The sequence below is a fragment of the Macrotis lagotis genome, chromosome 1 (genome assembly GCF_037893015.1).
Source record: "Macrotis lagotis isolate mMagLag1 chromosome 1, bilby.v1.9.chrom.fasta, whole genome shotgun sequence".
Classification (NCBI taxonomy): domain Eukaryota; kingdom Metazoa; phylum Chordata; class Mammalia; order Peramelemorphia; family Peramelidae; genus Macrotis; species Macrotis lagotis.
The window spans coordinates 22,837,604-23,335,217 of NC_133658.1; the positions used below are offsets into that span (position 1 = coordinate 22,837,604).

At 43.0% G+C, this 497,614-nt stretch overlaps 2 protein-coding genes and 1 long non-coding RNA gene across 27 annotated transcripts; 1 reads left to right on the forward strand and 2 right to left on the reverse strand.

Moving 5' to 3' along the window:
* Positions 1–35,163: 35,163 nt before the first annotated feature.
* DYSF (dysferlin) lies at positions 35,164–291,226 on the reverse strand. Of its 19 annotated transcripts, none has more exons than XM_074195764.1 (58): positions 291,086–291,226; positions 257,177–257,232; positions 255,616–255,707; positions 223,697–223,802; positions 214,349–214,463; positions 210,744–210,836; positions 210,231–210,439; positions 206,516–206,644; positions 203,855–203,917; positions 203,339–203,389; positions 201,228–201,258; positions 200,411–200,526; positions 198,699–198,825; positions 196,755–196,858; positions 191,468–191,536; positions 191,119–191,162; positions 186,136–186,218; positions 175,579–175,620; positions 172,968–173,083; positions 171,198–171,311; positions 168,797–168,974; positions 166,837–166,961; positions 164,867–164,973; positions 159,069–159,267; positions 155,734–155,889; positions 148,869–149,000; positions 148,570–148,736; positions 148,061–148,175; positions 147,524–147,629; positions 146,750–146,892; positions 143,516–143,689; positions 127,114–127,207; positions 126,487–126,564; positions 116,859–117,040; positions 116,061–116,201; positions 115,646–115,675; positions 114,710–114,739; positions 105,928–105,969; positions 102,569–102,670; positions 102,313–102,474; positions 101,596–101,761; positions 100,584–100,660; positions 78,928–78,990; positions 69,971–70,069; positions 68,850–68,978; positions 68,172–68,327; positions 66,715–66,806; positions 65,409–65,579; positions 65,083–65,225; positions 64,050–64,189; positions 61,901–61,989; positions 61,491–61,586; positions 59,123–59,264; positions 46,205–46,304; positions 42,494–42,672; positions 40,132–40,241; positions 39,345–39,492; positions 35,165–37,115 (listed from the first exon to the last, which is right to left on the reverse strand). In XM_074195764.1, the coding sequence occupies exons 1-58, from the start codon at positions 291,171–291,173 to the stop codon at positions 37,077–37,079; spliced, it is 6,450 nt and encodes a 2,149-aa protein (XP_074051865.1). In that variant the 5' UTR covers positions 291,174–291,226; the 3' UTR covers positions 35,165–37,076. The 19 variants fall into 19 exon arrangements, with proteins under 19 accessions (XP_074051919.1, XP_074051911.1, XP_074051865.1 ...); XM_074195754.1 differs by lacking the exon at positions 291,086–291,226 and adding an exon at positions 270,705–270,826; XM_074195818.1 differs by lacking the exon at positions 210,744–210,836 and having other exon boundaries at positions 35,164–37,115.
* Positions 290,462–297,932, forward strand: LOC141494578 (uncharacterized). The gene is made up of 3 exons (XR_012470489.1): positions 290,462–291,180; positions 292,642–292,758; positions 295,685–297,932. It is a non-coding gene; the product is annotated as an uncharacterized LOC141494578 (long non-coding RNA).
* An 18,178-nt stretch (positions 297,933–316,110) lies between these two features.
* ZNF638 (zinc finger protein 638) lies at positions 316,111–462,798 on the reverse strand. Of its 7 annotated transcripts, none has more exons than XM_074195917.1 (29): positions 462,733–462,798; positions 381,907–383,422; positions 378,152–378,213; positions 375,813–375,851; positions 372,505–372,806; positions 371,410–371,678; positions 364,506–364,652; positions 361,996–362,130; positions 358,264–358,316; positions 357,098–357,147; positions 354,226–354,297; positions 353,364–353,450; positions 353,202–353,261; positions 353,007–353,102; positions 352,453–352,493; positions 351,768–351,899; positions 348,812–348,940; positions 347,731–347,772; positions 347,157–347,297; positions 345,747–345,872; positions 341,056–341,093; positions 335,498–336,773; positions 334,793–334,858; positions 330,506–331,478; positions 330,031–330,102; positions 327,927–328,028; positions 326,054–326,122; positions 324,943–325,061; positions 316,112–322,321 (listed from the first exon to the last, which is right to left on the reverse strand). In XM_074195917.1, exons 2-29 carry the CDS (start codon positions 383,218–383,220, stop codon positions 322,259–322,261), a joined length of 6,075 nt encoding a protein of 2,024 aa, XP_074052018.1. In that variant the 5' UTR covers positions 383,221–383,422; positions 462,733–462,798; the 3' UTR covers positions 316,112–322,258. The 7 variants fall into 7 exon arrangements, with proteins under 7 accessions (XP_074052014.1, XP_074052012.1, XP_074052018.1 ...); XM_074195916.1 differs by lacking the exon at positions 462,733–462,798 and adding an exon at positions 454,010–454,077; XM_074195914.1 differs by lacking the exon at positions 462,733–462,798 and adding an exon at positions 399,047–399,119.
* Between the last annotated feature and the right edge of the window lie 34,816 nt (positions 462,799–497,614).

Sequence of the window (497,614 nt, forward strand, 5' to 3'; positions counted from 1 at the left end):
CCCTGCTCCAGAACCTTCATTGATTTCCTATCACTATAGAATAAATTCTTAAATTCTCAGTTGTACTAATAGAGAACCATCAAGGTCTCCAGATCAGGGTCATAATGCTATCAGAGAGGAATGTTCCAATATTAGTGTGAGGGAATGGGAAGGAGACTGGAGGCAGGAAGTTATTTCAAAGAATGGCTGAAGTTGACAATTGACTATATTTGGGGAAGGAGGTTGAGCATGCAGTCAGATGTAAGCTTGGATAGTTGAGAAAACGGTGGTGCCATTGACAGAAATTGAGAACACAAACAAGTAGTCAGATGGAAGCTTGGTGGTGCCATTGACAGATAAAGGGGAACATGGAAGAGATGTTTTCTTTGGAGTCAGTGTGGCCTGGACAATAGAAGTCTTCAGTTTTGAACATGAAATGCAGGTGGAAAATCTAGGGAGAGATGACCTGGAGGCAGTTGGAACTGCTCAGCTGTATTTCAGGAGAGGTCAGAGACGACCTTTGAGAATTATTCACAAAGAGGTCTTGTCTGTAGCTGTAGAAGTAGAGGAGATTGCCAAAGAAAAGAACAGAGAAATAAGGCAGAACCTTGGAAAACCTCATACCTCCCAGAGGCAAAAGGAAACAGAGCCAGAAGCCAAGGCAGAAGAGAGGAAGTGGTCAGAGAGGTAGGAGTAGAACAAAGAACGAGCCAGGGTCAAACAAATGAAACCTACGAAGAGCACTGTGGTGTTAAATGCTACAGAAAAGTAACCTTATATAAAGGTTGGGGAAAAAATGTGTTGGTCCACAGAAGGGCAACTGGAGTGAAAAAAGGTTTTGAATTCATGCCATATGTGGGCAGGATCCTTTCTGGGGTTATATCTTGAATTGGTTGATCATCCAGGTCCTAAGCTGGGGATCATTAGGTCTAGGAATAAACCTGAAGGGCTATATTTCATGAGTTCCCCGCCTGTCCAATTTGCTTTCTATTGATATATCAGCCAGACTTCAATTAACTTTTAGAAAAGGGTTCTTACTGAGACAGTATAGTAGTAACAGTGAGTGCAACCCTCTTCCCACCCACACCTCCATCATGCAGACTTTCTCACGTGTACACCCAAGTCCATTTGAGAGAGTGGGTTTAAATGTAGAGTACAATGGTAACGAGGTACACATGGAAAGGATAGTCTTCAGAATGTCTTTCAAGTCCTGGTTACAGGAGGTCCTTTTTAAGGCCATTCTCTATTGGGTGGTAAGGGAAGAGAAGGGAAGGGGAGAAGAGAAAGGGAGGGGAAAGGAGGGGAAATATAAGGGAAGGGGAAGAAAGAGGGAGAGGAAAGGAGATAGAATGAGACAGAAAGGAGAGAGAGAGAGAGAGAGAGAGAGAGAGAGAGAGAGAGAGAGAGAGAGAGAGAGAGAGAGAGAGAGAGAGAGAGAGAGAGAGAGAGAGAGAGTTTTCCCTACTTCCAAGAGTGATTCCTCAGGGACTTGGCTTCAATTTTCAAACTGCAATTCTCTGAACTGGAGATCTTCCATCATCTCATTGATCTCACCTCTGGGCTGTATTTTTATACAAACTCCCAGGCGTTTATCTGAATCTTTCCACCAATCGTTTGAAATTCTCTTTCTCCAGAGATCAAAGCACTGGGCATACAAGAAGTAAACTCAACCCCGATTTCAAAGAGCTCACAGTCTAATGGAGGAGATAACATGCAAGTATTTAGGTGTAAACAATATTTAAAATATAAATGGGAAATAATCTCAGAGAGGAAGAAGGGGAAAACAGTCCTTCCAGTTCAGTTGAATTCAATAAACAATGATGATGAGGAGGAGGAGGAGGATAATGATGATGATGGTGAATATGAGCTCATAGGAATAGAGATTTTGAGTAGCATAGGACCACAGAGGTCTTCTGGGCCATACTTATTATTACTATCTTTTTTTTTAATAAAACAAGTATTTCATTCAAAGGAATTACATTATTCTTTAAATGAAAAGATCAAAACTAAAATTCAAACTCAACAAAACATGGTGAGTGAACTCTGTTCCCTTCCTTTTCCACCCCACAGTGCCTTGCTCTGTTGTCTTTGGCAGACTCCCTGGCTTATCTCCAGGAGAGCACCAAGTTCAAAGATCATAAAAATTATCTGACAGGTGGATGGGGCCCTGCCTGTGGCCATCAATTGCCTGGGATTAGGATCAGGGAGGCTACCATGCTCCAGTGGAAAAGGGAATGAGGATTAATGCAGTTACATCTTTCCTCCAAAATAATAGGTCAGGATGGGCATTAGAGTCAGAAAGGAAAACTCCAAGAATGTGGAGAGGGTAGCTTCAATCACAAGGTCTTGGTTTTGCCTTTTGAAAATTTAGAAGAAGAGAGAGGAGAAATTAAAGTAGAAGTGGAGGTGAGAAAATGAATATCAAAAAGCCTTAAGACCACCTTTTTGTCTAGATCACTACCCACCATGCACAGTTAGTCCTGCTTGGGATGAGTGAGGCTCAGGGGTCTATTAGGACCCTGGTGAGCTGTTAGAGAAATATTGTAATAACAGAAATCCCAAGACTGCAAATCTAGACTGAGGGTGGAGACCAACAATTCCAGTGCCCGGACTCCTTTAGATAATATTCAGTATCCTGGATTTTTTTTCATGGGGAAATTGTAGAATCTCAGCAAAGGAATTTGAGAGTCCAATGGAGAAAATGGAGGATCAGGGAACTGGAGGCTCTGCCTTCAGAGGTCCCAGCCTCCCTTTTGACCCTCTACTCAAAAAGAGAAAAAAATTCCCTTAAATCAAATGCTGTTAACTGCGCATCCACGAGGTCTGTGGGTAGATTTCAAGAAGACTATGAACATGAATGGTTAAAAAACATGAGTCTTTGTTTTCACTAACTTCAGTTTCTTCAATTATTAAAAACAATTATTCTGAGGTTGAGTCTATAAGCTTCAACTAACTGTCAAATTATGCACCAAAGGGGTAAACAACCCCCACCCTAGATCATAGGTCTCTGGACCAGAGTCATCCAGTCAGTAAACAAACATTTATGAAATACCTATTACCAGCATTAAGTCCTGATTATATAAAAACAAAAAGGAAACCACCCCTGCCTTCAAGGAGGCTCCATTCTAATATGGGGGTAGGGGTTGGGGAGGGGGAATCAACAAGTAAACAGCCAGGCCTCCAACTGCTAAGCCATGGTGACCAAGAGCCATTTTAACACTCAGTCCCCCACACCCTCAGAACATCTTGGCAAATACAATAAGAACCTAGGAATTCTTAGTGGTGACTTGGGTCTCCATTAACCAGCCATCGTGAGACCTCGGGAAGGCTCAATCCTGCAGGTTTGCTGACCTTGCAAAGCCTAAGTGCTAATAATTACAGTTCTTCTCCCATGCTGATTGGAGGCTTGCAGTGGACATATTTCTTTTCATCTTTCCAAGATCTTATGCTGTCCAGACAAACCCTTCTGGCTGTGCTGATAGTTCTCAACATAAGCCAAAGCAGCGGTTCCCAAAGTGGGTTAGATGGAGCCCAGAATTCTAGAAAATAGAAGGAAATGTGGATGCTGTCTTCTTAAAAACTAAATATGAAATTATGCATGTAGCAGAAATATGTATTATGTGGGGCAATTTGTTGGTATGAAAAAAAGCTGATTTTCTTCAAATTTGCTCCAAAATCTCCCAACCCCTACTTCTATCTCCACTCTAGGATCAACATTTTTGGAATCTGCCAGTATAGTTCAAACTTCTAAAGTATTTTGTGGCCAGTCATTTCAAAAATGCCAAACCTACACAATCACACACAAACATACACATACAGTGTCCCAAAAATCTTGATGCAATTATAAGCTATTCAAAGCCTATGAGGTATGTCTACACATATGTATGATAGAATAATAGATAATAAGGAAAGATCATGGCATAGATAGACTATTGTAGTCAGAAAAGCAAAGATTCCAATTCCACTTGCAGCACTTAGTAGATATTTCTGTTCATTCTTTGTTTTCTTGAAGAGAACAAATGACATCAAATGTGAAATCTTGACTCCTATGTGACTATGGCAGTTCCACAAAGCCATCAGTCTCATTCTCTCTCCCAGAGTCACTGAAGCCCAGTGGCAGGAGACACTATTAGTGATGGCCTGCGATGTGCTAAATGACCTTGAAGTCTGATATCTGACCAAGCTCTATGTATTCCATAGTGCCTACTCCAGCCCCTTCAATGATGTTGGAACATCTGTTCATTCTACATGGATAAGGCATTACATCCTTGGGGTAGACATCATGCTAACTCACCAATGGGTTTGAAATCCCTCTGCTGAGATGGTCTTTACCATGGTGTAGGCACTGCCCATGCAGCAACTTCTTGGAGCCAAAGGTTGATGATCAGCAACCCTGACCAGTCAGAGGTGCTGGTCCTTCTGGACAACCCCCATAGAGCCCATGTAAGCACCACTTGTTCTGTTTTTAGCTTACATTTTCCTAGTTCTTTATATATTGTCATCCACCCAATTAGATTGGGAGTTTTCCAAGGGCAGGAACTGTTTTTATCTTTCTTTGGACCCCCAACAGTGTTTGTCACACAGCCGGTGCTTAATAAATGTACATTGACTGACTTTGCTAATCCTCAGTAAGGATCTCTCAATTGGCTAATCAAAGGTTCCAAGAATGAAGAGGTCACACAGCTCAATCTACATTTGGCCAGCTCCAATTATTCTAAAGTTTTCCTGACTTTGAGCCCAAATCTGGTTCTTGGAAGGTTATGCACGTTGCTTCTTCCGCTAACTGTGTGACCTTGGGCAAGCCACTTCACCCTCTTTGTCTCAGTTTCCTCATTTGTAAAATGAGCTAGAGAAGGAAATGGCAAAGTTCTCCAGTATCTTTGCCAAGATAACCCCAAATGGGGTCACAAAGAGTCAGAAACAGATGGAAACAACTGAATGACAAAAACAAAATGATAGAGCAAGTCCAGAAGGTTCTAAGTGGAACCTAAAAGGGAATGAAATAGGGACTGATCTGGATGTTTTCCTTAAAAATGAAGGTTTGGGGCAAAACCAGTCAATCAAAAGAGAGGGCCATGGGGGTAGAGCTATTTCCCATGTGAGAAGTCCAAAAATGGAGTGAATTTCCAGGCATTGCAGAGAAAGTTCTGGAGAGGAATAAAGCAATTAGTGAGTGTTTGCCTAATTAAACTATGATTAAGCACCTATTAAGGGTCAGGCTAAGGATTGGGCACACAAATACAAACAAAAGAGACAGTCTCTACTTTCTAAAGAGAAATCAATTGTTGAAGGGGAGCTAGAATCCAAGGGGGTAGGAGAGAGGACATAACTTTTAGAAATTTGGTTCTTAGGAAGACAAATTATAAACTCCCATCTGGAGTTTGAGAAGCAGATAAAAGGATGGCTGGAGTTCAGGCAGCCCAGTTTGGGGATGGCCAGGAAGTGACTTGGAAACCATTCTGGGCAAAGGTAGGTACAAATGTCCCTCTGAGACCTATGGGTTCATCTTTTCAAAGAGTCCATGAGGCAAATCTGGTCTGATCTATTCTTGATGAAGCCATATGGTCTGTAATGTAGCTCCTTGGTGCCATGATCCTAAGAACTGAATGAATATATGACAAGCCATGAAGATAACTAGGTGAAGAATGTGATTGGAATTTTGTGGAGGGCATCAGAGAAGACTTCTTCCTGAGGGAGGGCATTCCAAGGTAAAGTTAGAGTGTGAGGGAATTAATCAATGAGAACTTAATAATAAGCCTTTTATGCATCAATAATGGCCAAGTAGGTCGTGGAGGTATTGAGGAGGGATGGTTTGGCAGAGGTATAACTTAAGGACTAATTCCAAGACCCCAAGATTAATTTAGGTGACAATAACCTTGAGCATATTAAAAAATATTTGTTGACTGACCAGAAATTTAGGGCATTTATGGCCAGTTCTTGAGTGGGGGATTTGCCATGATGGATTCTGGGTATCTATGAAGGGTAATCTGGGTAAGAAGTGGAGAGGACCAAAGAAGTGGGGAGGACCAAGGCAAAGAAACCAGCAGGAGGCAACCCAGTCTAGGGGGAGTCACTGGAAGTGAACCAGAAAGGAAATGTTGTCATACTCCTTGAAGTCCACCAATGGAAACACCATTAACTTGGGTTGGGGTGTTTGGCCTTGTCTAGGGAAGGGCGGGACCACTGGAGGTCTGAAGGACACAATCCTGATGGCCTCTCTTCAAAGATTCTGCTGTTGTAATCAAGAGGAAAAGACCAGAGATGGAAAAAGGACTGGTGGGAATAATTGGAAACATCCTTAAGATGGGGTGGGGCCAACAAAAATTGGAGGTGGGGGAAGGGAGGGAAAGAAAATTTAACTCCCCAGAAATCATAATAAAGAACATTAACATGGAGGCAGCTAGGTGTTGCAATGGATAGAGTGCCACACCTGAAGTCAGGAAGACTACAGATAGGAAACCTGAGCTTGAGAGACTTGCTAGGAGTCACATCTAAGTCAAATTTGAACTCAGTTCCTCTGAATTCAGGATACAGCATTCCACCCTCCTCTGATCCCCAAAGTCAAAAAAAGCCCAGCTTCCTGTGGGCCGTGTCACACATCCTGGCTGCTCCAGCCCCAGAGCCCTGGTCTGACGACTCCCAGGCCTGGTTTCTGACCAGGTCTGGTTACAGCTCAGTAACAGAGAGTTCTGGAACAAGGAATGCATTCTTGTTTCTGGGGAAGTTTGACAAAGAACATGGGCTCAGGACGGGAAAGGCTTCATGCTTGAAAAGGAGCAAGGAAGGATCAACAACAAATCTGAATCTCTGAGGCTCTTTGAACAGGGCTGGTAGAGAAGGGAAATTCTTTGACTCTTCCATAGATTTAACAAAAGGAAATTCTTATGTTGTTGCTGTTCAATCACGCCCCACTCTTTGTGACCCCATCTGGAGTTCTCTTGGCAAAGATCCTGGAGCCATTTCCTTCTCCAGCTCATTTGACAGATGAGGAAACCGAGGCACACAAAGTAAAATGACTTGCCCAAGGTCACACAGCTAATAAGTGTCTGAGGCCAGATTTGAACTTGGGTCTTCAGTGTCCAATGCCAGTACTCTTTCCACTGCACCAGAACTGGGTTGGTTTATAAGTGCTCTTGGGGGAAAAAACTTCACAATGAGAAAGAATGCAGAAGCCATAATGTGGGAATCTTAGGAAAGGTTGGTAGAGGCAGGAAGACTGCATCAATCTGCCTCCGTTCTTCTGCCCTGTGACACTGCTACATCCATCCAGTCCCCATGGCCTGGCAGGTACCATCCACAACCTCATCAAGTCGAGTTTTAGGACTGGAAGGGGCCTTATCAACACTATGTCAAATGGAGAGTCATTATGAGCAGTTTGTTTCAATGCAAGCATTCCAGTCTTTAAAATAAGGAGAGTTGGACTGGATGGAGGAGGACTTCAGGACTTTGAGGACTCTAGAACTGAGATGGTCGAGTGGGCAGAGCACTGAACTGAGTCTCAGAGCTGGGATTCATATAATGATTCTAATACTTTCTACCTCTGTGAACTTGGGCAAATTCCCTAATCTCTGGGGGACTCAGTTCCTCATTTGTAAAATGATGGAGACAGGGGTTGTTTAGACTATGGATTCTTGGAGTCCATGAATCAAAGAGTTCATGGATAAATTTCAGAAGATTCATGAACTTGGATTAGCATTTATTTCAATTTATTTCAGTGATTGGGCATGTCACCTCAACAGTGGGGAGTCTGAAAGTGAAAGGTCTTTTGAGTTGGGGGTTCTGAGCTAGAGTAGTACTAATATGATTAGTGCCACCGGGCCGCATGAGGAGGGACAAACCAGACCAGGTCTGTGCCAGTAATTGAGAGGACTGGACTCAGAAAGGATAAATAAACATCTATGCTGGAGACTGAGTCTCAAAAAACAAACCCAAGCCATTCTGAGAAGAGGTCCACAGGCTTCCACAGATGGCCAAGAATCCTGGACACCCAAGATGAAAACCCTCTGGTTTAAATGGCCTGAGAGATCCTTCAAGCCTCAATTCTATGATCCCTATGAGGCTGAACTCTGGATGGGAACCCCAGCATTTTCTTCAAGTATTTGAAGATCTAGAATCCTACCTGCACCTTCAATACTGTCTAGCCCAACCTCTTCATTTTACAGTTGGAGAAACTGAAGTCCCTAGAGGTATGGAGAGCTTGTGGTCAGAATCAGGATCCATGGGATAAAATTTGCCATGTCCAATGTGGGCTTGAGGTCAGAACATCTTCCCAACTTTGACAGTCAACCTTACCTAGGACTTAAGATCTGGGAGGTGCGTCTTCACTAGATATCTTCAAGCAAAGGGGAGATGATCACCTGTGGGTATGTTACAGAGGAGATTCCTGGAAAGTTATAGGTTGGTTTAGGTGGGCTCTCCATTTTCTTTTTTAAGGGAAGCTAAAAATGGATCAGTGGTTTGAAGTTAATGGCACAAGCCCCCATCAAGAGGCTCCAAAAAGCCTCCCTATGAGGGGTTTCTGCCCCAAGATCTCATTGGGGAAAAATGAAATGTGCTCAATGATCTCTCAGAATTCTCCCTCCTCCCCACCTTGGAAGGGACCTGTGGAATCTCTAGCATGGCCTAGCAAATGTGTGTGTATGGAGAAGGGCGGGAATGGATGGAGGGGCCCATTTCCCCTGCAGAGCAGGGTCTTTTCCCTGCTCTCATCTCCCTAGAACCAGAGGGGCCCCCAACACCCAATCATCCACCCAGCAGGGCTTCCGGCCCCTGACGCCCGCCGCCAGAGAACACAGCTGGTCTGACTAGCAGTTTTATGGAAGGGGTTGGGCTCTGGTGCCCCAGCTTTAAACACTTGATGTCTTCCAGGTGTGGGGTGGAGGGGGCCTGGAACCCAGGCAGCAGCTGGTTGGGGCAGGTGTCAGCAGCAGCTGTGGCTAGCAGGCTGGAAACCATTCTGAGCTGCTAATGAACTTGGGCCCTAATTAAAGCAGAGAGAGGGCAGAAGAGGCATGGAAAGGCAAGGGACTCTCCTATCTGGACCCTGGGGATTTGAAGACAATGGGTTTTTTGGGGGGAAGGTGGGTCTCTGAGGAGTAGTTATTGTAGCTTACTGGGGTAAAAGGGAAGGGCGAGAGGTGGTTTCCTGGACACTTAGAACCATGGTCTAGTCCAAAGACACAAGAGAAAAAGACCAAGGAGTGGAAACAAAAAATAAAAATAATAGTAAAGAATGGCCCAGAGGGGCATTGTACCCCTGCTCTGTCTCATACTAGTGGATTTAAAATCAACTCCAAAAGATCCTTGTGGGATGGCACAATGCTTGTTGCTGGGGCTTCCTGGATCTGATGAGAAGGGCCCTTCTAATCTGGTTCAATGGAAAGAGACTTGGTGTCAAAGAAGCTGGGCTCAAATCTCACCTCTGCTTCCACTCGTTTGACTTGGGGCAAGTCAGCTGACTTCTCTCAGACTCAATTTCCTCATCTTTAAAATGAGGGAGGGGTTGGAAGAAATGCCCTCGAAACACCATTCCAGCTCTAAAATCTAAATCTGATTTCTCAGGCCACAGGGATCTGGTCCAGAAATTGACCCTGGCTGTAACAGATGGATAAAGCATCACCCATGATAAGATGCTTATCAACTTATAGATGACATAGAAGTGGGAGAGACAACTAACACAGGAAATGATGGCATCAGGATCAAAAGAGATATCGGCAGGCTAGAGCTTGGGTTCCGTTGAGCGAGATGAAACCCAGTAGGGTCAAATGTAAAGGAGAGAGAAAAAAATCAGTATCCCAAGAATTAGATAGAGGAGGCGTGGATAAACTATAGCTGTTCTGGAAAAGCCCTGAAGGCTTTAGTGGACTGCCAGGGCAATCTGAGTCAGGAGAGTGATTCTAGGACCGAGGAAGAAGAGCCTCTGTGCAAAGGAGCATCCAGTCCAGTAGGGTGGTGAGAAAGACATCGAATCCTGCCTCAGGTAGCCTCGGATCTGACAGAAAGGACAGTCTCTGTTCTTACAATGAAGGCCAGTACTTGGATCAGCGGGTGATGAGCAAGTAAGTAGAGTCAATCTTGCCCTTCGCCTAGAAACAGGAATGGTCACTAGCCATGAGTCGAGGCGCTTGTGATGATGGGAAGGAATAATGCCAGAAAGGTGCAGACGCTGCCCTATCCCAGTGAAGCTACCCCGAAAACTTCCTGGCCTCAGACTGAGTGCCAGAGACTGCCTGGTTCCCTTCACCATCTCCCTTAGCACTAAAACAAGGGGAAGAGCAGATGCGGATGCTCTGGACATATAGTCTCCACCAGTAGAAGTACTGAAAAGCGACAGAGATGGGGAGCTCATCTAAGTCAGGGCCGGGCATTGAGCAGGACCAAGAGAAGTGGACAAGTGGCCAATCTGGGAAGGAGAAAGGAGCTGGGAGTCAGATGATCCGAGTGTGAAGCTCACCTCTGCCTACCTATATGGCCTTGGGCCAGTCTTTTCTCTGGTTAAATGAGGAGGGTTGAGCTAGATGATTTCCCAGACCACAGGTCTGGCCCATAATTAACCCTGGACTGCAACAAATTGGATAAAGCATCACCCATGATAAGATGCCTATCAAATTTGCAGACGACACAGAAGTGGGAGGGACAACTAATATGGGAAATGGTAACTTCAGGATCAAAAGGCATCTCCACAGGCTGGAGCATTGGGCTCAACTGTGTGAGAGCAGTGGGGTCAAATGTGAAGGAGAGCAAAACATCAATGTTGCAAATATTAGATGAAGAAGGTGTGGATAAACAATATTCTGAAAAGGATCTGAGGGTCTTAGTAGACTGCAAGCTCAATCTGCATCAGAGTTGAAATGGCAGTCAAAAATGCTATTGAGATCATGGGCTGTATTAAGGGAGGCATAGAAGGGGATCCTCTCCCTGTCCTCTGTCTTTGTCACACCCCGCAATCATCACAATACTTAAGATTTCCATTTTAAGGTTGTGAAGACTTTTACAAACCTTATCCTACTTAATACTCACAACCTTGGAAGGTGGCTGCTACTATTGGCCCTATTTTACAGATGAGGAAACTGAGAAGGCATAAGTAAAGTGACTTTCCCAGGATCACTTTTCCAGGACATTGATAAGCCAGAGAATGTTCAAAAAAGGACAGCCAGATTGATGAAGCACATGATTGAAGGAACTTCAAATGATTATCCTGGAGGAGGGAAGACAAAAGGTAGGGAATGAACCCCGAGTGTCTGTGAGGAGAAGAGATTATTCTTGGTCTCAGAAGGCAGAACCAATGATGGGTGGAAATTACTGATTTAGGCTGAATACCAGAAAAATCTTGTTATCTAAAAATGGAATAGCCTACAATAAGAGGTGATGAGCTCCCCATCCTTAAAGACATTCCAACAAGTTCAATGACCACTTATCAGGAAACTGATATTAAAACTGATATGCCTCTCAGGTATGTTCTGGACCAGATGACCCATGGAGTCTCTGACAATTCACAAATTCTATGATCTTATGGAGAGGCAAGGGGGAGACAAGGAAAAAGGAAAGGACCTCAGGATATTCTCCTGGAGTCCTTTCAAGTTGATTTCAGACCATTCATGCTTTACTTTTCCACCTAGTCAGTCAGCTTGGAGTTCACTGAATTGTACCATCCTCTAGCCCATATCTCTATGCTTTTTCTTTTCTTCTTTTTAATTTTTACAAAGCAGTGGGGTTAAGTGACTTGGCCAAGGTCACATAGCTAGGTAAATATTAAGTGTCTGAGGTCAGATTTGAACCCAAATCCTCCTGACTCCAGGGTTGGTGTTCTATCTGCTATACCACCCAACTGCCCCTATAATTTTTCCACAAGATATTTTATCAATTTTGCTGATAACCTTTAAATTATCTCTCTGATTCAGAGTTCAACACAGTGTCAGCCTCTGTTTATTGACTGACTCATCTCTCAGTTTAAAAACCCTATCAGATAGGAAAATGAGGTTAGACCTGGTGAAGCTTTATCGGCTCTTGAGGTTCACCATTTCTTCCACTTTTTGTCCTCCCTCACCACCACCATCTCTTCCCTTCTGTCCCCCACTCTCATCTATCTCCAATCATTTGCCGAGACATATCTCCACATAGAGCTCCCAAATGGGCCCTTCTCTCCACTTCCACAGTCACCAAACCTAGTTCAGATGTATCCCCTGGAGTATTTCTAATTGATCTCTTGGTCTCATTCTCTCCTCCCTCTCCAGGCTATCCTCCACACAATTTCCGTATTAATGTTAAAGGAAAAATATTTGCTATCAAACAGGCACCAATCATATTTCCCCAATATTAAAAAGTCTGGACAAATATTTCTCCTTCAACATTAATAGTCCTAAGACAAAGGTCTGACCCTGCCATTTCCTGCTCAAGAATATTCAGTGGCTTCCTATTGCCTCTAGGACAAAATATCTACCTCTTTTTTCAAACCCTTCCAGATCTCTTTTCTAGACTTATTTCCCATTATTCCCATTCCACATTCCAGCCAAGTTGGTCTTGCTGGTCCATTTCCTGTCCATTCAAATGTTCAGTAGAATGCTTGTGGGTTGAGGCTGTATCCACAAGTCTGAAGGGCTCTCCCTCCCCACCCTAGCTCCCTTCAGATCTCAGTATAGAGATGGTCTTCTTCCCAAGCCTCTTCTTGATTTTATAATGCAAAGGAGGGTGGATTTGGACTCTGAAAACTTAAATCAGAATTCTGGGTCTGCTCAGATACCCCGAGGACCTTAAGGAAATTGTGTCAACTTTTAGGACTCAGTTTCTTCATCTATGAAATGAACTTGAAAATACCTTCCAATTCTAAATAAATGCAGTGATGGAATCATCTTCCATTTATTTCTCTGTTTACAGGCTGTATCCTCCTAATAGAATGTAAGTTCCATGAGGGCAGAGGCTGATTATTTGTGTGTGCGTGTGTGTGTGTGTGTGTGTGTGTGTGTGTGTGTATGTATCCCCAGTTACCAGCATAACATCTTACATATAGTTATACACGCTTGCTGAATTGAATTGACGCACATGATTAAACATGGATAGATGTTTAACATAGTTATACATGTATAACCTATATTAAATTGTTTTCTTTTGGGGGAAAGGGAAAGGTGGAGGGAGAAACTTAAAACCTTACCCAAAAAATCATGTGATCCAGAGTAGAATCATTGGATTTTAAATATGAAAGAATTTTAGAGATCTTTTACTCTATTCTTTCATTTCATAGATGTGGAAGCTGACTCTCAGAGAAAAAGGCAAATAAATGACTTGCTGACTTTCACACAGCAAACTGTTGACAGGGCCAGGTCTCCCAATCCTTCCCTTGCTGCGTTCACACTGACCCTATGACTCTCTCCATCTGGACCATCTGAGCCTGTAGAAGATTATTCATACTATGCAGCTAGAGGAGAAATTCCCAGACTGGTGCAAGATGGACCAGAGCAAACGAATTTGCCAAGAATATTTTTATTAATTAAGAATGAAAGTCGGAGGTTCAAAGACGACCCGATACCTTCATATGATCATAAATGATTCTGACTAGAGATCTGGTGGATAACTGACTGGGCAGCTTCCCAGAAAGCAAAGTCTTTGGGTTCTCTAGAGCTGCATTGTCCAAAAAGCCCCTGTAAATGTGCCATGCTGATAACTAGATTGTGTTGGCGTTCTACCTGGCTGGGGCACTATGATAGGTGAGGAATGGCCAGCCATTACCGGAAGTTCTGTTTCCTATTGATCAGGTCATGAGGGGAAATGGTTCTAGAAAAGGCGGTGAGAAGGACACCTTTACACAAGACTCCTCTCGCTGTAAACATCATGTGCAAGTCTCGTCATCATGCACAGGACAACATGGTCTTCTTCAAACACAAAGAACAACTGACGACCTGACCTTCCTCTGATCGCATCCCTAACTTCCTTCCAAGCACGGCTCACGGTGAGTCCTCCTTCCTTCTAAAAATTACTTTGTCTAATTTTGTATTTTTTTTACTTCAGACATGCTGTATTTCCCTAGCTCTGATATTTAATAACTGTAGGACTCTGGGAAGTCCCTTCACCTCTGTTTGCCTCAGTGTTCTCATCTGTAAAATGGGAATAATAAAAGCTACCAGAATTGTCATGAAGCTCAAATGAGATGAAATTTGTAAAGCCCTTAGCATAGTGCCTGTTGCTTTTGTTTGTTTTTCAGTCATGTCTAACTCTGCAATACCATTTGAGGCTTCTTGACAAAGATACTGAAGTGGTTTACCATTCTCTTCTCTAGCTGATTTTACAGCTGAGGAAACTGAGGCAAACAGGGTGAATGATTTGCCCAGGGTCACACAGTTTCTTTAGTGGCTGAATTTTGAACTCAGGACTTCCTGACTACAGACCTGACTCTCTATCCAACACCACTTCGATGCCTGTAGTGGGTGCTTAATAATTGCTTATCCCCACCCCCCATAGATTATCAGTTCCTTCAGGGCAAGGTTGTTGTTGCCTCTGTTTCTCTGCACCACCAGAACCTAGCACAAGGTTGTTTGTAATTGAATTAAACTGAATTGAAATGAACTAAACTGAAGCCAGTCCCATCCAGGCCCTTTGGTTCCCTGTGAATCTCAGAGCTAGGGAAGCATCCTGAGGCCCTCTCCCACAGGGGTGCCAACTGAGATGCATTTTCAGAGACAGTCAAAATTTTAGCTTCAGAATGTTTTGGTGAAAAGCCTTTGGGGTCAAAAACCTTAGATTCAAATCCATTTACTACCTTACTATCTGTATGAATGTGGGAAAATCACTTAACTCTCTGGGCCTCAGTTTCCCCATCTATAATATGAGGAACTTGGCTGAATGCCATCTCAAAATCTTTTAGCCTCTCTGGCCTGATTTTTCAGTTCCTCTCAACCCTAACTGGTAGATATTATGCCCCCCCGCCCCGATTGTGCTGTGAAGAGAAAATCCCCCCACCCCATTCTTACCTGGTCTGAGTCGTTCCTACTTCCTCTTTGGCCTTTGCTCTTCTCCTTGGACACATAACAACCCCTCCTACCTGTCCCTCCCTTCTCCCTCTTCCATCCCCCCATTCCCTGCCCATCTGCTCCCAATAACACATACTCAGATCTCCTAGACATGCCTTTTCCTCCCCCCACCATGGCTGGGGAGCCTGGTTTAGGTGAGACACCCCCCCCATCTCAATCTCTACTGTGGAGTGTTAACAAGGCCCATGTTCTCACCCCAGCTGTGGGCCAACCCTCATTCTTGTCTCCCCTTCAACATTTTTTTCTTTTTTCTTCAAGTAACCCAATTTCCCCCAGCAGCTTGGGGTGGGGGGTGGGAAGGCAGGTGGGGAAAGTGATTTTTCCCCCAGAACTGAAGGTAATGGGGAAAAGGAGGGAAGGTTTTTATACTTTGAAGGAGGTGGAGGGAGGGGAGTAAAAGGTGAGACCCAGGACCAAGCAGCCCCGGGTGGGAGGGAAGCTTCCTCCTGAGGTGTGAAGGGAAATGAATACTACAGCTGGAATGGAAGAAAACTCAGGTCTTAGGGTAGACCACCATCCCCACCCCCCAGTGAAGAGATCAAGGCCAGAAGGAGGAGGGGAAAAGAGAAAGAGGGGAGGGCAGAGACTGAACCCTTCAACCAGCTCAACATCAAGGCTCTCTGGTCTGGGAGATTTCTTTGTGAATCTGATTACAACCCACTACATAAAAGTCTACAACATCTTCAGGCCTGAGACAGTTGATGGGAGGGAGAGGCAAGAAAAAGAAAAGACATAGTCCCTGCCCTGCAGGATGGGCACAATCAAACTGAAGAGAAAGGACCCCTGCAAGAGCATTGGATTTAATAGGAAACTTGCATTCAAATCCCACCCCAACTCTATTTATTATTTGTAGGACCTTAGGTCAAATCACTGCACAAATTCTTTGGGTCCCAGTCTTACTATATCTATAAGTGAATGGATTGGATTGATGATTTCAAAGGGCTCTTCTGGGTCTGGATGCTAAAATATACCCTAAATTTGGGCCTTGTTGGGTGACCCTTAAATCCTCTGGTTTTCAAATAATGTCTAAATTATATAATCTGGTAAAATATGGTTTATTATTCCTTTTCTTTCTCTACATATAACATATAACATAGAAGTTGTTTGTTAACATTACATTTATGCTACATATGTATGTATGTATGCATATATATTTACAGACTTGCTCCATCAGAATGAAAGCTCACCAGGAGTAAGGATTACTTCATTCTTTGTATTTGCATTGCCAGCACCTAGGACAGTGCCTGGTACATTAGCAAGTATTTAATAAATATTTGATGATTGATTGATTAGTTGGTTGCAGAGGGGAAATTGTATATACTATTAGATTTAGTTGATATCTTGATTAGTTTTGCTTAATTGCTTCTTTGCCTTTCTCTCCCTTTCTATCCTTTTGTCCCTCTCCCTTCCTCTCTTCCTCCCTTTTTTCTTTCCTCTCCTTCCCCTCCCCCTTCCTTCTTCCTCTCTTTCACTCTTTCTCTTTTCCTCTTTCTCTCTCTGTCTCTTCTTCTATCTCTTTTCTGTCTCTTCTTCATCTTCCCTCCCTTTTCTTTTCTCCCCCTTCCTCTCCTCCCTCCCTTCTTTCTTTGTTTTCCTTTCTCTCTCTCCTTCTCTCTTTCCTATTACTACTTCTTTTCTCTCTCCCTCTGTGAGTCTCTCTTCCCAACCCCAATATAGTATTTCTGTGTGACCCTAGACAATTTATGTAATTTCTCAATGCTCTAAGCAATTCTGAGATGCTGCTTTAAAGAGTGGGTGCTGACCTGGTTACAGAGCTTACCCTTTGGAAAGGGAAAGAGAGGAGAGATATCATTTAAAATGAAGATGATTTAAAAACAGAAAGATCAATGAAAGAAAACCCAAAAAGGACATCCAGGGATACAAAAAAGAGTTCTACCCTAAACTAAAACAAGAACTCTTCTTGCCCTGGCTGTGCCACTAATGATCCCTGGGCCCTTGAGGAATCCCATTCCTACTCTTAGCTTCCATTTTCTTCTCCATGAAATGGAAGGGTTTCAGTCGGGTAATATCTAAGGTCCTTCCCTGACTCTGTGATTCTGATAGGAGAATGATACCCGGTAAGAGTATGTAAGTCAGCAAGCATTTATTAAACACTTGGGAATATCAGTCACTGTGCAAAATTCGAAGAGTACAAATAGATGCAAAAAAAAGACAGGCCTGACTTCAGGGAGCTTACATTCTAATGGGAAAAGACCCATTAGAAGGGCAGAGTTGGGGGGTGCAGCTAGGTGGATAGAGCACTGGCCCTGGATTTGAGTTCAAATACAGCCTCCACACTTAATAATTACTTAGCTGTGTGACCTTAGGTAATTCACCTAACCCCATTGCCTTGCAAAAAAAAATTTTTAAAGAATCAGAGGGGACCGCTAAGTGGTGCAATGGATAGAGCACTAGCCCTGGAGTCAGGAGAACCTGAGTTCAAATCTGGCCTCAGACAATAATGACCTAGCTGTGTGGCCTTGGGCAAGCCACTTAACCTCATTGCCTTGCAAAAACCTGGAAAAAAAGGAGCAGAGAAAGAAGAAAGGTATGTGCAATGAATCAAGGAGAGAGCCTCAGGAGAATGATGGTTAGACTGGACACTAATCAAAAGAGTAAATCGTGGATGGGAAGAGGGAGACTCAGGGTCAGAGAAATCTTCCAGAGTGATAAATGTAGCAGAAGCGTGCTGTTGATAACATCTGAACCTATGAATATATGTGTATTGTGTGTGTATATGTGTATGTGTGTGTGAGCTCTCAAGCCTTGTCGAATCTCATTGTATCCTCACAACAACCCTATGATTAGATCCAAGAGGTGTTAGTTTATCCCTCTTTTACAGACAGAGAAACCAAGGCTCAGAGAGGTTAAAGCACTTGCCCATAACTCCTTGGGGCAGTCCTTCCTGACTCCAACCCCACATCTTTCCCCTTTGTCAACCACTGCTGAGTGATGTGGCCCTGGTGCTAGAAGGCAGTAAATGAGAGGGACTTCACACTGGATAATGAACAATAGAGGGAAGTCCTTCTAGAAGAGGCACAGCTTGAGTCTAAACTGGAAGGATGAGTAGAAAGATAGGAATGAAGAGAGGGTGTTAGGAGGGATAGTGCTGAAGGACCTCTTACACCAGCCTAATACTAGCCCTGCTACAGGCTGGGTAACTAAGGATGACCCTGACTTAACCAAAAATTGCCCTTGATCTCCAGTCTAGAGTGGCAGGAGGATGCAATGGACCAAAGCTCAAATCTCAGCTCTACGTTTAATAGAAGAATACCATTGGTCATGGTGCCTAAACTCTCTTGGTCTCAGTTTCCCTATCTGCAAAATAAGGGAATTGAGCTACATAGTCTCTGAACACCCTTCCAGTTCTAAAATTATGGTTCTCTGAGCAATTCCCAACCCTGGTCCCAGACTGACCCTTAATTCCAGACTCCCAGCCCACCCCCTAACCCTGGTTCCAGACTGGTCCATAACCCCAGCCCCAAATAGACAACATTCCCCACACACACCTTCCTAGTTCCTCTTCTTCCTTTTTCACCCTTTTTTAGCCTTCTCCTTTTGGGTCCTCAAATCTGATGGGATGGCTCCACCTACTGCCATCACTGGGAGAATTCTTAGCCTTCCTAATTAATCCTTCCCACCAGAATCCCCCACTCCACCCACTGCACATCAACTGGAAAGGATTAAACCAACCCCAACATTGCCAGCACCCCCCCCAAATCCAGGGACACACCCTCAGAGTTGTTTGAGTGGATTCGGATTGTGACCTTGAGCTGTTTTTTTTCCAGCTTAATAGTCTGCATTGTTCCTAGGATCAGATTTGTGTTCCTTATACCCTTTGCCCTGATAAATGCTGTACCCCAAGCTCAGCCTTCCATCCCCAGCTCCCTTCTTTTGCACCAGTGGGCCCCTCGTGTCTGGAACACCCTCCCTCTTCCCTTCAGAAGTCTTAGCTTTCCTCATAGCCCAGTTTAGGGACCACCTCCCACATCAGATCTTTCCTGTCTCTCTCCATCTCCCCCCCCCCAATTTAATAATAGATTGGCATATACTCTATGTATGGCCTCTGAGTCAATAAGATCTGAGCTCAGGTCAAACCTCTGAGTAAGTTCCTTCCCCTCACATTGGCCCTAAGTCACTCTCCAAAACCCAATTTTTCCAAGTATGGATGGAGGACATTCCCTCCCCTGATGAATTCACAGATCTGGAAATAAATTCCTGGTATGTACTTAACACGGGTTCCTGTTGCATCCTCCCAGTAGAATAGAAGAGCTTGGCACTGGAAACGATATTTGTTGATTGAAAGACTGAGACAAAGACTGCTTAGTTTTTGTCTTTGCATTCCAGGGCCTGCCTGGCACAGTGCCCTGGAGGTGGAAAGAACTTTTACAAATATTTTTGAAATGAGCTGAAATGACCATAGAGGAGGTCAATTTATGACTGAAATGGAGGCCACCGTGTCCACCCCCATCATTTTACAGGTGAGGAAACTGAGGCCTGGTGTTTGAATTTTTTGCTCATGGGGTGACTTAGAGGGCAGGGAGCAAGGTTAGGATTTGAACCATATTCAGCACTCTATCCAATTGGACTAAATTGAGTTGGATTAGATTGGATTAACTCAAATTAAGTCAAGCCAAATCAAATCAAATCTTTAAAACAAAGACCAATACAAAACAGAATCTGCTTAACTAGTAAGGGGTGTTGTTCAGACAGTCAGTCTGAACATGAAATTCCAGACAAAGAACTCCAAAATCTCTACGGGCTGGAGAAGACAGGAAGACGTCATGAAGGTGATGCTTGAACTAAGTATAGACAGGTAAGGGGAAGAGCAATAAGGGGGAGGAAGGGGCCACGGTATTTGGAAGGAGGTCACTAAGGAGACCAGTCTCCCTAGAGGTCCTTGAGCTCAAGAGATCAGAAGAATATGCCCCCTCCCCAACCCACTCTCCCTCCTTCCAATCTGTGCCCCCCCAGCCCCAGCAGCCTTCAGCGAGAGGTAGGCCTTGAGAAGAAGGGTGCTGAGATCCTTCTACCCCACCACCGATGCTGACTGCCACTGTGGGTTCTGGGACAGCAATACCTTGACCCCTCCCCATTGACCAGCCCTGATTCAACCAATATAGACCAGTGTGAATGTCCCCATGCATAGCAGATACCACAGGACACACGAATGGAAAAAGGAGGTAGAATTCATAGCCAGTTAAGGCCCAGGGCAGTGAGAAGAGGGAGGCCCTCCCATGGATATGGCCAAAGATCCAGGATTCCACCTAGGTTTTCCTAATTCAATTTTGTTTTTCAATTCAAACCTTCTACTAGAATGTGCCCCAGATACACTGGGAGCTTAATAAATACTAATACTTCCTAGCTGATTAAGAAGAGATTTCTATCTGAACTGGGACCACTTCATCCTGTGACTCAGATGGAGAGAAGTGAAGCCTGGAGAAATCCGATGAATGTGCCAGGGTCATACTGGCAGGGAAGGAAAGATCTCCTATTGAACCCAGGCCCTCTGATGGTGCAATACAGCATAATGGTCATTTGTTATTCATTAACACTTATCACTACTGAATGCTGGCTTCTACCAGAGAGGCCAGAAAAAGCTTCATGGAGGAAGAGACAGTCCTGTAGTCACACAGAGGTCATCTCAGAATTGGGATTCAAACTCATGTCATAGCACTTATCAAGGCATATTTGTTGGATGAACTCCCTGGTATGAGGGTGAACAGGACTTGAAGGAACAGCTTTAATTACACAAATATGCACACACACACACACACACACACACACACACACACTCATTCACACACAAACCTACTTGGTAGGAATTCTAGCCTGAGGCAGGGGGCTGCTGGTGGTGGCCCCTGGAAAGGATGAGGGCTGGGTTTGGGTGCTTCCCCACCAGTCAAAGCCTTGTCATTGTTCCCTCCAACGGCTGAAGCATCCATGGGAGCAGACGGGGTTCCCCCTACATAACAGGAAGTCTTTGAATGGAAAAAATAATAATTCAAAAGAAAATTCCCAGGACCTCCCCACCACAAGAGCCTTGGGACTCTGGGGAAGGGGTGGAGGGACAGGACACAGCTAGGGATGGGAGCCCTTTGCAAACATTGGTCTGGGTCAGCTGGCTAGCCTCCAGGCCCAAGCCAGACCAAGGGGAGGAGGGACAGAGGGACTCCCAAGGTCCTTGTGGCTCAGGACCCCAATCCAAGCCCACTTGAAATGAAGAGTCAGGAGAGCCACAGGAACAAACTTAGTTAAGGAAGGGCTTCAAGGCCTGCAGTAAGAGGTATAGTCCAGATGCAGAAGGGGTGATGGAGAGCTCCATCTCAACCTTCTCTCCCAGCCACTGGCCCAATTACCGTCTTAGCCTTGAACACAAATGAACAATCCAACACCTAGAAACTATCAAAACCCCTCATTATACACATAAGGAAATTGAGTTCAGAGAAGGGATAAAGAGTTGTCCAAAGTCACAAAGAGACTTGAACCCAAGTACCATGACTCCCTAGGCCAGAGCAGGGTGAATGGACTGGTACCACCACAGTAATCTCAGATAAGACTCAAAATTCAATAAATCTGGGAACTTTTTAGAGATGAATTAAATATTCAACCAAATATAGCAGGCAAATGATGTTATAAACATCTAAATGGCCCTAGGCAGAAAAAAAGTTTCCCCACCCCTTCCCTAGGCCATTGGTCTTCGCTGTAATCCCCTGCCACCTCCCCATCCTTGCCCTTCTTTCAAGTGTTCTCCACCAGAACTTGGGCGGTGCATTAATGGTGGAACTTGAGGCAACGTGACAGGCCTGTGTTGGAGAAGGACCATGGTGAAATGGAGAAAAGATTTGATTTGGAGTCCTTAGTTTCGTGGCCCCTTCCCCCTGGGTCTCCAGGATCTCATCATCCCAGGGGCCAGATGGACCAATGTATCACCTCCTTCATGAGGTCTCCCCTCCAGCTGCTGCTTGGAGACCACCACTGAGGAAGAATTCATCACCTCTCCACTCTGGAACAGCTCTCACTATCAGACAGTTTGCTCTGAAATAAGTCCTATCGGGCATCTCCCCAGTGCTTCCAATTTGAAGAGGTTGAACTTCAATCACCATGACCCATCTGAGACTTTTCTTCTCCCCAATGCCCACACGGCCCAGACTCAGCCTCCTCACCATGCCGACTGCCCTCCCCTCAAAGCTCCCCATGGTCTTCTTACAATAGGACACACAGAAATGGGTTATGACCCGATATGATCTGATGAAGGCAACAGGCTCATTTGTGACTTGGGTCTGATGGGCTCAGTTTGGGTTATTTGTTGACTTAGAATCTTTCACTTCCTTTCTTGGCATCTTGAGCTATGTCTCCCCCCACATAAGACCAGGGACTGGGCCTCTAGCCCACCCACCCCCAATAAGACCAGGGACTGACTCCCTGATGGCAGGGATTGGATAGTCTCTCATCATTCCCTTAGAAGGGAGACTTGAAGTTGGGAAAGAGAGAAAAAAGGGTCTGAAATCAAAGAAAGAAAATTATTTTTACTAAGGAGGAGGAGGGGGTAATCCTAGGCCCGGGGGTACTGAGAAGTTAGAAGAGGTAAGGAGAGGCCAGGACGATGTACCCAAAACCAGTGGCTTCTCAGGGGTGGCCGAGGCCCAGGGAAGTTATGAGCGTCCAGGGAAGAATTGAGGTGTCCCCTCTGCAAACACTGAGGCATTCATGGGCTCCAGCTCTTGCCAGTGGTGGGGCAGGCTCTGGCGGTCTATGTCTTACTGTAGTAGAGTATTGGCAGGGCCTCAAGTGGGAGAAAGTTGAGGCTGTGGTGAGGGCCGCTGTGGAAAAGTCTATTTTTACCGGGTCAGCGGCAGCCTCTCATGAATCATCGGGGCCAATGAAGGGGCTGTTGGTGAGGGGTCTGAGACTTGGGATTCTGGGATAGGGGTCATTCTATCCAGGCCCCTGTCTCCACATATGTCCCTCCCCAGAAGGGACCCACCCCCAAGATCAGGGTCAAACCCCACCCTCATTCTTTTCCCTTCTGTCTCCCCAGAGAGGCCATGACAAAACTCTCCCATCCTTCCAACCGTGCTTGGTACTCCCCTGGGCAGGGCCCTGGAGGGGCTATGGAGTCCTTCTCTTGGGTTCTGAAGAGAATTCCAGTCCTTCAGGAGGTGCGGCACATTCTGGGCTTTCCTGATTTTCACCATCTAGGACTTCCCAGAGTCTAACTTTCATATCTCAGAACTCCTGTCATGAGGTCGAGTCGGGCTGCTAAAAATCCTGGCCAGATCCCTGGCCACTGACCCCACCCATCGACTGATCCTCATTGAAGACTCAGAGACAGCAAGTTTGGGGACAGATCAGAGCAGGACTATGTGCTAAGTGTCTCATCTGAGCCTCACAACAGCCCCTGATGGAAAGCGCTGTTGTTATCTCTCTTTGACAGTTAAGGAAACTGAGGCAAATAGACATGAAATGACTTGCCCAGAATCATGTCTGAGGATGAATTTGAACTCAGGTCTTCCAGACTCCTCCATGTACCAGATGCTACCTTTTAGCAGACAAGACAACATTACCTAGTACAGTGACTGGCACAAAGTAAGCAATTAGTGAATAAATAACTTAACAAATCTAGAAGGGCCCAGAGGGTCTTAACCTGGGGTCCCTGTCCTTTAAAATGATTTTAATAACAGTATTTCAGTATAAATTGGCTTCCTTTGGAATCCTCTATTTTGAACTTGAATATTTGGTCACGAAAAGTTAAGAACCCCTGTTCTAGGTGACATTTCTCCTTTCAGGATCACAGACTGAGAGCTGGGAGGGAGCACAGATACCATCTGCTCCAACCCCCTTATTTAACAAATAAAGAACTAACTTGGTCACCAGGACATGCCCAAAGTCAGAGTCCAAATTTGAACCCAGATCCTCTGGTCTCAAATTGCAGGATTTGACTTCACTCTTCTGGCTGGGGTGGTGGGGGGAGGAGGGAAGTCTTCCAAGTTCTCCTGACCCACCACATAAGTGGTACCAAAGTGAGAGTTCAAATTTGAACCCAGATCCTCTGGTCCCAAATAACAGGATCTTTTGACTTCACTCTTCTGGCTAAGGGGGAGAGGAAAGCCTTCCAAGGTCTCCTGACCCACCACATAGGGAGTCCCAATTTCACCCTAGAAGTAAACCCTCCTCCCCTTCCCCTACTCCCAAGCTTTCAGGTCTACTGTCTCCCCAGCCATGGGGTACTCATTACCACTGAAGGTTTCTGCATTATAAACCCCATAAAGTGCTAATCGGAACAATTTTGTGGCTTCTCCTGTCTAATGAGAACTCCAAAGCTGATGAGGGGTCTCCCAGCCACAACTCCCCCCCACTCTCAGGCTCTGTCTCTGAAGTCTTGAATGCTCCTGGCCACCTGCCAGACGTGTGGGAAAGAAAGAAAAATAGACCCTGCAACCCAAGCAGTTAAGGTTTCCTTGGAACACCTTCCCATTCAGAAAACCTGCCAGCCCTGGGGGACCCAGCCCTAGTCTCTTCTACCCAAGTTCCAGGGCTCAGTCCCCTAAGGAAGACAGGAAGGGGGAGGGGACACTCAGTCTGTGTCCTCAGGGAACCCCCAGCTCTAACAGGGGAAGCAGAGAGCCCCCATCTTATGGGGCCTCAGGACTGGGGCCTTCTAAATCCACCCCCTAGTATTCCTGTCTTCAGGCAGACAGATCCAAAGTGGAACCAAGCTTTATTTCCTACTGCTTCTCAGACTTCTTTTTCCCTCTCTTCTTCCCCTATCCCTTACCCCCAGTCCCTTAGGGCCTTGCCTATTTTTTTTTAATAGGAAACTTCCCTACTGAGGAAGCTCCCTCTGTCTGGAGGGGTTGGACCCTGTGGACTTGCCCCAGATCACACAGCCAGGGTCGGAGACAGACCTTGAACCCAGGTCTTCCAGGCTTCGGGGTCAGCTCCCCAAAGACTGAGGAGAGGGAGGGGAGGGGACAAGCAGAAGCAAGGGGCCAGGGATAGATGATGAAGAAGAGGTCATCAAGCAAAGAGGTCACCCTCGAGGAGATGGCAGGTCAACAGCCTTATATAGCGCAGAGAGCTCAGGAAGGATGAGGGGTGAAAACCTTTTGGAGATACCAAGAAGAGCATAAAAGTAACCCTAAGGATGAGGATCTCCAGCATCATGGCAGGAGGATGGGAGAACCATCTTGGAGCAGTTGGGCTGTGTCTGGGAAGAGGGAAGGGAGAGGTCTAAGTCTCTCTCCTCTGGCTCTGGCCTTTCTCCTGGCGGGCCCTCAGGACCCAACAGAAGTCAAGGCTGCCCCCCTCCCCCCATCACAAATGTCACCTAAACTCTAAGGAATTTCAGAGGAAATAAGGACCAACAATAAGGTTCAGTCAGGGGGAGGGGGAAGAGGTGCCCCCCAGCATCCCCCTTACTCATCCAGGGGCCTGTCTGGCCAACTGCTCAGGGAGGAAGAGGGTGACTGGAGCCCAGGGGCTGCAGACAAATGAGTTTTGCACGTTGAGTTAATGAGGGTCAGGTGAGAACTGGAGAAAGAGGAGGAGGAGGGGAGGGAGGAAGGGGGAAGGGCATCAAAGGCCTGGGAACAGCCAGGACAAGCCCACGCTCACAGTCACAGCCACACTCCTACTCACACCCACAGAGGTAGACAGTCCTTCACATGATCAATCATACAAACTGATATTCATACAGAGGAATACCTCCTGGCACCTACATATGACACACATGTAAATGGAATTGTCATACATGGACCAGCACATAGGACCACAGAGACGTCCATTCCTGCATTCTGATAGGTGTATATGGAAGGATTGATCCTCATGAACAAACATGAGTGGCCCTCACGCAGATACCCATTTTTACAGACATACATACTTGTGGGTGTACATGGAGGCAGAAGTATGATACAAATAATAATAATGTTTGTCCTTCAGTGTTGAAGAAGACCACAACATCAGGAAGATGATGCCATAGTAAGCATGTGAATTGGATTTGATGGAGAGGGGCTGTGCTGAGTCACCAACCTCTCTTTCTCCTCCAGAGACCCTCCAGGGGTCCAGTGACTAGATATGAATAAGGATGATGGGAGATAGCCCTTGATGTGAGGCAATCAGGGTTAAGTGACTTGCCCAAGGTCACACAGCTAGTAAGAGTCAAGTATCTGAAGCTGGGTTCGAATTCCCCACTGCATGCCCATGCAAGGGCTGATTTCACTTTCCTCACACCTCCATGCCCTCTTTTCCAGTTCTTTTCTTATTGGTATCTTTGCCTCTAGACTCACAGTGGATCCTTCTCACCACTTCCAGAATAATCTACCTGCTCCCCCTGGACAGGCAGCATGGTAAAGGAAAGGACCAGACTTGAAGCCAGGGAGCCCTGGGTTCAGGTCCTGCCTCTGACTTTTACAAGGACACTGTATGACTTTGGGTATCTCTCCTGATCTCTTAAATCATGTGAGTGGGCCAGAGTGAGGCCTCTGAGATCCCTTCTGCCTGGAAGACTGTGGTCCTGCGATCCCTCCTGCCCCGAGAGCATCACCCTCCTGCTCAGTCATTTAGCTTCACATTCCTTAAGCTCCAGTTATGATCCAAGCATCAGCAAATATCCAATAAAGGCCTTGCCTGCAAGGAGCCTCCATTTTTCAGAGTGGATTTTATGCTAGAGAAAGGAATTCTGGGTGACTTCTGACCAACAGACTCGGTTGGGAGAGCAGATCTCAAAGAATTCAGAGGAAAAGGACAGGAAGGATCCCATGGGTTAAAATTTTATAGGGGAAGTCAGTCTAGGAGGCAAGAGAAACCATTAATAATTCAATTTGGAGGGCACAGAGAATCCATTCCAATGATGGTGAAAAAAAAAGAAAAGAGACCAATGTGGATGTACAAGATGCCCCCCTACACACACAGTCACACAGTTTAACAATACACATATATGCATTATAATATAGTCTATTAAATATTATATGCTATATAAACAATCATTTAATATAATGTATTATATATTTTATAATATATAAACAATTTTTTAATATAACATATATAAAATATACATTTTAAACTATTAAAACTTAAATGTGATGTGTGTGTGTGTGTGTGTGTGTGTGTGTGTGTGTGTGTGTGTGTGTGTAGGAGGGGAGGTTGTTATATCTAAGGAAGATCAGGTTGACAAGGACAACCCGGGCCAATCCAAAGGGTAGAACTTTGTTTTGAAGCAATAAGGGAGAAAAGAGGACAGCTAAAAAGAAACAGGACCCCTGCCTTGATGAATGAAGCCTCCTCAAAGGCAGGAACTCTCATTTTTTTGTCCTTCTTCCTAGAACGGTTCAGGGTAAACAGCAGGCACTTAATCATTTCTGATGGTTTGATTGACTGGATGAGGATGAGTGATTGCTAAGAGAAGGTAAACATACTTCTGTTTATGCTGCCAAAGACAGCATGCTTTGGATTGGAAACCCAGGATAAAAATGGCTAATAGGAGTAGAGACCCAAGGAAAGAGCCAGGCGGCTCTTAGAAATTCAGATGCCCTGGCCTGGGGGAGCTGAAGGAGTTGGCAAATGGGATGGCCAAGGGCTTGTTAGCAATCTCTGAAAGGCTGTGAGAAAGGAGGAAAATGCCAAAGGATTGGAGAAGGGCAAGTGTTGACCCATTTTCTGAAAAAGAAAGACAATGGTGTCTGCATAGCATCAGACAATGAATTTGACTTGGATACTTAATAAAATTCAAGACTACATGAAAAAAATGAAGGATTGTTGTAAAAATGTATCTGAATGAGAATCCCTCTGTGACCAACCAACATGTGGGTATAGATCAATCAATCAGTGAGTATTATTAAAAACTTACTGTCACCAGAGTGAGATGATCTCTGTTCTTGAGAAGCTAATGGTTTAGGGATTGAGGAGATTAGATTCATAATAATAATATTTGTCCTACATTTTGAAGAAGACCAAGGCATCAGGGGGGTGATGCCATGACAAGCACGTAAGTTAGATGTTGGGGGGGGGGGGCTGTGCTAAATCATTATGCTAAGTCACTTTCTCCTCCAGAGCCATCAGAGTCCAGCAGTCAAATGGGGATCAAGATGACTGGAGATGGCCCTGGATGGGAGGCAGTTAAGTGACTTGCCCAGGGTCATATGGTTATTGAGTGGCAACTGTATGAGGTTGGATTTGAACTCAGGTCCTTCTGACTCCAAGGTCAGAACCTAGCTACACCTGGAGAGTAGAGTCACAATGTACCCAGCAATTCCCCAGACCTCTAAACATGGAAGCAACATGCAGGGGTGACAAGTGAGGGAAAGAATCCTTAATGGGAACAGCCCAGCTTCTCCACAAGTTGGGGGGCCTGTTAATTATTTTCCCCCATTTCCCACCCCTTCTTAGTCCATTAGCACTTTTGATAATCTCCCCAAACTTTGTCTTGCTATCTCCAGTGAAGAATCTCCTATCTCCACTTTCATGGAGGAGGACAGAGTTGGGTTGGAAGGGCCAGTACAGTACCTAGTGTTTAGCCCTGCCTCCCTCTTAGCCATTGTCCTTCCTTCCCCAATGGGCTCAGGTTACTACAGATTCCAGTTCCCCAGGAGACTCATTGGAATCATTTCTTTTGAAGGCTTGATAGGATTAGGTCCACAAAGACAGCTGACTATTCTCTTTATGGGGAGGTTTGGCATATTCAGGAGTTGTTTGAAAGAGGAGTGAGGAATAAAATGAAGCAGAGGAGAGAAGAAACTGGAAAAGGAGGGGAGAGAGACAGAGACAAAGACAGACAGAGACCCAATGAAACAGAGAGAGACAGAGAGACAGAGAGAGACAGAAAAGCAGAGATGGGGGAAGAGAGAGAGAGAGAGAGAGAGAGAGAGAGAGAGAGAGAGAGAGAGAGAGAGAGAGAAAATGTGTGAGAGGGAGAGAGAAAGAGAGACAGAGAGAGAATGAGAGAATGTGGGACAGGGAGAGAGAAAGAGAGAGACAGAGATAGAGAGACAACAGAGAGAGAGAGAGAGAGAGAGAGAGAGAGAGAGAGAGAGAGAGAGGCATAGACTAAAGGAGGCAAAAGGAGATTCCCAATAGATCATCCCTCAGGGAAAGTGTCTCTAAGCCTCCCTAATGGAAAAGATGAATCTAGCCCCTGGGATAGGCAAACAAACACAAGGCCAGCTCTCAGGATCCCGTGGTCTAATGGGTTGTTTCCTTGAGTCTGAGGCTCAGATGACCTTGACCTTCAGCCCACAATAAGTTGCCCAGCTTAGGTTACAAGGCCAAATGTGATTTGGGTTTCCCCAACTGGACTTGGGACAAGGGAAGAGGTGACTGCAGCAGCTGGTTCTCTCCTTCCAACAGAATTCTGAGTGGGAGGATGGAATATCTGTGTTTGTCTCCTCAACCAGTTGCCATCCCCCAGGCCTGAAGCTAAAGGTTTGGGGAGAGGAGGGGGCCAGAGGGAGGAGCGAGACTGATGGGAAAGACTCGATGTTGCCTGATGGGAATGATTAGGAAGCCGAGGAAATTCTCGAGCCTGAGTGTGGTTCTCTCTCTCTTGCCGGCTCTCTTTGTCTCTCTATCTCTGTCGCCATCTCTCCCTCTCTGTTCTCAATCCATGCATTTCTGTTTTTGTGTCTGTCTGGTGTGTGTGTGTGTGTGTGTGTGTGTGTGTGTGTGTGTGTGTGTGTGTGCTTTCTTAGTAACAAAATAGAGGCACCTAAATGAAAAAGCAGAGGCAGACTACAAAACCCACCAGAGGCCAAACCTCTGGGGCCAGAGCTCCTGGAAAGTCAGGGAAGGGTAGATGACTAATGAAGAAAGTGCTTAGCGAAAAAAAATATGATAACAACCCAAAGGAAGCCCCCAATTTTATGGGGAGATCCATCCCCACACCCTTAATATCAAAAATTGAGAAAGGAAGGAAGGAAACAGGGAAAGAGTGAAGAAAGGAAAGAAGGAAGGAAGGAAGGAAGGAAGGAAGGAAGGAAGGAAGGAAGGGATGGAGGGAGGGAAAGAGGGAGGAAAGAATTAAACAGGCATTTATTAAATGCCTAATGGTTAATTGAAAAATAAAATGAATGACAGTTTTAAAGTTCCATGACTTCTCAGGGCCTGGACAATTCTGTAAGACTCTAGTCTATATGATCAGTCTTCAGGATCAGTCTCAGGTGGATGTTGTGAGGCTCATGAGAATCTACATATGACACAGATGTATTACACACACACACACACACACACACACACACACAGACATGAAGGGCAGGTTAGAGGGCCACCTTGGAACCAGAAAAGCCTGAGGTTCATCCTGGACAAACCATTGATGTTTCTGCCCTAGGGAACACTCCAAGATGATCCATGATGTGGGGTTGACCCACTCTTGGTGGAGAGAGTTTCCTCCCCTGGAAGTTCCTTGTCCATCCAAACCACAAGTCCAGAGCCTAGGCATTTGTATTATAGAAGTTCCAGCTATGATTTGTATTCTTATTAATTTTAACAGTGCCAAAGGAAGCACGAAAGGCCTTGGGGGGGCAGGGGGAGTTAGTCCAGAAGAACCCTCAACTCCTTTTCCACATATGACCAATGTTCTCAGACTTGTCACCCTGGCCCAGCCCCATTTGCTCTTCCCCTGGAAATCCCATAATCCCACATTTATGAAACACGTGCAGAGAGGAGGGGGGGATGTTGGGGGTGCTACCTTTACTGAGTTGAAGTAAAAGAAGGCAGAGTCAGGATGGTATCCAGAAGGCACAAGAAGGAAGGCGGTCTTGGAGGAGACGCTAAGGTTGCCCCTAGGCCTCTAGGTCTGAGCTGAACTTCTCTACTAGACAGAGGAGGAGAGGTGGACTTGCAAAAGGATCTCAAAGGAACATTACAGCTTGTTCACTGAGGGTGACTGCAATTCGAATCCTACATGAAAGGGGAGGAGAGCTTAGATAGATCATTTCATGAATTATTTTTTAAAGTAGCAATGAGAGCAGGGTCTTGCATACAGAAGGTGCTTAATAAATGTGAATTCAATTGCCCTGAAATAAACCTCCCCAGTCTGTTGGATTTGTGAGCAGAGAACCTGGCCATCCTTTGGCCTTTGATGCTCTGTGGGACCTTGGGCAGCTCACACCCAGTCCCCAGCCCCAGTCTGTTCATCTGTAAAATGAAAGTGTGGGCTCAGATGATTTGTAAGATCTCTTCCAGCTATAAATCTAAAAAGGCAGCAAGGAAGCCCATTCTTGCTCCTCAACCTTTCCTAGAGAGACAGAGAGAGAGAAGAGAGAAAGAGGGAGGGAAGGAGAGAGAGAGAGAGAGAGAGAGAGAGAGAGAGAGAGAGAGAGAGAGAGAGAGAGAGAGAGAGAGAGAGAGAGAGAGAGGCAGAGGCAGAGAAAGACAGAGGCAGAGAGAAAATGAGACAGAAACAGAGGCAGAGGCAGAGACAAAGAGACAGAGACAGAGACAGTTGATAGAAACAGAAGAGAGACAGAAAATATCTAAGATTTTGCTGTTTTGTAACATGTTTCTTGCTTTTGGTTTTCTTAGCATTTATTTGTAGAGGACTTTTGCACAATAAGGTGAAAAAAGTCCTAAGTTAGGGCCAAAGAAAGGACTTGGTTTCTTTTATTGTGACCCTGGGCAATTGAAAGAAGAGGAGAAAAGTGAGCAGAAGGGAGAAGGAGAAAGGACGGAGCAGAGAAGGAAAAAAATACGGAATAGGAGAAGAGGAAAAAAAGAAAGGAGAGAATGAAGAAAGAAGTCTATAAAGAAAGACGCCAGTATTCAGTGCTCTTTAGCTCGCTTTTCAATGTCCCTTCCTAGCATTCCTATCTTCTTCTTTCCTCCTTCCCTTCCTTCCTTTCTCTCTCCTCCTTCCTTCCTTCCTCCTTCCTTCCTTCCTTCCTTCTTTCCTTCCTTCCTCTCTCCTCCTTCATTCCCTTCTTCATCCCCCCTTTTCCCCACAGTATAGCCATTCTCCTCAAGGTTCCCCCACCAGGTCTATTCCCATCAGAAAATGCCCTTTGTTCTGAAAAATAATGATAATAAACATCCCCATGGGACTTTAAGATTTGCAAAGTACTTTTGATATATTCTCTCATTTGTTCCTTATGCCAACTTTCTGAATTAGGGAGGTGCTAACATTAGTCTCATTTAAAGGAAAAGTAAACTGAGGCAGGTGACTCAACCAGGTTCCTCTAGCTGGTGAATGGCTGTGGCAGAATTCTAACCCAGACTTCCCTGACCCTCTGACTCTTCACCTTCTGCTCAGGAGTAACTTCTGCTCATGCTGAGTTCAGTTCCATCTTGAAAGCAGCTTACTTTCAGAAAAGATGTGAAGTATGTCCCTGCAGCCCCCAGTTTTGTAACTCCAAAGAACGATGGTGTAATAATGGTGGAATTCCAAGCCCTAGGATAGGCTGAAATTTTAAGAGAAAAGTAGAATAAGGGACTAGGTAGAAGATGAAGCCCCAAAGATCCACCGGGAACAGCCTGTACTAAGTTCATTTCTATTTATTGGGGGTTTTATTGTTTTGCTTTTTTTTTAGTTTTTGCAAGGCAATGGGGTTAAGTGGCTTGCCCAAGGCCACACAGCTAGGTCATTATTAAGTGTCTGAGGCTGGATTTGAACTCAGGTCCTCCTGACTCCAGGGCCAGTGCTCTATCCACTGAGCCACCTAGCAGCCCCTATTTCTATTTATTGTTAATGGGTGTGTGTTGTTTCTCCCTTTTGACTGGCAGTGGAAAGTTGAATTTGCAGCAGTAGGGGCAGACAGCAGCACTGAGCCAGCCTCACTCTTCTAAACTAGTCCTGATGTCCAAGATTAGGAGGGTACTCTGTGGCCATGAAGTGGTGTGATATGTGGGGGAAGAAGCCATGAATCTGGACTCAAAGGAATAAGATGTTCACTACCTGGGTGACCTTGTACTAGTCATCTCCTTGGGCCTCAGTTTCTATTTCTGTAACATAAGGGGTTTAGACCAGATGGCCTTAAGTTGTCTACTTTTGATAGGGTTAGAATCCATGGTCTTCAGCTTAGAGACCCTCCTCCAAATCTCTCCCATTCGTCTCAAGGCCTATCATTCTCCCCCTCTCGTTTCCCACTTTAGGGACAAGCCAGGCCATCTGGCAACAATTCCCTGAGCTCCCCTGCTCAGCATTTCTGTTTAGCTACAGCAGCCCTGGAGTCCTTCCTTCAACCCTCCCTGCCAAGCCCACCCCTCCATTTGGGTCTTTGATCCCATGGGCCACTCCTTCCCTTCCCCACCTCCTCTGGGTATTCATTCCCCTGTCAATCACTCTTCTCTCTCTCCTGCATCTTCAATCTGTCCCTTTGCACTGGTTCCTTCCCTTGTACCTACAGACCTGCTCAGATTTTAAATCTACCCTTAAAAAGACTTTCTTATATCCTTCTGTCTGTCCTTTAGCAACACTTTTAGTACATTAAGCTGTAGACCTGGAAACAGAAGACCCAAATTCAAATCCCTCCTCAGACTAGCTGTATGACCTTGAGCCATCACTTTGCCTGCCTCAGTTTTCTCCTCTGTAAAATGAAGATAACAGTTGTATCCTAAATGCAGCTGTCCCCTAAAGGGTCAGTACAGAATCACTGCAGCCGGAATAATGCTTAGCTCACAGTAGGCAACTCATAAATACTTGATCATACATTTAGAACTGGGAGGGACATTAGACAAAGTCTAAGTCAATCTTTTCATTTACAGATGAGGAAACTAAGGCTTAGAGATATGAAGGAATTTGTCCAGGGTCACATAGCCAGTAAATGATAGAGGCAATTTTCAACTCAGCTCTTTCTGGCTCTAAGACCAGTGCTCCTATCCACTATGCTGCCTTAAGAGCAGGGACTCTTGTACTGGGGAATGAAAAATGGGGAAAAAAAACTATTTTTTTGTATAATTGATTTCCTTTGTATTCATGTATTTAAAAACATTATTCTGAAAAGGGGTCTATGGCTTTCACCATATTGCGAAAAGGGTTCAGAATACAGAAAAGGTTGAGAGCCCTTGCTCCAGAGCCATATATGGCAACCACATGAGTTTATTTATTATTCGTCAAAAAAGGGGTTATAGAGAAACCCCAGTGTACCTGGGGTAAAAAAAAGTAGATTTCAATTCAATTCAATTTGGGCTCTGAGACCCCTAATCTACAAATGGGGAAGATACCTAGAGTCCCATCAGCTTTGCCTCCTGTGAAGTGCTGTTAGTCCTACCTCTGTACTGTGGTTCACAGTCTTCCCTCCCTAGTTCCGCCTTCCCTACACTTGCCTAAAGCTAGTCATTCCTCCAAGTCCACTTCTAGGGTGACCTCCTCCCAGCAGCCTTTCATGATGCCTTTGTGCTTGGCCCTTACTCCTTCCTCAAATTGTCTCCTGTAGATACATAAACTAAGCCCCAGAGCTCTTTGGTATGGAACTTTGTCCTCAGTGATAGAAATCAATGGCCTAGGTCTGTATGAGCAATGGGGAGAGATGTGGGGGAGAAAAGAGATCTTCCATCTCTTCAGGTTCTTCTGGCTTCCAACTTCAAGAAAGATTTTCAATGTCAACCTCTCCTCAAGGAAGGAAGAGACAGACTTTGCAAAGAAGCAAACACAAGAGGAGCCAGAAGACTTCATCATGACCCTATCCAGAGAGAGAGAGAGAGAGAAAAGAGAGAGAGAGAGAGAGAGAGAGAGAGAGAGAGAGAGAGAGAGAGAGAGAGAGAGAGAGATTGCTAGGGATATATTCTCTTATATATGCTTTCTCTGATTTGTTATTCTTTTTTTCTTGGATAAATGTATTTCTTTGCAATTTGCTGTGTTCATCTTATAACCCATATTTGGTGGGAAGGGAGCTAAGCCTTGAATTTATATTCAAGCTTGGTATCCTCCTTTTCCCATTAAGAAATAGAGATCAGGAGTTTCACTTAAACCTTAGTTACTTGCCCAGACAATGATATTTAAGGAAGCAGATAGACATAATTCTAGCCTATACCTCCTTTCCCTAGAAGAGCAGAGTGGTCTCTGGCTCCAAGGTTTTTCCTCCCCTCCTGGCAGGAATTAGTGTCCTTTAAAAAAAGGGTGGGGGCGTTGGGGAAAAGACTTTTCTGAACCAGATACAACACCCCACAGTATCCATATTGTTACCTCAGGAGAATAAGAGTTCTTGAAGGGAGAGGCTATTTTTTTTCTTAGCTATATAACCCTCAGCACCCAGCACCCAGTCTTCCCTAGAACAACTTTAATCCCTGTTTTTGGAATAGAATAGAATCCGAAATTAGACTCCAAAGAAACCTTGGAGCCATTATTGCTGCCCTTCCCCCAGTAAGCCAAAAAACATTTCTGTCATCCAAAAGTCTTTTATTAAGCATCTCCTTTTGTTCAGTGCTGTAGACAGAGGCAGAGAGATCCTGCCCAGAGCGTTGCTGTCTGGGACTAAAAACCCAATGTCTGGTTCAGACACAAGGACGCCCATGGGTCACAGAATTGTGGTCAATTTGAAGAATTGGAAGGAGCCTCAAGAAGAGAGGGCACCAAGGGTCACACCTGTTCTACAAGGTCCCCTGGAAGCCAGTCTAATCAAGACCAAGGGGATTCCAAGGGCTGAAGATGGAGTGAGACCCCTTCCCCTCAATTGGTTTCCATGCCAGCTTAGTTTCTTACTCCAAAATTTTCCTTCTCTTTTTTTATCAGAAAATCAAATCCACAAGGCTTTACTCAAGCCCAATATGCTAAACAAATTTCCAATCATGTATACAGATCCATACACACATATACGCTATCACAGAAGAATAGACTTTGGCCAAGTAGTCCTCGGGGAGTGACTGACCAGGGAAGCCAAGATGTTCTCCAGCTAAGAAAGATATCAGATGCCCAGTCCAAGCCCAGGGGTATAGAGGATGGGATGATGCATGGGGAGGTGAAAGGAAGGAGTAAAGGAAGTAAAATGAGAAGGAAAAACAGGAACAAGAAGATAGAGAAAAGGGGGGAAGAGATAAATGGAGGATAGGATGAAAGAAAAGGAAAGGGAGGAAGAGGGGAGAAAAGCTCCTTGAGATTAAGGATGGTTTAATTCTTTGCTGTCTCCAGGTCTCAGTAGAGTGCCTACCATATGGTAGGTGCTTAAGGAGAAATACTTCTTGAATTGACAGTATCTGGCTGACAGATTCATCATAGGTACTTCATGAATGTGTGACTGGCCATTTGTCTTATATCTAACTGGGGAGGGGGGTTGAGCTGAATCCCCTCTGAAATCCTTTCCAACTCTGATGCCCTATGATTCTGGGAAGGCAAGAAATGAATAGAGAAATGATGGTGTAGGGGGAGAAGGAAAGAAACCAGGGAATCCCATTCAATTTAACAATCAGAAAAGTAATTGATGACAAGGGAGGAAAAATTGAAGAGAGATCTTGAGAGAGGAGGTAAGGATAGAGATGAAGAGAATGTGGGAGAAGGGGCTTCTTCCTCACCTTTGGTTTGGGTTGCATAGCCACTGGAGACCCTTCCAATTTAAGAGATCCTGGGATTGCAAAAGCAATAAAAAGGCAAAGAGGGGAAAGAGAGGATGGCCAGGTAGTCCCAGAGGCAGAGTACGAAGGAGAAAAGAAGGAACCAAAGCCTGGATCTTGACAACCTCTCAAGAAGGTCATATCTTCCTCCCCATCCCCACCCTCCTGCACTTTTACTCTGTTTTAAAAGAATGGAGGACCTAATCTACCACCATCCCCATCCTGGTAGGTTTGGCACATGCTCCAGAAAACATCGTGGTAGGCCAAACATACATACACAGACACATCTCCAAACACACACACACACACACACACACACACACACACCCCTAGATAAGCCTCCTTGGCCACTTAAACTCCATTTTGTTCTATGACCCAAGGGGGAGTCCTTGAGATGTCAGGAGAGAGAACCCCTGCAGTGCATAGGGAGTCACCACCACCACCACTTCCTGTCTGCTTGTTCATCAAGCCTGAGGTAGCTCCCACTCCCTGGATGAGCCAGGGTTAGGCTTTGGCATCAGAGGGCTGGACAGTGGTTAAGAGAAACTTGGGGACTCAGGATTCTGCATCTCCTGAGGGCATCTCCAGAGGCAAGTGGGCCACCCATTAGCTGAATGGTTTCACCAACTTCATGGCAGCATAATTCTGGAAGGAGAGAAAGAGAAGGGCAAGAAAGAGGGAGAAGTGGTCAGTGAGCCTCATTTATAGTTGGAACCCATGCCACTCTGGATGCAGGTATCAAATGAAAGGTTTGGACTAGATGTCTCTGAGATTCCTTCCATAGCCAGAACTAGGTCCCTAAAGCAGAATCTATGGGAAAGTTGTCTTCTAGAGGGTTGTGGAAGCAACCAGATTTGGGTTTGAAGGTGTTCCCCAACCAAGGCAAGGAAGGAGAAGGAATGACCTTGCTAGTGTCATCCTGGACATGGGGAATCTTCATTTCAGAACATTATTTACCCCTACCTTACATTAGCCTCATAGGGGTATCAGGTTTAGAGCTGGCATGGGCCATTTTTATAGATGAACAAAACTGATGAACACAACTAATGTCTGAGGCAGGATTTGAACTCAGGTACTTCTTCCAAGTCGAACACTCCACCTGGATGTCATTTTACAAGAACTGTGCCCTCTGTCTAAGGTTCCAAATCTGCCACCCCTAGTATCACTTTCATCCCTGTTTCTCCCCTAAAGAGGAGCAATCCTGGTCCCCAGTTCTTCCCTGTTCCCCTCCGCCTCATCATCAGCTAATCCATGTTTCCACTTCCAAAATGGGGTCAAAATCCTCTTCCTCCAGGATGTCTTCCTCCATCGGGTCTACAATATTTGGCACTTACAGCATACATCTCAATCTCTATTTAATTATATTTTCATATTTCTGATTCTTAGATCCTTTTTAAAAGATATCTTGAGTCTTCCATGGTAGGCCAATAGCTCCCCAGCACAGAGACTGTCTCCCCATCACAGCAAGTTTCCTAGGGTCAGGGACCTCTTTTTCCCCTCATCCCATGGGTCCCCAATACTCTGTCTCCCCCCCCAACTCAGATTGCTCAGAATGGGAGACAATTCAGAAACAACCTACTCCCTCCCTGAGAATTGGAAAGGAAAAGGCTGTCCATCCAGTTCCATCCCTGGAAACCCAGTATGGGCTCAGCTTCAAAGGCTGGGGGAGAAGGGGGGAGGTCGAGGGGAGAGAAGGGAGGGCAGATGGCTTCCTGGAGAGGAACCTCACTGTCCTGGGGCCAGCCCCAGAGAAGGCAATCACAGCCGCTAATGCCCTTGATTAGGCCATGCCTGCCAGCCTGGCGAGGCTCCCTGCTCCAACCCTCCTGCCCCCACCCCAGTACTCGGGGGCCTCTAATTGGGACAGGATGTTCTCTGAGCTTGTCCCGGGGAAAGCCAGCTCTGGAATCAAACCCGTCCTGTAGCTCCTTGGCCAAGTCTCCCCCCCCCCCCCACCGCCATGGTCCCTTCCCAAGGCTGGGGTTGGGGGGGGGGGTGAATGATGAGTGGAATCCAACCAGACTGCCTGGAGCTGTCGATTTTCCCCAGCTCTGTTCCCTTCAGAGTGAGGTTTCCCAACTGGGTCAGGGCCCAGGCTGACTGGAGCCAGGAAGGGAAGAGGCTGAAGGGGAAAGGGGTAAAATCCCCTGAACCCAAGGGTTGGGTTCAAATCCTGCTCTGCCAACAACCTGCTGCGGCAAGACTGCTCTCCATCAAGACCCTTACCCTCTCTGGGTCCCAGTGGATAAACCAGTATAGTGAGGGGTCTGAACTCTGATCCCAAAAGCTGATTTCAACTCTGAGATTTCCATGTCCCAAGGAGCTACAGGCCTTCTTCCTTCCCAGAGCATAAGCAGCTTCCATAGGGCACCCCAGGGTGCCCAGCACCACTATCTTATCCAGATTAAGACCATCTGAGCCCATCTCTCCTCCTGGATCAGTAACTGTTTAAGACACTTTCCTTTTCCTAAGGTTGGTGTCATTTTCAGTTCTCCCCATGGAACCAAAGGCACACCAGGGGCTCCCTGATGGAGGGCAGGGGCTGTGCCTTTCCCCTTACCCACAAGAGACTCCCTTTCCCAATCTAAGCAGAGGCTCCCAGGGGGCAGGGGCTGTGTCTCCTCCATCAGACCCGCAGGTCTTAAAAGGCATGGGCTTTGATTTCCCTAGCCTATTTCTCCTTTAACTCCCCCTACCACCCCACCCCAGCATACTCTACCAGCTCAGCGCTCCTTCTTTCCCCTCCCCCCTCCCCAGTCAGCTCAGAATGAAAGATTTGCAATGGTTCATGTCCATATTCCCTCCCCCCCTCCCTGTGAAGGCCCCTCCCTTGACTTCCCTGTTTCACACCCTCCCCTCCACCAGGTTCCTTACCGGGAAGGCATAAATGAAGATTCCAAGGAAGAGGAGCAGGATGAAGAGGATGATGAAGATGATGATGAAGCACCTGAACCTTCGCCAGACAATGAATCGCATTGTCTTATATGGGGATGTGAACCAGAGGAAGGAAGTGTCTGGCCGCCTGTAGCACAGGGGAAAGATCAGGGCAAAGGGGTGAGTCAAGCAGCTGCCCCTAAGGGAGCAAAGGACTGGGGCCAAAGTGGAGGGGGGGAGTAATGTGGATAGGGAAACAAGAGGCAGCAGGGCTGAGTACCAGAAACAGAGGAGCTTTGCAAATGAGGAAACTGAGGTGTTCTATGAAGATAAAAAAATGTAATCCCCAATTATCTCTTTCACATGTTGTCCCCTCCTATTAGATGGTGAGCTTCCTGAGGGCAGGGACCATTTTTGCCTCTCCCCCAACACTTAGTTGGGGCTTGACCCATAAACAAGGGATTAATAAATGCTTGTTGGCTGGCTCTCAGTAGAGACAGTGGACTACCATGACAAGTGATAGATTTGGAATCAAAGGACCTGAGAGCAAATTCTGCTTCTGATGCTTACTACCTACATGATCTTGGCAAGTCCCTTCCCCTTTCTGGGGCTCAGTTTCTAGTTTCTAGTTTCCTCAGTTTCTAGACTGTGTCCACTGCCCAGTTTCCTCTGGGCCTAGCCTGGTTTCTCTTAGGACCCTGACCTTCTGCTAATTCCTCCCCTGCCCTCAAGCACCCCCAAAATGAACACAAAGGAGCTGAGGTTTCAATGCAGATGAGTCCCCTACTTTGGTTCTTCAAGTTTGGGGTTCATGTTGGGTTCATCACGGCCCAATCCAGCAGGCCGTTCTTCATGTTCTGACTCAGGAACAATTTCCAATGTCATTTCCAGCTTGCCCTATAGAGAAAGAGAGAGTCTGATTAGGGCTGAGGAGTTATCTGTTGGACCTCACATGGAGAGAGTAGCGGGGTGAGTTTACCAGAGGAAAAATGAGGAGGGATTAGCCCGGAAGCAGAATAATCATGTGAAAAGAGCCTGGTCTGAGAATCAGAAAAACCTGGTTTGGAGGTCTCACTTCTGCCAGTGACTGGCTGAGAGACCCTCAGGAGAGGGCCTAATAATCTAATAATCTATGAGTCATTATGACTTTTCCAAGAGAGCTAAGTTGCCTCGTTGAGCAGAAAGGGCCTTTTAACTATTGAATGTTGGAGTTGGAGGAGACCTTAGAACACAAAACATCCAAACCAGAAACCATGGCAGAACAAAGAATATGGAAGATAGAAAGAACTTCAAAAACATGTCAGAACTGGATAAACTCTGGGCCCTACTGTGGACTTCAAAGTCAGAGTCAGAAAGGATCTTAGAACATAACAAACTGCCAGAGTCCTGGAAAGAGACCATTGAGACCTTATATAGGATGACAGAGCAGAACCTGCAAGAGCCACTCAGGTCACCCACTCTATCTTCCTCATTTTTCAGAGAAGAGGCACAGTAAAGTTAAGGGGTATCAAAATATTTTAGCAGCAGGACTTGAACTCTGGTCCTATGACTCCAATTGTAGTAGCCTCCTCACCGTATGACACTTGGCTTAAGTCCATTTCAGCATAGTTAAAAGAAATAGAGATTCTGGGACACTAATACAATGTTGGTGGAGCTGTGAACTCATCCAATCTTTCTGGAGAGCAATTTGGAATTATGTCCAAAGTACAACAAAAATGTGCATCCCCTTTACCCTGAAGAGATGATGAAAAAGGCTAAAGACATCACTTGTACAAAAATATTCATAGCATGTTTGTGGTGGCAAAGAATTGGAAATTAAGTGAATGTCCTTCAGTTGGGGAATGGCTTAACAAACTGCGGTATATGTATGTCATGGAACACTATTGTTCTAGTAGAAGCCAGGAGGGATGGGAATTCAGGGGAGCCTGGAGGGATTTGCATGAACTGATGCTGAGTGAGATAAGCAGAACCAGAAGAACACTGTACAGCAACATGGGGGTGATGATCAACCTGGATGGACTTGCTCATTCCATCAGTGCAGCATTCAGGGACAATTTTGGGCTGTCTACAATGGAGAATACCATCTGCATCCAAATAACAAAGACCAAAGACTATTACCTTCAATTTAGGGAAAAAAAGTTAGCTTATTATGTAATTTTGCTATTTCTTATACTTTATTCTTCTTTCTTAAGGATATTATTTCTCTCTCATCATATTCAACTTAGATCAATATATACCATGGAAACAATATAAAGACTAATAGACTGCCTTCTGTGGGGGGTGAGGGGAGGAAAGCAAGAATGGGGGAAATAGGGGCGGCTAGGTGACGTAGTGGATAAAGCACCAGCCTTGGAGTCAGGAGAACCTGGGTTCAAATCCGGTCTCAGATACTTAATAATTACCTAGCTGTGTGGCCTTGGGCAAGCTATTTAACCCCATTTGCCTTGCAAAAACCTAAAAAAAAGAATGGGGGAAATATTGTAAAACTCAAAATAAATAAAATCTTTCTAAAAAAAAGAATAGAGATTCATCACCTACTATGTGATGTGCAAAAACAAACAACAAAATAAAAATCAACGGTCCTTGTTCACAAGGAATTTCCATTCCACTTGTAATTGAAGAAAAAAAAGACTGGTAGTAGCTTGATAAGTTCCTTCAGATTGGGGAGCCAATTCCATCTGCCCTATTGCTTGGCACACATACATAATCAATACACAATAATAAAATACAAATAAATAATCAATGTTTACTGAACTACACAGTGCCTGTGGGCTTCTCACCTTGAAACATCCCTCAGCCCTTGCAGCCCCTGCTTCTACTGGTAAGGTTTTTTGGTCCATTTTAAGAAGAGGCCCAGACTGGGTACACCCCCTCTCTACCTTACCTACCTTTTCAGCTCCCTTTTATGTGTTGGGGAAAGAGAAATAAAATCTAAGTTGGGTTTTTTCCCCCTTATGTTCTTCTCTCTAGCACTTGGTACATAATAAGAACTAAATAAAAGCTTGCTGACACACCACCTGACTAATATGGGTACTGGAACTCTCCATCCCTGGGCAGATGGACGGCCAGAATGGAGGCACTGTTGGTGCTCATGGGCACTTCCCCCAGTGTCACCACTGCCAACCCAGAGAAAGGCAGAGAAAACTCACCGCAAGGGTCCTTTTCTCTCCTAGCTCGGCTGTGCAGGGCCACCAGCCTTTGACTGATTTCTGTTCAAAAAGAGACACAAAGCGTTCTGGATGGAAGATGTCATCCAGCTGATCCAGGGAGCACTTCTCAGCGGTCTTGGCTGGTTTGGGCATCCGGTGAAGATCCAACTGAAGTGAACCTGAAGTGGATATAAGGTTCATTAGTCCAGAGATTCCCTAGGGTGCAGGGATACAGTGGGACATTGGTTAAGGGAAAGAAGGAAGGAAGGAAGGAAGGAAGGAAGGAAGGAAGGAAGGAAGGAAGAGGGGAAGGAAGGAAGGAAGGAAGGAAGGAAGGAAGGAAGGAAGGAAGGAAGGAAGGAAGGAAGGAAGGGGAGAGGAGGGAAGGAGGGGAGAGGAGGGAAGGAAGGAGAGGAAGGAAGGGAGGGAAGGGGAACAAAAAAGACAGATGATGAAAGAGAAGTGCCAGGCACTATGCTAAGCACTTTATAGATACTAAATCATTTGAACCTCAGAGGTAAGTGCTATGATTATAACCACAGGAAATAGGAATTATTATGTAGTATATTAAATGTATAATACAAATAATATAATATTTTATGTGAATTCTATAATACAATATAATTGTTTCTTGGAAAACAATTTTTAGAACAATTTGTTTCTGATAAAGCTCTCATTTCTCAAATATTTAGAGAACTATATACAGAGGCTCAAATATATAAGAATACAAGTCATTCCCCAACTGATAAATGGTCAAACTATATGAACAGGCAATTCTCAGATGAAGAAATCAAAACTATCTATAGTTACATTAAAAAAAATGCTCTAAATCACTACTGATTAGTGAAATGCAAATTAAAACAACTCTGAGGTTCCACTTCATACCTATCAGATTGGATAACATGATGGAAAAGGGAAATGACAAATTCTGGAGGGGATCTGGATAAATAGGATCATTGATCCAGGATATTGATCCAATCAGTCTGAAGAGAAATTTGAAATTCTGTTCGAAGGTCTATAAAATTATGCACATATACACTTTGAATCAGTAATACCAGTAGTAGTTTTGTATCCCAAGGACATTAAATAAAAGGGAGAAAGATCTATTTGAATAAAAATATTTTTAGAATCTCTTTTTTTGTGGCAAAGAATTGGAAATTGAGAGGATGTCCATCAATTAGGGAATGACTAAAGAAATTGTATCTTATGAATGTGATAGAATACTCATAATATGAGAATTTAAAAACAGGATAGTTAATAAATAAACCTGGGAAGACATATAAACTGATGCAAAGTGAAGTGAGGAGAACATTGTACATACTGACAGCAATATTGTAACAACAATCAACTATGGAAGACTTAGCTATTCTAAACAATACAATGATTCGAGACAATTCTGAAAGACTCATGATGAAAAATGCCATCTCCTTCCAGATAGAGAAGTGATGGACTCTGAATGAAGATTGGAGTATATTTCACTTTCCTTTTTTCTTGCTTCACCCACCCACCCAATATGGCTAATGTGGAAATTGGTTTTATATGACTTCATATGTATAATGGGTGTCATATTTCTTGCCTTCTCAATGGGTGAGGGAGGGAATGAAGGGAGAGAGAAAATGTGGAACAAATATTGAAAAGGAAAGAAAAGGAAGCAGAGCAATGTTGCTTGATAACAGAGTAAGTGGAGGATAGCAAGAAATGAAAAAACTGAAAAGATAGGAAAGGACCAGGTTATATTGTAGGAGTGGGAGGCTGGTGATCAGGCTTTGATACTGGGAGGTGGCAGTGGAAACAAAGAGGGGCAGATGGATACTACAAATATCACAACAACAGAGATGATGGACTGGGGAGGGATAACGGTGTTGAGAACAAAAGGATAAGCAATGATAACTCTAAACTTTCAAACAAAGGTAGATGAATATATGGTTGTACCACTAAAAAAAGAGGGGAAATCAGAATAAAGGTCTATGTGGAAAGATTTGTCAGGTTTAGCTCAGTTTTAGATCCAAGAACAACTATTTAGAGATAGATACACAGATAGAAGTTTTTTATAAAAGCAAACATTCAGTTTTACAGATAGAAAAACTGAGGCAGAGAACAACAAATGATTTGCCCAAAGTTGCACAAGTGAAAAAGCCAAGTCACTGGACTCCAGACCCAGGGTTCCTCACATAGTCTCCTATGCAGAGGGTGAAGTGCCAGCATGGCAGCCAGGTAGAGACAGAGACATCTAGAGGCAGCTGGAGATTGGGGTCTGGAGCATAGGAGAGAGGTCAGGAATTAGGAGGCATCCTCATGGAGGTGAGATTGGTTGAAACCATGAGAGAGAATGGACTTACCCAGAGAAGGAAGGAGGAAAAGTAGCCTGTTCTTCAGAAGCTGGGCATTGGAAGGGAGAAGGGAAATGGAAGGGGAGTGAATTGGCTGGGTGGAACAGTGGGTAGAGCACCAAACCAAGAGTCAGGAAGATTTGAGTTCAAATCTGGCAAAAAGACAATCTACTAGTTGTGTGACCCTGTGCAATTTGCCCCTTATATTCAGGTTTCCAGCCCCATCTCTCAAAGGTCACCAGTGACTTTCTCATTGCCAAATCCACTTCTCCCAATGTGAGTTTCCGTAATCTGTAAAATGGAGATAACAAAAATACCCACCTCCCAAGACAGTGGCAAGGATAAAATGAGATATTTGTAAAGTGTTTTACAAACCTTAAAATGCAATATAAAAGACAGTTTTGTTATGATCATTATCACATCTAGGCAAGAATGTCAAAGGAAGAGGATTTGGGTTTGGGTTTGGTTTTGACCAGGAGGAGGACTAGTGGTTGAAGGTACAGAAAAGGGAGGTGCAGAAGGTGCAGAGGAGAAGGAAACTAACCCTCAATTTGGGAAGGACTCTTTGTTGGAACATTTAGAGTTATCATTGATTATCCTTTTTTCTCAACACTTTTACCCCTCCCCAGTTAAACCCATCACTGCCTAGCTCCATCATCTCTGTTGCTGTGATAGTTGTAGTATCCATCTGCCTCTCTTTGTTTCCACTGCCACCTCCCAAGGTCAAAGAATATCCAGAGTCATTGGATGGTGGTGGGTCTGGACCACATGAGGATGGATTGAAGAGAGAGAGAGAGCATTCTAAACCTAGAGAATGGAAAGCTTGGGGGAATATCACACCATCCCTCAAGTATGTGAAGGGTTATGTTAAGAAAAGATGCTCTGCTTGCCTCCTGAGATCAGGACCAAGAGCAAATAAGGGGGAGGCAGGGAGTGGCAAAGAGGAAAAAATATTGACTTGATGGCAGGAAAACAATCAGACCTCATCCTAAGTAGAATGGGCAGTAGGCTTCCCTTCACTGGGGGACTTCAAATCATGGCTGGGCATCTTGGGGTGAGAACACTTCCTTTGGTTGGGTTAGAAGAGATGGCAGCTGAGAAATTCAACATGTGAAATTCTGTGATTCTATGAATTCTGGGCAGGAGAAAGTATGGGACTCTGGTCTAATTTTCCAAACATACTTTCCCCTATTAGATTGTAAGTTCCTTGAGGGCAGGGACTGTCTTTATTTTTTTTTCATTTGGCTCCCCAGTTTCTATACTGGGTAGGCACTTAATAAATGGTCATTGAAATGAACTGAATTACTTGATATGACTCTATCGCTCCCCCCTTTGATTCCCTCATGCTTGCAGGACATTTCTTATGAAAAATCCCACTTACCCAAATAATCATCAAAGGAGAACTTGTCATTATCCCAGATCTGGAATATGACATTGGCAGGGATCTTGCTTTCCGTCTTGTCCAGATTCCAAAAGCGTTCCTATAACCCAGGTCAGGGAGGGCAAAAAGGAGAGAGTCAGACCACAGTATAGGATTTCCCCTGGACAGGAGAGCCAGGTGAAGGGGAGAGGTCCCCAGTATCATTGGGAGAGAGAGAGAGAGAAAGAGAGAAAGCAAGTAGTTTGACAACCAAGAAAAGGAAGATGGTACCAGCATGGAGGCAATTGGTTATGCACAGGCTCCAAGATAGTGGAGGAGCCAAGTCCTGGGAAGACAGGGGACAGGGGCTGCTAAGTAACAAGTGAGGTTTAGCTAGAGAGTAAGGCAGCATTATTGCAGGTGACAGAGACAGTGGGGACACCAGGGCAGGCAGCATAGAATGAGGTTTGATCCCCCCCCCCTTCTCTGGAAGGAGATAAATGGAAGTCAAATTCCAGAACACCCTCAACGGATGCCACTGAGTAACCCCTAACACTGGCCATAAGCTGATGCATTAACAACTTACTTTCTACACTATCTTTACCCACCAATCATCCAGCAAGTATTAAGCACCTACTGTATGGCATTGTACTAAATGATGAAGACTTGTGAAACACTTCTCATACTCATGTGATTTTATCTTCACAATAGACCTTGGAGGCTGGTGGACTTCAATGGGCTGTGATCTCATTCATGCGGTCACTCAGTGCCAGGGTGCAGATCACAACCCATCCTTTCCTTCTCAGCCAGCATGAAGCTTATCTAGAGACTCACTCAAACTTTGCATGGGATAATAACCCATGCTGAGGGCCGTGGTACAATATTACTGGCATCATTAATCCCGTTTTAGGATATGGGACCTGAGGCTCAACTATGTGTCCAGGGTCAGCCATGTGTCAGAGGGAGGACTTGAACCAGGGAGTTCTTTCCTTCATTAGACTGTCTTTCAGTTTAGCAACAGACTGACCCCTGAACCCTGGCTGATCCATGACCTTGGCTCCAGACTGATTTCCAACAAAGAACGAATCCCTAGCCCTGGCCACAGAGTGAACGCACTCAGACAGCTCCCTGGGACTTGCATCTGACCATCCCCTTCTCTCTCTCTCTCCGCTGCCCCCCATGCCCAGCTCTCTCCCCTGCCTGGGCCTCAGGCTGGTCGGGGCTCCCTCCCGCAGGTGGTTCCCCTCTCCGGCGGGTTTTATGGCTAGCTCAGGCCAGTCTGCGCTCTAGCCCCCAGGGCTAGTTTTATGGGGCCAGTAATGAACCAGGAGCTCAAACAGTTCCTGATGGGAGCAGCTGGGATGGGGGGACCCCGCCGAGGGGAATGTGCCCCCGCTTGCCCCGAGCCTGGCGCTTCGCTCATTACCTCTCCCATCCAGAGGCCTTTTACTAGCTGTTTATTGGATGTGTGGTGCTGGCAGACATGCAGCTTGGGCCGAGGCAGAGTCTGGACCCAGTGGGTGTGCTGGGCCCCAGGCTGGGGGGCTGGGGGGGACTGCTGGCCGAGGAGGAGGGGCTGCACTTTCAAAGCAAGCTCCTAATGCTTTGCCACCGCTTCCAGTCTTGGCTAACTGGCCTCCGTGGGACTTGAGTTCATCAGGTGCCTTGTTCTGCCCTCATGAGGCCACATCTGGAGAAGGGCGTTCAGGTTGGGGCACCTCCCTTGAGGAAGGCCCTGGCTAAGCTGGAAACGCTCCAGAGCAGAGCAGCCAGGCTGCGGAGGAGCCTCGCATCTCTGCCAAATAAGATTAGTTGGAGGCATAAGGAGAAAACTCGAGTCTTCAAGTGGGTATTGGACGCCCCCCCCCCCCCGAGTTCTGCCCCTGGCCCCGCTTCTCTCTATTATTTCACTTGGTGATTTCATGAGCCCCCATGGATTCAATTATCACCTCCATGCTGCTGATGCTCAGGTCTGCCGGTCGAGCCCTGACCTCTCTCCCAGCCTCTACTCTCACATTTTCAGCCGCTTATTGAACTGAACGTCCGCTAGGCGCGTTCAACAAAGCTGTCCCCCCTAAATCTCCCCCGAGGCCCCTACTACGGCCGAGGGAGCCGCCTTTCTCCCCATCCCTCAGGCTCCCCACCGGGAGTCCGCGGGACGCCTCACGCCCCCCCCCCCCGCCAAGACCCGTCAATCACAGCTCGGCCACGCCTCTTGCAGATTTCACCCCCTCCTCAATTTCAGCCCTGGCCCCCCGCCACCGCTGCCCCCCAGCGCCTCATGCCCACGTGACGGCCCCAGCTAGCTGGTCCGCCTCGAGGCCCCCCACTCCAGCCCACTCTCTATTCCATCATCAAACTGGTCTTTGAAAAGGAGGTCTGACTTTCTCTCTCCCCTGCCCCTCTACCTTTCTATCTGTTTCTTTCTGTCTCTGTCTCTCACACATTACTGCCCCAGCTAGCTGGTCCGCCTCAAGTCTCCCCACTCCAGCCCACTCTCTATTCCATCATCAAACTGGTCTTTGTAAAGGAAGTCTGATTTTCTCTCTCTCCCCTGCCCCTCTTTCTATCTCTGTTTCTTTCTGTCTGTCTCTGTCTCTGTCTCTGTCTCTGTCTCTGTCTCTCTCTCTCTCTCTCTCTCTCACACACACACACACACACACACACACACACACACACACACACACACCATTCAGTCACCATCTAGTGCCTCTCTATTGCCTCCAGGATCAAATATAACTTTCTCTGTCTGGCTTTTATAGCCTTTCATAACCTGGCCTCCTTCTACCTTTCAAGTCTTCCCTCTTCCTTTCATCACATACTCTCTGATCTAGGGACACTGGCCTCCTGGCTCTTTCTCAGAAAAACACCACATCTCTCAACTCTCAGCTCCAGCCATTTTCCCTGGCTGTCCCTCCTGACTAACACACACACACCCTCCTCTTCCTCTCCTCTTCCTATCTGCCTTGACTTTCTTCGAGTCTTACCTAAAGTCTCACCTCCTTTTCCTGTCCTCCTTAATCTTACTCCCTTCCCTTTGTTGATTTCACCAGCATGCCCCAAACCAAACTTAATATCTTTTCTCCAAAACAGCTCGTCTTCCAGATAGCCCCATTTTGGTCAGTTATATTACCATTCTCCCAGCATCTAGGTTTAAAACGTTGGTTCATTCTCATCACCTACATCTAATACATTACTAGATCCTGTTGATTTTTTTTAAAGTTTGAGAAAATAAATCCTTGTAATTCAATGTTTTTTAAAAATGAAGTTTCATTGTTATCTTCTGTTATGATACATTCATTTTTGGAAATACCACCCCCATTCAAAATGAACAATTCCTTGGAGCATAAAATTAACATTTTTCTGATATATTCTCACTTATGCTGCTGGATTCATTATGGATTCTCTGGAATCTGTCTTCTTTCTTTTCTCAACATCAGTTTCAAGAAATTTCCTTCCCTCTTTCTTTTTGTTTTGCTGGGATTTTTTTTTTGGCAAGGCGATGGGTGAAGTGATTTGCCTAAGGTCACACAGTTAAATAATTACTAAGTATCTGAGCTCACATTTGAACTTAGGTCCTCCTGACTCCAGGGCCAGTGCTCTATGCACTGTACCACCTAACTACCCCTCCCTCTTTCTATAAATTCCTCATCTTCCTCATTTATTTTTGGTCAGGGTCTGCAGGACCTCCAGTGGGGGAACTCTTTTTTCTAATATAGATAAATTCCTCCTCAGCAACATAAAATCCTAGAGAACTGCCTCGAGCAGTCCCAGCTTCACACAACCAGGATGGGTCAGGGCCAGGTCCTCCTGACCCCAGGCCCAGTTTCTATCCATTTCACCATCCTGTCTCTCATTTCTTAGAGCACCAAGATATTCCATGACATTCCTCCCTAACAGTTTGTTAATCAGTTGGTCACTTTATCACTGCAAAAGCACCACTAGGAATGTAGTGCCCCTTGTATAGCTAAGGAAGTTGAGAGTCATAGCATTTGTTGTAATGGTTTTCACAGGTTCTTGAGCCCAGTTGGTGACAGAGCTGAGACTGAGGCTTCCTACGCCAGAGCTCTTCCTCTGACACCTTTTCTCACTCTTGGTCATTCTGAATGTCCCCAGGACTTTCTGCGGCTGGATCTCGGAGGACTGGAGTCACTTGGGAGCTGTTAACAGCTGTGGGCAGGGTTGCGGCCTTGGTCCTCACCCAGGCCCCCAGCCTGGCTCTCCTGGAGTAGGCTCTCAGCTGGCTATGTCCTCTGGCCCTCCTTCCCACTGAGAAATTCTCTGCGGTCAGAGCCAGGACTTGGTTTTAGAGAAACACAGCCTGGGCCAGGTCACAGCGGCCAATGGCCTGAGGGGCTGCTGGGGCGGCAGAAAGGAGCAGAGAGGGGAAGGTCCCTCTCTCCTTTCTAGAGTCTAGTCAGCTCGGATAGGCAGGAGGGGAAAAATAAACAACCAAGCACACTAATACACTGTTGGTGGAACTGTGACCTGGCCCAACCATTCTGGGAAACAACTTGGCATTATGCAAGGAAAATGACTAAACTGTTCATACCCTTTGACCCAGCACTGCATTACTGAGTATGTGCTCCAAGGAGGCAAAGACAGAAAGAAGGGTCCCATAGATTCCAAAGACTCCAAGCAGCCTTTTGTGAAGAAAGAAGGGGGGGGGGAGGAGAGGGGAAGGAAGGAAGGAAGGAAGGAAGGAAGGAAGGAAGGAAGGAAGGAAGGAAGGAAGGAAGGAAGGAAGGAAGGAAGGAAGGAAAGAAGGGAGGGAGGGAGGGAAGGAGGGAGGAAGGAAGGAAGGAAGGAAGGAAGGAAGGAAGGAAGGAAGGAAGGAAGGAAGGAAGGAAGGAAGGAAGGAAGGAAGGAAAAATGTCTGAATACATGATGATCTCACTCTACAGAGAATCTCATAACATGTTTTATAAGTAAAACTTAATTATCATCTGTATCCGGAGTGGTCCAGTATCTTGTTCCAGTGTAAGCCCATATCTCCTTCATGCTCATGTCTTTACCAACTGTACCCCTGCTCCACCTCCAGGCAGAACTCTGATCAAAGGGTCCTTAGACTTAGCTCTTACCTTACCCAAAACCTCTGGGAATTGGTCAAACTATGGATAAGAAGCAAGAGGAAATCCCAAAGAGGTCACCAACTCCATTCTGCCCAGTTCACCCAGTGCCCCATACCTCAGTGGTAGCTAAAACCCATCTTATGAATCAGCAAAGGCAAACCCTGATAATAATCTCAGCCAAACCCTGATGCTTGATTCTATCATTCCTTCATCCTAGCCCATCCTTCACCTACCCATTTCAGTTTTTTAATTATTAGATTTTAAATCTTAAGTGGAAGTTGCCTTTTTCCCCCTAAATCTTTCTCTCCACTTCAAGCACCTAGTACCATGTCTTACACATGATAGGTTCTCAATATATGTTTATCAAATATATATGTTTATATATGCACATCTGGCAAACTGAGGACTATACTTCTGCTCTGGTTGAAGGCTGTGTTCATCTTTTGAAATAATATTGCTGTCCATCATTAGTCATTATGAATGGGAAGGACAATGAATGTCTCAATGTTCTGCCTCTGAAGCAGTCCACGCCTTATACTGACTTTGGCTCAGTGGTGGTCACACCATAGCAATAATGACATATAAACTAACAGATGGTCATCCCTAATCATCAGATCATAGAAGACTCTATTTTAATGAACCTTTATATGTCTTAGGTTATTTCCGTGCCCTTAGTGAAGGAAGATGTACCTCAAGAGTCCAATTTCAAATATATCCACAAAATCCACATAATAGGACATTCAACCAATACAATAGTGTTCATTAAGCATAACAGGTGTTGTGCTAAAAGCTAGGAAACAGACACAAAATAGCAGGTGGTTCTGACCAAGAGCTTACAATAACGGCACAGATGAGTTTATAAATGACAACGAGAGAGAGAGAGAGAGAGAGAGAGAGAGAGAGAGAGAGAGAGAGACCAAGATGATCAGCCTTGAAGAAATCTAAGGACCCTAAGAGTTGGAGGTGGGGTGGGATGTACATTCCAGGAATGCAGGGTACCCTGTGCAAAGACATGGAGATGGGAGATGCCAGGCTTTCAAGACTAAACTGAGAGCAGCTGTATTTATCCTATAGGCAACTAGGAGGTTCTTAAGAGAGGGAATGGTATCATGGTCAGACCCAAAATTCAGTAAGGTAATTTTGATAACTATGGGGAAGATGGGTTAAAGAGAAGAGATAAAGCAGGGAAGACAATTCAGATGGTTTCCACACTCTGGGAAAGCTGCAAGGAAGGACTGAATTAGGGTGGGAGCTGATGAATGGAAAGGATAAATGGGAGGCAGCGTGATTCAGTGGATACAGCTCTCACTTTTTAATCAGGTTCAGATCCTGCTTCAGTTGTCTATATTACCTGTGAGACCTTGGGCCCTAGTTTTCTCATATAAGAGATTATGGAGGTTGACCAAGATTAATCAATCCATAAGTATGTATTTAAGTGCCTACTGTATACCAAGCATTGAACTACACACTGGGGATATAAAGGGAAGAATAATTCCTGCGCCTAAGGTGCTTCTACTCTAACGGGGAGAACATATGTGTGTGTGTTTGTGTGTGTGTGTGTGTGTGTGTAATCTCTATGTTTAATATAGGCATATGTAATATATGTGTCCATATGTGAATAGAAACCATACACAATAAATGTGGAGTAGAGAGAAGGTGACATTAAGGGGTTGGCACTTAGAGCTGAGGGTCTCAGTGGACCCCTTACAATTCTAGATTGATGGTCCTCTGATAAATGCAAATGTTTAGTAAGGGGATAAGGATTAGATCTATTATAATTTTGCTGATGTAGGGAACTCTTGGAAGAAGAAACTCAATCCATCAACACAGGTTGTCACTTTCTCTGTAGTCTAGAGCCTAGAGAACTGAGAAGGTCAATGATTTGTTCAGGATCACAAAACCAGGAGGTGACAAAGGTGGGACTTGCCCGCCAAGGTCAGTTCCCTATCTAAACATTGTAGAGCAATATCCATATGATGAGCTATGAGAGTTTAGGGTCGGGGGAGAGTTGAGGAGGATTGGGAATCTTTGGAAACCAAAAGTTACCCCTGAATTCTGTCTCCCAAGTCAGTCATGCCCATGTGAATCAATCCGTTCATCTCTGTTATCTTGCTGTGTTTGACTATCTCAAACATGGTCAGGAAGAATTGGGATTCAGCCCCTATAAGCAAGGGAGCCTTAAAATGACTGCAGCATCCCCCAGGGAATTAGAGTCCCTTGGGAGTAGAGGGCAGACAGTTCTACTCTCTGCATCAGTTTTAGACAGCCAGTGGAGGCACCTCAGAGAGAGAGAGAGAGAAAGGAAAGAGAAGCCACAAGCTTCAGTCAAGAAAGGTCTTGGTCTGGGAGAGGCAAAGTGTTGGATGGAGGTGCTGCCAAAAACAGAGAGGCCCAGAGGACATAATTAACCCTGGTCCTCACATCCCAAATGGTAGCTCAGGACAAGGTGAAAAGATGTGGGGATGAGGAAAGTGCCCCGTGCAACCCACACATGGGAGAGAGACAAACAAATATATTTTGAAAGGCAGACCTTATAACAAGGCATGCTAATTGCTACTTGGGAAGGGGTTTTTTTTGTTGTTTCTTTCAATCTGCCTTCTACTTGAGGTATTTCCCAGTTTAAAAGTAGAAAAGTCCTCAACTTTGGTTGTAGTAGCTAAAAAAATCTTTTAAAATAAGAAACACACAAAAAACCCTCTTAGGTTGCAATCAGACGTCTTGTTGAAGCTCTGCTTTTCCATATATATTTGTTTATCTTTCTGCCATCTCTGGCCTACACACCAGGCCCTTTCTGTGGTTTTTGGCCACAGTTTTTCACCTTGTACTCGGCTATTTGGAATTTAAAGGATGGGGGTAATTGGTTCCTGGAGGCCTCTCTGAGGCGCTGTGTTCTGACCTGGTCAGGAAGCCACACCTGCCAGAAGGTGGATTCTGTGACCTCTCTCCCCTCTGGAGCTGTTGGCAACTCCTGAAAGGGCAGACAGATGGGGGTCTCAGCTCTCTTCCCTGGGGTACCCTTAATATCACCTTCTAATTCAGAGACAGAAATATCCTAGTCTTGCAAAATTGAAATGCATTCCAAATTCAGAGTCAGAGTCCCACATTGGACACTTACTAATGGGGTGACTTGGGTAAGTCACTTCACAGAATCATAGAATTGGAGAGTCTTTGTCCCTAGAGCCATCGCTACCATTGTTATTTCTCATCCTTATTACCAATGGTAATGGTCGCCCAACTTCTCCTCAAAGACCTCCAGACACAGAAGACTTCCCATCATCCTTCAAGGCAAACCATTCTCCTTTGAGATAGTGCTCATTCTCAGGATGTTTCATCCTAAAGGAGTGTCTTTGTGGCCTCTACCCAAACAGAGTACCCCATCTCCAACCCCTCTTGGATAGGCTAGCCCTTTAGACCCTTCTTGATAATTCTCATGTTCTCCCTGACTCTTTTCTTCTCGAGTCTAGGTGGAGGAGGGAAGCACAGACTTGAGGCATTCGTGAAAAAGAACACCAGATCCCAACAAGGGTAGTTCCCTATCTAAAAATTGTAGAGCCAGGGGCAGCTAGGTGGCATAGTGGATAAAGCATTGGCCCTGGAGTCAGGAGTACCTGGGTTCAAATCCAGTCTCAGACATTTAATAATTACCTAGCTGTGTGGCCTTGGGTGAGCCACTTAACCCCATTTGCCTTGCAAAAATCTAAATAAAAAGAGCTCTAAAGATTGTAGAGCTATATCCATATAATGAACTATGAGAGTTCAGGGTCAAGGAGGGGCAGAGAAACAGTGTGTGGACATCCCCAGGATGTCCCCAGGATGTTGGGGAATTCTTTGCTCCAAATCTGGAATGATAGCTGTAAAAAGAAGGTCTAATATTGAAACTCCCTCCACTGCACTAGATCAGCAATGATTCTGTAGACCGTAGTCTTAGAGAGGCTAAGTTACCTGACCAGGATCACAAAATTCAATATATGTCCCAAATATGTATTGGAACCCCAACTTAAGATTTCTTGATTCTGAGATTTCCATCCACAATGCCATCATTTCTTCTCCAAGTGAGAGGCAGTTAGGGAATCCAATGGATAGAGTCCAATCCAGATTTAGAATCTGCCAACTCTGTGAGACCCTGGAAAAGTCACTTAACTACTCTTTGCCTCAGTTTCCTCATCTGTAAAACGGGAATGATAATAGTGCCTACCTCCTCCCAGAGGTATAATGAGGATCCAATTAGATCATATTTGTAAAGTGATTTGCAATACCTTGAAGAGTTATGAGTACTAGCTATTAATAACAGTAAGGATTGATGATGCCAGTGTTGACAGAGGCAGATTTATAATCCTGTTCTTATACTAAATATTTTAAGGTTTGAAAAGCACTTAGCATTCATTATAATAAGGGTTTACTGAATGAATAAATTCTACTTTTTTCTTTCAACAACCCTAGGAGTTGAGCACTGTAAAATGTTATTATTCCCATTTTACAGATGAAGAGCCTGAGGTCTGAGGAGAAGCCTCATACAACTAGCAAAACCTACTGCATAGACCCAACTCTCTTTTTTTTCTGCCTTCTTTTGGGCTACCATGATGGTTTTCCCCACACATGCTGTCCCTATATGGCTCCCTGAATTCTCATGTCCACATCTGTTTCCCATCTGTCCATTTTCATACTTGTCATAGCAGGGCAATTATGTAGCTAATGGCTTTAGAATTAATCAACCCATTGACATTAAAGACTGAGGTTCCCATTAAAGCAGCAATTCAAAACTCCCAATTAGTTGCATTGATTCAAACTCAGACAAATATAATTAAAACCAGGATATGAGGTGGGGGTGGAGTGCAGGGAGGGTGACTTTGAGATTGGGATGGAAAAATTAGTGACTGTAATGATGGCAATAGTGATGGTGGGAATGGTGATCACATGATGAATGTGGTCATGGAGATGAATGCCACAATGGTAGCAATGATTATAGGGATAATGATAATGATGATGATGAAAGTAATAGTGATGGTGGGAATGGTGATGATGATGATGATGATGATGAATGTGGTATATGAGGATGAGAATAACAATGTCTATAGGGAAATGGTAATGATGATGGTGGTAACAGAGAAGATAGGAATGGTGGTGATAGTGATGAATATGGTCATGGGGATGAAGATTACAATAGTAGCGATGGCTATAGGTATAATGGCAATGATGATGATGATGATGATGATGATAGAGATGGTGGGTCATGAGGATAAGGTCAAACAAAGCAGCAATGGTTATAGGGATGAAAATGATGATGGCAATAGCTAAAGTGGAAATGTTTATGCTGTTATGAATGGGGATGAGGGTGGTCTTGGTTTCAAAGATGAAAGTGATCGTTAGGATAGGGGTAATAAAGGGTAATAAAGATAGCAATGACCATAGATGTACTGAAAACATGGATGACAATAGTGATGGTGGTGGTCCTGACTGTGGTGATAGTAATCACAGAATTTTCTGGAACTTGCTCTTCACTTAGCCCTGATTCTATCCTTGGTCTCAGATTTGGAAGGACCCTCCAAGGTTATCTAGTTCAAACCACACTTGAAAATAAAGCCTCACTATGACACACCTGACAAAAGTGTCTCCTCCACTCTCTCCTTGAATACCTGCCACAAAAGGGGAACCCCATAGTCTTCCATTCCACTTTGGGATAGCTCTAATTTTTAGAATGGTGTGTTTTGCTGACATGGAACCTGTGGAGCCAAGCAGGCCAAGATTGATCCCTTTCCCACAATACACTCCTTCAAACACCTAATCATATCAATCAATAGCATTTAAGAAACATCTATTATGTGCCAGGAATTGGATATATGAAGACAAATGAAGCAGTCCTGATCTCAAAGGGCTTCCATTCTATCGGAGGAGACAACACATATGAACATAAGTATTAAAAAAATATGGACAAAGGTAATTGGGGAGGGGACAAATAGCACCTTGGGGGTGGAGTGGTTGGCATGGAAACTCAAGGGCTTCACACTCTGAAAACTCAGTCAAAACTCAGCCAAACCTTCAATCTGCCCCAGCTCCCAATCCTGGCAGTCCAATGACATATTTACAGAGCTTTACCTCTTGGGACCTCAGAGCAGGGGTTTGTACTTACCCTTTTATTTTTCGGGTCTTGGACCCCTCTGACAGTCCATTAATGATCATGGACACCTTTCCAGAGTAATGTTTTTAAATGCATAAAGTACATACGATTACAAAGGAAACCAAGTAAAAACTAATAACGATTTTTAAATTAAAAGCAAAGGAAACCAAATAGATTGGAAATAGAATACTCCAAATATTTTTCCCATTCAAGTTGTGAGCCCTCTGAAATTTCTCCAGGAGTTCCAGGGTTCCTCTCCAGAGACTTCGTCACTGGGGAAGTGCAAGGAATTCCGCCCCAGCTTCCTCCCTTTCATATGGTTTACCTCTTCTGATCATACCTCAGGAAGGTCACCCATGTATATGTAACACATTCCTCCACACATTACCTTCCTGGTCAAGAGAAGCCTCTAAAGAACCTGAAATCACTCTTACAAATAACAATAGCAAAAGGTAACTTTTATAAAAGTTTGCAAAGCATTTAACAATGGATCTCATGTCATAAAAAAAGGATCTCGTTTGATCCTCACAATTCTAGGAGAGAGATGCTGTCCATAGCCCCATTTTATAATAAGGAAACTGAGACTATGAGGTGATAGGTGACTCCCCAAGGGTCACATAGCTAGTGAATCTCTGAGGCTAGATTTGAACTCAGGAATCTCTGATTCTGAATATGTCACTGAATCTACCATACTATGCTTCTTCCCAACCTGATCTTTATATGAAACATTCTCAAAACCTTTTAACATCCCAGTCACCCTCCTCTGGAAGTCCTCTATATTTAAAATAGTGAGTTTGAATTCCACCCCGGATACTTACTAGCTGTATGCAAGTCACTTGGCCTACTGGGGCCTCAGTTTCCTCATCTGTAAAATGAACATTTTAGACCTAATGTCCTCTATGGTCCCTTTCAGTCCCTATGAGCCTTCCTAAGTTGTGGCACCAGTAACAATGAGGACTTGTTTTTATATGTAGCTGTCAGGGTTTGCATTATCTCACTGTTAAAAAAAAATCCTACAAATGGTCTGACCCAGGAAGTGTACAATGGGACCATCAGGACATTTTCTGTTGTAGTTCAGTGATTGATTTTTCTGTTGTGGCTGACTCATTTGGGGTTTTCTTGGCAAAGATACCAGAGTGGTTTGCCATTTTTTTCCATTTCATCTTACAGATGAGGAAACTGAGGCAAATAGGGTAAAATGACTTCCCCAGGGTGTTAACAAGTGTCTGAGGCTGGATTTGAACTTAGGAAGAGAAGTCTTCTTGCCTCCAGGTCCACATTTTATGTATTATTGTATCAGCTAGTTGCCCAGAGACATAAGGCTTCTCTTAATATGGTCTAAATTCACATGAGCTTTTCTTACTGCTGACTCATACTGAGCTTGTGGTCCATTAAAACCTCCAGATCTCTTTCAGGAAATCTGCTATCACCCCTATGTTGTCTTTGTGACATTGATTTTTTTTAAACTTAAATATATGACTTTACACTATTCCTAATAAATGTCATCTTACGATTCATTTGATGAATGTTCTCATGATGCCAAAAACTTTCTCTGAAGCAAGGGTTCATACCCTTCCCCTGAAACGAGGGACCTCTGGGAGGACAGACTGTGCTGTCCCCATTAAATGGAGGCTCCTCAGAGGCATTGGTCTACCACTTTTAATCTGGTCCTGAGACCCTATTGATACAGATACAGAAGGATGCTGATGCCAACAGATCCCCACATTGGCAGACTACAGGGACTGCTCTCACCTTCTTGGCAATCATGCAAACTTGCTCAGCAGGCATGTAGTCGAAGGGGAAGATGAATCGCCAGTTAAAGTTGCCCTCTCCTCCCAGAGAACGATAGTGAACATCCGTCTTTTGTTTGTGCTCCTCAAAGCCAAGCATCCAACTAAGGAGAGATAAGAAAAACCATCATTTTTTATGAGAGAAATATTCCTTATATCCTGAAGGGATGGGAAAGCAAGAAGGAGAGATGGAGGATAACCACTGCCCCTGCTATCACAAAGACATCACCTTAGTGGTGATAAGGGATCCCCATCATCCATCCAATGGTACACTACAGTCCTGGACAAGGAGCAATGAATGTGGACCTGGAGGACCTACGTTTGAATTCCAAGTCTACCATTTTACCTTCTTACTTTGGGCAACTTTTTAACATCTCTGAGCCTTAGTTTAACTCTATGTAAAATGAGAAGGGACATTAAAGAACCTATGTGCTAGCCACTGGGGAATATGATGACAGAAATGAAAGGGTGCCTGCCCTCGGGGAACTTCCGATCTTTTAAGATACTTTTCTTCTAGGTTAAAACCAACTTGTTGAGTTTGGTTTTCTAAGCAGCCACCACTCCACCTCAGAGTATCTCATCCATGCAGTCTATATTTCTCCATTTTATTCCCCAAGGACAGCGGAAATAATTGGGGATGGGGTTTCCAAAGGAGCTGGATTTAGGGTCAGACATAAATATTTAGTACTTTTAGTACTTTTGTAGCCCAGATTAAGTCATTTAACACCTCTGAAGTGCCTAAAATGAGGTGGTGGGCCCTCCTGCTTCTAATTCTAGCCTTGGGGCTGTTTTCTTCTGTAAAATAATGTTGTTGGAATAGATATCCAAAAATCTCTTTCAGTTCTGATATTTTATGTTCTGTCTTAATATTTTGTATTCTAAGGTCCTTCCTAGCTGTATCATTCCCTGTTCTAAGGACCCTCCCAGCTCTGACATTCCCTGTTTCAAGGACCCTCCCAGCTCTGACATTCCCTGTCCAAGGATCCTCCCAGCTCTGACATTCCCTGTTTTGAGGACTCTCCCAAATATGACATTTTGTATTTTTTGTTCTAACATTCCACATTTCAAGGTTCTGTCTAGTTTATACCTTCTAAATTCTAAATTCCAAAGTCCTTCCCTTCTCTGAAATTCTAAGTTCTCTACTTCAACATCTGTTCTGCCTTTCTATATTCTAAGTTCCCCACCCGCTCAGGCCTTTTGTTCTCTGTGTCCTAACCTTCTGAGTTCTAAGCATCTTTCCAGCTCTAGATTCTATAATCTTGTATTTTATAAACCCTGCAGGGGAGGCCATGGATGAAGCAAAGCTCCCTTTGAAGAGTCCATCCCTCGTCTACAACCATTTCAAACTTCGCGTTAATATGGGATTTCTTGTGGGAGATGGCCTTGAATGGGGCTACACTAGCTGGGTTGGTCCCCAGAGGGTAGACTCACTGAATGCTTTGAACTGAACTACACAGTCCAGTTGGGGAAGGGGGGCTCATGGAGGACAAAGCTGGCCTCTGGTGAGGGAGGGGGCTCTTGAAGGGGAAGAGTTCTCTCCTGGCCACTGGCATAACATGTCGTAAATGTAAAAGCTGCTAACAGGAAGGAGGGAGCTGCTAGAATTCTCAATTTCTTTAATTTCCTGAGCTCTTTAAAATAAAACTACTTACCTGAGACTGCTGCCCTCCTTCCCTGTGAGAGGGAAACTGAGAACTTACAGAGGAAGACATGATTAGAGCTCCCTAGGAGTTGGGTTTGTGTCTCTTCCACCAACAAAGGATGGGGGCTGGGATCTTCCCCATTAGACCAGGGGCTCCCCAAGGAAAAGGAGCTGGGGGACTTCCCCACCAGACCAGGGGCTTCCTGAGGGCAGGGGACTCCCCTCCCTCATCACATTAGGAATTCCCTAAGGTCAGGGGCCATGTCTGCCCCTCACAGACAGAGGTCCGGATTTTCATTCATTCTAGTTGAGATTTTAATGCATTATTTTCAAGTGACAACTGCCCACAAATTATCTTATTTCAATCTTCTCTATGCATTTCACAGCTCCTAGATTCATGAAACACAAGAGTTGGACAGGACTGAGAAATAATCCAGTCCCACTGGACATGATGCAGATAAGGAAAGGGGTCCAGAGAAGGCAGGGCTGGTCTCCCCACCTCAGGACCTCTCTTCCAGTCTCACCTCAGTGTCTCCCACATTAGAGTGGGTTTGACACAGAAAATGATTTTGCTGCTTTTGTACAGTGCCTTGCATACAGTAACCACTTTATAAATGTTCATCCATGATGATGATGATGATGATGATGATGAAGGGAGTCACCATGTGACCACTGAGGCAGTTCCTACCCTTTCACATAGATGTCACTCATCTTCTCCCCGGTGATGCTGAGGTCATCCAAGATAACATCTTTGGTGTTCCAAATAATGCATCGCAGTAGAAACCTGGTGAGAAAAGGAAGATGCAGATTAACCCAGGGTCCTTGCAGAGGGATTTCAAATGGCCATGGGGGGCCCAAAGTCCACAGAAACCAGGTCCTGGGTCTCACACCTCCTCAGGAGCTCAATTTTTTCATAGAAGAATGCCCCACCCCCAAAGACCAGCCCCCTCAGTCTATCCATGGCAGTGATCTCTTACCATAGCCCTAGATTCACCTCTACTTCCTCCCAACCTTAAGATAATCCCTTCTGACTCCTAAACTCAAACAAAAAAAGCATTGGACAGACCACCCTCTACCCAACAGAGAACAGAAAGTCACCTCTTGGCTTTGCGAGGGGTAATTTTAAATGGCGGTCCAGGTGCTCCAAGGGCCTTTGGAAATAGGTCAATCCACATTTGTATCTTTCCCTGTAGAGAGAGTTGACCCAATAAAACACAGAATGCCTCAGCAGCCCCTTCCCATATGTTGCCTCAGCTCCTGCTCTCTGCTCCCTCTAGATTCCAAGGCAGCAAAATCTAAACCACCCTGTCCCTGGAATTCCCATTGATTCTTACATACATACCCCACTCTCCTCCAACACAAAGACAAATTCTCTAATAACAAAGGGCAGTTCAAGCAAAGAAAGAAAAAGAATCATCCCTGGAAGTAGTAACTCCCCATCACAAGGCATCCTGTATTGAGACAAGGGCCACAGGAAGCTGCTCAAAATAACATTTTAAGACAAATAATTCCCTGGGATAAAGTCCAGTCAAAATCAGAACTCAAGATAAAAGGCCCCATGGGAGCAGAAGCCCCAGGCTACAATCAGGTCATTTCTGAGGAGCTCACTTGTTGGGGAAAGAGTGGAGACAGACCTACCTGGGGTATTAAGTTCAGTTATTTCTACCTGATGGAGCAAAGAAATCTGTTTAAGTAACCTAGGGCAAAATGCTCATCTTCTCATTCTAGTTATATAGAGGATGATTTCTACCTCCATTTATTCCCCTCACTCCTACTGGTCCTGCCTTGGCTATTTAATTCACTGGTTTGAGTTTAAGTTTGATCTATCATGAGGTCAAACCATAGGTTTAAATTTTACCTAGGACCAATTAGTTTCATTGTCATAGCCCCTAATTCCAACTCAAAACCAGTCCCTGAATTATGAACATAGACTGAAACCCAACTCAGTCTTGGTCAGTTAGAGACAATAACATGGTGCCTTACCCATGGGAGATATTCAATTAAAAAGTCATCAAAAGAATGGCAGAACAGTCTAAATGAAGATAGAACCCATGGTACTGGCCTTGGCCTCTGCTCTAAGGCAATGAGATTGATAGAAATGTCTGAGAAAGTATGATTCAAGAGATGTTTAATGGACAGAAGCCTTTCCTGATCCTTCCAACTGCAGGTGGTCTCTCCCAAATTACCTTGCATTTAGTAGCTTTTCTAGGATCTATCCACAGATCCCAAAGGGGTCCTTGGACCCCAAGCTAAGAACCACTAGTCTAAGTCTTAAAGATCAAAGAGCCCCTTCCAGTTATCAACCCTGAGGTCAATGGATTATGTTGGTCCTGTTTTTCTCTTGTCATAATTTTTAGCAGATGTGGTCTCTCCATGTTTTCTTTGCATTTTCAATCTCTAACTATACTCTAAGCTCCCTGAGGCAGGCACTATTCTCTTACAGAGCCTGTGGCAAAGGGCTGAACACACTTGAAGATGAGTAGGGATATATAAGACCATGTCAAGATGTTTAGGCTTTTGTATTCCAGGATGGAGACTGAGATCTGTTTTTAAACTTCATGGGGTGACAATCTTTAGATTTCAGCCACTTCACAGAAAAGATGAAGCCTAGAGAGGGTCAAGGTCTGAAACTTGCCCCAGGGTCACCAGGTAAGTAATTAACAGAGTAGATTTGTGACCCAAACCCTTAATACTGAGACCAGCCCCTAGTCTCTTTACCTCCACTGATCCTGGAAGATGACCATGCCCAAAGATTGGCTTCCTTTGCCCAATGGAGAACTCTTTGCATCTCTCACTTCGCTGGTTATGACATCTTGCCAGCCCCAGGCCTTCACACCATCCCTGATCCTCATCATCCCCTACTTGAGCATCCTCCTCCCCGTAACCTCTGTTTTTAATATAATTTTATCCCCCTACAGAATGTAAACTCTTTTTATTTTTGTCTTTGTACCCACAATGATTAGAAGTGACTTATAAACAATTTATTGTTTATGATTTATTTCCTCAAAAGAGAATTAGGAAGGACTGGGAGAAAGTTATATCCCAAAGTTATATCCCTCGTGTGTCACTAAGAGGAGGTTCAGAGTGTCTGAAGCCTGCTGGGCCCCATAAAGTTGGCATAGGAGAGAGAGGGACTTCCTCAGGTCAACTCCCAGGAGACACAGTTAGCCTTCTCTGCTGTGTTCTTTTGGCAGAGAGTCGAATGGTCTGGGTTTTGGTGACTGTGGGAGTAGATGATTGGACCTACCTGCTCAATGTCTGGCTGCAGAGGGCTGTAGAGGGACCGGCTCTCCACGTGTTCAGGAACTAGGGCCTGTTGCCTCAGGACAGCCAGCGCCAGCCGCTCCTCCACTGGGCCCAGGTGAGGATTTTTGCCATTCTCTGAACCTAAAAAGAAGACCAAAGAACCCCAAGCTGGGGTTAGCAAGGACCAGAGCCAGTTTAGACACTAGATGAGCACCCTGGCTCAGTCCAGATTACTGACGGTTCTACTTGGGTACTTCCTGAGAACCCGAGTCTTCCCTACCCCTAGACTGACCCAATGCCAGAAACTCCACCAGCAGAGCTATGCTCACTGGGATTAAACACTGATCTTTAAAGGCTCCATCTGAGTACAAGTACTCTTCTAGCTTTGTTCACCTACCAGAATGCTTCCCTTCCCCTTCACAGTTTCATCCTTCAAGGCCTCCTCCATGGAGCCCTCCCAGCACAGAACTTTGCACCTGGCAAACACCTGAGACATCATCCCAGTCAAGCCCCTCCTTTTTTCAGATGATACAACTAAAGCCCAGAAAAAGGAAAGGAGTCCTTCATTCAAAGGGCAGCTAGGTGGTGCAGTGGATAGAGGAGAAAGACTCAGCTTTCTGAGTTCAAGTCTGGCCTCAGACACTAGTGTGACCCTGGACAAGTCACTTCACCTTCTTTGCCTCAATTTCCTCATCTATAAAATGAGCTGGAAAATGAAATGGCAAACAACTCCAGTATCACTGACCAAAAAGTCCCAAATGGGGTCACAAAAATACCAGACACAACTGGAGTGACTCATCAACATTCTTTCATGATCACAGCTAGTTAGTGGCAAAGACAAGATTTGAACTCTGATCTCTTGCTCCCAGCCAGGCTCTTTCTACTCCAGTACAAAATCAGTAGAGTCATCTAATACAACTCCTCTATACCCACAGGATTATGAGTTAAGTCATGAAGTACTGGGAGATGATGCCAAAGAATGAGGCTCTCAGTAATGACTTAAGGACCTGGGGCTGAAACTGAGGTGAGCTCACCAATATCTTCAAGGGTGACCTCTGTGTCCTGGAACACCACCCGGTCTTGGTGGTACACAGGGGCTTTGGCCTTGTTCTGCTGGCAGAATGAATGCAGGAGCTGAGTTGGACGGAGCTGGTCTCTCCATTGATTCGGTCCCGAACTAAGACCCAAGAAGAAGTTACATGAAGACAGAGCAATGGGGCAGACTGCACACATGTCTGTATAGACATTCCCATCTTCACCCCCTTGTGTGTGGGTGTATGTGTAGACTCAACCCATAATACCTTTAATGTTGACAGGACCCATGGAGAAGCTGTGGGTCATAGCAGCCCTATGCACTTACATGCAGTAGGTCTGGGGGAGACCACATCGTGCACCAAATTTGGACAGGAATCGGTTCTCCAGGTCAATGACTGTCTCCCCAATCTTCTCATCCTTAGAGAGAAGATCATAATCATATAGCATGATCTTGAGGTCCTTCTCCAGTGGCAGGGTACAGGTCAGTTCATACATCCTGCAGGGAAGCGAGTCAATTAGAAAAGGGTTGAACAAGATGGTGCCTTCCTCATCAGCCCATAGGAATGAAGGAATTTCTCCCTCTGCTGAAGGTCTTAAGCACTTACTGACTGAACCACACATTCTAAGATTGAATTAGCCTCTTCTCCAGATTTTGGTAGGCCTGTTAATGCTCTAAATTGGCTTGGTACTCCCTAAGAGCAAGGACCAAGTCCTCTCCATTGTGGCCTTGCCAATGGCTAAGCAGAGGCAGTCAGTTATGGTTTAATAAGTGAATAAATGAATGTATGAATGACCAAATGAATGAAGAAATACAAAAAGAAATAGATGAATCAATTGATGGGTGAGATGAATGAATGGGTCGATGGATGGGCAGATGATGGGTGGATGGATGGATGGATAGACAGAGGGATAAATAAGGACAGAAGCTATCTCCTCCATCCAGGTAGGTGAATGAATGAATGACCAGTCTTCTATTCTGTTTTGGGAAAAGACATGGCTATGGTCTGCTGATGAGTAGAAAAAAGAGAAGCATGAGAAGACCTTGCTCTTAGCAGAACTGTAACTAGGCAAAGGCAACCAGAGTTTTGTTTCCACAATGCTCAGATTTAGAGATCAGCAGCAGCACTTGGACCCAACAATATAGAAGGGACCATGCTTAAGAACACACACACACACACACACACACACACACACACACACACACACACACACCTGAATTTGCCTTGAACAGTTAACCTGAAGGCCCATGTTCTATGGCTTTGCTCAACATAAAATTAGCCAGACCATGAGTCTGGTTCTTAGTGCCCCCACTCTGTCTCCTCTCTGGGAAAACCCCACCCCCCACCCCACTACCCGCACCTTAACTCTATCTCCAACTCCTGGGCATGAGAAGACTTAACAATTCAATAGAATTCAAGGAGCAATGATTAAAGATGTGCAAAATGTTATGCTAGGAGATACAGTAAGAAAATGGAGATGAAAATAGAGGCACACCAATGGTATCTCCCTGGCCTCCCCCATCTCAGCTCTTCCTGCATCCCTGCCTCCAGCCTGGTCCCCATGTGAAGTCGTTGCCACTGCCTTCCACACTCCCAGTTCATCCTTCGTGGAGCCAGGTACTTTTCACTTACTTTCCAAATACAGGTTCCAGAGTACAGGGGATGTAGTTGTCCTGGTCATTCACGGATTTTTTCCCCACAGAAATCTTGATGTAGGGGTCACACTAGGAGACAGAACAGATAAAAGCAGCCATGATAGATTATCCAACACATCATGAAAATTCCTATTAGGTAATGTGGTGACAGGGAGAGAGTGCTGACTCTGAAGTCACAGGGTCTGGATTCAAATTCTACCTCTGGGCAAGTCACTGAATCTCTCGTGGCCTCCATTTCCATCACTATAAAATGAGAAGTTTGGACTGGTGGGCTTCCAAGCTCCCTCTGTCTTTATCCTCTCCTGCCTTTCTTTATTTTCATTATCACCTTCATCATCATAGCATTATCTCTATCTCTGAACTCCCTTCTGGATTCTTTCCTCTATTTCCCCAGTCTGTCTATAAGCTATAACTGAGGTCAGACTGGGATAGGAGATGTGGGAGGTAGGAAAGGCAGGTTATACTTTCATACAAAATTTGAATTTTTTTTTATAGATTTTTGTAAGGCAATGGGGTCTGAGTCTGGATTTGAACACAGGTACTCCAACTCCAGGGCTGGTGCTCTATCCACTGCGCCACCTAGCCACCCCCAAAATTTGGATATTACACAGAACTCTAGGTGTGAATAAATCCTTGTTGATTGACTGGTATACACTGGTCTTGACCCCAGATCCATGTGGATTATAAAGGGACTTACCAGCTGCATAGACAATAAGACATATCCCTTATTAATATTAATGATAAAAATAATAGCTAAAATTTATAGAATACCTTAGTTTGCAACTCACATTATCTCATCTGATCCACACAACAACCATGAGGAGTAAATACTATTATTATCCCCTCTTTACATATGGGGAAACTGAGGCTGAGAAAGGCTAAGTGACAAGGCCCACTGCTAGCAAGTATACAAAGCAGAATTTTTTACTCAGATCTTCCTGACCCCAGGTCCAATGGTCTGTCCACTATACAGTCGCCTCATCAAGGTCAAACTTCTCAGATGACCATTTCTTAATAACAACTAATTTTAATGTCTGTAAAAACAGAAAGATGGGGCGACTCAGTTACTCCCTTGGGGTCACACAGTTCCTAAATGTTCCTAACAGAATTTGAGACCAGGTCTAGGCTGACCACATGTCCTGTCTCAGCCTATTCCCTACTCATGCTGCTAATTTATACTGTTCACATCAGAAAAATTATCTCTATTCTCCTCAACTTATGCATGCGTTCCAGCCCTGCTCAAAGACCACCTCCTCCAGGAAGCTTACACCGATGGGTGTCACCTTCCTCTGACCTCTTACTTTGTCCTGTATTGAGGGACTCTTGGCTCCTAATTAGACTACGGGCTCCTCAGAGGTCAAGAAGGATCCAAATCCCATTGCCCCTTGACTCGAGGTCCTAGTTTTGAAGGGGACATGGGAGCTGTGATGATACCTTTCCATTGGGGTCCTTGGGCTGCAGGCCAAAGGCTCGAATGATATAAACACGAATGAGACACTCCTGGGGCCCCTGGGCAGGCAGCTGGTGAAACTGCCTTGGAGGCAAGGGGACAGCTGGGTCATCTGGAAGGGGATAGATTTTGAACAGTCCCTGCAAAAAGAGTGGGGTTCCCATTAATACATCAGCATCCTCCCTGTCATCCTGTTTGCCAACACCTCTGCTCTCACCATCCATACCACTGAAGTCACCATTTTGGGCAACATCAGCAAAACTTCCTGACCATTAGAACCAGCCAGTTGATCATTTCCCTCTCATTTTAGGCCATCAAGAAGGGGCTGGATGATTATCTGGCCAGGGGTGTTGATCTCTAGAAGTAATGTAGAGGTTCCTTTAAGATTGTGGGATATTCTATAACTCTTACAGCCCTCACCATGGGAAGTGCTCCCACCAACCCCATTCCCATTCCTATCACTATTACCAGAATGGGCGCCATCCCCACCATCATCATGGTCTTCATCCTCATTACCAACACTACCACAGTCACTGACATCTATTTGGTGTGTATATTCTTCTCCTTGAGATCAGAGATCCCAATAATATCCAACCCTTGATCCCCCCAAAATACCAACTGAAGAATTCTAGGTACCAAAGTGCCCATGAAGGTCTAGTTACCTTGAACTCCCCAATTACAGAAGGGTCTTCCATCTCCTCCTGGGTCTTCCCCCGGTATAGTTTGAAGGTGTTGCAAAAGTCAGACAGACCCTCAAAGCCCTCCACATTCTCCAACTCAGTATCATATACCTGCCAAACAGGGTAAGGATACCAAAAGAGACAAAAGAAGGAAGAATAGGTAAAAGGAAAGAAGGAGGAAAGGAAGAAAAGAATGGAAGGAGAAGGAAGGAAGCCAAAAGGGAAAAAGAACCAAGTAGGGTTATTCAAAAGCAAGGTGCCAAAATAGGAAGGAGAAAGGGGGAGAATGGAAGAAAGAAAAGAAAGGAGGGTAAAGAGAGAGAGAGAGAGGAAGAGATAAGATCAGAGAATATAAGGAGGAAAGAGAAGAAAAAGTTTGAGAGATAAAGGGGAAAATGAGAGAAAGAAGAGGGAGAAGAGGCAGTTGAAGGAAACAGGGCAGAGTGTTTATTCCATGTGATTGGGAAATAGAGTGTATTGTGTAAGGAGCTATTCAAATTATCTAACATATGATGACATTAAATGAATACCAGGCTCAGGATAACTTTGATAGGGCTTTGGGACCTGGGGAGACTATAGTTGGAGGTTTGGGGAGTGTCTAAGGAAGCCTATCTCTATATGCTTTCTGTATGAAGTGCTGCCCATTTCTTAAGGTCCCACTCCACCTCCTCCAAGAAGTCTTTCAGGATTATCCCTACCTACTGATTTATGCTCAGTGTAAGGCAAAACTTCCTGACCATTAGAGCCAACCACAGGAAAGTTGCCCTCTCATATTAGGCCTTCAAGAAGAGTCTAGATGATCACACGGCCAAGGGTGCAAGTCTCTAGATGTGCTGTGGAGGTTCCTTTAAGATCTTGGGATATTCTGTAACTCTTACAGGTCAAACTCTATAATCTTTTTTCATTGTTCTAACCCTAATTATGTTGTGACAGTGTGGAATTCCCCTTCTCTGACTTGACTAAAATATTCCCATAGCAGGGACCATGTCTCTTCCTCCATCCTCTTATCCTCCCTACAAGGTTGTACCCCAGACTGAACTTGGGGAATCCTCAGTGACTTAAAAAGACCCACAGTGGTAAGGTGGCACAAAAAATATACTCACCTGCAGAGTGTCAAATCCTTTCTCCAGGTAGGATCTACATTTTTCATTCTCTCCTATAGATGCATAGAATTTGCTCCACCAATCGATGAACTCCTCCTCCTGAACAGGGGACCAGGTTTTTTTTGGGGGGGGAGGGGGATGGGGAGAGAAAAAGATGATTCAGAAAAAAGAACATGTCAAGCTGAGCTTTCAGTCCTTCACTGAGAAAGACCATGAACCTAGAAAACTCACCCCCTCCAAGAAGCCCTCCCTGATAACAACTGCTTCCATCGACATATGGCTTTATCAGCTCCAGAATCCTAATAAGGGACAGGCTCAACCACATGGCTTCTTGACCATATCTACCCCCATCTCAAACAGTCCACTCTCCTAGACATTCCACTTTCGTTCAGCACCACATTCTATTCAGGCAACACCAAGCTATATTTCATGGCGTCATATTGGCTGTACTCATAGATCAATGTAGAGCCTCAAGAAAAATGCATGTCTTAACTCTGAGACAGATTAGCAATTCCAAAATTAATAATTATAGCTAGTATTTCTATGGGACCTACTAAGTTCCTTAAAAGAACATCTCATTTGATCCCCACAACAACCCTGTGAGATAAATGCTATTAGCCTCATTTTACAGATGAGAATGGAATCAAACAGAGGTTGGGGGCCAATGGCCTGGCCCATAGTAGGGTATTTAATAAATTCTAGATCATTGATTAACTACCTGGACATTCCAGGATTTTCTTCTAGGTGGATCCTCAGCATTCCCACATTCAAAGGTAAGGAGTGGAAGCCACCAGGTGGACCAGTGAGCCCCACAAAAGAAGAAGTACTTGGGATGGTCCCGGAGAAGGACACAGGGGAGGCTAGTCTACAGGGAGCACCTTTATCTGCCTCACTCACCAGAAGAGTCTTCTGCAGCACCAAAGAAATGACAAGAGACTTAAGCAATTAGGTTTGGAGCTGGGGTCTATGGCCAACCTGCCCCCAAGGTTACAAAGCAACAGAGGATGGCCGCTCTGGGGTCGAGTCATGCACCAAACCACATGCAGAGAGGGACACATTAGTGCATGCAGACAGAAACACAAATGTACAGAAAATGCATGGAGAAATCTGAAGTACATATTCCCTTCACAGAGCCTCATTTGCTAGGAATACATATATTACATATGCAAATTCTATATTTACATGTATAGATAGAAACCCAAATAGACAAACACTTAGAAATGTAAATTTATGTGTATGTTCACATAAATGTATACACACAATATTAATGTGTGTACATGCATTTACATGAGAATATGTAAATACACAAATAATGGTCCACATGAAGATCATTACATGTGCAGACATACATTACTAACATAAACACATCCCAACACAGAAACATACACATATTTCCTTTCCTCAAAGAATATTGGCCAAGTAACTGTGTCCACTATGTACAGATAAAATAGAGATATACACACATATAGAAAGGCAGACCAACATAGGCCCATAACTGGACCCTCCTTTGATTCTCCAAAGATCTGTCTAGTCATTCCCCGCCCCCGCCATCAGAGATGGTCAACTCTTTTTTTTTTATTTATTTAAGGCCATGGGGTCAAGTGACTTGCCCGAGGTCAACACAGCCAGGTAATTATTAGGTGTCTGAGGCTGGATTTGAACTCAGGTCCTCCTGATTCCAGGGCCGGTGCTCTATCCACTGCGCCACCTAGTTGCCCTGATGATCACCTCTTGACCCACAGTAGTTCCCAACTTTGGAACAACACATCATTGCAGGGGACCATCTTATTGAATGATCCAGGCTAAATCATGGGCAGGTATACCTTTTGTTAAATTGTGCCTTGAACATATGTATAAATATTTCAAAAATTATGTAGCTGTGGTTTAGCTCCCCCCAACAGAATGCCAACTCCTTGAGAGTGGGATCTGCTTTTTCTCTCTTTTCTCACATCCCCCATGCCTTGGACAGTGAAATTTGTTGAATTCAATATGTATGGAATCAAACTGAACCCTTTTAAAGCTCTATCACAGGATTTTACAATTTTAGAATAATAGGATAGTAGATTTGAAGTTGGTAGAATTCAATCCACTAATCCAACCCATTATTCCTTGTGAGACCACTTCACTTTCCTGAACCTTCCATCCCATCCTCCTCCCTCTTTTCTCTTCTCTCTTTCTGCCTCTCTTCTCCCCATCCACCATATTTGGCAGATATACTTAATATTTTAAGGCCAAGAAAGTGGAGTGATTGTCCAAGATCACCCAGAGAGCGGGATTTGAACCCAGTGGCTAGTGCCTCCTCCACTGTGCTACAAATGCTAATAATGCAACCATCACCTAGGGGTCTTCAACATCCTTTGATATTAAACAGGGATTTTCAGTCATGAAAACGTTGGGCATGACTGTTCAAGGTTCATCCCAAGCCCAAGTTTGTTTTTCCACTGGCTGTTGGCACAGACCCTTCATCCTCCTGGAAGTCTCTGTTGACATTATCACTCTCTCTGTTTACCTTCGCTCCATCCTCCATCCAGCAGAAGCTGGGAAGAAGAGGCAGTCAAGCCAAAAAACTTGGTTACCACCAACAGCTCCAAAGAAAGGTGGCAAAAGAGTGGAGAGAGAAAACTGGAGCTTGAACATCTGAGGACTTTTTTGGCTTATTTTGGGGGGATTAGTGGATATGAGGCTGGAGAACCCAGAATGGGGGAGGGAGGGAAAGAGATGAGCTTGTTGGAAAGGGGGTGGGAGAGAAGAGGCAAAACCAAAGGATAAGCCCCTGAAAATCAGGTTCAGCATCCTGAGAAATGCAAAGCCCTTCCAACCCCTCCTTATAAACAAAGGTAAGAGCTGGCTTCAAATACTGTGGTGGAGAACCAAGATAATATTTGTGCCCTTTAATAAATGCTTACTGAGTGACTACATTATCTCAGAGGCCAGAATTTAAGGAAAATCAGAGGTAGATTTTTGACTTGAGATGAATGTAACCCCAGGCCCAAAGAGTCCCTCACCAGTGAGCTTGGGGACTGGGGTTACATAAGCAAAATTTGCTTCCAAAGTGCAACGAACCATCTCCCACATTAAAATGTAAGTTTACAAAGGGTAAGGAATATCTTTCAACTCTATTTCTCTCCCCACCTCTTAGACAGTGTCCAGAGTATTATGGGAGCTAAATATAGTGTCCATATTTTGATGGATTAGATGGGGTGGGGGGAAAGAGTCTTCCTTCCTGGAGACCATCAGGTAGAGCCTGGATGATCAGAATACTAGGGCTATTGTAACTAGAACTATTTGGGAATATGATTTGGAGTTGATGCTCCTTGAAATCCCTTTCGACTTTGAGCTGCCACAATCCTTATCCTTTGAGAAAGATCAAAAGGACGAAATTAATTGAGGCGATTAGATGAAGATTTAGTCGTAATCCTCAAGTTAAGAATCAAAGCCGAAAGAAACTAATTTCACATTTTTGTTCACGTAACAGGGTAAGGACAGAAGCATATTCTATCTATCAAAAAGACTTCGATGGATGAGGACCCCACACAATGGCAAGGAATTTTGTTTATGGGTAAAAGCACCAACTGCTTTTCAGTGACTCAGAGGCTCCCATGTCAAGGATTCTCTTTCTCTAACTCAGAGGTCTTTATTTGGTGACCCTACCTGATTTCCTGTATGGAGCAAAAGGGGTCAAACTTGCATTGCTTTACAATGACCCTACTACTGTAACTTTCAAAGAACCACAGATTTGGAGCAGGATTCAAATCCCTCCGTTTGCCCACGAGTGAAAGTGATTTGCCCAAGGGAACAAAAAGAGTTAAGTGGAATGTGAACCCAGTTCCACTGACACCCAATTCAAAGGTCTCAACTCTCCCCCTTTTCCAAAAGAGACAGTTTCCTACAACTGCCATGATTTGCAAATGTGAGGGAGCTGCCATTCCAGTCTCCTTTTAGGTATTTGTTGCCCCCCAAAAAAGAAACCCAGCCTCAATTTGCCTTCTCTGCAGCTAATGCATTCCATGTTCCATTCCTTCACATGCTTAAAGGACAGTTGTCGTGCCCAGCCCTGGGGCAGCTGGCTGCCAAGAACCCTCCTTTTCTCTTTGGGAGTCAATGCTCTGTGACTTTGTGACCTTTTCTTGAGAATGATGCTAAAAATCTCAACAGCCCCCAGTGCCTTGCCTTTGGGATGAATATTTGTTGTCTAGTGACCTGATGATGTTCAGGGTCACTTCGAGCCCCTTAAAGACTTGATTCTTTTTTTCAGTTTTTGCAAGGCAATGGGGCTTAAGTGATTTGCCCAAGATCATACAGCTAGGTGATTGCTAAGTGTCTGAGATCAGATTTGAACTCAATCCTCCTGACTCCAGGGCCGGTGCTCTATCCACTGTGCCTTCAAGCTGCCCCTAAAGACTTGAATTTTGAAAAAGAGAGCATGTTCTGCTTCTGGAATGGATCAGTGGGCCAAGCGTGGAGGCAGAGGGAGGGACAGGATGACCCTGTCTGGGCCCTTCTCTTTTCAAGGAGGCAAGGATGGGGAAATGGGGGTGAGGAGTTCAGGCCAACTTCTCCCCATCAGGGTCTGGGGCTCCTGCCAGGCGACAGTCTCACCCTAAGCCATCCCCCCCCCTGCAGGGTGGGCCCCCCCAGGAGACCACAAGAATGTTGGGGGGGAGGGGAAGGCGCCCAGGGCCTGTTCTGGCCTCCAACAACAGGGATCCAATATCGACATCCACTCCAGTCCCTCGGAACAGGAGAGCCGGGAAAGTATGCGCCCAAATAACTTACAGGCTCCGGCTCGGATTCCCTTCGCTGCCCTCCTGCCCGCCTCCACTTGTCATCTGATGGAGGATTTGGATTTGCCACGGCTGACTCACCGAGCCCCAGGCCAGATTACAAGCCATGATAGGCAGAGGGGGCACTCGAAGCGGGCCAAGGCCCCAAGCCCAAGCCCAAGCCCAGCATCCTTGGAAAAGCCAGCTTGGCCACTTTCAAGCCTGCAGGCAAAGTCTGCCAGGGGCCTGCTTTAAAGAACAGAGAAGCATCATTGGGTCCTTTGTCCGGGAGATGCCAATGCGTGAACATTGGGCAAACCTTGGGGTCAGCAAGGCCTGGGTTCAAATTCTACCACCCCCTTTTCCCGACTTCACCTCTCAGTGCCCCCAAGTGATTCTCAAGGCTCTAAATTACTGCTGAGTTGTTGATATGCATCATTGGAAGGAATGTCCACGCTGGGGCTCACTTTCACTGATGCAATCACAAGTCTAGACGAAAAAGTGCCATCGGGGGCTGCAAAGATGATGGAAGATACTTGGTTCTCCTCAATACAGCATCTCATCTTTGGAGGTGACACTAGAAAGTCACATGTCCCTTTTTTCAGTTGTTTGACTGGCCTCCCCCTACCACTCAGATGTCAGACTGGGTCTTGTCTGCATTATCATTCATTTCAAATGAGTTGGTTCTGAATGAATGATATTTGGGTGTCAACACTGTTGTTGCTGTTTTAGTCATTTCCCACTCTTCGTGCCCCCCCTTGGGGGTTTCTTGGCAGAGATACTAGAATGGGCTTGCCATTTCCTTCTCCAGCTCATTTTACAGATGAGGAAACTGAGGCAAGCAGAAGAAAGTGACTTGCCCAAGGTCACCCAACTAGTGTCTAAGACTGGATTTGAACTCAGGAAGAGGAGTCTTCCTAACTCTAAGCCCAAGCTTCTGTTCACTTAGTATTGATGCTGATTGACCTGATTAAACCCAAATTTGGCAAAGGACCTTGTAGAAAAAATTATTTTTATCCACCACCCCCAGAAAAGACTGTGAGACATGAAGCACTGAGATATACACAATCGGAGGATTTGGACTTGCAGGGAGGGAGATGTGGGTTCAGATCCTGCTTCTAGCATTTATTGCTTTTGGATAAGCTACTTATATGTCTGGGTTTTGGTTTGGGGTGGGGCTGACCTTTAAGCTCTAAATTTATGATTCTTGAGATTGATCACAGCTGTGCCAACAGGCGTCCTTACAATGAAGGCTCAAACAAAAACAGGAGGGTAGAGATGTTTGCCCTCTCTAGGAAGTCCTCCCTGATTGACTCTGCCCATTCTCCATCCCCCATCGGCACCCCCTCTTCCAGACCTTTTGTTATCATTGCTGTGTCTCTAGGGGTCCCATTCTTGTCCAGTGTGCCTACTCTGTCAGGTCAGGGATCTCCTGGAAAGCAGAAACTCCAACAAACAGGCAGCACCCCTAGTCCCTAGATACAACCTACTTTGCTTAACTTTGGGAACTGGTTTTTGTACGAGACTTTGGGTGAGTCATTATAGGAAAATCACCCAATCAACAAGTTTTTATCAACCATCTGCTGTGGGCCAGACCTAGGGCACAGAGGTACAAAGAACCAAATAATTCCTTCCGTGGGAAATCTTATATTTTGGGGGGGGGTGTACAGGCATAAGTATTTTTTTTAGGTTTTTGCAAGGCAAATGGGGTTAAGTGGCCACACAGCTAGATAATTATTGTGTCTGAGGTCAAATTTGAACTCAGGGACTCCTGACTCCAGGGCCGGTGCTCTATCCACTGCGCCACCTAGCTGCCCCATAAGTATATATTTTTTAAAATCAAATGTAAGCCCCCTGAGGGCAGGGACCGGTTTTATTTTGATTTCCTCAAAAACCCTTTGCTTCTTAAGCCCAGGTGCACAGATCAGTCAATCACCTTACAGCCCTGGTTGCCACCACTCTGACCCATGGGAGATCTGACCCAGAATAGGGTGTGACTGATTCTGACTCTGATGCTAGTCTTATTCCCTCTGAGGGAGGGGAGGAAGAGGGAAGGAGCTAGGGGGCTGGGAAGTGGGGAGTGGGAAAGGAAGAGAAGATATGAATGGAGAAGATATGCTTGCTTATGTCAAAAGTGCCCCCCCATCTCTCCACACCCCAAACGTGACTCCTTCTCAAGCCATAGTGTCTCCTAGCTGACTATAGTTGACTCAAAACTGGGGCAGAGATGCGTGGCTGGTGAGGGCTGTGGGAAGGCTGGAGAGGTTGGCTCTGGACAAAAGCCCCAAGAACTGTCTCTTCTGAGAAATCCTTCCAGATCTGCAGCTGCCTCTGGGGCCTAAGGCATTCACGGACCCATCAATCCCCTGCTGGTCCTAATTAATATGCTTCCATGGAGGAAAGTTTGGCTTCAGAAAACCACACTCTCAGATCCCTGTACTGACTCCCTGGTCAGGGGACAACTCCAGGTAAGTCATAGACTTCAGCTCTAGAGCTGAAAGGGAGTTGGGAAGCCATGAGACCTTCCTTTGACACATAAGGAAAGCCCAGAGAGAGGAAGCAATTGCCCTAGGTCACCCAGCTGGTAAGGAACAAATCTGAGCAAATCAAGTGTTCTTTCCACTGAACTGTGTGGTTTTATGTTCCCAGACTTTGTCTACTGATTCTTCATCTCTAAAATGAGGTTAAGGGATAGTTACGGGACCCAAGGGATAGAATCCTGGCTTGGGGTCCAAATCTGGTTTCAAATATGTACTAGCTGTGTGATCTGGGACAAGACACTTAATCCTCATTGTCTCCAAAAAAGATATGGAGATGAGCACTACCTATGGTTCCTAGGAGCCTTACAAGGAACGTATTCTATGAAGAGGAAAGAACTATAAAGATAGGAACTATATATGATCATCACCTTTATTACTATTCATTAAGTATATGATAATTGTATCATTTATTTTAGTATTATATAATTTTGTCCCTTATTATAAATTTCAATTTTAAGTTATCTATCTTGTCTCTCTACCAGATTGGGGGATGCTCAAGAGAAGAGAACCTACCTAGCCCATCTCACTGGGAGCTCTCCAAGGGCTGGGATCCTGTCCCCCTCTCTAAGGTCCTGACTACTCTGGGATTGATAAGGGCCTAAAACTGGACTCAGGATTGATCAAAGTAGAATTTGTCAAAAGGCATTCTCCCCAACCCCTAAGTATCCCACTGAAGATATCCATCCACCATGGAAGAAAGGCTGCTGGAGTCAAGGAGGGTGAATAGCTGAAGATGAGGAAGGTTGGTAGTCCTTGTCCCTTCCTCCTCCTCCTCCCTTCCATGTCAACTCCATTGCCAGTGAGGTGATCTCAGATTCTAAAAGGCCTGAATTAACCTTCTGGGTCCAACCTGGGTGACTCACAGATTGTAAGAGTTGGAAAGGACATTGGGGTCATCCAATCCAATATCCTCCTCCCTTGATGGAATCATGGAATTTGAGGGTTAGAAAGTCCAAATCTCTCAATTCACAGATGTTAATGCAACTTTTTCAAGACCATTCAGGTAGGGAGTATCAAAGATATGATTAGAACCCAGGGCCCCTGCCTCCTGAGTCAGTGTTCTCCTCACTGTACTGTGTATCTCCCTCTACTTCCAAGTCTCAACTTCCTCATTTGTAAAATTTTGTTAATGACATTCTCAGGTCCATTCTCACAAGGTTGTTGCAAAGGAATTATTAATAAATTAGTATATTAGTAGAATGAAACTCCTCAAGACCAAGGACTGTTTCATTTTTTTGTCTTGGTATAGCATTCATTCCAGTGTCTGACTAGGACCTTAACAATTGCTTGATGAATGATTAGATTATAGATTGAAATCTATAAGACTCTAAATAAACATGCTACTATTATCATTATCTGCATCCTGCCCATCCCAGCTCTCAAGGTCTGATTCCAACTGGGTCCCTAGGACTCACCAGTGGTAAGAGCTCTAGGTCTACAGACTCATTGTGATACCCTTCTGTGCAAAGTAGCAAGCACCTCAGAGAAAAACCCCAGAGCATCTCTCAAATGTGCTGAAGACTGACTGCCATTTTGGGGCTCATCCATATTGTGAACCCTTCTTATTGCACAGATAATTGAGAGTTGATATTGGATCTCAAAGAGCATACATCCCCACTCTCCCCCCACCAAAAAAAGGGTTAACAATACCTACATGGACACCAGATGAAGAAGACGTCAAGTTAATGGGGGCTGAGCCAATCATACCATCTGCAAGCTACAAATTAAACAGGTAAGTTAGAATGGAGTTAGAAAGACCAGCCCTGGGGACCAGAGCAATCTTGGAGGAAGCAGGAGTCATTCTCTCTTCCCACTCCCTCCCCAACCCCAACAGGCATCCTCTGGGTCCACCATGTTAGTCTCTACCACTCTCTACCCACAGAATCCATGCTCATTCCCATGCTCAGGCATCCAGTTGGATCCATGGATGTCATGACCTAGACAGAAATTAGTTTCATTAGAATAGAACAAAACAGAACAGAACAGAATAGAACGGAATGGAACGGAACGGAACAGAACAGAATAGAACAGAATAGAACAGAACAGAATAGAATAGAATAGAATAGAATAGAATAGAATAGAATAGAATAGAATAGAATAGAATAGAATAGAATAGAATAGAATAGAATAGAATAGAATAGAACAGAATAAAACAAACAGAATAGAACTGAACAGAACAGAACAGAATGGAATAGAATAGAATACATTCCTCATAGAATCAGGAATTGTTTTGAACTGCCTTTCTACTCCTGGGACTTAGCTAGTGCCAGTCATGTCATTTAAAATGTCACTTAGCTGGTTGATTGACTTAAGGAAGGAAGATATGATCATTTATTCAGCACCAGGCCAGAGCCCATTTTATAAATATGATCTCATTTGACCCTCATAACAATCTTGTGGGGTTCTTATTATATCCCCTTTTTATAGATGAAGAAACTGAGGTAGACAGAGGTTAAGTGACCTACTCCAAGTCATACAATTAGTACGTATTTAAGACCAGATTTGAACTTAGGTCTTCCTGACTTCAGGTCCAGCCACCCTATCTCTAAAGTTAAGAAGGTCTTAGTTCATTGCTTTATTAATTGATTCATATCAATAGAAAAATACTTAGCACACATAATAAAATAGATTGCTTTTATCAAAAGCATTTAAATTTGCAAAATACTTTATAAATGTAATTTTATTTCATTCTTATCACAACCCTCTGAGGTTTTTTAGATGTTTTATAGATGAAGAAATTGAGGCAGACCCTGGGTTAAATGACTTCTCTAGGGTCCCATAGCAAGTAAGTGTCTGAGGCAAGATTTGAACTCAGGTCTTCTGATTAAAAAGGGCCCAGCACCCTATCCACCTCCAATACCCCTCAGCTATGTTCACAGGACCATAGATCTAGAGCTGAGACCTCAGAGAGCCCCTAGACTCCACCCCCTCATTTTACAAATGAGGAAACAGAGGCCCAGGAGCTGATGTAGGTTCTCAGAGCTATAAAGACTCTGAGGAGGTATGTGAGCTTGGGTTTCTGTTGACTCTAAGGTTCTTCCTATCCAACAGTGAAAAGAATCCTATATCTTGATCTGAGTCAAGACAAAAACACTACCAGGGTTAGGAAGATGATCCTCTCACTGGTAAGCAGCTTCCCACTGTAGATACTGGGTCCAGGGGGCCAGCCCCACTTCTTCCTGAATAGAATGTTCTGGAGTAGAGAATGACTTGGAAAGAAAAGACTCCCTCAATATGGAAAGCAAAGGATCCATGGGCCAGGGATTTGGAGTTAGAATCCTGAAAAGAGCCAAGGGATGACGCTTCTCCCCAAACACTGGGATCAGGTACCCTCCTGGGAAATGGAAGGAGGGAGGGGAAAATGAGTCTCATGTTATTCTTCTTTCTCTGTCAGGGAGTGATGCAGAAGGTCCAGGGATGGGAGGGAACACCCACTGCTGAGTTCAGGCAGGGAAGAGAAGTAGAGAAATGCAGACTGGCAAAGTTGGATAAGACTTAGTCCCCTAGTGCCCCCCTCCACCCCACTCATTTTACAGAGGAAGAAACTGAGACTCAGAAGAAGTGAAAGAATGTGTTTTTATAAGTGAAGCAATTAGATAACTGAATTAGAGCTGGAAGACCTTAGAGATGGTATAAAGTAAACCGTTTGGGGGGGAGTCTGTATCTCTTTGTCAATCTAGGGAAGCCCAGTGACCCTTCTCAGAAGCATGGTTTTAATTGAATCAACTGAAATGCATAGGAGTACAAAGGAAATCCATCATATTGAAATACAATCATCAACACAAGTTTGGGGATTGCTTAAGAGCCTCAGATCTAATCCAATCTTCTCATTTCATCAGTTCCAGAGAGACCACATGGCTAGCTCAGCATCATAGAGTTAACAAACAGAAATGCTCAGATGAATCAATCAGGCAGATTTGGGGAGGGCTGGGGGTCAGTCCCTTGCCTGTGAGGACCCTGAGAAGAAATGTTGGATGGTCGAATGAGCATGAGTTTGGGAATCAGGAAACTTGGATGCCAAACCCAAACCTAGTACTGACTGACCTTAGGAAAATCACCTAAGCTCTCCCAACATCTCTAAAATAAAGGAGGCAATTAAGTTCATATGGAAAAGAGCATTGAATTTGAAGATGAACTGGGTTCAGAATCTGCTCCTGATGCCTCCTCCCCTGGATGACCTTAGGCAAGTCATCAATCTCCCTGAATCTCAGTTTCCTGACTTGTAAAATGAGAAAATGGGACCAGACTAGATGGTCTTGGAGGCAGCTTCTCCTCTAGATCTGGAATCCTGTCATTCAAATCTAGGCTCTGCCCCTCATTGCCTTGTGTATTTGGCCGAGTCCCAGAATCTCCCTTTTCTGTTAGTGAGGGTGATTAAAGGGGAAGTGTCCTCTCAAACCTCAGAGTCCTGCCTAATAAGAAGAGAAGTGAAGGAGATCATAATCCTGATTGACACTTGTCTATCCCTTGAGGTTTGGGAAGGGTTTTACATACAACTACTACAAAACCCATTTTACAGATGAACAAGCTGAGGTTTAAAAAATATTAAGTGATTTAACATCTTAAAATCTTAATTTTTCCCAGAGTTCCACAACCAGGTGGAACAATGAATAAATCATTGATTCTGAAATTGGAGAAATCTGAATCCAAATCTCAGATACTATTTGATCCCAGACAAATAACTGAACCTCAGTTTCTTCATCTGTAAAATGGAGATGATAATAACCCCTCCTTCCCAAGACTGTCGTGAGATCAAATGAGGGAATATTTGTCTTGCCATCATGATTATTAAGCCTCTGAGTAAGGACATGAGCTTAGATCTGCCACATCAACTCCTACCAACTGTTACTTCCAACTCCAAAACCTATAAAAAGATTTTGTGGATCAAAAGGTCTCCTAGAATCTCAGCTCTAGAACTGGGAATGTCTTAAGAGGCCAGTTAACCTCTCACTTTACAGATGGGGATCCTGAGGCCAGGATATAAAATGCCCCTAGTCACAAAGTTAGTGAGGGTCCCATGGGGCATCAGCCAGGGTTGGATGAGCTCACAGTCCTGGAGAGATTGACTGGTCAGGGTGTCTGATCCCTTCCAGCAGTGACCACAGAGTCAGGGCGGCCCAGCCAGCTCCACCCTGCCCCTCCCACTCCTCTTAGGCAGAATTTTGGCCCAATTTTCTTTTTTAAGGAAGGTCAGAGACAGAAGGAGAAGGTCACCGGGAAAATAGAGAGGAAGGAAAGAAATAGAACTAAACACAGGGCTGACCAAGGTCCAATTCAACTTCCGAAATTACACGTTCCTGTTTGGGATTCAGGAAGGGACTGAATGTTGTGAGGCTTGGGGAAGAGCTGGCTCAGGCAGGAGCTGTCCAGAGAGGGAATCATCTCACCCTGGCAGGGACCTGAGGGACCAGCCGGGCCCACCCCAACTGTCAAGTCTGTCACTTCTCTGTCAAGTCATTCACTAGAATGGAAACTCCACGAGGACAGCCCCAGCCAGAGTCTGCAGACGGCTACCATCAGGTCCTATCTTCTCCCACCTTCCAGATAGCACTGAACAAACGAGGGGTGGAGAAGCCTTGATACCTATTTTTTTTTTAGCGAGGCAATGGGATTAAGTGACTTGCCCAAGGTCACACAGCTAAGTAAGTATTAAGTGTCTGAGGTCAGATTTGAACTCAGGTCCTCCTGACTCCAAGGTCAGTGCTCTATCCACCACCTAGCTGCCCCCTAGATGCCTAATTCTTCATTAAGATGGGAGTGGATTAGGGTGAGAGTCATCTCCTACCAACCCCAGCCTCCCCAGTCCTTCCTCGGCTGAGAAGCAGTGGAGTCTGGGGAAATAAGCTCTGCCAGCCTCCCTCCCCAGCCCTTTTGGGCTGCTTCTTCCCTCCTGGCTTCTCAGAGACTGTACAAACCCTTCTTGAGGCAGTTGGGTCCAGCTCCCGTCTGGGCGTGTGGAGGGGATCTGGTGGCGCCAGCGGGGACAGGGGCGCGGCCAGCACGGGAACCGTCTGCCCACCACATCTAACCGGGCCTCTGGTCGGGATGCTGAGGGGAGGGCCCTTGCCAGGAGCCCCACCCCAGGCCTTCAGGGCTTGTACTAATAGACCTTAATGAGGAGCAGGCCTGGGGCAGGAGGAAGGAGAGGGAAGGGAAAGGGGGGTCACCCAGGCCTCCTAAGGAACACCCCACTGCCTTTCCCCTACTGTCACTGGGGAGACCGCCCGGGGTTCAGAAAGTTCCAAGGACAAAGAAAGAGAGACCACATCAAGAAAGGGTTTGAACTCTGTATGAGTGTGCACATCTGGCTGCGTTTCTATGGGTGTGTGTCTGTATACATTTTATTTGACATTTCTCCATCAAGACAAAGGATCACAGTTCTCAAACTGCAAGGGACTTCAGAAGCCACCATGAGTCCAACCTCTTCTTTTGATATATGGGGAAACTGAGGCTCAGAGATTAAATGGTTTGCCTGAGATCATACACTGGCTAGAACTAGATCTAGATGAAGCCATAGTCTGACTCCTCATTTACCAGATGAACAATCTGTAGCCCAGCAAGGAATGATTTGGCCAAGGTCACATAGGTCATGTCAAAGGTGGGATTTGAACCCAGGTCCAGGCTAATGTTTGTCCTTCATTCTCAAAGACGACTGACATCAGGGAGGTGATACCATATCAAACACGTGAACTGGAGTGGGGGGCGCGGTGCTCTGCTGAGTCCCCAGCCTCACTTTCTCCTTCAGAGCATCTGGGTCCAGTGGCCAGATATAGATCCAGATGACTGGAGATGATCCTGGATGTGAGGCGATCAGGGTGAAGTGATTTGCCCAAGGTCACACAGTTAGTGACAAGAAAGAGTGAGGGATATCCAACACTGAAATTCCCACTGAGGAACACAGATTCTGAAGCGCATTCTCGTTCTCTCTCATTCTCTCTCTCTCTCTCTCTCTCTCTCTCTCTCTCTCTCTCTCTCTCTCTCTCTCTCTCTCTCTCTCTCTCTCTCTGTCTGTCTGTCTCTGTCTCTCTGTCTCTGTCTCTCTATGTCTCTCTCTGTCTCTGTCTCTCTCTGTCTCTGTCTTTCTCTGACTCTGTCTCTGTCTCTGTCTCTCTGTGTCTCTGTCTCTCTCTGACTCTCTGTCTCTCTGTCTCTCTGTCTCTCTGTCTATGTCTCTCTCTCTGTCTTTCTCTGACTCTGTCTCTGTCTCTCTCTGTGTCTGTCTGTCTGTCTGTCTGTCTGTCTCTCTCTCTCTCTCCCTTCTCTCTCTTGTCTCTCTCTCTCTCCCCCCTCCAAAATACTAACACCAGCTACATTCCCTTTTGGGAACCATCACTCTCCCATTCTCCCTTCCTTCAGGAGTTTCCAATCTTATACAGATATATTGAAGACAGAGGAGAAACAAGCAAAACAAAAGACAGAGGAAACCCTGAAGTCTAGCTAAATTACCAATCTCCCTCATCAAGAATTTTCTATTAAAGAAATACGCATAAAACTTTGAATCCCTTTCTATAGATTCTAACGACACCTACAGGTCCTTGGTACAATGTGAATTGATGGAGCTCACCCATGAAGATCCAATGAAATAAGAAAAATGTTATAAATATTGTGTTGTGTTATAAATATTAAAATTCATGTTTACAACTGGCCATTGACAATTACCACAACAAACCCTAAGTTCTTTCAGAAAAGATCCATCCAAAATACAAATAAACCTAAATTAGCATTATTGAACAAAGTTCAACGAGGAATTGATTTTCCCAAAGCATGCTGGCATTGGACATCATTTAGGAAATTAGATGGATAATGTTGACATTATTCCCCTAAATGAGATGGCATAGCCTCTGATTTGACTACACGCCAATATTAAGAATACAGAGGATTAAAGATGGACCAAGACTCCATCTCCCTGATCTAGAAATATTCTCTGGTCCTCAATTCAAACCAAAATGCTTTCTGGAGAGAACTCCAGAGGGCAGATGGAATGGTGGGCCTGAAACACAGGCAGAGCTCAGAGCAATCATTTAAGATTCTGCCCAGTGACTTTGATGGATCCTCAGATGGCATGAACTCAAGGTCCTTCACCATCCTAGCAGACATCCTCTAGAGTCTCTTAGACACTTTGCAGTGCTTGGTTCCTAGAACTGAACACAGACAGCAGATGAGGTCTGTCCAGCCCAGAATCAAAGGGACTATGGCGTTCTTGGTTCATAAGACCATCCTCCTGGAGGTTAGACCTCTCTTAGTGTACAGCTCAAACTCATGTCTGCTTTTGGGTGGCTCTGTCACACCCCTGAGAGATTATTCCATTCTTTGTATTGTATTCCAGACCTAAAGCCATGTCTGGTCCATAGAAAGCACTTTTAAAAATACTTGCTGGGGAGGGGGGCAGCTAGTGGTGCAGTGGATAGAGCAACTAACCCTGGAGTCAGGAGGACCTGAGTTCAAATCCATCCTCGGATACTTGATACAGGCTAGCTGTGTGACCTTGGACAAGTCACTTCACCCCATTACCTCACCCCCAAAAAACCTTGCTAATTGATCAGTTTGTTGAGCTTGCAAACCCACTAAAACCCAATGAGCTTTTAAACAGTTACTTAATGTCTCTCTCCATTTTGTGAGATTGAATTCTCAAAACTCAACTTTACATTTTTCCTTGTAAATCCTATCTTCTTCAATTTAGCTCAAGGCACTCCTGTCAAGGAGATTCTGCCTTTATTATTTAGCTTTTCCAGTTCCATATCATCTGAAAATTTAATAATCTTTGCCTTATTCTAATTCATTGTCGGGGACTGCTAGGTGGCGCAGTTGATAGAGCACCGGCCTTGAAGTCAGGAGGACTTGAGTTCAAATCCAGCCTCAGACACTTAATTACCTAGCTGTGTGGCCTTGGGTAAGCCACTTAACCCCGTTTGCCTTGCAAAAACCTAAAAAAAACAAACCCAAACTAATTCATTGTCAACAATCTTTAAAAGTTTCTTTTTTGACTGATGTGGAAACTGATGTCTGAAAGTGAATCAACTTGCTCTATGTCACCCAGGGAGTAAAGGACAGGGTCCGAATTTGAACCCAAGTCCAGGGGCAGACATACTTTTGAACCTTGGAGATGACATTCACATCTCTAAGGACTTGGCACCATTTCTCTCTCCTTTCATTTATGTGTTTATCCCAACCTAGGAACCTTCTCCATAGCTGACTTTGTCACTCTGCATTAAGCTTTCTCCAGCTATTCAAGCCCATAATATCTCCTTGATGGTTGAGCTTCATTATTTCTGGCTATTTCATGAAACACCTAGATTGGGAAATGCTTCAAGATAATCAATATGCCCTTCCCTTGTTGCCCTCAGCACAGATTGTACACAGGTACCAAATAAGTCCTTATTTGGCTGGTTGATAGATTCAGAATAGGATTAAAGGCTCTATCAGTCATTCATATCTTAAAATACCTGGTCAGCATCCAAAAAGATCTCAACAGGAGAAATGCCACATCTGGCATGTTCCTGAGAGAAAGAATCTGATGATAGAGATGTGGTTGATGGTAGTAATTATGGGTATGGAGATGGGGTGATAATAGCAGGGGGGATGAAGATAATGATAGCAGTAGCAATGGTGGTGATAGCATTGATGGTCATGACAACAGCAATAGTGGTTATAGTGATGACGGTGATGGCAATAGTGATGGCAGTGATGGCAACAGTGGGGATTAATAATCATAGAGTGGGTTCTCGATTATTTTCAATTGAATGATAGAAATAGTGGTGAATATGTTGTCATTACAAGCCACTCTAAACACTGCTTCGTGTTGAGATGGAAATAGGGCCTGCATCTATGAGTTCACTAGTAAGGGGAGCTCCCAGGTGAGGACACTCCCTCTACTAATGTAGGTTGGCATAATATAGTCTTAGAGAATTGCATAAACTTAGCACTGCGAGGTTAAGATCATTCAGGATCACACAGCCAGTATAAACTCAGAAAACAGAAGTGAACACACAGATCTTCTGGGCTTTGGGTCTGGCTTTCTATCCATACTTCAAAATCAAATGAAACATAGTCCCTCCCTCAAGGAGTCTACTGCTACAATAGAATAAGTTACATCCATATAGACATATAGATATAGACACACTTGGATATAGAGTGTGTCTCGAAAACCTTAGTGCCTTAGTAGCCTAAAACTGCACTGTAAGACTTAGGGCACATACTGGATGCAAGCTAATTGGAGAAAGAAGTGAGTACTGACACCCAGAATGGTCAAGGAAGGCTTCCCAAGGAGGTAGCACCTTATCCAGGATAATACAAGTAAAGTTGTGAAGGGAATTTATTCTACATGATGGACATTATAGGATGGAGGTAGTCATGGTGATCATGGTAAGAATGAGGCTGTAGATTCATAATGATAGGAGGGTCTCACGAAGGGGGAATTTTTAGCTGAATTGACAATTTGGGTGATGATGTTTTTGATAGAGATGGGGACGATGACGAAGACATGCTAGCAATAACATGGTGAAGACCACAATGGTACAAAAAAGGGTGCCATCTATTCCTCCCTGGGGCCCTGGAGACAATCATTATGCCCTATGTATCGTGTTCAAGGTCATGAGCCAGAAACACATCTGCCCCTCTTTTAATCACAAATCAATCCCCTCTATATTAGCAAAATGATACCATACTCCCCCTACATGGGCAACCAGAGTGGGTGTGAGTGAGAGGAAAGGAAAATGAATGCTGTCATCACGGTTCCTGCCTCCTTCTCCACCATATGTTGTCATGAAGTGGGGCAGGGAGGCCAGGGGAATTGAGATGCACATATCCCCACCCACCCCTTCCCCATGGGCCAAAAACCTCACCCCAGGTCTAGGTTTCCAGCTTCTTTTGGCCCAGTCTTTTTGGCTCAGAGGTTTGGAAAAGGAGCAAAATGACCTGGCTGAGCTTCCTCAGTGGCCCTGCGTCAGAAAGAACAGCGACATGAAGGGAAGTCAGGGAGGAGAAGGGACAAGCTGGAGAGGCTAGACAGGCCGGAGTAACCCACACCCTACATAATCCTAGGATTGTCAGCTTGTAGAGCTGGAAGGCTCCTTGCTCATATAGTTCACCCTCCTCATCTTACACAGGAGGAAGCTGAGGCCCTCAAGAAGGGGAATGATTTGCCCCAAATCACATATGTAGTAAAGACTAGAACTGAGACAGATCATTCCTCCCCTGCATCAAATCCACAATCCATGAATGAATGGATGAATGGATGAATGAATGAATGAATTTACTAAGCACTTGTGTGTGCCAAACTCTATGCTAAGTGGTGGGGATAGCTATATAAAAAGTACCCTTAAGAAGCTTACAGTGAGGGAAATAACTAATATAGAGGAGTAGAGACCAAGAAAGGAGAATTGGCTTGGGAAATCACAAAGATGGTGGGTGGGTGAAATAATGAGAATGGGTTTTTTCCCACAGAGATAATGGCTGTTTTGATTTGATTACAGATTGGTCCCTTCTTCCAAACTGTCATGGATTCCACTAATTTCCCAGACACCAACACTAACAGTCAACAACTTGGCACAGGTCATCTCACACTAGATTATTAACAGTGGTTGAAGTCCCTGACTCAAGTCTCTCCCTACCCCAGGTCATCCCTCACTCAGCTGCCAAGGTGATTTTCCCAAGTATAGGTCTGATCATGTCACGCATATATACAAACACACCCTACTCAATAACTCCAGTGGCTCCCTATTACCCCCAAGATCAAATATGCAATCCTAGCTGGCTTTTGAAGACCTTCATAACCTGACATGGTGTCAGAGATACAGAACCAAGGAGTTTGGCTCTTCAGGAAGAGTCGTAAGTGAGTTTGTTTAAAGGATACAGCCAGGCTGAGAATGGTCAGAAGACCCTTTCTGACTAGAAGGAGGAAACTAAAGAAATATCCCGACCCTTCCTCCAGTCTCTGTCCAAAGAGGAGAGAATCCATTCAAGGCTCCACTTTTCTGATGTCTGGTTGATCCAGCTCATCTCCCATCAAACCAGAGTTCATAAACTCTTAAGTCTCCCTCAACACAGTCATGACCCATCAGTCAGCAAGGATGTATTAAATGTTTCCCGTGTGCCAGACACTGGATTAGGCCCTTAACCTTACAGTAGCTCGAACTCACAATCCCATTCAGTAACTATCCATTGTGGTCAAGCAGCCTGAGAAGACTCAAAATTGTCAAACAATCATTTCATCCGGAAAAGGCTGGTATTCCCCAGAAGAATGAGGTGTGGAAAGTGAGAAGGGGGATATTCAGGACCCCTGAATCAGGGAAAACTAGCGGCTGGGCAAATCAAATATTATAATCCTAGGATCTCTCTGTCTCAAAGCTGGAATAGCAATAGCAATAGTTAACATTTAGAAAATGCTTTAAGGATTCCAAAGTGTTTTACTTATGTGATCTCATATAATTTCATTTTACAGATTAGGAAACTGAGGTAGCTGGTAAGTGTCCCAGACAACATTTGAGTTCTGGTCTTCCTGACTTCACTTCCATAACCTTGCCCACTGAGCCTCTTAGCTGCTTATATTTTAGACTGAAAAACTCCTTTCTCCTCCTTCCACTGCCCTCTCAGCTTTCCATTGTGGAAGGGAGGCCCAGTCTGGGTCTGCCAGCCAGTCAGGAGTTCCAGGCTACCCCAGTGGCAATTAAGGAAAGGAACTGCCACTCCCTACACCCAACCCACTCCCCAGGGTGGGAGGTTGGGTTACTTGTGTCAGAAAAAGGTGGAGACAGGAATTGGAGAAGTTCCCAGGGTCCTCTGGGTCCTGACCCTTTGTCTCCAATGATGCTTGGTTACCTAGAGCCAGAAGGACCCAAAATAGCCCTGCCAGAGGCTGGGTCCTGGGGATATTTTCAGGGTGATGCATACAGAGAGCGAATCCTACTGGACAAAGAGCATACACCAGTCCAGAGGCCCAGACTGGGGAGGCTGGGATCTTAGCTTTTCATCTAGAAGGGCCAGCCAGTCCAACACCTTCATTTTAAAGATGTAAAAAAAACTAAGGCAGAGGAAGAAGAAAAGATGATTTAGGAATCTGAAAAATTGGGATAAAAATTCCCAGATGCTTCAGGTGAAAATTATAATAAAAACTCACCTTTATAAAGCCCTTTAGAGTTCACAAAGCTCTTTTATAGGCTATTCTGGTGGAGCCTCGGACAGAAGGTATTTTACTCCCATTTGCAGATGAGTAAACTGAGTCATATGACCATAGTAAGGGACAGAGATAGGATGCCCTGACATGGTCGAAATCTCTTAGGCAATGGCCAATCTGAACAGCTGCCCTGTCGTAGGTCTATACCTCATGTCACTTCTTCTGCCCACTCTATTGACTGAAGCATCAACAGTCTGAAATTCCCAAGGAGCATCCCAGTCACGGGGCAGAGAGAGACCAGTGTCTCAGGCAAGGACCAAAACAATGCATCCCTCTGCTCAGCAGCAAAAGTGGGGCCAGCAAACAGCTGGACACCGAGGCACAAGACAGCCGGAGCATCTGGGGAACAGTTCAGTGTGGGGAGTCACCCCATATGGCTGGAATGTAGGGCGTGGGAAGGAGAGTGATGGGAAATAAAGCTGGGTCGTTAGGCAGGAGCCAGATCGTGGAAGGACCTAAATAGCAGGGCAGGGGATTTCTATTTTATTCTCCATCGGTGCCTCTGGAAGATTGGTTTTGGCAGCTGAGTGGAGGATGAACTGGAAAGATTGGAGGCAGGGAGACCAATTAGGAGACTGCAGTGGTCCAGGAGGGAGGCTGATGAGGGCCTGGACCAGGAGGATGGCTATGTGTGTGGAAAGAAGGGGGCAGATGGAAGAGGGGCTGGGGAAGGAGAACTGGAAGGACTTGGCAGTACCTTGAATACTGGAGGAGGGGAACCTCCTGGCCAAAGGCCTTCCCATCTGCCACTCCAATACCCTTAGAGCATTTTATTTAGAGGCAAGAAACAGCCCCTACTAATCTCCGTTGACACAGGACCAGCCACCAGAGACCCATCATTCTGTACTTTAGTTAATTAAAATCTGGAAAATCCCATCCAACCATCATTTGAACTGGCTAACTCTGAGGCCCACTGAACCTACTAGTTCTCCCTATCTGAGATTCCCCTACCCTTTTGTCTGTGGTGGAGACAAAAGTTGGCTTTCTCTCTTCCTTGCCCAGCTTCATCCTCTCTACCAAGTCCCCATCCTCCTCTGTCCTCTCCTTCCCCTAAAAAAAAACTGGAAACCTTTCCATCCCCAGGATGCTCTCTTCCTAGAGCTCTTTCCATCTTCTGGGGCTCACAGAAAGCTAACTCCCCCCCCCAGAAGAGATCCCCACCTGGGTACCCTCTTTTCCCCTGCTCTGATTCTGAGACACCCAAGAAGTCAGGTACTCCTTGCTCCTCCTTCTAAAACCCTCCCATTTCAGAAGAATGCCTCACCATTCTCTCTGAGCTCTAAAATCTTTGGACCACCCCACCTGTCCTGCAGGGGAAACCTCCTAGAGATGGGTCTTGTCAGTCCTTATTAGAGCAGTAGGAGAAACTGCTTCACTTGTCTGTTTGTACCTTCATTATGTACCATAATGCTTGGCATGCACTTAATAAATGGTTTTTAAATAGTTCAGTCATTTATTCCTTCAAAATTCACTCCATCTGTAGACATTACCCAAATACTTCTTGCTGGCAATGTCCAGTTCATTCTCCCCACCGGTCTTTTCTGCTCCCACTCCCTCTCTCTGTCTCTCTCAATCTGTCTCTCTCTCTGTCTATATCTCTGTCTCTACCTTCTCAATCTCTGACTCTTTGTCTCTCTGTTTTGTGTCTCCTTCTGTCTCCCTATCTCTCTGCCTCTGCACTCTCTTCTGTCTTTCTGTATACACACACACACACACACACACACACACACACACACATTCTTTTCACACCTCCCCATCCCCCTCAGCAACTTCACATAAGTTTTGGTCCCCCCTTCTAATGGCCTGGTCTCCCAGAGCATCAACACCCCACACCTGGTATCTCTGTTCTTGTTACTTCAAGACAAGCAAGGGTCAAGGAGGGATGGTATGATCCTAGAAGAAAGAAGACCACACTTGAAGTCTCAGGTCCTGAGTTTGAATCCTTCTTCTGCTATTTACTATCTGAATGACTTATGATGAATCACTTAAGCTCTCTGAGCTTTTATGAACTCCTCTGTAAAATAAATGGGATGAATTCAAGAGAATTCACCTATGTGTATATGCACACACACACACACATACACACACACACTTAACACAATATTTGGAAATGATAGGTACTTAATAATAAATGTTACTTGACTTGCAAGCCAAACCCTAGGAAAGATAGTTCCTCTGATGGAGTTAATCTTCTCTTGTATGGTCACAATCTGTATACAGATAGAAGCAAATTCAAAGTAATCTGAAGAGAAAAATATGTGCATATTGGAAAGAACCAAAGATGCTTTATGGTCTGGAAAAGAAGAAATCTAATTGGTGGATATGAGAAGAAAGTGTATTCTGGGCAAAGGGCAGTTTGTACAACTATCCAGAGGTGGGAGATGAAATAGCACCTTTAAGAACTAAGATCTCTGGGGCAGCTAGCTGGCAAAGTGGATGGAGCACCAGCCCTAGAGTCAGAAGGAGATGAGTTCAAATTCATCCTCAGACATTAAACAATTACTCAGCTGTGTGACCTTGGGCAAGTCACTTAACCCTACTGCCTTGCAAAAATCAAAAAAAAAAGAACTAAGATCTCTTTTATCTCTAAAGATACAATACCATGCTTAACCTACACGAGTCTATTTAATATCTCCCATCTGCACATCTGTGCTATAAGAAGCTGAAAAAGGCTCTGACTCGGTATCCCCCATTTTTCCAGCCACACCACACTCCACCAGTTTAGGCAAGCATCAAACAAATCTGAGCTAGTATGACCAAATTAGTACAGTCAGTGAGCCTGGTCCCTGACAACAGGGAAATGAATCTGTTACAAGCATTCACACACGTCCCAGCAGATGTAGACAGGACAGATAGAAAACCCAAGCATGTGCTTGCAGCACAAGTTAGGCCCATTACAAATGAATTGCCACCAGAGGTGTCTGCCAAACAGGCTTGGAAAGAGGAAGTACAAAAGTCTAGGGAATTAAAGAATCTGGAGAAAACTATCTGAGACAGGGATCTACACCACTGCTGCCCCACCCTGAAGGAAACCAGCCTGGTCCTTAAGAACCAGCGACAGAATCTCTAATATTTTATTTTTTCCTCAAGGATATGATTTTTTCTCAACACATTCAATTTTGATCCATGTATAGCATGGAAACAATGTAAAGAATATCAGACCGCCTTCTGTGGGGAAGGGGAATAGGGAAGGGGGGGACTGTAAAATTCAAAACCTTACAAAAAATGATAGGTAGAAACTACTATTGTATATAATTGGAAAACAAAACATTTATATATAAAAAATTAAAAATTAAAAAAAAGACCCAACAGCAGCACATCCCTTGCCCTGGTGATCTGACTCTAAGACATTTGTCTCCACTTGGGTGATGTCAAGTCAACAATTATTAAGGCAGGCCGAGCAGATTCTCTGGTTTCGCCATTGAGATGCTTACAGGTCTGGATAAGGTGTCATCTCAGGACTGGGATTGCAAATTGTATTGTTCATGTCTTCTACAAGAACCCCTTCTCAATTCTTCATCATCTTAGTGCCTTGCCTCTGAGATTATCTCCAGTTTATCCTGTTTTGGTACATCATCATTTGGAGAAGTTGTCTTCCTCATTAGTCTATGAATTTCTTGAGAGCAGAGAGAGTTTGGATTTCTTGGGGTGGGAAGAGTGGCCTTCTTTTGTATCACCAGAACATAGTATATAGCCTGGATCATAAAGGTTTGTGGACTTGGACCCATAGCAAGCTAAGCAGGCTCTTGTCAGACACTTGGGGTTCAGAGACGAATTCTGTTTCCCCTCCAACACACCAGGGAGAGGTCAGAAGCTTCCCCTTATCTTTTCAAAGTTCCCATCTAGCCCCACAAGTCTCCCAGAGTCGACCCCAATTAGAGTGTGACAATGGCTTAACCCCAAAGGGTTAAAATCCTGCTCCCCTCCCCTCCTAGGCCAGGCTCCCTCCGCACAGCGTTCTTGCTTTGCCACAACAGACAAGTAGAATACACTACCCAAATCCAAGTTTCCAAAAGAAAACGGGGGGAGAGCCCAGAGAATATTGTTGATGGGCCCTCAACTCTTCCTCTGCCGAACCAAATCCTGCCCATTCTTCAAGGCTGGTGGTCCAACTCCTCCAAGAAGCCTTCCCAGACTTCCCCAGACCAAGGACTTCCTCTCTCTCTCTCTCTCTCTCTCTCTCTCTCTCTCTCTCGCTCTCTCTCTCGCTCTCTCTCTCGCTCTCTCTCTCGCTCTCTCTCCTTGTCTTTGTCTCTATCTCTCTCTGCCTCTGTTTCTCTTCTCTCTGTGTCTGTCTCTCTGTTTCTCTTTGTCTCTGTCTCTCTTGCCTCTCTCATTGTCTGTCTCTCTATGTTCACTATCTCTTGGTCTTTCTCTGTCTCTGTCACTCTCCTGAATTATGGTTTTCTCCACAATCTCACACTTTATCATAGACTTGAATATGGGAGGATCTCAGGCATCTAAACCAGTCTCATTTTAACAGATGAAGAAATTGAGGCCCAGGAAGAGAAAGTGTTTTTCTGAGGGTCTCAGTAAGAGGGAGAGCTGACATTGGAACCTAGATCCTCTGACTCCACTGTGTCATCTAGGGGCTGTGACCAGAACCCCCTGCACTCTGCCTTGGAGCTGGTGCCAGAGCCCATAGTACAGGGGAGGGTGACTGAGGCAGACAGATTGTTTGGTGCCTTGGAAGCTGGACCAGATGGACTCACTCTGGAAGCTTCTGTACTTCTGGAAACATTTTCCTACGGGGGGGGGGGGGGGGGGAACCCTTCCTCAAGTTTCACCTCTAACCCAATTCCCCTTCTATAAACTAAGGGGATTGACTTGGATGACACCTGGAGTGCCTTCCACTCTGAAATGCTATCCAGAAGTCTTTCTTCTGCCCCATGTTTCTGTCATGACCAGCCATGATTCCAGAGACCCAATGATGATGCAGGCCATCTCCCACCTTCCAGCTGAGAGGGGATGAACTAAAGATGGAGGAGACACCCATTTGCCAACATGGCCATTGTGGGAACATGTTTACTTGACTATTTATAGCTGTTACAGACATTTTAAATTTTTCTTTCTTTCAATAGGGAGAGAGGAAGTGAGACAAAAGGCTAATACACCCAGGGCCCATTGTTGTGTGTATAATGAATCCCCAGAGCAGTTAGATGGAGCAGCCCTAGGTCTGGAGTTAGGAAGACTCATCTTCCTGAGTTCAAATCTGGCCCCAGACACCTACTAGCTATGTGATCCTGGGCAAGTCACTTCATCCTGTTTGCCTCATATGTAAAATGATCTGGAGAAGGAAATGGCAAACCACTGCAGTATTTTAGCCAAGAAAACAGTTGGACATGTCTGAAAAATGATTAAACAACAACCATGAATCCCCATGAAGTAGTCACATCATTCGAATCTGCATTATTCAAAATTTAAATAGTCAGTGGTTCCAGCCCAATGGAAATAGGCAATGAAAATTTAAATAATGTGACGTCTCAAGAATCCCTTGTTTGTACTAATCAAGACCTCATTGTTTGTTAATTGAAAAAATAAATCAAAAAGTTTATTAAATTAGTCTGGATTGAGATGTAGGAGACCTGAGCTGTGGATCTGTCCCGGACTCCCCTACATTGCCAGCTCTTACAATGAGGGAGCTCAACCCCAACTACTTCCTGGGTCTATAACTAAGATAAGGTGTTTGAATGTGTTTTGTGATGCTTGTCCTTTGTTTGCAAAGAAGACTATGACATCAAGGAGTGATGCTATGGGAAGCGTGTGGATTGGATTTGAATGAGGAGGACTAGGGATGCTGTGTGAAGAACCCAGCCTCATTTTCTACTTCAGAGCCATCTGGGTCCAGTGGCCGATATGGATCAGGATGGCTGGAGATGGCCCTGGATTTGAGGCAGTCAGGATAAGTGACTTGCCCAAGGTCATACAGCTAGCACATGTCTGAGGTCAGATTTGAACTCAGGTCCTCCTGACTTCAGGACTAGTTCCCTGCTCAATGTGCCATCTAAGCTATATGTTTTGTATACTGAGAGGAACAATAGTGGCAGAATCTGAGGCCTTGGGACTGAAGGAGTAGGGGACATCTAGGGAGTGGTCCATCAATGCCCATTTTCTCTGCCTATGTGAAAGGTCATACCTTCCAAAGAGAATTGGGTTAAAGGTGAAACTTGAGGAGGGGTTCCCCCCCCGGGGTAGGAAAATGTTTCCAGAAGTATAGAAGCATCCAGGGTGAGTCTGTCTGGCCCATCCTCCAAGGCACCAAACAATCTGTCTGCCTCAGTCACCCTCCCCTGTAATATGGGCTCTGGCACCAGCTCCAAGGCAGAGTGCAGGGGGGTTCTGGTCACAGCCCCACCCTCCTCATCCCAGACACACATCAACCCCCTCAGTGCTTTGTAAGCCTGGGGATGTTGGGGTAGGAGGTAGATCTGGGTAACAGATGGGAACCCAGACCCTGGGGGAGGGAAGTGGAGGTCTGGATTAAGCACGGATTTGGAGTCTCTTTCCAACTAACAAGAATCAGGGGAGGAGGAACAAGGAGATCAGAGAAAAGAAGAGGGCTGGGCAGGGACCAAGGAAGAGACAGAAATCATGTGCTGTGTGAGTGTGAGTTTAAAAATATGAAAGTGTGTGTGTGTGTGTGTGTGTGTGTGTGTGTGTAATTTCGAGGTATAGCATTGAACAGGATGACAGAATATCCAGGTACCAGCCCCAAGTCTGCCACTGACCTACTGGTGGCAGGGAAGCTACTAACTGCTCACAGATTTTTTTTTTCATCCATGAAATGGGGATAAGACCACCTGGGCTGCTTCCTTCTGAAAGGCACTGAGAAAAACAAACAGCTGTGGGATTGAAAAGTTCTTGGGTAAACTGAGTCAGGATAGTGTGAAATGGTTGTCCAGAAAAGAAAGAATGGCTTAAGAGAACCGAACCTCAGGGGGATAGAACATGTCAGACCTGGCCCACCTCGGACCACTCCTAGCTATGTGATCCTGGGGCAGTCACTTAAGTTCTCTCAGGTTCAGATCAGGTTCAGGAGACCCTACATCCATGAACAGAAAGGGGGTGAAGAGTTCCAGGTCAGTATGATGTGAGCCTCCCTCCAGTCCATGGGTTCCTCCATGGCCACCTGACTGAACCATGGCCTAGAGCCTGGAGGCTGGTAGAGAGAACACCCCTGCTACAGTGGACAGAAGACCCAACTTGAAGTCAGGAAGGCCAAAAATAGATGAGAGATAGATAGATAGATAGATAGATAGATAGATAGATAGATAGATAGATAGATAGATAGATGATAGATTAGATAGAGCTAGAGATATATAGATATATCAAATCAAATCAAACCCAAACTTATTAGGCAATGACAACCCCTGTGAGCTTTTTTCTCATCTACAAAATGAAAATGACAGCAACTTCAACCTCACTGGTTCTCTGGGAGGGGCCACGATGACATAATGCCCGGGAAGTGCTCTAGGAGCCTTAAAACAAAACCCTAACCTCAGAATTTTGAACCCACTTCTCTAAGTACACATGCCTCCCTTGGTGGAATGGCAGCTTCCTGCAGCCATGGATTGTGTTCCTCAAGAGCAAAGACTGAATCCTCAGAATTTAATACAGGCCTGTATTTTATAAATATTTTATAAATAAATATTTTATAAATATATATTTATAATTGTCTGCTGACTGAGTAGGACTAGCACATTAATTGTTTATTAATTAATTTAAGGATTGACAGATTCCATATCCACCAGGTCCAACTCTCATCCTCAGGAGGCACCATGATGGACTTGTGGTCAAATGAGCTTGAGCCCTAGTCTGTCACTTCCTAGTTCAAGAGCCGGCATGTCACTTCTTCCCTCAATTGTAAAGGGAGCATGATAATGATGATAGTGATAAAAACCAGGCTATTCTAAAGCTCAATTGAAATACTGTAGGCCCAGAGCTTTGCAAACTATAGGGATGGGCTTGGGACTGGATATGTGTCCCCAATGGTTCCATTTGACACTGTTGGCCATGCCCTCTTCCCAAATGTCCTCTTCTGGTTTGCCTCCTCCATCTCTAACTCCTCCTTCACAGTTATCATCCACATCACTCCCTCCCCAAAGTTCTTTCCCAGCTCTCTTCTCCCTACACTCTGTCTAGGTAACTTCACCAGCTCCCTCCCATGGGTTAATTATTCTATATATCTCTCTTGACCTTTAATTTGGGAGCACAAATTGCCTCTAAGACATTTCAAACTGGATGTCCCAAAGACAACCTCAATTCAACATGCCTAAAACAGAATTTTTCTTTTCCCCAAAGTCTTCCCTCATCCAAACTTCCCTATTCCCATTAAAGACATTACTATCCTTCCAAGGTTCAAAATCTCAGCATGATTCTGGACTTCTCATTCTCACCTGAAATAACAATAACAAATGGAGTTTATTTCACAGATAAGGAAACTGAGACAAACAGGGTGAAATGACTTGCCCAGGGTCACACAGATAGTAAGCATCTGAGGCCAGATTTGAATTCAGGAAGATGAGTCTTCCTGACTCCAAGTCCAGTTTCCTGTGCATTCTGACACCACTAGCTTTCCTACATCTCCAACCAGTTGCCAAAAGCTTCTTGTTTGGACCTTCACATCTCTTACCCCTTCTCTGTACTCACACAGCCACCATCACAGTTCAGCTCCTCCTGCCTAGCTCATTGCCACCACTTCCGAACTGGTTTTTCACTTCTCTACACCAGTTCATCCAAAACTCAGCTATGTTTCCTTAAGTTCCTCCTTCCATGTGGTTCCTCCATTCAACCAACTCCAGTGGCTACCTATAGCTTTTGGAAAAAAATACAACTCTTCTGTTGGGCCTTTCAAGTTCTCCAAAGCCTGGCCACCATCTTCCCTCCCAGATTCACTGAATGTTACTCTCCTTCCCATATCCTTGGCCTTTCTTACTCACAATGCCACATTTCCCTTTGAACTGGCTATTTCCTGAGCCTAGAATGCTCTCACTCTTTATCTCAGCCTTAGAGAATTCCTCTCTTTCCTGAAGAGTCCCCATCTTCTGCTTAAGCCTTTTCCTGATCCTCCCAAGCGATAGTGTCCTCTATCTTCAAATTACCTTGTAGCTAATGATTTTGTATATATATAAACTTCAGAATTATACACATTTTCTGATGCATTTTCCGTCTCCCCCATTAGGAAGCAAGTCATTGTGAGGTGAGATTATTTCATCCTTTGTGTTTGCTTTAGTAGTTACTTAATATCGATTAACCGTTTTCCTTGGTAACAACGGGCACCAGTTTTTGATATGGACAGCTCTCTATCCACCATGGCATGATGTCTCTCATTTACAAATTATAAAAAAAGTAAGCCATCGGAGTTATTCTTCTCCTGTAGACCCGCCTCCCCTTCCCTTGGGCTTGTTCTGTTCTTCCAGAAGTCTTGGGCTTGGCAGCCTCCACAGACATGGCTGTTTGACATTTGAAGCTCGGTTTCAGGCAGGCCCAGTGTGGGTTGGGGGAGAGAAGAAGGGATCTGGAGGACCCCTGAGGCCTCTCTGGTGGGTTGTGTGCCAGAGGACAGGAGCCCAGGCCAATCCTTCTCTCCTGGAGCTGTTCCCAAGGCCCAATTAAGTCACGTCTGGGACCAAACTGGGCATCCTCTCTAATTTCCCCAAGGGAGGTTCCAGAGAAGGGAGGGGATGAGAATACACCAAACCCCTTTGTTTCACCTTGTTCCTTTTCCCTGACTCCTAGGGCTGATCATGGAGGTGGAAACCCCGATCTGACTCCCATGGGAGGCCAGTTGCCCTGAGGACAAGAATGCAACTTTGCCCATCTAGGGTTGGGCCTGTGATCCCCAACAGAATGGGGGTAACTTGTGGGCAGCAACTGTCTTTCCTTATAAGACTGAAAATAGACAGAGACCATATGTCCTCCATCAAATTAGGAACACTGGAATTGTATCTATAAGACACCCAGGGACCTTCAGATAATTTTTAAAAATGAATATTTTGCTAAAATATTTTTGCTAAATATTTTGCTAAAATACTTTGTTAAAAAAAAAAAAACTTTCGTGACAGTGAGGAAAAAGGCAAAGGAGAAGGATGGGGAGTCCAATCCAGCCCCTGGACACAACTCCTCTACTCAAACCCTACCTGGACAGGGATAAGAGGCTCTTTGTCATCGATGTCGATCAGCACTTCATCTCGGGGAGTCAAGATGCTAACATCATCTGCAGGGAGAGGAGAAAGACAGCCATCAGATGGGCCGCCAGCAGGTACCATCCCCCCTGAAGACCAGAGCTGGAGGACTCAAGAACCAGCATCAAACCAGAGACTTGGGGGCTCTGCAGGTAAAACTTAAGGATGCTCTCACACTCCTATTATGCCTCTGTTCAACACATGTTTCTTTCCTTCTCTTTTCTCTCTTTTTCCATTTTCCTCTCTCCCCATCTGGATTTTGGTGTCTCTCATCTGATCTCTCTGACTCTGTCTCTCCTATCTCTGTCTCTTATCCCATCTATACTTTCTTTATCTCTTGTTTCTCTTTCTCTTTTCTTTCTCTTGATTCCCTCCTCCTCTACTACTTTGTCTTTCCTTACCTCTTCTTTATCTCACTCCCATCCTCTTTCCTTCTCTTTTTATTATCCCTATCTTCTTTCTCTTTCTGTCTTTCCCTCTCTTTTTTTCTTATTTTCACTTTTTCTCCCACAATCTCTCCATCCTTCTCCCCTTCTTTTCTCCTTCTCTGTTGCCTTTCTGCTCTTGTTCTCAATCACTCAGCAAACCTTTCTTCCCAGGGGCTCATGGATGCTGATACATAGCAGGAAGAAAAGGGGCCTTTTCTGAGTTTGCATCTTATCTTTGTATTAGATTACAAGTTCCCAGCATTATATTTCACCTTCATACTCACGGCCCTGGTGCCCTGCAAGTTAGGTATGTGATAGATTGGATTATAATGTTTGTGAAAGAAGAAATGCTCTCCACCCTCAAGGAGCTTACAGTCTAAGAAATAATGTGCAAGTTAGGGGAGCCCTATTGAGACTGTGGGCTAACAAGAAGATGGGGTTAATAAGGCTATCATCTCACTTCTCCACTGCCCAAGATGCTCCCACTCTTTCCCTCAGTCCTCCATGGCCTCCCAGACCAGGACCCCATCTCTCCATACCAGAGCCCATCTCGGGAGAGGGATTCTCAGGTGAGTATGGATCACACAGAAACTGCTCCAATGAATGGATTGTACACTGGCCCACCACAGGCCGCCGTCCAAACTGGCGGTTGTCAATGACCTTGATGATGATGGGTGGGCAGTATAGCTCCTCCCGAGGTAGCCGCTATCAAGGGGTGAGAGAGAGAGACAGAGGGGGTGATCACTGAATATTCTCCTAGAAGCTCTTCTCAGGAGGGCCCCAAGTCTTCTTCTTTGGAATGAACCTACATAGAGATCTATTTGGAGACCCCATTGGGTCCAAGACTTTGAGTGTGAGGGAAGGTGGAACAGAACCTGCTGCTTGCAGGCTTACACTTTCCTTATAATAATGATAAGAACTTTAACATAATATTATCTCCTTTGAAACAATGAACAACACTATCCCTGTTTCACAAAGGAGATTTAGAAAGAGCAAATGATTTCCCTCAGGTCTCAGAGCTAGGATCTGCTCAAAAAAGGATTTGAACTCAGGTCTTCTTGATCCTAGTCCAGAGAATTATCCACTTCCCAAATTTCCAAATGAGAAAAATTGAAGCCAGGGATTCAGTGACTTCTCCAAGGTCACACAGAAAGTCAGAAATAAGGCTGGAGACTCAAAAGTCAGCCTCCTGATGCCCAGATATCTAAAAGTGTCCCACTCATGGATCCTAGGGGAGGAAGGATGGGGTTTCTCACCACATCCATGAAGAGAGTGCTGATGTCAAAGTTGGGGTTCTTCCTAATGTTCTTGATGACACAGGACTGCACAACCTGGTCCCCACACTCTACTACCAAGCTTGGGGACGTGATGTTCGACAACTGGTAGCTCTTTAGATTCCGAAGGCCCCAGGCCAGGATCTGTAAGGGCAGGGGTGGACAAGAGCCATGGGAGAGGACCTGGGGCTTGGGCCTCCCCACCACCCTTGCACTTGCCTTCCAAACCCCAACTCACCTCAATGGCTGTCCGCTGAAGAACTGGTTTGATGCCTTGGGGGACCATGTAAACATTGGTCTCTCTCTGGGGAGGAGGGTATGGCAGGTCTGTGTCTCCAGTCTACAGAGAGGGAGAGAAGGGGGAGACAGAGAGATAAAGAGCAGAGAGACAGAAATAAAGACAGAGACAAAGAGAGCAATGGAGAGACAGAGAAGAGAGACAGAAATAGAGAGGGAAACCAAGATAGAGAGAAAGAGAGAGATTTTCACATGTAACATAATAATTGAAAGACCTAAAAAAAAAAGTCATCACTGAACAGCAGCTAATATACCCAACCCTCCCTCTGCTGCCTCTCCACCCCCAGCCTATCTCCCACCTTCCAGAGGCTGAGAATTTGGACCTAAGCCTCAGCCTTATGACCCCAGCACTTAGAGGAAGCTACTAAATCAAGGGGTTGATTTGGAATGAGAAGGGCAGAAAACAATGGAAGTGAGCAAATAGGGCAGATAGAACACTATAAATTCAATTAATCAAACCCAAAGCATTTATTAAGTACCTGCTGTGTGCCAAACACTATCCTAAGCATTGGAGACATGAAGGTAAAAAGAGCCCCTGCCCTCAATGACTCCCCTTCTACTTTAGATATCAGTATATAAATAATTAGGTCCCTTCAAAAATAGATAAAAGATAGAAAAAAGGAAATATGAGAGAGGAGGGCATTAGAGTTGGGTTGGGACTTGAATTGAGTCCTGAAGAAAGTCAAAGAAGTTGTGAAAAGAAAGAAAAGAGTATTTCAGAATGGGGTGGAGGGGGGTACAGCCAGGGCAAAAGCCTGGCATTGGGAGATGGAGGGTGGCATGTAAGAATCAGCAGAAAGATCAGTCTAGCCAGATGCATGGAGTCCATGAAGGCAAGTAAAAGACACTGGGAAGGGCTTTAAATGACTGGGAAGATGATTCTTGAAATACTGTTGGGAAAGTATGAAAGTCCCATAGTTCAAGGCTATCTCTATCTGGATGTCCTCAATTGCTTGCATGCCACCTCCCCCACTAGAATGGGAACTCCTTGAGGGTGGACTCCTTTTCTGCTTCAATGTCTGGCTCAAAGTAGGCACTTAACAAACATTTATTGATTGATTTTATTGATTGGTCAATAACAAAGTTCCCCGCACGTAGTAGGAGGTTAATAAATGCTGGTTGATGGAGACATTTTATATTGTAAAATAAGTCTTCTTCCCATCATAAATACAGAGGTCATCTTCTAATCCAACCCCCTCAGGTTACAAATAAAGAAACCGAGACTCAGAGTGTTCAAAGTAAAACTAACAAGTGGTGGAAAAAACCATTAATTAACCAATTCATAATTATTCCTGTACCAGGAAGGCTGATAGGTGGTGCTATAGAGGATAAAGCACTGGGCCTAAAGTCAGGAAGACTCATTTTCATGAGTTCAAATGAGCCCTCAGATCTTGGGCATGTCACTTTACCCTGTTTGCCTCAGTTTCCTCATCTGTAAAATGAGCTGGAGGAGGAAATGGCGAACCACTCCAGTATCTCTGCCAAGAAAACCCCAAACGGGGTCATGAAGAGTCGAACACACTAAAAAATAACTGAACAACAACCACCAGTGTGTAAGGTACTGTACTAAGCTCAACTCGCATTTGAACTCAGATCCTCTGGCTCCAGGAGCATAAGGTCTCCCAATGAATACTATTTCTCCACCTCCTGCTCCAAAAATATAAGCACTGGATGTGGAAAAATGAAAACTGATGGCAAAGGACAGAACTGGGACCAGAGAGGACTGAAGTCAAGAATACTTTTAGTAATACACTATACTGGATGATGTGTCCATTCCAAATTGTCTCTTTTCAAATTCCCTGGGACCTAGAATGGGAAGGGATTCTTGTCCCCACTGGACAGATGGGGAAACTGAGTCTAGGGGAAGTGATCTACTCTCTCCCTCTTGAAATCACTTTGTTTTGATTTGACTTTCTGGTTTTGGTTTTGGTTTTTCAGGGGAGGGGGAGTTGGTCTTATTTCAACGGTGAAAAACCTGTCCAATAAGGCAAAAAAGCTACTCATTTATAACAAATTCTCCTGGTTGTTTGTGATTCTCGTCCAGAATCTTACTTTGCATGTGTGGGCACTCCCCTTAGAATGCCGGCGGCTCAAGGGCAAGAATGACTGCATTTGTGACTCCACTGGCTAGCCTAGGGTCTGGCTCGTGTTTGAGTCGCTGACTTCTGTTTATTGAACTGATCCGAAGGTTTAGTCACAGAAGACCGGTTGAGGGCACTGAGTGGTTAAATGACTTAACGGGGTCAGTTGGGATCTGGAGCCAGCCAGAGGTCAAAATGGACAGTCAGGCTGGGAGTCAGGAAGACTTACTGCTTCAGACACGGCTGCATGACCCTGGGCAACTGCTGTCTGCCTTAGCTTCCTCATTTGTAAAGTAGAGGGCTAACAATGACGGCTGCTTCCTAGGGTTGTTAGGAGACGGTTGCTGTTGTTCAGCCAGGGCCGACTCTTTCTTGGCAAAGACACCAGAGTGCATGGCCATCTCCTTTTCCAGCTCATTTTGCAGATGAGGAAATTGAGGCAAATGGGGTGAAGTGACTTGCCCAGGGTCACACAGCTAGGAAGTGTCTGGGACCAGATTTGAACTCAGGGAGAGTTTTCTTGACTTCAGGCTACTGTACATGGCTGCCCAGGTTGTGAGGATTAAATGAGATTGTATTTGTAGAATTCTGAACACAAGGTGCTACATAAATGCTTCCCCCCAACTCTAAGACCATCTCTCTAAACGCACCAGGCTGCCCTTCTAACTGTATTTATTTGTATATATTTTGCTTAATTGAAGTGTATAATCCCCCATGGGGACTATTTCTGTACCCCAGTCCTGGCTGGGGTTCTCTCCAGGGTTCTAACTCTTTGCCCATGGGAAAAAACAAAAGGACAGGAAGCAGCTGCCCCCTAAGCTGCTCCAGTGAACCAGGGAGTCCCACGTACCAGCTTCTTTCCCACAATCTCCCATGAAACTTCCAGAGAAATCACAATCAGACAGGACTTGGTGAATTCGCCCATTTCCCAGCCACCAGAGTTCTCTCTGGGTCCCTACTCTTATTGGCATCCAGTCTGGTGCCCATATCCATCCTCTTCCACATCCCAGCATCCCTCCCTTGGGGTCCCCTGGGGACTGTTACCCCATCAGCTCAGGAGCAGCAGGGTCCCTTGAGAGAGGAAGCCCCCCTCCCCAAGCACTTTTAAAATCTGCTCCACTTTATAGAAATTCAATGGGTACCCAATGTCTCCGAAATCACAAGTGTGGGCTGGGGGGGGGGGGCAGGGAGGTAGAAGAGGGTGAAGGAGAGAAAATACCGTTTGGATGAGGCCCTGGAGGAAGAAGGCAGGTGCACACAGCTGTGGAGAACCAGGCCCAGAGAGGAAGGAGGGCAGGAGAGAACAAGCAAAGAAGGAGGTTAGAAAAAGCCCAGGGCCCACCGGCATCACTCCCAGGGACCCAGAGGCTTCTGGGAAACTCCCCCGTTTCTCTTGAATGTTTCAGAGACCTTCTTTTCCTGATTCTTCCTCTGCAAAGATGAGTGTTGGACTGGATGGTCCAGAGGAGGCATTTCCTTATTTCTCACAGCTGATGAAATTAGGTGACTTGGCTCAGGTCACACAGCTAGTCCATCTTTGAGGTAGACTCAGATCCCAACCCTCCCTGGCTTTGAGGTCATCTCTCAACCCACTTGTCTACACCCAAGCTTTTAGTATTTTTTGACCTGAATTGAATTTGCTCTTTACAACATCCTCTCTGGCCTTCCTGACCCAAGTCCTTCTCCTTCCACCTGGCCAGACTCACCTGTAATTCAGACCACTTTTACATCCTCTGCTCATATGGTGGCTCCCAATTGTCCTCTCCATCAAGTCCAAATCCCTCTGCCCATGCTTCATTGCCCTCCACAACCTGGTTACTTTAACTCTACAAGAGTCTGTTCCAGCCAAACCCATCCCTTCACCATCCTCTATCACTCTACCCTCTGGCCGGCTGGCCCCAATAGTGCTACTACCCACTATCTGATACCAACAGATCCTGATACATCCCTCAGGTTGAGCTACAAGAACTTATTATGCACCGATTATTTTTACATCTCTGCAAACTAGAGATAAAATGAGGTCATTGTTTTGTCCTTCATTTCTGAAGAAAACCACAACATCAGGGAGGTAAGGCCACGACAAACACTTGAATTGGATTTGGGGGGGGGGTGGCTGTGCTAAGTCACCAGTCTCACTTTCCCTTCCAGAGTCATCTGGGTCCAGTGGCCAGATATGGATCAGGATGACTGAGATGGTCCTGGATGCCCAGCAATCAGGGTGAGGTGACTTGTCCAAGGTCACACAGCTAGTAAGAGTCAAGCATCTGAGATGGATTCAAACTCCCATCCTCCTGACTCCAAGGCCACATCCTGAGTTCAAATCCAACCTCAGACACTTGATACTTATTAGCTATGTGACCTTGGGTAAGTCACTTAACTTCATCGCCTTGCAAAAACCAAAAAATCCATAAGATTAGACAAGGAGATACATAGTCAATGTACCTAGAGTGAGGCCCAAAGAACAATTTCATAGAGATAAAAAGGAAAAACTGAAGTTTCTCAAGGAGTTTATATTCCACTGAGGGAAAACATGAAATAAAAGAGCAGTGAGGAAGGGAAAGAAGGAATAAAAATTAGGGGGATTAGGAAAATCTTTCCATTGTAGAAGTTGGAATTTGAAGGATGCCAAAGATTCTGAAGGACATGGATAAGGAAGAAATGGACAGCCAGCATCCAGGTCTGTAGATTCAAAGGCAAAAAGGAAGCCCCAGTTTGGGAAGCAGAAAGTTTGTCTGGAACTGAGACTCCACAAAGGGCAGAGATGCCCACAGTCTCAGGTGGGCACCAGACAGGGAAGATCTGAACGGCCAAATTAAAGTATCTAGATTTTATCACAGGGGCACTTGGGAGCCACTGAAGATTTTCTAAATAAGTAGGAAGAAGCAAATCGCTTCAGGATTCTTTGCCAAGAAAACCCCAGATGGGGTCACAAAATGTTGGATATGACAGAAAATGATTTAACAACAAAAAGTACACTGGTCAGACATGCAGGGAGTTGTTTCAAGAGTATTATAGAGAATCAATTGGTCAACAGAGAGAGAGACAGAGACAGAGACAGAGAGAGAGACAGAGACAGAGACAGAGACAGAGAGAGAGACAGAGACAGAGACAGAGACAGAGACAGAGACAGAGACAGAGACAGAGACAGAGACAGAGAGAGACAGAGAGACTAGTTTAGCCGTAGACAGTCAAGAAGAGATGGGGGTTGGAACCAGGGTCACAGCGTTGTGAATAGAGAGGAGGCGGCATCTCCACCTGGATGACCTCCTGCCAGCATTTCACCAATGTGATATCCAATAACTGACTCATCATCTTCCCTCACCCCAACTTCTATAAATGGCACAACCATTCTTTCCCTCATTCAGGTTCAAAATTTTGAAATCATCTTTACTTTTTTTCCCTATGACCTATGGAGTAAGAGTTGATTTTGGCTTTCAAGGCCCTCCTCAGCAGAGTATCGGCTCCACTGTCCTACATTTTTTTTCCAGGCAATGGGGTTAAGTGGCTTGCCCAAGGCCACACAGCTAGGTCATTATTATGTGTCTGAGGCTGGATTTGAACCCAGGTCCTCCTGACTCCAGGGCCGGTGCTCCTGTCCTACATTCAGGCTGCTCCTCTTGATATTTTCTATGTTCCAGCCAAATCCCCCAATCTCCATTCTCACCCACTTTAGGGCCTTTGCTCCCACTCTTCCCCAAGCCTGCATCTGTGATGGCATCCACCCCCAGTTCACCCCCAACAGCTCCCTGAGGGCAGAGACTGGACTGGTCTCCTTTCTAAGCTTCCCTTTGCCTGGCACAGTTCCTTATATAAAGCAGATACTTCTTAAGGTTTGCCAAATTGAATTGTCTTCCCCATTGACCGTGAGATCTGAGATTCCACAAGAGCAAAGACTTTCTCCACCAAACCAGGGTTGACTTGAGGGTAGGGCCCATGTCTCCCCCATCAGAGTCAGGGGTCCCTGAAAGTCAGGTCAGTCAACAAATACCTACTCTGGGTTGGGTGCTGTGCTGACGAATGGGGAGCAAAGAAAAGCTAATTCCTGCCCACAAGAAGTTCACAGGCTAATGAGGAGACAACATGGAAACCACCATGAACATTAGACCAGGGGCCACCTGCTACCTCCAGTCCCAGATCAGAGGATCCCTGATGTCCAGGTCTCCACTAAAGCAGACATCATGTCTACACTATTACTCTGGGGGGACCCTTATGCTCTTGGTCCCCCTCTTTTGTCCCTATGTCTAACCACAGCTCTGCTCACATCAATGGGGGCTGGCCAGACCCAGTGAGTGGGGAAGGAGGTAACCACTGCCTAGTTACTCAGTCCTGGTCCTGGTCCCAGTTCCAGTCCTGAAAACGGGGGACCTAGGCTGGACTTTAAAGGATGGGGGCTAGAAAGAACACCCAGAGACACCAATCTCTGTGTGCCTTGGCCCAGAATGATTTCCTAATCGTGGAAATTGTTCAAAGATGGCATGGGGCATCTTCTAAGAAAATGCCTTCCCCAACATGGAAGGACCCCAAGTAGTCAGATAGCTACTTGTTATAGGTGACGCGATGGAAAGAGGGTTAGGGAGACCTGAGTTTGAATCTTTATCAGTCTCTTATTAGTGTGTGATTTTGAGCAAGTCACTTCATCTGTTTGTCTCAGTTTCCTTCTCTGTAAAAATGGAGAAAATAACAGAACCAATGTCACAGAGTTGTGAAGATCAACAAATAGTTTAGAATTCTAAAGAACTCTAAGAATAATAGTTAGCGTTCATTTGTCAGGCCCTAAAGGTTTGCAAAAGGTCTCCCTAGCCCTCTTTCCACTGCCTCACCTATGACAAGTAGCCATCTGACTGCTTGAGGTCCTTCCATGTTGGGGAAGGCAGTCTCTTGAACCATCCTTGAACGAAATTTCCACAATTAGGAAATCATTCTGGGTCAAGACACACAGAGGTTGGTGTCTCTGGGTGTTCTTTCTAGCCCCCATCCTTTATCTCTCTATACAAAGATATGTTTACAGATATGATCTTAGTTTATCCTTACATCAAAGCAAGGAAGCCCATCTAAACAACAGAGCTAGGAGACCTCCACTCTTTGTCCCCTTGATGTTCAGCCTTACAAACTAGTTACCTTGTATAAATCATTGTGCATACCTTAAAAACTATATAAATGCTAGTGATTTGTAGTACATTACAGAGGATTTCTACTCAGCTAGAGGTAGGAAGACCCTTCTAAGCCCAATGAGCAGGACTTATCTGGCCATCTCCAGGGACCTGTTGACCATCCCGGTCCTGCTTCCCGCCCTCCCTGGGCTGCCTCTTCCAACAGGGCAAGCTCTCAGTTCAGAAACAATGTGGGATGTTGCCTGGTCCATAGATCTTGGATCAGAAATGGTGGGGGAGGGGGCTAGGTGGCACAGTAGATAGAGCACCAGCCCTGGAGTCAGGAGGACCTGAATTCAAATCCGGCCTCAGACACTTCATAATTGCCTAGCTGTGTGGCCTTGGGCAAGTCACTTAACCCCATTGTCTTGCAAAAACTAAAAAAAAAAAGAAAGAAATGGTATGGGAGTATTAATTGGTCCATAAGACAAGTTCTCAGACCAGAAACTAGGGGCTGTGTTGGTCAGTGTAAATTTAATATTCAACAATGATGCTGAAAGAGTGGGTTGTAAATAGGGATGATACACTTTTCAATTTAATCTTTTTTTGTTTTTGTTTTTGTTTGAAAATTTAATCTTAATTATCACTATTTTCCCATCACTTTTTTAAGTTGACAATCCACAAAATAACAAATGAATCCCCGATTTGCAGTGTGCCAATTTCTGAAGTACAGATGCTCACGATGAACGTTTAACAATCAGTTCCCAGGGTTCTACAGCCAGAAGGTATCTCCGAGGTCGTTTAGTCCTGTATCCTTATTTCATAAATGAGAAAACTGAGGCAGAGGGAGGGGAGCTGACTCCGGGTTCTTCTAATTCTCTTGTTTGTATATGAAGAATCTCTGAGATTAAGTGACTTCCCTGAGATCACACAAATAGCTTAGAGGAAACAAGATTTGAATTCAAATAAGAGTCAGGAAGACTCATCCCCATGAGTTCAAATTGAGCCTCAGACATGTGCTAGCTGTATGACCTTGGACAAGTCGCTTCACCCCATTTGCCTCAGTTTACTCATCTGTAAAATGAGCTAGAGAAGGAGATGGCAGTATCTTTGCCAAGAAAATCTCAAATGGGGTCATGAAGAGTCAGACAAGACTGTAAAACAACTGAACACCAACTTCTAATTGCAACTTGTCGGGTGCCCCAGGCTGCCTCGGAACAAGCCAGATGGCCAGGAGACTCTCCCTTCTGAGGGAGCCCCCAACGGTGACCACCACCACAGTGGGCAGGACCTAATCTGAACCACAGAGTCTGGAGACCTCTATTGTCTGTCCCCATCATGCTCTGAGAGCTCATTAGGAATAACATGTTGCTCTAATTACACTTCCCAGCAAAAACAATGTTTTTTAAATTAAAGCCAGGGTTGGGGGCAGGGGAGTGGGGGGGCTGGGACCCAGGGAGATTTTAGCAACTTATAAAATAAATTGCCCGACTTTCTTGTGGAATTGTGGGGGGAACAGGTAGAGCAGCCCCTGGCAAATTTCCTGAAAGTCAAGGTCCTTTCCCACTTCTCACTTGGGGAGACAATTCCCCAGTGGACCTTTGCCAGCATCTGGACCACCTCCCCCTTCCTCCCCCATCTTGGCAGGCAGAGGGAGAAGTAGAGACACGCCAGGGGGATTCTGTCCCTTTTGGTGGAACCCAAGGGGACTGGATGCTGCTCTGCCCCGTCACCCTCACTATCAGGAGATGGACCCAGGAGGCCAGACCTCAGTTAAGGCCACCTGGTTGCATACACTCTCCTTCCTCCCTGCCCCAGGACACAGTCACCTCCTTTTCCAAGCCCTGGGATGAGAGCTAGGGGCCTCTTTCTCCACCACACTTTAGTCCCCTTCCCAGAACACACAGAGGCCTCAGGAAACCCCAAATTGAAGCTTTTTGGAGTTTCTTCCCTCTGGTCATGGTGCCCTGCTTTTGTTTCTTGAACAAAGAGGAGACAGGAGAAGAAAGAGTAGAGAAAAGAGGGGAAGTGAGCCAGAAAAGAAACAGAAGGCAAGAATAAGAACTCTTTCATGTTACAAAATTAAAGGGGCCTTCCAGGTCAGCTATGGTCCCTTCTGGGGACAGTGGGAAAGGTAGCCAAGTTTTCAGTTCGAGAGACTGGGTTCTGAGTTCAAATTCTGATACCTATGGGATCTTGGGTGAGTCACAATCTCTCTAGACCTCAGGCTCATTCATAGGATCATATTTCTAGAGTTAAAAGGAACCTTAGAGGTCATCATATTCAATATTTTTAATTTCCAGATGAGGAAACAGACACAAAGAAGAGAATCTGAAGGGGCAGCTAGGTGACGCAGTGGATGGAGCACTGGCCCTGGAGTCAGGAGGACCTGAGTTCACATCTGGACTCAGATACTTAATAATTACCTAGCTGTGTGGCCTTGGGCAAGCCACTTAACCCCATTTCCTTGCAAAAAAATAAAAATAAAAAAATTTTAAAAAAGAAGGGAATCTGAAAAGTAGATCATAAGAGTTTCCAAGCTGGGAGAGACCTTAAAAGTCATCTAATGGATTTAACAGATGAGGAAACTGAGGCTCAGAGACACTCCTTTTCTCTCCTGGATTCCCCAAGGTCAGTCAGATGAATAGCAAAGTCAGAACTTGAATCAACTCCTCTGATAGCAAATTCAAAGTTTGATTTTTTTGTAATTGTTTTTTTCTTTGTATCTTACACTGAGGGAGGGCTTACATTTCATGGATGGCACAATGGCTAGAGAGCAGTAGACTTGGAGTCAAGGAGATTCATCTTCATGGGCTCAAATCTGGTCTCATACATCTTGTGACTCTGGTCAAGTCACATCACCCCTGTTTGCCTCAGTTTCTTCATCTGTCAAATGAGGTGGATAAGTAAATGGCAAAGCTCTCCAATATATGTGCCAAGAAAACCCCAAATGGAGTCACAGAGAGTCAGACTGAAACAGCTCAACAATAAAAAACATGTCATGAATGGGGGCAGGGTGACCTGTGTGAAGTTGTGAAATAGAATACATGAAAGGGAAGAAGATGAAATAAAGCCGGAAAGGCAGGAGGAAATCAGATCTAGGCCCAAATGCCAGGTGAGAGCTTGTCTTCTGTCCTTGAGGCACTGAGCAACACGACCCAGTCAGAGTTGTGCCTTAGGAAGGGCTATTTTGTCATTTGGCTGGAGGCTGGCTTGGAGAGAGCGGAGGTGACAGCCCATCAGAGACTGCCAAGGACCCAGAAATGATATAATACAGACCGACCAGGGGCTCCCCCAAGGGCAGGAAACATGTCTCCCCCCAAGTCAGTTTCTCCCCCAAACATTCAGCATCAGGGTCTGTCCGGAAAGATCTCTAGAGGCTGCTTAGATCCTCTCCAACCCCACTGGAAGTAAGTTTTCTGAAGGCAGAGATTCTTGCCTTTCTTTGGATTACAGAACTTGGCACAGTGGCTGGTATCATTTAGAATTTAATAAATATTTATTGATTGAATGAATTAAATGTTGGTTAAATAATGATTATACTCCCTTTTTAAAGGTATATAGTGAATTCATTCCTTCTGGATAATAAAGGTTATCCCCAAGACTGGACTATCCAAGACTATAGCAATTCAGTGTCAGAAAGGACCTCAAGTACTACTTAATCCAAGCATCTCCCTTAAAACACCCCCACCAGAGGCTTGATTGAATCTCTTTGATTAAAAACCACTTGGATTAAAGACCGCCAGTGAACGAAAATTGTCTTCCATGGTGTCCCAATCCACTTGGAAGTTTCTCCTTTTGCCAAACCTAAATCCTTGCAACCTCCACCTAATACTCCTAGTTCTTCCCTCTGGGGATTAGCAGAATCAATCTAACCCTTTCCCCCATGACAGCCCCTCAAATACTTGAAGACAGCCATTAGGTCTCACCTCTCAAGTCTTTTCTTCTCCAGTTCCTTAAATGGTTCTCCTAAGGCATGAGAGTCAAGGACCTGAACCAACCTATTTGCCCTTCTCTGAACACTCCATTTTTCAATTTCTTTCCTAAAACATGGTGCCCCAAACTGAACACAATACCCTTAGTATCTGCAGATCATGCATCACCAGATACCTTTTGGCTAATATCTCAAACTCAGCACATCCAAACCTGAACTCATTAGTTTCCCCCCAAACAACCCTCTCTTCTTTTCAACTTTCCTATTATTTTCCAGGCCTCCCAGTCACCCAGAATCACAGCCTCAGGATCATCCTCATCACCTCCCTTGCTTTGCTCCCACATTTCAATCTGTTAGCAAATCTCGCTGTTTCACCACATCAATCATACATGTCCCCTTCTCCACATTCACACACACACAGCCATCACTCTAGTTCAGACCTTCATCTCCTCACTCCCAGGTTATTATAATGGCCTTATGATTGGTCTCCTTGCCTCCAAGCTCTCCTTGGTCCAGTCCATCCTCTGTTCAGCCCATAGTAATACAGTTAATATATAGACCTGTTCACTGGTGGAAAAGATGACTTTTCCTTTCACCTTTCACCCCAAATTCTAAATATCTTTCCAATTCCAAACACCCAACACCCTGCTCCCTGCTCTCTCTCCTTATGCCCAATACCTTCCAGCTCTTCTCCACATCCTCCTCATCCCTGGCCAGAAGAGAATCATCCACACCTCCTCCAGATGCTGTTCCTACCTCTGAACTTGGGAAAGTGGGAGCCCCACAATTTGGCTGCTTATGTCGCTCTGCAGTGTTTTCTAATTGCATATGTGAACCTCTGTTATATGAGTCGCTTGAGGTTAGGGGCTTTAACTGCCCCTTTCCTCGTGTCTCCAATGATACAGAGCCCAGGGAGAAGTGCTGTACCCAACCCCTCCCAACGAGGCAGGCAGCTTACCCAGAGCAGATCAACTCACCTCATCCACAACGCCAGGTAGCTCATTTGACTGGATCACATGGATTGGTTTATTCCATTAAAGCCATTTGATTTTTAGGAAGGGGAGAAAGAGGGAATCAAGACAAAATAAATTCCCCATTAATAATCATTTATATGCATGGATCATCTTACTTCATAATGAGCTTTATACACATGATTTCATCTGAATCTTATAACAACCCATTGAGGTAGGATAAGAAGTGCCTCAGATAGATGAGAAAGCAGGTTCAGAGTGATTTGCCTGGGCTTACTCAGTTGGCAAGTACGAAAGACAGGCTTACAATCCAAGTCTTCCAGGTTTCATGTCCAAGTCACCAAATGGAACTATGCTGCCTATTGGCTGGCATCTCTGATGTCTCCCTGGAGAGAATGCAAACTATCTAGGGAGGACAGGAACCCTTTCCTTTTGTTAACATTCTAAGCATTCAGTAAATATCTCTATTTTTCATTGACTGATTACCTAATGGGAATTCTATCCCTTCACAGACCCACAATCTAGATAACCTAGATGTCAGAAATTAGCTCTCCTAAATTGAATAAAAGAAGGAAGTTCCTGATCATAAGAAGAAGGGGACCTTGGCAAAGGCTTCCAAGGCTAAGAGATGTGGGTGAGTAGTATCACACTCCTGCTTTCTGTTCCCTGGATTGGCTGTAACTATCACCCTCTAAGTATTCTATTTAAACAGCAGCCTTGGTACATAAGATTATGGAAGTGCTGATAGAAAAGGAACAATTGAGCATTAGCTAGGAAGAAACTCTACAAAGGATATGTATGTGTAAGGATTTTTTTAAATGGATTTGGAAGATCATTTCAATTTACCTCCCTGGGTCTCAATTTTCTTGTCTGAAAAATAGTGACAACAGTATTCATAGTACCCATTGCAAAGGCATAGTATGGAAGAAGTATAAGGCCTACCTCAAAACCAGGGATGTGATGGATCGCCGGCTGTGAGGAAAAAGAGGAACGTCATTCTTCCCATTTCGTAGATAGGATTTATAAGATACTTCTCCCAATTTCCCCCCCTTCAGTGAAACCTTTCCTCCAACCTCCCCATAAACATCCTTTCTATTGGTCACTTATCTGACTCTCTTCAAAATACTACTGAAATATTCTTTCTAGAAACCTTCCCTGATGAGGTCTACCCAGCTGACATATGGATCTCCTTTCCCAAATGAGAAGAAGCAACCATGGCCTGAGCTATCCTTGGCTACTCCAGGGCCCCTAGGGACAGACCCAGTCAACTTGGCTGGAGGGAAAGGAGCCCAGCATACAACATCTAAGACAGGATCTCTTCTCCTGCTCTGCCGCTCCCCCATGGCCAATATCCCACCTTCTCCCTTTGGATGAGTTCAAAGGCTGCAAGCAACTCCCCAGCACGCCGGCCTCCCCTTGAAATTGGGAACCAGGTCAGTCTGGGTGCCTGCTGCAGACTGGGTCGGCAGATGCAACGCCCGAGGTACTCATCAGCACCCTAGGAGAAACACAAAGGAATCCAGTTTCACAAACTATGCTCTGAGTTACTGAAAAACCATCTCCCTTCTCTCAGCACCAAGGTGAGGGACTATGGGGGCAGAATGTTACGTACATTGTCAAATACTGTCATTGGATGAGCTGCTTTTTAACTATTTTTCTTTATTATGGGGAGGGTTCATTTCCAGGTAGGAGTGGGGTTTGGTAAGAAGTATATACAGCAGCTAGGTGGCACAATGGATAGAGCCCTGGCCCTGGAGTCAGGAGGGCCTGAGTGCAAATCTGATCTCAGACACTTAATTGCCTCACTGTGTGACCTTGGGCAAGTTACTTAACCCTTTGCCTTAAATAAATAAAAATTTTTAAAAAGAAGATATATATATATATATACAGAAATGAGAAATATAATCTTATCTTCACAATAACAACCCTGGGAGTAGATGTTACCATACCCCCATTTTATAAATAAGGAAACTGAGGCTGAGAGGTAAAGTGATAGGTCTCAAATCAGAGGCAGAATTTAAAATCCTCCTGACTCTAAGTCCAGTATCCTAACCACTGCCCCAGACTGCCTCCTTCCTACTACTTCTTCATGTTGCTCTGGGTTTGGGCCTAGACATTTGGGTGAAGTGGAGGAACCAGAGGAAATTAGACTCACATAGGTATCATGATCATACAACTCCACCACAATACTGGGAGGGTTCTCTGAGACGGTCTTGGGGTCCCCAAAGATCTCGATCTCGTAGAAGATGAGCGTCTGGTCCCAGGTGGGATTCAGTGTGTTCTTAACCACCACTGTCTTCTGGCTTTGGTGGAGGAAGGAGACGATGGCGTATGGGTCTGGATCAGGCAGGTGAGGGAGAAGAACAGGACAAAATAGTTAGAAGGCAGATCTCTGGTCACAGTGGAAATGAGTCAACCCAAAGGCTAGGACTCACTGAAGAGAACCTGGTCTTTAGTCTCAGGACCTGCCAATCATCTCTGCAAATGAAAGGACTCGAGGAAATCAGAATTAGGGAAAGGATTCAGATGCTGGTCCTTGGAAGTAGTTGCTATGATACAGACCCAGAAAAGGGAAAAGATATCTGCCATGCTAGACCTGACCAGGAACAGCTCGGACATTTCCTAACACAAATAATACTCGCTAGCATTTATATTGTGCTCTAATATTTGCAAAGCATTTCACAAATATTATCTCTTTTGATCCTCACAACAACCTGAGAGGTAGGTGGTGCAATTTCCCCCATTTTACAGATGAGGAAACCGAGGCAGACAAAAATGGATTGGGTTGTCCAGAGTCATACAGCTAATGAGTGTCTGAGGCAGGATTTGAACTCAGGTGCTCCAGAGAAACAAAGAAACAATGGGAACCCTTCTCCCCTCAGCTCACACAACTCTCCAGTTCCCTTGTCTATATGAACTCCCCCATTAGCATGTAAGCTCCACGAGGACAGACGTTTTTGCTAATATTTATATCTCAGTGTTTAGCACAATATCTGGTAAAATGTGAATACATAATAAATGTTTTGTCTAGCCATAATAATAATCCTTTGCATTAATGCGGGGTTTAAGGTCCACACAACAAAGAATGGAACTAAGATGGCAGAATAAAGGCAAGGACTCACTTGAGCTTTCCCCACTTAAGAACTTAAAAGAAACACCTCAAAATGAATTCTAGGGCAGTAGAACTTACAGAAGGAAGGGGTGAAACAATTTTCCAACCCAATACAATTCATAAGGTCATCTGTCTCAGCACAGCACAGCATAGGTTTCTTCTGACAAGCCAGAAGTAGGGTTTGGGGGTGACTGAATCGGGGTGGAAACTTCCAGAGTTCTCAGCCCATAGAAGGGAAGGGGGCTGGACAACTGATCAGAAGGAGATTTCAAGGGACTCTGCTGGCACTGGGAGCAGAACTCTGTTGTATTGCTCATTCACAGTTCTGGATTACATTGTCAGGGGTCCCGGGTCACAGTTCCAGGGTGGAAAAGAGTGTGTGGGGTCATGCACAGACCAGAACACTTCTCCTTAGATCATACCACCTTGGAAGGACTGAAAACTTACAGACCCCCAGAATTAGGTCTGAAAAACATCAACAGAAAAAAACTGAAGCTTGGCATAATACCCCCTTCATCTCAGAAGAAGAGCTCGACTTTAAAATAAAGGTCAAGAAATGGGATATAAGAATGAGCAAATAATATCAGGGGCAGGAAAGATCAAAATATAAATTCAGAAGGAGATAACAGTGCCCCAAAAGCTATATCCAAAGCCTCAGAAAAGTGACCAGTTCTTGGACCTCAAAAAAAAATTCCTAGAACTCAAAAAGGATTTTTAAGATCAAATAAGAGAGATAGAGGAAAATTGGTAAAAAAAAAAAAAAAAATGAGAGTCATGTAAGATAATCATGGAAACAGAGTCAACAGTTTGGTAAAGGAAGCAGAAAAAATACAGAAGAAAATAACACCTTAAAAAACAGAATAGATCAAATTGTAAAAGAGGCAAAATAATTCACTGAAGAACACCTTATAAAAATTGAATTGGCCAAATGGAAAAGGAGATACATTGGGTTACTGGAGAAAATTATTCCTTAAAAATCAGAATTAGACAAACGGAAACTAATGATTCCATAAGACATCAAGAAACAATAAAACAAAATCATGAAAAAATAGAGGTAACTGAATCAAATTTATAATATAAATCAATTGATAAATGGTCAAAGGATATGAGCTTAGTTTTATGAAAAATGTTTTAAATCACTATTGATTAGAGAAATATAAATTAAAACCATTTTAAGAAATGCAAATTAAACAGCAATCTCATACTTTATCAGATTGGCTAAAAATGACAAAAAAAGGAAAATGACAAATGTGGGAGAGGATGTGGAAAAGTAGAGATATAAATATATTGTTGGTAGAACTGTGAACCAATATAATCTTTCTGGAGAACAATTTGAACTATGCCCAAAGGGCTATAAAACTGTACATACTCTTTGACCCAGTAATACCACTAAGTCTGTATGTCAAAGAAATTGAAAAAAAAGTAAAAGGACATACATGTACAAAAATATTTATAGAAGTTCTTTTGTGATGGCAAAGAATTGGAAATTGGGGGGATGCCCATCAATTGGGTAACAGTTAAACGAATTGTGATATATGATTGTGATGGAATGCTACTGTGCTAGAAGAAATGATAAGCAGGATAATTTCAGGGGAAAAAAAACACAGAAAAACTTCACATGAACTGATGCAAAGTGAAGTGAGCAGAACCAAGAGAACATTGTAGATGATAGCAGCAGCACTGTACAATGATCAAAGGTGGGTGACTTAGCTATTCATACCAATACAGTGAACCAAATTAATTCTGAATGACATGATGAAAAATACTCTCCATCTCCGGGGGCAGAACCAAAAGAGGATGGATGCAGATGGAAGCGTTCTTTTTGGGGTTTTGGTGGGATTTTGGGGGTTCTTTTTAGGGTTTTTTTTCCCTTTTTTTGCAAGGCAATGGTTAAGTAACTTGCCCAAGGCCACACAGCTACGTAATTATTAAATGTCTGAGACTGGATTTGAACTCAGGTCCTCCTGACTCCAGGGCCGGTGTTGTATCCACTGAGCCACCTAGCTGCCCCCCAAAAAAATTCTTTTTAAAAAAAACTATTTTTCTCTGGGTTTTTTGGTCTTTTTTTCTTTCACAACATGACTAATATGGAGATGTGTTTTGCATGACTATACATCTATAACGTAGATAAAATTACCTGCTTTGTCAATGAGGGAAAGAAGGAAAAGAAACTGGAGCCCAAAATTTAAAAAACAAATGTTAAAAAATGTTACATGAAATTGGAAAAAATAAAATAATTTTTAATGGGTTCACAAAACAGTAACAACTCATTGAACCGTCAGCAATCTGAGAGGGAAGTGCTATTATTAGCCTCATTTTGTTGAGGAGGAAACCGAGAGAGTGAAAGACTTGCTTCAGGTCATACAACTGGCAAGCGGTAGAGGCAGGATTTGAACTCAGACCTTCTTGACCCTCACATCGCGGCTCTGCCCATTCTGTGCCCTAGTTGCCTAGCAAGGGTCTTAACTTTCTGTTCATTCAGCAGCGGATTCGGAAGCTGAAGGCGGTCAGGGGATCATTTAATGGGGAAAGGCAGGATCGATTGTATCCAGGGCCAGACCAAGATCAGCTCCCCACACACACAAAACACATGTACACAACACCTATAGACACACAGGCACACATACACACCTGTAAGCACACGTGCATGCCTGCACACTCAGACACACCCTCATACACATACTCACACACACACAATATCTGTATATACACACATGCAGGCCCACCCACTCCTGCACTCACAATACACACACACACACACATTCACACACACACCATATATAGCATACATACACAACACATACACACACACACACACCTGGATGCACACACACACACAAACACATATACAACTCCACCCCACCCCATATACACCCACGCACCCCCATACACCCCACCCCCACCCTCATAAACCCCGCACCCCCATATACCTCCGCACCTCATACACCCACGCACCCCCATACACCCCCGCACCCACACACACCCCCGCACCCCCACACGCCCCCCGCACCCCCACACACCCCCACACACCCCCCGCACCCACACACACCCCCCGCACCCACACACACCCCCCGCACCCACACACACACCCCGCACCCCCACACACCCCCCGCACCCCCACACGCCCCCCGCACCCCCACACGCCCCCCGCACCCCCACACACCCCCGCACCCCCACACGCCCCCCGCACCCACACACACACACCCGCACCCCCACACACACCCCCGCACCCCCACACACACACCCGCACCCACACACACACCCCCGCACCCCCACACACACCCCCACACACCCCCGCAGCCCCGCACCCACACACACACCCCCGCACCCCCACACACCCCCGCACCCCCACACACCCCCAGCACCCCCACACACACCCCCGCACTCCCACACACCCCGCACCCCCACACACCCCCGCACCCCCACACGCCCCCCGCACCCCCATACACCCCAGCACCCTCATACACCCCACCCCACAACCCCATACACCCACACCCCCATACACCTCCGCAACCCCATACACCCCACTCCGCACTCCCACACACCCCCGCACCCCGCACCCCCACACACACCCCCGGGCCCCCACACACCCCCGCACCCCCACACACCCCCGCACCCCCCACACACCCCCGCACCCCCCCACACCCCCGCACCCCCGCAGCCCCGCACACACACCCCCGGGCCCCCACACACACCCCCGCAGCCCCGCACCCCCACACCCCCCCGCACCCCCGCACCCCCGGCCCCTCCTCCCCCCGCAGCGGGGGCATCAGGAGCCGGCCGGCCCCCCTCCGGCCCCCGGGTCCCCCCGCGGCGTCTGTCCGCCTAGCGGAGGCCGGTCTGGCCGTGATATCATCAGCTGGGGGGCAGGAGCCGCTCGGGCTCAATGGAGCCTCAGTCTGGCGGCGGCCTCCCCTCCAAAAAGCCCCTTTTGTTCCGCCCCCCAACTTCCCGATGCTTTATTTTTATAAGCCGGAGGCCCCCGGGCCGCCAGCCTTGCAACAAAGATCACAATCGGCCATTGTAGCCGCGGCCCCCCCACTCCGCGCCCCCCACTCCCCTCGCGCACCCCCTCCCCCGGGCCGACACACGCACGTGGCCTCACCCCCGCCCCCAGGGAGGGGGCACCGCGCAGCACACCCCCCCAGACCCGCCAGCACAACAAAGGCATTGTGGCCTCCAGACACTGTGGGGAGAGACCCAGCAAAGAGCCTCCCCCCAGGAGGGCAACTGAGGCCGAGGGGTGCACGTCGCCCCAGAGGGGTCACATGGGGACCAGGGGGTCTCCCAGCCTCATTCCATCAGGAGACAGAGAAGCCCCTACTATGTGCTAGCCCTCTCCTGGCAGAGTGGGTGACATAGGTCACATGTGACTGGGTCCATTGGGCCAGCTGCCCCCCATTGATGCCTCCAAACCTAGGTTCCCTGACTCCCCCAAATTCGACAAAAATGTGAGGGGGGACTTTAGTTCTTTCTAAAAAGGGGAGAAGGGAGAAAAGGGAGAAAGCGGCCAGGCTGGAGTCTTCCCTGGCTCCCCCTCTGCTGCCCCCTGCCCTAGACTGCTACCCAGAACCACCCTGAGGGACGTGGGGTCCTCCCTGAGCCGGCCCCTCCTCTGAGGCAGATCCACAGCTTGTCCATCACGTCGAGTCTGAAAGTGGTGACCCAGGTCAGTATGGGATAGAAGCAGTCCTGGACCCCAACCCCAGCCCTCTACCCACCGAGCCTCAGAGGCATTCCTCCAATCAGCTGCTGGCCTACAGGCTTGCCAGAGTCACCTTCACTTAGGGAATCTCACTCAGGTAGACTGGTTGGCAAAACCTCGCTCCAGAGGGCAGAAATGGGCATTATGGGGAGACAACTTTCAATCCCACGCTGAGGACTATGTGGATGTGTTGTGGGCAGCCTTGAGAGGGAGTGAGCTCCCCATCCCTAGCAGAATTCAAGATACTCTTCCTGTACAGATAGAATCAGGTCTGTCTTGGAGGCGTCAAAGGCCACGAGGCTCCCCAAATGTGACCTGAACCAGATGAAAATGCCATTCCCATAGGAATTTAATATGTTGACATATTAATAAAAGAAAAATAGAAGTCCATCTGTGGCCCGGGGCATTCTCATGTTCGATTTAGTGGCCCCCATTTCTACTTGAGTTGGCCATCCCTGATCCAGATGCCCTCCAAGGACATTTCCAAATGGAACATTTCCGGAAGTCCTACTTCACAGGCTCAGGGTCCGAGGCTCTGTCAAATGTGCCTCTTCTCTTCTAAGGTCCCACAGAAATGCCTACTCTAGGACCATCCAATCCATCTCCCTAATTTTACCTCAGAGTAAACTGAGGCTTCAGCAAGTCATGGGACTCAGTTAAGATCTTCATTTGTTTGCTTATTTTCCTTCCCTCCTTACTTCTAAGGTCCCAAAGAGATTTCACAACACTCTTTGAGGTAAGCCAAATAAATCATCATTGGTTTTCCCCAAGACAGATGGGAAAATGGAAGCTCACAGAGGTTGGGGGACTTGTCCAAGGTCATGGGACATATGAGGAAGGTTGGGACAAACCCCTTCTGCTACATCCCATCCCTTAGGCTTCTGGTTCAAGTTTGGAAGGGAAAGAAGGGTGACATTCCTTTCTTTTAAACTAAGCTAATTAAGGACCCAATCAATCAATGACTCACGCCTAGGGAAGGTGTGATTTAGGAGGTTGGGGCGCAGGGGGAGAATCTGTTCCATTTAGGTTGTTTTTTTGCCCTGCTCTTGAAGAAGACGCTGTCCAACCTGGGGGGGGGGGGTGTGCTATCAGGCCACAGGAAGGTCAAAACATTTGAGTTTTTCCTGAGTCAAATTTCATAGGTCAGTGTTGTTGATTTGTCTGAAATGAAACTCCTTAGCACCCCCCCACACACTTCAGGGGCTGAGTACTCCCTCACAGGAGACATAGCCTCACCCCTAGAATGAAGATGCCCTCCCCACTAAGATGAAAAAGCTCTGATCTGAAACTTTGGATCCATCAGAAAAATCTCCCCCAGCCCTCCCTGCTCACTGGCACAGCCACCCCAGCCCCAGTATGTTAGGGGTTTTTTGAGGGGGTGACTGGGGAACAGCCCTGATTTAGTGTTTGGGAGTGAAAATAAACACTGGAGCTTTTATGGGTTTGCCCACACTGGCCCCGGCTTTCCTTTCCAGCGGCTACTCAATCAATTCTTTCATTCACACCCGACAGGGAGCCCCGAGGAAGTTTGCCTGGCAAAGCCCCCAAAAGTTCCCAGAGTGTTTATCTGGAGGGGAGGCCGGGGAGGGCAAAGGGTGCAGAATGGAAAGTGTGACATTTCCTCTGATTCCCACCACATCACACCTCCCACTTCTGAACTCTAGGGCCAGACAGATCTAGGTCAATCACTCTTCCATGTGTCACTCATGTCCACAGTCCCTCCCCACCCCCAGGCTTCTCTTCAGGCTTCCTTCCCTCTATGCTCCTATGGTATGTAGCTGATGTCCTTCCCATGCTGGTCATCCTTTATAGGATACTGCCCAGCTTCCCAATACCCTCCCTGAAATGGGTCACACTCCACCACTGTGGTCTGACCAGGGCAGAGGTCATGTTGACCTCCAGAGGAGCCTCTTTCAGGTCTGGAAGCTATGACCTAGTCTCAAATACACAGCAAGCAGCACGGGACTAGAGGACGGGGGAGTTAGTTGTGCCTGGCCCAGAGGCCCAGGTCCCTCTTTCCAACTCTCTCAGCTTCTCCCTGGCTCCCCAAGGAGTCAGCCTTTGCTGCCCATGGCAATCCCTGCTGGGCCTCCCCAACCATCAAATTGAAGTCACTGGGAGCCTATAGGGGATTGAGGGAACCGGCTGCCTTGTCCACTTTGTCCAGGTCTAGCCAGGACTCTTCTCACCCTGCTTCTGCTTCTCCAGAGTTCTGAAGACTAAGCTGGGGCCCAACTTTTCCATATGTCTCACAACTGTGAGCCCTGGCTCCTCTACTCTTTTGAATGAACACACACACACACACACACACACACACACACACACACCACCCTGGTGACGGCTCATAAATCTCCAAATGGGCCCAGGGTGCTGGAGAGCGTGCTCAGGGCCAAGACAGCAGAGGGCTAATGGGATCATCAGTCACAGTCTGACAGTTCCCGGGCTGATGAAATATGGCTCAGCACAGGGGCAGGGGAGAGAGGGCAGGCGGGCAAGAGCCAGCAGCTCCCAGGAACTTCCTCCAACTGGGACAAAACTTTCTCTGGGCCCCCCACCCTGGGGTCCTGAAGGTTGTGCCACTGGACCAACAGCCCCTTCCCTCATTTTCCCTTCTGTGCTCCAGCCCAGTCCCTACCAAAGATGCCAACTCTCTGAGTTAGTCGCAAGACAAGATCTCACATGAGTCCAACTGGCTGTTCCCCGTCTCATCTCCCCTTCTCTTCTCCTGCTTGTGACAAAGCCCCCCCCCTATTCTCAATCCATACTTCACCCAAACCCCAACAACTCCTCTTAGAAGTCTGAAGGAATAAAAGACTAAGTGGATGGAGAGAAAGATGGAGGAAGGGGTAGATGGAGAGAGGGATGGAGATAGAAAGGGATGGATGGAAGGAAGGGAGGAAGGAGGAATAGTAGGAAGGATGGAGGGATGGAAGGAGGGATAGAAGGAAGGATGGAGGGAGAGAAAGAGGGAAGAAGGGATAGATGGAAGGAGGGAGGGAAAGATACAGGAAAGGGATGAATGGAGGGAAGTAGGAATGAATGGACAGAGGAATGGATAGAGGGATGGAGGGAGGGATGGAGGGATGGAGGGAGGGATGGAGGGATGAATGAAGGGAGGGACAGAGGAAGGGATGAAGAGAAGGATAAAGGAATGAGGGATGGATGGATGAAGGGAAAGCTGGAAGGAGGAATGGAGGGAAGGATGAATAGATGGTTGATAGACTCACTCTGTAGTGAATTCAACTGGCCTTCCTTATCTGATTGTACCTGTCACCTGTATTACTGACCCATACTGCTTGCATGTGTCCCACATATTCATTCATTTATCCTATGCCTACTCTGTCCAAGACTCTCAGTGCCTGTGACTCCATGTGTCTTATTTATCCATCCATTCATTCACTTATTTAATTAGCATTGACCAAGTAGCTACTATTCCAAGGCACTGACCTATGCCCTGTAATCTATTTGCTTGCTGGTAAATAAAAAAGCAAGGCAATCCTTGCCCTACATAATAGCCATTAGCAAACATGAATATAACACGAACATAGCATGTTTTCAGCTTTGCGAATTCATAATCCTAACAACAACCCTGAGAAATAGGGGCTGCCGTTATCCAACTCCATATTCCACAAGTCCAAATATCCTAGGATGAGGTTACTCTGTTTGAAACTGGGGGTGAGCGCATGACCTCCAGAAAGAAACAAATATTCACAAGTGCCAAACTTTTGGACCACAAGTAATCCTAAAAATTAGGCCAAGACCTGAAAAAAATTAGGTTAGATTGAAAAGAAACATATATCTTGTTTCCTTCCCTCATAAAAAGCAAATTCCCCAGGACCTCTCTTAGAGAAAGAGGTCCAGCATATTAGATCTCTTTATCATTTGACCTCCAAGAAGACATCTCCCAGAAGGATTTCGCTTCCCAGAGTCCCCGTTCCTTCATCCCCTCAGCCTACATGTACATACCAGAAAAGCTGTCCTTGTCCATGGCAGGCAGGTCTCGTGCCTGATACATGTAACAGCGGAGATGATAACGATTCCCATCTTAATAGAAGAGGAAAGAGAGGGAAGTTAGGATAAGTCCCTGGGTATGGCTATTGGACTCAGGTTCAGAGGGTTTGGGAAGTGAGAGGGAGACTCAGGTGGGACTTGGGTGCCCCTTCCAAATCTCTAATACTCTAGGGTTCTCTTGATAGAGGGAGGAGATGCCATGGCTGGCTGGAGTAAAAAGAAAGACTCTTTGAGTCTTATAAAGAGATTGTTATACATAAATATACCCTATCCCAAAGATTCATAGACACATGCATCCACAGATGGACCACACAGATACATAAAGACACAAATATTAGACATAGAGACACAGTCATCCACATCCACATGCAGATACTCCAACAAATGGACAAAGACATGTTCATCCAAATAGACAAAGACGCATAGATACATTCATAATCATCCCCTTACATTACAGCGACACAAAAACTCAGGGTACATCCCTCCACTCCAAGGATAGACTGATACACAGACCCAAGGGACCCCATCCCAGCACCTCTCGGCCCTTCCCCTTCAATGTGCACGCGGCCCGAGGTCACTCACAGTCAAAGATGCAGGAAATCGTTGGTCTGTTGACACCAAAACTCAAGGTGGATACTGACTTGGAATCTTCACTCTTGTCATCCACCACACCACCCTATGGGGGAGGGAGGCAAGAGGGGAGGAGATGAGATATGCTGAGCCCTCCGGGAAATAGACCAACTGCTTTTGGGGATTCCAATCCAAAAATAGACCACTGTCCCAGAAGAATCCCCAAAACTCAGTCAGAAGGGATCTCAGAGACCACCTTGTTCAATCCACACCTGAACAAGAATCCCCCTCTGTAACATCCCTAAAAAGTGACCACCTAGCTTCTACTTGAAGACTTCCATCCAGTACAACCCCAACATTTTATAGAAGATAAAACAAGACCAAGGCAAGTTAAATGACTTAGCCAAGGTCATACAGCAAGAAAGTGTCCAAGCCAAGACTTGAGCCCAAATCACTAAAGTGATCTTGGGTTGCCTTAAGAGAAAGATGGCTTTCAAGGATGGGAAGCTGGCAGTCCTATGGTCCTCTGATTTCCCTAGACCTCCTCTGGAGATGTGATCAGAATTGGAGACCACAGTTTCAAGTGGACATTAATAAGTTGAAAAGTGTTCAGAGAAGGGAAAAGTGTTCCTAGAATGATAAAGGGCCTTGAATACATTTCATATGAGGATCCATTCGAAAAACTAGGGTTGCTTATCAGGGAGAAGAAAAAAATGGCAGAGGGAGGGGAGGCAGTGGGAGGAAACAGTAGCTGGATTGAATTATTGGAATGGACTTGTCTTTTGAAAGAGGGTCAGATTTGTTCTCTTGGTCCCAGAAGGCAGTCATGTAGACCTAAGATCAGGAAAATCTTCCTAACAATGATAGCTGTCTGATAGGGAAATAGGTTACTTCCAGAGGTGATGAGCATCTGCTCCTTGGAGATCATTCAACAGAAGGTGGAGGACCACTTGTCAGGTGGATTAGAATAGATGCTGCTGAGGTCCTCCCACCTTCTGAAGTCTGTGTTTCAGTTTCCTAACCCCATGTCCTTCATATTCTTCTCCAATTACTCTGGGTCCACAGGGAAAAAAACCAAAACCACAGAATCTGAATGGATATTATGTTCACATTTTCAAAAATTTTCATATTCTTTTCCTTCCTATTTCATGTTTTTTTCTTTTCCCTTAGTTCTAATTCCTCATATACAAAATGACTAATATGTAAACATGTGAAATACAAATGTACATGTTCAATGTTCACTAGACTGTTCTCTGCTGTGGGAAGGGGGGAAGGAAGGGTGAAAGAAAATTGTGTAACTTTTTAAATATGCAATTAGATGAATGTTGAAAAACTTCCATAATGTCATTGAAATAACAAAATAAAATACCAACCAAATTATTCTGGGTCCCATCCTACTCTAACCTCTGACTATGGCCTTTTTGTTGTGTTGATCCCCTGCTCACTGTTACCTATAGCAAAAAGAAAATTCATTGGCCCTGCATCAAAGCCTCTCCCCACAACACAATTCAGTACCAGTCTCCTTTCCAGATTCTTCTTCATGCCCACCTTCACATACACTCCTCAATTCAGGCACCTCATGAACAGTTTTATTCCCACCTCTAGACTTTTGCTTTTGAATGGACCTTCTTTTCTGCCTACCCAACACCTTATTCATCTTTCCAGATCCAACCTAAGTCCCATTTACAAGAATTCTTCTCTTACCAATCCAATTAAGAGGATTTTCTCTCTTTCCTCTGCCTTCCAATCATTTTCACCTGAACCACACAACTCACGATGACCTGGGACTGATCCCTAATGCTTCATGGAGTCTCATTGCTCCAAATGTGAAATTTCCCAAGGATTGGAGATAAAAATCACTTCTCCTTTCCTCTCTTTCACAGGTCCAAGCATACAATAGGTACTCAATAAAGATTTGTTATATTGATACAGATAATCAACTTCAACTAAGAAGGAGCTCTTGGTCTGGTGGAATCTATCCAGAAAGTTTAATGGGGGGTGGGGGAGACAAAAGTTGCCTCAAAGCTTTCATCTGTATTGGGGACAGCGTAGATCTATCTTCAGGGAGTCCCTGTTCTGATAAGGGAGACAAAGAACCTTCCCTCAGGTTTAATGTGGGAGAGTCAACTCTTCCTTTAGGGAGCTTCTGGTCTGATGGGAAAGACTACATGGAGCCCTGGTCCAAAGTTACCTTCTGCCCACAATGAACTCACTCTGACCTGGCTGGGTCCCAGCTCAGGAGTCGGAAAGTCAGAGAAGGTTATTCTGGAAGAGATCTTGGAGATGATGTCGTCCAACACCCTCCTTATCCCAAGAAGGAATCGGAGATCCAGGCCTTGGAAGCAAAGTCCAGGGTCTCAGCCCAAGGCTCTTCCTCCTTCCTGAGAAAGGGACCTCCAGAGGTGACCATCTTGACACACATCTCATCGCACAGGGCTCCATTCAATGAAGAGTCTGACAGCATTGCTCCCCATTTTTTTGGAAGGAGGGGGAGCCAGTCCCACCCTAGGCCAGCCAGGGCTATGTTGGAGGCCGCCCGGCCCCACCAACATCCCGATGGGAGCACTAAATCTGTCAGACTAATTACCTCCGGAGCACGCCAGGTCAACCCAAGCCAACTCTCCCTGGCCGGGCCCGGCCCAGCCTCTTCTCCATTCCCTACTGTGGTCCTGGTGTGTGGGCTGCCTCTGTCTAAGTAGAGAATGGAGGAGATGGTGGGGGCAGGGATTCAGTCAATGCTGCCAGGCTCCCTGAGGCCTAGGAGAGATGGAGCATCCAATCTGGTGGGGGGTGGGATACTGAGGTCCTCACCAACCTGCCCCCCTCCTATACTAGGCCCAGGTAGATGGTCAGACTCAAGAGGTGCCAGAGAGAAACAGCTAGAGGTGGGAGGCAGAGGAGGGTCCAAGAGGAAGAAAGAGGGAGAGACTGAGGACAAAAGGCATAATGGGAAGCTTGAGTGTGACTTGTTCATCACTAAGGAGTAACAGGGAGGAGAGAGAGGATGCATCTGGCTAGCGGGACCCAAGCGAATGTAGGAGGGAAGGGGAAGAGTGACAGTTTGGACCCCTCCCCCCAATACCATCCCTATATTTCCACATTTTCTATGAAGGGGATTCCAAGCCATTGGGGGGAGTGGGAAGCTAGAAGGTGCCTGCTCTGTGCTCCAAACCCAGCCTTCCAGAACTCACATTTGGAAAGACGTCCTAGGTACTGTCCACCCACCCATGTGCTTTCCCTATTCCCACATCCCAATGGTTTTTGTCCTGTCTCTCTCCAGAGTATCTTCTGGTTCCCTCTCTATGCCAGATCAATAGGTCTTCTGGAGGTAGGGTCGGTTTTCCACTTTGTCACTGTATGTTCAGCTACCTGGACTAGATAGATGCTGAATAGATGGATTCAGATGATTAGAATAGAGTGGCTTTGTTTCAAAATAATAATGAAGCTAAATTCTGAAGAGATGCTTTGGGAGGGTCTGGGGGGCCCTACCTATCTCTCTCCCTCTATCCTTATCATTGGCTACTCAGTTCCTTTCTCCTGTTCCTTTCCAGGTTAAGAAGAGCAAGCCAAAGCGGGTGGCTAGGTGACGCAGTGGATAAAGCACAGGCCTTGGAGTCAGGAGTACCTGGGTTCAAATCCAGTCTCAGACACTTAATAATGACCTAGCTATGTGGCCTTGGGCAAGCCACTTAACCCCATTTTCCTTGCAAAAACCTAAAAAAAAAAGAAGAGCAAGCCAGGAGCAGCTAGGTAGTGAGCAGAGAGAGCACTGACCCTAAGTTCCAATTCAGTTTCAGACACTTAATAATGACCTAACTGGGTGACCTTGGGCAAGTCACTTAACCCCATTGCCTTGCAAAAAATGTTTAATATTCAAAAGAAAGAAAACTATGATGAAGAAGAGCAAGCCAGCATCACCACTCACTCAGCCTTAGGAAACTTGTGTCTCCTTCCATTTGGTTCAAATTTTCCCCAAGGAGCCAAAGAAGTGTATAAGTGTATCATTTTAACAGGACTCTTCTTGCAAGATTATCCTGAGTCTGGGGTTAGGAGTCTCCCAGTTCTTATCGAGATGAATTGGGGACTGAGTATTAACGGGGACAGTGTAGAGTTAAGAGAGGAACAATAGGTGGTGGTGATAAGTTTAAAGCTTATATTCTATACTATAGTATATAGAATAGATTCTATAGAATACTATAGAAAATTTAATTAAAGATAACTTAGGGCTTGGGACAGGAGGATGGGGGAAGATGGTCATCATCCATATAAGTCAGTTTATGTTACAGAATTTCCCTTTAGAAATCTGGAACACTAATACATTGTTGGTGGAGCTGTACACTAATCCAACCTTTCTGGAGAGCCATTTGGAATTATGCCCAAAGGGCAACAAAAATGTATATACCCTTTGATCCGGCAATACCACTCCTGGGTCTATACCCTGAAGAGATGATGAAAAAAGGGTAAAAACATCACTTGTACAAAAATACTCATAGCAGCCCTGTTTGTGGTGGCAAAGAATTGGAAATTAAGTGAAAGTTCATCAATTGGGGAATGGCTTGACAAATTGCAGTATATGTGTGTCATGGAACACTATTGTTCTATTAGAAACCAGGAGGGACGGGAATTCAGGGAAGCTTGGAAGGTTTTGCATGAACTGATCTGGAGCAAGATGAGCAGAACCAGAAGAACATCATACACCCTAATGTGGACTTGCTCATTCCATCACTGCAACAATCAGGCACAATTTTGGGCTGTCTGCGATAGAGAATACCATCTGTATCTAGAGAAAGAATTGTGGAGTTTGAACAAAAACCAAAGACCTTTAATTTTAAAACAAGCCATAATCTTATTATGTAATTTTGCTATCTTATATTTTTACCTTTATTTCCTTTATTTCCCTTTCCTTATTTCCTTTGTTTTTTTTCCTCTCTCAACACATTCAGCTTAGATCAATGTATTGCATGGACTGCCTTCTGTGGGGGGAGGGGAGCAAGATTAGGGGGAAAAATGTAAACTTCAAAATAAATAAATTTAAAAAATTAATTTCCCCTTACAAAATCTGAACTTCAAACTTATGGTATTTTCAGACTGGTATTAGATGGAAGATAGGAAGAAATGCCTTTTCCCTTGTTGTCAGAGGACTGTGGCTGTTCTGCTTTTAGGAACATAGCTCCACCTGCCCCTCTACCCCATCCCCTCCTTATTCTTGAATAAGAATAATAGCTTCAAAAAGCTATTCTGGGTGGTCCCTTCCAAAGGAAACATACACGTGCATGGACACATATAGAGAAATAAAAGATAAACATTTGTAGATAGATAGATAGATATAGATAGACAAATAGATATAGATATAGAAAGATAGATAGATAGATAGATAGATAGATAGATAGATAGATAGATAGATATAGATAAATAGAAATAGATATAGAAAGATAGATACATAAATACATAGATAGATAGATGATAGATACAGATACATAGATAGATACATAGTTACATAGACACATAGATATAGATATAGATAGATATAGATAGAAAGATAGTTGGATAGATAGACGATAGAAAGATATATAGATAGACAGATAGATAGATAAATAGATATAGATATAGAAAGATACATACATACATACATACATAGAGATAGATAGATATAGATATAGAAAGATAGATACATAGATAGATAGATAGATAGATAGATACAGATACATAGATAGATAGATACATAGATATATAGACACATAGATACATAGATACATATAGATATAGATAGAAAGATAGATGGATAGATAGATAGGTGATAGAAAGATAGATATACAGACAGACAGACCGATAGATAGATAGATAGATAGATAGATAGATAGATAGATAGATAGATGATAGATGATAGATAGACAGACAAAAATCTACAGAGGTACTGTGGCTTAGGAAGCCACTCTCAGCATCAGAAAGTCCTGGGTTCAAGGAAGGAACTGATGGAACAAGCATACATTCTTTGGAACCCTGGACAATTCATAAAACCTCTCAGTGTCTTAAAGAACTGCACTGGTCTCAGATAGAACTGCATTGGGAGAGGGGTTTTTTCCCTGCCAGCCTAGACTCTCCATGAAAACATGAAATGGATCTCTATCAGAGTGCACTAAGCTGAGGTGGGCTGAGTCTACCTGTCCCTAGCAGGGTTTTAGTTCTCTTGCCTTCTCAGTGGTTGCCCAATTTGGGCAGAGATTTATGGCTGTGAGGGTATTTGCCCCCAGATGTTCATGAGAGTGGCTTACAGGTATTAGAATGTAAACCCCCTTAAGAGTAAAGATCAGGGAGCAGCTAGGTGGCACAGTGGATAGAGCACCAGCCCTGGAATCAGGAGGACCTGAGTTCAAATCAGACCTCAGACACGTAATAATTGCCTAGCTGAGTGGCCTTGGCCAAGTCACTTAACCTCATTGCCTTGCAAAAACTTAAAAATAATAAAAGAGTAAAGATCATCCTGTTTTTGTATCCCTGACCTCTGGCACAATGCCTGGTACCCAAAAAGGGGAATGAATAAGTGAATTAATTGATTAATTGATTAATAGGAAAAATGCCCCAGAGTCTGCTTCAGTCATTTTCGCTGAGGAGATCATCTCTTCACAGTGGCACCTTTAGGTGAAGGGTAATATTGCAATACAGCTTTAAGGACCAAAGCAAATAATATGGGGGCAGCTCGGTGGCTCAGTGGATAGAGCACCAGCCCTAGAGTCAAGAGGACCTGAGTTCTAAACCAGCCTCAGATACTTAATAATAACCTAGCTGTGTGACCTTGGGCAAGTCATTTAACCCCATTGCCTTGCAAAAACAAAAAAAAAGTAAATAATATGGACAAAAATGGAGGGGAATCTAGATTCTTATAGTCAGAAAGAGCAGGATATGTGCAGGTGAGCAGCATGCAGTAACCATCAATCAATCAATAAACATTTATAAAGCCCCTACTAAATGCTAACCTCTGTAAATATTTATGGAAAAACCTCAAGAAGTTGCAAAAATGCTCAGCGCTCTATAAAACCAAAGCAAGCCCTCATCATCATCATCATCTTAACTCTGTCCTCATCAAAGGTTTTCAACTGAATCTATTGTAAGAGACATATCCTGTGTAATTCAAGAAATGTGCATTGCAAAGTATTTATTATGAGCAAGACCACCAAGTGATTCTGGTAGAAAGCTAGAGATAACAACTGGGGAACATCGTTTGACTTCCCCCCACTAGAATAGGGCTACCCTTAGGGACACAGGAGGCCCAGCTCGCATCCTCAGATCCAGGACTCAGTCCAGAATTGAGTCTATGAACTGGGCTAGAAAGAAGTTGGGGATTCAAAGAGATTCACGCCTCCACTCATTCATTCACCAGGCTTTTCCTTCCTCCTGGCCATCCCCTTCCCACCTGAGACACCTGAAGCACCTGTCTCCTGGCTCCCTTGTAAGTATCTCTGCTTCAGGAGGGGCTCTACATTCCCTTCACACATGCCCCAAATGACTCTCGGACTTCTCCCTCCTCAGAGTCCTTCATTTCCAAGCTCCCCTTTCTATGCTGTTCGCTCTTCTTAGAATGTAAGCATTCTAGGGGCAACCACTGCCTAGTTTGTTTGTTTCTGTGGCACTTAGTATGGACCATTGACACATGGTCTTGAGGCACACTGGACTCTCTAGAGAAGTCTTTCCTTCGTAACCAGTGGGTGAACCCTTGGCAGCAATGTCCTACAAAGAGATTCTGATCAGAGTAAGAGGTAGTTAAGATGACCTGGGAGTCTTTGTGGACACAGAAATGTGGAAGAGCCTGGGGTCCCAGTGGTCTCTGGGGAGGGGGGACTCTCTTAACCCAAGGGAGATCTTTTTAGACACACTGGCTTTCCTTTTCAGAAATGAAATAAAAAAAGCCAGCCCTCCATTTTGCCAGAGCAGACCCAGTAGGAGCTGCCTCAGTGTGTGCTCCAGAGTCTGTTTCTGGACTGAGGCCTCTGGATACTATCCTTCACCCCTCCCCAACCATGGCCACAACCACAAATTTTCCTCCCTGCTCCCTGCTAAGCCTGTGGTAGAGAATGATGTCAGGGGCAGGGAAGGAGAATTGGAATGTGGGACCCTAGCCCAAGAGGACCAAAAACAGGCATGAGGGCCACAGTCCTAGAGATCAGTGTGTAGATATGTGTAGATCTACATCTATGAATATGTATATACACAAAGACATATATATTTAGGTATGTAGATGTTGTAGCATTTAGGTGGTGCATCAGTCTTGGAGTCAGGAAGACCTGAGTTCAAATTCAACCTGAGATATTTATTAACTGTGGGACTCTGGGCAAGTCACAACCCCATTTGCTTTAGTTTCCTCAGAGAAAATAAAAGCACCTAACTCCCAGGGCTGCTGTGTGGATTAAATAAGATGATAATTATTAAGCACATAGTCCAGGGAGGGACATATAACAAGCTATATAAATGTTAGCTAAATGTCAATAATGTTGAGGGTGTAGCCATATGTGTCTGCCCTCTACCCCAGATGCCCACATTCTATCCTCATCCTACATTCCTGCTAAAAGTATGGATTAGACCCCTGGACAGAGGATAACCCAGAGGGAGGAAGGAAACGTGGCTTCCATCTTGGGAGGAAAAACAGTCCTTGCTCTCTGGAATTCTTTACTCAAATGGGAGACACACAGTTCATGCCATCAGAGAACCTCTGATCTGGTGGGGGAAAACCCAGCCCCTGCCCTCAGGAAGGCTATGATCTGATGGACCCCATAGTCTCTCACCTCCTAGTCTTTCCACTATACTATCTGGTAGCATAAGAGGAAAAAGGAAAGACAACATTAAAGATCCAAGCAAAAGGAGAACCACATATAATTAGGGTTTCCAGAAGCACAAGAGACATTCCCATGGCCAAGGAAAGGACTGGAGTGTGATATCCAAGGGAAGATCCTATCTCTGGGACAGGGTTCCAAAAGGAACCAAGGAGGCAATGGACAAAAAGAAGGGAAGAGGAGAGATCTCAGTTTCCAATATGATTTGGGAGGGAGGCCCTTCCCTGCACCCCAGTAAGGATCTATGTTTCCAGAAGCCTTGGTGACCCATACAAATCAGAGCTTCTTCAACAGTCTTGCTCTTCTGCCAGGCCCCCTACCCACCTGTGAACACAGGCTGATGGACTGAACTGAGGTCTTGATAGTGGGAAGCCAAAAGCAAAAATTCAACCCATGAAAAAGGGAGGACAGGCAAAGGATACAAACAGGAAGTTTACAGAAGAAACCAAAGCTATCAACAGTCACATAAAAAATGCTCAATTGACCTGAGTTCAAATCTGACCTGACACTTGAGGTCACTCTGTGACCTTGGGCAAGTCACTTAACCACACTGCCTTGCAAAAAACAAAAAAAAATGCTCAATCACTATTGATTAGAGAAATGAAAATTAAAACAACTCTAAGGTATCACCTCACAGCTAGCAGATAGGTTAAAATGACAAAAAAGAAAAATGACAAATGTTGGAGGGGATTTGGAAAAACTGGGATATTAATGCATTGTTGGAGTTGTGAACTGATCCAACCATCCTGGTGAGCCATTTGGAACTATGTCCAAAGGGCTATAAAACTGTGCAGACCTTTGATCTAGTAAAATCTCAATTAGATATGCATTCCAAAGAGCTCAAAGAAGAGGCAAAGGATCTATTGTGCAAAAATATCTATAAACATTGTTTTTGGGGTAGCAAAGAATTGGAAATTGAGGAGATGCCCTTCCACTGGAGAATGGCCGGACAAGTTCCAGTATATGATTTTGATGGAATATCATTGTGCTATAAGAAGTGATGAGTAGGATACTTGCAGAAAAACCTGGAAAGATTTGCACAAACCGATGTCAAGTGAAATGAGCAGAACCAGAATGTATTGTATACAGCAACACCAACATTGTACAATGATTAGCTGTGGAAAGTCTTAGCTATTCTCAGCAATACAAGGATCCAAAACAATTCTGAAGGAGTAATGATGAAAAATGTTGTTTATCTCCAAAGAAAGGACTGAGAAACTTTGAGTGTCAAATACAGGAGTCTTTTTTTACATTTTTTGCAACATGGCTAATTAGACATGACTGTCTAATGGGTATCATATTTGCTTGCCTTCTCAATAGGTGGAGAAGGGGCTAGAGAGAAGGGAAACATTGGGAAATCAAAAAATTGTTGAGTGAATGCTTAAAAACAAGTTTTTAGGGGCGGCTAGGTGGCACAGTGGATAAAGCACCGGTCTTGGAGTCAGGAGTACCTGGGTTCAAATCCGGCCTCAGACACTTAATAATGACCTAGCTGTGTGGCCTTGGGCAAGCCACTTAACCCCATTTGCCTTGCAAAAAGCTAAAAACAAACAAACAAGAATAAAAACAAGTTTTTAAAGAAATGAGCCTATATAACCTCAGAGCAGCTGCTAAGACGACACAGTTTGAAGGAGGATCAGGGGAGCCTAGATTCAAAGAGCTGGAAGGAAACCTAGCCCAACCCCCCTCCTTTTTACAGATGAAGAAACTGAGGCCCAGAGATCAGAATTCACCTCCCAAAAATAAATGAATAAAAAAATTTACAGATACAAATATGCATTCTCACATTCTCTCACATTCTCCATTCTCACAAGCACACAATTCATGCTTAGTAATTGTACACACAGAAATTTCTCAATAAACACACTCCATGCACATACATACATGCCCCTCACACACAAATGGACACACATATTTCCCATAAACCTTTATGAACAGGCAGTGGCACATGTGTACACACACACACACACACACACATACTTCCTTCACCCAAACTTAGGACAGTCCCAAGTGTTCATGCTCTGGCTCCAAGTCCAGGCCTTGCTTGGGGATGTTAGCAGATGCTCTGAGGCTCAATCATCTCCCTCCAATTCCAACAGTGACCCCTGAACAGATGCCTCTTTAATTTTTTTCTCTCTTTGTAACTAGTTCTCCTCTGGCTCAGCCTGAGGCCTCCACCTCCTGGGCAGGTCTAATGCAATCTCCCTGGGAGAAGAGAAGCCTTAAGGACTGAGTGACCCAGAGCTCTGCCTCCCTCCTGGCCTCAGTCCTTAGCACCTCCTCATAGCCCCAACACAATCAACTCTGACTTTACTTGGGCCCTGCCCCAGAAGGAAGCATGAATGTCCTTTTAAAAGAAGCAAGAAAAAGTCTCACAAGGCTACTTTGGAGTATGTGTGATTCCCAGAGCTATATTCATCCATTTTCCTACCCAGAGCAAGTAGCCTCAATTCAGATGTGGTTTGGGAGGGGGTAGTAAACCTGATCGTGAAAGGTTTTCACCTTGGCAGGGAGATGGGGGAAGGGGGCAGAGGCAAGGCAGACTTCCAAAGGACATAATTGCTTCTTCCATCATGTCTTTAGTCCCAGAAATCACGTACTCGATTGATTAGCAGACTAGGGGCTTTAGAACCAAAGTCTCCCCAAAGTCAAGGGTCATAGCTTTTCCGAGGCAGAGCAGATCATCTTCCTCCAGTGAGGGCCACTTACAAGCCAGGTGACCCTGGACAAGTCACTTCCCTTGCAGAATGAGCATTTGGGCCTGATTGGACTACTTCAGCTCTTGGCCTAGGGTCCCTATAACATCTACTCTAGGGCTTCCTGGAGATGATTGAGGATGGAGAGGAGAGAGCTGGTTTTCCTCAAGCGACTTGGCTCAATTATATCCTCTGTTCCATTCAGCAAGACTCTGATCCTAAGTGGGCAGAAGGCCCAGGAGAAGGACAGGGGTGTTGCCCAGGACTCTGGCTCGGGCTTCCCCATAAATGCTCCTGAGAACACAGGTTCCCCACCATCACCTCCCCTTCTCTCTTTGCCCAAGCCCTTAGTGCCTCAAGAAGCTATTCTGAGACGTCCCTCCCAGTCAAATGGGCCAAGAAATGAGGATGGACTCTGGAAAAATCCAAGGGCATGGGAGTTGGCCGGAGCCAAAGAAGCCAGTCTCATTCCGTGAGCTCATCCAATGCAGTCACTTGCTTTGACTTTCCCAGGGAGCCCTGAATGTCAACCAGAGGGGCGGTTGGGTGGGAGCTGGAGGGAGAGGAGGGGTGTGGGGAAGGGGAGGAGGAGACGGGAGGCAATTTACTATAATAGAGGCTTTGTGCTCCACTCCTGGGTTCTTTGGGAATGCCAGGAAGATTATGAAACCCGGTGTCTTTGGGAACGCCAGGATATTAGCTGGAAAAAGAATAATACTCAAATAAAATAATGCTCGGGATGGAGACTGCAGACGATTACCGTTGGCCCAAGGCCGGGAGCCAAGGCCTCCTGCTCTGTGAAGGGAGCCAGTAGGGTGGGGATGGATGGGAGGGGGGAGAGGTTGAGGCGGCCTGTACTAATTACCAGACAGGGGCTGCCTTCCAAGGCGCTGTCTTCACAAGGGGACAGGAAGAGCCAGCCCCAAAACTCTGCTCAAACACTGAGAGAGAACTACATGCTGGGGGGGGGACAAGTCACAAAGGGCCAGGGGGGCACCAAGAGGCCAAATCTGTCTGGGACCAAAGCCACTGGCCAGTGTCCCCCATCAGACCAGGGACACGGGAACCCTAGGGAAAGGCAAGTGAGGGATGCTTATCACTAGGGATCAGCTAGGGATGAGAAGCAGCGGCGGTGAGCCCGAGTCACAACTGCAGAAAAAAGAAAAGAGGTCGAATCGCTCCCCCCGAACCCCAAACAGACAAGACTGTACGCACCTCTCTGTGAGTGCGCTGTCTGAGACACGTCCCAGGCCTCGACTCCTCATTGAGGAGGGAGTGAAGGATCAACAAGAACAAATCAAGGGACAGCTAGGTGGCACAATGGATAGAACACAGCCCTAGAGTCAGAAGGACCTGAGTTCAAATTTGACCTCAGACACTTGATATCACCTGTGTGACCTTAGGCAATTCACTTAACCCCATTGCCTTGCAAAAACCAAAACCAAATCAAGAACCCCCTTCTTTCCATCCCTATGATCCCCAGCTGAGTTCAGATCCTCAGCAGCTCTCATCTGAATTTTCCCAAAAGATTGTTTCCTCACTGTTCTCCCTACTTCCAGTCTCAACACTTCCTACGCCACCCAAGCTATCCTCAAGTGCTGGGCCTGCAATCGATATGATCTGAGTTCAAATCCACCTCAGACACTTACCAGCTGTGGGATCTGGGCAAGTAACTTTACTCAGTTTCCTCAACTGTAAAATGAGCTGGAGAAGGAAATGGCAAACCACTCCAGTATCTTTGCCAAGAAAACCCCAAATGGGGTCGTGAAGAGTAGGCTATAATTGAACAATATGGCCATAAACTCCTCAGCCAAGCTTTGAAGGACCTCCACAGTCTAACTCACACCTAATTTCCAGATTGATTCCCCACCACCAACCCTTTACCCACTTCATGCCCCAGACCAACTGGCCTGTTTACCCAACACCACCCAGTCCTAAAGAGTCGTGTGAATTTACACAGATCAGGGGCAGCTAGGTGGCACAGTGGATAGAGCACTGACCCTGGAGTCAGGAGGACCTGAGTTTAAATTTGACCTCAGACACATGATAATTGCCTAACTGTGTGACCTTGGGCAAGTCACTTAACCCCATTGCCTTAAATAATTTTAAAAAATACAAAACAAAAAGATTTACACAGATCATCAGCTATTTACTACCTCTGTCACCTTGGGTAAATCATTGAATCTCTCTGCACCTCATTTTCCCCAAATACAAATTAAGTAGGTTGAACCATACAACCTCTTAGGTCCCTCCCAAACTGACATCCATATCACCTAACCTGAGACTCAGTTTCCTCATCTGTAAAATGAGAAGTTTGAAAAGATAGTGTCCTAAGCCCCTTTCACTCTAGATCCATGATTCTAAAGAAAGAAGCATTATTGTGCCTCAGTTTCCTTTATCTGTAAAATAAGAAAGTCAGACAAGAGGGTGTTGGATCTTCCAGGTCTAAAATTATGATCCAATATCTGTACCTTGACTCTGAGCAAGTTACTGACCCTCATTCAGCCTCAATTTCCTTATCTGCAAAATGAGAATGATTACAGGTTGTGGCGAGGCCTAAGTGACAAAACAGGCAATGTGCCTCAGAAATGTTCAAGTGTAGCTTTTGGTTTTCCCATTGACTGTGAGCTCCTCAAGGATGGGAACCTTGGTCTTTCTTTGTATCCTCAGTCCTTGGCACAGATAGTATCTAGCCCACATTAGGGGCTTAAAAATGTTTATGGACTAATGGACTGAGTGATGAATATCAGTAAATATGAGCTTGTGGAATGACATTTGTTTAATGGTAGGGCCAAAGGCTGCAAGCCTTTCTTAAGGCCAATACAAAAATAATTTTGTCTTTGTGTGTGTGTGTGTGTGTGTGTGTGTGTGTGTGTGTGTGTGTGTGTTTTCAGATTCTGATACATTAGTCAAACTTTGGATATATTAGCCAGATTGCAGACATTAACCAAAAAGTTTACTAATCAAACTTAATTACCCAGAAAATTTAGAGAATTGTGGGTAGGAGTGAGGAATAGGATGTAGGGTTAATTGATGCTTACCCAGAAGACATTTCAATTTTAACCTTGCTGAAAATCTTACTGAAACCTCTCCCCATATCAAGCTTCCTTGACTGAATAAGTCTAATCTAATGGACCTTCCTTGAGTTTTTGAGTCTCAGAAGATGGAGGAGGGATGGTGGTTGGAGTAACCATAGTAATTCTGGATAACTTATCTGTACAATTCATAACTTCATAGACAGTCAGAGTTGGGAGGGTCAGAGCTAGGAGGAGTCCTGGACCATGGAATGTCAGAGCTGGGAGGGCATCATATCTAATTACTTCAGATGACAAAAGAGAAATTGAGGTATGGAGCTGGAAAGTGACTGCACAAGATCTCAAGAAATAGTAGCAGAGAGAAGACTTGAACCCAGAGCTTATGATTCAACCTCAATAAACATTTGAGGAAACCAAGGTGCAGGAAGAGTCAATGTTTTTCCCAAGGTCACAAACACAGCAAATCAACTTCATTGATTCCGAGTTCAAAAAGCTTTTCACTAAACCACAAAGTCCCTGACCCTTTTTCAATCCCAACATTTGGAGATCAAAATACTCCAACCCTCTCTAGAGCTGAAGTTGTTTTGGGTTTTTTTTTTTTTTTTAGGTTTTTGCAAGGCAATGGAGTTAAGTGGCTTGCCCAAGGCCACACAGCTAGGTCATTATTAAGTGTCTGAGGTCGGATTTGAACTCAGGTCCTCCTGACTCCAGGGCCTGTACTCTATCCACTGCGCCACCTAGCTGCCCCTAGAGCTGAAGTTTGGAAGGCTTTGGTAACTAGCTTGAAGTCACAGACCAAGTTTATGGAGAAACCAGGGTGAAAAAACCAATCTCAGAAAACCCATTTTACAGATCTTTCCACTTTCTGTGCCTCTGGGAAGTTTCTTCACTGTCCTTATTTGTGACTGGGTTCCATGGACAATTTGCACTTTTGCCTTAAATTGGAACACAAGGAGAAGCTCCGGGAATTGAATACTCCTGTGACAATTGAACCCACTGAGCCCTGTAACTGCCAGACTGGGCAAAATTGGAAAATCTAACCTTTAAAAAATTTAAATTTTAAAAATGATTCAAATCCCATCGGTGTAACCTTTGACTTCACCTCAGATCCTCAGTTTCCCCATCTGTAAATGAACTAGATGACCTCGGAGGTGCCTTTCAGCTCTCCTAACCCATGTTCTATAGTCTAATTCTCCTTATGCTTCTCAGGGCTGATATTCCACCTTCTAAGGTCCCTGCTAACTCTAATGTACTGTGCTCTAATGTCCCTGCCAATGCTGCTTCTGTTTTCATTTCCCAAGAGGTAAGAGCAAAATCAGAGGGTTCAAATTCCATATCCTTGCTACTGTATGAATAGGGACAAGTCCTTTACCCTGAGACTCAGTTTCCACATCTGTAAAATAGTGATAAGAAAAGTCACTTCGTAGGGTTGTTATTTTACAGACTTTAAAGTCTACCCAAATGGATGTCAGTTATAATAATCAATAATGGGATTCCCACCTCTGATCCTCATTTTTCTCCTCTAGAAACGACTAGATGGTCATTAATTTAGATGGTGCCTCAACTGGATTAGATTGTGGATAGGGCACTGGGCCTGGAGTCAGGAGACCCTAAGTTCAAATATGACCTCTGATACCATCTGTGTGACCCTAGGAAAGTCCTTTACCCTGTTTGTGTCTGTTTCTTCATCTGTAAAAATATGAGCTGGAGAAGGAAATGGCAAAAACTCCAGTATTTTTGACAAAAAAAAAAAAAAACCCAAATGGGGGTCATGAAGCATTGGACACAACCACACTTTCTCCCTACAGCATGGAGCTGTCCTCTGGCCATCCACCTCACCTTGGAACTATCCACCTACCAAGGCTCCTTCCAGGGCAAAGACAGCCGCAGCTCCAGTCCTCTCCAGGGGCTCCATGCGACGGCGCCATCGACGCCGGCGGAAGGCATCTGTCTTTCGATACTCCAGATGGAACTTCCAGCCAAAGAGAGAAGCATATTCCCATCCCTCACCCTCCGACTCTGCCTTTCTGTGCTGTGGGGGATGGAAGGAAGAAGAAAGAAGGAAGTAAAACATCTGTGAAATGGGTGCAATACAATCTGATCGCTCAGGTATTCACCTATTCTCTTCCACTATCATGGTCTTCTTCCAGAAGGAAAAGATAAAGAGCAATAACAGCCATAGTGCCCTTACTAGGACCAGATATAAATGACCTTGAACCCTTTTCCTGGCTCCAACTTACTTTTTCAACATGATTATATATCACTCCACTCTATGGTCCAGTCAAACTAGCTTTCTTGATGTTTTCACTCATAATACGCCATCTCCCATCTCTATGTCTTTGCCCAAGGCTGTACCCTCTATCTCCTCACCCATAGAATCCATTGCTTCCTTAAAGACTTAACTCCAAGGATACCTTGGAGATATTTTCTGATTTCCCCCTGGTGAATAGTAGACCTGGGTTCAAGTCTTCCCTCTGACACATCCTGCTCCAATTAACTCTCTACAGCTCTAAGCTGCAAGAAGGTGTCAACCCATATTGGAAAGAGAGTTTCCTTATCCAGGAGGGACAGAACAGTAGGCAAAGAGGAGGAGGAGGAGGAGGAGATGAAGATGAAGAAAAAAATTAGAGCAAAGTGGAAACAAGACAACTTAAGAGTCAGAGAATATGGGTTCTAAATTTGGCTCTTTGATCTTGGACAAGTCATTTAACTTCTCCAAGCCTTACTTTTCTCCTTTGTAAAATGAGGCTATCTGTACTACTTCCCTCACAGGACAAATGCTTATTCAGTCTTGAAAGGTTTAAACATCTGGAGTCATTATAATGATGCTCTCGGGCCTCCTGTGGCCCTGCCCCACACCCCTTTTCCTAATCTCCCACCCTCCCAATTCCAGGTCCTGTGGAGACATCAAAAGGGGTGAGAGTCACAGCACATGCCCATCTCACTCCTATGTCCACTGCCATGACCTTCACAGAAGGAAGGTCCAGAACAGAAGAAGACCCGGCACCCCACAATCAGGGAACAAGCACTTATTATATTCCTACTGTGTACTAGAGAGAGGTTTTGTGCTGTAACAGACAGAGTTCTGGTACCAAAGCCAGGGAGCCCTGGATCTGAATCACATATCCTGGGAGTATAGTCCTGAATAGGTCATGAGCCTTTTCCATGCATACTCTGGAGGGCTCTTGGAAATGATAAATTGCAGAGAAGGTTCTGACCTGCCTTGGTAGACAGAATTCTTCACTGGAAGCTTCCCTACATTATTTAAAACCAGAGTCTGGCTCTCTTTGTCTCTCTGTCTCTCTGTCTCTGTCTGTCTCTGTCTGTCTCTCTGTCTCTGTGTGTCTTTTTCTCTGCTTCTCTGTCTCTCTGTCTCTGTCTCTGTCTCTCTGTCTCTGTCTCTCTGTCTCTCTGTCTGTCTCTGTCTCTGTCTCTCTGTCTCTGTCTCTGTCTCTCTGTCTCTGTCTCTCTGTCTCTCTGTCTGTCTCTGTCTCTGTCTCTCTGTCTCTCTGTCTCTGTCTGTCTCTGTCTCTGTCTCTCTGTCTCTCTCAGTCTCAATATCTCTTTGTCTCTCTCGGTCTCTCTGTCTTTCTCTCTCTGTCTCTCTGTCTCTGTCTCTCTGCTCTCTCTCACCCACATATCTATAAATATAGATATGCATGCACATCCATATGCATATATGCTAGGTAAACCCTGACCTCAGGGAGTTTACACTCTAGTGAAGAGCTGCTCTATCTTCACAGGTAAGTAACCAAGGGATAGAAAAGAAATACACAGTGACAAGGGGTAGAGGAAACACCCACTAAGGAAGAGGTCCTGGGTCCAGAAAGGGAGAGAGTCCCAGGGGCCCTGTTTTCTAAGCCTTTATCCAGGGAAGAAGGAGCAGCACTGTCTCCAAGTCCTGAATACTGATGCATCCGCAGTCTGACTTCTGGGACTCCCAGCCTGGTGGGGTTTTCCTGGGTCTTCCCAGCACCAGTTCCAGCCCCAGGAACATTTGGTCCCAGTGGCTGCTGGGGTGAGGAGGGGCAAAGTGTCTGACTGGAGGCTGGCCTAGCTTTAATCTGGCCCTTGGCCAAGCCCTGAGAGGAGGATTGGAGGCCTGGTCTGGCCAGCCTCCGCCTCTGCCTCCCTGTATGCCCCCCTCAAGGAAGGAAGTTAGAGCCTGGAGAACCCAGACGCTCTATGTGAAAAGTGTCTCCTCAAACCTGCCCTCTCTAACTTGTGGTTGTCATGTCCAACTCTGTGTGACGCCATTCAGAATTTTGGGGGCAAAGCTACTGAAGTAGTTTGCCATTTCCTTTTTCAGGTATTTTTACAGATGAGGAAAGTGAAGCAAACAGAGTGAAGTGATTTGCCCAGGGCCACCTACCCAGTGTATCTGAGTTAGTGAGTCATGATTAAGTGTCTGAAGCTGGATTTGAACTCCACTGCATCACCCAGCTATCCTTCCCAACCACCTTGGATATAGCCTCACTTTTGTACCTATTATCTCCCCTATAGAGTGCAAGCATCTTAGGGCAGGTACTTGGGTCAGTCCATTATCTATGTTGGATCTGTCTATGATCTGTCTCATTTATTGATCCAACTGTCTAGCACCTATCATCTATTGATCCATTTATATATGATCCATTTTACATGTCTCATTTATTGATCTTTATCTATGTACAATCTATGATCTATCCACTATTTATTTCTCATCTCTCACTTAATGATCCATTTATCTATCATCTATTTATCATCCATTACCTATGTATGATCTATAATCTATTATATATCTCTCTCATTATAGTATATGCCACCTCTAATTTATCTATCATCTATTTATCCATCATCTATTCAATTATTCATCCATTTATCAATCTATCCTTTATTTATCCATTCATTATTCATCTATCTTTCTACCCAATTATCTATCTCTGATCTATCTCTCTTTCTCTCAATAACCATAGACTCTCTGAGGAGTATAGATCCTCAAAACACAGGAAGTTCATTCCCTTCTCTTTCTCTCACCCTGTGATCAATATGAGAAAACTGGATTTGACATGATCTTTCCAAGTCTGCCAACCCCAGGCCCCCCCCTTTGACTCACCTTTATCAGTGCCTCCATCTGACTGATGTCTCTCCTTCGAAGACGTACCCAGCGACGCCGGCGGCTGGTGTGATACATCTTCTCGGCTGGAACCCAGTGCTTTGGCTTACGGTCAGGAGGAATGGTGAGGCCGTATTCCCAGCCTGGGAGAGACCAGCACCAGGTGACTTACCATTTCTCTCAGTAGGGTTTTTTTATTTATTTCATTTCAAGCAATAGGGTTAAGTGACTTGCCCAAGGTCACACAGCGACGCAGTTATTAAGTGTCTGAGGCCAGATTTGAACTCAGGTCCTCCTGACTCCAGGGCCAGTGTTCTATCCACTGCCCCACCTTGCTGCTCCTACAGTAGGGTTTCTCACTACCCCAGTGTATGGGGGGAAGAGGGTCACTGTGGACCTTCCCCAGGGAGGAGAAAAGCTTTAGACTTTGGATCTCCTGATCTGGTCATCCTTGTGGGTAGGGATTGTTCCATTTTTTCCATTGCATCCTCAGCACCCAGGCTTCCATTAGGTGCTTAATAAATGCTTGCTTAAGTGAGCTGGGTTTCCAATGGCTTGCCAGGGTTTCAGCACCTTAATCAGCACCGTCATCCAAGGTTGAAGAGACTGGTCTGCTCACCCCCAAAAGCCAATGGTGTTGGTATTTTCCCATGCAGTGAAGCCAAAGAGTTCAGTCAGAACAGGACTGTCTCCTGCAGGCAGGAAGGGATCCTATCCTCCAGGCAATTAGACCCACTCCACCCCTTGCCATCCCTAACCATCAGACCATCCTACCTAGTTCATCAACAGCTCTGTTGAGATCTGTGGACCATTCTTCATCTTCCCACTTCCACCCCACAGGACAGACGATGTCATCCTTGGGAAGCACCTTCTCTCCATTCTAAGGGAAAGAATTGTGGGAGATAGAGATAGCAAAAGAGGAGAATGAGAAGGAAGAGAAAGAGGGAAATGAGTAGGACAAAGATGGGGAAAAGAAAGAAAAGAACAGGTAAGAGAAAGACATGGGAGAGGGAAAGGGAGAGATAGGAAGAAGAGAAATGGATGAAGATGGAGGAGGAAGACAAAGACAGAGGTGGAGAGAGAAGGAAGGAGAATGGGGAAAGAGAAACAGAAAGGAAGAAAAAATAGACAGTTAAGCAACAGTGATAGAAACATGCCCAAAGCCACAAAGAGCCAAGCCCCAGACTGTGTGACTAAGCTAGTGTCTCAGCCTCTCTGTGCCCCAAACCACCCCCTCTCTAACCTGTATGAGAACAAGGACATAGCCCCAGTCCCAGACTTTGCCTCTCCATCCCCAGGGCCCTTCCTCACCACATCTGTGTAGTTATCACTCATATAAATCCACTGTCCTCCAGGCAGTCGTGTCTGATTCTCAAATACCTCCTCCACAAAGCTCAGGTGACCAGCATCCACATCATGGAGCAGCCTGGGCCACGAAAAGGGGGTTGGTCAGAAGAGTGGTTAGAGTCTCCTTCTAGAGCTGCTTATTTGAGAAAAGTTCTAGTCCCCTCCCACAAGGAGTCTGCCCACGGGTCACTGGGATGCCAGGGTTCAGATGGGCATGGCCCCTGACAGACAGAGGGTGAGGCAAAGACAGAAAGAGAAGACAAAATGAGAGGAGACAGAGGAGAAAGAGGGAAGGGAAGAGAAGAGAGGAGAGAAGAGGAGAGGCAGATAGAGAAGAGAGAGTATAGAGAAAGACAAAGATAGACAGGGAAGAGGGAGGGAGAGATGGTGAGATCATACATGCTGATCAGAACCCCTGCTGTCATTCAACAATCCCTACCCAGCCTGCCAGCCTGACCCAAGCCCAGACTCACGTTTTCTCAGGACTCACAAACCAGTCCCCAGCCCAGTCCCAGCCAGCAGATGGACGGAAGCTGTCCTTGGGCAGTTTGATCTTGCTGGTGACATCTGAGAACTTAGGGTAGGTGAGTCCTACAGTCCCCCAGGTCCCCATCAAGGCCAGCTTTGTCTGGTTCTCATACTAGATGAGAGGGAAGAAAAGAGGGGAACTGAGTCTAAAAGGGGAGAGGATCTATAGTCCAGGACTGTGACCCAGCCTGGAAAGGAATGGAGAGGGAGAGAGAGAGGAAGAAGAGGAAGGGCAGTTACTTACGGTCTCAGCAAAGACAGAGAGCTTCCCCTCAGCAAATTTGTTGAGTTCCTTCTCATCCACTGAAAGACCCAACCAGAGCTGGACCCGGATCTGGGCTGGCATCTTGGAGCCCTTTACTCCCTCCATCGGGTACTAAACACCAAAGAGGAAGGCAAATAAACTGAGGACCCCTTCCTTCATCTCTCAGCCCTCAAGCAAGATGGACCCTCATCTCCCCTTGATCTTAAAGATGGTCCTGGCTACAGATTTATCCACTGATCAAAAATCTAATGACTCACTTGAATCCTTCACACCATCCCATTTCACTATGTGGCCCTTGGTGAAGACACGGAACCATTGGCCATTCCAAAACCTAGCAATCAATGATCATTTATCAAGTGGCTCCCACGTGCTGGGTTGTGGATCCAAAGATGAAAGGGTAATGGTTCCTGCCTGGAGGACCTTACTTTCAACTTGGATGAGAGAGGATCAACAGAAGGGAAATGGCCCGGTGTCATTTCTAGACCCAACCATCTATGTGTTATCCAGCAAACCACATCCTCTCTCTGGTCCCTCATTTAACCAAAATGTATAAAAGAGAACCAGGACTTGGTGGAAAGGGCACTGGGTTTGACAATAGAAAACCTGGGTTCGAATTCTGACTCTTGTACTTGTTGCCTCTGTGACTTTGGATAAGTCATTTAAGCTTGACAGGAATCAGTTTTTTCATCTGTGAAATGGGAAAGCTATACGAGATCAGCTGTAGATCTATCACCTAGCTTTTCTGCTCGGAGATCTCCAAGCAGGAGGTGCTCGCCCAAAGTCAAGGCAGCCCACTGTGGGGGCCGTGTGTCCAGAGGAGGGAAAGAAGGAAGGGCTAACTTTCAAGGACAGAAAATTTCCCCTGACATCTAGCCCAAACCTACCCCTCTCCGCACCTAGATAGAGAAATCTGATAGAGAAAGGGTGACCCCTCTCCCCATGGGTCTGAGAATGACGGACCTTTTATATATCAGATCTGAGAAATGGAAAAATGTTTAGAAAAGAATAAAATGCTATGGTCGTATGAATATTAGTATTGTTATTAATCCAATCCATCATTAAATGCCTACTGTGTGCAAATAAACGATGATGATGTTAATAATGGTGGGGATAATAATAATGTAGCATTAACTATCTGGAGCAGCTAGGAGAGAGCCCTGGGCCTGGAGTTAGAGGGACAACTCTTCCTGAGTTCAAATCTAGCCTTAGCCATTTAGTAGTTGGGCAAGTCACATAACCCTGTTTGCTTCAGTTTCCTCATCTTTCAAAATAAGCTGGGGAAGGAAATAGTGAACATCTCCTGGATTTCTTCCTAGAAAATCCCAAATGGATGGGGTAGCTAGGTGGCACACTGGATAGAGTACCACCCTGGAGTCAGGAAGACCTGAGTTCAAATCCAGCCTCAGATACTTAATACTTAGCTGTGTGACCTTAGTCAAGTCACCTAACCCCACTGTCTTGCAAAAAAAAAAGAGAAAATCCTAAATGGAGTCATGGAAGAGGACAATGACTGAAGACTACTGAACAATTTTAATAATTATATTTATAATTATAGCATTATTTATTAATTATAATTCATTTTAAATATATATTCTTATATAATCATCTAAATATATTATAATTTTAATTATTTGTAATTAGTTAAATTACATTATTCACTATATATTTATTCATTATAAAGATATAATAACAATGTAGTTCTGTAAACATTACAAAGTGATTTATAAATGGTATCTCATTTGATCCTCATGCCAACTCTGGTGGGGGGGAGATACTATTATTCCCATTTTGCAGATGAAGAAACTGAGGCAGTCAGAAGTCAAGTGATTTGCCCAGGGTTTCACAGCTAGCACCTAGCTAGTAAAATCCCTCAAGGAAAGTACATTCTATGGAATGGAGGCACACAGGCACTGGTCAATAAATATTTATTATGTGTCTACTCAGACACTGCTAAGTGCTGAGGATGGTAGTGGGTGTCCTTCATTCTCAAAAAAGACCAAATGACATCACTGTGTCTGGATCAAGGTTCAGCGTGTCCAACTGTGTCTGGTGGACCAAGACGAGCTGGGAATGCTCTTCTCCAGGTCAGGCACAAATAGTACATGGGAGCAACTGAGTCTTCTAAATTTGCACCTCTCGCATTTCTTTTGAGCCACAGAACACTCACAGAGTACAGTGCCATCTTTGATGTGGGTACGCCATGCTGGGCAGACCTGTGCTAGTATCTCCTACAGCTCATGATTGATTCCAAAGATCTTCAGAGAGACCTTGAGAGTGTCTTTGTTGATCCTGTTCTCAGTGCCGATGATACAAATATGATGAAAAGAAAGCCAATCCTTCCCTTCAGAAGCTAACAGTCTACTGGGGGAGGGGGGTCCACACACAAAAGGATAGAGGTGGGGAGGGAAGGTTCCCAGCTCCCGGAGCAGGTGGAGAAGTCAATGAAGCTGCAAAGGGATGCAGCCTTGGGAAATGAGGAGATGGGTGCAGTCTCCCCCTCTCAAATGTGAGCTCCTGCTTCTGTTTCTTCATTGCATTTTGGCACTTGGTAAGTAGTTAATAAAGGTCATGGGCTTGATGGCTGAACCTTCTCAAAATTAATTTATGATACTATTTTTTTTAGGCTTTGGCAAGGCAATGGGGTTAAGTGACTTGCCCAAGGCCACACAACTAGGTCATTATTAAGTGTCTGAGACTGGATTTGAGCTCAGGTACTCCTGACTCCAGGGCCGGTGCTCTGCCCACTGTGCCACCTGGCCACCCCGATAATACTATTTTAATGGAACCATTTGAGATTTCTTAGGCTACTTTAGGGGAGACAAATGATTAAGGAACCACTGACCAAAAGTCCATCCCATTCCCTAGACTGTCCCCATCCCTGCAGCCATTCTGCTTTCACTTAAGAGGAAGGAGAGATGGATAATCCATTCATTTTTAAGAAAAATGGTGCAAGAGAGGGTCAGTAGCTTGGAGTGCTTTAGTAAATTGCTTTCTCTCCCTGTGGGCCTGAGTGTGATCTCGGTCCCTTGACTGGCCACTGTTCCCAAGTCTTCAGTGGCTCTTGACCCTAACCATCAGAAGCTCTGAGGACCAAAGCAAGAGCATAATGCTCTAGGCAGAGTCCAGAGCCACCTCCAGGAAGATGAGACGTTTAGTCCCTAATACCAGTGTGGTTTAGCAGGCAGAGGTTCTGATTGCATATCCCAGTTCTGATGATCTATGTGACTTCATTAATCTGTGCCTCAGTTTCCCCAGTTAACAAGATGGGCCAGGAAATCTCTTAAGACTCCCTGCTCAAAGTCTTATGATTCTGTGACTTCAGTGAAAATTAGTTTATTGGAAACTTTCTTCCTAGGACACCTAAGTAAGAAAAAAATTTAGGATCAGGGCTCAGAGTAGGGGACCCATTGTTACCAGGCAATAAATATCAAGTGCTTCCTGCCTACTGGGGAATATAAAATGGTCCCTGCCCTCAGGGAGCTCATAATCTAATGGGTGAGACAATATATAAAAAGTCAGGAAAGAAAACAAACTTCTCTAGCCTTACACTTTGCAATGTGTTTATTCATTTATTATTCATAATCTCTTAGTAGCCACTCACTACCTATGTGACCTTGGACAAATCCCTAACCTGGAGGGAGGGGGCTCCTTAGTTAAGAGAGGCAGTGTGGCATAATGGTAAGAGCCAGGTCAGAGGCCCCAAGTTCAAATCTCTCTTCTTCCCTTTAATACCTGAGTGAATTGTGGGTAAAGCCTTAACCTGCTGGGCTCTAGTTTTAGACCTGCCAAGAAGGGGTGTGCCAACCTACTTCCTCATGACCTCACCTGGTAACTTCCCAACCAAAGTACCTTGGTCCCACTCCCCCCATTAGCATGTAAACTTCTTGAGGGCAGAAGCTTTTGTATTTCCATCACTACAGTGTTGGCCATTAGCAGGTGCTTAATAATTTTTGTTTTCATTCATTCATTCATTCATTCATTCATTCATTCATTCATGAGAGGTCTGAGTTCGAATGACCTTGGAGATCCTAGATGGCTATAGATTTGTTCTTAAATGTTATTCCCATAAGTCTAAGAGCTGAAAATTTTACATCATGATCTGATTTAATTTGCAAAATGACCCTATGAAGAGGCTAAGCAAGAGGGAAACTGAGGCATATTGCCCCCAAAGTGGCAGCTAGTAAGTGATGGAGTCAGATCTCGAACCCAGGTCTTCACCCCCACCCCATCCCAGGTCTCTTTCTTCATACCCTACCCTCATCCACCCCCCGTCAGCCTGAATAACACTTGCTTTCGCCTCATCAAGGAAGGGAGAGGCCGCTGGCCCCAGATGTTGCCCGCACCCCCCACACCACAAACCTCTGACTATGGAAATATCCCCCCATCACTCATTCTCTCACTCATCACTCAGCTGTGTCCTCTCCCTCCTCCCCCCTCCTGCCTTCTCTGCCCCCCCCAAATTGAGACAGCTGGAATTCCCACCCACCACTGGGCTCCCTGGGGCCTGCCCCCCCAGCCAGCCCGCTCTCCCCAAAATAGCTCTGACAATTGGAGAAATGTCTACTTTGGGGTTCTGCTCTCTGGGCCGCGGATCATTTTTTCCGACCTCGGCTGAAGTGGAGAAACACCAATGTTTTTTTGGTCTGTGCTCCCGGCCAACATTTTTTCTCCGTTTACTCAGGACACTCTGGAGAAGCTCATGAACTGAGTGGGGAAGACTCGAAGGAACAATTTTCTCTCTATTTTTTTTCTCACACTTGGAGCCAGGGTAAATTTTCAGCTTAGATTTCCCTGACGCTGTGGGGTCTGGGGGTCAGAGCCATAGCCTGGGTCCCTGCCATCAGGATTCACTTCAGAATCCCCTTCCCCAAATGAAAGGCACCTTAGAACATTTAGTCCAACCTCCACCTCCCATTTGACAAAGGAGGAAACTGAGGCCCAGAGAAGGAAAGGGCTCATGCCACTTATAACCAAAAAAAAGGACAAAGTCAGAATTGGAATCTAGAACCTCTGATGCCAAATGGATCAGAACCATAGCCTGGGTCTCCATCATCAAGATTCACATCAGAATCCCCTTCCCCAAGTGAAAGAGATCTTAGAACATTTGATCCAACCTCCCCCTGCCACTTGACAAAGGAGGAAACTGAGGCCCAGAGAAGGGAAGGGCTCATGCCAGTTCCAACAAAAAAAAAGGAAAAAAGCCAGAATTTGATCTAGAACATCATATACCAAACTGGGGGGGGGGGAACTCTTCCTGCTCCATGATGCTGGCTCTGACTAACCCCCAGTCTGCTTTTTGGGGAAGGCAGTGAGGTCCAGAAACAAACGCTGACTCTAGAATCCAGAGATCCACAAGCCGGTCCCACCCTTCTGAGCTGGGGGAGACTCTAGGCAGGTCCTTGCATCTCCAGGGAACCTGGTTTTTTCCCTTCATGGAATGAGGGGCTCCTTCCAGCTGTTCCTCTTATAAGGAAGTCCCCCAAGACAGCTCCTCTCCCTTCTTCCCCTCCCGTCCCCCTACAAGAGCCCGGGGATTCTGGTGTCGAAGGCCCAGCCAACAGACCAGCACCATGTCCTGACCACACGCTCCTGGGGCCAAACTGGCCTCTGATTTTTCTCCAAATTAATGAGGTATGGGCGGCCCATAGAGAGTGTCGGCTCCAAGGCAGCTGACCCCAGCCCTGAGCACCTGCTCCCCTGCTAAGTGGCCATGCAGACCCCTCCCCAAGAGGGGTAGAAGGATATAGCCACGCACTAGAAACCCTGAGCTGAAGAGGATGGGAGCCCAGGGCTAGACACTCCTGAAGGAGAGGTCTCTTCTCAGACCACGCAGCCCTCTTTTTCCCATAGTGGAGGACTTTGGGGAGGGACCCACACCCAAGCCAGAAAAGGTCTGGAGAAACCCCAGAAGGCAGAGCCTGGTGGACACCAGGGATGAGGTCTGGTCCAGCCCTGCAGTCTCAAAGATGGTACCAGGAAGGACCCCCTGTGATCAGGAGACACCCTCAAAGAGCCCCCCAGAAGGAAATAAGTAGTCCCTCCCCTGAGTGGGACCATTAAAAAAACTGGCTTTGGAGTCAAAGGTCCTGAATTCAAATTCTGACGCTGAATCTTTCTATTTTTGTGACCTTGGACAACTTCCTTGCCTGAAGAAATTGGACTCCATGACCTCTAAGGTTTCTTTCTTATAGGTACAAAGTCTAGGATTCCTTCTCTGGGCCTTGGTTTCCCCAGATGTTACCAGGATTTGGACTCCACCATCTCCAAGGTTTTTTCCATCTACAGTCCCATACATAAATAGAAGCCCCAGATACAACAACACATGAGATGCTTGGGAGTCAGGGGACCTGAGTTCAAATCCTGGCCAGGCTGCTCACCGCCTTGTGACTTGGGGCACATCTGTAAAACGAGCCTGTTGGATCTGATGACCTTGGGGGTCGCTTCCAGCTCTAACTCTAGGATCTCCCAACAAGGCTCCAAATCTTAGACCTGTTCTTTATTAGCTGTGGGATCTTGTCCAATCATCACTCTCCTTGCCTCAGTTTACTCTGTAAAAGAGGGGGCAGGATTAGATGAGATGACCCCCTAACTCTATATCTAAAAGGTCACAGGAGCTTATTGTCCATTGGACCACATCTCAGCTCCTCGACTTTGGGGTGCTTTGTGGGGGGGTAAGGGAGGAGGAGGCTGTTTGCAGTGGGTTCTCCCTTATTCCTTGGGTTTCTGTTTTCTCCCCAGGCCCGTGGACTTCCAACAGGCCAGGAGGAGAGACGGGTTCTCAAGTCAAGGGAAGCCAGGGGAGTGCTAAGCCACCGAGGACCCCCAGGGGGATAGAAAGACTTACTTTCAAAAATACTGTCTGTAGTTTCCCACAGTTCTTGCCACAGCAGTTGGCCCCAGTCCTGGAGAAGAGGATCTCGTGGGCTGGCATGCGGTGGTAAGCCACGCGCTTGTCCCCTTGTAGCATCCAAATCACCACGTCGGGCAGGCTGTTCTGAGGCTGGGGGGATGGGGGGAGGAAGAACAATGGACCCCAAGGTGAGGGCTGCGGACGGGGTACCCTTCCATCCCTCCCCAGCCAGGTCCCCACAGCCCATCAGATCACAGCCCAAACACCAGCCCAGACATCCTTGGCAGTCAGCCTCCCGCGGTCCGCCACGCCAAATCCCAACCATCCTGCAAGGTCTGGTTCAAATCCCACCTTCTCCAGGAAGCCTTTCCCATGGAGCTCATCACACCCTCCTCCCCCCCAAAGTCTAGACCACAGTCTGGTCCCAGATCTGCCCTGCCTCCATTGTCCTTTCATGGCATTTCTGAGACTGGAAGGGCCTCGAGGGCAGGAGTTGGGTCTTGAACACCTCCATTTGAGGAAGGGTACGAGACCCACATTAAAGACTTGGAAGACATCCCATTGATTCCTGTTGGCCAATGAAGGCTGAATTAGAAGCAGTGGATTGGAAGGGATGGGGGGAGGCAACGATTAGGCTCTATCATAGGAAAAGAAAACTCTTGGAGGAACAGGTAATAATGATGATGATGATGATGATGATGATGATGCCAATAAAAACTAACATTTACATAGCCTGTTTTGTACCAGGTACTAACTAGACTGGGATTTGCAAATATTAACTCATTATTCCTCACAACAATCTTGGGAGGTAGGTACCCTTATTATCCCCATTTTATAGATGGGGAAACTGAGGCAAGCAGTTTAAATGACTTGCCCAAGAAACATCTGAGGCTGGATGGGAACTCATGTCTTCCTGACTCCAGGCCCATCCCCTCTATCCTTGACTGCACATGAACTCTCCTCTAAAACTCTGTATTCCAAACAAACTGGAATTTGGGGGATCTTGGGGAATTTGAGGAATTTGGAGAATCTGACCATTCCCTCTAGATGCCATCCCATCTCCCACCCCCATGACTTGGTAAAGGTAGTTTCTCATGCCTGGGACACCCTAATTCATAGAACCCCAAGCTTCCTTCAAAGCATAACAAAGATCCTTCCTTCTACAGGAGGTGGATCAGGGGGATGGACCCCTCTTTCTGGATCCCTCTAGCCATAAGTGCTCTCCCTGAAATTATTTCTCTATATACTTATATTAATTATGTATGAGAGAAGCTGGTTATCAGACTCACAACCTGAGCCAGATTGAGATGTAATTGGGAAATGTTTAACTAAATAAATAAAAGCACAACATAGATAGCATTCAATTGTGGTTTTCTAGGTCAATCTGGCAGTCCTAGAATGTATAGCCAGGTGGCCTTGATACCAAGGAAGGCCCGCATTCAAATCCTGCCTCTGATACACATTGATGGCATCATCCTGGCCAAGTCACCTAATTGCTTGCCAAGAAGGTACTGATTGGCCCTGGCAGAGGAAGGTCCTGGCATGGGCTTACCTGTGAAATCACAGACCCAGGCAAAGGAAAAATTAGTTTGCATGTACTTAGTTCTGTCCATATAGCCCCTCCCCCAGTCAAATGGAAACTCCTTGAAGGCAAGGACTCTTTGACTTTTTGTCTGCGCATTCCCAGTCCCCATCACGGTATTTGGCATACAGATAGCACTCAATAAATGCTTATTGGTCCAGGGTTCATTAAGGTTCAAATTGTACCCCAGAATAAATCTATTCTCTAGTAGAGAGTCAGGGGAAATTCTGGAACCAGGATGAGGGGTCCATTTATGGCCAAGATCAGGGGTGTCTGACTTTTAGGAGAACGAGGATATGCATTTATATACATATATTGTATATAGTGCCTACTATGTGCCAGCACTTTTCAAAATAAATATTGCTTCATTTAATCCTCAAAAAAACCCCGAGGCACGATTCCCATTTTATATTTAAGGAAACTGAGTCAAGAAAAGGCTGGGTTTTTTTAGTGACTTGCCCCAGGTCACCGAGCTAGGTGGGGGGAAGAGGGTATCAGTTTGTGGTCACAGAAGAGTTTTCCTCTGTCTAACTATGTGGCCCAGACAGAGACTAAAGCCATAACCTTGGCCTCATTAGAAGCAGGCTCTAACCACTGAGCTAACAAGCTGCAGGCTTGAGCTCCTTTTCACAGGGAAGAGGTCCAAAGTTAGCTTTAGAGGATGAATGTTTCTGGATGCCTTCCTTCTGCTTTGGAATTCTCTCTACTTCCAACCCTCCCCAGTCTTTGGGAGAGCTAACTCCTCCGGAAATTCTTCTCCCCAGCCTTCCCCTTCCCTTTATCCTCCAACTCTCTACCTCAGCATGGACTGTAATAAATCAACAGCTTCTACCGCCACCACTAGCCCCCAGCCCACCAACCTCCCTGCGTGGGGTCTCTAGCCTCCCTCCAAAGGGAGGATCCAACTCTTCCCCTGGTCCCATCCACCTCGAGGGATATCGTGGGCAGTTCTGGTGCCTGACCCTTCGGGGAGGGCTTCAAGCTCTGGGCCTCAGTTTCCTCACCCACAAAATGAATGGGGCTTGGACTAACTGCTGCAATTCCCCTGCAGCTCTCATTCAGTGGTCCTCTAATCCCAGGACGTCCATGGGGCATTCTGGCTCCATTTCAGTCCTAGGATAGTAGATTCATGTTTACTCAGCAAGTCTGATCTAATTAGGCGTCATTTTAGAAATCCGAGATTTCTTCACCCTGCAACTGCTCCTCTCTTCCATCAATTCTCAGTCCGTAAAGCCAATAAATAGGCACCACGAGGATGATGCAGCATTTAGAGATTACCAAAAAAGAACTAACTCCTTCCCTCAGAGAGCTTCTGTTCCCTTGTGACTATCCAGCCCCTCTAAGGGCCAGTGTCCCAGAGAGGGATGGAAGAGTGGATGTTGGGTTAGCCGGGAACCTAGAAAGCCTTTAACACGTCAGCAGAGACTGCCAAGTAGCTACCACCTAACCTTCTCATAGCTTTATTAATTTTTGAATTTGAAAATATTGCCTTGGGAGATGCCAGCATTATGGGACCATTGGTACCAGGGAGGTTCGCTCTCATCCTTAGTTTAGGGACTGGAAGCTTAGGGCCCAAAAGGAGAGGGGTCTGACCAAGTAACTCCAAGAAGCAGAGTTGAGATAGAAAGGACCTCAAAGGAAATCTAGATCCCGAACCCCCAACCCTCATTATAGGAAGAGGCAGAATTGGGTCATCTTCCAGTTCCGACATCGATTGAGGGCCTCGAGGCTCCCGACCCTACCCTACCTCATCGGCCAGGGCCCGCAGTCGCAGGAGCCAGTCTTCCGCCTGTTCCAGGGCAGCGGTCAGATCCTCACCGGCGCTGGCATGCTTCAGCTCCAGAGCGGCGTGCATGATCTGGGTCAGGTTGTTGGTTCGAAGTCGGTACAAGTAATGGTCCAGATGTGTGGCCGAAGGTTTCTCCCTAACATCCACCAGAGGCTGGCTGTCCATGGAAGGAGAGACAACAGACACACGTGGGATGCCAGGAATAAACCTGTGTCCTCCCTCGCTCAGCAAAGAGGTGGTGGATTACAGGAGCAGAATGAGTCGGATGGGATGCAGTCGGGAAATGACAGCAATGTCTTTAAAAAGTATTAATAAAATACTTATTTTGTACAAGGTTTTACAAAGTGCTTTCTCAATCAAAACAGTGGTAAGTCATGTAGTATTATTATCCCCATTTACAGTTGAGGAAACTGAGTCTCAGGAAGTCATTCAGTATTAATATTCCCATTTACAGTTCAGGAAACTGAGGCTCAGGAAGTCATAAAGTATTAATATTCTCATTTACAGTTCAGGAAACTGAGGCTCAAGAAGTCATAAAGTATTAATATTCTCATTTACAGATGAGGAAACTGAGTCTCAAGAAGTCATATAGTAATAATAATACTCCCATTTACAGATGAGGAAACTGAGTCTCAGGACCCTGAAGGGAGACTCTCAGTGACATGGCCAGTGGGTGGCAAGGTTGGAGTCTGAACTTCCATCTCTTAACCCCTAGTCCAGTTGTCTTTCCCCCACACCCCACCAAGAGGCCTTTGTGGTAGGGCAATGAACCCAAACCAGGAATAGGTGGGTTCAAATCACACATGGTGGTGTGACCCTGGACAGGTCGCTTCAACCCCATCTATAAAATGAGGATAAAAATTACAGATAGGATTTATAGATTTGTATTCCTAAGACTGAGCACAAGTCTCAGCATATGGTGGGTGATGAATAATTGTTTACTGATTAGTCAATACTTACTATATATGCTCTCTACTTAGCACTTTACAAATATTATCCCATTGGAACTTCCCAATAATCTAGGGATCATTATCTCCATTTGACAGTTGAAGAACCTGGGCAAAAAGCGGTCTGTTGACTTGCCCAGGGTCATACAGCCAGTAAGTGTCCAAGACCAGATTTGAACCCTCAACCTAAGTGAGCAAAGGGCTGGTCATGGGGTAGTCAAGCACCTACCTATAAATGAAAGTCTAGGTGGTGCAGTGAAGAAAACATTGGCCCTGGAATCAGAAGGACCTGAGTTCAAATTCAACCTCAGACACATACTACTTACTTAGCTGAGGGACCTTGGGCAAGTCACTTAACCCCATTGCCTTGCAAAAAAATAAATGAATGAATGAATAAATAAAAGAAAGTCTAGTTCGACACTGAATTGATGGGAGTCCTGATAAGCCGCAGCAGTCAGACTGGGAAGATTGATGGCCAAAGAGAGCTTCGTATTGACCCCCTGCTGCCCAATGTACCCCTCTGGTCATCGCTCTGACCCCAAGCATCCTCAGGAGGAACCAGAAACAAAGATCTCACAAAGTGCATTAGAGGGGTGACTCCAATGGAGTGTTGATAACTAAACTCCCCAAACAGACCAGGGAACTCCCTGAAAGGGAGATGGAGAGGTATTTGTCCCCTGTTAGAATAAAGGTTCTCTCTCTGGGAGGGGCACCCCAAGTCTGAGGCCTAGCCTTGCCCCCCAAGTCCTCTGATCCAGTAGCCTTGCCCAGGGGGTTCCCTTCCAGATGAAGGGGGGTCCAAATGACTCAGATCCCCACAGACTGGGGAGTTCACCCACCCACTCCTCCTGAGCATCTCCAGAAGAAAGCCAAGGGAAGTTGGCACGCAAAGGGAAGAAAGGGACGGCCTGCCCCCACGCCCCCAGCCCGAGTTCGGCCCAGCCATCCCCAGTGACCGGCCAGCCAGCCAGCCGCCCACCCTGTCCCGTCCTGCCCGCCCTTCCCCTCCTGCAGCAGAGGCAGCAGCAGCGGCAGCCCTGTCTGGGCTCCCTGCTCCCGGCTCCACGCTGATTTATTTCTCTGCCAATCTCCCCAAGCTATGCAGAAGCAATTACCGCCCGAGCGGCACCAGCGCCTGCCCGCCCGCCCGCCAGATACGCTGCCTTGGCAGCCTTCAGCCTCACGACATTTTTCCTGTTATTTTTTTTAATTGAATTTTGAAGGGGGGTGGGCAGGGAGGGGGAACCAAGCGCCAGCTCCATCTGAGGGAAACCTAAGCCCCGGGGCCTGGTTCAGGTCACGTAGCACAGCCCAGCCTGGCCAAGAGGAAGCTCTGCTGCTTGCAGGGGAGGGTTGAGGGGGGCTGGAGGTGGGGGGCCTCTCCATCGTCCTGTCTCGGCAGTTGGGGGTCCTTCCCAGAAGGGGCAAAACAGGAACCCGGGACTGGCTAGCCCCGGCCTGCCAGTTGGGGAGCAGGCCCCAAGCCCTGGACTGAGAAGGCCGCTGTGCTGATTTATGGCTCCAGCTAGGGGACAGCGGCTGGGGGCGGCTGGGAGACCCGCCACAGGAGGGAGGTTTGCAGGGAGGCCACGAGCCCAGCCAAGGCTCTCTGAGTGAATACCTGGCATCACCCCAGTCTGAGAAGAAACCTGGGCCCCTCCTGATCAGCAGGAACACTCCAGGGGGGTGGGGGGTGGGGAGGGCCAGGACAGTCAACACTCAGTTATCCACCCAGGAAGATGGGGGGGCAGATACTGCCAAAGGGAACGGCGGCCCCCAAAATGTTCTGTCTGGCTTTGGAAATGGGGACAGGGATTATACAAAGGATGTGAAGACACCTCAAAACGATCCCAGGAAGAAATCTGGGCCAAAGCCACAGAGTTCTCTACCTCTACCTCTCAAAATGAGCCAATACAACAAGCATATGAGTGAGGAGACCCAGCCCCTGGTTTCAGGCACCCCTTAATAAGGAGACAAAAGCCCCTCCTAGCAGCCTGGTCTGATGAGAGACAATGACCCTGCTGTGAGGGAGACCCTGGTCTGTTGGGGAGACATAGGCCCCTGTCCTTGGGGCAGCCTGGTCTGATGGGGAAACTCAAGCTCTGTCCTGGAGGTGTCACTGGTCTGATGGGGAGCCACAGGCCCTGGGGTGTCACTAATCTCATGGGAGGACCCAGGCCCTGTCCTTGGGGTGTCACTGGTCTGATGGGAAGACCCCAGGCCCTGTCCTTGGGATGTCACTAATTTTGTGGGACCTACAGAAATACAGAAAGTATTTTTCCCTTAACTCTTTAGAGTTTCTGTTTCTGTGTCGTTTCTTCCTACCCATGCAGGGTCCTCGTGGCAGGCAGAGTGCAGGAGGCATAGATGGGGGGCAGGCAGGTCATAACCTCTCTGTTAACTAGGGAGATAGTCTCAGGAAGCTCAGAGAGGCCAAGTCACCTGCCTGGGGTCACTCAGCTAGTGTCTGTAGCGATGGAACAAGGAATTGTTGTGGGGTGGGAATGAGGAACTCTTGCAGAAGAAGAGGGGGAGCCAACTGCACCCAAACCCCAAAATGCCACATCACAGACAGAAGAGGCTGTTTTAAAGAGAGGGGAAACAAGCCTCAGAGAGGCTGTGACTCACAGAGGAAGGCGACTTCAGCTCAGTGAAATGCTGGTTGAGTTGAAATGGAGCCCAAGTCCTAAGCTCCCAGAACTGAGAACTGGATGGATGAGAGGCAGGGTAGCATAACAGATAGAGTGCCAGACACAAGTTCGAATCCCGCCCCATGGGCTTACTGGCTGTGAAACCCAGGGCAAGTCATTTAAGTTTCATTTGAGCCCTCTCTTCTTACAGTAGTGGAAACAAAGCAAAGATCCAGGTGTCCAAACTCCCTATTCATTTCCCACCAACCTCTGCTTCTCCGGACTTTTTCATCATGGTCCCCTGGGTCTCTTCTGCCTCCCCCTCCCCACTTTTCAGCTGCCCTTTTAGGGGTTGTCTCCTAAAGAATGTAAGGTACCTGAGGACAGGAGCTGTCTTTCTTTTTTCCTGTATTTGTTTCCTCAGAACTTATCATAGTGACTGGCACACAGTAGGAGCTTCATAAATGCTTACTGATGGACAACAACCAGATTGTTGACATTAAACCTCCATCAAGGAAAGATGGAAGGAAGCACCCCAGGCCCGAATGAATGCAGCTCCTCATCCCATCCATCAGTCAATCAACAAACATTTCTTAAATGGCTTAACATCATTTCATACATATCCTGGGCACTGATGATGATGATGATGGTTGTCCTTCATTCTCGAAGAAGATCAGGACATCAGGGAGGTGATGCCATGACAAGCACCTGAATTAGATTTGAGGGGGGAGCGGTGCTAAGCCCCCAGCCTCATTTTCTCCTCCACAGACAGTCATCCTGACCAGGGATGGCCCTGGATGGGAGGCAATCAAGGTCAAGTGACTTGCTCAAGGTCACACAGCTAGTTAGTGTGAAGTGTCTGAGGCTGGATTTGAACTCAGGTCTTCCTGACTCCAGGGCCCATACCCTATCCACTATAGCATAATAATGTCAGCACCTTGAGGACAGGGTCTACTTAGGTGTTTTTATCTTTATAACTGAATAAGGTGATGTGATGATGTGTCACTAGACACAGAGACAGAACCTGGAGCCCCTGCCCATCCAGAGCAGCAGCTGAGAAGTGGGGGGGGGGGCATCAACAAAGGGAACATTTTCCCGGAGGAGATTGTCAGCTTCCTGAGGGCAGGGATGGCTTGCCCTCAAAGCCCTATCATGTGTAAGCATTTCAGAAGAGACAGATCTGTGGATCTGCGTGTGTCTTAGGGCATTGACTGTAGGATCTTCCAGGGTGTCCCAAGGCTGGCGTCTTCTGCTCCAGGACGCCTCCCCAGAAGTGCTTAAGATAATCAGGGGCCCAGTTTCCAGTCCCATCCCTGCCTGTTGCTAATTCTCCTTCTAAAAAAATAACAGTTCCCTCAATAAATCTTCCTTGAATCAGCAAATGAACGAATAAGTGAGAAGAACATGCTTTGAAGCATTTGTCGGACCATATATTTTCATGGATCGTTCTGGGCCAGGGTCTCTTTCCATCCTGTTCTGCCTCCTCAGAGGGTGGGGGAGATGATTAGGGACCTGACACACACACACACACACACACACACACACACACACACACACACACACACACACACACACTGGGGGGGCTCCTCCAGGAGCCCATGGACCCAGTGGATAGAACCATGGGCTGGGCATCAGAAAGTTCGAATCCTACCTCCGGCCCATAAAGGTCATCACCGGTCATCCCATTCTCCCTTATCATCTCAGCCCTACCAAATCAGACTCTTGAGCCCTAATCTAATTGGATTTTGCTGACACTGGACTCACTTCCCCCCCTTCACTCAATTCAACAGGCAAAACCCCTACCTGTCAAGTTGCTTTCCTCGGAGGTATCTTGGGAGGGGAAGTGGAGATCAAGGCTAGAGATCATGGGGGACAAGGAGTGGCTATGAGCTTCTTCTGGAGATCCCATCAGGGGTCCGGAATGAGAGACACAATGCTGCCCATTCAGGTGGGCCCCAGGACAGACTCAGCCCAACAGCAGCAGCGGCAGCCAGGAGATTTATGATCTGCTCTAAGTATCACCTTTGCAACTTCGTGCTTTGGCTCGGAAACCTCTGAAGGCAGTGGGCAGCCAGCCTAGCCAGCACCCCCTTCCCTCCCACTGAGGGCAGACTGAGCATCAGGGATGATGGAGGAGTTGGGGTCGGGAAGGGAGAAGAGGTGAGAAAAGAATAAATACCTGCAGTCAGAGATGAGGTTGTCGATCACCTGAGCCACCAGATTATCCAGGTCTTCCACAGGAAACTGAGCCTTGAGAGCCACATGGACCTGATTCAGGCCAGATTCCTAGAAGACCACCCAAAGAAGGGCAAAGAGACAGATCAAGGGAGTGACCATAGGAGGAGAGACCTGGAAGCCCCTTCCTTCTACCCACCCCAATCCTATTTCTCTGCCTTCACCCAAGCACAACCCAGTTCCTCTTTTGTTTGGACCCTTTTTTATAAGTCTTCCATTAGATGGTGAGCTCCCTGAGGGTAGGGATCACATTTTTGCCTTCTTTTGAATTATTAGTACTTGGTGAATAGTAAGTATTTAATAAATGAATAACTAATAATTGATTAATAATTAAAATTCAGAATTGTTTATTGACTGATTTATGAATAAATTCTACTTTAATAAAACAGAAGACTCCTATACCCCCCAAAAAAAGTCAAAATCCAAAAAAAGGCCTCCAGTGCATTTCTATTTTCAAACTACTTTTTGTAGTAAGAGAGAGCCAGAAGCCAAATAGCTACCTGGAGAATGACTAAATATATTGGGGCACATGAAGGTAGCAGAATATTGTGGCATGTTAGTTCATTTTACCAAACTGATTTGTTTTCTCTACATTACTCATCCTTATGAGGGTGGCTCTCTGGGAGAGGGCAAGGAGAAATGTTCAGAATGTAAAAACAAAAGATAATAAACCATTTTGAAAAGAAAAGAAAGATCCACATCCAGATGTAGAAAAAAACTAAACAAAACTACAGAATCTGAATGAACGCTATGTTAGCTTTTTTAATTTCACTTTATTCATATCCCATGGTTTTCTTGCTTTCCCCTTAATCCTAATTCCTTACACAGAAAATGACTAATATGTAAACATGCTAAGCACAAATGTACAATGATCCCCAGACTATTCTCCGCTGGGGGGTGGGGGGGAATGGGAAGGGAGGATGGAAGAAAATTGTGTAACTTATAAATATGCATGCAGATTGTTAGAAAAACTTTCATAACAAACATGCAATTGGAAAAATAAAATATCAATTTTTTAAAAAGAAAGAAGGCAGACTGACTAAAGCACTACTGTCTCCCTCTCCCCTGCCCCAGTCAAGAAATTTCAATGGCTTCCTATTGCTTATTTTAGAATTAAGGTCCATCTCCCTTTGCCTGGCATTCAAGGCTCTTCAGAATTTGATCCCAACCATTGCTACCAATCAACTGATGATTCTTCCAATATTTCCAGGTTCTTTGGCCTCTCTCTCTTAAGACCCTCTCTCCTTGGCTTCTCTGACCATCCTCCCAGTTCAATGATCCTCCCTTGTGGCTCTCCTCCCAAATTCTAAATGTAGGCAATTCTTCCCAATGGCATCGGCCCTCCTCTCCTTCCTCTCTATATTCTTGCTCTTGGCGATCTCATCTATTCCCAGGTTTATCACTGATCTCACCCCCTCATTGTATGGGGTAGGAAACCAAGGTTCAAAGAGGCTAATGACTGAGCTTAAATACGCTTCTTAGGCACTTCTCCCCATTATCCATAGTTTGGGGGCCAAGGAGAATAAGACTAATCCTCTCTCCCCTAAGAGATGCCCCTAACAATCAGGGCATCTAAGTGGATAGAGCACCGGCCCTGGAGTCAGGAGGACCAAGTTCAAATACAGTCTCAGACATTTAATACTTACTTAGCTAAGTGACCTTGGGCAAGTCACTTAACCCCCAAAATTATTAATAATAATCACAGTAATAACTTGCATTTCTACGTATTTTAAGATCTGTAAAAGTATCGTATCATTTTATCTTCACAACTTCTCTGGGAGGTTGGGTAGCTATCATTACCATTTGCTCCATCCACTAAGAAATCTAGCTGCCTCTCTGAGTCTTCTCTTCTCAGTCCTGCACAGATAGGAAGGGCAGGGGGTTTGGGGAGGCCGGGCCGTAGTCGCTGCTCACCAGTTGGTCCGCGATGCTCAGCAGCTGGTTCTGCGTGTCCGTCCGGTGGCTGATATCCTCCCAGTATGAGGACAGCACCACCACAGGCTTCACGTTGCCCCAAGGCAAATAGTAGTAATGACATCCTGGAAGGAAGAGAGGAGGAAGGGAAGGAAGGAGGCTGAACTGTGCATGCAGAGTGGAGGAAAGAAGGGTACCACACAACCAAATTCTGGGGTAGGAGAGAGGTGTCCTTTTTGACATTCCTCACCTCCAGTGAGGTCATCAGTGATCATCAGTAACCAAAGGAAGCTCCTTTACCTAGGCTTATTCTTCTGTTAGCCGCCCAATGGACCACTTATTTAACTGGAGGCTGCGCTGTCCATATTAGGGTTTCTTAGCCCATCAAAAGAATTGGCATACCAAAAAATGTTGGCCTTGGCAACAAGGGAGCAACATGAGCATAATCCATCCCTTGCCAGCCTTGACGGATGCCACAGATGTGGCCCAGGGCAACCTCCCTGGTGGTTTGGGCCAAGTGCCTGAGTCAACAATGGCCAGCTGGTTGAAAGTGCTCGAAGAACGGCTGCCCAGCTGTGCCCTCAACCCCAGCTGCAGGCTCCTGCTCACCCTGGTCAGGGAGGAATAGCAAAGGGAATTGGGGAAGGGGAGAGGACAGGACCCCATCTGGGAAAGTCCCTTGGCTTCAACTGGTGGGGACACGCCTGGGTCCTATCACCAAGGGGGAGAAAAACAATGGGATCCTATTAAAAATGAAACAGGGTAAGGATGGAGAGAAGAGGAGAGATTGGGTCAGGGGGCTGCAAAATGAAGGAACTGATGGATGATATTCACCATGACAGCTGCAATAGTAGCAACTGAGCTCTATAGAGCACTTTGAAGGGGCAGGGCCCTGGGTGTCCTGGGGTACCCCATCTCTCCTGGGCTCATGAGAGCAGGTGGTTAAATTTTCCTGATATTGATTTATTGCTCAGCTAATTGTCTAAACTTAAAGTGATGTAGAAAATGGTAATAATCCAACTTAAAATTTAATACTTGAATTTTCAGAAAATGGTTATTAAACATTTATCAGCATGCATTGCAAGTCAAAGGCCTTGGGGTCAAGAGGACCCATGTTGAAAAAATAAAATAAAATATCAACAAAAATTTTTTTAAAAGAAGACCCCAGTTCAGGTCCTGCCTCAGACCTACACTTGGCTGTGTGACTTTGGTCAGTCACTGAACCCTTCAGTGTCCTGGGTCATTTTCTAAGACTACAAGAGGAAGGGGGCAAGAAGGAGAGAGAGAGAGAGAGAGAGGAAAGGACAGAGAGGGAGGGAGAAAGGAGAAGAAAAGAGGGAGGGAGAGGGAAAAGGAGAAGGAGGAAGAGAGGGAGAGAAGGAAAGGAGAAGAAAAGGGAGGAGGAAGAGAAGGAAAAGCAGGCGAGGATGGAGGAAGAGTGAGAAAGAGAGTCAGTGGGAAAGGAGAAGGAGGGAGAGGCAGAGGGAAAACTCAAAAAGAACTGAACCCCTCTTAGCTTTGGGTTTCCCCGGTGGCTCTCTTGTCCTTCCTGTTCCCATCACATCTTGCTCTCCAAAGCCATAATTAGGGCAGACCACTCCAAGGTGCCAAATTTAGACACTGGAAGTTCATGTCAGTTCAATGAGTCTTTATTAAGCATGCTATTCTATGCTAAGACCTATGGATACAAAAAAAAAAAGGCAACAGATGCTCCTGCCATCAAGGTGTTTCCAATCCAATGAAGCCCTCTCGCAGAAGAAACAACAGAGCTGAGCTCCTGGTTAGCCAAAAGAAGTTAAAAAAGGAAATTCCAAATGGCCCCTCCCTCCTACACATGTCAAGTGGGCCCCCAGGACCTGCTCTCCCTCTTCCACCTCTGAGGGCCCAATGCTCCAGTTTGGGGGGGGGGGTCTCTTTCCTGCTAGGTTGCCCCATCACAAAGGCTGCCACCAGCCCTTACCATCAAAGACAGCTCGACTGTACTGGGTAGTTGAGGCCAGCGGGAGGCAGGTCATGTCAAATTTGTTCCCATAATTTCCAATGCTGACCTCAAACTGTATGGCATCATCAACATCCTGAAGCATGGTGGCCGAGTAGAAGGTGGCGAACAGGGAGTATTTCCGCCTTCTGAGATACTTCTGAGAGTAGGAAAGAGAGGTTGGGATGAGGATGCTTGACCCCAAACAAAATACCCGGCCTTCCTGGGCCTCAGTTTCCTCCTCTGTAAGGGGGGAGAGACTAGAAGAGCCCTAGGTTCTGAACTTAAAGTTGAAAGGGACCTCAGAGGACAACCAGGCCAGTTCGATCATTTTACTGAGAAGGAACCAGGTCCTGAGAGATGGTGACTTGCCCAAGGATGAGTGATGAGATTTAAATCCAAATTCTCTGCCTTGGATTCTTTCCTACTTTCACCCAGCACCCAAAGCAGAGCCTTCAACAGATCTGGACAGGCCCTTAAAGCCCATCAAGTTTGGCATTTCAATGACTGAAATGATGGGGATAGGGTCTGTATTCATTGGCATTGAGAAGTCCTTACCAAATACAAGTCATCCTCTTTTCTAAAATGTTAGGTCTTAAGAGACGTGTCCAAGGGCCCTGAGAGGTGAGGGGACTTGTCTGAACTCACATGGGTATCTAGATTTGAACCCAGTTCTTCCTGATTGCATTTTAAATCCTGTGTTGTTTGTCTGAAGACTAGTTTAGCTAAGTTCTGAAAACACTTATCACCAGTCAGTCACCAGGCTAATTCTTTCAGCCTTATCATTTTCTGAGACCATGGTCCAACTCTTAAGGGAGGGAGGTCTGCAGATGTGAGATGGAAGAATGGAAGCCCTAGAGGGTAGGAGTGGTTTCATTTCTGTCTTTGAATCCCCTGACCTAGCACAGCCCCTAACATTTATCAGGTTCTTACTAAACGTTCGTTAAATTGAATTGAATCTAAGCTTCCAGAAGACAAGGGATTGATCTGATTCACTCGTACACTGATATTCCAAGATTCAATGCCCCAGAAATGAAGATGGAAATCTCATTATTGAAAATTTGTCATGAGTTACCAAGAAGGAAAAATAATCCCTTTGCAGGCAGCATGGTGATGGAGGATGATCCGTTGTTGTCCCTACTTTCCACCTTTGGTGGGAGCGTCAGAGTGTATGCACTTTGGGCATAATCCTCCAAGAACTCAGTGGGCACTGCCATCCATAGTAGGACCATGGAGCATCTGCCCCTGATCATTTAAGAGAGGTTGGAGCACAGATCCTAAGCACACTGAAGCTACTCAGCAAAACCATATTGGCCATTATAATATTGCAATAACTACAGTGTGGTGTAGACTAGGTATGATACCAAGAATGTGGGTGAGGTTCCAGCCCTACCTCTGACTAGTTAGTTAGGGATCCCTTTGCCTCTCAGGGTTCCCCTTCAATATCTCTCTACTGGGAGAGAAAATCCCCACATTGCAGGTTCTCTGTACAAATTCAATCACAGGTCTAAGATGGTGATGTCAATGAAGATCATGATGATGACAATGATCAAGTTAGCGTGAGAATCATGAAGACCTGGGTTCAAGGCCAATGTCCACAAATACTGTGTAACTAGACATGTCTCTTAATCTCTGAATGCTCCAGGAAAATCTCTGACCCTAAATTCTAGACAAGAGCTGACTTGAATTAGCTGAAGGAACTTCCATTTTGGCATTCCCTATGCCAAATGAATAGTAGGTTTCTTTCACCCCCCAAAAAAAAAAACAGAATTATATTATTCTTATGTGACTTTAACATTCCTTGGGGCAGCTAGGTGGCATAGTGGATAAAGCACTGGTTCTGGAGTCAGGAGGACCTGAGTTCAAATTTTACCTTAGACAGGTGACCTTGGGCAAGTCACTTAACCCCATTGCCTTAAATTTAAAAAAAGCATTTCTCATATTTTTGCATCATTTTCCATTTTTCAAGATGCTTTAATTATCTCACTCAATCACCACAATGAGGCCAAGGAGATAGATAGGGTAGGGACTTTCATCCCCATTGGAGATGACAAGATTCAGAAGCCTAAAGTTGGCAGTGTCTTTAGAGGTCAACAGGTCAAACCTCTCCACTTGACAGATGAGAATGATAGGTCTAGAGAGATGAAGTCACTTCTCCAGTCACACAGGTAGTAAGCACCCAAGTCAGAATTTGAACCCAGAACCTCAGACTCTGGTGCCAATATTTCATTTAACAATACTAGCTAGGTAAGTAAATTGATGCCTAAAGAAACTCATACAGACTGATCTAGAAAGTGAACAGTGACTCTGGCCAAGGCCCCTTCCTCCTCCCTATGCTGGAAGGAGCCCCAACAGATCCCTCTTCCAGCACCATTACTGATACCTCCACCCGGAGGATGTCATCTGCGTGAATGTTGTCCACCCGCTGCTCTGTGTGTTCCACCAGCTTTGTCTCCAGGGACACCAGCAGCCGGCCACGATAGGACACACCTTCTCCCTGGGGAGGAGGAAACCGTATAATTTGTTCACTATTTAAAAAGTACAGAGAAGAAACTGGACTCATGGGATGCTGGAGGCACTAAGCTTAGAGGGCTTTTACATCATGGAAGTGAGGACATACTCATAGTTGAACATTTTTATATAGAAAATGAGAGAAACTAAAGACAAGGGAGAGGAATAAAGTCAATGAGGACAATGAGAGCCCATGGGCTCTAAGGACTAAGATACGGAGGGAGAAAGAGTTCCTTGGCCCAATTACCCTCCCCCCCCATGATTGCTATGTCTGTGTTCCAATTGACAACCAAGACTGGTTAATGTCCAGAGTGAATTAAGAACAATTAGCAAATTGGAGAAGTTATATAACCTCCTCTGCAACATGAGAGGGTCAGGCCATGTGGTCCTGGAGGTCCTTCTATATTTGTAACCCTATGATGTCCCTGTTTCTGAAGGTTAGTCATTGAAGAAGGGGCTCCTACCTAGGTCACAGCCATTAGCTAAAGATTTATGAAATATATTTGCATTTCTCAAGCCTTGCATCATACTTTTTTTAGGAGACCCAGACCCACACAAATATCCTCTCATGTGTCCACCATTTTGATAGATAGAAATCTTCACTTAAGGACTTAATCCTGCTAATTCTTCTTAGGGGCAAAGAAGAAAACCACCCCCTATCTAGGTTCCCTCTTGGCTACTCTATAGACGACTCATCCACTTTTCCGTATTTTGATAGTCAGGCATTATTTGTTGAGAGGAATAAGTTGGGGGATTTTAGGCTAAGGAATTAAAACCCAACTAAACCAAAGATAATATAGTGGAAAAGGAGGAGCAGCAGCCTTAGGGGAAGGGAAGGGGAGGGAAACAAGGAACTAGCTAGTGTGCACATCATGACTTAGACACTCAACTCAAACACTCTGAGACACTGAGCTCTGGGGTCCTTAGGGTTTCAGCCAGAGCAATAATCTGGATATTTAGAGAACAACTATGTCCTGAACATACAGGGAGGCGGGGGGGGGGGGGGGGGGGGGCAGGGACACCTATGGCTTAAGTCAGAAGAAGGATCAGGAGTAAACTAGGAAGGTAAGTCAGATTCCTCGGGGAGTCTAGGAAAGCCAGACTTTGGTCACAAAAGGACTGGATCCTGGGGTCCGATAGAGAGTCAGACCTAGGGGTCCCAGGAATCGATCTGTACATAGCCACCCCAATAGTATGACAGCACTTTGCACATAGGAAGCATTTATTGATTATTGAGTAAACCTGTATCACCCTACACCAGGAGGGAATAAGACTTAGGATTCTCAAAATGAACTATGTGGGAGGCCATTGCTAGTGATGGTTCAATATGTGAAGCATGAAACAGGAAGCAGCTGAGGGCAGGAGAATGACATCTGTCCCTGTCACCATGACTCCAGGAAGAAGTCATCTTCGGTCTCTTTTGTATCTTCCATGCTTGGTCCAATGGCTGGTAGGTGTTTAATAAATATTTATTGATCAATTGGTGGAAGAAGTCCGTCATAGCCAGGAATCAATGGATATATCCTAGAAGGTCAATTCATCTGTTCCCCCCCCTTGAATAGCACTGTCAGGAGCCCCTAAGACAGATCACCCCCACTACTTCTCCATATTTGACCCCACCTGGTAGCAGCCACAGCCTCACCTTGCCTAGGTTGAGTTCCTCATAAGGGTCAGGAAAACCAGTGAATTCCCTGGGGCTTCCGTAAAGATTCACATAGCAGGGTCCAAAGGTGGGGAGGAAACCCAGTCCATCATCAACTAGGAAACCACAGGAGAGAATCAGTTATAGGGGGTAGTGAGGAGAGCGACATAAAAGCCTGAATTTTTGCCAGGCTCCCATCACTGTCCAGCTTGGGGAACCTCATAGTCAATAATACTTACCCACAGACATTCCTAACTTGACTCTTAATTCCCAACCCTGATTCTTAGTTGCCAATCCCCATCCTTGGCCCTGAGCCCCTCACCTTCATCCTTGAATTTCAATCTCTAGCTTTAATTATTTTGTTCTAACCCCAGACCCCATCTGCTCCCTAAGGCTAAATTTCAAATGTTCCTTGAATCCTATATTAGTTATGGGACCGAGATTCTTCATGTTGCATCCCATCAAGGCTGCTTTGCCCCATGCACCCCATGCATGCCTCTCCATCCAAGACTTAGGTGTTGAACAATGGTCAAATCTAATTATGCCAGTTTCAGGCATTTAGTCCAGGTCCATCCCCAGGAGGACAATCTATGGGACTACATGGATAGGGGCCTACATAAAGACTGCTTCCTTCTCCTAGGGAAAAGGACCACAGGAGAAATGAAGGTACTCCCTAACCCTCAGGGTCATGGCCTCTTGCCCTTGAGTGAAAAGTGAGGAACAAAGACAAAGCTGTGTAACCTCACCATCAGTTCCATTCACTGGATACCATTCAGCAAGTTTTCAGTTTAGAAATAAAGTTGGAGCAAGGTTTAAAGATAAAGTAAAGATTAGGAACAGATATTCTTCTATATTATCTGATTGGCATTAATGCCAAAATTTTTCAACTAACATACTTTCAACTTTTTAATTCATTCATTTTCCAGCCTGGGGCTTTAGCTACAACATTCTAGAAGATTCTAGATTGTTATGAGAACAATCATAAGGGAAAAGCACTATTTATATCCCATAATTTATATTATCTGCCTCAAAGATAAAGAAGAATAGTAATTGGGACATCCCAGTGTAGATAAGGTTAAATGATGACTTCTCAAGGAAGATCTAAAGAAAATCTAACTATAGACCAGAAAGATTTCTGGTGAAAGTTGAAAACGTGATCTTCAGTGGTAAACAAGTTATTTTTTGTGCTATTATTATTATTATAACTTGCTGTTGCTGAGGAGGAAGCTGGCAGTGAAGGTTATAGTGATAGGAATCCTAGTCTCCAGATACCAAGAGTCGTGATGTTCTTTTAATAGGAAGAATCGGAAGGCAAAGGTCAGCTTTTGGGCAGGGCTAAGGAACTGTTGCTGAGTAGAGATTGATTTCATCCTGAGATCTAGAACCACAGTTGCCCTAACAAACCAAGAGCTCCCTAAATATTGAGACCAGGTCTACTCTCTCAGACCAGAGGTCTATTTAAGGGTGAATACTTTGCCACCAACTAATGGACAGAGGAAGAGGGAGGAGGACCTGAAGCAGCATGGGACACTATGTTTGAGTAAGACTTTTTTTCTCTGACCAGGAAACAGTTTGAGTCTGCTGACTTCCTTCGGCTCAACCTGAGATAGGTCTCTCCTGGTCTTCCAGAAGGGAATAACAACTGAGGCCCTGAAAAAGTCATTGTCAGAGGATATAGCTCAGCACTGTTGGCCATGACTGTGGAGTGAAAGATAAAGCTAAAGATGGGCATTGGGAGAGAGGTCCATAACCTCAGGAAGGAACTCAGTCCATGAAGATTGGTCAGAGCATTGTGGAGGCAGCCAGAGAGGGCCTAACTCATGGAAATTAATGTAACCCTTTACAAATATGAGCAGATCTCCATTCCCCAAGGATTAGTCACTTGGCTGCAAATTTGTAAATCCTACCCTATCTTCTCCTGCTCTCTCATTGCCCAGAGGCTATTCCAGCTCTCCCAGCCAGCCACTATGGTTGGTGACTGTGGGTTCAAGGGTGGAAAACTCATTTAATATTCATCTAGCCCCCCAAACCTCAGGAAACCAAATTCACCAAGGGAGATGAAAATTGGAGTCACCATAATAGATTGCAAGTGATTGGGGATTAGACACTGGGCCCCAGAGAAACAATTCTCACTTCCTTTCCTACTCTGAACCCAAGAGGATATTCCAGTAAATTGTAAGCAACTTGAGGGTCCAGAATTGGTTCACTTTGTCACTTTATTGCATTTGCCTCTGCCTCCAGTGTGTTGTGCGGTACCAATTGGACCAATGAACTGGATCTGCTACAGCCCCCTAACTAGAAAAAAAAAGAGGAAATGGAAGAAGAGAAGAGAACTGTTCTGCTAAAAGCAATTTCTACTTATTAATATACTTCTCTTCCCCATTGGAATGTTAACTCCCTGGGTGTAGGGATTTTTAACTATTGTATTTGTAGCCATACTCGGTACATGACCCAGAGTTGGCACTTAATAGATGTCCATGGTCCCTCTTTCTCTCTCAGTCCATCCCAGACTCAAAAGAATGCCACCCAGTATACCACCTGACCCTGAATCCCAAAGGAACCCCAGCCCAGGAACCCCTCCCTCCTCCCCATCAGGAGTCAAGCAACGTACGGTCGGAGGCACGGTAAGGGTTGGCCACACCGGGCGGCTCCTCTGAAGTGTAAAGAAATGGAGAAGAGGGTTAGCGTGGTCATGGAGGAGGCTGTCATCAGCGGGCAGGTTACATGGATGCATGCTTAGACAGACAGGCAGGTGGACGGGTGGACGGGTGGATGGATGGATCAATGGATAAACAGATGGACAGTCAGACAGAGGAGTAGGCCAATTTATCCATGGCTCCTTGAGCCTGTCAAAGACAACCCCACATTCCATTCCATACCCCAGCCCATGACTCCAGCACCTGCTCATTCTACTTAGACCAGATTCTTACAGCATCAGTCTGTCATACAGTAACTACTTAATAACTACTTTCGCCATCTCCACCCAATTGACCTTTCCACCACTGAGCAGCACAGTAATGAGTAAGGGGGTCTCTCAGGAAAGAAGCGCCTCTAAGGAGAGGAAATCTAAATTTGCCTTCCCTAAGCCTTAGGGTTTAGCCATACAGTTTTTCTGCCCATGTCCCTGGTTGGGTCTAAGGTTAAAAAATGAGTTTTCCAGTTGTCTGGAAAAGTTAAGTCTATGAGCCCGTGAACCTAAGAGATTTATTTCCCCATTGGGAGTTGCTTGAAACAGAGAACTCGTAACCCAGGTGTAGATGCCAGTACTGAACAGTAATAGCACAGAGGGGCTATGTTACATGCATGTTACATATATGGACCTACAAGAACCTGTGCAACTGAATATATTAGTTACACAGGTTCTTGTAGGTCAATCTGTATATATCTTGGGGCAAGGGTACACCCAGGTGGAACATTCTGTGTGTCTGAGTATGGTTCAGTCTGACTGCTTCTTCCTGTGGGGCATTCTCTAGCAAGGTGTGCCTAAGGTTCTATCTGTATTCACATGTGTGTGTGGCATATAATTGAGTGAATGCATACATGTCTATGGGTGGGTACCCATATTCACACAATAGCCCATATAATAAGACCAGGGTATCCAATGCCCCTTGCTAGTCAGTCAAGTGTGGCATTAATAAGAAGTCAGAACAATCCTAATAATAGCAGCAGCAGCATTTATATGGACTTTTAAGATCTCCAAAGACTTTATCAATATTCTCTTATTTGATCCTCACAATACCCCCAGGAGGTAGGGGTTAGCAACATCATCGTCATCGAACAGTTGAGGAAACAAAGGTGAAATGACTGCATAGCCTGTGACTGGATTTGAACTTGTATCGTCCTCATTCCAGACCTGCCACTCTCAGTACTGGGTGTAGTGTCTTTGAACCATGGATCACAGCACCTTTAGGTTCTAAAGATGGAAAGAACAATACCCCCATGAAAACAGAAACACCAAAGAGAGGGGTTTTACAAGGAGTTGCTGCCATCATCTGAAAATAATATTCAATCATACTGTAGGAAATCCTAATTATAATCCTAAATAATCAAATTATAATTAGAAATCATCCTTTTCCTTAGGATGACCCAGTAGAATGGAAGTTCCCTGAGGGCAGGACTTGTTGTTTTTGCTTCCTCAAACCAAGACCACTCCTTCCTACCTGTGTGACCTTGAATAAGTCACTTATTTTCTGTGACCAAATGAGACAGGACAATCTCTGAGATCCCCTTTGGCTAAGTCATTCTCCTTTCTTGAGACCTCAGTTTCCTCCCCGTGTCAAAGGAAGGAGCTGAGTCTCAAGACCTCTGAGATCCATTCCCATATTCTATGAAGCTGACTAGAAAGATTTGGGTAATTCCAGTTGCTTCCCAGCCGGAATGGACCTAGACATTGGCAATGAAACCTCTGGATGCCAAAGTTTAGCCTTTAGTTAGGACAGAGACCTGGACCTTTCTCCTGAACAGCAAGAAGGGGGCACATTAATCTGCATTATCCAGGTGATTTCTCTGGAACATTCCAACTTCTTCCCTCCCTATCTTCCTTTAAATCTCACCTTTTGGAGGCAGCTAGGTGGTGCAATGGATAGAGCACCGGTCCTGAAGTCAGGGGAACCTGAGTTCAAATCTGACCTCAGACACTTAATAATTACTTAGCTGTGTGGCCTTGGGCAAGCCACTTAACCCCATTACCTTAAATAAAAATGAAAAAAATCTCACCTTTTCCAAGAAGCCTTCTCCAGCCCCTACTTCCAAGGTCTTCCCTCTATTCATTCTTTCCTATTGATCCTGGCTCTACACAGCTGTTCACCCGTTTGTCTCCTCAGTTCCAGTGTAAGCCCCCTGAGGGAAGGGGTTGCCTTTAACCTCTTTTTTGTACCCCTCAAACTTAGCATAGTACTTAGTTAATACACAGTAAGCTTTTGGTAAATATTCATGGATTAAATGAAGGAAAATAATTTTAGTGACCCTGAAGAGAGAAAGCATTTTTTGACCAAATATTCCAGACCTTCCAGACCATTTTCCTGACTTCCACCCTACCCCACACTCCTTTGTTTGGCATGGTTTGTGGTGAAGAGATCTGGTTCAAGTTCCAATTCTGACTCACTAGCCTCTCTTAGTCCAGGTGAGTCAAGTCTTGGGGTCTCAGTTTCCTCAGTCATAAAATAGAGATAATTACTTGCATGTATCATGTAACTATTATGGAGTTTATACTTTTTAAATCCTATAGAAGGGAGAGTGATAATTATTATTTCCATCACTAGAGATGAAGAAGGAAAAAGGCAACACCGCCATGATGAGGGAGGCATGTTCATGTTCATCTCAATCCCAACAGGGCCAGATCCATGTCTGTATCCCCAGCAACACTTCCAGTCTATAGGACCGCAGAACTAGGGAGTGGGGGTCTTGGAGGTCACCTAATTCATCTTTCTTCTTTTAGGCAAACAGAAATTGCCTAGAAAGGAAAGTTAACTTAAAGTCGAAAGTGACAGAAGTCCAGGATTCAAACCCAGATTCTCTTCTCTTCACTATACCATGCAGATCATCTAGTTCTACCTCTTCCCCTTCATTTCATAGCAGAATGATGAGGGCTAAAGAGATTAGGCAACTTGCCCAAGGCCACAAAAGAGCCAGAATTCAAACCCAGCTCCTAGGACTGTCATTTCTATGGCTTTTCCACATCTCAAAGGCAAGGAGAGTTGGAAGTAAACAAAGATAGTGAAGTCCAGAAGTTATAACTTCTGTGCTCTGGACCCTTCCAGAAGTCAGTCCAGTAAGACCTGGGGATCCCTCATGAATGCATAAAATAAAATCCACAGGATTACCAAGGAAACCTAATTCTATGGAAATACAGTTACAAAAATACTGGAAAACAAGTTCAAAGCCCCCTGGGCTGGTCCAAGCATCTCATTTCACAAATGAGGAAAATGAGGTTTCTAAAGGTTAAGAGTCTTCCCTGAGGTCTCTAGGCTGGGATTCAGGCTAGACTTTCCAGCCAATGCTCTCCATGTAGAAGCCTAGTCTTTATTTTAGAAACGTGTCCCAGGGCAGCTCTCACCAGTGCATTTACGCACGTTTATTGCTCATTAACTGGGCAGGGATGCTGCCCAAGGAAGGCAAGGATGGTTCAAGGTAGAGGCTGCTGCTCACGTCAAGAAATGAGAAGCTATGACGAAGCAACTTGGAAATGAGGGTCATGAGTCACTCGGAAAATAGAATTCACTTTACCCAACGTTACGTTCATTCTCCTCCCAATCTGGCTCACTCAAGACTGTGATAGCTCTGAGAAAAAGAGGGCAAGGAGTCGGAGACTCAGGGTCTGGAAAAGTCACTTCCCTTCCCTGGGCCTCAGTTTCCTCTTTTGTTGTCAAATGATACCCCATTCAGGGGTTCTTAACTTGGTGTCCCAGAATTTGGTCTTTTTTTAAAATTTGATGCTTGAATTTCTACATAATTGGCTTCTTTGTAATCCTATTTAGTGTATACATTGGAAAACATGATTCTGAGGATGCAAAGGCTTCAGAGACCCCTAAGGGGTCCATAGCCCCCCAAAAAAGTTAAGAACACCTTAATGCTTCACACCTGGGTGTCCTGAAATAATTCCTGTGTTCTCATTGCATTTATTGTTTCTTGTCTTTATTTTATATTTGTTATTGGTAGATGGTGACAAAAGTCCTTCACCCAAGACAGATCAGTAACTGTCCCCCCAATAGGTTTAGTAGTCTCTGGCAAGGAGAGGTTCAGTGACTGGCCTGGGGTGGGGAGGGAGAGGGAGAGGGAGAGAGAGAGAGAGAGAGAGAGAGAGAGAGAGAGAGAGAGAGGATGTATGTGGCTGTTAGCATGTAGATGTATGTATCTCTGAGTCAGCATTGTATGAGTGAGGATGTGGGTCTATATGTGCATGTGTTTGTGTGTGTGTGTGTGTGTGTGTGTGTGTGTGTGTGTATGTGTGTCAGAGATGGAGACTGAAGCCAGGTCTGATTCCAAGGTACAGAAGGGTCTGGAACTGAGACCCCATTGCTCTGGGTGAGGAATGACCCCATACCAATGTACATGGGCATCTGCTCTGCTCTGCAACTCAAACCCTCAGAGAATTAATTAGGAGGTTAAGGGACTTAATGAAGGTCAAACAGCCAGAAGATGTTGGACCCAGAGCATGAACTGCGTCTGCTTGGCTCTAAGGCCAACTCTCTACCCACTGCACCACACTGTCTTTAGCATATAGTAAGAAGCTTCATACATGGATGTTTCGATGTCAAATGTCGAACCAAACTGAATTGCATTGACTTTGTCCAACCTACCTCCCAAGACCGCTAGGTTCCAGTGAGATAACAAATGGAAAGTGCTTTGAAAAGGATGTTGTTAGAGATGGGGAGAGGATCAGGTCAAGACCCTCGCTCACACGCAAGCTGCTCTGGGTTAGTCAAGCAGGAGACAGCCGGCGGGGCAGATCATGCAAGAACAGTCACCAGTATACTTAAAGGAATTAGTTGGAAAAGAGAAGTTCCAAAACATGATGGTTAAGAAGGAAGCCAGCCCAGGTCTCCATCACAGCTACCGTACCTGAGGAGGTAAAAAACAAAAGAAAAGAAAGTCTTTTTAGAGATGGTGTCATTATATCCTGAAAAACCTTCATCCTTCTCCTCCTCCTCTTCCTTTACTTCCTCCTCTTCCTCCTCCCCTTCCCCAGAAAGCTGCCCAGATTGATCCTGACAACAAGGCCAGTTCCCTTACCCCAACAGGTCACATCACAGACATAGTTGTGAGATTCCTGCAACTCCTTCCCCTGCCTGCACCCCCATAAATGCCCCTATCCTTGAGCTGCATGTAGTACAAACACTAAATCCAAGGGGTCCTAGACCCAGAGTTGGAAGGGACCTCAGAAACCCCTGAGTCTTCATTTTACAGAAGAGGAAACTGAGACCCCTGGGAGTTGACATGGTTTATCCAAGGTCAACAGCCTAGGCATAGCTCTGGAGATGGCAGAGCCCTCAAATCTAACCATCTCATTTTACTGAAGAGGAAACAGACCAAGTGAGGCTGGCTGCCCAGAATCCCTCAGGGACTAAGCATCAGGAAAGTGGATGGGGGAGACCCCAGGATCTCAGATATTATAACCTCTGTTCTGACCTTTGAACCTCATGCCTCCAAAACTCTCCCCCGCTCTCATCTAATGACATAACTCCATCTGTCTGTCTGTCTGTCTGCTCATGTCCTGCAATGGGGTGGGAGAAGGAGGTCCCATCATACTTCCTATGCCCTTCCTCCTGCTTCCTTATCTAGAAGACCTCCAGGCCTAGCTCTGTTCCCACCTACATCCTTCTTGAAGCCTCCCCTGATCATGCCAGCCCCCCAAAGAACTCTCCCTACTCTGGTCTCCTTCATTTCAGAGAGACTTTGCCATTCACTTGGCCATTACATATTGCTAGTTCCCATATTGTGCATATCTTAGCTCCCTCCCTTCCTCCTCCCTGCTTCCCCTTCCCTATCACTTCGACTGGAAACTTATGGAGGACAAGGCCCATTTTCATATTTTTTCTTCATTTCCTTTATTTCCTTTACAATAAGCATGATAGGTTCTCAGAAAATGCATAGAGTTGACCATGACAATGGCCAGCCATTTACATTGGTAGGGGGAGATTCTTCACCCAAGAACTCCTTAGACCAAGGGAATCCCCATGGATTTCCTCAAGAGCAGTGTTCCCACTCTCACTGAGAAAAAGTCCCAAGGTCTACTGGGCATCTCTAGGACACAACCACTCCCCTGCTCCAATGATGGGGATCCATACACAATCCTGGCCAAAGGAACCAAGAAGATGATGCTACGGATGTGAAGCCATGGGCAAGAAACTAAGGACTTCAAGGTCATGGTGGTGTTTTAATCCAAGTTACCACTGGAGGGGACTTTGGAAGAGAAAAGATAACATTGAGATGAGACCAGGTGGTTAAGAAGGTGGGATCTGAGCCAGAATCTAGATTTATAGACAACAACTTGGAATAAAGTATGAACGGCTGTGGGACCAGGGATGGGATCTGCCCAATGAGGCCTGGTAAAAATATATTCTTGCTTGGAGTTCTGTAAATCTGGTCAGTAAGGCTTCAAAGCAAAAGGGGAGGAGAAGGAGAAAACTACCTGCATATATCTACCAGGCTTGCCAGCACATAGTTACAACAGAGGAAGAAAAACAGCAGGAGAGATGCCCAGTAACTCAAAGGGAAGAACAACCAAGGAACAGGCAGCTATAAAAATCCACAGACCAGATAGCAACACACCAACAAGATATCCCAACAGAGGAAGGCAAAGTCAACCTCATAAATATTGTGGAGACTTGGTGGGCTGGGACTCAAGAATGAAATGCAGCTGTGGGAGAAAATGCTGTATTTAAAATGAAGAGGAGAGCGAGGCATGGTGATGCCCGCCTGGAATCCCAGCTACCGGGAGCTGACGCTGATGGAAAATATGAGCTCAGGAGTTTTGAGCTGGGGTGGGCTGAGCCTATCAGGTGGCCACACTGAATCTGGCACAAATATGATGAGGAGGGGGCAAGTAGGCTGCCTAAGGAGGGCCAAACCAGCCCTGGTCAGAAATGGAGTAGGCCAAACCTCCTGTGCCAAGCAGTAGTGGGATTGGACCCATTAGTGACCCCTGAATTTTCAGCTAGTTCAAAATAGGGAGGAAGGAAGGAAGGAAGGAAGGAAGGAAGGAAGGAAGGAAGGAAGGAAGGAAGGAAGGAAGGAAGGAAGGAAGGAAGGAAGGAAGGAAGGAAGGAAGGGAGGGAGGGACAGGCATATCAAACAGTTTAAGAGAGGTGGAGTAGCAAAGAGGTTGGGGGTGAAGAAGTGAGACCCCACATGCTTAGGTGAGCTCCAAGCTGGAAACCTCTCTGCTAGCCCATCAGCTTGCAGGAATGGGGTCCTGAGCTCAGGAATTCAGGTTAGTGGCTAAAGGTCCAAGAATCATGATTTCTAGGGGTTTTTTCCTATTCCCCCAGAAATAGGTATAACCCTGGGGTGGGAAAGCTGGCCTCCAGGTCAAGAACAATTCTCAGCAAGAAGAAAGCAAGTGGAAGTCGGGGTGAGGGGGAGAGGAGTGGGGGGAAGCAGGAGCTGCTGTTGCTTTGAGAGAAGCATCAGTAATTGTTAGTGAGAAGGAAACAGATTCAGCCTTAAGCTCCCACCGAATTATTACAAACAGACCAGGCCAGGCTGGTCAGTGGTTAGAACTTGGTGCTAATGAGGCCAAGGTCACAGGCTTGAATGCCATCTGGAGGCTGTTCCCTAGCCACAGTCTCACCCTGAAGCCTGGCCACAGCAGAGACTTGGGCCTAACACTCCCCCTCAGCCTGTCCACACACTGACCACTGATCTCACCAACTGTCTCTTTCTGTGGATGGATGGCCTCCCTGCAGCCCCATCTTCTGCGGCCCAGGTGGGGCAGGGGACGACGTCAGAGATATCCTATTCTCATTGGATTTCAGGGTTGCTGATGGCAGGGCTATGGGAATCTTCAAGTCTTTCTTTTACCAAGCCACATCTGAGAAGCATCCCCCACCCCACCCCCACCCCTGCTGCCCATTCCCTCCCCTTCCCCCTCACTTCCCCATAAAGTGCCAGGACAGGGCAGCCAGCAGATCACACCCAATAAAAAGCTCTAATCAGTCCCAGTCTCCCTCCCAACACACAAGAGAAAACACAATTTACAAAGAGGATGCAAGCTCCCCAGACCCAGAGTTTTGAGACGGAAAAGACCTAAACCCTTCCTTCTGGGTTTCTGCCTTGAGAATCCTTCAGGCTTAAACCATTCTTTCCCTACCCCCCCCCAATACCTCCCCATGGAGAACCAAGGATCAGGGGGATAATGCAAGGAAAGAAAGCAAAGGGGAGTCGATCCAAGATTGCCCCTCACCCCATACCTTCAAGACCCCATCAAGATTTATCTCATCATAAAACTGACAATTTCTCAAAGAAAATCTACCCACCCATCCGTCCTTTCATCCATCCATCCTCCCATCCATCCATCCATCCATCCATCCTCTTTCTGCGCATTAACCACCAAAGAGACATAACTCCCAAGAATAACTAATTACATCCTGAATTTTTCCTCTTCCTAGCTTGCCCTCTCCCTGCCAGCAGGGAATTCAGACTCATTAGGCTATCAGCCCGAGCCAGACAGAATAAAAAACCGGGAGGGAAAATTCATATAATTCCAACACCCAGGAAGGTCAAACAGAAATGAAGTCTGGATTATCCACATGGGGAGAAAACTGGATTTCCTCTGGTTAATTTAGCATGGTTCTAGATGAACAGACTTTGTTTACTTATGTGCAGGTCATTAAAACATCAGAGTGACTTTCCGGAAAACCAATTAATCTTTCAACTCGATCTTTCAAAGGAACAGCGGTGGCATCTAAGAAAAGCAATCTATTGTCTTAAGAACAGCAGTTGGAGGTGGGTGGACCCAAACAAGCCTTAGCAACCAGACGTCTGGGGAATAAAAATTTAAGAGACAGAGGTGTAGTCATTCCTGGTTCCAAAAGTCTCTAGACTGGGGGCAAACAGTCAGATAATAACCATAATAATAAAAAAATAGCAGCAACTAAAATAATGTATCTTAGAGAGGTTTGCAGATAGTTAAACATAGAGATAGATTTTCTAATTTGATTCTTCAGATTATTAGCCCCATTATTCTTATTAGCCCCACTAGAGAAGGAAATGGCAGACCATTTCAATCTTTGCCAAGAAAACCCCAAAGACAATATTAATGCCCAATGGTCTTGGGGTGGCAAAGAGTAGGATGTGACTGAACAATAGCGACTATATCCCCACTTTACGGACAAGGAACTTGGAGCCCAGAAAGACTAAGTGATTTTCCTGGGGTCACACAGCTGGGCTCTGAAGAAAAATTTAAACTTAGATCTTTCTGACTCTAAGTTCCCCACTTTATCTGCCATGACTACCCTGGTTTGAATTTCTTAGGAAAGTGATAGGCTAATGCCCAATCAGTCCAGTTTGGGAAACAATGACTAATGGGAAAAACCAAAATCCTATGACCTAAGAGCTTCAGAAAAGTTTGGGATCATTGGTGTTTCATTGGGAATCAGGGAATTTGAGACCAAGTCCTTCACTTTAGAGAGGACATAAAGTCTCATAGTTGTGAGCTGATCAGTCACCTCTGACTCCCATGTCCATGGATCTTTCCATTGTACTAGTCAGGAGACAATAGCCATGGCAAACAGATCCAATGAGAAGGACCTGGCAAAGGGTCTTGGAGAACACAGACAGGACTTGATTAGAGAGTTCGGAACCCAAGAGCTTCTGATAAGAGAAATGTTATACAAGTCATCAGTTTCCCAAGTACCCGGCTTGCTCTGGGGGTGGCTCATCTCCTATCTCCATCTTCTAGGAGCTGGGTGAGGGAAGGGGCTTGGGAGTTTGGGCTTGGGAACTTGAATTGGTTCCCTTCTGGTTTCTCAACAGCCAGAGATGCTAATATTCCCAGAGAACCTTGACAGGCACACCATCTAGTGGCAAAAACACACCCATCACAGGTGCAATGAGTTGGGAACTAAAGAAATGCTAACAGCTGTAGGGATGTTATCTAAGGCAACCATCCTTAGCCACAAAAAGGGACAGCAATGTGGGTCCCACCAGAGTGGGGTTATCTGCAGTCCTGGAAACTAGGTGCACCTTCTTGATCTCATTTAAACTTTTTTTTGCATTTCTAGGCAGCCTCTCTTCATGGGAAGATCATTTTCTAAGACAAATCATGGCAAGAAAGTTTAAAGATCACAGTACTAGAGCTAGAAGAGATTTCTAGCACAATCTCCTCATTTTACAGAGAAGGAAACTGAGACCCCAGGAAGCGGAAGTAAGTTACTTGCTCAAAATCACACCGATAATAAGCATCAGAGATAGGAGTTTTGATCCAGATTTCCCAACACCATACCATTAATACTGCCCCCCCAGCCCTCAGCAAGTATCTGGAACACAGTAGGCACTTAATAAATGCTCATTGATTGCCTGGGGTTTTCTGAAATGTCTCATAATAGAAGGGCAAAGGGCCTGAGAGCTCACTCTGAAGTGGTTTTCCCTCACAGAAATAGCAAGGGCACCCACCCATGGGCAGCTGAGAGAGAAGAAAGAATGAGAAGGTAGAGAAGGAAGGACTCACCTTCTATTTCTCCTCCGGGAGCAGAGATTTTCGACATACACAGGTAAGAGGTGCCCACGATGTCATTATGAGTGAGACGATCCCTAGAATGAGGTCCCCAAAAAGTCTTTAGTTCTAGGAATGGGGAGAGGGAGGGGCTCCCACCCTGTCCACTCTATGGGCTACGGAAATGAACTAGCATTTAAATGGGGCTTTAATTATGTTGTCTCATTTGATCCTGCCATGATTGTGCCCAGTTTTACAGATGAGGAAACTGAGGCAAACAAAATCTAATAGACCAGTGTCATTTCCATTGTGCTGTAGTATTCCTAAGATTGCCTGGCAAATAGCAGGCACTAAATAAATGTTTGTTCATTGATTGATTGATTAGTTGATTCCAAGGACCTGAAAAACTAAGTTAAGGAATTTGCTTTTGATCCCAGAGGCAATAGGGAGCCAGTGAAGGTCTAAGCAGGTGAGTGGTATGGACACACTTATGCCTTCTGACCTTTCCTCTCTAAAGACTTTGATAATTCTATTGTTTACAAATTTAGCACTCCATCCAAATGGGCGGTCCCCAAGGGTGGTATCTTTGTCTCTTTTTTATTCTGAACCCTAAGAACTAAGCAGACCTTCTTTAAATTGAATACCTCTCCCTGCTCCCATGTGTGTGTGTTTGTGTGTGTGTGTGTGTGTGTGTGTGTGTGTGTGTGTGTCTCACTCCCTCCTTCCATCTGTCTACCTCCTTGTCTCTTTCTGATAGAGTGCTAGGTCTAGAGTCAGGGAGAGCTGGGATCAAATCTAGTTTCAGCAATTACTAGTTGTGTGACCTTGGACAAGCCATCTCTGTTTGCCTCAGTTTCCTCATCTGAAAATATAGATCATAATCATATCTACTTTATAAGGTTGTTGTGAGAATCGAATGGAATAATATTTGTAAATGCTTAACGTAGCATGCTGCTTACAGTATGTGTTTAATAATTGTTCCTTTCCCTGCACACAGTAGGTGCTTAATAACAGTTCCTTTCCCAGAATACAGTAGTTGCTTAATAACTGTTCCTTTCCCGGAACACTGTAGTTGCTTAATAATATTTCCATTCCTGGAATACAGGAGGTGCTTAATAACAGTTCCTTTCTGGTACACAATAGGTGCTTAAAAACTGTTCCTTTCCCAGCACACAACAGGGGCTTAACAATGGTTCCTTGCCTGGTATACAGTAGGTGCTTAATAGCTGCCCCCGCCATTCCCTGCCTCATTTGGGTGTGTTTCTTTCCACCTCTGTGTCTTGGTCTCTGGGTGTCTCCATCTCCCCATCCCTCTCTTCCTCCTCCCCAGTCTTCCTCCCACCTCCCTCCTTGGTTGAGTTTTAAAAAGCTTCCCAGTCCAGGCTCCAGAATGGGGGAAATGAGGCCAGAGAACAGAAGGGAATTCTTCCCCCCCAGCCTTGATCCCCAACTTTTCCCCAACTGGTTCCCAGGCCAGATCAGCAGATTACCTAGCTCCCCCTTGCCCCGTCCCCCAAAGTATTTCAAAACCCATCATCCCCCAGCCCAAGGGCCTGGGCCCTAACCGACAACCAACTCTCCTCGGGCAAGCCGGAGGCTTTCAGGAGAATTGGATTTCTGGGTTGAACTGGGCCAGGAGGAGGAGAAAGTCGAAAGAAAACCAAGAAACTGGAAAATTGACCCCCTGGAAGACAGTGTGTTTCCAGGAGCCAGGTCACCCTGAGTTTATCTCAGTGTGCTGGGAAGAAAGCACCCTGTGGCTTTGGGAGGGGAGCTTGCAGAGCCAGTCAACTTCTTGGCCAAGACATGGCTTTGAGGGTTTGGGGGGTTTTTTTTGGAAAATGCCAAAGATCTCAAAATAGATTCACAATAAAAATGACTCCCAGACCTGACCAGAAACCCACAGCTACGGGCCCGTAATGTCTCAGGGTTTTGCTATATGCTGAACACACACTCTCAGTCCACACACACACACATACACACACACACACACACACACACACACACACACACACATATCCAGAGACATTCGATCACACGACTCACCCCACAGACCCAACCTGGAGACTCAACACATGCAGCATCTACAAACATACCTAAATATACCCACGACCAAGAGATTGGCAACGTCTGTGGTAGACACACAAAGACACAGACCGGAGAAACACAATGCATACAATGGAGCCATGTCTAAAAAACTCAGCCCAGAGACATTCATGTGAACAACAAGCATCCATACTCAACCAGGGGCCTGCACACAGCATACAACCCCTGCCCACAAACATGGTCCAAGATACACGTAGTCACACAACTCATAGATATACACAACACGATACAACCAGTTCAGGGAAAGGTGATGCTTGGAGAGGTCCACACAAACACACTTCACCCAACTCATATAGTCCAAAGACCCACACCACACACACACACACACACACACACACACACACACAAACTTGTACAAAGACATTCATGCACCAATCCAGAAGCACATACCATACCCAGATATGGACACAAAGTCAACAAGCATACCTGCCTCTCCATACCCCAAAACTCAGAAACCCCAAACTGTTCACACTTATACAAAAAGCATACAACTCAACACCCCCAAGTACAAACAATTAGCTGCAATGAAAAGATGTCTCCAGCCCCAGAGCTCCCATCTCCTCCAAACCACTTCCCAATGGCACATACCAGTGGTCGGGCCCCAGAACACTCTCCCCCACCATTGAACTCCCTCCCATTTTCATTTTGATTTTCTCTTAAGACTCCCACAAGCTGTTTTCTTTATTCCTGTGAACCTGGCCCAAGTTTGAGCAGCTCTGTGGTGAGCCGGAATCTTTTTTTTCTTCCCTCCTAACCTTGTCCTTCTTGTTAGGAGGCCCTGTGACCCAAGCCCTAGGGAAACCAGGGGAGTCCCCATCAGTGAGGCTATTCAGGGACACCCAAGGGATGCTTCTAACTCCACCTGGGATGATAGGAATGTGGCCTACCCCAGGGGCAAGGGGCCAGAAATGAGGACCTCTAGAAGTCCCCTCCAGTCCAAGGGGAATTCTTCTGATTCCTAAAACTCTACTTTAAACATGCCTTTCCCAGCTGCAAAACCTTTGTAGAGCAGCCAAGCCAACCTCTTTGCTGTCCCCCTACAAACGACATTCCATCCCCGACCCATAAGCCTCTGCACAAGCCATTCCTGGAATGCCCTCCCTCCTCCTCCCCTTGCTCCCTTCATGGTTCAGCTCAAGGGCCACCTCATACATCTAGCATTAGCTGTGCTTTCCTTACCCCGGTAGGGGTTGTTTGGTTTTGCCTTTGTATTCTCAGGGGCTAGCATGGTGCCTTGGCTCTTAGTAGGTGCTTATTAAAGGCTAATAGACTCACACTGAATGGAACACATCCTGCAAGTGGTGACCCAGATTCCGCTGTCCATTCTACATTGGGATGGCTTCTTTGGTTCTCCATCTTTCATCACCTCCTTCTCAATCTCAATAATTTTGACAAGAGCTGCTTCATCTCACCCACACCCTACCTTCATTCCCAATTTTATTTCCCCTTTCCCCCCAATACGTCTTTCTCTCTCTTCCAGCCAGAAGGCTCTCCTTCCTCATATTCATTCCCACCTCTGCACCTTTGCTCCAGTCGGGGTCCCCCATCTATCATGCCCTCTCCTTTCCTCTTGCCTGTCTAAATCCTACCCACACTTCCTTGTACTAGAGTCATCCAAGTCTCTAATGGCCTTTAACAGCTGCACCCTTCAGCTAAACACTAAGAATCACCAAATTCAAAGTTGTATGACCTTCAGAGACCATCAAACCCAATCTAGCCTTGATTAAGAATCTCATCTATACTAACCCTGACCAATGGTCATCTAGCCTTTGTTGGAAAGCCATTTGGTATTGTCGACTTTTGTGTTTGTAAGGGTGCTATGAATGTGCTTTTCATCCCAAGGTAGCCTTTAATTTGCTAAGGGGAAGGAGGAACCATGCTTCTGTGTGAAAAAGACATGATATGATGGCTAGAGGACTGGACTTGGAGCCAGGAGGACCTGAATTCAAATCATTCAATCAGCATTTACAAAGGCTCAACCATGTACCATACACTCTGCTAGGGGCAGGGGACACAAAGACAAAAGTGAAATAGCTGTTGCCCTCAAGGAATTTCCATTCTTCTCAGGCAAGTTCAATCTTTACATTTATAAACATATACAAAATAAATATAAAGTGGTTTGGGCAGCTGGGTGGGGGTAGGGGGATCTGGGAAGACTTCATGGAAGAGGTGCACTTGAGTTGAAGTTTTAAGGAAACTAAAATTATCAAGAGATGGAGAAGAGGAGAAAGTACATACCCAAGCATAAGTGAATGCCTGTGCAAAGGCCTGGAGAAGGGATCATAGATGTAGGAAGGGCCCTCAGAGGTCATACTCACTTCAGATATGAGGAAATCCAGAGATGCCCAAATTCTCTTCCCACTGTACCACACTCTATCCCTAGGTAATTTTTTATATTTAGTAGCAATGTCACCATGGGCAAGGTCCTTAATCTCTCTTGAAATTTAATTTCCCCATCTGTAACATGGGTATATGACCCTTGTGGTACCTACATCACAGGGTCGTGGAGGATCCAGTGAAGATCCATAATCTTTAAAAGATAGAAACATCACTTGTCAAGATGCACAATGAGAGACATTTTGGATACAGTCAATATGGGAATTGATTTTGCTTCGTGATACATATTTTTAACAAAAATTTTTTTCTTTTTCTTTTAAAATGAAAGTGGGTGGGAGGGAGAAAAATAAATGCTATTTAATTTTTAAATAAAATTAAATGAAAAAAATAGATGAGCATCCCTTGTCAGTACCAGGCACAGCTTCTGGATCACAGTAGGCATTTAATTAAAATTTGAATTGAATTGAGTAGACATTAAAAGATGCTTTTAAAATTCCATCATCCCTGGAAGCTTCCAGATCTAAAAACTCTACAGTTCCAAGACAGAATACTCACCAGTCCATGACCCGAATCCTCATCTTGTCACACATTGAGGGAAACTGAAGAAAAAAGAGAGACGCATTGAGCAAATGGGGAAAGCAGGAGTGTGGAGCACTGGGGAGCCTGGGTCTAGGGAAGGAACTGGTTAACTCAGTCAGTCAATGACTTAGACCTTCTGAGATTAAACTACCTGAATGGGGTGAGAGTAGGGGCTGGCCAAGGGATTCAGGCTGGGAGAGGGAGGGTGAAGGTGGGACCAAGCAGTTCCAGAATTCTCTATCACTAAAGCCTGGTGGGGACTGAGTAAATGAGTAGAGTAAGAAAATAGAAGCCCTCCCCCTTCCCACAAAACCCCCTTCCTTACTATGGCTGGCAGAGTGATACTTTGGTTCCACTGAGGATGGGCTGTCTTCTCCAAAATCTTACTGCAGAGCTAGAAAAATCAAATGCACAGGAATAGTCATGGTAGTGCAATCATAAAATATTGAACCGAATGGAGCCCTGCCAGCCTTCATGTACCACTAAAATCTCATCTTTTCCCAGAAGCCTTTCCCAATTCCACTGAATTCTCTTCATTATCTCCTCATTATGCAGTCTAGTGCTTTGTTTGCATGTTTTTTACCTTATTAGATTGGGAGCTCCTGAGGGTAGGGACTGGCTTTTGCCTTTCTCATAATCTCTAGCACTTAGCCCAGGGCCTGTTTGGTATTACCCAGGAGAGAGAGGGTTAGAGTAAGATTTTGACCCTGTATCTTTTGACTCAAAGACAGCTCTCTTCAGGATGGTAATGCATCTGGCCTCAAGACCTTGGAAAATAGTGCTTTGGGTCCTTCCCTTGCCCTCCCCCCAATGTCAAGTGGACACCCAGCCTTCACCTCCAGGGATGAAAAAACCAAAAGCTTCAGCATAGACCACTCCACAATGGACTGCTCTACTGTTGGCATGATCCTACTGACCCCTGCCCATACTCTACTATAGCCATTGTCCATCCTCTGTCCCCTGGAACCAAGCAGAATGGAGAGAACCAAGCAGCTTCTCTTCCACAGCTGTGCTTCATCCATAGCTCTTCTACTCCACCGCCCCCCTTCTCTTCATCAAGAGAGTAAAACCATCCCCCTCCCACATTCAAGGGCACTAGGCCTTCCCAGGTCTCCCCTCTACCCTGAATCACACTTAACACCTCTCCTTGCCCCACCCACTTTCACCTAGCTGGCATTACACACCATTTCATGATCTGAGGGGAGTAGAGGAGGGTGGGTGTCTTGTTTAGGAAACCAAGAGGCACACTAGATATAGCTTTGGGCTTGGAGTCAAGACCTGTGTTCAAATCCTCCCTCAGTCACTCTCTATGGGCAAGTCACATTATATCTCTTTGTCTCACTTTCTTTATCTGTAAAATGGGATGAATCATGGGATCTGCTTCCCAGGCTTGTTATGAGGCTCAAGTGAGATACTTGGGAAACTCTTTGCAGATCTTAAATCACTAATAACTTCTATTAAGTGCCTGGGTCACAGCATCCGTCTCAGAGTGGGGATCCCTGAGGGCCAAGGCTATCCAAGGGCACAGCCCATCAGGGTCTCAGTCTGTGACGACCTGTGACAGTTCCCCACTAGAGGCTCCCTGAGTGGAGTCTCCATCCCTAGGTCTGAGGATTAAGGCTTTATAAGGAGAGGCTGGGAGGGACCTCGCCTGAGCCAGAGTAGAGGACTCCGGAGTCTCTCCAAAGGAGTTTCAGCCTCCCTGGCAGGGAGATTCCCAACTGGGAGCAATGAATCCCTGATGGCCCTGCTCATGAGGGAACATGGGCCAGCCCCTGTGAGGAGGACGATGTGGGACTTTAAAGGGGGGATTCCCTGGTGCCCCTCTCCCCTTGGGGGTCTCTTTGCGAACTTCTGTTGGCTTCTTTCTCCTCCCCCCTAACTAGAGCAGCGCTAGGCAGGAGGAGGCTGTACAGCTCTTCCTAGGCTGGCCTCTCCTGATCTAGGCCGGGCTCTCTCTGCTCAGACTGTCTTTGTCCAGGCTGTTCCTTAGACAGCAGCACCACGAAGTGTGCAGACGGGGAACTGCGGAGAGGGCCGGGGCCTCCTCCTAGAGTCAGTGCAGAAGCGGGGAGAGTCAAGGAGGGCGGGGAGGGGGCTGACCCAGCCCCAACACCGACAGGGGTGTCTGCAGCGCACCCCGCCCAGAGCCGGGTCACCTGCAGGCAGCTGGGCAGCACGCACACTGCCTCCCACACCACACACACACACACACACACATACACACACACAAAACACTCATGCATCTTCATACAACACACATATACTCACACATTACACACATACATGCACACACAACAAACACACTCACCTAGGCACACACATTCACATGCAACATTCTCACTTACACTCACTCCCACAACACACACAACCCTCACTCCCACAGCATTCACACACACATACACAAACCCATACAATGCACACACACTCACACAGCACACTCATACAACACATCTGCACTCACAACATATGCATACCCAACATTCACACTCACATTCACTCTCACAACAATCACACACACTCACACATACTCATACAACACATACACACTCCCACAACATTCACACACAACACACACACTCACTCATGACACACATCTGCATTCCCACAACACACAAACCCTCACTCCCACAGCATCCACACACACATAGACAAACCCATACAATGCACACACACTCACACAGCACACACTCACTCATACAACACATCTGCACTCACAACATATGCACACCCAACATTCACACTCACATTCACTCTCACAACAATCACACACACATTCACACACACTACTCACTCATATGACACATACACACTCCCACAACATTCACACACACACTCACACACTCACTCATAACACACATCTGCACTCCCACAACACACACACAACCCTCACTCCCACAGCATTCACATACTCCCACAACATTCACACACACTCACACACATCACTCATGACACACATCTGCACTCCCACAACACACACACAACCCTCACTCCCACAGCATTCACACACACACCCATAAAACACACATACTGACACAACACACATACACCTATACAACACATACACACACACCCATACAGCCCACACACGGACATACACACACCCACACAACACACACACTCCCACATTCACACGCACTCACACAACACATACACACACACTAACACAAACACTGCCACCCCCTCCCCTACAGATGGAGGGCACCCCCTTACAAAGAGGGACCAAGGCAGGCAGGGACAGAGCCTGGGAGGTGGATGGGCAGAGTGGGCAGAGAGCCAGGCTGGGAGGGGTAGGGCTGGAGTCGCAGTCTCGCCTCCCCCAGCCCCGGCCCCCCCAGCTCCAGCCTGGCTCCCCGCAGGTGAGCTTCCTGCAATAAGATCTGGGCGGCCGGGGCGTCTGCATTCAGCCACAGGATGGGGCAGCCACTGCCCCCCTGCGCACGGGCAGGGGCCCCTGCCTTCCTCCCCAGACGTGAGCCTGGCAGGCAAAAATCTGGAGGGAGGGAGATGGGGGCCGCTTGGGAGAGAGCCGGGAGACCAAAGAGCAGGGCTTTCCTTCACAGGTGAGGCCGCCAAGGTTGAGGGGGAAGAGGAAGGGGGTGGCATCTGCCCAAAGTCACCCAGCCGGTGAGCCCCCCCCAAGCATCATGTCTCCCATCCACAAGCAGCTGCAGAGAGTTTGGGAGGGGCAGTGTTAGACTCGGGGTCAACCTGGTGTAGCAGCCCCCAGGCTGGCCTTGGAATCAAGGAGCCCCCCACCACAGAAGGCTTTGTGTCAATGGCAAATCAATTCTGAGCCTCAGTTTCCTCATTTAGAAAATGGGGAGAATAAGCCCCTCCCGGCGTCGTCGGGAACCTCCTGTAAATGAGGTCATCTGCAGAAAATTCTGCCAGCCCGCTCTGGAGGACTGTACTCACATCGACAATGATTAGGGCTGGCAAGATGTGGGCTATAGGGGCAGCGTACACCCTGCAGCTGCAGCGTCTGTGACTACCAGGGCCTTGCTGAGCTGGGGGCAGGGAGGGGCCAGCCCGGGGAGCCCAGGTTCAAATCCTCCACCTTGGACACGTCACTCCCCTCTCCTCGCCCCGGCCAGCTCAGTCAGACCCGATCTGTGCCAAGGGCTCATCTGTCAACTTGAGCCTCCGCTTCCTTCCCTGAAGCCTCTGAGAGTCCTTCTAGATCTAGGAACCTGGGCCTCGGGGTCTCCTTCTGGCCAGTGAGACTGGCGCTTCCTACTCAGAGAAGCAGGAAGACAAACAGCAACATTGGAAAAAATGTTTGTCTCCAGTGATACCGTCTCCAGTGATGCCTTCTCCAGACCCGCCGTCCGGAGAGACGGGCATTGCTGAAAGCACAGACCTGACTGAGTCTCTCCCCCCCTCCAGAAGCTTCAGAGACTCCCTGGTGTCTCCAAACACAGTGGCCTATTTGTGGCATTGAGTCTTCACAGCCTGGCTCCGTGGTCAGTTCAGAAGTTTATAGAACTCGTCCCCTCCACACACACACACACGCACACACACACACACACACACACACACACACATACACACACACACATATACACACACACACATACACACACACACACACACACACACACACACACACACACACACACACACACACCCCTCTCCCACATTCCAGCCAAAGCGGCCTCTCACTATGTGAAATCGCTATCCATAACCCAGCACTTTAAGGCGAGCCATTCACAGGTTACCTTGATTCTCACAACAATCCTTCCATTATCATTCTCATTTTATAAAGGGAAGTTAGTGACTTGTTCAGGGTCACAGAGCTAAGAAACACCCAAGGTAGGATTTGAACTCAGGTCTTCCTGACTCTATCCACTGAACCTCCTAGAGGCTTCCCATCTCCCACTTCTCTGCCTTTGCCCAATTGTCCTCCACACATGGAACCCTCTCCCTCCTCATGTCCATCTCTTTGAATGTCAGCCCGCCTCTGCTCAGAGCTCGGCTTGGAGCCACTCCAAGAGACACCCCTCCCCCATCCAAAAAACTTCCTATTGATTTTATACATAGGTCATATTTACTTATATCTGTACATGCTCTCCTCGCTCTCCCTCCCCTCCATGGTATATGAGCTTCCTAAAGACTGAAACATCACACTTTGGTCTGGGGAGCCTCAGAACTTAGCTCTCTGGAGCCTAACAAGCCATATTTGTCCACTGGACAAATTGAGTTGTTGACAGGTCTGTCTGTCTCTGGATGCCTCTCTCTCTGTGTCTGTGTCTGTCTCTGTCTCTGTCTCTCTCCCTCTCCCTCTCTCTCTCTCTCTCTCTCTCTCTGTCTCTCTCTCTGTGTCTCTCTGTGTCTCTGTCTCTGTCTCTGTCTCTCTCTCTCTCTCTCTCTGTCTCTCTCTCTCTCTCTCTCTCTCTCTCTCTCTCTCTCTCTCTCCCCCCCCCCATTCTCTCTATCTCATCTCTCTGTTTCTGGGCCCCTGTGCATGTGTCTCTGTCTCTGTCTCTGTCTCTCCCACCCCAACCCTGGCTATATCCCACAGTGTTTAGGATGCAGAAACCCCAGACCAAGGCCACCATTCAGCCGGGACACCCCAGACCTTGCCCCTATCCCAAGAGGTGCCTCCTCACCATCCTTCCTGCAAAGCTGACTTCCACAAAGGGGTCAACCAGGTTCTTCTTGTTGCTTTCAAAGCCAAATATCTGTTTCACGTTGTCCATCACAGCATCATCCACTGGACGGGAAAGAGAAGGCTGGGATCGGTCCAGGTTCTAAATCACCCCCCATAAAGTTCTTCCTTCTTGACCCTCCCCTACCCCTCCTCCCACACCCAGGGAAATGGAAGTTCTCAGAATCTTCCTAATTAGCATCTTTTTTTTTTAGGTTTTTGCAAGGCAGATGGGGTTAAGTGGCTTGCCCAAGGCCACACAGCTAGGTAATTATTAAGTGTCTGAGGCCAGATTTGAACCCAGGTACTCCTGACTCCAAGGCTGGTGCTTTATCCACTACACCACCTAGCCGCCCCCTTTAGCATCATTTTTATCATACTGTGCTTTCACTCTATAGTAGAGGAGGAAAAAGCAGCTCAACTATGCACACAGGCCCTACACTTGGGGGCTCCATTTTGAAATGGATGGATGCACGAATGGAGAAAGGGATGAATAAATGGACAAAATGATGGATAGATGGATGAAGAAAGAATGGATGAATGAAAGAATGAATGAATGGATAGATAAATGGATAGATGAAAGAATGAATGAATAAATGGAAGAATGGATGAATAGACGAATGTATAAATGAAAGAATGTACAGATAAACTAATTAAAGTTCAAGGAATGACTATATGGCAGAGGGACAATGTGGACTTGTGAATGCTTTTGTTTTTTTGGCAAGGCAATGGGATTAAGAGACTTGTCCAAGGTTACACAGCTTGGTAAGTATTAATCACCTGAGGCCACATTTAAACTCAGGTCCTGCTGACTCCAGGGCTGGCACTCTATTCACTGTACCAACTAGCTGCCCCAAGCCTTGATACCAGAAGACTTGAGTTTAAGGCCTGTCCCACACCTATGGGTTGTGTGACCCTGGACAAGTCACAGTCCCTTGGACTCTCAGCAACAACCTGACCTACATTGATAAAGGAAGTTTTCTCAGCTGTTCCAGTCACCATCCCTATCCCATACTGGGATGGATGTAAAGTGAGGCAGGGCTGGGGCCACTCACATTACTTTCCAGGGTGCTCACAGCCCTGGAGGAGAATCTAGCTCATTCTTTGACCCCCTCAGCACCCCAAACTCTGACTCAGACTTTTGGGTTCCATCTTTTTGCCTCTGCAGTGGCCGCTGATTCTAAACCAAACAGGAAGAAGCCAAGTGCCATTGGCCTCCTGGCCTGGCCTGTTGTAGCTGTGAGCAGGTCAGGCCAGCTCCTGGTGGGTCCCCGGGGGAGCAAGCTCCCCAAAAGGCACTGAAAACTTGGGAGCATCCTTTACCCAATGGCTCCCTTTATTGTCTGCCAGCAGTGGCGCCTATGTGGATGCCAGAGTTTCCAAACCATCTATGGGACACCTAACAATAAAAATAGGAATATAACAACAGAGCTGCATCTGCCATTTCCTCATCTTAGGGAACTCCCAGATGAGAAAACTCCTTCCATCAATGCAGCTCAGAGTCTGGACTAGAGCACATGGAGGTTAAATGACTTGGCCAGGGTCTCACAGCTAATAGGCACCAGAGGCAGCACCAGAAGCCTGGTTGTTTTAGTTTTGAAATGAAACACAAACATAATCTCTTTGACTAATGACCACCATCAGGCAGAAATCCTCCCTTAAACAATGGGCTTTATGAACAGGAGCTGAAGGAATCTGGCCACCCCCATAGCACCCAAACATTGGCCATCATCTCACCGGAATTTCTAAAAGAACGACGCCATGGCTGCCCCCATTGAGAGGTTCCAAAAAAAGAGACAAGACATATCACAGGCCCGGCCTTCAGGGGGCCACTGGCAAACCAATGGCTTGTCTTCTGAAGCCCCTTCCCATCAGGCCAGACTCCCAAAAGGCTCCCAGGACTCACTCTGGGGCAGATCCTCAGCCCGGAAGATCTTCAGACAAAAATGAGCCCCACGTAAGGCCACGCCGGTGGGACGAAGGAGATTTCCCTCAATGTCTTCCTTGTCTTCTAGAGCCTCTTTCTTTTCCAGCTGTGAAGTCAAGCAAACACCGGACCCCAAATTAACAGTGGGGTTACAGGGGGCTCCCAAACAATCATGAGTTTGATGCAGAATGGTGGTGGCCAGTTGTTTTTTATTTTGTTTTGTTTTTAAAACTTTTAGAACTTTTAAAACTTTAAAACTTTAAAAACAAAAGGTCTGAAGGGAGACAGAATACTGAGGCTAGGAGCCCCAGCCTGGGGGACAAGAGACTTCTGTTCTAGTCCTCCCCTTAACTGGCTTGAAGCTATGCAAGTCACACTCACTCTGGATCTTCGTTTCCTGACCCGTCCAACCTGGATGATCATCTCTGCCCGGCTCACTTCACGGGTATTAGTGGGAGGATTAAATCATTGGACAGAGGGGAAAGGCTATCAGGAGAGGGGAGAGTCATCAAAGTACATTAGTGATAGCTTGTGTTTTCTTAAAGCCCTTCAAGGTTTACAAAGCTAAGAGAGAGAGAGAGACAGAGAGACAGAGACAGAGACAGAGAGAGACAGAGACAGAGAGAGAGGAGAGAGAGAGACAGAGAGACAGAGAGAGGAGAGAGAGAGACAGAGAGACAGAGACAGAGACAGAGAGACAGAGAGAGACAGAGACAGAGACAGAGACAGACAGAGAGAGAAAGGAGGTGATAGGGAGACAGACAAAACAGAAGAGGTGATAGAGGAGGTGTAGATAGACACATACATACATACATAGAAGATAGATAATGTGATAGAGTAGATAGATGGATGTGATAGATGCTATAAATAGATAATATGATAAATAGACAGAGGAGGTGATAGAGAGAGGGAGGCAATAGATAGAGGAGGTGAGAAATGATGATAGGTAGGTAGACAGACAGAGAAAGGAGGTGATAGACACACAGAGACAGACAGACAGACAGACAGACAGAGACAGACAGATAGATAGATAGATAGATAGATAGATAGATAGATAGATAGATAGATAGATAGATAGATAGATGGTAGGTAGATAAGTAGATGGGTAGTTGTTAGGTAGATAAGTAGATGGACAGAGAGAGAGTGAGAGAGAGAGAGAGAGAGAGAGAGAGAGAGAGAGAGAGAGAGAGAGAGAGAGAGAGAGAGAGAGAGAGATGGTTAGGCAGATGATGGATGGACGGAATCTCAGCAACCACTATGGGAAGTCAGGAACTGAGACAGATGGAGTTAGGTGACTTGCCAGCTCATAAGTACTAGAGGTTAAATTGGAACTTGGGCTCATTTAGCAAACAAGAGAGTCGCTAGGAGTCTTCCAGGGCCACCCAAAGACAACCCGGATGGATCACATATCCTCTGATGGGGCCTGGGGCATCTCAGCTCACAGGGATCATAATGAACAGAAGCAGACGGGCTGTCACAGAAATTAGGTTTGCTCTGTTTGGGCCTAGAGGGTGAAACCAGGAACAAGAGGCCAGACTTGGAGTTGAGGTCAGAAAAAGGGGTCACCCTCCCTCCCCCCGACTCAGTTTCCTCCTCAATGAAGCAGAGCCGCTACCCCCAAGGATGATGCAAGGCTACAAACATGATGCCACGTAGGAAATCCCCATGTGCCCCAGAAGGCCAGTACTCACAGGGGCTTCATCTCCTGGACCCAGGACCAAAAGACTGACTTTTAAGTAACCCCTGGCCCCAGCCGAGAAGTCATCAGGGTCGGAAAGGAGCAGCCACTTCCTGAGATGGGCATGTCCTAGAAGAGAGGGAGCCATTCGGGACACCCTCCTTACCTGTGCCTAAGAAAGCCTAAAACTATGGGTGCCTGAGAATCATGCCCCACTACTCTGCTCATAACCCCCAAGCCTGGGTGAGGTTCAGAACAGCTGGGATAGATAGATGGCCCCCAGCGGGTCCCATAAGCCTGGCCTCTGCTACTGGGCAGGTTCTGGGTTCTAGCAGGAGGTCACAGAAGTGGCCTCTAAATTTTACCAACCAGTCAACACCCTCAGAAGGTTTCGGGGGGCAAGAGGTACTCCCCAAAGTTAATCCAGGTTAGAGAGACCAACTGGATTGGGAAGAGGATCCCACAGAGGTCACTGAGGAGTATTTGGAGGACTGGGGACCCTCCCTGCCCTATGACAGCACCTCAACCTCCCCTAAACTACACCCAGGGACTCTATCAAAACTGGGATTCTTGATGGAGAAGCCTGGGATGGAAAGACTCTAGGGGCCGCTATTTCTACATGTGGAGGTATCCATACTGATTAATCAGTGGATGGATCTCTCCCTCATCAGTCTGTAACTCTGAACCCCAAGATAAATCCTTCTATGCTGAATTTGGAAGCCCCCAGAGAAGAGAGTGAGTGATCAATGGAAATCAGAAATGTGGGTCCTCAAGCTTTGCCCAGCACCCCCAATTTGGGAGATAGCCAGGAGGATGGCCCCACAACTCACTGGGTTCTGCGTAAACTGATCCGATGTCCATCTGGAATTCAAAAGAAGAAAATAATGAATAATTAACCCCCCCAGCCTGGTTCTAGAAGCAAAGGGTAAGTGGCCAAAACATGATTAAAATTCCATTTTAAAGAATATCTGAGGAATAAGTTCATTTTGAAAAACAGAATTTTTCAAGGAAATGGAAATTAGTGTTTACTCTATTGACAGAAATAAAATGATATATAATATTTATATGGCACTCCAATATTTATATATCCTCACAGACTGCATATCTAAACATATATGTATAATGTCTCTGGGTGGTACACATGTGTGCATGTGTGTTTTATATTATCTATGTGTGCTATAAGTTATATTATCCATATACTATTATACTATACATATTATAGAGACTATATGCATGTGTTCACATATATATGGTTTTCTTTATTTTAGGAGAGGTTGAAACTGTGACTTCAGCAGCAACTGAAACAGAGATGAATAGTATCACCTGAGACCTGAGTTCGAATTCTATCTCAGGCACTTACTAGCTTTGTGACCCTAGGAAAATCACTTAATTTCTCTGTGCTTCAGTCACTTCATTTGTAAAATGATGGGTGTGGACTCCAAGGCCTTTAAGAGACCCCCCAGCTCTAAATCCATAATTCAATAAACACCCTCCACCAATGCAAATGAGTGATTCATCTGCAGAGTTACTTAGGCTCCCTTAGAGGTTCAGTGACTTGCCCAGGGTCACACAGCCAGTAGGCGTCATGGCTGGGCTACATATATTCCCCATTTTCCAGATGAACAAAGGCAGATTTGCCCTTAATGATAAAGCTGGTATCCGAGGGGGAATTCACATTCAGGTCTTCCTGACTGCCATTTTCTCATCTATAATTTGGGAAGGTAGACTAAGTAACTTCTGAGGTCCTCCCTCTCCAGACCAATACTCTAAGCATGAGGGCAGGAATCTTCACCTGGGGGCTGAGAATGTGTGTTCTTAACGCTTTCGTAACTGGATTTCACTATTAGCAATTTGTATTATAATCTTATCTATTTATTTTCTGCATTCAAAAATATAATTCAGGGGAGTGATCTACAGGCTTCACCAGACTGCCTAAGAGTCAGAACCCCCCAAAATGTTTAAAATTGTTTGAATTGTTTATATTGTCCCCCATAAAATAAAAGTGTTTTGTTTGACTGTTGATGAGAAATGAAAATCTTTCATCTCTTTTTTGATGAATTAGCAGTCTTAAGGACTCCATTTTTAAATTACCCAACCATATGGGGGAATAGGGAATAGAAAGTTCTCATAGTCAGAAAGAACCTGAGTTCAAGTCTCACCTCTGATATATATTCATTTTGTGACCTTAGATAAGTCACTGAACCTTTTTTAAGACTATAAACTAAAGCAAAGGGGGCCAGGCATTAATGAACTCAGTGGGTGCCCCCTTTACCAATGGAAACACAGGTTCCATCTGAAACAGAGGAACACAATCCATCCGTCAAGTCTCCATTATCTAGATTTCCATTCGTGGGCTCCATTACACACTCAAAGATCCACCTGAGTATAATTCATTTTGGTTCTTAACCAAAGTATGTTTTCAGCCCCAGGACAGTCCCCCTCCCTCGGCTCTCCCTTACCCCTCTCCCCACAAACATGCATTTAGACCCCTATCCTATGGCTGTGCTGGAGCCAGCTCCAACCGCTCAGGAGAGCCAGTAGTGAAATGTTCCGTGTGAGTGCCGACACCTCAAAAGTCAGCAAATGCTATCACTAAGGGCTCCATCTGTTGTTTTGTGGATTGTCTAGACTTCAGAAAGTGATGAAGAAAATGCTAATAAGGCAAGATTAAGTGTAAAGGGGTGTTGTGTTTTTTCTTGGAGAACTGGTTGTTAAATATTTACCAGCAAACTCTTGCCTTTATCTTCAACCTCCAAGAATAGGACCTCAGGAAATCCAGTCATGAGTGTGTGTTTGTGTGTTTGTGTGTCCAGGTGTGTGCACAAACACTCACACATGTTTATCAGATTATTTTACAAAGTCAAACAAAAATGATTTGGGGATTATCCACACTCCCCCAATGGACAATTGAGAGATGGTGATAAGCAAAGCTCAAAATTACCCGAAACTCCCCAATAAGAGCATCAGTCCTGAGTGAACGGGAATCAACTACCTGAAGGAAAGAAAAAAATTAAAACACTTAAAACTGGCTACTAACCAACTTGTATGGGTGAAGTTGATATTTGGAGCCTAAATATAAGGCTCCACATCCATCCCAAGAACATTTCACCTTATTAGTTCTGCGCTGGTGAGAGCTTTTTGAGTCCTGGTCTTAAAAGGGTAACTGTCCCTCTCAGGTTTATGACATTTGTAAATCTGATAGCCACCCCCACACACACGCCACCCCCCATGCAACAAAATGGTCTCTGTCTCTGTCTCTCTGTCTGTGTCTCTGTGTTTCCATCTTTCTTTGTCTCTATCTCTGTCTCTCTGTCTCTCTGTCTGTCTGTCTGTCTCTCTCTCTCTCTCTCTCTCTCTCTCTCTCTCTCTCTCTATATATATATATATATATATATATATATATATATATATATATATATATATATATATCCCTCCCTCCTTCCCTCCTTCCACTTACTGTGATAAAGATGGGCTCATCAAACAGATCCACTGGAGAGTCAAAAACATTGAAGAACAGGGTCTGTCAACACATCAAGGAAGAACCAATCACTATTCAAAGTCAGACATTGGAAGGTAAGGGGTTGGGGGAGGGGAACAAGAAACCCTAGATCATTCATATTCTTTGACCAGTCTCCCCATTAGTCTTTTAGTCATTCTGATACAAAGGCAAATTACACAAAACATGTCCTCAAATCAACTTTGCAATTCACTATGTGAAAAATTAGTTAAGAATTAAGACAAATTTAGTTGGGTCGGAGGGGAAACTAGCTGGTTCTGGATGCAAAAGGAGCCATCATGTCAAAAGTGTACACCCTGTAAATCTCAGCACCCCGCAGCCAAGCCTTGATCACCCTGCCCTAGTTTCAGCTCTGCCTTGAGAGGTTTTTAAAAGGGAGGAAAGACTCACCTAGACCAAAATATTTCTTAGAAGTATTGAAAAATGGGAACTTGGAGAAGCATGCTAACTAACTTCAGGCATTTGAAGGGTGGTCACACAGAAGAGGAAGATAAATTAGTCTAATTCTGTTTGATTCCAAAGAGAGGAACTAGGAGCAATGGGCCTAACTTACAAAGAAGCAGATTTAAATTTGATGCCAATTTTTAAAAAATTATTGCCTCAAAGTGGGAAGAGGGCCATTTTGGGTATCAGGTGGAGACCCTGTGGAGGTCTTCAGGAATAAACAGATGATCTCTTGTTGGGGACAGTGGGAAAGGAATTTCTGGTCAGTGGTAGACTGAGGTCCCCACTGACCCTATATTTCTAAAATTCTATGTTTCATCCATTCTATCTGCCCCACCATGGGAGAAAGATGAAATAATTCAAGCATGTCAACAGAAGGAAATATCACTGCACTGAAAAGAAGAGGAAGCCTCATAAAAGTTTTCCAGTGATGAGTGACCATAATGTAGAGGTGACCCTGGGCTACTAGTCCTGCCATCAAGGAGCTCACAGTCACAGGAAGACAAGACTTTAGTGTTTTAGATCTGGAAGGATCCTCAGAGGATTGGGTCTTAGAAACTACAGGTCTCATCAATCAATCAATCAATTTGGAAGTATTTGTCTAATCTCTACAATGTGTTAGGCACTTTAAAAACAAAGAGAAAGGAAACAAGGACATATATCATTATATATGTCTGAACATATATATAGATAAATATGTAGATAGATAGATAGATATGTCTGAACTTATCTTTTTTTCCTGAACAGGTGCTAAATAAATACAAGAGAATTTGGAAGGATGGAGGGTAGATGGGGGTAGAAAAGTAAGTAATTAGCCCGTAATTAAGCAGGATAAAGTTTGTCTTACAACAAACTTTCTTTTTGAGATACTTCTAATAACCTGTCATATGCTCCCTCCTTAGCCAGGCAAACCATGCCCTCTCCTCCATCTACAAAAATTCCTTCAAAAATGATGGTATGGGCAGCTAGATGACACAGTGGCTAGAGTGGATAGGCCCTGAAGTCAGAAGGACCTGAGTTCAAATCTGGCCTCAGACACTTAATAATTACCTAGTTGTGTGACCTTGGGCAAATCATTTAACCACATTGTCTTGCCAAAAAAAATTGATGGCAGATTCCCCAAAAAAATTCCTCCTGTTTTCCCAATCTCTGAATCTGACCTCCCTACTCTGGGTCTTCTCAGAGATCTTTTGTATTGATGTTGTATTCTATTCTATAAGGAGATATCCAAGGGAGAAGAGAGCCAGACTTCAAAACTGAGCCCCAGACCATATCTTTAAGGCAGTCACTGCTCATATCTAACAATGTCCCCCCTTTACTTCACCAGTCTGGACTCCCCATGCCTCCCTGGGGCTCTCTTGGCTCAGGTATGGGTACAGAGTTTTTCTTCCTCTAAGTTTATTCAAGACCAAGGCTGGCTTTTCAGAAGGGGATGTCCTAGCAATCAGTGAGAACAGATCAACTGTCCCATATCCCACCATGGGATGTTGGATGACCATTTTATCCAACCCCCATTTTACAGATGAAGAAACTGAGGCTTAAGAGGTAACACACAACTTGTAAGTGCTAGGTGTGCCTGACTCAAATACCTGTACTCTCTTCTAATGCTATAGTGTGGTATGGAAGGCACCCCAGATTCTCAAATGTTACGCCAAGGAAGTGTGGCCCTGGTAATCCCACAAGCTAGAAGGGCCCTGTGTAAATGAGCATCTACCACATGAGGACCAGCTGTTCAGGGCTTCCTAGGAGATGAGATAAAGGCACACTCTCTTCAACAGGGATTGGCCATTAGGTGATGGGGCTTTTTATTTATTTGTTTATTATTACTTTTCTCATGAAGACTCCATGCAGAGTCATGGAAAGGGTGTTAGATTTGGACTCTAGGGATCTGAAGACTTGGATGCAGTCTTGCTATCTCTGTACCTCTAACTGTCACATATTCAGGACCACCATTGCTGAAGAGGGTCCCTATGAACCACTAGAAATTCTGTTATGAAGGAACTCAGGTTTACCAACGAAGCTCAACAATTATGATAAGAAATGACTCCAACTCTGGAGAGAAAAGTCCCAGCACATAAAGACAAAGAGCAATTGGTCAAGTTTCTCCCATGGTCACCATGAGATTTTAAGAGAAGAGTCCCACACTGTGTCTCTTACCTCATCAAAGACTGGACTGTTGCCTTTGCGGATTCTCGTCCTCTTGGTCTGGCCTGAAGCTGTGACTTTGACCACTGGCCGGATGTTCACCCCCGGTAACTGGCGCCCCTCTATCACCTGGACCCTGATCTGCAGGTAGAGAGGTACAGGGAGCAGGAAGACATCCCCAAGATGGGAGAGGGGAAACAGGAAGGAAGGAAAAGACACATTCAAGAACCAATTCCCTTAAGGCCAAAGCATGAATGATCCAAAAGGTCATTAAAAGAAGAATTAGGAATGAAATAATCAACAACATATCCCTTTCTCCAAGGTCACTCATATTTTCAAAATTCAGTTGCTCTGTATAAGTGATGGGACCAGGTTGCCAACCATAGGGACCATCCAAAACAGTAAAGGAAAGAATACTGATCAAGCTTGTGGTCTTGTGGCATCTGATCCATGGGACAAACATCATTATGCCCATGGTTGGGCCTTAATTCTTTAGTTAGAGTAGCTCCAAATACCATAATATGGTTGTGTCACCTTCCATGAAAGTAGACAATAAATGTGATATTCCCCAGCAAAAAGCTGCTATATTAAATGTTAAATATTAAATATTGAAAATTGTGATTTCAAAAATGCCTTTGTTTCCAGATTTGGGGTAAGAAGAAAAAATTTTGCAAGTGTTTTAAGGGCTGGCAATATTTATATATTTTAATCAATAATAATTATATTTTTTAAATACAAAATCAATAAATAACTTGGGTCTTTTCCTCGCAGAAATTTTATAAGCCTCCTAGTTATATTATGATCTCTCCCTCGATTAGTCAAAGAATCATAAAATGTCAGCCATGGAAAGAAATGTTTAAATCATGTCATCCTATTCCTCTCTTCCCTAGCCCACCTCAAGTTAAAGAGGAGGAAATCAAGATTCAAAAAAGTGATATGGCAGAGTACAGAAAGGAGGGGCATTTTGTTTGCGTATTGCAGTTTTTCAGTAACGTGAGGGATTCTTAGTTTTACATAATGATTTGTCAGCAATGTGCTTTGTAAGCACATTGGTGAAAATAACACAGCTGTGGTTGGGTAAGGGGATGAATATGTAGATAAATTTATCAGGTGAGACAAAATAAGAGTTTTATGATGAACAGATGGAATAATAGATTGATATGAATGGGAAGAGACAGGTGAGCTAGGTAGACAAACAGATAGTAAGTTCACCAGGCTCACTTTCTCCTCTAGAACCATCTGGGTCCAGTGGCCAGATATGAATCAGGACAAATGGAGATGACCCTGGATGGGAAGCAATCAGGGTTAAGTGACTTGCCCAAGGTCACACAGTTAGTAAGTAGCAAGTGACTGAGGTTGGATTTGAATTCCAATCCTCCTGAATCCAAGATCAGTGATCTACTGTGCCACCTAGCTGCAATAGATAGATAGATAGACAAACAGACAGACAGATAGATGGACAGATAGACAGACAGATGGACTGATGGATAGATAGATAGATAGATAGATAGATAGATAGATAGATAGATAGATAGATAGATAGATACATAGATAGATAGATGGATAGATTAGATAGATAGATAGATAGATAGATAGATAGATAGATAGATAGATAGATAGATAGATATGGCTAGGTAGAGAGTTATAGATATAGAAAGATATATATAGGTGGATGGATACAGATAAGTAATAAAGATAGATGGATGATAAATATAGACAGATGGATAAAAAGAGATCAATAGATATAGATAAATGAGTGAAAAGGGATAAGTGGATAGATAAAGGATGATAGAAAGATGGATAGATGGATGAATAAATATTTGGATAGCTATATGAAGAGACTGACCGAAGTATAAAAGAGGGACGGCTAGGTGGCGCAGTGTATAGAGGAGCACTGGCCCTGCAGTCAGGAGGACCTGAGTTCAAATCCGGCCTCAGACACTTAATAATTCCCTAGCTGTGTGGCCTTGGGCAAGCCACTTAACCCCACTGGCCTTGCAAAAAAAAACCCTAAAAAAATATGAAAGAGATAGATAAATAGACATCAAATCATGGGTCTCATATTTAGACATGGAAGAGAATTTAAATAATACCTTGGCCACTCCCTTCATTTTACAGTTGAGAAAATGGACTGGAGAAGCCAGTGTTCTATGCACTACATCACTTAGCTGCATCTCATTTATCCTGATGTTGATGTCCTTTCTACTATCTATCATTTTCTATTCATCCATCTCTCTTTATATCTATTTGTCAGTCTATCTGTCCCTACCTTCTTCTTCACCCATCTATTTTTTTATTTTTTCATTCTATTTATATATATATGTATATATGTATATCCATCAGTCTATATATCTACCTATCTATCCATCTTTCTATCTGTCCATCCATCTATTTACTTATTCAACTTCCATAGAGTGAAAAGATACTTAGTAATGATAAATAGACTTGGATGGATTGATGGATGGATGGATGGATGGATGGATGGATGGATGGATGGATGGATGGATGGATGGATGGATGGGTGGATGGATGGATGGATGAATACAGGATTCTACCAGGTGGGCATCCAGCCTTAACTGCATGCAGCCCTGCAGGGATGGAGAACTCATTGCTTCCTGAGGCACTCAGACCTACATTTAGGTATCTTTGCTCCTCTTTCCCTTTGCATGGATCATTTATAACACAAGATTGGACATCTCTCCCCTTCACCACTGTCTTTTGGCCCCTTGGAATCCCTTAATCCCTTCAGGACTGATCTTATAAGTCTCTTCCCTTTCTGATGACTCTTGCTCGAATCCCCCCCTCCCCCACCAATGACTTGATCCATATATATGTGTGTGTGTGTGTGTGTGTGTGTGTGTGTGTGTGTGTGTGTGGAGAAATATATAGATATATATGTTTCTTATCTTTTAGAACAGAGACTGTTTTCAGGTTTGTCTTTTTATGTCCAGTGCCCCCCACAGAGTCTGGCACACATTAGGATCACAATAAATGCTAATTGATTTAAACTGAATGGATTTGAAGAAGAGGCTCTGGGTCCATATCCCAGTTCTGACCCCTATGTGTGTTGAACAAATCATGTAAATCTCTTTGGACACCTCAGGGTCCTCATTTATAAAATGAAGGTGCTGGACTCAAGGACCTCTTGAATTCTGCCCAGTTCTGATCTATGATCTGACCTCCTGGAAATTCATCACTTAACCTCTCTGAGACTCAATTTCCTCATCTGCAAAATGGAATCTTCTTCCCAGGATTGTAAGGATTTAGTGAACTTACATATGAAAATTGCTTGGTAGACCTCACTTAAAGCATTAGTTAAATATTAGCTACGGGGATGGAAGGATAAGCCACAGACTGAAACCTTTGGGCAGAGACTCCGCAGAACAATCATGCCACTCTGGAACTCCATCCTCCAAAGAGCAGGTTGGATCTCATCCCAGAGTTTGGGTTACTGACCAGCTAAAATATTCGATTATTAAGACCTAAGGGCTACGTCATTGACCAAAAAATAGCATGTTTAATGCGGTTTTCCACATTGTGACATATATGTCTAACTTTTACAATTTAATAAAGACCTTTCCTTGTCTCAGGAATGCCTTAGGTCTGTGTGTGCTGGGAGTATAAGCAGCTGTTGTTTGGTCATGAAAAATAAAAAAACAGAAAGAGAAAGGGACTGAGGAAGGAAGTCAGATTGGCAGGCAGATAGACAGAAGCCCCATTCGGTCACCTGGAAGTCCTGGGGTTTGTCAGACAAGAGCTTCTTGGTGGTGCCTCTCTTTCTTTTGACCCCTGGATGATGTGGTGGTGGTGGGTGAAGGGGAAACTTCTTCGGGGCCGCTGGTCCCCCAGGCCCTGGAGGAGCCCCCTTGTCCTGAGATGCTTCCGTCTCATCTCCGGTGAGACCCTGCTCTTCCATGTCCTCCTCTCCCCCTGTGTCTGCCCAGCCACCAACAGGGAGAGAGGGAGACTGTGAGAGTTCATTAGGACACTTCCTGGGTGCCCCCACACATCTCACCCCCTGCCACCCCCTGTCCTATAGCAACTCGAGAACCAAGAATGATGAAGAGAACAGCAGCTGGTCTCAGTAGGAACTTGAGAGAAACCAGGTCGGTTAGCGAAGAGGTTGAAGAGTGAGGATGGCCCGAGCCCCCCCAGAGCTGCCAAATGAAGGTGAGTGAAGAGTTACATGGGGAAGAGAAGGTGGTGGGAAGGAGGGACAGGGCCCCCACTCCTCTCTCACCCATTGGGGTTGGCCACTTCTTCCCCGAGTATCTGGTGTCCACGGTGCTTTCACTCAGTAGGGACCATGTCTCCTCGTGGCTCGGCCCCATACCTAGCATAGGGCAGGGCGCAGACCCCCAGAAAGTAGGTGAAGACCTCAGCTGACAGACCCAGCCTTCCCACTCCTCTTAACCAGCCTCCCTCACTGGTCACTTCTCTCCTGGCCTCCTTCCAAATCTGCCTGCCAGGTGGCCCCTCTAGGAAGCTTCCCGATGACATCCTCAGCCTCAGTTTCTTCCCACAATAGCTTAATAAATGGGGATTCCTCCATAAAAGTCTATGAAGTCCCTCAAGTACTCAACTGGGATCATTCCACTTCTCCTTCCTTCCACCTAGCTAAAGATCCTGCCAAATGCCCCCTCTTCCATAGAGCCTTCCTCATCTCGACCTCCTACCTTTTCTGACTTCCTTTGAGGCCCAGGAAAAAAATCTTCCTTCTAGAGAAAGCCTTTTTTGAACCCCCTTAATTCTAGTGCCTTCCTTCTGTGACTATCTCCAGTTTCTATCCACTACATCACTTTTTTTCATCTCATAAACATCATCTCATTTTTCCTGCTGCTGATGCCCTTTCTACTATCATCTTCTATTCATCTATCACTCTTTATATCTATTTGTCGATCTATCTCTATATCTACCTACCCACTCGTTCATTCATCTATCTATCTATCTCTCCATCCATCTATCCATCTATCTAGCCATTAGTCCATACATGTACCTATCCATGCTATCCACTGATCTACCTTCCATAGAGGGAAAAGTTCAAGATTTAGATGGACAGTCAGATAATGATACATAGACATGGATGGATGGATCTTCCAGAGGAAGTCTTTTTCTTAACCTCTTAATTCTAGTGCCTTCCCTCCATGACTATCTCCAATTTATCCTGGGTCTATCTTTTTTGGTCCATTGTCTTCCCTCATTGGACTGTAAGCTGCCTGAGGACAAGAACTGTCTTTCACCATTCTCTGTGACCCCAGCACTTAACAGAGCCCCTGGCCCATGGGAAATATTTAATAAATACTTAGTGAAGTTGGATTTTCTGAGGCTGAGTTCAAAGGACATTTCCTCTCTGAAGCCTTCCTGGATCCCTCTCCCCAAGCTGAAAATGAGTAGCATTTGGCCTGGACCTGTCATATGTGTAGCATCTTCTAATTTTTGATGAAAGGCAGAGTGACAAAGTGTGGCCAAATTTGAACTCACGTCTTCTGACTTCAGTTCCAGCACTTTTATCCACTGTACCACAGAGCTGCTCTAACAAAACTGAACACTAATTATACTGACCCAAGTCTGGCCCTGAAAAAGATATGAGAAAATGAGCCTTCCTCTCTTCTTTTGCTGAGGTGGGGGACTAGGAGTGTGGAATACTACAGATATGTCGATCTGGTTTGAAGCATCTGTTCTCTTTGCCTAGCTGCTCTTTTTCTCTTATTTTGTATATTTTTATTATAAGGGATAACTGATTGATAGGGAGGGGTTAGAGGGATGTCCTGAGATTACACTCTGCTAAGCACTTTACAAATATTATCTCATTTGATGTTCACAATAAACTTGGGAGGAGGAACTGGTATTCTATTTTACAGTTGAGAAAACTGAGGCAGACAAAGGTGAAGTGACTTGATCAGGGTCACCCAGCAGGTAAGTGTCTTAGGCTGGATTTGAACTCAGGTCTTCCTGACTCTGGGTTCAGAGCTCTAGCCACACAACCATGAGTTGAATGGGAATCAAAAGGATGTATGTAGGAACAGCTAGGTGACCCAATGGATAGAGCACCAGCCCTAGAGTCAGGAGGATCTGAGCTCAAATTAGATGTCAGGCACCTAATAATGACCTAGCTGTGTGACCTTCGGCAACTCACTTAACACCATTGCCTCACAAGAAAAAAAAAAAAGATGAATATTAGAATATTGCCTCTGCCCCATTAGTTGTGTGATCTTGAGTAACTTAATCTCTCTACCTCTGTTTCTCCATCTAGAAAATGGAGAAAGTAATGACACGGATCTCTCAGGGCTGTTGGGAGGACCAAAGGCTATCATGAATGAAAGGAGTTTTGCAGCCTGGGAAGGGTCAGGTCTAGAAAGGGTGTCTTCCCTCTGCGATCAGGAAGAAGAAAGAGCTCAGTTTCTACCATCTTGGTGCCTTCCATTCCCCCTTGGAGCAGGGCCCAAGGGGAAAGTCACTGGGGTTATAGAGTAACTACTGGGGCTCAAGACCTTGTCTGGCCAACAATGAGCCCTGGGGCCTCCAGCAGGACCACAACTACCACAACTTTTTCATGTGTCCATCTGGTGAGAGTGGGCATCCACTACTTTGTCTAAATGGAGTGAATGAATGAAAGGCTTCTCCAAGGTTCTTAAAAGAGATGGCCCCTTAGGGATGGGGCTATCAGTGATCTCATAGGCTGAGTTACTCTTTGGTTTGATTTATTTTCCCATCCAGACCCATGATTTCATCAGCCTAGGGACCCTCTGGTATGGAGACTCCCTCCACTAATGCAAATCAACCAGAATTTTCTGCCTTAGAGAGCTTTCTCAGGCAATGAGACACTTAGGGACTTGGATGAGACTTGAACTCAGGACTTCCAGTCTATTCTGCTGCCTTTCCACATACCAGCTCAGGAGTATAAAATCACAGGAGCTTTATGGGTCATCTACTCCAACTCCCTCCCTTAGGACCCCTCTCCAACTCCCCTCTCAGATGGGCATCCAGTCTCTGCTGGAGGAACTCCAGTAACAGGAGCTCACTAGCTCCATTGAACCCACCATCAGCACCTTCCAAGGATCAGCCCATTTCACAGAGGAGGAACTTAAGGCAGGTGGAGTAATTTGCCCAGGATCGCATGGCAAGGAATTACAAGAGTGGGGATCTGGGCCCAGGTCCTCCTGATGCCAGTCCAATATTCTCTCCATGAGACCACCCTCTGGTGGGGTTGGGGCTCCAAACTGACCAAATGAGGAGTTTTAAATGATTGTATGGATGTCTGGCAAACCTTAATGCATTAAAGGATCATGATATGATGATACTTAACCTGAGTAGATAATAGATGCTTGCTAGCCAGCCCATTGAATGATTTACAATGGAATGTGATACAGTTTATGAGAGGCAGCCTAGACTAGTGGTTAGAGACTTGGGTGTAGTGTCTGGAAGCCCTTAATTCAAATCCTTCCTCAGAACCTAGGCTAGGTATTCAAGACGAAACTCTCAGGGCCTCCAGTGGCTCTCTAAGATGACAAATGATGCCCATCAGCCCATCTGCCCATCCGTGGAAGGAATTTCTACCCCAGTAGTTTTCCCCAAACTAATGAAACTGTGAGTCTTGAACAATATTAATCAATAACCCCCGTCCACCATCTCAACCCCAATTCTTCCATTCAGACCATTGCGAGAGAGAGCCATGGAGATGTTTTTCTGAGGCGACTGATGGGTTCCCAGGTGCTTTTGCCACCAAGTCTGGCACTGGTCTGTTTTGTGCCCACCCTGGGAGTCCCCGGTGGGAACTCCCCCCCATCCTGGGTTGTCTGGGGTATCACCAATTTACTAAACAGGAGGGGAGAGAGAGATTCTTACCAGCCCCCGTGTCCATCTCTGTCAAGGAAGGAGAGGTGTCCAATGGTGCAGGAGGAGGAAACAGGGGAGCAGCCCCAGGAGGAGGAGTATAGGATGCCTGCAGGACCAGAGATGCCTACAAGAGAGAGGACAAGGAACAGAGGTTACCATGACAACCAAGGAGCCTGTGATGTTGCCAGCCCAAGAGAGAGGCTGTGATGAGGCCAGGGGGAACAGTTAGCCTCCCTAGGGCAATGTTGGACCCCAACCCTGTCCCCAACTCACTTCAGAAATATGAGGGAGTCAAAACATTACAGCTCAAGTAATGGGAGGGACTTCAGAGATTATCTAGTCTAACCCCACCATTTTACAGATGAGGAAACTGAGACCAAAGAGGTTAAGTGGTTTGCCCAAGATCAAAAAGTGTCAAAGGTGTAATCTGAGCTCAGATTCTAAACACCAGGGGGTACTATAGTACCCCCCACAACCTTCCTGTGACTGTTTCTTTTCCTTATCTGGACTCCTTTTACTTCCTATAGTTATTCTTTAATGGAAAAAGTAAGATAACATAGAATTCAGTCTTCTTCCAGGCCGAAGGGCTGATCCCAGATCTCTGCGTATGCTAAGTGTTTAATAAATGATTGTATTCAATTCAAATAAAAAAACCGATTTGGATCCACTAATAGCCTCACAACAACCTTGTACAAAGTGTCAAGATTACAAATACAATATAATTCCATCTAATGAGCACTTATTAAGCACCCACTGAAAGCCATCATTATACAAGGTGCCAAGGTTGCAAACATGGTAGAACGTTATCAATGAGCAACCATTGTATGCCAACCATTATATAGGTGCCAAGGTTACAAATTCAGTAGAATTCCATCCAATGAACATTGATTAAGCACCCACTACATGCCAGCCATGTGCCAAGGTAACCCATTCAGTAGAATTCTATCCAATCCAATAGGCATTAATTGAGCACCTGCTATGTGCTGAGCACTGTACAAGGGGGTGTGTCTAGTATACAATTGTTTTTTTAAGAGAGCCAGTGGTTAAATACCACAGGACACAAAAACAAATGCTATTAAATGTGAGGAGAGAAAGAGAGCAGTAAGACCAAGGGGACCAGGGCAGGCTTCCCATTGAAGGTGGCGCAGCCTTGAATTAAGAAACGTATCCTAAGAAAAGAAGGAAAGAAGGCGGGGGGCTTTCCATGCCTGAAAGACAGAGGAATCGTGAATCTGGAGGCGCATGCTTGGAGGGCAGTGAAACCAATTCAGTCTGAGACAGAATGCAAAGAGGGCAGAGGCAAAGGAGGAGAGAGATGAACATTCTCATATGGGGGGGGGGGCAGACCCTGCCTTTCAATTAATCAGTGTGAAGGCCCCATGCATATAAGGGCAGAAACAATAAGTTTGCCCTTCTCTCCTTCTTTGATGAGGTCAGAAGGGGACAACTGTTTTCATCTGTACCTGTTGGGATCATAACCCCTTCCTTCCCAAAAGTCTAGCTTCAAACTGCTCAAACAGTTTTGGAACACCCTACATTTTCCCTTCTCCCTTTCTCTTCTCATAAGGCCAGTGGAGATTTAAAAAAGAGAAGGACAAGGAAGCCATTCAACCAATCAACACCCCCCATATTGGAACACATTTTTATTTTAAAGTTTATGTCATGGTATCACAAAATATTAGAATTAGGGTGAAGTAACTTAGAAATCATCTGCTGAGGGTTCTAGACTGTCCTTGTGGTCTATTATCCTGAACTCTGAATCCATGGTCCTTTTCTTCAGAAGAATGTTTTTAAATTTGTAAAATAAAATACATAAGATTATAAAGGAAACCGAGTATATTGAATATGGCTGTATAGAATGGCTACCACCTTGAAGGCAGGTGAAGATTCTTTCTTGACTAAGTGGTCATCATTTAGCAATGACTAGCCTAAAGTCACTTATGAAAAGACTTATTTTTTAGAAGCTTTTGGACCCTAGATTAGGAACCTTGCTATTCTAGTCGAATCCCTTTGTTTTTACAGAGGAGGAAACTGAGGCCCAGAGGGCATGCCCAAGGTCACCTAGCTGTCTCAGAATCACAGTTTCATAGATGGCGGGCTCCTCATGGACCATGTCATCCTTCTGGCCCTGCCCTTGTTGTCTGGGTGATGCTTCCCCCTCAGAGCCTCATCTGAAAAATGATCCAGGTAATCCCCAACGCCCCTCCCATCTTTAAATCCTACGATCAATTGAAATCCTGGAAGTCTGGGAAGTAAGAAATTGGAGAGGAGGAATGAGGGAGGTCAGCAAGAGGTTCATTTGCTGCTACTATAAAAAGCCCCACTAGATGTCACCCGTTGACCATCCAGTCAAGCACCCAACACCAAACTCAATTATTTCTAGATCGGTTGAAAGACAAATTATTGGTGAAATGATGCAGATTCCACAGGGAAGTCGATGGAAATGAAATGGGTCAGAGAGAATACAAGACACCAGAAATATTCTCAAAAATGAAGGAGGAAAAAAGATCACAAGAGGTGATGGGATAGTAGGGAAAGTCCCGGTGTGGAACCAGAACCCTATGTTCAACAGTTAGTCAACATTTATTAAACTCTTATTGTTTTATCAGGTATATTCTGCCTGTGTTACTTTGGGCAAGTCATTCTCCCTCTATGGGCCTCGGTTTCTTCATCTGTAAAATTGAGGGGTTGAATTGGATGGCCTCTAAAGTCCCTTCCAGTCCTAGATTTCCCATACACGATGGACATTCCAGATGCTCAGACCTCTACCCCAGCCCTCTGAAGCCTGGACATAGCAAGGTAGATCTGGGAGTCAAAGATAGTGTGAGGTACATTGAGAAAGAAGATCTGGGTTTGATCCACACCTCAAATACATATTAGCAGTGTAATCCTGGGCAAGGTTTGCCCAGCCTCAGTTTCCTAATGTGTATAAGGATGGAGTTGATTGCCATTTATTCAGCCAAGACACCCCATGACCCTTTAAATAAGTAATAAAATGCCCAATCAATGAGAGACTTCAGACTGAGTATGAGAAGTCTTTCCAAGGAGAGTGATGTTACGCAAGAATCATGCCTGTAGGAGCCCAAGAAACTTGATTGTACCCCTGGGGTTGTGTTTAAATGCCCAAAGCTAGTGAAAACTGGAAGAATTTCAGAAACAGGGAAAAAAGATCCAGAGAACATCATATTTCTCATCATTCTATGGGTGTCCTATAGAGGTGTCCCTTGATTATTCCACAATTGAAACTGCAACAGGAACCAAGGATAGGCTGAATGAAATCATTCGCTATATTTAGGGGGAATTTATTGAACACCCCATGAATCCAGGTAAAGAACATCTAGCCCCCAGCAGCTGTGTTACTCTTTCATCAGATGTTCTGTTGAGCTCACTTTCCCTCGGACTCTGTCTGTACTTGTGGGGAAGAGTGCCACAGACCTTTGTGGGGTGGGGGAGTTGCACCAATTGCTCTTACCAAATCCCCGTCCTAAAAGTTCCTTAGGGTCAGGTGATAAAAGTTTCTCAACTGATCATCTTTGGGAGAGAAGCACACCAGTGGGGGCTCAAGACATTAAAGAATCACTCTTGACACCCCAGAATCCTGAGGAGGGGAAGCATAGACAAATTCTAGGGGACTTCACTCATCCGTAGGAGTAGAAATTGAAAAAGGGATCCTCAGAATTCTGAGAGATTCCATGAGCTATATCTATATCTGTAAAATCAGCAGAATGACGATACCTACTTCAATGAAATAGCAAGCATTTTGCAATTTTCAAAGCACTCTGATTGTCCATTGTTTTCTTTCTTGCCCCCCCACAAAGACTATGCCTGCAGAGGGCCAACGCTGGTGGACCCTACCAAGTTAGAGATGTGGAAAGATTGCTGGATTAGGATTCTCCTTTCTGGCTTCAGTTTTCTCTTCTGTAAAATGGGAGAAATCCCAGAGGATCCTTCCTGTCCCAAATAGACTGAAGACAAGGGGACCAAATGCTCCCCTGGATTGATGGGGCCATTCATTTTATGCTTCCTTTGTTTGTAATTGTTATCATCTTCTTTGTGATCATCATAATTCTTTCATTCATAAATATTTATGTATTCATCCATTCTAAGCTTTTTCCTTTTTTCCTCCAGAGGACCTGGCTCAAATCTAACCTCTGAAATTTACTGACTGTGTGACTCTGGACAAGATGCTTAGTCTGTCTGACCTCGTTCTCCTCCTCTCCAGACCCTCTCCCTTAGGGAGCTCATCAGAGCCCCTTGGGTTCATATCCCTCTGTTGATGCTACTAGCTTCATGATCATGGACAAGTCACCAGTGGTGACTCCCCCTTCCGAAGGGGTGGTCCCATGTTCCTGTGACTGTCAAAGACTCGGTCTTCTATAAAACAAAGATGGAAATGGCTCCTGGAGTTTCTTCCATGCCTGAATCTATGATATATCCCAACCCCAATTATTCTTCAGAGCTCCCCAAGCACCAAGACCAACCTACTCAGTCAGAGCAGGGGAGGGGGAAAAAAGGCATAGTTCCCTGCCTAGCCTGGTGGCCTGAACTTAGATGATCTCGGAAAATGGAGGCAGCTTCTGTTCCAGTTCCCCAAAACTTGAAATTCCCCTTTTCTGCCCCAGATATTCTGAAACCCTCATTCCCTTCATTAAAAGGTCACAAGGTTACAGTGAAAGATTCCATTATGAAATTAAGGGAAGAAACAAATTGAAAGCAAAATAAATGAGGGAACCTGGACCAGTTTGTGATAAAGGAGATACATGACTTTGAGAACTGAGTCTCCGAGTTGACAGGAATCTTGGAACCATTCAAATGTGCAGTCTCTTCTGGAACCCCGAAGGGAGGGAGAACCCACTAGGCAGCCCCCAAGGTGGCCCATCCATCAGAATGATGGATGTTTTCTCTGATGATGAGTTTTTATCCACTGTGGTATTTCTTGCCTTTATTGAAAAGGGAAGGGAGGGTATGGAGGGAGATGAGGAATATGGAACTGAACATTAACATTAAAAAAATAGCACTAAATGTTGATAATTAGGTCTAATTTGATAACCAGTCCTGGGTATTGTGATGGAGGAGGTTGTTAAGGGTTTTCTAGAATGGAAAACAAAAGCACTAGTGGAGACAGTGACTTGTCCAGGAGATTAGAGTGAGAGTCTAGAAAGAGTGACATGGGTAGGCCGGTGCTGAGGGAATGTGAGTCAATGTAAGCAGCCAGTGAGTATCCCTGGGTAGAGTCTCACATGATACTAGGGTTCCAGAAAGTAAAGAAAGAGAAAATGAAGGCAGTCCCGAGTCAAGCATTCTTATTGTAGGAGTCCCTGGCTAGGAGCCTTGGGTCCTAGGGTCCTCCCCAAGGAGTGATCATCACAATGGGGTAAGTGATCCTTGAGCCCCGGGAGAGGTTGCAGCCTCCGAGTCACTCCATGTGGAAGAAGAGCCTTCAGAGGGAAGGGGAAGGAGAGGAAAGATGACCCAAGTAGACCTCGAGCATCAAAGTTGGAATGTAAATGGCTAGGTGCCCCAAACTGGGTCTTCTCCTTCATCCCTGTGAAGGAACTGGTTTTTGCTATCGCAGGATAATGCCTGACTATCCCTCACTGTAAGTCTCCCATCAGTTGTCAAATCTCCTTTCTATCTTCCTAACATTAGAGTCGGACAGGACTGGGATGACTGAACAGCAACAGCAAAATCCCGATGCATGGATGGATGGCTTTGCCGCACCTGTGACCTTGGGATTCGTTCCTCAATTATAAAATCAGGGTTTTGAATCGGGTGAGTTTCCTTCTAGCCCTAAAGCTAGGATCTTGTGACCTAGAGAGAGTCTGTCTTTGTGTCCTTGCATCAATGCATCTCTAAGTCAGTAAAATGTGGGTTTAGAGCTTGTGAGGTTTCTTCTGTCCCTTAAGTCCCATGAGTCTTTTATCCGTGGGCAATCCCGCTGCCATCCTAGCCAGCCTTCTGCCATCCACATTCTGGCCCTGGCTCTCCATGCTGGGACATCCACCCCCCCATCCTCCTTGAGGAACTTTCCCCACCCAGGGGGCTGCCCTCTCCCTGGAAGACTGGCTGCTCTGCCTCTTTCCATTCTGGACCGTGCCCAGTCCCACCTTCAAGGGGAAAGTCTAAACTGAAGGCAGAAGAGGAAGCAAGAGGCAGACTTCTGTCTACATGGGCTGGGCACAAGAGGAGAAAGGGGGAAGTGAATGCTAGGAAATACCCCCCCAGTTCTCATGTTAGTACTTTCTCTCTGCACAAAGGTCTTTCTTAGTCCACTATCCCAGAAGCCTTCTTACTTCTCCCTCACCCCCATGCAGAGGGAATTACAGGGAAACCAAGAAGGGCAAAGAGAAGGAATGGGCAGTCAATAGAGTTGAGTTCCAATTCTGCCAGCCCCTCTCTCTGGGACAGTTTCTTCCTCTGTAAACTGGGAGCATTGAACTAGGTCGCTTCTGAGATGCCTCTGAGAGTCCCTGCCACCACTCCCCCTCCCATCTCTTGTCAGGGTGCTTGAAATTCCCCCTTTAGCTCTTCAGGCCCCTGAGTTTACCCCTGGTCTCTCCAAGTCCTTCTTTCCAGGGCAACCTCTCCCAAGAAAGAAAATACGCTCACAGAACCTTAGCAGAAACTTTCCTCAAGTTCCAGAAGGCCACATCTGACCCAGGCCTCCTGACTTTTCTCATCTCCCACAATAAATTCATTTCAGAGAGCATACATTTTATAAAAAATAGATTATAAGGTGGCACAGTGGATAGAGCACCTGTACTGCAGTCAGGAGGAGCTGAGTTCAAATCCGACCTCAGACATTTAATAATTACTTAATTGTGTGGCCTTGGGTAACTCACTTAACCCCTCTGCCTTACAAAAACCAAAAAGAAAAATTATAGAGGGGCAGCTAGGTGGCACAGGGGAGTCAGAAGGACCTGAATTCAAATGTAGCCTTGGATATAAGTTGTGTGACCCTGGACAAGTCACTTAACCCCCAACTGTCTCAAAAAAAAAATAGATTATAGATTGATCTTAAAGGGACCTTAAAGAAGTGAGCGGGCTTGACTGAAGGCATCCAGGCAATTGAAGCAGGGTCCTTTGAGATTCCAGAGCCAAGGTTTTCTCCATATGAACCATGCTGCCTTTGTGGACAAAGCTCTCCTTCAATGACCAGACTTTCTAACCTGGGAGCCGTCAGCTGTTGCCTTTAGAGCTGAGGGCAGAAAGCCAGGCATCTACCCAACAAGGGACCCCACCCACCACCACCACTAGCTCACTAAAATAACAGTGTGCCAAAAAGGAAAATTTTTTGGATGGGGGGGGGTAAATAGAATTGGATAAATTTAGGGAAGGGGCCAGCTCCAGAACTCCTGGGAAAGCCAAGGGGAGGAAGGGAAGGGAGAGCTGCGTGTTCTCCCAGGGACAAGATGCTCGGGAAAGAGTCCTTTTAATAGAATCCTTCCCTCTGGGTCAGGGGTGGGGGAGTTGGGGGGCCAGATGACTCACAGTTCCCTAAGTCAGAAGGGTGGTAGTGAATCGGATATGGAGGAAGGACAAAGCTAAACCTGGGAGCCGGCCAGGATGAGAACCGGGAGATGCCGATGAAAGGAACAAAACTGGGGAACGGTGGGCTCCCTGGGGAAATTCTCATTCCCTAGAAGGAATTCTTCCCCCCCCCCCCCCAGATCCCTCAACTGGTATATGTTTTGTACATGGCTATGAGTATCTACTTCATCTCCCCCAATAGAATGGAAGCACCTTGAAGGCAAGGTTGTTGCCCTTTGCTCTTTGTCTCTCCAGCCCCTTGATCAGCGTTTGCCCTATGGTGGATACGTAATAACAGCTTATTGACTGGCTGATTGATGGATCAATTGGCTTAAGGAGCTGCAGGACCAGAAAACAAAGAAAGAAGATGATGACCCTGTGATCCACTGAAATAATGTCTATTAGTAAGCCTCCAAACACTCTAGAAATGGCATGTGGTGCTATTAGAGGTCTTTGGGGAAGGGGAGCAGGCCTCCCTGAAGTCCTCAGACACCCCTTGGCTGGGAGACCCCATTTCCCAACCCTAATTCCAACCTTTACCTCTCAAGACCCTGACCATCTCTCCAGGACTAGAAACAGCAAGGCTCTGCTCACCTGTATTGGTGGAGGGAATTTCCTCACCAGGGATTTCTCTCTATGGGTGAAATCACAGATTCAGACCCCTGCCCTTTCCCCAAAAATCATTATACGTATTGTTGTAATAGAAAAGAAATAAGGCCTAGAGGCTGGAGAGCTGACTTTGACCACTTACTGATGAAATGATCTACAGTGTGTTAGTAAGCTAGTTAGGCAGCTGGGGGAGGCCAGTGGATCCAGAATGCGGAAGCCCTGAGTTCAAATCCAGCCTCAGACACTTCTTAGCTGTATGCCTCAGTTTCTTCATCTGTCAAATGGAAATAACAGCACCTATGTCTCCGTATTATCATGAGTATCGAATGCAACAATGCTTATAAAGCTCTTTGCAGACCTTAGCATTTTCTAAATGTTCCTTATTATTAGTGTATAAAAGGGACAATCTGGACTAACAGAGAGATGGTCTCGAAGCTAGGACGGAGCTATGGATAAACGTGTATTAAGTGCCTAATATACACAAAAAAAGAGGCAAACAAGCCCTCAGAAAGGTCACAATTTCCAGAGGAATCTCCTCAGAGATTGGAGGCACAAGAACAGCCCCTTCCCCAGATGGATGTGAGATCCTGGGGAAGTCTCTTTTCTCCTCTCTGAGACAATTGTGACAGATCACCTTGCTTCAGCAGATTCCTCACTCAGGAGCTACCTGAACCAGTGGAATCAGAGGTGCCACAAGACCCCATCATGATGATGACTGGCCTGGGAGCCAGGAGAGCTGGGCTCAGCCCTTGTTCTCTGGATGACCTCAGGGATGGATCTGGAAGCTCCAAGGCCTCGTGGGCTCTCCACTTTTCCATGCATCCAAGTCCAGGTTACTCCTGTCTCCTCAGTCCCAATCTCTCTAACAAACAGCTATGCCTGGCAAGGATGGACTTTAACTGCTGAATTTCTTGGGGAATTTAGGGGAGAGAGTGTCAGCATTCTCAGATTTGGAGCTTAGTGGTCATCTTGTCCAACATTTTACAGATGAGGGAACTGAGGCCTGGAAAGGGAAAATGACTTATTCAAAGTCACACCTATAAAAAGTGGCAACACTAGATTTTTAATGCAGATTCTCTCGTTTCCTTCTCCATCTCTCCCTCTACCCCCCCCAAGTTCACTCTTGTGACTGGGTTCTATGAGATGATCCTGGTTGAGGCTTTCCAACTGTCCATTGATAAAAGATACTCTTATTGATGATAACAGTCAGGCACTTACTCCTGTCGGCTGCTTCTTGGTGTCCAGAAGTGGGGCATTGAAGCTGGCAGCCAAACTCGGCGTGGCGAGAACATCCCGGAGAGGGACTCGAGCCTCCCCCAGGAACCTGAGAGAAGACACAGAGGCAGGCAAGGTGAGAGGAGGAGGAGGAAGGGAACTCGGAGGAAGTAAGAGTTGCGTATATTCAAACTGATGACCCATACCTCCTCCCCTTAGGAAGTTGCTATTCTTCCCATTCCCCCAGGAAGCCCCCCATCACCCCCAACCAAGCAGAATGAAGGACCCAATAAAAAGCCATCCCAGGAAGTCATTCAATCAATGAGCATTTATTAATTAAGGGCTTGGATTAAGCCTGGCACTATGCTAATCATTAATTTAAAAATGAAATCATCCTGTCCTCAAGAAGCTTTCATTCTATGGTAGTAACAGGTACAGCAAAAAAAACCAAGTGAGACTCTGAAAAACCAAAAGCTGTCCAGGGGCAGTGGACAAGTCCCCCAAGAAGATACTTGACTTTTTTTAATTTTTTATTTATTTAAAGCATTGGGGTTAAGTGACTTGCCCATGGTCACACAGCTAAGCAATTTTTAAGTGTCTGAGGTCAGATTTGAACTCAGGTCCTTCTGACTCCAGGACCAGTACTCTATCTACTGTCCTGCCCTTACACTTGACTTCTTAACCTCAGGTAGTCTACCCAGTAATATCCCCCAGGAAGACACGATGATAAATCAGTTCACTAATGATAAAATTAAAAAGAAACTCAAAGGAATTTTTTCAGCCTGGGAAAGAATGGAACACAACCAAACCACCACTGAGACGGAGGAGAAAATGATTTCTCATGTCTTCTTAGCTATGTCCAGTCATAGAAAACTGATGTCTATCCCCGCCTGAGATAGGAAGAGGCTAGGAGTCCCTAATCTTAGGCACTGGCTGGCTAAACCCCAATTCAGACTAGAGTTTAGACTGACCTCCAACTCCTTCCCCAAGAGGACTCATCTGACCTCTGACTAGAGGTCCCCAACCCCTCTCTAAGACCGGCTATTATCTCAGGCCTATCCCTAGCCACTAATAGGTCACTAATTCCTAGCCTTCAACATAGACACTAACCCATGCTTCAACTGGTCCCTTACCCTGTCCACAGACTGACCATTGCCCAACCAAGAACTTAGCCCTAATGGTCACTAAGCCAACTCAAGCTGACCCCCTAATCCCCCTGCAGATCCAGTGAAGAACAGCAAAGACTAAGATGACTGAGGCAATGGAAAGAAGAGAAGAGAGAGATGGGGAGTGAAGGACGAGGGTTAGTTTGTTTGACTAAGATAAGACAAGATTTCTACAAACATTGGAAGGAATAGGATGGAGAAGAGGGCTCATCCTTGTCTTTTGGAATTCCAGGGGCATGTCTTGGAGTCTGAAGGATAGAGAGATCTCAGTTGAACAGATAGAGATCCTTTCAATGTCCTGGTAGGACCGGTTACAGAAACCTTTTCCAATGACTGGCTCATTTGATCCTCACCCTAGAAATGCAGGGTTTGTTTCATTCAGCCCCTGCACAAAAGAAGAGGGAACTGGAACTCACAGCTGGAAAATGACATGCTTCCCATTATCACCAAGAGGAGCAGAGCCCCCTCAAATGAGTGATTCATGATCACCCTGGCCGAATGGCAGAACCTCAAAACTGGAAGAAGCCTCAGCAGGTAACTGGTCCAATGAGAATCCTCTCTACAAAAATAACTGACATGTAAAATTGGCCTCTGGCTGTTCCTAGAACAAAACATTCTAGTGGCAGATTCCAGCATCTTCTCTGGCTGTCTCCCCCTCCTCTCTGCCTCCCAGCTTCCCCCATTTCAAATCATGGCTGAAATCCCCCCTTCTCCAGGAAGTCTTTCCCTTTCCCTCCTAACACCAGGGCCTTCCCTCTAGGGATAATCCCCAATTTCTCCTGAATGGATCCTTGCTAATACATAGCTATTTGCATACTGTTTCCCCCATTAGACTAAAAGTGTTGAGGCTTGTTTTTTGTTTTGTTTTGCCTTTTTATTTTGGCCAATATTAGGCAGAAAATTTAGTAAATGTTTTCTGGCTGACTTCTAAATGGTCTTTGCTCAAGGACCATAAGTGAGGCAGAACCCATCTCTCCCCAAGGTAGAGCCTTCCATTCATTTGGGGGAGAAACGTCAATTTGCTTCTTTGTCACATCCACCCATTTTCTCCTGGTTCTTCTATCTGGGACAAGACAAGTCTGACTTCTTCGATGAGACAGCCCTATTGTAATACCTGGAGACAACGGAGGCTTCTCTTGGCTAAATATTTCCTGTTCTCCTAAGCATTTGTAAAGTGACATATAATTAAGTGTGGTAAGCATGGGGGGATGGAGAGACACAAAGGAAATGCTCCTTAGTCTCATGGAGCTTAAGTTCTAGTCCACCATTTCTGCCAAGAAAAACCCAAATGGCATCACAAAGAGTCAGATGTGACTGAAAAATGACTGAACAAATATATACATATATATATATATATATATATACATACATATACATATACATATAAATATACAAAATAAATATAAGGTGATGCTACCTCAAAGAGCATTAGCTTTCCTGGCTGTCATTTCACATTATTTTCTCAAATCTCACCCAAGACTTATTGCCTGTGTAGCCTTGGGTAAATCACTTCACCTTTGTAGGCCTTGGCTTCCTGACCTGCAAAACGATAGCAACTGGACTAGACGAACGTTGATGTCCCTTCCATCTCTAGATCTATAATCCTATGAGTTTGCAGTCCTCTGAGATCACCAGATCTTTTTTTTCTGGCAAATTTGCATCCTGAAATAGGTCTTTAAAATCTAGTTTGAGTTCCTGCCTTTCTTCCAGTTAGTTCGCCTAGTCAACCTCACCGTCTTCCATGCTCTTTAGCCATAAGGCAAAAACCCAACCCAGAGATGCAGAAGGGATGTCCCAGCATGCTGCTTCCTAAGACAATCACATACAATCTAGTCAGCGGCAGGGAGGGGATCTGAATCCAGACCTTCTGTCCCCCAAACCCCATCACCCTTCCACTACCTTCTGCCTCTAACAAAAGAGAGCTGTCCAAAGTAGCTAGAGCAGAACCTTCAAATGAAATAATGATGGTTCATATTAAAGTTAAGTTAAATAAATAAATAACGAATAATGATAACACTAGTCACCGTAGCAGCTCACACTGATGGAACAGCTAAAGGCTGGCAAAGTGTTGGACAGACACTATCTCATTTGGTTCTTACAAAAACCTAGTGAGATAAGTGATGAAAATGAGTTTCAGAGTAATTAAGGGATAGATCATCCAGTCTATCCCACTACCAGAAAGTGAGCTAAATGGTCTCTTTAGGTAGTGAATTCTCTGTTGTGGTCTGGGCAATATCTATTATGATCCCAGACAATGGACTGGACGATTTTTCCCTAAAAGGTATGGAAACTCTCCCAGAGACTTGACTGATCTGGGATGGAGATGGGGGAATTAAAGACTTTGATTAAGTTTCCTAGACACCTAAGATATAAACAGATCAGTTTAGTTGCTGGTGCCCTTCCAATTCCTTGGATCCCCCACTGCCCTTTGTATCACCACATCCAACACACCTTTCAACCAAACAATCCATCAACCCAACTAGGGCTTAATAAGCACCCGGTAGGGGCCAAATCTCCCCCAAGACTAGATGCAATCATAATGACAAGTGATGACAATGACAATAGTGCTCTCCCAAGTTCTCCCTTTGACAGAATCCTAGGCAAGCCATCATCCAGGCTCTGGCTCTAAATGAGGGGGAACCCAGAATTTGGAACAGTCCGCTCATTTCAATACAGTGCAGCTCTATTAGGAAGTTTCTCCTTCAGACATTGATCTGAAATCTGCCCCTCTACAGCATTGATCCATTGCAAAAAAAAAAAAAAAAGTGAGGTGGGACAGAGAATACAGAGAACTGAATGGGAGTCAGGAAAATCTGAGTTCAAATCCTTTCTCAGCCTGGCTGGGGGACCTTAGGCAAGTCACTTAATCTCTCAACCTCAGTTCCCCCTTGGTAAATTTTGGAAATAATGATGGCAGCTCTCTACCAGGGTTATTATGAAAATCAAACAAAATGCCTTTTGTAAAGTGCCATATAGATGTTAATAGCTATCATCACCATCATCATCGCTGTGGTTATTATTATTATTACTATTTCTCATAGGAAAGATCCTCCAGATGGTTCCTCTGTTGTCTCTGCCTCTGACACAGCTTCCTCTGACTCAGAAGAGCAGAAGCATGGCCTCTCCAAGCTAAGAGAGATTGCAGCAGACCCTTGTCTGACCCACACCTGAATAAAGATGTTTCCCACCCATTCTAGCTAAAGCAACTATCACCTCAAACCCTCTAAAGGAGGGGCAGCTGGATAGAGCACCGGCCCTGGAGTCAGGAGTTTAAATCCGGCCCCAGACACTTAATGATAGCTGTGTATGACCATGGGCAAATCACTTAACTGTATTGCCTTAAAAAAAAAAAAGAGAGGGAGATCAAGTCTCTTTAAAAAAAGCTCCCAAGGGCATGCTCAGGACCCAGGGGGCTGTGGGACACAAGGTTTTGAATCCACCCTTTAAATGGTGCTGACAGCATTGGAAAGGAGAAGTGAACTGAGGGCTGAATCTGGAAGCAGAGAGCTTCAAGTCTGTGCCTCAGTTTCCCCACTATTGTTACTGATGGTGATGGGGTGTTGTAGACATTGGCCTCTTGGGTCTATGAATTGAGGGGAAACATCCCTCCTTTAGAGCTGAGCAAAACAATGCAAGGAGGTGGTCCAGGAGGTAGCAAGTGCCCCATAAGAAGGGATTCTCAGCAAAGCCTGGATACCTGGATAACCTGTAAGGCCCTTCCACCAAGTCAGGCAGCCCCTTCCCAATAAGACTGAGAGCAGCCCATAGGGATCTGGGCCACCAGGAGCAGGGCTGCTTCCCCACTGTCCTGGGTGGGAACTTTCTGAAGATGGACAGAAGGAATTTTGAGTCTGGTCCAGATTGGGCCAAGCAGCCACGGGGGCCCCATCCAGCCTGGCCCCTGGGACTTCTGTGTACCGGGGGAGAATTCCCGGAAGAAGGAGGGTGGGAGGGGACAATGGCCGGAAGCTTGGAAAGGAAGCAGCAGTCGCTGCCACAGCCAGTCAGCCTTGACAGCCAGCTTGGGCCCACCGAGGGCTATCTCAGAGCAAGGAGAGGGGTCTGAGCTGGCCCCGGGGAGCTGGGTATTGACTAATTGCTATTTCCTCCATTTGTTAAGGTCCTCTCTGCCAACTAAGGGCAATGCCCCCAGAAGACACGCTTTCTACGCCGCTGGCTTGCCAGAGCCTTGCTCCTTCCGGGAGCCTCTCTGCTTCCTGTTCCTAGAACAGACCATCCATCACTGGCCCGATTAGGCCCACTCTATGGCCTTCCTCTCCCTCCCACTTCTTCATCCCTTGGGACCCTTTGAAAAATGAAGGAACTGGATTTCTGGAAGAGATGAGGTCCCATGCCTAGGCACCGTGGCTCTCACTCAGACAACAAAACAAAATGGAATCCAACTGTCACCAGTCTTTATTAAGTGCTAAGTGAGCAGCCATCCTCTTCCTCCAAATCCTAAACCCCCGACTCCTTCAGCTGATCTTGTATAGGTGAAGGAGAAGCCCATAGTCTAGAATGGGCTCCCCTCTACTCAATGACGGACACTGACCAACTGGTCAGTAAATGTGAAGTGCCCTCTGTGTACCAAGCCTTGGAGAGATAAAGAAAGATAAAAAAACAATCTCTGTTTTCACAGAACTCACAGGATAAGAGGAGTTACAGACAGGAAATAACCCCACAGAGAGAGAAGGCGAAGGAAGATTGAGAAAAGCTGCCCATAGAAGGTGGGATTTGAAGGAAGCCGGGAGCAGAGATAAGGAGGAAGGTCATGGAGTTGGGGGAGGGGAGATGACCAGAGTCTGAGATGGAGGGTCCAGTCACTGGATGGGGAAAGGGGGTTCAAGGGGTGAGGTGGCTTGTGAAGGATTTTGTATCCCAACCAGATGATTTTTTCACTTGATCCTGGAAGGAGAAGGAGCCCCCTCACATCCTTCAACTACACCCTCAGACTTGTGCTACAGGAGATTAATTTGGCAGCCAAGGGGACTGGAGAGAGAGGGGCTTGTGACGAGGAGACAGATTGGCTGGTTATTGCTCTAAACCCAGGCTTGAGATGATGTGGAATCTGTCACACGAGGGGTGCCAGACTGGCATTGGTATCAGAAGAAAGGAGAGATGGCATAAAGGTCGGTCAGTCAGTAGTCCATACCCATTCATTCGGCTCCAACTCTGCTCCAAACAAGGAGTGGCTCCCCTGACCCATTCTGGAAGACGACTTCTTGAGTGGTTGAACCCACCACTCATCAGCACTTCCAGGCAAAATGAGGCATCAGAGGAGGGCTTGGCCAGAGTCACACAGCTAGGAAGCACCCAAGGAAGGATTTGAACTCAGTCTTCCTGCCCCCAAGCTAGCACTACCTAAACTATTTGTCCGTTATGATGAACAAATGCATAAAACATTGGAATTGAAGAAGACCCTAGAAAGGTGGCTAGGTGGCACAGAGGATAGAGCACCAGCCCTGGAGTCAGGAGGATCTGAATTCAAATCCACTCTCAGACACATAATAATTTCTTAGTTGTATGACCTTGAACAAGTCACTTAACACCACTGCCTTGCAAAAAAACCAACTGAAAAAAAAAGGTTGGTAGAAAAGGACCTTAGAGATGCTAAGTCATTAAGGGGTAGTGTGGTGCAATGGCTAAGACTCTGGACTGGTAAGGAGGAAGAACAGGGTGAGACCCCTCCTCAGACTAGTTCTGGGACACTGAGAGAGTGATTTCACCTCCCTGGGCCTCCGTTTCCTCATCTTTAAAATTAGAAGGTTGCCCCCAAATTGCTTAGCACACTGTAGGGACTCAGTAAGGGCTTATTCATGGGTTGATACTACAAATGGGAAAACTGTGGTCCAGAGAAATGAGCTGACCAAGATCACTGAGGAAGGCAGATTAGAGGCAGGATACACCTCCCCTCCCCCCCCCCAGGAGATCACTGAGCAGGGACTAGAAAGGTGTTCATTAAAAAAATAAAGAATGGGGCAGCTAGGTGGTGCAGTGGATAGAGCACCTGCCCTGGAGTCAGGAGGACCTGAGTTCAAATCTGGCCTCAGATACTTAATAATCACCTAGCTGTGTGGCCTTGGGCAAGCCACTTAACCCCAATGCCTTAAATAAATATTTTTTTTTAAAGTTAAAGAACATGCCCTTTGGGAAGTACCTGAAATCAGCCAGATGTACCCCTTGTTTTTGCAAAAAAATGAAATTGAGTTCGGGGAGATTTGCCCATCATCACTCAGAATTCGAACCCAGGCCTTCTGAATCCCAAGCTAGGCTCTCTCCATCACACCACATTCCCCCCTGTCCCTGGTCCCTTCCCCCACACAGGAAAGAGAAAACGAACAAAAGCCCCCAGCAGCTTTCTCACATTCTGAGAATGCCGAGCATCTCTCTTGGCTCCTAGGCTCTGAATAAGTTGGAATTTGAGGAGGAAGGAAGGGAGGAGGAGGGGATGGCTATCTCAGGGACTCCCAGAGCAGGGCTTAGTGTGGGAGGGCAGGGTGGGGCAAAACACCACACTGAACGGACTATAAGGGAACATTTCTTCCTCAGAAAATAAAAAGGGCTCCCAATTCCCCCAGGAGGTTGGGGGGGGGCAGCTATTTCTGGAGAGCCAGCCTCTTAGAGAGAGGTTCATGGATCCCCAAGGATCGGGGCTCTGGGATTCAGTACGGTCCATAGTCAGGGACCTGGGTTCCAAATCTCCAGCACAGTCTTGTCCAAGCTGCTTAGCATCTCTGGGATGTAGTTGCCCTGCAAAATGAGACAGGTGACCCTGAAGTCCCTTCTGACCCTGAATCTATGATCTTAGAAGAGAAGAAATCAGCAAATTTCGTTTCTAAATCTCCCTGTACAGCTAGAAGGGAACCTGGAGCCATCAAGTCCAACCCACTCCCGTCATACAGATAAGAAAATGGACATGGATTAAGAGACATGGCCAGGAGGCAGAATTTGAACCCAGAGCTTTCTAATTCCTAATTGCTACTCCTCAGAATTTCTTTTTTCTCTCCATGTCATTTCAAGTAGAAAACTGCATTATTGTAGGTGACAAAGTTTCCCTTCCAGAATGCCTACCCCACCCACCGGCAGAGACCTGGGTTCAAATCCCAGCTTTGCCACAAGGTTATTATGGGATGTCAGACAAATAATCCCCCTCTCCAGACCAGCTAAAATGGGAGGGCTGCAGTAGATGACCTCTAAGACAGCCTCCAGTTCTGACTTTTCTTGAATTTGTTCTTTACCTTTCAAGTACTAACATCACCCACAAATAACTCTTGGGAATTCCACAAACCCTGCCTCCCCCTTAGCATTGCAGACCACCTTAAAAGCTGGGGGGAAGGGAGAGGCAAGCTGGCAGGAAGGAGGCCTGTGATAAATAAAACTAGTAAGGGAGCTCTCGCCTCCAGATTTCCATCGCTTTTAGAGAACTAGGGTGTAAGATCTAGGAAGTGACCTAAGGCAATCATCAATCAACATTAATTATGCACTTACTAAATCTGAGATGCTATGATTGGTGATGGAGACACAACTACAAAAGTGGGGGCAGCTAGGTGGCACAGTGGATAGAGCACCAGCCTAGAGTCAGGAGGACCTGAGTTCAAATCCAGCCTCGGACACTTAATAATGACCTAGGTGTGGCCTTGGGCAAGTCACTGAACCCCCATTGCCTTGCAAAAACCAAAAGAAAACTACAGAAGTGAGACACTCCTTTAATTCAGTCAATCATCAATCAACATTAATTATGCACTTACTAGATCCAAGGCTCTATGTTTAGTAATGGAGATAAAGCTACAAAAGTGAGATGTTCCTTTAGCTCAAAGGGAGTCTACTCTACTGGAGTCCATAAGGATTAAACTAGGGTCTTTTTTTAAGACTATCAAGAGTGCCCACTGGTGGATCTTGCTCTACCAAGAGTTGGCACTCTCTATGACCCAGTTGGTAACTTAGGACTTGAACCCAGATCTCCCTGATTCCCAGGCCAGCTCCCTATTCACCATACCTATAAACTGCTTCTCAGCAGGCTAGATAATAATAGCATATTTAAGTATTATGTCAAAAAATCTGGGAAAGCGTTTCCTTCCCTTTATATAAGAGGTCATTTCTGGTCATCATTTTGAGGGCAATCTGCTAGGTCTGCCAATCTTAAGTAGAGGCTGGGTGAATGAAGGTCCTGGCTAATGAGAGCCCAGCCCTTAGGAGCTGGTGGGGTCCCCCAGTCTGCCAGGCATTCCCATATGGATTTCAGAAATATATGTATTTTTTCATATCCAATTTCCAGTTGGTAAAAAATAATCTTCATTGATTGATTACTGAGACACAACTAGTTAGATATATAAGAGACTCCCAATGGGGGGGGGGGAACCCTAATCTCTTTCCCTGGTTGTGTTCCTGTGAGGAGGTAATAACTGATGTAAGCCTCTGGGGGCCGGGGGAGAGAGAGACAGAAAGACAGACCCAGAGGTAGAAAGCCAGCAGTTGGCTTGCCCCACCCAGGTCAACAGGAAACTGTGACATGATGAATTTAGAAATTGTTTTTCTTGATTAAAATACAATTGATAAATATATTTGGAATGCTTTAAAAAAAAACACATGAAGTCAGGAATACATCACTAAGCTGTTCCTTCTGTCCCTGTTCTATCAATTCTATCTTGCTCTAAGATAAAGGAGTATTTGGCAACAGCTGTGATTTTATGAGCTTTAAAATTGTTCCAAGGATATGAGTACATTTGCCAGCAGCTGAGACTGGTGAGGGGCCAGCAACCTGTTTGTTTAAGAGTAAGTCAGACTGGGTTAAAAAAATGAAATAGTCGGTCATATAAAAAATGCTCTAAATCAATATTGATTAAAGAAATGTAAATGAAAACAATTCGGTACCTCATACCTACCAGATTGGCTAATATGACAGAAAAAGAAAATGATAAATGTTGGAGAGGAAGTGGGAAAACTTGAATACTAATCCATTTAGTTGGTGGAGTTGTGAACTGACCCAACCATTCTGGACAGCAGTTTGGAACTATGTCCAAAGGGCAATTAAACTGTGCAAACCCTTTGATTCAGCAATACCGCTGCAAGGTCTGTGTTGCTAAAGGGTCGAAAATAGAAAAGGAAAAATAACTTATTTGTAAAAAAAAATTATAATATCTCTTTTGTGGTGCATAAGAATTGGAAACTGAGGGAATGTCTGTCAGTTGGGGAATGACTGAACAAGCTGTGGCACATGATTATAATGGAGGAGAAGAGAAGAGGAGAGGAGATATGAAAGAAGAAAAGAAGAGAAGAGAGAAGGAAGAAAGGGGGGAGAGGAGAGGGAAGAATAGAGGGGAGAAGGGAAGAGAGGAGGAAAGAAAAAGAAAAAGGAGGAGAAAGGAAAGGAGAATAGAAGAGAAGGGAGGGGAAAAGAAGGGAGAAGAGGAGAGAAGAAGGGAGAGGGGAGAAGAGGCTAGGCAAGAGGGGATAAGGGAAGAGAGAGGAGAAGACAAGAGACCAAGAACCTTGGGGTACATCCATAATTAGGGGATGGAATTTAGATGATGAAGTCAGAACCAGATTGCAAAGGATTGAAGAATGAGCAAGAGAAAAAAAAGTGAATGCAAAGAGAAAATATCAAAAGTCTTTTCTAGGACCAGGGAAGAGAGACATAGGATGAAAGCTTAAGGGGGTGATCGTGTTAAGTGGAGGAGGCTAAGAGATCTGGCCATATTTGTTGGCAGCAGGAAATAAACCAATTAATAGGGAAACAGTGAAGATTAGAGACAGAGAGGATAATTCTATGGGCAATCCACCTAAAGGAGAGGGAATGGAACTAAAGTAAAGAAGTCAGGACTAGGTGAGAAGGACTATTTTTTCTTCAGAAGTTGGGGTAAAAGCGCTTCCCATCAGTCTCCATCATGGAACACATTGAAGACCCAAGATTGGCTCTTTATACTTGTTACCTTATACTAATTTCCTGCTTCTCAGTTTATGTGAGTCTCTTGTCCCCCAATCAAACTGTAGACTACTTGAAGATATATTAGATGCATTAAAAAAAAAAAGAGAGAGTAAGCGGCATAAGGTCCAGAGATGGGAATCTGTGCCAGTCTGCCAAGCCCAGTGAGAAGCAGCCTATTTGATCCAAGGGAGAGCAGCTCATCCATCAACTCTATTGTCCATGAAAATGAACTTGAGAGAGTGAACCCACCGCCAGTGAGAATGTTTGAACGTACTCTCTTGAGAGCCAGAGCATGGGGAAAGCGTGTGCCCCCAGCTCAAGTGGATGTATTTATACTTCTGCTTAATTGTAATAACTTCTATAACCTACAGGACCTACTCTCCATGGCTTTTCAGTAAATATTCCTTTGTAAAAGATAATTAATATTAATTAATTAGGGGCAGCTGGGTCCTAGATTCAGGAGGACCTGAGTCCAAATCCAGGCTCAGACACTTACTAATTGCCTAGCTGTGTGACCTTGGGCAAGTCACTTAGCCCACTGCCTTAAAATATACAATTTTTTTGAAATTATTAAATGATACAGGGAGTTAATCATGGCAATTGATATTAGGGAAAATGCCCTGGAATGGGGGCTGGGGTCAATAGTAGAAAAGGATACCTCACGGCCCCTCAGAAGTATCCCGAGAACACTGAGCAGTAGTCATCTGTGTCAATACAAATGGGGGTTGGAATCAGCGCCTTCAAAGATTTGAAAGGTTGCACTTTCCAGTGTTCATGTGTCATGAACTCAAGGTCCTTTCCAACCTGGGCACCATTCACTAAAATACTCTCCATGTTATTAAAGCCTCTCCAAAATATGAAACCAAGAAATGAATACAGTATTCCAAATTGTTAAGTTTTCAGTTTCTATAGTACCATAATGCAAAGAACTTTCCCATTCCCCACCTGTGAAGTAAGCCACGTGAATATTATTAGACACATTTTATAGATTTGGAAATTGAGGCTGAGAAGTGAAATAATTCATCTAAAGTCACAGAGGTAGTAAATGTGGCTCTATCCCTGTAGTCTTCAAGAGAAGTCAATACAGCCATTTGGGGTTGTTGCTTATTCTTTTGTACCTCTAAGTTGAGTTACCTCCCAACACTGAGATTTTGTCATTCTCTGGAGTTGCAAAGAGGCAAGTTCAGGTCTTGACATGGGCGGTGGGAGTCAGGGAAGAGATCTCCTAAGAGTTACAATTCTCCCAAAATGGAGGAGACTTTCTCAGGAGGGGATGAATCCTCCTTCGTTGAATATCTTCAAGCAGAAAGTGAGAGAGTTGGGGATGTTGTGGAGGGGAAAGCTTGGAGGACATGTCTCTGAGATCTCTTCCAACTAGGAGACCATGATTCAATAAAAGTGTTAAGCAACCAGGGCTGGACTTGGAGATAATGGGAGCAGAAGTCATTCCCTCAGAGAACTAGCCCAGGCTCACTGCCAAAAGCCCATTCTCCAGGCTGAGACCCAAGGGTGACTTTTAAGTTTTCTGCTTTGGCCCAGAGGCAGGACAAAACTTCCAAAAATGTTTAGAACCCCAAAGATTTCCTTTATTGCATGCAGTATATAGTATCCTTGAAAATCCTTGAAAATGAAAATACTACTCAAGCTTCCGAAAATGTTAGAAACAATAGGGCAGAGACCCTTTCTTGTAGTGGGGAGAAAGGGAGGGAAACTGACCCACAGATTCTGAAAGGCCAGAGATTTGAGCCAATGCTTCCTATATTTCAGAAGTAGAAACCATTTTTTCCCAAATTTCAATGACAGAAAACATTCACTGACCTCTGATTTATTGATCAGTAATTTCAAGGTATATTTCTGCATGTCTATAGATAAATACTGGTTAAACTGAAAAATAAAAACAATTTTTAAAAGATCCTCACTTCCAAGACATCAACCATATCACTCCCTTACTCAATAAACTCCATTGGCTCCCTATTGCCTTGAATACCCATTTGACTTTCAAAGCCTTTCTACTTTTTCTAGTCTTCTTAGATCTCACTCCCACCACATATTCTAAATCCCATGGGACTGGCCTCTTTACTGTTCCAGGAACAAGACAATCTCTGCTCTGGGGGTTTTCTCTGGGCATCCTTCATCCCTAACATGCTCTTCCTCAAGGCTCAGATCCTCTGACTGCCTTCCCAGGTTTCCTTTGAATTACAACGTACAGGAAACCTTTCTCAATCCCTTTTAATTCTTTTTTGGGGGGGGTGGTTTTTTTTGCAAGGCAGTGGGGTTAAGTGGCTTGCCCAAGGCCACACACCTAGGTAATTATTAAGTGTCTGAGGCCAGACTTGAACTCAGGGACTCCTGACACCAGGGCCAGTGCTCTATCTACTGTGCCACCTAGCCGCCCTTAATTCTTTATTTTATTTTATTTTAATTAATTAACTAATTTCCTATCTATAGATCGTTTGTACACATTTTCTGATTGTCCTCCCCCATTGGATTGTGAGTTCTTTGAGGACGAGGACTAATTTTTGTCTCTTTTTTTTTATTCCCTAGCTTAGTAGGCACTTAATATTTACTCCAGATTAGAAGGAATACAGAGGAAATAACAGAGCTTATTAAATCTGAAAGGGGAAGATCTAAAGTAATTGAAAACTTTCATTTATCTAAACTCCAAAAAAGTCTACCCAACAGCAAAATAGATAATAAAAACGTGACCTGTCAAATAATTTTGGAGAGAAAATGAGCACAAAAATGATATTTCTCCAGTTTATTAAATAATTATTAGTGATTTGTTTAATAAATGTCACTGACTCTTATTTACTCATTGAGTAATTAGTTCAAATTGCCAATCCAGTTCATGAAATATTAATTATTTAATAATCTGGAGAAATGTCATTTTTATGAGTAATTACCCATGTTTCTCCATAACTAAATATTTAAATTACTAAATATGTAAAATTTTATTAACAAATGAAATTAACCAAAAGCTTTCTTATTTTATTACTATTCAAAATATTTTGTCTATCCAAAAGTATACAGCCAGGATCACTTTCAACTCTCAATGTAAAATGAACTGAAATCTCAGTCTCATACCACTCAGTCCATTCCTGCTATTGAAAAAGTATTTTAAGAATCTTCTTCATATCTCTCCTGATATCACATCCAGGACCATCTCGAGTCATCCTGATTTATGTCTGGCCACTGGACCCAGATGGCTCTGGGAGAGAAAGTGAGGCTGATGACTTAGCACAGTATCCCCTCCCTCAAATCCAATTCATGTGCTTGTCTCGGTATCACTTTCTTGATGTCATGGTCCTCTTAGAGAATGAAGGACAAACATCATCTCTCCTTAAGAGGAGTTAAATTTAATCTTTTAGGAAATAAGCTAAATTAGTCCTTTCCATTCATCCTCTCTACAGTCATTATAAAAAGTCTTTCATCAAGTAAATGTCCTTCAATTGGAGAATGGCTTAGGAAACTGTGGTATATGTATGTCATGGAACACTATTGTTCTATTAGAAACCAGGAGGGATGGGAATTCAGGGAAGCCTGGAGGAATTTGCATGAACTGATGCTGAGTGAGATGAGCAGAACCAGAAAAACACTGTACACCCTAACAGCAACATGGGGGTGATGTTCAACCTTGATGGACTTGCTCGTTCCATCAGTGCAACAATCAGGGACAGTTTGGAGCTGTCTGCAATGGAGAATACCATCTGTAACCAGAGAAACAACTGTGGAGTTTGAACAAAGACCAAGGACTATTCCCTTTAATTTAGGAAAAAAAACTGATATCTTATTGTCTGATCCTGTTAATCTCTTATACTTTATGTTTCTCTCTCATCACACTCAATTTGGATCAATGTACAACATGGAAGCAATGTAAAGACTGACAAATTGCTTTCTGGGGGTGGGGGAGGGAAGTAAAATGGGGGGGGGATTGTAAAACTCAAAATAAATAAAATTTTAATAAAAAAAGAAGTCTTTCCAAAATATATTATACTTTCCAATTCCTCACAAACTCTTTGGAGAATTTTCTTTATAAGGTTTCTTTATAACTTATCACTTATAATATTTCCGTGAAAGAAAAAGTTTAACACCACCCTTTTCCTTTCTTCTCCACTGATTCTGTACAGATCTTCATATATAAAGATAAAAGATACCCTTTCCTGACTTGATAGAGAAAAGCAGATCATTATAACACCTTTCTCCATTGTACTGAAACCACTAGTATGAATTCCTTTTTTTTCAACCTAGGCTAAGAGACAAAAATGGGCTCTATAGTCTCTGTGAGTTAGACATTTGAAGCAACGGCTATATATGCTTATGTATACAAAGTAGTCACTGCTTTTACCACTCAAATAAAAAATTTCTATAAATGCAAGAAAACAATACATTGACTATAAGGCAAGAGCCCATGCCAAAAAGTCCCAGGGCTTTAGAGTGCAATTTAATGACTGGATAATAAAGCCAAGTCCACTAAGTACACTAGAGCATTGGCCAGCCACGTGAAAAACTATTCAATTATATTTAAGCCATGGAAAGAACACTAGGACTGAGAGAAGACCTGAGTTCAAATCTTCACCTCAGCCACTTATTAGCTGTGTGACCCCTGGACAAGACACTTAGCTTCTATCTACCTCAGTTTCCTCTTCTGTAAAATGATGATTATAATGGCACCAACTCCCCAGGGCTGTTGTGAAGATCAAATAGCAATGCATATAAATCTTAAAGTGCTAAATAAATACAAGCTATTAGTATCTTTATTATTAGGCATTGAGCAGAGTATGGTTTCCAAGTCAAAGGAGGAATTATATCAACTTATTATAGAAACTACTTGATATACAAGCTTAGTATAGACCTCCTGAAGCAACTTGAGGCTATGACTTGATGGACTTAGAATAAGGAAGACCTGAGTTCAAATTTCACCTCAAACACTCACAAGCTACAAAACTAAGGGAAAGTCACTTAATCTCTCTTGTCTCAGTGCTATTATATGATAGAAGCTACTATTATATATATAACATATATTATATATTATACATAATATATATTACTATTATATGATAGAAACTACATCATAGGGTTGCTGCAAGGATATACTGAGTTAATATATCTAAAAGCTCTTCACCAACCTTAAATTATTATATAAATATCAGTTATTAACAACTATGGCATCAAGTTACATATCTCCACTGAAAACAGTTTTTTTCATTTCATAGAAACTTCCCCTAATGCATCAAAAAGGTCATTTGGAATCAATAAGTGAAAAATTCTTAATGTATGCTAAGGAACATTAGTCTAGGGACTCAGAGAATGAATCAGAAGGTCAAATGTGTTCAACTATACAAAGGCAATGTTTGCAGATGCTTTGGTCTTCTGGAGAAAAGACATATCAAATATAAAGCTTTTAAGGAGAAAACTGAGTGGCTTTGTCAAGAGATTTCTTGGCAACCTGAAGTTGAAGCTCAATGGAAAGAATACACTTATAGCTATTAATACATAGGCAATGCCATTCTTAACAGATACTTCTGGAAGAGAAAATGAATGACAGATTGAGAAGGTTTAAAACAAACCAAAAAAAAGATGCTTACAATGATAACAAAACACAGGTCCCACTCTAGCAACAGAAATATTAAAGCCTCATTCCCAAAAAAGGAAAAACATCCTTAGAGTCTTAGAGCATTTGGCAAACGGTTAAATACTTATAGAACTGTTTCTAAAATAAAGATGCCACTTTATCACAAAGTAAAGGCAAAGGATGATAATAGATATAAACTCAGTGAACTTATTGCCTGTAACCCAAGAGATTTAGAACTTAGGAAATAACTTGATCCATGAGTGGACTCCAAAGGCCCTCCATGAGTGACAGCCACATAAACTCAACCAATAAAAGGTGGACAAAGAGGCAACAAATCAATGAGCCATGGAGATATGCTTACAGAAACAGGAATTTCTGATAGTGCTGATAGACCAACTCATAGTTAACAAAAATAAAAAATTATAGGGGTGGCTAAGTGACACAGTGGATAGAGCATGGGCCCTGGAGTTAGGAGTACCTGAGTTCAAATCTGGTCTCAGACACTTAATAATTATCTAGCTGTGTGACCTTGGGCAAGTCACTTAACCCCATTGCCTTGCAGGAAAAACAAAAAACAAAAAAAATTATAGAAAAGTTATCCCTAAGTCACCCAGGCTGGCCATCTCTTCATTTCTCATCAGAATGTACTCTAGACTTCCCCGTCATGTCCTGTACTGGATACCTCCTCTAACTTTTATGAATATCTAACTCTACTAGAGAGAACACTTATGTAGTACAATGGACATAACACCAGGTCTGGAGTCAAGAAGACATCTTTCCTGAATTCAAATCCAGGCTCAGACACTTACTGTGAGACCCTCAGCAAGTCACTTCACCCGCTTTGCCTCAGTTTCCCATCTGTAAAATGAGTCAGAGAAGGAAATGGCAAACCATGCCAGTATCTCTGCCAAGGAAAATCCCAAATGGGGTCACAAAGAGTCAGACATGGCTGAAAAGAACTGAACAACAACAACCCCATTCAAATGTAAGCTCCTTGAGGGCAGGGCCTTTTTTTCTGATTGTATTTGAATCCTCAGGACTTATCATAGTGCCTAGAAAATAGAAAGCACTTAATAAATGTTTGTTGACTGATTGATCTGGATTGATGAATTTATGCAAATTATTCATAGAAGTAGTAAAAATCATTGCCAAAAAATATAACACCTATCAAATTCCTAGAAAGGTAGAATCTCGTGCCCTGGACCCTAGGCCAGAAAGACTTAGCTATCCTTCGTATAGAGACTCCAAAAAATCCGTTAGAATAAAACAAAGGTTTTGGAGGCAGAGCAACAGAGAAGACGAAACTGTGGTCCATAATTGTCAGACCATAACACTGATGCATAAAACTTTAAGAAACAGATTTCTAATAAATGTTACCTCCCCAAATCATCATTCCCTCTGAACCATATGGGATGAAAAGCTTCCAAAATAGAGAAGTCTAACAAAAGAAATCGAAACATCACGGGAACAGGATTAAAAATATAGATAGTGACCTGTTTCAGGACTGTTTTAACTGAGCTTCATCAAATAAAGGGGAAGAATGAGAACAGGAAAAATAATAAAAGTAATAAGCTCTCATTTCTGGAGCTTTCTGTTTGCCAAAGCCCTTTACTGAAGGCAGGTGGTATATGTTCCCCATTTGACAGATGGGCAAACTGAGGCAAAGTGACTTGCCCAAGGTAACACAACTAGTCAGTGTCTGAACTGGTACAGCCCTCAGCTCCCCTGGCTTTGATTCCAGTACTATTTGGACAATGCTGGGCTGTCTTCTGTCCACACCCACATAGGCAGAACAGGAGTAGGCTGGGGTCTCCCTAACCCCAGATAACGCACAAATACTGGCCTTGAACCATAGCAGCCCAACTGGGAATCAGAAGCCGGAGAGTCAAGCTCTGTCTCTTCCTGGCTCTGAACCCTAAGATCTTTTGAGGGTCACCCTTAATGACAACTGGTCCAACCACTTCAATGAACAAATGGGTAAACAGGATCAGAGAGGGGAAGAGGCTTAGCTTCTTCCAATCAAGAAAGATCTTTGAGACACTCCAGGGCAAGTGGCTCATTTTACCTAGGAGGAAAATGAGAGGTCATGAATCTTGTCCAAGGTCATACAGTGGGGCTGGGGCCAGAATGCCAGACTTCTCAGTTCAAGTCCACTACACCACCATCTCCCTTCCATTCCCTAAGGATTTCACCTCATAGTCCAAGGAGGGAAGAAACTCCCAGAAGACAGCGGGGCTCTGCCTGGGGAAACTGAGGCAGGCAGCATAAGAAGTTGCCTGTTGGGAGGGTGCATCCTCCTGCCCCTCAAATCTCTCCCACAGTGACTTTTAATTTTCTCTCAGTTTAGAGTTTTATTTCTTTTAGTTGAAAGCATTGATGTGGTACAATGTTGATTCTCCAGGAGGGGTCACATATACTGAAGCAAGTTGGCAAGACACCAAAGGCAGAGGGTACCTGGGTACCCTTTCTTGCACAGACCTCATATAACAAACACCTTGGTTGACCCTTTCAAATGAACTTAGCCATCAGTGAGGTGGTGCAGCAGATAGAGCACCCAGTCTGGAGCCAAGACTCATCTTCCTAAGATCAAATCTGTCCTCAGACATTCACTAACTGTATGATCCTGAGCAAGGCACTTCACCCAGGTTACCTCAGTTTCCTCATTTGTAAAATGAGCTGGAGAAGGAAATGGTCAAATCACTCCAGGATCTCTGCCAAGAAAACCCCAAATGGGATCATCAAGAGTTAAACTTAGCAACAACAATGACTCAAGCAAGGAATGTTGTAAACTATGTCTTATCTAAACTTGGCATCTCCCCCATATAGCACATAGCTCACATTTAGTGAGTTTTCAGAGCAGGCAGCAAATAAAGATACTTAAGGGATCAGAAAGGGGTGATGGGGCCTAAAAGGTCACCCATTCAGAGAGAGAGAGAGAGAGACAGACAGACAGACAGACAGACAGACAGACCCTTTGGAGTCAGAAGAACCAAGTTTGGATCCTAGATCTGCCAATGCTACCTGGGTCTCCTTTGGGGTTTTGGGGGGGCAGTAAACTGAAGAGCTCCGAAGTCCCTCTCAGTTCTCATTCTATGCCCAATGTCCCACTGAAGGAAGGGGTCCAGTTAAGACTAAGTGTGACTGGGGGTTGGATTAGGATGGGGGCTACAACCAACTCATTCAGGATGCTTCTCACCATTCAGAGAATGAGAGAAAGAAGGCAGCCAGGTCTCTGACTCCAGAGCCTAGTGAGGCTTTCTCTCTGAAAACAAATTCTCAGCTATTGTTTACTGGCCTGTAAAGTCTGTGCTGAGCCCCAGGGGCCCCAGGCCCATTTACAGAAACAAACTATGCTCAGTTGTGTGTGTGTGTGTGTGTGCACGTGCACATGTCTGTGTGTGTATGTTGGTGGGTGGGTGTGTGTGTGGGGGGGGGAGAAAGTCAAAACCCAAAGGAAGAATGTGAATGAAGACTGGAAAGAGACCAAGACACCACGTGGTCTGAGACACTAACCAGGGCAGTGTGGCTTAGTGGAAACCCCCTGACCTGAGGTTCTCCTGAAGCCCAAATTCCCACTCCCACCTTCCTTCTCATCCCATGTTCTCAGACCCCTCCCAGCTCTGTCGTTCCATGTTCTAAGGTCCTCCGAGCTCTGACATTCGATATTCTATATTTAAAAAGGAGAAATATCATTCTGCTCATCACTTTCCCCTTCTGCTTTTATTCTCATCTCACCCCCATCACTCCCTTAAAGACAGCCCATGGGGGCGACTAGGTGGCACAGTGGATAAAGCACCGGCCCTGGAGTCAGGAGTACCTGGGTTCAAATCCGGTCTCAGACACTTAATAATGACCTAGCTGTGTGGCCTTGGGCAAGCCACTTAACCCCATTTGCCTTGCAAAAACCTAAAAAAAAAAAAGACTTAGCCCAAAGACTTCCCTAGAGAAGGTTGAAGTTCCTTAATAATCAGGTGTTGGGAGCCAGCTCTAAGAGGCTGCCTACCCCCAAGGACAGTATCAATAAATTGGGGTGGCCCCCCATTCTCCATACTTTCTAATCCTTCCCACATACCCCAGACTGATTAAGCTTCTACCCAGTCATCTCTTGCTTCCATGTGACCTGGATGGTTTTATTCAGATTCCTTAGTCTGGCATTCAAGACCCCCATGACTACTCCCCTACATATACTCCTTCTTCACTGCTCTGCTGGCCATCCCCACAATGTGCCTCCTATCTTCCTTCCCCTTGACATTTCCTTACTGGAATGCCCTTTCAAGCCTCTCTTCTCTGAATAGTTAAATCCTCCCCAGTCTCCAAGGCCAGCTCAAATCTCTTTTCTCCAGGATGTCTCCCTGGCCAGGATAGCCCATACAAAGCTTGTCAATCTTCAGACTCTTTTTGCAGGCTGTACTCAAAATCTTTGCTTCATCTGCCCTTTTTATATTATTCTTGAATTGTTCCCTGAGTGTGCTTCATTTTCTCAATTCTAAGCTTCCTAAGCAAATAAAAATTTATTTTTTCTCTTTCCTCCTCTCCCTCTGCTAAACAAATACACAGAGTCAAACAAAACAAACTCCTGCATTGGCCATATCTAAGAAAAATATGTTTATTCTTCCCTAGAATCCCTCTCTTCTCTGTCAAAAGGTGAATAACTGGTCCTCTGGATGGACTATTGCATTGTTAAGTCTTTCCAAGGTCTTCTTTACAAGGTAGTTGTCATTGTGTAAATTATTCTCCTGATCCTGCTCTCATCACTTTGCATCAATTAATTTTTGTCTTCCCGGGTTTCTTGAAATTATCCCCTTCATCATTTCTTACAGCACAATAGTATCCATCACATTTATCTATCATAACTTGTTTAGCTGTTTGCCATTGCATGAGGAGCCCCTTAGTTTCCAGTTCTTTGACATTGCCAAGAGAGCTCCTAGAAATATTTTTCTATATGTGGGGTCTTTTCCTCTTTCTTTTCTCTCTTTGGGATATAGACTTAGTCACAATAGTGCTGCCACAAAGAGAAGGCACAAGTTTTTTTAATTAATTTTTATTAAAGAGATTGAGTTTTACAATTTACCCCCCCCCCCCATCTTACTTCCCTCCCCCTACTCCCCCACGGAATGCAATCTGTCAGTCTTTACTTTGTTTGAAGGCACAAGTTTTTCCTAGCTAGCTGGGAAAGAGTTTCTTCTGAGTAAGATGTCAAACCAGAATCTAATACTTCCCACTCTCTGGATCCAACAGCAAAAAACCTAATTGTTACTCCAGATGACAGTCCTTCAGATATATGAAGACATTGATCATCTTAATAATAATAAAATCAAATAACATCTGGCATTTATATAGCTAGTGCCTTAAGGATTGTAATGCAATTTGTAAATATTATCTTATCCTCACGACAACATGGGAGGCAGGGTTTTATCATTATCCCCATTTCAAAGTATTTTACATTCACATTCACATAATGATTTCATTATTCCCATTTCACAGAGGCCAAGTGACTCACCCAGGGTCACACAACTAATTATCCAAGGCTGGATCTGAACTCCCATCTTCTTGATTCCAAGTCCAGTGTTCTCTTTGCTAAGCCTAGCATCATTTCCCAAAGCCATCCTCATATTACAGAATCCCAAGGGCCATCACCGTCTTGGTTGCCCTCTTCTTTTTCTGTCTATCTGTCTATGTCTGTCTGTCTGTCTGTCTGTCTGTCTCTGTCTCTCTCTCTCTCTCACACACAGATCATGGCAAGACCTCCTTTGTTCTGAACACAATCTACAGTAGCATTAGCTTTCTTGATCACCACATTACCCTCAGATTTTGTTGTTGGTATTTCTATAAAACAGAGAGATTTTTAACTTTCCCTGACTAATTTATAGTGACAAAATCAGACACCTTAGTATCAACAGTTCCGCAACACTCCACAATGATTTTTGGGAAAGAAAGAAAGAAAGAAAGAAAGAAAGAGAAGAGAGAGAGAGAGAGAAAGAAAGAAAGAAAGAAAGAAAGAAAGAAAGAAAGGAAAGAAAGGAAGGAAGGAAGGAAGGAAGGAAGGAAGGAAGGAAGGAAGGAAGGAAGGAAGGAAGGAAAGGAAAGAAGGAAGGAAGGAAGGAAGGAAGGAAGGAAGGAAGGAAAAAAGAAAGAAAGAAAGAAAGAAAGAAAGAAAGGAAAGAAAGAAAGAAAGAAAGAAAGAAAGAAAGAAAGAAAGAAAGAAAGAAAAGGAAAAAGCAAAGCAAAGCAAAGTGATAGATGCCCATCAAGTAGAGAAGGACTGAGCAAGCTGAGATATATGATTATGATGGAATGTTGTTGTTATTGTTTAGTTGTATCTGATTGGGGGGGGGGGTTCAGGCAAAGATACTAGAGTATCTGTCATTTCTTTCTCTCATTTTAACTGAGGAAGCTGAAGTGAACAGTGTCTGAGATCAGATTTGAACTCAGGAAGACAGATCTGACTCATTATTCTATCCACTGCCCCACCCAACTGCCACCTAGGCAAGACAAACTGGGACCCCTTGATAAACACTTGCTGAATGAATGCCCCTATGTTCTGAGAGTAGGGGTCCCCGTTTCACACTGTGTCTCCTCTCTCTTAATGGATTGATCAAAATAATTCCAGGATCAGGCGTTGAAGTGAAAAAGAGAGATGGGAAGTGTTGGAAGGAATTGCTAAAGGAGATAGCTTTATCAGGGTTATAGAGAGCAGACAAAGAAAGTTACTTTATCCAGAATGGGATCAGTGGGACTTGAGACTGGGGTACTGATAATGGAGAGAGAGCTTAAGGATGGAAACACCAGTCAAACAAAAATCCTGAGAAAGTAGAGATCTTGGGAAATGCAGCAGTTAAGTGGTGGAAGTATAGAAACAAATGGAACTTTTCTTAAAATCATAAGTAGTATCTATCAAAAGCCATCAGCTAGCATTATTCGCAATAATAAGATCAAGGGTGAAATAAGAATGCCCATTATCATTACTATTATTCAATATTGTACCAGGAAAGTGAGTTATAACAATGAAACAAAACAAAGAAATTAAAGGAATAAAAGGAAGTAACAAGGAAATAGAATTATCATGTTTTACAAATAATAATGATGGTATACTTGGAGAATCCTAGAGATTCACCTAAAAAACTACTTGAAACATGAACAATTTTAGCAAAGGTGCAGGACATAAAATAAACACATAAATCATCAGCATTTCTATGTTATCAACAAAACCTAGCAGAAAGAGAAATTTCATTTAAAATAACTGAAGACAATATAAAATATTTGGGAATCCACATGGACAAGAATTATATGAATACAATTACAAAACAGTTTTCACGCAGAGAACTAAACAGATTGAAAAATATTAATTGTTCATGGATAGACCAAGTCAATAAATAAAAATTACAATACTACCTAAATTAATTTATTTATTTGGTATCATACCAATCAAACTACCAAAGAATTATTTTATAGAGTTAGAAAAAAAGTTACAACAACAAGATCTGGAGGAACAAAAGGTCAAGAAGGTCAAGAGAATTATAAAGGGGGGGGGGAGCCAACCTAGTAGTAACATATCTCAAACTGTACTATAAAGGGATCATCACTGAAACAATCTGGTACTGGATAAGAAATAAAAGTTTGATCAGTGGAATAGACCAGACACTCAAAAGACAGAAGTAAATGACCACAGTAATCTAAAATGACCAAAGATCCAAGTTTTGAGGATAAAAATTCATTATTAAATAAAAACTACCAGGAAAATTGGAAAGCAGTCTGACAGAATTTAGGCATACACCAACATCTCACATGATATACCAAAGCAAAATGGTGTTATAAGCAAATAGGGGAGCATAGAAAAATTCACCATTAGATTTATAAAGAAAGAAAGACTTCATGATCAAATGGGAAATAAAGAGGATCATGGGTGGTAAAATGGATAGTTTTTAATTACATTAAATTAAGTTTTTTGCACAAACAAAATCAATGCAGTCAAAATTAAAAAGAAGTCAAGAAAATGGGGTGGGGGTAGGAAGGGGAGATTTCACAGCAAGTTTCACTGATAAAGGTCAAATATGTAGGGAACTGGGTCAAATTTATCAAAATAAGAGCCATTCCCCTAATCAATAAATAGTCCAGGGATATGAACAGAGAATTTTCAGAAGAAATCAAAGTTATCAAAAGTTATGAAAAAATGCTCTTAGTCACTAATAATTAGAGAAATGCACATTAAAACAACTCTGAGGTACTTACTTTACTTCTTTCAGATTGCTTAACATAACACAAAAGGATGTAGAAAAGTAGGGATTGTTGGAATAAACTGTTGGAAGAGTTGTGAACTGGTTCAACCATTCTCAAGAACAATTTGGAACTATGCATAGCCTTGATCCAGTATTATCACTATTAGGACTATGTCCCAAAGAGTTTAAAGAAAAAGGAAAGGGGACCACATGTACAAAAATATTTATAGCAGCTCTTTTTGTGGTGACAGAGAATTGTAAACTGAAGGGCTGCCTATCAATTGGGGAACAACTGAACAAGTTGTATTTATGAATGTGATGGAATACTATGGTGCTAAAAAAATGACAAGGTGAATGATTTTAGAAAAATGTGGAAATCTTATATAAACAAATAAAAAATAAGGTCAGGAATATATTGTACATAATTAACAGCTATATTGGATTGATGATCAACTGTGAAACACTTTGCCACCCAGAGCAATACAATGTTCCAAGATAATTCCTAAGGACCCAGGATGAAAAATGCTATCCACCTCCAGAGAAAGAACCCATGGCCTCAATGTAGATTGAAGCATATTTTCTTTCACATTCTTCATTTTTATTGGGTTTTGGTTTTTCATGATTTCATATATACAATGAGTATATAATTGCTTTGTCTTCTCAATGGATAGGGGAAGAATTCAGGATCCAAGGGGCACTCAGTGCACCTTCTCCACTAATCCATCCCTACTACCCCCAATCATTATCGTTGTCTTCCTCCTGAAATTATCTGGCATTCACTTATGTGGATAAACATTGCTATTCACAATAGAATATATGTTCTTTGAAGAGTAGAGGTCACTTCATTTTTCTTTTAACATTCGTCTTATTTTTATGTTTGTATGTTGTCTATTAGAATAGAAGTGCATTTAAAGAAAGGATTTTTTTTCAATGTTTTGTCCTCAGAATCTGGTCCAAATTGGTGTTTAATTAATCTTTGTTCATTACTAAAATGAAAATATGTTGAACAAGACTATATGTGTATAACATATATCAGATTGTTCCCTACCATGGGGAATGAGGAGGGAAAGTAGGGTATAGAAAAATGTGGAACTCAAAAGCTTGCTACGGGATGAATATTAAAAACTACCTTTGTGTGTAATTGGAAAAATAAAATAATTTCCAAAAAAAGGAATTAAATGGAATACTAAAATAACAACAATAGTGAGGCTAAGGTCATTTTGGCAGATTATTTTCATGCATCAGTTCCAAATATGGGATTTAGAAGGAAGGAAAGAAGCATTCATTAACTGTCTGCTGTGATGGGTTTTAAGGCAAGCCCAGAAGGCAAACTGAGGTTGGGCCACAATTTTGCCAAGGGCTGACTTTGACACCACTTGCTGTGATGACTTTGACCTGTAAAGCCAGAGAAACTTCCAACAGTGACCACTGCCCAGACAGTTTAGTGTGAAAGAAAGAAAAGCAGATTTGGGAACCAAGCTCTGCCACCATTCCTCACTTGTCCTGTGACCTTGAGCAAGTCACTTCCCCTGATTATGACTCCTCCTTCCTCAACTGTTAAGTAGGGACAAGGCTGCTTGGATCACACAAACTCAGATTTAAAGCTGGAAGATACCTTAGCCGGTATCCAAGTCCAAGAAACTGAAGGTTGGGTGCGATAAGTGACTAGTCCAGGGTCACATAGCTGAATGGGTATCTGAAGAGGGATTCGAATCCAGATCATCCTGACTACAAGTCTAGTAAGCCAACCATCTCCCACTCTGCCTCTCTTCTCCCCTCCTAGGGATGGTCTAAGAACAGCATGACCAGAATTAAATCTTATTATTCATCCCAGGCCTGGGAACAGGGTGAATAAAGGAGGATGGATGGCAACAGGTGGCTTCACCCTTTGTAAAATACAGGACAGATAGGATTTCAACAGGCAGAGAACTGAGGCTGGGAAGGGAAGCAAGATTTGGGGAGGACAAGATTCAGAGGCAAGAAAGGGAAAAATGGCAAACAGCAAATATATTTGAGAGGGAGCCTAGAGGGTGTAAACTGGAATTCAACCAATATCCAAGATCACAAATTTCAAAGAGGCTGATTGAGATGTAATGGGAGGTGTGGCCAATGAAGAACCAGTCCCTAAAACATGTTCAGATTCATCTTCCTTTCTTTACCTTCCTTCCTTCATTTAGCTTCCTTCTGGATGTAGTTAATCAGAGTAGTCGATCAATCAGCAAGCCTTGAACACTTGCTCATGCTAAACGCTGTACTAAGCACTACAAATAAGAAAGTAGTCAACTGTCCCTTATTAAACAGCTTGAATGTTCCAGGCTCTGTTATAATTGCTGGGAAAAGAGAGAAAAGTCAGTAACTCTGTGAGCTCAATAAACCTAGATTTTGCTTAGGAGAGCACATCTAAGATAAAGATGCATAGATGGAAAATAGGGGACAATTAAGAGCAATTGAAGGACCTCCTGGAAGAGGTGATGATTGAGGTAAATCTTAAAGGAAGCCAAAGATTACAAAATAAGAGGTTGGAAGAGAAAGAATTCTAGCTAGTCCAAAGCCAAGAAGATGGGAGACAATGTGAGAAAAGCAAGAAACAGACAAGGTTTGTCTATAATTTGATTACATTAAATTTAAAAAGTTTTGCACAAATAAAACAAATGCAGTCAAAATCAAAAGGAAAGCAAAAGATGGGGTGGGGTGAAGGTGGGAATTCATAGTTTATCAAATAAAGGTCTCCTATTTAAAATACATCAAAAATGTCAAATTCATAAGGATATGAGTCATTCTCCAACTGATAAATGGTCAAAGAATATGAACAGACATCTTCAGATGAAGAAATCAGAACAATTTATAGTAATATAAAAATGCTCTAAATCATTCTTGATTAGAGAAATACAGATTAAAACAATCTTGATATATTATGGACACCTACCAGAATGGCTAAAATAATCAAAAAGGCAGAGTGACAAATGTTGGAGGGGATATGGGAAAACTGGGATGCTAATTCATTAATGGTAAAATTGAAAACTGATCTAATCAAGCTAGAATTATGCCCAAAGCGTTATTAAACTACCTATACTCTTGGACCCAATGATACCACTACGCGGTCTGTTTCCAAAGAGGATTAGGGAATTAGGAAAAGAACTTATATCTTCTAAAATGTTTTTAGCAGGGGTTAGCTAGGTGGTGCTGTGAATAGAGCTCCAGCCATGGAATTAGAACCTGAGTTCAAATCCAGCCTCAGATACTTAATAATTACCTAGCTGTGTGACTTTGGGCAGGCCACTTAACCCCATTGCCTTGCAAAAATAGATAGTAGATAGACAGATAAAAAAATATTTATAGCAGCTCTCTTTTTGGAGATAAAGCATTGGAAATTGAGGGGATGCCTATCCACTGGAGAATGACTGAACAAGCTGTAGTATATGACTGTGATGGAATACTACTGTACTATAAGAAATAATGAACTCAATGATTTTAAAAAACATTAGAAAGACTTACATGAACTAATAAAGGGGGAAATAAACAGAAACAAGAGAATGCTGGTGACTTTGAGTGAATAAATTATTTTATCTATTGTAAATTCTCAAATTAATTATAATGGACACATGAAGAAAGACACTATTTGAAACCAGAGAAAGAACTGGTAAGATATATAAAATAATTATGTGTCTATAGAGATGGAGATGGAGAGAGAGAGAGAGAGAGAGAGATACACATTGATGCACTTATTTGTGACTAATGGTAGCCTTCTCTGGGAGGGGAAGGGAAAGGAAGGGAAAAAAGGAAAAAAATTAAAATTGACATGATAATTCTATTGTTTATTTGAAAGGAATAGTAAGGAGGACATAATAGATTTGCAATTTTAGTATACATTCATCTTTTTTATTGTTCTGTGTTATGGAAATGTTTGTTTCACTCTATAAATTAAAAATAAAATAATTTTTAAAAAAGAGATTGGAAAGGTGAGAAGAGGCCAGGTGCTGAAGATCTTTGATACCAAAGATAATAGGGAGCCAATGAAATTCAACGGGCATGGTGGTGACATAATCAAATCTACACTTTAAGAAAATCACTTTAGGGGCGGCTAGGTGGCACAGCGGAGAGAGCACTAGCCCTGGAGTCAGGAGTACCTGAGTTCAAATCCAGCCTCAGACACTTAATAATTACATACCTGTGTGGTCTTGGGCAAGCCACTTAACACCATTTACCTTGCAAAAACATACATGCATACATACATACATACATAAGTAAGTAAATAAGTAAATAAATAAATGAATGAATGAATAAGTAAATAAATTAATGAATAAATAAATGAATGAATAATTAAATAGATAAATAAATAAAAATCACTTTAAAACAAATAAATAAAAATATTTTTAAAATAAAAATTTTTAAATGTTTTAAAAAGAATACTGGTGATGGTTCAGAGAAGAACAGATGAGAAAATAAAGGAAACACATCTTATAAAATAATAAAAGAGAAAGAAATTCACTTTGGCATCTGAGTAAAACATGGTTCACACTGGGAAAAGACAGAAAGAATAATGACCAATGCAGACAGCACCACAGTGGTCCAGGTAATTACTAACAGTTTGAATTAGGAATGCTGTCTGTATAAATGGAGGGAAGGAGAAAAATATGAGAGATGATACCGAGAAATATATTACAAGATTTGGCAACCAACCCAATTAGAGTCAGAATAGAGGAAGAGAGAGACATTAAAGGTGACTTTAAAGTTTTGAACCCGGGGAACCAGAAGATTAGTGGTGCCCTTAACAGTAATCAGAAAGTTCAGTAAAAAGGGAAATTTGGAAAGAAAGATAATGAGTCCTGCTTTGAAATCATGGAATTTGTAATGCCTACCTAGCCATAGAGTTAGAAATATCCAGTTGGTGGTACAAGACTCTCCCTCTCCATACATACATACATACACACACACACACACACAGTATGTATGTGTGTGTGTAAATCATCTGCTCAGACAGAAATGGGATAAATGAACCCATGGGAGCTGGTGAGATCTCCAAGGGAAAGCAAATGAAAGAGAAAAGAGAAGAGGGTCCAGGTCAGAACCTTGGGGAAACATTCACAGTCAAAAGGTAGGATTTGATGATCCAGCCAAAGAGCATCAGTAGGGGAGCTTAGACAACAAAGAGAACCAAGAGAGAAAAGTCATGAAAACCTAGAGAGAAGAGAGCAAGGAGGAGAGAGCGGTCACCAGATGGACAGTGGTGGAAGACAGGTGGTTGAACAAAGCATTTAATAAGCATCTTAGCATCTTACTGCTCTAAGTGCTTAGTGCTAGGGCTACAAGTGAGTGAAATCAAAACAGCCCCTACCCTCAAGGAGCATCCATCCTAAGGGGAGATAACCACATATAGAGATGTGCTGGGAGGAAGAGGATCAAGAAGTGGTCTTTAGGTTTGGCCAAAATTAGACAGGGGCAGCTAGGTGGCACAGTGGATAGACCACTGGTCCTAGAGCCAGGAGGACCTGAGTTCAAAACCAACCTCAGACACTTAATAATTAACAACCTGTGTAACCTTGGACAAGTCACTTAACCTCATTGTCTTGCAAAAAAAAATAAAAAGACATCAATTTTAACTTTGGAGAAAGGCGTTTTAGTCAAGCAATAATGGTTAGAGTTAGACAACAGAAGGTTTTAGAAGAAAGTACCAGGACAGGTGGAGTAGTAATTATTATTAGTAGTAGTAGTATTAGTATTAGTATTATTACTACTACTACTAGCTTTTATTTAAATAGTTCTTTAAGGTTTTCAAAGCATTGTTTAGACATTAATTTACTCACAACCAGTGTTGGCAGCAGTCAAGGCTGATGAGGAGTCAACATCACAAGGGAACAATCTGCTTGACCCTATCCAGTAGTGGATTGCCTTGTTAGGGGACACATTGCATCCTGGATATAACCCACTGAGCTAGGGAGACCCTCACCCCATAGTCAACGTAACAATAACTCCCAGAAGGGAGAAAAGTTCTCTGAGAGCAGAAGACTGAAGCTGCTCCCCAGCAATATATACTCCCTATGGGTATGCTTCAGTTCTTTCAGTTTTTTCCCAAGAGAAAATGCACCCTGATATGGGGGTGACAGGGAGGATGCTTTTGTGCTTTGTCCTTGTTGGATTTTCCTAAGAAATATATAAGACTCACTTGTGGCAGCTAGAGGGTGCAGTGGATAAAACACCACCCCTGGAATCAAATCCTGAGTTCAAATCAGACACTTAATAATTACTTAGCTATGTGACCTTTGGCAAGTCATTTAAGCCCATTAAAAAAATACCTAAGACTGAACTTCAGAAAATTTCAAGGATCTATGATATCCCCATGCAGAAATCCCTAGTACACATACCCCATGCATGCAGAACAAAGCCTTGGTTAAATCTGACTTCATTAAATTATAGGGAGTGGGCTCTAAGGCATGACAAATAATACCAGAAAATCACAGAATATGAAAATTTGAAGAAAGCTCAGGGACCTCCTTGTCTCAATCCCTCATCTTACAGATGAAGTAACCAAGGCTCAAAAAAGTTAATCCTCCACCCCCACTCCCACCTCCTATGTCCTGTCCTCCCAGGATGATGTTTTGTGTTGGACAAAGGAACTGCTCGGGAGATGAACTGAGTAAGCTATTTACCCTCCGGAACTTTAGTTTCCTCAACTGCAAAATGATGATAATCATAGCCCTTCCCTCAAATAAAATAATAATTAATATTATAACTAGCAAAGTGATTATATGTCTATTCTCCAATAATCCCATGATGCTGGTTAGTATTCTGACAAGGTATAAAAGGAAAGCTGATTTTTTCATGACTACATTTGAATAATTAATATCAAAGAGCTTGCCTTCTAAGGAGGGAAGGAGGGAGGGAATTTGGAACTCAAAGATATGTTTAAAAAGAATGCTAATCATTGTTTTTACATATGGTAGAGAAAATAAGATAAAAACATGTTTTCAAAAGAGAATAATAGGAAAATTCTTTTTAAAAGGCTGAACTCCCAAGGCAGGTAGCAATCTTTGGTTGTTTCTCACCTGTTTCTTCCAACTGTCTCATGATCTTTTACCACCACATGCAGCTCAGAGCTATGGTCCAAGGGGATCCCTTTCAAATCCCATTCAAATCCCTGGAAGGAGAGAAAGGGCAGCATCAGCAGGAGAACCCGGGGCCCTGGCAGCCGCAGCCCAGTGGAGAGGGCAGAGAGAACAGGAAGGGCCAGGCTCTTGCCCCATCACTGCCCCATCCTCCACCTTAGGGGCCAGCAATCAGCACCTGGGAGAGAGGCCACCAGAAGAAGCCAGGCTGGCTGAGAATGCCAGGAAACCTGAGAAATGCCAGTGTCTCTGAGGGATCCAAGTCAATTAGCAGTTTTCCTTTCTGTGAAATGGATGTTTATCTTTCTCTTCTTGATACCCTCTAGGGACCATCTCCCACATCAGACCAGAGCTCCTTGAAGAAAAGTACCATGTATCCCTCATCTGACCAGAGGGTCCCAGAGAACAGAGACTGAACTAGAGAGGCTCTTTCAAGGCAGGAGCTGAGCCACCCTCTTTAGGTTAAGAGCCTCCCAAACTTCCCAAATGTAAATTAATGGACTAGATGAGCTCAGAGCCCCTTTTGGTCTGATTTTTTCTCCATCAGTGTCCCCTGGGGTTAGACTCATGGAGGAAACAGGACTGAAATCTAGGAAGCAAACTTGATAAAGGAGTCTAAGGCCACCAAGCACTGTGGGTAGGGGTGAGAGAAGGAATCCAGACTGAGAGTTGAATGGGCCGGGGTCGATCAGGAGATGAGTTTGATTAGCATCTTAAAGAAGGTGGTGGAAGGATAGGATTTAAGGGAGGAAGAGTTCCAGGACCAGCCCCTAATCCCTTGATTAGTGAATCCCTAATTGTTAGAGGCAGTTCCAAAGTGACATTCAGATATCAGTGAGTGGACTCCTAAATATTTTTTCTCAAAAAAGGGGTGTTGGTAAGGTCTTAGATCTCAAGTTGGAAGAATTCTCAGATATCATCTCATCCAAACCCTTCAAAAAGTGACTTGTCCGGGCAGCTAGGTGGCACAGTGAATAGAGCACTGGCCTTGGAGCCAGGAGTACCTGGGTTCAAATCCGACCTCAGACCCTTGATAATTACCTAGCTGTGTGGCCTTGGGCAAGCCACTTAACCCCATTGCCTTGAAAAATCAAAAAAAAAAAAAAAATGACTTGTCCTGAGTCTGTTGGTTGGTTCATGCCCTTCATTACCCAAGAAGACTAAAATGACATCACTGTGTTTGAGACAAATGACAGTGTGTCCCACTGTGGCTGGTCAGACCAATAAGAGTTCTGTCCTGAGTCACAGAGGTAGTAAATGACTATAGTAGGGTTTTAACCTAGGATTTTCTGACTCCAAGGCCAGTATTCTCTCCACTCTGCCATAAAAAGGCTCCCTTATATTACATAGGATTTCATAAATCCTTAGTATCCCTGGGAAGTCCAGTTCATATGGGGATCTGCATGGGTCATGTCCTTTTCCCTCTTCTAAAATGTCATTTAAAAATCTGCCTCCTCCAGGAAGCCTCCTGGGATTCCAGGCTCCCTGAACAGCTCCTCACCTCATTCCAAACAGGATTCACATTGTTCTTGATGACCTTGGTTCTTTTCTTCACCCCTGGAGAAGAAAGGAAGAGTGTGTCAGATTCCACTCAGTCATAGCCCAAGAGGAAGAAATGATGAAATGCCCTCCCCATGAAAAAGAATTGCCCAAAACCAAGAGGTCTGAAAATATTTCTCACAGTTCACCATTGAGAAGTCACATTAGAATGGTGTATCAAGTGTGTATTAACCTACTGTGTTTTGGAGATACAAAGACAATATCAAATAGTCCTGTCCTTGAGGAGCTTCCATTCTACTGTGAGAAAGGGAACAATCTAACTCTTCTGACTTACAAGATGGAGACCAAATTTCCAGACCTAGTATTTGAGGCTTTGCATCAGTTTGGTCCCCAGTTTCTCCATTTGGTCTCCAACCTTGACTCCAGGGCCGGTGATCTATCCGCTGCATCACCTAGCCACCCCCCACCCCACTTTATTCTTTAATTAAGAATATTTTCATGTCTCTCTCCATTCATCTATGTCTATCCCAGTCACCAAAATTCATTCCCTTCAGGGTGCCCTCCTAATCTACAACTTTTTTCAGGTCCTTTGAGAATTGTTGAGCTGTTCTGATCATTTTATGTGTGGTTCGTCTCCCTGCCGCACTCTCATTCCCCAAGAACAAGGACTCTACTGGTCTAGGTGCCAAAGAGTTACAACAGTGAATGGCAAGGTTGGACAATAGCTCGTCATTTCTGGTGACGTAGGAAGGGATATAACCTTCTGTGTTCCTTGTAGCTCTTCATGGTCCCCATCACCGGGTCTCTGGTCCTCCATAGCCTCACACACATAGACAAATGGGAGAAAGATTGGGAAAGCTTTTCAAGCCTCCTTCTTGATCAGTTGTACATCAACTTGGGCCCAGTCTTAGGTTCAAATAATGTCCTTTAGAAAGGGGCCAGAGGGGGCAGCTAGGTGGAAGTGGATCGAACACCAGCCCTGGAGTCAAGAGCTCAAATGCGGCCTCAGACACTTAATGATTCCCTAGCTGTGTGGCCTCGGGCAAGCCACTTAACCCCATTGCCTAGCAAAAAAAAAGGGGGGGCCAGAGTTTCTGTGACACCCAAAGAGGCCTGAAGGATTACACCATCCTATTACCCCTTAACATATAGGCAACAGGGTAACTCAATCATGTCATCAAGCATGTTAGCTAACCCTCCCAACGCTAAGCCATCTGCCCATTTCAGAAACATGTCATCTATACCATTATCCAAAGAATCAAAAACAAAGTTGTCCAAAACAGTCCAAGTCAAGTCAAGAAGCAGCTACAGGGTATGTTGGGGACAAAGAAAAAGGCAAGAAGCAATCCCTGCTGTCAAGGAACTCAAGTATAACGGGAAAGACAACAAGCAAACAGCTGTGTACAAACAAGATATATTGGAGATTATCTCAGAGCGAAACCAGTAAGATTAAGAATTTGTTGTTTAGGGGCAACTAGGTGGCGTAGTGGATAAAGCACCGGCCTTGGAGTCAGGAGTACCTGGGTTCAAATCTGGTCTCAGACACTTAATAAGTACCTAGCTGTGTGCCCTTGGGCAAGTCACTTAACCCCATTTGCCTTGCAAAAAAAAAGCCTAAAAAAAAGAATTTGTTGTTCAGTCATATCCAACTCTTTGTGACTCCTTTTGGGGCTTTCTTGACATTGATATTGAAGTGATTCATCATTTCCTTCTCCTGCTCACTTAACAAATGAGGAAACTGAGGCAGACATGGTGGGTTAAGTGACTTGTCTGGATCACACAGCTAGTGCTTTTGAGCTCAGGAAGATGAATCTTCCTAACTCCAGGTCCTGGTCTCTGTAATCTATGATACCACCTTAACTGTCCCTAAGGAGAATTAGGAAAGATTTTTTTCAGAAGGTAGCATTTCAGTTGGGATTTAAAGGAAATTAATTGATAGAGAGAGAGAGAGAGAGAGAGAGAGAGAGAGAGAGAGAGAGAGAGAGAGAGAGAATTTCAGACATGGGGTACAGTTAGCAAAAATACCTCCAGTTAGTGATGAGTGCCTTGGTCAAGGAACTGTGAGGAGGCCAGTGTCACAGGATCACAAAATAACAAGACTGGAAAGGGTGGAGGTGACTAAGTTATAAAGGAATTTCAAAATCCAGCAGAAGATTTTTTTTAGTCAATCCTGGGGGTGATAGGGAGGCATTGTAGTTTACAGAGTGAGTCAGATATAACCTGACTTGTCATTTGGGAAATCAACTTGCTAGCTGGGTGGAAGATGGCCTGGGGTGGAGAGAGACTTGGGACAGGCAGTCTCCCACAAGCTATGACCATGGTCCAGGTGTGAGTTTGTGAGGGTGGAAGTGGTGTCAGAGGAGAAGAGGGGGCTTACACAAATATGTGGTAATGGGAGACTCCATGGGACTTAACCAACTGGATCTAGGAAGTGAGAAATCATGATAAGCACTCAGAACCACAAAATGCTCCTTTCCAAGAAGCCTTAGATGGTGAAGATGAAGCCAAGGTCATCAATGGGATGTGAAAAGTCATCATGGAATGTCACTGAGGTCAGAGGACAAGGGAAAGGAAGGGAACCATGTCAGCCAAGAGGGTTGAGTGGTTCTTCCTGTCCAGCTGGCCAAGAAATAGAGATGGTTATCTGAAAGCAGTGTGTTGAATGAATTCCCACCCAAGGCAACTTCATTTCCCATCACTGAAGAATCACAAAAAGGACAAGGCCTTGCTAAGGGTAGATTGACAGGAAAGATCTCCTCACATTCTACTTAATTTAACTGGAACCCTAATCCTTAGGTAGATTAAATACCATGTAGGCAAGACACTCACTCACCTTACATATCCAATCAGTTGCTAAATCTCCTCAACATCCCTTCTTTCTATGTCCAGAACCACAACCCTAGAAAAGACCCTCATCACCTCTCACCTGGCCCATCAAAACAGCTTCCTCATTGGCCTCGCTGCTTCCAGACTATCCCCTCTCCCATTCTTCACAAAGCTGCCAAACTGATTTTCTTAAAATGAAGAGTTGATGATGTCATTCCTCAACTCAATAAATCCCACTGATCCCCATAGCATGGATATCAACTCCCCCTAGCAATTATAGCTCTTCCCAATATGGCCCCCGAGTGGATCTCCAGTCTTATACATCCATCACTCCCCCACCACAGTCCCCACTTCCATCCTCCCACCTTTGTATGGTCAATCTCTCATCCTTGAAAAGCTCCCAATTCTCACCTCTACCTCATAGTCCTTGGTTTCCTTCAAGAATCTGTGAAAATGGGACCTCCTCAAACAGGGTCTTTCTCTGGCTCCTCCCCACCCACCAACTACTAGGACCAGAACCACGAAGGCTACATCTTGAACGTATCCCACGGATTTGGATGACGTCTCCACCATTAATTAGACTGTGATCCCCTGGAGGCAAGGACTAACCCCAGGGCTTAGTACAGCATCCTTGACCATGATGGGGGAAGGCAGCTAAGCAAGGAGGCAGCCTGGTGATGTGGAAGGAGAAGAATTTGGAGTCAATGGACCCCAGGCCAATTCTCTTACTCACTTTGTGACCTTAATCAAGTATCTTAGGTCCTCAGTTTCCCCATCTTTAAAATGAGGGTAAAGGACTCCTAAGTTTTGTCCCTCTGTAAAACCGTGTGATCTCATGACTGATGGCTGCAAGCAAATATTACAAGGTGTCATATGGTTTAATCAATTATTCAGAAACTTTCTGAGGATGTAGGCCCTGAATGAGAGGTGGGTCTGTGTCCCTTTGCTAAATAGTATACTGCAAAGATCATTGTGAGCTGAGCAGTCTTTGGGGAAGGTTTCTTGATAGAGGTGGGTTTTGAGGGGATCATTTGGACAAATGGAGAGGAGGAAGGGTATTTTGGAAGTGGGAGGCATACTTGATCCACTGATGTACCTTCTTCTTCAAAAAAAATGCAGATCCAACTCTATCCATGCTTCTAATGAGGCCAAAACCCTCCATCTCTCAAGGCAGATCATTCCGTTTTGGGATTAGCTCTAAATTCCCTAATATGGGCAACCAAGCGGCCCAGTACATAGAGTTCTGGACCTGGAGTCAGGAAGACTCCTCTTCCTGAATTCAAATCCAGCCTTAGATATTTACTGACTGTGAGAACCCGGACAAGTCATTCAAACGTGTTTGCCTCAGTTTCCTCATCTGTAAAATGAGCTGGAGAAGAAAATGGCCAACCACTCCAGTATCTTTGCCAAGAATACTGCAGCTGGGGTCACAGAGCAGAGAGCTGAACAACAACAAATGCCCTATTAGAGTTCTGCTAAAGTGCAGAGGAATGTCTCCAAAAGCTTACTACCCCTTCACAGGGGAGGTGTTCAGCTGGAGTCTGCGTGACAGTTTGTCATGTATTTGTGAAGACTAGTCTTGAAAAGTAAGGCTTGGGTTAGAGAAGGCAATTAAGCCTTTAAAATTCTGCCCTTCTGACCATTGTTTGACTGAAGCAGAAATTCTCTCTCTCTTTTTTGTCTGAGGCATTGTGATTTGTTCAAGGTCACACAGCTACCAAGTATCTGAGACTGAATTTGAATAGACCAGAAATTCTTAACCTGGCATCTGTGAACTTGTTTTTTAAAAATATTTTGGGGGGCAGCTAGGTGGTGTAGTGGATAAAGCACCGGCCTTGGAGTCAGGAGGACCTGGGTTCAGATCCAGTCTCAGACACTTAATAATTATCTAGCTGTGTGGCCTTGGGAAAGCTGCTTAACCCCATTTGCCTTGCAAAAAAAAAACCCTAAAAAAAAATTTAAAAAATATATATTTTTTATAATTGCAGTGCAATAGAATTGACTTCCTTGGTAATCCTATATATTTTATTTTATTTTGTGCATTCTTTTATGCATTCTTTTGAGATGTGACCCATAGGTTTCATTAGACTGACTGCCAGAGGGTTCCAGGACACAAAAGACTGTAAGTCCTCTGAGAGCAAGGATGATTTCCTTTCTGTCTTGTATTCTCTTTTGGTATCCTCAATAGTACCTGATGTGGAGTCTACTGATGGATCTTAGGTCATTCTCATTCGGTCCATTCCCCTTTCCATGGGGATGCCCACTCAACACTTTAGGGACCCTCCTCTAGCTCTTCCCTAGATCCAAACAGAGAGGTTGGCATATCATCAATCAATAAACATTTGTTCAGTGCCTACTAAGGCCAGGCCCTGGGTTCAGTTCTTGGGGGGAGGGGGGAATACAAAAGGAGGAAAAAGCAGTCCCTGTCCTCAAGGAGTTTACAGTCTAAGGAGGGAGGCAATGTGCAAGCAAATCTAAACAAAGGAAGATGCATTTAGGAAAAATAGAAAATAACTGAAAGAGGAAAGATGCTGAAATGGAGAGGGACTGGAAGCTTCCTGAAGGAGGCGGGATTTTAGTTAGAACCCAAAGAAAGCCAGAGAGGTCCATGGTTGGAGCAGAGGGTGGGGAGAGCATTTGAGACAGGGGGACAGCCAAAGAGAAAGCCGGAGCTGAGCAATAGAGGCTCTTGGTGGAATAGGCAGGAGGCAGGCATCATGGGAACAGAAAGGTTGGAGCAGGGAGGAAAGGTAGGAGGGGGCCAGGTTAGTATGGGCCGTGACTCCTAAGCAGACTATTTTGTATTTACTCCTGGAGAGGGAACATTGACCTAGCTTGTATAATTAAATGACTGCTGTCAGCCATAATGAAATCTTTAACTTTTTGTTTCAGATTCAAGGGCAGGAGCCTGGAGTCTCAGGACCTCTCCTCAGAAGACTGTATCTAAGTATATAAAATAAAATACATAGGATTATAAAGATAACCTATTATAGTGAAACAGTCACCAAGATGTTTCTCTAAAAAGTCACAGATTCCAGTTAAGATTCTCTGCTATGATAAATGAATGGATGATGAATGAATGAATAATGAATGAATGAAAAAACAACAGACTGCCTCAAAATCTCATTGACCATCCCCACTCAGGCAGCCCAGAAGAGTGGATCAGACCAAAGAAACATTACAGGAAGACCCTCCTCCCCAGCTCTTACAGGCTATTTTGGGAAGCAGCGCATGAAATTCCATCCAGGGAATGCCGAACGGCCAGCCACATACCAACAGGTTGGCAGGCTTCATGTAAGAGAGCAGGGCAGGTGTGGGGGATGGGAGAGGGGAGGCTCTGGAGGAGACTGAGTACAGGGGAGCAGGAAGCCTGGACGTGGGGGAGCCTGGACACTAGGGAGTCTGGACATGGGGGAGTCTGGATACAGGGAGCTTGGACCTGGGGGAGTCAGGACACTAGAGAGCCTGGACACAGAGGAATCTGGACATAGGGGAGCCTGGATGTAGCAAAGTCTAGACACTGGGGAGCCTGGCTTTTTAATTTTGGGGTGGATTTATTAGTAAATCCCTAATTAAACTTCCTCTGTTGCTTTTGCCTCTTACATGGATTTCATCTTCCAGGACATTTCTGTGACCATATATAGTCACTGCTTGCAGCTGTGGTGGGAGAGGAGAGGAAAGCCAATCTCCTCTCTCTTATTTATTTTTTTAAACAAAGTTTGACTCATGACTATTGTTCTCTTTCTTCATTTTGATGGTTTCTTCCTCTTCCCCTTCTCTTCTCCTGAGAACCCATCCCCCCATTCCCAGCCTTCGTCATAAATCATCAGAGAGTGGAGACAGGGGAGAGACAGACAGACAAGACAGACAGAGACAGAAACCAAGGCAGAGAGGGAGGAAAGAGAAAGAGACGATAAAAGACGGAAAATGAGGCAGAGACAGAAGGAGAAAGAGAAAGACATTCAGACTAAGACAGAAACTGAGATAGAAAGGGAAAGAAAAAGAAAGATGGCAATTGAGACAGTGCAAAAGACAGAGACACAGAGACAGGCCCACACAGACAGAGAGGGGGATTCAGGAGTGCCAGGGAAGGTCTAGAGAAGAAGGATCACTCAATCACTTCTTAAAAAGAGTCTTCCCTGCTATATAGTGCCATCAGTGCTATGAAGACAGCAGGTGCTTAATAAATGCTAGGTGGCCTAAACAGTGGTTGCCATTCTTTGCCTGGCCTGCCACCTCGCTACCTCCATCCCTGCCTGCTGAGATTCTAAACCAGCCTTCAAAGCCCAGTTCAAATATGCCCTTCCACTACTACCCTGATTCTCTCCCCCAGAAAATGAAAAGAGGTCTCCTTCCGGGGATCCCGTACAGCTTGGCTGTTTCTCATTCTCTTCCGCACACCAGAGTTTTCCATTTAATTGAACAAACTTTTATTACCACCTGCTGCGGGGAAAGCACAGCGTTGTCTTCCAGAGTCTGAAGACAAAACAGTCTTTGGTTACCTTTCAGGAGCTCACTGGGAGAGGGAACCCAGATAATGGCATATAAGATATAATCAGAGGAATCTGAGTAGGGGGGAGCACGGCAGCTGGGAGATCGGGAAGCCCCCTGAGGAGGAGGCTCTTCAACTGAGTCTGGGGAGGCATAGAGATGCCAAGAGGAAGAGGGAGGCCTAGAAGAAAGGAGTGAGAGGGGATTGCTCGGTGCTTCCAAAATACAATTTCTTGGGACAGTCGGGAAGTACAGTGATAGAGCACCAGCCCTGGAGTCAGAAGACCTGAATTCAAATCCAACTTCAGATACTGTGTGACAGTGGGTAAGTCATTTAACCCCACTGCCTTATAAAAACAAAACAAAAAAATACAACTTATCTTTCCCTACCCTTAAACATATCTCTCCAGGGCATCGCCAACCACTCTCCTTCTGGTCACCTCAACACCATCCTCACTCACCTCTCTTTAACTCAACATGGTCAGTGAGATGCTACATCCCATCAAATTGACTCCAGAACCTTCTCTCAAAGCATGACACCTCCCCCCACTCAGAGAGCTGCCTCACCTGGACCTTGGCCCTCTCCATCCAATCTCTCCCCCTCCACCCCATCTCCATACAGCTGCCAAAGTGATTTCCTCAAAAGCACATCCCTACCCATGTCACTCCCTTGGAATAAGATGCAAAATCTTCCTTTCTCATTTCAAGTCCTCCCCAACCAGGTTCTGACCCACCTAGAAGACATTTCCTCCTCCATCTCTTAGAATCCTTCAACGGTCTGCTAAAGGGCCCTCTTCTCCATGAGGCCTTTCTTGATTCCAGAAACTCAAGAGCCTTTCCCCACCCCAAAAATCTGGGAGTGCATGTGTGTATGTGTGTGTCTCTCTGCCTCTCTCTGCTTCTTTCTCTCTCTCTTTGTCTCTGTCTCGGTCTCTCTATTCATCTCTCTCTGGTTCTCTCCTCCACATCTCTGTCTCTATCTCTATATCTCTCCATATTTCTCTCTGTGGCTGCCTTTCTGTATCTCTGTCTCTTTGTCTCTCCACATTTCTGTCTCCACACACACACACACACACACACACACACACACACACACACACACACAGAGACCTCTGTAGAATGTGAGCTTCTTGCAAGAAGGGATGGCTCTATTTTTGTCTTGCATCCCTAGTACCTAACCCAGTAGGTGTTAATCAATGTTTATTCATTGATTAACCCCTAATTCTGTACCCCTTTCTAGAAATTAATCTCCACAAGGGCCAAGATTGAGATGAATTCACAGGATCACCAGCTCAAAACTTGAGAAAAAAGAAATGAATTAGTTCAGAAATCCTTTAACAGGAAGTCCACGAAATGTTTTATTATGTTGGCAACAATTCTTTGGTCATTGATTTACTTTGTATTCCCTATACATTTTATTTTGTGCATTTAAAAACATACTTCTGAGAAGCAATTCACAAGTCTCACTAGACTGTCAAAGGGTCTTACACAAAAATGGTTAAGTCAAAAAAAACCACAGAACCTAAATGAACATATATGTTCACTTTTTTAAATTTCTGTTTTTCCTTCCTATCCCATGATTTCCTTTCTTTTCTCTTAATCCTAATTCCTCACACCCAAAATGACTAATATGTAAACATGTTAAACATAAATGTATATGCACAAGTGCTGAGGGGTGGGGAGTGGGAAGGGAGGGTGGAAAAAATTGTATAACTTATAAATACGCAAGTGGATGAATGTTGAAAAACTTTCATAACATGTAATTAGAAAAATAAAATAAAATATCAATCCAAAATGGTTAAGAACTCTTAGACTAATTCAACCTCTTAATTTTATAGAGAAAAGGAAAGTGACTTGACCAAGGTCATAACGGATTATTAGCGGAGCTGGAATTTAAATGAAACTTTTTCATATTCCCAGATCCCTCAAAGCCCATTATAGTACTTCATGTATGAAAATATGTTTAGTAATGTTAAAATGCATTGAAAATGAATGAGATAAAAGTTCTTTCAAGGAGGAGGAAAAAAAGTGATTTCTTATGTAGCCTGAATCCTTCCTATCCAGTGTCTTCTCTCCTGAGGGGAGAGGGAAGATAATTCCCAAGTCCCCCTTGCAACAATGGGATATAGATTTGAGGACTCTGATGAAGCCGGGACCCAGCCTCAAATATAAATCATCTGAGGTTGGGTAAGCCTGGGTGAAATTGGAGAGGCTGATCACCAGGAACGCAGTGAGAGGAATTTTTAAGGCCATAGTAATTCCCAATGATCATCGACCAAATTACAGAATCCCTCCTCTCTGGACTTCCTCTACCAAACCTCGGTACCCCACCCCACGCCTTTCAGCTTCCTTATTAGAATGTAAATGACAGTTGTATTCTCCCTGCTTGGCATAAAACAAGTGGAATAATAAATATTAGTTCACAGACTAAAGCAATTACAGATCCTTGAAGTATTGAACTGATCTGAAGCATAGTGACCCAATCTTAAATGAGTTTTTTTAGATTTTCCTTCTCAATTCTACCTTCCATTCTCAGAATCATTGAATGGGAAAGGATCTGAGGGGTCACTAAGTCCAAGCAGAGCCTTTACAACATCCCAGAATGTGGCCAGGAAGATCTTGGGGAGGTGGGAGATGGGACTGACTCTCAAAGCATCATGGGATCATAAGTCTAGACTTCCAAGGGACCTTAGGGGTCATTTGTCCAATATTGGTAGTGAAGCAGATAGGAAGCTGGACCTGAAATCAGGAAGTTTCATCTTTATGGGTTTAAATCTTACTTCTTACTAACTTTTATTTTCTTACTAATCAATTCTTACACTTATTAGCTGTATGACCCTGGGCAAATCACTTCACTCTGTTTGCCTCAGTTTCTTCATCTGTAAAGCAGCTGGAGAAGGGCATGACAAACCACTCTAGTAACTCTGCCAGGAAAACTCCCAAATGGGATCACAAAGAGTTGAACATGACCAAACTGATTGAAGTCCAACATTACAAATGGAACAATCCCACAGGAGTTAAATTCAAGGGTGCGAGTTTGAACCAAGCTTGAGAGAATCAACCATTAAATTCAATGTGATCTTTTACACCACAAAAATCTACAAACACTAGAAACTGGGGCACAATTTATTATTTTATTGATTGTCTAACTTTAGAAAGTGATGGAGATAATGTTTATAATGAAGATTAAACTTTAAAGTGTGTCCTCTATGCATTTGTCCCAAAGAGTCCATTAATAAACATTTACCAGCACACATAGCCTTGTTCAATGTAAACCCCAGGTAGCAAGTGACAAAAACATTCGATCTGTCTTCCTGAATCCACTCTATCCATGAGGTCATGAGAACCCTGTACAAATAAGGAAACTGAGGATGTTATTTACCCACAAAGAGTTAAAGACAACCAGAGAGTATGATGAATCTGTATGGTTATATGTCTCTCTGCCCGCTCACCAAGCTTGTGCCCCAATGTGGCATGGGAAGGGGAAGGTTGGCTTTGAAGATGCTTCGTGTCTATCACCACTCATTCCCACAGAATATGGGTAAAAAAAGGCAGTGTGGTATAATGAGGGCACTGATGTGGAAATTTAAAATCGCTATCCCTACTACTAAACTAAGTCCTTAAGATCTAGAGTTCTTAACCTGGAGTTTTATTTAATGCAGGGGTCTTAACTTGGGGGAAGATGTCTTTTTTTCCTTTCTTTCCCTTGAATTTCTATTCCAAGGGGTCAGTGGATAGATTTCATGAAATGCCTGAACTTGGATGAGAAATGTGTGTGTGTGTGTGTGTGTGTGTGTATAAGTCTGTGTATGTAAGGATATGTGTAAATATTCATATATGTATCTCTTTCCATCACCTGTGCCACAGGGCCTGGCAGATAAGGGGGGCTTCATAAATGCTGACTGCTGTAATTCATTTCCTTTGTCAGTCCATCAATAAGCATTTTGTTGTTGCTGTTGTTACTCAGTCACCGCCAACTCTCTGTGGCCCTATTTGAGATTTTCTTGGCAAAGTCACTGGAGTGGTTTGCCATTTCCTTCTCCAGCTCATTTTACAGATGAGGAAACTGAGGCAAACAGGATAAAGAGACTCACACAGTTAGGAAGTGTCTGAGACCATTTGTGAATTCATGAAGAGAAATCTTCCTGAGTCCAAGCCCAACACTCTATCCCTTGTTGCCACCTCACTGACAATCAATGCCCAGGCATTTGTTAATGGAAATTATAAGCCAGGGACAATGCTAAACAATGAACATACAAAGAAAAACAAAAGAGAGACCCTGCCCTTGAGGGAGCAGACAACACACAAACAATTTGGTGCCAGCAGGCTAAATATAGGATAAATAGGAAATAATTAACAGAGGGAAGGCACTAGAATTAGGAGGGGGTGGGAAAAGCTTCCTGTAGAAGAAGGAAGTTTATTTGGAACTTGAAGGAAGCCCAGAGACACTTGGATGGATTGTATTTGATTCATTTCAAACATTATCATGGAAAGGATTCTCCAGACTCCACCAGCTGGCCAAGGATTCATGGTCAAGAGTCTCAGCCTTGATGCCCAGGTCCCATCTGCCAGAGGTCCCCTAGTAGGCCATTCTTCCCGGAACTTTCCATTGGTTCCCAACAAGTAAACAACAAAGTTCTCTGATTGCCCTTCGAGACCTCGATAATTTAGTGCATTCTCTCTTTCTAGTCTCATCTACTTCATTCTATTTTATTTAATCAGACTTATGATTTCATGGAGGAAAATTCCTCCAACAAGGCAGAGCTGAGACTTTCTCCATAATTTACAGACTTAAAGAATGATTAGAACCCAGAAAAGTTAAGTGACCTACTGGGGATCACAGTCTAGATTCATCTATCAGGGGTGGGACTCAAACCCACATCTTCCTGGTGTCAAGGCTCCTTCCCAAGCCAAGCAGTCTCCACCCTCACTCACCTCCAGCCCAGGAAGACTGCTCACAGGCCCACTTCCTGCCTTCCTGTGTTTGCTCAAGCTGCTCCTTATATCTGGATCAGATTCTCTCCTTCTCCCCCTACCCCTTACTTCCCTTCAGAGATCACTCCCTGCCTCCCAAGGCTTCCAGTGGTCTATCGCCAAAGATGTGCTAGTAAATGTTTAACAACCAGCTTAACAACTCAAAAAAACTGCATGATTAAAATTTTCTCCATCACTTTCATAATTCTAATCAAACTGTCCTTTAAGTTTCCCACTTTTCTGAAGAATAAATGCTCCCACTAAAAATTTAACTATGGGTTCATACAAGATATGGCTCCAAAAGCCTTGACTGAATTAGTGGTCTTGCCCACATCCTACGTCACAGAGTATTGCTTCCTCCTCTTTCATTCACTTATTCTATGATGTTTTTATTGTAATTACTTTGTAGAGGTCATATTGCCACCATCACTGACAACTAAACTGCAAAAGGGAAGGAATAATGCGTCACCTATATCTCATGGCTCACCCAGAACTTAGCAGACTCTCCATGAACACCAGGTGTTTAACAAACGGTTATTGAACCAAAGAGAATTAAAAAGAATTCATTCAGGGGCTCCTACTGTAATCACACCAGAGCAACAGTCTCCCCCCCCTGGGTTTGGTTCTAGCAGGTCCTCTCCCTAAATCTCAGTTTCCTTCCAGGTAAAACTGAGGGGATGGAACTAGAGCAGGGATTCTTAACACTTTGGAGGTCATAGTCTGGTGAGGCCCATGAGCCCTTTCTCAAAGGAATGCTTTGCAATGAATAGAATTCAATGACAAGAGCTTTTTGAAAAACCTGAGGATTTCGTTTAAATCGAGGCCTCTAGATTAAGAACACCTGGTCCATAGGCTGGGCTGCCGCTAAGGGGGTGGCAGAAGCTGGGCAGTTTGGAGAGGGCGGGACCGCAGCTGTCACCTAGCCCCTCCAGGCTCCCATGGGCCCCCTGCCCCATGCCCAGGATCCCTGGGGGTAATGAGGTCTCCAGGTTAGGAATGCCCACCCGGGGCGGGCTCCGCAGTCTCTCTGGCCACACCGGATCCGGCTCCCCGCTCCCAGCCGGGACACTCTCTATTCGGGGATGTCTTCCACCTGTGTGCGACCCGGTGTGTGGAGACCCCTGCTCCCAGCTCCGACCTCCTGGGCTCTCCTCCAGCTGTCCCTCCCCGCTCCTCGTAGGGGCCCCGTTCGGGCGCCCTGGGTCCCCTGGGGTCCGATCGGGCGCCCCGGCTCTCACCTCGGAAAGTCAGGCTGGCCACGGGGTCGCTGTGCCGGTCCTTCCTGTCCACACTGGGGAGGTTGATGGCCCGCTGCAGGAGGCAGCAGAGCATGGCTCCGGGGTGCGGGGGGCTCGGCGGGGTGCGGGGACCCCGGAGAGTCCGGGGCGCGAGCGGGCTCTGGCTGACCCAAGTCGGGAGGCCGGGGGGGAGCCGGGCCAGCTGGAGCCGGGGCGGGCGGAGCTGGCGGGGCGGACAGCCGGCGGCCACCCGGGGCCAGTCGGAGACGGCTTTGCCCGGCGGCCGCGCCTGCCAGGGAGGAGGACACCGGACACCCTCGGGGCGGGGTCCTGACGGGACCCGGGGGGCGGAGTCCGAGGCGCTTCGCCTCCCCGGACCAGCGGTACCACCTCCCGGCGCGCCCCTTGGGCTGCCGAGACCCGCGGGGGGCCGTGGGGGGCCAGTCCTCCCCCAGGAGCTCACGGCCTTAAGGGGGGCAAGGGCGAACCGCACACTGGAGGGGGCCGTCACTGGAATAGCGGGGAGCGGGGAGCCGAGAAGGGCAGGGAAAAGCCGGGAGAGGAAGAGGGAAGAGCAGGGCAGCCCAGTAGGAACCTCAAACGGCGCCTGCTCCAGCCCCTCGTACTTTTCAGATAAGGAAACTGAGGCCAGCGTCAAAGGAGAGGCAGATGCGCCGAATCGGAGCCCTGCTCCTCTGACTGGATCCAGGGCTCTCCTGCTGCTGCCTTGGAGCAGAGCTGGGCTCGACTGTCGGCCTTTGGCACCAGCCCTGTGCGTCCCTAAACAAGTCATTGACCTCTCTAGGCCTCAGTTTTCTCTACCGAACATAATCTCGTGGCACAGTGCTCCAGCGACGCTTCTCTGCTATATGTCCGTACAGTACTTTGCAAAACTTAAAATACTGTCTCCCCTTGCCAGAAGTCCCCCAAAGCATCAAACAATACCAACGAAGGAGGATAGAGCGTGTCCCATAGATTCTGGCCACAGGTCTTGCCCAGGAGGTGAGGTTACTGGAGCCAGATGTCTACCGGTTCCCATTTTGGCAGCCCTCTGCCTTCAGTGCTACAAAGACCACTGTCTCTATGTAGCAAATGAGGAAAAGGAGATTCAGACGAATTAAATAGCCAAGGTCACACAGAGCAGAGGAAGATTGAAACCCACTTCTCTTGAATCCAAATGTAGTTCCCCTTCCCAGTCTACCTTTCTCCCGCTCACCTTCTGAATTCTCATATCCCTCAGAGAAGGACCACCCGATCTGGTATTTAACCATATTCTGCCCCGTCTATCTCACTAAGGTGATTCCCAGAGCAGGGTCCTCTAGGACCCAGCTCACAGATAGAGGAAGGATTTTTCATTTTTCGCTTTTCCTGAATTGTTGCTCCCCTTACCAAGGCAGAACGCAAACCTTATATATCTTAGGATGCCATCATCAGATCCCTGGGCGATTTAGAATGAGCTGAGTCAGAGAAATTAAGTTACTGGCCCAGGATCAAAAGCCCCTAAGTTTAGGAGGCAGGATTGAAACCCAGGGATCCAGACCTCTGTTCACTGCCCTAAAATGGCCTCTTACCTTAGCATCAGAGAGTAACAAGGCTTGGGGGAAGTGGAGTCAGGCTGGCTCCCAGCTCAGCCTCCCTGCACAGTGAGTGATGGACAAATGATCTGAATTTACAGCATAGTAAGACCAACCATAGCTTGCCCTCCTCTGTCAGAGTCTTTGAAAACACAGGAAACCCTCCATAATAGAACATCAAGGCAAGAGACCATCAAAAAATAAGGATTAGAAGAGACCAAACTCCAAATTCCTTGGTGAGTCTGTTCTTTGTAACTCTGAATTCATTTTTAAATAGCAACAGGATGGTTTGACAGGCCCCAGATAAACTCTAAAACCTATTTTATTTACCTTCCTCCTGGGTTGTTGTAACAGATCTCCCCAGCTCCCATCTCTCCCTCTTCAATCCATTCTCTAGAGAGTAACACAGAAGGCAAGATCATCTTGATGGGGGCACAGGGATGAGCATAAGAAGGCAATCTATTACAACCCTCTGTTTCAAGTGGGAAAACAAAGGTCTGGAGAGGACTTGCCCAAGGTGAGCAAGGTAGAAGATGGCAAAGTCAGGATTCTAAACCAGTTCCTCTGTGTGCTTTTCACTGCATGTTACTCCCCTGCTCAAAGCTTTCTATGGCTCCCTATCACCTTTAGGTTAAAATGCAAATTGTTCAGCCATATTCAAAGATCTTTGCAATCTGGTTTGAACTTTTGTTTCTTTGTTTGTTTTGATTTTGTAATGCAATGGGGTTAAGTGACTTGCCCAAGGTCACACAACTAGGTAATTATTAAGTGTCTGAGGCCGGATTTGAACTCAGGTCCTCCTGACTCCAGGGTCACTGCTCTATTCACTGCCACCTCAACCTTTATTTCACCTTACTCCCTCTCATACCCTCTCTGGTTCTTCTTCCTCCTCGAATTTGTCTAAGTCCTCCCCCATGCCTGGAATGCACTGCCTCAACTTTTCTTCTTTTTACCATCTTTACTCTGATCTCTCAGAGTCTTCTAATGCCCCATTCCATCCTTGTCATTGATTTGTCCCTCTGATACTTTTGACCTGTGTGACTTTAAGGAGGTCACTTCACCACTTCTATGGGTCTCAGTTTTCTCATCTGTAAAATGAGATCATCTCTGAGGTTCCCCTTAGACCAACGATCCTCAAGTTCCTTTGTATTTATATCCTATGCTCCATTCTCCAGTAGAATTAAGTCCTTTACAGGCAGGGACTGACCAGAGGGAAAGACTAGATACGGCAATAGTAAGAAGATAAGATTAGCCAAACTCTAAATTTTTTCAAAATTAAGATGGAAACTGAGTATTACCACTAATAATAGCTAATATTTATATAACATGTTATGGTTTTAAAAACTCAGTACCAGTAATATCTTGTTGATCTTCACAAAGACAAGAGATCTGAATTATTATCCTCATTTTATAGATGAGGAAACCCAGGCTGAGAAATGTAAAGTGTCTGCCTAGGATCACATCCTCCATTGACGGAGGAAGGATTTCCTCAGGAAGGTCGTCCTGAGCTCATTTTAAATGAGCCTCAAAGAGATCAGGAGACTAGCCCAGGGTCATACAGTTCTCAGATTCCAGAGCCAGTGACCCTTCCATTGTCCCACACTGCCTCCTAATGGCAGGGTTTGGATTCACTTGTGGCATTCACCAGTTGGTATCTGTCTCTGGATGTGAGGAAGCATCAACAACAACCCTTAGAAAAGTGAAGTCCAGGGGCAGCTAGGTGGCACAGTGGATAGAGCACCGGCCCTGGAGTCAGGAGGACCTGGGTTCAAATCTGACCTCAGACACTTAATAATTACCTAGCTGTGTGACCTTGGGCAAGCCACTTAACCCCATTGCCTTGCAAAAACCTTAAAAAAAAAAGTGAAGTCTGGACAATCACACTTGCAGAAAGGTAATTCCAGGGATCTTAGCAGTCATCTATTCCAAACCATACCAGAATGAGAATTTCCATTAGAATGCCAGTGAAAACAGTCACCTAACTAGTCATTGCTCAGATACCTCCATTGGGGGGGGGCGGGGCGTGATCTCTCAAAGCAGCACCAATCTGAGAACAGCTCTTGTTACTTTTTTTTCCCTGATATAAAAGCTAAATCTACTCCTCTGCCTAACACATTAATACACTTTTGGTGGAGTTGTGAATTATTCCAGTCATTCTGGAATCATTGGAATCATTTGGAATCATTGAAAGCAATTGATTAAAAGCATCTATTCCCCTTGGTCCCACCACATGGGATATATACTTCAAGATACCAAAGACAGAAATTTCCCATATACACCGAAGCGTTCAAAACAGCATTTTATTATGGCAAAAAAGATGAAATCAAAGCAGAGCCCAGCATATAGCAAAAGACTAGACAAACTAGAATACATAAACATAATAGAATATTAGCTTCCCCTAAGAAGAAATAAAAATGAAGAATCTAGAGATTCACTAGAAAGGACATGCTTAATAACCATGTATTTAGAAAGAAGTTATTGAGAGGATACACATCAAGAAAGGAAAGAGAGATTTAACCATATAATTTTCTAAATTGCCATTCCTGGATGAGAGTTTGAAAGGAAGAGATGCTTGAGATGTGTATATTCTGGCCTTCCTACACAGCTCTCATTAGTTTCAAGAAAGATGTAAGACATAGAGGGAAACAAAACTAGATTTCCATGCTGAGAAAGGGGTGCTCCAAGATTTCCTCCAAGATAATATTGAATTCAACTCACAAAGCCCCTCTGAAAGAAACAACAATGTAAAAGAGATCCATCTAACCTAGTCTATTGGAAAAACAAAGTGGATGAAAAATAAATATTGCTCAAATGATGACAGACAAATAAGACACCTAACCAATTCAGTGAATTGATCTTGGACAAGTACCACTGATAAAAATAGTAAACTAGGGCCAAAATTGAGTAGTAGGTCAAACTTCAGAAAAGTTAGAAAATTGTTCAGTACTTTCAATGAACCTAAATTACATACTACCCAAAGGGCCTACTCATTAACAACAAAATTCGCCCAGTGATGATGTCACCCAGTCAGTATCATGGCAAAAAATGGGGTCAGAATAAATAGAAGACTGTTGCATACTAAGACATATCTTCTTTTAAAAAAAAATATTTTGTTTTGAAACAGCACACATCTCTTCTACAAATTCATGAGTAGAACTAGAAATCTTTTCACATGGTTGGGGCTGGCAGATACTATGCTACGGAGGACAAACGACAGGTACAATTGAGCCATAGGAGGTGTTGGATGGTTGCCCAGAGAAACACCTTTATTCATGTATGCAATGAAAGGAGGGAGTGGCCATGGAAACTGGAGTAGAAGCCCAGCAAGGGACAACCTTGAAGTTCTGAGATGGTGGTCTCTGGACTATCAGGAACAAACACCAGATTTCAGTGTCCTGGCACAAAACACTGGCTATCTTTCCTAGTTACATCTGAGATGACATTGAGTTATTTATATCGAAGTCCAGAATGACCCAGGACCTATCAAAGGAGTTTGACTGTTGCCGAGGTTTCGGCATTTTATTGGATGAAGAACCTAGAGGGTTGTCCAGCTTGGGCCAGACGGCAAATATTGAGTAATGGGTCAATTCTAGGGTAGAAGAGGAGGAGAAAGAGAATGGGCTAATTATCTTCTGGAAATTGCAAAGCCAAGAAACAAAGGGCCCTATTTGTACTAGCAATATTCTATTAGTGTGCTATACAGAAGTGAAAGTTGAAATACAGCTGCCTTTGAAACATTAGAAATGGGAGGAGTCAAGATTTCTTGATTTTTAACTCTTTGTTATATGGTGGAGAATGCAATGACCCAAGTTTTAGGGATTTTGTGTAGCTATTTTCTGATACTTCTAAGGATCTGTAAGTTTTCCTTTCTTTCAAGATGGTCTGCTCTAAAGAGGGATGTGTTTACTACTGTCCTGATCTGCATCCTTGTCTGGGAGTGAGCCCAAGCCCTCTTTTCTATCCCTGAACTGCGACAAGGGTCCCCACTCCACTCTGGCACTAAGCTCTGGTGTACTAGTGTTTCTCCTTGCCCTGCGCAGCCCCTGGATCTGAGTATGAGCTAAGCATACTGACCACTTGTTCAACCTTGTTACAGTCTTCGGCCTGAGAGCTCCAGAAGCAGCTGATGAAAATGATAATGATCATTTAGTGGCTCCCAGGGCCTGCTCCTGGTTTCCCAGGGCTAGACCTCTTTTGTCTTACCTGTCTTCCCTACTGGACCCAGATGCAATAGACCTTTCCTAATTGTCTCTGGCTGGAAAGTGATTTCACTCTATCCTTTTGTGGGTTCTGTTGCTTCCGGAATCATTTTATGACAATATTTAAAGATCTTCAGAGGGGTTTGGGGGAGAGCTCAGGGATGAGAGAGGAAGGGAAAGGGAGAGGTAGAATGGGGTAAATTATCTGCTATAAAAGAGGCAAGAAAAAGCTTTTACAGTGGAGGGGAAGAAGTCGGAGGTGAAGGGGAGAGGGAATAACATACACTCTCAATTGGGTACAGCAATGTCTCAACCTACAGGAAAGTAGAAGGGGGAAGGAGATGGGGAGCAGTAAAAGAAAGGAGGGTATAGGGGTGGCTAGGTGGCGTAGTGGATAAAGCACCGGCCTTGGAGTCAGGAGTACCTGGGTTCAAATCCGGTCTCAGACAATAATTACCTAGCTGTGTGGCCTTGGGCAAGCCACTTAACCCCGTTTACCTTGCAAAAACCTAAGGGGAAAAAAAAGGAGGGTAGACTAGGGAAGGAGTAGTCAGAAGCAAAACACTTTTGAGGAACAGTGAAAGGACAGAGAGAAAATGGAATAAATGGGGTGGGGGGAATGGGATGGAGGGAAATTCAGTTAGCAATAGTAGCTTAAAAAATTTTGAAGCAAGTTTCTCATTTCTCAAACACATAGAGAACTAAATCAAATTTATAAAAATAAGAGCCATTCCTCAACTGATAAATAAGCAAAAGATAGAAACCATTTTCAGATGAAGTAATCAAAGCTATCCACAGCCATATGAAAAAATGCTCTAATTCACTATTGATTCTGAGGTACTACCTCATACCAATTAAACTGAATAGTAGCACAGAAAAGGACAATTGATGTAGGGGATGTGGAGAAAATGAGATATTATTGCATTGCTGGTGGAATTGTGAACTGATTCAACCATTCTATGGAGCAATTTGGAACTATGCCCAAAGGGCTATATCCTTTGATATCTATGTCTGTATCCCAAAAAAAGATTTTAAAAAAATTAAAAGGGCCTATATGGACACCAATATTTATAGCAATTCCTTTCAGGTGGCAAAAAATTAGGAATTTGGGGGTGTGCCCCTCAATTGGAGTACAGTTGAACAAATTGTAGTATGTGATTATGATGGATTATTGTGCTGAAAGAAATGAGAGTGTTCTCAGAAAAAACTTGGAAACACTGATGCAAAGTGAAATGTACTGTGTACCAAGGAACAGCAATATTATAAGATGATCAACTGTGAATAACTTAACTTTTTTTTTCTTTTTTTTTTGCAAGGCAGTGGAGTTAAGTGACTTGCCCAAGGTCACACAGGCAATTACGTGTCTGAGGCTAGATTTGAACTCAGTTCCTCCTGACTCCAGGACCAGTGCTCTATCCACTGTGCCACCTAGCTGCCCCATGACTTAGCTATTCTCAGCAATACAATGATCCAAGACAACTCTGAAGGACTTATGATAAAAAAAAATGCTATGCATGCCCAGAAAAAGAACTGATGGTGCCTAAATACAGATTGAGGCATATTTTTTTGCTTTCCTTATTTTTCCTTAAAGTTTTTTTGGGGGGAGGGGTTTATGACTTTTTTTTGACAACATGACTATTATGGAAATGTTTTGCATGTCTACACATACAGAATGTATATCAAATTGCTTGCCTTTTCAATGAGGAGGTGGGATGGAGAAAGAAGGAATAGAATTTGAAACTCAAGTTTTAAAAATTAATGATAAAAATTGTTTTATATAGATAACAGGAAAAATAAAATACTAAATAAATTTTTTAAAACAGAAAAATTAGAAATGAAGATCACACAGTGGCCTAACAGAGGCAAGTGATGGGTGGGAACTGTACATGACACAGAACCAATGATCATAAATACAGAAAAGTTTAGAAAGACTGATGAACTGATGCAAGGTGAAAGAACAAAGCAATATTGACAATGACTACAACCTTGTAAAAGGGAAGAGCTACAAAACAACTAAAACTAAATGTGATGAAATTATAATGACCAAACTTGACCCCAAAGATAGAAGGAGACACCTCCTTTATATGAGGTCAGGGAACATGGCTGTGGAGGGCCACAATTAATGTCAGATTTTTTTTTTTATAAGTTGGTTTGTTTATCTGAACTCTTTGGTTTTTTTTAATATAATGACAGGCCCCAGATAAACTGTCTGATAATAGGTGGGGGTAGGATGAAGGGACTATTTCAGAAAGAAATTCTTGTCATGTAAAAAACAAAAGATATCAATAAAATTGATTTTAAAACTACATATGTATATATCCATATAACTGTGTATATGATTGAGATATAAATATCTGTGTTTGTGTATAGATATGTATGTATATGCATGTATGAATGCCAATGAGGAACTTTGAAGACTAGGAATAAAATAAGTTATCACTCAATTTTATGACAGGAAGAGAAGATAGGCTTGTCACATGGTAAAAAAAAAGAAGGAATAATAATAGTTATCATTTATACATTGCCTGGCATTTGCCAGAATTTATTTTCTCATTTGATCCTTATGACAATTCTGAGAGGCATTATTATTCTTATTCTACAAATGAGAAAACTGAGGCAGACAAAGGTCAACTACTCACCTTAGTTCACAGTTATTAACTGAGGTCAAATATAAATTCAAATCATCCTCCTCCTGACTCTAGGTCCCCCCCCAAGTTGGGCCAATAAAAAATAGACTGTCAGTGGTTCATAGTTTTCTGATGTCATTGAGTCATTTCATTAATGTTTGGTCCTTCATAATGCTATTTGGGGTTTATTTGACAAAGATACTGGAGTGGCTCACCACTTCCTTCTCCAGCTCATTTTACAGATGAGGAAACTGAGGCAAACTGGGTGAAGTGACTCACCCAAGGTCACACAACTATTAGTGTTGCACATAGTGCTTAATAATGATAATCTGTTCATAGTTCTGGAAAAGGACCATGTCATTAGGGTGGTACTGCCATGACATGAATGTGGATTGGATTTGAATAAGGGGGCTTGTGCTTAGCCACCAGTCTCACCTTCTCCTCTGGAGCCATCTGACCTCATATGGATCAGGATGACTAGCAATGGTCCTGAATATGAGGCAATCAGGGTTATGTGACTTGTCCAAGGTCACGCAGCTAGTATCTGAGGTTGAATTTGAGCACAGGTCTCCTGACTCCAGGACTGGTGCTCTATCCACTGCACCACCTAGCTGCCCTCCACATATGAATAATCACAAAGTAAATGCCCAATGTCCAGCATTAAAATAGTTATATCTACAAATTAAAATTAATATTAAAAAGTGGCCTTTGATACACCCATTACATTCTAGGGGTTTCCCACCTTGACTTCCCTAACTAATCAATCCTAGCTCCCTATGAAGGATTCTGTTCCCCAGGCAGATGGAGGTCAACAGGTAGGAAGGGAGAATAAAAGAAAGGAACTTTCTATTCTACTGCCACACCCCCCAGGTGACTTCTGCACAGATTGTCTTTCCTTCCCTGCCCTACTTTGGAATAGAGTCCTCTCTCATAGCTCCTGTCTCCAAGGCAAGCACCGAACAGGATTAGCCATAAGAACCATCGGATTTCCACTATCTCCTTTGCTGGCTTTTCCCCTTGGACCCTAAAGGAAGGAGAACAGAGACTGGTATTCCATGGTGATGATGATGTTGTCCTTCATCTGAAAGAAAATCATGTCAGGGAGCTGAAGCCATAACAAGTGAATTGGATTTGAGTGAGAGGGTGCTATGCAAAGTCCCCAGCCTCACTTTCTCCTCCAGAGTCATCTGGGTCCAGTGGCCAGAGATGGATCAGGACAACTAAAGATGGCCCTGGATTCAAAGCAATTGAGTTAAGTGACTTGCCCAAGGTCACACAGCTAGTAAGAGTCTGAGGCTGAATTTGAACTCAGGTCCTCCTGACTTCAGGGCTGGCGCTCTTACCCCCTGTGCTAACCTAGCTGCTATTCCATTTGTGGGCAGTGGTAGACTAAAGTAGACATCAGGTTCCCTTTGACAGTCTATGACTTGCATATCAGGTTTCTATATTCCTGCTGTTTCCTTCCGACAGACTATAAGCAGCCAGTAATTCAGATTTATTGCATGCTCAGAGTTCTAATAAATGCTGGTGCATTTGAGGTGAAATTGAACCCCTATCTTCTCCCTTCATGACCAGTCCCTTCACCTGAGATTCTCTACCTTCTTGGTGTCTTGGACCCCATGGGCAATCTGGTGAATAAGCTTGTGGATCCTCTTGCAAAATCAAATGTATACAACAGTACATGGAGGAATTCCAAGGAGACTAGTGATTTTGAAATAAAGATGCAATCTTTCCTATCCAAATTAACAACCCCCCTGAAAATCTCTCCGTGGACTCTTTGGGAGTCCAGGTTAGGAACCCCTGCATTACATCACCCTGCCTATTTTTGGAAATGATGGAAAGGGCCTGGGGGAGGGACCTTACCAACAAGGGCCCTCTATTTTTGTTAGGGTTGGGATTCTGGGGTCCCAGGTTAAAACAGGGTGACCCCTGCTGGTGTTTGAACCAAAAACAAGCCCATCTGTAACCACAAGGGCCCCATGTTTTTCTTTCCTTTCTCTCCAACCCAATTCCACCAGAGGGTGAGGAGATCTCAGTTTTCATTTGAGACCAAGTTTTCTGATCCCAAAGAAAGAACAGAATCCTAAAATAGCCAGGGGTGGTGCCAGTCATTCAAGTAAAGTTTTAGGTGGTGCGGTGGGGGTAGGCCTGGGGCAGGAAAACAGGTGGGGCTAGTCTAAATCCACTCTCCTCTCTCAGGGAGCAGCTGTAGTCCTTCCTAGGATGAAGTCATTTGAATGGAAATGAAGCTCACTTAGCCAGCTGGCCTTTGTGTAATTAAAACGTCTAAAGTACCATGCTTATTTTGTTAACATAATTACAGTTTTCTTAAAGAAAAAAGAGAAGAGTGTATCAACCTCTTGTTTTATTTTAAATGCAGTTATTATGATGTTTCATGACTGGGATTGGTCTTTGTCAATCTACTTTGGCCAGACCCAAAGATGGTGGTATCTCACCATCACACACCACTGTTCTCCTTCCAAATTCATGAGTGCTGAAATGATCTTTTATTTCTGTTTTCCACTAGGGTTTAATGTCCATAACTCTGTTCTCATTCTCAGGAATCACCTCATCCACTAGCTACACTCCCCTTCTTTCCTTATTTTGACCCTTTCATGAACTAGCTCTACACTGTTCCCTTCTCTTCAAGCCCTTGTCTCTTTGTTCTCTTGCCCATCATGCTGTGGCAAACTCCAAATCTGGATTACTCCCACCATCCATCTCTTTCTAGTCTTAATTCAGTCTATGACCCCAGATCTGTCCAAATTCACCTCCTTTCTGCTCCTACATCTCTACAATCCATCTCTGATCGCTCTGCTCCCACACTGGCCATTCCCATGCCTGGAAGGCTCTCCCATCTCACAGAGTCCCTCTCTTCCTTCAAGATGCAGTTCATACACAACCTTCCTTATGAAGCCTTTCCTGATCCCCCCTACAGCTGGTGTCCTCCCTCCCTTATCCACCTTCCATTAACTTTGTTTTTTATTCTGTATTAATTTCTAAATATGCATCTCCTCCCATAGAATGTACTCCCCTTAACGGTAAGGACTTTGATTTTTGTCTTTTAATTTACTCCAGTGTCTGATACACAGTAGAAATCTCAATATTTAATTAATAAATACTTGATTTATTGATGGGTTTCTTCAGAAATCTCCCACCTCTAGCCACCCTCCTCCAGTCTCAATTCTCATACCTGCTCCAGAGTGCCAGGGTCTTAAATTCTAATCTCAGTCTCTCTCAACATCAAGTCCCAGGATAAGTGGTGAAGTTAGTAAAGTAAATTTAGCACTGCCCTCTTCCCTGTCTATTATGTTCTTTCTCTCTCCCCAGCTTGAACCCCCTTCTGCATTACCCACATGTGTGTTCTCCTGTTAGTTACCAATTTCCTAAAGCGGCCCAGCTAAAAATCAGGACTTCTCTAATCATCTTTAGTCAGAAGTAACAATAATAACGATAATAATAATTCACATTTATGCACTGGGATTATAGAATTCCAACTGGAAGGGATCTCAAAATTCATCTAGTCAAATCCCTTGTTTTGTTGTTATTCAGTCATTTCAGTCATGTCTGACTCTTTGTGATCCCATTTGGGGTTTTCTTGGCAAAGATACTATTTGCTGTTTCCTTCTCCAGTTCATTAGACAGATGAGGGAAACTGAGGCAAAGAAGGTAAAATTACTTACCCAGGGTCACACAGCTAGGAAGTGTCAGAGCTGGATTTGAGTTCTTTCTGACTATAATTCCAACATTTTAACCACTGTATTTGGTATTTGAATAAAAGGAGTAATATAATAAGTTCATCTTCTCTGAAAGCGTCCTTAGCACAAATCTAATTGCCTATAGGACAGTAGGAACAATATGGACTTTATTCCATTCTTCTGACTTTGATCTCCTCTGTGAGGTCTCTATATTTTGAAAGCTTTTCATCCCATATAGATAGGGGTAGTGAGTATTTGGAATAGTGATATCTATTAAAAAATGCTCTTAAATGGGGCAGGTGGTGCAGTAGATAGAGCACCGGCCCTGGAGTCAGGAGGACCTGAGTTCAAATCCAACCTCAGACACTTAATAATTACCTAGCTGTGTGGTCTTGGGCAAGCCACTTAATCCTATTGCCTTGCAAAAAAAAAAAAAAAAAACCTAAAAAAATGGAGGATGGGAAGGAGGATGCTGGGAGGTCTTCCTAGAAGAGGTAACACCCTGAGCTCAAGGGTCTTGAGGTTTTGCCTAACTTTTAACTGAATTCCCTCTTGTAGTGGAAGAGTCGATTATAAGGAGTAAATGTATAAAGCTTTTTTTTCTTTTGCAAATCTATAGGGATTGGATTTTTGAAAATCACCTAACAAACTGTGAAATTCAAAATGTTGAATTTTGAAAATCACCTGATGAATCCAGAGAATGAGAAGGGAGAAGCCTGCAGGGATTGGAAAGAATCAGAAAAGGAAAGGTGAGTTTAGTCATTAGGTTGAGGCAGGACCAACCAAACAGCTTCTCTTGCATAGTGAACAGAAACTCAAGGGCAAATTTCTAATCTAGAGAATGTGACTCTCCAATGTGACCACTGGAAGACCCAATTTGAGCCTAGAACAAGAGGTGAAAGGCACGGAAGATTAAAGGCATTCCAGAAAAGATGAAGGTTCAAGGAAGGAGGTCAACAGATAGGATGCGACCTTAGAGTCCACAACCCCTCCAGTTTGCAGAAGAAGAAACTGAGACTCCTAGAGGTTCAGCTATCTGGCCTCTAGGCTCTGACCTTCTCTATTAATACTCCACAGAGTTGCCAAAATAATCTTTCTAAAACTCCAGGCGTTTTCTCCAATCATCCCCCAGGTCTGGAATCCTCTCCCATCTTCACTCCAACTAATGACCTCCTTGATTTCCTTTAGGACCCAACTAAAATTCCACATCCATAGGAAGCTTGCCCCAACCTCTCAATTCCAGTGCCTTCCCTTTGTTAATTGTTTGATATTTATCCTGTATAGGCTTGCTTTGTATCTATTTATTTGCATTAGATTATAACTTCCTTGAGGGTAGGGAACACTCTTTTTTGCTTCTTTTGACATCTAGATGACCCAGTGGGTTGAGCACCAGCCATGAAGTCCAGAGGACCTGAGTTCAAATTTGACCTCAGACACTTAATACTTTCTAACTGTGACCTTGGGTAAGTCATTCACCCTGACTGACTCACATCCAGGGTCATCTCCAGTTGTCCTGATTCATATTGGGCCACTGGACCCAGATGGCTCCGGAGGAGAAAGTGAGATTGGAAACAGCACAGTCCCACCACCTCACTCAAATTCAATTCATTTACTTGTCATGGCATCACCTCCCTGATGTCATGGTCTTCTTCAAGAAGGAAGGACAAGGGTGGCTAGGTGGTGCAGTGGATAGAGCACCGGCCCTGGAGTCAGGAGTACCTGAGTTCAAATCCAGCCTCAGACACTTAATAATGACCTAGCTATGTGGCCTTGGGCAAGCCACTTAACCTTATTGCCTTGCGAAAACTAAAAAAACTAAAAACTAAAAAAAAGAAGAAAGGATAAGGGAGGCTAGGTAGCACAGTGGATACAGCACCAGTCCTGGAGTCAGGAGGACCTGAGTTCAAATTGGGCCTCAGACATTTAATAATGACCTAGCTGTGTGGCCTTGGGCAAGCCATTTAACCTCATTGCCTTGAAAAAATAAAAATAAAAAAAAAAGAAGGAAGGATAAACAGTATTCCCAGTACTTAACATATAATGTTTGTCCTTCCATTTCTCCCCTATGCATTTTAGCACTTCCAGCCTGCAATCTACCTCACTCTGATGCCTTATTAGTCCTTTTTATATGTTCTCCTCCCCAGAGAAATTACCTTTGTTAGGGAAGAACACTTAAGGGATGGAATCTATCATTCACTGAAATACTAGGGTGAAAAGAACTTGTACAACTGCAGGAATCAATCAAAGCCAATGTATGAGAGAGACTTGGTCAGTCGGGCCCTAAGGAATTACTCTAAAAGCTAGATGCTGTTACATATTTAAACAGATACAGAATAGCACACAATGTGGGAGGGGGAGGGGGAAGGGAGAGACAGACAGAGACAAAGAGACTGAAGGAATATATATCACATTAAAATAAGACACAAAGTACATTTTAATTTGATTTGAGACATGCAGGAATGTTATGGGTCACAAGTCATGTGCTTAATACTTCAATTCTGGAAAGAAAAGGTAGGACTGACCAATGATAAGGAAGGGAAATATGGAGAAGGATCATGGGCTCTACAGGCAACTCAGAGCAGAAGATCTGACCTGAGGCAAGTCCTAAGAAAAAGTCCACTCTTTCTTCAATTTCCCTTCTTGGTGTCTTTCTATCCACGGATCACGACATTATAATCTGCTGTTTCTTTACCCAAATATTTCCAGTAAACTGAATTTTGCCTCAACCCCAAAGGGGGCAGGAATTAACTAGATTAATCTATCTATCTATCTATCTATCTATCTATCTATCTATCTATCTATATCTAGGTTGCACAGTGGATAGAACCCTGGTCTTAGAGTCAGGAGGATGGGAGTTCCAGACACTTGCCACTTACTAGCTGTGTGACCTTGGGCAAGTCACTTCACCCTGATTGCCTCATATCCAGGGCCATCTCCAGTCATCCTGATTCATATCTGGCCACTGGACCCAGATGACTCTGGAGGAGAAAGTGAGGCTGGTGACTTAGCACAGCCCCCCTACACTCAAATCCAATTCATGTCTTGTCATGGCATCATGTCCCTGATGTCATGGTCTTCTTAAAGAATGAATGATAAGCATTATCTATCTATCTATCTATCTATCTATCTATCTATCTATCTATCTATCCCATTCTAAAATTAGAGTGCATAACCTATGCCTAAATGTTAGGAATTTCTTAAATGGGGTTCAGAATGATTGTGACTACATTCATAATTGTTTATCTAAAATAGGCAATGCCAAAGATGGAGAGACAAGTGGACCTTAAGCACCATTCTATTTCCCCTAAAATGAAGAACAAACAACATCACCCTTCCCTTAGATTATTACAAGTCTCTTAATTGTTCTCCCAACCCTAAACCCCTCCCCTCACTTCAGTCCTTTCCCCATGTTTTTCTTAAATTGACATCTAGCCATCTCTGTACCCTATTCGATAAACTCCAGTGGCTTTCTATTACTTCTAGAAGTAAATATAAATTCCCGTTTAGCTTCCATGGCCTGGCTCTAACCTATCTGTCCAATCTCACTGTCTTTGACTTTGTGATTTAGCCAAGCTGGACTCCTCTCTGTTCTTCTCTGTTCTCCTATCTCCAAGACTCTCTCTTCACCTTTTCCTCACAGAATCCCTCTCTTTGAAGAGTTCTAGAAACTTGAAAAGATGAAAGTAAAGACTACACTCCTTTTAGGTATGGGGGACAGTCTGTCCCCAAAAGGATTGTCATGTACCAGGAACTATGAGTTAGCCAGTTTAACTGGCCCTTAGAGTGTGGGTGGAAGGGGGGAGGGACTGTAATATGAGATCACACTGGAAAGATGGGTCAGAGTTAGATTTTTGAAGGGCTTTCCAAACAGAAGAGTTTATATTTGATCCTGGGCCAGGGGAAGAGGGAGGAAGGGAGGCACTGGATTTGTTAGGGTGGGTGAGGGAGGTGATACAGCCAGACCCACAATCTGTGAAAATCATTTTGGCCACTGATCAGAGATGGATTGGAGTTGGGGTGGGGGGGGGGGAAGAGATAAGGCCAGGACATAGATGAGCAAGTCTTTGAGAAGCAATGAGGGCCCCACTGTGAGTAGAAAAGATATGGTGAATTTAGTTGTAAGATGTAGCAAATGTGGAAACAAGATATAAGAAGAGAGGGATATGGGGTGGCTAGGTGGCATAGTGGATAAAGCACCGGCCTTGGAGTCAGGAGTACCTGGGTTCAAATCCAGTCTCAGACACTTAATAATTACCTAGCTGTGTGGCCTTGGGCAAGCCACTTAACCCCCATTGCCTTGCAAAAACCTAAAGAGAGAGAGAGAGAGAGAGAGAGAGAAATGAGTGACTTTAAGAGAACTCAACTTTCTCCTAACTAAATTAAGGACCAAAAAGGGTTTGTTCATAGCTCAGAGGATAGGAGGTGGGGGAGGGAGAGTAGAGTCAGAAAATATTGAGAAGTTGGTTAGGCATGGGGTTGGTGGCTGGGGGTGGGGGGCTCCCTAGTGAGGAACTGGGTCAGGGAGAAAAAGATTTTACAGGACAGACTGTTAATTCCAATGGAATCTAGGAAAGGGAGAAAAATAAGGAGTTAGTTAGGGAGGGCTTGCTAGAAATGTTATCCATTGACCAGAGTTTGCGAGGGCCAAAGCTTTCTGGGTAATTATTCACCAGACTGGTATCTAGAGAAAGGGAAGCCAGTCATGGAATCCCAATTTTGAGAATGGGTCAAGATGACTAATCCTGGAAATGAAATGTGATCAGACAGGGCATGGAGGGGAAGAGGACCCAATGGACAGCTGAAAGAGAGATCAACAAATGATCAGCAATTAGCTAAATGAATAAATTAGTAAGGGACAGTCTAAAGGAAAGGCAGTGTAGCACAGTAGAGAGAATACTAGACTTGGAGACAAAGAGATCTGAGTTCAAATCCCATATCAGAGATGCACTAGCTGCATGACTGTGGGTGAATACCTCAGTTTCCACATTGCTAAAAATAAAGTGAATGAATTTAAGGTCTTTTAAGTCATTCCCAGGTCTAAGTCTACAAAGCTATGAGACTATGATCCCCAGCTTTAGGAAGCTCCTTAGACTTTGATTCCCACTCTCTGTAACTCATCATTCCACTGGGGAAGTCAACTCTGGGAGAAGATCATCTATAGATGGCCTGTATGAATAGATAGAGGAAAGAAGGAGCAGAGAACAGTATGCCATGTTGTCATAAGAGAAGACCACTCTGGAAGACCCCTTATTCAGATGAACTGTTTGGCCAATCCTAATCCAAGAGGGCAGAGGATGAAACTTCTTTTTGGTCGAGAGGAGGGACTGTAGCTGTTGAATGACCATTCATTGTCAAAATGGTGACTGTGTTGCATTTCCTTAACTGTTTCCCATGTTGAAAGGAAGGATTTAGTGGGGGGGGGGGGTAGATGGGGAAATGATTATTACAATGTAAAAAGAAAGGACAACAGTAGAGTCCTGGCACCTCCCTACAAAAAGATCAGGCCACAGCTATGAAATGGACAGGCTTAAAGGCATGAATTAATGACTCAAGTCTTATATAGAACTTTAAGGCTTACCAAGGACTTTCTCCAGAGGTAGACCATTGAAGGTGAGGAAATTGAAGCCCAGACACGTTCAGCAATTTTCCCATGGTCACAAGCTATGAATATCAAAGATAAACTGAGGCTCACACCCCAGACCTGCCCTACTCCATACATTATCATATGGCACCTCTGACCATGATGAATAAAGCTATAAGCATCAAGAATGGTTGGGAAAGGTGTAACTAGATGGTAAAGTGGATAAAGCACTGGTTTTTGGAGTCAGGAGAACCTGAATTCAAATTCAGCATCATAGTCTTAGTAGCTGTGTGACCCTGGACAAGTCACTTAATTCCAATTAAATTTAAAAAGAAAAGATTGAAGGGAGAGGGGAACAGAGAAAAAAATAAGATAGGGTTAATCTGGGAAAGTTTGCTACAGAAATCAGCCATCTCTTAGTTTGTATATTTTTAGGAACGTAGAGGGGGAACCATGTTCTTATCTGACATTGCCACAGTATGGAGATAGTCTCCCCAATCAGACCAGGGGCTCCCTGAACATGGAGGGACTGATGGGTGTCAGACAAGGAGATCCTTAAGAGCAGCCCCTATGTATCCATTAGATGGCTGGTCCCCTCCACCAACCCTTGGCAAATTCAGACTGGTGAATGGGGTTGAATGAGGCAGCAACATCAGGCTGGATATGAATGTCTCTGGAGTGGAGATGCATACATAAGATGGAGGGAAGGGAGGGGCTCATTCAGGATGAGATAGTCTAGGAAAGTAAACAGCTTTGAGCAATCATGAGGCAGGAGGGCAAGAGGGAAAAAATACCCCCCCCCAATCTTTGTTTAGGGGTTGAGTCAGGGGTCCTGGAGCAGATCAAAACTCATGGGAGCAAGCAGCTCTCTCTTTTCTCTAGTTGGGACCAAATGGGGCAGGGATAGGGACGGGGGAGGGGGTGATTTTTCCATCATCCCCTTCTCTCTGGCCAGGATCAGTGATTTCTCTCTTCCTCTCCCATGCTGAAGGGAAATTCCTAGCATTATCTGCCACTGGCTTCCTCCCCTCCTCCGCAGGACACATCTGGAGACCCCTGAGACCTTGGCAAAGTCAGTTTGCCAAGACAAAGGTCGCGGCTGCTTCCATCAGTGTGCATCAGCTAGAAGCCAGACTCAGCGTCCCACCTGACTGCCCTTGCCTGGGCCCTGGTTGGGTGGGCATGTTTCTGTGGTGGTCTGGAAGTGCCTGTTTCTGGGCAGCCTTCACAGCAATGGAGATCAAGGAGCACGATCACGGCCCCTGAGCTCCAGAGTAGGCAGAGGCTTGGGTTTCTGGGAACGCATCAATGCATGCTTGTGATCCAGGATCAAAAGATTCCCGGGGCAAGGGAGCAGGCAGAGCAGAGGACCCAGCCCCTGCCCCCGACCCTAGCCAAGGCGAGCAATCTTGTTGGAGCCAACGGGAGTCCAGCTTGACTTCCCGACCCTCTTTTAAATGAATTAGGAAAGTGAAAGTGAGCATCCATCAGACTATTCCCGTCCCCAGATTCCCCTGCGGACTCCGGCGTGGTGGGCGTGGCCCTGACTCAGCTCCGGGAGAGAAGCAGGCAGGGGGAGGGGAGAGGGGAGCCCTAGGACCCCACCGAGCCTCCAGGTCTCTCCCGAAATGCTGTTGTCAGGCTACTGAGGCAGCGTGGTCCTCAGCATGGCCAGAGCTCCTGAGGGGGTCGGCCGGTTCAGCCTCTCCCTGAAATGTCCTGCGCCTCCTCGTGCAGGTCAGGGATAAGGCTCCCGGGGACACAGGCTTGGTAGGGAGACGGGGGACCCCCCAATAGAGCGGGAGACATGTGGGCCCCGCCTTCAGGGAGACTTCCCCGGACTTCCCTGACGGTGCCTCCGAACCGGCTCTGCGCAGGGGTGCAGCCCTGGCCATGGGGGGGGGGGGTCTCCACCTAGGTCGGCACCCACCGCCCCGAGTGTGGGAAGCAGAAATGAGTCACCCAGTCTGGCCCAGGAAGGCAGATAAGGCAGGGAGAGCAGGCTGGAACTGGGGTGGGGGATGGGGCGGTTATAAATAACCCCAGGGGCAGGACGGTGAAGGGGGGGGCGGGCTTCAGCGTGGGGCAGGCTCGGTCCGCGAGCATCCCAGGAGGACCCCCACTTCCGGCAGCTCAGAGGGGGACCCTGGGACCCCAGTCTGGTCTGCCTGCCCCCCGCGCCCTGAGGCTCACAAAGGAGCAGTGCAGAGTCCCTGGGTCCGCCCCCCAAGCTCCGCGTAGAGCCCCGGGACCTCAGTCTGCTCAGAGCGGAGCCCTGGGGCTCCAGGCTGACCCGGCCCCGCTCCTCGAGGCTCGGAGCCGAGTCCTCCAGGCTGGCCCAGAGCCGGGTCCTCCAGGCTGGCCCGAACTCCCACTCTCCAGAACACTCCTCCGGGGGTCCCTGGTTCCTCCCTCCCCGGGCCTCAGTCTCCCCGTGTCTATTCGTATCTATCCGGCCCTCTTCTTTTTTTGGGGGGGGGGTCGGTCTCTTTCTCGGAGTCTGATGAACTCTTGGTGCCTTTCCCTTTATGACTCTGCGTCTGAGACTCGGAGTTCAAATCCCGCCCGCATCACTCCTCGCTGGGTGACCTTGGGCAACTCCCTGGATTTCTGGGGGAGGCCCGGTTTCCCCCGGGCAGTGCCAGGGCTAGGGCCGAGTGCGGCCCGGCCGCTGCCCCTCGCGCTGCCCGCCGGCCTCCTACCTTGGAACACCACCGAGCAGTAGGCATCGCTGACGTCGTTGTCCCCGGTGCGGGTGTTTTCCGCGTAGAGGATGAAGACCCTCAGCATGCTGCAGGTAGGAGGCGGCGGGAGACCCCTTCCCCCAGGCCGAGCAGCGCCCCCAGGCCCCCCGCTGCCTCTCGGGCGCTCCTCCCGCAGGTCCGCACCCGACTGGCCGCTCCTCCCCAGAAGCCGGCTCCTTTTAAGGGCCGGCCGGGCAGGGGGGCGCCCTGAGTCAGCAGGGAGCCGCTCGGCCTCCTGGCCTGGCCGCCGGTCCCGGGCCGGGCAGCGGGAACTGGGCAGCGGGGGCCGGGCAGCGGGGGCCGGGCAGCGGGGGCCGGGCAGCGGGGCCGGCGCCCTGCACCTGTGGCCAGGCGGCGGCCGCAGAGGAGGAAGGCGGCGCCTGCAGCGGGGCGATGCCCTGGGAGGCGACTCGAGTGGTCCGAGTCCCTGGACCGAGGTCCGGTTGCCTGCCGGGGAGGAGCCCAGGGACTCTGCTGGCCTCCTGGGGAAAGAAAGGGAGGAGGAAAGAGCAAGGAAAGAGAGTTTGGGGGACAGCGGGGAAGGGCAAAGTCTTTACTTTTTAATAAAGAAAAACCTTGGCTTTGCTGAAATCATTATCTTCTCCACACTGCAAGTGATCGGGGTTTTGTCCCATCTAATCGAGGGGAACATTCCTTCTTAAGAGTTAATATTCCTAGTCAAGTCCTCTCAGGGTTAAACATCATGAAAACAAAGACCATTACTCTTAGACTATTCTTAGAAGAAAGCCAGGCCCCCTCCTGACTCTATTAGCGGGGAAACAGTGGACTATTCCAGAGAGATCTCGAATTTTTAATTTGTCACCTATTTGATGATAAAACTCTCTTAACTGGGAGACCATGTTCCCATGAGAAAAACTTTGCGTTCCAAGGAAGCTCCTAAGCCTCCTCTTGTTTGATGATATGGAGACTGTTCCTAGACCTTGTGTTCCAAGGCAAGTGACATGACTTCAATAAGAGTTGCAATCCTGAAGGTTATTCTCACCATCTGGATGGTGAGGTCATATTTTATGAAAACTTTTCATTCTTTTCTTTGTTGCTAGGGTAGATTTTCACAAGTAGAATGTAACTTTGAAGACTAACCAGTGAGTCACAGAGAGGGACCATAGGGAGGAGGAGGGGATCGCAGTTAGGCCAAATAATCTTGCTTGACTGTCAAATCGAGGCAGCTCCTTGATCTCCACCACCTCTGTGAGACTTGGAGTGTGCCCTTTTCCTCCAGAAAAGCCAAATAATTTTTTTTTTCTGCTCAGAGGATTCTCTATATTTTTTTAAGTGGATTTGTATCCCACACATATGGGAAGCTCCTCTTCTGGTGCCCACCCAGAGTGTCTGCTCTTCTTCACTCCGAAGGGACCAGGACAGATAAGGAAGGGGAAGGAGGGATCTATCTAGGTTTCACTCCAACAGGGAAGGCAGTGACCCAGGAGGGCTGGCCTGAGTAGTTCTGGAATCTAAACTCCGACTGGATTTTTACATAGCTTATCCTTGTTCAGGCCAATCAACCAGCATTTATTAAGTGCCTGCTGTGTACCAAGCCCTGAAGCTACAAAGAGAGGCAAAAAGACTGCCTCTACCTTTGAGGAGCTTACAGTCTAATGGGGAAATAAAATGTAAGCATCGTTGTATGTAATATATGTATAGTACATGTATGTAATATATGTAGAGTATATGCATAAATATGGTTATATAAACACAAATCTAGCAATGTGTAAGCATAAATATTAATATGTGCATAACATGCATCAATAGAATTGTGGTCTACATTCACAAATATAAGTAGTGTCTGCATAAGTATAAATATATGAATAGTATTGCATCAATATATGTTTATATAAACATCAATATAATACATGCAAAAGGATAAATCACATTTACATAATAATATTCATAAATGTATAAACCACAAATTTATATACATCATAAATGTGAATATATTCATGAATATTACTAAAATATAGTACATGTATATGTATAAATATTAATATAGAATACGAATAAATATAAATAGGGTTATATAAACATCAATATAATACATGCAAAAGAATAAATCATATTTGTAGTATATTATATTTATAAATGCATAAACCATAAGTTTATATACATCATACATATGAACATATTTGTGAATATTACCAAAAATATGGTACATGTATATATAAATATTACATATACTATTTGTATTGAATTGTACAATTGTACAATACATTGTATTCAATTTTAACATTTGTATAGAATATGCATAAATATAAATAGGGTTATATAAACATCAATATAATACATGCAAAAGAATAAATCATATTTGTAGTATATTATATTTATAAATGCATAAACCATAAGTTTATATACATCATAAATATGAACATATTTGTGAATATTACCAAAAATATGGTACATGTATATATAAATATTACATATACTATTTGTATTGAATTGTACAACACATTGTATTCAATTTTAACATTTGCATAGAATATGCAGAAAGATAAATAGGGTTATCTAAACATCAATAATAATAACAATAACAACAGCAATAATAATCATTAATAATAGCATTTGTCCGTTTTTGAAGAAGTCCAGGACATCAGGGAAGTGATGTTTGACAAGCACCTGAACTGGATGTGAAGGAGAGGGTTGTGCTAAGTCAAGCCTCACTTTCTCCTCCAGAGCCATCTGGGTCCAGATGGCCAGATGTGGATGGGAGGCAATCAGGGTTAAATAACTTGCCCAAGGTTATACAGCTAGTGTCAAAGGTTGGATTCAAACTCCTGTCCTCCTGCTTCCAAGGCCAGTGCTCTATCCACTGTGCCACCTATAGAGCACATGCATAAATATAGAGTTATGTAAACATAAATATAAATATAGCACATCCATAAGTATAAATATTAATATATAGCATATGCATAAATGTAAATGTACTTCTATAAATATAAATATATCACAAATATAAGTAGAGCAGGATGCATACGTATAAATATGTGTGTAGTGTATGCATGAATATATGTTTTTATAAACATATAATACATGCAAAAGTTTACATTTAAATAGGTATCATATGTGGATGAATATATTTATAAGTCATAATTATGAATATGCTCTGAATATAGCCATAAATATAATACATGGGTATGTGTTAATAGAAATATATGTATAACATATGCATAAACAAAATAGGGTTATATAAACATAACTATAAATGTTAATATATGGATAGCACATGCATAAATATAAATAGGGTTATATGAACATAAGTATAGATATTAATATATGGATGACATATGCATAAATATAAATAGGGTTATATGAACATAAGTACAAATATTAATATATGGATAGCATATGCGCAAATATAAATAAGGTTATATAAACATAAATATGTTCACAATTATAAGGAGAGTGCAGAAGTTTAAATATGTAGAGTGTATGCATGAATATATGTTTATATCAACATAAATATAGTGCACACATAAGTATAAATATAAATAGGTGCAGTATATGTAAATATATTTATATAAAGCATAAATATGAACATATTCATGAATATAAATATAAACATAGTACTATGTATAAATATAAATATATTCATAGTGTGTGCATAAATATCAATTGGGTTATATAAATATAAATACATATATTTACAAATATAATAGATGTATAAGTGTGTATAGAAATGTCTATGGTATATGTATAAATATAAATATATTTGTAAATATAGTAGATACATAAACATAAATATTAAAATATATATTCATAAATATAGTAGATGTATAAGTACAAATATAAATATGTATAGTTTCTATGAATACAAATGCATATTCATGAATATAAATGTAGTAATATATAAGTATAAACATATATAGTGCATGCATAGCTATAGATCTTTATATAAACATAAACATGAATACATATTCAGAAATCTATAGCAGATGTAGAAGTATAAATATATTTACAGTATATTAATAAAATAAATATGTTTATATAAACAAATGTATATTCAAAATATAGTGCATGTATAAGTATAATTAAAAATATATGGATAGTATATGGATAAATATGGATGTCTATAAATATGGTAAAGACATAAGGATATATATAAGTATATGCTTAAATAGAAATAGATTTATATAAACAAATAAATATTCATACTATAAACATAAATATGGCAATGCATAAGTATAAATATATGTATAATAGATGCATAAATATATTGCATATGCATAAATAGATTATAAGACTAAATATCATAATATGATATTTAATAAATATGATAATCTATTAATAGCTATATAATATATACATATATCATGTGTATATAATATACATAGAATATATGCATGCAAATAATCTGCATATGATGTGTATAAACATCTGTGATAAATTAAAGACACTTAACAGAGGAAGGCAATTGTTATTTGAAGTTGCCCTGGGACAGAGTTGAGGTGGAGGGTTTTGATGACTTAGCTAGAGATGGCTTGGAATGATCGATTTCATAAGACTGTTCTAGACTATATTATTCACATTAATATTTTTTTTGACAAGGTGCAAGGCTACATGGATGGGAACTGTAAACTCCAGGCAAGGTAACAACACATTGGGAAACTGAATTCCACTCTGGATTGAAGGGTCTTGCTGCTAACTTCTTGGAAATGGACAGCACACACCCTCCGGCACATCTGCTTTAATTGGCTCTTTCTTAAGAACTGAAGCAAAAACCCACACTGGAAAGAGGGGATCATGGTTCTGCATGGCCTGCCTCCCTCCCTTCACCACTGTCCATCCACTTTTGTACTAGATGTGCATTGCATCATATATACATTAGATCACATTAAATGGCTCTATGTATCTCCCCAGCTAGAAGGGGAGCCCCTTGGGACAAGGCCTGATCCACAATATCCCCAGCGCTTGCAGTGTCTGGTAGAGAGTTGATGGACTCCTAAAAAGGAAATGAAAATGGAGAGGGGTTCTAGAGAACAATGCCTGGGACAGGTGGCTGGCCTAACCCAGAAAACCATGTCACCTGTATTTACACACTCTGAAAAAACTTAGCACAGAAGCCTCAGTGTATCCTAAGCATTTCACCCACTCATGCTAATGCAGGAGGGTCCCCTGAAGGAAGTGACTGTTGACAAAGGGGGATGTTTCTGTCTTATCAATAGAACAAATAACCTAGTCCTTCATTCTAGAACTGTGCAGCATCTTGTCCTTACCTGGGGTCTGTGAACTTGCTTTTTAAAAATATTTTTGTAATTCTCATTTAATCTGACTCATTTCCTTTGGTATTTTACACATTTAAAAATATCATCCTGAATATGATTTTTTCTCTCAACACATTCAATTTTGATCAATGTATAGCATGAAAACAATGTAAAGATTATCAGACGGCCTTCTGAGACAGGGGGAGGGAAGCAAAATTGGGAGAAAAATGGTAAAATTCAAAAAAATAAAAAAATCATCCTAAAAGAGGATATATCATTACACACACACACACACACACAAATTGATTATTCTCTATAGATCTAGCTTGCAAATAAAATAAAAAAAATTTCCTGGGTGGAGTTTTAGAAGAAATCTTCAATGAAGTAGCTCTTATTCATTTGAGGAGGGGGCAGTAAGGGGAAGATGAAAGGCAAAAAGCAAGACTAATTCACAAGTTGAACTGGAAGATAGTTTAAATCACAGTTATTCATTCATTAAACAAGCATTTAATAAGACTTTCAGACATGGCCAACCCTTTTTGTTATATAGGAGGATTCTGAGGTGCAGAAAGGAGAATTAATGCTACCAGAGCTCAGACTCAAACCAGATGTCTTCTTATATCCTCATCTGTTTCCTCTAGGAAAGACCAAGAGACTCCCACAGCAGCCATCTCCAACAGTCCCATTTCCTATAAATCAGGCCCTGGGTGGTGGTGATGGTGGTAGTAGTAGTAGTAGTAGTAGTAGTAGTAGTAGTAGTAGTAGTAGTAGCAGTAATAGTGGTGGTGGTGATATTAGTAATGGTAGGGGTGGTGGTAACAGTAGTAATGGTGGTAATAGTAATTGTAGTAGTAGTAGTAATAATGGTAGTGATAATAGTGGTGGTAGTAGTAGTACTGGTAGTAGCAGTGGTGGTGGTGGTAGTAGTGGTGGTGGTAATAATAGCAGTACTTTTTTTTAGGGTTTTTTGCAAGGCAATGGGATTAAGTGGCTTGCCCAAGGCCACACAGCTAGGTCATTATTAAATGTCTGAGGCCGGATTTGAACTCACGTACTCCTGACTCCAGGGCTGGTGCTTTATCCACTGCGCCACCTAGCCGCCCCTATAGTAGTACTGTTGGTAGTATTAGTAATAGTAGTAGTAGTGGTGGTGGTAGTAGTAGTAGTTAGTAGTAGTAGTAGTAGTAGTAGTAGTAGTAGTAGTAGTAGTGATGGTAGTGACAGTAATAGTCTGTTGTTAGCATGTAAGCTCCTTGAGGGCAGGAAGAGGTCCATTTCCTCTCTATATTCCAGTACTTAGCATATGAACCCTTAACACAAATGACTTGCTTGATGGTTGCTCTATTTTTTTAAACATAAAAGATTTATTGATGACTCTTTTTTTTTTAACACCAGAGAGGCCTCCTAATGTCAACTCATCTCAGAACTGAGCCCTATTTTATAACCATGAGAAAGCCCCAGTGGCCATCCCAAAGCTGTGATAGTTCCCTAGGGGAGGGTCCTATCTGGATCAGAGAAAAACTCTGACTGTAAACTAAGTTTAATTCTTACTTTCAATTCCATAGAATAAAATGAACCTCTTCAAGAAAGAGTCTGTTCTAATTATGTAGTCCTCCAAGTTGTCTGAAAGCACCAAAGTTCCTTCGAATATTAAACATGAATGTTTGCAGACTGGTCTTGGTGCTACAATATTGTTTCTGGTTCGTTTAGCTGTTTTTCCATTTGTTCAGTAAACTCCTTCCTAGAACAATCAAATCCCAGCACTTGTGTGACTTAAAAGCTTTCTTGTAGAGAGATCTCTTTGCAGGATTCAGTTGCTAAACACCTTGGCTCAACAGGACCTGGCTCCCTCCATCCCTCCAGCTATATTTAGTGGTTCTGGTTATTTATGGATGGTGCCAAATGACACTAAGTAGACTTCCCCATCTCACCCCTCCCCACCTTCCAAGCATCAGGCCATTCAGATCAGAAAGAAGACCCAAACAGTGGAGGAAAATTCCAAGTACCAAGGTCCACTCACTTCTGGGTCTGTAGTTAAAAGGTGGATTTTTAAGGATTTAATAATCAAAGGAAGATCAGAATCAATCAAGTCTTTCTTTAGCACTTACTATGTACCTACTTTGTCAAGGGCAAGGTCTACAAGGGCATGCAATCAGATTATCTTCTATTGGGGGAAGACTATACCTAAATAGAAACTGGCAGAGGTGGGAGAGAAGGAGGTGGAGGGGGCAAGTCTGCTGCTGAGGAAATGAAGTTCAGAATTTGAGTTCAGGGAGGGATGGCTAGAAAAATGTCCTATTGTCTCCATCCAAAAGCCAACCAGCTTTAGGAGTTAAGTGATCTCTCCTTGGACATCTTCAACCGGGGTGAACCTGTTAGGTGTGTTATCATGAAAATTCCTCTTGGCTATGGATTGGACTAGATGGTTGCTAAGATCCTTTATTACTCTCAAATTCTCTGAGTTCTGAGAAAATAGATAAAGATTGCATAGATGTCAAAGATGATCACCAAAAATGAGTTTTATAGCTCTAATGGGGCCCAAGACAGACTTGAGGCATAGATTAGACTGCTTGTCGGGGGACTTTGATGATGATATAATTAGTACTTTACTATAGAGAAATGGGTTATCTCAGGAAGTAGCCTGCTACCTCTTACAAGTTGTCTCCGAGTGAAAAGACCACCCAAAGGGGATAACAGAGAGGCGACTTCTGAAATTCCGTCCAATTAGAAGTTGGTGGAAAGGCTTAGACATGCAACTTGCATTTTGCTGTTTTCTCTGCCACAGAGACAAGCCCAAGAATTCCTTATACCAATTTGTCGTTGTTTTTCAGTTGTATCCAACTCTTCATAACCCCATTTGAAAATTGTTTGTACTGTAGTTCTCTGATTTTTCAATCTAAAAAGGAAATGAGGTTAGTCAGGCACAGTCTGTTCTTAATGAAGCCATGTTAGTTTTGAGTGATCACTGCTTCCTTTTCTATACAGCTGCAACCCATCCTTTTAAAAATAACAATGTGTCCTTAATTTTGTCAGGAATCGAAATCAAGCCAACTTGATTGATCAGGGCAACATCTGCCCTCTTCCAATTTAACAATTATATTTGCCAGTTCTTAAGTATCTAATACTCAAGGATATAATGCAGCTGAGCCCTGATAAACTGAGCTCATTGAGACCAGTCAGATTCTGGTTTTCTTGGTAGAGATGCTGGAATGGCTTGTCATTTCCTTCTCCAGTTTACTTTACAGAGGAAGAAACTGAGGCAAAGTTAAGTGACTTACCCATATTCACACAGCTAGCAAGTGTCTGAGGTCAGATTTGATCTCAGGAATATGAGTTCCTAACTCAGCGGTGTATCCATTGAGTCCCCTAGCCACCCAATTGGACTATATCAATATGGATTGGAGATATCTGTCTTGAAAAAGAGAATAAATAGATGGATACAGATAGATCTGGATTGAGATAGCTATACAGACAGACAGACACAGATAGATAGATAGATCTGGATAGAGAGAGATGAAGAGATAGATAAAATTGGTATAAGAAATCCTTGGGAGAAGAAACTCTTTCTAATAATGTAGGTCAACCCTTTTTCTTCCACTTAGTCTTAAAGAGTTGTCTCCAGCATTGAGAAGTTGAGGTATGTCCAGAGTCCCACAGCTAATTGTGCCAGAGGAAGGCCTTGCCCTGAGCCTTCCTAGCTAAGATTACAGCTCTCTATCCCATGTTGCTTCTCATGGGCTCAAGAGGACAGAACAGAAATGATTAAAAGAGAGATGACGTTGAAGATAAGGGAGATGGTGAGAGCATCTGGCTGGTGTCAATGAGCTCAGGTTATCAGGGCACAGCTGCATTATATCCTTGAGTATTAGATACTTAAGAACTGGCAAATATAATTGTTAAATTGGAAGAGGGCAGATGTTGCCCTGATCAATCAAGTTGGCTTGATTTCGATTCCTGACAAAATTAAGGACACATTATTATTTTTAAAAGGATAGGTTAGGTGGCTAGGTGGTACAGTGGATAGAGCACTGGCCCTGGAATCAGGAGTACCTGAGTTCAAATCCAGCCTCAGACACTTAATAATGACCTAGCTGTGTGGCCTTGGGCAAGCCACTTAACCCCATTGCCTAGCCAAAACAAAACAAAACAAAAAAGGATGGGTTGTAGACACATGGAAAAGGAAGCAGTGATCACTCAAAACTAACATGGCTTCATTAAGAACAGAACTGTGCCTGACTAACCTCATTTCTTTTTTAGACTGAAAAATCAGCGAAATGCAGCACAAACAGTATTCTTAGGTTTCAGGGAGGCCTTTGACAAAAGTATTTCAGGTATTTCTTCAGTTAAGATGGAGAGGCACAGGTTAGATGAGAGCAGTGGAGAATGGAGACTGCTGAATTTGGACTTGGGAGAGACTGATTTTGAATCTAACCTCTAACACTAGTTGACTGACTAACTTAGCCACTTAACCCCTCGCTATCTGCCTCAGTTTCTTCTTCTGTGAAATGGGAATAGTAATAGTTATTGCCTACCTCACTGGGCGACTTCAGGATTGAATGAGAAATATTCACTTAAATGGCCTCCTGGTTCATCCAACCTAGGATTCTAAAAGGACCTAAACAACTATAATGTTATTATAGAAACCCCAAAACAAAAACCCTTCTGCTCCAATATTTTATCTATGTTATGTATCTCAAAAAATAGTATTTCTCTATTTCACAAGTAGGAAAAGTATAATGAATCTGCTTTGGCTTGAGAATGATCAGGTGCCGACCCTCCTGATACATAATACCTCTTGGGGTTAAGCTCCTTTGGAAAGCATTTGGTCACTAAAGTGCCTCTGCACAATTCCTAGAAGACTGGTTTTGCAGGATAGATTCATGCAAGACAGAAGCTGTTTTCTTTACTCCAGGTTTAACTGATGACAGGGTAGAAACTCAAAACAGAATTGGAATCCCAAAATCCTTCCCCTGCCCCAGTCATCTTGTTTTAAATGAAGATGGTGGCCATATATGAAATTCTGTACTGTTGGCTGTCTCTACTGGAGTGAGGAATAGTGGGGTTTGGGAATGGGATTAGAGACATCATGATAAGGTTAAAAAAGAAAAAAGTGATTTTACAAAGAAAGAAAGACTCCATTGCATATCAATCCCTATTAATTATTTTTAAATTTTTCTTTTTTCTTATTATGACATTAAATAAAAAATAAAAACTCATAACAGAACTGGAAGGGACTTTAAAGACCATCAAGTTTGCCCCCCCCTTTATTTCTGAGTTTTGGAAAATGAGACCCAACCAGTTGCCCAGACTGACAAAAGGTAGTAAAGTGTCCGAGCTAAGATTTTATAGGACTCCAATTCCACAGCTAGGGAATGTAAAGTTATACTATACTGCCAGCATTTCAAAAGATAAAGACCAAGAGAGTATATGAATATTTTTCATTTCTATTATATACAAATGTTGTATATAGCCTTCCTGTTCCATTCCTGGCATTTTTCCTGGGGTTGTCAGGCAGCAAACACCATATTGACTGTTCCTCACCCTTTCTGAAGCCACACTGGCTCTCAGGGAGGTGACCATCTTCCCGGTGAAGGATCAGTCTATTGAGGACTCGGGCAAGAATCTTACCAGAAATGAATAAAAGAGAAACATCCCTGTGATTACCTCAGGACCATCTATTCCCTTTATCTTTAGAGAGATGATCAATGGAGGCATCCTTGAATTCTTGGGGATAACCTCTTCATGCAAAAAACTTGGAAAATTTCAGTCAATTTTTGGATGACCAGTGAACCCCACCACCACCACCTTGTAGATGTCAGCTGGAATAGAATCAACACCAGGAGCTTTACCACTTGAAAGGAGCCTAATGACATTCAAAACCTCTTCTTCAGTTGAAACCTCAGCTAGGGGCCTATTGACTTTAGCTTGAGGTCAATGACTTCTTCATTGACTGATGATGGTCTGTTAAGAACATTATGGAAGTATTTTAGTTCATTTCTTTAGGACATGCTGACTTCTTTTCTCTCTGCCTGTGAAACCTGGCCAGTCTACCAGCACCATGTCAGGAAACTGAATCGCTTCCACTTAAATTGTCTTAGAAAGATACTGAAGATCACCTGGCAGGAGAAGATACCAGACACTGAGGTCCTTTCTGGAGCTAAACTACCTAGCATTCCAACATTACTACAGAGAGTTCAACTACAATGGGCTGGACACATTGTTAGAATGCCGAATGTACACTTGCCAAAAAAGGCTATTTTATGGAGAGCTCACACAGGGCAAACACTCACAAGTGGATCAAAAGAAGAAATAACAAAACCCCCCCTGAAGGTCTCATTGAAGAACTTTAGAAATGATTGTATAGCTTGGGAGACACTGGCACAGGACTGACCAGCATGGCGGGCCCTCATCAGTGAGAGGACTGCACTCTATGAGAAGGGAAGAATTGAAGCAACTCAAAGGAAATATGACATCAGAGTACCCACCCCAGGTGTTCACATGGACTATTTGTGCCCACCCTGTGGTAGAGCTTTCCGAGCTCAAACTGGTCCGATCAACCACTCGGACACACTGTTATTTGTTTCAAACATAGTGATATCATTTTGGTCTTCAATAATGAAGGCTGAGAACCATCAATAATTGTTTTTAAGGAGACATTAAATTTAACATAATAGTAGCAACTGTGCCTCTTCTATAACTGCTTCTGTGTGGGGTTTTTTTCCTTCTGTGTATTCTTTGAGTGCTTAATTAATGTCTTCTTTTCCTTTTCTTTTTTAGGCATTTTGCTATCACAATCCATCCTAAAATACCTACATTTTGTGGTACCTGTAAACTATCTGCAAAATTCTAGGACAGATCAATACAGGGATGTTTGTGGATATCTAGAAAAGGAGCCAGTGGTCACAAAAAACCAGGTGGACTTCATCAAGAACCAATAGGAACAGGGACTATGGGAAGATAGGTACACTAAAACACTGTTGATGGAACAATGAAGTGGCTCATCCATTCTGGATATTAAATTGGAGAAAGGCTAGCAAAGTAACTAAGCACCCACAGACCCCACTCTTGGACACATGACCCAAGGATGTCAATGGTAGAGGGAAAAAAAGGTCCAAATTATCATGGTATCTCTTTTGTTTTCAGTTAATGCTACTATCAAGTGGTCTTTAATTGGGAAACAATTATAAAAAACTGGTACATGAATGCAATGAAAGAAGATAGAGAAAATCATGGAACCATTCCAAATTAATCTTACACACACTTTCAATTAGACCCTCACTTTCTATTAGGCAATCCCACCATATCCTCACTCTCTCACCCTCCACAGTGTACCCTACCACTCGTATCCCTCTTCCCCCTCCTCATCCATCTTTCCTAGTTCTTCTCCTACCTCTCTGACTGCATCTTCTCAGTCTTCATTGCTGAAGCCTCTTCCAGATTATACCCTCTAACTATAGGCATCCTTCAGTTTTGTCCTGGACCTTCTTCTCTTCTCTCGTTATACTACTCTTGGTGATCTCATCAACTCCCATGGATTTAATGACCATTTCTATGCTGATAATTCTCAAATCTCTTTCTGCTGACCTCCATCTTGTATCTTCTGCTTCCTTTCAGACATTTTGAACTGGACGTTCAGTAGACATCTCAAATTCAGTGTGTCAAAGAGGAATTCATTGCCTTTCTCCCTTAACCTTTTTTCCTTCCACTTTTCTTTTGCCTTTAGAGGACAACACTATCCACCAAGTCTCTCATTCTGGATTCCTCATTATCTCTCATCTCACCATGTCCAATCTTTTACCAAGGACTATAGATCTCACCTTTGCTAAATGTCTCTCAAATATGCCCCCTTCTCTCCTCAGATCCTGCCCCACTTCTGGTACAAACCCTCTTCACCTCACACCTGGATTGTTGCAAAACTTCAGGGAGGGAGGACTCTGCCTGCCTCAAGTCTCTTCCCACTCCAATCCATTCTCCATTCAGCCATTAAAGTGATTTTCCTAAAGTACATTTCTGATCACAACACCGCCCCCTACTCAACTAAAATCATTCTTTCTCCAGTAAGCCTATCCCAACCCCTCTAGTTCCATTGCCTTTCCTCTGTTATTTCCTATTTATCCTGTGCATACTTTGTCTACATTTGTTTGCATGTCATCCTCTCAATCAGATTAACTCCTTGAGAGTAGGGCCTGTCTTTTGCTTCTTTTCGTATCACTAGAGATTATCATAGTAGATGACACTCGTTGTTGAGTCATTTTCCAGTTATATCCAACTCTTCCTGACCCCACTTGGGATTTTCTTGGCAGAGATCCTGGCATGGTTTGCCATTTCCTTCTCCAGTTCATTTTACAAATGAGGAAACTGAGGGAAACAGGGTGAAGGGACTTCCCCAAGGTCACACAGCTGGTCTTCCTGTTTCCAGGCCCAGTACTTTATCCACTGGGCTTAATAAATGTTGATTGATTGATTGAAATGTTCTTTCAGGACAATACTCTCCCCTGGTTCTTCTCCTACTTATCTAATCACTTCTTTTGCTGAGTGTTGGATGGACAGTTTGTGATAACATGAGCTTTTATACTTTTGAGAATTAATATTGTTTTTAGAAACCTTTAGAACTGATTATATTTTAATATTACTTTTATTTATTTTGTAATAAGGTTGCTTATATTTTCTATCTACTTGTTTTAGACTTTGAATAATCACATCTAAAGATGGTAAAGGTTTGTTGGCCCTGGAGTAAGTCTGCCTTAATGGTTTTTCTTAGATGACCATTTTTCCTTCTTGAAAATCCTTAAAAATTCCTTTTGAGCTCTTCTAAGAGGTCTTTTTGGATTTGAGACTAATATATAGACCCTTTTGAGGCTTCATGTGTAGGCATTTTTGTTGAGTCCCTTTCCAGACTCGATTATCCTTTCCCAAGTGAATGTTGAAGGGGACGAACACAAGAGAGACAAGTTCTCCCTGTACTCCAAGATCTCCATTTATTTACCAAAATACAAGTGTTTAAATATCCTCCCCAGTCCCTGGTCCACTCCCACTCCTGTGGCACTTAGTAAAACAACTGCTCTGGTGCTCAAGGACACCAGGTGATGAAGATTTACAGTACTCCCACACATAACAGTCCCTTTTTGTCTTTTTGTTTGAAGTGAAATTCTTTAATTCCATTAGATAATGGATACCACATAAATTGTAAACCAAAAAACCAACATTCCCAAATTCCTTGAAATACATTTTATCCCAATTATATTTTCCTTCTTAACACACACAAATTCTCAAGACTTGTTACAAAGCTTAGGTGACTAAATTATTCTCAGATAGTTTCTTTTTTTCTTTAAACACAAGGTAGAGGCCTTTTCCCCCTCCCTCTTTTCAAAGCCTCCTGAATGCATGAAATTTACCCCATTTTGGATTGCATTCCCAGGCAACCTGACTCTGTGGAAATGCACCCAGCTGTGGAGGCCAGGGGGGCAGTTCCCTGAGGTATCTCACCCCCCAGCCCCACCCCCTGCCCTTTGTGGAAAGTCTACATTTAGTAAACCTGAAAGTCTCAATTAACATAAGTTGAATACATCTGTCAATCAATATTAGATTAACAAAACCTTAGCTCACAACTGAGATCATTTCACAAACTTGAGAGATGTAAAAATGTCCTATTGATGATTAAATACACATATACACACACAACACACCAAAATATTAGCCATAAGCACAGGTTTCATTCAAAAGAAAATCTTAATTTCCCAATCCCAGAAAAAGGTCTTCTTCCCCTTTTTTCTTAACTAATTGACCAGGAAGTTTCCTAATAAATAGCCTAAGAAAAACATAGTCATTGCCCAACACCGCCCCAAAAAAAAACCAGGAAGAAGGCATTAGGGTCCTTTGATTTCTAAAATAAGTTTTTGGAGGGGTCTTGTCCCTGTAGTGAAGCCTGCATCCCATCTGAGACATAAGCTTGAGTTTCAAAGTTCCAAAAAGGAAGACTTCCCTTCTCTCCCCACTCCCTCTGCTGAAGATGGGGGCAGCAGAGAATGAGACAGAGCATTTGAAATTACTTGAGTTGTTGACCAGTACAATTTGGAGGTGTTGCATTTTCTGAACAGTAGCCAACACCATCACAAACTGTCCAACAGCATGTGACATTTTTGCTCTCAACACAGGAAATGCAGTTAGTGTGTGCTTCACGGCTTTCTGGTGCTGGAGCAAGAGTTGTGTTATGCTTGGTTGTAGGCTGGAGAGTGGAATTTGTTATGGCTTCTGAAGTGGAATTCGACGTAGGCGTCAGGGTCTGCAGCACTGATGAAAAGTCTGACTGTAGGTTTAGGGGTTTAGTTTGCACTTAGCACAGTCAGACTGGCAGCAGCAGCCAAAAGGAACAGCAAGCAGGTCCCCTGCATCGTGTTCATGATGCTGGTACAGACTGTTGCTGAGGAAGAAGCTCTGTCCCCTGTGGTGCTGCCTGGGAGACTCTACTTCCCACTGGTTCCTCAATGCTGAATACTTATGTTTCTTCTTTTGCTTTCCTTCACATCTCCTTGTTCCAATTTCCTTAAAATCAGCCCCCTGGTAACAATCAAAACCTGTTACCACTTCCGAAGTCTTTTGCTTTGGAATGTCCCCTGGATGTTGCTTGTATCTGCTGGTCCTTATCCCAGAGTCCACTCAGATAGCTCCACCTTCACGTCCCTGTTTGGGTGCCATTATGTTGAGTCCCTTTCCAGACTGGATTATTCTTTCCCCAGGCGAATGTTGAAGGGAAGGGAGACAAGAGAGACAAGTTCTCCCTCTACTCCAAGATCTCCAAGATCTCCATTTGTTTACCAAAATACAAGTGCTTAAATATCCTCCCCAGTCCCTGGTCCACTCCCACTCCTGTGGCACTTAGTAAAACAACTGCTCTGGTGCTCAAGGACACCAGGTGATGAAGATTTACAGTACTCCCACACACAACAGTCCCTAACACATTTTGTCACTGCTTTCCTCTTTTGAGATGACTTTTTTGGTCCCTATCAGAATAGTACCTTTTTTTATATTTATCATTTCTTCTTTTTTTTTTTTTTGCTTGTTTTGATAGTTGAGCTCTGTTCCTGGGGCAAAGAGGACACAGTCCCAAGCTTTTTGTGCTGGCACTGGGGGTCTGGGCCTTGGCTCACTGTTTGTCTATGACATTTTAGATGCTAAATGCTATCCCTGTGGTAGAATAGCCCAGGCAACAAGGTGCTGCAATGGATAGAGCACTGGCCTTGGAGTCAGGAGGATGAGAGTTTGAATCCAGCCTCAAACACCTGACAACTTACTAACTGTATGACACTGAGCAAGTCACTTCACCCTGATTGCCTCACATCCAGGATTATCTCCAATTCTCCTGATTCATATCTGGTCACTGAACCCAGATGGCTCTGAAGGGGGAAGTGAGGCTGGGGACGCAGCACAGCCCCTCCCTGCCCCACTCAAATTCAGTTCATGTGCTTGTCATAGCATCACCTCCCTGATGTCATGATCTTTTTTGAAACTGAATGAATGAAACATTTTTTAAGTGCTTAATATGGGTTGAACACTGTATTAAGGATACCCATAGAAAAACAAATCAGTCCCTTCCCACAAGGAGCTACTATTGTAAAGAATTCAGATGGAAGTACCATGATCCTTAAGGGACAGCGGCCGAACAGGGATGCTTTTTCTTTAGTGACATTTCAGATGTTAAATCCTTTGATGATGGCAAGAACTTTGATGGTGAGGACTTCCTTTTTTTTAGTTTTTAAAGATGTGGTCAGAGCACCTGACAGAATACATATCAGTCTCACTGCAATCTTGACAGTGTTGAAAGCTCAAAAGAATGGAGTTAAGGGTTAAGGTAATGGGGTTAAATAACTTGCCCAAGGTCACACAGCTAGGTAATTAAGTGTCTGAGGTCACAATTGAACTCAGGTCCTCCTGACTCCAGGGCCAGTGCTCTATCTACTGTGCCACCTCTATCCACTGCTCCATTCTCCCCTCTTTCTCTCTCCTCTGTTTCTCTTTGTCTCTTACAGATGAATATAAATTCATCCACATTCTTTGCTTCTTTACTCTCCCCCACTCACTTTGCAGTCCTTATAATTTAGATCTGAGGTATATATTCTTCCTCAAAATTTTAAGGATATAGATGTATTCATTGTTTAAAAGTCTCTTATTGTCTTTTTCCTTTGGCATTTTTAATCATTCCCTTCTCTTAGGTCAGAAATTCTGTGTGTTTGTGTGTGTATGTGTGTGTGTGTGTGTGCGTGTGATGGACCTCTTTTGCAATCTGATGTTATTTTAAAATGCATCAACTATGGAGGACTACAAAGAAAAAAAGGTGGTGAAATAAGACAGGAAATACCTACTCTTTACAATTTTCCCACAAACCAGGTAGAGTAGTAGGAATAAATAAAAGTCCAGGTAAAGTATTTGTCATCCTAAAACAACTTGAGAGAACTTTAGGGAAGACCCAACTTGCTGGGTTCAGGTTTGGCTAGATTGAAGTGCAAAGCACCTCCAAGCAGATTCCTTGGACTTTAAAAACAAGCCCTGTGGACAGCTGTATTAGGAGGTACCTAGATTCTTATTCTTCCTTTTCTTTTAAATACCTCCTTAAATAACTAAATCCTCAATTATAGTTGGTTTCCTTTAGGATTAATCCCTCCCCTAATCTACCCTCTATTTTATTCCCCTTCTTTCCCCCTTTATCTATCTCCCTATTAAGTGAAATGTATTTTTATATCCAGTTCTGATGTATATAGTCTTCCTTCCTTGACCAGATAGGTGAGGTTCAAATGGCATTTTGCTCAACATTCCTCCCTATATTCATTTTTTTGTCCAAATCATAGAATTTCCAATTTTTTCTTCCATTTCATCTATAATGGTCTATAAATTCTTCCAGTTCCCTTGCACTCAAGGTCATCTAGGTTCCCTGTCTTATTAGTAGACTCCCTCTATGACTCCTTAATGATAGCATTCTGGAGAGAAATATGCAACATGCCCCTCCCCCTCCATTAGAATGTTAACAGTTTATTGTTTAGTGCCTTATGACTGCTCATATTTATCTTTTTCTATTTATCTTTTTTAATTTAATTTTTAAAATTTTTTTCTATTTATCTTTTTTATTTAATATTTATTCTCATTTTGTACAATTAATGTTATTTTTACATTAGTAAAATATTCTTGTTTAAGGGTAAATGAGATACTCCCTCCCCCAAAAAATATAGACTTGCTTCAGCGATAAAGGGGAAAGAAAAAAAATTAAAATAAAAAAAATAATAGTAATAATTGTAGGTATGGCCAGGTGGCGCAATGGACGGAGCACCAGCCCTGGAGCCACGAGCACCCGAGCCCACATCTGGCCCCGTACACCCAACTATCACCCAGCCGTGTGATATGCAAGCCACCAGAACCCCACTGCCCTGCAGAAACCAAAAGAAAAAGAAAAAAAAGACCCGAAATAAAATAAAATAGTAATAATAGTAGGGGTGGCTGGGTGGTGGACAGAGCATTGGCCCTTGAGCCAGGAGCACCCGGGTCCAAATCTGGCCTCAGACACCCAAGGATCACCCTGCTATGTGGCCCCAGGCAGGCCACTGAGCCCCATTTGCCCTGCACCCCCCCCAAAAAAATAATAATGTTAAAAAAAATGTGCTTCAGTCTTCGTTCTAACACCAACAACTCTGTCGTGCATGGATCACATTCTTTATGATTAATCCATGGCAAAAGTTACTTCCATATTTTTCCAACGTTGCCATTGATGATCGCAACTCCCTCCTTTGGTATTTCTCCTCTACCATGTACTATATTTTCTCTCTCCTTTCACTCTGACTCTGCTGCAGGGTCGCTGAGTGGTGCAGCAGACAGATCCCTGGCCCTGGGACCAAGAAGCCCTGAGTCCCCATACCACCCCTTAGGCCCAGCATCCACCTGGCCCTGTGGTCCTGGACAGGCCATCCAATCCCAGCCCCTTGCAAGAAGTAAAAAAGAAAATGTGTTATATCCCTCCACTCTACCCCCATGGTCTATCCTCTCCTCCATCACTCACATCCCTCCCTTCCCCGTCGCCCCCTCTCCTTACTCCGAATGCCTGTACCCCATTGAGTATATATGCTGTTTCCTCTCCTAGCCACCTCTGATGAGAGTGAAGTTTCCCTCATTCCCCCTTGCCTTCCCCCCTTACATATCATTGCAATAGCTCATTATAATAAAGAAAAGTCTTATTATATGAAATATCTTGGCCTACTCCCCCTCTCCTTTTTCTTTCTCCCATTACATTTCCCTTTTATTCTATTAACTCCATTTTTACACCATATTTTATCTTTGAATTCAGCTTTCTCCTGTGCTTCAACTATAAAAGCTCCCTGTACCTGCTCTATTAACTGAGATGGTTCATATGAATATTATCCGTATCATTTTTCTATACATACAGTTCATCCTCATTAAGTCCTTCATATTTCCCCCCTCTCCTCCAATCTCCATGCTTCACCTGAGTCCTGTATCTGAAGATCAAACCTTCTGTTCAGCTCTGGCCATTCCAAAAGGAACCTTTGAAATTCCCCTGGTTCATTGAAAGTCCATCTTTTCCCCTGGAAGAGGACATTCAGCCTTGCTGGGTAGTTCATTCTTGGCTGCATTCTAAGCTCTTTTGCCTTCCGGTATATTGTATTCCAAGCCCTACGAGCTTCCAATGTAGTTGCTGCTAAGTCCTGTGTGATCCTGACTGTAGTTCCACGGTATTTGTGTCCTTCTGGCTGCTTGTAATATTTTCTCCTTGACTTGGGAGTTCTGGAACTTGGCTATGATATTCCTAGGGGTTGGTTTTTGGGGATCTCTTTCTCGGGGGGGATCGGTGGATTCTCTCCATTTCTATTTTGCCCTCTGCTTCTAGGATATCAGGGCAATTTTCCTGTAGTAATTCTTTGAAAATGATGTCAAGGCTCTTTTCCTGATCATGACTTTCAGGTATTCCAATAATTTTCAAATTATCTTTCCTAAGTCTGTTTTCCATATCAGTTGTTTTTTCAATGAGATATTTCACATTTTCTTCTAATTTTTCATTTTTGGGGGTTTGAAGTATTGATTCCTAATTTCTGGCAAATTCATCAATCTCCCTGAATTCTGTTCTTTGTCTGAAGGATTTGTTCTCCTCAGAGTTTTCTTATCTCTTTTTCCATCTGGCCAGTTCTGCTTTTTAAAGCATTCTTCTCCTCCATAACTTTTTGAACTGTTTTATCCATTTGACCTAAGCTGGTTTTTAGCATGCTATTTTCTTCAGCATTTTTTTGGATTTCCTTGACTAAGCTGCTGACTTCATTTTCATGTTTTTCCTGCATCTCTCTCATTTCTTTCCCCAGTTTTTCTTCTAACTCCCTCATTTGATTTTCAAAGTCTTTTTAAATCTCTATCATAGCCTGAGCCCAATTTCTGCTTTTCTTGGAGTCTTTAGATGCAGGAGCTTGTGCTTCCTCATCTCCCGACTGAGTATTTTGATCCTTCTTGGGCTCATTTGCAAAATATTTCTCAATTGTGTTCCTCTTTTTTCTCTGCTTGCTCCTTTTTCCCAGCCTGTGCCTGTTTTGGGGTGCTTCCTGATCTTTTGGGACACTCCCACAAGGGTCTCAGTGTGTGAGGCTCTGTCCTCCCTCCTGGTCTGCCACGGGGCTGAGGTGGGGGGGCCCTGGTGTTCTATGGGGGGGACCTAGACTGCGATCAGGATCTGAATGTGGTCAGAGCCCCAGAGTCCTGTTCCAGAGGCAGAGGACAGAGCTCTGCAGTCTCTTTTCACTCCCTCCCTCAGCTCCATGGGCTCATGCCCTGGGGGCTCCTGCTTACCAGCTCCACCTGCTTCTGTTCCTGGATCAGGGCTGCAGAAAGACCACATTGCTTGCTGTGTGCCCCGAGGGCTGGGCTCCATGTGCTCGCTCTGGCAGAGGTCCCCCGCTGTTCCCCCACTTTGTGCCCGGTGCTCCCCGGGGTGCAGCTCAGGAGACTCCCCCGCTGCTGTGAGCCACGGCTCCCAGTGCCCTGGGGCTGCCTCCGGGAGGCTGAAGTTCTTTCCCTCTGGCCACCCCTCTGGCAGGCCGCCTCTCCGATCCCGGGGAGCAGAGCCCTTCTGCTCTTTTCCCGGTTACCTTGAGTAGGAGAACTGCCTCACTGGGTCCCTCTGTGGGTTCTGTCTCTCGAAAGTTTAGTTAGAGTCCTTAGCTTATGAGTTTTATCAGAGAGCCTAAGACTAGATCCTTTATTGTCGCCATCTTGGCTCCGTCCCCCTTTTGTATTTATCTTTTGTGTTATCTGTTTGTGTTTCAGTTACATTGAAGCTTTTTTCATTAGAAAGTTTCCTCTCCTTCCATCCCCATTAGCATTATATTCAGTTTTTATTGGTAAGCTATTCTAGGATGTAAGCCTTTTACCTTTTGGGGTATCATGTTTCAAGCTCTGTTTAAAGTGGTGACTATCTTTTGTGATCCTGACTATGGTTACTCAATCCTTTCTAGATGTTAGTTTTCTTTGACCCAGAATCTCTGGATTTTGCCTATAATGTCTCTGAGTTTTCATTTTGGGATCACTTATCAGTGAAATCTTTCGATTTGCACTTTCTCCTACCGTTCTTGGAGATGAGGGCAGTCTTTGTTTTTTGAGTTCTGGAAATATGATGTCCAGGTTCTCTTTGGTTTGGACTTTCAAGCAGTCCAATAATCCTTATCTTTCATTTATCATTTTTTCCCAGGTCAGTTGTTTTTGCTCTATATTTTCAAATTTTTGTTAGCCTTTGCCTTCAATATTTCATGTCATTCATGGAATCACTGACTTCTAATTGATCTATTTTAATTTTCACTTTGTTGCTTGTAAAGTATTTTATACCTTACCTTGTAGCTGCTAATTCTATTTCCAATTCTTTTTCTACCCATAACTCATTTCTTGTTTTTTCCTTCAGTATTGTCATTTCACTTATGTAAAAACATTTAAACTTTTTTTAAAAAAACACATTGGGGGGAGGGCAAGAGCCAAGATGGCGACAGGAAAGGATCCTCTCTTAGGTGCTCTCTCTCTGATATTTCCAAACTTATAAAATAAGGACTCTAACTGAATTTTTGAGAGACAGAACCCACAAAGGGATCCAGCAAGGCAATTCTCCAACCCAAGGTAACCTGGAAAACAGTGGAAAGGCTCTGCTCCACAGGGTTAGAGAGGCGGCCCACCAGAGCAAAGGAATTTCAAGTTCCTGGAGACAGTCCCAGGGCGCTGGGAGTCGGGTTCATGGCAGCAGGGGCAGTTTCCTGACCTACACCCCAGGGAGCACCGGGCACAACTTGGAAGATCAGCAGGGGTCCTCTGCCAGAGGGAGCATGTGAAGCCCAGCCCTCAGGGCACTTAGTGAGCAGCATGGCTGAGGGGGTCCAGATCCAGGAAATGGAAGCAGGTGGAGCCTAGCCTAGCAAGCAGGAGCCCCCAGGTGTGAGTGCTGAGCCTAGGTAGGAGAGTGGAGAGAGACTGCTGAGGTCTGTCTTCTGTCCCTGTCACAGGACTCTGGGGCTCTGACCACATTCAGATCCTGATCGCAGTCTAGGCGCCCCTTAGCACAGCAGGCCCCCCCCCCCCCCAGCCCTGTGGCAGAGGAGTGCACATGTGGTCATTCACAGACCAGGAGGGAAGACAGAGCCTCACACAGAGATCCTTGTGGGGGGGGCGTGTCCCCAAAATACTCAAAAGCTCAGGAAGCTCCCCAAAACCAGGCACAGGCTGGAGAAATGAGTAAGCAGAGAAAAAACAGGAACACCATTGAGAAATATTTTGTCTATGATCCCAAGGAGGAATGAAATACTCAATCTGAAGATAAGGAAGTACAAGCTTCTGCATCTAAAGACTCCAAGAAAAACAGAAATTGGGCTCAGGCTATGACAGAGCTCAAAAAAGACGTTGAAAATCAAGTGAGAGGGGCGGCTAGGTGGCGTAATGGATAGAGCACCAGCCCTGGAGTCAGGAGTACCTGAGTTCAAATATGACCTCAGACACTTAATAATTACCTAGCTGTATGGCCTTGGGCAAGCAAGCCACTTAAACCCACTTGCCTTGCAAAAACTTTAAAAAAAAAAAAAAAAGAAAATCAAGTGAGGAAGATAGAAGAAAAATTGTGAAAAGAAATGAGCGCGATGCAGGAAACACTTGAAAAAGAAGTCAGCTGCTTAGTCAAAAAATGCTGAAGAAAATAACATGTTAAAAACCAGCATTGGTCAAATGGAAAAAACAGTTCAAAGTTATTGAGAAGATGCTTTAAAAAGCAGAATTGGCCAGATGGAAAAGGAGATAACGTCCTCTGAGGAAAACAAATCCTTCAGATGTAGAATAGAGCTAAAGGAAGCTAATGACTTTATGAGAAATCAAGACACAATACTTCAAAACTAAAAGAATGAAAAATTAGAAGAAAATGTGAAACATCGCATTGAAAAAATAACTGATATGGAAAACAGATTTAGGAAAGATAATTTAAAAATTAATGGGATACCTGAAAGTCATGATCAGGAAAAGAGCCTTGACATCATTTTCAAAGAATTACTACAGGAAAATTGCCCTGATATCCAAAATAGAAATTGAGAGAATCCACCAATCTCCCCGAGAAAGAGATCCAAAAAAAAAAAAAAGCCAACCCCCAGGAATATTATAGCCAAGTTCCAGAACTCCCAAGTCAAAGAGAAAATATTACAAGCAGCCAGAAGGACACAGTTCAAATATCGTGGAGCTGCAGTCAGGATCACACAGGACTTAGCAGCAACTACATTAAAGGCTCATAGGGCTTGGAATATAATATTCCAGAAGGCAAATGAGCTCGGAATGCAACCGAGAATCAACTACCCAGCAAAACTGAATGTCCTCTTCCAGGGAAAAAGATGGACTTTCAATGACATGGGAATTTCAAATGTTCCTGTTGGAATGGCCAGAGCTGAACAGAAAGTTTGATCTTCAAATACAGGACTCAGGTGAAGCATAGAGTAGAGGAGAAGGGGAAAACATGAAGGACTTAATGATGATGAACTACATATATTCCTGCTTAGAAAAATGATACTGATAATACTCATATTTAATATATATTAACCTCATTTAATAAAGCAGGTAGGAGCTTTTATAGATAAAGCACAGGAGAGAGCTAAATTTGAAGATATAATATACAGTGTAAAAATGGAGTCAATGGCTAAAGGGGAAATGTAATGGGAGAAAAAGGAGAGGAGGAGTAGGCTAAGATATTTCATGTTTATCTTTATTACAATGAGCTATTGCAATGATATGGAAGGGGAAGGCAAGGGGGAATGAGGGAATCTTTGCTCTCATCAGAGGTGGCTAGGAGAGGAAACAGCATATATATATATATATATATATATATATATATATATATATATTATATACACACACACACACTCAATGGGGCATAGGCATTTAGAGTAAGGAGGGGGCAGGGGGAAGGGGGGATGTGAGTGATGGAGGAGAGGATGGACTGTGGGGGCAGAATGGTCAGATATAACAGATTTTCTTCTACTTTTTTTTAAAGGTTTTTGCAAGGCAATGGAGTTAAGTGGTGTGCCCAAGGCCACAAAGCTGGGTAATAATATTAAGTGTCTGAGGCCGGATTTGAACCCAGGTACTCCTGACTCCAGGGCCAGTGCTTTATCCCCTTTTTTTACTTCTTGCAAGGGATTGGGATTGGATGGCCTGTCCGAGACCACAGGACTGGGTGGATGCTGGGCCTAAGGGGTGGTATGTGGGCTCTGGGTCTCTTGGCCCCAGGGCTGGGGATCTGTGTGCTGTGCCACTCAGCTACCCTACAGCACATTTAAGGACAGAGTGGAAGAAGAGAGAAGATATAGTATATGGTAGTGGGGAAGTACAAATAGAGGGAGTTGCTATCAGTAATGGCAATGTTGGGAAAATATTTAAATAGCTTTTGTGATGGACTTATCATAAAAAATGTGATCCACCTGAGACAGAGCTGGAGGTGTTGGAACACAGACTGAAGCACATTATTTTATTTTGGGTCTTTTTTTGTTTTTGCAGGGTAATGGGGTTGGGGTGGCTTGCCCAGGGTCACACAGTTGGGTGATTGTTGGTTGTCTGTGATGAGATTTGCGCTCAGGTGCTCCTGGCTCCAGGGCCAGTGCTCTGGCCACTGTGTCACCTGGCTGCACCTATTAATTATTTTTAATTTTTTAGCTCTCATGTGGATCTATGTTTTGGGGGGAGGGGTATTATGTTTACACCTAAACAAGTATGTATAAAAAATCATTTGTACAAAAAGAATATATTTTTTTAAATGCTTAATTTTTTTTTTAGGTTTTTGGCAAGGCAAATGGAGTTAAATGGCTTGCCCAAGGCCACACAGCTAGGAAATTATTACACAGCTAGGAAATTAAGTGTCTGAGACTGGATTTGAACCCAGGTACTCCTGACTCCAAGCCGGTGCTTTATCCACTATGCCACCTAGCCGCCCCACTAAATGCTTAATTTCTTTTAGGAATTCTAATTGAACTAGTTTTCTTGGAGTCTTTGCTTGTGGATATTTTAGAGTAATTCTCTTCTGGGTTTGTGTCTTGGGTTGTCATTTTCATAAGTTATTGGTTCATTCTTGCAGATTACTTCCTAACTTCAGAATTTATGTTCAGGCCAGGATCTAGTCACTTCTAAAGGGAAAGGGCTGAGCTTGGCCCTCTTTGCTCTTGCTGCTTTCTTGGAGTAGAGAATGTAGTCTTATTGCAAGAGGGCAAAGACAATAGAGAGACCTGCAAGCATTCAGCACTCCCAAGTGTTTTGATTCACAGTAGTCTTGATTGCTACACTTCTGTAGCGAGTTCCAAAAGTTCCGGAGGTGTTTGGATCTGTACAACACACCCCATGGGTTCCTCCCTGGCTGGAGTTCCCTTAGACTGGATATGGCTCCTAGTTTACCAGCTGAAAAAGTGTTATTGGTTCAGAGAACTGCAGGCTCCACTTCCATGTTAGAACCTGGGCCACTTTACTCATTTTTCCTGTTTTTCTTTCCAGGATATCTTTATGTTGCAGGCAGACTCCGTCCCACACTGTTACTACTCTGATGATCATCCTGTGTATATGTAGTTGTTGGCATGTTCTTCTCCCATCAGATGGGTGCTTCGGGAGCAGGGACTATTTTTCCATTTCTTTCTATCCTTAGAATTTAGTAGTGCTTGAGAAATTGTAGGCCCTTAGTAAATACTTAGGAATTTTCTCACTTTTGCTATGTGAATTTTTTTCTTTTTAATGAAATTAGCTAATGGATCAGAAAAAAAAAGTTCCTAGTTTTATTAATGGGAAAATATGCATACCCTTTTTTATTCCCACTCAATACTCAACAAAAGTCTTTCACTACTTTCCTAAAATTCTGTTCATTCTCATCTATTTGGTTAAATTTTTGGTTAAATTTATCTAGTTCTAAAAAGGGTACGTTTCCCCCTCTAGAAATTTTAATTGATCTTGTGACTGATCTTTTGAGCTGTATTTTGGTGTTATTTCTCTCTTCCAGGTTTTTGTCTTGAGCAACCCCGACACCAAAATTTCTTTAAAGCTTTAGAAGAACTTATGAAAAACAAAAAACCTTTTAAAATTCCATGAAAATGTTAGAAGATATTTTACTCCTTGCCATCATCCTCCCTGCTCCCTCCCCCCAAAATGGCATCTCCTTGACACTGGGAATGAGTCCACAGAACAAAGTGAGGATTTATCTCAGCCTACTTCCATACATAACCATCACCCTCCCTTCTGGACTCCTCTCACCTTGCTCCATCCCAAACAACTTCTTTCATAATCAAATGAGTTTTAATTATTTCCCCATTTTCATAAACATTTCATAATTTTTTTACAATTTTTATACCAGTATAACCAAAAGGTAAGACAGCAGGTGAGGGAATGGACAGTGGATTATGTTTAAAACTTAAAAATGGATTTTGAGGAAAAGAGGCCATTGCAGAGAAACAAAAAAAGCAATGATAACACATCTTCATGGAAATTTCAAAGTTCTTAATAAGAAAATATTATGAAAAGTCAGCTTCAGAAATCAAAAGTTGAATACACCTTAATTCATCAGAGAAATGTTGCTGTATAAAGGAATTCTGTGAGTACCTGGTATAGGCTTGTGATCCAGAAGAGCATTCTACCAGTTTTCCTCTTCGACCTCTAACAGGTTTTTAAAAAACTCACTTTGTCTGCAAAAATCTGCATAGAATTCAACTCATTTACAACTTTATTTTCCTAAAGTACATCTCACTCCTAAAGTACATCTAACTTTATTTTGCAAATACCCAATTTTAGCTGTGGGGAAGTCACATATGATTTGTACCTTTCTTCATCTGTCTGCAAAGGTTGCCTCAGAGGCTCATGGTACCAGAGTTCCATTTATGGTATACAGCCATTGAATCTTGGTGGAGCTCAACATGTAATTGATAACCAATGAATTTCTCCTGAAATTCCACCACATTGATAAAATCCTAGTAGCCTTTGATTTTGACCCATCTACAACCCTTCTTAATGAAAAGTCAAAATTCAGATCTTAAAGGTAACAGAATTCACCTTCACTGTTGGGCAAGGCAAGGCAGTATTGGCTCTTACCTCCAGCATGTGCAGGTAAGCAAATACCCCTAAGGCAGGGGCTGGGAATGTCTGGCCTACAGGACATAAAAGGCCTGTAAAATCATTTGGTCTGGCACTACCACAGAAACTAGAGGAAGAACTCAAAATTCAATACATCTAAGAGTTTTTGAGGGGTGAATTAATTAAAAGTATGACCAAATATAGCAGGCTAATTTTTGAGTTGATAATTTTATATGACTCATGAATGATGCTATAAATATCCAAATGGCCCTTGGCAGAATAAAAGATTCCCTACCTGTCTTAAGGAAAGGGCAGACCTGCTGCTTCACGGTGACCTATAAGAATTTCCCTTTTAGTTAGAGATATAATTCCTTCCTAATATCTTCTAGTAATTTCCAAGGGCTGAGAAAAAGATTTTCACATTGGCTGGTGACAAATTCAATCAAGTCACTGAGGTTTTTCTCCATTTGCTAAGGAGGTGGACTTCATTAAGTCTGAGGCATAATCCAAACAAGAGAATTAAAATGGTTCAGAGTGCTGGGCCTAGAGTCAGGAAGACCCAACTGACCTCATGTCAGTAGCTGTGTGATCTTGTGCAAGTCATTTAACTGTTAGCCTCAGTTTCCTCAGCTGTAAAATAAGATAGCTAAGGAAATGACAAGCCATTCCATTATCTTTGCCAAGAAAATCCCAAAAGGGTCATGAACAGTCGGCTATGACTGAACAATAACATAATTCAATGTTAGCCATTTTTATTTGCAATAGAACCTGGGCCACTTTGTTTATTCATTTTTCCTACTTTTCTTTCCAGGATGTCTTTGTGTTCCAGGTAGATTCTACCTCACACACTACCTGTTACTACTAACTCAGACTTGTATGGTTGTTCTAGTCTCTATTAACAATTTTCCTACTGCTGGGGGCAGCATGATCCTACTCTCTGGGAGATCTGGCATCGAGATCACCTCTCTTGGATTGAGTGACATTAAGGCCCTTGTGTCCAGGAACAGAAACCTTGCTATAGGATTCGGGATTCAAGTAACCACACTGAGGACACAGAATGGAGGGACTGAGCTGCAGCTCCAAGGCTGATGAGGCTTTAGTGGTCTATGGAGGTTGCACTGCTTCCCCCACCTTGACTGTTGGCTTCCTCCTGCATAATGCCTCTTCTAGGCTTCCAGTCTTTTCACAGTTCCAGCGACCATTGTGGGTCAGTCTAATTACCTAATCCTATTAATCTAGACTCTTAATGACAATCTTTAGAATGCTCAAGCCTGATATCTCAAAGGGTCACTTTAGAATATATTCTTTAAATGCATAGAAGAGAACTGATGGAAAGTCAGAAGGAAAAACAAACAGGATAGCCTTGAAAGTTACAGGTTGAATTTATTATGCACTTAAAGGAAAAACAAGCAGTTATAAATTTGTCATTTCAAGTACAAGCCTCATTTCCTGCTCTCTTTTATGTGGAAATGTTCAGTCTAAGAAGCATTAAGTTCAGAATTTTTTAAAAAACCAACCAAAAAACAGGACATCTCTGACCTAGACAGGCTTACCTTCCTACTTATTTTAACTTTTGTCATAGTCTTCCAAGTCCATTGCACTTCCTTTGAAGAATAAACTCAAAACAATTCTCCTCTCTCCTTTCTAGTCTACATCATACTCTAGGATCCAGAAACACCGGCTTCTTTTTACATAACATCTCCTGACCCCAGGTGTTTGAAGTTCTCATTCTCTTCTCCATGGCTTTCTTCAAACCCCAGTTAAAATCCTGCTTTTTGTCAATTCCTCTTAATTTGAACTGCTGCCTTGCACACAGTTGACAGTAATGCAGTGGCTAGGCCTTCCCAGTCAAGCTGCTCTCAACTCTCCTTTTTCTTTAACACTTGTTACACAGACAACCTCAATTCATTCCATAGCCATCTTTACACAGAACGTGTGAAGTCCTGAAGATAGGGCAGAAAGAAGCCCTAGATGCTTCCTGAAGTGATGGTTACTACTTCTGGGGCAAATATTGCTGTGATCTGCAAAGCAATACAGGGGAAACCCTCTAAAAGCTAATATTCTATTTAAAGAGATGACTGGCTAAGCTGATGGACATCCTGCAACTAGCTTCCCAACTCAAAACAGTCACACTTCAAAGGAGGATGTAAAAATGCAATTAAATGATTTCCAAGGTCTCATCAATTTTACAATATAAGTATAAACATAGTATTTGAGAACAGAATAATTCAATTTTATCCTGAAAACCTAAGTCATCAGGAAAAAACTAGATTGAGCTCAATATACTATAAGTCAGGAAAATATGGAATACATTTTACAAATAACTACTCCCATTATTTAAAAAAAAATTAAAAAGGACATTTAAATCAAGGAAAATTATGGGTGTGAATAGCTCACTCCCTGTTGGATAAATGTGCCATTATTATATTTTTATCTAAAAATTTCATACCTACCAAGTATGATTACTTTGGTACCCATCAAAAGCAACACCATAAGTAGATTAGTGATCAGTTGATTCTCCTATGCTCCCTTTCCCCCCAAATGATAACAAGCATTGACTTGCTAGTCTGGGTGTCATATAACTGGGCCTTAGCAAAAAAATATAACAGATATTCTTAGAAACCAAGAAAAATCCAAATTGACTTCTTGACAAAAAAAATGTATGTTTTAATAAAATAAATTTCCATTTTGAGAGAACTACTTAAAATGTAGGTCTCTGAAATTCTGAGTTGATCAAAGGTTAACGGTTAAGGTTTAATAAAGAAAATAAATGTTCACTTCATCCTCACACAAAACACCCTGCTACTACAAAAACAAGTGAAGCTAGAGTGGTGGACAATGTCACATACCAGTTATGACAGATACTCAGGTGACTATAATCCTCAGTCTAACCCAAGAAAAAAATTTTTGACACTACATATCCTAAGAAATGGATAAAATACAGTCATCTTCAGAAAACAGGACACTAACTGTCACCACAACGACTCACAAGATTGTCAGTCAAAATTCTTTTAAGACACAGCACTCACAGAAAGATCCTTAGCAATAAACAACAAACACAGTAGGTGCTGTTAAATATACAGTAGCAACATTTATTTCAACACTTGTATGTAAAAGATGTTTCTCCAGGCCAGATGATTTGATATAAAAATCAAACCCATCATACTGCCCCCCCACCCCCCACCCCCAACAGTCCTTTCTACATCAAGTGCAATCAGAAATTTGTACAACATGAATATCTGCTTCTGAAACAAAGTTACAAATTAAGTGATAACAAAATACATAAAATCAACTGGACCCTAAAGAAATTCTTAATGAATTCTTCTCCTGATCACCTGGAGCTTTTCTCTTCAGCCTCTTTCCGCTCTTTTTCTTTCTGCCTGGCCATGAATTTCTGTTAAAAATAATATGTAAGAAAAAAATTTCATTAGAATTTCCCCCCCTCCTTTGGTATCCATAAAAAGATAAATACTTAATTAAGCTTATACTAGCATCTTACACCATATTCCACAATACAATGTGTATGTGAACTAAATTATAACATATCCTATGTCATTCCTCAGTAAATAAGTAGTCAAAGGATATAAACAGTTCTCTGAAGTTACAAACTATTAACAACTACACAAAAGAATGCTCCCAATCACTAATAAGATAAATTAAAATCAAAATGATACACCAGAACCCCAAAGTTTCATCTTACATCCCTGCAAGTTGGCAAAGATAGGAATAGCTCATTTTGGCAGGATTTGGGGAAGATAAATATATTATTAGTTGCTGGTGAAACAGGGAATTAGTATAACTATTTAGAAAGCAATTACTTATGCAAAGAAAGTCCCTTTAATGTCTATACCCTAATGACTCAAGAAATAATATCAGTCAGAAACAAGTTCAGCTATATACACCAAAATACAAACAGCAGCACTTTTTTGCTGTTCTTTAGTTTTTTGTTTTCTTTTTTTAAATTTTAGAACATTTTTATTTAAAGTTTTGAATTTCAAATTCTATCTCTCTCCCCAAGAAGGTAAGCAAAAAAGTCCTTTAGGATTTTCTCAGATCATTGTATTGCTGAGAATAGCTAAGTCATTTACAGTTCCTCAATGAATGTTACTGTATATAACATTCTCCTGAATCAGGTCATTTAAGTCTTTCCAGGTTTTTCTGAAATCATCCTGTTGGTCATTTCTTATAGCACAATAAAATTCCATTACAATTATATACCAACATTTGTTTAGGCATTCCCAAATTGATAGGTATATTCCCCTGCCCCCCCCCAAATTTTATATTTTTAGTTATCATGAAAAGAGCCTATCAAAGAACAGGAAACAAAGTGGATGTCAAATGATCAAGGAATGGTTAAACAAACTGTGGTACATGAAAGTAAAGGAAAATTTATCTTTTTTTGCTGCAAGAAACAACAATAATCATATATCTCAAAAAGCAAATGTTGCAAAATTGTAAAAAATAAGCATGGTTACAAATAAGAGATAGGAGAAGATACTTCCACCCCATGCATTTTAAAAAATGAGGTCTGCGCAAAGTATGGTTTGTTACTATGTTTATGTAGTTCCTGTGTGCATGTATGTTATAATTTCTATAATAATTTTAAACAGAATCTTTCCCTTACTGCTGGATTTTACAGTCAAAATATAGAAACCCTAATGATTTATACAGGTTTATCTCATATCCTACAATTTTGTTGATAGTTTTCAATTAGTTTACTTTCTTGGAATCTCTAAATAAACCATCATATTATCAGCAAACAGTGAAGTTTTATTTCCTTTTTTGGCTTGTGTTCATTCTAATAACTTTTTGTGTGTGTGTTACTGCTATAAGAGCTCTAGTCCTATAACTGAACAATAATGGTGATTATGAACATCCTGGCTTTTACTCCTGAATTTACTGGGGAAAGTACCTAAATTTATCACCGTAACAGAGAATGCAGATGATTGCTTTTAGAAAAATTTGTTCTTACTGCTTATTAAAACATTGCCAATTGTGTTGATGGTTTCCTAATACTGAACCAGTCCTGGATTCCTAGTATAGAGCTGAGTAATACAATATAACTTTTGGAATATGCAACTATAGTCTCCTTGCCAATTAAAATTTTTCTAATTATTAGTTGATAATTTTCTAGTCTGATTTTCTCAGGTATCAAAGTATCAGATTTCAGGTATCAAGACCATTATTTGTATCTTATTAGGAATTTGGTAGTACATTCTTCCTATTATTTTTTCCAAACAGTGTATGTTATATTTGCTTTTTAAATGTTTAACCAAATAAATGCATTTGTAAATTCTTTAGTCTTAGGTTTTTCTCCTTTGATGATCATTTATGTTTTTTTCAATTTCTTCTTGAAAGACTTCATTATTTGATCTGGACATTTTACAACTTCATAAATATTCATCCATTTTCATTTATGCTGCCAGTTTTATTGGCAGCAATCATCTGAAATAGTTCCAAATAATTTCTTTTATTTCTTCTTCACAGGTTGTGTTTTTATAAATTAAGAATGTCCTGATTTTATAAAAGCAAGGTCAAAGATAAAGTGCTGTATTAATTGTCTTAAGGACACCAAAAAGGGAGGGTACCCAATACACAAGCAGGCTTTGGATGAGGTATATAAAAGGACATGTTTTGGAAAATACAGGGAATTACAAAAACCAAGAATATAAGTGAAATCCTCACTAAAATAGCAGTAAGAGTGTGTGACAAATAGTCAGATTTAGTGATCGAGACCCTGGAGTCATCTAGTCCATTTTCCACAGGGCCCAGAGAGATTAAGTGATTCAACCAAAATGATATACTCAGTAAAGCAGCAGATTTGAATGCTGTGATTTCTCAGGTTGGGGCTCTTGTCATTATTCCATATTGCTCTACGAAAGAGCCCTTGAATTAAACAGAAACTAAAGGGGAAGCACAAACCATAAGGCTTTAAAACTAAGAGACAACCTCAAAAAGGGAGAAGGGGGGGTGTTCAAAGCAGACTCAACATTGGGTAAGTCAGAAGGCTACTACCTCTGTGTTCTGCTTGTGCCGTGCACTCTTGCAATGATTTGCCATCGTTTTCTGATCAGAGTAGAAGAGGGAACAAATAGGACAGAAGAAACCAGCCTTCGGTATAAGGAAATCTAAATCTGGAAGACAAGATATGAAAGATAATGAATATACGCATGCAGATATGTACACTCATGTGTTATATACACTGCCATTTGAAAATAAACTAGCATTATTTGAAATTGTGAGATATTCAAGAACCTTAAAGGGAGACAAAACATGTGGGCACTCATCAATCCCAAGAAAATGATAGGGCTGAAACTTTTCCTAACTCAACCAACACCCCACCCCTTCTGTTCTTTTAAAATTCAACGTAGTGTGAGGACATCACCTTGCTTGAAGATGCAGCAGTTCACAAGCAAGGCTGGATTTGTTACCTATTATTTCCAAGGCTTAGCCCTATGAGTTCTTGATACTGACCATTAGGCCAGGAGAAAAGATACCATGAGGCGCCACACCAAAGATAAATCTAGCCTCAGTCTCCTTCTTACCCCCCCAAAGCAAGAGAAAAGCATTCAGATGAAAAGTCCCCCCAAATAGCTCAATGTCAAGAGAGAAAGAAAACTAGTAACAACACATTTATATTCAGGGCAATTCTTGAATTTTGGATCTTGAAGCAACAACCTCAATTCATCTCCTCAATTTTCTATCCAGAATACACTTGTGGCTGAAAATGTGCATGCATATGATGAGAAAATTCCTGTGATCTATGTCCCTTAGAACATAATAGCAGATGACTTTGGCCTCAGGACTCACAAGGTACTCTCTTAAGTGAGGCCAAGAACTTTTGCGTCATCAATTACTTGTATATGTGCCATGTCCTTATCGTCACTGCAAACAAGCTTCATCAAGGACTTAACAAAATATTGTTGGACCAGTCTGGACTAGACTGATTTAGACTAAGCCACCCTCACAATTCCCCCACTACAATGTATCTTAACAAATGGTCACAATCAAATCTAGAGCTGGAAGGGACTCCTGAGACAATTTTGTTTAAGCCCCTCCTTTTACAGGTAAAAAAAAGTAAAGAGCAGGGACCTAAGGCAGCAATAAAACAAGTCTAATTACTTGCCTAATGAAGAGTCTTCATCTTTCTTTCTCTTTTTCTCTGGTTCTGCATCTTCTGACCCAGATTCTTCAACTAAAATCACAGTTTAGTTTTAAAAAACAATGAACTCGCCCAACAAATTTACAGGCTAGTATTTTTCCAATCTCTCAAACAGTCCTATCCCCTACTTTAAGATCAAAATGACCCCCCCCCCAAATTTATCTTAACAAATGATTCACAGAATCAAGTCTAAAGCTGGAAGGGACCCAAGATAGCCAGAGACTATCTGTTACAAGTCCCTCCTTTTAAAGGTAACCTAGGCTAGTAATAGAGCAATCATTCAAACACCAGAAGACAATTATATATATGCACTCCCAGTTTTCTCTTCTTTTAGTTAAACAAGGCAGGACACTGTCAGAACTCAAGCACCCCAGGCACTCTCCTCTAGATGATCTCCAACTTATCAATGTCCTTCCCACAACACTACATGTGGTCAGCCAGAGCACTGAGAAAAGTGCCACATCCTTGTTTTTCCTTCTTCACTGTTGCCTAACTATGGGCTGACCATGTGATTCTTCCGCCCTATTGCTGTAAAAACTTTGTTTTGGTAACTGTTTTAAGGTATCTTAAATTTAGTGCAGTGCTCTAGTTTATTAATCTTTTCTCAGTCCTCTCAGTCCTTACTATCACCTAGTGTGCTGGGGTTTTGTCATCAACAAATCGGATCATGATGTCATATATCCTTTTAACAATTTAATCGGTAAGACAAATCACATATGACCCTGTGATGCCTGGAGCATTCATTTAGCAGACCTTTTCCCCAAGAACATCAATTCTTTAATTTAGACTACTGAGTTTAGTTATTTAACCAGTTTCAAATCCACCTAAACTGTACTATTGTCTACTATCAGTTCTGGAAATGTCCAAATAGCTATTGCTCCCTAAAAGCACTGTTTCTTCTAAATAGCTATGCTTTTTGAATCAACTTCATATGTTTCACACCTTTTAACAACAGTGAGTATGATATATACTAAAAACTCCCAAGAACAGGAAGTCAATGCTGGACACTATGCAGATGTAGGCCCTTTTCCCATCCCCTCATTTCATGTATCTGAAATTTAAGGCCTGGAGTGATGAGGTAATGTTTTCAAGGTCAAAGGTGACATCTCATAAGATTACCCTATAGTGTTATCTTCCTCTGCTTATCTATGCCTTTCAATTCCAGTTAAGATACGTACTCTGAGGGCAGGGTCATGACATAATCAGACTACACAGGCTTATTATTCAGTGTATCAGTGCTTTTGTAGAAGGACTGTAGAAGGACTTTGGTCAATTTAGGGAGTTCTGCATATGAGCAGTTTTGCAAGAAATGATTAAATAACTACTTGTGGTTTTTCCTACTGGTCTGTTTTTTTTTTACTTTTCTCCTCTCTCAAATCCATTTTTAATTTCTACTGTTGGTTAAATATAAAAAGATCTTCTGAGCTGATTTCTTTTCTAATGGGTCAGTTGCCTAATCTAAGTTGTATGACTAGGCTTAGCTTGAAGGGGGGAAACATTGGGCCCAAGGGAAACCCTGTCTTCTCTAGTAGTTGAAGCACTGTCACATGGAAGGTTTGTTGATTGGTTCCATAAGAAAGGAAGAGGAACAAGAGAAAGTCAAGAGAAGCACCCATGGTAGTTTTGCTCTTAATAAACTGAACACTCAATTAGGAGAAGGACCTGTTCTGGAAAGGTATGTCTCCCTCCCTGCCATCACTGAAAACCTTCAACTATAGGCCTAACTTGTTCAGAATGTTAGTGAAGCAATTCCAATTCAAATGTGGCTCCCTTCTGACTCTGATTCCCCCATAGAAATATTGGATACTGGATCTTTACTTTCTATTAGATATTTTACCTAGATTCATAGAGGCTTCTTCTAATTTCGGTGGTTCTGATGTATCAAAATTCTCTGATGATGGCATTTTCTTGGTTCTACTTCTCTTAGTTGAAGTTTTGGCTTTAAAGAGAAGTGAAAAGATTAATAATTCAATGTTGTAGTAGCAATTCCTGAATTGTCAAAAGGAAGAGAGATCTTATTTGTATTATGTATTTTTCCATTATGTTTCAGAAACCCATAGTGGAAAATTTTCTTTTTTCTCTCCCATACATACACAAAGTGGTAATGGGAATCTGTGGAGAGCAGGGGAAACCCTGAATTAGAGAGGACAGCACTCAGGAAAAGAAAGCTTCAAATAAAAAAAAATCCTGATCCTGAAGGTGAGTTCAACATGAGGAGAAAAAGCAAAAACAAAAAAGGAGACTCTTAAGAGATGCCTTAGATGCCTCCGAGGTAACAGAGGGGCTTCTGGTTTACAAATTAAAGAATACTGTGCCATTGGTGCAGCCATTGTGTGGATCCACAGTCATAAACATATTATGCTCATCTATTATGAGGGTTATTTTTTATTTTTCTTCCTGTTTAATTTTAATGCCACAGTTTTTGCCAATGTGTTGTTAAAATATTGTTGACTTCCCTCAAACTTGAAATCGTTTTGATATTCTGAACTGAATTAAATTAATTGAATTAATTTTAATGCCAACATTCAAACATATTATACTCATCTATTAGGAGGGTCATTTTTTTTTTTATTTTTCCTCTTGTTAAATTTTAATGCCAAGAAAGTGGGAGACAGAAGAAAGCAGAAATACTATGAGGGATGCGAAAACCCAAGAAAGTCATAGGTAACTTCTTTAATTACACAGGAAGGCAGCTTTGAAAGTAACACGAGTTTCACCATATACTTTAAAATGCAAATAGTATAAGTTTTAGCTTGTCAGATAACTTGCTTTCTCAATGGAAGGTTTATGGGGGGAGAGAGAAGGGAGATAATTCAGAACTCAATATTTAAAAACTGAATGCTGAAACTTGTTTTTGCATGTAATGGGAAAAATAAAGTAAGATTTTAAAATATCTATAAAAAAGCAGTATGAAATGATTTTTTAAAAAGAGTAAGTATAGGAAAAGAAAGAATAAAGGGTGAGAATCAAATACCAGAACCAGGGGGTGGCTAGGTGGCGCAGTGGATAGAACACTGGCCTTGGAATCAGGAGTACCTGAGTTCAAATCTGGCCTCAGACACTTAATAATAATTACCTAGCTGTGTGGCCTTGGGCGAGCTACTTAACCACATTTGCCTTGCAAAAATAAAAAACAAAACCAAAAACAAAACCCCAACAAGCTAAAAAAAAAATACCAGAACCAGTGGGAAAAATAAATTGGTGCTAGTTTGTCATGGGCTCGGAAAACAAAGCAGTTCCAGGTCATTTTGCCTCAAAAACATTTGAAGCAGAGATTTAACATGACAGAGCCTTTGCACAAGGAAGAATTTTCTAAGAGTGGTAGGGACTTCCACTGGTGGGGACACTGGAAGAAGAATGGGAGTACATAGACCCCTGAAATGCCCAGGTGCTTCTCAGAGACAGTTTTGGAGTAGACAGCAGACAGAAAAGGCAGCTAACCAAGCTCCATTATGGCCTGATAATTACAGTGCTTCCAAATTAACAAAGCATTTTATATACATTATCACATTATATAATGAAATTTGAGAGGTTATGGTAATAGAAAACAAACTAAAAATACATTAAATTCACCCAGTACCAGGGAGCCAAAGACAAAAGAGGAAAAATATCTTTACTTCCATTTCCAGGAAGATCATACATAGATATGTGAGCAGAACAAGAAGTGAACATTAAGTCCCAGACAGGAGTAGTCAAGTCAGCTTTGTGGAGAAAGCTTGAGGACCTGGAAATGTCCATCCACCAAGGGCTAGCATCCTGTGGGTAGGAGATCTAGGGACTAACCTAGAACCTCAGTTGTACTAGGGCTATGCTGCCCTGATATATCTACTGATAGCTACTTGTTCTTTGTCCTTTGAACCTATTTCGATGAACAGGGAAAGGAGACTGAAGAGATCTCTCATCTCAAAAGGGAAGCTGCTTATTTTTGATCTAGCTCCTACCTGAGTATTCTTGCTTGCTCTCTGGCTTCATCCCCTTTTCTTGAGGTGAAGCAACTTGGGACATGCTTTGCTCTGAAATTAAGCAAAGTGTATCTTTAATATATTTAATCAGGCCATGCAATAAAACCCATGGTTCTGAGCTCTTATTAGCACATGGCCAACTACTATTCAAATAGTTTTGCCAACATTATTTTTAAAATATCACTGACTTCCCTCAAACTCAAAATCATTTTGATATTATTGAAGATCTCTTCTCCCTAAGACAAGGGTGATTAACAAGAGACTACAATGTATAAAAGGGACACAAAATTTCCAATTCATAGGCAAAGTGGTAGAAAAAACTTTTAGGAGATTCACTTTAGATAATTTTGAAAGCAGAAAAAGTCAAGTCAACAAAAACTTATTCAATATAGCATGACAAAATTTTGACTTTTATAAATGAACAATAGAGAAGCGCACATTATTTAGTTCCTACCTGCTAGATGTCGTTCAGTCGTAGTTTTGGGGTCTTTTTCAATAACCTCCTCATTAATCTGACTCATTTGGTACAAAGCTTTAGACTTCTCCTGTTTGGTAACTATGGTTTTCTTCTTAATGCCTCCTGTTCGAGCCACAGGGCAAGCGTCTTTTCTAGCTGTCTCAACTTTTGAGTCATTTTCTCCCTCTTCCTCTTCTCCAACCTCATCAACAGTAACAAAATTAAGCTCTTCTTTAAGATTGTTAAAGTCTGCCAAAGATTCTTCATCTTCTTCTGTCACTTCATCTAAAGTCACTAAATGGACATCACTGCTGTCATCTTGTATTTCATCTACTGTAACTAAAGTAGTTGGGTCTTCAGGCACCTGAGAAGAGATAAAGCCAATGGACTCCCCTACAGCATTTTCTTCTTCCTTGGGATTTATAGCAGCAAAATTGATATCTGCTGACTCATTTAAAGGTAGCTCTTCTACTTCTCCAATTTCATCCACAGTTACTAGGGGTTCCCTCTTCAGAAGATCCCGTTCTTCATCCACCGACAAAATAGTGACATCTTTAGGTTCTCCATGGGAAGTGCAATCATCTGGTTCAATTATCTCATCTAAAGTAAGAAGGGAATTTGCATTTTTAACCATTTCTTCCACATTTAGGTCCTCTTCATCATTAACTTCATCTACAGTGACCAGAGCTTTAGTTTCTAAGTTAGACTCTATGGTCAGGTGAGCAGCTGCATCTTCTTCTTCACCAATTTCATCCAATGTAACAAAAGATAACTCACTCTCAGCAACACAAGGCACTGAGCTTTTCCCCTTCCTTCTTTTTAAGTTAACCTCAGAGGAAGAAAAATTCTTGCTCAGTTCTTTCTTTTTCCCTTTTGGTGCATTCTGCTTGGCTTGAGAAGGATCTACCTCTTCTATAACTTCATCCACGGTAACAAACTCATCCAAATTAAAGGGAAAAAGTTCTTCCTCCTGAAAAAGTTTAAGTATGAGATTATAAACAACTAGTAATTCAGTTGGTTGAGATACATTTGCCTCTAATAATGATAAACAGCTAACATTAATGTAGTGCTATGAATAGCCCATTTCATTTGATCCCAATATTAAATAACATGTGCTTCTATTTATATAATTTCAATAGTTTCAACATTAATAACTTTTGAGGAGTTAAAAGCTATCAGGGGATTGACAAAACAAGCTAACTACAGTTTATATTCTCCTGATAAAGCATGTATAACAGCAGTCTTATTCCATGGTTATCAACCTAAAGAGCTTTCCTATATGATGAAAGGAATCTCATAAAAACCTCTGATTGAAACAAAAAGCTGTTCAAAAGAAGTCATCAATTATTTGATGCAGTCATAAAACTGCAAGCCACATCCTACAGGATATAACAGCTATTTATTTTAAAAAACATCACCCAAAGATGCTTCAAGATGCTTTTTAAGATCTGTATTAACATAAACCACTTCCAAAATATTACATGATATCCAAATAATCTTTGAATTAATAGATTTTGTATGTTTGAATTTAATTTGAATCTAATGTTCTGAAAGATAAAATGACAAAAGATTTGACTCTTATACGAGATATTGCCTGCATTTTACATTCATTACATTTACATTACTTAATTTAGAATTCAAGTAGCCCTGGTAAATGTATGAAAGGCAACTGTGGGAGGCATAATATGATACAGAAACAAATGGGGGAGCCGAATATGGACACAGAATGCTACTTATGCTGTCCTACACTGTTGTTGGAGTTTTGCTCAAATTCTGGTTAGCAGGTTGTATTCAGTGGAGATAGGAAGCAAGATTCTGATGTTAAAAACAAAAACAAGAAATCCACAACACTTAAGGAGTTAACTGGAAAGACATTCTTGCATGGCCTCAATGTTATCACTTTACTGATAGCCTAAATACAGGATAATTTGAGATAATTAACAGAAGGAAAAGGAGGGTGGCTGATTACATTAAATGATAACTGAGTTGAGTCTTGTTAATGAGTTCGAGGATGTGTAGGTGAGAAGAGTGACAAGGAGAACAGCTCACTACAGCCCACTGTAGCTAGACACACCAGAGCAAAATGAAAAGTTGTTGGGAGTCATATGATGAAGTGCTTTAAATAAAAGGCTAGTAAGGAAAAAAAAAAATCAGAAAAATACACCTCTTCCCTCCCTTCCTCTAAAAGAATTGAGGGGTGTGTGTGTGAGAAAAGAACAACTATTCAATCTTTGTTACTAGGGATATCTACACTGGTCAGGGGATGAGAAAGGGATATATCTAGAAATGAAAATAAAAGTAAATAAGGAAAATGTTTTAAAGAACAATGAAGTACACTTTTTAATGAAAGGATCCCTAATTGTTTTCTTTGTAAAGATCAGGGGAAAACAAAGACAGATTGAGGAATGTGTCCTGGAGGAGATAAAAAGTCAGAGCTTTTAAAGGAAGTTTCAGGAATAGTCCTACATTAACAATATTATTTGGGGAGCTGTGTAAAGGAGGGAACTGGAGGAGAGGAGAACAGACTTTCAATTAAAGAAAATAAATTTCACTAAGAGGGACTCCCTTGAATAATTCGAACATTTAACACCAGCACTCAATTTTGTCTTGTCTCTCCCCTGGGGTGGTACAATCTGTCTCCTCATCCCACAGCTTTAGGACTGACCAGATCTGGTACAATGTAAAGAGAGGTAACATGATATAAGGAAGACATTTCAAGTTAGGGGACCACATATTCTCAATCCCAATCTGACATTAACTAGTTATATATTAACCATTCATTTCTCCCAATCTTTGTGAGTTTGATTAAATTTCTAATTCAAACTAAGCAACTTCTCTGCATTTGCAGAGTAGAGGTCTTACTGAAAAGGAAAAACAAAACCAACTAATTTACATTAAAAACAATAGTAACAACAAAATAAAGATAGTGTTAACTAAGTTAAACTTTTCCATCTCAAACAAAACCCCAAAACTTTTAGTTAGCACCTAATTTTAGATAGGATGGAAATACAAAATATCTCCCCACAATTAAACCAACGTAATATTTTGTCCTTAAAAGAAAAACTAAAACGAAAGAAATCAGGCATAGGAAAATATGCTTAAAACGATTGAAACAGAATCTAAAAAAGGTACATGAAAAAAAAAAAAAGAATTATTCTACGAAATTAAAATCCCACTACAGTATTATTGATTTTTTTTTAAGGTAGTGCCTTTGGCACAGGATTACCTTTTTGTCTACAGAGATCCCTGAGTCTTGTCTTACCGTTTTCCCTCTTGCAGCTTTAACAGTGAGCAGGTTCTTCTGCCCACCCTGAATAATGGCATTTCTTTGAAATAAAGTAGGTAGGAGTGGGTACTGTGGTGCAGACTGTACACCAGCTACCTCAAACTGCTAATGAGAAGACCAAGGCTGATGGATCTTGAACTCAGGAGTCCTAAGCTACCACATCATCTAAGTTGATCAGCTGTCTGCACTAAGTCTGGCATCAATAGGATAAGCCACCAGAAAAATGGACTTGTCTATATGAGGAGCAAAAAATTCCAGTTAAGAAACAGAATATAGGGCTGCTAGGTGGCACAGTGGATAAAGCACCTGCCCTGGAGTAAGGAGTACCTGGGTTCAAATCGCATCTCAGACACTTAATAATTTCTTAACTGTGTGGCCTTGGGCAAGCCACTTAACCCCATTTGCCTTGCAAAAACCTAAAACAAACAAAAAACCACCAGAATATACTAAAGTTCCCATACTGATCACAATGGGGTTTGTATGAGCCCTATATTTCCAGAAGTGGCAGAGTAAGGAAGATCCAGGATTTGTTTCACTTAATTTTTAACAGAAACTTTTTTTTAAGTTTTTACAAGGCAATGGGGTTAAATGGCTTGCCCAAGGCCACACAGCTAGGTAATGATTAAGTGTCTGTGGCTAGATTTGAACTCAATACTCCTGACTCCAGGGCTGGTGCTCTATCCACCCCTAACAGAAACTTTTAAAAAGATAAATCAGAAATTAGCTCAATTAAATTGTCTACACCTTCCTAGAGCTACAGTATTCATCTTATCATGTGTCATAGTCTAAGTCTGGTTAATAGGTCATTTAAAATTCACAATTCTTTCCTCTAGTCCCAGAAGGGTCCAATATAAGAACTCTAAGCTAATAAAAACAAATATTGATTTTGATCCAGTTCTTCTGCTTATTCATCATCCATTCAATTTTTCCCCCACACAGTTTTTCACATAGAATCCTCCCAAGGAGGGACAGGGTGAGAGGGAAGAGTCAGTCCTTACCTCTCTAGGTTTGGCAGTTTTACCAGAGCTGCCTTTAGGGTTCTTAGTGTTCTGCCCAGCAGAAGTCTGAAAGATTAGACAAGGGATGAAGGAACACAGGACACACAATCAGGTAGTCAGTCTTCTTTCAAGAGTCAAAACAACACATCAAGTGCAAGTAGCATGGTCATGGTAGACTCAATTAATAGTTTGAATACTTAATATATATATAAAACTAAGCCATCAATTACTTAATATTATAGGCAAAGTCTCTGAAACAAAGTCATCATTAATATCAGATTAAAGATCTCTTCTCCCTGAAACCAATCCCTGTGTAGGATGATCAGTGATTTGATAAAAAAAAGAAAGCTACAATTCACAAAAGACAAAAACTTCCCCCCATCAAGAGGCAGATTGGCAGAAATAACATTTAGGAGATTCACTGCATAGAATTTTTTAAAAAAGAAAATGTCCTCCCTGACAGAACAGAGCCTTTTTCATCTAACACTTTTCAAACCTGTTACTCAAAATGATGTACCGAAGCTGTTAGCAACGCAAATGAACAAATTACCTGGTGTGCTGACAGTCCCAGGTTGCTTTTGGCCTAATACCAGTCATTCTGAAGGACAGGGAGTGGGAGCTCAGGGAAGGGGATGTGAAAGCACATTTATACCCTCTGCTCCATGGCTGGAGCAGCACCGAGCCGGCCTTCCTGCCTTTTCTCACCTTATTGCCGCTGTCATCCCGTTTCATGGTGGAAGGTCTAGTCTCTGATTCTTGAGACTGTTTTGCTAGAGCCCTGTAATCCTTGTCTTGTGGAGCTGAGGTCCGCCCACTGCCTCCTCTGGCTCCGCCGCCGGGGGAAGCTTTCGATTTGCTGCTTTCACCCAGGGTGGACCTGGCAACGGCAGGTCGAAAGGAACCCATGTCTTTGGCCACAAGTTTCTTCTCTGAACTAGCTTGGCTTTTGGACAACAGTTTGGAGCATGTCCTCTGATCTTCAGTTTTCCCCTCATTTTTCTGACTGGTCACTTTTGCCTTGAGTGTGTTTGGGGTAGAAGCCCCAGGCTTAGAGCTCACTTTGCTGGAGGAGGCATTTGACACCACCTGAACACTGGTTTTACTCGTTTCATCGGGCTTACTAGCTTGGCCCACTCCTTTACAAGCATGTTCCTTGGTCACAGTGTTGTCTGCCGTTTTCTCTCTTGTTAGCAAGAAAATCTTTTCTGACTTCTCCAGACCCAAGGCCACCTCAGCTATGTGTTTGTCAGGCGCCTTGTCTGGTCCAGTTTCCAGCGCAGCTTTCGGCTCATTTCTAGTGTCCTTGAATTCAAGCACCTTGTCCTCCTTTTCCTCCGGGGTACATTTATCACAAATCTCCTGCTTGCTTACTGTTAACTTCTCATTTCCAGAAGCTCCTTGTCTTGCGACCATGGGAGAAACAGGAGGTACCCCTTCTGAAGAGGTTTCAAGTATTTCCATATCTACTGCTGCTTCTCCACCAGACCCTGAAAGGGCATTTCCAGCCTTCTGCACACAGTGGGCATCTTCGGTCTCGGGAAGAGACTCTTCCCTCTTTTGTTTACTGTCTTTTTCTTCTGTACACGGCCCACAGGAGGGCCCTGGCTCTAGTTCAGCTTTAGCTCTGACTAGCTCTTTCTTCTCCAGATCAGCCATATTGTCCTGAGAAGTAAATAGCGAATTCTCTGTTCCATCCTGCGTGAATTCAGTGTTGGCTGGGGCAGAGGGATCGACAGGATTCCTCAGCTCTGCCTCCTCCACCTGTACTTCCACCTCCAGCTTGTCAGGAGCCAAGTCAGAGTCACACACTGCTCCTCCTTCAGGTTTTCCCCTTGAAGTGTTTCCCTGCAAGGTAGTAGGCTCCGTTGGGAAGATGGGATTTGAGATGGTCTCTTCCTTGATTTCACTAGGCTTAACTGAGGAACTATCAGCTGCTGTTTGCACCTCACTTTCATCAACTGGATTGTTTTTCAAGTCAGGGCTAAAGGTATTTAAAAACAAAAAACACAAACAAAAAACAAACAAAAATCAAACTATGATGAGAATTCAACCATTATACATAACCCTCTTGACGCCAATGGTTAAGATTTCCTGATGCATTAGTAATTAGCATTGGGAAATCTAGCCAATCAGCGTTAAAATGGTTAAAAAATATTTGAGGCAAATCAGTGAACAATTTAATTTTAAAAAAGAAATCCTCTTTAGAATGGAAATCTTCCTTATAATCAAGGGAATTACTCGTACAAGTTAAGACTGATCTGCTCCTTATTTCTGTTTATTTAACAAGGGCAGTGGTTATTTTTTTTCCAAGAACAAGTTGGCCTCTGATTTTAGGAGGTTGGTCACGTGCATACAGGTACGCGCATAAAACATTGCCCACCCCCATCAAGAACATTTCAATTTATTCTAGAGCCTATTTCCCTCAAAGTGGCGACCTAAAGCTCTAGTTCTCAAGCAACTTTGCATAGCAAATGTGTCATTTGACTAGACCACATCTAAAAAAGGACAACTGGAAACTTCGGGAATGGGAAAAGTGGCACATAACAAAATACCCCTTCAACCCCAAACGTTACCACCCTTCTTTTGGGTTGGGAGGTGATCTTATTGGCCATGAAGTTGCCTTCAGTTTCCAAGGTTGTGAAGAGAAAGATTTTTTTCTTTTTGTTTGTTTGCTTGTTTTGTTTTTAAAGAATACTTCCAAGAACACTTCCGCTGGAAGTCAAGTTTCCCTAATAAAGATGTTCTAAAGAGAATTCAAGACAGAAGAAAATTTATGAAGTATCAGATGACTGTAATGTGAGAATAGCACAATTACTGAAGGAAGAGTCTTCAGTCAAATATAGGAAGAAAAATGGAAGACAAATCCTTTAAAATGCTACAAACCAATTCTGTTCCTTTTTGGGTCAACATTTAGTGTCTATTTTGCCAACTCTTCTTGAGACAAGAGACTCAATGAACCATCTTTTTCATTAATATTCAAAGATCACTGCTTATCTTTTATACCCAACATGCTATTAAAAATGAAATGACATGGATACACGCACCATTAAAGCAACAAGCTGGGGGAAGGAATGCTCCAAAACAGGAGTCAGATGGGCATGAATGTTGAGCAGAAAGGAATATTCCTATTTGTGTTTTAAGAGATGAAAGGATTGACGATATCTCATGCTTTTCAGAGAAGAATTTTTGAGCTTTCCATAGCTCAGGTAACAAACTATCTTTCCCTAAATGCTCCTCAGATAATGGAAGCTATTATCCAACGCTAAATAGGATCATCCTCCAAAAAAGGTTAAAGTATCATTAAAAAGCAACGGCTTATTGCAACCTGTGAGTTCAGCTGTTGGAACTGGTCACTGTCATCTTCTCCCTAAAAGAGGTAGATTCAGGCTTCAAAAAGAAAAGAGAGAACAAATCTTTTATACAGCAGTGACAATTCAAAAAAAATTTCCATTCTTCTGAAAAGTTGTCATGACAAACTAAAGTTCTGGAAACAATTCCATGGTGCAAGTAGCATTGTGTTTCTGTGTGAAATCGTCTTTCACTACTTGGAAGAACAATTCAGCCCTCACCAACTCTTGGCAGTGAAGACATCGGCTCCAACTTGGCAGGACTGTCTAAATGAATTGATACACCAATAAAAATAAAAATTAGGACAAATCCAAGAAAAAACCCTAGTCTGAAAAATACCTTTCCAAATACACGTTCGTCTTCAAATTGTAAGAATCCTTTCAGTCCTGGGTGGGCCATTCCTAGTCCTCATTGACTGCTCTACATGTGAGCCTAAGGAACTTATCAAAAAGAGTCTGGGTCACTGGGTCAGAAAGGCAATGAAAAATTGTTTCCTGATCCCAAGATTTGCCTTTATTTTTCATCTCCTTTACATTGGAAGTTTTCGTTAAGAAAAGCTGTCATCTTCAAAACATTGTGTATACACCTTAACAAAGTTTAAGTTCTAGATTTTCAAAAGTTTTCTATGAATACTGCTTTACTATAAAAGCCGAAATGGCCTTATCTTTTCCATCTTTGTTCTTAAATGCTGGGCTCCAAAGGTGCAAGTTTTTCTTCACAAAAATCAACTGTTTCCAACAATCTGGGGCAGCTTTGGTGTTTTAGAAGCAGCTTCTTTATTGATCCCAAAGTATCTCAAAGTTGATTTGAAATGGAAATGAACCCCCCCCCCCCGCCCCACTCCTCCATATCGATCCAGTTTAACAATCTTCAAGGTAGAAGAAAACCCAATTAAGCATCAAGAGCTCAGGTGGAAAAAAGCCACGACCCCAATTTGGAAGCACACTAGTAGAGTCCAGCAAGGTGCACCGAGAAGGACCCTGCTTACAGCAGCTCCATCAGAGTAATAAGGAAGACCGCCATCACCACCCCCCTGGCTGTGTCCAGCTGCTCAGAAACCAGGGCTTCACTTTCTCCTCATATGAATTCCCTTAAGAGCATGTGCCTGTGAAGAGCCTACAGCAGAGTAAATGGGGACCTTGAGGTGCTTTTTTCAACTCAGATCTAAACTCTGAGATTTCAGTCAGCTCTGAAGGGTCCCCAGAATATATCATTAAGAAATTTTCAAGACTTGATCTTCCAACCTGTTTGGGAGTTTCAACCACAGACTGTTAAGAAAACATATTTTCAGAAGAACTTGCCTGTTATTGAGTGGTAAAAAGTGGTGAAATTTTCTTTCTTCAGTTTGCAGCTATGTAACACTCAAACAGACCACATTCATACAGGTCCCCCGAGTCAAAAGCAAAGAAACTGCCAGTATTTCTTCAAGGTTATTTCACCCCACCCAAAGCAAATTCAGTCCAGAGAAGTCACATCACATCCTCTGGCTCCCTTCTCCCATTCCTCAGCTTGGAAAACTCCACTGGGAAGGGGAAGCGAGCAGGCTGGAACTAATGCAGGAAGAATTTCCATAAAGTAAGCTTTTTTAATTTACTTGTAAAGTGATTTCTAAAGCAGTTATTAGATGGGGGAATGGGGAAAGGATCGAGGTGGAGGGGAAAGCAATCTAAGAGGCTGAGAAGAAAAATCATTCTAAATCCATGTTGGTAGCTTAGGCAGAAATGGGCAAAGAAGAAATACATTCACTTGTTTACAAGTCACAGACCAAATGTGGACAAAACAATCGTAACCGTGGGCCCCTGAATTTCCTTTGACGCTTACGTTCTCTTCTGTCAAGTTTGCTATTTCCAGTCATGCAAAGATGCCAATGGTATTACTACTTTGGCAAGTCTGAGAGCTTTACAAGAACGTGTGACCTATATAATCTGTCCTGAGGGAATAAATTCAAGTACTACTGGGCAGATTTAAGTTTTCAACCTATTTTCATGTCATTCATTTCCCCTACTTCTAAACTAATGGTTAAATATTTTGTTTTCTACAACATAAGAACTAAGAGCCCATATACTTTTCAGGACTCCTTAGAGTACACAGTGGAGAATAAGGAATATTCAAAAGGAGTATGTCTCATCTCAAAACATGTATGACATTAAAGAAAAATTTAAATATGAATTATCTAAATACCCTGGAAGGAGAAGCAAATATACAATAGACTAAGTCATAAACACCCAAGAATATGCTTCCTACTGTATAAATGTAAAACATCTTAAAATATTTTCTCTGGTTTTTCACTAATTCTACTTACAAAATATAGGCAGAAAAACTTCCAAAATTACACAAAGGTCTCCCCCCAATAAGGAAAAGAAGGATTTCAAAACAACTGTTTTAAAACGAGTCATTAGTGCTAAGATTTTATGTTCTCCTTTGTCTTTTGGATAATCAGATAAAGAATGGAAAAAAATCTGGACACTTATTTTTTCCAGTCAATGTCAACAAAATGTAGATAAAAGTAAGGTTATTAATATATTTAATTTAAAAAAGAGGTGGTGCTGATGTTTAAAGCATCAAAAAACATACAGATTGGCTTATTGGTTACGTTATTCAAAAGCAATTTAACAGCATATAATTTTAACTAGATTTGAATATTCAATTTAACTAGATTTGAATATTCAATTAAAGCACATCTATGCATTTATACATTCATGCATTTTCTTAAAATGAATGTACCCATCAATTATCTTCTGAAAAAAAGAATACATTTATTGGACAAACAAAAAAAGAAAAGAAAACCACAGCAAACTCACAAATCAAAGCTTACAGGCATTTTAGGTTACATATACAAACACAAAGCCTTTACTTTAAAAGGCACATGTAAATGTATTTGAATGTTACCAAATCTTAAGACAACTAAAACATACCTCTCTTTTCCTGGTTCTGGGTCTCTCTCCGTTTGAACCTGAAATATAATTTCATTCATTTAATTTGAAAGATCCTCTATGATATTTCTTATGGCCCAGACAATTTTGCTATGCAGTCTTAAGTTAAAATAAATGCTTTCAGTATTTTAAAAACCACAACTAAAATATAATACTCTAAATAGCAAATAGCAAAAAAAAAAAATCAAGTTATAACTATACCTTAAATATAAAGGCATATCAAAAGATCTCCTATTCTTACTGTAACTTAATATATTGCATATCAATTATCAAAGAAATCTACAACAGAGGTTATTAATCTGGGATCCATGAATATTTTGATAATGGTATATGCTTGGGGACCTATCCCAAGACATTGCCTGCATACCTTTTCCTGGTCTTAGGACGGCATGGACCATTCCTTGGGGACTCTATCCTCGGGGTGAAGGGGAATGCTATAAAAACAATCTTTGATATCTATTATCTTTATGACAAAGCCCAAAGGTATAAAGGCAGGAGAAGGAAGAACCCGTCTGTAGCGGGCCCACAGGGATCATTCTTTTATTCACCGCCCGTAAGTCAATAAGCATTCTCCAAGTGCCAGCTTTATTTTGTATCACAAATACAGGAGAATTATATGGGCTGGTGGTAGACTCAATTCTGTGTTGTAGCAATAATTCCTTAACTCTATCTTTTAATGTGGCTCAATTCTGTGTCGTAGCAATAATTCCTTAACTCTATCTTTTAATGCGGCGTGCTTCTCTGTAGAAAGGGGCCACTGTTCCACAGCCCCAGGGGTTTGTTGTCAGGTGTTGGGGTGGTAAGATACAATTGTAACTGATGTAACAAATCCCTACCCCACAGGGCAGAGCCCAGTCCTGTAATTTGTAAGGGACAGATAAAGCCACTTTGTCAGGTACACAGCAGTGCCACCAGGTGCCAGTAGTTGGGTGTGGACAAGTACAGGGGAGTATCCTGTAGCACTCACTACTAATTGGGGGAATGTGGTCAGAACTACCTCTAGGGAGGCAGTACTCCAGGGGGTGATCCTTAATGAATCTTCTTCCTTTCCCTGCTCAGCAACTGTTAGAATAGTTTTGACTAGATCCCTTTGTTTTGTAACTCCCTCTGACAGGGCTCCTGCAACCCTTTCCGGGTCTGGCCCCAAGGGCATCTCTGAAACTACTGTAATCTGATAGGCTCTGATGTTGGGGCCCCCATGAGGAAGCCCCCCCCTTCCCGTTTTCCCGGAACCAGTGTTTTCTTAAATCTACAGAATTTTTCCACATGCCCAATTTTTTTCCATAGCAATAATAGCAGGTGGGCTGCTTACTGCCCCTTTTTTGACCTGCAAAATGTCCTTTTCCACAATTGAAACAAGCGCCCTTTCTTTGTTTGAGGCCTTCACTAATCCCCTGGGCAATTGCCATGGCTTGATGTTCTCTACTTTTTTGGGGGGCCTCTAGGAGGCACTCAATTATGTCGTTTAGTGAGGGATTGGTGCCCAGACCAGCCAAGAGTTGTTGGTACTCAGGGTGGAGGACCTCTTTCACCAACTGCGGAGTAATCAGTTTGACACCAGTTGCCTGTCCTAAAATGTGCATGACTGTTTCTTGTACCCTGCTAATCATCTCAAAAGCCTCATCAGGGTTGGTGATACCCCTCTCCTCTCCGTACTGTTCCGCCTCTCTTTACAAGGGTAGTAAAAGTGACTGCTTGTCCTGGGGTGAGCACTGCACCCACAACCTCTTGCCAATCGTATGGGATCCAAGCCACGCAGCAGTGGTGTTCGTTAATAAATGCTTCACATATGGCGAAGAGGGGCCGTACTTGGCAACAGCTTCCTTGAGCTCTTCCAATACTTTAAAAGGGACTGGCTCATGACAGCGGCTGTCACCCTGGCCATCATCAAAAACAGGACAAAGAGTTGGAGTAATACCCCAATCTTCCCAATCTACAATCTCCCCAATCTACAATCTCCCCTCCTTCAGCAGCTGCTTTAAGACTGCGTGCTCTAAGACTTTCTGGAGCAGGGCCCCTGGAAGAGCCCAAAGGGAAACTGGCTGGGCTTTTCAGAGCCAAGGCGGACAGAGGCCGAGAACTCTTCCTCATGCTCTCTGACCATGGGCGTGGCGTATAAGCAATTCCTCCTTTCTCAGCCTGGATTCGGACTTCCTCCTTATCCCTCCCCTCAGCCCTCTATGTGGCTACTTCCTCCTTCTTCCCTGGCGCCACATTTCGTGTTTTTCTTATAACTTTCTCTAAGTTCTGCCCAAGGGTAAATCGGAGGAGGAGGAGGAGGGAGACCACAATTTTCATCCTCAAAAGATTCTCTTAAGGATTCTCCTACTTGTGTGCCAATTGTTTCTCTCCTACAGGAACAGGAAGCCCCCTGTAACATTGAATTTATGAGAGAATAAAAGGAGACGTCCTGGTCAGGTAAGATTCCAGGACATGTCTCATCAAAAGAAGCCATCTGCTGCCCAACCACCTCCCAATTTTCTTTCCTAATCCCTCAAAGTTCTAACCACAGAGACCTCCTATATTTTATTTACAAATTCGCAGCACTGCTTAATATGTGGCTTAAATTGGTGCCACTTGCCTAATTTATATAACTGATAAGCTAGAACTGCCTTTTCTTCGGGTCTAATCGGGAAAACCGTGCCCCTGCCCCATTTCTTCGTCTCAGATTAATCTCAAATTAATCTGAGGCTGTCCAGCTCTTCCCCCTATTAAGGGAGGCCAGGGGGAAATTCTCTTGGTCCCTGTTTGGGCGCCAAGTGCTCCAGGACCTATCCTGAGCCTGGATATGTACCTTTTCCCAATCTTCAGGGACCCTCCTTGGGGACAGAGGGCAATAACTGGACAGAGCACCTGGTTGCAGTCTAACAAGCAGGTCTTTATTGCTTACATTTCATTTGCAGCGAATATGGCCCTGCTGCGGGTCGCTGCTTGCTACATCTCGAAACCCCTATTTCCTTCCGCCAGTGTCCCTCTTATATACACTCCCTAAGTCCTCCTACTGCGCGGGCCAGCCCCTTGCGGAGCCAATCCTGTTTAAGGTGCAGCCTAGATACAGAGTCCACCCTCAGGACTCCAGGTGGGATTAGACCCTTAAGCTCCTCCCTTATGGGCGGAGCCTTTCCTGTTAACAGGGCATTCCCAGTGCCCAAGTGGGCAGGTTTGCACCCCCAGGTGTCTCCTAACCCAGAGGGCCAAGGTCCAGAGCTGGGTCCCTGACAATGGTATACTAATAGTATTCATTACCTTTGTAAACCTCTGTATTTTATTCTATGCATTCAAAAACATGACTTTGAGAAGAGATCCAGACTTCACTTGTTTGCCAAAAGGTTGCCAAAACACAGGAAAAGGTTTTAAAATGTCTGATATAGAACAACCTCACATTAAACTTTTGAACTTAAAAGTATCACTGCTTAAAAATACAAAAATTACTGCCAGCATCTTCACTGTAGGAATGATTAGGACAGGATGGAAAATAGTCGAATGGGGATGCTGGGAACAAGGGAAGGATTGACTTCACCAAAGACAGAGTTTATTACAAAAGACACAAAGGCAAATTAGGTCATTAACCTGAAGTTATCTCAATTAATTTGGCATTTCAAGGTGGGGGAACCAGATCCAGAGGCTTCCACCTGCCTGCCCACCCACCTTAACAGAGCAGCTGTGGTTATCTAGCAGAGGCAAAACTTGAACCCAGGTTTTTCTGGTCCCAAAGCTAGCTCTTTATCCAATAATACCAGAGTATTTTATGTATCCTTATTTTAAAGAGCAAATACTAAAAACATCAAAATGAAATTGATTAAATGGTACCAACATCTCTATAAAATAATTAAAAAGTGCCCAGACTTTAAAAGGGACTACAAGGGGACAGTTATAATTCAGTTATTAAAAACTTCACCTCCATTCTTTCTCCCCAAAGTCTTCTAAATAACAGAAAAGTATGGGACAGAAAATATTACTTGGGTTTTACTTATTTATCAAATGCTAAACCAGGACCTTTTAAATTAAAAGTCTACCTGTGAACTTTCCCATAAACACATTTATCTTCCAGATATCTGACCCTTACCATCTTCTGAAAGCAAAACTTTTAAAAGTTAATTTTTGGATTAACGCTTAATACACAGCTCTTTCTAAATTGTCTCACAAAGAAACTATTAATGATTCTTTTCAGAAAGTCAAGTGACCCAAAGCCATTTGAATCACTAAGATTTATCAGATTGCAGGCCCTATGAGGGAAAAAACAGGGCTTTAAATAATCAAGCTCTGAGGAATTGAATCTGAAAAATTAAATAGCACATCAGATCAATTTTGCTCTCTAGGGTCACCATGTGGGAAGATCCAGATTTTAAGTGGTCTAGAATTTTAAGGAAAAAAACCAACACGGTAATAAGACGGTAGAGGCAGGGGGTTGTGACTACAAACAAGACACTGTCTGATGCAGCTGATTAGTTGGTTATGAGGAACTGCTTTTATTACTCTTAATTTTGATATATGGAAGGTTCACTGGCATTAAAAAAAAAGCAAGATAAGGTTTAATTTAAGACACAAGGAAATAGTCCAAATTTCCTTTTAACATAGAGCTGATGGTTCACAAACATCAACAACAGAAGGATGTTGGTTCTTAACTCTTCTCAATCCAAGTTCAAGAACTATCCTCCAAACATCTGTCTTACCTCAGATGGTTCTGTCTTCGGTGATAATGAACAGGTCAACACATTTTCACCCAGGTTAAAAGGATTTTGTTTTAAGAAGCTGTGCATTTTCTGAGCCGTTTCAGGACTATCTAATTGAAGAATTACCTTTGGAAATGGGAGGGAGGGGAAAAAAGGGAAAATGTCATTTCCACCCCATGTTTGAAAACTTCCTGGTAGAATTTTTGTTCTGCCCTTTAGATATAATTTTTTTGTGTGTGTTTTGTGTTTTGCTAAAAATGGACTTAACTTTACATTATATTTTCAAAGTTTAAAAAAAACCATGAATAAGTGAAGTCACAGAACAAAATGAGATCATTGAACACTAGATTTGCTCCTAATAAAATAATGGTATTACCAAACTATTTACAACCCCTTCTTGCCCCAAAGTCCTATTCAACTTAATTTATCTTTGTTTGATATGGCTATTAGCTTTCCACTGATTATAGCATCTAAATTTCATAAAACAGAATAAGATATAGAGGGTAGGGCATCTGTAAACAGATGTTGATAATTAATATACTATTTAATCAAAGAAGTAGACTTGGATGACAAGAAAAAGTAAAATAAGCAAAGTTAGTAATTAAGAGAGAATCTAACAGTGGGAGGTGAACTGGGTTCCACTCTCTCCAAGGTTACCTTCCAGGGAGGCTAGATGGTACAGGGGACAGAGCACTGGCCCTGGAGTCAGGAGTACTTGAGTTCAAATCCGGCCTCAAACTCTTAATAATTACCTAGCTGTGTGGCCTTGGGGAAGTCACTTAACCCCATTCCCTTGCAAAAACAACAAAAACAACAACAACAACAACAAAAACAAGGCTGCCTTCCAGGGAATAGGTATTTCATTCTTTCTCCTTCTATCAACAGTCTTACAAAACAAAATCATCCCTATTTCCAGGGAAACTTATGCCTGAATGGGGGAAATAGTTGAACATAAAATAGAATAAATAACAAATGTTTTCAAAATACTGCACTACACAAAGTAGTTGGGAGGGATAGAACTAGCATTTGACAACCCCATGTCCTCTGGGGAAAGGAGGGAAGACATTGGAGTGTGGCAGAGGTGAGGGATGGTGTGTGTGTTTGGCGCGGGGCCAAGTTGTACTGGCTCTAGGAACGCCACACAGGGCTTTGTGTTGGAACTAAGAGGCAGGAGGAACCCTGGTCAGTACTAGAAATATGCAGATGGTGGGCTGGAGCTGTGACTAGGAGCAGAAGGATGTAGAACAAATTCTGTGAGGTGTGAGAGAAGGAATTAAGTAGAGAGGAATAAAAAGGAGTGGTCTGTAACAGAACCAGGCAGCATACAGCATAAAACAGTCTTACAAAACACAGGGCCTGGTACTCTATTCATCCTATTCAGATCTTAAAATTTTAAAAAGAAATATTTACCTTGTTTCTATTATTTATGAACACATAGCGATCCACTTTTCCAAACTGAAGTCCAACACAAACTACCTCCTGCTCAGTGTAGCCATCATCTGGTAAGTTACCAAGATGCACAAACTGATAGTGGATTCTATCTAGATTGGCCTGTGTAGATACATAGATGTTAATTGTAAAAGAACACATTGCAAAAACTGAATGCACATTAAGTTCCCAAGAACAAACCCTCTCCCTGAGTAGAAAAATAATTACCCTACCACTGTCTAAGTTCTCATGTTTAAAACAGAAAAAAAATCAATGAAATGCTACAAGCTTCATGTAAAACTTAACCTCAACTATTAAGAATCATCAGTAACTCTCAAAAGATGTAGTCATGGTATTGACTCAACTTTAATACTTAATATGTGGTCCAATCATGAAGATTTCATGAAGAATTAATCTATTTCTTCTATTTTCTATAACTAAAAAAGTTCAGTGATCTCTAGAAAATGTGTCCCAGATTTTGTAAGACAAATGAAAATAGCAGTTTTCTGATCTATTAAACAAATATGGGAATTAATAAATTAAAAACAAAACTCACCTCAAGAGAAGATTCTTTAATCAAAGATGTGAATATAGCTTCCTAAAAAATAAAAGTTGAAAAGTTAAAGGTATATTTCTCTAATATTTAGCCCATGAATTTTTAAGACAGGCACCTCTATTCCCCACAAAATTCCTTATCCAATAGTCACAGAAAATAGTTGGAAAAGATTTCAGAATTCACAGTACTCCTCACCCTGTTTTACAAATGAGGAAACTGATGCCCATAAAAGTTAAGTGACTTGCCCAAGGTCACACAACAACTTGGCAGAGTAGAGATCAGAACCCAAGTTTTGAGTTATTAGCCCCACTGATCTTTCCCCTAAACCAAAGACGTTGTCTTTCATTTATTTTTTTTTACCTGGTCAACAATAATACTTGTTGAATATAACTCCCTGATTTTCAAATTTGGTCTTACTCTACCTATCCAACCTTAGTTTCCATCACTCTTCTATTACACGTAGTGGGAAATAAGGTTGGATAGGTAGGGGGAGACTAGATTGTGGAGGACCTTGAAAGTCAGGCAGAGAAGTCTGAACGTGATTCAGAAGAAAGCCACCACAGGTTCTTTAGGAGGGACACAAGGAAAGACGACAGTCAATCCGGCAGAGAGGTGCAAGACGACTAAAGTGGAGGCAGAGAGATCAGCTAAAGATCTAGGTGTTAAGGTAATGAGGACAGTGGGAAGGCAAAGGCAGCAAGTCACACTGACATTTCAAAGGAAGAAATCAAGAGGGTATAATGATATTAGCTATAAAGGAAAAGAATCAGTAATAACTGCATATTTCTTAGTCTGAAAAGACATGTAGAGCAGTATATCCAAGATAAATTGGGAATTCTGTATTGTACATGCCCAGAAAAGCACTGGAAATCAAAGTCAAATGAAAAACTAATGAAAATTTGATAAGTATAATTAAAAAATATTCACCACCACCACCCCCCCTCACTAACTAGGGAAATCATTGTTTTTGGCATCTTTAGAACCTACCTATTTTTATTTAAGGATTAATGGTTCTATGATCATTAAAAGACAACGTTTTCCTGATATTCAAACTCAAAACCAATTCCAGTCAATGTTTTACCTCATCCTTTAGGTTAATATTTTCAGGAGCCATATTTATTGAAAGCTGATTTCCATCCATAGACATTGGGAAGCAGGTATAAAATTTCACCATAGAGTCTGCAGACTTCCTATTTATTTCCATGTATGCCTTTCAAAATAGAAATTACAAGACAAATAAAAATTAGATTTTATTAGATTTTATTAGATTTTATCATTTTAAAAAAACAGCATGAGATGTTAGCAATGTTTTCCTCTATAAAATATTAACCACAAGGTGGGATTTATTGCTTGTGGCAGTTCAAGACCATATAGGTTTAATCTCTCTTCTGCTCCCAGTTGCCCCCAGCAACCCCCATCCCTTAACCCACTGGGGTCTTATCAATCTGCTAGATTGCACAAGCAACAGTATTTATAGGCTCCATGGATATATTTTAAGGAAAAGTTGTGCAAAAGAAAATTTCATTTGAAAAACACCATGAGATGTATATAAACCTTGCAATGCACATTTTTAAACTATGCTGAACACACTATAAGGCAACCTCCAGCTACTTTTATGACAAACCTGTAGCTCTTCCTGGATCCCTTCAGTCACCCCAGTATCTCTGCTAAGACCATCACCTTCTCTATGAATCCCTTGACCTACAGCAGCAGTTTATCAAATTCCATGAACCTTCCCAAACTCATTAAAATACTACTGGATTTACTCTAGTTACAATAAATAACCTTTACTTTAGTTATTCCATCCAACCAGGTACTTAAACTTATGTCTTAGGGAAAAGGCACTTTATCTGTCCTAAAGGGCAAAACCCCTAAGTTTATATAAAACCATTTAATAACTAGAAGAATACCACCCTAAATGCCATAGGATTCCCCTCCCCTTAATACAGCCTGTGATTTGAGGAATTGCTGATAAGGAAAAATTCTCCCCAAGGCAGATTGGCCCCATGGCCAGGCACTGCCTGAGGCAAGATTTGTGCCGTGGTGGCCCTGACTCCACTTGGCCATACCAGCTCTCAAATGAATGCAGTGACTTCTTTAGAATGGCTGCTTAAGATTACTAACTGAATTTTCAAGTGAAGAGTAGGCTGTTACCTTCCTTTCAGCCAACCTAATGTTTGAAGGGGACCATTTCTGATCTCAGGCTTCAAAAGTAGAATCGTGGAAAATGACCCACTTGAGTTATTCACTATCTTAAATTCTCAAGAAGAAATTGTACTCAGTGGACTCTGAAGAAAACACATCCTCCTCCCCCACCATAAACTGCAGCCTGACATGATAAATGAACAATGCCATCTGTACAACACATTAAATTCTGAACTTTTACCACATGGTTTGTCTTAGGGGTGGGAGGGCCCAGCACCCCAGGTCTCCTGACCAGGCTGGGAAGTGCAAGGGGCCAATTCCCGACTGAGAGGAGCCCTGACCCTGGCCAGGGTAGCCTGCAGTCTCCTCCAACCTCAAGAAGCCCCTGGGGTTGGTGCTAGATTCAAGGGAGGACATTCAGTAGGCTTAACGTTCATGGCAACTCAGGAAGACCAAGGACTCTAGCTTCCCTAAACAAATCTAACAATAACCAACCTTTTGAAATGAGAAACAAAAAACAGCTTGCTCTTTTCAGAAGCAGGAGATAGGGTTAGGTTTTAAGTTAAGAAGCCCCAGATTCAAACCCTACATGTGACGACACTGGATGATTCTGGGTCTGTTAATTAATCTTTATACATTTTTAAGCAATTAACTGGACTGTGCACAGATCCTTCATGTATTCATTTTTTCTTCAACCTACATTAAAAGGAATATAAGACCTAATCTCAGCTTCTTTAAGGGTGCATAAAAAACAAAACTGTGGTAAATCAGAACTGGTTAAAAAAATGAATACAGAGAAATCCTACAGATATAAAACAGAAAAGCTGGAAGGTGTTCCAACTTCTGGGATTATCACAATTTGTACCATCTCCAATCCCAGTCTACTGATGCAGATTACAATCTTCCTACAATTCCTTGCTGGCGAAAAAACACAAACCTCAAAAGAAGCAGAACTATAAGAATTTACACAATGACTATAATCATGTGATAATCACTTTTAATTTTTCTCCAATAGATATAAATGTACAGAGAGGTGATGATTTAGGCTTTACAGGAAAACTATTTGTATTATTTTCCTGTTTTAGCACACTATGTTTCCAATTATTTTATTTTTTTAATTGAGTTTGCATGAAGTTTTGTCACAAGTGAGCAAAAAAACTGATTCCAATGGCTGCATTTGGCATTCTATGACCCCCCCCCCCCCATAATTTCAAATCTTCAGTAATTTGCCTGGATTCACAAGAGGAAAGAGTAAGCCAGTGCGAAGAACAACTACCTAAATTAATGGAAGTTTTAAATATGGCCTGTAATATTATGTGGATGTACAAATATATCTTCTACTAATTCTCATCACCTACTTCATTATTGTTATAGTAATGATAAAACAAGACCTAAAAAAAACTTTACAGGGCAAGGAATATCTTTATTTTTCTTTTTGAAACCTCACATCTTTGCATTCAACAAACTGCAGAAGTAATACTTTGTTCTGTTACGCAAGCATTTTTATGTATATTAGCACAGACATTAAAAAATGATTGTCAGTATTTACTAAGACCAAATTTGACTTTAATCCCCCCAGCTTTTTGGGGGGGGCTAAGTGACTTGCTCAAGGTCACACAGCTAGGTAATTATTAAGTTTCTGAGGCCAGATTTGAGCTCAGGTCCTCCTATCTTCAGGGTCAGTGCTCTATCTACTGCACCAACTAACTACTCTAAAATTTGACAGCTTTAATAATTGCTGTTTCTTAACAACTGAAATTAATTTAATATCTTAAATATGTACATCTTAATTCAGCAATTCACAGAAAAAGTAATATTTTTTAAAGAGAAGTTCTACAGACCACTTGAATATGCAATCGAAGCTTTCCTTACTGCAAAAAAAAATTTCCTACCTTTTTATGAGATGATAAAATCAAAATATCCTTGAAACCACCAAATGGTTTTGCCAGATTGGAAACTTCTTCTGTAGAATAGCCTTTATTTGGCAAATTTGAAATAAGGACAATGCACATTTCTTCAGTTTCCTTTAAATCAAGATTAGGATACAGTTATTTCCTTTTAGCTTTCCTTTTATTTCATATTGTTCAAATACTTGTTTTTAAACATTTAAAAGTCAGGAATTTTAATTCATTAAAAAATAGGAGTTACTGTGAGTGTGGAAGACTAGACACATACAGGAATGTAGATTGTTTGGATTCCCTGATTCTTCTCACTATTCAAATTTTTATAACAAAAATTGGTTGCAGAAATAGGGAAAGAATGTACTCAGAATTTAATGATATAAAGACTATCAATAAAAACATTTTGCAAATAATATTTATATAAATGAATTCTTTGCTTAATTCAGATTTCTTGTATATCTTTATCTACATTATTTTCACAATGATAAAGGGACATGTGAGGCAAAGACAAATTCTTTCTAAACTTCCCAAAGAAATAGAAATTTGACATCATAACCAATATCCTAAATTGTCTATTAGGGGAAAAGGAAATGGTATTTTTATCGCATTCCCACAATTTCAACTTTCAAAAAACTATAATGCAATTACTTCAATTCAAATTAATATTGAAACCCACCTTGCCAAATGAATCCTCATTTTCAGTCATCCCTGAAACAGCTTCATGGAGACAAAAACAATTGAAAAGTCATCTATACAAGCACATCTGACAAACAAAACTAAAGCTGGCTTGTAAACACAGACAAGTGATTTTTAGCTTGTGCAGGATGATCAATTTATTACTTTGAAGGATACATTTTTACAATTATGATGAAATATATGGAGAGGGAAAAATGCATCAAATCTACAAGATTCCTACAAACTTTACTAACAGAATGAAAACCATGTCACACTCCACATTTGACTTGGTCATAAAATAGGGCAGCTAATTTTATTTAGTTAAAATCATCCCTTGGTGGCGCAGTGAATAGAGCACCAGGCCTTGGAGTCAGGAGTACCTGGGTTCAAATCCGACCTCAGACACCTAATAATTACCTAGCCGTGTGGCCTTGGGCAAGCCACTTAGCCTCATTGCCTTGAAAAATTAAAAAAGTATAAAGAAAAAAGAAAAAAATCATCCCTTGGGTTTACAAGCCAAATTAACACATGAACAAAATTTATCTTTTCACCTACCTGAAACATGTTCTTTATGTTCTTTAACAGAGCCCTCGGTGATCTTGGTTTCAGGAATGTTTTTGGCTTCTGAAATGCTTCTGATTTCAGTGTTTTCTGTTATGAAAATTTTTCTTTTTAATGCATCACAAAAGCAGACTAAGACAAAAAATAAATCTAAATCTAAATTATCATCTAACCAAGTCTACTGCTTACCTTTGTCAACTAAAGTCTTGGTAAGTTGATCTGATTCAGTCAGCAATGGTGCAGGTTTCTCTTTAAAAAAAATTCAGCAAAATGAAAAAAAGTCTATCACATGAATATTTCAAGCAGTTTGATTTTTTGAAAGCAAATATTAAAATGGTAGTCTAAGTTTACCTTGCACTGTCCCAATCTTATTAGAGTCTTTAATTTGGGGATCTATTGGTTTTTTGCTTTCTATTGTCTTCTTTCCACTAGGTTTTGCTGTTAGAAATAGATTTAAAACAATTATTCCAACATCCATTGCATGCACAGCTTACTCAATCATATAGCTTGTTTTACACCTAGGTACTGCCATATTTGGAGTTCAGCTTTCCTCTGATATTTTTTTCGTTACCATTCATTCACTGGTTTCATTCTTTTCAGCATTAAATTTATGAACTTCATTGTGTCAGAAACCATTTTTTAGATAATGTAGTAGACCTCATTCTGCAGAATTGAGACTAAAACGGTCCTCAAAAGATCATTGCTTTCACCTTCTTCCTCCACTGGCAGAATCCACTCACAGAATATGATTTAGATTTTTTAATAGGTAATGTATTTTGTTTCAATCATATTCAATCTGAGAAATAGCATACTTTAAACATTTAGTCTTCTACTTCAGAGATAATGTTAAGGAAGTCTAAATTCTTATAAAGTATTTGCCTTGTTTTAAAAGATAACAATAAAAAACAAGATATGGTAAGGAGGACCCCAAATGAAAATCCAAAATGACAAAACAAACTTATTAAACTCTGACCTGGAAGGTTCTTCATCTAATGATTTAGAAGATCTTCAGACAAAAGCTTTTGGTAAAGTCTTTTTTAAAAAGAAATATTCAAATCTACCCAATTATTTAGGGCCAAAACTAAAGAGATTTTTGAAACTTGAATGAGTTTGGGGAATATCAGAGTTTAGAAGTTGTTTCAGATGACATGTTATTTTAAAGAGTCACATTATGAATAGGTTAAAACCTGCTTTGTGCTTCCAGCAGCCTTACCTGATTTGTTAGAAGTTTTATTACTTTTAGCACTTGCGGAAATCACAGACTTTTTATTAACTGATGACTTTCCTAAATTATAGAAATTAGAGTCAAGACTGGTTCATTTTTTAAAACAAAACTTTGTATTCAGCTATCATTCAATCCTTAATGTCTAAAAAATGAAAGTAAAAACAAGCAGCAAAGTTATACTACTGCTTTCATAACTAGAAACGTCATCTTTAAAGCATGGGACATTCACAGGTTAATAAATAACAGATAAGAAAAAAATGAATATATTATAAGAAAAAGTTTGCTACCAACTTCTTGGGGGATATCACAAAGTCCCCAAGAAGTTAAGCTACAAGAGTCAGGATGTCTAGAACTCTAGAATGCTCCATATATTCCTTCCAGAAGGAGCCTGGGCAGGTCCCTAGCTCTTAACAGAACGTTGAAAGTGATTCTCAGTGGCCCCAGAAATAGTGTGTCACAACTCCAACTCCACAGCAGTTCTACAGGCCACCTAAGCTTTTCTGACCCTTCAGTGTCCAGTGACCACAGCCTCCTACCCTGAAAGGCTATTCAAATTGAAAGGGCTCCACACAGAGCTATAGCTAGAAACATCAAGTCCCCAAGTCTGTGCCTTTGTCAGCACCAACAGTTACCAGAGTGAGTCAATGAGTGTGGAGACTAATTCCACCTATCGAGTCTGTCCTGAGGTATGCTTGACCTTTGTGAGATGCCAAAGTCCTTCAATGAAGTCTTCCCTGGCCATTTGGCAAGACAGCTCACCCTCGATGGAGAAAGCGAATGTATAAAGTGGCCTGAAGAGTCAACCACACTCAAGAGCTGGTACCATTCCTCCCAAAGGCTCACTAGAATGACAAGTCCACTGGTCACAACCTCAGACAACCTTGGCACTCCAAGTTTGACCCTGATTAGGAGGGCCTCAGCTCTCTTCTTTCAGGGTACTGCTTAAGGCTGTGCTAACTTACAGGGAGTCCCTGCCCTCATATTGAAGATGACCAGCACACCACACCAATGGAGACTAGAACTACTCAAAGGAAGAGCTTTCCCCTACTCCCCAAACAATCAAATTCATGGCTGGTGGACCAATACTTCATCTCATGGATTTAATTTTATTTATAGCAAGAGTAGCATGTGGAACAAGTTCATCAATTTATCTCTTCCTGAATTACAACACATTACAGTGTCCATGAAGGGCAATCCTAGGCAAAAATTGCAGGAGAAATATCACCTTGCCAATTTTGCAAAAGGTAATTATAAATTATGACCTCAGTCACGGAGAGGGGGCTGGAGATACATTTAATATCTCGGCTGAGAAGTTACTACCCCTATCACCTGGCTTAGACTGTTACAACTTATTTGGGTGATTATAAATGAAGAAACAACATTATATATTAAGTCATAACTTTCTGAAATTTTCTGGGTGGTTATGTAAACTTCTATTTTTCAATAGCCTTGCCCATTACATGAAAAATCTAACACCATTCCTAAACTCTGCTTAAATTTTTAAATTCTCTAATATATTGAGTATATGCCTAATCCACAACACACCAGCAGGCTTCATCACTTTGGCTGTGACTTGTTCAGTTTTTGTTAAATTGGCTGAAGCAACAAGAAAGAGGTATTATCAATCTCAAATCACAAGTCTAGCTTAAACAATTGCAACCTGGAGTCAAGAGATCAATGATTTTAAAGAGGCAACAAGAAATTCATCATTAGTTGCAATCATTATGAAATGGATGGTGCTACCTCCGAGAGTCAGACATCTCAACTACCATTTGCTGCCAGGCACCGAGAGCGAAGCTAGGATGTTGCTGGGTAAACAAAAGATTCAAACAGAATTCCAATCAATCCTGAAAACCTTAACAAAGATTCTCCAGCTGTCTGTCTTGCCTTCCTCCTTAGACCTGCAGCATTTCTACCAAATACTTCTGCTTTTCTTGGCAAACCCAGGTCCAAATCTTTGGTCCAAGGGAGAGATCAAGAGCATCATGAGTCATAGTCCAGACCTCTAAAGCTGACAATTTCCCCTAGGATTCAGACCCACAACCTCCAGGCGTGCTTGCACCTTCTTTCCAGCTATCAACATGCAGGGTTCCAAAGGAGATTCCCTGATATTCTCTAAGAGCAAAAAATGTTATAAGCAGAGCACATCTCACAATAATTATTCCTTCTCAATCTCGTTATTACCAAAACCCTTCTAGTTGAGTTTTCAAAGTATATGGGAATTAATTTCTTTTTCTCCATTTACAAAAAGTCAGTTTGTCTCAATTGTGAATACAGTTGAATACCAGATTTGAGTTCTAGTTCCCCATATGACACTAAATAAGAAGCTGCATGACCTTGGAAAATCCGCGATTCTCCAGATCCTACTAGCTCTCATGTATAAAATGAGAACAGAGCTCCATTCCAGAAGTTATCTCTGCTCCTGGGGCTGGCTCTGCAGGCCTCCTCACATCCATGTTAGTGCTCCTCATTCACTTGTATGCCAAACAGCCCTCAGGACAAGTCTCACTCTGAACCTCCTTTTTCTGACATGTGGCAAAGTGTTGTCTGTGTTCCCCCAGTACTGAATAATCAGCTTTTGTCACTTCCAAGTCCAGTTTGTCTTTCCAAGGCTTTTCTGCTTCTACCAAGTCAACCATGGCTTAGGCTGTGTTAATAACTTGCCCTGGTTTCTTTCTTTCTTGTACTTACACTCTCTCTCTGTTTTCTCATAAATACACTTTGTCCAACCTCAGTAAAAATCACACAACTGTTCTCCTTTGTTGCCTTGGGCCTCTGAAGGTTTAGAATCAAAGTTAGGAAAGGAAAAAATATAAATCAAATTTAGCAGAAAAGAAATCCTGCAGCCAGGTCTACTTACCAGTGGACACTGACATTACAGATTCAGTCTTTGAAGCTTCCGCATCTTTTCTAATGAAAAAAGTAGAAAGGTTTTTTTTAAAACCACTGCCTTTATTACAAATTCAAGAGGTTAAAATTACTCTCAATTTTTAAGAACTGCACTATTTAATCTGCAAATAGCACAACAGCATCTTAAGATATCTTATTTTAGTAAGAAGACCTGAGTAAGTCTTAAGATAAGTTGGAAGAAAATGCAACTTAAGACTCAACAACTGTGACAAACAATACGCATACAAAGGTAAGGATGAGAAAGTTCCTCTATTCTTTGAGTAGACAAGGGAAAGAGAGGAGAGCCAAAGGACACTCTATGGAGTGTCAAGCAGTCATTACATTTATTATGCGTTATTGTTTATCTTTATTTATAGAAGGTTAATTGAGAGGGTGAAAAGAATAAAAAAAAAATAGCTGATGTTCAATGTGTGTGAGATCTAGCATGACAGACTTAGCTCCTCTCAGCAGTTCAATAAGCAAAGACAATTCTAAAAGATTGGTGATAGAAAATGCCATTCACATCCAAAGAAAAACACTGGAGTGTCTGAATACAGACTAAAGCAGACTGTTTTTACTTTTTTTTTAGGGTTTTTTTTTTGCAAGGCAAATAGGGTTAAGTGGCTTGCCCAAGGCCACACAGCTAGGTAATTATGAAGTGTCTGAGGTCGGATTTGAATTCAGGTACTCCTGACTCCAGGGCTGGTGCTCTATCCACTTCACCACCTAGCCTTCCAGTTTTACTTTTTTAAAATTTGCTTTCTGTTTTTTTCCTTTCAGTTTTTTCTTTTGCAAATTCTTCTTTCACATCATGACTAATATAGAGCTATGTTAAACATGGTTATCCACATATATAAACATGGTTATCCACATATAACCTGTATCAGATTATTTGCTGTCCTGGGAAGGGAGAAGGGAAGCAGAAAAATATGGAATTCAAAAACTTTCAAAAAAAATCTATGTTGAAAATTTTCTTTACCTGTAACCAAAATAAAATAAAATGGCTGTTGTTAAAAATGAAAGGCATCCAACACTATAAATTAAAATGTTAAGTTTGTTCATAAAACAAGCAATTCTTAAAAGACCATCCTTTAGTTCAGAACCCCATTCCCAAAATATAGCCTTAGAAACACTTACTTTGAAGTCGATGGTTTCTTTGTTTCAGAAACTACTTTTTTCCCATCTTTGTTCTAAAAATAAAAGAGATTGATTTTAAAACACCCAACTAACAGACTTAAGTCTGTTTCTATCAATGGTACTATTATTGACCCAAAATCCAAACCTTAGTTTGACAGTCTTCCTTCCTTTCTATATCTATTGAGTCATGTCCAAATATGCCTTCTCTCTCTCTCTCTCATTAGATATTATTACAGCTTTCACTTAGAACTGGTCATCTCATCCCATATTCTGGCTCTTCTTTCCATCTCAGTTGATATCCTTAAAAGTTATTTGCATTCAATGTTGTCAAATTCTCTCCTCTCACTCTTTCCAAAAGTGTGATGTTATAGCTTCTGACATTACCTTGCAATTCAAATTGCTTTCTCTAAGTTACCAGGGATTCCTATTAGCCAAACAAGAGGGTCTTTTCTCAGTTCTTATCCTTTGTAATTTATCTTTTCCATTAACAAACACTAGTGAAGGCCTTTTCTAGACATTGTTTGGGTTTTTCAAGGCGATGGGCTAAGCGACATGCTCAAGGTCTGAGGAAAGATTTGAACTCGGGTCCTCCTGTCTCCAGGGCCAGAGGCTCTATCTATTGCTGCACCATCTAGCTGCCCTGATTGCCTCTTCTAGAGACTCTTCTCTCTGGGTTTTCATGAGACCATGTTCATTCACCTAGTTTGCCTCCTACCTATCACAATACTCCTTAGTCTCCTTTGCTGGTTCACCATATCCACATCATGACTCCCAACTGTTGTCCCCCCACAGTTTTCCAAGTCCCTTTCATAATACTCTCTCAAAGTAACCTCATCAAGTCCCATGAGTTTTGCTCTAGCTATTTGCTCTTTGAGCAAATACATATCCAACACACATATCCAACCTTAGTTTCTCCATTGGGTTTCAATCCCATTTTACCAATTGCCTGTTGGAGATTTCAAGACTGATGTCCAAAAGACATAAACTCACTATATCTACAACTAAGCTCCTTATCTTTCCCCCAGACATTCCCCCAACTCCCAAATTTGCCCTATTTCTATCAAAGACAACACTATTCTAATGAGTCAATTTTACTAGATAATTTCACCATCACCTTGGACTCCTCAATTTCCCCTATATCCATCAACCTCTGCTGTAAAAACTGGTCTCGCTCTCTTCTTATGCCTGACTTCCATAAGGAAGCTGTACTCCTTGCCATGGCAAACCGTTCTTCATGTCCAAGTGGATCCCAACTCTGCTCTATCTCCTCCAGACTGCTCCACTACTATCACCCCCACCTCTCACTTATCTTCTTTCTCTTTACTGTTTCTCTACAGATTACACACACTTCCACAGTTCCTCATATCTCTCTACTCTGCTGTAGCTAAACTCCTTGAGAAAACCATCTGCACTCAAAGCCTCTACAGTCTGACTTGTAACCTGAACGTGTGAAAGAAGCCACTCTCTGCAGTGGCTTACCAGTGATCTTAAGTCAGACAAACCACTTCTTTCCATCTCCTTTACTGCTGGTCATCACTACTAACTAAAAGGAATCTCCAAGGTCTCTGTCATAGGCCATCTTCTCTTCTCCCTCTAGATTATTTCACTTGATGGTCAGCTCCCATGAATACAATGATCATCTTTATTCTGAGTTTCCTCCTACGTATCCCACCCTAAACTCTCTGCTGAACCTGCTTTTGCATCTCCAAGTATCTATTAGACATCTCAAACCAAATGTTCTGTAGACATTCTAAACTCAACATATTCCAAACCGAACTCATTTATCTTCTCACAAACAGCCCCCCTACTTCCTAATTTTTCCTCTTACTGTTGGAGGCACCACCATCCAGTCATGCAGGCTTACAATCTGGGTTGCCATCTTTCACTCCTCCCTCTCTCTCTCTTGAAATTTGTTGCAAAGGTCTGTCAATTTTTACCTACAAAACAGCTCTCACTTGTGCTCCTCTCCCCTTACACAACCACCCCCTTCCCACTGAAGCAGGTTAGCATCACTTCCTGCTTGGACTACTGTAAATAGTATGCTGGAGGGTCTCCCCAAATCTAGTCCATTCTCCACTTAACCATCAACTTGGTCTTCCTCCTGTGTAAGTCAGACTGTGTCACATACCTCCCACTCTATTCAACAAACTCCAGTGGCTCCCTATTGCTTTTTGGATCAATTGTAAATTCTTCCCCTGAGGTACAAAGCCGTTCATAATCTGTCCCTCTCATCTTTCCAGGCTCCTCACACCCGCCTCCAACATGCTCCTCTATCTAGTAACATCAGCCTTCATGCTGTTTCTCAGACAAGACCCACTAACTCCTGACTGGAGGCTGGCTCTTCACTGCAATGTACTCCTCCCACATCCTTGCTCCCTAGCTACCTTCAAGTCCCAGCTAAAAATCTCACCTTGACAAGATGATTCTTGATGAGACCTCTTAGTTCTAGTGCCAGCCATGCCCCTCCCAAATCTCCAGTTTTCCTATCTCTGTTTTATCTTGTCTATGCTGGCTTCTTTGGGAGCAGCTGGAGAGCTCGTCTGTCTTTCTTTGTAACCTCAGTCACCCTTTAGCAAATCATGAAGATATTAAATGAATGATTCTTACCTGCTTCCGCTTTTTCTCTTCCTCACTCTCACATTACACATTTTCATGCCTTTATGTTAGCGGCCTTCCTATCTCTGGCTCATAAAATCCGTTCTCTACCTTTGCTGATCCACCTCACAACTAATGTCTTCCTTCCCACAGTATCTTGTATTTAATCATTTTGTGTCTATGTGTCCATGCTTCTATATAGAAATGTCTTTAATGTATAGGTTGTTTCAAAAATATGAATGAGCTTCTGAACTTTAGTAGCTATTAAACAGTTAAGTTGGTAAAACTCAAAATGGCACTAAGTCTTCAGAGTCACCTTCTATTTTTATATGCATGTCTTCTCCATTCAAATATTAAATTCATTTTCAAGTTGGGATCACTCCAATTTTTTTTTATTATGCCCTCCAGAGTCTAATAAATGAAGCATTACAATCCATGTATTAACTCTCCATATTGTTACAAAATTAGAAACGGAATTTTAAATATTTCATTGTGTCTGAAATATATTTCCTAAAATAAAAATGGAAAATGGAAAATGGAAACAAAGAAAATTTGGGGCTGTTTCGTAATATGGCTGAGAGGTCAAAAGCTATTAGTAACATCAGTACTGATTATCCAGTAAAGATTCATTCTTGAATTCAGAATGGCAACAAAGGTGACAAACAAAAGACCAAGGTTTCTTAAACTTTTTTTTTGTACTCTAAAGCCCTGGCTCCACTTTTTGGCAGTCAGTTGAATCCTATAGATCCTTTCCCTTCTCAGAATAATGTTTTGAAATACTGAAGGTAGCACTGAAATAGTGTTACCAAAATAGCTCAAAGTCCATTTTCCTGTCCTTTGGTCCAGTGACTATATCATCCATACTCATTCATTCTCAGATTACACACCATCTACATGTGCAGCACAGTGGAATAACTAGAATGTTCAAGGACAGCACAATAATCAGAAAATACTAGCTATAAGTACTTTTCTAAAATACAACAATATGCAATCGCTCCAATAAAATTTTTTTCATCTTTTAAAAAGCCTCAAAAAGCTTTATTTATGGAGCTCAGCTATGAAATTTAGAAAGTCATTTCCCATATGTTGCATCCTGACCACAGTGAGGATGCCCAGGCTCCCTGAGGAATGAATTACCTGAACAGTGCTTGGCAGTTTCTTCTTCCCTGCTGCACTGATCTTCACCCGCTTCCCTTTCACCTGCACCGGTGTTGTTTCACAGTATTTCACGGCAGCTGCCACAGCCTCTTTAAACTTCATTTCCAAGTAGGCCTAAAAGAAATGGCAAGTTTATGCCTCATCTCCTTAAAGTCATGTTAAAAAAGTGTTAGACATGTAAATGGACTGGTGATTCCCTCAGTGTACTAATTTTCCTTGCTAATTTCCTGTTTGATACTTATGGTGTTTAAGAGTGGAACCCCCTCTTCCCAAGTTCTCCACTTAGAGCACCCACAAGGCTAAGCAGATGGCTGTGGGCATTCCAACTACAGTTTGGGAAACCAACAGAAGATTCTGTCCAAGAGTCACCCCTGGGAAAGTAGATGAGGCCCAAGCAACCCCCAGAAGAGCAGGCCAGGAGAGAGTAAGGCAGAACCATGAAGCAGAAGAGTTGATCTATAGATAGCATTATGAGGAGCAGAAGAGGTGGATCTTATTTCTTTCACCCTGCTTCCTTATCTAGCCTTGTATTTCATGATCTGTTCACATCAATGGTTTGCTTCCTTATTTTCTATTCATCTTTACACTTAACAATAAATAATGAGGAATCACTATAAAAGCGACAATCTGCCCTATAGCTTTATTTGTAATGAAGCATGCTATAGAAGCAAGATCCCCAGGTTAAACCTTGCCTCAAATACTTCCTAGATGTGAGACCTCTCCCAACTTCTGACTCCTCATTTGAAAATGAGTTTAACACCCACTAAATCATAGTTTAGGGTCAAAAGATATATTATGTGCTTTGTAAATTCAGATGGCAGTGAATATTAATACTAAATGATATTCTGAAAACAATTACTAGCCAAATCCATTTATTGACACTCAAAAAAAGACCAAGCTGCCTTCTAGGAAACCTATTCTCAAGTTGCAGAGACTTGACAGAAAAGAGCTGTATTCTTGTTTGAATATGGTAAAATGATATGTTCATTGACAAATAACCAAATATACATCCTTAAAAACAAATTTTTCAAAATCAAATAGCTTACTTTAAAACTAGACATAAAATTTGACAAGCTTAGAACTCTGTCCAAAGTAGATCCTGCCATGAAGCAGCAATCCTCATGGCCGGAGGTCCTTGGCAAAGAACACACCCTCATCTTTTCCTTCCTTCTACTGGGGTGCAGAAGGGAGAATGGCAAGGCAAGACACAAGCCAATCAGAATATGCAGCAAGTTAGTTGGTCAGTTGGTCACAAGGAATGTTTTAGCTGCAGGAAAAGGAACTTCTTTCTGGTATGGACTGAAAGTGCAGGGTCAGAAGCCACTCATTTCCAAATACTATAAAATTTTTTTGTCAAAACTAAGCATTTTATAAGTATTCCAATAGAGATTGATGGAAGCTTAAGACTGACTCCTTTAGAAACATCTATCTTAAATTCCATTATTACTTCATTCCAGACTAAAATTCATCCAATCAAAATAAAAGGTAATATCAGATGTTATTTATGAGAGAAAGAGGAAAACTGATATAAAGTTTATAGTATAGAGATATTGAAGGGAAGGCAAAGTGCAGCAAATTAATGAAATAGAAACAGAAAATATCCTTAGAATTTATAAAACGTGATCTCATGTAAGAGTTCCTATACCAACTAAAGAGTCATTTCTCAGGGATGTGGGAAGAAGGTTGAGCTCAGTGACACACCTACCCAACTCTGGAGCATATGGGTCTTGGATTAATCCACACAATTCTGGATACCATGTCAGGCTTTTTATGTTTCAGAACAAGAAGCTGCCTGCCTTATCAAAACTCTTAGGAATAACTGCAATATATTAAAGCTGGGTAATGAATGAACAAGAAGTCTAATTCTACTTCTGACTTCCAGAAAAAAACACAACCAATTGTAGACTGTAAAACTACACAAAAACACATCATAAAGGAGCAAGGATACCTAAAGGAGAAAGGCCACACAGCAGACTGGAGATAACCAGTCTTGGAATCAGGAAGACCCACTTTTACTACCCACTGGCTTTGTGACCTTGGGCAAGTCACATAATCTTTGACTGTCTCTGATAACTCGACACCAGGGTTGTCCAAAATGCGGGACCATGGACTGGACTGCAAATGGTCAGCAGGGCGATTTTTATGCGGCCACCTGTGAGTTTACTAAATGCTTTAGTAAACAAAGTCAAGCTACCGCAGAGCTCTCACCAAAATGGGAAACCAAAATAGTTTGTCTCAATAAAAACTCAGCAAGGTTGGATGACCCTGCTCTATATTATCAAGAGGCAAAACAGGTCCTGAGCCAAGCTGCCTACATCAATGAAATCATAGATCTAATTTAAAAAGGGTTTGGGAAATTATGGGGATAAAGGGGATGACCCAGGAGAGCTGGTAAAAATAAGTAATTTCTGAATTTAAATTTATAATATATTATCATTCATTTCCCATAAAATATTATCTCCTTCAAAAGTGCCGATTGAATTGCTTACCTCATTTCTAGATGGAACAATCAAGAGATCACTAACTTTTCCAAATGGTTGAACTATTTTTATAATATCTTGCTCAGTGTAGCCATCAGTTGGTAACTCTGATACATGAATAATTGTATCACAACGCAAGGATTCATCTTCCCACGGCTGTATGGGAGGAGGAAAAAAGTTATTTGGATTTCTAGCAATCCAAATAAGTCACTATACCCTCAAATTAACAATATTTCTAAAGTTAAAGGAAAAAACACACTAACAAATCATGAATGTTTCAAATACCACGCTTATAGTCACAGTGTCCAAATTTTAGTGTAACAGATGCTGAAAAGCACTTTTTAAATGACACAAAGACATCATATACGGTTCTTTGTAAACAAGTGGACACAAGTAAATCACAATTGTTAACACAAGTGCTTTTTCTTCCCTTAGTAATAGTTATAACTTTTCATTGGGCCAACCATACTCTCATATGGTATTCAATTTTACTGAAAGCAAGGGTTTGAAATTCAGCCCAGTCTGGAAGACAAAACACACTGGCACACTGTTGATGAGGTTATGGAGTGGTTCAGCCAATTTGGAAAACAATTTGAAAGTTTACCCAAACCTAAAACTGAGCCTACACTTTGACCCATTTTTGCCACTACTAGGGTCTACATTCCAAAAAGAGCAAAGTGAAAAAGACTAATGTATGAAAATATTTACAGCAGCTTTTTTTTGTTGTGGTAGACAACTGGAAATAAAAGAATGTGCTCATCAACTGAGGAATGTTTGAATAAATTATAATTTATAAATATAATAGAATATTACTGTACTGTAAAAAATGATAAAAAAAAAGACTTGTATGAAGAGATGCAGAACAAAGTAAGCAGATCCAGGACAACTGATAGGCAACAACATTATAAAGAAAAAGAATTGATAGACATAAGAATATTTAATTAAAGCAATGAGGACCTCAGAACTCCAAAATACTGATATTCTACCCACCTCCTGGACAGATTCAATTAACTACCAAATCTTGCAATTTCTATCTCCAATCTAACTTTGTCTCCTTTTTTCCATTATTCAGCTACCATTGGAATTCAAGGCCTCATTTCCTCATGCCTATATCATTATAAAACCTCCTAATTGTCACCTCCTGGTTTTTTTCGTCCTTCATTCTCAAAGAAGACCATGACATCAGGGAGGTGAGGTCATGACAAGCATGTGAACTGAATTTGAATGAGGAGGTGCTGTGCTGAGTCACCAGCTTCACTTCCTCTTCCTAGGAGATGGCCCTGGATGAGAGGCAATCAGGGTTACGTGACTTGCCCAAGGTCATACAGCTAATAGGTTTCAAGTGTCTGGGACTAGATTCCAACTCCTGTCCTCCTTCCTGACTCCAAGAGGCCAGTGCTTTATCCACTGTGACAGCTAGGTTAAGCCCTACCTTACTGAGATAATAAAGTAATTTTCCTCAAGAGCAGCTCTAAAAAAGCCATCCCTGTCTCCAACCCTTCTCTAGAGCCTCCAGCTTGTAAATTCCTTCAGGACATGGCCCCACCCCCATGGCACATCACTAGGCCTTCTTTCCTGCTCAGTGCCCAGACATCTACAGTTGGACTGATCCATCGCTGGCCACTGGACCCTGATGACTTCAGAAGAGAAAGTGAGGCTAGTGACTTAGCACAGCAACCTCCCAGCCCCCTTTAAATCCAATTCAAGGGTATGTCATGGCATCCCCTCCCTGCTGTTCTAGTCTTCTTTGAGAATAAAATGCACAGCCTTCTTAGGTAGCATTATCTTTTTTTTCTCTTCATCTATTTATACATGTTATTTGTCTGTTGACACACAAGATTTTGTATTTATATTCCCAGATGCCTTCAACAGAGAGCTTCAGGAGTAACTTTCGCCAGTGGAGCCTCTCTTCTCTATAAGAGCATACAACAGCCTTGGGCTTGTCAGGGGAGCATTCAGCCACGTTTTCTGTGCTTAGACAAAGCATCTTCAAGATGCTTTTTTACTCCACCCGATCAAAGAATAACAATCACACCTTCTTGGACCTTTCTAAAGGAAGTCTGCTAAAAAAACCAAAACTCATTTGCAGAAGTCCACCTATGATTGTTTCAGAATTTCCTAAATAACATTTGCAATTTTAGATTCTGTCAAAATTCTCCCAAAGACAAATATTTCTTTCTAACCGTTTTTTAAAAAAAAGCTAACTAGAGGTGTTGATATTTGATTCAAGGCAATAGAAAGTCACTGACATTGAAGTACAAAATGGCATTGTTCACTATTAAGAAAATGAACCCTTTGGCTGCTAGATGTGAAAGAAAAAACAATTCAGGGGACAAGGGTGAAAATTTCCTTGTTCCAGGCCTTCAGGATATAGGGGATGGGCCCCAGCTACAGGCAGGCCTAAAGAGTTGCTGGTACAGGCTCTGCCTCAGACCATCAGCCAGCCCCCTCTCACTTTTGTATTGTGGAATGTCCTCCTGTCCTCACTTCCCCTTACCCCAGACACCCAACCCCCATCAGTTGCTGCCTCCTTTTCTCTATAATCACAAAGCCCCCCAAACAAGCCTCTGACTGAACCACTAGGCACCACATATCTCTGCCCAGACAATTAGCTGAAATACTAAGTTTTCAATATAGACAAGTATAATATACTTGAGACCTTTCTCCTCAAACAATAGCTGTGGCCACACAAGATTTCAGAGCTCCTCCACCCTTCCCTTTCAAGAAAACCCTTCTCTAAAAAACAAAACAAAACAAAAAAAAACAACCACCACTTCTCTAAAGAAAACCCTGAAACTCTTCCCAATGAGCCCGAATTTACCATTCAATCTCAGATCAAAAAACACAACGAAACACCCAATCTGAAGAGTAACTCAAATATATTATACTTTTATATTTTGGCTAATTGTCTACATTTTGTATGGCAACCTATTTAAGTGGCACAACAGATAGAGCACTGGGTCTAAAATCAGGAAAACCTGACTCTGAAACCTGCTTCAAACATTAGATTTATGACCTGGGCAAGCCACTTAACAGCTGTGTGCCTCAGTTTCCTCATCTGTAAAATGGGAATAATACCAAGATTGTGTGAGGATCAAGTCAGATAACAGTACAGCATTTAACATAGCACCTGGCACACACAATAAATGTTCTATAAATGTCTGCTATTATTGTAAGAATTATTTTACTTTTATCTCTGACCAACTACAATAACCAAGTTAGTTGAATGATTACCATTTACAAGTACAGCCTGTTCCCTAGGACATATACAGGACATTTTAAAAAATAACAGTTTATCCAATGACACTGAATTAAAGCAAAAAAGGGAGAAAACTGCTAAAGAACTTCTAAATTATTATTGATCATCTTTATAGTACATTAAAATTTTTGTACTGTAACATACACAATATATTTGTACATAGTATGTTCATATGACAGGGCAGCTAAACAGTGAATAAGAGCGTGGGGCTAGTAACAAGAAGACGAGTTCAAATCCAGTCTCAGAAACTTACTAGCTTTGTGACCCAAGGCAAATCATTTAATGCCGTTTGTCTCAATTTTTTTCACCTGCATAATAAGCTATAAAAGGAAATGACAAATCAACTCCAGAATCTTGCCAAGAAAACCCCAAATGGGGTCACAAGGGTCAAATACAACTGAAATGACTGAACATATTTAATAAAATCTGAAAATAAACAAATATTAAAATTATGTAACAAAATATTATGGTGTCGATGGGGTGTTTTAGCTTCTGATGATTGATCTATATCATTTATTAGTCCAGATAGAATCAACATCACCTCCTAGATATCATGGCAGGCTACCTCCTTATGAAACGAGTTAAGTAATTAATTGAATTTATGTCTCAACTCAAAGCACTATTTTCATAATTGCTAACTTCAATTAATATATATTACCTTGAATGATCTGACTCCATAATTCATCAACTTCCAGGACCTGCATTTTGATATTCTAAGACATCCAGTGTAATGGTCATTATTAAGCAAAATTGTACTATCTTTCTCTTATGATCCTAAACTCTGAAAATGACTATTGTAAAATCCAAATCCTGTCTCATTCTTCTGACACTTCCTGAATGCCACAGTTACTTCTTCCTATTCCACAAATCTATTATTCCCATGCCAGACTCCAAATACACAGAAGAGAAAACAAACATAGGAGCCTAGGGTTTAATCAATCTAAATATTTCAGAGAACAGACTAAGAGCTCACTATCTGGCAATCAGCACTGAGAAAAGTAGAAACTGGGAAACAGGTTCCAAGAAATTACAGATATAAACTAATACCTTATACCACAATAAGTGCCAAATAGATACATGAACAAAATATACAAGGTTACATCATGTACAAATTAAGGGAGGGAGAAGAAAATACTTTTCACATCCACAAAGAAAGAAGAGTGCATCACCAAAAAAGTGTTAAAGAAGATAAAAGGATTCATTTTAATTATATAATTTTTTTTCCACAAACAAAACCCAAAGCATAAAAATTAGAAGGAAAGTGGAGGGAGGGGGAATTCTTAGTTTGAGATAGGTCTCATTTCTAAGATATGTAAGGAATTGATTCAAACTTATCATTCTAAAAAGATATTTCCCAATACATTAAAGATACAGGTAATTTTCAAAAGAAACCAAAGTCACTTATATGAAAAAATGCTTCAGAACTCTTAATAATTAAGAGAAATACAAATTAAAGCAAATCTAAGATTTCACTTCATAATCATATTAGCAAATACAAAAGAGGAAAATGATCGATACTAAAGGGACTTTGAAAAAACAGGCATATTTGTGTAACTGAGAGCAAAACTATGAATTGGTTCAAGTCATTAGGGAAAGCTATTTGGTAACTTTGCCCCAAAAGTCACTAAACAAAAGTCACTAATCCATCAATGCTACTTCTAGCATATTTCCTGAAGAAAATACCCCAAAGTATAAAAATACTTGCAACAATTTCTTTCATAGTAGTCAAGAACTTAAAACTAAAGGAGTGATCACTTTCTGGGGATTTAGTAACACACTATGGTATATGAATGCAAAGGATTATGATACTGCCATACTCTAAGAAATAGCTTCAGAGGGAAGCAAAAAAACTTCTGAGGAAAGGAAAACAATTTATATAATGACAGCAACATCAAGACAAAAACCAACACTGATCAATACAGTAAAAAAATCATGATTTCAGAGAACTGAAGCATATTCACCACTTCCTGACAGGGAGGTGATGGATATCATATGCAGAACTGATCTACATTTTTGGACAAGTCTATAAGGAAGTCTGAATCACTTGATTTTATTTATTGTTAGAAGGGTTTTATTTTTCCTTTTTTTTTGTCAAATGCTCCATGTTAAATAAAAATCTGTTGTAATTAAATTAATAAAACAACGAATTGACAAGATCACAGATCAAATGCAAATACGACAGCTTCCAAGTTTAGAGAGAAATATCTATCCCAATATGATCAAAAACCAGAATGAAAGCTTAAAAAACTTTAAAAACAACGATCCACAAATAACCCCACAGTCATTCTCTGATAGATAAGCAGTTAAACTACTAATGAACACATGGAGGCAGGCTCTAAAAAAAGGCCAAAAAGCAAGAATAATGAAAATTTAACTGAGACATCATCTAATGGCAACAGAAAGGGTGTGAGAAGAAAGACACCCTAATCAAACTGCCTATCACAAAATAAAATAAAGCTACAAGCTCAATAATGAAAAACTAATGATGCTCTTAGAAAACAGATGACAAAAAGATATTTCTTGCCTCAAAGCAAAGAGGAAGACAATCAGGACATAATGTTATGTTTACTCAAAGTTAGATCTATTAACTGTATCAGGTGTTTTTGACCTTTTTTTTAAAAGAATAAATTTAGAGATTTATTCTGTTTTCTTTAGAACTGATAGTGATATAAAGAAAAAGCATATATAAAAAATTTTCATTTATTTAGTAATAATTTAAAACTACTTATCAAAAGGACCCTAAAGATCAACTTGCATCAAATAAATTGGCAAGGATGTTAAAAGAAGGGAATAGTCAATGTTGCAGAGGTCACATGTAAAAACAGGCACATATTTGGTGGAGCTACAAAATGATATAATCATTCTTCAGATAAATTTGGAATTATGCCAAGAAAAGAATGAAACTATCCAAATGTTTGACCTAGAGTCCTGATATAGGTAAGCAAGTCAATGACACTCAGCAACACAGTGGATTGGGATCAGCTACAGAGACCATGTACCAGATGAACTCTGAGAAGCATATAAAGACTTAAATGAACAGATACAAAAAGCAGAGTAAGCATTGCCAGGAAAACAAATGAGAATAGATAAAGGAACAATGATAAAAGAAAAGTAATATAATCTACACTGAATACTCTAAAACTATCATGACTAAGCTTGTTTCCAAAGAAGAGATAGTTGTGGAATACTGCCCTAAGATGTGGGACTCAAATTTGCTGATTAGTTTTATATTTTTTCTTGCCTTCCTCTTGAAAACAAACAAAATAAAACAAAAAAAGTCCTAATTATAAGAGACAGTGGATAATAATTTTTACTAAGCCTTTAAATCCCATAAATCCTTAGAATCTTTCCTGATTAATATCAACAGTCCCTACTACAAGTCAGCTGTTCTCTCTTGAAGTCCCCTAAGGCATATTCCACTCATTCCCTACACTATATGCAGTTTACAGAAAACCCTAAGACATTTGAGGTCCCTTCCCGATCCAGACCTCTATGATCCAATAATCACTTCTATGCCACCACCAGCAAAAGAAATTTCTGGTTAAATGGTTAATTATTTCTCCTCTAACTCATCTTTGTAGGTTTTGATTCTTCCAAGTGTGAATCTGCTCACCAGGAAAACAAGTTTTTCACTGTGTGTTGAGAGTCACGAACCTTTCTTTGAGGACCACTTTCCTCCAGCATCTGTGAGGAGCTGGCATCTTCAGGATTCTTGGCTTTGTGACGAACAGAGTGACTAGCTGAAGAGGGTTCATTCTTTGCTGACCCTACAGTCTTACAGGGGGGTTTTGAACCACTGCTGAGAGGCTTCTGGGTAGAGGATCTTCCCTTTCCACCTGCTTCAAAGTGCTTCTGCTTATTGAAGTCTGTAGGAAAACCATGTCCCAGACTCTGGACTACAGCTTCCAAGGAGCTTCTTTTATCTGGGCAGAAAAGAGAACAACCTGAGTCTTAAAGACTTAAGAGATGTCAGTGATTCAACCATCATAAAAACCAGTGAATAACAATCCCTTCACTACTTTGTGCCCAAATAGGGCATGTGACTGACATGTGGCCATCACCTTTCAGGTTCTCTTGCCCAGGTCTTAATATTAGGTCAATTCTAATGTACTTAAAATCCTTACAAAACATTTAAAAGTCATCTTCACTTCTGAAAAATATTTATAGAAAATTAAAATCTACAGTAAATAGAGCACCGGCCCTGGAGTCAGGAGTACCTGAATTCAAATCCAGCCTCAGATACTTAATAATTACCTAGCTGTGTGATCTTGGGTAACTCACTTAAGCCCACTTCCTTGCAAAAAATTAAAATTAAAATTAACAGATGTAGTGCCCTGCTATAAACAAAAATCATTAATTCTAATTGAAAGCCATTTGCCTTTCTAGTAGATAAATAAATGTGAATATCTGAACTTGCAATAAAACTGAATTTTGCTTCATGATTTAAAACAAGCAGAAGAACACAATGAGGTCAAGACTTAAATTTTTAAATTTTTACAAAGCTTCTCATCTTAGCAAAATAAATTTTAAAAAAATGATCCAAAATATCTTTAATCTTTGGACATTTAAAGAACAGATTCTGAGTAGTTATGCTCTTCCACCCTCCATTATTGCTCAGCAGAATAAACTAGGGAGCTGTGCTACTATGGCAAGTTGCTTTTTAATTTAAAAAAAAAGTCTCAATTAAGCTAAGAAAGAAGAATTAAGATAACCTGATTTTTATCATCAACAAAGTAGTCAACATTGTACCTGGTGACCTTGGTCGTCTCCTTGATGTCCACTCAGAGCTAGCAGATCTTGGGGGCTTAGGACTGCCCCTGAGGGGATTTCTAGACCGATGCGGTGACCGAGACCGGTGTCTGGGACTGAAGCGATGTGAACATCTTGGACTTCGACTTCTTGGTCTAGTTTGCATATAACGACCAGGGCTTCTAGATCGAGATCGTCGTAACTTGTGACCAAAGCTTGGCCCCCTAGATCGCCGGGGACTGGCACTAGATGAGTGAGTTCGTCTCCTTGGAGTCTGATTTTCTTTTCGATTGCCCTCATCTCTGTGAAACAAAATCAATACACCATATTTAAGCAAATCCCTCCTTAATTTCACTTTATTCAGAATTAAGCTAATTTTAAAATTTTAGAATAACTTTTTAAAAGAGTACGCATGCATATACCAAACTCCAACAGCTTTTTAATTTTTCAGAAAGGAAAAAAATCATTTATATAATGAGATGTAGTTGAACACATATTTGGTAAAGAATTGGTTCTTCCAACAAATGTTTTTCTAACAGTCACAAGTACAGAATCATTTGGGGTTTTTAAACCACCGTAAAAGGAATTTTGAAACTTTATTTGAATACATAAAATCAATGCTATGTATATCCTGAGACGCACTGTAGAGCAGTGGTATCAAATTCATTATGGTCAAGGGAAGGAGAAAAGGATTTTATATTTTAAATTTTAGAAAGCAACTTAAGGAAAAAGATATCAAAGACCCCATTGATGTTTTTATACTATCTATAAAGCCTCTTAAGGAAAATCAATTCATTAATTAGTATTTATTAAGGATATACTATATGTGACTGGGTTCAAGGGATACAAAAACAAAATATTAAGTATTTTCTACCCAAGTGGTTTATTTTCTTTGGAAGAAAATATGTGCTTCTATGATTGTATGAATAATATAAAACAAATAAAGCCTGTAATGAAGTCTTGCAAGGAAAGTGGCAGCTTTATGATTAGAGAAAAGGGGATATGTAAGAAATATTGTAAAAGCAGAGTTGACAAGATTATCAGCAAACTGGACAGTTGAGTATAATTGATGCTGGGATTACAATGGTTGTATCCTTTACAATTACAGAGAAATATGGAAGAGGAGAAGGTGTGTGTATGAGGAAAAATAATGAGGCCAACTGTACATGCTGAATTTAAGCAGAGTACAAGATATCTGGTCAAAATGTATATATGGGGGGGGCAGTTAGGTGGTACGGTGGACAGAGTACCAGTCCTGGAGTCAGGAGGACCTGAGTTCAAATCCAGACTCAGACACTTAACAATTACCTAGCTGAGTGACCTTTGGCAAGTCACTTAACCCCATTGCCTTGCAAAAACTAAAATATATATATATATATATATATATATATATATATATATATATATATTCATTCCATTGACTATAAATGAGATGATCAGATCACCAAGGGAGTAAAAAGAGGAAAAAAGAAGTCTTCATTTTTAAAACACCCACTCTTAGTAAAGCACCTAGTTAGTGGGTATGACCTGAAAGAAGAGCCAGAGAAGGAGAATGAGGAGAAATGTACTACCATGAAAGCCTAAAGAAGAGACACCTCTAACCACTTTCACTACAAACTCTCCTCCTTTGAGATTAATGTTGCACTGCAGTACTGGAAGGAGACCTGGTAGTGTAGTCATTTGGAAGGAGTCAGATCTCACAGTGACAGAGGACAAGAGCAGTCAGAAAAGGGTTAAGAGGAAAGGCAGTTTGTTCTGGTTAACTCAAATGGGTAGAGAACTAGGAACAATAACATAAAAGCAGATTTCAGCTCAATTTTTGTTAATGGAACTCCACAAAGGGAATAGGCTGCTCTGGAGAGGCAGTGGATTCCTTTACCATGGAAGGATTCAAACAGAAGTTGGAAGTCCACTTGGGAGGATGCACTAGATCAGAATTTTGATCAAGACACTGGCTTGGATTCAATCAACCAGGTAGATTTATTAAATCCTGACTGTGAAAGCACTGGAAATCTAGGAACAAGGACTGGGACAATCCCTAATGGGGAAAGGCTACAAGTACCTATTAACCCACAGTATACAAACACACGAAAAGTAGTTTGGGAAGTTGGGCACCAGCAGCCAGAGGAATCAGGAAAGGCTTCATTTGAGCTCTATCTTCAGGAACAAGGATTCTAGCAGTCAGAGCAAGGATGGAATGGATGCAGGAGTGCAACTGGTCCCAGAAGAAAGGCAGTCAAGAGATGGAGGTGAGGGAGTGAAGGCAAGAAGGTTAGAGGTCAACAGTGTGAGTCAAGGAAGGGGAAAGCCTGTCCACTGAAGCTGGAAAGGTAGATCAGGGCCAAGTTGTATAAAATTTTAAAAAGCTAACAAGCCTTTTTATTTTAGAGGCAAAGGAAGTCACTAAACTTGGTTGAATACAGAGTCCCACAGTGAAAGTTATCCTTGAATTAAAGTAACTGTTCCTGAAATTGCATACATAACAATCTTGCGACCTAAATAATACCTCCCTCTGACATGACCCCATTCTGTAGTGAGTAGAGGGAGGAGTGCATCACAACATTGGATCTCCGTGTTTCAGAATGGTCAATGAAATCTCAAATAACATGTTCAACAAACAATCATCTTGATACAGAACCTCCGGCAACAAATACAAAAATGGATATTTTTGCAAAAGGTACTTTTTTGCTGATTACTAGCTCAACCTATTTGAAGACAACTTACTAAAGTAGCAGTGAAGATGGAACACTGCAGTCATGAAAATGTAAAAGACTCTAGCTTCTTGGAAGGAAGCAGAGACAATGACTTGTTGACAAAGGTCTGTAGAGTTAAAGCTAGGATTTTTCCAATAGAAATGTATAGCTGTGAGAATTGAACTATAAATAAGTTGAGCACTATAAATCAATGCTTTTCAAACTGTTATGCTGGAAAAGACTTTTAAACGCACCATGGATGATGAGATCAAATCAATCAATATTTAAATAAGTTAATTCAGATTTTTTATTAGAAGGGCAAATACTGAAACTTTAATAATTTGTCCACATAATGAGAAGACAGGACTCATTGTAAAAGATTCTGATATTGGGAAAGATTAGAGGCAAAAAGAGAAATGAAAAAGAATAAGATGGATATAAATATAGTGATACGGAAGTGATGAATAAGAATAGGTAAGAAATTTCCAACAATGTCCTGAGCTTGGACAGTCCTTAGGAGACAGTGAAGAATAGAAGGGCCTGACATGCTGTGGCCCATAGGAGCATAAAAAGTTGAACAGGACTGAACAACAACAATTTAGCACAAATCATTACCTCCTAGAAGACAGGATCTCAGGATTCCAATCAGGATATCTATTTGGAGAAGAAACATTAATGAACACAACTAGATTGTCAAATGGTAATTTAAAATCAAATGCTATAGAAGCACAACGTCTTTTTTAGCTTCAATAAAAAACACAGGTTATTTCAAAACATGCCAAGTATACAAGAGAAATTTCCACTTTTTAAAAATAGGTAACTTATGACTTAATATGCTGCTCTTAATCTAATACAGATGTTCTTTTAGACACAAAGACTAAGTAACAGGTTATAATTCAATTTTTCAAAGTAAAAATGTTCTTACTGCAGAAATCTCTAACTAAACGATAAGAATTTTATTAAGTCAACAGTAAGTCCACGTATCAAAGTGTTTTGCAAAATTTCGGACAGGAATAGACTATTTAGTAATAGGGCATAGGTAAATTTGACAATCAAAAAAAAATTACCATACACTAAAACTTAGCATGTAACTTAAAATGTTATTTTTTCTTTTAGAAAAAACAATTACTTAATTGTTTAAACACTTTTCATAAAATTAGATTCTTTAAAAGACTTCAAGTGCCATCAACTCGAACTGGAACATGTTTATTTATACTGTCTTTTCCCATTAGAATCTAAGTTTTTTGAGAGTAGGATTATTTTTGTTTTATATCCCTAGCATTTAATATTGTCTGAAGAATATACTGGTGCTACCTGAATGATAACTGATTAAGTTTATTTTCTGATAGTCTCAAAATTCTTTAGGCAACACTGCAACTTTAGCTAGTAGAGTGCAAAGATCCATGAAGTTAATTAACTAACAAGGGTCATTCAACTTCCTTTTTAAGTCTAATTTACAAAAGATGCAGTATAATTTTAGATAAAATAGTCTGGTGGGATTTCCTTTAACTCTCATGACTTGAGGGAAAACTGTAGCATTATAAAAACAACCATCCTCATCAGTCAGGCAAAGATTCTAGTCTCTTAAACAGTCTGCACATAAAATAGAACCACCCTCCAGTTTTCAAGCTGAATTCAGAATCACTGTTTGAAACATGAAATTAATGTGGTTAGGTTTTTCCATATGAGGCCCAAACCTCAGCACATGATGTGGTTGCAGCAATAGCAACTTTCAATAATGAAAAGAGCATCAGTCCTGGAGTCAGAAAGACCTGAGTTAAAACACTCAGACACTTAATAACTACCTGTGTTACCTTGGACAGATCACTTAATCCCACTGCCTTGCAAAAACAGTATCTCCACCCCCCCCAACCCCAGTCAAAAAAATAATGAATGGTGAACTCGTGCAACCTTGGAAAAGAACTTAACCTCTCTCAGACTCAGAAGGAAATTAGGATACCTAATGAGGAACTGTGGGCCTATGCAAGAAGTCACCAGCTATAGCACTGAGAATCCATACCAACAAAGAATATTTTCCTTTTATGGTACAATTTAAAAAGTTCACCACACACTCTTAGCAGTTCTCTGGAAAGTATCAGATAACAAAACAGCCTCCCCAATTATCCAATGCTTTGTTGGCTAGAATGGAGCCTGAAAGTCAAATACAATGAGTCTACCAAGATACATGGCAGAACGTGGAAAGAGACTTTCCTCCAGGCCAACACTCGCCCTCTCTCCCTCTCCTTGAGGTTTAAGAAGATCCCTGAGATGTAAGAAATAAGAAAAATATTGTTTTTGTTGCTTTCTAGTCCTACTAGTAGGGTAAGGCTACGCTTGAAAAATTCAGTAGAAAAGTACCAAATCTCATGAATTGGGAGAATAGAGAAGTAGCAGCAGTATATAATTTTCCTAGTTCACAATGATGGAAGGTACCTTTTTTCCTGATATGACAAGCCCTGTCATCAATTCTATCCCAACACCCTGCCTCCTCAAATTACCTCCTAACTATGTAAATGATAACCTCCCCCCCCCCCCAAAGGAAGATCCTAGAGGGCAATCAGTGAGAATTTTCATTTTTATCTTTATTTCCCCAGTACCCAACCCTTACACATCAAGGATGTTTGATATCTGACTAATGAATGAATGAATCCTAAAACATGTAAAGAAAAGTTAAAAAGGAACTCTTTAGTTCCAAAGTAGGCCTTTCCAAGAGGAACAAAAAAGATTTACCTTAAAAAAAAAGATACTGTGCCCAGCCCAGAGAATAGTGGCAAATAAGGCAAAAGTTACTAGACAAAAGTCTTATCATTAAAAAGTCCAAATACTGTATATGTCTATAATATTAACAAAAAACTCAATGAAAATGCTTTATTATTATTTTCCAGGTTTCCATCTGAAAGTTACCAACACATTCTAAATGTCTTATCTAATCAAGAAAAAATAAGTTTCCTTACTGTTGACGTAACTGCCGGCAGCTCTCTATGTGGGCAGGTGTATTCTGATGCTGAATCCAATTCTATTAGAAAAGGGAGAAAAATGCTGAAGTTAGAATGTCATACCAGATCATACCCACCATAATTATTCTTAGGGTCAGAGCTGTTAATTTTTTCAATTTTCTAAAGTTATTATAGTAACTAATCTGATCTCCAAAACTAAAACGCAGTTAACTATTAAAATTTATATTCAATAAACTTGAGAAAGACAAGAAAATAAAAGTCCCAAATAAATTCAATAAATGTAAACTAAAACAAACATTTTATTGACCTTATTTCATAGGCAAGACTTCAAGTCTAAGCTGTTCATGTCTCAGAAAGAGTTCACTAAATTTTTTTTAAATGAAAGCCTAAAGGATAAGTGTTTTGTTCATTTTTACCAAAAGAAAAATGCCATTGACCACCTAGGTTTTAAAGAAAATGGTCATTGTGACATGTGGCCTCCAAATACATGTACTTAAACGGTCTGTAGTAAAAACCCCAAACTATCAAAATCTTATCATTTATGATCTACCACACAAGGTTATAGTTTCATGTTCTAAAAATACAATTCAAGTTTTAAAAGCTTGCTTTCATTTTAAAGTTATATCAAATTATGAATATATAGTAAAAGAATTAAATATTGGGCATTATTAAATTAAAGGTCATTGAAGAAATAACAATAGAAAGAATTGTGCCCTCAAAGAACAAATGTACCCCAATTAGCTCCTGAAGCACACAAAAAACCCAATACAATCCTTAAAGTGAACCACCTGAAAACAAAACAGTTTAAAGTTGTTTTGTTTTTCTAACATGAACCAGAAAACTATCTCATATAGTAAGGCCCCAAAAGAGTGCACACAATTCCCTTGTTTCATATACTACTTTACTGCTACCATTATAGCTGAGGATACATAGGTAAAGCCATCAAACTGCTCCTACTGCAGAATTTGTCTGAGAGCAGAAAAGGCAAAGCTATTTCATATAGCTGCCTCTGCACAAACAGTCGTTTAGGTGTATATAACCAGCCTGCCTTTTTAAGACCTCCCCAGGAAATACTGACTGGAAACTAATAATGGGAAATTCTGACAAACTGCCAACAAATAACTAGTCAAAAGAAGGCAACAGTAGCAGTACCTACAGGATGACAGTGCTTCCACTTGTCTTTTTGGGTAAGAAATTTCCAAAAATGGCATCCAGATTATCAAAATGTATAGAAGGCAATTTTTACCTCTTAAGAGATAAAAAGAAATTTTCTTTTACCTATCTTGAGGTCATAGGATGTAAGAAGACTCAAGAGAGTATTGTTTATAAAGTCTAAGGATTTCATCTTCTCTTTACTACCTCCCTAAAGGGAATCACTTTACCACTAACAATGTTTAAACATCGTAAGGTCATCAATTATAGCTTGAAGGGAACCAAGAGGTCATCTGCTCCAATCCCATTTTACAGATGAGCACAGGCAAGTCCCGAACAGTTAAAGGACTTGCCCAAAGAGGTATAGCCAAGGGTAGAGACAGGATCTGAATTGGCTCCAAATCAAGCAGTCTACGTGTTATCTACTTACTGGTCTAACACAGTACAGCTTTTTTAACATTCCATAATGTTATCAAAGTCATATTTTTCTAGCCTTTCCTAGAAATACAATTTATAGTATACACATATACTCACATTTATGTACAAGCCCCTGATGCTACTTAAAAATTTTATTTTTTTCCTGATCCATACAAGTGTTTAAACATTCTGCCATAATGAAAATTTTACAATAGTCAAGATTAGAAGTAGAGACAATTTTGTAATCCTGCATGAAGACAAATTTAATGCCAAAGAAACATGAGAGGGAAAATAAAGTTCCATCTTTAAATAGAAAGTAAACACAAAACTGGAAGAGACCTTAAAGGTCATCTAATTCAATTCTTCCACCCAAGCAGAATGTTCTACAACATGCCTGACCAGACTCTGTTTAAACACTCTCAATGACTGAGAAACTAGATTTCAAAGCTACCATTTCTAATTTGGAGAAATACCTCTGATAGGAGACCTTTTTTTATAACAAGCTGAAATCTACCTCCTTGAACTATATATTAAAAATTCTCCGAAATCAGAAATGAAATCTATGTGTACATACAAAAATCAAGCCCAAATACACATTTTATGTATGAGAGAATCTGGCATAAGTTCCCTCACATACTCTTATTTTCACCTCATAATCTCTATTGTAACAATCCTCTAGTCTTCTCCAGGACAGAAGATAAAAGATCATTTGATTCCCTCCCCCAAACAGAGACCCTGTTTCTAAAGGGCCTAAAACTAATATGTTGACAACCCAAAGACACCTACAGTAAAATTATCTTGGGTCAACGTCTCCAGCTCCAGAAATGAGCTTCAGAGGCTGATCCTTAGTAAATAAAAGAATGTGGTTAAGCGAAGAGAAGATAAGGATTTAGACTAAATGAGAATAAGACCACAGGGAGACTCATAGCCCAGATATGGGCAAAAATCCACAGGCTTTAAAAACAATGGTTAAGGTACAAAGCAAGAAGGGTCTTTAACAAAAACCTGTTCCTGTAGGAAGGATTTTTCCCCCTTCTATTTTGAGCCCAAAGATTTAGACTACAAATTACAAAGGTATTTAGCAGATAATAGTTTACAAAAGCAAATGAGTAAACAAACTACAAAAGAAATTCATCCTGAACATATTTAAAGTTTATTTACTATATTAAAAAAAAGATTCTACTTTTTCCAGACACTCTTCAAAACCTATAAAATATTCCTATGTGACCAGCTATACTTACCCAATGGACCTAATTTTGATAAATCCACATTTTTTTCCATATTTCGTCATCCTATTACAATCTAAAAATAGATGCTAGACATATAGCCTTAGAAAATTATTAATTCCATTCATCAAGAGGCAATAATATCCCAAATTTGCTGAATTTTCCAGAGGAAAATCTAAACCAGAAGTTCTTAGTGTGGAACTTGTGAAGTTGTTTTCAATATTTTTATAACTGTATTTTCAGTATTATTTTCCTTTGCATTTTTATGTACTTTATGAATCCAAAAATATTCTGAGCAGTCCGGTGATTTCACCAGACTTCCAAGAGTCTATGATACAAAGCTGAACTAAATAACCTAAAATAAATCAATTGAAAAATATATATATGCATGCATGTATATATTTCATATACATATATATAAAAACACACAAAAATACACACACACACACACATATATATATGTGTGTGTGTGTGTTAAAAAGGCAATATACCCAATGAGTGTTAAGGGACATAAATAATGCTTATCTTAGTTCTGACATAAATTTTGTCATCTTAGAAAACTTGTTTAGAGTCTTCCATTTTTCCTCACTTTTAAGTATTAAAAGTTATCTGGCCCATGTTCCCCAATCAGAAAGACACTTAAATCAACATTAAATGTCCCAGGCCCTAGGTATGTGCAAGGCTGCTGAGGAACTCCAAAGGAAGTACCAAAGATAAATGCAACATATCAACTTTTTACATGATTCGGACTGTTAAGTTCTGAATTCAAGCAGAGAAATGCTATAATCTTACTTAGATAATTTGTGATGTCATTCAAAAATTTATCCTTTACATAAAGATCAGACATAATTGCCTATCAGTTTCTTAATTCCCAATAAATACCAGAACACATCAGAATGTAGAATATAATTTACTCAGGCGCTGAGAATTATACAGTGATCTTTAGAAACCACTCACCTTCAAATGACTACACTCTACGTTACATAGAGAACACATATGCGGAAATATTCTTGGAGATGCAGCATAATAATCATTCATCATAGAAGGAGTTGGGAGCCTCTTCATCTTCTGGGCACCTGCCTGTGAAAACTTGGGCAGCCAAGATGCTTTTACAATTCCAAATGGAGACTGAATAGGAGCATCAGGTTCTGATGAGTAATTTTTTTTCCCACCTCCAGACCCAATATGCATGTTAGATGAATTAATCACAGGTTCATGCGAAATCCTCTCCTGTTGGCTTACAGGTGTAATTAAGTCAGCTGAAAAGGTCTGCTGGCTCATAGGAGGTGGAATCAGAGATTGGCTCATTGAAGAAATCAGGGACTGGCTCATTGCTTGACTAATAGATTGGCTCACAGAGTTCACTGGTTCAAGGACTGACTGTCCTGTCATGTTTAAATTTGACATCTTGTTTGCACTATCAACTGGGAAAAATGACTGATTACTGGAGGATTCACTCTGGAAACCCATCTGTCTGATCAAATCTTCAACTGGAAACATGGTATTACATATCACATTTGGAGCAGAAATATTCTGCTGGGACTGAAATTCACCCTTATTTTCTTCTGTTGGTTCTTCAGGGTCATAAATTCGTACTTCCAATGGGTCTTCCGTGTAACCATATTTACTGGCATGTCCATAATCAATCACATTACTTGAAACTGTCTCACCACCAAGGGTTTCTTTACCACTTCTCTGAGAAGGTAAATTAGGTAACCAGCGCCCCATTTTACGCATTCTTATATCCCTCAGTATTAATGGCATGTTTTCTGGGGTTAGCTGTTCATCTGGATATCGACTGAGTTCCTCAAGGTCTTCATTGGATAATCCAAAACTTGCTAAAATACTTGATGCACTTTCCTTTGTGTATCGACTATGTACTTTCGGACTCTGGTCTGTAATGTGTGTTGCAGAACCACGTTTCAGCCCTGTTGTTCCAGATGGACGAGGACTATCATCCCACTGACCAACATGAGGCTTTCCCTTCTTTTGTTGGGCTTCATGAAAATCCATTTTTTCTTTGGCCAATCTTGGGTCAGTCCGGTGCTGCATCATTTGAACATTTGTCCTATGGGGGCCCATGCTCTGGTAAGACTCATGGCCCCCAAATCTTTGTGCAATTCCATGGGGTCTTCCTGATGGATGCAATCTTGGGATACCCATTGTTTCAGTTCTCATATATCCTCCATGAGGCTTCATCCCAGAAGGGTTGGGTGCTTGTGGCCTTTGACCTGGAAAGTGTCCTCGAGGATTAAACCTGGGTCTCGACATGGCTATTTTCAAGAATGACTGATTTAATAAAGAATAAGGTGATGCTGAACCATGTGAAGCAACTGCATTCAGCTGTTGTAGAGCCAACTGTGTCTTAATCTGAGCAAACTGCAAAGGAGATGGGCCCAACAGAAGTGGGTTTGCAATGCCCAGGTTCAAGGAATTCACAAGTGGTGCGAAATTTTCCAAGAATAACACAAAGCTGAAAGTTAAAACACAAATATTAGATCATTTTAACTCAAACTATTTATGAAGTGGATTCTATAGCCAGTGAAAAACATTATGAAATTTTAAATCATGAAATCAAGCTAAATTTCAAATGCTTTTAGAAGCTTCAGGAAAATTTAAAAATCACAATAATCCCAGTGTATTTTCTTTCTTGTTCTTAAAAACAGAAATACTCTGACACAGCGGTAATTGGACATTCTCCTATCTTCTCCAGGAGTAACAAGAGCTGTCCGAGGTGCTGGGCAATGACTTCCAAAAACTGTTTAGTTTTTTTCCCCCAAAAAATGATTTTGGGGTTTATTTCAGGTTACTGTAATGTTACAAAAATAGATAGGCAATATTCCAAATTGAACATATCAAAAAAAAAAAAACACAACAACAACAAAACTCCAACACAATTGATTATCTTATCCTCCTGAATACATTTCTCTATGAGGCACTAATCATTTAATCAAACTCAAAACTCAAAATTTTTAAGGCCTCCTTCCTCTCCTCCCATATCAACCAGTTAGTAAAACCTTTAGAATTTCCTCCCACAATCTCTTATATCCTTACTTCTATTGGTTACCCTGTTTCAGACCCTTCATTATGTTTCATCTGTGATACTGCCATCATTTCTTTTTGAAAAATAAAATAAATTTTTTATATTGCTTAAAAAATACATAGGCAAAAGTTGAATTAATGATAAACTAATAAAAAATTTAAATTTTCAATTGTAAGATAGCATGCCCAAACAGTAACACAGACGTATGACAAGCCATACTTTATAGAAGCAAGTAAAGGTTCATTAGTAAAGTGGCATCACAACAAGGATTTTCTTTTGACAATTTAAACTTAATGGGAGAAATTATTACACAATTATTTGGGCACCTATAATAATCAATTATGCATTGACAATGAATTCTAGGTTTAAATACTAAGGTTTTTTTTATCCTTTCCTAAGTTAGCACAACCTTCTTGAAGATTCTCCAAAGAGAGAAGACATAGATGATCAATAAGTGCATAACAACACTAGCAGTGCTACAAACATTCCCTGAAAATGTGTCCACTGGAAAGGTACTGCTGCCCCTCCTCCCCTCTCAAGAAGCTATTAGGCTTCAGAGCTTCTAGCAAACTATTCCTTATGCTTGACAACAGAGCATGGATGGCCAAGAACAAATGAAGTATCTGTGCTTGTCTTCTCCTCATGTGGCCTCTTCTATAACTTTACTGATCTCAATTTACCATCTTTTAGCTCATACTACACATTAACCCATACCTCCCCTATCTTTATGCTTGTTATCCTATAAATGAAGAATATTAAACTAGTTAATCCATTCTTCTACAATCTAATCTAAATATTGTCACCTAACTAATCTATTGATTGGTAAGTCAATTAACTAATCTATAATTATTCCTTCAAATCATCAGCCACTACCTATAAGACTCAAGTCCAAATTCTATATTTTGGGGTTTCTTTGCAAGGCACTGGAGTTAACTGACTTGCCCAAGATCACACAGCTAGGTAATAAATATGACAAAACCTCCAAATTCTTTAAGGGGTATTTCAAAGCCCTTGACAATCTCTCTACTACTTTAAACCTGATTGTTCATTTAATCCCTACTCAAATCCTAGACTGCAACCAGACTGGTTTATTACCAACCTTTGGCTCTAGTCACCTTGTACAGAACAAGCACAAATCAGTATGTTATTCTTGTCTTTTTTTTTTTTAAAGGCTAAAGCTTCAACATGCAGCCAAGAGATTCTGGGGTACAGAGAAGCTCTGAAATTACATACCACCTATTGGAAGGTAAGCTTTGAAATGAAATGAGATTTGTCATTTTAATCCACATAATCAGCAAAATGACAGGGTTCTGAAGACCTTCCTCTGTCCTCTCTAAGAAGAGAAGCAGGAACCTCATCCTGGGACTAACTATGGTGGATCTGAAAATGCCAAGCCCTAATACAGTTCTCTTGACATTCTCTGTCTCTCCAAGGAACAACAGTGGAGATTTCCTCCACTTTCCAAGCTCTGCTCCATGACAATTTTTCAGCATATTATGTTTTAGGTCCTTAGTTACAACCATACTTTGAACATCTTCTATTAGTTTTTTCCTATATTTCTACCTCTGGTCATGAATTTTCTTAAAAAGAAGTCTACTGGACTGAAACTACCCTAGTCGATAAACAAGCATTTATTTAGTTTTTCATTATATCTTGGCTTCCCGTAGGGTCTTTTTTTAAATTTTGGGGTTTTTGGCAAAGTATTGGGGTTAAGTGACTTGCCCAAGGTCATACAAATAGTAAGTTTTAAGTGTCTGAGGTCACATTTGTATTCAGGTCCTCCGGATGGCAGGCTGGTATGTTACCCATTGTGCCACCCTGCTGCCCCTTCCCATATACTCTCAATTGTCTGTCCAGCTCGCCACAGGTCATCTGTTTGTAGCCAAAATAGGACTGACCACGTGCAAGTGCTTAATACAAGCTTTTTTAAATGAAAGCAACAATCTTGGAGCTCAATATCTACTTTTAGTCTCCAGATAGGAAAAAATGGTCTTTATTATGATTCTCTCTATGGAACTAGATTTAGAGAGCGGTTCTCTTTTGGTCAATTGCAAACAAAGTCGATGACTGACCAAGTATCTTCACAAATTAGAAAATATGTTTATATTCAAACAATAGTATTTTATTTGAATTTTGTATACTTAATGATCATTTGAAAACCTTTTCCCATTGATTTTAAATTGGACAGCCTCCTCTCACACCAACCTCCAGCCACTACTTTTCTTTCATCCTTTTTCCTTTCTTGCTTACACACCCTTCTTTAGCTCTAAGCTCCCCTTCTCAGGCTACAAAGTAATGGCCCTAAATACCAAATGAACAATAAAATTTCCAAGTTTCATCTCAGTTATTTCAGAATATGTGAAAAGAATTCTCTTACAAATTGGTTGAAATGTACTGCCTCAAAACAAAATGAAATTTAAGGATTTAGAATCTCCCCTAAAAGTTCCCCTTTTTCATTTTTCTTGGGCACGGTGATTTGCAAATCTTTTTTCTCTAATTTAAATAAGTTTGCTTCATTTTCCTGAAGCAGACACAGTTCAATAACAATTCTTATGATTAACATCAAAGTATGGATAGGACAGGGACCTGTGATCATTGGTCTAGAGAACCTCCTCTACCAAGTCCAAGTGACATCTTCTCTGTTTGTTAGTATTAATTTTACTGAGATCCCTGAGAACACTCTTGATTAACTTGCCCAGAACCACAGGACCAAGAAGTGTTGAAGATGGAACATAAAAATATCCTTTGCCAGAGATAATATAATAATATCAAACTTTAAGATAAAAGTCTGTTCAAAGTGAAACAAAAGGCAACTTCAACTATGAAACTAACTTTGATTTCAATTGTCTTGGAATCTGAAGGGATTAGCTTCAGCTCCAACCAAACATGAAGCTAAATAGTTATAGTGTGCAGAGCAAAGAACTACACAAGGAAATTATAAAGTTTTAAATAACAGATGATCCCTGTCCTCATAAAAGTTTCACCATCTATTTGAGGGATTAGATATCCAAACAGATAACACACTTAATATAAAAGTATACCAAAACGACAAAAGAAGCATTATCTGTAGCCTGAGAAAGAGCAGAAAAGGCTGATGCAGCATTTCAGTGGGGGTTGACAGGATGGAGAATCCCTTTTTAGCCTTCTGTCAACCCATAATCAGAACCAATGAATTACAACACACATCAAAACGAGGAACCCAAACTCCCAAATTTAGCAGAGTAACAAGTAAAAGGACGAACTCTGAGACAAAACGTTAACCTTCTTTAAACAACTTTGACATATGGTTTTCATTGATCTCCATGTCTTTATACATAGTGTTGATATGGTCTTAGCTCTGTATTTCCAAAATTCACTCAAGTAGGTTAAAATCTCATCTCTCAGGTTCTTCAACTATTTTATGTTCAACTATCAATCAACCAATAAGCATTTTGCAAGCACTACTGTATTTCAAGACATTGTGATAACCATGTTTTCTCTTTGTATATTTCATATTATGTCTGGTTTTTATTTCTTCACTCATTTAAGTGAAGAATTGATAAGAGAACCTAAATGCTAATTCAGTTTGTTTTAAATAATACACATCTGTATCCACCTTGTTGAAGTTACTTATTGAAAAGAAATACAAAATTTAAAAAAAGCAATAGCTTCTATGAATCAAACAGAAATGATACTTAGCATTTACATAGTTTTTTGACAATTTTGACAGGAATTTGTTTTCTCTCATTGGGTTCTCACAACCACCCTAATAAAAGTGCTATTATTACTTTCACAAATGAGGCAACTGAGGCTAGAAGAGGTTATGTGACTTGTCAAGTTGTACAACCATTAAGGGTATGAGGCATACCTGACTTCAAGTCTAATAAAAACCACCAGCCATACCAATGGTGTCAAACTCAAATAGAAAGAGAGGCCACTAATCTGCACATAAGAATTCCTGCAAGCTGGGCTGAACTTTCACATGTAATTTTTTTTTGTAATTTTATTCATTTTGTCAAATATTTCCCAATTACATTTTCATCTGGTTCAGGCTGCAGATGGCATGTGGGCCACGTGTCTGACATTTCTATGCCGTACCACCTAAAATTATAAGCCATTGGGGTACCTAGGTGATGTGGCTGATACAACATTGGCCCTGGAGTCAGGAGTACCTGAGTTCAAATTCGACCTAAGACACTTAATAATTACCTAGCTGTGTGGCCTTAGGCAAGCCACTGCCAGTTTTTTAAAAATGATGTTTTTAAAGTTGGTTTCTATTAAAAAAAAAAACTAGGGAGAGGGGAGGGTGTTCCAAACTATAATATAAATCTATAATAATTAGAAAAAAGCAAAGAACTCCAGAAGGATGACATCTTGTATATTTTATGAATGCAACATCACACAACTTGGGTAATCAATCACCAAGGTAAATTCTGTCATTTATATTCCATACTTCAGATAATGAGCAGTTTTGTGGAAATTATTCAAGAATGAGACTCAAAACCACAGGAATTTTCTGGAGAGCTGAGGGCTAAATGCTTTTTACAAGCTTTTTTTTTTTTTTTAACAAATGCTTTCTTTTGTCTATATTTTAGCAGAAATGTTCTGAAAACCTAGTCCTTACACAATACTCTCCCCTATGGAAATCTATTTAGTTCAGTCAGACTTTCTATTCACTAATCATCAAATAGTCACAATAACAAATACACTTCTGTTCCTTTGCCTTCAAGGTTATTAAATCCTCATCCTCCTTTTTAATCTTTCTTCAGCTGCTGAAGTGATCATGATCACCTCTTCTGACACAATTCACTTTTCTCTAAGGCTTCAGGACATTTTTTTCTCCTGGTTTTCCTACCTATCTGACCATTCCTCAATCTCCTAGGTGGAATCTTCATCCAGGTCACATCTGCTAATTTACAAAATCACATGGTGATCCCATTAGAACCCACGGATTCAATTATCCTCTCTATACTGTTCATTCTCTGATCTTATTTGTCCAACCCTAACTTCTCTCTTAACCAAGTTCCTAATTCCAAGTGCCTCCTGGACATCTCAAATGGAATGTCCTGTAAATATTTTAACAGGTCCAAAACTCAAATCTTGACCTTTCCCCTCCAAAAACCTTCCTCCTTCCTAACATCTCTATTACCATTGGGGGCATCACCACCCTCCCTGTTGCCCAGACTTCCAAGCTGTATCTTATATTTTACTCATTTTACCTCCCTCACATACAATCTGTTGCCAAGTTCTGTCAAATTTAACCTTTAGAAAATCATCCCCTCTTGCCTGACACTGCCAACACCCTGGTTCAGGCCCTCATCACTCCACACCTAGAATATTGTTAAAGCCTGAGTTCATTTCTTTCCCTCAAGCCCCTCTCGATCTAGTCCATCCCACATTTAGGTTTCAAAGTGATCTTCCTGAAGCACAAATCTGACCATATCACACCCCGCCCCCAAAATATAATCTAGTGCTTCCCTAAAGAAAATCCTTTGTTTGCTACTCCAACTCTACATAACCTGCTCCCTACCTTTCCAGTCTTCTTATACTGTACACACCCCCAAATACCCATACTGTGACACTGGTCTCCTGGCTGCTCCTTCAATTCAACACTCTATCTTCTGGTTGTCACCTCTGCCTAGAATTGTCTCTCCTTTCCATCCCTAGACTTTCTTCAACCTCTAGGTACAATTCTACTTTGTCCAGAGGCATTTCCTTATCGGTAATTTTTCTTTATCATCTCCCATTTGTGCTATATAGTTTGTTTGTACCTGTGTGTGAATGTGTGAATGTTGTCTCTCCTATTAGTCTGGGAGTGCCTCTTTTTTGCCTTTGTCTCCCAAGTGCCTCACATACAGGAGGCACCTAATAAATGGTTAATGACTTAATATTAAGACTCAAAAGAGTTCTCTGTAAAAAAGGTCTTGAGAGTCCAAAAAGACAGAAAACTTCCAAGAAATCAGCTAAGACTCTCCAGGTTAAATCAAACCAAACTGTCAAACTGCTATCATAGGAAAGTCCCAATTCCATTTCAGAACAGTGAGGTTTCCTTGAGCCCCTTCAAGCTTAAAGGAAAAGGGAAGGGAATGAAGATTTATGCACACTGATATCAAGGGTTATATAAAAACAATAGATACTTAAGAGTCAATTGCTTCCAGTGACTTCTGAATTTAGGAAAACAGGAGGGGCCTCCACTAGAATTCACCACCATTCTTAAATCTGGAGTTTACATAGTGTTTAAGGACTGCTCCTAATACCCTCCCCTAAGGCTTAAAGGCTCCCAGCTGTCTAAAACAAGAGTAGACTGTCAGAAGGTTGAAGTTAGATAACTAACAGAACACTCTTGGAAACGGAGAGCAGTTTCTACTCTTGACCTAAGACTCTTGAACTAACATGGTAAATTAACTACACATCATTTCATCACATTTCACAACCTGCACCCCAACACTATGATCAATGCAAAGTTTTAGTCGTGGTTAAATTTTACATTAGATCTGAAATCTTATATGAACTAAAAATAATTATATTCAGCAGTATTTACCATGAAAATGTTTACTAGGAACCAGCATTTAATCCCTTAAGATTTGAAGGTTCTTCATTCATTTGATTGTTCCAATAATTCTGCAAGGTGGACTTATCCCTGCTTTATAGAAGAGAACTCTGAGGCTAGATAGCTTAGGTGACTTGCCCAGAGTCACAGAGCTACTAAGTGTCTGAAGCAGGATTCACTGTTCTTGATGCTCTCTCTATTCTGCACTCTATTCACTCTACCACCTTGCTCCAAAATTCTGATTCTTCATTTATCCATGGGTATTCCACACTGAAAATGTATGTCCATGGTCAAACTGGTCAGAGACATGCTTGTTCAATACAGATTTTTAGATGACAGGAGAAGTCATGTAGCATAGGGCAATATGCTGGATGATCTTAAGAATCAGAAGAAATGGATTGAGTCCCACCTCAGACACATGGTCAGGCCAATTCTGAGGTTGGATTTGAACTCAGGTTCTCCCCTTCAGGGCCAGGACTCTACCCACTGAGCATCTAACTAGCCAACTTATTGCACTCACTAGTTGTGTGATCTAGGGCAAGTCACTTAACCTATCACCAGTTGTCGTGATCCATATCTAGCCACTGGACTCAGCTATGGAGGAAAGTGAGGATGGGGACTAAGCACAGCCCCCCCACTTCAATCCTAATTCATGTATCTGTCATGACATCACCTCCCTGATATCAGGGTCTTCTTTGAGACTAAAGGACAAACATCATCATCATCATCATCATCAGGCAAAACACTTGATTTTTATAGCCTCTAATTTTTTAACTCTTAACTTTCACAACTACTTCAGAGTGGTAATTAAATTGCTTTATAAACCTTAAATCATTACATAAATGTGAATTATTATAAAGCTTTAGTACCCCCCGCTCCTCAATAAAAAATAATCATGAATCCATCAACCTTCAACAGTGGCTTCAGAAGTTTTATTAGGAAATGGAGCTCCAGTGGCAAGCACAAAGTCTTTCTGGGCTTAAAAAAGGATCCTTTTTTGGGGGCCAATACCACAGGCGATTAAGAACTTCCTGTTATGCCATTCCAGGCCTTGAGGAAGAAATACATTTGATCTTCTGTTTATCAGTAAACCGAACTCAGGCAATTCAATTAGTAACAGCCCATATTCCATAATGGTAGAGAAAATGTTCTGAGACCCAATTCCCATCACAACAACCTCAAAAGAAGTCAGTTTTATTCCTTCTCCTTCAAAGTTCAACAAGAGACCTAGGGTTAACCTATGGTTATCTAGAAGCTGCCCCATTCCAGAGATCTTAACTTAGAAAATTGTACTTTGTACTACAATTCTTAAACTAATGGGTTGTTAACTAAGGGATGACTAGTTTCCTCATTAGGAACCAGGATGAGGGTCAAAACTGTATCTAGCAAAATTGTGATGCTTTACAATATCAGTCCATCAAAAAATATGGTGTGCGATACAAACCAATCAGTGTAATATCACAACATGCCAATGAAAAACTTTTTAAGAAACCAAAAAAGAACCAAACCTTGGTTGGCAAAATTCTGTACAGTTTCTCCCACATTTTAACACTTAGTTTAAGAAAAACTACTCTCCTTATTCCAAGACTACTCTGAGGTATGATAGGTGGAAAATGCTAACAGCCCTGGCCCTGAAGAGTAGTTCCCAAAATACACCTTTTAAAGCATTGGTTGTGTTTAGGGTGCTGCAAAGCTTAATGATGAGTAACACATGACAGAAAATAAAGAGAAGTCTACTTCTAGAAACTTGGTTATATATTAAAAAGCATTGAGAAAAAAATGTTCAGTGACTAAAACAGAAGAGCTCCACAATACAGTCTCTATTTCTGGACTGTAGTGAAGAGGGGTAAGATCCTGGAAGAAGGGAGACAGGTTTTGGCATAAAGATCTCAGGAAGCAATTTGGTCTACTCAAATTTCACCCCAATTTCCCAGATCAAAAACAAAAATCAGATAAAGGTTCAGTGACCCCTAGGGAGTGCAGGCTCCCAAGAGGAGGATGCTGCAAAAGTAAACAGAAGCAGGAAGAATAAAAACCCAATAAGTCTTGAAGTTCCCTGCCCGTAAAATTACTTCCTCAAAAACTACCATCTGATAGCAAGGAGTATATAGCTATAAGCTCTCTGACAGGGGTTCTTAACTGGCTAATCACAGGCCACCTCCCCAGGGCTCCTGAATTTTTAAAAATATCTTAATAATTGCTTTCAGTAGTTATTGGCTTCCTTAGTAATATGTCCTATATGCATTTAAAAACATTATTCCAGAATTGTCAAAAGGGTTTATGTCACAAAAACCAGTTAAGAACCCCTGAACTGAAGCATTATAAAAGACATTTTTCCTACTCCAACTCAGCTTGCCTGTGTATTATGCAAAATCTAAAACTCATCTTACATTCTTTCCAAATTTGTTCATAGAGATCCATTATTAAATAATTCAATTAAGTCATACCAGTGCTTATATGCCAAGACAATTTTAAAACAATTTTGAAAGAAATAAAAAACCCACACACTTAGGATATTTCTTGTATGAAGCTACATCAATCCAACAAAATTCCTAATCAACATGTGAATATTTCCCAAATTTATATTCTCACCTAAATGCCATAGGTTACAATTTTTTATAAATTTTTTTATTGAAAGCAATGGGGTTAAAGGTCTCACAGCTAGGCAATTATTTAAGTGTCTGAGGCCAGCTTTGAACTCAGATTCTCCTGATTCCGGAGCTGGTGCTCTATCCACTGCACCACCTAGCTGCTCCCATAGGTTACAATTTGTAAAGATAACATGTATTTACCTAAAAAAAAAAAAAAAGCAAGTTGTCAAGAGGAGTCAGAAAAGCAAAACTGATAAGGAGATCTTCCCAAATTTCAAAACATTCTCCAATTAAGAAATGAAGATAATTGATTTATATGGCACTTTAAAATTCTGTAAAATGATTGACACTGTTGCCTTATTTTGAGGTTTACAACTACCTCTTTCAACATGGACACTAGAACTTTTACCCCTAACTTTATAAAAGAGAATGAAATTGCAAGTCAAGAGAGGTTTAAGCTTATTCACAAGTCATAGAGCAACAGGCAAGATGAGTCCCCAGTTTCCTTAAGCCAAATTCAGCACTATATTCCAAAGTGTTGCCTCCCTGCTTATTGAAAGGGGGGGGGGAAGACAGATAAGCAAGACAAAATAGGAAGTCTAGAAGAAAAGAAAATGTGTGAAAGATCAAAATCCATTCATTAAAAGCATGAAAAAATTAAATAGATAAAAGCTACACTGAGCATAGGAATTAGCAAATGAAAGGATCTGAGAAACAGATCATTAAGTCCAACTGCCTGATTTTACAAATGAGGAAAACTGAGGTCTAAGAGCAAGTTATTTTCCCCAAGTTATGTAATGAAGCAGTAGCAAGAAAAGTTTTTTCAAATTAAACAATTTTATTAAACAAAAGATATAATGCTACAGAAAATAACATATCCAAAATAAAGAAATGGACTGGGAAAACTTATGGGAAACTGATTCCATTAACAAAAACCTGACATTTAGGAATTTAAAAATATATAAACAAGGAAATGAGCTGTAGACACTTGAATAACAAATTAAGACTTTGATTTGGCAAAAATACTAATTAAATATAGATGTGTGTGTGTATATATACATACACACACTCTCAATATTGGGAAGGGATAATTAGACCCCATTTTATAGATCAAGAAACTAAAACTCAAAGAGGCAAATGACTGAAAAAACTATGAAATATCAGAGGCAGTATTTGGAACCTAATTTTCTTCTATCTTATTTTTGACACCTAAATTAATGTTACTGGTCTTACTTTATACAAAACTTTTGACCAGATGTGAGCATTATCTATCAATCACAAAATATTTCTTAATGACCTGGGTGAGACTGAAGGTTGTCAAAATCTTCACATATAAGGGGCAGCTAGGTGGCACAGTGGATAAAGCACCGGCCTTGGAGTCAGGAGTACCTGGGTTCAAATCCAGTCTCAGACACTTAATAATTACCTAGCCCTGTGGACTTGGGCAAGCCACTTAAACCCCATTTGCCTTTCAAAAAATCCTAAAAAATAAATAAAAATTAAAAAAAAATCTTCACATATGTTATTAAAAAGGACATAAAAAGACAAAGCTATTTTACTGAAATAGAGAAAAACTACAAACTACCTATGTGTACATAACATTCCAAACCTGCTTTTGGGGTTTTCATTCACTTCATAAATTTATTCAGATGAACTGATATTCAATGAACATTCTATAATCTCCAAAATTAATTTGGGGAAATTATCACATGAAGTTTTAGATAATCCTTTTAGGGGTGTTGATGAACTATAACTCAAAATGTTTAAGTATAATGAAAACTATAATTTAGCTTACTTGAATGACATTTTTAAAAGAAGGAAAAAGGAGCTCTTTGCTCTGTGATCCAAGACTAGGTACCCCTTAGCATTAGCAATAGGTACTAAAATGCAAACCTTTAGCTCTATTATATGGGCTGGGGTGGGGGGCCCATTTCTAACACATCTCTATACTGGGTCCTCTTTCTCTCACTATCATAGTTTAGTTGTGATCTCAGCACTCCTAGATTTGTGCTAATGATGCTTAGATCTCTTTGACCTTTTTCCTAACCTTCAAATTCACATCTGTCTCTTGGATATCTCAAATCTGATATCCTGCAGACATTTTAAACTCCAGATGTCCTCCCTCTTCTTTGACAGCATCATCACTCTGGTACTTGGTCTACCACCTCACACCTGGACTACTGCCACAGTCTGCTGGTGGGTTGGCCTGCCTCAAATCTCTTCCCTCCTCAGTCTATCCTCCACTGTTGTCAAATTAATCTTCCTAAACCACAAATTAAGACCATGTCAGTAAACTCCAATAGCTCCCTATCACCTCTGAGATTAAATATAAAATCATCTGTTTAGAATGCTCCCTTTCCAGTCTTCTTATAGCTCAACACACTGCTTCCCCCATGGTGTCCAGTGATTCAACTCTATCCTTCAATCACACACTCCCAAATCCCAGCTGGCCACCACCACCAACCCCCCGGCCTGGAATTGTCTCCCTTCCTCTCTGCCTAACTTCCTTCAAATCCCAGTTAAAATCCCCCCTTAATCTAAAAGAAGCCTTTCTCGATCTCACTGATGCTAGCACCTTCTCAGTTATTATCTCCAGTTTATCATCTTTCTCTGGGCTTAATTGTTCTCGTGTTCTCTGCTCCATTAGCCTGACAGCAGAAACTGTTTGTGGCCCTGCTTTGGTAACCCCAGAACTTAGCCCCATGCACTTACTGACACTGGGATCTTCGATGCAGTAAAACGCTAATGAAATACTGGATTGAGTAGAATGTGATGAAGGAATTGAGAGTTATGTACTAAGAGAGGATGCAGATGAGAAGGGTTCAAAGAATTCAGAAAGGCAAGAGTCAAGTATCCAAACAAATGGATCATCATCATGAATGTTGGGCTGCTCTGGCTCTTAAAGGGATCTCAAAAGTAGCCAACAGCATCCTAGACTCATGGTCCCAGGTGTGGCCAGGACCTGTTCTTCCCTCTTCTTCCAGTGGGGTTCAAAGGACTGAGGATTCAGGAGACCCTGACCCCACACAAAAGGTATTGGGACTCTTCTCAGCCTCAGGTTCCTCATCTGTAAAAGGGGAATAATGCCCGCACCATCCATTCTGAAGCAATTCATAAGGGGACGTGACAGCACAACCAATATCAGTGTCAAGAGCTCTTACTCTCTCCATTTTACAGATGAGAAAAATGAGGTGCAAGGACACTGGGGAACATCTTCAAAGAGAACTTGGCCAGACATTCTGAGTCCAAGGCTCTTTAGACTTTCATAAAATCCCTTTCAGTTTGGGGGTCTCTCAACTGCTATCCCATAGACTCAGAAAACTGTTAAAATATGATAAGACTTGCAAGCTATGTTTTATTTCTTGATAAAAATTGTAACTTTGACATGATTTAGAATTTTAGTCACTATGTCTTACTCAAAATGGAAATTTCAAGGAAAGCATAAACTACCAAGGTGACCCACATGGAGCTTACAATCCAGTAGGGAAATATAAGGGAACAGCTGTATTAAAAACAACCCAAGAAAATTCGATTCCATTTAACAAGCATTTATTAATCACATCAAGGGCAACAGTGAAGATATGAAGGACTTCAAGTAAAGAATGTCTTGGAAGGACCAAGTTTTATCCACACTGTTTTATGCACACTGTTTTATCCACAAGACAAAAAGAATAAAGTAAAGATAAAATGTTTACTTCCAAGTGAAATGAGACTGGTTGCCTCACTGAGCACCCCCAGGCCATCCAGCATGCCCGATATGTGTGCCAAGGTGTATGCAAGTTCTGGAGAAAAGACAATCATTGCTGAGAAGGGATCAGAGAAGACTGACTAAGGAAAATGGCGCCTAAGCAGGACTTTCAGGATGAAGAGTCAGATTTCTCTGGGCAAGTATAGCCAGAAAAGAGCTTTTGATAGAGTCCAAGATGAAGAAATGGGAATTCAAGTAGCACTTCTACCATGGACGGTCAATAGTGATACCAGACAAATGTGGGGAACTAAAGGAGCATGCTCAGAGGGGTGTAATCCAGCTAAGAGTTTACAGATTTGAACCATGAAGACTCTGAAAAGAGGATCATAAGGGACTTTGGCGGTCATCTAGCATAGACTCCTGCCTGGACAGATGAACAAGCAGTTAAGTAGCTTGCCCAAGGTCACGGGTCAGTTGTGAGTCTGTGCCAGCACCCAAGGCTAGCTCCTCTCATTCCCCGCCCCCACCCCACCCTGGACCAGCTGGAGTTGCCCAGGATTACACACAGGTGGTTCCTCTCAAAGCCGGCATACGCTGACCATCTTGTGAAGGGTCTGAGCACAGGCTCTGATCAGGGCTCACTAACATTGGTGGAGTACTAATGGAGGGGAAGGAAAGGCAGGTGGCTGAGATAGAAAAAGCAGTATTTGACAGATGAATGTGAAAAATGACCAAGCAAGACCCACCAAAGATAATCACTAGCATCGATTTCTAAGGCTCTTTATCAAAGACTTTATCAACATGACCTTCATTTCAGGGATGAAAAATCTAAGGCAGGCAGAGGTGAAGTGACTTGCCCAGAGTCACAAAGCGGGGAGTGTCTCAGGCAGAATTTGAACTTAGGTCTTCTAAGTTCATCTACTACCTAGCAGAAGGTTAACAAGCCCTGGTCACAAGTTAAGAGGCAGCATGGGGTCTAGAATGCTGGGCCTGGATGGGCAAGACCCGCATTCACATCTGGCCTCGGGCACTTAGAGAACTCCAGATAAGTCACCTAAGGTGCCTCGGTTCCCTCGGCTGTGTAAGGAGTCGGGAAGAGCCGGCACCCAGGCTGCAGGGAGTCTCTGCAAGCTCGCGGCACGGTGCCGCACGGGGGGCGCCTGTTAAAGTTGGGGTGTCTCCGGAGTTTTGTGATTTGGGGGAAGGGGAGAGGCAAGAGGTCTGAAACTCCCCGAAAAAGTCAGGGCTGCCAATAAAGATCTGAGAGCAACAGGCATGAAGATGTGAACACTTCAAGAAAATGAGGCCCAGGGGCATGGATGCCAAGCTCAGAACCTCTTCTCAGGGGCGGCTGGGCGGCACAGCGGACAGAGCCCCGGCCCTGGAGTCAGGAGGGCCTGGGTTCAAGTCCGGCCTCAGACACTTCACAATGACCCAGCCGTGTGGCCTTGGGCAAGTCACTCAACCCCATTTGCCTTGAAAGAAAACGAATGATCCGAGACTGGCGAGGGAAAGGGAGCATCAGCAGGTGAGGTGGCGCCGCGGCAGAGGTTCCGCGTGCTTGCACGGCCCCACGAGGGCCACGCGGAGGGGCGGCCGGCCCGGGTCTCCGCGCGTGCTCCGGGGGCTCCGGCCCGCCCGGGCCCTGCTCGCGGCGCTCGGCCCCGGGGGCTCCGGCAGGCCCGGGCCCTGCTCGCGGCGCTCGGCCCCGGGGGCTCCGGCCCGCCCGGGCCCTGCTCGCGGCGCTCGGCCCCGGGGGCTCCGGGGGCTCCGGCCCGGCCCGGGCCCTGCTCGCGGCGCTCGGCCCCGGGGGCTCCGGCCGGCCCGGGCCCTGCTCGCGGCGCTCGGCTCCGGGGCCCCTCCCCCGCGCCCCGGCCCGGCTCCGCCGTCCCCGCCCCCCTGCGGCGCACGCACGCCCGGCCGGCCCGGCGCCTCCTGCGCAGCCGCGGAGCGCCCCGGGGGAGGGGGGCCGGGCCGGCCGCAGGCCGAGGCTCGGGCGCGGGGGAGGGGCGCGCGGGGCCCTGGGCCGGCCGCGGCGGGGGGGGGGGGGGCTCCCTGCGGCCTCTGGGCCCCCCCCCGCGCCGCCGCCATCTTAGGCGCCGGCCTCCGCCGCCGCGACGCCGCACACAATAGCCGGCCCCGAGACCGAGCCGTCGGCGGCCGGCCGGGGCCCCTTGCCCGCGGGCGGCCCCCGCCCGCGCCCCGCCGCCTCCCGCCCGCTCCCGGCCCCGTGGAGCCCGTCCTACCTAGGCCGAGCAGACCGGCGGCCCCGGCCCCCTCGCCCCCGCGGCGCCTCCAACTCCCTCCGATGGGAGCCCCCGCCGCCGCTCCCGCTCCCGCGGCTGCCTCGCCGCGCATGCGCGCTCGCCGGCGCTGGGACTGCGCCGCCCTGCCCCCCCGGCCCTCCAGCCGCGGAGCGCCTGCGCACTGCCCCAATGCGCCAATGAGAAGCGAGCCCCAGGGGGGCGGGGACAAGGCGGCGTTCGGAGGCCCCGAGGGCCGGGCCCCGGCGGATCCCCGGAGGGAGGCCGCGGTGCGCATGCGCGCTGGCCCGCGCTCCGGGGGCCGCCCCCTCCCGGCCACGGGCGGCCGTTCCGGCGGCTTCCCCGGACGCGCACCTGCCGGGCCCCGCCCCGCCCCCGCCTCCCCACGGGCACAGGCCCCGGGGCGCTCGGGGCCGGCGGGTGGCCGGCGGCTCGGGGGCAGCGCCCGGGCGGCCCCAGGGCACCCCCAGCCCCGATTCAGTTTCCCAAGAACCACCACGATCCACGGGAACAGGGCGCCGCATCTCTCCCGCCCGCGGGCATTCCGCTCCGGGCGGGCCTGGGGACGCTCCCCGGACGGGCTCGTGTGTCCAGGCGGCGGCCGGACCCGCAAGCTCCTGCCCGCTGGCCGGCACTGGGACCGCAGAGGGGAAAGCCCGAGCTCGGATCCGGGGCAGGTGGGGACCAGTGATGACGCTGCTGGTATCCGAAGGAAGAAAAGATACCAAAAATGTGGACAAAATCTTGGACCTAATTAATACTAAAAAACAAAACAAAACTAGGAGACTCAGGAGCTCCTGCCCTGCACGGGCTCCCATCCCCGTGACACCCCTAGGGGAAGCCCGGGCGCCCTGCCCAGCACTGGGGGGAAGCGGCCCGGGCGCCCGGCTCTCCCGGGCGGCAGCCGAAGCCGTCCCGACCGAGTGCCAGCGACACACGAGGTGCCCCCGCGGCGCCGCTTGTCGGCTGGGGTCAAAGAACGTTACACTGGGTGGCTCGCAATGCCATCGTGTACCCTCTTGCCCACAAGATGTCTCCCCGTTACATCAGAAATCATTTCTTGAACTATTAATAGCAGAAATGAGTGTTTCATAATAAATAAAGGTAGAAAACATGATTTATGCTTTAAAAAAATGTTCACTTGGATGGAGGAGATCCAGCAAGAATTTCTGATTAAAGAGGGATTCCCTTTGAATAATGAGGGCCTCCTGATGTCCCAGTAAAGGATGACATCACACTGATTACATGAAACCTATAAGATCTAAAGGAATTGGGCCTAATCCTACATTTGGGGAAAGATCAAGTGGATAAAAAATGCCACTTGCAGAAATTTCCTTTTCAAAATTTTTTCTTACATTATTTCTCTATTATGAAATGAATAAAAGGTCCCAAAACAGGCCAATGGGATTTGACATCACAGAGCCTAGGTCTAGATGTGAAAAGGACCTCATCTGGGCTAACCTCCACAGTGAGAGGCTCACAGGGTGTGACTTGTCCATCCTCGGACGCTGTACCCTGTGGACTTCCACAAAGGACTAAGATCCAAGAAGCCTAAAAAGGGAGGGCAGGGCTCAAGCTGAAATAACATAGCCAGCCAGCCCTGGCTCATCGTGCAGAACTCAGGGCAGTCACCTCATCTGCACTCCGAAACCAAACTTTACTTTTTTAGGTTTTTTGCAAGGCAATGGAGTTAAGTGGTTTGCCCAAGGCCACACAGCTAGGTGATTATGAACTGTCTGAGGCTGGATTTGAACTCAGGTCCTCCTGATTCCAGGGTCACTGCTCTCTCTATCCACTGCACCACCTCTAGCCACCCCCCACCACCACCAAAAACAATCTTGAGATACCCAGAGTCACCAGGAGCAACGAAGATGGTTTAATGTATTTTTTCTCAATCAACATTACGGATGTATATGGTGAAGAGACAGAGCCCTTCCAGGCATGGCAATGCCAGAAGTCTGGAGGTGCCTTTGCAAACAGGAATCCTATCTATCCTCCTGACTCTCAATGAGCTCTGACTATTTGTGGAGCAGAGTGGCTGGTACCCACTGTTCTTATTCAGACACTTTAGTAAATACCTTTGTTAAGACTTAATGTTTTAAAAATGTGTCCTATCTCAGGGGCAGCAAGGTAGTACAGTGGCTAAAGCACTGGATCTATACTCTGTGAGTTCAAATCTTACATTTACTAGCTGGGTGACCATGGACAAGTCACTTAACCCCTGTGTACCTCAGTTTCCTCATTTGTAAAATTAACTGGAAAAGGCAAAGGCAAACCATTCCTGTATATCTATCAAGAAAACCCCCCAAAACTGGGGTCATGAAGAATTAGAGACAACTGAACAATGACACATTCTATCTCTAGTGTAAGAAGTGATTTTCTGGTAGTACAGGGTGGTATGAAAGCTAAGCTTTTAGTTATTCTTAATCAGAAAATTTTTTTTGTTGAAGGATTGGGTGGGGAGGACAAGGGGCATGGCTGTGGTGTTATTATTCCTATTTTATAGTTCCTTAGACAGGCAGAGCGAACTGCCCAGGATCTTCTTGATACCAGATCTAGCACTCTACCCCCTAAGCCACCTAGCTGCCTCTACATAAATTTGCTATAATGTTCTAATGACAAATAGAAAAGCTCACCCATCTAGAGTGATCATCATCAGGATGGGGTACATTTATGAAGATGCAAAGATTTAACAAATTACACACCAGCAGCTAGAAACAACTACATTAAGAAGCTAGTTAATAAAATTAGTTAAAACAAGTAACTAATAGGTGACACTGAAATGGACCTGTATTATTAGAAATTTGGATGTTGCCTCCAACAACGCTTATTGTAATTCATCTATGCTGAGCCATCCTGTATTCATCTGAATGCTAGGGGAAGGGAGGAAAGATGACCCAAATGTTGTCACATCACTCCCCCAGTCCCCACTCTGGGAGTCACTATAGTAACTAGTTCTCTTTCTCTAAGCAACTAAATATGTCTTAATTACTTCTTGTATTATTTCCATGACTACACAATTGGTTCAAGAGTTCTTTCCTGCTGCTTGCTCCCAAACAAAAATTTCTAGTAATAATTGTGGGAACACTGGAAGGAGAATTCTTTCAAAGACCTTTAGAGTGAGAATATGGAAATGGAAATCCCAGGTCTCCCAAAAGCAGGACCCCAACATAGACAAATGGGCCTCTTTGTTCATTTCTTCCAATTACTGGAGGAAGAAGATAGTGAAGAGGATAATTCCAGTTCCTTCCCAAATAAACTTTCTTTTGGCATAATGACTTGAGGAAATCCATTTGCAGAATTCTATGTATATGCACTTGTACCTGGGTTCAGAACCATGACATGTCCCCTCTGAGAGTACCATTGGGGCCAAAATGGAGTCATCCTCTACCCACCATGCCCTGCCCCACCCCCAGTTGCTTTTGTCTGGAGGGAAAATATTTCTGGTTTGGGTTTTATATGTATTTCAGTATAAACACAAATATTGTTTCCTCAAGATTTTCTAAGAATCTAATGCTAAAGAAGGTAAAGATACAATGCTCACCAATAAAACTGGTCATTGAGCACCTATTTGCAAAGAACTATAAAAAATATGACTCCAAAGAAATGCTCTGGGGTGGCTAGGTGGCACAGTGAATACAGCACCAGCCCTGGAGTCATGAGTACCCAAGTTCAAATGCAACCTTAGACACTTAATAATTACCTAGCTGTGTGACCTTGGGCAAGCCACTTAACCCCACTGCCTTGCAAAAACTAAAAAAAAAAAAAAAAAAAATGCTCCCTTCCCACAAGTCATTTATAACCTAAACAGAAACAGCACAAAGGAGACAAGTAAAAATAAAAAAAGCAGACGTGGCATTCAAAATTCCATTTTTAAAGTTTATGCCTTCTAAGTTGCTATATTTCAATGTGTATTTTTGGTCATTAAACCATGTATTTAGAATTATAGACTGAGAGATGGAAACTATCTAGGACACCATCTAGGACTGTCCTGTAGCCAGGCTCAGGGAGGACGGATGGTTCACCCCAACATGGCTTGAGCACCAGAGTCTGACCCTCCACTCCATGAGCATCTCACTATGAAATTACAAGACACCAGACCACCATGAGAAATCAGAAAGCCACCATGTCTGAACCCCAAGTTTTCCTTCTAACTCTTAGTGTCCCCTCCCCTCTGAGGACTCACAGAAAAGTCAAGATAAACTCTAATATTAGGAATGTTGGATATGCTCTTCCAAATCACATGAACAACAGCAGAGCAGACTGGACCTTTTCTCTGATCTCCATAACCTCTCAAACTTCCTCAAAGCAGAGATGATGTGCCAAAGACAAAACAACTTTATTTTGTTTTGTTTTTCTTCTTCTGGATGGGAATGGTATTGTCCACAGCCAGCAGGATCTTGACTGGTGAGCCATAGATTCTAAAGGTTGAGATGCCTTCAGATCCCCCAGCCCCCCAAGGAAACCAGGAGAAGGAGTCCAAAGAGAAAGGAAAATAAGGGGTTGGGGAGGAGAGACTCAAAGGACCAAAGAGACTTGGAAGAAGCAAAACAGAAACAGATCAATCAATGGGAAAACCACTAAGAGCAGAAGAAAATGTGACCTTCAGATCTAACAAGTGTAGCAAAACAATGGAGAGTGATCCAAATCCTCAGAGGATCCTGTGGAAGTGAGAACACAGAACCACAACTTACTGTTTCTTGTGGTTCAGAAGAGAAACAAGAATTAGGAGAGCAGAATTCACATCCTGAGTGGCAACAAAAATGAAGAGAATAGAAAAACATGAATCTGTAAAAGCAAACCCCTCCAAAGAGAGCAAAGAGAGAAAAGCAAATTGTGAGTGCAAATAAAGAGAAGCAAAACACAATCTAGAGGAAGAAAAGCAACAAACAAGAACATTCAAAGACGGCCTAGAACTTCTGAACATAGAAAATGAAATTTCAGTGAAAAGATTATCTCCAGAAAAACAAACAAACAAACAAACAAACAACTAGGTCTGAAAGCTCCAAGACACCAGGTGGTAACATTACACAAATTCTGCAAATCACCAGGGTAATAGACCTTCAAATACACAGGAAAGGACATAATTCAACATTACACCTACTAGAAAAAGAAGAAAGGAATGGAATGATGTGTCCAAAGAGGACTGGAGGTTAGGATGCAGCCCAGGGAGAGCTATCCTCCACAGAAGAGCCTAAACATACAGAACAAAAGATGAATAGTAAAAAAGTTAGAAGCACCTTGAGAAAGATGTAAACAATCTCAAACACCTGGAACAACTGAAAGGCTAGAGGAACTAACTGCAGACAGCCCCAGACACAGCACAAACACAAAGAGCAGGAAGAGTCTTCTTTCTAAAAGGACCCTAGGAGATAGAGGTAAAGGTGGGAATCTGTAAGAGACCCTAGGAGATAGAGGTGAAGGTGGGAATCTGGAAAAGGACATGGGCCACACATTCCCCTAGGGTGAATGACTCACTACAAAGAGGGAGAAAGGATGGAGTGATGTGCAAGGTCAAACCCAGGGCCAACCATGAGGGGCTAGCTTTCTGTGGTCTCATAAAGCAAAAAGCCTAGAGGGAAAGGGGAGGGAGATTAAAGAGGAGAAAAGGATGAAAGTCTTACTTGAGAAGAGGAGAGGTTCCAAGGATAGATGCTACTATGGGTGAAGGGAGGTAAAAGACAGTACACTGGATGAGTTTTTGGTACCTGAAAATTTTGCTTGTCCAGGAAGGGATTCAAGGACCACAAAGAAAAGATGCATATCCAAGTGAAGACTTAATAATGAAATCTTAGAGAATAAGGAGGATAAAGACAAATCATAGAAACAATAACTAGATAAAAGTAAATAATATTGAAACAGCATTCCAAAATTTCTGGGAGGACAGCTAAAGCAATCTTCAGGAGGAAAATCATGTTTCTACATCATACATTAAGAAAATATGAAAAAAAAAGCAACATAATGAACCAAATGTGCATATTTTTTTTTAAAACAGTCAAGGTTTAAGGGACTTGTTCAGGGTCATATAACTAGTGTCTTGAGATCACATTTGAACTAACATTCTCCTGATTGCAGGGCCAGTTGTTCTATCTACTGCACTACCTAGTTGCATTTTTGAAAAAAAAAAATCAACAAATAAACATAAAATAAGCACAAAATAGAAATATTAAAATTTAGAAGTAAAATTGATAAATTGGAAAAAAGCATATAAATAATAAAACTAAAAGGTGTTCTTTAAATTACTATTAAAATTGATACTCATAGTTAATCTGATTTTTTAAAAAGAGTGCAGAAAATCATATCCATACAGACCAAGATTCTATTTGTCAGATATATGGAAAGGGAAGAAATCTGTGACCAAGCAAGAAATAAGAGAACATTATAAATCACAAAATGGATGATTTTGACTATATGAAATTAAAAAGTTTTGGCACTAATAAAACCAATGCTGCCAAAATTAGAAGGAAAACAGAAAGCTGGGAAGCAATTTTTAGGGGTTCTGATGAAGGTCTTATTTCTAAAATATATAGAGAATTGCATCAAATTTATAAAGCCACAAATAATTTCCCAATTGATAAATGGTCAAAGGATATGAACAGGCAGTTTTCAAATGAAGAAATTAAGCTATATATATATAATCATACAAAAAAATGCTCCAAATCATTATTGATTAGAGAAATACAAATTAAAACAACAATGAGGTAACATCTCATACCTATCAGATTGGCCAATATGACAAAAAGGGAAAATGATCAATGTTGGAGATGTGAGAGGACTGGGACTTTGATGCATTGCTGATGGAGTTGTGAAGTGATTCAACCATTCTGGAGAGAAATATGGAATTATGCCCAAAGAGCAATAAAACTGATTGTACCCTTCCCTTTGACTCAACAATTACAATTCTAGGTCTATATCCAGAAGAATTTATAGAAAAAGGGAAAAGGCCAACAAGTTCCAAAATATTCATAGCAACTCTTTTTGTAGTGGCAAAGAATTGGAAATTGAAGGGATATCCATCAACTGGAGAATGGTTGAACAAGATATGGTCATGAATACTATGGAATATTATTGTTCTATAAGAAACCATGAATGGTTGGACTCCAAAGAAGCATGGAATGAGTTACGGGATCTGATGCTGAGTGAAGGGAGTAGAACCAAGAAAACAACATACACATCAACAACATTGTGAGATGATCAACCCTGATGGAAGCAGCTCCTCTCAGCAGTTCAGAGAGCTAGGACAACTGTTAGACTGGCTATGGACTATGTTATCCCCATCCAGAGAAAGAAAAACTAAACAAAAAAACCCCTTCAGAATCTAATGAACATGACATTCATTTTTTAAAAAAAATATCTCTTATGAATTTCTTTCCCTTAATCCTAATCCCTCATACCGAAAATGACTAATCTGTAAACATATTTAACACAAATGTGTATGTATGTACAATATTCACCTGATAGTTAGCCGCTGAGGGGAGGGGGGTGGGAAAGGGAGGGTGGAAGGAAATTATTTAACTCAAAAATATTCATAAATATGTGGATGAATGTTGAAAAACTTTCATAACATGTAGCTGGGAAAAATAAAATATCAATAAAAAAGTATCAATCAATGAAATGGCAAGGTAAAATCACAGCAAAATCAGAATTAAAGGAATAATCAGAAGATATGCGTAGTTGTATATTAATAATATTAACAACGCAAAAGAAACAAATACCTTCAAAAATATAAAATTCCCAAAATATCAGAAGGCCAGAGAGAGAGAGAGAGAGAGAGAGAGAGAGAGAGAGAGAGAGAGAGAGAGATCTTAATCCAATCTCAGAAAAGGAAATAGATATAACTACAAAGTTAAAACTACAAAAACAAAACAAGTAAACAAAAACCCTGGACCTGAGGATTCAAGAGAATTCTAGCAAACTTTTAAACAATGATACCTACATGTCACAAATCATCCTCAAAAATTAAAAAAGAACCCCACTAGCATCCTTTAGTTAAACAAATTTAATCCTATTAACAAAACCAGGAAAAGATAAAACATGAAAACTATAGACCCAGTTTCATTAATAGAAATTGGCTCAAAAATTTTAAGCAAAATTTCATCAAAGAACAATGATTTATTCAAAAAATTAGTCATTATAATTATGTGGGATTTATACTAGGGATGCAAAGATGGTTCAACATTAGGAAAATCATCAACATATATTTAACCACATTAATAAAACCAAAATATCCAAGACCACATGATTCTCTTAATAGATGTAGAAAAAGCTTTGACAAAACTTTTATGCCAAAAATCCTAAAACATATAGACATAGAGGGGCTTCATGCAAACAATCTATCATTGTTTTAACATATGATTAGAGGAAAATAAAATATAAATGAAAAGAAAAAGAAAAGCATCTATCTAAATCTAAACTTAAGCCTCATTCTCAATGGGAATTCATATGCAATGAGTTCCTCTTCCAATAAATACTAGAGTGAAGTAAGGATGCTTTTCCCTAATTACTTGATAAATTCTGAAAATACTAGCAATAAAAAACAAGATAAAGGAGATAGAGAAATAAAGATAAGTAAGGAAGAAATAATTCTTAGTTGTTGATGGTGTGATGGTTTACTTTGAAAACACCAAGAAGGCTGCAAAGATACTGAGTTTCAGCAAAGATTGAGGTCACACAAACAAATCCTCAAAAACCAACAGCATTTCTTTATGATAATAATGAAATACAAGACAATATTAGAAAGAGAATCCTATTTCACAAGTGATTATAAATTGTATATATTATCTAGGCATCAACATCCCATAACTCAAAGCTAACAATAGATTCAATTACAAAACATTCCTCCAAGAATTAAGGAGTCACCTATGTAACTGGAAGAACATTCAGTGATCATGGCTAGGCCATGCCATTTTGATAAAAACTACCAAAATTAATTTACACTTTTAATCCTATTCTAATCAAATCATCTCTGATTAAATGAAAAAGAAAGAAAAACAACTATCTAAAGTCAAAAAGCAAGCATCATATGCAATGGGAACACACTAGAATGTTTTCCAGTAAATATAGGAAGCTTACTTTCCCAATTACTTGATATAATTCTGAAAATTTAACCTTAGCAAAAAAAAAGGCAAGATAAAGGAATTATAGGAATTACATAATCAGAGGATTAGCAGTTGATAAAATAATAACAAAATTAATTTGGAAAAACAAAAAATCAAAGAGGATTTTGGGAAGATGACAGAAAAGATGAACAATCTCCTCAAAGGAATAATTAAAAATCAGGGGAAAGAAGATGTCCTCCTAAGACCACTTGGGAGAACCTTAGGAAAGACCTGCTTTCTGGGGTAGACAAAACCCCACAAGCCTGGGGTAGCTAGATGACTTCTGAGACCCCAGCCCAAGATCGAGATACCATCAATCCAACAGCTATGAAGTATTTACCCTGATGAGACCCACAGATTCCAGGAGAGATGCTGCAAATTAGTCTGAAGTTATACATCAGAATTTGACTGAATTGGTCACTTAAGCTCTAAGAATTAATCTATATTTCCATTTTCTCAAAAGCAAAATGAGAATAATAACTGTAACTCATTTTGGGGGCTTGTCATCCTCTCAGCACACAAGGTGTGCCCAAAGCGAGCCCAGCTACTTCACAAAGGTGAGCCCAGAGTGAGCCTGGCCACCTCATACCTATGGCTGGATAGATTTCTCCATTCACTGCCTCAACCCCTCCCAATAGTCTAGAGAGATGGGCTCTACAAGTCTTGGGCATTAACCCCATTTTCTCTAGAGGAAACAAACCACTCCTGCTCCCTTGTCCTTCAGGTCTCTCAGAAGGCCCAGCTCCCACCAGTTCAGCTCCAAGGCCATCTCCTACAAGGACCTGCCCCATCCACAAGGCACCTTCTGCCTTCTATGCAGGTATTCTGCATCATGCAAGCACCCTGAAGCCAGGGAAGGCTTGTTTTTGTCTTTGTCCCACCTGTGCCTGACATTTGGGTAGCGGGTGACTTCTGATTCTGTCCAGTGTACCACTAGCACCTGCCCTGAACACTGCTCATTTTGTTATTCTCCAATTGTTTTCAGGCATGTCCAACTCTGTGACTCCACTGGAGGTTTACTTGGTGAAGATACTGGAGGGTTCTCCAGCTCTGAAAGATGGAGAAACTGAGGTAAATAGGGTTAAGTGACCCCTTCAGGGTCTCACAGCTAGGAAGTCCTTGAGGCCTGGATTTGAACCTGGGTCTGCTTCCTGACTCCAGGGCCAGGCTGCTTAGCCTCATGGCCTTTTCCTCCTCTTCTTATGCTCCTGAAGGATCTCTCACCCTTGAACAGCCCTTCTCTTCCTCCTTGACACCTATTCCCTTGATAACTTCTTTTACTCTTCTTCTTCCCAAACTCTCCTTTGTCATGAATTGCTGCTTCTCCTATCTACCAGGGACCGCTCCATTGCCTCTTCCAAGACCATTGTAGTTGATACCAATAGAATGTTGATGTTAAAAAAAAAAAAGATGGGGTCTTTATAAACTTGGACCTATTAAAGGAAGCTTTGCACTTATCTAATTTAATATATTAATGAATTATTGCCCCAGGAGGAAAGGCCTATTTAATGGGAGTGAGATGCAATAATGGGAAATTTGGCAAAGCTCACCAACTTTCCAAATAAAACCCAAGAACCAGAAAGAAGCACACTGGTGAGGAAATTTTTAATAATTGAAAAATAAAAAGAGAGGCACCAGGAAGGCTGAATCTCCTGGCTTCCCATCACCACCACCATCTACCAATCCCAGCACATCCACTGGGAGCTTTGGGCAGGCATGCCTCTAAAGCTGGGTACCCTACTCTGCTATGGGGACTGGTGGGGAGCAGCCTAACCCTCCCTTGTCTCAGTGGGTCTGAGTGAGGTGTACAGGATGGAGGCAGACACTGAGAGAGGGATGGCAGGTTTTGTATTGTCTTCTCCCACAGCCACACACTTCTGAACTTCCTATCACTGCTGGGAGTACCAGCATCCTTCCATTCACTACGGCATATGCATCCTGGATGGCCCCACTCTCACTTCACCAGGTAAGCAGGGGTCAAATGTTGTCATTTCTACCCACAATAGCTCTTGAATCCCTGCCTTCTCTTTACCCTCACAAAGTTCTGCCCCACATTACTTTTGGCTGAAACTACAGAAACTGCCTCATGCTTGGCTTCCCTCCCTCAAGTCTTTCCCCTCTCCAATCGATCCTACACAGACCTTCGAAAGTGATTTTTTCCTAAAGTACAAGTCTGAGGACTTCATGCCCTTACTCCAGTGGTCCCCTAGGAACTCTAAAATCCTCTTCACAGCCTGGACCCAACCCAGCTTTCCAGTTTTACTGGATAGAACGTCTCTTCTTACACTCTGTGGTTTGGTCAAATTGTCTTTCTTACTGCTCTTCTCACAATTCAACTTACAAGTCAACTATCCAAACGAACACAATTTTAAGGTTAGAGACTACCCATTATAAGGAGGAATGGAGCTTCACCAAAAAATGTGTTAAATCAGAGACAGTTCATTTTGGAAGGAAGGAAGGAAGGAAGGAGAAAGAGAGAGAGAGAGAGAGAGAGAGAGAGAGAGAGAGAGAGAGAAAGAGAAAGGGAGGGAGGAAAATCCTTGGAACTGGCTGAATTCAAGGTACTGAAGAACTGTTATTATTTACAGATCTGCCTTATCCCCTAGGACATACAAAGGAATTTTTCAAAATTAATGAGATCTATTGCTCTAAAGAGCAATAATGGATTCTTAACCAGTTAATAAAATAAAATGTTTTGTTTCCTCCTTCCCTCATCCTTTTAAGTTTCATTTGGATGTGTTTACTGGTTTCTGGTTGCTTCCATTTCTCTATTCTTCTAGCTCTAAACTTTAAATGTCTTATCATCTGAGGCAGACCATTGGAACTGTTCTGGAATACATTCCTTAAATGTGATCTCAGTTAATAATTAAGCTCCCAAGCCCTGGAGATGCAAAAAAAAAAAAGGCAAAAGACAGTTCTTGCCCTCCTGGAACTCACCATATAAAGGGGGAGATGACAGATGGGAAATAATCACCAGAAAGAAGATACTGGAATTAAGAGGGGATTTTAGTTGGAACCTGAAGCCAAGAGGCTCCTAGAAAGAAAGCTCCATGCATGGAGAAGGAGCAGGTCAGGTTCCTGGATGGAACTTGGTAAGGCATAAGGGTGGAAAGATTGGGGAGGCTCATAAAGGGCTCAGAAGATCCAGCAAGGGATGATATATTTTATCTTGAATGGGAGCCCCCAGAATTGACAGAGTAAGGTGTGGCCTTGTTAGACCTGAGGCCTGAGGAAGGTCAATGACAGCTAAGAATGGTCTATAGTGGAGTCTCAAGGTAGGCAGGGCCTGCAGTCCAGGTGGGCTGTGATGAGGGTTTGTGTCGGAGCAGTGGTAGTGTCGGAGGAGAGGAGGGGGTATGTGTTACAAAAGTAGACTCAACAGACTTTGGCAACCGATTGGATGGGGGTGATGGTGAGAATGCCTCCTCATCCCTGAAACAGGGGCCCTCATCAGTAATAGGGAAGTTTAAAGAGAGAAGCCTGGGTTTGAGGATAGGGGAAGGGGCGGCTAGGTGGTGCAGTGGAGACTGCACCAGCCCTGGAGACAGCACCAGCCCTGGAGTCAGCCCCGCGTTCAAATCCAGCCTCAGACACTTAATAATTACTTAGCTGTGTGGCCTTTGGCAAGCCACTTAACCCCATTTACCTTGCAAAAACCTAAAAATAAAATAAAAAGAAGATGGAGGGAGAAGAGATAATGAGTTCATTCATTCATCACTCATGCCCATCCCATCCTAACACCGGCTTACTTTTGCCAGGAATCCACATTAAGTTCCCTCTTCTGGAGCCTGAACAATCTGGCTGCCCCATCCCCCAGCCCATCTCCAGCTAGACATACAACACAGTTGCTCAAAGGCCATCCCAGGCCACTGGCAGCTCAGATGATCACTGTTGCTGGATGAACTTGTCCAAGTTTGGAGTTGTTGTCTTAGGCTTCCTCTCTTATTTTATATTTTAATCCCTGAAAATCAATTTGATTCTGTCTTTCCAAGGATGGCAGCAAAAAAGAGAAGCAAATGAGTTGAATAATTGCACTTTTTCTAAAGCTCTTTTCTCATCATTTCATTCCCACCAAGCTGAGTTCTCCTTTCCTTGATAGTCTTCTTGCCCCCAAAATAAACCTTGTCTTTGTCCTCAGAAGCTCAGCCTCAGCTTTCAGGTTCTGGCCTGAGCCAAGTGATTTGTCCATCCTTCCTCCTATCTGGAACTGTTTCGAGTCTCTAGACATCTTTTTAACAAGGAAGCTGCTCAAAGAGTTCCCTGTGTAACACATCCATTTTTTGGACAACTGCAGTTTCCCTTCTCATCCCTCACCACATTCAGGTCCTCCAAATTTCATGGCATCCTCAACAATAATAGAGAATAAGAACTGCTAGCATTCCTCCAACTCTTAAAAAAAAAGTTTGCAAAGCTCTTCCTTTGTTCACTATTAAGATTGTCAAATCAACCCTATGAGGTAGATGCTATAATTATCTCCAGTTTACAAATGAGGAAACTGTGGCTAAGGGTAGTTAAGCAGCTTCCCTAGAGTCCCATAACTAATAATCATCAGAGGCAGGATTTTAGCTCAAGTCTTCCGAAGTCTGCATCCCACCTATCCGCTGGGCTTCTCAGCTGTCTCGGAAGAGGGTGGGTGTGAGGAAAAAAATAAGGTTGGCAGCTTTGACCCGCAGATCAACTGCTCCTGGGATTCACTCTATCCTACTCAAAATGGGGGTGGGGGGGGCAGAGCTCTTAACCACTAGTTACTGCCCCAACATACAAAGCCCATCCACAAAAGGGCCCTGTCTACACCCAAGGGTTATTTGGGTGGTGGGATATACTAGGTAGGCTAGGGCTAGGGAGACATCCCCAATGGTTTCTGCAGAGACAGATGTGGTTACATAGTAGTGGGCAGTCTCCAATTTACAAAGGAGGAAACTGTGGCTAAGGATAGCTAGGCAACTTCCCTAGAGTCCCCCAACTAATAAGCATCTGTACCTCTCCACAAGTACCTATTTCAATATGCAAATTCCCATTTTTAATGTGCCATACAAATTCCTATCAAGCCTTCTATTGTAATGACTTCAGGCCACTTGAGGACCAGCTGAGGGAGCTAAGAGTGCTTAATGTAGAAAACAAAAGGTTTGGGGGTCATAAGGGATAGTTCCAAGGGTTTAGCCTTGCTCTCTTTGTCCCAGAAGAATCAAGAATGATGGCTAGAAGTTTTAGAGGCAAACTGAAGTTAAGAGTTAGCTAGAAGGGGCCATCAGAGAGCAGGGTCTATTCCAAGTCTTTCATTAGACAAGGAACACTGATGACTCTTTGTCCTTGATCCCAGCAGTCCTGAGTGGCAAAGCCAAGAATCTAGCCCTCAGACTTCAAAGCTAGTCCCCTTCATTCAAAGGAGAACTTTGAGCCAAGAGAACCTGCCAAAGAGGAATCAATCACCTCAAAAAACAGTCTGGAAGTGCTGTGACACAGGCCAGATGTCAGGGGAGGTTGTCATGGGGATCTGTGGGATTATGGTCTGGGCCTAATGACTGCTTCCATACCTTTCACCTCTGAGATTCTTGGATCTTCTGAAATATGGATAGGACAAGGTCATGCATTAAAGTCCAAACTGGCAAAGATGGAGTTCTGAAGGACAATAATCATCTGGACCTGCAGATCATTCAGAAGGTCTAGGCCTCTTCCCATAGCCCACAGCAAAGACTCTTCTGGTTTCTGCCTCCACAAAGCACTGTCTGGAAAGGTAAGAACCTAACTGTATGCTAAGAAGAAGAAAGGAAAACTAAACTGGAGCTGAACTCTCTCTAATTCTCCTTACACTTCTGTCCTCTTCAAACCACCCACCTCCCAGCTATACTCTCCAACTACTCACCAATATAAGCCAAAATAAAAGACCTGGGGATAGCAAAGTATACTCACCATAAAAATGATCAGTGTTTGCAGACAAATGAGTGCTACTAAATATTCAATATTCAATAGGTAAATGTCACTCATAAATATAATATAATATAAATATAATATAATATAACTAGCTATTTGCTTCAAAAAACTTCAATAGATATGACAGGTAAAAATAAACTTCAACTGGCTTATTTGAATTATCACAAATTCTAAATGAGTACAGCCTGAATTATAGACTTCACTGAGACAAAATATTTAGATCAACACTATGCAGAAATGCCTACATAATTTTACAAAACTAAAGATAAACTCCTATCTACAATGAATCAATTAAATGTAAATACATAATTTTTCCCAGTGAGAGACTGCAAATTGTTCAGGAACCACCACTGTAAAAATGACTAAATTCGGCCTCCAGGTGTGATCTAAGACTTCCCAAGTGCTGTTAACTCCCCATGCTGAGGGTGTGGCTCTCAAGTTTTCCATTCTGCAGCCTGGATCGAAACCTCAGCTTATCCAAGTGTGATCCAAACCAAAACTCACCAAGAGTGATTTTTTTTTTAAACCAGAAAGTCAACAAGAAGTGAAACTACCAAGCAAACCAAGAGGTGGTCAAAACATTTTCTTCCCAGCAAGGAAATCCACTGGGAAAATTAAATTAAGAACAGTTTGAGTTTACAGAATCAAGGGCCCCCTCAAACCCCCCACCAAGGCCAGCAACACATCTATCCAAGTTTTGTGTTACAGCTTTACTATTCCAGTGACCCTTTCAGAATTTTTAAAATTATAATTGACATTTATATAATGGAAGTCTGGTATTTCAAAGAGAGATTCACAAAGGCTAATCTTTCTAATCAAGGTCAAGCATCTCACCTCCCACAAAGGTAGTTCTTATTTATGAAGTGCACAAAATAATTGTTGCAATGCAGCTGGTCAACATTCTTGAGCATATTCTGGGCCCATATTAGCAATGTGGGAGACATAAAGGAAAGAGGGGGCAGAAACCTTTGGTTCATAGATTTTAGGATATTTCTGGGTAATTTTGACAAGAATGGAGATCAAAGTAGATAGACCTATCCTACAAGAGTTGACTCTCCAATTCATTTCTGTTCCCAACATGCTCCTTGCCATAGACATTTAACCAGAGACGCATCATGGTAGGAGCCTATAGGTCTAAACTAAACACTTTGCAAAATGCCACAAACTTTTGAAAGTACTATTTTGTAGGGAAGGGTGGCTGGAGCACCTGCCTAAAGGGCATGAGCCCCTGTTCTCCTCCTGCCTTCAGTCTGTGTAGGACCTGATGGGTGAGTTACTGAAGTGTGCTGCGTCATCATAGTGGGCAATTGGGTAAGAATCTAATTGACAGGTGATGGCAAGTTGTAATCTAATCGTGGAGGGTGTTTACTCCCTCTCCCAATGAAATCACAGGTCCAGTTCCTATCTTTGTAGGGGGGGACACGAATGAAAGAATGGAGTTCTCAGGTCTTTTCTAGAGGTAAATGGGGGCAAGGCAGAAGATGCTGCAGCAGAATGCAGGGGGTGAGAGGAGACCCCTCAGAATGGAGGTGCTGGCAAACTGGCCTGGGCAGCAGAGATTCTAGAGGCCTCTCTAGACCAGGCAATCACAAGACATGGCTATGGCACTGCAGCCACCCCTTGTTTTACAAATAAAGAAGCTGAAGCCCAGAGAAGAACACTGATATGGCTGAGTCCAGATTTCAACCTGGATGTTTCTGTCCCCAGGTGCAGCCCACCACCCAATACTATACCCACAGTGCTACTTCATTAAGCAGACCAATAATGCACCAACAGCCCGGGATAGGAACTCGAGCTCATCTGAACCGGCTCATTCCTCAGCACCACCACCCCCACCAGTATAGGAGTCAACCAGGGGGCTCTGAGAACAACTTGCTTCTCAGGGGGCCCAGATCATTGCCCAAAGACTCCCTGTGCCCAGGCCCGAGGGGCAGCCCAATACAGCCAAGCATGGTGCTCCCCCAAAACTCTCTGGCTCCCTGCAACCACCCAGGAGGCAGTCTTTAGACCCAGAAAACAGATCTGAGTGCTGACTGACCAAGTCCTATCTGCATCATCCTGGTATCCTCACCAAAGCTCTCCAAGCCTCAGCTTTCTCTTCTGGAAAAAGAGTCCTAGGATGCATTGAAGCCCTTAATAAATGTTTAGTGTGCCTATCCCACAGGGCTTTGCCTAGGATAGCAGGTTGGACTTGAGTCAGGAAGAACTGAGTTCAAATCTAACCTTCGTGGTACTTATTTCAGGAGCTGTGTAACCCTGGGCAAGTCATCACCTCTGTCTGCCTCAGTTCCCTCATTTGTAGCACTCCTCTAGGCCTGAGGGACAGAGCCCAGCTCCTAGCTAAAGCCAGTCCTGCCCCCCCAGCCACAGAAATGTGAATTGTCCAGGAACCAAGGCACCAGCCAGCAAACAGATCTCAGGATCAAGAATTAACTCAGTGAAAGACCCTGAGGATAAGAAGCCAAACCAGTAGGAAATACATTAGTAACAGAGGGAATATCACCTCAAAAGAGTTCAGACATCTATGAATAGTGTAAGACAGTATCTGATGAGGTAAAGGATTCCCCAGTCCTCTGTGGACTTCCCAAAAGAGCATACAACCATAGCAGAATGTTCCTGAATAGTTTAAAAGAAAAATAAGAGTCATGAAAGCAAAGTGTATGGCCTGCACCGGAGAATAACTGGCAGAAAGGAAAAAGATCAATTCAAGATGGCAAGTCTTACCAAAAAAAGAAGAGAAAAATTTATGGAAAATGCAAATACACAGGGGTGAAGGACAACATCCTCTCTGTTTTAGATAAATCTAAAAGAAATATAAACAAGGAAAATACAAAATTAAACAAATTGCTAGACAAAAATGAAAAGGCTTTGTTATCTTCTAAACAGAACTGCAAAATAATATATGTATTTCTCAGCATCATAATATAACTTTTATAAAAACAGACCATGCAGTGAAGCACAGAGACAGCGCAAATGTAAAATGGCATTCATGGTAAACATGCCCTTTACACAATAAAATAGTTATCACTTTAGGAAGGACAAACAAAAGACCCAGATCTAAATGTAGACTTAAGAATGAAATCCTAGGGCAGCTAGGTGGCACAGTGAATAGAGCACTGGCCTTGGAGTCAGGAGTATCTGGGTTCAAATCTGACCTCAGACACTTAATAATTAGCTAGCCATGTGGCCTTGGGCAAGCCACTTAAAGCCACTGCCTTGAAAAATCTAAAAAAAAAAAAAAAAAAAAGAATGAAATCCTAAATAAGTGGGTCAAAGAACAAATCATAGAAATAATTAATTAGGTGAAAGAAAATGATAATGATGAAATAATGAATATTATTCCAAAATCTCTGAAATGTAATTAAATCAATATGGGGGTGGGGAGGAATAAATCACATCCACATAAATATATACTGACAAAATAGAGGAGAGAATTAATAAATTAGATTTTTAAAAATTAGAAAGCCAACAAAGAAACAAATCTAAACTGAGTGCAAAAGTGGAACTATTATAAATTAGTGAAGAAAAGGCCAAACTAGAATAGTAGCAGAGACAAAGGGGGCTCTGTTAACAAGGGTGCATTTATCCTGTAAGAGTTGAACTGGGGGGTTTCAGCAGGAATCTGGAACCCTCACTCTCTCGCCACCCGTTCCACCCATTTTCCCCACTTATTCATAAGCATGAAGCAAAATCTTGCTATTTCAAAATCAGTCAATCATCAGCAACAGCTGAATGTACTTAGTGTAATGAATCAGCAGGTTCAAGGGTTGGGGTAAGGAGTAACCAGATATTCCCACTGGGGTTGTCCAGAGAAAAATATTCATAGGGCAACATAGGAGCAAAACTCTTGGTGAGGTCACTGGTGGGATACAAGCATGGCAGCCAAGAAGACCACTGCCTTAGCAGACCTCTGGCATCTGGAAGAGAAACATTTAAAGGAAGTTTAAAATTCCAACCATGACTTCCAGGGGGATTCCAGATCCAGAGATTTCCTTTCTCTTTTAGCTAGCTCTAGTCTCATCTAGGAGATGCTCTCTAGAGGACTCCAAATAGATTACTGCCAGCAAACCGCCCAAGGGCCTTGGCTTCTCTATAACAATGAATCATGTTTTAATGTTAATTCTTTGTAATTCTTCCCCACACCCAACACTGCCTGCCAGGGTAGAGGCCATCTCCAGTCCCTTCCCCTTTTTACTAGTAACAGGTCCCCTGCCCCCCTTAACTCCAAGAGAAATGGTCTTTCTGTCCCTGTTGGCAGGGCTCTCTGAAATGAATTTGGACCCACTGATCGCTGCCCTTCATCAGGTACAATGCCATCCCTATGTAGAGAAAAGTTGGAACGTCCCAGAGGAAAGAGAATCCCTTCTTGAGTATCCCTATGAAAAGTCGATTCCAGGTCCTCTTTAGGGTGAAGGATGAATTAATTCCCTTAAGCGGTCATATGTATTCAGAGTCACACTCTTCAAATGCATAATTATTTATGTAAAATATAGTATTTGATCTATCCCCACAAACACACATTATCAAAATAGAAAAGGAGAGGGTTAATGAGCTACATATGATCAAATTCAAATAATGAGACCACCTCAGGGCCTCATTATTTAAAATAATTTCCACCTCACTGTTAAAAGTATTTCATTTTAAAGATTTAACTTCTGAGCTGAGATTCTCCCAAGGCAGCATTCCCATATTAGCTGCTAAAACCCGAAGAAGTCTGAGCCAACTGCATTTACCCAAAATATTCCTCATTGATGGTTCGTGGGCAAGTTTCCCAGAGGGAGACCACCACCCCCAGCAAAGACATCTCCCAGTAACCTCTGTGAGGTGGGGAGTATTTAAGGATCTGCTTTGGTAAATGAAGTGCATCAGGAGTGATCACTCTGGGGTTCTTCCCCAGGCAGGACTAGCGTCCAGTGCCCATCACAGGGTAGGCATCTACCAACCTGACCCTCACAGCTTCTCCTCAAAGGAAATTAAGTGGGACAAAGAAAAGGAAATCTGCCGACTTGGACCATAAACCTCAAGACTTTTCACTTCTCTAAAAAACTTTTAAGACATCTGCAAACTCCTACAGAAATCACTTGTTTTTGGCAATGAGTTCATAAGATTTTGACATGTTAAAACATTTTTTCTTCATTATATCACTTGTGACCTTAATGATCACTAACATTCATTTAGTGCCTCGAGATTTACAAACTGCTCTACCATGTGTTATCTCACTGGATCCTCACAACAACCCTGGAAGGTAGGTGTTATTATTATCCCCATTTTACAGGTGAGGAACCTGAGGCAGGCAGTGCCCAAGGTCACACAGCTAGTGTCTGAAGCAGGATTCACAATCAGGGCTTTTAAAATAAGACTCTAGGTTCGGCCCTCTTATCCCTACATACTTTTGACTGTATTTTTTTGAAGTCTAGACTTAATCACAGTCCACAAATTTTCAGTGTTCTCAGGCCATCCCTTGGATACATTTCTTAACATTTCATGTGTGGCATCACATGATATCATATGATTCAATCTTCATTTGGGAATTTGTGTCATTACAAAACAATTCTGTTTCTTGGTAAATGAACAATGAGCACAAGACTTTTAGGTCTGCTGGAAATTTTTAAAAATCCCCAAAATGCTGTGTGTGTGTGTGTGTGTGTGTGTGTGTGTGTGTGTGTGTAACTCTGATGTTTATAACCTGATTTAGATCCCAAGATCTTTTGAGTTCACCTCATGTTCCTGATAATGGTTTTGGTAAAGTAACAAATTAAAAAGGGAGTTTAATAAATAAAAATTAATCTTTTTTTCCCCAATCTCCAGTACTCCTCTATTGTCTTACTCATGATATGTATTATTTTTCTTCATAGAACAGTTGACAGCTATTTTTGCTAGTCTTTTCACTTGTTCATCCAACTCTAAAAAGCCCTGGCTAGACTTCAGAAGGATCAATAAAAACCCTTCAAGCTGCCGGTCCCTCATGGCCTGTTTTGTGAGAACTGGTTATCATTCTACAGAACTAGCTTGTCAGTTCTTGGCAGTGTTTTTCAGTTTTGATCCCACCTTCCTTTGCATCTTGGTCTGACCGAACTATTTTCAATATGGGCTAGAATGATCCTTGAAATACTTCTCTACATCAATCAATCTCTCTGCAATATTTCTAATAGTCATGGAAGTGTGCTCTTTAATAGCTACCACTTTGGTAATCTCCTTGGATGAATATACATTCTTAAAAAATCAAAGAATTAAAAACAACAAAATAAGCGATGAAATATATAAAAGGCATGAAATCAATCACTGAAGTTGACAGAGAAACAAAAGGGGGGGAAGCAGCTCCATCCAGTTCCATCTGATAGGTCCAGATGTCAACTTACTATCAAGCCTGTATTCTCCTGCAACATTCAAGTAGGAAGGGCGATACATATGGTAGGTGAGTTTGGCAAGACATCATTGGCAGCAGAGGGAGGGAGTAAGGAACTCAAGACTGAAGGAGGGGGAGGTACAGCAAAACTCAAGACTATGAAAGGAAGAAAAGGAACGACAGGTCCCAAGGGAAGCCTGGGACCAAGAGAAGAGGATGAAGGTTAGGTTGGGAGGGTTGAGAAGAATTTCTGATCTCTGGATCACAATGGTCAAATCAAGGGGAAGCTTCTGCTGGGATAGGAGAAGGATGTAGATGGTGGGAAGGGAGGAAGTTTTGGCCAGGATGGTCAAGGGGACATTGGTTTGTTGAAGAGCAGGGGTATGAGGGCAAGAATTAGTCTGGATCCAATAGTGATCCCTGTGAGAAAGGAAGGAGAATTGTTCTGGGGCTGCAGCTAGATGAGACATGTGGTTCGGTCATATCCATGGACAGAAGGATGTCTTGGTGATGGGGCAAAGGGATGGCCTAGAGTGGAGGACTAAGCCAGGAGGAGATCATCCCTCCTTTGGACCTTGTGCGTCAGGGATGTGAGTGAAGGGTCATCCTGTACACTGAAGATCCAGGTCTTCTGGAGTCAGAAAGAGAGCAAGTGGAAAAGATTTCAAAAATGGTGAGTGTGTTAAGAATGGAATGAATGGAGGGGCAGAAGAGGCTGGGGAGTTGGGATGGCTTGGCTGGGTGGGCAGAAGCAGAAGAGATTCTAAATTATTGGGCTAAGAGGGAACAGGAGTTTGACCACCCCTGAGCAAGGAGCATAGCAGGGTTTGAGGGCCAGGCCACCGGGATCCCGTGAGCACACAAGTCAGCATGGTGTAGTTGGCTCACTTCAACTGCTCCAACTTTGGAATCACAGGGATCCAATGTTGCTGTGGCACTGATTGCAATTCAAGGGAAAGGAAGCCCCTGCCAGCCCTGGACACAAGTACAAGAGATAGTGGGCATGGACCAGAAGAAGACGAGGTCTGACTCCAGGCTCAGCTCATTCCCAACTAAGACTTACAACAAGCCTGGCCAATGTGGGTCTCCTCTCCTCTAGGAAAAGGAACAATTCTAAAAAGACATGCCCTCCAAAGACACAGACCATTAGGCGCATGCCTTTTTGGGGCTCACATATGGCATCTGTGTCTCCCATGCATTCTTCAGAAAGAAAGGACCTTAGAAGGCAGGCGTGGGGACCACAGACAGAATATTCTTTTTTTTTTTAATGTAAGAGAAACATTCTCTAGTGTTCTCTCTAGAACAGCCACCATGGAACGAATCCTGGTCTTTGACTTTAAAGACCAGGTTCCATTCCTCGTTCTGACACAGGTCTCTCTGAGCCCTGTCTGTAAAGTGGAGAGATACTCCTGTACTACTTCCCTCTCAGGGCTGCAGGTGAGTCTTCCAACAATGCATCAGTGCGAGAGGCTGGGATCTGGACATCCTACTGGGAGGGATTCTAGGCAGGAGGGGAAAGAAGGGAGGGAGGAAACATGCTAGGCGTTGTGCTAAGGGAGGGCTTCCCTCACGCTGTGAGGTCTCCACTCTTATCACCCCCATTTTACCGGGGAGGAAACCAAGACAGACAGACGTGAAGGGACTTTCAGGGTCATCCAGCTAGTGTCTGAGGCCACATTTGATGCTGATCAGTCTGGTACTGTCTTCCAGGAAGAACCTGGCACATTATATTGGTGATGAGGTCATTGGGATGTGACAACAATTGTGAAAAAAGAACATCAACAAGACTTTAAATAAAAGTTTTTTTTTCCTAAAAGATGATGCTGGGGTGGCTAGGTGGCCCTAGAGTCAGGAATACCTGAGTTCAAATCCAGCCTCAGACACTTAATAATGACCTAGCTGTGTGGCCTTGGGCAAGCCACTTAGCCCCATTTGCCTTGCAAAAAAACCTAAAAAAAAAAAAAAGATGTCACGATGGCTATCTGATCTTAGGTGACAGAAGGCAGCCAGGTCTGGGAACCCCCAGTCCTTCCCATGCACTTCAAATGTGGCCTCAGACACTAGCTGGGTGACCCTGCACAAGTCACTTCACCTCTGCCTTGGTTTCCTCCCCTGTAAAATGGGGATGATGAGAGCAGCGACATCACTTGAGGGACTGCTCCCAGAGGCCATTGCGGGGGCAGGGGCTGCTGCTCAGAGACCTCCTGTGTCCTGGGCAGGACAGAGAGCACCAGTGCTCCACACCACAGGGAATGGGCAGGGCCAGCACAACACAGAGAGCCTTTCAGCCCCCCACTAGCCTAGAAATAACCTAACAGTTCTATGGGTGGCATCACCCCATAGCTCATGAGAAAAGGAGGAAGGAGACTTCCAGCCAAGATGGCGGAGAGACGACAGGCACAGTTCTAAAGTCTCCTGATCTCTTCCCCATCTATCACGTGAAACAAACTTCTTAAAAGAAATCCAAACCAGGAAACCCAGAAAGAAAAGCCAGGAGAGGAAAATCTAGCTCAGGATTTGTCTCCCGCAGAAGCCTTGGCTCAGTACCAGCAGGTGAGTCTGAGCTCCGAGGGAAGATCAGCCCGGGATCAGCCAGATCAACAGCTGAATCGGAACCGGGAGTCTGAGGGCCCGAGAGCCGGACCTGCTGGAGCAGCGGTGGGGCTGGACGCAGGGGGCTTGGGTCCGCAGGGAAGCAGAGGCGCTGGTGTTGGGGCTGTCCCCCTGGAGCTTGGGGAAGGGGCTGCGGGGAGAGGTCTAGTGCAGGAGAGCTGCAGATGCCATCCCTGGGCTCCTCAGGTCTGAGAAACTCTGAGCCCGCGCCTCCATGGCACTGAGGCCTCCTCCCAAACAAATGCAAATTACTTCTGCCTCGGGCCCAGGTGTGTGAGCAAAAGAACCAGCCTAGCTGAGGAATGCCCTCAGGCCAGGGTAAAGCCCACCAATGATTGAAGGCAAAAGAATTCAAAAGCTCCAATTCCCTCCCTCAAGCAAAGGGAGAAGGCCTCAGCCAAGGTCACAGACACTCCAGAGAAGGCAACCAGCACCTCCTACTGGCCAGCCAGAGGAACTACACTCAGTAAAGCCTTTAGAGATCCCAAGCCCAGGTGAACCAGCCCCCCCCCCCCAACTCAAGGTCTTAGCATAATGAAGAAGGGTCAGCAGAAAGGAGGATCCATAGAAAAATTCCTGGAAGGGAAAGACCCCAACCCAGAGAGACCTGGAACCTCTGAGGAGAATACAATCTGGTCTCCAGCACAGAAAGACTTCCTTGAAGAAATAAAGAAGGAGTTTAAAAATCAACTGGAAAATTTGGGGGAGACAATTAATACCTTGCAACAAGAAAACAAAACCTTAGAAAGTAGAACTGGACAATTACAAAATGAGAACAATTCTCTCAGATCCTAAAATGAGCAAATGCAAAAAGAAATTAATTCTCTCAAAACCTCAATTGGTCAAATGGAAAGCTCTTTCAAAAGTAGAATTGACCAATTGGAAAAGGTTAATGAAGAAAACTCCTCCCCCCCAAAAATAACGGAGTCTACAGAAACTAATGACTCCACGACAGCAAGAGTCCGTCAAACAAAATCAAAAATAGAAGCAAATGTGAAATACCTCATCAACAAAACCACTGACCTCAAGACTAGATCGAGGAGGGGCAACCTGAAAATTATAGGACTTCCTGAAAACATTGATGAGAAAAAAAGCCTGGACTTAATATTACAGGATCTAGTGATGGAAAACTGCCCTGACATCATCGAATCGGAGGGCAAAGTAGTTATTGAAAGAGTACATCGATCCCCACCAGAAAAAGATCCTAAAATGAAAACACCAAGGAATGTTGTGGCCAAACTGCAGAACTATCAGATAAAAGAGAAAATCCTGCAAGCAGCCAGAAAGAAAACAATTTAAATATCAAGGAGCCACAGTAAGGATCACATAGGACCTGGCTGCATCAACTTTAAGGGATCAAAGAGCCTGGAACGAGATACTTCGAAGGGCACGGGAGCTTGGAATGCAGCCAAGAATCTACTTTTTCTGCAAAGCTGAGCCTTATCTTCCAGGGAAAAAGATGGACATTTAACAAAATGGAAGAATTCCAAAAATTTCTGATGAAAAGACCACAGCTAAACAGAAAATTTGGGCATCAAAGAGGAGGTTCAAGAGACACATGAAAAGGTAAAACAAAAAGGGGGGAGTGGTAAAAGAAAAAAAATTGCAATCCAGTAAGTTGAAACTGGCTATTTCCCAGCATGGGGGTAAAAAAATAAAACAGATTCTCATAAACGTTGAGAAATTAACAGTGAGAATACACCTAGCCAGAAATGATGGACATTCATGACCTATCCATGAGACTACTAATCTAATGGGATGTAACTGGCTTTAACCCCACTTGGGAGAAAGACTCTAATAACTCTCAAGAATCTTGACTCTATTCAATAGAATATACAGAACTAAAAGGGATAGACACTTAGAATTTTCTATGACTTAGAATGATCTAAAAAAAAACAGTACTGCCCTAAAAAAGGGGAACAGGAAAGAGATGGGAGGAGGGAGGGGATTGAATGGGGTAAATCTCATTACACTAAGAGGTACAAAAAAACCTATGGTAATAGTGGGGAAGAAGGGAGCAGAGGAGAAACACCTGAATCTTCTTATCATCAGACTTGCCTTAAAGTCAACCTACACATACTCAGTTAACTTACAAAACATCTAACCTTTCAAGTATTAAAAGGGGAAAAGGGGAGGGGGGGATGGAGAAAGGGAAGGGGAGTGGAGGAAATAAGGGGAAATAACAAAAGGAAGGGAAGGGGAAAAAAAGGGGAGGGCATGATATAGGAGGGCAAATACACTGAAGGGGTTGGTTTTCAGAAACAAAAGACTGGGGAATATGGATAAAAAGGGGGGAAGGGGGGAAAATACAAGCAGAGGGAAGATAGCATGGAGGGCAATAAAGAATTAGTAATCATAACCTTGAATGTGAATGGGATGAACTTTCCCTTAAAACGTAAGCAAATAGCAGAATGGATTAAAAACCAGAATCCTACAATATGCTGCTTACAAGAAACTCATTTGAAGCAGAGAGATACATATAGAATAAAGGTAAAAGGCTGGAACAAAATATATTTTGCTTCAGCTGAAGTAAAAAAAGCAGGGGTAGCAATCCTTATGTCAGACAAAGCAGCAGCAAAAATAGATAGCATTCAAAGAGATAAGGAAACTTTATCCTCCTAAAAGGTACCATAGACAATAAAGTCATTTCAATATTGAATATATATGCACTCAGTGCAACAGCACCCAAATTCTTAGAGGAGAAGCTGAAAGAATTACAGGAAGACATAGACAGCAAACTCTACTAGTGGGAGACCTCAACCTCCCGCTATCAGATCTAGATAAATCGAATCATAAAACAAACAAAGAAATTAGGGAAGTAAATAGATTGTTAGAAAAATTAGATATGGCAGACTTATGGAGGAAACTGAATGGGGATAGAAAGGAATATACCTTTTTCTATGCAGTACATGGAACTTATACAAAAATTGACCATGTACTAGGACATAAAAACCTAATGATCAACTGCAGAAAGGCAGAAATAGTGAATACATCTTACTCAGATCACAATGCAATAAAAGTCATATGCAATACTGGGCCAAGGAGATACAGACCCAGAACAAATCAGAAACTGAATAACCTCATTTTAAAAAATGAGTGGACCAAAAAACAAATTATAGAAAGAATTAACCATTTTATCCTAGATAATGATAATAATGAAATGACATACCAAAACCTATGGGATTTGTTCAAAGCAACACTCAGGGGATATATTATAGCTCTAAATGCTTATATGAATAAATTGGAGAAAGAGGAAATCAATGAACTAAACATACAACTAAAATAAATTAGAGAAAGAACAAATCAAAAATCCCCAATTAAGTACCAAATTAGAAATTCTAAAAATTAAAGGAGAAATTAAAAAAACTGAAAGCAAAAAAACTATTGAATTAATAAATAAAACCAAAAGTTGGTATTATGAAAAAACCAATAAAATAGATAAACCTCTGGTCAATTTGATTAAAAAAAAGAAAGAAGAAAACCAAAGTAATAATTCAAAATTATTTTGCCCAACTCTATGCCAATAAACTCAATAATCTAAGTGAAATAGATGAATATTTACAAAAATATAAGTTGCCCAGGTTAAATGAAGAAGAGATTAAATACCTAAACAACCCTATCTCAGAAAAAGAAATTCAACAAGCCATTACTGAACTCCCTAAAAAAATCTCCAGGGCCTGATGGATTAACAAGTGAATTCTACCAAACATTTAAGGAACAATTGGTTCCAATCCTGTATAAACTCTTTGGAAAAATAGGGAAAGATGGAACTCTGTCTAACTCTTTCTATGAAACCAATATGGTACTGTTACCTAAACCAGGAAGAGTTAAAACAGAGAAAGAAAATTATAGACCTATCTCCCTGATGAATATAGATGCAAAAATCCTAAATAAAATCTTAGCAAAATGATTACAACAAGTCATCATTAGGATATGATCAAGTAGGATTTATTCCAGGAATGCAGGGTTGGTTCAATATTAGGAAAACTGTTAGTATACTCAATTATATCAACAACCAACCTATCAGGAATCATATGATCATATCAATAGATGCTGAAAAAGCTTTTGACAAAATACAGCATCCATTCCTATTAAAAACACTAGAGAGTGTAGGAATAAATGGACTGTTCCTTAAAAATAATTAGCAGTATCTATCTGAAACCATCAACAAGCATTATATTCAATGGGGAGAGGCTAGAGGCATTCCCAATAAGATCAGGGGTGAAACAAGGGTGCCCATTATCACCACTACTATTCAATATTGTATTAGAAATGTTAGCATCAGCAATTAGAGAAGAAAAAGAAATTAAAGGAATTAGAATTGGGAAGGAAGAGACAAAACTCTCACTCTTTGCAGATGACATGATGGTCTACCTAGAGAATCCCAAGAAATCATCTAAAAAACTACTGGAAACAATTAGCAATTTTAGCAAAGTTGCAGGTTTAAAATAAACCCTCACAAATCCTCAACTTTTCTATATATGTCTAGCAAGAAACAGCAGGAAGAGCTAGAAAGAGAAATCCCATTCAAAGTAACCTCAGACAATATAAAATATTTGGTAGTCTATTTGCCAAGACAGACTCAGAATCTTTTTGAAAACAATTATAAAACACTTCCCACACAAATTAAATTAGATTTAAATAACTGGGCAAATATCAACTGCTCATGGATAGGTAGGGCTAATATAATAAAAATGACAATTCTACCAAAACTAAACTATCTGTTTAGTGCCCTGCCAATCAAAATTCCAAAAAATTACTTTAACGAGTTAGAAAAAATTGTAAGTAAATTCATATGGAGAAATAAAAAGTCAAGAATTGCCAGGAGCTTAATGAAAAAAAAGTGCAAAAGAAGGTGGCTTAGCCCTACCAGATCTAAAATTATATTATAAAGCATCAGTCATCAAAACTGTTTGGTATTGGCTAAGAAATAGAGTGGTGGACCAGTGGAATAGACTAGGTGTAAAAGCAGGGGATGATTATAGTAATCTGCTGTTTGATAAACCCAAAGAGTCTGGCCATTGGGATAAAAACTCCCTCTATGATAAAAATTGCTGGGAAAATTGGAAGTTAGTATGGAAGAAACTTAGATTAGACCAACACCTCACACCCTTTACCAAGATAAGATCCAAATGATTACAGGAAATAGACATAAAAAACAATATTATAAGCAAATTAGAAGATTAAGGACTAGTCTACCTGTCAAAGGGGAACAGTTTATGACTAAGGAAGAGTTGGAGAACATCACCAAAAACCAATTAGATGATTTCAATTACATTGAATTAATAAGCTTTTGCACAGATAAAACCAATGTAACCAAGATCAAAAGAAATGTAGTAAATTGGGAAAAGATCTTTACAACTAATGATCCTGACAAAGGACTCATTTCTAAAATATACAGAGAACTGAGTCATATTTTTAAAACAAAAAGCCATTCCCCAATTGACAAATGGTCAAAGGATATGCAAAGGTAATTTACAGATGAGGAGATCAAAGTAATCCATAGCCATATGAAAAAATGCTCTAAATCATTAATTATTAGAGAAATGTAAATTAAAGCTTCCCTGAGGTACCACCTCACACCTCTCAGATTGGCCAGTATGACCAGGAAGGGATGTGGGAAATCTGGGACACTATTACACTGTTGGTGGAGCTGTGAACTCATCCAACCCTTCTGGAGAGCTATTTGGAACTATGCCCAAAGGGCAACAAAAATGTACATACCCTTTGACCCAGGAATACCACTACTGGGTCTATACCCTGAAGAGATGAGGAAAAAGGGTAAAAACATCACTTGTACAAAAATATTTATAGCAGCCCTGTTTGTGGTGGCAAAGAATTGGAAATCCAGTAAATGTCCTTCAATTGGGGAATGGCTTAGCAAACTGTGGTATATGTATGTCATGGAACACTATTGTTCTATTAGAAACCAGGAGGGATGGGATTTCAGGGAAACCTGGAGGGATTTGCATGAACTGATGCTGAGTGAGATGAGCAGAACCAGAAAAACACTGTCCACCCTAATAGCAACATGGGAGTGATGTTCAAGCTAGAAGGACTCGCTCATTCCATCAGTGCAACAATCAGGGACAATTTTGGTCTGTCTGCAAAGGAGAGTGCCAGCTGTATCCAGATAAGGAGCTGTGGAGTTTAAAAAAAGTACAAGGACTATTCCCTTTAATTTAGGAAAAAACAGATAGTTTATTGTCTGATCTTGTTACCTCTTAGACTTCTCTTTAAGGATATGATTTCTGTCTTAAAAAAAGGAAAAAAGGAAGGATATGATTGCTCTCTCATCACACCCACTTTGGATCAAGGTACAACATGGAAACAAAGTAAAGACTGACAGAGTGCATTCTGTGGGGCGGGGAGGGGGGAGGGAAACAAGATTGGGGGAAAAGTGTAAAACTCAAATAATATCTTTAATAAAAAATAAATTTAAAATAAAAAAAGATGAACATATGTTTGAAGGAATTAACTTGATCAAGAAAAAGAGATAAAGGGAGTGTATACTATAGCAAATGACTTCACCTTTCTATGCCTTTAACAAATATATACATACATGAGTAAATCCAAGCATATCTTGTGGAATAAGCATAACTTTTGGACTTAACAATAAATCACAAACTTTTATTAAAGACCTACCCTGAGTCAGATTGATCTTAGTAGCCAAGAATAATAATACAACTAACAAGCAAATGCGTAGCCAATAAAAATAATCTAATTTCTAATGAAACAGTGTTAAGTTAAAATGTAAAATATGAAGAGGAAAATCATGTTTTTTCACATTTCTAAAAATGATATTACGGGTGAGGACATTATTCCTTTACTGTTTATATCTAAATGAATTCTCACTATTTTAAGATGAATGTCTCTTTAAAAAAAAGAGCAAAGAGGGGAACTTTGAGGATTCAGGGGTAAGGAAACCACTGGTTTCACTACTTACATTAATTGTGGAAACCCTGAGACCCTTGAGGATATTTATTCAAAGGAGAATGTTATGGATATAGATAAAACTTTTGTTTTAGAGACACTCATTGGTCATACAATTTGGGAATATAGAAGAAAAAATAGATGAGAGAGAGAGAGAGAGAGAGAGAGAATAAGAGAGAAATTATTTCTTACCCTGTGCCAAACATGTAAGAATCAGTAAGATCTGAGTTCAAATCCAGTATCAGAAACTTACTAGCTGTGTGGCCCTGGGCAATCCATTTAAATTCTATTTGCCTCATTTCCACCTCTATAAATGTGAACCCACAGGAAAATGAAATGACAAATCATTCTAGCATTCTTACAAAGCAAAAAATTGAGGAAGCACAGGGGATCATGTAGAGTTAGACACGACTGATCAATTTTACAAGACAAGTGCAAGACCCATTGCTAAGTGTTGGGGGGTATAAATACAATATAGCAAGTCTGACTCTGCCTTTAAAGATGTCTACATTCTAATCATAAAAATAATACTAAAGGCATACAATATGCAAGGAGAGGAGACTATTCTTACAAAGGCATGGTGATAGGGGGAGTTTTATGGAGGTTTGGGCCATGGCAAGATAAGAGGAAAGGCTACATGTCATAACCAGGGATTCAGAGATAGAGTCCAATTTTACACAGAGAGGAAGATGATCTACTTCAGTAGCTCTGGACCATGCAACGTAAAAATACTTGGTAGTATTGTCATCTTAATGCAATTTAATTCAGCTCATCATTAAGTTTTTTCTATTTGTTCTGGGATCCCTGGGGTATCAGGCACATCAAATATTATATTTCTCATGGTTTGGGAGGTGTCTCCCACAGCAATTAATGTATAAGAGAATAAAGACCATATGAGGGAATTATGATCTCCAAAGTTTATCAATTTATGAGTTTTCTACTCTTTCTGAACCTTGAGATTTCAAGAGAGTAATAACAATATCATCCTTTCGGCATCACAGTCCAAAATATTTTATGACTCTGGGTGGCAGCTTGAAATAATTGAGTGTAATTGGATCTAATAATGATGTTCAAAAATTAATTCTACCAGTAGCAACACAGAAAGAAAATAATTTAGTGGAAAAGAGCAAAAAAAATGAAATCTTTCAACCTAGTCAAAATATTCTTGATCTATCTCAGATAAACTAACTGTGCATCGTATTCATAAATAACCTCCAAGAATGAAATGAAAGGAAGGAAGGAAGGAAGGAAGGAAGGAAGGAAGGAAGGAAGGAAGGAAGGAAGCAAAAAGGGATGAAGGTAGGAAGGAAAGGACAAGAAAGAAGGAATAAAGGAGGGAAGGTGGCATGAAGGAATCCAATAGTTTAGGAAACATGTTGAGCTGCTGTAGATGCTACATTTGTGTAACTTGGTTGTCCAATTTCTGCCATTAATTTACATAATCTCCACCAGTCAGGATAAGTTTTATGCAATTTCTTGTGAAAGTTTCTTGAGCAGGAATTGTTAAGCTAAATCCTTTTTATATATAAATGCTACACTTGAAATTTGTTCTATAACTCTGTTTTGACTTTCTCTTGGTTAATCCATGTAGATGAAATTTATATTGTTCTTACTGCTCTTTGGGGCATTAGAAAGGAATATACCTTTTTCTCTGCAGTATATGGAACTTATACAAAAATTGACCATGTACTAGGACATAAAAACCTAATGATCAACTGCAGAAAGGCAGAAATAGTGAATACATCTTTCTCAGATCACAATGCAATAAAAGTCATATGCAATACTGGGCCAAGGAGATATAGACCCAGAGCAAATTGGAAACTGAATAACCTCATCTTAAAAAATGAGTGAACCAAAAAACAAATTATAGAAAGAATTAACCATTTTATCCTAGATAATGATAATAATGAAACAACATACCAAAACCTATGGGATTCGTTCAAAGCAATGCTCAGGGGATATATTATAGCTCTAAATGCTTATATGAATAAATTGGAGAAAGAGGAAATCAATGAACTAAACATGCAACTAAAAAAATTAGAGAAAGAACAAATCAAAAATCCCCAAATACCAAATTAGAAATTTTAAAAATTAAAGGAGAAATTAATAAAATTGAAAGCAAAAAAACTATTGAATTAATAAATAAAACCAAAAGTTGGTATTATGAAAAAACCAATAAAATTGATAAACCTCTCGTCAATTTGATTAAAAAAAAGAACAAAGAAAACCAAATTGCTAGTATTATAAATGAAAAAGGTGAACTCACCACCAATGAGGAGGAAATTAAAGTAATAATTTGAAATTATTTTGCCCAACTTTATGGCAATAAATTTGATAATCTAAGTGAAATGGATGAATATTTACAAAAATATAAGTTGCTCAGGTTAAATGAAGAAGAGATTAAATACCTGAACAACCCTATCTCAGAAAAAGAAATTCAACAAGCCATTATTGAACTCCCTAAAAAAAAAATCTCCAGGGCCTGATGGATTCACAAGTGAATTCTACCAAACATTTAAGGAACAACTGGTTCCAATCCTATATAAACTCTTTGGAAAAATAGGGAAAGATGGAACTCTGCCTAACTCTTGCTATGAAACCAATATGGTACTGTTACCTAAACCAGGAAGAGTTAAAACAGAAAGAAAATTATAGACCTATCTCCCTGATGAATATAGATGCAAAAATCCTAAATAAAATCTTAGCAAAATGACTACAACTCATCACTAGGATAATACATTATGATCAAGTAGGATTTATTCCAGGAATGCAGGGTTGGTTCAATATTAGGAAAACTGTTGGTATAATCAATTATATCAATAACAAATCTATCAGAAACCATATGATCATATCAATAGATGCTGAAAAAAGCTTTTGACAAAATACAGCATCCATTCCTATTAAAAACACTAGAGAGTGTAGGAATAAATGGACTGTTCCTTAAAATAATTAGCATTATCTATCTGAAACCATCAATAAGCATTATACTCAATGGGGAGAGGCTAGAGGCATTCCCATTAAGATCAGGGGTGAAACAAGGGTGCCCATTATCACCACTACTATTCAATATTGTATTAGAAATGTTAGCATCAGCAATTAGAGAAGAAAAAGAAATTAAAGGAATTAGAATTGGGAAGGAAGAGACAAAACTCTCACTATTCACAGATGACATGATGGTCTACCTAGAGAATCCCAAGAAATCATCTAAAAAACTACTGGAAACAATTAGCAATTTTAGCAAAGTTGCAGGTTATAAAATAAACCTCCATAAATCCTCAACTTTCCTATATATGACTAGCAAGAAATAGCAGGAAGAGCTAGAAAGAGAAATTCCATTCAAAGTAACCTCAGACTGTGTAAAATATTTGGGAGTCTATTTGCGAAGACAGACTCAGAATCTTTTTGAAAACACTTCTCACACAAATTAAATCAGATTTAAATAACTGGGCAAATATCAACTGCTCATGGATAGGTAGAGCTAATAAAATAAAAATGACAATTCTACCAAAACTAAACTATCTGTTTAGTGCCCTACCAATCAAAATTCCAAAAAATTACTTTAATGAGTTAGAAAAAATTGTAAGTAAATTCATATGGAGAAATAAAAAGTCAAGAATTGCCAGGAGCTTAATGAAAAAAATGCAAATGAAGGTGGCTTAGCACTACCTGATCTAAAATTATATTATAAAGCATCAGTCATCAAAACTGTTTGGTATTGGCTAAGAAATAGAGTGGTGGACCAGTGGAATAGACTAGGTGTAAAAGCAGGAGAGGATTACAGTAATCTGCTGTTTGATAAACCCAAAGAGTCAGGCCACAGGGATAAAAACTCCTGGGATAATTGGAAGTTAGTATGGAAGAAACTTGGATTAGACCAACACCTCACACCCTTTACCAAGATAAGATCCAAATGGTTACAGGAAATAGACATAAAAAACAATACTATAAGCAAATGAGAAGATCAAGGACTAGTCTACCTGTCAGATCTATGGAAAGGGGAACAGTTTATGACTAAGGAAGAGTTGGAGAACATCACTAAAAACCAATTAGATGATTTCGATTACATTAAATTAAAAAGTTTTTGCACAGATAAAACCAATGTAACCAAGATCAAAAGAAAAGTAGTAAATTGGGAAACAATCTTTACAACTAATGATTCTGACAAAGGACTCATTTCTAAAATATATAGAGAACTGAGTCATATTTTTAAAACAAAAAGCCATTCCCCAATTGACAAATGGTCAAAGGATATGCAAAGGTAATTTACAGATGAGGAGATCAAAGTAATCCATAGCCATATGAAAAAATGCTCTAAATCATTAATTATTAGAGAAATGCAAATTAAAGCTTCTCTGAGGTACCACCTCACACCTCTCAGATTGGCCAGTATGACCAGGAAGGATAATGATCATTGTTGGAAGGGATGTGGGAAATCTGGGACACTATTACACTGTTGGTGGAGCTGTGAACTCATCCAGCCCTTCTGGAGAGCTATTTAGAACTATCCCCAAAGGACAACAAAAATGAGCATACCCTTTGACCCAGCAATACCACTACTGGGTCTATATCCTGAAGAGATGAGGGAAAAGGGTAAAAACATTACTTGTACAAAAATATTTATAGCAGCCCTGTTTGTGGTGGCAAAGAATTGGAAATCCAGTAAATGTCCTTCAATTGGGGAATGGCTTAGCAAACTGTGGTATATGTATGTTATGGAACACTATTGTTCTATTAGAAACCAGGAGGGACGGGATTTCAGGGAAACCTGGAAGGATTTGCATGAATTTGCATGAACTGATGCTGAGTGAGATGAGCAGAACCAGAAAAACACTGTACACCCTAACAGCAACATGGGATTGATGTTCAACCTTGAAGGATTTGCTCATTCCATCAGTGCAACAATCGGGAACAATTTTGGGCGGTCTGCAAAGGAGAGTGCCACCTGTATCCAGATAAGGAGCTGTGGAGTTTGAACAAAGTGCAAGGACTATTCCCTTTAATTTGGAAAAAAAAAACCCCAGATGTCTTATTGTTTGATCTGGTTACCTCTGAGAATTCTGTTCTCTTTAAGGATATGATTTCTCTCTCATCACACCCAATTTCGATCAAGGTAAAACATGGAAACAAAGTAAAGATTGACGGAGTGCTATCTGTGGGGTGGGGGTGGGGGGAGGGAAGGAAGATTGGGGGAAACTGTAAAACTCAAATATATTTTTAATAAAAATCAATGAACACACACAAAAAAAAAGGAGGAAGGAAAGGAAAAGGAAAAGGCAAAAGCAAAAAAAAAAGAAAAGGAAGGAGGGAGAGAGGGAGGGAGGAAAAAGGAATGGAGGCAGGAGGAAATAAGCAAACTTCATTCCCATGAGAGCCAGCCCTATTCCTTGTCTCTCTCATAGTCTCCTCAGAGACCTCCCACATCTGCCTGTAAAACAAGAGATGTTAAAGTCTACCACCTTTTCTGTCCATTCCAACCTGACCTCCATGGCCAGAAATGCCAGTGGTCGCTGGAGAAAATGTGTCTCCATCAGCCCTCCCAGGTTTACCAAGTGAAGCCCAGGAATGAAGCAAGGAGAGGAGAGGAATTTAAAGGGTTCAAAGGCAGTGTGGTCCAGTGGTTCTGCCAGGAGACTGAGTGGTAACCAGCTTTGGGGTGACCTGGCCACTCCCAAAGCCCCAGAAGGTATAGAAGAGCTGGCAATCTACACTGAAAGGAGAGGTTCCTCCCCAGAAGCTCCCCACATCAGAGGAACTGCTTGGTCCAGATCTAAAACTCAGACAACATTTGCTGAACCTCCTGGGCAAGGCGGCTAAGCGCCTTGCCTCCCCCCATGCCCTCCTCTCCCCCTCCTCTTCTTCCTCCTCCCCTCCCTCTCTCCCTCTGCTCCTGGGGTAGAGGCTGCACGTCTGCCAATGACTGACAGATGGCAGCAGAGAGCAGCAGCTGTGAGGGGCACCGGGTGGAAGAGAACTGGCAGGGGTCAGGACCTGGGGTCTCCTCTCACCTAGCCCTTTCTCGGCCCGGGTCCTGCTCAAATCCCCCTTCCCCACCCCCATCTCTATCCCTGACCCCCGGGATCCGTCACTGCCCGGGCAGTCAGCTGCAGGCTGCCACACTGGGACCAAGGCCGCCTCGTTCCTCTAGATTCTGGATGGGTCAGGCCAGGGCAGAAGCAGGGCCTGTTCTCTGGGAGCTCAACAGTCTGCCAATAGCTGTTGGCTCCATGGAAGCTCAGCTCAGAGGGAGGACGGGGTCTCGAGGGGGGCCCAGGAAGCTTTGAGGGGAGGCTGCCAGGCCCGGGGCTGCCAGGACCTGCCAGCCTAGATCTCAGAGCTAGGGAGGGGATCAGGGGGAAGGAAACCCAATGAAGGGGGGCTGGAAATGCCCTTCCTGAAGGCAATGGAGGAGACTGAGCAGGGAGGCAGCTTCATGCTCACCTCTAAACAATTCTGTAGGGATCCCGAGGGGTTTTAACAGCCAAAATTTAACCCCCAAGCAATCCCTTTTGCTGCATCAGATATATAATAGAATAAAAACGAAGGCTAAGTGGGTAAAGATCATGACCTTGCAATAGTTTATTTTTCATTTGGCTCAAGTTAATTTGCTTACTAAACCAAAGAAAACATTGTAAACAACTAAGCCCAAATGAGACCATCAGCTCAACCAGAAGGCTGCTCTCTCTATGCAGACACAACTAGTCCTCAGACAAGACGATGGCCCAGCAGGCACCCCAAGATGACAGGGATCTGCGGAGCAGCCTATCCATGAGGGCAGGCCAAGCCGAGCAATCCATCCAACAGGAAGGCCACATCCACACATGCCAGCACCAGGAAACATCCCTGGCAAGAGAGACCCGAAAGATGCCCCCAGCCCACGTGTCACTGATGGAACAATGGGAGCATTAGTGGGAGAGTGGGTCCTCTTTTTACTGGGAGGATCTTCCCTTGTGATTCTCTTGCTATGCAATTTATGAAAATCTCTGCTTTGAGCAAATAATGCCTTCTGACTAACTAGAGTAAAAGTGAAACCATGGGGGCTTATCAGCAGTGGTATTGCATGGATATATACTCAAAGACTACCTGGAACCTGCCTGCAGAATGCCCCTTGGGGAGCAGAGCACCAGCCCCAGGGCTCCCTTGAGCAGGAGAATTCTGGGAGAGGAAAATTCAGAACACCTTAGTTGTCACCTGGTAAAGGAACAAGTCGCCCAACAATTAAGTTTGAATGAGGACAAAGGAGGAAGACAGTTAAGTCTCAGTAGGCAAGGGCTCCAGAGATCTGAACAGAACACAAAGTCAGACCCGGGAGCCCTAAGCTGCCAGAGGGGCCATGGGAGACAAAATGAAACAAAAACTCCCCCAGTTTGAAGGACAAATTCGATGCACCTCTCAATTTTACTCAGGGTCAGTACTAGTTACAGTTAATGTAGAATACAGAATGTCATCATTCCTATGATGCTCTCAAGATTGATTCTCAGGGGGATGAATTATTTAACATATATAGAACCCTATTAATATATATATACTATATTTATAAGATATATACATATAAATATATAAAGATTGGTCCAATTATGCCTAAGGGACTACTGAGGTTGATGCCAGCCTGAACAGAGCCCTACAGATCAATACTTGTATGGCTAGCAGCTATAAAGAAGGAAAAGTGGACCTCACCCTTTGCCAAGCTTTATTTGTATACTAGTCAATCTAGGAGGAACCTGAGATAGATCCCCCCACCCCATTCTCAGGTAGAACTTGTAAGGGCTTTTTTTGCAAGGTGGGGGTGGGGTTAAGTGACTTGCTCAAGGTCATATAGCTAGGTAAGTATTAAGTGTCTGAGGCTGGATTTGACTTCAGGTCCTCCTGACTCCAGGGCTGGTGCTCTATCCTCTGTGCCACCTAGCCGCCCCTCCTGTTAGTTTTTTGAGAAGTGTCCCTAAAACTAGACTTGAAGGACACAGGCTCACAATCAGGAATATAAAAGGATTTAAACAGAGAATTGTCTACTCTAAATCAAACAGCTGCCGGAGATGAAGGAATCCTCCCCAAGGCAGTCAAAAGAGCCAACGCTCTTAGCTGACAGCATTCTGGGGACTTCTGCCTGGATAGTTGGGGTACCTCCAACTCTCAACCTGCCTCCTGTGAGGCGGTCCTTCTGGCCACCATACCCTGGCTGATAGATCATGGGCACTTAATAAATTAATTAACTATTGACTAAATGAGTGCAGAGCCTTGAAGCCTGCAGAGGTGGATGCTATAGCTCAGGTTCTGGGAGAGACAGCAGAGGAGACAAGGCCATGGAAAGTGGCGGCAGAAGGAATCCCCACGTGGAGGAGTGCTATCCCCAGAGAGCAACCCCACACTACCAGTGGCATTCCTGTATAGGTGGCCACATGGCAGGGGTATATGCTGCCTGCAGGCATATTCATGCTCCTTGTCACACATGTTCCCTACTCAGACCGCTGGGGAAGGATGTTCTGGGAATGCATGGAGGAGTCTTTTCTTGTCTCATTAAATTGTCTGTTTTGCTTTATCTTGGTTCTTCTGTGGGGGCTTCTGAGACATGTCCTAGAGTGGATGCTCACCCACTAAGCATCTCAAACCAGGGAGCCCACAAGGGGGGCACAGAGAGAGCTTTACTCCAAGTCTGCCTGCCTTCAAAAAGTACAAAAGTCCTTTTCACTATAAAAAGTGAAGCCTTGCCTCTTAAAGAACAGAAAGTTAGTTGGGATTAGAACTAGCTTTTCTTCAAGAAAAATAAATAAATGATAAAAAGAAGAAATACGTCCATGGGGTTATCTTGGCAAAGGTGTTGGAGTGATTGGTTATTTCCTTCTCCAGGGGATTAAGGCAAACAAAGAGGAATGACTTGTCTAGGGTCACACAGCTAGTAAGTAACTGAGACTGGCTCTGAACTCAGGTCTTTCAGACCCCAGGCCATCCCAATACTCTGTGTATCCCAGCCATGATAGCTCATCGGGATGCTCTTTGGCTTGGCACTTCCTGTCAATTTTAGCAGCTTTTGCAATCTCATCTTCAATCATCATGGCGATGGCACAGACCAGAATTGTGGGCTCTTGTCCCCAAGACACAGACTCCTTAGACTGGCCAACTGGGAAACCCAAGACAAAACCCAAGAACTCACCAGTAGACCCAACCTCTCCAAGAGCCACTGCCCCACCAGCGTCAACCAAAGCCCATTAGTTCTTCTCATCTTGTGAGATCCGAATCGCTCTTTCTCTACAGCCCCAGAAGACAGGGATGCGGTCACCAGCCTCTGTCTCACGGGTTAAGGTGGAGGTGAGCAACTGAGGCCACCAAGCAGAAATCTGACCAGAAGGGAAGGACCAGGCCCCCCTCTCCAAGGGCTGACCAAGTGAGCTTTAAGCACTTCTGAGTCCTGAAGCACTACTAGCTAGCATCTTTAAAGTGCTGTAAGGTTCACCATGGATGGTAAATATATTCTTGATGTGAAAATGGCCTTGAAATTCCAGGCCTGTGTGAAGTTCAAGGGCCAAGACAGCATCGAGAAGCCTGAGGGTAGCAAGAGCTGCGGATGTCAGCAACCCCAAGAGCCCCAAGATAAATGGGCTGGGTCCAGCTGGTCCTGCACAAACCTTGAGGCTTCTGAGGCCATGGCCTCAAGCGATCAGCTCGTGGCGGTAAGTCACCCACTGGTAGGAACTTGTGGACTTTCTTGAGTCAGGGAATTCCGCAGCACCTGCTCCTAGAGGGAGCCCTGATGTCCCCTCCATCAACGCCTCCCTGAGGGTGGTGAGGAGCCTTGGTTCCAGTGAGGGCTGAGTCGAGGAGGTTGTTCACCAAGACCCTAAACCAGCAGAGCCAGGAGAAGAGACCAAGAACCCTTCCTGGTTCTCCATTCTCAGAGCACATGCAGACTCAGAAATCCCCAGAACAAGTACTAGGGACTTTATAAAAACTGGTACTTTAGAGTGACTTCAAGTTAGAATCCAATCACTCAGCCATCTTATATCCCATAACAAGATGGGAGAAGCCTAGAGCTAGAAAGGTCTTCCTTTCAGTGAATCCTCTCAGTGATATCTAACTTCAGTCATCTGGACTGTGCCCGAAGACCACCCACACACCCACCACACTCACACACCATACACACATATCCCCCATCAGCTCTTTGGAATCTTCCATGAGGCACAAGGAAGGCAGTGCTCAAAGGTACCCTCCCTACTCCAGCTGGACCATGGCCATGGCCATTCTCTCAGGAAGGCAGGGGCAGGGGCTCAGATGCAAGCAGTGTCCCTTGCTGTCCTCATGGGCTGGCCTCACCCAGGGCTGGCATACAGTAAATTTGTCCTTCAGCTTCCTTCAATGGTTTGTCTCCTCCAGGAAACCCTTCTTGACCCTTTGTCATGGATTCTCCCCCCACTGCTTTTTGCTTTTTTTTTTTAGGTTTTTGCAAGGCAAATGGGGTTAAGTGACTTGCCCAAGGCCACACAGCTAGGTAATTATTGAATGTCTGAGGCCAGATTTGAACTCAGGTACTCCTGACTCCAAGGCCGGTGCTCTATCTACTGTACCACCTAGCTGCCCCCTACTGTGCCACCTAGCCACCCCCCTACTGCTTTTTTAGTTTTAGTTTTTTACATATGAACTCAGCAAACAACATGAAACTTCAAAATACAAAGGAAAATTCCAAGAAAAACAAGCCCAAATATGAAGTGGTGAACTGTTACAAACTTTTATAGTGGTAACTGGCTGAGCATACTGGCCTGAGCACCCCCTCGTTTGCAGCGGGTGGGCTCTGTCCTTCATGCATGTTCTGTTGTTCCATATTGATCAGCTGATGCTGTGAGCTTCAAGAAGGCAAGGGGCTGCCACTGGGCACCAGTTGGACAGAGGGCACTGGAGTCACAAAGTCCGAATCCAGCCTCACACTGTTCCTGGCTGGGTGACCCTAGGTGAGTCACTACCTTCCATTTGCCTCAGTTTCCTCATCTGTAAAATGGGAATAATAAGTCCCCCCTGCCCCAGGTAGTGAGGAACAAACAAGACCATTCTTGCACCACTCCTGGCACCGGCCCTCACTATCTTGCTCAACACACTGCACAAGCCAGGTACATTCTAAGTGGGGAGACCCCACGCAAAGAGGAAACTGAGAAGGGGGAGGAGGAGGAGGAGGAAAGAGGCCATCAAGGCCTCAGGCACCAAAGCGAAGATGGTGGCATGGGAAACTCCAAACCTTTTCTGGAAAGAACCAAGAGCCTACAGCCATAGAACCCCAAAACCAGCAAAACAACTGTTGAGCAAGATATCTTGGAGGAACTTCAGGAAAGAGTCTGCTGCCTGGGTAAAAGGGCAGGATTTCCAACAGAGGCCAGAAAGCCAGGGAGACATCCAGAGGCGGGAAAGCCAGAGTGTGGCTGGGGTCCCGGCCTGGGTCCCAGCTGAACAGGCCAGCAGAGAGGGGCCTAACCTCAGCTCCAAGAGCAAGGTTTCCAGTCTTAGGAAGCTAGTGCAGCATTAGGCTACCCTAGTACAGGGATCAAACTGGGAATACCAGAAATGCCAAAACATAAAGCCAGGGACCAACCAAAAAAAAGCCTGGGATCATTCACTCTATACCACAGGAGCACACCTCAACCCACAGAATGACCAAAAAACTCCCAAAAAGTGCTGACCATTTGCAGCTACTATTCTGATGGGGGTGATAAAAACACCATCTCAGATCAGAGGAAAGCAGGACAACATGCCTACAGGTGACACCCCAAAGGGGTTGATGAAATGGTCTCAATTCCAAAAAGGCCTCTTGAAAGCTAATAAAAAAGGATTTTTGATTAAAAACCTTTAAAAACCAAAAAAAGAGATAAAGAAAAAATGGAGAAAAGAAATAAGAGCCCTGTGGATAATTATAAAAAATTAACTGAAGAAAACAATTTTAAAAGTAAAATTGACATGCTTTAAAATAAAATTAACCAGGGTGGCTAGGTGGCACAGTAGATAAAGCACCGGCCCTGAAGTCAGGAGTACCTGGGTCCAAATCCGGTCTCAGACACTTAATAATGACCTAGCTGTGTGGCCATGGGCAAGCCACTTAACCCCATTTGCCTTGCAAAAACCTAAAAAAATTAAATTAAATTAAATTAGATAAAATTAAATTAACCAACTGGAAAAGGAAACAAAAAAGAAAATTGAAAAAATAAAACATCCTAAAAACTAGAATTGGACAAATGGAAATGAATGACTCCGTGAGACACAAGATTCCATCAACAAAACTGAAAGGCTGAAAAAAATTGAAGAAAATGTAAAATACCTCTTAGGAAAAACAACCAACTTGGAAGACAGATCCAAGAGACATAATTTATGAATTATTAGTCTACCTGAATGCCATGATCAGAAAAAGAGCCTGGACAATAACATGCAAGAAATTTTCATGGAAAACTGCCCTAGAACAATAAGATAAAATAGTCCTCGAAAGAATTCATTGATCACCCCCAGAAGGAGATCTCAAAATACAAACATCAAGGAAAATTGTAGTCAAATTTCAAAATTCTCATTAAAAGGAGAAAATACTGTAAGCAGTCAAAAAAAGGACAATTTAAATACTAGGGAACCAGAGTCAGGATTATGTAGGATTTATCAGCTTCAAGATGAAAGGATTAGAGGGACTAGAATATAATATTCAGGAGGGTAAAGAACATTGGATTACAACCAACAATCAATTACCCTGCAAAATTCAGCATATTTTCTCAAGGAAAAAGATGAACTTTCAACAAAGTAGAGACTTTCAAACTTGCCTGATAAAAAGACCAGAACTAAAAAGAAAATTTGATTTTCTACTAGAAGATCCAAAAGACGTATCAAAAGGTTTTAGAGATGGAGGCACTGAAGAGAAAGGCTGGGAGAATCAGGAGAGTGACCAAGAGGAGAGGTCAAGGCTGGCTCAGCAGACTTAAGAGAGAGCCTCAATCAGAGGGAGAGGCCCCTTCCGAGGGGTGCAGGCCAGAGTTCCTCCCAAGGAACCAGGGGTTTCTGGGGCACTATAGAGTAAGACCAGCAGGGATGGAAAACAGGCAAGGCTGTGTGGTGAGGATGGCCGTGAGTCCTGAGAAGCCGGCTGATGGGTGTCCACTCCACCTCAATTCTGGAGGCTGAGTGATTTGGTAAGATCAATGACAGTGGCGGCCAAGAGGGGGAGCACTGAGATGGCCTTGGGGAGGTCAGTGAACCAGGTCTGGACCAACTGCTCACCAAGGATGGGAAAAACTGAGCCAGACACTGGAGTGTGAGAAATCCTGGAAATGGAGAAGAACAAACACTGACCCAAACAACAGGCCGGCTGCCATCACTTCCATTACTGGCAAAATCACATTCCTAGCCTTTCTTAGAGAGGCCACCTCTGTATGAGAATTACTTCATATCTGCAGAATTGAATCACAAAAGATGTCAATACTACCCATGAGTTATTAATATTTTATTACTATTTTGAAATACAGTCCTAGCAGGACCATGCACTATAGGACCTAGCAAAGGACTAATGATGTGACCTAATTACCTTGCTTGAATACAGACTGAAGCATGCCATCTTTCTTTCCTTCCTTCCTTATTTCTTTCCTTCCTTCTCTCTTTCCTTTCTTCTTTCCTTCTTTCTTTCTTTCCTCCCTTCCTTCTTTCTTTCTCTTTTACTCAAATCTTTTTGTACAAAATGCATATCATCTCCAGGAGGGGGGGAAATAAGGGAATGATAGAAATTGGAACTCAAAACTATTTTTAAAAAGTTTAAAAGCTGTTTTAACATGTAATCGGTGAAGAAATAAATATATTAAATAACTGGAAGAAATTACTATTATGAATTCCTGGTTCAGTGAGGAAGAAAGTGAATCTATATATGTGGAGCCCAGGTCAGCTCTGTCACGTCAACTCATCTCATCAAGCAGGAACAATTACAAGAGGGAGCTGGTGATGGAGTGTTAGGTCTGTCAGTCTACTTAAATCTGGAGAGGTTTCAGGCATTAATAATAGAGGTATTAGGATCTGCATTGGTGGAAAGGATATCTATTCTGACAAAAGCTCCTAGTACAGCAGTTCTTAACAAAGTGTTCATGGATTGGGATCTGTGGGGAGGTATCAGAGAGCTCAGGAACATGAATGGGGAAAAAAAAATTTACTCTTTATTTTCATTGACCTCTAACTGAAATTTGGCATCTCCTGCAACTCTGAAAAAATGATTCTGAAAAGGGGTTCATAAATTTCCCCAGAGTGCCAAAGGAATCTAGGGCACAAAAAAGTTAAGACCCTCCAGTATTACTGTAATCATCTTCATTGTTATCATCATCATCATCATCATCTCATATTTTATTTTATTATTTTTTTTTGCAAGGCAAATGGGGTTAAGTGGCTTGCCCAAGGCCACACAGCTAAGTAATTATTAAGTGTCTGAGGCTGGATTTGAACTCAGGTACTCCTGACTCCAGGGCTGGTGCTTTCTCCACTGCACCACCTAGCCGCCTCTCTCATATTTTAAAATAATTGAAAAGTTTAGAAAACCATCTTTGATGCAACAAAGAGCCCCCCACCACAAACATACACTCATACACACACACACACACACCACTCACATACACGCACCACACACTCATACATACCCCCACTCATACACTTATACACACCCACACACATGCTCACACACACAAACACACATACCACACACACATGCACACACCCACACACACATGCTCACACACAAACACACACCCAGTAAACCTCCAGCCCCACTGCATCCTTGAAGAGGAACGCTGTTCTCCCCTGCCAGCTCTCTGCTGCCAAGCCTCAGGCCCCTCTCCCAGCCCTCCCAGCCTGGCAAGGGCTCCGTATCACAAAGCAGGGAACAGTGCCTGGTCACCAAGTAACTTGACTGAGGGAGGCCTATTCAAAGCTTCCAAAAGTGACCTAGTTCTCAACTTGTAAAAATGTTCCCTGCGGTCTTATTTTCTCTAAATAAACTTTACTTGTCTTCATGAAATCTTTGAATTTTTACGGTGATCATCAACTAGTGCTCTTGCACTACTTCACATTTATCGGTGCACATCAGTGTAGAGGAATCTTGACAAGCAATCCCACACATTCCTTGTCCTAGAAGATCAATAAACCCAGAGAAGACCGACCCTAAAGAAACTGGACAGACAGGCCACTTTATTAAATTCATCAAACATTCATCGAACACTTATCATACACAGGCAGGGAGAGGCCTCCTTCCAAGTCTACATTCCACTGGGGATAAAATCCCTACCCAGCCATGAATACAAGGGGCTGAAGAATGGGGTGGAGGAAGGGAAGGCATTATTGAAGAGAACTCCCCTAAACTGTAAAGACTCTGACAGGTCTGATGAGAAGGGGACACTGCAGAAAGGCTTGTCCTGTTGGGTAAGTTGGGCTGGACACAGGGGATGCAAAGGAGAACACGATAACTGAAGACTGGATCCATTGGGCTAAATCAGATTGGGGAGGTCCTTAGAAACCTGCCTGGAGTTGAGCCCAGAAACAACAGAGAAACACTGAAGGCCTTTGACTAGGAGAGCAACAAGTCCCACTGGTGACTTAGGAAGATTATTTTGGCAATAGGACGGACTAAGGAAGGGAAGGAATGTGACAAGATGACCACTATCACAATAGTACAGGAAAAAGGTGGTAAGGACCCAAGAAGCTTTTTTTTTTTAAGTTTTTGCTAGGCAATGGGGTTAAGTAGCTTGCCCAAGGCCACACAGCTAGGTCATTATTAAGTGTCTGAGGCCAGATTTGAACTCAGGTCCTCCTGACTCCAGGGCCGGTGCTCTATCCACTGTGCCACCTAGCCGCCCCTCCTGTTTACTTTAAATAATGACTGTAAACAATTGTGGCAGAACTCACAAAACATGGAGTGAAACAACTTTGCAGCCAGAGACAACTTCGAAGGTTAGCAGGAAAGGTCTGCTGTACCTGGGGAGAGCGAAGCGCAGTCAAAGGCAGAAGGCGCGGCGGCAGAGGTCAGGTCCCAGCAAGCCAGGAGCAGCAGCTGCTCCCAGAGCTCTCAGTCCACGGATGGTAAGGGTCAGAAGGAGATTTCAGGGGTCTCTTTGCTAGCACCGAGGCAGGACTCTGTTGCTTTGCCCACACTCAGCTCTGAGTCGCCGTCCTGGGTCACAGTCCCAGGAAGAGGGGGAGCAGTAGAGCCCCAGAGCTTGTGGCCACAAGGATCCTCCTCAGAGCTCCGGGTCAGAAGAGAGCGCTTGTGGTCACTGAAAACCGCTACACAAAGCCCCAGAAGTTTAGGATGGTGACCTCCAGGCTGGAAGCAGAGCTCAACTCTAACAAAGAGATAAAATCAACTCATAGTCTGGGAAAATAAGCAAACAAGAGAAAAAAGATCCTGTCATAAAAAGGTGATAAAAGGAAAATCAAAACACACACCCAGAAGAAGAGAACAAAGTCAAAGCTCCCATTTTCAAAGCCTTGAAGAAACACAGAAATTGCTCTCAAGTCTTGAAAGAGTTCAAGAAGGATTTTGAAAATTAAGTAAGAGGTAGAGAAAAAATTGGGAAGAGAAAGGAAAGTGATGTAGGAAAATCATGAAAAATGAGTCAACAGCTTGGTAAAGGAGACAAAAAAATCCCGAAGAAAATAACACCTTAAAAACCAGACTGGGCCAAAGGATAAGAGAGGCACAAAAGGCCAATGGGAAGAAGGAGGCTTCAAAAGTAGAACTGGGCAAATGGTAAAAGAGGCACAAAAATCGTTGCAGGAAAAACTCCTTTAAAAATAGAAATGGCTGGGGCAGCTAGGTGGCTCAGTGGATGGAGCACTGGCCCTGGAGTCCCTGAGTTCAAAATTCAGTGTCAGACACTTAATAATTACCTAGTTGTGTGGCCTTGGGCAAGCCACTTAACCCCATTTGCCTTGCAAAATCATAAAAAAACAAAACAAAATGAAAGACTAAAAACAAAAAAAGGGAAAAAAAGCAATTTTATATCAAAAAATAAGTGCCCTGGAATACAATTCAGAGACAGAAAATTTAAGAATTAGATTATGTGAATTAATGACCAAAAATAAAAAAGCCTAGATACCTTATTACAAGAAATCTTAAAGAAACCCCGCCTTGAATCGGATACAAAGTAGAAATAGGAAGAAAAGAGCCCCTCCAAAAAGGAAGCATAAAAGAACAACTCTCAAGAACATTAAGGCCAAACTCCAGAGGTTCTAGGTCAAAGAGAAAATACAGCAAGGAGTCAATAGGAAGAAATGCAAGCCCTGAGGGTCACAGCCAGGATCCTGAGGGATGGATCAGCCCCAGGAGAAGAATGACAGTGGAAATACGGCCAGAAAATTTACCCAGAAAAACTCAGTACAGCCCTTCAAGAGAAAAACTGAATCTAGAATGCAATAGAGAATTTCCAGGTATTCCTGAGGAAAAGACCAGAGCCTAGTAGAAACTCTGAAGTTCAAACCTGGGACTGAAGAGAAACACAAAGGTGCCTATGAATAAAAACACCTCCAGGCCTAAACCAGGACCAGCCACTCCATTTCAAAAAAATCTTAAGTGAGAAAGTTTCTTTAAGTTTTGATCATTATCATTTACTATCCCTCAAGCAAGTTTCATTCAGAGACTATTCCATTTTCACATCACCAACAAATGTTCTATTTCCATGTTCGTGAACTGAAATTTTCTTATCTGATAATTCATCATCATTCCCTTTTATCCTGTGCTTTGCCATCCCAAATCCTGTTCTTTGTCCACAATGGAATTCCTTGACCTCTCCCATCTAGAAGATGCTCTGGCTACCCTGTCCTTTTGCCCGTCTTGAGCCCTTGGTGAAGCAGTTCAACCCCAAACTGTTCTCCTCTTTTGAGTCTCTGGCCCATTATCATATTGCTGAGGGAGCCCTTCCAAACCTCAGTCCTAGACCATCTTCCCAGAGAAAGATGCTCCAGCAAGTACATATTCAGGAGTATATGAGAGTCTCATTATAGACAATGACATTATGAAAAATCTTTGCTATCATTATCACCACTACTATTCAATATTGTTTTAGAAATGTTAGTTTTAATAATAAGAGAAGAAAGAGAAACTATTAGAACAGGCAATAAGGAAACAAAACTCTCATCACTCTTTGCTGATAAAATGATAGCATATGATAGAATCCTAGATAATCAACTAAAAAATTACTTGGAATTACTTTAGCAGAGTTGCAGGAGATAAAATAAACCCACATGAATCATCTGCATTTCTACATATTACCCTCAAAGAACAACAACAGCAGAGATAGAAAGAGAAATTCCATTTAAAGTAACTGTAGAAATATAAAATACTCGGGAGTCTACCTGCCAAGACAAACCCAGAAACTATATGAAAACAATTACAAAACATTTTTCACACAAGTAAAATCAGATCTAAAAAATTAGGAAAATGTCAATTAATCATGGTTAGGCAGAGATAATATGTAAAAATGACAGTTCTCAAATTAAATTACTAATCAGTGCTATACCAATCAAACTACCAAAAAATTATTTTATAGAGATAGAAAGCATAGTAACAAAATTCATCTAAGAAACAAAAGATCAAGATTATCAAGGGAACCAATGGAAAAAATACAAAGGAAGGTCACCTGGCCATATCAGATCTAGAATTATACCATAAGGTGGCAGTCATCAAAACTGCCTGGAACAGGTCAAGAAACAGAGAAGTGAATAGTGGAATAGATTAGGGACAAAAGAAACAGTAGTAAATGACTATAATAATCTATTGCTTGATAAACCCAAAGACTAGCTTCTGGGCTAAAACTCATGATTTGACAAAAACTGCTGGGAAAACCTGGAAAACAATATAGCAGAAATCAACACCTTATACTCTATACCAAGTTAAGATTGAACCAGGCACAGGATTTAAACATAAAGGGTGATACCATAAGCTAATTAAGAGAACAAGGGATAATTTATCTCTCCGATCAATGGAGAGGGAAGACTTTGTAACCAAAGAGATAGAAAAAATTAAAAAATGTAAAATGGATAATTTTGATTCCTTTAAATGAAAAAGATTTTGTACATATAAAACCAATGCACCCAATATTAAGAAGAATGCAGAAAGTTGGGAGGCAATTTTTACAGCTATTGTTTCCAATAAAGGACTCATTTCTAAAATATAGAGAACCAAATCAAATGTATAAGAAAACAAATCATTCCCCAAATGATAAATGGTCAAAGGCTATGAACAGGCAGTTATATGAAGAAATTAAAACTATCTACAGTCATGTGAAAAAAATACTCCAAATCATTATTGCTTAGAGAAATGAAAATTAAAACAACTCACACCTATATCAGATTGGCCAATATGATAAGAAAAGGAAAATGATCATTGTCGAAGGGGATGAGGAAAAACACATTACTGGTGGAGTTGTGAACTGATCCAACAATTCTGGAGAGCAATTTGGAATTATGCCCAAAAGGTGATAAAGTGCATATCCTTTGATTCAACAAAACCACCCAAAGACATCACAATAAAGGGGAAAGGATCCTTATGGACAAAAACATTGAGAGCAGCTCTCTCTGTAGTAGCAAAGAATTGGAAATTGAGGAAGGACTTTCAATTGGGGAATGGCTGAACACACTGTGGTATATGAATGGGATGGAGTGCTATTATTCTGGTAGAACTCATGAACAGAAAGATTGCTCTGACAGTGAATGAAGTGAGCAGAACCAAGGAGAACCTTGGACAACCTTGTGTGATGATCAGTTCAAATCAACTGATTAATTTCTTAGCTCTTCTCAGTAGTACAGTGATCAAAGACAATTCCAAAGGATTTATGACAGAAGGTATCATCCACATCCAGAGCAAGAACTATGGAGTCTGAAAGCAGACCAAAGCAGACTATTTTCAATTTTAAAAATTGCTTTACATTTTGGTATGTTCTTCCCCTCTCATGGCTTTTTCCCTTTTATCCTTTTTTTCCCCTTTGGCAAGGCAATGGGGTTAAGTGGCTTGCCCAAGGCCACACAGCTAGGTAATTATTAAGTGTCTGAGGCCGGATTTGAACTCAGGTACTCCTGACTCCAGGGCCGGTGCTCTATCCACTGCGCCACCTAGCTGCCCCTTCCCCCTTTTATTCTGATTCTTCTTTCACAATATGACTAATATGGAAATGTTTAACATAGTTACACATGTATAACCTATAACCTATATCAAATTACTCAATATCAAGTTGGGGGGGGTGGAGGAAAGGAAGGGAGGGAGAAAAATATAGAACTCAAAATCTTACCAAAAAATGAATGCTAAAAACTATTTTTGCATGTAGCTGGAAAAACTAAATAAATAAGAATCTGAAAAAAGGGCCAATCTCTGCCATGCACCCTGCTCCTCTTGCCCTCCACTTTCCCTCTTCTACCTTTTCCATTGCTACTCCTTCAGTCTTCTGCCTGAGCCTTGGCTCTGCCTGGATGACACCCCTCTCGAGACACGGCCAGCAGTGACCGCACTCTCCTCACTCGCTCTCCACCTACTGGTCAAGCTGGGGGAGTAGAAATACTCCTTGCTTCCCACAGCCACTTCCAGGTTCTCGTCATATTACCATCACTCAGAAATCTCTATTCCTTTGAGGTTCAATCACTCCATAGCCATCTAAATCCTGGTAGCTGTTGTCTACCACGCTCCAGACCCCTCTCCTTTCCTTCATGAGGTCAGTGTCCAGCTCACTCTCCTCAGCTCCTATTTCCATTCTTGGGGACTTCAACATTTTGATCTTCCCTCAGATAATCTGACCTCACGGCTCTTTAACTTGCCTGCTTATTTTCCACACAACCTCAGTCACACACAAAGTCTCTTGCCCCTTATCACAATGCCATGAAGCTGGAGAAAAATCATAAATTATGCTGACTATTCCACTACAAATGTCTGTCCCAAACCTTCAGATGACCTTACTGCAACGAGGCAATCCTTGTCAACCTCCCTGATTATCTATCCCACACACCGCTAGACCTCTTCCAAAGCTTTCATTCCTCCTTCAAATTTTGGCTCATGTTACTAAAAACAAAGTCATTTGCCCCCCTCTTCATCTCACATCACTCAGATGTCTTCTGTCACCGTCATCCCTTCATCCTTGCCTCACCTAATGAGGTCCCCTTTCCTCTTGCTGAAGCACATCCCTCTACCTTTCATTCCACCCCATCCCCTCCAGCAGATGACCTTTCCACCAGCCCAGCTCTATCATCTTTCTTCAGTCTCTCCCTGTCTACTGCTTCTTCCCAATATACACAGGTCCCCCATCCTAAAACAATCCCTGTCTTGATCATCCATCTCTGCAAGGCAACATCCCATTTCTCCTGATGTCTCCCTTTCCCTTCTTCCCACACTCTTCTCAACCCTCTGTTGTCTGGCCTCTGACCTCATCATTCCATCTAAACCACTCCCTCCCAAGTGACCAATGATCTCTTCTCAATCCCCATCCTTCTAGAGCTCTCCGACACCGTGGACCACTCTCTTCTTGGTGTTCTTTTCTCCTGTTCCCTCCCATCTATCAGCATTGCTCATTTTCTGTTACTAGATCTTCCTCTGGGTCATGCCCACCTATGCTGGCTGTCCTATGGAGCTTGGTCCTGGGCCCTTTTCTCCTCTCTCTCTATACCATTTCATATGGTGATTACATTAGCTCTCTCTCATAGATTCAACCATCATATCTATGCTGATCATTCTCACATCTAAGCCTTAATCTTTTTTCTGACTTCCAGACTCGGGGCATCAACTGTCTATCAAACATTTCAAGTTGGATAAATGGTCAACATCTTTAACTCAACTGAATTTTGTTATCTCTTTCACAAAGTTCCCCAGTTTCTGGTGTGACATCTTTCCAGTCACCCAGGCTCACAAACTAGTCTCATCTTCACCTGTGTAACCTCCCTTTGTCTTCTCTTATTCTGGCACCAATCTCACACATACCCTCATTTCCTCATGCCCAGATCATTGCAGCGACCCCTGAATGGTCAGCCAGACACAAGCCTTCCTCTCCCTCTACTCCGTGGCATCCTTTCAAGAGCTACCAAAGTGAGTTTTCTACAATGTGCAACCATGTCATTTCCCTCTGCTTGGCATTCAAAGCCTTCCAGAACCAAGTTCTCCTCCCCATCCTCTGAAATCCAGGGACACTGGCCTCCTGGCTCCACCTCCCAACTCTGCATTATCTCTGGCTGTTGCCCAGCCAGAATGCTCTCCTATCTCCTGGCCTCCTTCCTCATCCCCTACAGGTGGCTGAACCTCCCAGAGTCCCTCTTCATTATGGCATCATCATCATCACCCCATTGATTAGATCCTATCTATTCTACAGATTATTCATACAGATTATTTGTCTGTTGTGATGGGCCTCATGGCAGGCCCACCTTTTGCATTCTTTGTATTCCCAGTATTTTGCATAGTGTCTGGCCCATAGTAGATATACATAAGGGATGTTTGATAATTGACTCCTGTTCTTGGCAAAGAGAAGGGAGACCTCCTCAAATGAGACGGGGCTGGAGGAGAGAAAAGGGGAGACATTTGAATGATGCTCTTGGGAACATCCTAAATCTTTTCAGTGAAATATGAAGCAATGTTCTCAACCAAGATCACAGCTAAGGGGAACCACAGGAAGTCTATGAAGGGATGAAAAGGTTTAGACAAGCTTCTGTGATGAGTGGGATTTGTTGAGTCATTTTTCAGCCATGTCCAACTCTTTGTGAGCCCTTTGAGGGTTTTCTTAGCCAAGTTACTGGAGTGGTTTGTCATTTCCTTCTCCAGCTCTTTTTACAGATGAGGAAACTGAGGGAAACAGGGTTAAGTTCTTTGCCCAGGGTCACCCAAATAGTAAGTGTCTGAAGCCAGATTTGAACTAGAGTCTTCCAGATACCAGGTCTGACCTAGTTGCCCCCAGGGAATGGGACAGTGGATTAATTAGGGAAGTGTAGGACTGGCTAGCTGCAGGAGGGTCCACCTCCTGGTTTTTTCCAACATCAGTTTGGTGAACATGGAGTAGGGTGGGAAGCGGTGGGTATGACTGGGCACCCTGGTGTTTCCCAAGGTTTTGCTTTTCTCTCCTCTCCTATATTATTTCACTTGATTTCACTTCATCAGCTACCATGAATCAATGTTCATCTCTACAAAGATGATGCTCAGATTTATTTTTACTTTGAATCCACAAGTATTTCTTAAGTACCCCTGACCAAGCATTGAGACCACTGCAGCACCCAAGGAGACCGTTTCCTCTCTGCCTGGACCAGAGATATGAATACTGCTGCCCACATGGCTCTATCCACTGCTTGGGGCCCAAGGCAAAAGGCTCAGATGGGCAGAGGAGCTCTCCAGAACAAGGGGGTCATTCCAGCTCTGGGAATCTGGCTATGATTCTAGAATCCCCTGGGAAGGACTGGCTCCTCTCCTCCTGAAGAAATCCTAAATACTTTCCCCCCTGTTTTACTGAAGAAGATTGTGCCATGCTGAAGCTGTCAGTCATGATTGATGCCATATTTAGTAAGCATCTTTCCCCATCCCAATCTCTTCTTCCTAACTGGTCTTGAGAAAGAACCCCTCATTTAAACCTACGACTACTTCAGTAACAAGATTTGCAAACAGTCAGTATTTAAACTGCCTTTTCTGTTCCAGTAGTATATTTAAACTCAACTTTTTGGCATAAACACAGCTTACTAAATGAAGCCCGGGTGGACGGCTGCTATGTCCTAGATACCATCTGCAATAAACAAATGAATTTAAGAGAGGAAGACCTTCATTCACTAAGAAAGGATTACTGATACTCTATTTGTAAAGTTCTTTAACCTTCTTAGCAGTCGCTCTATTCGTGATGGTGTTGTGTTCAAATCACCCAGCAGACACTGAACCCAAGGGAACGAGAAAAGGACCATGGCTATAGAAGAATAATTCAGTGGCTTCAAATTCTTGAAAAATTAGCAAATTATTTTCAACATCACCCCTATTTTTTATCTGTTTTTTGTGAGTCAGTTTGGGGGTTTGGGAAAACGACATTCCCATGGTCACAAGCTACTCACAAAAGGCAACACAAGGCAGGCAATTGAGGAGGCAGAGGCAGCAGCGGAGCGTCAAAGCCAGGGAGAGGGTGGCACTGCCAGGACACAAGAGCACACAAAGCAGCTCTTCACTGATCGGAGACATCTGTTTTAAAACCAAGAAACCCCAATCAGTCCAAAGAGCAGACATCAAGAGCTAGAACAGCCCAGGCTCTGGGCCTCATCAAAAGCTCTCCCCACATACAGCCCCATTAGCTAGCACATGTGAGGATTTAGTTTGCCCTGAAGGCTGTTCTAGGGGCTGGGCATGCATGAGGTGACGGGTGAGGGCAGGAATTCTTGGCATATGACGCCAGGCAGTTTGGAATTCATTTCCAATGTTTTGAGGTCCTGAGATAAACAAGCAGGGGCTTTCATTTTCACAACCCGGAAGAGTCACTTTGAAACTAGGAAGATAGTTCAAGGAAAAGGCTTAGTTTGAACATGATCACAACATTTTACAAGAGTTATTTGTAGCCAAGCATGAAGATAACATTCTACCTTTCCCCTAAAATACTGAAGCCTGACCTGCATCTATCTATCCTCTCAGTAAAACTTGCAAATGGAAAAACCCATTCAGTCAACCAAAAGGCTTCTTTTTCTCATGCCTAGATATATTCCAACAACCTTTCCTTGGCCAGTTCATCTTACCTCCTGAGACTTCAAACCAGCACAAATTGTAATGACCTCCTCTCCAAGCCCCTCACCACCCAACTAACTACCTTCATTTAAATGAAATAGTTGTAGAGACAAGATATTCTCTCTTCTGAGGACAAAAAGGTCTTTCAAAGAATATGGTGAGAGATTAACTAACCAAGTTCATACTTTTTCCTGATGGCTCACTTCCTTTATGGTCACCTGAGGAGATATTATCAAGCCTTCTCAAACCAAAGTTATTTGATTAAGACCACTTTAAGGGTAACTCCCATGGGTTCCTATCATAAGAGGTAGCATGGGTTCATAAAAAGAACAATAACACAGGGTCAGGAGAACTGGAATTTCCTACTTAATAGGTATGCATAAACTCCATGAGTCTCAGTTTCTTCATTCATAAAATGGATATAATTCTTGAATTTCCCACCTCAAAGAGTTGTTGAGAAGAAAGCAAAATTCTATTTAAATATGGGATGCTTTATTCTTTTTAAAAAAAAAAAATTTAGAAAGCACAATCTTATGGGGATTATTCATGGAGTTAGTGTCACTTGGCAGCTAGTAATGAAAACCATTTAGACATCACTATTCCCCGTTCCTACCTTCATCCTAATGGGCACAACAGATAGAAACTGCCAAGGACAATTCTTTAAAACTCAGTAGACAAAGAGAGGTAAGACTTTCCTCTAAAGAAAAAAGTTCTAACCTCAAAATCAACAATCCACAAATTGGTCTCACAGTCTTGATCTCATTTTTTCCACTTACAATTTTTAAGGGAGAACTCTTTGGATGGAGGGGGTGGGGGTGGATGCCTACCACACTTTGATCAACCTTCAAGCCAGTCCTCTAAGCAACAAGCCAGGAGGCTTGGGCCAAGCCAGAAGTTCTAATTTTCATAACAATGACGACAGATTCGTGACTTTTCTGAAAGGGAAGTGGTTTCTGTGACTAAGTACAATTATCCCTTCCACATCTGGGGAAGCAGCTATCACCCTGATCTGGAAAATCTGAGTGAAATTTTTGGCCCTCCTTTTAACCCAGAGAAAAGGTCTGAATTAATATGGTATTAAAAGATAAAATGTGTTGATATTAAACAATAATATATATATTTTGTACATTTCTGAGCTTCTAAACTTTTACTGGGTCATCTTTAATACTGTACTCCAACCCAGGCTTGAAAAGAAATCTCCAGTATAATACACCTGACAAATAGTCATCTAGCTTAGAGAGTCCAGATGAGGGGAAGACATTTTAACCATGATTTTGTTTCCTCCCATGGTCTTCTAAGCAGGCTCTTCTTGTCTCCTAAGGTGGGACATCAGGATATTTCTCCTGAGGGGAGAAAGGAAAGATTTCTCCTTCCTGGAGGGTTTCAGTGACCATTTGTTTGGTTTCATCTTGGCCCTACTTTCCCTCCAGGTTCAACCTACTTTGAACTCTGAAAAATCAATGCAATGCTCTTAAAAGCAAACAAGTTTGTCCCTATTGCAATAACAAAAACAAAGAAATAGGAGACTTTCTAAAACATAGCTATTATTTTATAGATCTTTTAGTCCTGCTACCTGAGGACAGGCCCTAATTATAAGAGGGAACCCTCGTTTTCATTCCTTTCTTCCCCTTATTGACATCCCCACACACACACACACACACACACACACACAGTCCCCATACACACAAGTATTGGCCTTCAGAAGGAATGTGAATTGATGAGGAAAAACCCAATGCATTTGAAAGACCCAGCCTTCAATGGACAGCTCTCTTCATGAAACTGCTCCTCTGCTCTGTGCCTCAGTTTCTTCATTTATACAAGATGACAGACCCTTAGTTTTAAATGTATGGTCCTCCATGGTCCATGGGATCACATGGGGTCAGAACAACAAAAACAGGGATTCAAGGAGGACTCTTCCAGCTCTAATTTCTATGAGCCTAAGCTATTTTCTCTGGAATAATAAGCAAAAAAGGTAGCCATCTCAAGCTCTCTCCCCTCCCAGAGTCTCCCAAGAAAAAAACAATATTATGGTTAAAATAAGTTTAGTATTTGCTTGAGAAGGGCCAAATCTATGAGCCTCCCATTTTCAAACCCTATTTTAATCAAGACCTATCCCTTCTGCCAGGCCTATCTCCTTGTGATCATTTCTCTCCTAATCCACACATGCCAAGATGCCACTGTTACCCCAACAGAAATGTTTTCCCCTGTATTTCTATCATTAGCTTTAGGGTAATGCTATTGGCAGCTATGTGAACACTAACATTTGTAGAAGGACATTGGTATCTATCATTGATATCTATTGGTATCTACCATTCATCTCATTACATATAGTGGTAGTACAGATTTTTTTTTTTTTTAGGTTTTTGCAAGGCAAATGAGGTTAAGTGGCTTGCCCAAGGCCACACAGCTAGGTAATTATTAAGTGTCTGAGACCGAATTTGAATCCAGGTACTCCTGACTCCAAGGCTGGTGCTTTATCCACTACGCCACCTAGCCGCCCTGGTAGTATAGATTTTTAAGGTAACAGAAAACTTAAAAAAAATTTTAAAAAACTTAAAAAAACTGTTTTTATAAGAACTTGATGATTTTTTAAAAATCTGGAAAATTTTTCAACTTTTCTCCTTTCAATGACCAAAGTAACTTCTTCTTTTCCTTTTTCGTACATATATAATTAGGCATGTGTTGGTGAGAGAGCCTTCCAATCTCCTACCATCAAGAACAGACTCTTCCTGTAATTTTCTCTTCAAATTTCAGTTCCAATTCCATCATCGTCACCCCTAATCAGTCATAACTGATCCTTCTACCTTAGCCCTTAGAAGCAAAATTAAATACACTATCCTAAAGTAAAGTATCTGTGGGAAGACCTTGAGAGGCTGCACCAACCTGCTCTTTGTCAGTCAACTGCTAGCCAGAAAGCAATCTCCACAACTACAACAAGAAGATACGAAGACACTAGAGCAGGTCTGAAACAAAGCTCCAAGGCCTCTCTGTCCACTGCTGCAGGTTGGACTGAGTGATGCTGAGGGAGAGTAAAGAAAATCACATTGTAGGGGAAAAGACTTGGGATGAAGGACAAGCCACAGCTTCCAAGGAGGCTCAGGCCACTTTGGGACCACGTTCCTTGGCAAGACACCAAGCCTCGCCAACTCCTTCCTACTTTCACTAGTGGCCCCTGAGTAGACGGAACCCAGTTAAAACAGAAAGGATCAACAGTAGGGATCCTCGGGAACACTATATCACACTCCCCGTGATGTTCCAACTCAGCACCAGAAAATAACACGGCCTGTCTAAAAACAGCCAATAACTCACTGGAAAACAACACAGTAACAGAGACTAGCCCGAGGACTATGGTGAAAGTTTTGGACAATGCTGAAAAATTCAACAAGGAAAATGTTACTACCTCACATTGTCCTATACTGAGTTTTTTTAAAATGACAAAACAATACTTCACTAAACAGTAAAAAGAAAAATCTCATGATGAATAAGGATAATGTACCACATTAAAATAATAAAAAGTTAATTTAAGCCAATAGAATACCATAATTCAATTTTATAAATCAATTTATAGGGAAAAGAAAAGTACTGCCCTCCTCCCTCACCAGCACATCCATCCAAATCCTAGAAAAACTGTGTTGGGATTGGATATTACCCATTAATTTCCTTTAACTCTATAAGGATGAAGGGCAGAAGGGAATGGCTTGAATCTGGCCACTGTCTCTGACACTGATCAGTCACCAGTCCATAGCTGTCACCTAGTAAGAACCACATCACCCTCATCATCCTTAGAGGAGCCAGGTTTCGACTGAGGTCTGGAGCTGGGATCCCACCCAATTCTCTCCACTATACCCCACTCCCTCCCACTTCACCTCTCAGAGCCTGTTTTCTCATCTCTAAAATCAGCATAATAGGAGACTAAAATGACTTTGACAAGCCTTCAAGTACCATAGAAATATTGTTTGTTCTTGAGTCATGTTTGATTCTTCAGGACCCCATTAAGATTTTTCTCAGAAAAGAAGCTGGAATTTCCTTCTCCAGCTCATTTTACAGATGAAGAAACTGAGGCAAATGGGATACAGTGACTTGCCCAGGCTCACACAGCTAGTAAGTGCCTGAAGCCAGATCTAAACTCATGAAGATAAGTCTCCCTGACTCCAGGCCTAGTGTGCTATCCACTAGCTGTTCCTAAATATTCCATATAAATAATCTTAAGGGAAAGAAAATATAATTTTTCATTGATACTCAACCTGACTCCCCAAAAAATGGAATGTGAAAGTTTTAGTAGTGAGACCTTGCTCATCCCTGCTCCTTGGATTTTCCCCTGTTCTGGTTCTTCTCTCTTCTCAGACCTTATTCCTCATCCATCACACATACGGCCTCTTAGTGGGGAGGGTGCCCGGGATCTATTCTCTTCCTCCTCAGTGATCTCAGGCCGAATTCTGGCCTCAATGCCCATAGTTCTAACTCCCAGACCAGGCTTAGGGAAATTCAGCCCTACATCACCAACTGTTCATTGGGCACTTTAAACTGGATGCTTGCAAAATACCTTAAATTCAATGTGAGCAAAACAAACATATTTCCCTCTGAACTACCCCTCTTCCAAACTTCCTTATTTCTGTCCAGAAGAAGCTTAGTCTCTAAGGTTTGTAGCCCCAGCTTCATCCTTGACTCCTGGGTCTCCATCATCTAACTGTCTTCAAGACGTCTGCCTCCTTCTCTCTACCCACCCTGCCTTCATCCCCTCTCAAGCAGACATTTCCACAGCCTTCCAATCCCCAATCCCCATCCTTAGTCTCTCCTATGACAGCCTGTCCTGACCACAACAGATGCCAAAGTGATTTTCCTTAGGCACAGATTTGACCACATCACGACTGAATCATTCAACTCCAGTGGCTCCCAATTGCAGATCCACCATGTGGCATCCACACCTCTTGATCACAAAATCCTTTGTCTTCCTGTCCAGGACTCACTTGGGAGAATTTCCCATTAACCATCTTGCAGGTGCCTACTCATTTTCTTTATAATTTACATACTCTTTATAGACATTACCTCAATTGATCCAACCAATAATCCTGTGAGGGAGATGCTGTTAAGACCCTCATTTAACAAATGAAAACTGTGATTCCATCAGATTAAGGCATCTGTTCAGCATCATACAGCTGGTAAGTATCTGAAGCAAAATTTGAACTTGGCTCTTCTTGACTTCAAGCCCTGAGCTCTGCCCACTCTGACATCCTTCTGCCTTTACAGCTGCTCCGTGAATCATTATATGGGACCTCCTTGGTCCCTGTAAGCCTATGAGCTCTTGGACAGCTGGCATTGTTTCAGGACTTGAATATGTCCAACTAGACCTCTGGCCCTTGATAAATGCTTACTGATTGACTAAGTAAATCATAAATAAAACTACCCATGAGACCCTGGACAAGTCACTTAAACTATTTAAGCCTCAATTTCCCTCATCTTTTAATGTGAGGTAATATGAACTGGGTAATCTTTTCATGTCCTATACAAATTTAAATCCATCTAAATAGGGTAGGATGCTCACTACAAGAAAACCTAAAAAACAATTTACTTTAGCAAGTATCAGCTTTCAGTACTTCCAATAAGAATTTCTCTGTCAGTGGAGCACCAGCTCCACTAACAAAAGCAAATTCTCTAGAACTCAGGAGAGAACTGCCAAGCCAGCAAAAAGTGATCACTGGTTTAATGAAAGATTCCAAATAGACTTCCTTTAAACAGAAATCCCATTGGAGTTTGCAAAATATGACCAATCAAATGACATCTTTTCCACAAACATCTAATTGTGTAAAACAAGATACAACTGTATTTATAGAGCTTTTTTAAAAGGTTTTTGCAAGGCAAACGGGCTTAAGTGGCTTGCCCAAGGCCACACAGCTAGGTAATTATTAAGTGTCTGAGGCCAGATTTGAACTCAGGTACTCCTGACTCCAGGGCCAGTGTTCTATCCACTGCGCCACCTAGCCACCCCACAATTGTATTTACGTGACCATATCCCTCACTTCTAATCCTAGAACGGGGCAATACATAAAGAAACAAAGAATTCTGACATCATAATTAGCCAAAACTGTACCCAAGGGACACAACCTATTTATCCTCATCTCCCCTCTTATGAGATAAGAAAGAAAAATAAATCCAGTGGCATTGGACTAGGGATAAACCAAAATATAACAACATCTTCAGGTTTAGAACTTAGAGATCAAGAAAGAAGTCATCTTATCCAAAACTATATTAAGATTACGAAACACAAACTTTTTCCTACCACCCCAAATCCCATAAATGTTGGCCTATAAACCATTTAATCTAATAATGTTCAATGACTATGGGGGGGGGCAAAGAGGGAAACCTCTATTTCTACACACTAAAACTCTTGTCAGGATTAGAAAAAGAGAAGGGCTGTGGAGTAAGGACACCTCTGGTGAGGAGAACTGTCCACAGTGGGTCTGTGTGATGGGTTTCCATGTTCCTTGTGGTATATCCATGCCTAGGAAATGAATCATTCAGCCCTATTGGGCCACAAAGAAATAAGTGCATCAAAACTGTTGGCAGTGGGCTCTCAATGCCAGCCCATGGCGTGGGGAAGCCCGGAGTTTGAGGACTGAGATTACTGGCCGATTTACTCCTCTCACTCTCAATTTCCCCCCCTAACCCTAACCCCAGAAATCTACAGCACCACCAGAAAGAATAATTTATATTAAAAGGGAAAGGTCATATTGAAAGCCTTCCTAGTTTTTTTTAAGTCGCAAATATAACCTTAAAGCATTTGAAATTAATTCCTAATGACCCCAAAGGCACAGGGAAAGGCAACAGTTGTAAGCTAAATTCCTGGGAGACGGGAGAGGTTTCCAGATGGAAGACCTTTTCACAGTGGTCTGCACAGGGTTAGGCTCTCAGGGTCCCTTCCACTTATAAATTCCACCCTCTCTCTTCCCCAGAGGTGCAAGTCACAGGGACTGTCCAGTCCTCAGATTTCATTTTTGTTCAGTTCTTAAATGGCCCTATTCCGGCATGAACCCGCATGGGGTTCCCTTAAAGTCTTCTTTTCCCACTGAAGAGCCCTTCCCTGCCCGGGTCTTTAACTCATGTCCCACTCTGCTATCTCCACTGGCTCTGAGCTCTGGCTCTCTTTGGTGGGTCCCCGATGTCTTCGTTTGTAAATGCGGCTGCGAACCTGGGGTCCCCCGTCTGGTGGACGGATTTCCAAGGGTCCAGGAACCGGACTGAAACTTAGCATTTCCTTCCAATATTTAAAAAAGAGTCAATTACGTTTTAAAAAATGATCTCGGGCAGCTAGGTGGCGCACCGGCCCTGGAGTCAGGAGGACCTGAGTGCGAATCCGTCCTCAGACCCTTAAAAGAACCCCAAAAAACCCTAAAAAAAATACGAGGGAGCCATTAGCTTCACCACAGTGAAAGGGGGCTAAGACCCGGGCACCCAGCATGCCGCTCAGGCTTCCTGGGCCAGATGCTGTCTCCCAAGGGCCGGAAAGGACTAGCAAGTGGGCTCCGGGGGGCACCTGGGCGCCCCCGTCCCCCGGGGCCCCTAGATATTTCCCGCCCAGTCCCTTTAGCTTTCCCGGGAGAAGACTGCGGTGGAGACAGGAGAAGTGAATTCATCCTAATCATGATTAACACTGAACTAACAAGTAATAATCCGCAGCGATGACAAGGCGCGGCGCGGAGGCCGGCGGAGCCCTGGGCCCGCGCCACTGCCCTCGGGCCCCCGCAGGCCCGGGACGCGGCGGGGACTTTCGAGTCCGGAGCCGGGCCGGGCCCGAGGCCGGCCTCCGCCCAAGGTCACCCCGGGGAGCGCGGCGGCCCGGCCCGGGCGCTGGGCGCCGCGAGCCCGGGAGGACGGTCAGCCCGGGGCCGGCGGCTCCGCAGCCCCGAGCCCGGCCGCGGCGTCCGGGGCTCCCCGCGGCCAATCGCGGGGCGCGGCCCCGCCCCTGCGCCCGCCCCCTCCCGTGCCGGCCCCCCGCCTCCCTGCGGGCCCCCCCGGGAGCATGCGCCCTGGGCGCCGGGCCGCGGATCCCCCCCGAGGACGCGCTCACCGTCTCAGCGGGTCCGGGACGGGCGCAGCTCCGGAGGCCACCAAGGCGGGGCTCGGCAGGAGCGCCCCGCCGCCCAGCCCGGCCACTCCGGCGGCGGCGGCGGCCAGGGCTCCCGGGGCGGCCGTCCCGGGGCCGGGCGCGCCGGCGGCCGCGCCGTCCTGGGGCATCTTGGCGCCCCCTGGCCGGGCCCCCGCGCCCTTCCACCGCCCACCCCGGGCGGAGACCCGGAGAGACTGAGCCGGCGACGCCGCCGGCCCCGCGAGCCGCGCCGGGGCCCGCCCCCTCCGCGCCGGCCGGCCAATCGGAGGCGGGGACGGGCCGAGCGCGGGAAGCCTGATAGGTGGGAGAAGAAGGCGGGGAGAGGAGCGGGGCCCGCGGGGGAGGGGGAGGGGGCTCGCGCCGCGGAGCCGGGAGCCCGGCGGGCGCGTGGCCCGTCTCCGGCCCCGCCCCCGCCAGGCCCCGCCCCGCCAGGCCCCGCCCCCGCCGCCACGTCCCGGGGGGGGCTCCAGGGTGACCTCATCGGATGGGGGCGGGGCGGGGCTCCTCACGGCCGTCCCACGGGGCAGGAAACTGAGGCGCACGCGGCCGGGCGGGCCGGGCGGGAGGCGCAGCCGCACAACGCCGCCGGCCGGCGGGATTCGCACTCGGGGCCTCGGGCCCGCGCCCGGCCCGGCGGGCCGCCCCTTCGCGCCCTCGGAAACCCTCCGATAAGGGCGGTAACGTGGCCGCCAGGGCGAGCCGAGGACCGCTGCCCAGGCTGTCCCGGGGTCAGCCCGCCTTTCTGGGCGGACTCGGGACCCCGTGGGCTCCGGAGGCGGCATTCGAACTCATGACCTCCCACTCCCAAGGACACCTCGCCACCCGTCCTGCCATTGTTGGGTTTGGCCTTCCTCCTCCTCCGAGGAGACGTGGCATCAGGGAGCATACCAAGTGGTCTGAGTGGGGGAGGGGCTGTGCCGAGTCTCCTCCAGAACCTTCTGGGTGCCCGGGCCAGAGATGCTCCAGGACGGGCAGGTGGCCCCGGAGGCCGCCCCGGCCCAACCACAAGTGTCTGAGACCGGGCTGGAACTCCCGGCCGCCGGGGCCAGTGATCTGTGCATTGCCCCACCTGGCCGCCCGCCGCCTCATGGAGGGGGTGGGCAGTGCGCTGCCCCACCTGGCCGCCCGCCGCCCCATGGAGGGGGTGGGCAGTGCGCTGCCCCACCTGGCCGCCCGCCGCCCCATGGAGGGGGTGGGCAGTGCGCTGCCCCACCTGGCCGCCCGCCGCCCCATGGAGGGGGTGGGCAGTGCGCTGCCCCACCTGGCCGCCCGCCGCCTCATGGAGGGGGTGGGCAGTGCGCTGCCCCACCTGGCCGCCCGCCGCCTCATGGAGGGGGTGGGCAGTGCGCTGCCCCACCTGGCCGCCCGCTGCCTCATGGAGGGGGGTGGGCAATGAGCTTCGCTAGATTAAGCTATTTCTCACCTAAGTCGACTCACCCCCCTCACAAACGCTTCTGATGCACTGCTAATCACAAACGACATTAAGTTGTTTCAGATGTGTCCAACTTCTTGACTCCGTTTGGAATTTTCTTGGCAGAGATCCTGGCGTAGTTTGCCATTGCCTTCTCCCACTCACTTTCCAGAGGAGGAAACTGAGGCAAACAGGGTGAAGGGACTTGTTCAGGATCACACAGCTAGCAAATGTCCCAAGACTGGGTTTGAATTCAGGAAAAGGAGTCTGTTCCTCCCAGCTCTCTGGCCACAGGAGGGGGAAGGCCGGGGAATTGTTTCCTAGTCATTTGATTACAAACTGATAAGATTTCATTCATTCAGGCTAGTCTGGAAAGGACCTTAGCCTGGAGAAATATGTATTTCCTAATATTTTTCATTAAAAAAAGACTTCAATATGTTTCACCATAATGAGCCCTCAAGAAGAATGGTTGCTCTCAAGAAGAAACAGATCTGTCCAGAATGATGTTAATAACCAGGATTTATTAAGCACTTTACACCTATTATCCCATTGGATCCTCACCACAAGCCTGTCAGGTGGGTGTTATTATATTATAAATTTATGTTACATGATCTCAACAGGGCCCTCAGTTCCACAAGGTAATTCTTTTATACCTCCCTGATTAATTCACCCTCCCCCACTCAGCTGAGAACTTTGCCTCCTATATCACTGAGAAAATTGAGCCCCTTCACCAAGACCTGCTGTTTCTCCCCCAATCAGGTGCCTTCCAACCCTCTCTCCTTCACCCCCCCCCATAGCAGGTAGCCCTTCTCCTAGCTAAGACTAAAGGTGACCTTATTCAACCCCATCTTCCCCAGTAGATTGCTTCTTCCGTTATCCCCACTTTCTCACTAATCTTCATCCTCTCCCTGACTCCTTCTTGGCTGCAAATGTCTCCCTCATCCTAAAAATAAATAAATAAATAAAATCTCATTCAGCTCCTCTCCTTTGTGACTAACAGTCTGTAGAAGGCCCTCTACATTTGATGTTTCTCCTTCATTTTCTCTCCCTGGCTTCTGGCATCACCATCCAAATCTTAGTTTTATCTCCATTATGATTTTTTTTTTTAGGTTTTTGCAAGGCAAACAGGGTTAAGTGGCTTGCCCAAGGCCACACAGCTAGGTGATTATTAAGTGTCTGAGCCTGCTGCCTAGCCACCCCTCTTGGTTTTATCTCCACAACATCTCTCATATCTGTCCACTTCTCTTCACTCACATAGCCATGATTCTGATCCTTAACTGAAATTTTTTCCTGATCTTCCAAGGTGATTATGTCACCCTCCCTCAATTTTTATTTTGTATTTGCCCACATTTTAGATGTTATCTCCTCTGATAGAATACAAGCTTCCTGAGGGCAGGGATGGTCACTTCTGACCTTGTAATCCCAGTGGCTCCCATAGAGCCTGGAATGCTCAGCCTGCCCAAACTGAAACCCTAGAGACCTTTCAAAGTCCCTTGTCTCTGTACCTTTTTATGATGTATATTGTTCCATAAACCTGTCTTGCTTAGAGATTAGTGAGAACAAGAAACTCGTGAGGAAATGTGATCATTCATATCAATAAATCATTAGCCATTTGCTTCCTTCTCTGGCCTGGATTAAATTGTACATTTTACAGGGAAATTAGAATACCCTGGAGAAGAGACTGAAAGGGTGCAATAAGATGTGGGGAGGGAGGGGACACCAAGACTTTCCAAAATTTTGAAGCAATGAATCCAAGTAACTTTAGAATTAGAAGAATGATTGAAAAAAGCTTTTGTATTATACATCAAACACTATAAATACAAAAGTAAGACAGTTCCTGCCCTTAACGGAGGAGACAAGACACGGAAGGAAGTAATGACCAGAGAAGTGGTGTGTGGAAGCCCAAAATGGTGAGTAGTCTTCCAAAGTCATGCCCCTTCCAGAAGCAAAAGGTGGAAAATGGGGTGAAGGGTAGGGGACATGTCTGTGCAGGTGCCAAGATGGGCTGGGGAAGGCTAGGTACAGTGGGTGAGGTGCCTTTGCCCTGGCCTCTCAGTATGACTCAGTCGCAACCTCTGAGAGTCCTGAACTGAGCAGATGGAGCAGCTTTTTTCTGGACTCTGAGTCCTAGAAAGGCAATTCCAGATGGAGGGAGGGTCATAGCTACAGGGCTGGGACTGGTGGCAAGATGTACTAGGTGGATGGCATTCAATCCAACTTCTCTGCTCTTCAGACCAGTGTTGTAAGGAGAAATAATTATCATTCAATTATATATATATATATATATATATATATATATATATATATATATATATATATATTGGATTAAAAAATCTTAAAAAAAAAAACCCTAACCCTGAGCAGAAGGTAATAGAGGAATTGTTACCATTTTGCAAATGAGGAAACAGATTCAGGAGATCCCAGATCTACTCCAAAGCAGCTAACTAGAATGGGGTCACAGCCCCATTGCCATCCATCTGTCTGCTTCTAATTCAAGGCCGGGAGCCCTCATTCCTGTCTGCCAGATCAACTGGTTAGACTGCACCATTGTTTCCATCCACTATAGTCAGTTATATTTTCTGACTTCTCATAATGAAGCCCAGCTCCAGTCTGACTTCTAAATGAAACCAGTTCTCTCCTTCCTGCTGTCTCTCCCATCTTCCTCCTCCCTTTTCTCTTGTAATCATCTTGGATAAGAATTCTTTTGGGATGGCTCAGTAGATAGAACACTGATCCTGGAGTCAGAGGTACTTGAGTTCAAATCCAGCCTCAGACACTTAATAATTGCCTAGTTGTGTGATCTTGGGCAAGTCACTTACCCCCCCCCAAAAAAAAACCCCAATTCCTGACCTCCCAGAGAGTGATGGAGAGCCACTGGCCCTCTTCTCAATCAATCAAGTATTTAATTTAGTATCCACAATGTACTGGGAGTAGTCCACCCTCCTTATCCCTGTCTCTACCTACTTCAACTCAGGGTAAGCAAACTCACCAAAGTTGAACCCATCCAAAATTTATAAAATGTAACCATTAGCACTGGAAGGGTCTTAGAGGTTACCTGACTAACTCACTCCCTTGTCAAAGAAGGAAATCAAGGCTAGGAGAAATTTAATGACTTACCCAAGATTTAGCTAGTGAGCAAGGGAACAACATATTCCAAACCCCATGCTCTTTCCATCATTCCATTCTCAGAGAAAAGGAGATCAGATGGAAAGTCCTTCTGACACATTCCATTTCGTTGTTCCATAGTTGGGCAAAATTCTGTGGGGTGGATGGGGTTGGGGGAGGAGAAATCAGCGACATGGAAGGGATTAGGGGTTCCTGGATCCTGGCACCTACCTATAGGATAGAAGAGGGGGGGAAATCAGAATATCCAATAATGACAGCCCTGCTTTAAATCCTTAGCTTCCTGACTCCACACTCAGCCAGAGGATGAGTCCCAATAAATAGTCCTGAGTTACAGGTGGCAAGTATGTGGCCAGGAGGCCAGAAGAGATTTTCCCAAGGTTACTGGGCAGGTCAGGAGGTAAGCTGAGACTAGAACTATCTGTTCTGTGCCCTCCCCATGGACTACGTGGTAACATGTGCTATTGGCAGAGACCTGAAAAGCTCGTGTTCCAGAGAGGATGACCCAGACAGGACAGAGTCTGTCTGTGGGGTGGGTTCTGATCTTAACTGTAAAGAGAGAGGTGGTTGACTCTGGGCCTATGTGGGTCTCTTGGGCATAAGTGGCCCGCTGAGGTCTCTGGCCCAAGAATCAGGCACTACTAGGTCGGGGCTAGAAGGGGTCCGAGAGATGGGCCATAGTCTTGGAATCGTCGATTTCCTTCAAACCTGATCTGCTTCAAGGGGATTTCCTGTTCCTCGTCCCTAGCTACTTCCCAAACTATTTGGGGGTGTGTGTGTGTGTGTGTGTGTCTGTGTGTGTGTGTGTGTGTCTGTGTGTATAGATGTATATATGTTTTTATATACATATATATTTGATATCTATCATATACAAATAGGTAGATACTGTCTCCAACTATAGATAGATAAATAGATGATAATAAATAGATGATAGAAAGAGAGAGAGAGAGAGAGAGAGATATGTTTGGTATCTACAATACACAGCTAGGTACATGCTGTCTCCAACTATTAGCTGCTGGAATATAAGCTCCTTCAGGCCAGGAAGGGGCCGATTCCCTTTTGATTTTGTACCCCTAGCACTCAACAGAGTAGACTTTTTTTTTTAATTTTTATTTATTTTTTTTAGGTTTTTGCAAGGCAAACGGGGTTAAGTGGCTTGCCCAAGGCCTCACAGCTAGGTAATTATTAAGTGTCTGAGACTGGATTTGAACCCAGGTACTCCTGACTCCAGGGCCAGTGCTTAATCCACTACACCACCTAATAGAGTAGACTCTTAATAAAGCATGTTGACCTATGTGATGGATAAGGCCTGAGTTTGAATCTGGCCTCAGACACTTAGTCACTGTGTAACCCTGGGCAAGTCCCTTAATTTTGATTTGCCTCAGTTTCCTCATCTGAAAAATGGAGGTAATAGTAGCCCCTACCTCTTAGGATAGTTATGAAGATCAAATGACACATGAGAAGGCTTTGCCAAAGATAAGGTTGTTCTATAAATTCTAGTTATGCAGTTGAGTGCCCTGGCCACATCTTAGTTCCTGTCCTGGACTTCATCCCAGTGCTACTGATTAAGCATGGAGCTTGTAGGGGAGGAACTAAGGACCACCAAAGCTAAAGGACTTCCCCCTTATAGATCTCTGGGTAGGGGCAACTACTCTTTTTTTTTGTTGTTATTCTTTTTCATAATGCAGGACCACAAAGAGCTTGTGTAAATGACCACAGCACACCAGTGCACAAATCCCCTTGCTGTTGAAATTGTATTGGGGCTGAAAGCATCAGCCTTCTATGGGTCCCTGCAGTCAGGGCCATCCACCATGATAATGAAGACTGGCCACACACTGGTTGGGATGAAGGACTAACCCTAAGTAAGGACAATGGCATGACCATATCACTGTCAGATGGACAACTCTACCTCTTGCCCCATATTCTGTCTGGGAGCCAGATTTCTGCTATTTCCAGTCCAAAATTTCCAAGATTCCTACTGGGGGGAGAAAGAATCTGCCCATCTTATTTCAAGGTCATCAGAAACTACTTTGCCAGTCTCTTTCCCTCAGACCCAGAGAAGAAGAATAATTCAGGAATGTAAAAAAGCAAAGTATGACTTGGTTATGACAATCCTCTGTAGTATCATTTTACAAATGGAGAAACTGAGCCTCTAAGAAAGTAGTAGCTTGTCTAGGGGTCACATAGCTGGCGTGAGAAGAAAGATTGGAATCCAGGTCTCCTTGACTCCAAGTCCAGAGTTCTGTCAAAGATTCTGTTCTAAGGGACCCTTGTGTTCAGCAACCTATGAATAGAAGTTCTCTGAGAATATGTGAATGCTACTGATGGTCTTCCCTCTAAAATATTAAATAAGAGACCACAGGTTAGGGCCTGGACTGACGGTTTCATTGGCATAACCTGGCAAAAGAAACTTCCCTTTACAAATGTAAGTCAGTGTCTTCTCTCTAACTCGTAGCATCATATTAAGCCCCATAGCCAGGGTCCCACAGCTAATAAGTCAGGGGTAGAACTTGGACCCAGGGCTTAGCAATTATATCGTGAGCTCCTTGAGAGCAGGAAGTGTGTTTTTGGTCTGTCTAATTTTCACTTAATGAAGCATCTGTTATACAGTAGAAACTAAATAAATGCTTCTTTTGGGGAGGCTTATCAGGGTTAAGTGACTTGCCCAAGGTCATACAGCTAGTGTTTGTAACTGAATCTGAACTCAGGTCCTCTTGATTCCAGACTCAGCGCTCAATCTACTGAGCTACCTAGCTGCCCCTTAATGATTCTTGACTTAACTTTTGAGGTTTCCAGGTTGGCTCTCTTTCTGCCATGCCAAGCTGCTTCTCACATTCTATAGATGTGTTCAATACAAGTGGGTTTTACCATGAGAAACAGTTTATTCACCCATCTTGCTCCCACTATCCCCAAACCACCAGACTACAGGGGTCAATCTATTGCACAAACTCCATGTATAGGTTCCTTCCATTGCTGAGTTGGGGCTGGCTGAAGGGACTTGACCAATATACTTATCTGTAAAATGGAATAATAATAGTCTCCCTTTCTACTTTTCAAGGTGGGTGTATCTTTGCAAATCATAACTCATCATATGACTATTACCCATTCGTATTTTTAGTCCCAGACTGGCCTGGGGACTAATTAACAGAGTTGCATCCTTTTCCAGAGGAGGCAGCAGAGAACTAAAGATAGAAGCAGAAGACAGTTGGTCTTCCCTGCAGGCCATTACTGGAAATTCCTGGGTCAAACCAAAGAGTCCACTCCTCATATAAGAGTTTTGGAACCCTGAGGGCTTCTAGAGAGTGAGCAGCAGAACTGGGTTGTAAACCACCAAAGGATCCTAATTCTAGAGCTGATGACTTGTCCGTCATCTGATCCTGCCACTCCCCCCACCCCTGGGGCTAGGACCTGGGTGGGGGGATGTGCTCCCTAGCCTGTGATCTTGTTGGGAGAACTCAGTCTGAAGTTCAGCCTCAAGTTAAGGATGGAGGGAATGTTCAGGGTGTGGCACTGGACTCAATACAGGCCCTTCTTGGTAAATACTCCTCTCTGATGACCCATGGGTAAAATGAGTAAATGGTCTCTGCCCAGGTCCAAGATGGAAAATCCCAGAAACTTCTCTCCTGGACTTGTGCTGGCAAGCCTCCACTCTCTGTTCATCAAGGATATTCCACTACCTTGGTTACAGGGCTAAATAAAGGATATTGGATCTTTAGCCACAAGGTCAGCAGAGTATTGAGTGCATTCTGCAGAACCCAGAGCAGAAAAACAAAACTCCTCTGGGTCACGAGAGTGCCCAACCATCCCACTGCCTTTATTTAAAAGGAGGGTCTAATCAATCAAATCTTTTTTCTCAAGTGCCATCTTGGAGGATGGATTCAGATGGGTACAGTAAAAAAAAATCATCAACTGTAATCATAGATTTTGGATTCTATTCCCACCTCAGGCACTTACTATTTGACCTTCATCGCCACAGTCTTCCAATTCTGTAGCTATAAAATGAAAGGGTTGGACAAGATAGTCTTTGACATCCATCCTAAGGGTGGATCTAGAATTCGTCAGACTCAACTATGGAGCCCTTAATGGGAAGGGTGCTGTGCTAAACCATGAGGACTATGCAAGAACCCAGAGCTACCATTGTCTTTGCAGAGAGTGAGATATATTACACAAGGATAAGTAACACAAAATAATGAATAGGCATTTCAGAGAGGAGCAAAGAAAATTTATAGGGAAGGTCCTGAAGAGAGGACCTTCTCATCATTACCAAGAGGGGAGATGTTGAAAAGCTTTATAGAGAAGGAGATGTTTGAAATGATATTTGGGCCTTAAAGAATTTCATAGGTGAAGGGAATGAGAAGACATTTCCAGTCTTCATAGGTCAATCAATCAAGTTCCTACTATGTGCTAGGCAGACCTGTTAGGAAGCACAGCTAATTAAGAGTGCAGAACCTGGAGTCAGGAAGACTCAAATCCAGCCTCAGACACTTATTAGTTGTGTGATCCTGGGCAAGTTGCTTCATCCTGTTTGCCTCAGTTTCTTTATCTGTAAAGTGAGCTGGAGAAGGAAATGGAAAACTACTCTAATGTCTTTACCAAAAAGAAAACATCATGAAGAGTCAGACAGGACTCAAATAACTGAGCAACAAAATGTGCCAGGCTCTGTGTGATTTGAGAGGGGGTGGGCAGGCTGCCTGGTTGCAAAATATTCCCCTCAAAAGCCTGAAGGATATCACCATTTCCACCATTATAGCCTCATTCCTTTGACTAAAAGATTTTCTGATTTTCTGAATCTTCTACCAAAAAGTAAGCATTTCTGGAAGGGAAAATGTCTTGAGTAAACCTTAAGGAAGATTCTATCAGCTGGAGTAAAATCAAGTCCTTAGAATTAAAAGGATTGGTGCTATGTGGCTAAAAAGCTTGAGGAGGGAGAGAGGAGAGATCCCAAGACAAATCTTGCTTAGGGCCAGTCCCTCAGAAGGTTTTGAGTTCAAATCCCATCTTAGACACTTACTAGATGTGTGACCTTGGGCAATTCACTGAACCCCCATTGTCTCTCATCCTGAGCCATTTCCAGTCATCCTGCACCACAACTAGCCACTGGACCCAGATGGCTCCCGGGGAGAGAGTGAGGTTGATCATAGCCTCCCCCATCCAACTCATGTTCATGTCATGTCATGGCGGCACCTCCCTGAAGTCCTGGTCTTCTCCAAGGATGAAGAATAAACAACTACATGTGTCTCCTCATTCTAAGGTCAGTTCCATGAGGGCAGAGCCTGCCCCAGTAGTTGGCCCTAGGTACTTACCATTGTGTCTGACAAACGGTGGGCACTGAACCATTGACTGCTGGTTGACTGATCCCATTCAGCCACATTATAGAGGAACAATAAGGTTAGAGGGCTGTGGTTTCAATGGTGTGGGAACCCGTTCACCTAATAAAGATGGCAATAAAACTAAATCACTAGGTATCATTACTGTAATAGTTAGAATTCATAAATCACTTTGAGGACTGCAAAAGCATTGACAAATACCTCATTTAATCCTCTCAACAACTCAATAAAGTTAGGGCTATAATAATCCTTATCTTGTTCAGTAATTTCTCAGATTTGTCCTGTACTTCATGACCCCATTGGGGTTTCTTGGCAGAGATAGTGATTTGCATTTCCTTCTCCAAGTTCACATTACAAAAAATGAGGAAACTGAGGCAAGCAGAGTTAGATGACTTACAGGGTCACATAGCTAGTAGGGAATGAGGTTGGATTTGAACTCAGGTCTTTCTGACTCTACCACCTAGCTGTTTACAGCTGAGGGAACAATGGCAAACAGAAATTAAGTAATTTTGCCTAGGGTCATACAACTAGTAAGAATCTAGGGTGAGATTTCAATTGTAGTCTTTCTGAGTCCAAACCTGACACTCTATTCAAGGTGACAATTAGTAGGAAGCTGTTTGTCACTCAGAGGGGTAAAGTGATTTGCCCAGGGTCACACAGCTCTTAAAAGTCAAAGGCAGGGTTTGAACCCAGTATTCACATCAAGTTTACTTAGATGGACTCAGAGATACTTCCAGACTGTTATTAATCAGTGATCCACTGTGACCAAACAGATCTGAAAGGGAAAAATTGAGATTTATGATAAAGATCAGTTAAGAAGCATTTATCAGAGACCTTCTAGGTATCACACATGCTTAAAAACTAGGGACAATCAAGCTTTATACAAGATTTGGAGATAATCTCATAGGGAAGGCAGTAGCAGTTAGAGGGGAACAGAATGAGCTTCCTAAACAAAGGAGGATTTTAGCTGGGACTTGTAGGAAGTCAGAAAAGCCAGGAGGGGGAGACGAGGAAGGAGAATCTTCCAGGGAGCAGCCACCGATAGAGATACCTAAGTTGGCAGGCAGGTTCCTCCTTCCCTTCCTCCCTCCCTTCCTAGTCTCCCTTCCTTGCCTTCCTCCCTCCTATCTTCCCTCCCTCCCTCCTTTCCTTCCTTCCTTTCTTCTTTCCTTCCTCCCTTCTCTTCCATCTTCCTTTCCTCCCCAGAAATAAAGGTTACCCAAGGCCTCTGCTCCAGTATTCCCCATTTCTTGCTCATGGTTCTCTCCTACATAGTTCCCCATTTTTGTGTATTCCTTAGGTCCTGGCACAGGAACCATAATGTAGCCCATTGACCTCATGTTTGACCTCTCACATGTGCCAATAAAATTATAGGGTGGTTAAAGAAAACCACCAACCTAAAATGTGCATGGGTATGGATAGGAATAGGGACTGAACCTATAATTTCATTCATATCAGGAACCTCAAGGACACAAGATCAAAATTAACAGCCCCATCCCTTGAAGGGATTGTGTTTTACAGAACAGGGATAGAAGGGAATACTCAGATACAGCATTCTATAGGTGCAGAAGACTAGTTAGGGGCATAGGTTTATTGAGGGATTACAGAAGAAAAGGGCCTTAGAAGAGCTCAGAACCTTCTTTGAGCAGGTGACTGAAGGTCTCTCCTTACCCTGACTTCCTAAGGAATGAATGTGGCCCTTTTCATCAGTCTTCTTGGGTTGATACTTACCTCTTTGTGTGGGCATGTCATACCTTTATATCAAACCTTAGTGCCTAGACAGTGTCTTTTATATTAATAGATGTTCAAGCAAAAATTCTCAATTAAAAAACCTACAGTGAATATTTTTGAAAAACAAACTAATTTCTCCTTTATTGGTCTGTTATAAGCCTAGATTTTTGTCTGTATTATCTATGCCACATTTAGCATGTCAATACACTGATTCTGTGGGATTTTGTAAGTAAGAACTCCCTTGCTCATGTAAATTATAGGTGTATCCAGGTTTGGAGGCGATGTTGGGAATTTATGAGGTCCAGAGGTGCTGGTTACAAAGAGGCAGTGACAAAACCAGGCAAGTGCTAGGGAACACTTCTGAGAGGACAATCTCCAAAAAGAGGGTTAGTCCAGGTTTTACCAGCACACGTGTGTCAGGAATGATTTAGACAGTGCAGCGACAAGGTGAAATGTCAAATGTCTCACATTAGCATCCTGCAGACGACTTCGGGTGCTGAAATTTAAATCTCCATCTTCGAATAGATTGTGAGAATTTAAGAATTTAAGGCTAGTCGTGAGCCTTCTTGTAAGTATAGGAAGAAATTACCTGTCCCATACCGGACTCATTAGACAGAATTTTTCTTATTCCTATCACTTTGGAGGAGATCCTAGACATGATTCATAAAGAAAATCATCCCTGGGGGATGCCAGAGTAGGGGGTAGTGAGCCAAAGAAGGTCAGAAAAGAGATCCCCCTCATTAGAGTTAGGCTTTCCAAGATTGAACCTACAAAATACCTGCTTCTACAGTAGAGGGGCCTGCTGAGTGGTGCTAGGAACACCTTAATACCCTAGTCCTGTGAGTCCAAGGTTAGACACTGGAGAAGCAATACTGTGAGGACAACTTTCAGTTCCAAATTTACTTCTCTTGTAATGGAAAATCCCTCACTGACCTCAATGGCTGAGATAGCCAGTTTCTTATTGCATGGCACCTTGGGTAAACCCAGCTTGGAGTCTTCTGATACTCTCCTCTTCACCAGTCATAAAGACCGGGTACTTAGAGCTGTCAGCAGAATAGACCTGGCAGACCACAGAGGGATTTCATATTTGGCCACACCATTTGCTTCAGCAGTGAGCTGCAGTCACTAAGAGGGGAGGGAGGAAATCAGGAACAGGAATCTGAAGCAATAGAAATGTCATCAACTTGACATTTGTTCCTTCTCTCATGCTTTTCTGTTGGAGAAAATCCTTTCCATTGTTTGTCGATCCTGCATCAAGACTTTGCTTCCCACCAGCTCTGAGCTCTGGTGACTTTCACACATAAAGTGAGAAGGAGAAACTCCCCCTAGGCCAGATGGGGGATGTGTGACAGGGCTAAGAATAGATTGTCCGCCCCTGGGGCTCCAAGCCAAGTTCAACTCTGCTCTACAGGCTACCCCTTTGCCCCCAAGTACCGACCAGTCTGACCATTGCAGCATATTAATAGTTTGGGAGTCTGGGGGGGACATAGGGCTGCTCCATTGGTCAGGCACCCACCTGCAAGGACACCCTAGTCTTCTTCCTCCTTTTCACTATGGAGATTTCAAAGACTTCAGAGATCTACTGTGTATGTATACTGACCGTGGCCCCCACATACTGGTGTTCTTGAGTTGGGATATGGGGGGAAGGAAAGGCTAGGACCAATAGACCCCACCACCCTAACTGTAGGTTCTTCCTCCCCTCATTCTCCTATTCCTCTCCTCTTCATCCCTTCTTTTCTTCATCTGTCTCTATCTCTGCTTTCATTTTCTTTCCTATCCTTTTCCCCCTTCCTTTCTCAGTTTCATCATTCCTTCTTCCTTTCTTCCCTTCCTCTCTCTTCTCTCTCCTTCCTACCACTCTCTCCCTTCTGCCCCCTTCTCCATCTCTCCCTGTCACTCCTTTTTTCCATTCCCTCCATCTCCCTATCACCTCTTCCTTCCTTTCCTCCCTGTCTGTCCGCCTTTCCCTTCCTCTCTCCATCTCCTTATCACTCCCTCCTTCCATTCCCCCTCTCTCCTACTCTCCCTCACTACCTCTGTCACCCTATCACCCCCTTCTTCTATCCCTCCGTCTTTCACTCTGCCTCCCTATCACCCCACCCTTTCCTCCCTCTTTGTCCACCTTTCCCATCCTCCCTTCTTCTCTCTTCTCCTCACCCTCCCACCCTCTGTCTCCCTATCACTTCCTGCTTTCATCCCTCTCTCTCCTTCTGTCTCCATTTCACTCCTTTTTGCCTAGGTTTTTTTTTCCCCCTCCTCTCAGTCTTTCTTCTCCCCACCCACCTTCTCTGTCTCCCCTTTCCCCCTTTCTATCTATTTCTCTCCCTCTCTTTCTTTCCTTCAGAAAATGTAAGCTACATCTCTGGGCCAACATGACACACACACACACACACACACACACACAGGGGATCCTTTGTAGCTTTTATTTTTCCAAAGGATTCCTTTCTGTCACTATACCTTTTAGGGAGGATTATGACGAGAAACCCCCAACCCTCCCAGCATATTGATGAGATGCTACAACTGTGTGCCTCTATAATTAAACAGCTAATTGAGAGTTGGAAGGATGACAGCCTGGAATGGGACACATGAAGGTTTCTGCGGACATTCTCTCCCTCCTCTGAAAGTCAATATCTTCATAAATCTGGAACTGGGAGAGTCTAGAATCTAGAAACTGAGGCACCAAAGAGGGAATTCTCACAGTCACACGGGTTATAAGTGGCAGCTCTGGACTTTGAGCTCCGCTCACAACTTCCAAATCAGTACCATTCCCAAGGGGCCTCTTTCCCAGGCTCAGGAAGACCAGGGGAGGGAACTCCCTCTACCACTGATGATAGCTAGTTTCTCCAGTTTATTATCTCAGCTGTCTGGAATCCTGCAAGGCCAGGTGTCCAGAGCTATGGGGATTTGTCCAAGGTCACCAGTCAGGATGTATCCCTGGCAGATCTTGAACCCAGGATGTGAGGCTGGCTCTCTAGGAACTTTATTGTATTTCTTCTGTAGCCCTTTATGTACCAGGCCTAGGGTTGGCAAATCTGTGGGGACATTGTGTTTGTTGAAGAGACCAGAGGTAGAATTTATAAAACACTTGATTAAGAGACAGCATCATATAGCCCAAAGAGCAGTGGTTGGATGGGTGTCCAATCACTGCCCCTATTCAGGTCTCAGTTTACTTAACAACAAAATGGTGTTTGTACTGAATGACCTTTAAGAAGATCTCACCTAGTCCCAGGAGAACTAACTAGCAGGCTAACCAACCAGTGTGTCTGTCTGTCTCTCTTCTCTCTCCCTCTCCCTCTCCCTCTCTCCCTCCCTCCCTCCTTCCCTCCCCTCCTTTCTCTTTCTCTTTCTCCTCTCTTCCTCTTTCTCCCCCCTCCTTCTCTCTCCCAACCTCTTTCTTTCTCTCTCTCCCCTCTTTTCCTTTCTCCCTCTCCTCTCTCCCTCTCCTCTCCTCTCCTCTCCTCTCCTCTCCTCTCCTCTCCTCTCCTCTCCTCCCCTCTCCTCCCCTCCCCTCCCCTCCCCTCCCCTCCTCTCCCCTCCTCTCCTCTCCTCTCTCTCTCTCTCTCTCTCTCCCCCTCCTTCCTCCTCCTCTCTTCCTCCCTCCCTGAATTCCTTCCTCCTTTCTCTTTCTTTCCCTTCTTCTTTTTCCCTCCCTTCCTCTTTCTCTCTTCCTTTCCATCCCTCTCTCTTCCTTTTTCTCTGTTGTCTGTCTCTGTCCCCCCATCTCTCTCTCTCTGTTTTAAATTTGTTTATTATAAATTTAGTGTATGTAAACAAACCAGAACTATGGAAAATATGAACATTATATGCTGCTTGCTTTTTATATAATATATTTATAATTCAACATATAACTTCTAAAACTGTATCCTTCATGTCTGCATTTACTTCCTAACTTTTCTGCTCTTTTCTGGGCTAATTTAAAAATGCTTCAATGACTCTCTTTTCTTTCTTTTCTTCCTCCTTTTTTTTTTTTGGTGGTGGTGGAGAAGTCTCTAACATCTCTCTCCTCACCTCTCCCCAAATCCTCGACCAGAGATAAGCAACAAGCCACTCTCCACATGTAAGGCATCCTATCTCCTCTGATTCTACCTCCCTGTCAGGGGCCAGTGGATCACTAAGCTTCATCACTCCTCCAGAGGCAAAGTTGATCACTGCATTGATCAGAATTCCTTCCAAGCTGACTTTCTTTACAATATTGTTTCGGGGGTGGGGGGAGGCTAGGTGGCACAGTGAATAGAGCACCAGCCCTGGAGTCAGGAGGACCTGAGTTCAAATTCCGTCTCAGACACTTAACAGTTACCTATATGCGTGACCTTGGGCAAATCACTTAAACCCCATTGCCTTGCAAAAAACAAAACAACAATAAAACCCCAATATTGTTTCTGTAGAAATCTCCCAATTATACACATTTCACACTGTCAGAGATGAGTCCAAGTTTCTCTGGAAAAGTTCCTTTCATCATATCTTATTGTTCAACAGTATTCTATAATCCAACTTTAATGATTTTTCCACTGGTAGAAACAATTCACCTAGCCTACCTTACCTTCACATTTAGTGTTGAAGCTGTTTTTGCTGGCCTGAACTGTTAGAAAGGAACCGCTAAGTTTCCTTCTAGATTTTGCCTGTGAGCTGGGAGCAGATTCTAGAACACTGGGAATCTGGGTGGAGGGGCCAGTTAGATGTTCTTTGTAGTTAGATGGCCATTTTGGAAGGGTGACCTCTAAAATGTAAAACTGGACTGAGGCCTCTTCTAAGAGCACTGGACTAATGAGTGAGGGCTTTTAGCTTGCCACTATTTAGTAGGCTCTTGCTGGCTAACGTCCCTAGCCACAGTCTAACCCCTATTCCTGGTTCTAGGTTGTTCCCTTTCCCCCCCACCACAGGCAATCTTTTTCTGGCCAGCCAAGCTTTCTCCACTCATATCTTTTCCACCCCACCATCATCTCAACTTCTTTCCCAGCTAAGATCATCCTGAGCACTGACAGATGAACTTTGCCTCACCTTGCCCAGTTCTAAAACTTCATCATCATCGTGCCCTACCACCTTATCTAACATTCCTCTCCTCCTTTCTAGGTCTTCTTGGTGTGGTGTCTTTCTCCTTTAGAAGTCCTTAGAAGACTTGGTTGTATTTGAACCCCCAAAGCTTAGCAGAGTGCCTGATCCTTGGGAAACCTCCATAAATGCTTTGTCTATCTGTCTAAACCATTAAAACACAAACTCCTTGAGGGTAGGAATTGTACTTGGGGTTTTTACCCTTGGCATCCCTCTGGAATCATTTAACCAATCAACAAACAATTATCAAGCATAGATTATGAACTATGTGGTACAATGGATAGATCACTGTTGGAATTGGGATGGGAGTACAAATCTGATGTCACACACTTAACTCTTACTAGCTGTGTGACTTTGGACAAGTCACTTAACCCTGACTGCCTGGCATCCAGGCTATCTGTAGTGGTCCTGATTAATATATGGCCACTGGACCCAGATGGCTCTGGAGGAGAAAGTGAGGCTACCCCTAGCCTCCAACCCAATTCATGTGCTTGTCATGGCATCACCTCAACACCATCAACATCATCATCATCATCATCATCATCATCCTCATCAGGTGCTGAAAATACAAAGATATGAAAAAAAATGAAAAAAAATTCCTGCCCTCAGGAATTCAGTCAGTAAACAAATATTATTCCCCAGGATTGTACTAAGCATTGAAGAGAAAAAAAGAGACAAAAGACAGTCCTTAACCTCAAGGAACTCCCAATTGAAAGAAGTACACTGCATTCTTTGAAGGAAAACAATATATACTCTATAGAGAGATACAAAATATACAAAGTGAATACAAGCTAAGGGCAAATATTAAAACCTAGAGAGATCAGAAAGGAGGAGGCAGCATTTCAGCTGAGCTTTGAAGTTTGAGAGGGGGTAAGACCTAAACACTTCAAAGGCTTTATATTAGATGTGAAAAGTCCTAGACTAATGATGCCACCCAGGGGAGTGTGTTGTTGGTTTTAGCCTGGGAGATTTGGCTAAGCCCTGTGGGATTTGTGCAACACAGAAGATCAACTCCAAATGTGGAAATCTGAGAATCTGGCAGGCCAGTGAGAGGAGTAGGAATTTTAAGAGTTGCATTAGAAAGAATTAGTAGCATAGGGACAACAGATGAAAGGAGAAAGAAAAAAGCAGACCAAGACTAAAGGAATAAGTAAAGCCAAAATACCCATTTTGCAGATGAGGAAACTCAGACCCTTCTCCAACTTCCCCTCTCTGCCTATTAACAAATATTGTAACATACTCTGATTTTTTATTCATATGTTTCTGGTAATCTGAATTTTTCCTCAAATACAATCATAAATACAAATTGAAATTAAGGCAGAAAGCCAAATTATTTTTGGCTGGTGCTGTTCATTTGAAGTTTTCTTGGCAAAGACACTGAAATAATTTGCCATTTCCTTCTCAAGCTCATTTTACAGATGAGAAAACTGAGGCAAACAGGATGAAGGGACTTGCCTCAGGTCACATAGCTAGAAAATTTGAACTCACTAAGGTTAGTGTTCCTAACTCCAAAGTCCTACAGTCCACCTACAACACCATCACTTAGGGACTGAAAGAAGAGTCAAACCTGTTTAAATATTGGGAATTTTCCTAACTTGGGGTTCTGAGCAACTGTGATTTTACTTGTAACTTTTTGTTTAACATAAACTCCTAAAAAAAGCTCCCTAATGCAAAAAAAGGAGAGAACTTAGGTGTCATTATGTTGGCCCTGGGCTTGAAATGGGTTAATAATTGTAATTTATTAGAATTATATATGGGTGATTAAATCTTTAGACACAAAAAATGATTAGGGAGTAAAGGGCTGAGATGATTTTTCTACTATCACTGGTCAACTGTATCCTAAGCAATGATCCTTACCTGCTCTGCTGTTGCAGGAGGAAACTAGATTCTGAAAGGCAAAAGTTTGGAGAGAGAATTCCAGACATGGGAGGCAGGCAAGGGAAAAGGCCCAGTAGCAGGTGGCAAGATGCCCTTGGGTGAGGCAAGTGAGTCAATTTGACTGAGTGAGAAAAAAAAAATTCTGGAGAGGCAGGCTTGGGGCAGATTGGGACTTTAAATGCTAGGGAAGTTTGTGGTTTTCCAGGTTTTTTTTAAAGTTCAGAATAATAAATCAATAAAATAACAAATAAAATGAGCATTTCCATATAAAAGATAGAAAACAAAATTCTGCAAATTTTCTCCATACAGTTTGTTTTTTCCTGTAATTTATCCAGAAGTAAACGGGAGTCATTGGAGTTTTCTGAACGGAGAGTTACATCAGCAGACCTATGATTTATTAATATCCTGTTGGTCACTTTGTGGAGGTTGGATTGGAGAGGGGAAAAGATTGGAGTCAGGGAGCCCAGTGAGAAAATTATAGCATTGTTCCAGGAGAAAGATGAAGAGAACTTGAATTAAGGTAGTGGCCAATGTGAGGAGAAAAAAAGGGGATGGATGCAAGAGATGTTGCAAAGGTATATAATGGACAAGACTGGCAGCCGTGTGCATATGGTGAGTGAAAATGAGGAACCAAGGATGTCTCTAAATTTGTGATCTTGTTCATTTTGATGATGTTAGTGGCCTCAGTAGAAATCAAGAAGTTGAGCGGCTAGATGAGTTTGAGGGGAAAGTCAATAAATTTTGCTCTGGACATAGGGAGTTTGAGATGGAGAAGTCAATTCATCGGAATTGTCCCATAGATAGAAGACGTTGAAGTATATGACAAATAGAATGCTGAACCTAAGAGTGAAGAATACCTGAGAGTGAGACCTCAGACATCACTAGCTGAATGACCATGGGCAAGTCACTTATCCTAGAAATACCTCAGTTTCCTCATCTGTAAAGAGGGATTAATAAAAACACCTATCTCACAGAGAAATTAATGAGATAATATTTTTAAAGTTTGCTTTGCATTATACAAATGTTAGCTGTCCATTATTGTTATTGTTATTATTATTGATAATGGTCAGGAGCAAAACAAACTAGATAAATCGGTAAATATTTATAAAGTACAGAGTGAAGAGGATGCCAGACCCCAGAGTCAGGAAGACTTCTCTTTCTGAGTTCTTCTTTATTCTCAGACATTTGCTAGCTGTGTGACCCTAACCATATTTGCCTCAGTTTCCTCATCTGTAAAATGTGCTGGAGAAGGAAATGACAAGCCACTCCAGTATCTTTGTCCCAGAAAGGGGTCTCTTCAAGAGACAGGACTGAATAATAGCAAAGTGCCTACAATGTGCTAAGTACTGGGAGATGTAAAAAGAGGTAAATACTAGTCCCTGCCCTCAATGAGTTTATGATTTAATGAGGGAAACAACATGCAAATAAATATATATGAAGAAATCTATACATGGGATAAAAAGGAAATAATTAACAGAAGGAAGGCACTAAAATTAAGTGGGGTTGGGGAAGGCTTTGGATAGAAGGATTTGGGCTGAGATTTAAATGATGCCAGGGAGGTCAGTAGTTGATGCAAGAAGGGAGCCTCTTCTGAACATGAGGGTCCAGCCAGGGAAAATGTCCAGAGTCAAGAGATGGGGTGAACTACAAACGTGAAATGAATGAGAGATGGGTAGAGGGTAAATCAATAAGAGATATTAAAGAGATAAAATTAATAGAGATTCTATCATGGTAAAAGTGACAGGCCATGGAGTGGCTAGGTGGCGCAGTAGATAGAACACTGGTCCTGGAGTAAGGAATACCTGAGTTCAAATCCAGCCTCAGACACTTAATAATGACCTAGCTGTGTGGCCTTGGACAAGCCACTTAACCCCATTGTCTTGCAAAAACCCAAAAAATAATAAGTGACAGGCCAGGGTGACAGCTTGGATAGGAGGGGGGAGAGAGAGGGAGGAGTCCAGAAGACTAGGTTGGGAGCCTGTGGGACTAGGGGATGGGGCTGCCCTCTGCAGTAACAGAGGAGGTGGTGGGGAGGATGTAGGGGGAACAATAATCAGTTCTATTTTGAACATTGTGTTTAAGATGTCTACTACTGAACATCCAACTTATGATGTTGAAAGGAAGTTGGAGATGGGAGACTGAAGGTCAGTAGAGAGATTGGGGGCAAGAAAGGGAGATTTGAAAGTCATCAGCATAGAGATATTAATTACATCCTTGGGTGCTGATGACATCACCAAGGAAAGCTGGATAGAGGGAGAATATGCAACAATGCTCAAAATAAAACTGATCATACCCTTTGACCCAGCAATACTAATATTAGGCCTATATCTGAAAGAAATCATAAAAAAGGGAGAAAGTTCCCACATGTTCAAAAATATTTATTTTTATAGTGGCAAAGAATTGGAAATTGAGGGGACATCCATCAATTGGAGACTGGCTGAACAAGTTATGGTATATGAATGTTATGGAGTACTGTTGTTTTATAAGAAACTATGAATGATCAGTCTTTAGAGAAGCATGGAAAGAATTACATGAATTGATGCTGAACAAAGGGGACAGAACCAAGAGAACATGATGTACATCAACAACAACAGAGTGAATTGATTAACTATGATGGATGCAGCTCCTCTCAGCAGTTCTCAGATTTAGGGCAACCCTGGAAGACCATGCTATGGACAAAACCATCCACATCCAGAGGAAAAAACAAAACAAAAACCCCACAGAATCTGAATAGATATTATTTTCACTTTTTTATAACTTCTCTTATGTTTTTCCTTCTTAATCCATGGCTTTCTTTCTTTTTCTCTAAGTCCTAATTCCTCATACACAAAATGAACAATATATGTGTGTTAAACACAAAAGTACATACACAACTTTTACCAGACTACACAGGAGATGGGTGGGAAAGGAAGGTGGTAGAAAAATGTGTAACTTATAAATATGCAAGTGGATGAATGACAAAAAAAAAAAACAACTTCCAATACATATAATTAGAAAAATAAAGTAAAATGTCAATTTTTAAAAATGTTTTAAATTTATTTAAGGCAATGGGGTTAAGTGACTTGCCCAAGGCCACACAACTAGGTAATTATTAAGTGGCTGAGGGCAGATTTGAATTCAGTACTCCTGACTCCAGGCCTGGTGTCTATCCACTGCGCCACCTGGCTGTCCCAAATATCAATTAAAAAAAGGATAGAGGAAGGAGGGAAGAAGGACTAGGGACATAACCCTGGGAGGACATCTGTGATTAGAGACAATGAGCTGGAGAATGATCCAGAAAAGTAGAAAGAAAGGGAACTGTAAGAGAAATATGGGGAGAGAAAAGAGAGAATGTATCCCAAAAACTTAGAGAGAAGAGATTAAAGAGTGTGAAAAGTGTGCATATGTGGAAAAGCTGCAGAATGGTCAAAGAGAAAGAGGATGGAGAAAAAGCCCTGGATTTAAATGGCAGCTATGAGATCATTTATAACTTTGGAGAGAGTAGTTTTGATGGCATGATGAGGTTGGAAACCAGATTGTGAGGAGTTGGAAAGAGAGTGAGAGGAGAGAAAGTTAGAGGTTTCTCCTATAACTGGACTTTTTGAAGAGTTTTATCTACAAAGGTCAGAAGAAAATAGAACAGTAGGTAGCAGGGATGAACAGTCAAGTGAGAATTTTTAAGGATGGGTGAGACATGGACCTGTTTGCAGGTAGTAGAGAGGGAGAGAATGAAAACAAGTGGAGTAGGAATGACAGAGGGCGCAATCTGTTGGAGGAGATAGGATCAAAAGGGATCCAAGTGGAGGAGTTAGCCATTATAAAGTACCAGGCCACTTCATTGTGTGAGACAGACCTGGGAGTTAGAGATAATCCTGTTTCTCATGGGAGCTGAGGAGGTCACTTAGAGAGAGAAAGAGAGTATGTTGGGAGAGGGAAAAAAAAGCAAGGACTCTAATGCTTTGTATGTTGACACTTAATAACTGTGCAAATGAATCCTGGACAAAGATGGGTCCCTAACCCAGGCCACAAACTATTCTCCTTCTAACCCCATGGAATGGAGATTATTGTTGTCTTTGTATCACCAGTGCCTGACCTGGGAGGGGCAGCTAAGAACAATGGCCTTGTGAGAGAAAGACGGGAGTTCAAATCCGACTGTGTCACCTTGGGCAAGTCACTTAACCCAATTACCTCACATCCAGGGCCATCTCCAGTTATCCTGATTGATATCTGGCTACTACATTTTATATGGCTCTGGAGGAGAAAGTGAGGCTGGTGACTTAACACAGCCCCCCTCTCTCAAATTCCCCGATGTTATGGTCTTTCTCAAGAATGAAGGACTAGGGGCGGCTAGGTGGCACAGTAGATAAAGCACCGGCCCTGGAGTAAGGAGTACCTGGGTTCAATTCAGGTCTCAGACACTTAATAATTACCTAGCTGTGTGGCCTTGGGCAAGCCACTTAACCTCATTGCCTTGCAAAAGCCTAAAAAAACAAAACAAAACAAAAAAGAAAATATTCCCTAATGAACTCTCCCTGCTCTCCAACCTTCTAGGACATTCCCTGACAGTCCTCTTCAGCACACTTGAATAATTAACTTATTTTTATTGTTTACATAGTTCATCTGAAAGTATGCCTGCCTGCTTTGCATCTTCTATTTGGCAGCCGACTTAGAGGGCAGCACTCTTCAATTGTTCTGTTCATCCAGTGCCTATTAGCTATTTAATGAGAATCAAAAAATTCCTAGATTTGGAAAAGTGGATATTGAGATTCAGAAGTTCATCTGAGCCTTAAAAGTCATCTACTCTAATTTCCCAAGAATCCCATCTATAAAGAAATGGACCTATTTCTAGCTGTCTTTTTTTTTTGGTGGTGGGGGTGGTAGTAAAATACTGGAACTTGAGATGCTGCCTATCACTGAGAATTGATTGAACAAGTTATGTATATGAATGTGATTGAATACTACTAAGCTGTAAAAAATGATGAAATGGATGGTTTTAGAAAAGTTTAGACAAACGAATAAAAGGGGACTTAAGCAGAACCAAGAAAACAATGTATCCAGTAATGACAACATGGTAAAGACAATCAGTTTTAAAAGACTCAAGAAATGATCAATGCAGTGATGTGTTGAAACATACTGCCCACCTTCTGACAGTGCAGATTGAGGCATAGCTTTTTGGACCTGGCCTAGATAAGAATTCATTTTGCTTGACTATGTGTATTTGTAATAAGTTTTATTTTTCTCTCTTTTTCAAAGGGGGGGGTGGAGACAGCAGCAAAATTTTGTTGATAAAAAATAAAATTTAAAGAATGTCAATACCATGAATCAATGGCAAAATTTAATAATAATAAAAATATCAATTCATTTAAATTTTTAAAGAGAATCCTTGGCAGACCTCTATTTAAATACTTCCAGGGACAGAGAACTTGTACTTTAAAAAGTAAGCCATTCTGTCATTCTGTTAGAAAATTCTTCCTTGGGGCAGCTAGGTGGCGCAATGGCTAAAGCAACTGCCTTGGAGTCAGGAGGACTTGAGTTCAAAATCAGCCTCAGACACTTAATTACCTGTCTGTGTGACCTTGAGCAAGTCACTTAACTCCATTGCCATGCAAAAACAAAGAAAAAAGAAAAGGAAAATGTTTCCTTTTGCTGTGTGAATAATCTTCCCCCTCCCAAAATCCACTGGTTCTGCTCTCTGGAGAAATATTAAATACATTCCTTCCTTCCACATAACAGCCTTCCAGAGCTTTAGAGACAGAGATCATGCCCACACTCCAGTTTTCTCTATTCCAAACTAAATCACACCAGGTACTTCAGATCTTGCACATATGATATGACTCCGGGGGCTCCAGTTCTCTAAGATGCTAAATTGCTGAGGAATTGCCAATTAGCATTGGTAGAAGAATTTTCCACACTGGAAGTTACTCACACACTTGTAAAACAGATTGAGAGAAAAGGGGAAGAAATCTCCCTATTAAAAAAAAGGAATAATTTTTTTTAAAGTTATTTTGGTTACTTTCAAGGAATAGGCAAAGGAGACAGAAAGAACCCTTCCTTGTTCTACAGTGATTGGCAGAAATTCAGAATCACAGAATTTCACAGCTCTCCAATCCAAGCCTGTACCTCATCAAGGATGTAAATGTGACAACAGTCTTTTCACCTTTCTCCCTGGTGTTCCTATTTCTGCCTGTCACAAGCCTCTTTCAGAGGATAGATGCATTTGATATTTGTTCTTACAAGATGAATTGACAGCATTGATCCTAAAACTCTCGGTTGTTTCAAAGGACCCTTATAGGTCATGATCCCCAAAACCTTTGCCATCCTTCTCCATTTCTGGGAGGTTCCCCACCTTGTCAATGATTTTCTAAAGCTCTTGTTCCCACAACCTATATAGGTTAAGGCAGAGAACAGAGTGGGGACATTCAATTCAATTTAACTAAATATAGCAGTGGTTTTTTAAAGCACCTATTATGTGCAAGGTCAAGAGGAGGGGTGGGACCACTGGCAGAGAGGGTCTTGGGATTTGCTAATGATTCCTTAGACCAGCTGGCTCCTCAACCCAATCATCTCTACCTTAATTCATTTTCTTCTCTCATAAGCCCATGCCCTCTCCTGACTTTGGTATCTCTATGTAACAGTACCAGTCATCATTGGTTCCTTTACTCCATCATGCCCCAAATTCCCTTGAGGTTCTTCCTTTTCAATATCCTTTGACTCCTCCTCCTTGCCATTCCCTCTCATGGCATCTGACTTAAGCCCTTCATTTCCTCTTAAAGGGTTTCTCTGCCTGTAGGCTCATCCCAGATATTACTGTCAGATTCATCTTATTAATTCTTTGTTATTCATCCTCCAATTTGGAAGAAGACCATTGTCATCAATGGCGATGACTTGTAAGTGAATTGGATTTAAGACGGCAGAATTGTACATAGTCATCAGTCTCATTCTTTCTTCCTGAGTCATTAAATCCAGAGATGGAACAAAAGTCAAAATGACTGGCCATGACCCAGGATATAGGGAATGACCTTGGCATTCTTTGGTACTTGACCAAGCTCTAAGCACGCTACAGCCTTTGGAACAAATTGTTCCTATCTACCCATTCTGTCAGTTAAGTCTTCATGTGCTTGGGGTAGACACTCCTCTCTCTACTTGGTTTAGCCCATTTATCAAAATTTTTACTGGTATATGGCCATTGCACATGCTACAGCTTCTTGGAGCCATAGATGAAAGTTGGGTAATGAGTGGACCCCCAAAATGGATGAACAGCCCTGAAAAGAGGTTGGCAAGTCTTCAACTAGGGATACTAGTCCTCCCTGAATAGGCCATGACTTTGGGGGCTTCTAGGTTGCAATCTTCAGCAATCCTGGAGGGTTTTTCTTTTAATCCTGAAGGTTTTTAACCAACATGACTTTAGAGACTTGAGAAACTTTCCACAGCCTCAATCTGGGCTCTCTATGGCACTGGAAGGAGGAAGGGGGACTGGGGTATATGTCCGTAGGTCTTCCAGTGTAGCCTCATTGGTGAGTATGGAATATAGAAGGCTACTGAGTGAACAAAGGGTCAGTGAGCATCAGTTCCTGAGTTTGTGTTATTTTTTTAACCTTCTTTTGGATTCTTGGTGTCCAAGACCATGGAAATAATTGAAGTTGCACAATTTTTGACATATAATTTCTGTTTCAGGGAAGTTTGAGAGCTTGTAGAGATCAGAGAAAATGTCTAGTCTGCCATCTTGTCATACACATGACCCAAAACTGACATGTAGCTTTTAAAATCATCCTACTTGTCTCTGATTCCTTCTGGTCTTCCTTCTGTTTCATTTCATTCATTTCAAAAAAAACAAATGAACTTCAATGATTCTTTTACTTTCTTTTTATTCTGTCTAGGCTTTACCTTCTTTACTAGACTGTAAGTCCCCTGAGGTCAAGAATTATATTTTCTATATCTTTGGTCATAGGATTTAAAATTGGAAAGGGTTTTAGATATCCCCTAGTGCAATCCCCTCATTTTACACAAGAGAATGCTAAGGTCAGCAATACTTAAGTGACATTCTCACTATCATACCTAATTAATAAGTAGCAGCAGAGTTTTGATTTATCCCAGATATTCTGCCCCCAAATAAATCATTCTTTCTCCTACATCATATGCTCATTCAGGAGGGTCTCCTGAACTCAACACTCTACCTTTGTTGTCTAATTAATCATTGGTTCTCAATGATGGGAATTTCAGGGCAGGTTAATGGGAACCTCTATCATTCTTGTTTGGACACTTTGGGGGAAAGGCGAGAAATATTTTAAAGTAGAAATAGCCTTGGGTTACTAGTCATATAATAGGATATGGAATGAAATGTTTATGTGCCTGGAAATCTTTGGGCAGACCAGTTGTAAGAAATGTTTAACTTCTTGCTATCTTCTAGCTTCTGAATTCACTACTCAATTGTCATCACTGTCCCCATAGTTATCAATGGTCTTAATATTTTTGAAACAAAACTCATTATCTTTTCCTCTAAATCCACCTTTTCCCCCAAATTTCGTTATTTCAAGGTCAGCAACATCCTTCCAGTCACCTAGATTTATAACTTTGGTGTCCTCCCCAAATCCTCACTCTCCCTTATCCGACATAAGAAACCTAATGTTAAATCTCATCATGACTTAATCAACAACATATGGTACATCTGTCCTCTTCTCCTACCTATAAAACCAGCATGCTATGTCTTACCTTCATGATCTCTCTCCTCAATTATTACAATTGTCCCTTAATTAGTCTTCCTGCCTCAAGTCTCTCTCTGTTCCAATCCTTCCTCCATCAGCTGTCCAAGGGATATTCATAAAGCACAGGTCTGACCATGTCACGCCCCATTGCTTTAACTTCAGTGACTCTCTATTACCTCTAGATTCAACTCAGCTCTTCTGCCCTTTAAAACCCATTCACAATCTAGCCCTAAATCTATTTTTTTCAATCTTAATCTATATTATTCTCTTTTATGTATTTTGCAACCTACTTTGCAGGTTATCTGTATGTCTCTGTGCACTGGCTGTCCTTGCCTGGAATGCTCTCTTCTTTCACTTCTTTTCTTAGAATGTTTAATCCCTTTCAAGATTTGACATAATGGGGGCAGCTAGATGGCATAGTGGATAGAGTACCAGTCTTGGAGTCAGGAGGATCTGAGTTCAAATCCAGCCTCAGATATTTAATAATTTCCTAGCCAGGTAACCTTGGGTAAGTCACTTAACCCATTGCCTTAAATAACATTTTTAAAAGATTTGACTTAATGGCAAAGAATTTGAGTGGATGGCCATCAATTGGAAAATGACTGAACAAGATATGGTCTATGAATGCTATGGAGTACTATTGTTCTATAAGAAATCATAAGTAGAGGGCAGCAAGGTGGCACAGTGGATAAAGCACCAGCCCTGGAATCAGGAGGACCTGAGTTCAAATCCAGCCTCAGATACTTACTAATTACCTAGCTGTGTGACCTTGGGCAAGCCACTTAACCCCATTGCCTTGCAAAAACCAAAAAAAAAAAAAGTCACAAGTAGTCAGACTTCAGATAAATATAGAAAGAATTACATGAACAGCTGAGTAAAGAGAGCAAAACCAAGAGAACATTGTATACATTAACAACCGCATTGTGAGTTGATCCACTATGATGGATGCAGCTCTTCTCAGCAGTTCAGAGACCAAGGATAACTGAAAGAATTGATATGGACAATGCCATCCATACCCAGAGGAAAAAAAACACAGAATCTGAATGTATACTATGTTCACTTTTTTAAAGCTTTGCTTATGTTTTTCTCCTTCCTTTCTCATGTTTTTTTCCCTTTAGTTCTAATTCTTCTTTCACAAAATAACAAATATGTCAATATGTTAAACATGAATGTATATGCACAACTTTTACCAGACTGTTCACCCCCATGGTGTGAGGGAAGGATGATGGTAGAAAAATGTGGAACTCATAAATTTGCAAATGGATGAATGTTAAAAAAAAAAACTACCATTGCATATAATTGGAAAAACAAAATAAAAATTCAATAAAAAATTATTTGACTTAAACACTCTTCCATGTAGAGATCCCCTGATAAAAATAAAATAGTCCCTGAGTGCAGAATCTGTTTAATTTTTGTCTTTGTACCTTCAGGATCTGCCATAATACCTAGCACATGTTAACATGGTAGTTACTTAATAAATACTTGCTGCCAATGATCAACCATGATTTCAAAGGACCAATGATGAAGAATGCTATCCATACCTTCTGGAAGAGAAGGGATGTACTAGGGGCGGCTAGGTGGCCTAATGGATAAAGCACCAGACTTGGAGTCAGGAGTACCTGGGTTCAAATCCAGTCTCAGACACTTAATAATTACCTCGCTGTGTGGCCTTGGGCAAGCCACTTAACCCCATTTGCCTTGCAAAAAAAACCTAAAAATAAAAATAGAGAAGGGATGTACTAAGAGACAGAATGAGACATACTATTTTGTACAGGTCAATTGGCCTGACTATTTGTTGCAAAATATTTTCTTTTTTTTTTCCTTTCCCTGGGGGAGGGGTGGGAGGGAAAAGAAAAATGCTGAGAATAGGAAAAATATTAATTTAAAAAACAAATGCTTGTTGATTGACAAAAGAGAAGAGTAGAGTAGAATGATAATCTAAAAAGATTAATAGTCATGTAAACAAATGCAGGAACCAGGGAAATGATTATGATGGACATCTGGGTGAAGACTCATGAAGGAAGGAACAGAAGCAATTTTGTCATTAGGTTGTACCATGTGTCACCTTAACAGAGAGAAGTAATAGATGAGGAATTTGGGAAACAGATCACAAGCTTGTTCTAGAGATATATCATAATAGTGAGGGGACTGGAGTTCTGGAGTTTTCTTTCATACAAAAAAAAAAAAGAGTATCTAATAAGATTTTGATTTTTTAATGATAATTTCATTCTTCAAATTTGGAGAAAAACCATCCATGGGAAATCCTAGTTTCTGACTCTTTCCAATAGGGAAGAATTGGTTTCTGGGGTGGGAATTATGGGAACCTGTAGGGTAGCAAAACTCACAAGGGCTGGTGAATTCTCAGGAATAAAATTCTGAAGACCTAGGGAAGTCATTCCAATGAAGAAGAAAATAAAAAATCATCCTAAGAGATGCTTAGAGAACTTCTCAAACAACTTAAATTTTAAAAGGATATACACAGAAGGTCATAGGTCTGTTCTATATATTGAAGAAAGCAAGAGTTGTAAAGGAGGCTGAACACAAAAGCCTAGCAAATTCCTTTAAGGATAATATCAGGAATAATAAACTGATAATGAGTTGGGAAAGCAAAGAAATAGGAAGGTGTGTTTGTGTGTGTGTGTGTATGTGTGTGTGTTTTTAAACTTTACTGAAAGTAGGTGAACAACTATTCAGAGGTGGATGAAATGATAATTGACACAAGAAAGAATTTCTCATTTTTATGTTGCTTCAATTTTTTCCATCAGGGAAAATGATCTCTCTACTCAAAATAATAGAAATGGCTAATAGGGAGCTGATACCCAAGATAAGTGCAGTGATGCATGGGCAGTCTCTGGTTGCCTTTGGTAACTTCACTATATTCTCAAGTATTGGCAGAACTGGCTGATGGGATTCCTCAGTCACTGCCAGTGACGTTTCAAAGAATCACAGAATCTCAGTGTTAGAAGGGACCAGCTAGTCAACCTATATGCAAAATGTTATCCCCTGCTGAAAACCCTCCAGGAAAGACGAATCTACCTAGCCCATTTTACTTTGGAGAGTTCAACTTGCTAGGCAGTTTTTCCTGACATCAAGCCTAACTTTGCTTCTTCAAAACTTCCATCCCTTATTACTGGTGCTAGGGTCTGGAATTAAATAGAACAAACCTACAAGACAGCCCTTTGGACACTTAAAGATAGCAATTTCATCTCTGTTGAGTCTTCTCCTCTCAAGTCTAAAGATCCCCAGTCCTGTCAAGAGATGACATATACTCAGACATAACCAACTTGGTTGCTCTCCTTTGAACATATATCAACACCCTTCCTAAATTGTGTTAAGTCGAATTGAATGTAATATTCATAATAGTTTTGATAAGGGTAGAGAATAGTGAGATTATCACTTCCCTCTTCCTAGAAACTGTCTCTCTTATGTCAGCTAAGATCTCATTAGCTTTTCTTGAGCTGCCACATCACAACTGCTGACTCAGATTGAGCTTACTAAAAAACCTTCAGATCTCTTTCAAATTGCTATGCTACTATTTCTTCCTCCATCTTGTACTTGTGAAATTGCTTTTTCAAACCCAAGCCTAGGACTTTATTTGTCTTTATTGAATTTTATCCCACCAGATTCAATTCAATGCAGGAGAAGTAGTGCATTGCTTGGAAAAGGGCAAAATCCTGATTTTCAAAAAAGAGAATAAAATGAATTCTATAAGCAATATGCCAATAAATTTGAATTATATTCTTGGTAAATCTTTTTTTAAATTCAATTTTATTTTTTAATTAGCAAAATTCTGCTCTCTCCCTCTCTCTCTCTCATCCCTCACCCCACCTTCATTTGAGAAAGAAAGAAAAACAAAACACCTGTTTTAAACACATTTAGTGCAACAAAAATAGATTTCCAAATTAGTCATTCAGTACATTAGATGACATTGGATGGATATACTTATGGGAGGACACAAAGAAGAGTGGTGCAGGAGGGGCAGATGTAATTGGATTGTGAATTCCATCAATGAAAGAAACTTCTGCATCCACGAGATAACAGATCCATTGAAATATTTGAATATTGCAAAAAATTGGAGACTAGACATAATACATAACTCACATATGAATATATATAAATCCCGGCACTGATTCCTTCAGCATGGAAGAGAAGGGATGTACTAAGAGACAGTATGTTTCATCATGAATCCACTGGAATAATAGTTGGTCATTACTTTGATCAGAGTTCCTAAGTCTTTCAAAATTGTTTTTCTTTTAAACAATATTGATGCATACATATAAATTGCCCCTGTTCTTCTCACTTCACTCTGCATCAATTCATTGAAGTATGTCCTGAAGTTATCCCTTTGCTCATTTCTTATTGGGTAATAGCATGCCATCACATTCAGATGCTATGATTTGTTCAGCCATTTCCCAATCAGAAGGAAAGCTTCAAATTCTTTGCCACCACAAAAAGGGTTGCTTTAAATATTTTCTACATTCTTAGTTTGTTTTGCTTAGGACTAATCCCCTTCTAATCTACCTCCTCTTTCATTCTCCTTTCTCTGGTATTTCTGAACCCAACTGTGTGTGTATTCTTTCCTCCTTTGACCAGTTTAGAAGACAGATGGAGTGGTTCAAATGTTAACAATCAATGTTAACAATTTCCCCATCCTTTCCTCTTAGTATCCTCTTAGTACAGATGGCCACATTCATACCCCGATTACATGAGATAGTGTTCCTTAACTGCTTTCTTCCCATTTTAGTTTTTCCTCTTCCCCTACCTCTTTCTTCTTCTACTATTATTAAGATATAATAGAACAAATCTCCTTCCTAGGTAAATTCTAGGTTATGTTTTTTAATAGATTGGTTAGGGGCAGCTAGGTGACGCAGTGGATAGAGCCCAGGAGGACCTCAGTTCAAATATGACCTCAGATACTTAATGACCTAGCTGTGTGGCCTTGGGCAAGCCACTTAACCCCATTTGCCTTACTAAAACCTAAAAAAAAGTAAAAGATGGGTTGGTGGATATCTAAATAAGTATCATGAAGATCATCCTAATTTGTCAAAGAACAGATTACCTTGGATCTCAGTCTATTTTAAACTATTACATCAAAGGAACATGAGTTACAGTTCAATTAGATTTTAGAATCATTGCAATAAGATTGGAAGATATGGAATGTAATAATCTCCCAAAACTGAAAATGAAAATCAACCAAGGGCAGAGGAAATGTAGATAGTGGAGGTCAGTAGGCTACACAGTCTATAACCATTAAGGCTCACCCTAGCAAGACAGGGAAGTGTGTGATAGGAAAAGAACATGAACAGATCCCTGGACAAGGGAGAGGGATTATAGTTGAATAGTTTGAATGTATCAAAATGTGTAAGGTCTTTGGATGGACTTATTCTGATATACTTATGGGAGGACACAAAGAAGAGTGGTACAGGATGGGCAGATGTAAATGGATTGTGAATTCCATCAATGAAAGTAACTTCTGCATCAATGAGATAACAGATCCATTGAAATATGTGAATATAGCAAAGACAATAGAAGATAATATAATTAGGTGAATTTGGAAGTGATTAAATGGCTACTCAAAGAATCATAAATGATCCTATGTTAACCTAAAAGGAGGACTTAAGTTGGGTACCCGAGGGGTCAGTGCTGGTCTGTGACATTTTTATTGCTGACTTGAATACAAGTCAGGTATATAGATGGCACTTATCAAACTGGCAGATGACATAAAACTAAGGGATGTAAGGGGGAACTTATGTCTGTATTTTGGACACAAGCTTTCCAGGGACAAATGTATTTATTAAATAATTCAATTTCTAAACATCTCTGCCTTAGGAAGAACTTCAAAGGGACAGGAATTCACCTAACCTTTGAAAAGGTTTCCATAGTTCTATATCAAAAAGAAGGAAATTAGTACAGTAGCCTAGTATTCAATAAACCTAAGGACCCCAGCTTCTAAGTAAGAATTCACTATTTGACAAAAACTGCTAGGAAAACTGGAAATAAGTCTAGTAAAAACTAGGTATAAACCAACCCTTCACACTATATATCAAGATAAGCATCGAATAGATATATGACATAGAAATAAAGGGTGATTGGGGCAGCTAGTTGGCACAGTAGATAGAGCACTGGCCCTGGAGTCACAAGGACCTTAGTTCAAATCCAGCCTCAGACACTTAATAATCACCTAGCTGTGTGACCTTGGACAAGTCACTTAAACCTATAGCCTTATAAAAACAAACAAACAAACAGAAATAAAGAGTGACATGAATAAATAGGAAATGCATGGAACAAATTAGGGGAACATTTCATGACTAAAACAGAGATTGAGGGGATGATAGATGAACTATTTTGTTTACATTAAATGAAAAAGGTTTTGTGTTAAAATCAGAAGGAAAGGAGGTAGCTGAGCCAAATCTTTACAATGAGTTCTTCTACTAGAAATTCATTTTCAAGATATATAAGGAACTTAAATGTATAATAGTCAAAGGATATCATAAGTTTTCCAAGAAAGAAATTCAAGTTATCAATATGAAGGAAAGCTAACCATATAAAAATTGCTCCAAATCATTAATAATTATAGAAATTCAAATTAAATCAATTTTAAGCTTCCATTTTATACCCATCAGCAAAATTGATAAATGAGGATAATGACAAATATTGGAAAGGCTATAGGAAAACAGGCATATTATTCTATGACATTGTGAATTGGTCCAGCCATGTAGGAAAACAATTTAGAATTATGTACCCAAAATTATTAAATTGTGCATCATACCCTTTGATCCAATGATTGTACTACTAGGGTTATAATCCAAAGAAATAAAAGGAGAAAAAGCCCCAAATATGCAAAAATATTATAGTAGCTTCTCCCTGCAGTGGCAAAGAACAAGAAACTGAGGGAGTGGCCATCAATTTGGGAATGACTGAACAAATTGTAGTTTATGAATGCGATGGAATATTTTGTGCTATTAGAAATATGAAAGAGATGATGTCAGAAAAACCTGGGAAGACTTGTACAAAGTGATACAGAGTGAAGTGAGCAGAACTAGGAGAGCAAATGATATAATAATAATGTTATAGAAACAGGGAACAATCTAAGAACTTTGATCAATGCAAGCCCGACCCCAATTCCAGAGCTGTTGGAACATAACGTTCCATTTCCTGACTGAGCATTTTTCACAGACTGTCCCTTTCCCATCCCTTGAAGACTGTCCCTCATGTCCAGATCCTAGCCTCCCAGGCTTCGTACTCAGAAGTATTTCCAGACCTCTTTAATCTTAGTGCCTTTCCTTTGAACTGAGACCAGTTTATTTTGTTTTTAATCTCATTTGTATATACTTACATGTTGTCTTCCCCATTAGACTCGTTTTTTTAAGAGAACTAGTTTTATTTATTTATTTAGGGCAAAGGGGTTAAGTGACTTGCCCCTCTTACAATTTTCCTCTAGATTCACTCTGGCCTGCTAGACATGTTCAACATTTGGTCCCTCAGGCAGCTGAAAAGCTTCTCAACATTTAGGACCTGGAAAAAAGCAAAGAAACGAAGAGTGTCTGAGGCTGGATCTGAACTCAGGTGCTCCTGACGCCAGGGCCAGTGCTCTATCCACTGCGTCACCTAGCTGCCCTTGATCAGTGCATATTTGAATGAAC

Excerpts from the sequence above, each read along its gene's own strand:
- DYSF (XM_074195754.1), bottom strand. The coding sequence starts at position 270,798 with ATGCTCTGCTGCCTCCTGCAGCGGGCCATCAACCTCCCCAGTGTGGAC. Across the intron at positions 159,268-164,866 it reads AACCTCATCTCTGACTGCAG|CCAGCCTCTGGTGGATGTTA; the intron begins GTATTTATTCTT and ends TTCCATGGACAG. Across the intron at positions 70,070-78,927 it reads CTTCTTCATCTGGTGTCCAT|GAGGAGGAGTTCATCGATTG; the intron begins GTAGGTATTGTT and ends TCCCCTGTTCAG.
- ZNF638 (XM_074195917.1), bottom strand. The coding sequence starts at position 383,220 with ATGTCGAGACCCAGGTTTAATCCTCGAGGACACTTTCCAGGTCAAAGG. Across the intron at positions 354,298-357,097 it reads TGTAATGTCAGTGTCCACTG|GAAAGTCATCAGTTAATAAA; the intron begins GTAAGTAGACCT and ends TCTATAATTTAG. Across the intron at positions 353,451-354,225 it reads TAAAACTTCTAACAAATCAG|CAAAACCTAGTGGAAAGAAG; the intron begins GTAAGGCTGCTG and ends TATTTCTAACAG.